The 575465-nt window shown below is 38.5% G+C and overlaps 3 protein-coding genes and 1 long non-coding RNA gene across 7 annotated transcripts; 3 read left to right on the top strand and 1 right to left on the bottom strand.

Moving 5' to 3' along the window:
- Positions 1-45762: 45762 nt before the first annotated feature.
- LOC148978321 (uncharacterized) lies at positions 45763-49159 on the bottom strand. The gene is made up of 3 exons (XR_016169266.1): positions 48708-49159; positions 48015-48128; positions 45763-45957 (listed from the first exon to the last, which is right to left on the bottom strand). It is a non-coding gene; the product is annotated as an uncharacterized LOC148978321 (long non-coding RNA).
- Positions 49160-159044: 109885 nt separating this feature from the next.
- LOC120478542 (uncharacterized) lies at positions 159045-162462 on the top strand. Its single transcript, XM_089133142.1, has 4 exons — positions 159045-159508; positions 160107-160175; positions 160544-160639; positions 161328-162462. The coding sequence occupies exons 1-4, from the start codon at positions 159374-159376 to the stop codon at positions 161445-161447; spliced, it is 420 nt and encodes a 139-aa protein (XP_088989268.1). The 5' UTR covers positions 159045-159373; the 3' UTR covers positions 161448-162462.
- Positions 162463-166122: 3660 nt separating this feature from the next.
- On the top strand, positions 166123-432176 carry ncam2b (neural cell adhesion molecule 2b). Of its 4 annotated transcripts, none has more exons than XM_039687849.2 (17): positions 166124-166377; positions 345889-345963; positions 355191-355397; positions 362085-362228; positions 362411-362545; positions 371252-371369; positions 375837-375997; positions 385479-385624; positions 396716-396866; positions 398096-398283; positions 400318-400414; positions 405089-405262; positions 407480-407599; positions 407763-407884; positions 412790-412964; positions 426527-426734; positions 430565-432176. In XM_039687849.2, exons 1-17 carry the CDS (start codon positions 166326-166328, stop codon positions 430677-430679), a joined length of 2388 nt encoding a protein of 795 aa, XP_039543783.1. In that variant the 5' UTR covers positions 166124-166325; the 3' UTR covers positions 430680-432176. The 4 variants fall into 4 exon arrangements, with proteins under 4 accessions (XP_039543785.1, XP_039543783.1, XP_039543784.1 ...); XM_039687850.2 differs by having other exon boundaries at positions 426530-426734; XM_089133143.1 differs by lacking the exon at positions 166124-166377 and adding an exon at positions 254239-254266.
- Positions 432177-533054: 100878 nt separating this feature from the next.
- LOC120488618 (uncharacterized) lies at positions 533055-537624 on the top strand. Its single transcript, XM_089133144.1, has 10 exons — positions 533055-533282; positions 533370-533496; positions 533621-533919; positions 534036-534126; positions 534218-534334; positions 534421-534496; positions 534584-534841; positions 535267-535438; positions 535630-535778; positions 537367-537624. Exons 1-10 carry the CDS (start codon positions 533089-533091, stop codon positions 537561-537563), a joined length of 1680 nt encoding a protein of 559 aa, XP_088989270.1. The 5' UTR covers positions 533055-533088; the 3' UTR covers positions 537564-537624.
- The last annotated feature ends 37841 nt before the right edge of the window (positions 537625-575465 follow it).

Below are 575465 nucleotides of genomic sequence, written 5' to 3' on the forward strand. Positions count from 1 at the left end.
CAAGGTTTGGTAAATCACAATCATTCTGGGACTGGCTCAACTTTATCTACTCCGGTGGTTGGGCCAGCATAAAGTTCATTGTAGGTCAGACTGACCAGTGCTGAATAATGAAGTGCATCCTGTAAAAGTTTAATGTATTGGAATACAAGAAAGAAGTACAATGTATATGAAAATAGTGAAAATGTTATCAATTTCTTATTGTCCTGTTTTATCATTCTTTGTGCACTGGGCTCCCATATAATAAGTTTTGAATGAAATAGTGATTAATAAAAATAAAATAAAAAATCCACAACACCATTTTTCGTATCACTGTGTATTAAACGCTGAGGAAGCCTCCGGAGCTGAAATTCAGATGTGGTAATCTGTATTACGTTTTTGACAAGTTACGTTTTTGACCAATCAGAGCAGAGTAGGCTCTCGGAAAGAAGAGGTTTAGAAAGACTGAATCTTCAAATGAATCAAATGAACCAGACTCTGAGAAGTGAGTCAATGCTGCATTTTATATTATGTGAAATTTCAAATGTTTTTTGACCTTTTGTAACAAACCTCTAAAACATTAGGAACTTAAGAAATTTTAAAATAGCACAATAGGGGCACTTACTAATCAGTGAACCAACCTGCATTTAGAAGAATGTAAAAGAAAAAAAAAAGTCCTTCTTGAGGAATTACAAAAAATGCAAAGGGAAAAGCTATCTAGAAAATCTTAGATGCAACCAGTACATATTTTTAGCTGGATAGATCTGTTTTATTCACATTGTAGAATGACACAGAGTGTATTTCCCATTTAAACGCCCATGCTGTATCTTTGAATAATGATAAGAAGCAAAGGTCAAAAAAGTGGGCATACACAAGATGCCGCTTTTGTTTTCATTGCTGCTTCCCTTACTGAGTTCCACTTTAAGTCGACATATGTAAGAAACAAGTACCATATGCTTTCATGAAAATGATCTTTCCCCTTTGTGGTCATGTCACAGCAGTATAGCTGATTGATTCTAGAGAGACTAAAGTGTTGACAAATAAAAAGAGATGCTGCTGGTACTGTTTTCTTCCTCACATATGTCTTTTTAAAACGCCTTGGCCCTTATTGTTCTTAATAGAAGTGAAAACAGGAATGGAGAGGCATTTGTTTAAACAAGCAATGTTGTCACTAATCCTGCCAGAATGCTTTTAACACTGCGGCATGGTTAATGAAGAAATCCATCAATCTCTCCACCTCCCTCTCTTAGCTGCCTGTATTTTAATGGACTTTAATGGAGACTCTAAATGGTGTAAAGCCGAGGCCTTTCAGAAATAACTGGGAGCAGTGCATACTGTGCATGCCATGGACATATTTTGAATTGCTATACCAAACTGTGATGTGACGCCTCTTCAGCGATAAAGCTGACAATTTGAATATCAGATAATGTGACTTGTATAATGTCCACAGCATGTACAACACTGTGTCCTGAACAGAAATCAGACCCAAGCTTTCAACCAAATGTGCTATTGCTGTTGACTGTAGCACTCGCTGTCGGTCTTTAAGTTAGGATTGTTCGTGGAGAGCGTAGGCACATGATGTGATGAAGGGAAGTATGATGACTTTTATTTGGCAATATAAAGTGTTTGTGTATCAATACTGCTGAGAAACCTCATTCTGATGCTAATGTACTGATCCATTTGAGCTCGTTTGGAAGCACTCTAAATCACTCTGGATCAAATAATTGAGCAAAAAATGAATTGTCTTTCTCTTTAACTTTTTCTGCCACTTTGATTAGTAAAGAAAGTTACTTTTTTAATATACAACACAACAGTGACAGTAAAAAAAAGTGCAAATCACATGCCAAGTCCATTGATCTAAAATACATGTATGTGTACTTTGGTGATAACTAAGCAAAATATTGAGTATAAAAGTAAAATGAGTCAAATATATCTGTTGTAGTAGTTGAAAGTGGTTGAAGGTATGAACATATAATATATATTTATTGCCAACGCATTCTCACCCCAAGGCGTCACCTTTGACCATGCTTCAATATTTGACGTTTTAGGCGCCCTTTAGCGTCACTTACATGACGCGAACCTATGGCTTCATCTAACTGACGCTAAAGGAAAGCGTCAGTTAGAGGACGCGGTTAGGTTTAGGTGTGGGGTGGGGGTAGGGTACACGCGATCCTAGGGCGTCATCTAACTGACGCTAAAGGGCGCCTAAAGCGTCAGATATTGAAGCATGTCCAAATGCTTCCCAAGGCGTCAGTTAAGTGACGCCTTGGGGGTGAGAATGGGCTGTTATTGCACATCTGAAGTCTGAGGTAAGTAAGATTTAAAAAAAAAAAAAAGAAGAATACAAATAAAATTAATCTCTTTTATTCAGCAAGGACATCAATTTATCATGTGATGGTAAACACTTTTTACTTTACTGCTATTTTATATGCAGTTTATTATATTCTTCTAATCAATCAGCACTATATTATAATGATTTTTGAAGGATCACGTGACACTGAAGACTAGACAATTCAGCTTTACAATCACATTAACACATAGGGTAACATTTTTAAATATATTAAAATGGAAAACAGTTATTTTAAAATCATAATACTATTTAACAATATTACTGTTTTTTTTACTGTATTTTAAATACAATTAATGCTGCATTTGTAAGCATCAGAGACTTTTAAAAAATATTTCGGAGGGAGAGAAATAGAATATTTAAAATATTTTACTTTTTGATACTGTATTTTTAAAGGCAACCAGATGAAGCCATCTTAATAGATAACATGTGCTGCAAACATTGTATTCAGATGTGTCTATCACAAAACTGCTCAGAATCCAGAAAGTTGAGATCCAAATGCAGCTTTAATGAAGGGACAATCCAGACACGTAATCCAAAATACAGGCAATAGGTCAAAACACAGGTAGGCAGTCCAAACAAACAAACAGACAGAGGTCAGACTCAGAGGCAAAATAATGATCCACAGAACAGGCAAGAAATCCAAGAGACAGGAAACCAGGAAAAACGCTCGGAAATGCAGTGCAACAACATACAAAACTTCATAGCGATCGAATGAGTGAACATGGAATAAATAGACTGAGACTAACAGGGTAATGAGACACAGGTGAATGCAGTCGGTGATGATGAGTCCGGGCAGTGAGTTATGGGAAATGTAGTTTGTGAGAGTGTGATAATAGTATGATGTGGATTGCCCTCTAGTGGCTTTCAAGGGCACTCCAGCTGGTGACCGTTATAGTGCCTTTCTATCTCTGTTTACAGCATTTTTTTCAGACACTGCTTGTAAGGTTTTTTTTTTTATTGCATAGTGCAAGATGTTTTCAAATGGAAGCCTTTTAGATGGATGAAAGCTGAAGGTGCAGTGAACTTCTAATGGAAACATCACGCTGGCCATGTGTCCACACCATTAGAGACCAGAGAGAGCAATCCGACTCAGTTTTTATGTTTACACCACTGCGATCATTAGAAGAGAACTGATGGACTAGTGCAGCTCTCTCCTCATTGACAGTTGGTCTCTATGCACATTTTTGATTGATAGGTGTGCTGAACGCTCAGTGCCAGTCATATAGTCACTATAGAGTGTATGAAGCAGAGCAGAAATAAACCTATAAACCAGGACACAGATTGAACAGTGCTCAACTCCAGCTGTGACGGATTGTTTCAAGGGGGTTATTTTTGAAGCTGAAGTCATTAGTTCTTTGGGAGAGCACATGCTCTACTCATTCAGATGTACAGCACACATCCCTGAAGAGCTGGTGCCCAGGTGACTCAAGCAAGAGGTCACCTTCTCAATGTAGGAATTGATCAATCCCTGTCTCTCTTAGGACAAGGTCATCTTATTTGGAGGTGCAATCGATTTACTGTGCTTTCTTTGTGCCTAAATGTCAACAAAAAATGTGGACCAACCACATTGTTTATTTTTGAGAAGATAGAAGCAATAAATCTACTTACGTTTAATCCAATAACATTTGGTCCAGAGAGGTGGTAAAACATAATTTCAGACAACAGCAGGTCAGAATTTCAAAGTTAAGAGGCAGTAATCATATTCTTGAAAGCAGCCTGCACCAAATATTTGCTTTGGGTTTTGTTTGCCAAAGTCTTTTAGACACTGAGAGGTTTGCAAAAGTAGACCTGCTTCAAACCGTTGCAGATAAAATGACAAATTCAAATGTGATCTCTCAGCCCTGTGCTTGAGAGAACAGTCCTAATGTGCTCCCCTTATATTAACTGTGGCCAAATGCTGCACATTTGATGAAATCGAAACCACACCTGTGAAATGAGAAAATACAGAACATAAAATGCATAAACTATTTTTTCTCAGACCAACAACAACGTCACTTCTACAACTGCAGGAAAAAAAAATATGTGACAGGCACATGATTTCGTCATAAATTGGTCAAAAGAAAACAAATAATTTGAATTTGATCTTCAGCTAAGTTACAAAAATAAGCAAATGTTAATGATGCATTATTATTACTTATTGGACTCACTATACATTCCCAATTCATGGTGAGGAAAAAAATGGGACCCCCCAGGGCAATGATTTCTTCAAAAGCGACTTAGAGTCATTCAACTAGAGTAGGCTACAATGAATGAGGCGAGATCAGATGTGTCGGTATAAGGTTTTCTGAGCCCTGCACAATTTTGAAATTGTTAAAAACCATGCTTTGAACAAAACAGCTCACAGAACAGCTATTCTTAAGAACTGGTGACCTGTATAACAGTGGAAAATGAACAGTGGAATTAGAAGGAATTAGCAGGAATGCAGAACCAGCGGGGATGTGAGATGCAGGTAAAAAATCACACTATGAACTCATGAACTCAGGCGAGGTTAGCAGGAACAAAACATACATGTTGCACTTTTTAAAGAAAATGTAAATTTCCTACATCAACGCGACGTCAATTTACCATTTCACTTATCAAAAATTCATTCAATTTTTCCGCCTGTGGCATTCAGTTTTTTTTACAGTCACACTTTTGATGCCGATGGGTTGATGGATGGATGGACTCTTTATCGTCCCAGATAATCATTTTCACACATCCTTTTTTCCTTTTTCCATAGCACAGAATTATCACATAGGAGGAAACACATATGTAACACATATCCAAACACCAACACATTCTCATCCTTTGGCGTCATATAGGTGACGCCATATGACATTTCGTCGAAATACTATACGCACATGGCACTCTTTAGCGTCAATATAACACGCACTTTTATGGGTAGGTTTAGGTCTGGTCTACGCTAAAAGATGGCAGTCACCTGTATGATGCCTTGGGTTCTGCGTGTTATATTGACGCTAAAGGGTGCCATGTGCGTAGTATTTCAATGAAATGTCATATGGCGTCACCTATATGACGCCAAAGGATGAGAACGGGCTCCCAAATACATATACAAACACACTGCTCATAAAGAGACCCAGATAAACACATCAAATGTGAAAACTACAAGACAACTGAAGTGGGGGGTGGCAGTATTACAGTTTGTTCAGCACTGTGATGGCGGTGGGGACAAAACTTTTTTTGCAATAGGCTTTAGTCCAGGTTAGTGCTCTTTATCTGCGACCGAATGGGAGGATATGAAGAATTTATTCAGGCGATGGTCTGTGTCAGCTGCTATTGCACGTGCTGGGTGTTTGATGATGGCTGTGTTATTCATGTCTGATAGGCTGGGTGTGGGGAGAATGATAGTCTTAGAAACAAGCATTGTGTAGAAACAGGTTGAGCAGTACAGCAGGGTGGGTTGAATGAGGTTTTTGTAAAGGAGTAGCTGGAGATGTGGGGCAAAAGAGAGGGCTTTCAGTTTGCAAATTACATGTAGTCTTTGCTGTGCACGTTTCTGGATGGCAGTGACATGTTCCTTGAAGTTGATTTTATTATATTTAATGAGTCCCATGTATTTGTGGGGTTCAGTCCAGGTGGTGATTTGGATGTGTACATGACTAACTCTTTTGTTGTGCCTGTTTATTTGGAGGTAATTGTTCTGACACCACTGTGAAAACTGTGAAATTGAGTCCTGATATGCTGTGAGGGTATTGTTGTTGTTGGGTAATCCAACTATGGCAATGTCATCATTAGCATATTCGTAGTAAGTAGTGACAACACGGTCTCATGAAAATGCGTATCTGTACCACGAATGTCATTTCTCGTGGCATTTATATGCCAAAAATGGTTTTTGCGTGCATATGCTGCACTCTAAAAAACCCTGGGGTAGGTTTAGGGGGGAGGGGGGTGGGGAGTTCGTGAGTATTATACGCCAAAAAGTGAAAAACGCGTACCATATTCACTCAAAAACTGTTTTTGGCGTATAAATGGCACGATAAATGACATTCGTGCTATAGATACTGTTCGAACTTTCATGAGATCGGGATCGTAGTGACGGGTGATGGGCTATAACAGTCGTTAGTGTACAGGGTGTAGAGGAAGGGGCCGAGAACACACCACTGTTGGTGATGATGGTTGATAATGTTGTTGAGCCAATTCTGATGGTCTGCGGTCTATTGCTGAGGAAGTTATTGATCCAGTGAATGAGAAATGGGGGGATGTTGAGGTCATGTGATTTCTTGATGAGCAGGTGACGTTGGATTGTGTTTAAATCAATGAAGAGTACTGAGACAAAGTTTCTAGCCCTGTGACGCCTTGGGATGAGAATGGGCTGCTATTAATAACAGAAGTTTAAAATCAATCCTATAATAAACCAGAAGCCAGTGCAAGGAGATCAGGTTGTAATGTGTTCATGTTTTGTTATCCCCATTAAATATGTATATGAATCATTACAATAGTCAAGTCTGGATGTTATCAAAGCATGGATTGCGGTTTCAAGGCCATTCAAAATTCAAGCATGATTTTATCTTTGCTAGATTGTGTAAGTGAAAGAAACTTGACTTTACAACAGAGTTTATCTGTTTGTCCAGTGGCTTCTTGCAACCTGTTTTGGTCTTTTTCTTATAGGAAAGGAGAGATGACAGGAACTGAGAAGGAATGAGACTGTATGATTTAAACATAAATTGATGGAATAGTTCACCCAAATGTAAAAATCCATGTGGCTTTCTTACTGTGGAGCACAATATATATATATATATATTTTTTTGAAGAATATCCTTTTAAATTAACATGAGCATTATTTGAAAGCAGCATTAAGTGGTTCATACTACTCACGAGAGAAGTAACGATCTACATTATATGAATGATTTGTTCTTTTGAGACCGATCTTTTCCTTTTGAAATAATTAGCAATTTCTGATTTTGAATCATTCTTTGGAATTGGAACATTACAGTCAATAGTTTGATCCAGTACACAGAGCAATATTAAAATGATTAAGCAATTTTACAAACCTTATGCACAAGTCATACGGACATCATCAGTCATTCATTAATGGGGCTTTTGCATCCTGTTTACATTTGTAGTCATCTTTCACTTTCATCAGCCATATTGATTAGAAAATATAAGACGTGCTTTCCTCCAGAAAGAATTTCATACTTGTTGGAACAGCGTGAGGTTGAGTAAACGATGACAGAATTTTCATTTTTAGGTAATTGATGTCTGCATTTGAGAATTATAAAAACTACTTTGTGTTTAGTTATGCTAATAAGCATAATTTCAGGTAATAAGCTCCAACATGAAACACCTAATTTCTGACAGGTTACAAGTATAATCACTTTTTCAGATCATTAAGAATTTGCATTTGGGAGCATCTAATTAGTGAGTTATTCCTGCATCTGAGCAATGGATGATAAATTCAAGTGAATAAATTAAATGAAAAAGGTGAACAAACCGGCTGCATCTGAAAGCCGAGAAACAGAGCCAGGAAAGCAACAATCCGATGAATCCAATGATTGTGTAACATTCTGTTTACTGAGATGCTTTCATTTGATAGATTTTGAAGGCAGCTAGATGTATACTTCGCTGCCTATGACTATCCTGTGGATTTAAATTCTTGATAGTTGAGCTAAAATATAAAATGGTGTCTGAAAGTTGCATTTTGTGGTGTGTTTTTAAACAACTTTTCAACTTCTGATTTAATTTCTTGTGAGAAATTAGTATTGTAGTAATTCAATATTTGCTTAGTTATCACCAAAGTGCTCTCTATTTTGTTGTAGATCATTATGCTGCTTCAGACGTCTCTCCAAAATCAGTTTCAGTGTTCGAAGTCATTGCCTGATAGGACAACGAGACAAATGGCTGTGTTCGAAAACTTAGGCTGACTTGTTGCCCGATCAGGGAATTATTTTTCAGGCACCGTTTTCACACGAAGATACCACACTAAACTGATTTCGGACAGACTTCTGAAACATAACAGGAGTTTAATGAAGTACAACAAAATGGTGCAAGATTTGATGATAACTAAGCAAATATTTAATTATTACAATTCTAATTTTGTGCTAGAAATAATATCAAAAGAGAAATGTTGGTCAAAAAATTTGCATTCTGACAAAAATTCAGCCAAAAATGAAAGTCCTGTCATAATTTACTCACCCTTGTGTTCTTTTCTTGTGTTGTGTATGAGTTTTTGTTTTTCTTCTGTTGAACATAAAATAAGATATTTTGAATGTTGGTAACCAGACATTTGACTTTAGCCTTTGACTTGACTTTCAAATGGGAACAAAAATACCATGGAAGTCAATGGCTGCCGTCAACTTTTTACATGAAAGAAACTCAGGGGATTTGGAACAACATAAGGTGTAGCTTAGCGTCCAACCTTCATTTGTGCGTAAAGTGTAATTGATTCACTGTGCTGTATTTGCATTTAAATATGCTGGCTTAAGTTATTTTTCATGTAATATCAGTTATATTTAATTAAATCAGCCTTTTTACATTGCTAAACAACACAGATAACAAACAGCAAGGTATAAATAAAATAAAATAAATATATATTTATTAAAATGTAATAAATATTTAGCAAATAGGTAACATTTTATAATTAATAGCTCCAGTATTAACTTTAATCATTTATAGCCACACACAGTAAAATTTTTAAATGCTTAAAGCTGTAGTATACGATGTTGAAAATTGGTCGAGAAAGCCTGAAACGGGAGGGAAGTTTTAAAAAACCAGCCCATTCTCACCCCCAAGGCGTCACTTAACTGACGCCTTGGGAAGCATTTGGACATGCTTCAATATCTGACGCTTTAGGCGCCCTTTAGCGTCAGTTAGATGACGCCCTAGGATCGCGTGTACCCTACCCCCACCCCACACCTAAACCTAACCGCGTCCTCTAACAGACGCTTTCCTTTAGCGTCAGTTAGATGACGCCGTAGGATCGCATCATGTAAGTGACGCTAAAGGGCGCCTAAAACGTCAAATATTGAAGCATGGTCAAAGGTGACGCCTTGGGGTGAGAATGCGTTGAAAAAACTCATCCCGCCTCTCCACACACACACACACCCCTCCCCTCTGCTACCTGATCCCTCCCAGGAAACGAATTGAACAATGTCACTCAGTCAAGTTCTGATCATCATACTTTCACAACATTCCTTAGTCGCTTCAATCTAATGACATTGCTAATGACACATTATATGTAAAATTGCCTTTAGACACTTGAACTTAGTTGCTTCATCAACAATTCTGACACGTTTGAGATCAGACCAACGCAAGATTAGCAACACATGAAATGTTCTACGCTACCCACCACCATAAGTATGATATAGTAGTATTGCGAAGGTTTTGAGTAATTGTAATAGCAGCATACAGTGCATCTTGTTTAAATTCCGATCGGCTCGAACAGAAACCCGCTAGGCATACTGAAATATAATCAAGCACTTCAAGAAATAAGAAATATATTTACTTTGACCCGTGATAGGCGATGCTAAACAGCTAACATTCCAATGCCGACCGGCATCATTAGCAAGTTGTCAGACTGATAAAAAGCTATTTATGTAACACGTCACGCGACTCACGCCATATAAGAGTATAAATAAATGTTTAACGTACCTGCTCAACAAAAAGTCAGCAGTGTCAGCATCAATGGTGGACCCTATATTTATTCTCCTCAAATTTCAGCATTCTTCACATTTTCTTGTAGGGGCAAGCAGGGGACGCTTGCTGTTGTCTTTTTCGTTTTTATCCATTGCTGATATGCTACTTAGCTAGTTACCATATGCGGTCAGCTGCTAACGCGCGCGATTCTCATGACGCAGAAGGGGGGCGTGGTCGGGTGCGGTGGGGTGGAGATGCGAGCGCCAGGCGGAGTTTCAAGTGTAGCTGGTGATTGGATAAGAGCAGTTGACCAATGTAGCTTTGCGGCCGCAAAGCTTTCATTGGTCAACTTTTATGCGGCTGTACAGCCAATAGAGTGAATGGATTTTTTTTGTTCTTTTTTCTATTCATATTGTTAGGATTGTACTATATAACCATAACCAGCATCTAAACGAGGATATTAATAATGAACAATCTTTGAAATCGTATACCCTAGCTTTGACTGAACAAATATGACCTTGATATATTATACTAAATACAAGGCATACTCATGGCACACATATCAAAGGTAATAATTTCACTGAACACAGTGATATCCAAGTCATTCCATAAGAAGTCAGTTTGCTGTGTGCGATGTATAAAAGGCACTCAAGGCACAAATTCCTGCTCAAGAAATTCATCAGGCAAAGCTTTCTGCACCGCTTAGAAAATGAAATTAGAAATTGTCCCCCACATTTTCAGTCAGTGCATCCAACGTATCTGGCTATGTGCTTGGATGGTAATTCAATTAAAGTGTGTTTAAGGTGAGCTGCAGCAGCTGTCAGTCTCACTTTGCTCAGAACATATCGTGTCAATGTGTGTTCTCCCTTCACTATCACCCAGGGGAAAAATAGACAAGAGTGAGAGAGAGAGAGAGAGAGAGAGGGGGGGGGGGGGGGTTACCTGTATATCTAGCTTGAGGTCTACTGCTTCATCCATAGTTCCTCTCTCCAGCTGTATTCTCTCTGCTCAATTTATCTTCAGTCTTTTAGATAAGTCTTCTGCAGAAGAGGCCTGATGTGACAGATATTGCAGGTTCAATTGACTGCTGTTCCCAGTCTTTACTTAGTAGATTATACAATATAATTGAATCATGGGCTGTCAATCGATATAAATATTAATCAAATATTTTATGGTATGCTGATTAATTGAATTATTCGCATTACCAGCATTTTCTGAGAAATGCCCTGAAATGAAGATACTTAAAAGATGACAGCATTACAAAAAAGTAATTGTTTTTATATTATGTATAGTTCATACATCAGGAAATGGCTGAGAGTTCCACGCTGCCTCAGCAGAGTGGGACTTTATAGTAAAGGAATATTGCAGCTTCCAGTCTCTGCTTTAACCGAGGAGTTTAAGTGTGCCAAGGTCAGGCTGGAAATGACCTTAGTAGAATCACGCGACAAATGTGTAAGGGAGGCAGGACCTGTGTTAAAAACTGGTAGAAAGTGGTCAGCAAAGAAATCTGTGGTAGAGGCAAATTGGCTGCCCTTCATATGGTGATATCGTGGGACAGGTACAGCATGGAAGAGGGGGTTTTGGGCTCAGTTTAGCTCCTCCTAAGTGGCACAAGGCAGGCCCAGCTCGAAGGAGGAAGCTGGTAGTCAACGAGGTGCAAAAGCAGGAGGAAAGGATATAAAGGCCATTTCCCTGGCCAAGCAGGGAGAGTGGATGACATGGAAGGATGTGGAACAACACAAGATGGGCTGGCAAGACCTTTAGTCAATGGAAGAGAGTAGGATCAGTTTCCTTATCAGGTCAACATATGATGTTCTCCAATCACCACAGAACCTAAACCTCTGGGTAGGAGAGGATCCCTCTTTTCCTTTGTGTTCATCACCTGCCACATTTTGACAGGATGTAATGAGGCTCTTAGCCAAGGTCGGTTTACTTGGTGCCATGACCAAGTACTGCGATGTTTGGATTTAGGATTGGAAGGCGAGCGTAACATGACCAATAAGTTGCGGCCTGTTCATGCCAGAAGAAACCAACAAGTTCTACAATTCTAATTGGGGTGAAGAATAATATGCAAAGATGTTGCCCTCTCGGGTAAGAAAAAAAAAGAAGACGTTTTTTTCTTTCTTACGGTTTCATACATCTACTCTTGTGTAATGGATGTCATAGTTTGTATTTTATAGTATTTTTGGTTACACTTTATTTGTGAAATCATTAATCCCCATTGTTGATTTGGCATTACAAATTCAACAAAAATCATTACCCTTTAGTTTTTAAATAATTTGGAATTTGTTAAGTTGGAAATCCCAATAGAAGATGTGATGTTATTTTTAAAATTAGAAAAGATACAATGTACATCAAGGGGATCTGTGGACAGATTTTATTCGAAATGGGAACCCATTTTGTCATATTTTAAAAAACTGAAAGAATTACCCAGTTGTTATTAACCTGTTTTCCATATATATATCTCTCTATTTGCACCTTTTTGTGACGTTGTATTTTCTGTTTTGACCTCAGTCACAGTGTATGCCTAACAAAATTGTTTTTTTCTTCTCTCTTTTATGTATGCATTTATGCTGCAATAATGATACATTTGTCATCAGTATTTATGTTTTGGTATGCATGGGTACATGCCTTGAAAAGGTGTAATGACATAATTGTTATATTGCCTGTAACCAGACTGTTGTATTTAAGCTGCCCAGGGAAGGGGGGTTGTTATAGAAAAAAAAAATGGAAGGAAGGAAAAATCTAAATTTCATGGTTTTAAAATATTAATAAATAAAAATAAAATATTTTTTTTTATATACAGTTCATACAGTGACAATGCCAGCGTTCTTCAGAATGTTTATTTATAAATAAACATTCTGAAGAACGCTGACATTGTCACTGTATGGAACAGAAAGCTGAGGGAGTTTGCTGACTGAATGAAAGACTATGGAAATCAGCACTGCTCCAAAAAAGGCCCCAAAATGTCATAGCTGAGCTGTTACCAATTTTTAGTCTCTTCTTTCCTAACAAGTTTCTGTGGGTTGTTTAAAGACTTGAAAACATTGTACCTCATTGCAACAATATTTATGATAACAACTTGTTGCATTGTGATTGTAATCTATTTCTGTTCACTGGACAAATATCTAATTCCTCATATGTATTAAACATAAAACATAGTCTTTAAAATATCTTCTTTTTTTCCACAGAAGTCAGTCATACAGGTTTGGAACAGCTTGAGGGTAAGTAATTGATGGCACAATTTTCATTTTTTGGTGAAGTGAAGTAAAGGGAAGCGAAATGAACTTAGTGACGAGGAGTAAAGTTACGTGAAGGCCAAATGCAACTATACTCGAAATTTGTCCTCTGCATTTAACCCATCCAAGTTAGTTCACACACATTAGGAGCAACGAGTAGTGAACACACAGCAAACCATGGACACACTCAACCAGAGCAGTGGGCAGCCATTTACTGAGGTGCCCACGGAGCTCTTGGGGGTTAGGTGCTTTGCTAAAGGGCATCTCAGTCATTCCCAGCCAGTATTGAGAATCGAACCTGCAACCAACTGCAAACAAGTCCAACGAATCGACGAATCCAGACCACGTTATTAATTGACTCACAGTACCGCTTTGTGTTAGCTGTTTATTAGCCCATGGTCTCCCTGTCTCCCTAGCGAAAACGGGTGGCGTGCTGGTTCTTCACACGTTTTACCGGCAGGAAAACCACATGAACCCCTGCAGGATGATGAAAGGACATTTGAACATTTGGACATTTGAGCTTTAGAACCAGTCTCATCCCAAGACGTCATATAACTGACCATACGTCAACATCCACCGTTTTAGGGTACCCTTTAACGTCGGTTAGATGACGAAATCGGATCCTAACCCTACCCCAGACCTAAACCTACCCCTAAACCTACCCCTTTACCTAACTGACGTTAAAGGTAAAGCGTCAGTTGTATGACGTCCCAGGATCGTCATGTAACTGACGTTAAAGGGTACCCTAAAACGCCGGATGTTGACGTATGGACAAAAGTTATATGACTTCAAATGTTATATGACAGTTATATGACTTCTTGGGATGAAACTGTGTTATCCACGAAGGGGTCAAGTCACCCGCCTATGACGTTCCATCTCTCCATTGGACTGATTCCATACGTGCTTAACCCTTTCACACGTAAGTTTAAAATATTCTAACTGACCCCCCAGCGTGAGTTTTTCAAGGCGACCGTTATTTAGAACTTGCCACTTTAATGTTTCCATGGTGACGCGTCATTGCTTGTCACGTGACACAGCATAACGAGAACAGAGCGCGGAATGAATGATGATCTGCTTTTATGTAATTTTTCCTTTTTTATTAAAAATATTCAAAAATGTATTAGCTATATCATGAAACACTGATATTCCGATTGTCAAATATGTGCAAGTGTATGGGTTTTGTTGTTTAGACATCTTTATAACGATCGCGTTAGTTGAGCTGTATGCACAACGGGCGGCGCCATTTTAGTTTCGTTTTCAGTTCAGAGAATCGGATCTGTTGGATTTATAACGTCAATTCATCCACTTCTCACGAAATACATGGCTGTAAGTGGCTGGTGAACTGGGAGAAGAATAGGATCAAATGTTAAGCTACTTACACAATGTGTATCTGATATGAATAAAATGTGTCGTCTTATTATAATTGAAAGGATTATTATTGCCGCTTCCATAGACATCTGTATGTATTTTACAAACTCAAAATCATTGTTTTGCTAGTACATATGTGTATTTAAATGTCTGAAACCTAAAATAAACATTATGTGGTTGAAAACTCTCAATATTTGTGATATATGACAGCACTGAGTGCGTCTGTCTCTGGCTGAGCGCCAGCCAACGCGCGAGAGCAAGTTTGAATTTAGCAGTTGCTGACGTGTGCACTGAACGTTCTAATCACACCGGTGTGATCGTACGCTCCAGGGACCAGCCAAGACTGATCACACCGGTGTGATCGTACGCGTGAAAGGGTTAATGACGGACACACGCAGGGGCTTTCCCACAGCATTGGACGCAGCGTCTCGTTCCCTATCAGGGAACTAGGGTTACATACATAACCGAGACGTTTGGTGTCATAATATGATGCCCATATTTAGTTGTTGTCAGTCGGTTTTAATTGGTGAGATTTATGGTAATTGAGAATGAGCATCCACTCATGTCCCCTTTGTGACTGAATGGAATTCATTAACACACACACACATTTCACTATCACATCTGACGTTTACAAAGTATTTGTGAAACAGGAGATGAGTTTTCGGGAAGGTCTCTTTGCGTGCAAATCACTCTCATATTTACTTGTATATTTATGAATGTTTCATGAATGAGACCCCTAAAGGTTTAAAGCTGGCTTTATAAAATATCGGATACCGTTACAAACAAGCAGAAACATGCATTCAAGTGTTGTAATTCTCACATTTCTTTTAAATAAAGGGATTTATAATCTGTTATATGTTTTTTCATAGATGGCCTAATGTACCTTTTCACAGCAGATGGGGCCTGGAATGAAAATTAACTGCCAGAAACTATTTGCACAAAATGAATTCTGTAAAATACCTGTGATTCACAATAAATGCAAATGGTCACCTCATGCTATTCACAGCATGTGCAAATAGCACTTTGCTGCTGTTTGCACTCAATGGTCATGAGTGACTGCTATTATGAACACAGAGATGTGGTTGTGCTCATATGCTGTGCATTGACTCTAAAGACCCCAGATAATTTCACCGTTAGAGTCTCCTTTTAGAGTGTCCTTTCACATTGCCTCCATGGACTGAAATGAAAGGAGGAAAGAGTAATTTTTTTTTTCAAACAAAGAAGCGTTTTTTTTTTTTTTTTTTTGATATGCGTTTATGCTGGGTTTTTTTCATCCAAGGTTAATTAAAATGACTTCATCATAAAAGTCTCTCGAACTTTCTGTAACTGCTGAAACATTGGTTTAGGTAAATTTCTTCAATTCACTTATGGGAAGGACATAACATGCTCCTTCACGTCACCCCCCTTCAATAGACGGCCAACTGATAAGTCAACGTAATTATTCTGAAATCCTTTATTGAGTATTTTGACAAAAGCAGGAGGCCACGGGGGGTTGTTTTAAACGAGGGAGATTCTTATCTGAGCATATAGTCATTTTCTTTCTGAACAGAGCCTATCAGACTTGCACACTTACTCAACAATAGAGTACTTTCCATTAAAACACTTTTAAAATCAATCATAAATGTGTATAAAAAAAACACAATGGTGCTTGCCAGCAAATTCTGGTCAAAGAGCAAACCACACACAAAAGATCACCAGGCTGTGGTGAATAAAGAGTAAGAAGGAGTGAATGAACACTTTGGAAGGAAAGAGAGGTTGGAACGACAGAGATTAGATCAGGTGTTTTACTGTGCAGGAGAGCCTGCTCTACAGCTTCATTATGCTAGAAGCTGTAAATCCATTGGGGAAGTTAATTCAATTTGAAGCACCATATAAAAGCATCATTTACTACAGCCTCAGTCGATAGAGCCCTGGTACCTTATTCAGATCTGTAGAGACTGGGAAAAAAAACAAAACTTAAAGGAGGATATGTCTACCTTTTCAAACACAATATGTGGCCGTGTGAATAGGTTGTTCACTGGCTTGCAGTGTTGGTATGTGAATATTACCCTAGAGACCTTAGCTCTCAAAACCCCACAAAGACTTGCTTTCCTGGTCACAGATGAGCCAGAGAGATGCCCTCTTTTGAACTCTTTGTCTCCCATTTTGTTGTGTGGATTGAAATAGTGTATGTGCAGCTGTGCTCTGCTAATTCAACCTTCACACTCTGCTCTTACTGATGGAATGTAAAATCAGTGAAGCTTGGTCACCAGGCCACGCATATATAGGCGTGAATCCTCCAACACTATATTAGCCAGTGTTTCAGTTTGTCCATCCTCTGCATTTTAATGATTTTTTGATGAATAGAAAGTTCAAAGAATAGCATTTATTTGACTTTTTCTTTTTCTTTTTTTTTTTGGAACAAAAACGTACTGTCTCTTCTGATCAATTTAATCTGTTCTTAGTGTGATAACTTTTGAACGCAATGTGTTATCAGTTAATTTACTGAACTACCCGCATCACTTGAATCAAATTGTCCAATGGCACAAGATAGAGGATGGAAGTATATTCATTTATTGCCTCCTCTCACTCTATTGTAAAGCTGTATTCTCAATACAGAGATAAAATAGTTTGCTGTTGTTGTTGCACGCAACACTGGAAAAGTTAGGAAAACAGCGACACCACTAAAAAGTGTTGAGGCTGTAAATGTAAACCGTTGTATGCCCTTTTCGATAAAGGCACCTTCCAAGTGCACAATAAAAATGTATTTAAGTTAGTGTTTCTACTTTTAGCAAGTTATTATAACACTGCTGGAAGTATTCCATTTTTATTTTGTTTTCTTTAAAACCCTATAGGGTCACTATATGCATGTGTTCCCGCAAGAATATCGGTCACGCTTTAAAATCAAGATCAAAACCTGATATCTGCTGCCTGGAACCAGTGTGGAGAGCATGTGGACCCCTGGGAGACATGAGTTTGTGGTGTACAGCAGAGCGGTTTGGGTCACCTTGACCCAACTAGCAACAATGTCCCTCTGAGGACAGAGAAACCCCACTGTTTATGCAAATTTCAGAATGTGTTTGTCTTATTTCTTCTAAACATGGTCACTGGCTGATGTTCAGCCAACCTAGATCAAGGGATCACAGGCTTTAAAATCAAATTCACTGGCTCACTGCCTCAATCAAAAATCTTTTTTTGTTTAATTTGAAGGGGCTGAGTCAGGGATGAGGTAAAATTGGATAAGTCCACAATTGCCTATGTGAGTTTGTATGAGAGAGCCTCTCTCGCTCCCGAGCCTCTCTCCTTTTATATGTAGTCTATCATGCGACGGCACTGCAGCTGAAGACATGGAGTCTGATAACACCAAAAAACGCCCTGCCTCTAACACAAACTCAACATAAATATTAAAAACAAAACTAAAATCTCAGTATCTGCTCGTCGAAGCTCGTCGGGCCAAACGTGAATCGGACAAAAACACGGATCATAGTTCAACGTCAAGCTGATAAAAGTAGCCTATTATTGTAAGGTTGCTGTGGGAGTTTACATGAGTTTCCAGCATGTTGTGTGATGCTTTCTCCGGTGTGTTGAAAGTCTCAGTGTGGCCGGTAACATGAGTGATCGCTCTTGTGTTAGAGCACGAGCGCTCTTGTAAAAATTGGTTGCAATCTGAAACATCACAGATAGAGGCCGCTAAAAAATCTATAGCACTTTTAAAAGATTTAAGTTTTTTTGAATGTGTCACGTTATGCTAAATAGAACCCCAGAGCAGACAGTAACTTTCCCAAAACATGGTTTATGAAATCATGGTTTATGAATTATAAAATCGGAAAACAAAGACCCACAATGGGGAAAAAAAGTAACAAAAAACTAGACTTGACAATAAAACCAGCCAGGGGTGCGTTTCCCGAAAGCATCGTTAGCCAACCATGGTCGCAAGTTCCGTCGTTATCAGCATAGTTCAACTAGTCGTGTTTCCCGAAACCATCGTTCCAACGGACATTCGCAAACAGCATCGCAAAGTTGTGTGGTTTGAACGACAGCTCTCGACCTGTGGTTAGAGGCATCGTTTCTATATTGCATGACATTTGGAGGTAATGAATCCTTATCTTGAGCAAAATAAGCAAGCTGACATTCAGTACAACCGGTGCCTTTTATTTAGAATACATACAAATGGAATTTACATCTTTTAGTTTGTCAAAAGATTTGAAGTACCGTGTTTGAAGAGTGCGCATGTGCGAACGTGCTCTACTATGTAAGAACGAGCCAAATATTGAGTCTGGTAATAAAGCAAAACAACTGAGAACAATTAGAAATAGTCCTCAGATGACATGTCTGTAATTTATATAAAACAAATCTAGTGTTAATTGGATCTCAAACAGTTTCATTAAAAGTAGTTATTACTCCACCACATGCGAAACCAACATGGTTGAACGATACTTTGCAACAGTGGGTTTCGGGAAACAGTTGTGACTAGCTAGTTGATTTTTCCAACGATGCATCATACTATGGTAGTGAATCAGCGAACTACGTCGTTGTACGGGAAACGCACCCCAGCACTGAGGAACAAAAAAACGGTACACAAGGTACAGGTGACACTGATGAACATCAATACTAACGAGGGAACAAGGGGCGTGGTAAGGACACATGATCACAATCACAGGGGACACTGATACAATTTTAACTAACAAAAAAACGATGTAAAACAAGAGAATGCAAACACATAGCCCAAACAACCAGCTGTGTTTGCACAAAAAAACAAGAGACAAATACATGACATGGTTGTTGGTGTCAGATGGGCCGGTCTGAGTATTTTAGAAACTGCTGAACTACTGGAATTTCCATGCACAAACATCTCTAGGGTTTACAGAGAATGGTCATAAAAAGAAAAAAATATCCAGTGAGTGGCAGTTCTGTGGGTGAAAATGCCTTGTTGATGCCAGAGGTCAGAAGAGAATGGCCAAATTTCAAGCTGATAGGCAACAGTTACTCAAATAAGCACTTGTTATAACTGAGGTCTGCAGAAGAGCATCTCTGAATACACACAACACGTCAAACCTTGAAGCAGATGAGCTTTAGCAGCAGAATACCACACTGGGTTCAACTCCTGTCAGCTGAAATCACTTAACTCAGGCTACAATTCACACGTGCTCACCAAAATTGGACAATAGTAGATTGGCAAATTGATGAATCCATCCTGCCTTGTATCAACGGGCTGGTAGTTCAGGCTGCTGCTGCTGCTGGTGGTTGTTGGGTGGGGGATATTTTCTTTCTTTCAATTAAGCATTGTTTAAATGCCAATATTTGCCGACCATTTCCAGCCTGTCCATCCACAGTATGCTCATCTTCTGATGGCTACTTCCAGCAAGATAACGCAGCACGTCACTAAGCTCAAATCGTCTCAAACTGGTTTCTTGAACACAATGAGTTCACTGTACACAAATGGCCTTCAGTCTCCATATTTTCATAATGGATACACAGTTGACACATCAGGGAGCCTCAGCTCAGTGCAGAGTAGGCTGGTATTTAGTGAGAGTAGTCGTGAGTAAGTGTGTTTTCGGTAGTTTTTGTATTTCAATTTATCATCGTCATGGTAAATTATTGTGTTTGTGGAGGTTGCAAAAACTCCGGCCTGTCAGGACATCAAGTCCACAGGTTTCCATAACAAGAAAAAAGGACAGTGCATAAATCTTTCATGCCTAGTGCAGTTTGTTCAGGTGAAGATACCTGATTTCTCTTTTCACGAGAGGGAAGAGAGGGATTTTTCTTCCGCATCGGCTTTGAGAAACACGGTCGTGAGCAGCTTTCACTTCAGTTTGGAGGAATATCATATGAAGTTTAACATGGGATGCTGAAGCAAGAATATTGATCGTCTTATACTCTACCAATGGCATCAAATAGTGTGATAGAGGTAACTTGTAATTGAAAAACAAAATTACTAGGTTGTTTAAATATTCAAATCTTTAATTTTCTTTTTATGTTCTAACCCAGGTGAATGTATTTGAAATGTACTTGAGTATGTTTTTAGGACAATACAAAAATACTCAAGTAAAGTTTTTATAGCAATGTGTACCTGATAAAGTGGCCAGTGAGTGTGTAGATATATATATATATATATATATATATGAAGGTAGATATATATATATATATATATATATATATATATATATGAAGAGTTCAGATGCAAAAGCCTCTAAATGCCATTTGAAATTTTCTTCTTTAATGATGATTTTTATCAAACTTGTATATTTAAGTTCAGTAATTTCACTTAAATAACAATTAATAGGTAATTATCATTGCCATTTAAGTGACATCACTGAACTTAAATATACAAGCTTGATAAAAATCATCATTAAAGAAGAAAATTTCAAATGGCATTTAGAGGCTTTTGCATCTGAACTCTTCATATATATATATATATATATATATATACAAATTTAATAAAAAATGATAAAAACACAACTAAAATCTAATTTAATTCATATTATTTCAGTATTTTCTTCTTGCTCTCATGTTCAGTAAGTACATATTCAGTATAAATTAAAAGCTAAGTAGACCAACCAGCCATTATTATTCTAAGCTAAAGACTCTGGACCCTCAGTAGACTTCTGCCTGCAGTCCTGAAGTTTGTATTCCTCTCTTTAGAGTGCCAGAGTCCTTCATCCATGCTTGGCCTGGAAAGTTTTAAATATGGACGACCTGATTTCTGCCGTCAGTGACCCTGGAGAGACCCCAGATTCTATTCTACCAGGGACCTTTCTCCATCTCCCAGTTTGACATTATTACAATGGAAATATGCAGAACACTTTATCATTCATGTGAAACACAATTTATGACCTACGCAATCCCTCATTACTCATTTACATGTAAATGATTTAACATTCCCTCTCTACCCTCCATTTTTTTTCTTTTTTTTTCATTTTGCCAGGCACCAGGCATCTTTTTATTTCTTTTTAAGCGCACTTTATATATTTTAAGGTGATAACCAATGTGAGCGGATAATTGAAATCAAATCAAAGGAGCAGTTTGGTGAGCAAGAGGTATATGCAATGATTTTATATAACTTCTTAACCGATGCATAATATTCTATGGAGAGAATGAACGTGTGAATAGAAAATCTCTGTACAAAACTGTGTAATGTTGCTTAACTGTGTATACATAATTCACTGAATGAATCCACTCCTGTAGCATGACATCTCTTTAGGAGCCTTTATTGTTGTTTTTTCTCAAAGCTTTGGATTGAGAAATCATCTTTAATTATGGATTCTACAGTAAAAGCAATGGCATTTCTTAAGTGATTTCCCTAAACTTCACTCATACTTTCCCCTACATTTAACAATGGACACTCTTTACTTAACTTTGATAAAATGCGTAATTTCCAACACTGAACTCTTTAAAGTGTCTCTCAGACATTCTTTCCCTTAACAAAGCAGACAGTGAATTGCTTCTTTCTGAGAGCAGCAGTTTTGTCTATCAAGCTGGTTGGGGTACTGTTGTAGGACACACAATTAAAACCTCTTCATACTCATGGCTGCCTGTCTCAGTACTTGAGCTTTTCTTACATGCCACAGTTACAGGCCACAACTATTCATTAATTGCATGGTTTTATATAAAATGTGAAAATGTGTTGGCTGGTGTCATTAGTGTTTCAATCCTAGCCTAGAGCTGTCAGCACCCTGCATTATTCACACAAGATGTGTTGAGCTTTGGCAATCCTTAGTCTTGGCATACTGCTAAGCTCTGGTATCCCTCAAGACGACAGCCAGAGAGGAAGAAGCCAGCACCTAGAAAGCACGTCATCATGGATTTATCAATGAGTTGAGAATGAATATATAGAATATACAGAATGAATATTTGAACACTGGATGGCTAATTATGCCAGATACTAGACTTGTAGTCAAGACCTTAAACCGAGACCAAGACACTACCAAGACCAGAGGGTATCGAGACCAAGACAAGACAGAGAACAATCTGAGACTAAGACCGAGACCAAGTCAAGACCGGAGGGGACTAAACAGAGTAGTGTTGTTGAAGCTAAGCAATACACTCACCTAAATGATTATTAGGAACACCTGTTCAAATTCTCATTAATGCAATTATCTAATCAACCAGTCACACGACAGTTGCTTCAACGCATTTAGGGGTGCATTTTAAGCAATTTTGAGCGTGGCATGGTTGTTGGTGCCAGACGGGCTGGTCTGAGTATTTCACAATCTGCTCAGTTACTGGAATTTTCCTGCACGACCATTTCTAGGGTTTACAAAGAATGGTGTCAAAAGGGAAAAAACATCCAGTATGCAGCAGTCCTGTGGCAAAATGCCTTGTTGATGCTAGAGATCAGAGATGAATGAGCCGACTGATTCAAGCTGATAGAAGAGCAACTTTGACTGACATAACCACTCGTTACAACCGAGGTATGCAGCAAAGCATTTGTGAAGCCACAACACGCACAACCTTGAGGCGGATGGGATGACAGCAGAAGACCCCACCGGCTACCACTCATCTCCACTACAAATAGGAAAAAGAGTCTACAATTTTCAAGAGCTCACCAAAAATTGGATGGTTGAAGACTGGAAAAATGTCTTGATTTCTGTTGGAGACATTCAGATGGTAGAGTCAGAATTTGGCATAAACATAATGAGAACATGGATCCATCACACCTTGTTACCACTGTGCAGGCTGGTGGTGGTGGTGTAATTTTGCGGTTGATGTTTTCTTAGCACACTTTAGGCCCCTTAGTGCCAATTGGACATTGTTTAAATGCCATGGCCTACCTTTATGGTCACCATGTACCCATCCTCTGATGGCTACTTCCAGCAGGATAATGCACCATATCACAAGGCTTGAATCATTTCAAATTGGTTTCTTGAACATGACAATGAGTTCACTGTACTGAAATGGCTCCCACAGTCACCAGACCTCAACCCAGTGGAGCATCTTTGGGATGTGGTGGAACGGAAGATTCATGCCCTGGATGTCAACTGCAAGATGCTATCCTATCAGTATGGGCAAACATTTCTAAAGAATGCTTTCAGAACCTTGTTGAATCAATGCTACGTAGAGTTAAGTCAGTTCTGAAGGCGTATTAGTACCGTGTTCCTAATAATCCATTAGGTGAGTGTAACTTGTAAGATTTTGTTTTGCATTGCCTGCCTACCTCTGTCAATTTTGAAGTCTTCAAATGAATCCATTCTGCAACTTTTAAATACACAATTATGTTTTTAAAAACAAAATTATAAGTTTAAGTGCAGGATTCGAAAGTTGGTCGTTTTGTCGCTATGGTTACACACCGTTGGCGGTGCGCTCAAAGTCATCTGTCAGTTGTGCAGTTACCAAAAATCTCCTGATTGAAGTTCAAACACATGATGTCACTGATATGTGTTTTACATAATATTAATACATCAAAAACTGTACATGATGCATGTTTTTTAAATCAAGTGATCAAAGTGCTCGTTCCTGCTGCGATCAGAAGCGCGGATACGGTGTTTTCTCGTGTGGCTCTCGCACACTGGACTGTCTTAACTCGGATGCGTTCTTCAATCCGTTGTGGATGTTGTAGTCTAAATCCCCCGACCACTGTGTCGGTCTGAGACAGTGAGACCTAGACAAGGCCAAGAGGTCTGAGACCAAGACCATAGATGTAAAAGTGATCTTGAGATCAGTCTTGCAAGCCTCTTGCAGGATACCATTTCTAAAAGTTAAAAACTTGTGCAAACTCCTGACTCAAGCGTGATCTTAAATTATTTCCTGCATCCCTTCCTTTGTATGTTTGGTTGTGAGACATAGTTTGTAGACCAGTAAAAGATGTCTGCGATTCTTTGGATTGAAAAGGTGTGTAATGTGTGATCTTCTGTCACAGATCCGTTGTGTAATGTGCAAACATCAGTCGTGTACTGTGATAAAAAAACACTTTGCCCCTATTCCAAAGAGCACACTTCATATGCACTTGCGGTTTTGTAGACTTACAATGGCTGCTGTGTGCACCAGATCATTTGTCATTTTAGGTGCTCAGCCAATATGCGCTCTTGATGCACGCTTTTGCTGAGCCCACATGCCCTGAAACATGAATCTCAAGATGTGGTGAAATCTTTTCTTGCTCCATAAGCCATCCATATGATAACATTCTCTAACCCTAACCTAACAGTCTAATAATGAGATTTAGCTGACATGTGTAGTGGGTAGGACGTAGGCAGCGGGGACTGCGCTTTAATTGAATCAGGTGGTGGCTGTTTGGGAGCTGCACCTTTAGACCCAGCAAGCTGGCGGTTTCTCTGATTAGTGTTTTGCTACAGACTCTTGGCCGGTTGTACGAGTTGATCTCGACCTTGTGTTTGTGCAGTCATTCAGTGCTGATTCACAGTGCTCATTCATTATTTCCCTTTATTGAGATAGCCTTCTGGTGAACATCTAAAATTCTGACTGTTGGTTAACTTGTGACTGGTTCAAAAAGGCCCCCTAGGGGTCACATGTGTATATTGGAAAATTAATCAGAGTTCACAAGTTTGCACTTACAAATAAGTCAGTTAGAATATATGCATATTTGGCGTGCTGTCCGAGGAGAGGGGTCCGGGTTAGGTATTCGGCCCGAACCCAGAGTACTCCCCCTGTATTCCTGGCTGTGAAAGAATAAGCCAAGGGTGAGGAGTCGGGGTGGTGGTGGGATGCTTAAACTGTCATGGAATGTTTATTAAAATGATGGTTTGGACGTGCTCCTCCCGAACTTTGTTTATAAACCATCATTTGTTTGAAATGTATTTGCAAACCCAGACAGCAAACTGACATTGAATCAACGTGGAAACGACATCTCTCATGACATCGAAACAACGTTGATCTGGCATTGTTTTGCTCATCGAATTAACGTTGAACCAACGTCAGACGCGGCATTCTTCAAAGCCAAATAAAAATCGAAAATTGGTTTGCTTTCATAACGTTGAAACAACGTTGATTTCAAGTTGATTTTCCGTTAGTTTTGAAAGAATGACGCATCTGACGTTGGTTCAATGTTAATTCGATGAGCAAAACAATGTCAGATCAACGTTGTTTCGATGTCAGTTTGCTATCTGGGAAGTTACTTAAAGTTAGTAGAATGTCCAAAGTGAACTATCGAAATAAAGTTCAACCCACTTTTAAATGGTTTTACACTGCACAATTGAATGAATGACAGCTTACAGTTTGCTTTGATGTATTTTATTTATTTATTTTTACTTTCAGAAAAAAAATCTGCTTATGTGCTGTCCATTTACAATTTGTTCATTTTGAAATAATTATTTATTTTACAGATAGTGGTTCATTCATGGTTTCCTGGCCATGCAACATCCTTTCAACAACTGCACATAAATATGGTTAAGATAGCTTTGAAATCATTCTTAAGTGCATGAAATGATTTTATGCTTATAACATTGATGTATTTCCAAGAAACACCTTTGAAGTGCAATGAAAAAAAATACTAGTAACATTAGCGCTTCTTAAGGTAATATCTGTGGTTAAAACACTCTTTACTTTAAACAAGAAAAAGGGTGACCATTTTTTTGGCCTTTTCAAATGTCAGTGCTACATGGCCTGAGTAGAGCACATAATGAAATAAGCACCTCTGAGTATTGAATGCAAGATTTTGCTTAACTGAGTTACAACATGTTCTCTTTAGAGGAAAACAGCACTCATTTGTATGAAAAAGGTCCGTGACTGCAAAACTCTTAACATCCTCTTAGCGTAATTGAATTTATCAAATGGAAAAATATACCAATGCACATCAATTCACTGAATTTCTATGAAACGTCTATGGCTTCAGTAATTTGTATGCACCGTAAAATACGCAACAAAAAATACAGATTTCAAAGGCAATTGAGAATGCCACCTGCCGAAAAAACTTTCAGCTCTAAAGACAGCTCCCGTATTGAATTAGAAATATTTTTATTTGCACAAAATGTCTTAGGGAATATGACATTGAATATGTCCGAACAGATCAAGCTATTTATTTTGGGCCCTTTTGCCACTTTAATAATTACCTCTCACAGGCCTCTGGTAGCAAAGAGAAGCAACTCAGTTGAACTATCTTTAAACACATTAGAGATTCTAAGGGGGAAACCATGAATATTTAATGTTGTGATCACTTAGCCAAAGGTTTATGCGGTTTTGTTGAATACGTGTAGATGGATTGTCAATGTTGAGTAAATAAATATGAACAAACAGCAAGAAACATAGTCTGGATGCAAAAAAATCAATGCGTTTAGGCCAGAAGCCAGAATCAGTATCCTTTCTCTGTGGCAAACCATATACCCCACAATGATTATTCCTCAGAGATGAGCAGTAACACTTCCTGTGCACTCTATAGCATCTGTCTCATAGCCTGGTGCATTGCATCAATGATGTATGAGGAAATGGCATTTATACTGTAGGCATGAAAGATTCATAAATGTCATTCAAAACAGAATATAAGACAGCCACCACAAAAAAGTCTGCACACCATTTAGAGAGGCACTGTTACAATGAGAGAAGCCTTTTGTCACCTATAGAGGCTTGTGGCTTGAGCTATTTTCGGTCGTGCTTAATGGACTCGTGAAAGGTTTGAATATAAGTGAGCAACTCAACCTCAGTGGGCTTCCTCTGATTGCATCCACAAGCTCAGGAAAAAAGACAATTGGGATGGACAATTAACCTTTCGATCTCGGCTCTGATTGGTTGAATTGTGGTTTGACCTTTAAATGTAAGTTTAAGGGGGATAGTGGGACAGCTGTTTGCTTTTAATAGATCAGTAAACACACTGAAACCAGGTCTTGCCCCAGTGGTTGACAAACACATCAGCCGTATTAATGTCTCATTATAAACTTTGTTGATGACAAGCAGCATGCCCTGTAATGTTTTCCTTGTTGTGATCTCAATGAGAGGTGCATGTGTGCATCTGTGGTGTCGGAATACAAGACATGAACAAAATTTAAATTTCAGGTACCTTTGCTGTAATTTTACACTCACTAAAATTGATATATATATATATATATATATATATATATATATATATATATATATATATTGAAGAGCTCTTTTCCAAAACGCGATAAACGCCATTTTTAAAAAAAATGAGTTTGTCGTGTCATTCTGCTGTGGACAGAACCCTTTCACTGCTCCATCAACGTTTCATGCCGAATCGCTATATTTCCTTGTTTAAAATGTACTGCAAGATCTAGTTTCTTTCCAAACCGCGATAAGCGCCAGCCCTGTTTTTAGCCTAAACACGATAAATCCTCAAATTCAATGAGCGCTCTACACAATCCAGCACGGCGGCACTCTGAACAGAGGTTTATTATGTTCATTCATTCCTCAAAATGAGTCCTAGTTTTCTAGTCGACTAGTAGTAGATCATTTAAGCCATTTGTATTATCAGTAATCACATATATTGATTTAATTAAATGGGAGAGAAACCATATGAGCGTTTTTAATTGCCTATTCCGCATCTCAACGTATGCATAAAGCTTGCCACAAAGAACCGGCAAAAGTAATGATTATGCATGAAACATTTGAATTGTTTATTAATAAACTAGTGTTTTCTGTCAGTGTCAGCAACAAAGATAAAGATAAACAAAGATGAACGCGCATAGGCCTAGAGAAACGCATACTTTGAATTAGCCTACACACGCAGAGAGTTGCCAATTTATTTTAGTTTTTAATTGTTTTGTTTAAAAGTACATATTTAAATCTTTCTGTAGCTTAGTTCTCAGGCCTGTGTGAGGCAAGCGTCGCGGTGTTTCGGTTCATATATGAGACGCGCTCCGGTTCACCTGCGCGCCTCGGTGTCCTGATTATATTGTCTGATATTTACTTCTAATGTATTAATCCAGTCAATTTGTCGATGAAACATTTATTAAAATGAAGATACAATTTATATGAAACAAAATTTACAAGCTTTCTACAAAACAAAACTTAATAAGTGGTCAAAATCATGTCTGACGCACTCCAAATATTTTCCGATATTGGGCAGCTTTTGAATTTTGATCCTATCTTACTCATCTCATGCGGTTCCCTTTTCATAGCCTACTCAACATAGATGAAATAATAAAAATAAGTAATGTAATATTATTAAAAACAAATGTGAAACGTAGCCTATGTTTATTTAGTTTTTTTTAACTTATATTTAAGCGTCATGCTGCTCCGCTTTGCTCACATGTTATGTAGCCTGTGTGTGTGTGCATGTGCTGTAGGGGTGCCCATCCCTTTTTTGAATATCGTTATCATATATTGATCATTTTTAATAATTCGTTTTTTTCATGCATATGTTGAAATTGGTATTAACAATTAGTTTTTTTTCATGCATATGTTGAAATTGGTACTATTTGTTTGAGGTTTGACTCTTTACTAAAAATGACTTTACTAAAAATGATACAAAAAATGGATGGATTTATAGCGTTTTGGAAAAAAATAAAATTTACTTTTAAATTATCATTAACAATATTGTTGTTTGATTTATTAATTATTGTTCAAAATGTTCAGACTGAACCAATAAAACATTTAAACAAGATAATTTGAATATTCACAAAATGTGTGGGTCTAGGTAAAAAATGTAGTTTTCCTGAAAACTATTGAAATGGATTTATAGCGTTTTGGAAAAGAGCTCTTCATATATATTATGTCAATGGAAAATCTCCATAAAACATTAAAACTGTGTGTATGCGTGTGTGTATGTTTTGATATTAAATTAAAATATAACTTACATTTACATTGGATTAAATAAACCCAAATGCACAGTGGGATTTTTCTTATCTTTGGTCGTCAACTCCTGACCACATGGAGAGACATTTGGAAGTCATTCTGTTTTCATTCGGACCACGTGTCCAAAGTATCCAAGCCTCTTTTTCTGAATTTGCTCCACCACAACAATTTCCACCCCTCAACTCTCTTGTCACCCCTTGTATTTTCCGTAAGCAATTCATTTCAAACACTCAAACATTCTTATCATCACATTTGTGGTGAAATGCAAAACTTGAACTCCATATGGAAATCTAAAGAGATTTCCAGATTTACAAAAATAAGAGTTTATGAAGCCTTGGTACTCAACATACTATAATAGTTCAGAAACATGGACACTAAGAGAACCAGACAGACACATTGTGCATTGGTGTTTGAAATTGAACTTTTTACTTAAATGTACAATATGTACGAATTTTGTAATAAAATAGCCAAAAATCACTTGCACAGTGTGATATATTTCCTACAGTTGTGTACTTACAATATCCCAAAAGTCTCCAAAGATTTTTTTTTTTTTTCAGAGAAATTCCACTTATAAATAAGTGGCCATCCTGAAAAAAATGTCACCTTTCAATGACGCAATATCCACGCTATCCTCGGTTTCGATTCATACTGCCATAGCCATGACGTAAATATGGCAACTGTGTATCACACGAAATACGTTCTGAGGAAACTATTTTGCAAATCGTAATTACGTTACATGCCAACATATAAGCAGTGCTATTACGTTTGTCCTTAACGTAATACTATTGCAGTGCTATTACGTTTTTCCTGAACATAATACATCCAAGCAGGTTTCTTTACTATTTATGCATAATCGTGGCATTAAAATTTTGACTCTTTTGCATTCAACTGTCATATCAATTAAGTTTTCCTTCTAATTTATTAATATAATAGACCAACGTTACTCATAAATATATAAAAAGCATTTTCTCCAATAAAACACAACATACTGATACATTCACAAAAGACATACATTTTATTAGCTTGATGTAAACCAAATCCTAGAATCCATACGTTGTTTGCAAGAAACAGATCCAAATCCAGCATTTTATCCAGTGATCTTCATCTTCATTTCTCAGCAGCGACCGCAAACGTCAAATCTGGTGATTAATTCAAATTCGAATAATGCGCCTCCAAGAAGCGTTACGACATGTTTTACGGCAGTGATATCAAACGCTCATTGGCTCTCGCCTGCTTCGTCACAGATTGCGACATGCCGTGTTTCAGTCGGTGTAGTACATTCACATTTGAAATGGAGAAGAGCGCGCGCCTTCAGACAGAGAGCGAACCGAAATCAGATTAACATTTTGGATTAACGTTAATAACTTTAATTCTGATCTGTACCTCATACACAACTACTATAATACTGCCAGAGGACTGCGACTGCAACGCATCATCATGTGAACGACTTTTGGTAATGTTAATAATAAATAAATAAATTATTGTGAAATGTATCTGTCTGTTATGTTTTTTTTTTCTTAATTGTGTTACCTATGTGCTAGTTTTAAGGAATGGTTATGGTTAGGTTTAGGGATAGGAGTGGGATTAGTGGCTCAAAATATATTTTAATGCTAAAACTCATTTAACTACACATCTCTGTCCATTACGTTTTATCCTTTTTATATTCTGTATAAAATAAATATGTTTTTTTGAGTAGGATTAAGGGGTCTTGTTAAATTTATCTTTAAAAGTGAAAGTATACAGATATCGTTATGATATGAAACATATGTAAATAGTTAACGTTTTGTAGCTGTAAAAACGTAATAAGGTTACGTTTAAATGTTGCAAATACGTCCATATTATACGTTTTAGCATCTATCCAAACGTACAAAAACGTACGTTACATATCTTTGAAAATAACGTATTAAATCTACGTATTAACAATGAGACATATTACGTTAAGGACCAACGTAATAGCACTGCTTATATGTTGGCATGTAACGTAATTGCGATTTGCAAAATAGTTTCCTCAGAACGTATTTCGTGTGATACAGGGTTGAAATATGGTGACAGATGTGGACAACTGCGTAGTGCGTAACGTTTAGCGGAACACAGTTCTTGTTTCTTTCAAAAATAGACCTAAAATGAAGATCAATATCAGTGTGGAGTTTTTGAGATGCCGAGCGCTCCACATCCGCGACTAACTTGGACTTGACAGAGCTTCACGACTCGAGTCACGAATTATCAGCTTTATTAGACAGGTGAGCAAATGTAATAAAACAAATCAATGTTATATAACATTAGCTCAACGATGAAATTATGAAATGTTAGAATATGGTCAGTATATTATTCTAAAGTTGATCTTTAGAATAATAGTAGCTTTCTTCTAGTTCTGTATAGCAAACGAACTAACACGTAGTATAACATTATAACTTTCAACACATATGTAAATCCTGTTTAGTGTGATAGTGTAACAATAGAGCAGCGCTGCGTTACCTCACAAGTGTAATTCGTCTAATAAACTGACCTTTGTGAATAATCCAGCACTTGCGGGTAGTTCGGTAGAATGAAATGTCCTAATTCCTTAATATCCGCGGGACTCGTGTGTGATATCTGTCTCTTTAGCAATTGCGACCTGCTTTATACCACAGTAATGTAAAAAAAAAAAAAAAAAAAAAACATGCATGTTTGCACTCATCACTGCATCATCAACCTACGTCTTTGTTATTGTTGGAAACTGCTCCCTCTGGTGGTGAAAAAGTACATATTATGCCTTTAAATACATATTGTGCCTTTAATGTGTGGATTAACAGTTCGAGGGCCAATATAATACTAATTTATAGAACATTGAGAAAAGGCAGATGAATATGTAATGATATATTTTCTATCAGTCTTGATGAACTCTATTAATTTCAAGGGAGCAACATTCACCAGAATATATATGGTGTGTAACCATGCATGTGCATGCAAAAGGACATCAAAGAAAGAGTTGATAGAAGTATGAATTTTGTATGCGCATGCAAGCATTTTGTTTCTGTCTGCTTAACTCTCCTGTTGAGTTCCTTGCTCAGAGTTGCTCTATTCATAGATGAAGAGTCAGCACTAGAGGATCACCATCTACAAACCAGGGATCAGATGTTCAAGTTGTTGTTAGTGCTGCACATGCAAATAAACGGATGATGTGACTGAAGCTTTGGATTTGCAACCAATGACAAACAAAAACAAATAGTCTGTCCTCAAGAGACAGGGCAGAAGAGAGAGAAAGAAAGTGGAAGAGAAAGAGCCATTCATTTTAGTCATATCCACTAACATATTAATAAAGGAGGAGGCCAATATCATAAAATATTGATGGCCTCGTCCTGTAGCTGGAGAGCTGACTTGTTTTTTCTGCAGGTAATGCTTTATGTTTTAATATTGAATAAATGTCTATATCAATATTGGAACCAATACTTCTCTCCCTCTGCTCTTAACAGTGCTGAGCTGTGCTTTTACGTGCCGTCACCAGCCGAGGAATGGGAATTTCCATCATTCCCACCTCACCAAATCTTTCTTGCAGCGCCCCGTGACCTTCACATCATTCAGACAGTCATTAGGTGGAATTAACAGTAGCAATTAACCTTTCACAGATCACAGGAAGGGAGAGTCACAAAGTGTGTGTGAGGACTGCATGATGTCTTCACGTGTCACTTTGAGGATGCAGACATTATGAAGCTATTAAGAACCAATTAGGGAACAAATATTTCTTGAAGGTACAAGAGGTCTGTCCTTGTTCACTATATTATTTTGCAGAAAAATGGGGCTAGTTGTCACAATTGATATGCTGAAGATAGCTGGAGATGTATGAAAGCATATGTATGGGTGTTTTTTGAGCTTTGGTGGGTTGGGTGTTGGCATGACTGATCAAACGGCAGTGCAGCCTGGCTAAAGACTGAGGAATGAGAAGCAATCTGAGGACAGGAGGAAAGGGCTTTGAAGAAACAGATTTAGACTAATCTATCGCTCTGCTCAGTCTCGACCTGTTATTCTTGCACCAAATGAGATCTTAATCACCACATCGATTACCACCTTATTTGTCAGAGAACAAACAAATGATCCGGCGTGCATCAGAGAGGATGATTTTGAGCTAGTGCAAAAAGAATGAAACATAAAATGGAGGATTTTATAGTCTTGGATATTTGTATTGTTTTTCTTATAAGACATTTCTTAGGATTTTTCTCATGATCTATGTTATATAAAGTAAGGTGTTAGTTGTATTTTTTTTTAAATGTATTTTACGTTTACTCCAGTGATCACGATGGAATTGTGTCATATAAATGTTTATCTATTTTTATAAGAATCATTTAAACTTTCTGGAGAAAAAAAAGTTAAATGTTTTGTTGATTATGGCTCCAGTATGTCACCGAAATAATGTTCTCTATACAGTCAATTTATCCTTAGGCAACAATTAGATGACATATGTTCAATACGGGAGCTCTACGACATGCGGACAAAAGTATGGCCACAAATGAAGAATTTGTTCCTACAAAATGTATTATTAGACTGTAGACAGTTGGGTCTGGGTTAGCTGTCATGTTTCAGTAAGTAGAATAACTTGACATGTAGTTGTAAAGTCACTTATAGTCAGTATAATGTCTTTTGGCATCAAAGTGTCAGCAGTTATTAAGCAGACTACTTTAAAGACTGGTATATGACATGTAGTTGCAAAAGTTACTTTACGAGTTCACATTTACATCAATTAAACAGAGTAAAGATTATGCGTATTTGGCGTGCTGTCCAGGGGGAGGGCTCCGAGCTCGGAATTTTTGCCCGAACCCAGAGTGCTCCCCCCCCTCGTTGTTGTAAGAGTATTTAGGAGAAGAAGTGAGGAGATGGGGTGGTGGTGGGATGCTGTTAGACTGTCAATGAACTGAGTTAAGTTTGCTGTATATATACCTCTTACTTCATTGATTGGGAGTGCGCTCCACTCGTGTCTAATTAGGCTTGATTACCTGAATGTGCTCCACCTGTGTTTAATTCTGAACATGCTCCTCCCGAACTTTGTTAGTAAAACATCATTTATAGTTAGAATGTCTAAAGTGGACCATCAAAATAAATTATTATAAATTATTATTATTTCATTCACTTTTTTTTTAAGTTTTAGTTAAATCGTGGCCACCACATTTTGTTAAATAATGAACTAATTGTTGAACTAATTCAATGTAATTATTTGGGGTCTCCCCACACGTATGTGCTGGGCTCTGCAATTCAACATTATACAATTAAAAAAATGCTTTTTTAAATATATTATTTTGAATGTCATATTTTAGGCTATACAACAAAAATTTGTTGTGAATTTTATATTATTATTATTGTTGTTGTTCTATCAGACATAATTAACCGCAGACTTGTTGACTGGTTCAAATAACAGTGAGCGAATCTGGGGTGAGTTTACCAAAGCATCGTTAGCCAAACATGGTCAAATTTCCATTGAACGCTGTTAGTAACTTGGTAATGATAGAACTTAAGACCACATGGGAAATGCACCCCTGAATGATTCATTGACTACGTGATTCTGAATTCATTAAACGCGGTTCAAACTGCTAACTTGAGCATCTTTAGTGAATCTTTTTAATTACTAATTTTAATAAACTGATTCATTAGAGTCATTTTGCTGCGTTTGCTGTTGCGCACAGTCAACAAAAGGATATCTGGTGAAACCTCGTATGGATGTTGTTCACAAAGTTTTCCTGACTACATTTAGACAATTTTTTTAAAATATTGGATGTATATTGAACAGATATTCAATGGAGGCCTGTTTCCATCCTCACAATAAAAGAAATAGAAGGTACTTGAGAAATAAAGTCACATTTTGAGTCACAATTCACAAATTTCCCAATTATAAGAAATAACAGCAAATTACCTTTTATTTGTTTACTTTGAGGAAGAAATTGGTTTCAAACGATTTGCTATTGTAAAAAAAAGTTGCTGCCTTAAATTAAGTACAATCAACTTAGATGTTTAAGTTACTTCAACTTAAATCACATTAAAACGACTAAATACATTAGCTGAATCTTGTGTAACTTATGAAAAAAGTTGAAAATTGCTTAACTTATTTTGTTGGGTTAAAGCAATGTAAAAACATAACTAATTATGTTGTCATAACTAATTATTATTTAATTGGCTTTTGCAACATGTTGCTGAATGAGTCACTAATAGGAAGATTTTCAGGGGGAAAAACATTTTCAAGGTGGGTGCATCTGAGCAAGCGTGCGAGAAAATCACACCTTATGTTTGCGTGAGGATTAGAGTCACCAGTACCTGTGTGAAGGTGGAACAGATTGTTTAATGTACAGATGTTTCATGTGCTGTCACGGGGATCTGTCATTTGCTGAATTCTTTGTTTCTCCCTACCTCATCCGGTTATCCCACGAAGCCCTTATCATTGAGTCTTTCTGCTGTGTCTCACCTTTGTGTCCCTGGCCTCTTTCCGCTGCAGGAGCAGAGGATCCGGGCCAAACCAAGGTCCACAGCCGCTCACTGCCTTTGAAGTTGGGGGCTTTGGCGGCAGATCAACTGGTTTTATGAAAAAAAAGGTGCCTTTGAAATGTGAGGATGGAGGACGGTGCACTGCCTCTGACTCACGTTTACCATCTAGAGTCAAACAAAAAAGGATGGAAGTGTGAAATTTGAGGCGTTAATAATGTAACTGCTTTAAATATCCGTCATCAATTTATATTCAAGGGCAGGGGGCCTTTTGGGAGGCAGAGGAAGGCTGGAGGACTCCCTAGAGAGTGACTTAGTGTAAGTGCATGATGGGATGGGTCAGCGAGGCACTGCTCAAGACGTTACATTAAAGCAATGTTCTTTCTCTCTTCCCAGGTCTCTGTGTTATGCAGCAAAAGCCACACACACACACACACACACACACACACACACACACACACACACACACACACACACAGTTGTAATATCGGACTTGCTGCTGCTTGAGAGGTTAAATTCAAATGCAGCCCCCCCTATTTACTTTGCAGTGAAACAGGAGAAACCTTTCAACGAGATGGACAAAGGCAAGCAACTGTTCTGAAATGGAGTTCTAAAAAAGTGGGTTTATTTATTTATTTATTTTTATTACTATTGCAGTGGAACATATTTCCTCTGGTTCATTCTTTAAATTTGGCACCTTTTTCAGTTTGAAAAAAAAAAAAAGTGTCTTTTTTTGTAAGATTTTAAACAGGCTATCGGGCAAATAATGTGTTGTGTTAATAAGATGCAATGTTCCATCTGAGGAGAAATTAATACATGGTGGGATATAATTGTGCCTTCAAAAAGGTAAAAGACTTTACAGTTTTATAGTCTAGACATTACAAAGACTTGAGCTCAAGGTTGTGAACCAATAAGATACTTCTTCGAAAGAAAATAGGATTAAGTCTACATTTATTCTTTCTACAGTTTTTCAGTTATCAAGTTTACTGTATGAAATCATCATAACAGTGTTTATATTTTAATTACATGTTGATTAATTAAAAACAAAACAGATAAAGTTGCTTTTAATGAGTAGGTAAGTGGTTGGTCAGGCACACAACACAGGGGAACATGGTAACACAGGTGGTTGGTTGGACAGACTGCAGGGCAGATGGTGGGTGACGCAGGGAATTCAGTGGACAACCAGTGATGGGCCTCCCAGTCCAGTGCAGTATCTCCAGTGATGGTGCTTGGTGAATCCGTGGAAGTTCGAAGAGACCAGAAGAATAACACAACGAAGAACTGGAAGAACGATCCACAGAAGGACGCACCGGGACTGGCAGATTAATGGTTGGCACGTGACTCCTCACTTTCAATATAGACTCACTGTTTGCGTCTTGTCTTTGTCATATCTGATCCGGTGTCATTCCTGTTCCTGTTCCTTCGCTGGTGGTCTCTGTTCCCGTCTTGGATTGTGCGTTGTGTCTTCTCACCTGTTCATCATCTGCACTTTTTTATTTTTATTTATTTATTTATTTCAAATACAAATGCTATTGTTTTAACAGAGACTGTATTTTTTTTACATTTTCTATCCCTCCCTGACCACCACAAAACAACCTGCCTTAGTTGTATTGTGACATGTTAAATAAACAATAATAGTACAAAAAGATGATGAAAAATAATAATAATGACACTAATAATAAAATGATATTAAAATAATGTAAATATGCAACTTAAACAATGACAATGTTTTCATATACATAAATAATTTAAAAAAGTCAAATAAATTAAAATAAAAGAGGAAAAACAGTTGGACACCACAATCAGAGGTGCAACAATGATACATCAATAAACACCTAAATACCTGGAGAAACACCTGCTGGAACACATCTGCCTGAGCATCAACGACCTCAAGATTGTAAACAATCTTTAAATGTGTGTGTAAAGGACAACCAGATCTCACGACCAAATTGTACGAATTCGACGAATGATTAAAAATGGCTAATTCGTAACAGTTCATACGACCTCACTCGTACGAATTAGTACAATTTTGCTAAATCGTACATATTTTACGAATTGGCCAATTCGTATGAATTCGTACGAATGACCTACCCCTTACCCCGCCCCTGAACCTACCCATCACGTGGGTTTAGACAAATCATACGAATTCGTACGAGTGAGGTCATACAAATTAGACACTTTTTAATCATTCATCCAATTTTTACGAATTGGTCGTGAGATAGCGTAGGTAAAGGATGTAAATAGCAATGCAAATCCATCTACTCCTCAGGAAGTACAATTATGCATGGCAGAAAAATTTAGGATAATAAGGGTTGCCAGACATAAGATAATTTATGGGAGCCTCTAATTGAATATTTGATATACAATTAGATACAATACAATTATTCTTTTCCAAGTGTAGGTAGGCCTATAACATCAATAATGTTCGGTTGTCTTAGGCCCCATTCACACTACTGCGTTTTTGTTTAAAAAACTGAGAATTAAAACGAATTCGATCTCCATCTACACCAGCGTTTTATTTGCGTATTAGAAATGATCTCCGTCCACATTAAAACGACGCGGACCACGTGACCATTCACCAGCACTGGGCATGCACGTGCTGGTGTAAACAGTGGTTGACGAATCAGGGAAGGATACTTCATGACTGATAACACCCAAACATAGAGCCGAGCGTCAGCCGCTGCGTCAGCGTTTCTGAAGTCCTCCGTTTTGCCTCGTCTACACTAAAACGCCTACACTCCCTCCGGAGATTCAAAACGCAGGTCTTCGCGTTTTAGGTCTTCGTTTTTCCCGTTTTAGTCTGGGCGGGAGTTGCAAACATAGCAAAAGGTCTCTGTTTTTAAACGAAAATGCAGTAGTGTGGACGGGGCCTTAGAGTCAGATTCGATTCCTCCACTGGAGCACCAAATATAGCAAATTCAGCACATGGCTTCAGTTGTACTTTACTTATTTTAGAGAGTGTATCAAATATGGTTGACCAGTAAGCAGTAAGTGTGGGGCACGTCCAGAACATGTGTGTCAGATCCACTTCTCCAGTGTAACAACTTTTACAGGTCTTATCAAAAGTAGAATTAAAAGAAGCAATCTGTGATCTGCTTAGGTGCACACGGTGCAAAACTTTAAACTGTATAAAACTCAATCGGGCACAAGAGGTACTACCATTCACTCTATTGAGGACATTACTCCAGAATCCTTCTGAAAATACTGTTCCAAGCTCTTTCTCCCATCCACTTTTAACTTAGTCTGTTCCCAGACTATTTAAAGACATGGGAATCATATATGTTTTTGAAATAATATATGTAGATGGAGGGGAGCTTCAAGCAGAGAGTCTGCAGGAGACTTAGATGGAATATGGAAATGATAGGCTTTGCACATTCACAAAATGTTGTATCTGAAAATAAAGAAAAAGATCAGTTTGATTGAGATTAAATTTGGATCGCAAATTGTTAAAACTAGCAAAAAGACTGTCAATATAAAGATCACCAAATTGAGCAATGCCCTTATCTTGCCATTGCTTAAATGCTGAGTCTCGTTTGCCAAGGAGGAATGCATGATTGGTACATATTGGGCTCTGAAGCAGAAGTGCCTGTCGTAACTGCAAATGCTGGCGTAGCCTTGGCCAGAGTAGAATGAACGACTGGATTTGATATATAATGTGCTTTTTTAATAGGTAGGCTCGATGTTACTAGAGCTTGTAAAGAGGTTGCTGTACAGGATTCTGTTTCACACCAATCAGTGGTGCCTGATGAGTTCATCCAGTAGACTATCTTTTGAACTTGAGAACTATGAACTTTATAAAAAAAAAAATAAGCCTCCATCACTCTTATTTTTCCGGAGAAACTCTTTTCGAATCCTAGGGGGTTTCCCATCGCATATAAAACTGGAAATAAGTTTGTCTAGTCTGTTGGAAAAAAATCTTTGGATAAGAAGATGGGAAGGCATTGAAACAGATATAAGAATATTGGAAGAACTGTCATTTTAACACAGTTCACCCTACCAGCCAGGGATAGATGAAGAATCCATTTTTGAAGATAAGATTTGAGTTTGATTAAAAGTTGAGTCATTTTTTTTTTCATAAAGTCCTTTAAAGTTATGCGCTATATTGATACCCAGATATTTAAACCCAGATTTTGCCAAGCGAAAGGGGAACACAGAGTCAGGCATATGCCTTTTAAAGGTCCCCTGACATGGGGTTATTTTATTATTTTATAATGTTTCCTGGGTTGCCCTTATAATGTTAGTATGTTTTTTACATCAAAAATAGTCATAATTTAGAAATAAAAGATTTCAGCCTCTGATTTGAACACTCTATTTGAAGGGGCGTGTCTGCGGTGTGTAACCGGCCTCTGCTGTGATTGGCTGACATGCTTGCATATGAAATAGCTACATATTACATGTGAAACTCTCTTGAATACTTTCACTACATTTATTATACATTTTTACTATTACATCTATCGAGATTACCGAATCGTGAGAAGTTTTTTAAGTATTTAGATTCCCATCACATAAAATCTTGCTGTGAGGAGCATTGAGCAGCAGAGGACAGTCTGTCGATCGCGAGAATGAAGATCTTATTGCAACACAGTTTCTGCGCGCTGTGTGGAAAGATTGTTCTTTGATTGCTTTCTGTTTAATTTGTTCACAATTTAAATAAGATTATTTTCATCCTACAAAAGAAGCGATGTGAAGTTGATATTTTAGTCACTGGCTTTGATTACTGATGCATAAACAGTATCGAACGATTTTGAGAGAAAGATTAACTTACCTGTCTGAACTTGAACAATTAGGCTGCACATCAGAAATTTTTGCCGGACATTAGCTTGATCGATTTATTTTCAGACGTTCATCGAGTTGAGGAAACAGTCGTCCGTGAAATGTTTGGACCATACAAAACTTTGGGAGTGGAGTCGGCGCATTTCCAGAGAAAATAAAATTAACCCATTGTTTCTTCAGAGGCTCGGATGAAGGAACTAAAAAATACTTTTGTGTTCATTTGTACATCCGAACACTGATCGACTGCCATGCTTTGCTCGTTTGCAGGCCATGATATATCTCGAGGAAACACTCAAATCTCAACGCTATTTCACTAGGAAAAACTAAAATCGCTCGTCAGCTCGATCAGCTCGTTTTAGCTGCAGAGAAGAGAAAAATAGCCAAAGATCGGTTTACACCGATTGAAAATTTTAGACACGAGGGGACCAAATACAGGCTTGGGGAACTCATATTAATGTAAAAAAAAAAACCTCAGAAAATGAAAATTTAATGTCAGGGGACCTTTAAAGATATTCAATTTATAGCCTGAGAATGTCCCAAAATTGTGCAAGATTTTGTGCAAGAATCCGAACCTATTCATTGCAAAAAAAAAAAAAAAAGATAGTCCCATTCCACCTGATCAAATGCCTTTTCAGCATCTAGCGAAACTACAATTTCAGGAGCGTCCTGGGATGGGGGGATGCAGAGGACATTCAAAAGGCAACAGACGTTATAGAAAATGTGCCGACATTTTATAAAACCAGTCTGATTAGCTGAAATGATATTAACTAAGGGAGACTCCAATCTGATAGCCAGTATTTTGGCTAAAATTTTGATTTCTGCATTTAGCAAAGAAATTGGTCGATATGAGCTATTGTGTTGGATATTTCTCAGGCTTCAATAGAAGTGTAATCAGGGCTTCAGTAAGGGACTTTGGTAAAGTTGCTTGAGACAAAGAATATTCAAACATATTGAGCAAGAGTGGAGATAATTTAGTAGAAAACTTCTTATAGAATTCGATTGGAAAGCCATCGAGCCCTGGGGTCTTGCCGCTTTGCAACGCTGATATGGCCACAAGTATTTCTTGCAGCTGAAGGGGATGATCTAAATCTTTTTTATGTTCCAGTGAAATAGTGGGGACATTTATGATGTCAAAAAACTCTACCAATTTAGATTGATCCTTGGGAGTTTCTGATTTATATAGGCTCGAATAAAAGTTCATGAAAATGTTATTAATTGTAAGGGGATCAACAGTTAAATCCCCAGCATCATCTGCAATTTGAGAAATATGTTATGAAGAGTCAACACCAGCCTTATCACCAAGTTCATAGACAAACCTTGCAACCAGGGAATAAGCTGTTCTGCGTGACGAGATGAAATTAAATTAAATTGGGTTTGAAGACCAATCCTTTCTCATCTGCACTTTCTGATCATCATTCATCACCTTCTATCGAGGTTCCTGCATGATTATGCTACTTTGTTTTCCTTTTGTTTATTTGTTAAATAATCCCATCCACATACAGTATATATATATATACATATATATATAATTATTATTATTATTATTATTATTTAAAAAAATATATAAAATAAATTAAATGAATATTTTTTATGAGGAAGTCATAAAGGCATGAAGGATTATGTGATTATTTCCATCATCTGTTTGAGTAAGGCTGAAGGATATTATTTTCTAATTTAGCTTAAAAAGACTTTGAGTCACAGACATCAGACTGATAAACAGTCTTAAATAGCTTTAAGTTGGTGTGTGCTTTTAAGGAACATTCATTCAAGTTCAATTTCAAGCTGCAGTCTATAGTTTTTCCCCTTTGTTGCCACCTCTGTTCGAAATCTGCAATTGCTGTTATTCATAGAATTATCAACTTTACTTGAGTACCTCGACACAGCACACCACGGATGAATCTAATGTTTGAGGAGAGTGTGCAGCTGTAAGACACTGCACCGGTGTGAATAGTGGTATTCAGAATCACAGATTCTACTTTTTGGAAGTATGACCAACATACAAATTTTCACCAGAAAATCCTTCATTCTTCTTCTTCGGCGGTCTCTTGAGACGAGTATGACTGTCCTCTCCGTCGGGTCACCTTATTTGTGGATCCTCTGGTGGCTGAAGGCCGCAGTGTTGGCATTGGATGGCTGCTGATCGCCATATGACTTTATCCGTGGTGGTAGGGTGGATTCCCTTTGTGGAGGACACCTGTGCGTGACGTTGTTTAATATGTGGAGGCTGGTGCACAGACAACCACCACACGGTCCTTGGCAGGTCTGAGTCAGAATCCAGTGGCATGGAGTCCAAGATGACTGGGGACCCGTCACTGCTGCTTGGTGGGCCTGCACACTGCGCCTCTGGGGCCCAATGCTGCTCCAAGATCCCCTACAGTTCAGCCTGGGTCCGCTAGGGCCCCATTACCGTGTGTAGCCGCAAGGAGGAACTGTAGGAGTCGGTGGAGAGGATATGTACCGACAGGAGGAGACTTACACACTCGGCTCGGACAGACTTGTGTGTGTATTTATACACAGGGTGTGTGTGATGCCTCAGTGCAGTAGTACTGGGATAGTACTGCCTGCCGTTAAGTAGAGGTTGTATGCTGCATGCTACTACTGCTTGCTATACTTTGCTTACAGCTACTGCCACCGACTAGCCCTTGTGCAAGGGCGAAAAGAGGAACATCCATTTTTGTTCTGGTACTGACATTTAAAAAACTCAATTGGATAGACCTACTACCAATCAGAGCAACGCAGTAAGTGACGCATGCTGAGCTACGCATAGTTGTCAACAAAACTCAACTGCACGCACACTGGAAGAAGTAGTAAAATAATGAGTGCTGCTTCTTTTACTTGATCTTCCATGAGTGCGACCAAAAAAGAAACCACAACGACCACAGGGTTTTCATTGCGTCCCATCTTAGTGACCATCGGAGCCATCTAATAAATTAAACTTTTGCAGAGTCCTGTGGGAAGGAGGGCAAACACATCTTTCCGATCGAAAAATTCCTTGATTGCAGTTCTCTGTTCGTCTTTTAAAATTAATGAGCTGATGATTTCTTTTACAAAAGACGCCATAGCGGAACCTATACATTTCAATTCTCCAGCTGCAATCAACTTTGAGGGAAACCAGTTCAACCCAAGCGCTCTTTGATAACTTGATGATTACGTAACTGCAGATCATCTAATCATCGTATAAAGCCCTGGCAATTTGATTGGCCCGACGATTTCTGAACCGATCATACTTACTCCTCAATGGATTGAGTCCAGACTGAACCTCCCAACCAAAAAAAGTTGTGGGCAATGTTCGGGCTGACATCCAGGCTAGACATTGCACAGGGGTCAGTATTGGGGCCACTTTTATTTATCATCTATCTTCTTCCATTGGGCAATATTTTCAGACATCATGGCATTCACTTTCACTCATATGCAGATGACACACAGCTTTATGTATCTACCAAGCCCACTGCCACACTTCCCCTAAACACCCTCAACACCTGTATTCACGATATCCAGGTATGGATGACTACCAATTATCTGCAACTTAATAGAAACAAAACAGATCTACTGCTCATTGGCACTTCATCCACACTTTTAAAATCCAATCTTTCATCAGTTTCCATTGGGGAGGATGTCATACCAGTCTCTAAACAAGTAAAGAGCCTTGGAGTTATTTTGGACAGTACCCTTTCATTTTCCAATCACATCAATAATGTCTGTCGGACGGCTTATTTTCACCTCAGAAACATCTCCGGACTGCGTCCCTCACTTTCACAACAATCCACTGAAGTTCTTGTCAACACTCTGGTGACTTCTCGGATCGACTATTGCAATGCGATCCTGCAAGGACTTCCCAATAAATTACTCCACCGTCTCCAACTTCTCCAAAACTCGGCTGCACGCATCATTACCCATACCAAATCTATTGATCATGTCACACCCTTGCTGATTCAACTGCACTGGCTCCCCATATCACAACGAATCAACTTTAAAGTCTTGTTAATGACATTCAAAGCTCTGCACAACCTCGCCCCATCATATATCACAGAATTACTACAGACTTACATATCCACGCGCTCACTCCGTTCATCATCAGCAGGATTACTGGCAACTCCAGACATCAGACTGTCCACAATGGGAGCTAGGGCCTTCTCTCATGCTGCACCAAAACTCTGGAATTCCCTTCCCCCCCACATTCGTGCCATAGACTCAATATCACCCTTACAAAAAATTACTGCAGTTTTTTTAGAAGTAATACTGCATGTAGAAAATGCAGTTTTTTGGACACGAAAAAACTGCATTATTGCAGTATACAGTAGTTGGAGTACAACTGCAGTAGAACTGCAACATAACTGCGGTAGTATTACAATAATACTGCAATATAACTGCGGTAGTATTACAATAATACTGCAATATAACTGTGGTAATACTGCAATATAACTGCAGTAGTACTCCAATAATATTGCAATATAACTGCAGTAGTACTACAATAATATTGCAATATAACTGTGGTAGTACTCCAATAATATTGCAATATAACTGCAGTAGTACTCCAATAATATTGCAATATAACTGCGGTAATACTGCAATATAACTGCAGTAGTACTACAATAATACTGCAATATAACTGCAGTAGTACTGCAATAATACTGCAATATAACTGCAGTAGTACTACAATATTATTGCAATATAACTGCAGTAGTACTGCAATATAACTGCAGTAGTACTACAATAATACTGCAATATAACTGCAGTAGTACTACAATAATACTGCAATATAACTGCAGTAGTACTCCAATAATATTGCAATATAACTGCGGTAATACTGCAATATAACTGCAGTAGTACTACAATAATACTGCAATATAACTGCAGTAGTACTGCAATAATACTGCAATATAACTGCAGTAGTACTACAATAATACTGCAATATAACTGCAGTAGTACTACAATATTATTGCAATATAACTGCAGTAGTACTGCAATATAACTGCAGTAGTACTACAATAATACTGCAATATAACTGCAGTAGTACTACAATAATACTGCAATATAACTGCAGTAGTACTACAATAATACTGCAATATAACTGCAGTAGTACTACAATAATACTGCAATATAACTGCGGTAGATCTGCAATATAAGTGCAGTAGTACTACAATATAACTGCGGTAGTACTGCAATAATACTGCAATATAGCTGCGGTAGCACTGCAATACATAATTCAACTAAAGTACAATACTACTGAAATGCAATACAAATAAAATGCTGTACAATACCATTGGAATACAACCAGAATATCCCAAATAAGTAAACAATTCTGCAATAATGAATTAAGGTACAAAACAGTGAATGTCTCAAACTGCAATGCAACAAATAACGTGATTTTTATTTTTATTTTATTTCAAATAACAGGCTGAGAGTTAGACAATGTATTTAAAGTGTTTATTTACAAATCATGCAAACATCTTCCCCCACATTATTCAGAGAAGTTGTGTTTTTTGAAGAGCTTATTCTTATTCCACTTCGTTCTTTTCACTGCCTTCATCTCAGATGTGGAAACACAATTTTGGAAGTAGTCTGTAATAAACAAACAAAAATAATCAGAGACAATCTTTTCAGTTACTCTTCACCACAGGCATATATTATGCTTAAAATGAATCTGCAAGTTAATGCAGGAACACGCCACTGTTTTTTGAAATAGGAGTTATTCAATGGAATTAATATTGTGCCATAATTAAACAAACAAATCCAGCATTTGCAAACAAACTCAATCTGCTTTTTAAAGGAAAACTCGACTCATAAACAAAGCAAGCAATGCGCAAGTGAAAAGGTCAATTTGAGCGAAAATGCAGTGTGAGACACTTGGTAGGGACGCAAATTATTGGATTTTGGCCGATATTCGATATGCCGATATTTGCAAACTCATTTTGGCTGATACCGATATTTATACACATTTCCCCCCATATAATAATATATATATATATATATAAAAAAATACACGCACGGCCCGTGTACTTTTTCGTTCATTCATTATTCTATTTCGGAATGAAAGATGACATTTAAACAAGGGTGCAACTTGGTTTTTTGTTTAAAAGAAAAAATCAGAAATGGCTGTATTTTGTTTTCCAAATGTATTGTTGTCATCAAACAATAGTATTAGAAAATTGGACGACATTTCCGATCGTTTTTTAATCTGTAATATTTATTTGTACGTTTATTGTATTTCAAATGACTCGTAGCCGAAAAGTGATGGTCCGCCGAAGATTGATGGCCGGCCGCGGGAGCGCGCGCCGCGTGTTACAGGTGTATCGCCCATTCACTTTACGAATGCAGTTGCTTTTATGTGGATCAAGCAGACATAACGTGCAAATAAACATCACTCACCCAGTACAACCATTATTACAACCAACCTTCAGTGATTGAAGCCTCTACTTATTGATTGAAAGGTTATTTCTGCCCTGAAATGTGTTGCTTATATTAATGAGGTTAAATCTGACTGATTATTACTCACCCAGTACTTTTGACCTAATAAAATACCTGTAAAGGGCCAATACAACCATTATAATGCAGTATTTTACCTGCCAAAAAGTGATCACTTGATTTAAAAAAACAACACATTTCAGAGCTAGATGGACTCTAATTTGACAAACAAACAAATTGAATGGTCTGAAAGTTAACTGGAGATGTTTTATTATTTTGTATTGGTACATCCTTGCCACGAAGATGTTTTAAAAAGTGTTGGGGAGAATATTGAACATGGCAAAAGAGTGGTGAGTGGTGACATGTGTTAATGTGATCGCCCCCTCATCAGCGCTCCGCTGGCGGAGGGTGGAAAATAGGCACAACACCGGCTCTGAGTCATTTGAAATTATGAAATTATGACTATTTTTGATCTAAAAAACATACTAACATAAGGGCAACCCAGGAAACATTATAAAATAATAATAAAAAAAAAATGTCAGGGGAACTTTAAAACTGCTCTAATGAGGACACTCGACAAAACTGACATTTTGGCACATATTGTGTGTGTGTTATGGTTTGTTCAAGCCTGAAAAAGAACTCGATACTGAAGCGCACCTTTTCCTCCACACAGCTGGACATTTAAGTTGCTGGCGCTCATGCTACGTTCACGGTCGTCACGTGCGCATAGTATATCCACCACATATTGGCAAGGCTCATCGGCAGAGATATTACTATCGGCCGATACCGATGATCATTAAGCTTTTATCGGCTGATAAATACCGATGTCGTGCTGATGTCATCGTGCGTCCCTAACACTTGGCTTTATATAAGAGATCTCGGCTCAATTTTCTCACAAATGCAGTTGAGCAACTTCCTCTTCTAAAACAGTAGACAGCACTAAACTAGGTGATTAATTTAGTCTCCCAGGAGAAGCCCACTTGCCTTTGCATACAGCTGTGGAAAATGACCAGTGAACAGGTGTTTACTGTATCTTACTGTATCTATAATGAACCTTTTTGAGGTTTTCTTTAGCAAAATGTTATTCTATATCTAGACATATCCATATTAGATTTAATCTTATTGAATTACAACCTATTTATGTTAATTTATGGTTTATTGTTCAGCATTAATAATGAGTTTGAACACTCCAGATAAAAAGTTAAATTACTCACCCTCATGTCATTCCAACCCCGCAAGACACGGGGAACACAACTGAAGATATTTTTGATGAAATCTTTCTGTCACTCCATTGACAGTCTACACAATTTGCCCAATAACATGCATTTCTGGAAAAAAGCAGAGACACACAATTTTTAAAGTCTGTGAGTGCATATTTGTTTCACCCCAGCCATCGTCTTCTGTTTTTAGTTGTTACCAGTACATTTTCCTGGAAATAGCAATCACACAAAAAAAGTAAGTTAGCCTACTTAAAAAAAAAAAAAAAAAAAAAAAAAAATCTTTTCTACACATAATGTCAAACTACTGAACATAATTTGCTTGTATTTTCCAGTAAGTTAGTGTCTGATATTTCTAATATTCCTGATATTAAATTTAAACAAGTAAAGTCACCGTGTATAGCACTTCATACAATACAGATAGTTTTAAAAAAAAATGTGTTAAAAGTGATAGACAATATGCTGCAAAGGGCAAACATAAGTTACACAATCTGCTGTGACGCAGTTAACACTAACGTTAAACAGTGTAACGTTAAACCGGAGAATGGTAAAACTAACATTACAGAATAGAAGCGGCGTTTCCTCTTATTTTCCCACCGGGTTGAACAACATATACGTAAAGTCTTTTTTACACCAATCTAAAATAAAAAAAGAGAAATATGAGGACATTATATGTTATAATTTACTCACCTCTAAGCTGAATGACTTGACAAGGCCTCGCGCAATGAACTTCTTTTCTTCCAGAAAACGCTTCTCTTCCATTCCACTTGTTAATGACCGTCGTCACCACGAGTAATGCTGTCATGTCTTCGTGTTTTAATTGTGATAGTTCATAAATATGAACCTATATGAACGATAATTTCAGTGAGGAAATCAACCACCAAACCATATTTTATGGAGCAGACACTACGCGGAAAGACGCTGACTGACAGTAATGAGCATCAGCTGCTCTCGAGACTCGTTGTCAGGACAACGCCCGCGGCGCGTGCGCGCGAAGGAAGCTCGTCACATGGGCTATGTCTCGCACAAAACAGCAGAACTGCAGTACAGTTTAATATTGGTAGGCCAAGACTTCAGATGCAAAAAACAAAAACTTCATCTGTCTTTTTTTGCTCCTTTATTTAGGTTCAGTAATTTCACTTTTTAATGGCAAAACTGATATCATTGCCTGAGAGCCCAATAAAAACAAAAAGATACAAAAAATTGATTAGTTTTCTCTATCAAAAAAGTCTATCACTTTTTAAAGTGTATCACTGAACTGAAGTTATTGCAACTACTTCATTATACTGCAAATCTACAGTTGTACTGCAGTTTTACTTCACTATTCTGAAGTTGTACTTTTTGTACTGCTGTTTTACTGCAGTTGCACTTCAATGTACTCTAGTCACATTGTATCTATACTGCAGTTATACTTCGTTAATACTGCAAATCTACAGTTGTACTGCAGTCACATTATATCTATACTGCAGTAATACTTCGTTAATACGGCAAATCTACAGTTGTACTGCAGTCACATTATATCTATACTGCAGTAATACTTCGTTAATACGGCAAATCTACAGTACTGCAGTCACATTATATCTATACTGCAGTTATACTTCGTTAATACGGCAAATCTACAGTTGTACTGCAGTCACATTGTATCTATACTGCAGTTATACTTTGTTAATACTGCAAATCTACAGTTGTACTGCAGTTTTACTTCACTATTCTGAAGTTGTACTTTTTGTACTGTGGTTTTACTGCAGTTGCACTTCAATGTACTACAGTCACATTGTATCTATACTGCAGTTATACTTCGTTAATACTGCAATTCTACAGTTGTACTTCATTGTACTGCAGTTATACTGCTTTAAACTGCAGTTTTACTGCAGTTGTACTTCATTGTACTGCAATTATTTTTCGTAAGGGCACAGTTCAAAACCACTCTCAAAACTTATCTTTTCAAGTCAGCCTATAAACTTTAAGCACCTCACCTCTCCCTCCATCAGGATGCTTTCATACTTTTAATTATACATTTCTTTTTTAATAGCTAATACTATTGTACTTCTACTTTTGTTGTAAGGTGAAAGGTCTGAAAGGCACCTAAAAATTAAATGTATTATTATTATTATTAACAATGTCAGCATTGCGTGACTACATTTAATGTCCTTCCGATATGTATTCTTGTTTTAGCATGGGTCCGGTTGCAGTTTCTTTTTTTTTCTGTAGTCACTCACAAGTCACAAGTCCGAACGAAGTCTTTTGCATTTTACAGCAGGTGACTCCAGTTTAGGGGTGGCACGGTACATGAAAAAACACCCGAACCGTTCGGTTCGCTTGTCTCGGTTCGGAGCGCGTGTGCGTCTCACGGTTCGACTCATGCGCAATGTAACCTCGTGCCCGTATGTGTCGTGACGTGTTTTCTTTTCGCGCGACATAAACTTGTTCGACTTGGACCGGCGCTGCACAGAGCAATCGGTGAATAACATCAATCTAGCGCGAGTCGGCTCCGTATGCATTCATCACTTTCGCGGTATTTGATGTCATTACCGATCGCTCTGTGCAGCGCCGGTTCAAGTTAATAAACAAGCCAGTAAAAGTGGAGTATGGAGCGCTGCAGGTCACGGCACACGGAGAAATGGCAAGTGGGAGAGATGAGGGAGTTGGAGGACGCGCCAGCGTCGTATAAGTCTATGGTATAAGTCCGGTGTGTGGGAACATTTTGGATTTCATGTTATGATATTTTAATTTAACTACAGTGGCACTTTATGTATAGATAAGAGCTTCAGTCATACGTTTCCAAACCCTGCACTTTAATTTTAAGTGGAAAAAAGTACCCTCACATTTTGGGAATAGAAGCATTGTTGATACTGTTTTTGTGTTGAGGTTGAACTTAAATTTCACTTTATGTTTATGGCCTTTGCTATTGCTATAGCTTAATTATCTATAGGCAATGAGGTTTCATGTATATTGACATTTAAAAGACAGTGTTTTAAGAGTTCCTCTCTTTTTCTTTTAAAAGATAGAATTTTGGTAAGAGCTACAAAAGTTAGCAGTTGATACATGAAAGTTAATTTCTTTGTGTAAATAAGATTTATGTGATAAAAATGCACAAGTTCTTGTATGATACACATTCTCCTTTTTTTTTGCCAAATAAACAAAAAGCATGTCAATTTCTTCTCTCTTGCTGTATCTAAATCTCACCTAGCTTTCCTCTGAGATAGTCCCAAAATGTGCTTAAAGTCAAAGAGTCAAATTCAGTTTGTGCATGATTGCATGAATATAATATATATATTTTTAATACTGTATCCTAAAGTGTGGATAATTAAGCTATATCACATGCTGAAGTACATTTCTGGAGTGTTAAAGATTAAAAGAAAAAATAACAAGAACCGTACAGAACCGAAAACCGTGACCCTAAAACCGTGATACAAACCGAACCGTGGGTTTTGTGAACCGTGCCACCCCTACTCCAGTTGTCACTGGTGATTGTCGTTTGAATCTTTCTGGATCCGCCATCAAATTAATATGTTTAATTATATCAAGTGCTGTGAGAAAAGGCTATAAATCTCCACCTCCAGCATCCTCACACACAATATAGCCTACTAGCCGAGACTCCTTCTTTATGTGTACAGATGTGACATAATGACGCAAAGACATGCTCGAATCTCCAACAGAAATCCACCAGTACCACTGGGATTAAAAACATTATTAAAAGCTTACTGTTTTGAATTGAGCTAAGGCAAGCAGATAGTTTAGAGCACTAGCTGGTTATGTATTTTCTCAAAAAATATTTTATGGACTGCAGCTTTAAGAAAGTTCAGTTTCTGACCATAAAATATTTTTAATTTATTTATCTGTAATTTCTACTTTTGTCTGTTTATTTTTTTATATTAGTTTGATTTAAAAAAAAAATGTTTCTTTTATGTTGTATTTTTTAGTGTCAGTACCACAAATTATATGGACTATGTAACAGTACGTGTTTGTACGTGTTTCAGAGGACAGTGACGATGCTTTAAGCATGGTCGGATAAATGAACAGTTATTCATCACCATTATTACAGTACTTCTTTGAAATCCAATATTTAAGTGTACCTTTATAAGTGAGGAACAAATGGGCCTCCTTATTCCCAAGACCATTTGCATTTACATAAAAGGAGCTCTCTTCACTGATCCGCTAAGGTAGCTGGATTGGAAAAAGTCTTGAGCGTCGATTTATAGCCTCTCACAAATGAATCAGCAATCATTCCTCAAGCCTGCAAGATCAATCGGTCTTTTCCAAAGACATAAACTAAATGAAATGATTGCTTAGTGGAATAGCGCTTAATTGGCAAGTCCCACATCACTATAAAGTCAAGTAGTTCTAGACTTTGTTCATTTTTGTTTTGTATCTCTTTGAAAACAAAAGCATCTCAATGTCATCAAGACTATGTCTTCCTGTTGCAATAAACATGCGCAGCCTTGCCTCGCATCTCATTTCATCTGGATGTTTACCAGTGATGTTTCGTGATGCTGTTAATGCACACTCAACCAGGCTGTTCCACTCACAAAAGGCACTCTGTCAAAATGAGGATGGCTATGAGAAGACTGATGGCCTTCACATTTGCCAAGCGCACCATTAAGGAAATGTTTAGACCCATAAACAAAATGACATAACGGGTGGCTATAGCCCTTAACAACGCCATAAGGGGAAGGTTATGGCATTTGCCTGCATTTAAAAGCAGAGTTTTAAACCCACAGCCTGTAAATCTGCCGGTCTCACAGAAGATTGCGAATTTCATCAGTTCCTGTCAACCTAAACCGCTGAACGTGACGTCACTTTTTGTGTGGCTGTGTGATTTATGAGGACGAGAGAGTGCAGCCAATGGCCTGTCTCGACATCAGTCATGTCAAAGTTACCAAAATACAATTCGGTCAGAGTGCATCTCGGCCTCAGACGGTACGCCTACAAACTGTTCACCAACCATCTGATGTATATTGCACACTAAACTGGCAGGCACTTTCTTGATCTGGCAAGCTCTAATCTGACCAATCTGTGCTTTTATACAACTTCTCTTGTGTTTAAAAAAAATTATAAGGAGTGCATTTCCCCTACATTGGTGTAACACTACCATATTATGATAGTGAACAAACTAACCAAGTAGTCCTGATTGTTTCCCAAAACCATAGTAGGTCGCACCTCATTTAAACCACATTGGTTCAACAACATAGGACTGCCATTAATGACATCAGCTGCATAGTGATAACTTCGAGATGCTGCTGTAATAAACATGGCAACTACTGACTACTTCACTGTTTTTGTTCCATGTCAATTTGCTTTATTTGATTCATCATGTCATAATCTAGAGTTCCCGTATGTATTTTACACACATGCACAATCTTCAAAAACAGGCCTGGGGTGCGTTTCCCGTACAACGACGTAGTTTGCTGCTTCACTACCATAGTACGATGCATCGTTGGAGAAATCGACAAGCTAGTTACGACTGTTTCCCGAAACCCATTGACGCAAAGTGTCGTTCAACTACGTTGGTTTCGCACATGGTGGAATAATTACTGCTTTTAATGACACTGTTTGAGATCCAATTAACGCTAGATTTGTTCACTTAAATTACAAACATGTAATCTGAGGACTATTTCTAATTGTTCTCAATTATTTTGCTTCATTACTAGACTCAATATTTGGCTCGTTCTTATATAGTAGAGCATGTTCGCACACGCACACCCTTCAAACACGTTACTTTAAATCTTTTGACAAACTAAAAGACGTAAATTCCATTTGTATTTATTCTAAATAAAAGGCACCGGTTGTACTGAATGTCAGCTTTCTTATTTTGCTCAAGATAAGGATTTATTACCTCCAAATGTCATGCAATATAGAAACTATGCCTCTAACCACAGGTCGAGAGCTGTCGTTCAAACCACACAACTTTGCGATGCTGTTTGCGAATTTTCATTTGAACGATGGTTTCGGGAAACACCGACTCGTTGAACTATGCTGATAACGACGGAAATTGTCACCATAGTTGGCTAACGATGCTTTTGAGAAGTGACAGGTTGATACAATGAATGTGGTTGAGGAAGAAATAATTAACTAGTTTTAGGTCTGGCCAATCACTCCTTGACACCTGGAGCATATAAGCACTGAACTCTCTCTTGCAGTTGATGACGCTGACGTTTGGATGGACAGATAACATTAATATTTATATGAGAACTCTATATCTTCCTCCTCATACTGTTATGACCTCAATTTGTAAAAGACTTTGCATACCAATGGTGATTTGGTAAAAATACCAATTTGAAAAAAAAAAATACAATTAAAAAATTAAGCCACTAAGAAAAAATCTCAAGTACAATGCTTAAGGTATTTTGCAGATTCATTTTAAAAGAGCAACATAGATGCTGAGGCAATGAACAGGAGATCCTGTGTTGATTCATTCCCACAGTATGAAGTTTTGTTAATAACTAAGTTCGGGAGGAGCACGTTCAGATAATTAACACGAGTGGACGGCAATCAGCAATCAGCAACCAATGATAAGAGGGTATATATAGACTCAGCAGTCTTACCTCGATCCATTGGCAGTTTGCAGCATCCCTCCTCCACCCCTTCTCCACACTCCTAGTCCTGCACACTCCTCTTTCTAAAAAATCACTTACATACGGGGGGAGTACTCTGGGTTCGGGCAGAATTCCGAGCACGGAGCCCTCCCTCCGGACAGCACGCCAAATACGCATTGAATCTTACTCACTCAAAATTATATGTAAGTGTGAACTCGTGAAATGCAATATGGGGAGTATATTGGAAAGGTTTGACTTGTCTTACTTCAGCATTAGATTCAGACGCCAGACGGAGAATCAATAATGAAGCTCTCAATTACAGGAACAGTGAGAGCCCCAAATGAATGCTATAATGAGTTACTTAAGCCTTGCACAGGTCAGAAAGTGAGAGAAAGTGAGAAGTGAAAGATGGTGTGAAGAGAGAGAGAGAGAGAGAAACACTTCTCATCATAAATAGATCAGCATGCTACTTGAAACTGGAGGTTTGTTAGTAGCAATCATCATTATTCATCAAACCGTTAAGGTTCATTGCTAGTGCCATATCAAGGTCAATTTTGCTTGTATTGCATGCTTGAGTCTGCACACAGTATGGATGATGTTTACAATAAGATTGTGTAAAGAGTGAAAACAGTTTGCTAGAAAGAAAGAAAGAAAGAAAGAAAGAAAGAAAGAAAGAAAGAAAGAAAGAAAGAAAGAAAGAAAGAAAGATGTATCCATCAAGTTATGCTGTTCACATCTAGGTATATTGATTGCTAAAAGCTCGAATGCACATATTTTTTTTTCAGATAATAGAGGAGCCACCACATAGACCATGTCTAAATGGGGTAAGAGTCACTAGGAAATAGATTGCTTGCCATTTACTCACACGGTGAAATGACAGACTTATTGACAAAACAGACGTGCTCAAAACAAAAACCAGGAACACAGACAAATAAAACCAGGGTCTTGATAACAAAACAAAAAAAACCCTCTCCACTAAAAAAAAGAAAAAAAAAAAAACTGTATTCAATCAACTTCATGAAACAAACAGTCCTCATTTTTTTTTCTTCTTTGTAATCGATAAATACCACTTTTTCGAACCCCTGTTATCAGTCATTTCACTTACTTTGTCTTTTATAGAGTTGGAAAATAATACATGTGCTAATGAACAGCACTTTTAGTTCCAGATCTAGCAGTGGCTGTAAAAAAAAAAAATATATATATATATATCTTGGTACATAGTCAAGTTTGGTCGTGTTTACAACCACAGGATCATACTAAAGCCAACTGTATCTGTCAGCATTCCTAACCAATTGTTTACATGACATGCACACCTGTTAGTAATCATTCACCATTTTGGATGGCTTTCTCCACTGAGCTTGTTGCAATGCATTATGGGAATTTTCCCAAAATAAGTTGTCCTTGAAGTTTGAACATGGGTGGGCATTGAGGGATAAGACTGCCCATCATTTCTTTTTTTTCTTTTAGAAGCACTCTTATTTGTTTCCTTCACTGCAGAAATTCACTGCTTTCTGTGTCAGAGCGGGGTGAGTGACTCTGACAGCTTCAGCTGGCTTGTCAGTGTGTCAGGTGGAGAGGGTCAGCATGGTTATGCACCCATCAGACTGTCAGATTTAGTTGGTTCAGGCTGACAAAAATATGAGGCCACTGCAGGTCTGATTTCATCATTTACAATGACAATATAAATCGTTCAGCTCCCCAAACATCACATTAAGACTGATACCAGATACTCAGCTACTACAGCACACTATTCATTAATGCAGTTTAACTGAGGCAATATACTGCACATTTGACATGCATCCACATATGCATGTTATGTATTCAATGGGATTTGAACTAATGACCTTGTATGTGTCACTACAAGAAACATGGTGACCACCAGAACACGAATTAGATTAAGTTTAATTGACAAACCCAATTTAAAACCAATATACATAATTTATGTGCTGTCTTCATGTACTACCACAAAACCCCCATGGTTCAATTTCAACACATTTCCTATATTAAATGACGAGTAGTTAATTACTTGTAGACAGTAATTTACTTGTTTTCTGTAAATGATCATCATGATCAGATTTGATGATTCCCCCCCAACATCAACCAGCATTTCATTTTTGGGGCATAATCAAAGCTAAACTGTATAATTTATACTGTATGTTTGTGATCAGACTTTGTGTGTGTTTGTTCCATTATCTGATTTGCATAACTCTTTAAGGAACTGGGTGATAAAACAATAAAGATAGAATATGCAATTATAATGATGGTAAGAGCAGATGATATTTATTCTTAGTAAATCCCCCCCTTTATGTGTTCCTTATGTCTTTCATTATTTTTGATTTACCACAAGTATTTCCTTAAATTTCCAACAAACATCAATTATATCATCAGGAGAGGGCCATTGAAAATGATCATCCTCAGTAGGATTTGTACAATACAATTGAATACCTCTGAAGTGAACTAGTCCTATAACAGAACCTGTAGGTGACAGTATGTTCTGAAAATAAGATGCTTAGGCTACTATACATACCCAGAAAGTCACCGCAAGTTTCAAACTGAAACCGCTTGCTATGATTAAACATAAATAAGTTGCATAACCTGCTTCATTTCTGCTATCGTCCTACTGCTGCACAGAACTGTGCTGCTTACATGGGAAGTGTGAGTGCTGCAACCTGTTAAAAATAAATGCACACTGCTTCAGCATGTGGTTTGAAACCAGGTCTGAGGTCAGAAAAGTGGTCATTAATCAAGATGAGAAGAACCACTTATAATAATGGCAGTTATGTGGATTGCGGACATATTGACAGTAGTTCTGCATTTTGTATGTGTGTGATTAGTATAAAGAGCAGCACTCTTGGTTGTTCTTCGCAGGTCACTGAATGACAGATGAGTTTAATCTAAGGGGCTGGCCTAGCTGCTGAATATTGATGGGGGCAGGGAACTAGTTAACCTTTACGAAAGCAACACAAGTCCAATTTCTACAGTGTCTATGCATGTGTGTGCTTGACTGTTTGAAATCTAAACTGAAGATGTCAAAGATTAGCCGTTTAACCATTTATTTTGGGTATTGAGTTCTTAACAGTGCTGACATTTGGGTTGGCATACTAACGTAAAAAAAAATGCATTGTGAACATCATTTTTATGCTTATAGCATATTAACTTGTCATTATATGATTTCTTGCTAATTTAGTCTGAAAAAAAAAATGACACTAAACTTTCTCCTCCTATTAATCAGTCATCTTATTTCCCATCTCCCCCTCTGTGCCACTTCTTTCAGCAAACAAATCTTTATTGAAAATCAGATTCTCCGAGTAGAGAGCTTGTAACAAAATCTAAGAGCCTGTTTAATAATGTAGGTGGTGACCTGTGTGTTATTGGAGACAGTATGATTGGATATTACATTCAGCGGAGGAAATGTCAGGATATGGGCTTTCTCCAAGAGGTTTGTGACCTCGGTTATTAGCAACAGCTGCTCTGAAATCCACAAATGTCACTGGCTGGGGAGCCGGAGAGCAGGGACTCGAAGAAGAACGGTTAAAACAGACCAGTGGATACAGGACCACCGATCAGACACAAAACACCTGACCTGTGTTAATGAGAGGTTGTGAGGAGAGGAGGACTGGGCACTGACGATGAGTCTGAGTGCCAACCTGTCTGAGTCAGGATTATAAACCACAGCCACTATTGTTTTGCCTACTACCACTGCAAAGAATCAATCACAGTTTATTTCTATAGCATTTAAAAACAACAGATGTTGACCAAGTTGACAAGTGCTATACATTACCAAAAATTGCAATGCATTAAAAACATACAATTGAACACAATAGCAATAATTTTACTATTAACTTAACTTTAATTTTTTGGGGGCCAGTTAAGCAAGACGGTAAATCTAGTCTTCAGGTGAGATTTAAAAGATTAAATTCATCACAAGATCATATGAGGATAGATATTACTCATGCTCACGAGAGATAAAATATTTGACTTGTAACAACAAGTCAATTTTACGAGGACGCAAGCGTTGTGATCTGCTAGAAACGCTTCCTCGGGTTTCATTTTCCCTCTGTCTGCATCAATGCGGACAATGACACAGAAGTATAAATTAAAACCAACGCATTGTCTACAGTGTATTTATCAGCTCATTGTCATTTAAAGGCATATGCACTCAAACGACGTGCTGAACCACCCCTCCCCCCCCCCCTCGCTAACACAGTCTCATCCCAAAAAGTCATATAACTGACGTCTTGGGACGTCTTTTGACCATACGTCAATATCCGCCTTTTTAGGGCCCCCTTAAACGTCAGTAGATGGCGATCCCAGGCCGTCATACAACTGACGCTTTACCTTTAACGTCAGTTAGGTGACGGGTTAGGTTTAGGTCTGGGGTAGAGTTAGGATCCCATAACCTCATCTACCGACGTTTAAGGGGGCCCTAAAAAAGCGAATATTGACGTATGGTCAAAAGACGTCCCAAAACGTCAGTTATATGACGTCTTGGGATGAGACCGGGTTGCCCTTGCTGTGCTAACTCTTGCTGTGTAATGGTATCAGGAGTCCTTCAGCAGTATTTTATATGCGCAAGAGGTCATAGGATGCTGGCTGTGAGGAGTAATTTGCAATAATATAACTGAATGACAAGACAAGACAAACCAAAACTAGGATCTTGGTCAAAAACAAAAACACAAACCAAAACTAGGATCTTGGAAAAAACAAAAACCAAAACTAGGATCTTGGAAAAAACAACAACAACAACAACAAAAATAACGGGTTCCTGCGTTTCCGGCCTTTTTGGCCCCAAGTCTTCCACCTTGACAGCCAATTCTGACCAGACTTCTCCAGACAGTAGATGGGCCACTGTCTTCTGCAGCGCTGAGCTGATGGCACTACTGGACATCTTTCGAATTCAAGGGATGATATATGTGTCTTTCATCTGCTGCAGCAAGTTTCTTTCTTTACATTCCTCAACATTGTCAGTTTCTTTGTGGTTCTTCAAAAGAGCTTGGACAGCACATCTGAAAACCCCTGTCTGCCTTGTGTCTTGTTGTGCTCAATCTTGCCATGGTGTATGACGCTTGACAGTTAACAGTAGGGCTGGGTAAAAATATCGATTCATCAATGCATTGCAATTATTTGTTTCTCAATTCAATATCGATTCATCAAATCCTATGAATCAATTCAGCCCACCGGCGGCGCTGTGGACAACACTCTAGTGAATAGCGTTCCTTGGATTCCTTGCATCATTTTTCCTGCCAACCAAAATCCACGCTGGCGCGAGTCGTGCGACCAACACAACGTAGCGTAATTGAAAGCGGACTAACGTAATGAAAGTGGAAACGAAACTGCGTTACTTTAACCGTTTATCAGTTCGGACCAGCAGCATCTGTGTAGCGCGAGCCGATCTTGATCATGCAACACTGTTAGGTGTCCACATCTCTTACACATAACGCTAAGAGATCCAATGAAGTAAACATTTGAATTCGCCACTGAAGTAATGACATCATTGCAAGAGTGAAATCTAGTGAAAAGCATTCAAATTTCTCTGTTTTTAATGGATGAAACAGCTCTGACGTGGAAACCAGGTGAGACATTGTGCCGTGAATGAACTAGTTAGGTTCTAAATCCACAGATCAGCAACTTTCACCATTGATTTAATGTAGTAACACTAACTTGTAACCATGGAAGTTTGGCATAAATAGCAAAATGCTTTCAAGTGCATCACACATCTTTTTCCATCGCTTCAAAACTTACATATTCAATTCATAATCGGTCATATCATTTTATGTTATTATGCAATTAGGTTTATCTAAGTTGTGCCCCCCTGAAAAAAAATGTAATACCGGTCCGTGAATTTGTGTCTGGCACCGGGTCTGTCTGCAGTTATACTTTCTTTTTACCGGGATCATTCACATCTAGTTAAGTTAGCTGCTATTCGTTGCAATCAGATGCACTAATACAAACTTGTTGCTAACTTGTTGTAATACATAAGATAAACATTGTATGCCAACCAACTTGAATAAAATTTGAGGTAAATGTAGCCCAACTGACATCAGGTTATGGTTAGTTAGCTTATGCCAAGTTCAGACTGCACGATTTCCAAAGTAGTCGGGTCGCTGTTCTTTTCACACTGCATGATCTTGGTCAGCATTCAGTGGCTGCTGTGTTCACACTGGACGATTGATCGGTGACAGAAGGTTTCACACTGCATGACTTTATAAAAGGAAAAATCGCAGACAACTCTGTCCAGCACTCTACCCAGCACGCTGCCTGCAAACTACGTTTCACAACAAACACACGTGAGATGTGACAAGGAAACAACCCGACAACACACGTGCAAGACCAGAGTTCTCAAGTGAGACTTTTTTCTTTTTTTCGACCCAGTTGTGGTACAGCTCAAATGAAACGTTAAACAGACACGGGTGCTCCTGCCAAATTTCTACTATTTTTTCTTCCATTTCTTGGGTCCAAATAAACCGAGAAGAAACCTTTTTTTCTGAAACAATGCCATGCATGTTGATATATGATCTATAACTCCTCCCCGAACTCCCCCATGGTCTGTATCTTGCTCTCTCATTGGCTGTCGGTAATCGCTGATGTAGTTTTCAGCTTTTCAGTTAGTACACTTTTCACACAGCAGGATTTTGAATCGCCGACAGGTCCAGATATTTAGCATGCCAAATATTTCAAATATCTCGTCTGGGATTCTCTCAGATCACGTCTTTGCTCATTCACACTGCATGACTCTCACTCGCGTGAACGAGCGCCGATTTGCCTGTGATTTCGGGCATTTGTCGGCGATTTCTCAAAACCTGTCGGCGAGCCAAAATCGTGCAGCAATAGTGAAGCAATAGCTGCAATTAACCGTAACAGTAACTTCATTACCTTATCTGCGAGCGTACCTCGGAAAAAACAACCCGATCTCATTACCAAGTCGTATGAATTCGACGAATGATTAAAAAGGGGCTTATTCGTACGAATTCATACGACCTCACTCGTAACGAATTAGTACGATTTTGCTAAATCGTCCATATTTTACGAATTGCCCAATTCGTATGAATTCACACGAATGACCTACCCCTTCCCCGCCCCTAAACCTACCCATCACGTGGGTTTAGACAAATCGTATGAATTTGTACGAGTGAGGTCATAAGAATTAGTACGAATTAGACACTTTTTAATCATTCGTCGAATTCATACGAATTGGTCGTGAGATAGGGTAGGAAAAACTGAAAATGAATGGGGCTCAGTGCTGGAACTATCAGTGTTTAGAACTATTGGCTGCTCCACGACACGCGTTACTTCCGCATTTCAAAGTTCCTTTGGCAGTCTATGGGAGTGTCGCGCAACCCTGTTTTTCAATGGCTCTGCCACCACTCATCTGTTTCCTTGGTAACCCTCATTAGTTCATCTGTCACAAATGTTTACCTCTTGTCAGCTGTGTCTCATTTTCCTGATCTGTGTATGTGTGTGTCTCTTCTACCTGTATGTACTTGTTTGAACTATATTGTTAGTGAACGTTTGCATTGTAACTTTTGATTCTCCTTCGTCTTCTGCCTGCACCACACTGTGACACTTAGTACTTTTATATTGTAGGCCTAAGTCAGGGGAGTTTCCTCCAAGGAGTCAAGGGAGGCAGTGTCTCTGTCAAAAAGTATTTCTTAGTATATTTAAGTATACTGAAAGTTTTGATTAGTTTAAAAGTATAATAGCACGATTGAATAAACTTGTGAAGGAAAGCTTTGAGGGATTTAAGAGGTGAGGGTGCAGAATATCATGCAAATCGCTTTCAGTTTCATTGAATGTGATGTGAATGAGGACGTGTTGGTCTTTGGCCTGTTTTCACAGTAGACAATTTTGCTGACATTGAGATGCTGTGTTTTGAACTGTGTATATTGGGTGGCTGGTAGTCCGCATTTAAATAAAATGATAACAGCAAGGTTAATCTCACTGTCTGAATATAGCAGCTGTGGCCTGTTCAGTGTTCTATAGTACGTTTTAGAAATGACATTTTTTTTATTACAGATTGGTTCTTCTACGCATCTTTGCATATATTTCTGTGTATAACTAAATTAAGACATGCATGTGCAATCACATGGCTCAGCCTTTTTGTTTAGGCAACTTATGCAGCTCTCAACAATCAAAATGCTATGTGCTTCTCTTTCAGCCTGAATGAATTATTGTTTTAGTTATTTGTAATATTTATAATTTTTAGTTAATACATTATTAAGATTATATTTAAAAAACAATGCTTTCCTGAATATTTAAAGATTTTAACTTGCTTTCTGTGTAATGATACGTTCCCCTCTTCTCTTTATTTTAGATGATATTTTGATATGTGAGTTTCGTTGTTACAGAAATGTTGTATTTTGGTTAGACGGAGTTTTAGACCACGGTAAATCATTTGTTTTTCTTGTATAAATTCTTCTGAAAGTGTATTGCAGAGAAACTTAGGAACTTAGGTACACCTTGCATCTGCAATACAAGAAAAAGCTGACCTATTTTAAATCATTTCCGTTGTTAAACTCAATTGTATTGTGGGCAAATTATATTATGGGGTACCTCTGTTGTGGTTTGGGACAATTTGATTGTGTTGTGGACCAAAGCTGTTTGTTATTAACTTTAGTTTACTTTACAAATGCTGTGTTGTGCTCTTCAGAACATTCTGCATTTTTCATATGGAATAATTGATGATAGACCATTAAGTTATTTAAAATTAATGTACATCCGAGGTGGCCATATATATTAAAAGTAATCTTGTGAGATCATACTTTTTCTTGGGATTATACTTTGTCTTGTATATTACCTCATTTGCTTTGTCGCTATCCAATCAGAATCAAGCATTCAACCATGCTGTAGTATTAATATGCACCAAATACGTTTATGCTGGGGGACAAAACTGCTGCACAAACCATATTAAAGTGCCTGCTGCTCACCAACATCTATTTACCTTGATGTCTATCTGAAACCAATGAAAGATGCTGCATGTGCTTGAACACTCACAGAACAACAATAAGAAAAGAAGAAAAAAAAAAGGTGGTGACCACAAGACCAGACTTCAAAGTGTAGATGAAAGCTTTTCAGAGGTGGACTGCTTCCCAGAGAGGGTGTGCAGTACTCAAAATGCTCTGCATCTCCACACCGTGAGACCCAAAAGAGCCAGAGTGGGCGTTCCAACAGGCAAAGCTCGGGTACTGGACTTGGATATGGGGTAATTCTCAAATGTTTTTTTTTGTTACAAAGCAGTGCCTAAAGCAGAAGACTGTGACACACTTTGTAGGAAAATGAATTCTGGAAGAATACAAGACGTATTAGGCACCCCCTCTCTCATATTTTATTTAATTTTAACCAAGGACACTTCTGATAATGAAGAGTATTGTTAGTGCCAATAAGGAGACTGGTACTTTGATGTAAAGATTCTTTATACTTTGAATATTTTTTAGGAAAAAGTCCTGCCAACTTTTCTATCTGTAACTGAAACTGACCACAAGTTAGAGACGTAATTTAATTACATTTAATTTAATTAAAAGCCCCGACTGTATGTCCATTATATGGTTGATTCTACTGAAGTGAATATGGAGAAGGTTATCACCTAAATGTGTGTGCTGTGATCTTAAGCTAATGGAGAAAGAGTCAATATTAGTGTGAGTTGGAATATTAAATTAGAATGTGTTCACACTACATGATTTTAAAACGTCGGCTGAACTTTGTAGTTCTCACTCATAGAAAAAAATGGTTCATTGGGGTTCTGTATATGAAGCATATATGGTTCTTTACTAAACTCCAAAGAACCTTTTATGCTAAAAAAGGTTCTATAATGACAAGAAAGAACACTTTTGGCACATAGGCATTCATATATTACATTACTCTGCAACATTTTTTAGTTGTTTATTAAACTGTTGTAATAACTTAATATCACATTTTAATAATGCTGATTTTTGAGGGGAGAAAAAACTGAAATGGCACTATTCGTGTGATATTGATTAACTACATACAATGATATAAATATATACAATTTCTAATGTATTATTTGATATTTGTCAATAATATGAAATATTTAATCCAGAAAGGACAAAACAAATGATAACGAATGATCCCAAACGGTTCCATATAGAACCGTTTTCCTTGTTATTATTGAACCCTTAAAAAGGCTTCTGTATAGAACATTTTATGGGTTCCAAATACGTAGCGCTGATAGGACCTTTTAAGGTTCTATATACAGTAGAACCTTTTTTTCTAAGAGACATGACTTGCTCTCTGTGAAATCAGGAGTGGTTGATGAGCTGTTCACACCACACGACACAATGTGATTGATCCACAACTGGAGGTAACACACTACACGAGTTGACAACAACTCTGTTACAAAAAATCACGCCATAAAACGAAACAGAAATGATGAGAAACAGCAGGTTCTCCAATACCTAGCAAAGAAGACGAAGAACACAACATGCGAATATGGACGTCAGACAGAAACTAGTGCTCCAAAATGTTTGCTCGATGAATTGCTCTGAGAAAATTCAACAACAACAAAAAAAAGATTTACCTGGTGTCTTGCCTTGCTCTGATTGGCTGTAGCTCTTGACATCACTGAGGTTGAGTCATGCGACACCTCTGGATATCTAGCATGCTAGATATTTTCTGAGCTCGGCGACGTGTCTGCAAGTGTCTTTGATGCGTTGTTGGCTCTTTCATACTAACAGATTGGCGAGCGTTCATACTGTAGCTGACGGCAGAGATGAGGGATGTCAGCCTTAAAAAAAAAAAAAAAAAAACTTTAAGGGATTTACATAACACTAGGGGCAATAGTATGATAAGAAAAGAAGAGCAGACAGCCATCACCATTTCAAATGTCAACATAATTGATGGTGTGGTCAGGCCAAGTGTTAAAGATCCAGGCTGGTAGCCATTCAAACTCATAAGCTATCACCAATGTTCCCTTGACAAGACATTTGACATTTGCGATTATTATCAGACAAGTATTTGCTCTTTTCTAATGGAAATCATGTGTTTAGATGGTTTCATTATCCATAATCATGGTAAAATGTTTTTGCCAGGGCAGTTATAATAGCTCCCAGTTGCATGTGATAATTGTTTTTCTTTAAATGGAAATCTACTATTCATTCCTAATGGATGTTTTGTAAAAGTTACTGTTTCTAACACAGACAACCAAGGGTGTGGAGCTTTGCGAAGGGTCAAGAGACATACAGTAAAGGTGCGTTCCATGTACTCAGAAGTCAACAATTCTGAGATTTCCGACTCAGAAACTCAGAGGAGCCGCAACATCTCTGAATTCAGAATCCAAAATGGTGGCTCAGTGCATCAACAGCAGTGAAACAGTTAAGTGGGAAAATATTGTTTAGCAGTTATATTTGTCTGTGCCTCAATGACTCAGTGGTACATATCCAGCCTATATCTGTGTAAATTGACGTTGGCATTATCTGTGCATATTCCCTGCTCAGACTTTTGAGGTAAATTGAATGCAGGATAAGATCGAACTTCAAAATTTGATGGATAAATTGATTTACAAAGAATATTGTGAGAAATCCCTTGCTTGCTAGTTCCTCTGCAAATCTCAGCACAGTTTGTGACTTTGTCATGATAAATTTAGTGAATCTCTAGTGGAGACTCATGATTACGGTTTAATTCTCAGGAAAAAAAAATCATAGATGCAGCTATATGAATGTTACGCTCTTATTTAGCATACAGATGGCAATGGCAATCATCATGCTAATTTATGTAAATCTATCGTCTGATACAATCACTTGAAGCGACTTAACCTTTCACCTCATCTATGTTATACATTCTAAGTGTCATAAAAAACAATTACATTTCATTCTCAACACACAGTTTTACTGAAATTAGCGTATGAATTAGGATATCTAATTGCAGAAAAACTTTGGAATATTGGCTAAATAGAGTATTGCAAATGTTTGTAAAAAGACAAGTGATGGTGGGACTATTTTTTGCCAGATCAGAAAGCAGTACAATGTTTGAAAAGGTTAGGGAATAACTGTAACTGTTCTGTATAAGCCAGCCACGTTCTTTGATATAGCTTAATACAACAGTTGAATGTTTGTTATATATATATATATATATATATATATATATATATATATATATATATATATCACATATATATTGATCACATAAATACAGCCTTGGTGAATGTCAACCTCAAACTTTTGAATGGTTTTGAACCAGTGTGTGTCAGTCTAAGGTCACCTGAAAATAAGAATACATCAGCAAATGTGAAAACTTTTGGAGGTTGGTCCTTGTTTAGATATACACTAAAGTGCTAAGGACCTTGCAGTGCTTTCTGAATATGTGATGAGAGGCGAGTGGTTACTTCACGGTGTGTCCTGACGCTGCAGTTCTTCTGCTGTTCAGTGGGTGGTAGCAGAAACCTCTCTGACAGCCCGTCTCTCTTTAATCAGCAGGACTGTACAGGGAATTCAAAGCCCACTTTTATAAGTCACAGAGACAATGAAACAACAGAGAGCAGAGAAAGAATGTGACTTGTAGCAGTATCATCAGGTTCCTTTTTTATATAAACTAGCACTGTTTTATGCCTTATGCTCATATGCAAGTCAGTTGACACTCTCCTGATACCATCTGCTCTATTATCCTTGAGGCTGAACTTCAAGTACACCCGTTTTCTCTTCTGCTTTATTCTGTTGCATTATGCCAAAACAGTTTCCTGTATCATAAACATGCTGTCTATGCAACATTTTTTTATTGTCATCACTTTCCAACTTAAAATCAACTAACTGGATCATAATGCTGAATATATTTTAAAGGCCAATGCATTTTGATTGACAGCATCACAATAAATAGCATATAACGGAAGTTTACTTTGAAAACTACAGTTCCCTTTCGAAGGGAACTCGTACTGTGTCAAATGACGCTTTGGGGAACGCTTCAAGCATGACAGGTGTCTGAAATCACTATCAAATCACGTCAATCACATTGCCTGGCGACAGCCCATGAATCATTAACGTGAATGATTAACGTGCGACCTGGAAGAAGGGCGCCTTCTCGAGGGAAGGGGGATTAGCGTCTGGTCCTCATGGTGCAGGTCCCACTCATGCCGAGGCAGAGCGACGACTTACGTCATGGGATTCCCAGATGGAGCTCGTCGATCACCTCGAGAGGAGGGTGAACTCCAGGTTGATGTGGAAGATTATTCACCGACTGTTCCTGTGGTTGAGGAAGTTTATGATCATGTAGATCCTGGGTCTCCTCAGCCACCCTTCCCCGTGTATGCAGAGCTGGTGGATGTGATGGAGCACGCTGCTGATAGGCTGCAGTTTCCTTGGCAGCATGCTAGAGGAGAAACCGCTCACGGTAGGCTCAATGATCGGTTTCTCACCGGCCACACACCACCGGCTCGGGTAAGCCTTCCATCCCTTGCTGATCTTCACTTGGAGATCAAGAAGGCATGGAAGAACCCATACTCTGCCCGTATTCACCAACATCAGCGGGCTAGTTTCCCTGATGTTGAGGGGATCGGAGAGCATGGGTACGAGTCAATGCCGCTCATTGACGAGACGTTCGCGAACTATCTCATATCTGGGCGGGCAGCGACTCTGAGAGCTCCAACCCTGCCATCCAAACCACTGAAAACAGTTGGTCAGGCTGGTGCTGCACTGCACACTATGGCAGAGTTGCAGGCATACCAGGCCGACCTGCTAGGGGATCTCGACCAGGGGGCAGGGATGTCCCCTAAGGCGGTGGCTGAGCTGCGCCGTACCACAGATTTGGCTCTCCGGGCTACCAAGCAAACCGCCACCGCGATCAGCCGGTCGATGGTGGCCACGGAGAGGCATCTGTGGCTATCGGGGAGAAAGAAAAGGCCTTTCTCCTCGACTCACTGATTTTGCCTTCCGAACTCTTTGGCACCTCCGTAGAGGCGGTGGTGGAGAAGTTTAGGGAGGTGAAGTTGCGCTCAGCAGCATTTAAAACCTGTATACCGCTGAGATCCGCATCCGCACCCGGGCAGGCGGGAGAGACTGGCCCTTCACAGTCTGAGGACCGTAGGCAGGGCCAGCGAGCCAGTGTCACCTCTCGTACGCCCCCTCCCTCAAGGAGCAGGTCGCAGAGGAGGCGTGACTCCTGCAACAGAGGAGATCTGAGGGAGGTTATCAAGCACAAACAGACACGGTGTTGGTAATGGAGGGTCTCTAAATCTGCCTCGGAGGGTCTCGAAATCTGCCCTCTCTCCTCTGACCCCCAGGCGTTCATTATGGCCTGGGGATGGGCCTATGATGAGAACGATGTTCTGATGGCTTGGTTAGTGGAAAAGCCCCTTTCAGGTATGTAAAGTTGCGGATCCCAGGTTCATGAGAACTATCTGGCTAACTATCTCAAGGCTTTTAGGCCGCCAGTTTGGGCATCACTTACCTCGCTGAGCTACTGCTCGAGCGCCAGGTTGTGGGTGGTTGGCTTTCATTCAAGCCCCACTCCCCTAGGTTGGGCACACATACATTTCTGTCACCCCAAACTTGCCTTAAGGTAATGATTTATTTTTGAATAGGTGAACTGGATTAAAACTATTTACTCAAATGAATCAGTGAATTTGTTTTGAGTTTGCTCATTTACACGAAACACCCGAATGGACTAGTGGTCTACAGACAGAAATGATCCTTTATCCTAATCTAAGATAGTCAAGTTTGACTGAATATGTGTTTATACCCCAAAGAAATGGAAGTGTTTCTGTGCCTATTCAAATGGATCTCTGGCTTAATTAACACTGCAATCGGTCAAAGCTCCAAACGTGACTCATTTTAATAGCATTCATTTGAGTCTCATCCTCCATATGACGAAAGCATGAATAATGGTGTCATTAATTGCGATCACTATTCAGATTTCAGTGTCCAATCCTGCAGTGTCATTACCTGCCTGTTGCCATTGATTATTATGTACTGGCCAATGGGCCCACATTTAATTGGGTCGGTTATTTTTTAGGCTATATGTAAATGTGTTTTCATATTGCTGATTTTATCAGCCTGTGTCTGGAAATAAACAGTGTTTGTGTCTTACATCTTTTTTTTTTTTTTTGAAAAAACATTCACAATGAGGCTGGTGATATAATTACAGCAGGTAGTCTTCAACCTAAGTAATAACTTTATCTCTGCCGGTGAAATGACATTCTAATGGATTTCCCCCCTGTTAAATAAAAATGATTATGTAAATAAAATACATATTTTAGGTGGGGAAACTAAGTTTTTATTAAGATGGGGAAAAAAAAAATGTTTTGGTTTTCAGTGCCTTCATCCATGTGGTTGTGAAAAACTGTGCCATTTCCTCACCACCCTTGCAGAACTTTAATATTCTTTACAGTTCAGTGGATTCATACAGGCCGAGTGGGACTGGCCAATTTACACAGTGTACATAATATTGATTAATACAGGCTAATGAAACTAATGGGTTGTACTTTAGATGAGGATAGTGACTTATTTCAACCACATATCATGACAATTCGTGCAAATTTTATGAGGTATGAGGCAAATTCGTATAAAACTCATATGACCTCATTAGATTTTTGCTAAATCGTACATATTTTAAGAGTTGCCCAATATGAATTCGTAAGAATGACCCCAATCAGTGTATCTTCTAGGGATGCACCGATACCACTTTGTAAGGATAGAGTACGAGTACCGATATTTTTTTTCCTGGTACTCGCCGATACCGATGCCTGTTGGGGGGGGGGGGGGGGGGGGAGTGGTTTATTGTCAAGAACAATGAATTGGGTAAGCATTTCTGTTATTTTTATTGCTCTTGGGGTATCTTTTGACATTTTCTCTTGCCTTGATGAGGTTTGCTGCAAAGTTTGTTGCAGAGTGCTACAGCTAGTGGCAAATTCACCATGCTCACTTTTGTGTTTAAATTTCAGATGTGTTATCAAGTTACTTGTATTACATATACTGGCTTTTGTACCTCCTCTTGATATTAATGCAGAAATAATCGTGCAGTTTGCCATGCGTGGGTAGTCATCATTGATTCTGAAAATATTTCCACACTGCTGTGGCTGACATTGCGTCTGCGGCTGGTGTCTCTGTGTGCACTGGAAAGTTCTGTCAGTTACATGACGTGAGGTATCGGTCTTTTGGTATCGGGGTATTTTTACGAGTACGAGTACAAGTACATGAGCTTGGTATCGGCCCGATACCGATACTGGTATCGGTGCATCCCTAGTATCTTCCATCCATTTCATTTCCAATTTAAAATGAAATAAGCAAAAAAAAGAAAACGTGCCTTTTTCGTTTTTTGTAAAAAAAAAAGAAAACAAAAATAGATTTCGACTTGATGTTTCATTTTTTGGTTAACGGTCAAAAACGGATGAATGACTTCAAAATCCATTTTGCACATGTGGGCGGTCATCATGAGACGCCCCTTTTAGCCGATTGGTTAAGCAAATGTTAGCCTGTGATGTCATCAGTAATTCCCCAGGTCTTTTCATCAAAATAATAGACCTATATGGCCCTGTGTACCATTTCTTAAATTGTACAGGGCTGTGCAACTAACACGTTTCACATAAATATTTATTTCAGAAATATTAAATATTTAATCTGCAAAATCAGTTAAGTCTGTGTGCTGCACTAGACCGCGCAGAGAGGGTGAAGCACAGACCAATGTTCTGTACCAAATACGCAGCAGTCATCATAATAACTCTTCTTTTAGACAATACGCTCAGTGGGTGGTCATTGCAAATACTAGGTAATGCAAAACTGATTATGGATGACTGGTAAATTAAAATATAACTAATCATAGCCGCGAGAGTGAGACAGCTTGAAAACTCAAGACAGCCTAACATATGTTAGTTAAAAAAAAAATATTCCTTTCTTTAATATAAGTGAGTTTGTATCTGAAAACAACAACAATGAAACAAATAACATTGTGAACCACAAACTGAGCTGGGGTGGCCAATATATATATAAAAAAAAGCTGGATTCAGTGTGACGGAGTCATTCTGTCACGGAACACACACAGGACGACAGAATCAAATAGCACTAATTTAATCTAAAATCGTAGTCAACAAAGGCAATGGTCAAAATCATACAAAGCAGTCCAAAAACAAGATACAAAATGAAAACCGACATGCAACAGAGCTCAGAAGAATAGTGTGACATACAACAATGACTGCGTGACATGAACTAAAACAGACAGGGTTTTTATACACAGACACTTAAAATGTGATAGGGAACAGCTGAGTGGAATTATGAGTGATGGGAACAAACAAAGGATTATGGGAAATGCAGTTCAAGACTGAAGGTCTGGTGACAGGAAGGGAAAAATACCTCTAGTGGACACTCGGGGGAACACAAACCAGACACTGTGACAGTTAACTGTAGTTCATGTATGGTCACAGACATGCTACTTTTTATAAAGTTTCTGTTTAGCTTTCTCACTTAACCCCTTTTCAGATTATAACTGTTTTAAATTGGGACATGATGCAATTTTAGCATTTACAGTCATACTTATAGCAGTTTAGTTGAACTATTATTTTGAATTATAAATGTCTGTCTTTCTCCCACCATTCAGGAAACGATTACGTCCACATTACTTTCCAAGGTATTTCTGACAAGCCAGAGTCGTGAGGTAATTTGACCAATTCCAGCAATTTAGGTGGAAATCAAAGTAATTTTGGTAAAAGTCAACACTTTTGCAGGTAATGGATGTTTGACACAAAGGATGCTTTGATTAAAGAACTGAGAACTGTAATTAACTATGGCCACTTACGCACTGCAAAGTTTTGTGTGTATGGAGTTCTGAATCTATCTTGACTTGTTTAGTGTTAAATGTTGTCCTTTATTTCTTCTAACATGTACTTTCTGGACAGTAATATGTTGGCCCTGTGTGTGTGGGCTTCAGTATATATCCATCTGGGTTAATGTTGATGCAATACTGCATAAACGCTGCACTAAGATGTGAAAGCTATAGACCATTTCACAAGATGTAAACAACACTGGTCCAGAAGCACTTCCTGTTTCAGTTTGTAACGGTTTTCTTTATTTCACATGTAAAGAAAACATCTTAAAGATGTTTGTTTAACTTTTTAAATCAGTTTTAAATGTTCTGTTGGTTGTATTTTATCCCAGCTTTTATGTAGTGTTAAAAAACTGAAACAGGAAGTGCTTCTGGACCAGTGTTGTTTACATCTAGTGAAATGGTCTATAGTAAAGTTCTGCCAGGAAGACTCAATGTTATATCACTCATTACTTTCTGGTCTATCCAATCTAATACTTACTATTAGATTGTATAGAGTATAACATATTGTTACTTGCATATGTTTGAGTTCACAGATGATGACAAAAACATTCACTTCCATCCTCCCCCACCACCACCAGGATGGTTCCTGTCCATACCTCCCCGGGGGTCGGCTGCGCCCCTACCGTCATCTTCAGGAAGGATATGCAGAATCCGCTACCCTCCGAATGTGAACTACGGACGGGGCCTGCACCAAATAACTTTACAATCCAATATCTTTGTTTTCATTTTCTGGTCATTTTCTTCATTTTCTGGCATTGTGATATCATCTCACCTTCCCGAGTCTTTCTCGTAGAAATGCTTTCTCTGATCTGCATTACCGACTGGTCCCATAGATTGAAATCCTTCGGAGAAGTTATAGGGACTAACTTTCTTGTTCAAACTTGTGGGTTCCTCAGAAACATGCCATTCTTGAAAGGTTTTACAAATGGGTACCTATGTTGGCAAACATCATTAGCTAGCTATACATTTACATGCCCCAAAATAATCAGTTTATAATGGACTACAAAAGCCTTCATGTAAACACGTCAATCGATCCCATAGCTCGATCCAACTGAAATTTGAATGGGATTGAAAGGGTGGGGTAGACCTGAAATAGTTCAATCAACATGGAATCAGACATTTTTTTTACTAATATAAATCACAGGTACAAACAGGTAGGCAGGATAACTGAAGTGTAGACAGGGACACAGAAGGACACGGTAGAAACAGAGGGAGTGAGGACCAAAGGGTGAACTGAGTGAAGTGAGGAGTCTAACAAAGCCGGGGGGACGAAGGGACGAGGTGTTGCCAGAGGTGAGGGAAGACAGACGAAGGACCAAAGTGAATCGACGAAGGGACGATGGAGCCTGGCGGAACAGGGGGACTTAGGGGCCATGGTGGAGCTGAGGGAGGTAAGTGAAACAGATGGGATGAAGTCCTGGTTGAGGAGGTTGGAGGCGGAGACCAGAGATCCATCGACTTTGAAGGCGTTGGTGGCAGGCAGATCCTCGGCGACTCCACCTCCTCAAGGGTGTATACAGAAGCAGAGGGGCTGTCAGGTAGTGGTGGAGGAAAGGTAGAGAGGCAGATGGGAGGAGGTAGGAGAAAGAGGCTGGGTGGGAATTCAGGCTCTGGGCTCAATGGAATGAGCGGTGAATAAGTCTCTGGATTGGACGGGACCCATGTCGAAGGCTCTGCAATCTTGGTTGTTGGTTGGGCTCGGGCAAGACGTGAAGATCAAGGTCAAGATTGCCAAGAAGATCCGGCATGGCATGGGGATCAGGCATTCTCCAGACACCAGATGATGGTCGCTCTCTAGTCCAGTCCGGTGGTCTCAAGGCTGAAAGTGGCCCTGATCCGGAACAAAGTACACAGTCTCTCATCGTTGACGTCGCAGTGGGCAGCAAGATGGCAAAAGCCTAGAGAAAATGTTAGGAGATCTTGGCTCTCCTGGGCCAGGATGATAGTTTTCACCCTGTCGTTAATTTAGGGTGGTTGGTTGTTCTGTAACAGCAGGCAGAAGAAGACTCAAAGTCAAAAGGCTCCATATCAGACAGTTTTACTAATATAAATCAGAGGTTCAATTAGGCAGGCAGGATAACACACATGCTTGAATACAATAACAACCGACAAGGACAGAGTGAAAAGGAAGGAACTAAATAAAGACACTAATAAACAGAAACCAGATAACACAAAGGAAGGTGATTAACTACACACAGGTGACAACGATGATGACAGGCAGTTGCGAAAACATGAAGGATCCTGGGACGTGTACTGAAGAGGCGGGGAGTACACAGACTGTGACATTTAAACACTTGGATATGACTATTTTCAAATTTAGAAAACACTTTGCACACATGTGCAGTGTTATGATGTGTATGATTACATTAATTTTATGTCTTACTAAAGTTTAAGTGTTCAATGAAAGGAAAACAAAAAGATTTGACTTAGCATCCATGTACAACACTTCTGAAATGACTGATATAATTCTGAATTAGTATTCACCCACTCACTCACACTTTCTACAGTGCCAGGAGCAACGCCATGGGCTTCCAACCAGGCTTCTATTAGCAGTGCCTTAGGATTCTGTCATAACCGACTAGCACAACCTGAAGAACTCTGCAAGAATAAGCAGAACTTCACATCTGCCATCATCTGAGAGTCAGTTTCAAACCTTCCCCTTGAGCAGAGTTCTACAAAAGCAGCCTGTTTCATAAGTCATATAAGATCAATAAGGGAAAAATAGTGAAATATCAGAAAATCATAAAGTACCAATGCCCTTCTTCAAACTAGCCCTGAGAAGAGTCTGATCACAGGAGGAATGATATGAACAGTTGTGAGGAATGGAAATTCAGTTTATATTTGTAATGGGCATCTCATCCTCTGTTTGGTGACATTTGGCAATTGGGAAAATCATTATGTTAATCCAACAGTGTATTTACTTTATAACTATGGCAGCAGTCTTTCTTGCCTGTTTGCTGTGCATTCCACTGAGTGGGGAGAAAATTAGGGGGTGTAGGAGGCACCAGTTTTTTTTGAGCATGAATTACTCTGCCTAGAGATTATCACTCCATCCAGTGCACTCCATATGGTCCTGCTACTGATGTGAAATACCATAGTCTGTTGTGACATTGCCTGTTTTTTTGTTTTTTTTTTATCGACTGCAGCATCTGATCAAAGCACCGGCAGCAAGATATGGACGAGAAACTTTAATGCACTCTACACATGAGGCTAAGGCTTTATTCTGTGTTGTACACAAAAAAGACTAGGGTTGGGAATCGTGAGAAATTTTCCGGTTCCGGTTCCGATTCCGGTTCCGCCAAACGATTCCGGTTCCGGTTCCGGTTCCCATTCAATTAAAAATATTAGTAAGAGAAAAATCCACAATCCTTTTTGTGTTTATTTCTTATAGTACTTGACAAATTAGTTTAACAGACTGGTAATGTAAACAAACTCAAAATATTATTAAGCAATCTTTGCAAAAAAAAAAAAAAAAATATATATATATATATATATATATATAAATAAAGGAAATTAAAAAATTCTGCATTCTCTATTATAATTTAGACCTCTCCTTTATTGTATCTCCAACAGTGAAGAATACCCTCTCAGAAGGAGTAGAATATGCTTTAACACACATATGTGTGTAGAACAGATTATTTTTTTAAACGGTTTGAATGATTGATTCATAAAGACTTTACTTATTTCATTACTGGATAAATCGGCGCTCTAGCAGTTAATAAACAGAACTGCATGCGTCTTGCGGAAGAACATTGTTGCCGGAGCTACTTCTCTCTGTTTATGTCCATGACGAGTCACGCAGGCATTGGGCTACTCCGCAGCGGCTGCGATCCGCCGGGCAGTCTAAACAAGAAGTCCGAGTATTAACGCTTATTACAGGCTTTACGTAGTGATTCAAGATAAGACAAAAACACGGTTTGAAAAAAAAACATTATGATGCACTCTCTCATTGTATATATTTTGTAAATTCTGAACACAAAAAATATACGGACTGCATCTGTTTTGACCACTACCGTCAATGTTTACTCAACTATAATCTCACTAATTCTGTAACGGAAATCATTTGAATATGTGAAACAAATAAATATTGAGACTGTGTGATTGTAAAGCAGTTTCATATCGACAACTGCTCTGTCTCTCTCAGCGCAAACAGATTTGAATGTAGGCTAGAGAGTGACTCGGCGGTCGGCGCGCGCAGCGTGCGTGTGTCTGTGTGTGACAAATGCAGCGCGTGTGAGAGCAAATCGCAACTTCAGTGGTGAAGTTTTTGTCATTTAGGAATAAGACGGCGTCTTCTACTCCCAGCACTTCGCCCAAATGATGATATCGCATCGGCATCAGAACCGTTTTCGGAACCGAAACTTAGGAATTTTGCACGGTTCCGGTATTTTTTCAAAAACACAACCGGTTCTGGAAAAGAACCGGTTCTCGGTTCCCAACCCTAAAAAAGACACATTTACATGTTGCATTGCTATTTTCAATGGCTTATTGACCAGTTTGACTGACAGCTGTTATCTAGAATTTTCCGCTTTGGGGTGTTGATGAACTCGATTTGGTCATTCTTCTGAAACCCATCCAGACTCAGTCTTTGACAAAAGCATGACTTTTGCAGATTTTTTTATTTTATTAGATTTAAAAAATATATATATATAGAACTTCCACATTCAGGTGTTGATAAAAACTGCATGAAGTTCATTATTATTTAATTTCATTATTTGTACTATTATTACTGTTTAAAGCTACACTGTGTGATTTTTACCCCCATCTAGCAGTGAAAAGGTATATGACCATCCCTGAATTTCAGTTTCTGTTCCTCTCAATTCCGATTTCGTTTTAACTCCTACGGTGACCAATGCAGTCCAAGATTAACATGGCTTCCAGTTCGACCTCGTCCATGAGTGTTAACTCAAATGTAAACGCGGAAGGCAAAGCTTGAATTAACGGTATGTCCCTCTTTGGCTAATGTACTTTCAAGATGGAGGGGCAACATGGCGACCAACATTAGAACCCCTTACCCTTATGTATTTTCAATAGCATAGTATACACTCACGAGAATACTTTATTACTTGAATTAAGTAAATATACATTAATGAGCACATATATTTTTGAAAGAACTAAGTTAGTTTGTTCTGGATTGGTTGGGAAGAGATTGAAAATGTAAAAATACAATCTCTGTACAAACAATAGCATTTGTCTTTGGAATAAAAATAAAGAGGAAAAAGTTAAATTGTTTTATTATTTTTAACCTGTTAACTGTCACACCCCCTTTTTTGAATAGACATGAAAATGCACATTTCGAACTTAAATGGTTGTAATTCAAGAATGCTTTGGAATATAGACATATGATTGGTCTTGTTTTAAAGAAGACATTTGTCAGATTTTTGTAGAAGTGAAATAAATTAAGAAAGTGAAACAGAAAAAAAGTTATAGAAGTTTGAGTTTATGGAAATGTACAATGTAAAAATATTAATTATTCATATTTTACATAAAATATATATTTTCAAAACCTGGACTACTCTAAAATGGCAGAAAGATCAAAGCCAAAAATCTGAACAAGTTGTGTTTCAAGGTTGATATCTCAAAAAATGAGCTTTCAGTAAGATTTTGTTTGAGCGCAGTACCAAACTTTTTCACTAGGGCACAATCAGACTCCATTACTGCCCATATAAGGGCGCCTGCATTTCCATTCGTGTTTTGAGTGATATGAACCATTATTTTCACAATTTTCATACAATTTCTGAAGTAGAGATCCTATTCAGAAGTAGCATGGGTAGTTTGGCAGATTTTGATATGAATTGAACCTCTAAGAAACACATACAAAGAACACGCATGTAAGTCATAGCTAGCTGACACGTCACAAATGGTGAATTTATTATTTTTTTCTTGATATTTCAAACTTTTCAGACCTTTTTTTTCCCAAAATAATTGAATGGATTCTATCTTTTGAACTTTTGGCATGAAAACAAACTGAGGTATCTACCATTTTTTCATGATTTGTCATGTTTACTGCTATTTTAAAATAAAGGTCTGAACACGCCTTATGAGTATGAAAATATTCTTGTTTTATATTGATAAATTATGGCTCCTCTGTAATATATTTTGAAAATCAGTCACCAAATATGGAAACTAGAGATTGTAAGCTTTCAAATGATATATAGTTTGTCAATATTATTTAAGGTATTTACTAAGATATTATTGTTTTAAAAATATAGTGGCAAACGTCCCACCTGTGGGACGGTGACAGTTAGCAGAGGCTCTGTTCTTTCGTTTGATATATTTTATGTTCAGATATTCATTCAACAACATATTCTGGGACCCATGAAAGTTTTGTGACCAAGGATCAAAATGTTGACGAAAGCAGGCAACTTTTTATAAAACACAACAACAACACAACATCAACAACAAAAATTTCAGGGAAAAAAAATAAAAAATATGGAGTATTTTACAATAGAAAGAAATAGAAAGTATAAGAATAGAAAGTACAAAGTATTATACTTTATTTAGGTGTAGCCTATATGTTAGCCTGGCTAACGCCAGACCGAATTCTCATTGAGACTTGGGTCTGGGAACCACATGCACAATTTCTCGTATTTGACGCGTGGTTTACGAATGCCCGGCGCCGTTTATTGGGTGCTAAGAATGTCTATCAAATGACACAAGTATTAAGTACAGTTTAACATATAAGTTGAAGTTGTTATTTGCATTGGAAATTGTTTGTGCTTGTACTTCACAAATTAAAAAAAAAATACAAATTTAATTTAATGACTAAAGTCAACAACTTTAATTGGGTACGTGTTTACAGCTGAAAATTATGCTACTAAAGCGGTAGCTGTATATCGATGTTGAAAAGCAACACAACTTAGTGGCACTGTGACAACCACAGTAGGTAGTCTACAGGCATAATGACAATATGATATTAATAAATATCACTTACCATTTATAAGTTAAATGGACTTCATCGACGACAATGCCTAGCAGGTACTATACAACTCCGTGGCTAACATGTCTTGCCACTTTGCGCTCATATAGGCCTCGGGACTGCTGAACAGAAGTATCGACAATATCGGACAATAATGGTATCGACAATTCTTTATAGCATTTTCTTTCTCGGGACACAGCTGAGCGGCAGATATTCCAAGATTGACCGCCTCCTCTACCTGGTCGTCCATTAGGGCGATTAATGGCGAGACAACAATAACGACTGGAGTCTCGCGAAGTTTAACGCCAAAAACGGCTCTTTTTTCAAAATAAACTTGCATTCTAAACTACTTAAAACAATATCTAATTCTGCATCAAAAGGTAGATCGCGTCTGCTGCTATGTTGAATCCATAGACATAAACAAACTGCGTCGGTGTGAGGGATAGATGTCGTCATCGTCTTGCTGCTCCCTCCCCGTTCTGTGATTGGTTCCCTAAATGAGGCGAAAAATCTGGCCATGGGATCCAGACTGCCTTTCAGCATGACTTGAATCGCGCTGCGGTAAGGCAGTATGGAGAAACCCAGACTACCTATATGTGGCAACTGTGTTAAAACCATACTGTACACTGATAACAGCAGCTTAGGTTTGTTGGGATTACGTAGCTTAGCATTTTTGTAACTTTATAGACGTTTTACACAAAATAGCTTCGAACTAACTGGCTAATATACACAAACAGCGTTGGCACTGGTTTATGTTCTTGATCAAATCGAAAAATTACAACAATTATTTCGTATTCATGTATTTATACAGGGAAAAATACATTTACAAAATGAGTACAAATTCAGGTCCAAAATGTTTGTATACGTTTGTCGTGGACACGAAATAGCATAACTAAGTGGCTATTGAGCCAGCACTGGCATTTGATAAAACTAAGACATTACATCTGAAATACATTTAAAATGATTAAGTCTTACTTACAGGTTGTGGCCCAACAACTGCTGCCTCTGGTTTTAAAGTTGGAACTGCTTCATGTTTTAATAACAGTTTCTTGTTGAATCCGGTGTTGAATTCGTGGAGATTCTGGAAGCTGTCTTTCGTAAAATGCGCAGCACAGAGAGTTAAATTACGATTGTAATTTTCAGGAACATTATCAAAAATAAACTGTATCCATTGTTGACAAACTACAACGTCCGTGGGAAGCCCGAACACAGAAGACCTGACAGCTGGTTGAAAATAACACACTTTCTATGAGTTGCAGAAATATGGCCATGCCCTTTTTTGCATATTCCGGTGGGAGGGTTGATGCAAATGTATGGGTTAGTTACATATAAAACCCGTTGTAGTCCCATTCGAGTCATGGCATTAAACTTCCTGATTTTTAAAAGACGATTTCTCTGCTTACATTGAACTTTCAGTGCTGCAAGTTTGCAGATACTGTTCATGCACCAACGGCAACATTACACATTATTTAAAATGGAAAAAAAAAAAACATAAAATCGCAATCAACCACCCTTTAATCCATATCCTTGTGGTTTTGTCTTGCTTATAGTTTGAGGTGCAGTTGTAATACAGGACACACGAGACATCTCACAGATTCTCTGGTTTATGCGCTGCCTCCAGCACTTCTAAATGTTTGCTGTGTAATGGATTTGAAACACTCATTTAAAATTGTCTCTTTGATTTCCATCCACCCACCCACTCAAAAGCTGCCAGTGGGAGTAGAGGGGATGGGCCACTGTCTTCACTGCACCTCTGCAAGACTGATCATTCAAGCTTAAAGGCTATTAAACTGAGCTATTCCCCATCTCTCTCATACTGCTTGGGTTATAGGCGTAGAAAAAGAAAACATTTTGCTTCTAAGATGTCATTTTGCACAAAGCAGAATGCTTTCTGGTCAAATACATTCATAAACTCATTGAGGGATTGAAAGAAATAATTGAGAAGCCTCAATGTTTTCAGTAAACAAACCAACATTTAGGCAAATGAGTTAATCATGGATTCAAAAAATGCTGAGGGCAGCAACCGAATGTTTTTGAATGTAAATGAAAGAATATTGCGATTTAGAAAATGTTAATTAACACACATCATTAACACCCCTAAAGTTGTTCTCGGCTTTGACTTAGAATGCAGAGACGTTTATGAACTCTTTTTTGTTTGTTGTGCTGGGCAATATGGCAGGAAATTTGGACTTATACTGGCAAATTGTATGGATGCAGCATCAGAAAAAGTTGGATTGGTCATGTGATATTTTATTAGAGGTTATGACTGCAGTCTTCATCAACTGAGTGTAAATTTGTTTATTTTTAAAAAACATTTTACCCATTTCTTTATGTGCAAAACTTTTTTTAAATGAGGAAACAAGTAGAGCACTCCTTTAGAATCACAGTGTTCAAATATGGTTAATTGCTTACATTTAGAACTTTCTGGGTGGATGACAAATACAACGAAAATCCAAAAAATATAGATAAATAGCCACATAATCGCAAACACTGAATATGAATACAAAAATTAATCACTTCACTTTCATGGTTACAAAGCAACTAATAGTTGAGTTAAGTGAACATTTGCTGAGTTTTGGATGATTTGGATGATGCTTGGAAATAAAAACTCAGAAACTCATGAGGATGACTAAGGGAGAAAAATCAAGTAGAGAGGGTGAATTGGCAGATAAAAAAGTAACATCTAAATATTGAGGGGAAAAAATATTCAGGAAGACATCACCAGAACTTTGTGTTATTGGACTAATGAGGACAACCAGGGCAAAACTGAATATCTGGAATTACAACTGCAAGAAACACACACACACACACAAATAGTTCTGATGTACTGCCATACTCAGTATGCCAAGTATTCAAACCAAACCAACTCTCTTAACCATATTGGTAAGAAAAAAAATGTATCTTTTAAACACAGGGGAATGCTGAGAACCATCATTATGCTCATGTTAATGACTGTCTATGTGTGGATTAGCTGGCAGTAATTGCTTTCCCCTCTGGTTATTTCTTGCTAAGGGATTTTGAATAACAAATCTGTTATGAAATATAATTGTGTGTTTTTTTCTCAGATAGTGTATCTGAGCATTAGGAGACCAATTAATGCATTGTTGAAAATTATCAGAATTAATTTTCCAGCCAAATAACATTGCTCGTTAAGCTGACTATAGGTTATTTACGGTTGCAGAGCAACATGACTATAGCACATGACTTTTTCATTGACTTTGAACACAGATTTTTTATTTTTTTTTACATTCAGAATTTAAAGGCAAGTTTATTTCGATAATTTGAGATTTTAACATGCCTCAAAATAAGATACTGAAAATAATTAAAAGTTAAAGTTAATTAAAAAAAAACATTTAAGACATAAAATTATTCAAAATTGTATAACAAAAATTTAAATTTAAAACATATTCGAGCATACCTGCGTACAGTATGTACATACCTAAGTACTGACAACTTGAATGTTTATGTAATTAGAATTAAATTACACAAAATTTACTTGAATGTTTTGAATTTGTACATAAAATTTGTTGAATCTTGTTTAATTGTTTGACATACATGTGCATGTAAACGAAGACATGTCTTATCGATCAAAAGTTCAGTATGGCCATAAGCCTCAGGAACGTTGTTGTTCAGAACATGCTATCCTTGGGAGATATCATTAGGAAGCATGGCATTACTTTTCACTGTCATGCTGATGATACTCAGCTCCATATTTCTATAAATTATGGCATATACTTTCAATGAAAAATGCGGAATAGTTAGTTAATGCGTTCATTACATCATATTGGAATGCTCTTCTGGGTGGCTGCCCTGTACGCTTAATAAACAAACTACAGCTGGTCCGAAATGTAGTAGCTCGAGTTCTTACTAGAACAAGGAAGTATGACCATATTAGTTCTGTCAACACATCATTGGCTCCCTATTAAGTATCGTACATATTTAAAATATTGCTTTAAAATACCCACTAAAGCACTAGGCTAAATGGTTTAGCTCCCCAGTACTTGAGCGAGCTCTTAACAAATTATAGTCCTTCATGTCTATTGCAATCTCAAAATGCTGTCCAGTTAGAATATCAAAGTCACAGTAGAGCAGTTCCAAAAATCCAAAGCAATCCAAATAATCGTATCTAATAAATATAACAAGACTATAATATAGCTACTACAATTATTAATAACAATATAACTATTCTAACCTGATATAATGTAATAATATACAGCCCAAACACATATATGACACAATAACAACAATGCCAACCAGATTTCCAACTATCTGACACTAATACACCTGCTTCTACTATTCCTGCAACACCCAAAAGGTGGGACAAGTTTCGAACCCCCTTTATCCAGAAGCGACACTCAGACTGAACCGATGACGTTTTCACACAAACCGAGGCCTCGTTTATTAATCACGTGATTTTCACACTAACACAAGCCTAGAATCACGGCTTCATCTGGCACGCCCATTTTTTTTTTTCCGACACAAGCTCTGACGCCTCAGTTAAAACGTCACATAACTACTTCAATCTCACCACTTAACAGAACAACTCAAAATGTAATCTCTGGCCTAGGAAGCGGCTATGCTTGATCCTTATTACCAGGAGGGCTGCCGTCATGCCTGCCAAGTCTGAGCTTCTTCACGACATGCCTGAGCTTCTTCCCACCGAGACCGTCCAGTCTGGGTCCTGTCCAGCCCTGAGCCTTCACCACTGGTCCCGTCAAGCCCTGCCGAACCTGCTCTTCACATCAGCTGTGCCGATCCAGAGACTGTTTAAGTCATGTAATTACAAGCACTTAGAGTTCCACTGATACACTAGGAAATCATAACTAGACTAATGTGAACTGGGAAACATGTGTCCTGTATTGCTCTAAAGTCCCCTAAAAAGTGTAAAAAGGCAATCTACTCCAGACGTTCTGGTGCCAGGCCAGAGTTACGGATAAGAGTCAAAGGGATTACAAGCATTTTCACATGTAGAATTGAATGAGTCATCCTGACATTAGTGATGTTACGTCTGACACTGACGCTCCGAAGCTTGCTTCAAACTCGAACGGTCCTTGCTATGAACCATTGCTGATGAGCTTATATCATTACGTCACTAGTCACGTTAAAATGACGTCTGAAGCAAACACACTGGTTCACTCCTGTAGTGAACCACCTGACTGCTTTGACAGCCCAATCCAGTGTTGACAGGTTTGAAACCTGGCGGCTGTATTCCTTATAAAAGTGAAGCCAAACCATGGCAACACCGTGGGTTGTAGTCGGTGTTTGGATTGACATTATTGTTGAGGAGAGAGTAGATTGAGTTTATTTCAGTGTCGTGATGTATGAACATTGTTAAATAAAAACATGCATCAAAGACAGAAACTTCAAAAACCCTCTGCTACATTATACAATATCAGTCCCACCAGTTAACAAGTTATTAAGTTCTGCTTCCCATAGCTAAAAAAATAGAGCTTTCACACTTAAAAAAAAAAACAAACAAAAAAACTATAGCCACCATTACATAAATTCTATTGGATTAAATGGTTTTCATGGGGATTTTATTGGTTGTAATGGGTATTATAGTGGTCTCTACTGACATGTGTTGGGTATTATTGGTGGGGACATTACATCCTAATAGAATATGTCCCAAACACACTACAGAAAAGAATTTTGTAGTGGTTTAAATGGTAAAAGCCAATGGTTCCTATTGGTATTTTAATGGAAACCAATAGAACTTCTGTTAGAAATTTCGGTTTCCAACTTTTTTCAGCTGGTCTGATCTTCAGTCCTTTTCTAAAGAAATAATTACACACACACACACTCACACATCATGCTCAATGTTTTATTATCAAGGTGAAGAGAACAGATGAAATGAATCAGTATCTGTAAAATTCACCTAAATGAGTTTCACAGCACTACACTGTTTCAGCTTTGATCGCTTCGGTAAACATGTAATAAACTGGGCATTAACTATACGCCTAATTGTATTTTATGACCGCCAGCTTTGTTGCATTACATTTACTTTACCAGGAGATGGTGCTGCAAATTCTATCTGAATGAAACTTCGAGTAATGAACCATTTTCGACACAATTATCAGAAAGCAAAAATGCTTTGAAACGCTTCATTTGACCATCACTTCCTGACACAGTCCAGATGACGATCAGGATTAAAGTTCAAATCCAGAGTTTAATAAACATCCAACAGGAGATACAGATGAACGCTAACGTAAAACGAGACCGAACAAACAAGGTAAGAAGGTGAAGGTAAGAAACTAATACACATGGTGATGAACTAAATGACACAGAGCTGTGATGAGGATTAGTCTCCATGGAAACAGATGAGTGGCGGGAAAACTCAAACAAAGGAATACATGTGATAAATGAAAACAAACTAAAAGTCCATGAAAACAAAACTAACAAGCACTACTGATTTAGTGTTATATTGGCTATAATAATATTAATAATGTGTTCCAGACCTTATGTCGTAGTCAACTGTCTGGCTTCAAGAGACTGCATCTCATCTGATGTCAACAAACATGTTTGGAAAGCGAAACCATTACCAAAGTCTAGGGACCTTTTGATGGAGGACATAAATTTGCAGAGGCACAAACACAGAAACCATGGGGCTATTAGTTACGCAATGGGAGGTCTCTTTCCCCAACCAGCATCCATCATGGCAAAATAGCATCCACAGCTGTGCCATTCCTATCTAAGTGTGTGTGGTAAACTCAGGAGATGCTACTCTCGTCCCATTACTGGAACATCTCATGTCAGACCTCAGCATTAGTGAGCCCCTGTGTCCTTATCTCTCTCTCTCTTTCTCTCTCTCTCTCTCTCTCTCTCTCTCTCTCTCTCTCTCTCTCTCTCTCTCTCTCTCTCTCTCTCTCTCTCTCTCTGTGTGTGTGTCTTCTTTTATTGCAGTGTGGATCCGGCGAAGCTGCTTAAAGCCAAGAGATGAGACTGATAGTGGCAGATGGAGGACTGATGATTCTGACTGCCCACTGAGGGAAGACACTTCACACATCTCTATTTCACAGTTTGGCATTTAGGCCCCAGTACAAGTCACAAACAGCCAGCCAAGGCACTGTTCACTGAGAAAGTGAGAGAATTTGCAGTATAAGAGACCAGATGTCCCACCGTACGTAAATAATGCTGTATCTGTGTGCCCGTGCGATGATATACGGTCTTCTGAAATCCTATGGGTGATATATGAAGCGATATCTCTCTGCTTTCCCAGGATACAAACTAACTCTTGCTACCGACTCATTTGTAGGGAGAGGCAGAACTCGACTACTTATGTTTAAACATGGCCGCTACAATGCTATCTGAACAAACCCTTCAGGCTGTGAGCTGATAAGCCCCGAATGGGTCTCTGCTTTGCATTTAAGAACAACATGACAAATGCACAGGGGCAACATTCACTCAGCAGCACAATACGCTCAGTTTTGTTTTAGAATGCTAAATACTGCAACGTTTACATTCTGTATAATGCGACTATACTGAAGTGAACCAATCGAAGATGGATTTCAAAGTGAGTTTTATGAACCTGCGCTGTGTGAATGGAACCACATTGGACACCCAGCTATAGAATAGATAGATTAACCAAAATTGAGAATTGTGTTATCATTTAATTACTCACATATTGCTCCAATCCCATTTGACTTTCTTTTTGCTAGAACACAAAAGTAATGAAAATACGGTTGGGTGAAATAAGTGCAATGGCAGGACATTGTGACTCCCTTTAATGCTTAATAAATCACCCACGAGTATCAGGCAAAAAGTTCACTGCAAAAAAATACTACTTATTAAGGTTTTAATTAGTCTTGCTTGACATGTTTACCAGTAAAATATTCTTGGAAGGTTGCATAAGAAATGAAGTGTTTTCAGAGAATGGATTGTATCTTTTAGTGTATTTTTCATTTGTGAAATAACTGCCAGTTCAGAAATAATAATTTAAAGTAATATATATATGAAGAGTTCAGATGCAAAAGCCTCTAAATGCCATTTGAAATTTTCTTCTTGAATGATGATTTTTATCAAACTTGTATATACGTTCAGTAATTTTACTTAAATAACAATTAATAGGTAATCATCATTGCCATTTAAGTGAAATCACTGAAATTAAATATACAAGCTTGATAAAAATGATCATTCTAGAAGAAAATTTCAAATGGCACTTAGAGGCTTTTGCATCTGAACTCTTCATATTTTTTTTTTTTTGTGAAAAACCTTATTAAAAAAATCTCATTGTGTGTTCTGCAGAAAATATCAAATTTGGCCGATGAAATCTGAATACGATTTTCTCATTCTGTTTTGCAAATATGATATTTGTTGTCCACTTTAACTGTCCACCACATCCGTGAACATCTGTGGCAGGGCATCCCGGACGATACAAGCTTGCTCTTTATAAACAATTGGTGCATGACTCCTGCATCAGAATTCTACTAGAGGCTATAGGAGTTCTCACTGACAGAACATATCAGCAGATTGCCATGGCAACCTTTCATATACATTTGACAGGTTTGTTTACTAGTCTTCACATTTACCAGTGGAATTTACATTATTTATGCCATTTTAAAAGGCCTCATTCCACTAACTTCAGTCCTGTGTGAGGTGAAATACTTACAAATTAGTAGTGAAGCGTAGGTTGTGCGTTTCAAAGTTCACTCCATTTCCATTTAAATGAATAGCTGTGTGAGCACTTTTGAGGAAATATGACATTTTAGTTAGGTTAACATATTGTGTATGTTTTTCAAAGTCATCATCTGTGAAATTACAAAACCACAGGCACAGAAAGAAAGGGGGCTATGTAGAGGCCCAGTAATATCATTACCAAACACGTAAATCATCAAGCAGCCATTTGCACATCAAGCAGACATCGCTCCTGGCGGATAGACAGCTGTGGTTGTTGGGTTGCTCCATTTTAGACGAGAAGCAATGCCCTTCACAAACTTATAATTATATGAATGTCATAGTAAATGTACACTCACCTAAAGGATTATTAAGAACACCTGTTTAATTTCTCATTCCTGCAATTATCTAATAACCAATCACATGGCAGTAGCTTCAATGCATTTAGGGGTGTGGTCCTGGTCAAGACAATCTCCTGAACTCCAAACTGAATCTCAGAATGGGAAAGAAAGGTGATTTAAGCAATTTTGAGTGTGACATGCTTGTTGGTGCCAGACGAGCCAGTCTGAGTATTTTACAATCTGCTCAGTTACTGAGATTTTCACGCACAACCATTTCTAGGGTTTACAAAGAATGGTGTGAAAAGGGAAAAACATCGAGTATGCGGCAGTCCTGTGGGCGAAAATGCCTTGTTGATGCTAGAGGTCAGAGGAGAATGGGCCGACTGATTCAAGCTGATAGAAGAGCAACTTTGACTGAAATAACCACTTGTTACAACCGAGGTATGCAGCAAAGCATTTGTGAAGCCACAACACGCACAACCTTGAGGCGGATGGACTACAACAGCAGAAGACCCCACTGGGTACCACTCATCTCCAATACAAATAGGAAAAAAGAGGCTACAATTTGCTCACCAAAATTTGATGGTTGAAGACTTGAAAAATGTTGCCTGGTCTGATGAGTCTCGATTTCTGTTCGAAACATTCAGATGGTAGAGTCAGAATTTGGCGTAAATAGAACGAGAACATGGATCCATCATGCCTTGTTACCACTGTGCAGGCTGGTGGTGGTGTAATGATTTGGGGGAAGTTTTCTTGGCTCACTTTAGGCCACTTAGTGCCAATATGGGCCAACATTTCCAAAGAATGTCTTCAGCCCCTTCAATCAATCAATGCCATCAATCAATGCCACATAGAATTATGGTAGTTCTGAAGGCAAAAGGGGGTCAAACACAGTATTAGTATGGTGTTCCTAATAATCCATTATATTTAGATTATATTGGTATGGTGAAGATCTTTTTGTTCTATTAATGGCACAGACAGAGAGTCAAGGTTCACATCATTCGGCTCAGTTCGGCTGGAGTGTTTTGACAGACCATGGATGGATCCAGATTTGGCTAGTTAGCATTGTTCAGTCAAACCTTGCTGGTAAATATACTGTAGTGCAACCTATGGGCCCAGTTGTTAAAAAAAAATGATTTAAAAAGTGAATTAGAATTAGAGTTATCTGGATTTGGAAATCCCATGTTTGCTATCCAGGAAGTAATCAATCTTATCCAGGTAATTTATCTTACTTTTGTGCCTTATAAAATAAAATTAAAAGAAAATGTTCTGAATTGGACAAATTACTCTATCAATGTAGGCTAAAGGCTAACCTTTGTAAAGAACAAGAAGTCCATTCTTTACACTTTAAAGGACAAGTTCAGTATTTTACACTTAAAGCCCTGTTTTAAGATCGTTTCTGATGAAATTGAATGGTTAAGAGTGAAATTTGGACACATGCTGCTGGCCCGAGAATTTTCAGTTTCTGTGGTTGCATTTTAAGCATTTTAATAGTAAAATGAATAAATACAAAACGAAAGTATAAGCCAGCAGCTCCTCATTGGCGGCTGCTGTAACGTTACACACAACAGAAACAAAACACAGCATAAAATCAGGCCTGTTTCTCTCTCGATCTGCCGTCGTCGCTCCCCGTTTTATGCTTTCGGTTCTCCGTGAGAGACGCGGGACCGGCGCGCGGCTCACATGTGTCTTTCATTATCAGTCTCTATAACTCACACCATCGGCCTCTTAAGTTACATCCCTCGCCCTCGATCGTCCTGCTCGCCACAGCCAACTAGACATTTTGTGTGAAATGAATTTCAAACTCCGGTGACAGATAATGTTAGGCTTGTAGACGGAAGAGTGAATTCTCTGTTTGCGCGGTTCCTGATCAGAGGGTGTGGCTTGTGGAGCTGTACAACGCGGGGCATTCTGGGACCTGTAGTCTATTCATACATATGCGCCCTTTGGTTATTTTCTGTCTTTTCTCGGTCAAGAGGGCACCAAATTAAAAAATTCTTTAACATTTCGACTACATATATGATCCACTTTCAATAAAGATTAGTGTTGCAATGGGTGAAATTGCTCCTTTAATAGATCAGGGCTGGGTGCTAATTGATGGTAAATATTGTAAGGAAAATAATAATATATATTTATGAATTTTTAAGGGGTCAGACAGGCCAATTTAGCTCATAATGAATTATCTATTTATTTATAGGGAATAACATAATCCATATATGGTTGAAATGACAAATAAAACTCTCTCTTGACTATTGATAATCACTCATACGGCCGAGCAAATTACTCGTCCAGTGTTCATTCGAATGGGCCATAATTATAACCTCTGCAGCAGATATAAATATCCAAACTATAGTGAAACACTATTTATTAGCAAAGTAACTTAAATCAGCAGTTTAAGACATTAAAGGGTAACTAAACACCAAAACAACTTTTTTTAGTTAATGATCTGTAAGAATGGAGCTTCATAAATGCTGTTCATTGATTCGAGTACATTTTTTGACAATTGAGTATAAAGTGTTTTGATTTTCAAATATATGGTGTAAAAACGTCTGAGTGCTGCCCTCTTCAGGTTAAACGGAAAGCTCCTGCAGTAGGGGTACTTGCTGACGTAGCGAACTCTCAGACGCACTCTGTCACACCCTTGGTGCGAGCTCACCACGCCCTTGGCAGCCCCTGGTATAAAAGCATCTGGTTCCGTCAAAACTACTGTAGCGAGTCAGGAGTTGGATTTATGAATATTGAAAACGATCAGGATACTATAGCATATAATGGCATCTAGTTAGCATAGCATTTATATAGTTATTTAGATTATTTTTGAAAACGACCAGGATAGAGTATTGTTGCATCTATTTAGCATAGCATTATATAGATAATTTAGATTATTTTGTGTAGCTAGTAGCATAGTACAGTTAGGATAGCTTCAAGTTAGCATAGATTTATCAGTGTTTAGTACAGTGATCAGGATAGTAACGGAATAGAGGTGGACATGGGCTTCTCCACACGCAGTGCCAAACACTGCTCGTCCTGCATGGACTCCTCCACCGCAGCGGCATCTTGATGTGAGTGATCATGGATATTTTAATCACAATTTATGGTTAGGATAAAGTTAATCCTCTAGGGTCGACAAACGAGCCGGTGCATTTTGCTGGATTTTTTCATATAGCGGCATAATATCAATAGCGTGCGCTATTGAGATCAACTCGACGACATAACTCATCAGATGCCGGTCGCGATGCGGGAGTTAAGACCGCAGTTTGAGCCAGCAGCTCGAATGGATTTGGCCCTGTGTATACATAAAATTCACCCTCATCCACTTCAGGTGAAGGTGAAGGTGAGGGAGAAAAGTCCTCGACTTCAAATGGCCGCTCTGTTGCAAAGGCAGCTATTGAGTCACTCCAGACTAGTCTCGCTCTATTTTAGAGTCTGACAGCAGCTGTCACTCACGGCGGGTCTCAGGTGCACGCCCCCTAGCCCCGCTGGGGTCTGCCCATTTTTTCAGCATTTTTCAAATATTGCTAGTGGGTGGAGTCAGGCTCTGACCAGGGGTTTAGTTACCCTTTAAATCTGTAAGCACATAACACAAGAACAATTATCTTTAAAATATAAACAAGACTATTTTGATTACTCTATGACAAAAAAAAAACCTAATATCTAACACAATCACGCGCACACTCAAATTCATACGAGTTGCTAAAAGAAAGAGAGTGAGTAAGAATGAGTTTTAAGAGTGAGATGGTGAACTCCCAAGTTTCTTTATGCACTTACAGTATAAGATATGACCTGAAAGAACCATCAACCATTAATTTAACCATTCTATCGTTTCTTAGATGGGTTATACAATTTTATATCAATGCATCAGTTCAGTTAAGAGTATGTAGTGCTACTTGCTTGTCCTTGTTTCTTTGGGGATTCCTCCTTGTCTGCGTAAAAGGGGATCTCCCGGGTCCTTTGCTTGGCTGGATAGACCTTGGGGCGACCAATCACGTGGTGTGTTGGCAGATCGATGAAAGTCTTTTGAAGTTTGAAGTGCTTTGCAGTCAAAACGTGTTACCGAAACTTTGCAGCAAAATTTAACTTAGAACCGAGACTCTCAATTGAAAATAAAACTAAGATAAGAAAGAAAAATGAGACGAGTTAAATGGGTTGAATGAAGCTGTTTGAAAGCATGTTCTTCTGATCTATTTGGGTTCTTTTGTCTGCTCATTTTTTATTTAATTTTTTTTTGACGTTTTACGTCAATAGAACCAGAAGATAATACACCTAGTGGACATTTCTTGAATTACACTTCATTTTTCCACAGTTACCTAACACAACTACAATAAACTCACATATCATTTTGTTTAGTGTCACATAAATCATAATGATCTTTTTAACACACTACACATACAGCGACAGAGAGAACCTTTATAGATAATTAGAAACCTTTAAAAATAGCTGCCTGAGTGGGTTCAGTAGTTGCGATTAGTTGTGAAACAATGGCAGTGCTTTAGAGCTTTTTGTGATTTGTGGTACTTGTGCCACTAGTCATTTATGTGCAGCATATTCATTGGCACAAAGTCAACAAGCCCTAAAATGGCCTGGGCAACAATCCTCTTTGAGTTTTGAGGTCAAACAGCCAGCAGATCCTTTTCAGAAATGCAATATGGAAGACTATGAGAAGGTACAGTGTGGAGATTCTGGCATTTCTCCTGCAAACTGTAATGCTATAAATTGCTGTTTTGATGGACAGCAGTGCTACTAAGGCAGAGCAGGTACGCATCTTATATGGTACAATGGGGCTAAAGGCACATTCTAAGAAAAAAATGTGCTTTTCACTACTCTCATAGTGTATGATTGCAGAAAAGTTATTGCACATTGCTGGGCCAACAGATTTTGTGTGTGAAAACCTGGTTTGTTTAAATCTTTGAAATGTATGAGGTGGCAATGTATGAGGCTAAATGGACTTTGTACTAATGCTTAACCCTGAAAGTCATGGTTAACTTTTCACACGTCATGTCTTGATTTGAAGTTTATGCTCATCTTTTTGCCAGTGACTTTCCAGTGTACAAGAGATGGGCAATTTGTAGTTGTGGCAAAGAGAAATGCAACATCCACGACTGAACTTGGCGTCTGTCAGCCTTTTGTGAGGAAACGATTCTCCTTGTGCTTCTGTTGGCACTACCATAGATTTTGCCATCTACCAGTTTCCTGTCACCACTTGTGGGACCATAATGATGGTAGGAAGTTGATGTTTAGGTTGCACTTATCTACTTTGTTAAATTTAAATTGAACTTCCATGCAGATGGATGGTGACTTTCTAGTCCTTTTTGTCTAGATGGGTACAGAGCACTAAGTCTCTTTGCTGCAAATAATTTCATGGATCGTCTTTAAAAACGTGGTAAGTGATTCCACTCTGCAACATGGTTTGAAGGAAAGTGGTTGGTTTTAAATACTATAAATACAGCAAAGTGTCTTATAGCAGCAATTTGCCTATTTGTGGTAGTGGAATTGGTGGCTTTTCTCTCTTCACTCGAGCTGTATCTCTTCAAACACTTGAATTACCAGGCTTTGTCTCCTGACTCCAGCAACTCATGGGGACCTTGATAAATTATCCAACAGTGCAAACCCTAAATGACATTTCACAATCACAGTGGATAATTCTGTCAGTCTCTCAAATTAAGAATTGAAAAATCAAATAGCCAATTAAAGTTACAATAGGCTAATGGAAAATGCTCACTGTTTTGGGAACTAGCTTGTCCTGCTGTATGTAGCATTCTCTGATTGAATCCAGGCACAGTTTAACTGTTTTATTTCTAACGACGCATGTGTTTTACTCTGCGGCTCATGCTTGCTTAATTGCAGCACCCTTAGAACTGGCAGCCAACAAGCATCTGGTGGCAAGAGTTTCACTTAGATTTTAATTCCTTTGTGCTGGTGGCATCTGCTTTATTTGTTGACAAACACCCTGTCGTTTGCATGTCCAGGGATCCCTGCTCTTCTTAATGGTGGCATTTCTTGCTGTGAGCATGATAATCTGACAGTCCCCCAGTTCTGAGTTCTAATGTAAAAGGGAAGTAAACTATTGTGGTGCTATTATGGAACAATCTGTGCCAGATCATTAAGTCATTCATTAGCCCTCTAGAATTGTATGCATGATCATCTGTTGAGAAACCCTGATGAGAACTACAAAGTTTGTTATGGTTTCCACTCACCAATTGTTTAAAATTCTGAATTTAAATTGAGTGGGAATTTGAAATGACTTGGCATAAACCACAAGAAGTTGAATTGAAATATCTGCCTGTTCAACGCTATCTCACGACCAATTCGTACAAATTCGTAAGAGTGATTAAAAAGTGGCTAATTCGTACTAATTCATACGACCTTACCAGCCCGTTCTCATCCTTTAGCGTCACATAGAACGCTATATGACAAAACGGTGCTATACTACGCACATGGCACCCTTAATCGTTAATATAACACGCGGACCCAAGTCGTCATAAATCCTTTAGCGTAATATGAGACTACCCTACCCCACACCTAAACCTACCCATCACAGCATGTGTTATATTAACGATAACGGGTGCTATGTGCGTAGTATTGCGCCGTTTTGTCGTATACCGTTCTATATGACGCTAAAGGATGATAATGCGTTGACCTTACTCGTACGAATATTCGTAAAATATGTATGATTTAGCAAAATTGATACTAATTCGTACAAGTGAGGTCGTTCAAATTGTTACGAATTAGCCACCTCGTAAAATTCGTACGAATTCCCGTGAGATCGGGCTGAGGTCTGTCTGTAATCTAAATCTGCTTCCTTATAATAAAAATTTGAATTGAAATTCTGTATCTATTACCTCAAATTCAGAATTTAAAAGGGAATTTTGAATGGTGCACTGCCCTGATATAAATAGAGAAACAATGAACTGGGTATGTCAGCATTCTCAAATTTCTCATATGTGGGAACTACAAATCATCTTACTCCGCTCTTATATGAGCCACTTGGGAATTATGTGTAGAATTAAAATATCATAGTTAGATGTACTGTTATGATGAATCTGGGGAACAGGCTCCAGAGAGAATTATAAAGGTTAAAGCTGCAGACAGTTATTTGTCTGATTTTATTTTAAATGGTGATGCATCGTGTTTGCTTTCAAACGTGTCCTAAACTTTGTGTGTCTTGCAAATACTAGGCTATTGCTGCTAATTGGTTTAGAAACGCAGTCACTGAATGTTGAAATATTCCCTCATTATTTGTTTAAAAGTATTCATTTGCATTTTTATGAACAAGTTTTCTAGATTTATGTAGAAAAGTTTTATTTATCATTCAGGATCGCACATCTGTTCAAAGGTGTAAATATGATTGAAAAACTAGCCAACTCATAAAGGCCAGGCATAACACACTTTTAATGGTACCCCTAACAGTGTTATTAGGAAAACACTGGCCATTTAGAGCATCATGGGAACTGAGCCAGCCAGTTCACATTGTTCTATTTTAACCTGAACAATAATGAGACATTGAAACTGGAACCAATAAAAAATTATTAGCTTCCTTGCCAGCGCTAATTGTGTTGCAACTAATTCTGTGATGCATCGACAGTGTAATATTATACACTGAGGAAATTACCAGCAATTAACTGAAGACAATCAAGGAGGTTTTTCTAAACAAATATTGGTGGAAAATGCAACAAGCCTTTCAATCAGGTTTGTCTTGACATTTTTCTATCAGAGAAGCTTCTCTTTACTATACCAAGCTGAGAGTTTCCTTAAAAACAAGGAGCATAATGGAGCCTAGATCAAAGACTGAGGGAGTTATAAGGGTAGACTATAACACTGGCATGAAAATGGGAATTTGTAGAGATGCAGACCTCATTATAAACAACCATCCTATCTGTGAAAGTGCTGGGTGGGCCGTAGTCGGTGTGACAGAATACATTGGCCCAGAAGACATTTGCAGTGCATTTCAGTTCTCACTACATATGATACTGGAGTGGCTTTGCAATAAAGCAGATGCAAGATCATGCCCACTATATGCTGGCCATCTGGCCTGGCCATACTTTGTGAACTGAGAATACAGACATTTAATTATATCCATCCCATTCTCACCCAGCATCTCATGCCAGCTGAGACAAAGTTAGGCCAGTAGACAAGTTCAGTGGTTCAGACTAGTGTAGACTCTGTCATGTGCTCGTTGATGTTCACTGAGATACATGGAAATAACAGAAAGCTTTAGATATTATAGATAAGGTTTAGCTGGAAAAGTTGGTTGTGATCAAAAAACATAATGGGAACATCAGCAAGAACCTTTTATGAAGACCAGAAAGAAAGTAAAAACATATCGGTGAACATTCAGCCTTGAGCAGGAATATGAAAAGATAAAGTGAAATAAGTGATGGGATAATAGGGTGACAATGAGAGATAAGAAATTTAGATTCTAGGAAAAATTCTAAGCTTTCTTCCCCGCTCTGTGAGGATAGTTCACTTTGAAATTAATTTTTGATATGTTTTAGATTACCTCAAGGGCATCCAAAATGTCGGTGTCTTTGTTTCCACTGTATTATAAATTTTGATATTTTTAGGTCAAACCGATCTTGTCTGTCAGTCATAAAATGGAGATATATGGGGTCCACCTCAACGAGCATGCACAGAGAAGGACGTGACTTGGACGTGACTGTGATTACAAGAGGTAAAAACGATATAAATACTGTTCGTTTTCTCACACAAACCGCTCGTTTCGTGCCTTAGGCCATCAGTGTGTACTTACATTTACGAGTCATTAAATCGTGTTTAATTTGGACTTCTCTGTGCATGCTCTTTGAGGTGGACCCCATAGACCTCCATTATATGACTGACAGACAAGAACGGTTTGACCTAAAAATATCAAAATTGAAAATACTGCTGAAACAAAGATACCTACATCTTGGATGCCCTTGAGGTAAGCTAAACATATCAAAAAATCATTTCAAAGTGAACTATCCCTTTAAAGTGCTACTCCAGCCAATCAACAAGCCATTTCACACTGTTTAAATAACACCATTTTCATTCAGTTGTTGTAGAACAGCTTCTTTTCTTCTGTTTCAGCTGAGTCTTTTCACAGGCAGATCTGTTTATATCATTGATATGCAGCTGTTTGCTTCAAACCAAATATTGATAATTGCACCCAATATTGCAATAATTGTGGGCAACTCTGAAACTCTTGACGACAAATGACTGCATGCAGGACTTTAAAAAGCTTTCAAAGTGGCCTTTTCAAAGCTTTGAGGCTCTCACTTTTGTGTCTGTGGATATTTAACATATGAAGAGCATGAAACTAATTAAAGCTTACTTGCTGAACCAGTTTATTTTTGTCTGTTTAGATGAATGTGAATCAATTTCTTGGATGTGTATACTAGACAAAATAAGGGCTACTCACCAAATAAATAAATATGACAAACTTTAAGAAATGGAAGCTTTAGCGTTAAGTTCTGCCAGGAAGACTCAATTGTTGCGTCACTAATTCTCATCTATCCAATCGTGTCTAATACTTACGGTATAAAAGACCGGTACTTACACATGTTCACGCTCAGAAAAAAGGTATGAAAGCTGTCACTGGGGCGGTACCTTTTCAAAAGGTACACTTTTGTACCTAAAGGGTGCATATTGGTACCTTTATGGTACACTTTTGTTCCTAAAGGGTGCATATTGGTACCTTCATGGTACATATTTGTACAATTATGGTACCAATATGCACTCTTTAGGTACAAAAGTGCACCATTTTGAAAAGGTACCGCCCCAGTGACAGCTTTTGTACCTTGTTTTCTGACAGTGCTTGAGTTTGCAGATGCTGACACTTCCATTGACCTCCATCCTCCCCACCACCACCAGGATGGTCCCTTCCTATACCTCCCAGGGGGTCGGCTGCGCCCCTGCGGAAATGCAGAGTCCGTAGCTTTGTATAGGAAAATAGTTGACCGCAACTGACCATTATTATATGTTTAGTATTTATCATGCTTAATGTACAGTGTTTGCTCATATTCATCAAGCAGTACATTTTAAAGTGCATACAATCATACAAATATACAGTTCTAGCCAGAAGCAATTTTGGGAAACATAGACGAGGTAAACTACATTGATTCCTTATTGAATGAATCAGTGTTCAAAAATGCTTTGGTAATTAATTGACTTGCTCTGTTTCTAAAGCCGTATTAGTCTTCATTCGGGTTTTGAGATTCTTTATTTGGCAAAAAGATGGCCATTTCAGGCTCCTAATCTCGCTTTCTCTTTCTGGGATTAATAAAAATGCATCATAAAATGTTTTAGAGGCCTCTGACTAAGCTCTTAATGGAGGACAGATCACCTCAGATTCACATCTCACTTTTTACTAACACATTTTGTGTGGCAGCTTAAGGGGTGGCGGAAGGCTTGAGGTCACATTGTAATTCTGCAAACTGAAGTTGGTAACAGGGGACCTGGAGGCAGTAGACAGAACTTGCAGCTTGTCAGATTTATTTCTAATTATAGAAAATCATCACAATTTATTTTTGGACTTCTTGTGACCTTTTATTGGTAGAAAAAGTGAGGTCCTGCACAGATTTATTCAGTCTTTTGTTCATTACTACATTTTTGGTCAGGATTTTATACAATAAATAATAATAATCAATAATAATCAAAGCAATGATAGCCTAATCATCATCAATCAGCTGCAAACAAAATGGGTTTGCAGTCGGTCAAAAGTTTTCTCCATTCTGTCCGATTAGCAGCTCTTCAGAGGCAATAAGAATATTGCTTATTCTTAAGAATATTGATACTGCCATTTCTCTCACTTCACTGCCAAAACATCTTGTTTTAAAGCCATAGCATACAAATTCTGTTTATGGACTAACCCTTTCAACAAATTCTTTGCCTTCTGGTTTGAGGATAGAATACATTGCAATATTTTGACCTAAACACTTAAACCCTTTTGATATATATATATATATATATATATATATATATATATATATATATATATATATATATATATATATATTAACAATGAATGTAATAGATTTCAGCTGTACAGTTCCAAAATTGAAAAAAATAACCATCAGCATAGCCTATACTATGTAAATGACAAATGCACCATATGATCTCAGTGACCTACAACTCTCATAAAGCATTGCAAATGACATGATTGAACAATCTAAACACATTTGTTTACATAGTTGTATATATTTGAAGATAAGGGGAAAAAAAAACGGCAGATGTGCTTTTTTGTTGTTGTTCATACACTCTTAGAACAAAAAGGGTTCATTGGGGTTCCATGAAGAATAGGGTTCTGTATATAACCTTTTAGGGGTTCCAAATGTAGTGCTGATAGAACCTTTTAAGGTTTTATATAGAACCTTTTCTTCTAAGAGTGTATATGGCCAGCATTGGGGAAAGTTACTTTTAAATGTAATGCATTACAATATTGCGTCAGAAAAACTGATTGTGTTACTTTTTAGGGTGATTAGTAATGCTTTACATTATTTTTGAGTTACGTTTTCTCACTTGTGCTGAAATTTATTAACATTGGGTGTTTTTTTTTGAGTTACTCAATTTGATCTTAACTAAAGTGCCTTTTTATAAAAGAGTTCCTTTTATTACAATAAATGCTGCTTGTCATTTAATGACACATACAACTTTTTTACACTATCAATTTTTGTATTTATTTGAAGTCCCTCAAACATAAAAACCAAACATTTAATATAATTATTTAATTCATTAAGCTAGATCTGGACAAATAAATGAGTATCACGTCATTGACCCAATAGCAAGGAAAGCAGCAGGGTGCTATGCTGAAGACTGTCCTCCACACTCACACTGTCTTAGAATGACCTCCAGCCTTGACAACTCTGTCACAGTTTACTGCTGATGAGCTCAGGGGAGGCTGGATCAGGAGGAAGCCAGGATCAGTCCCTTCTGCCTCAGGCTTCCCACATCTTATTACACTAGAGTTTAGCTTGGGTTTGTATGGATCAACTTGAGCACTATCTGTTGCCTGGCTCCATGCTTTGTCTCTTGAGATTTACTCTACCAGCTGTCAAGAGCTGAAAGCATACTGACAACATGCATACCACAGAGCGCACTGCTGCACTTATAATACTAGAACACATTCTCATTTAGTAGCTAGTGCTTCATTTTCATTTTAATTTAACAGATCAAAATGAAGTCTTTGTCTCCACCAAAGATTTTTCTTAAGGCAAGCGTATATATCTTTGAATATGGATTGAATATATCTTTGAATACTATACCAACCAACCGTCACATCCTCCTGCTTGTTCATTGACAACAGGGCTGAGTTCAGCCCCAAAACATAGCAAAACAGAAACGGTGATGCGTTGAACCAACACATTCTCATCCCAAGGCGTCATATACTGACGCTTTTGCCAATGCATACATACACATGCCACCCTTTAGCATCTATATGATATATCTAAACATATTTAGATATATCGAAATCGTCTTCCAAAAAATTCCGAAATCTCCGTGTAAACAATGCGTGATGTAGACGCGCAAGAGATCACTTCCGGCGTAACGTTGGACATGGTGCATTTCGGTTCAGTTGGACATCTGATTCAGATAAGTTTGAAATGGCTGTTAACAAGAGGTAAAAACTATGTAAATACTGTTCGTTTTCTCACACAAACCGCTCGTTTCATGTCTTAGGCCATCAGTGTGTACTTACATTCACGAGTCATTAAGTCATGTTTAATTTTGACTTCTCTGTGCATACTCTTTGAGGTGAACCCCCTATACCTCCATTATATGACTGACAGACAACACCGGTTTGACTGAAAAATGTCAAAATTGAAAATACTGTGGAAACAAAGACACCTACATCTTGGATACCCTTGAGGTAAGCTAAAACATATCAAAAAATAATTTCAAAGTGAACTATCCCTTTAAATTAAATTAAATTAAATTAAATTAAATTAAATTAAATTAAATTAAATTAAATTAAATTAAATTAAATTAAATTAAATTAAATTATTAAATTAATACACTGGTCATTGAAGCTTTCATGTTAAAGAGAACATTTGTGATGTTAAATTTATGGACTGGATTAATTCATTCACACAAATGTGGATACTGGCATTTAGAATTACAGATTATTCTTTTTGGAAGTATGACTACCATAATAATTTTCACCAGAAAGTGTCATTCCTAGTAAGTAACTAGTAACATCCTCTTTTGTTCTGGTTCTGACATTGCAGTAAATTGTGCTGATTAAATCTAAAAATCGCTTATAAGTTATCATATCATGCAAAACCGTGCAAATTATACTTAGTTCTAGAATTGTTAATGTTAACAACGTAAGCATTGCGTGATTACATGTAATGTCTTTCCGATATGTATATCCTTGTTTTCACATGGGTCCAGTTGCAGTCTCTTTTTTTCTGTAGCCACTCTGAAGTCCGAACGAAGTCTTTTGCATTTTTCAGCGGGTGAATCTGTTGTCACTGGTGATTGACGTTTGAACCTTTGATCCGCCATCAAAATGATAAGTTTAATTATATCAAGTGCTGTGAGAAAAGGTTATAAATCTCCACATCCAGCATCCTCACACACAATATAGCCTACTAGCCGAGACTCCTTCTTTATGTGTAGAGATGTGACATAATGATGCAAAGACATGCTCAAATCTCCCGCGGAAATCCACCAGTACCACTGGAATAAAAAACATTATTACAAGCTTATCGCTTTGAATCGAGCTAAGGGAAGCAGATTGAACACTGGCTGGTTATGTATTTTCTCAAATATGTATTTTGGATATTTTTTTTTTTTACCCCCCAAAAAAGCTACGGACTGCAGCTTTAATTCTTATTAATATATTACAGCACACAAGTCACATTGAACAATTTCTTGATTCCTTTAATGCATTCTTTTTTTTTCTGTTTTGTGGGTCAGTTGGTGTCAATGATATAGTGCAATATTTACCCCAATAATAATAGCGCAGAACATTGTGAATAAGGCCAAATTAGCCATCACGAAAAATAGACATTTGTGCTGAAAATAATGACAATGACATAATTTAACAATAACTCAAATTGCAACACTACAGTATTTGAATACATTTAGCACCGTGATGCAGGTTTTGAGCTAAAACTATCGTGAATTCACCCTTCAATGCTGTTTAAAAGTCAGACCATTTAGATGTAAGTTCCACAGTGCATTTCTTTCCTTGTTTTGACTTGTTTAGGGTTGTATACAAAAGAATAGCCATTCCAGCCTTTTAAAGCTTGCCCTAATATACAGTATCAAATAAACATTGAATCAACCTGGCTGTACTAATGCATGAGTGCGCTGCTACCATTAAAGATATTATTGCTTTATACTGCAGCTTATGCTTTCCCTTTACTATTTCAAATGCGCACTATACTTGGGTGTTGTCATGGTGACATGTTACATTTCGTGCAATCTGTTTTAATCTCTCTGTCTATTCTCATGTAACAAGAAGAAATCAGAACAGGTCTGAAGGTTGGACTAAAAGGCACATGAATTCAGCACTCTTTGAAGTCACAACAGCAACAAAGCACTCGTGATAAACTCTTTATTGTTTCCCCTCTTCTTTTGTGTCTTTGGGGGAGAACTTTGATCAAAAAGCCCTTTTCTTCTGACAAATATGGAACTGTGTTTAGTCTCTAAACCATCACAGGAAATTGGAAGTTATTTTCTTTTCAGCAGCAGTGTAAAGGGGTTACACACACTAAAATACTCTCGTGGTTGTGTGGGCTGGGCATTCAAGGTGATCCAAAGGTCAGATCAGATGGCCCAGTCTGTTGTGAAAGGTCTACTGCTGAGGCCTGTATCAGAAACTAAAACTCATTAGCATATCTGAATTTTATCTCTAGAGGCTAAGCTTCCTTGTCACTTGTTTTACTGTCAATTTGCAAAGTGGTTTTGCTTTATTTCTCGACAATGTCACCAACCAGCGCAGTCTCATCCCAAGACATCATACAACTGACGCTTTTGACCATACGTCAACATCCGCCGTTTTAAGGTACCCTTTAACGTCATTAAATGACTCTATGTAATCCTAACCCTACCCCAGACCTAAACCTACCCGCGTCATCTAACTGACGTTAAAGGTAAAGCGTCAGTTGGATGACGCCCCAGGATCGTCATCTAATTGACGTTAAAGGGTACCCTAAAACGGCGGATGTTGACGTATGGTCAAAAGCGTCAGGTAGTTGACATCTTGGGATGAGACTGTGTTACACCAACACATCTAGACTCTTCCAGTCCTCAGCTACAACTACAGGTTTTGGGTCAAATTAGACGTTGTTTGTGGGAATCCAATTAAAATCTAAAACTGGCATGATGCTATAACTCATTAGAAACCAATGTAGGTTCGGACAGAAAGTAAGTTACTGGAGTTACTGATGACTCGTTTCAGGCACTTCAGAACTGGATTTTTTTTTTGGGAAACATTAACCTAACCTAACCCTAACCCTCAACCCTATTATCGTAATTCGTACATATTTTATGAGGTGGCTAATTCGTGTGATTTTTCAAAAAACGTCACTAGGAAGGATCACCCTAAACCTACCCCTCCCTGGAGTCTTGACAAATTGTACAAAAATGTACAAGATCGTACGAATTCGGACAAATTGGCCACCTAGTAAAATACTTACGAATTGCTGAGATTGCGTTGTTTGTTTTGCACATTGCAGAACTTTTACATTCACAAACAGCTTGTCACACACTACTGTATATGTCTAGAAAAGCATACTTGGGGTGCTTTACCTTATAACTATTTGTGTCTTTTTTTCTGTCTTGAAGATACACTGTTTTCCATGGAGAGGGTTGCACCTTATCTTGCAATTGTTAGAGTTAATAAGAAGTTACTGAGTGCACCTTTAATTTTTATACTGTAAGTTTCAGCTGTATCAGAAACATATCAATGCTTCAATGAACTAGATGCCATTTAAATTGACCAAACTAAAAGGCACTATGAGAGTAGCACACAACAACTCATCCAAACACTGACAAGAACCAACATCAATGAATGGAAACAAGGGAACTTAAATGCATACACATGCAAACAAGGATAATTAATCACACACTAATTAATCACACACACCTGAACCGAATGACGAACCAAATGAGTTACCATGACAACAAACAAATCAAATTAAACAAATCAAAACAAAGTCCTAGTTGAATGAAACTGTGAAAATTAGGAAGTCATGATAGTTTTTCTAACAAACTCTCTGTGGTTATTAACAAGCTTTGAATAGTTTTGCCCTTGGTCCCATTGAGTTTAGCAATGTGTTCTCAAGCAAGGCAATGTCTCTGAAGTAAGAAAGCCAGATTGAAGCAGAAGGGGTGGATGGTTCAGTCCATAGCTTGAAGATAGTACATGCTGCCATTAAGATCCTCTTTTGATGAATATTTATACCTGAAGTGTAGTCATCTATAAGTAAGAAGAGCAAGGGCAATTTCCAGATGTAAATTGTCAGAGAGGACAGTACATACAAAGGTCCATAAAGTTACTACCATAGGGCATTCCCAAAACATATGCAAACAAGAGCCTACTATATAATTATTACATAGATGACAATAAGGATCAGATCTGATCCTCATTTTATATAACATGGAGTATGCCCTATCAATAAATGTAAGGTTTTTGATGCAGTGAAACATCTGGTCCATACCATTTTTCTCTTTCTTTCTAGTAAGCCTGTAGTTGAGTAATTAATAGAGCTGAGGGGTGCTTGTGGGAGATATTACCACAGATGATATATTAGCAAAGTAGAAACTGGACTCCATATTGTATTTATTATGTTATGGGGTTTCTTAGTGTATGAGAAAACCTCTTATATCACCACCTACTCTTTAGCATTTTTATACGTTGGAATACTTCATCACTTGAACGTCACTTCATAGCATCATCAGCAGGATCTGATTTTGATCTGATCTTATTTAAAAAAAAAATCATAATAAAAAATATTAATAATTAAGCAAGATACCCTGTTGGAATATGTGTGATGTGTGGTTTATATAAACTGCAAAGGTACTGCGAAGTATACATTTAATTTATTGTGACTGATGTGAAGGGGGAGGAGAATACGTGCTTCCTGTGTAGTTGATAAACTTCCGCATAGGATATACCTGTGCATCCTCGCTTATGACTCCTCTAGAAGATTCCTCAGTCCTTGATCCTCACAAATATAGAATTGAGATGACCTTCAAGATGGCTGTGCTTGATCGGTTTCCGGGTCATAGGATGGAGGACGGAGGAGCGAGGAGACGAGGAGGGATTTTGAGAAACACCCCGTGCAATCTTTTAAACAGGAAGCAGTGTGACTCTTTAATTTGATTTTCCTTAGTTTTAAGTTTTGAAATGTTTTAAAATGTGAAACTTTTTACTTTGTCCAATAACAACTAAAAATGTACATGTAATTTTGTATTTATGTGAGTTAAATTAATGTATCTACAATGTATCTTCACCTCCTATGAAGATACTTTCACTAGTGTATATACAGTTCTTAATTGTAACACTGATGCGAAAAAGTGTTGCATCAGCATACAACTTATTGAACATGGACTGGATTTTCGTGTGCTGCAGACTCAGTCAACATATGAAGCTTTATAAATAAAGAATTGGGATGAAAATAGGTAAAGTGGAACAATCTGATAATTTGGCTGTCATGCTTTTTTTTTTAAATATAATGCCAATTGGCCCAGCCATTCATACATTATGCATATGAAAATATAATATTTTCAACAACTTAAGGTAATTACACTATAATAAACATTACAGAAATTTCCCCAGGTTTTACTCTTGATTTAATTCACATAGTTCAAACAGATGATGTTGTATTTTTATTTATTTATTTATTTAATTTAAATTTTTTTGTAAATCTTCCATCGGCAACATGCTAAAATCTTAAGAGGCAGAGCTATTTTTTTCTTCTTTCTCTGTGTGAGATTTGATTAAATTGTCACAAATGTTTATGGTGCCTGACAATGAAAGGACTCACATGTCGGGATGAGAAGCTATAGTGCTTGAGATTGTCACCTTTATCAAGCTGATTTATTTCTCTCACTTAAGTAATGCTACACAAAGCACGCATATGGTGCCGATTAAAATCCACTTCACACTATGTTTAATAAGGCTTTTAGTCAGGCATGGCCAGCCTTCGAGAAAGAAAACAGCTCTTTATCTTTCACATCACGAACATTTCTTTACATTAGAAGTATTTGCAAAAGTAAGGCTGGAAATAGCCTGGCCATTAACATATTCATAATGGCCTAAATTGAAAAACACATTTGCAGCTTAAATGGCAGAAGAAATGCTAAAATTGAAAGCACAGTACTAAGATCAGACAATTTAAAGATCAACAATTTTAAAGTTCTTTATCAAATTTATTTGCAAATTTAATTAAACAATATTTAACTAAAATGAAAAAAAAAATGTAAATTGAAATTAACTTAAAAATCAATTAATGCCCTCAGCATATTATATGTAACATGACTTGATAATTCTCTGGGCTGATAACCTAGAGTATATAAGCAATATATTGTTATATTCGTGTATGCTACATTACTTTTAAAGGGATATTTCAACCAAAAATTAATGTTTCAAACTGTTCCAAACCTTTATGCATTTCAAACGAAAAATAATATTTTGTAAATAAAGTTAGCCAAACTTTTGATGGGCCACATTAACTTCCATAATATGCGAGAGAAAAAAAAAATGGATGGAAAAAAAGTAAACGTGGTTAAGTCTGGTTACCCACATTCTTTAAATATCGTCTTTTGTGTTCAGTAAACGATCTTTTGTGTAGCAACATAAGGGTGAGTAAATGAACTATCCATTTAAGTTTAAACATTTACATTTTTTATGAATATTTATGAATACAAATTACAAACTGAATTGATACAAATTACCTTGATCCATATCCATCTGTTTGTATGCACTTTTTAAGATTATTGCATCAAAAAAAAAATGCTGAACGGAAACACCAAGATGCACACAAATGATACAATGGAAACACAATTATCGAATAAAAGTGCGTTCACACCATGTCGTGGTGATTATGGCGCAGTGGATAAGACACATGACTTTGGTGTGAGAGTCCCAGGTACAGACCCACTGTGAGACACCAATGTGTCCCTGAGCAAGACACTTAACCCCTAGTTGCTCCAGAGGCGTGCGAACTCTGACATATATAGCAATTGTAAGTCGCTTTGGATAAAAGCGTCAGCTAAATGAATAAATGTATATGTCATAACTGTAAAAATCTTTCAGTGCTTTCAGTGCTCAGTAAGTTATGAATATAACTATGGATCTGTGAGATCGAAGGATGACCATCACTACGGTCTAATAGGATGATAACCTTCGTTCCAACTTCTCTTGAGACCTTATGTAACAAATTCAAGCCCTTAGCAGGCCTATATCAAACCCCAACAGCTGCGAACTGTGATATAGGGCTCCAAAAGGCAGCAATACTCACCAAAATATTGTAATGAATAATATTCACTAGGTTACTAGTGGGTATTTCGAAAGAAAACAGTGGCCAAAGAGGCAGCAGCACCGTCACGGCAACATAGACAGCGATGGAGAACCTGCCGTTCCCACCATCAGTCCTGCCATGCCCAAGAGAACGGTTCTTTCCTTCTATGCGCCTGCCGATCCAGAGGCTGTTCAGATCACATCTGCTGATCCAGAGACCGTTCATGTCACCTATGTCAATCCAGAAACCATTCATGTCATGTCTGCCGATCCAGAGACTGTTTACATCCCTTCCTGTCAGTGTCTCTGGACAAGATGGCCGCAATGCCTAAACCTGAGCCCCCAGCTGAGATGGCCACCACCACACCTGAACCTGAGCCAGTGCCAGATCCAGAGTCTGTTCCTGTGCCCGAGCAGTTGTCTGTTCCTGAACCCGAGGCGGTGTCTGTTCCTGTGTCGCCCTGGTTTTCTCCACCATGGCCGTCCAATGGACTGACATTTCTTCCCTGGCCATCTGCACAGCCTGATTCGCACTGGCCGTCCGAGGATAAGTCTCCACCCTGGCCGCCCGATGGACTCCCTGTTTTGCCCTGGCCGCCGGCTAACCAGTCAACCCTGGTTCCTGTTCCCTTTCATTGACCTGGCCTCCATCCCTTCCCCTGATCTTCCACCGTTCCACCTCTCTCATGGACTCTCTTGTTTTATATTTGTGTCAGACAAACAGAGCATTCAAATCAGTGGCTACAATCAGGCCAGGAAAAAAAAATGAAAAAAAAAAATTTTGATCTAAAAAACTAACATTATAAGTGTAACCCAGGAAATGTAATAAAATAATAAAATAACCCCATGTCACGGGACCTTTAAGTTGTGTTCGACTTGAAGAGGCGCTGTGCAGACCCATCAGTCTTGTCAAACCGCCGCAAGAGTGATTCAAAAGCTTACAGAGCTTATTTACCTAATTATGACAGTGCGAACACAGCAAATGCGCAAAAAAGTGACTTTGCCTCAACAGATAACTTAACTAACCAATTTGATCTCAAATTTTGTTTTGATCATTCTGAAATGCCCAATGTCTGTGATCAGAATGATTTGGTTTAATTCCCTCCCAGAAACGTCTCACAGGATTGCATTCCCAAGTAACATGTATCTAGACTCAAAATAACATGACAGGATGTCATGAAACATTGCTTAAATCACTAATTTGTTATACGATACGATAGCAATTTTGTGCAAGAAATGTGAAATTATTTTTGAATTTGGAGCTTTCTAGAATGAGAAAAGCCAGAAAATGTATATGTTTGGCTTATGTGGATGAAAGACAACAACTCCCAGAATGCACTTGCTTTGCTGCCCTAGGAGGCCACGTCTACGGGTAACAGCGCAGTAGTTAAACAATGGCTAGTCTAGTGAGTCTCCGTGATGATTCTGCCCGAAATGTGTTTTGAGACCACACAAAATGTCCAGGATTTGGCTTTTGCGTTCTACATTCGTCATTCATCATGTTTACTGTGGTGAGCAGGACGAGTGAGGGCCGTGTGAAGAACGACGGGAGGCCGGTGGCATGATTACCGATGAGCGACAGCTGTGAGACGTAAGTTACCGATCTCGTATCTCTCACGGAGGAGCGGGAATTTTCTTAGCAATAAATAAAACGCACATCAACCGATCACTTTTTTAGCGTTCATGTAAACACTACATTCAGATTCACCAATCAGAATGAATTCAGTTAGATTGAAACAAAAGCTGTACATGTAAACAATGCATAGCGACTTAAAGCTGAATCCCGGACATCGATGGCCAGACATGTCCGCGAAAAAGAGGACGGTAACCCCTAAAGTTACTACTCGGCTTTTTCCACTGAACAAGAGCCTGCTAGCTTACCTTTCAAAAAAGATGGCTGACACTATGTGTAATCCCTATCCTCCATAATGCATCCATCTGCGTATTCAGTACCTTTGTCCATATTTTCAAAAAAGTTTCTGCCGGTGAAATCAGACGCAATGGCACTGATCTATGATTGGTCTGTTAGCGCATTAGGTCCAACCCCCAATGGGCCGGTTTGAAAGGGTGGGAACTAGTGCTTGTAGTCTTTATAGAAATCCCCCCATTACACTTCCTCATACAATGACGTAAAATGAAGATTTTTGCATCATTGTAGGAGGAAGTGAAAAGTGAAAAATGAGAGAGTGTTGCACGACCATTCAATGGTATAACTGGGTTTCTAATAATGGAAAGCTTAATGCAAATGGGTGGAGTGTTCCTTTAAATTCATAACCTTGGATGGAAACATAGCTTCAGAAATCACTAGTAAATTTCACAAATAATTACAAAGAACACTTTTCTTTACAGTGAAGGTGATTCTGTTTGCAGTGTACAGCATCGTGCCCTTCCACCATTTTTTTTCTGGATACTTCTGGGTACTATTCGGAAAGGCAGTATGTCATGGAAGTATTTACAGACCAGGTTAGACTTTATTAAAAGCTGTCAAATGGAAGAGAAGGTCAGATATCAGTCACTCCTTCTTTCATTGACTCCCCATCCTCACGCATCCTGTACCTCCCCGCAGCCGTAGGCTCACTTCTGAGGGCTTTAAGTCTTATCACTGCACTGCGTTCCTCTGCTGGTGTGGAGAGGTCTGGACATTAAAGTGTGATTTATTCCACTAATATCCTCAGGTCAGTGGCAACTACAGCAAGGTCAGCATAACAGTGATGCCTGCTGGGTCTTTTCTGAAACTCTAATTCTTAGAAAAGCTTGTGAAACCGCAAACACGCACCTCTAAACTTAGTTGAACATTTGTGCGAGTTTTGTAATGGTGTTTTGTCATTTAAATTTAAAGTATGTGAAAAAAAGGACCATGATGAGGGGTTTTTAAACATGCTGATAAGACAGCTTTACACTATTGTAAGGTTTTGATCACTCTCTCATTCATTCATTCATTCATTCATTTGACAATAATGGCTCGTTGACTCTACATAATCCCACTTATTGCACCAAAAATAAATAAAATGAATAATATTTGTTTCAAACACAAAATTATTTTAATGAGAACATTTGGTTTAATCGCTGAAACATGAAAAACTTATTTCAATTTAGTACTTTTAACAATCAGTTGTATATATCAGTATGTATATATCACTCACACGCACATACACACACTTTGAACATAGTGGTTATTATAATCACAGTAAAACAAATTCATTATATTTGGTTGTCCATATCGGAAATTGAAAAATGTAAACATTTATATAAATGAAACACTTATTTTGTGTAGTGTAAATGATACTTTATGATTTCGTGTATTGATTAATTATGTTTTAGGACTAGGTGAAACAATCCCCTGTTTATGAGTGGTGATGATGCATCCATTACAGTGGTTTCCTCTCTGTAGTGGTGACAGGTTTTGAGTCTGAGTGGTAACAATGCATCCATCAGAGTGATTTCCTCACTTTGGTAATGGTTTAGTGGGATAAGAATGTACTAACACAACTGAAAATGTGCTAAAATGTTTGACAAAAGTGCCCTTTTTTTGCAACGGAGGATTTACAGTGGTTTCTAGAACAGGGAGATAAGCGTTGAGATACACAAATGGTTTTCTCAATGAGGTTTTTTAATTCCCAATGAATCTTCATATACCACCACCAGCTGACGGATGTTGTGACCGTGACGCAAAACTGTCATCAAAGCTGTCTCATTCCAGCCACTAGAAGCCGCCAGCATGCGGAATAGAAGTGCATCTGTACTCACTGTACTCACTGAAGACTTTCCTTTACGAAGGTTGAAGAACTGATCGTGAATGGTGAGATCGGAAACTGTCTGACCAAACACTTTCTTGAAATGCTGAATGAAACTTAAAAGGGATTTAACCGCAGGAGAATCTGAGTTCCAGAGAGGTTTGGCCCATTGGAGAGCTCTGCCGGACGGCAGGGAGATAATAAACGGCACTCGGGCTGAATCGTTAGAGAATTGATGTGCCTGCATTTGGAAATATAGCGATACCTGAAGCAAAAAAAACAACAAAAAAAAAAAAAACACAAAAAAACAAAACAAAACACAGAGGCATTTGAAGAAGCATCAGATGATTGCGAAAGTCATTCTATTCAGGACAGAACTTAGCTGAAGTATAACCAGAGTCTATGTTTGTAGATGCGGATGGAGAGTCACTGGGAACAGGCTGATGACCGGAGACTGGAGACTGAACTTCCGCGTGAAGGTTAGCAGGTGATGGAACTCAGGTAGCAAGTAGGTAGTGATGTTATGTCTGATACCGACGCTCCAAAGCTTGATTCAAACTCGAACGGTCCTTGCAATGAACCACTGTTTTGGAGATTACATCATTACGTCTCTAGTCACGTGAAAATGACGTCTGAAGCAAACTGGTTCACTCCTGCAGTGAACCACCTGACTGCTTTGACAGCCCAATCCAGTGTTGACAGGTTTGAAACCTGGCGGCTGTATTTCTTATAAAAGTGAAGCCAAACCTTGGCAACACTGTGGGTTGTAGTAGTCAGTGTCTGTGTTGTGTTTGGGAACACTTTAAACTTAATTCTCCGAATAAGGTTAGTTAGAAAGACAGAAACTTCAAAAACCCTCTGCAACATTATACAAGTACAACCAGTTACACGAGCACATCATTTTCAACATACAAAAATATCAATCCCACCAGTTAACAAGTTATAGAGTTCTGCTTCTCATAGGAAAGAATCAGTAATGTAATGGTTTCTGTAGTCATGGAAACCATTAGAGAAATTCTATTGGATTTAATGGTTTTCATGGGAATTTTATTGATTGTAATGGGACTTATAGTGTTCTCTGTGGGTCTCTACTGATATGTGCTGGATTCAATTGGTGGGGGCATTAAATGGAACATGTCCCAAACACACTACAAAAAAATAATTCTGTCGTGGTTTATATGGTAAAAGCCAATGGTTCAAATTGGTATTTTAATAGAAACAATTAGAATTTCTGTGATGGTTTCCAACATTTTTCAAGCTGGTCTGATCTTTTTTTCTTGTCTAAAGAAATAATTACACACACACACACACATTATGCTTAATGTTTTATTATCAAGGTGAACACATGAAATTCATCGGCAGGCAGGCAGGCAGGCAAATAGTCTGTAGTGTCATGTAGAGACAAGACCAGACAATAAGTGTGTGAAGAGGAGTTGAATATAGACCTTATGTAGCCCCGCCCCTTTTCAGCGTTGCGCTCGTTGTCTTTTGACTTCCGGTCTGTATTTCCACAGCGACCTTGCATAGGTATGAATGAACTGATAACTTTTGTTAACTCTACAATAAGTAAATCCACTTCACCAGCTAATTACTCCTCGACATCGGTGCCATAGAAATATACAGAACCGGAAGTTCAAAGACAATATTCTAAAGATGACGGCGCCCACGTTTCTCTGGTGCATAAGGTCTATATTGAGAATGAGGAGTTGACGTCATTTTACAGTGCCCCTCCCCTTTCCGCCATGTTGGTAGGATTCCCACGGCAAAACAGTATTGATTACGTGTGTTTTTAGCTCGGTAGTAGAGGAGTTTCTCGCAATACCGCACTGTTTTACCATGCCTGGAAGTAACTGCTGTTTTAAAAACTCCTCCAGTAACTCACACGATACATATGGAACACATAGGAACAATGGAATTAAGTTTTTGGGGTTACTGAAATGGACACAGCAGGGAGAGTCTGATCTAACGAGGAGAAGCCGGATTGCTGGGTTTGCTGCTGCCTTTAGTATACGATTTTCACTGTTTGGCGTGCCTTAACAAACATATGCAAAAGTGTTGTTTGAGTGCCTTGTTCATTACTTTTTTATATAATTGAAATAAATGTTTGAAACAACTTGATATGGCTTAACAATATTTATTGAGAACTGAAATATATAGGCTATTTGGACAACATAAGTTTCATGGACAACATAAGTAATAATAATAAAATAATAATACTGTTAGTAGTGCAAAAGAACAAATATATTGATGGTGCTTCTCCAAATACAGCTGTTTTGCACTTTGTGTGAGTTTGTTCCTGTAAGGTCCCTTTTCTTTCACCTTATCTTTTAGCATTGCTTTACTTTTTTCCTTTTTTCCCCGTATTCTTAGATCAGTCTTTGCCCTGCCAAAATAATAAATGCGCAAAAATTTAAGAGCTCTGGAACGTTTAGTCGCGTCTATGGGTTCTAAAGGCGTTGCCCCTGGTAACCGATAGCGTCTCCTACCATCATGGCCGACCGGCTCAGACCCCGCCGAAATGGGCACGTGACTCCTCATTCTCAATAGGGTGGTGAACTGATGAGGTGCAGGTGATGGTGATTAAAATTTAGGGGACTGTGAACGAGTGGGAGGAGTGAGTGAACAAGTGAGTGAAGCAAGGTGGAATCCTGACAATAGTGGTCAAATAAACAGTTAAAATGCCATTATACAAAAAAATATTTGACTGTTCAATGTCTAAACTGACCAATCAACATTTAGTATTCCAGACAGCCATGAAATAATGGAAAGCTAATTGTCATTCCTTCAGGGTATTTATTCAGGTTAACTTACCCAAAAGCATGAACTATACAACTACAAAGCATTTTAATTTTTTTTTCCAACCTTTTGCTTTACAGATTAAGTAAACACGACTCATGTTAATGATCAGCGTCAATAACTACATTTTCCATAAAAAAGAAAATCACTTAAATTACCTGTTGATGGATGCAGTATTTTTGAAAATAAACCTAAGAACTTTTCTCCTTCATGATAATGTGCCTGAGCAGTGTTCACTTCCATGAGTCACAAACACATAGCAGTCGATATTTCCATCTCAGGCAGGCAAGTCCCCTCTCTTTCACTGCCCTGTGCTGGCAAGCACAGAGAGAAGCACCCAGAGACGAGATAAATCACTACCTTTCTGCTGCTTGGCAGGGGGTCCTTGCTAAAATGCATATAATTAAGCTTGGTTGAACAAACAGCCATTATTTAGTTGTCAGAACATCATTTTAAAATTTGTGAAATGGAGAGAAAGGGAGAGAGAGAGGAGGCTGAAGGAGAGAGAGAGCAGAAGAGATGATTAAGAGTCACTCTATCCTCTCGTCTCGATATGTAGTCCCTCAGGAGCCAGCTGGAGTTTAAATCAATGCTCAGCCTTTATTCACTCACTCACTTATGTTCACAGTCACACACACACACACACACAAAACATACACACATACTCTCAGGCTTGTTTCATTCTAAGGGGTCACTCATAGAACGCATTTTTACATAAAAAAAAATAGTGAGATGGAGAACAGTGAAATGGATTAGGACACAAGTGAGACGCATTGCAATCGTAAAAAAAAAAAAAAAAAGGTTCACAACGCTGTTTCACTAATTTGAAGTTTCTGTATATTTGAAGTTATTTATTTTTTTTACAGGTTTTTAAAGTCGTAGTACTTTTTAGATTTGTAATTCTTTATTGCCCCCTCAAGTCAATATTTCTTCATGCCCTATTTGTTAATTTAAGTAAATTTTACTTTATTAATTTACTGACTAAAACCAAAATCTAAATTAGTTGACAAAAAATTACAAAATAAAATGTTGTTAATGAGAAAATGGCAAAAGTAAATACAATTTCCAGCCGTTCTCATCCCAAGGTGTCATATACGCCGCTTTTGCCAAAGCATAGAAATCTAATGCACATGGCACCCTTTAACGTCAAACAAGACACAGATATATATGGGCCAGAAGGCACCTCCTAGTGGTCTAACCCTAACCCTACCCCATACCTAAACCTACCATAACCGAAGCGTCTCATTTGACGCTAACGTGTGCCATGTGTGTTGGATGTCTACGCTTTGGCAAAAATGTCGTATATGATGCCTTGGGATGAGAATGCGTTGCAATATCATGTATAGTTTTAATTTATGTCAACAAAGATAATGTGAAATCTCTATTAATATTGTCTCTAATATATTACTATTGAGCTCTGCATTGTAACACACATTGTCTGTTACCTCAAAAAGCAATTCCCTAGTGCAATTCCCCCCAAATAGTGGACATGAACAAACCAGTGAATGATAATGGTAAACCGAGCCTGACAATCCTATTAGCCAGTCTTTAATTATTTATCCAGGTTTGCGCAGATTGGCTACACTCTGGGAGAAATTAAAAAGTTAACAGGCATTTTGGAAAATTATGTTCTGATGCCTCTTTCAAGGGCCTTAGGAATAAAGGACTGTTCCATCTTGTTTGATAATTAGCCAGGCCTTGTTTCCTTTTTGGATTAGCATGGCAATTGATATACAAATTGCTGGGGCGTGCTAAAAGCACAATGTTGTGGTTGACAGTGGAATCAAAAGAATCACACATGATTATCATGATTATTAAGCTCCTAAACTATTTTTATATTGTATTAAAATGGCTGGCCTGAAAAAAAAATCATTATATGCACAACAGAAACCTATGATGGCTGTGGTTTGAGATTTTCTGAAATCTGGGATATGGACCCTGATCTTAATATTGGCATCCACTGAAAATGAATCTAATCTTTTCAGGAGGAAAGTGCACATGCCATATGAACAACGAAAGTGTAAGTGTCACAACTGTAATCGGTTCTTGCAGTGAGAGAAAAAAAATGTACTATGATTTCAAATCACAAAAGTTTCCTAGGCATTTATTTTTCATAGCAAAAATTCAATAAAAGAGCCAATCATAAATGTTAAAACCCTAAAAAGACCAAAAATGTGCAATAAAGTTCAGAATGTACATTCAGAATGATACCCCAATCAATTAGTCAACAGTTCTTTACTCTCCACTAATACTGCAATGCAATGCATCTGCATCAGTCCTCAAATAACTGTATATTTCAAGTTCAGTTTAAGTGTAGCCCTTAAAGCTGAGTCATCCACCATAGCTCCACCTCCACAGCTTTCTCAAGGAGGTTTTTAATACCCTTCATATATATTAGCACTCTTATTTATCTCAATGGCAGTTGAGGACCCACAGAATTAGATTTGAACATAAATCAAATAAAACATCTGCCATATATCAAAATAACTTGCAATGTTACTTATAAATAAATAAATTGTATTAATTAAAAACACCTTTTACCATAAATGTAAAATCTAACACATTTGACTACGTGTTATTAATTACTGTCCAGTTAGACCATATTCAAAAGATTGTTTTCGCATTAATAGTAATAATAATAATAAGAAGAAGAAGAATAAGAAGAATAAGAAATGTTTCTTAAGCACCAAATCATAATAGAATCATTTCTGAATGATCACGTGACACTGAAGACTGGAGTAATGGCTGCTGAAAATTCAGCTTTGTCATTTCAGGAATATATTCCACTAGAAAACTGTTTATTTATTTATTTATTTATTTTATTGTAATAATATTTCACAATATTACTGTTTTGAGAGAAACCTTTATCAAAGTAAATTAGAAATACCAGGAACTCTTTATTTGAACACAGTAAATTGCAAGATCATCTTGTGTACTCATTCAGTTTGAAAAGACAACGTCAAAAAGTGTTGGCAACCATATGACAGTAAAATTAATGATTTGTGTTCGTTCACGCCTCTCCTATCTCGTTTATACAACCAGTAAGGCAAAATGAAATACTGTTTATTCTTTCTTTAATATTATATATTAGTATTTGGAGGTGAAAATAGCAACGGTGAGCAAAAGAGATCATCTCATGCTCCCAAGCCAAATTATAGTTGAGCAGCTATAGTCTCAGGCAAAAGATATGTCATACATTTTTAATGAGCTGAGAGTCAGCTGAATGTCAGCCAGCCAATTCGGTTACTTCTTTGAATGTGATGGGCAGTCATGGGTTCTGTCACCACTGTTGTAAATCACAGTACAGCAAAGCTATAGAAATGTATACTTAATATTGACAAAATCCACCTGTGGGAGAACTCTGACCCCTCTCCTAATAAGAAGCCTGCGTCATGTGTTTGTCATTCACAGCTACTCTGAAATTATAAATGATGTAGTCGATATTTGAATATATAGCCCCCATTAGCAAGCTTCAATGTAGTTACAGTAGGTAGTATATCGTAACTATATCACTTATTTTACAGTGTTCTTGTTACATGTTACATTTATTGTAGCAATTACTGTACATTGTGCATAATCACATGCAACTAACTCTAAACCACCTCATCTTAACCCCAACCCTATAGTTAAGAATGTGTAACTGCTTTAGTTTGACTATAGTATACTTTAAGTCATTAATAGCTTGTATAGTTTTAAGCTTTCCTAACACTGCCAAGCTTACTGGAATATTTTAAAGTGCTTGCAAATGATTCTTATGAATTTACACTGTGTGTCAGTTGTTGTGGTGTTAATTGTAGTTGGTAACAATCCCAACTTGAGATATATCACAGATAACACACTGCTCGGAAGAGTTATATCACATTTATTTCAGTTGATAAATCCTGTAGTAGGTCACAAATTCCCAGTTTACACTAGCTGTTTCTTTCTCTTGTTTACTTTTTTTTTTTTGCAACTAAGGGAGTTCAATTCCAGCCTTTCAGCTCTCCAAAGTACTATTGTTTCTTCCTTCCTTCGCTCAATATTCATTCTTCACAGAGATGACAGAAATAAGTAGGCCTATTATAAAAAGGCAATATAACAATGCTTTGCACCAAGCTGTTTCACACAGATATAAGCGATTAATTGTGTATGATGTCACCAGTCTCTCATTGTGTCTGAAAAAAATAATCTCACAGGTGGGAGAGAGCAGGGGAGATAGCGGTAAGATGAGTTTCTTCAATAAAATGGTTGAAATCAGTTTGATCTCTCTATTAGCCGTTGAAAAGCCTTTGTATAATACAACGGCCAGGTTAGCGGGTAGTTAAATCAATATGATGGAAAATTGGGGATTTGAACTATTCTGATTCATGCTGATTCAAACAGCAGCATTTCAATCATTTTAAAGCCAGCTGTTGTGTTGTGAATGTTGAAACACATGACTGTCATATTTAAACTTGCATTGTTGTGTGTCACTGTTCCTTTCTTCAGAAGGCAAATTAAAAAGACGGTGTTGCAACTGAAGTCCTGCATCCACTTTGAGAGAAAAGCAGTTTATATAATGTATGAGAGGGCTCAACAATAAAGATAGCCTGCTGGCCCAGGGAAAGTGTGGGAAAGTTTTGGCCAGCTGACGAAACTGTCTCTTGTAAAAAAAATTGAATAAAAAAAAAAAAAAAAAAAAGGTAATGTTGAGCCCTCTGTGAATAATGAAACTTACCAAATTTTAAAATTAAATTTATGATTGGGATTATGATATCATAATGATGATATGTTAAATTGAACAAATGCGTTGTAAAAATAAACAATTAGGCTATTTGTCCATTATGAAGTCATTAATGCTCATATTCAGATGAATCAAGTCATTTTCCCCTGCCTTATCAAGACAGGCACATTGGTTTCTATGGAATTGGCAGGGATGCTTATACCTCATTGCCTTGGCAACAGTTTATGATGAAGTGAGATTAGGTCAGGGTTTGATAGAAATCATACCAGACTGCTCAAACATTCCAAGACGAGATAAATGCCGAATGCAAATGATAATTCGGAGAAAACAAACACCAACCAGTGGCAGGGATAACGCATTGGTCCATCAAAACCCCACAGCCACTGGATGTATTGTCCATTTGTAGAACATTATTTTATTATTCGGTATGAAAACTGTATTGAAAACTATCATTCAAAAAATTGATTAAAAAAAATAAGCGTTTATGCTGTTACATTTGATTAAATGAATGCCTCCTTGCTGAATAAAAGTATTCTTTTGTTGGTCACACTTCTCAATTGACCAATGGCTAAGCCACGCCCTCAAACGTGATGAGCCAATCACAGTGCGCAGCTAGCCCAATACACTCGGACATTCTCTGCTTCTACTTCCATTGAAATGCATTGGAGTTAGGCAGTTTTCATTTGTTTTTTCTCGTTAATTTAAGTTTAAAATGGTCAAACGGTGTGCATGGGGTACATGCAACTCTGACACTAGGTTCCCGAGAGGCTGGGCGACGGTGTGTATTTTTTTTACCCTTTCCCAAGCACACACACATAAGTGTGTAATTTACTCAAATGCCTTTCCTTTCAAATATTTACAATGAATTTACAAAAGATGTGTGCGGCTGATGCTCCTTTGGTTATGAACAGCTTGTGCAAGCATGCGCATGTGTGTGCTCCATGAGCGTGCACACCTCTGGTTGCAGTTTCGCTTTTCGCCAGAGGGGGCGTAGTTCTGCAAAAACTCAGATACTTGCGCTATGCACCTTCAATTCCATGAGCTCATTGTTTATGCATTAATTTTTTTACATCGTTTAAATGAATACCCTTTTTGCTAACTGTGATTATGTACATGTACATTTATGAAATGCTGCAATGCATTCTCACCCCAAGGCGTCACCTTTTTGACCATGCTTCAATATTTGACGTTTTAGGCGCCATTTAGCGTCACTTACACGACGCGATCCTACGGCGTCATCTAACTGACGCTAAAGGAAAGCGTCAGTTAGAGGACGCGGTTAGGTTTAGGTATGGGGTGGGGGTAGGGTACACGCGATCCTAGGGCGTTATCTAACTGACGCTAAAGGGTGCCTAAAGCATCAGATATTGAAGCATGTCCAAATGCTTCCCAAGGCGTCAGTTAAGTGACGCCTTGGGGGTGAGAATGGGCTGGAAATACATAACGTAGACAGTTCTGATAACCGATCAGATCACTCTAAATTGTAATGTGTACTCATGCATTTTCTGTAAAGTTGCTTTGAAATGACGTGTAATTATGAAAAGCGCTATCCAAATAAATATGAATTGAAAATGTAATGCACTAAAAAGTGTTGTGATTTTAGAAATTAAGACAGCAAATAAAATTGCTCTAGACTGCTGATCTGGAGTCAGCTTTTTCCTATTCACTAGTAATTAAGGTTTGAATTTATCATGGGGAATCATGTGGATTTTTCTAGTATTAGCTCACTGGCGTTGACACATTGTGCAGTGGTGCTCATAAGGGCATCTCAAGTTCAATTCCCAGCTTACTTCTTTATCCTCTTCCTCTCTTTCTTCCCATGATTTACTGTCCTGAATGAGAGATGGCAGAAAGCCAAAAATAAAATTAAAATTTGGATTTTAACCTCATCTATGCGATTAATTTTAGCTTTAGTCTTGGAGGCAATAAGTGGCCACTTCAGAATGGTTACAGATATACACAAACAAGCTCAAGAAATCTCCTCTAATCCCCAACAGAAACCTCAGAAACAATGAGAGTAAAGGCAGCTTTGTTTTGAACACAATTTGTTCCCATTAATTGGCCGCTCATCTCCTGCCGCTCCCTTCCTGCAAATCCCCAATCCTTCGTCTTAATGAGTTAGACGTGTGACAGTTAGACTGGTGCGGTTCTGAGGCAAGGGAGTAAAAAATGTCCGCAGCATTCAGACCAGCACAATGGAAGCGTGCTGTTAGTGCCATTAGCATTGTTTCAGACGTAGCGAGAGCTGCATGCTAAGAGAACATCTCCAGCGTAGTTAGGGCCGCTGCTGAAAGGATGATCGATTTCTTTGAGCATCCGTTACACTGAACACCCACAATGCATCTGGCCTGTCCGTCAATAAAGTGTTCAGTGAATATAGCCCTATGACAGGCCTTTTGATGGTATATGTCTCAAAAATAATGAGACAATGCATGTAAAAAAATGTTAAGATATTTTCAGTATTTGCGACAGTATATCCATTTTATTATGCCAGTCATAATAAGAGATGGGTTTAAATACAAAAACTTAAGGGCTGTTCACATCAAGGTCAGTTTAGTTTTTTTTTTTTTTTTTTTTTTTTTTTTTTTATCATGCACTTTCAGTTTTTTTTTTCTTTGTTATGGTTATGAACATTCATTAATGTGCACACCTGTCTATAGTTAGTTCATCACCATGTTTATTTAGAAGACATTTATTAACCCACTGATGTATGGATGTAGCCAGACTTCGTCATACTCATATTCTAGTTGAATGTGAGTCTGATACTGCTTCATAGGGCTTTGATTATGGGGTGTGTCTTAACCAAACCAGGAAGAAGAAGAAAAAACAAAACCTGCACTAAATTGGTTAAACCTATAACCAATCAGAGCAAAGCAGTATTATGCACGTTGAGCTATGCACAGTTGTCAACAAAACTCAACTGCACACACGTTGGAAGTAGTAGTTAAATAATTAGTGTTGCTTCTTTTACTCGGTCCTCCATGAGCATGATCAAAAGAGAAACCACAACGATCGCAGGGTTTTCTTTGAGTCTTCTTAGCGACCATCGGAGCCAGTTGATCAATTTTTGCCGAATCTCGTTGGAAGGACGGCAAACATCTTTCTGATCAACAAATTCCTTGATTGCAGTTCTCTGTTCGTCTTTTAAAAATTAATGCACTGTCGATTTCTTTTGCAACAGGCACGATAGCGGAATCTGTACATCTCAATGCTCCAGCTGCAGTCAGCTTTGAGGGAAACCAGTTCAACCCAACGCTCTTTTATAACGTGATGATTACGTAACTGCATATCATCTGTCCATCATCGTATAAAAGCCCGCCCGACGATTTCTGAACCGGTCATAATTACTCCTCAATGGATCCAGTTTAGACCGAACTTCCCGATCAAAAAATGTTGTGGGCAGGGTTCGGGCTGGTATCCAGGCCAAGGTGGATGTGCTTTTAGAGCTTCAAAAACTCTGCCACTATTCAGTGCTATTACAAAGTTGGGAAGAGACATAATATTATTATATATAATTTAGATTGTGTTCGGCTAAAAGAAGCCATACACAAGCCATTGTGTTCGGCTAAAAGAAGCCATACATAAGTCATACACACCTATTATGACTTGAAGGTGAATAAATTATGGGATCATTTTCATTTTATTCTTTTAAGGGAAGGCCAACCAAATCTGAAAAAAAGTATTGTCCCCTAACACTATTGCAGGTTTTAATGCATATGATTCTGATTTTCATCAAATTTCCTTTTCTTAATAGTACTTACCTGCTAGTATATACGCTGATGTAGGCTCTAGGCTCTAAATCCTGATGTACTCTTTACATCATTGGGAGAATGACATCTACGCTAATATTAGTTTCTCTAATATTAGTCTGCCGGTTCCAGCCCGTATCCAAATCTGAAGGACCTGTGCCTGGACACGACGACAACGCAGTCCTGAAGTGATCTAACTAATCTCTCCCCTGTGAAGGTCTCCTTCCCTTTCCTTTACCTATGTACAGATAAAACATTGACAAATAAATTCTGTATTATGAATTCCTGAGGCCAGGCAGGCAGTTTATTGAGGTCATTTTTATATAGAATGACTACACGTCTGCGCACATATATTAAAAAGCGCATATCTATAGTCTAAACACGTAATAAGCTTGTGCACGCCATCTGCGTTCTCACAGATTCGCGTTTTTGTTTGCACGGAGGTGATAACTTTTTTCAAAATTATTCACCTTGGAACCTGTTTCAGGGTTTGCATTCTCGAGCGACCAGGCACTTGAAGACTAAAAATTTCATCTTTTAATATTATTTCATTATTAAATATTATGTATCTGTATTATTATTCTTTATTAGTTTTCATGATCACTGTATTATCCTTTTGGAGTTTCAAAAAGCATGAGTTAAAAGCATGAGGAACATATGTCAGGGGAAAGCTATATATTGCTCAGAGAGTTATGTGTGCCATGTAACATGTTCACTCAGCATAAATGTTTCCACTGATGCAAGTGTACCACAGATGTACACAACAAGGAAAGTAGCGCACGTATGACATTTACGTTCTAAGTTGAGAGGCTCAGAGCAACATGTTTGTTACCTTACAAGGAAGCTGTAAGACTGTGTGATGTATAAAACTCAATGTCACATTGTACCACCCTTAGAGAAACATGTAGGCATGACCGGGTGAGAGGGTAGAGGAACATGGAGAAACGCATAGACCAGGCATGAACACAACATCATGAAGTTTCTCTCCTGACATATATAATTTATAATAAAACGTTCTTGGCAAGATAACTGGTGTCCGGTCCCGTAAATTGAATAATAACGGGGAAACACAAGAGGCTTTAATTCCAAGTCTACATTTGGCGTCACGAGGAACAGGATAGCATTCAGACATTTGTCTCAATCATTCAAGGTAAGACTTTTTCCTATTCTAAAAAATAATTTGAAGTCTGCCTGATGATTGGACATTGACTGAAACTGCTTAAAAGAACTGTGTTGTTTAAAGTACCAGTTGTTTTGCCAATGAATATATGTCAGAAAAAGGAAAATAATTTAAATAGTTTGAATTTGATGTGGCTTATTTGAGTTGCTCTGTTCAGTAAACCTCTGAAATATTGAATGATGCTGGGGAAGTCTTTTTCATTTTTGAAAAGACTTTAGGAAAAGTGGATCTTTTTTAGAAAAAAGACCATTTAGTCAAATATTTGGAATAGCAGTAAAGCAATTTAGCAATTTGCTTGGCATGACTGGAAGGTGGTTGGAATATGGCGAGACTGTAAAAACTGATGGCAGATTAATCTCTAAAATATTTCCAACACACCGAAGAATCGTTTTAGAAAACGAGGATAGTGTGTCAAAGCGGTGATTTATAGCGGTTTAAAGTGGCGGGTCTGTGCTATAGGACGCACAGGATTCCGTATTTAGAAATACAGGCGCCCTAAAATTTTAAACACGCTGATTGAGCCCTTAGAAGATGGGTATCAATGGAAATAGGAGCTAGAATTGTGTGTTTTTTTCGATTTTGACAATAAGCTGTTCAGTATTGAGAGGAAGAGGTTGATCTGAGAGCAACTTCAAATAAACTAAATAAAATTTAAAAATAAAAAAATAGAGCAAACAAATACACAAAGAAAACAAATTATTAGAGTTAACTTTGTTTTGTTTTTTTGTTTTTTTTTTTCCTTTCCCCTTCTTTGTTCTTTGAGTTATAAGAGAAGGCGAAAGGGAGAGAAGGAGAGAAGCAGAGAGAGAGGGAGAAGCAGAGGGACCCCCCCCCTTGGAATTCACGCACAGTAGATATACATCCACACACACACACACACACTCACTCCCAAAATATCCCTGCTGTTTGAGTGCACAGTCACAGAGTGACAAATAATTTGCAATGGCAGAAAGTGGTCTTAACAGCCGAACAATTGCTGATTGGTATTTAAAAAGAAAACAGAAAAAGCAAGCTAAGCTTTTGAAAAAAGGACTGGATGTTAATGCATCTTTGGATGTGCAGCTAAGCTGGTTTGATTCGCAAAAAGACTCCATCAAGTCAAAAGCATTTCCAATACTGGCAGCTCATTGGATTGTGAAACAAGGTGGAATCTTCTGTGGCATTGATGGATGTCCAGCCCCACTTTTTGAAGCAATGAAGCCTCAACTTGAAGCATTTCACAAACTGAACAAAATTATGTCTATTAACTGTTCAGATAAAGAAAACACAACCAATGATAATTCATTTGATCCAGATTGGACAAATATAATAACTGAAGCTGAAAAGAGATATTCACAAGCACCAGTGAAATCTGCAACCACTGTAACGCCTCCTCCTTACAAACCAATTTATCCACCTTTGCCTGAACAATATACAAGTTCATCTAAACCTCTGACGCAGCCTCAAGCTTTGAGATCAAATGGTCCAGTTGACAAAATGTATATTGCATCTGCACAAGCAGCTCCAATAATAACAAGATCTAAAACAGTTCATCCCAACAGAGACATGCTGCGCTGTACACCAGCTTGTAATTATGGATCCGACTGGGGTGATGAGACAAGAGATGACGACATGATCACAATTGACAAGATCGGTCCTGAACTTTCTTCACCAGTAATTAAAAAGGAAGGATCTGAATTAATGACAGAAGAGAGACCATTCACTCCAGGAGAACGACAAGCCATTCTCACAGCCTTGCCTCCTCTGAAGAGACAAGATCCAAACACAGAGTTTTGGCGAGAATTAGACTCTCTTGTCGAAGCACATCAAATGACACTACGAGACATTCACACCATTGTGAAAGCTAAAATCCCAAGAGACAGATGGGAACGCTTGCCAGCTTCAATAACAACTGCCCAATGGATAGATTTGTGGGTTGATGACCAGGGACGACCCCTGGGTCTTTGGCAAGCCTTAGATGTATTCCGAAAAGAAATCCAGGAAATCTTAGGCAGTGGTAAAATTCCCTTCACATTAGTGACATTGATTAAGCAAAAGGATGATGAATCTCCAGATGAGTATGCTCTACGTAAGTGGAATGCTTATGAGAGATGGGCTCTCTGTGCTAAGAAACAACCTGACAGAGATGATGTACAGTTCATTGACACACTTGTGGATGGACTTGGCCCAAAATACCAACAAGCCTTATCACTTGGAGTCAACCCAGGTGAGACATTTGACCAAATCATGCAATGGGCTGGCCGTTTGGAGATGGCTATGAGGTCAAACAAAGAAGAAGGAAACAAGCCATACCGAAGAGGAGTGGCGACAGCTCAATACAACAAAGACACAAAGAATAAGATGGTTTTCTGCAGCAATTGTGGAAAACGTGGACACGTTAGACGAGATTGCTGGGCTAAAGGAGGTGGAGCAGAAGGTCAAGGTCCATCATTTAAACAGGTCAGTACCAAAGACCATAATGAAAATTCTCAAGAGAAGACGTTGACTGAAGCACAAGTCCGTCAGCTCATTGAGGGAATTATGCGTCCGCAATAGGAATTAGCGGCCCCCTGTATTAGTAAGAAAAAAGACAATCGCCTTTTCGTTAATGCATTAATAGGGGGCCACCCATGTGATGTTTTGGTTGACACAGGCGCCTCAATTTCAATAACAGATTTGAACCTACCTACAACAGATGAAACTATGGAAGTTGAAGGTGTTGGAGGTGGTATCACAAAATTTCGCAAAAGTATTCAAGTTCCACTGCAAATACATGAAGATGAAGTCTTATGGACATCTTTTTGGGTGGGGCCGAATTCACAAGGAAGCCTAATTGGCATGGACATTCTTCCATTGTTAAACATGATCATATTCACTGACAGTCGTCATATCACCACAACTGCTGGGATAATACCACACGAAGATCGCACATGTAATCTAAGGTCTGTTGGTACAGCAAAACCAATTATCAGGAACTGGACAAAAGATGGTGTGTGGGGTCTTCTATGCAGTTTATATCCAGATGTTTGGGCTAAACACAAACTGGATTGTGGAAAAGCCAATATTGACCCCATTGTTATTGAGGGACCGACACATGCCCCTCATAAACAATACCCTATCAGACCTGAAGCAAGACAAGCCGTTGAGGAAATAGTGGCTGACTTGGAGGCTGAAGGTATCATCAGACAAACGTCATCTACCACTAATAGTCCTGTCTGGCCTGTCAAGAAATCAGATAACTCATGGCGATTAACCATTGATTACACAAGACTTAACAGTGTAACACCAAAACCGCATCCTATTGTAGCCAATCCTGCCACTATTCTGAATGATATTCCAGGAAATGCTGAAATTTTTACGGTACTGGATGTACTGTCTGCTTTCTGGTCTATACCTATAGACAAAAGATCTCAAGAGAAATTAGCCTTTACAGTAGGCGCAAAACAATATGTTTGGAACAGACTCCCACAAGGTCTTAATATTTCTCCTGTTGTATTTCATAGAGCTTTGAACCAGTTCTTAACGGAGCAAAAAGCTGAAATTGAGAAATCAGGAAGTGTCTGCCTCCAATATGTTGATGACTTGTTGATTGCAAGCCCAGATGAAAGAAGCCATATATTTGCTCTGAATGTTGTCCTACAAGCCCTTAGGAAAGGGGGATTTAAAGTTAACCCCGACAAAGCACAGCTGGCCAAATCCAAAGTTATCTATTTGGGCCAAGAAATATCTATGGAGGGAAGGAGAATGACAACAGAGCGTGTAGAAGCATTAAGACATCTTCCAAAACCTCTAACAGTTACAGGAATGCGGAAGGTGATGGGACTTTTCAACTATTGTCGTCAGTATATACCCGATTTTGCTAGCATCACCAGCCCTCTCATTGACCTGTACAAGGGAGGAAAGCCGGGAGTGGAACAGATTAACTGGACACCAGAAGCTGAAGAAGCGTTTACTTCTATGAAAGAAAAACTGACTTCAGCTCCAGCTTTGGGACTTCCCGATGGACGATTGCCGTTTCATTTGTGGACCAGTGTAGGAGATGAGACGTATTCAGCAGTACTGTGTCAAAAACCAGGTGATCGATACAGACCAGTTGGATACTTTTCCACAAAGATTCCTGTCACTATGATTGGGCAACCACGATGTATACAAGCTCTCGATGGTGCCACATGGGCAGTGGATGCTGTTGAGAATCTGATAGGAGCACAAACTATCATATTGCACACTCCACACAGTATAGTGACATTGTTGAACAACACAAACATCAAAACCATAACCGATGCAAGAAGAGCAAAATGGGAAGCTACTTTGTTGAACAAGGATTTGAGAGTGGAAATCATCAGAGACACGCCTCTTAACCCTGCAACAATGATGGTGGAACCACATGAGGGAATACCACATGAGTGTGTAAAACAAGTAGAAGAAGATAGTCTTGGTCCTGTTAATCCAATCCCTCTTGAAAATCCAGACAAGGAGTTATGGGTTGATGGATCCAGTTACTATGTTGATGGAAAACGACACACTGGATGGGCTGTAGTGCAAGCTGATGGAACTGTTGTGAAGAAAGGAGCTCTTCCTGGCAAACTTTCAGCACAAGTAGCCGAGCTCATAGCACTTACAGAAGCTCTTGAATTATCTGAAGGAGAACGAGTCAACATCTATACAGATAGTCGATATGCTTTTGGTGTGGTCCATGACTACCTTGCCCTGTGGAAGAGACGTGGACTCATCACCAGCAATGGGAGCGAAATACAACATGCTTCCATAATTCGTCGCTTGATTACAGCATGTCACTTACCTAGAGAAGCAGCCGTGATCAAAGTGAAATCACATCAATCTGACAAGTCCAAAGAAACTCAAGGAAACACGGCAGCAGATGCAGCAGCTAGAGAAGCAGCTCTACTCCATCCTACTCCTGTTACCCTGGTAAAGGAAAATACCAAGGATAATCCTGAGCTCCATCTTCTGTCATATCAATTGGAGACAGATGAAGAGAAAGAACAATGGATAAAAGCGGGAGCGAAAGAGGATGATCAAGGAATCAGGAGAATTCCAACAGGACAAGTAGTGATGCCTATCGGAACAAGAAGAGAACTAATGCAGCTGTATCATGGAAAAGTGCATGCTGGAGCAAAAGCAATGAAAGCTCAAATCAGTAAAACTTGGTGGTGGCAAAGAATGATGAGAGACATTGATGATTATTGTAGGAGATGTTTGATATGCCTCAAAGCAAATGTGGAAAAATCTGTAAAGGTGCGAATGTCACATGCACCCAGACCAACAGGTCCGTGGACACATCTCCAAATCGATTTCACAGGACCTTTGTCACCTAGTGGAGGGTATCAATATATACTTGTAATCATGGACAATAATAAGAAAGCGCGAGAAGCTCAACAGCAATGGGATGAAAAACACACCACTACTGACATTCCACACATTCCCGAGATAGGCAGTTTTGTTATGATCAAACAAATTGCTAGGAAGGGTTTAGAGCCTAGATGGGAAGGACCTTATGAGATACTCTTAACATACAAGTGTTTGTCTCAAAGGGAAGGGTGTAGGAACAGATAGATGGTATCATTGGTCACAAGTTAAACCTTGCTTAGTGAATAAACAAACTGTTGAGACTGAGCAATGTTCATCGATTAGTTTTAAAGATTGGGAACAAATAAGTGATGCTAACTATTTTTCTGCTTCCATTTCAGGAATCAATTCCATTGACATTTATTAAAGATGGTTGCAAGTTATTATGTATTCCTTACAAAACATTACCTCACAAACAATGAACACCCGCTTACTGATTCTCAACCCCAAGGGATAGGACCCTTTTACATCAACGTTTATTTTAATTTCTTATTTTGGCTCGGAACTGGGGGATTTAATTAGTTACGAGTTAATTAATTAATGAGTCCAGGCACGAGCAGAAGAATTATTAGTTTTTTCTTTTCTTAGATGATTGGGGTTCATTTTAAATACATACACATAGATATTAAAACACACACAGTATACGGGGACATAACACGGGTTGGGGTTTTTGTTCTTTTTGTTCTTTTTGTTCTTTGTTTTGTTTTGTTTTTCTGTTTCTATTCTTCTGTTCGTTCTGTCTATTTTCTTGGTCTGCTATTTCTTCTCCTCACTATCACTTCTATAGGTTGGCCACCTGGGGATGATGGTGTGGAACTTATGGCGCCATAGTTCCAGTGGAGGGAGATGAAGACTAAAAATTTCATCTTTTAATATTATTTCATTATTAAATATTATGTATCTGTATTATTATTCTTTATTAGTTTTCATGATCACTGTATTATCCTTTTGGAGTTTCAAAAAGCATGAGTTAAAAGCATGAGGAACATATGTCAGGGGAAAGCTATATATTGCTCAGAGAGTTATGTGTGCCATGTAACATGTTCACTCAGCATAAATGTTTCCACTGATGCAAGTGTACCACAGATGTACACAACAAGGAAAGTAGCGCACGTATGACATTTACGTTCTAAGTTGAGAGGCTCAGAGCAACATGTTTGTTACCTTACAAGGAAGCTGTAAGACTGTGTGATGTATAAAACTCAATGTCACATTGTACCACCCTTAGAGAAACATGTAGGCATGACCGGGTGAGAGGGTAGAGGAACATGGAGAAACGCATAGACCAGGCATGAACACAACATCATGAAGTTTCTCTCCTGACATATATAATTTATAATAAAACGTTCTTGGCAAGATAACTGGTGTCCGGTCCCGTAAATTGAATAATAACGGGGAAACACAAGAGGCTTTAATTCCAAGTCTACACACTGTTTTTTTTTTTGCAAATGAGCAGGTCAGAGGGAATTAAGGAGGGGTTTTCTGTTAGAATAGTGTGTGTCATGTAAGCGGCCCCTAGGTTAATAACTGATGATCTTCGCAACGGAAGTGAATCAATCTAAAATTTTCCCTTTCAGTCGATATCGTCGACGGTCAACTGAATGGGGATCGTGTCAGAGAGCCTATGTTCTTCGAGTACTTTTGAACGAGCCAATGTAATTATCGTGCGTGATTCGCATCATTCGGTATAAATACGGAAGTGGATGCACGCTCTAGTTGCCTTTCGTTTTGGAGCCGCTCGTATTGATGTCTCTGTAGAGTGCTGTTGATTTCAACGAGCGAGTGTGTAGGTGTTCTTTTGGAAAGACTCTCCCAGTACTGGTGATTTCTACAGTGCAGTGCAGTGGTGGTCATGAGCTTTGAGCTCTCAACTGCTGTTTTAACAGCAAATAAGATTGTTAGTGTGTTTGACAGCTGGTTGATGGCGAAAAAGTGAGTGCTTTAATGTTTTTCAGTTCTCAGAATTCAGTGTTGACGCGGTCATTCCTGCTCTGGCACTGGTGACGGGTCCCATTTTTGAAAGAGCAACACGGGTAGGGTAGGGCTCTGTCCCCCTCTAAGAGTCAAGAGAGTTGTATCATGTGTTTGGGCTTAAAGCACGCTGAGGCAGCTCTTGAGGATAAGTCATGGTCCCATTGTGGGTATATGACCATCTCGGTTCTAAGGTCAAGACTTGCTTTCGTTCACGAGAGTGAAAAAAGAGACGCCTTTCCAAATGTTCCGTCCCCTAGATGGCCTGCAGCGTTTGACCCGAAGGACAGTACTTGAGAGATCTTTATCCTTCTGCTCCACAGATCATTCTGTGTTCTTGTGTTTGAAGGTGCAAAGTATCAGCACAAGGTCCTACCCTTCGAGTGCTCCATAGCTAGTTGGTCAGGTCAGGGTTCAGGCCAACTGGGAGAGAGTATTCTCACCTACTGGCTGAGTATCTCTGTTTCAGTTTGGAGACAGACTCGGTCCAACACGTCTCTTCAAGAAGAGTGTGTTCAGCTGGTGTTATTAAAATGAGAAAGGGTCCCACTGAAAGAACTTTCAGAGGCTCCTGGGGCATATGGCAGACACAGCCACCTGGCTTTCTCCATATGAAGACCGCTTCAGCACTACCTTAATGATCGAGTCCTGAGGTAACCGTGGCAAAGCGGCACACCCTGTGTGACAACAAGGTCACCCCGTCCGGCCACCAAAACCTCAGCCTGTGATCAGACCTTTCATTCTCCCGGCCAATCTGCTCCTAGAACAAGGTCCATTATCACCATCTGAGGGGCCATGTACAAAGGTCATTCTTTAAGGGAGGCCTGGGACAACCTCCGATTGCAATCTCTGTTACTTTAATTTCCTATTATCACTGTAAAGCTGGTTTGAAACAATCTATATTGTTAAAAGCCCTATATAAATGAAAGTGACTTGACTCTGCCATGGTCGTATTTTCCCCCATTTAAATCACACAAATCATTTTATGAGGCCCTTTTGGTAAGAACGAACAGACATTTGCTTTTTATTTCTGTCGACTTGATAAACACGTCTCCCTGATAAGTGAAAAGTTATTAGACGGAGGTAAGATGTTGTGAAGAGCCATCATCGTGATGATGGATTCAGAGATGAGGACATGATTGCAAGAAGTCAATGAAAAGCTGTAATTGCAAAATGCTGTGACTAATTAAAAGAAAAGGAGCAATGTTTTCCCTCTGCGCACTTGTTGCCTGATTGTGATTGTGTAGAGTGTCACTATATTGTCTATAGTGTCAAAAACTGCATTCATGGAAATCTCAAAGCTGTCAATGGATTGTACAGAGCTCATCACATTTGCCCAAAGATTTATTTTTCTTTTCTTTCATTTGATATTTGTAATGCTTTAACACCCATATATTTTATTTGGCCATTTGTTGAGCAAACGTTGTTGCCTTTCTACCACTTCAAATAACCCCAGAATCTACATAAACACTTTAATATTATCATGTATATGATGTATTTTGCAAGGGACAGTCAGAATAAAATATACATTTCTTTAAAAAAAAACAAAAAAACAAAAAAAAAAAAACAATAATATACCGTGTGTCAGGGGTCGGCAATGGGAAGAGGTGTATGCATTTACAGGTCTTTTTCTCAATTGGCTCAATTCTTAAAGTAGACTTTTTTCTGAAAACAATAAGTGCAGATATATGAACTATTAATTTATTGTTCACATCACATTTTAATTATTTATTGAGTTGTGTTTTGGAACATTTGTGCAAAGGAGTCAAATGTCTTCAGTTTTAACACAGTCTCATCCCAAGACGTCATACAACTGACGCTTTTGACCATACGTCAACAACCGCCGTTTTAGGGTACCCTTAAAGCTAGGGTATACGATTTCAAAGATTGTTCATTATTAATATCCTCGTTTAGATGCTGGTTATGGTTATATAGTACAATCCTAACAATATGAATAGAAAAAAGAACGAAAAAAATCCATTCACTCTATTGGCTGTACAGCCGCAGAAAAGTTGACCAATGTAAGCTGTGCGGCCGAACAGCTTATATTGGTCAACTGCTCTCATCCAATCACCAGCTCCACTTGAAACTCCGCCTGGCGCTCGCGTCTCCAACCCAACCGCACCCGCCCCGCCCCTGCCCCCCTCCGTGCGCAAGAGAACAGCTGACAGACTGTCTATGGTAGCTAGCTAGTAGCGTCAGATCAGCAATGGATAAAGCAATGGATAAAAATATAAACTACAACAGCAAGCGGCCCCTGCTTGCCTCTACTGTAAAGTTTGGACGCAAGAGAAAGTCTGTGGAGGAAAGATCAGAGATTAAAAAGAAATGTGAAGAACGCCGGACTCTAAGTAGGATAAATATAGCGTCCTTCATTGACCATTGGAGAAAGCTTCAGGGAGATCTGGGGCTGAAAACGACGCTGACACGGATGACTTTTTGTAGAGCAGGTAAACATTTATTTATTCTTTTATGGTGTGACGTGTTACGTGGCTTTTTATCAGTTTGACAACTTGCTCATGCTGCCGGTCGGCATTGGAATGTTAGCCGTTTAGCATCGCCGATCGCGGTTCAAAGTAATTATATTTCTTGTTCGAGGTTTCTGTTCGAGCCGATCGGAATTTGAACAAGATGTGCTGCGTGCTGCAATAACAATTACTGAAAACCTTAGCAATACTAGTAGTATTATAATGGTGGTGGGGATTTCATGTGTTGCTAATCTTGCGTTGACGTGAACTCAAACGTGACATACGTCAGGGATCAAGTAGCGCAGAGGGGAGGGGGTGTGTGTGGAGGGGCGGGATGAGTTTTTTAAAACTTCCCTACCGTCTCGACCGATTTTTAACATCGTATACCATAGCTTTAAACGTCGGTTAGATGATGATCCTGGTGCGTCATCCAACTGACACTTAACCTTTAACGTCAGTTTTGTAAAAAAAAAAAAAAAAAAGTCAGTTAAATAAGGTCATAAAACCATACTGATTATTTCTTCACAAGACTTTTGAAAATTGTATCACATAGTCTAGAGTATTATTAGGTGATGTCAGGCCCTATCATTATAAGGAGCCTTGCACAAAGAATGAAATATTAAAAAGAATGGATTTTAGATTGTTTGGATTTACAACCCAACATAATCCAAATATACACAACACAGGACAAATCTAAAGACAAAGGCTTGAACAGTCACACTTTGTGCTATTCCTGAAACATAGTACATACCTGTCATTTCCAAGGTGTTTGATTTTTCACTTAACTATGTTCATGTACAGAGTAGTCAGCAGGACTAATCAGTGGCATCTGGTACCTGTAAAAAATAAACACATGTGAACATACTTATATCAAGAAAAACTATAGGGATGCACAATTTTGGGAATACATTTTTGATTTTTCTGGTTACAGTTATTAAATATATATGAACACCAATGCCTATGTATAGGGCTGCATAAAATAATAACAGATAAATAGCAGGCAGCCTATATATCATTAAAAAGGAACACTTCAGTAACACTACACTAGAAAAAAAAATGGATTATCACAGTGTTACTTCAAAGGTTTCCATTCAATATGAAATGAGATTAGAGAAAAACCCATGCCTAATGTTTGTCGTGTTTTGATTTTCAAACACACAGCGCGAGTGACTCATACTCACAGCGCGTGCAGAGGACATTTACTGAACCAATCGATCGATATTATATATATCTACGTTTCAGCAGATATCCTCAAACGATCGTAGTAGGCAGTCTGGCCGCACTCTAACAGTTTGTTGAGAGAGAGCGAGCAATGTCTGGCTGTGGCGAGACTTGAACACCATCGTTTTCAATAGGAGGGCTAGGAAGACTTTGAGGCCTCGGGCTTTATTCAATTCAATTCAATTCAAACTTATTTGTATGACACATTTCACAATACATATTGTTTCAAAGCAGCTTTGCAGAAAGTGCTATGCTGAAAAGTACGAAAAAAATACATTTGGTTAATCATGTAATATTTAGGGCAAAACATATCGCCGGCGTTGAGTCGTCTCTTCACAGGCGTTGGGTCGTCTCTTCACTGTGTGAGGCTGGATACAGACTGGAGCTGATGAACGCCATTTTTCTCTGAGATAACATCAGAAAGGCAAATGGGAAATAATTAGCATAGCTGATGTTCATAATGATTTCCATTACATGGGAGTAGATGTTAAAAACCACAATCTCACAAACTCTCCGCAACCCAAACTCTCTGCAACCCAACCATACGCACCAACCCATTTGACTAAGGCTGTTGAGCCCCACTGTCGCGGTAATGCGTTTCAGTGGCAACGGTTCCGTATGGCACATCACCTACCGCAAAACACAATATCTGCCCAACCACCCGTCATTCACGCAATACACACAGGAACGCAATGACTGTCAATACTATGCAACTTATACAAGTAAACTACAGACTCTTCAAGTTTTTATAGCATTAAATGCATTCGATCTGATTCAACGCAGAAATAAAGGTAAGCCTTATGTGCTCTCGCTCAGCGGATTCAGATGAAGAGGCTCGTCCTGCAGAAGGCATTTCTCCGACGGCGCGGCTTCTTCACTCCGGATCCAGCTATGCGCGAGCTTTGCTGACGAGATGAAAAATGGGATTACATAAGCCCATCGGGCTATATTTACAGCCCCAGGCCACGCCTGCTTTGGCGGGACGCGGCGTAGTGGGCACGAAGCGCACCCATTGGATCTGGCGTCACCAAGGGCCTCTCTCGATAGGCTGCTGCCGTTGCCGCAGGACAGCCAATAGGCACGCGAGCCATCTTGCCTATGTCTGCATGCTGCTGCAATGCGTTTTACATTGATTCAAAATTAAGGATAATTTTTGGCTTCAATATCTTGTGGAAAAGAGGTTTTCCACTTGCGTAAGAGAACAATTAGTGTCAAAAAAAAAAAAAAGTAGGGAGAAAAAAGTGAAATTTATATAACAAATATTTCAACAAATATATGGTGGAAAAAAAAAAAAACAACCAGTGTGGCACACACAATGACATAAACACTTTTTTTTATTTCGGTGCCATAATAACTGGGGTTGAAGCATGAATTAAAGGTTTTAGGTGAGTAACTACATTTTGCAGACATGCAATGGAGCTCCAGCAAACAGTTGTGACAATAACACTTACAGTTTAAATAATGTTAAGGCTGTTTCAAAGAAATGGTGCCAATGTGATAGAGAAAAAACTGTAATTTAAATAACGTCCCTCAAACTCCTACAATATCTATAATATGCAGGCTTTAGTTATCTGCAAACAAATGCTATAAAATAAAAGGACAATCCCAATTCAGTATGCAAATATTGTAAGGATGTCATAGCTTTCATGTCAATGAATTATATCTAAGCAAAGCTTAAAGCCTTATATCTATTATATCAATGAAAGCAGAACATTTTACCCTGCAGAAAAGTAAATGAAATTTGACCCCACGCCACAGTAAATCATCCTCTATCCGGAAATGGCCAAGATCCAACAGCACTTTGTTAAGCCATGACCACGTGTAGTGTTTTATTGATCTGTCTTACCACTTCCTCAATAATCCATTTGCATAAAGAGTGTTTCTGGTTGACATAAATCATGAAAACAACTCACAGCATGGATGAGCTCTGCTGACAAGAACACTGTTGTTCTTAGCAGACCCAGGACATTAGTGGGTATGAGTACATATCTCATGAGATGCTGTAACTTAGCAAAGCACATTTCACAACCATATGGTTTTTAAAGGGTCAGTTTTTGAAGTGAACAAACTGGGTCACATGGCAAGAAAGACAGTCAAAGTAGATGTTACACATTTAGCCTGTATTTCAGTTATCTCTGCACATTAAAGTGGCATAAAGATTTTTTTTTTTTCTGTAAAAAAATTACACACTTATAGATATATACACGCTAGTATAGAGTTTCTCCCTTCACATCCTCCTGGGAAGTCCATACTTCCTGCATTCAAGTTTGAAAGTTTGGTGACTTTGCTGTATATTTCTTTCTCTATCTCTAAGCAAAGCGCTTAAAAAAATGTGCAGTTTCACAAAACTTTTATGATCATTGCCATTTTACCCCTCACAGCTATACATTTTACAAAGTATAAGTTGCAATAAGCCTTCCAAGTGTAGTCGGTAATATCATAATTACAAATTCCATGCACATGAATGACCAAGCTTAGACATATATTGGAACAATTATTTGTTAGATACCAGGCATACATAAATCATTCACATTGCATAAATGTGATGCAGATGCATTTCTCTCTGGTAAAAGCTTTATTATCATTCCAACATGATTTGAAGGCAGCATATGACTCCATACATTTGCTATGCATATAAGGAGTCTATTTTTATTATTTTTTTTTTATTATTATTATTTAAAAATGTCATTATAACACTTTATTTTAGGCTTTGTCCTAGCTGCTATAGGAAGCTTAAGACTCTGGGGATGGGTAAGACACAATTCAAAATGCTGACAGCTGGTTTTGCTCTCACTGACTGGAGTATTTCCCATTGGATTAAGAAAAGTTGCCAGATACTTGGTTAAATTTGGGCTGCTGATTGCAGGAAGTGATTGGTATCTCACCCTTGGGTAACTAGTGCTTGTGTCTGCTTGAGCAGGAGGACTATGAACCCAGATGGGGGAATCGTGATTCGCCACACTCGCGGTTTTGCCCTTTGCGGCCAGCATATAGCATCAATAATAACACCTTATTTCTGTCATGTCAAAACATGAAAGTGTGTCTGGAAGAGATTGATGACTGTCATTAATCAATGTCTGGAAATGTACGTGTCCGACTGTAGGGGGAATATATACCATGCACTAACTCATACACACATTCACATATTGCACTGCCTCTTTTAGATTGACTGATGCCCTAAAGATAGACGCAATCTTTGTTGGGAATCTCTAGTCTGAGGTTCTTGGCAAACCGTTTACATTAATCAAATTCTGCTCTCACTTGCTACTTCTAAAAGGCATTTTAATACAAATAATTTCAGACTGGCACAGGTCAGTTTCTAAAGTTCCTCTTATACTTTTATTAGAAAAATATTTATATGACAGTTTTTACTACATAGATTTGTGTTCTACTATTAAAAAAGACTCTCTTCCACATATGTATTTTTTTCGAATGGATAATGTTTTTGTCAGTAATTATAATAGCACAAACCTCCCTTCATTTTAATACGGACATCAATGAAAAGAATGATGACTTGCAGTTCAGTAACTGAGTGAAATGTTGATTAAACTCTTTAATAGATTCAGTTTTCTATAGGTCTAGACTGAGTCTGGTCTTTTTTAACTATTAAAGGAATATCCGCATAAAAAAAAATGAGCACAGAAATCAGGTTGCACCATATCGTCGTTTTGATTCACTAAAACCCTGGTCTCCTAAGAATCTTTCGTTCAGGAATCAACTACACTGGTTCTCTATGTGCTTTTGAATTGGATTCACTAAAAATAATCAGCTCATAAGATTCAAATTTGGTTGTTGCCAATAGCACTTTTAATAAGAAGTCATACTGTTATGTCTATAATTCCTTAGTGCTTTACCATACAGCATGCCAGTGCAAAAGCCATTAGTTCGTGACTCAGGTTGCACTGGTTGCGCCAAATGTTTTTGATTCACTAAAACAACTTGTAAGAGTAATTTGTTCAGTTATTAAATTTGATTCCCTTGCTCACAAGAGTGTTTCATTCGAAAGTCAACTTACGTATGTTTGCTACAGTATGGATGTCTCAATTACCTCCCCAGTTTAGCAGTTTTTTTTTATGTCAGCCATTTTAAAGGCTGTCTCAATAGCAAAATCCTTCCAGTGCACTGAAATGTTCGCTCCCTAAAAAAAAAAAAAAAAAAAAAAAGTACAGTGAAAAACAAGGAGCATCGATGCTCAATGTGTTTAAATTTAATTTAAAAATAAATGTAAGAAAAATTTCAGTTCTGCTGTTGTTCATAAATACAATAGTGACAGACTGATCACCATAAGGGTCCCAAATGTGTAGTGAGCCAGGGTCCTTCTTACCATCCAAAATGAGTGTACACAATATACTGATTCAAAGGTAGCTGATTGAGACGCACCCCTAGGCTTTAATTTACTACACACAGATCACTGGGGCACTGTATGTTTTTAATTCACCAAAAAGAACCATTGTGAAATCAGACAGTATGGGCCTCGCTCTATGCTTTTCATTCACTGAAAGGAACTATCATAATAGTAATTTGTTCAGAAATTAGAATAAGCCACTCTCTTTGTATTGTAGTAATGTTGTTTTCTCATGGATCATGCATCACATTACATTAAATACAGACAACAAACTTACATTTATGATTTCTTGTTTAGTGGCGCTGACGATTCAGGGAAGCGCCCCTGCTGAAAAGCTGTGCATGGATCACTGCTACTGTACATGGTCTAAAGTAAGTGGACACCACTGTTTTTTAGTCAGTGAAACAATATTTATTACATTGGGATAGCAGAGGGTTTGCAGTATTTTTACATCACTTCATACTGCCTCTCTTTCCTTTTAAAAAATATGGAAATGATCAGTCTTTCTTGACTAAGGGTTGTGAAGCATCCCTACCCCATTGGTCTGTATGCATGAGATAAGATAACTACAGTATGCGAATACAGGCATGAGGATGAAAGGTCACCCTTGCCAGAGCCCAAAAACAAGGCCCAAAGAGATGAAGGTCACCCAGATCGAAATGACGATTCTTTTCACAAGTTGACATCTGAATTAATTTAATTGGCCGAATTCAGTCGGCATCCATTTGTTATCACTGCTGAACAAAGAGTAGAACAAAATTCAAAAGACCCTAAAAAGGAACAAAATCAAAACATCAAACGTTGCGTTTGATGTTTTAAAAGACTTAAATGGGGGGGCTCCGACTGGCAAAATAAATCTGTGCCTTTGGATATCAGCACTGATGTGTTTACAGAATATTTTAACATTAAAAATTGGTCACATTTTTTGAACATGGCTCTGCTATTTTGACATTTACAGACCTTTAAAAGGGCCTTTCGAAAAGTACATCAAACCCAGTGCCTTATTCAAATCCAAATAATGGCACTTTCTTTTTTACTCTGTCATAGTCAAGCTGTCTTTGCCCAACAGTTTCACAAACCTCTCCACCACTCTCCCATTTTCTGCATCTTTATATGACCAGACGAGGCAGCCATCAATCAGGGTCGAGCTTCTACTCCAAAACATAAAGGATAGTAAACAATTAACAGCAGCAGTCGATGACCTGTGAAAGGTTGAACACAGCAAGGTTTCAGAGGAGAACAGGAAAGGTGCTGGGCCTGTAGCACTGCCCCTGGCATGTCATTGCAATCTTTAGCACAAACTGGCCATAAACCAGACAGTCTGACCTCTATTACAGATTGTCCTCTGCTCACAGAACTCTGGAAGCTGGTGTATTAAAAAAAAAAAAAAGATTCTTTCAGAGTAACACTTTTGTGGTTGAATGTGGTTTGTCAAATGTGTTTTTTAAGCTGTTATCATGTAAAACCCCATCATTTAAATAAATAATTCAACCCCCCAAAAAAAGTCATTATTTACTCACTGCTGCTCACTCATGTTGTTCCAAATCCATATTCCCTTAAAGACGTCAGGATATTTGTTTAGTTGATGACAAACCACTTTGTCTATATACAAGAAATTTAGGGAATAGTGACTGAGGGTTTAGGAGGCAATTTTAGTTTCAGCATTGATAGTATGGCTGAATCTGAAATTGCCTCCTAAACCCTCAGTCACTATTCCCTAAATTAGTTAGTCCACTATGCAGTTCACTTTAAGGAGTGAATGCAAACGAGTGAGCGAAATCAGATAGCCATTGAGCACACATCGGCTGCGTTATTGTGATGCAATGTGGGATTGAGTGAGTGTACTCAATAATGCCCTAATGAGTAGACAAAAAGCACTTGGATGACCTACATCTTCCAGCGAGATTCTGAAGTGTGCATACGATGGACCAACCCGATCTCACGGGAATTCGCACGAATTTTACGAGGTGGCTAATTCGTAACAATTTGTACGACCTCACTCGTACGAATTAGTACGATTTTGCTAAATCGTACATATTTTACGAATTAGCCAATTCGTATGAATTCGTACGAATGACCTACCCCTGACCCCGCCCCTAAACATAACCGTCACGTGGGTTTAGACAAATCGTACAAATTCGTACGAGTGAGGTCGTATGAATTAGTACGAATTAGCCACTTTTGAATCACTTGTACGAATTCGTACGAATTGGTCGTGAGATAGCGTAGGATGGACACTTTATTATTCCATGAGGCAACGGGAGAGGATTTGTGAATGGTGGGGATGCGCCGCAACTGACACTGGTTGGTCATGGGATAAGGGCAACATGGCGAACAGTACGGATTACATTCATACCGCACATTCATATTATATAGAATTCATTTTTTTAACTGTCTTGAAGTGATTACTTATTCAAAAGAAGTACCTTCTCAAGAGAGTATGTGATTTCAGACACAGTCCGAAATGTCAATGCCATAAAGTGCTGTTTTTGACCTTGAGCTGAAAAAAAAGAAAAAATAGCTGGAAATATGATCGAAAATTTAACAGACTGGGAAAAAATATATATTGTGGACTTTAAATGATCAAGTTGTAATCAAATTTAAAAGAAAAACAAATCTGAAACTGAAAAGGGTTTGGTAAACCTGAACCTGAACCTTAAGTTGAACCTTTCTGAACATTGTTTGTGGTTGTTTTGGAGCTGGATCAGACAGGTCACATTTCAGCAATCAAGGCTGTATTATGCCTTGCTGTTTTGACAGCCATATTGTTTTGAAACAATTATGGCGCTTTTCCACTGCTGGTACGGCTCGGTACGGCTCAGTACGGTTCAGCTCGGCACGGCACGGTTCGGCTCGCTTCGCTTTTCCACTGCGAGGTATGACTCGGCTCGACACAGTTCGGATTACTTTTGCTTGGTTGCTTTTCCACTGCAGTTAGTACCACTTTAAAGGTTCTCTAAGCGATGCTGGGCCAAAACATTTTTTGTACATCAAACGTCTCCTCACTATCGGCTAGCTGCCTGTCCCCTAAACACACTGTAAAAAAATGCGGTCTCTGTAGACACCACAGGCTCCACAAACGGCAACAAAAACAATCATGTCTTACCGGGACCACGAAAACTAACAAACAGTGTTCCAGCCAATCACTGGCAAGAAGTATTTGAGGGTGGGTCTGGGGGGTTAGTGCGCGTGCACATGAAGGGTGTGTGTGTGTGTGTTTGAAGGAGAGCAGCGAAGCATCAGAGGGAAGTTTGAAAATTACCGACACACGACCAAAGAGACGTCGTTCTGAGGAACAAATTAAAAAGAAGAAGGAGTCGGATAAAGAATGTGCGAAGTTCCGAATTTACATCGGTAGCAAAGCTTTTTAACGATGGCGAGAACTCCGCCGGCAGAAGGGCTTCCAGTCCGACGTCAGGTTGCTCTGTTTTTGCTTGACAGGTGGGTAACGTTAAATTGTTTTTTTTCTTCTAAATTGACGCTTATGTTCGCCAAACTCACACAAGGATATAATTAGCTAGAACTATGCACGTTCACAATTATTTCGGGAAGCACGGAAGGAAGGGGGAGGAGATGAGATGCGGAGGAGGGAGGGTCTAGCTCCGATTTGTTTGAAAATATTCGAACGTCAACACCCAGGATCGCTTTGAGAACCTTTAAAGTGAGTGGGATTATAGACTGATCGATAACAGCTGTAGCTGTTACTGGCTATTTAAATCTAGCGGGTTTGGTTTCTCGTGTCGATGTCGATTGGTCACAAATACAATGACGCTGGTACTGACGATTCTGTCTGACCAATCAGTGATCTGCAGTGTTTCACGTCACATATGGTATGCCTGGAACCTCAACAGACAAGGTACCATTTAAAGCGAGCCGTAACGTACTGTACCATGCAGTGGAAAAGTGCCACAAGTGAGCCGTACCGAGCCGAGCCGTACCGTACAATGCAGTGGAAAAGCACCAAAGCGTGCCGTACCGAACTGAACTGAACCGTAGTACCGTACCATGCAGTGGAAAAGCGGCATTAGAAAATGTGATGGGTTCACACCAAATGGGAGTTGTTTCTGCACCGAATATGTCTATAAGTCTTAAATCAGTGTTGAAATAAGTTTAAAACTGATTCACACAATCCAAGCGTAATGTAAATTGTAGCTGCCGTTTTCCCATTGCTTTAAATGTTTCACAAGTGCATGTCCTCAGTATGCTGTTTCAAGCACTTTGAAATAATGAATCATTGTATGAAGTCGATTGTTCAAATAATTCAAAGATTCATAAAGCTTGTTTTGTTACAATATAATGTGTCAAAGATTAATGTTTGAAATAGCTAGTCTGACATGTGTAATGGATTTTTTCCCTGAACCTGACTACTCTACAATAATACTCACTCTAGTTTGCCAAGTCTTATACTTTTACCAGCGCATCTACACAACGACGTCCACTGAGTCAATAAACCTACCCTATACCCTAGCGCATCTCCAGTCGACGTCCGCCGGGTACTAATCCCTAGCGCATCTCCAGTCGACGTCCGCCGGGTGCTAATAATTTTAACTAACTTGTTCTTGCTGTGCAGCTTAAATAACAGACAGACTGCAGCAAATGTCCTTTCAATGCTTTTAATTACGGCCAGGAGAGTTCTCAAGCAATACTCAGAAAACTTCCCAAGTAAAAGCAAGACCGGTGGATCTCAGACAAATTCCATTGAGAATCCCCCCGAAAACACTGATACAACAGTTTTTATACAATATGGAGGTATGCCATAATGACATTAATTTCATTGGTTCTTCAAAGGTAGACTGTTTTGTTACTGGGTAGAGGAGACTTTGTTTTTAATGTTTCTAACTTAGTCATCTGTGTTATTTATACACACAGTCAGGTGTTTGACACACATACATTCATCTGAAGTACAGAATGTCTTAGTACATTGTCTCAGATATTCAGCTGGTTAAATGAGGTCAAATGTTAAAACATGGTTAGCTTAATATTCAGTTTAAAATTTTCCACCACACATGTTCTTGCAGTTTTTACTGTAACGCACTTTCTAATTTTGGATATAACACATGATATATAAATCATATGGAGTATTTTTTTTTCAGGTGCTGAACCCACATGGCTGTTGTATGGAAAAGAGCTGCATGGAGATTCTTTTAAATTGTGTTTGAAAATCGAAACAGGATAGAGTCTTAGAATGACATGAGGGTAAGTCAATTACTATAGAATTTAGAACAGTTTTGGTGAACTATTAAACATTCCACCCACAGGAGGCAGATTTCCAAATCTCAGACGAAGTTGCTAGCATGCAAACGTTTTTCCAATGTCCAAATCCTCTAAAACCAGTTTGACCACAGATCATAACCTTGGTACTCTCTTTGAATTTCCATCAATAAGACTGACATTATTCGTTAGCAATGCTTACAGCTATGCCGCCTACCCTCTCACCGCACCTCCCCATGGCTGTTTCTCATTTCTCATTTTTCAGGCTGATTTTCCTCTTGCTGTGAGCTTATGGGACCTCTGGCCCTTTAAACTCTCTGTGAATGTGGTGAAAAGACATTGCTGGGCAAAAATTAAGAGCATTAGCAATGGTAGAGAGAGCTAGGCCTTGACCCTCAGCAACAGATGGACAGAGGGAGACATTTTTAGCTTCACCAGTCTATGCAAAGAAATTAGTTTGGGTCTCTGGAATCATCTTGCTGACACCCCCAATTTAGTAAATCCTTCTTAAGTACATTAATGCCTTGTATTAAAGATGGCAACATCTGGCTGTGTGTTAATTACACATCACAGGGATCAAAAGATCCTCTGGCTGATGGACATGGCAGTTGAGTAGCACTGGATCACGTTATCCAGGAACATGTGGAGATTCGTAAAGGAGATCGCTGGACAACAGCTCACATGCCCTATTAAAGCAAATTATCATTATGTTGGTATGAAAGAAGAACAAATCCATTTTCAGAATAAAGGGCTGCCATGCTTGTGTCTAAAGCTGTGCACTGTTATCTTCAAAACGACACATGCTGGAGGCTCAAACTTTGCTGAAAAACAAATGGAAAAAGATAAATACGAATCCTCAGACATTAATTATGAAGTAATCGTGACTTAAGATAATAAAGAAAGTTATCTGTGTCCAGTTTGTACTTACAAAATGTCTAGCTGTGAAGTTTTCCTCTGGTTAAACTCTTATTTTTGCAGTCTGTTGCAGTCGTAACTACTTTTGAGTGCTGCTTCTTTTTATAATGAACATACCATAGGAATACAGTCTGTGGATATCCACTATAGTTAACACAGTCTCATCCCAAAAAGTCATATACAGTAACTGACGTCTTGGGACGTCTTTTGACCATACGTCAATATCCGCCTTTTTAGGGCCCCCTTAAACGTCGGTAGATGGCGATCTGGCGATCTGTCACAACTGACGCTTTACCTTTAACGTCAGTTAGGTGACGGGTTAGGTTTAGGGTTAGGTTTAGGTCTGGGGTGGAGTTAGGATCCCATAACCTCATCTACCGACGTTTAAGGGGGCCCTAAAAAGGCGAATATTGACGTATGGTCAAAAGACGTCCCAAAACGTCAGTTATATGACGTCTTGGGATGAGACTGGGTTGCTATAGTTTACAGTGGAATAAATGGTAAAGACCATCTGTCCTCCATGTAACCTTAAGACTCAAAGTTGTGTATTGGAGAGCTCATGAAATTAATCTCTGCAGTAGCTATACTAAAATAAAGGATTATTTCTAACAATACAGTATCAGGATAAGGTCACTGTTGTAGCCCAGCATTTAAAAGTTCATGCTCACCAAGGCTGCATTTATTTGATTTATTTCTTATTCTTTACTTAATGTTGAAAACGGTTGTGCCGCCTAATATTTTTGTCGAAACCGGCATACATAATTTTTTCGGGATTCCTTGATCAGAAAATATTTGTTTGATTCAAAAGAACAGCATTTATTTGAAACAGAATCTTAACAATATAAGTTTTTACTGTCACTACTGTCATCAGTTTAATGCATCCTTGCTGAATATTGTATTGTTATCATTCTATTCTGTTTAGTTTTGTTTTCATGGACTTGTTTGTTTTCATGGACTTTCAGTTTGTTTTCATTTGTCACGTATCTTCTTTGTTCAGATTCCCACCAATTGTTTGTCTCCTTGGTTACCATTATCATTAGTTCATATGTTTGTTTGTGTTCGTGTCTGTACACGATGGTTGGTTGTTTGGATTATTCTAATAAACACTGTATGCTACAGTGGGTTTTTCACCTTTATCTTATGTAACCTAAGTGTTACAAGTATAAATAAAAAATAGTATACAGTTCTATAAAATTTTAAATTATTCATTCTTACTGACCCCATTCTCTGCATATAAACATGACAAGTGCTTTTGACCACCATCTTTACAACAATAAAAGTCATTTAATGGTGCCTGCACAATGGAGCATTCTTGCCATTGAATAAGAGAGAGATAAATGGCTTGTTCAATGGAAAGTCAGGGTGAACATTGGATTTCTGTGTTAATTTTCAGACAATGCTGGATTTATCTGTCATTTGAACACAGGTTCATTCTGTGGCATTTCAGAGACATTTTTTTTGGCATTTTTCAGACTGTTTCAGAAACGTGCATTTGACACTTTCACACTTGGGATTAATGATGATATGAATGATAATTCATCGATTTGAAATGCTTTGCCAACACGATAGCCTACAACATCTCCATTTTAGGGTACAACAAAATGGTGGATTATTATAGAATTACATTTCCGTAAATGCTGGAGCTTGTGCTTTGTGCCGTAGGAAGAATTATAGTCTCAACAAATCTAACCTGTCCACTTCACTACACCTTCACTGTTCTAAATGGTTCATTGACAAATACTTTAGAAGGGCCTGAATCTCAAGTCTAATTCTGTACGCAGTAAATTGCAGGTCATTCATCAATCTTCATTTAGCCTTTGAGAAAAGGCAAAATCTCATTGACTTTGCTCTAAGTCTTTTTTAATCACATGGTAAAAGGACTATAGTTGTTTATTTACCAGCATCAAATCGTCCAATACCCCCCCCCCCCCCTCTCTCTTTATAAATGTCAGTCTACAGCTCAACATCAAAACAAGGAGCTATGGTTTAAAAAAAAAAAAACATGAAAAAAGAAACATGAAAAAAGAGTTGGACTTCACAAGGATCCAAAAGCAACCTTTGAAGAAACGCAACCTTTATGTTTTTGTGCTAAAATAAACCTTAAAACTTGTCCAAATTTCTTTTTGAGAATGTAACGGGAAAGAAACTCCCTCCAAACCCAAATGTTGCCAGGGATTGAAATTTCAAGGCTGTATTATTAGGCAATACATTAGCAACATTTATACTTACCCTAAATGTCACTGTGGCAAACATTGACTAATTTGTTGTTCAATTAAATAAAATGAGTTTAATTCATATAATAGGAGTACATGCAATGTACTGCCTTTTAATGCGGTTTATGGCTTTCATTTAATGAGACCTGAGATGAGTCAAATGTTCAGATAGGGCTCTTGTGAACCCCAAGAAATCTGTCCCAAAATGTGAGCGGAGAAATTTCCAATTTCAATTATATTAGTCCACATTTTCTGAACAGACAGAATTTAGGCTTATATCCACATATTAACATTGATCAGTAAATATAAACTCAACTGAACCTGCTTGTACCGCGAAAACAAACCTCTTACAGATGCTCAAATGAGATGGTTCTCAACACTGGTTCTCGCACGTCAAGAGAACATGCTTGAGTTTCTGTTGGTTTACTACAACTTACTGTATATTTGAGTTGATGAATGTTTATGTAAATACAAGTCTAAATTCAATCTGTTAGTCATAGAAAGTAGAGTCTCGTCATAAAATTTTGTATTAGTTTTACGATCTCTTTATAAACTTTTTGAAGCATCAAATTAGTTGTTACGTAGCTGTCTATGGAGACACAGAAAGCTCTCAGATTTCATCAAAAACATATTTGTTTGTGTTCCCGAAGATGAACGAAAGTCATAAAGGTTTGGAATGACATTAGGGTGAGTAATTATTGACATAATTTAAATTGTTTGGTAAACTAACCTTTTAACACCCTCTACAAACAATAGTATTAACAAAGGCATGTCACCACTTGAACACAACAACTCAAAATTGATCACACTTGTGGCTAATGATGTGAGGGAACATATACAGTAAGCCCGTTCAGAGAGCACTGCTTTGTTAGGCCCTACAATGGATAGAAATCTGAGAGGAAGGCTTTGTGTGAGAGTAGGTCGAGGTGCTCAGCGAAGACAAATTAAATCCATGACCATGTTCTTGTCCATGGTATGAGCATGAGGGAGGCTGAACAAAGGGTACACCCAAACATCAGTAGATTCACAGTGTCCACCATAGTCCACATTTTTGAGAAGAGAACAGGTAATTTCTTTTTTTTTTTGTGACATTATAGTACAGTATATAAATGTTGACAGCAATTACTGTATAACATACTATATACTGTACCACAGTATAATGTAAGTTTCAGTACATCACTGTACCAATGTACTGTAGTATTGTAATGGGGGGTTGGTCTAACTGTTTGTAGGCCTAGTATTCCATGTATATTTTTGTAACTCCATGTTCTCTTTTTGTAGAATTGAAAGACTGCCACATGGGGTTGGGATGACAGGTATATTCTCCCCACAGCAAGAGACCCTAATTGTTGATATGGTCCGTGAGAGCAATGCCATTGAACTGAGTGAAATTCAGCAGAAGATTATTGAGGACCATGTAAATTTTGAGGGTATCAACCGTGTCAGCCTCTCTACTGTTTATCGTGTCCTCAAGCGCAACAGACTGTGCATGAAACTGCTATACAGAGTGCCCTTTGATCGCAACTCAGTTGTTGATTGAATGTTGATTACTCTTGTAATTTACCAACCCGATCTCACAGGAATTCGTACAAATTTTACGAGGTGGCTAATTCGTAACAATTTGTATGACCTCACTCGTACGAATTAGTACGATTTTGCTAAATCGTACATATTTTACGAATTAGCCAATTCGTATGAATTCGTACGAATGACCTACCCCTGACCCCGCCCCTAAACATAACCGTCACGTGGGTTTAGACAAATCGTACACATTCGTACGAGTGAGGTCATATGAATTAGTACGAATTAGCCACTTTTGAATCACTCGTACGAATTCGTACGAATTGGTCGTGAGATAGCGTAGAATTTACTGTAGTGGCCCACAGAACAAAACTATATCTATTTCTACAGAGGTTTTTTCAATTGGATGCAATGGAAAGACCCCATGAATATATCTACATGGATGAAGCTGGGTTAAGGCCCTGTTTACACTAGAACGCACACGGGTGAAAACGTAAAAAAACATTTTATTGGATGTGCCTTTCGTTTACACGGCGATTGCGTTTTTGGGGGCTTGAAAACGCAAAAAAGTGAAACCACCCTCCAGAGTGGAAATCTTAAAAACGCTCCACCATCGCGTTCCCATGTAAAGGGTAAAAACGCAAAAGTCTGCTTGACAGTGAAGGTTGTATGCAGGCGCGTGGAATTTCACACAATTTGGCGTCACTATTTGCACGCGGATTTCCCACCCAAAACACTCGTCTAAATGCAGAATAAAAAGTGATAACGCAACGCCACTTTTGCGTTTTCTCTTCAGAATCGTTTCCATGTAAACATAGCCTTAATCTCACCAAAAGGAGAAGTAGAGGATGTGTAATTTGATTGGCCATCAGGCCATTGTTGGTGTTCCTGGGCAGCATGGTGGCAATGTCACATTCTGTGCTGCCACCAGGAATCATGGGGTTGTCAACCATCATGCCAACCTAGGGCCCTACAACACTCACCAGCTCCTCATTTCCCTAAATCACATGCGAGATGCTCTGTTAGGGCAGCAGGATGAGCATCCCAATTATGTTGTTGTTTGGAACAATGTGAGTTTTGACAGAGCCCTCCAGGTTAGAGAGTGGTTCAATATGAATCAAGGTTTTATCCACCATACTCCCCTATTGAGGAATTCTTTTCCTCATGGCGGTGGAAGGTACATAGATGCCAACCTTACACCAGGGTAAATCTCCTGCAAGCCATGGGACTTGCCTGTGGTGACATAGGTGTGGAGGCATGCCAAGAGTGGATACTGCATGCTAGGGTTTTTCCCCCCGTTGCCTGGCCAGACAAAATGTTGTTGGATGAACACATGTCCTGTGTTCTGACAGAGTACGGAGACATGATGCTGTGGCTGAGTAATGTACTTATTTGTACATTTTTGTACTTTGTTTTTACATGGGCTTACTGTACACAAGTGGCAAACGCATACGATTTCTGTTTGTTTTTACTAGTGCTATGTGTAAATGCACAAGATGTCTGTTTTGTCTTTTTGTACAAGTGCTAAATGCACAGGGTTTTTGTTGCTGTTGTTGTTTTGCAACATGCATTTAACCTCATGTCCTGAGCATTGTGTTTTCTATTTCTCTACGTGGGGTTTAGTGACTGTTAAGTAGTGTTTTTAATTTGAGCATAGATTGAACTGTTTTGAGGTGAAAGTTTGGTTTTGCAAGAAGAGTCTGAGCTTCTGTGAATGTATGGTTTAGGACTAGAAGAGTGGAGAAGGGGTGGTGGTGGGATGCTGCTAAACTGTCAGAGAAATGAGGTGAGACTGCTGAGTCTATATATACACATTTTAATCATGATTGCTGAGTGCTCTCCACCCGTGTTAATTATCTGAATGTGCTTCTGCCAAACTTTGTTAATAAAACATAATTTTGTGTTCACAGTTTATAGAAAAGGAGAGCAGTTTTCAAGAAATGTGAGCAATTGAGAAAAAAAAAAAACTGTTATGTGAATCTGGTGCTGGCTGGTTTCTCCAAAGATGGACTTATTACCAGCTTATGGCTTGTTTAAATCAACTCATTTGATATTATAAACTGAAGACTCGAAAATGATTGTGCCACAGAGATGGACAGATCTTTAAGAGCTTGTATTCTGGCTGCAGAAACTCCCAAGTGTCATTTGAGGAAAGGCATGGTGAGTGACCGGAATGATAAGCCTAAAATAGAAAATATATATAGAAAAAATGTGACTGATAAAATAGAAAATACCTTGTGCTGTGGTGGTTTAGTTTCTGAGATGTAAGGGAAAGAGCATGATAAAATAAATGCAATCTCTGCCAGAGAAAAATGTCATCATAATTGGTGTGTTAGGCTGCCAACATCTTTTTTATTTGCCCGTCATAGTTAATTGGGTCTAATTGTATGTGGTCAAATTTAACATTTAAATTATACTTTTAAGTCTGACACATCATTCTTCCACAGAATAAAACATCTAAAGTGTCAAAAGAAGTTCTTAGAAGGTTTGTGTTCAGACTGGTTTGCCTGTTTTTGTACGGTGTGTATTGGCCATATGTCTGTCTAGCATGTCTTGCATATAGTTATATCAGCTCTGTGATGATATCCTTTAATATATATATATATATATATATATATATATATATATATATATACATGAAGAGTTCAGATGCAAAAGCCTCTAAATGCCATTTGAAATTTTCTTCTTTAATGATGATTTTTAGCAAACTTGTATATTTAAGTTCAGTAATTTCAACAATTAATAGGTAATTATCATTGCCATTTAAGTGAAATTACTGAACTTAAATATACAAGTTTGATAAAAATTATCATTAAAGAAGAAAATTTCAAATGGCATTTAGAGGCTTTTGCATCTGAACTCTTCACACACACACACACACACACACACACACACACACACACACACACACACACACACACACATATATATATATATGTTTATATATATATATCCATCCTTAATTTTTAAGCATGAAATATGTCTCATTATTGCACTAATATTATAAGTGCAATTGTTATACATGTAGTTCTAATTATTCATATTTTTGTAAGAAGAAATAGGCTACAGAAGAGAAGAAAACAAAGATAACAAAAAACAAAACCTTTTCTGCAATGGATGTAAATGTTTCTATATGGAACTGCAGATGTCAATAAAGAATCATTCATTTTAAGACTGTAATTTACATAATTAGACAGTAACGTCTTGGAAAACAATACTTTATGTTCAGTGCATATTTTATTTGTATCTCTTTACCAATACTTTCATTCACAAATGATGTATTGAATGTTTTGCAAACCATTAGCTCATAATCATTACTTCTCCTGGTTTTCTGACCCTCACTTACAGCCAATCACCAGCTCAGTGGCTATGAGTGGCTCAGTGATGGTGTCCGTGATTGTCGCGCGCATGTTTCTGCTCAGTTAACACATGCTTGGATCAATGAATAGACAGTGAATGAGGCTGTAAGGAGAAGCTTTCGGTTGCAGATGCTCAATGCAGGATTGCTAATGGCTTATTGATGAATGTGTCTCCTCTTCAGTCTCAGCTCTCTGCCTCTGTCTCTGAGCATATAGGCCGTTAAGACACCGGGCCGCTGACGTCTGACATGCCGGGAATGAGTTCAGCGTCTGGCAAGCAATGGTGTGAAACGATGCAACATGAGTTAAGAGAGAAGCTCGCAAACCCCGAAGTAGAAACCATGATGTAGTGAGACTCAAATGTCAAGAATCAGTAATCTTGTGTATTTTTGGCTTTCAAATATGTGAAAAACAGTTCAAAGACATATCCAATGAGTTAAGGTAACTCAAATCATTTGAGAAACCGGTTGTGAGAATACCTAACAACAACACATTTGTTTTAAATACCTTCACACATGCTAGCATGACGAAAATTGGTGTATTTATTAGTTATCAACACTATGGAGAGAGAAAAAAAATGCACCGAAATTCAAAAATCTTTGGACGATGGACGAAATGTAAATGTATTTTCATCTCTATTTTTTGTGTTTATTTAAAATTAGACAAGTCTGATATTACTTGAATCTCCAATGTGTAATTTAACAGTTGAGATAGTTCTTTAATGGTTCACTAACCAGAAGAATACGCTAGCCGGGTTTAAATCCCAGCTCTGCAGATGAACGTTATAACACTGCGTTACAATGTCCCCCTATTAGAACTACGTTATTCAATTCTATACTTTTATGAATTCTATTGAAAAACCACGAGAAAAAAGATAAATAAAGACTGAGAGTTAGTGTTCAGAAGTTATTGTGGTGTGATTGTTGTCAAACTCAAAAATTGGTTTATTTTTAATTATTAAAAAATGCCATCATTTTATATGAAATTTAATTAAGAAAAATAACAATAAATTATATATAGAACCCTAAGTAGGTTTACACAAACTGAGAAAGTCAAAAAACGTTAGGTTGTGCACCGCTTAAAACCTATTTATGAGTTCTGTGAACTTATTCCATTTGAGTCCACATAACATTAAATTAAACTATAATTCCACTTAAATATTTAGTGTAGCTGAAACTTACTTACATTTTATTAAACCATTAAAATCCTTATCTTTAAATTCAAAATGTCATGATTCTGCCATCATGTTCTTGATTTTGCTAGTCTTGTGTTAGGATCATGACAGACCCATGTTTTGTGTACAAGGCAAGCACATAATGTTTTGTTTGCTTGTATTGTCCCGTTACGTAACCCTCGTCTTGTCATTATTGTCTAGTCAGCTTCACCTGTCCTCGTCATTAGTTTCTCCCTATTTAATCTCCTTGTGTTTGCTGTCCTGTGTCGGTACATTGTCAATCACTGCGTGTTATTCTCTGTGACAGTCCTGTGTGTACTTTGTCTTAATCTGGTAATGAGAATTGCAGTTTGTGTAGCTGTTTGTTTTTTCATCAAATCAGTATCTAGTCTTTACTTGAAGGGGTGTTCATAAGACTAACATGATACCTTCATAATCATGACATGACATATGTTATGAATATGAAAGTTTTATGCATGTTTGTGACAAGTGTCATTAAGTGTCATTCGCTTATGACATGTTTAATTGTCAGGTGGTTGGTTTTGACATTGGCTGTCATGAAGCCATTTTTTAATTTCAAATTCAATTAGTTCCACTTGTATTAAAAATATTCATGCACAGTTATAATGGCCTCATGACAGCCAATGTCAAAGCCAACCACATGACAGTTTAACTTAATTTAATGTCAAGTTGTCAAGAGAAAGACACTGACAGGTTATGATGTTATGGTTTATGTCAAGGTGTCATAACAAAGACATCTTAAACAATGTCATATTTGCCTTCAAATTGTCATTATTGAGCGAATGACACTGACAGTTGTCACAAACATGCATAAACCTTACTTCATATTCAAGACATATGTCAAGTCATGGTTATGAAGGTGTCATGTAAGTCTTATGCACACCCCTTCAAGTAAAGTGTTACCGTTTATTTTCTTGTCTTAGTCAAGGTGTACTCCCCTTCAGTCCTCTTTTGCCCCTCGGGGGTTTTTGCTTAGTAAACCTTAAGTGTCTGCATATTGGTATGGGTTTTCTCCTTCAACCTCATGACACAAAATAGTTTACTCAGATATTTTTTTGTTAACTGCTGTAGGAATAGTAAAAGCGTACTTGTATGTAAAGTAATTAGCTAAGAGACTATTAGCTTATTTAAATTGTGAAATTCTTAATACTTTTTTTTTACTTGAATTTTTTTTTTATTAAACAAAAACTAACCATGTTGTTTTCTTGTACCCTGAATTTAAATGGTTTTAATCCTCTTAGCAGCCAATAATTCAAAAGAAGAAAAAAAAAATAATTATAAAAAAATAAATAATTATGGTTCTGTATTAATTTTGTAAATGGCATTTATCTTTTGTCTGTGACCAAAACCACTAGCTTATAAACACTGTTTTAATTAATTCCTTGTTAAAAATGAGTTGATGATTTATAGCCTACAAAAATGACTTTGCAACTCAGAGTTCAACTTTCCCTCTGCCTTGGCCAAAAGAAATGCGACATACTATTATAGATTGATCCTTCAGAATATTTGAGCTTAAATCAACATTCCTGACTTTGTTCCAGTGTTGGCTCATCTCTAGTCCAGTGTGTACTCCAGGAAGTTTCTATGGTCAGTATTCTTCATGGTTCTTTGCTCCAGGCACACAGGTAGAGAAAATGTTCTGAACTGCTCTGTGATACACAGGAACCTCTTAATCACAGCCTCTCATTCTCTCCAATTCATTAATCCCGTATCTACGCTGTCTGTGTGTCTCAGCTTCCTGTTTAAAGATCCTTTTATATGTGACATGTATGCTGAGCATTTGACTGTGACAAAGTATTCATTCCACTTATATTCATTAATGATGTTATCTGGAGAGTAACAAAGTGTTGTCTGTCAGGGGCAGAGAAGCTTGAAATTGAGAGGTTTTCCTCTTCATCGTGGAGCTTTTAAGCATAATAAGCATAATAACTTCATTTGGAAAACAACTGTTGAAACTATACACCCAAATATGCAGTTTGCTCTGTCCATTTCCATCAGTCCTTCAGGAAATGAAAGAAGTCATTCAAAATGTGTTGTCATTCAGAAGCATTAATAATGTGATGCATGTATTTCAAATATCAACCTCACAATTTTAAATTGATACCCTTTATCTAATCAATAAACTTGTGGCAACAGATTACAAGCAATATTATTAATAAATATAAAAAATTAGAATTGAGTAATAATTAATCAAATTATTGCTTAAAAGTTAATCATTTAAAATGAGTAAAGTTTACACAAAAAAATATCAAACATAATTATCTCACTAACAGACAGACTTCAAAGATCAATTAAGAATTTTTTATTTTATATTGCCAACATTGAAAACACCTGATGTTAACAAGCAGAATCACTGAAGGAGAAAAACGTAATTTTAAAACAAACATTAAAACACTGATCACCATAATGGTGACTTAAATACATGTTTTTTTTTGGTTGTTGTTGTAAGTTTTACTCGTTTTAAATGGTTAACTTTTAAGCAATTAATTTGATTCATTATTACTCAATTCTAGTTTGTTAAATGTAATTAATAATATTGTTTGTAATCTGTTGCCACATTTTTTTTGATTAGATAAAGCATTCATTTTTACAGTGTAATGTGTCCCAATAGAAGCAAACCATGTATATGAATTAGTCACCATTTGAAATTGCAGCTTAATTTGAAGTTCCTATTTTATGGATCTGTTTTCCCCTTATGTTCTTTAGATAAGAAAACATCCATGAAACAGGACGCTGCTTGAGATGCATTAAATCATAAAAGGAACATGCGGCTATTCAGCTGACTGAACTAGAGGGATGCCTTAAGGACATTATTCAGAAATTATAATTTCAGTTTCAAACTCGGCAAACCTTGCAGCCTGAACTCTATGAGTACGCCTTTGTTTTTAAACTGGAAAGTGATTGTTTGCACTCACTGATTTTTTTTTTTTTTTTTTTGCTGAATTCTTTTCTTTCCCCTTAAAGCATGCGATCGGGAATTTGTTTTTTTAGAAATTCCAGGCATTCCATCATTGTCTTGTAGACAATAAGTACTTACGTGTGGACAATTTTGCTGCACTCAACTAATTGTACATTATAGATAAGCCTACAAAATCATAATGTGTTGAAATTGATATCTGACCGAATTTGCTTTCAAATTAATGCTGTTCTCTCTAGATTTGTATAGTGCATGGCTCATTGCCACAGCTCTTCTCCTCTCTGCGTTAATGCAATAGTTTTTTTTTTCTTTTTTCCATGACAGTGCCTGCATCATCTCCTATATAAACAAACATCACTAAGCTGCAGGTAAACAGAACCATAGCCATGCTTTACCTAAACATACACTAAGCCTCTCCTCCAGAATATCATCCTCTCTGCAGGGAGTGTGTCTGTTATGTCAAGGTGAAATAGAGGTATTTTTAAAGTCACATACATTTTTCCTGCCTCCAGTTGTGTGTGTGTGTGTGTGTGTATGCTTTATGCTATGAGTAAATAAAAACTGAAAAAAAAAAATTATGGACCACAGTAAGTGGTTTGTGAGGGGTTTTGGGGGTTTAGCTAACTCGAGAATCATGTTCTGACCCATGCAAAGTTATGAGTCACACCTTTCAACAGGGACCGACAAAAATGAGTGTTTGTAATCGTCATCGTGCCCCCCATGTACCAAGTGGACCTTAAAGGAAGTTTATGTAGCTTGATGTAATGGCCCAATGGAGGTCTTTTGAGGGTTTTAAATGTCCTGCCTGGAATTAGATAAACAAGCCAAAGAGCCTGGGAAATGGTTTTGTAACCAAAACTCTCTGAATAAAAGTTGTACATGCCGTACATATGCATATATGGAACCTTACTGCATACTGTATGATACAATACACTTCTTTCATTACTGTTAACTTTATTTGCAATGCATTCTCACCCCAAGGCGTCACCTTTGACCATGCTTCAATATTTGACGCTTTAGGCGCCCTTTTAGCGTCAGTTACATGACCGCGATCCTACGGCGTCAACTAACTGACGCTAAAGGAAAGCGTCAGTTAGATGATGCGGTTAGGTTTAGGTCTGGGGTGGGGGTAGGGTTACACGCAATCCTAGGGCGTCATCCTAATGACGCTAAAGGACGCCTAAAGCGTCAGATATTGAAGCATGGTCAAAATGCTTCCCAAGGCTTCAGTTAAGTGACGCCTTGGGGGTGAGAATGGGCTGTTATTTTCCACGATTTGTTTTTCTTATTTCATTCATCTGTCACATGCAACGCATTCTCACCCCAAGGCGTCACCTTTGACCATGCTTCAATATTTGACGTTTTAGGCGCCCTTTAGCGTCACTTACATGACGCGATCCTACGGCGTCATCTAACTGACGCTAAAGGAAAGCGCCAGTTAGAGGACGCGGTTAGGTTTAGGTGTGGGGTGGGGGTAGGGTACACGCGATCCTAGGGCGTCATCTAACTGACGCTAAAGGGCGCCTAAAGCGTCAGATATTGAAGCATGTCCAAATGCTTCCCAAGGCGTCAGTTAAGTGACGCCTTGGGGGTGAGAATGGGCTGTCACATGACATTTACATTCTTCTTCACAAATGGAATAAAAAAAGCAAAATTATTTGAGAATGTTTTAAAGATCACCTTGAGCTTTATTGAAAACAAAAACATCTGACTTTTTGTCTAAAGAAGTTGACCAATGACCAATGTCGCTAATGATAAGTGACCGAAAGCTATAGCCTATGCCTATTTAGTTTACACCATGCCTTTTCTTTATTGTAGCCTAAAAAATAAAATAAAATAAAACAAACTACGATTAATTTGCTTAAATGGGACCACAGCTCAGATTTTAACGTGGTTTTAGACTACCCTGCAAACATGCCCCTGCGGGGCCGACGCTGGCTTTTTGTGGGCACAGTGGGCTAGGGCCAGCCCACGCCAAACCTAAACAGGCCCAGTGCGGGTTGCCCAGACGAGGCCCACAGCTTTGGGCTCACTGCGGGCTATCAGTGAGCAGCCCACACTAGCGGGCTGCCCACATTAAGCCCATGATGGCCCACTGTGGGCCATCCCATTCGGGCCCATGAGCAGGTTTTGCACCTTTGGGCCCATGCGGGTTTAGTTTAGGTAGCCCACATTTAGATTTGCCCACATGCCCACAATGTCGTCAGTACGTCCTCTAATAATAACTTGGTAATTTTAATTCTCTTAAAAATTAAAAAAAAAATAATAAAATAAAATATATATATAGCCTATATATATATATATATATATATATATATATATTAAGAGAATAAGAAAGCACTAATAATATATATATATATATATATATATATATATATATATATATATATATAAAGAGAATAAGAAAGCACTAATAACTTGGTAATTTTAATTCTCTTAAAAAAAAATTTAAACAATTTAAATATATAAATATATATATATATATATATATATATATATATATATATATATAAATTGTTTAAAAATGTTTTATTTTTTTTAAGATATATATATATATATATATATATATATAAGAGAATAAGAAAGCACTCTTTATATAAAGATGGTAATGAAATTACGGGCCTGTTGCAGTTTCATTCCACACTTTATGTTACATATTTATATTACACGTTGCTCTTTATATTACATGTAGGCCTTTATATAATACAGATGTCATGAAATTGCTTTACAATAAAAGTAAAAGCAAAATGGTATTAAAAAGCATAATTGTCAACTGAATGGGTCATAGAACTACACAATGAGTTTAAATTCATTATATAAAATTAATGATATTTTAAATTGTTAAATGTTATAATTCTAGATGTTTATTTAAATGCTGCGTGCCTTTTGACGTGTTCTATGGTTTCAATATGGGCGTACGTGCGCGAGTCGCATTCAAATCTGATTCAAAGACAGGAGCGCGCGCGAGCAGATGGAAACCATGGAAACGAGGAAACCCATCAACTGACAAACAGCAAACTAGCTGTTGTTTTCTCTGCTTTCAGGTAAGTCTAGTTACCAAAATCACACAAATAATACATACAAACCTTCCTGATACATGTCTTACGTGTAATTGATACACTTCTGTTGAATATTTACTTTATAGAAATAGTTTTGTGTCTTCGATAAAGTCCGTTAGCATCTGACTGTACCGTTTTCAGAAGAGCTAACGTTAACGTTAAGTTGTTTACGTTACAATTGAGCTCTTGTTTTACATAAGTGTGGGTTTTTAACCACATTTTTGTGTTGATAACAGTTTTTGATAGTTTTGTTTTGCTGGTAATTTGTCAATGGGTGATTGGAAGTTAGCTAATTTAATTTATTTAACCTTGAAAGAATTCATTGTAACGTACTTAATGACGTCATTTACAAATATTGGTAAAGTGATTTCAGAAGGAACAGGAAAAAAACACAACAAAGGGGAATTATTGTTTAATCATGATAATTATTTCATATGCATTATTGCACAATATATTACCTTAAGCTTTTTTATGTATATTCTTTAGCTATGCTCTAGCTTGCTTCCTTGTATTAAACCCTTTGTTTGTAAATTCAATGTAATATTGTTGGCTCTGTGACACATTGCATGTTATTTTCTTGAAGATCATCATAGATGTCCTGCTGCACCCCCTGGGGTCCAAGACAATCTCCACGGCTATGACCTCGACTATAGTAAGCAAAACTTCATACATACTGTTTAATTATTGTGGGTCTGTAGGATTTATGATTTTGAATGAAGTCTCTCACTTTAAATTCATTAACTACAGTTTTTACATTGTTCTTGAGAAGCTAAATAATAGGTGGCAAATATAATGTTGTAATAGTCATAGTTATAATAATTCAGGATAATAGTCATGGGTATATATATATATATATATATATATATATATATATATATATATATTTTATTTTTTTCTCTGGGTGTGTTTTTAATTATGTTGGCCAATGAGACACCATACTGTCCAACTCAAAGCTATTTTTTTATGTATGTTTGACTGATAAATACTGAAATTCTTTTTACTTTCAAATGCTGAATTCAGGGGGTTATGGCTGTGCTCTTGTTACCAGATGAGATATCATTTGACCCTGTGATTCTTCAAGATCTTGATGCCATCCACACCCAGTACATGACGAAGGTGAGTTTCACAATAGCTATATCACCATCACAAACCAAGAGGCCAAACACAACAGGCCTTCATCCATATGAACTCACCCATATGTAGGAATAGGTTCCGAAACCCGGTATTAAACATTAAACGGGCCCTGGGGCCAAATTAAGGAAGACTGCAGTATCGATAAGCTCAGATGTTATCAGTTCTGCTGACGGTACTGAAGAAATTACACACACACTATTTATTATAGACATTATCTTGTGTCATTGTCATGTGTTTTTCAGGCTGGTTGTTTGTCATTTTGTAAGAGTAGAGAGAGGCTGTACCTCAGTGAAGACTTATTTTACATTAGATAATTCAATTTCCGTACCTGATAAGTTAGATTTTCCGAAAAAACTTCATGCACTGCTTATTTCAATTGTATTTTTCTTCTATTGAATTTATCAATACTTGTAATTTGTTATAATTTTCAATGCAGATTCACTCAATAATCTCTTGAAATTTGTTTTTATATCGCAATATATATAGCAGCAGATAAACAAAATATTTTATTTAAGGTTTTTAGTATTGTGCAGCTCTAATATTGAGCATTTAACCTGATTGAACCTGGAATTGTTATAATAACCTGGAATAATTTGTGATACCAGATGTATGATTATGTATGATAGATTTTGAACTGTATTTTTTTTTTTTTTTTTTTTTTTTTTTGCAGGTTTTCTGGGATCCACAGTGGAAGGCATCAAGGCGTGAGATGTTGGCTGGACAGATGTACCTGTACACCACACCGACCTCTGCTTTTACATGGATGGCGGATTACTATCATGTTCTGTAAAGGTTTCATTATAGCAAAACAGAGCACCTGTGACAGTGGAATCTGTAGGTGTAACGTAGTCAGTTAAAAGTAGTCAGGTGTAAAGTAGTCACAGAGAGAACGTTTTTTTTTTTTAAACTTTTTTCTCTTTCACAAAAAACACTGCAGTTACAGCTTTTCAAATTCTTCATTGGAGGTGTACAAATAATTTTCTTTTTTTCAAATCACAAAAAGGGCTGTGCAAAAATTAATTGCAATTAATCGCATCCAAAATAAAAGTCTGTGTTTACATAATATATTTGTGTGTGCTGTATATAATTATTTTGTATATATAAATACCTATGCATGCATGTATATATTTAAGAATTATTTGCACTTAAATTCTGTATATATATATATATATATATATATATATATATATATGAATACATAATCTATATTATATAAATATAAATATTTTATATATGAATAACACATTTTCTTAAATATATACATGCATGTGTGTGTATTTATATATACAATACAGGGCTGTGTAACGATTAATTGCATCAAAAATAAAAGTTTGTGTTTACATGATATATGTCTGTATAATTATTTTGTATATATAAATACACACATATGCATGTATATATTTAAGAAAAATGTGTTATTGATATATCAAAGATTTATATTTATGTATAATATTAATTTTGTATAAACATATATACAGTACAAACATGCAAATATTTCTTAAATATATACATGCATGTGTGTGTATTTATATATACAAAATAATTATACACACTACACAAACGTATATAATTTATGTGAACACAAACTTTTATTTTGGATGCGATTAATCGTTTCACAGCCCTAATACAAAATAATTATATACAGCACACACAAATATATTATGTAAACACAGACTTTTATTTTGAATGCGATTAATCGCAATTAACTTTTGCACAGCCCTGTAAGAAATGTATGCTGACATTTAAGGCACGGCCACACGGGGTTTGAGCATATGTGACTGTGAATGAAAAGTGAAGTGTGACCACATGAGAATAGCCAAACAGTATAGATGATTCACAAAATTATACACCAAGAAATGTGCATAATTTGCCAAAATGTTACTGTTTATCAACAAAAATATGACCCTATGAGTTTGGTAATTTTTAGAATAGGATTTGTGCACCTGCAATGAAGAATTTAACTGATGTTTTGTGTAACTGATGTGTTGTGTTTGTGAGAGAGAGAAAGCAAAGAAAAAGAGGTTTGTGTCACGAAGTGATTGTGTGTGTTTTCGTTATTAGTTATTGCCCGTCTATTATTTATCCCAGGTGTTTCTCATTTCTCACGCCCCCTTGTTATCTTGTCTAGCTCGTTTGTCTTTGATTATTTAAGCCCTGTGTTTCTGCCCTGTCTTGGTTGGTTGTTGAATTTATGTGTGTTGCGTTGGTGCTCTCAAGTTTCTTGCTTCTAGTGTCTTGTTTTAAGTTTCTTTAATAAAGCTACACTGCGTTTGGACCCAGCCTCAGCTCTGTTTCTCCGCACGACGTCACAGAACAACCAACCTCAATATGGGTCCAGCAGTCGTCAGCAACCGGGCTATGACAGAATACCTGTCGTCAGTCTTGCAAGAGGGCCGGTCTGTCCAAAGGTACGCGAAGGAGTTCCTGTCCATTAGCAGTGTGGGAGCGCTAGATGATATCCAGCTCATGGGCCTGTTTCTGAATGGGCTGGATTATGAGATGGATGGATGGATGCCGCGGGACCTTGCCAACTGGACTCTTGACGGGTATGTCGCTCGGGCTTGTTCCTTGCAGGACCTCTTCACTACTGCCCGCTTATTCTACTCGACACCTGCCGAGTGTACTTTACCCGCGAAGCCCTCGTCGTCTTCACCGCTGGTTCACGTCAGTCACGACGAGCCCGCGCTTCACGTGCGCATTGACGAGCCCGCGACTCACGTCAGCCCAGCCGAGCCCGCGCTTCACGTCAGCCCAGCCGAACTCGCGATTCACGTGAGCCCCGCGAGGGAATCTCCTGTTCAAGTGGATGAATCTCCAGTTCAAGTGGATGAGTCTCCTGTTCAAGTGGATAAATCTCCAGTTCAAGTGAGGGCTGAGTCTTCTGTTCAAGTGAGTGAATCTTCTGTTCAAGTGGATGAGTCTCCGGTTCAAGTGGATGAATCTCCGGTTCAAGTGGATGAGTCTCCGGTTCAAGTGAGTGAATCTTCAGTTCAAGTGGATGAATCTCCTGTTCAAGTGGATGAATCTCCTGTTCAAGTGGATGAATCTCCTGTTCAAGTGGATGAATCTCCTGTTCAAGTGGATGAATCTCCTGTTCAAGTGGATGAATCTCCAGTTCAAGTGGATGAATCTCCAGTTCAAGTGGATGAATCTCCAGTTCAAGTGGATGAATCTCCTCTTCAAGTGAGCGCTGAATCTCCTCTTCAGGTGAGCGCTGCATCTCCTCTTCAAGTGAGCGCTGCATCTCCTCTTCAAGTGAGCGCTGCATCTCCTCTTCAAGTGAGCGCTGCATCTCCTCTTCAAGTGAGCGCTGAATCTCCTCTTCAAGTGAGCGCTGAATCTCCTCTTCAAGTGAGCGCTGAATCTCCTCTTCAAGTGAGCGCTGAATCTCCTCTTCAAGTGAGCGCTGAATCTCCTCTTCAAGTGAGCGCTGAATCTCCTCTTCAAGTGAGCGCTGCATCTCCTCTTCAAGTGAGTGAGTTGTCCAGTCCAGCGAGTGTGTCTAGCCCTGTGACGCGCCGCCGCAGGAGGAGGAGAAGGAGGACTCGTTTGGTTCGCCAGGCCCCGGTGAGCGTGCCCAGACTCCTCGCTCTGCCGGCCCCGCCTCTGCGCCTCGCCCTGCCGGCCCCGCCTCTGCGCCTCGCTCTGCCGGCCCCGCCTCTGCGCCTCGCTCTGCCTGCGCCCTTCAGGCTCCGGGAGGCCTTTCCTGTGCCCGTTCGCCACCCAGGGGCTCCTCCCGTGAATTTCCCCAAGTATTTTTTGGGGGGGGGCAGTAGGTACCCTGTGAGGGCCATGGAGGCGATGCAGACATGGACCTCGCCTCGTTCTGCTCCGCCCTGGCCTTCGCCTCTTCCTGCTCCGCCCTGGTCTCTTCCTGCTCTGCCCTGGCCTCTGCCTCGTTCTGCTCCGCCCTGGCCTCTGCCTCGTCCTGCTCCGCCCTGGCCTCTGCCTCGTCCTGCTCCGCCCTGGCCTCTGCCTCGTCCTGCTCCGCCCTGGCCTCTGCCTCGTCCTGCTCCGCCCTGGCCTCCGCCTCGTCCTGCTCCGCCTTGGTCTCCGGCCCAGTCTGGTATGCCCATGCTCTGCGGCCCAGGCCCGCCTTGGCTACCTCCTGGTCCTGTTCCCCTGCACGGGCCTGGCCCTCCGTCCCTCCCCCAAGACTGTCTCCGCTTCACCGCCCTCCTGAACTTTTTTTTGTTTGTATGGGCGTCGGGAGCCGCCCATAGGGGGGAGGCTATGTCACGAAGTGATTGTGTGTGTTTTCGTTATTAGTTATTGCCCGTCTATTATTTATCCCAGGTGTTTCTCATTTCTCACGCCCCCTTGTTATCTTGTCTAGCTCGTTTGTCTTTGATTATTTAAGCCCTGTGTTTCTGCCCTGTCTTGGTTGGTTGTTGAATTTATGTGTGTTGCGTTGGTGCTCTCAAGTTTCTTGCTTCTAGTGTCTTGTTTTAAGTTTCTTTAATAAAGCTACACTGCGTTTGGACCCAGCCTCAGCTCTGTTTCTCCGCACGACGTCACAGTTTGCAACTCATAAAACATTTTCTCGAAGACTAAAAATCTACAAATTGCACTGTTATAGGGACTCTGTTTAGCTTCAATATTACTAGATATAATACAGTGTCAATCTTATTAACTACTATTTATTTTGTATAAAATCATATACAGTATACAGGTAAAAAAATTGGAAACATTTTGGAAGAAGTCTATTCTGCTTATCAAGCTTGCATTTATTTGCATTTATTTAAAAAAAAAATACAGTAATATTGTGAAATTTTATCATAATGTAAAACAGCTGTTTTCTATGTTTCTGTTTTTTATGTGAATATATAATAGTGTAATTATATTATATATAATAACCTGAATTTAATGTTTTATGTTTTGTAATTAATAAATACATTGATTTGAAATCCCTTTGACTTCTGTACATTTGTGAAAATACAGAAATTAGTTATGTGGTGACTGCATTCAGATGTATAGAATAATTGTTTTTCCCAAAGACTTATAGTTATATTAGCCAAAAAGTATTTATAGTGAAACAGATTAATTGTGAACTAGATCTATTGTTGTAGATGCCCTGTGTGTGCGGTGCGGGCCCTGTGTGGGCTTAGTGAGGGATTCCTTGGGGCTAAGTGAGGGCTGCCCATGCAGGGCCAACGTTTTGTGGGCCCAGTGTGCGGGCCCTGTGTGGGTTTAGTGAGGGCTAAGTGAGGGCTGCCCATGCAGGCCCAACGTTTTGCCAATGAGCAAATTCTCATGGGCCCTGCGCTAGCAGCCTGCAGGGGGCCCTTAGGCTAGCCCTAAGTGGGCCCGGACAGGGCCAGTGCAGGCTTGTTTGCAGGGTAGGACTTCTCCACTGTTTATGTGAGGCTACTGAATAATCAATAGCCTACCTATGACTGATCTGATGATGGACATTGGTTTGGACCTGCCGCGATGCACTGCTGCTAGTAGGTTGGGCTGGTTCGGCGCATTTGAAAAAAGTACTGCATTGAGGCACAGCTGCTTAGAGCTCCTCAACAGATCCCGTCTGTGGCAGACAGTGAGCGAGTGAGTAGTGAGCGAGCTCGTGCGCGCCAGAGACTGACACGCGCGGAGAGGGAGATCCAGCGTCCAGCGTCCGTTCAACTCACTTCGAGCACTGGCTGCTGTCCATCAGGACCTGCTGAAAATGATTCGGACCGTCCTCTGTTTCCTCGGATTGCTCATCGGTGGCAGCCAAGGTATGGACGCATGATTGTGAGGATGAAAATGAGAAGTGTGAGAAAATACACTTGCTCTCAGGCATGCATTTCACTGAAGGGGTCTATCTGAATGAGGGAGACGTAGCTAGGAGTGGGGCGGATTTGTTGTGCGCTGCTTTGCAGTTTGGGCACGTCCCTTTGGAGAAAACATTTCTTTTGACAGATTAAGCTTACCTTGAATTAACAATGCAAAGGCTCTCTGTTTGCACTTGTTATCATAGACTCATGTGGGGCTTGAGAATTCTTGCAGACGGTTCTCGAGATGGTCTGGTGGAGATCCAGCGTTTGCTAGATTTAGATATTGGCTATGGATTGCATTTGATCGTAATCTCAGACAAAAAAGTAACTTTTTACAATACGCATGACATGCTTAGTTCGCTTCTTTTACGCAAAAAACCTACATTCTATAATATAAATAGCCTAAAGTAGCATAGGGAGTAGGGTATATGTTAGCCTACTATAAATAGACTAGGCTACATTTAGATAAATATATTTTGGTTTTATGTTATTCCAACGCATTCTCATCCTTTAAGTAAAAAACAAATGTTAATTTAAGTGCACGTTGAGTAGTTATTTTCTTGAGATAACCAGAATAAAGGTTGCATTTATGGGTGGAGGCGCGTTGTGCATGTGTTTGTATGTTAATAGCAAACAAACGGCATTATAGTTCAAAACACAGCTCCAGTGACTCAAGCGCGTCTTTGAACTTGACCATCAGCTGCCAAAGTCTTGTGAAGTGTGTATGCATTTTAGAGGCTGGTACTTCTCACGGGACGGCAGGTGGGGGTAGAGCGCTACATATTAACCCATTTAGAAAAGCGCGACCACCAGCAACAAGCCCTTTCGATGTTCCAGAACAAAAAAAATGGAATGCATCTAGAGTCAAAACATTGGATGGAAGACTGTTCCTCTAATCTGAATGACGAGTCTTTATCCAACTTAAGAGACCAAGCTTATGTTTACACAGTGCAGACAATCAATGAAACTACTTTGATTCCATGTTTTGGCGAGCTTGGGCGCACGGGTGTTGAAATGCAGATCCTAAAGTGAACCTAACCTAAAGTGAACGCTTTTTTGCTTTAAGTGGAGTTTCGAACACCAACTCGAACTTTATATTCCAGATGAATCCAGATCGGCCGAGTTGTGTCACTGGGAATGCGTGGCAATGTGAAACATGTTGTTACAAAGTCTGTTGTGAATGATGCTTTGCTAAATTTTGATATTGTTCGACATTGTTTTGATATTGGCACGGTAGTGGCACCAAATACAAAGGTTCGTGTTGACAACAAATAAGTTACTGCTTTTAAAATCAATTTGTTATGTAGGCTACTATTCGCAATTAATTTAAGTAAAAAATTAAAATAAAAACAATAACCCTAAAGGTATTTATAAAATATAACCAAAATAAAAAGAAAACTGAATTCAGCGACATGTGAATTTTGTTTTGTTTTTGGTAAAAGTGGTGGTAGTTAACAGATCTTTACATTTGAATGAAAGTAGGGCTGGGTATCTTTAAAGTAGGGCTGGCTATTGTTTCGATACCAATACCTTGACTTCGATACATGTTCCTGAACGATAAATTTTTTCGATACCATTTTTATGAAATCCATTTTAATAATATTACATTAAATGTTTAAAGGGACTCTGTGTAAGATTTACTCCCATCTAGCGGTGAAATTGTATTTTGCATTCAAATAAATTGTGCTATCCAGCGCCTCGCTTTTTCAACTGTGTTGCATCTACGGTAGCCGTTATGTACCAAAAAGCTATGACAGAAAGTCTTCTAATTGCACTTCGTCGAGTTTTTTCTTCAGGTGAACAGGTTTGTAATTTTAAACAAACTGCAACTTGGCACATCGAATAAACATATGTTACAGTGTGAATTACTGACTGTGAAAAACATGAACTATTGTAATTAGTATGCCTTCTTTATTCGTCACATTAATTACTGCTAGGTTTCACAAAAGGACGAGGACATGCTTCTTCAGTCGCATCTGTTTCTGTTTATTTGGTAACTTAGTTACAGGACATCTTTCTAAATGTTATATAAATATGTCCTGTAACAGTAAGTTACTGGACGTATCGGGAGCTTTACGACTCTCTCGACTCCCAGTAGGCTACAGATTTTCAGTCAGAGAAAAAGAGGAAGCTCCCGAAAAGAAAGTTGCTTTATTTTATGGTATTCAGGTACAAAGAGACGAGACATATGCTATCTGACAGATAAAATAAAAACATGATTGTGATAGCCTTTATGATTGCTCTGATTTATTTAAATGTTCACCATGATTTTTTTTTTTTACTATGCGCAAACAATGCAAGAACAATCATATTCTCTATTAAAATATATTCTTATTGAATTTCTAGGTTACAGAAAGTACAAGTGCACAGAAAGTTTGCCACAAAGCCCTGCTAAAAGTAAACAAGTGTTTTCTGAGTCAGTGTTGACTACAACGATGAAGTTGACATTTTAAGCTTTCTATATGCCTAGGCCTAAACACAAAGTTTCGGTTCATTTGTGACACCCTCCAGTTCTTGCAGTCAGCATTCCTAATTCGTCACACAAACTGAAGTGACTCCTTGAGTTTGTCAGCAAATATTCAAACAAAATGATTTGTTCGTTCATTAATTTCGTTCAAGAACAGTTGCTGAATTTGGAACCGCATACTATTCCTGTCACAAAAGGATATAATTTAAACTGAGGTAGTATGCGGCTCCAAATTCAGCAACGAACGAGATCTTCGTTCAGCAACTCCAACCAATGAACATTCACAGGATGCACTAAAATTCTATTTTGCTTGTTCTATGTTGATAGGAATTGTTTCGTTGTAAGCGATTAAATCACTCAAGGTCACAGATTCACACACTGTACTGTGGTTGATTGTAGTCTTTACTACTTTACTTTGCTGTGGTATCCAACTCTATTAGGGACTGGATCACTTGCTGGGCTCCAACTGGTAGTCGCCGGATCTGTTGCTGCTCATTTTTATAAATTGACCCTTGCCACTTGTGTGACTCTCTTTGAAAATTAATAACCTTTGGTTACTATGTCACTGCAAATTGTTGTCAGTGTGAACAGCCCTTGACTGATTCAATAACTCATTCATGATGCAAAAAGACTGAACTTGTCTCCACCAACCTGCAGAAAGGGACACTGAATGAATCTTTTGGGAAACAAATTCAAAATATTTTAATCATAGACGTTAATTAAAATACCCACGGTTAAAGTAATGATTTTTTTCCCCTCAAGCAAGGTTGTTTTGGATATTTATATAGCTACATACTTTATTAAGAGTTTTACTAAGAATATATTGGGAATCTGTACGCTGCTTTTAATAAGAGCCAAGTACTTCACAAGAATTCACACATTATGATGTCACTCTTCAAGAATAACCATCAGCCCACTTTGTTAATTAGTGCTTCTCTTGTTGTTTTAGCAAGATTTTTGTGACTGACAGTTGCAGTGAACCTTGGCTTGTTCATCAGCTTATCATCAGTGAAATCCCTTGATATAGGCTTGTTAGATTGAGTGTGTGATGTCTGTTCAACTGTAATTTATCTTGACGTTCTCATGAATTATATCCCTGCGCAACACCTGCTGCACCTCCTAGGATGTTGCTAAAAATCCACTGGGCTGTTTTTTTTTTTTTGTGTTCTTTTTTTTATGCATGGCCCTCCACTTCTTGTAGTCTTAAAAAGGCTTTACTGTCTTTTAACTTGCTTTGTTTCTTTTCAGGATTGTTGGATTGTCTTCAGAGAGGAAGAGCAATTTGCTGTGCTGATATCCATTAGGACTCTAGCTCTTGGCTCTCAGGTCTTTGCTATTGTAGGTTGGCTCATTGCAGTGTCTGTGTGTGTGTGTGTGTGTGTGTGTGTGTGTGTGTGTGTGTGTGTGTGTGTGTATCTAGCTTCTTTGAAGCTCCCGGTGATAAATTGTGTGCCGTGTTGGTCTCAGTGGGTATAGTCCTTTGAGGTGTTAAGTGCTATAATGAAGGGATTTCTCCAAATCTGCCAATGAATGCTAACAGTGGAGCATTAATAGATTTATGCCCTGGAATCGTCTGCCGTATTGGTGTGTCAATGTGTAGTGGTTTGATTAAATGCCATAACATTCTCTCTGAGGGCAGTTCTGTGGGATGTGGTTGTAAATTAGTGGAATGAAAGTCTGTGTGGGTCAGGATTTGTGAGTACATTTGGTGCCTACAATGTAGGCAAGGATAGTAAAACCTGAAATCACCATGGCCATAATTAGACTGTTTTCCTCAGTCTAATAATGTCTTAAAGAAAGTTTAAAAATGCAAAAAGGATTCTCTGAGTTAGGGGGTAGAAAATATCACTAGATAAGTGCAGACACAATCAAAGCCAATGTAAGTATAAAATGAGCCTTTCAATCACTTAACCATAACGAATCAAGGTGCAGAGATGTTAAAGTCCCCATTTAGTAATTATTGTATCCCTTAAACTCACCATTGATCATCAACATAAATGTTTTTCCTTGTCACTTGCAAATGTCACTTAAACATCACCGTATTTGTGTTTTTGCTTTATTTTTATTTTTTATTTTTTGAAAAATGCATCCTTTGTGAGCATTTTCATAAATTATTCATTAAACATCTTACTAACCCCAAAGTTTTGAACTATAGTGTACATTTTCATGTATAAAAGATGTGTATATTTTGTAGCGCTATATTTTGATGTATAAAGTCAACACCTATTTATTCGTACTGTTTTTTAAAATTATTATTTGGAAATTAGGGATGCACAAATGTGATAATTTTGGCCTGTAAAAAATATTGATGGTTTAACTTAAAAAAGTAAGTAACCTGGTTGCCTTAAAATGTTAAGTTCATTGAACTGAAAAAAAGTGAGTTAATACAATGAAGGAGATTAATTTAACCATCAGAAACTCAAAATTATATGTTATCTGAACTAAATAAATTATTTAAGTTGATTTGACAAAAGAAAAAATGTTGTGATTACTACACTGTAAAAAAATATTGTTGGTTTAACTTAAAAAAGTAAGTAACCTGGGTTGTCTTAAAATTTTAAGTTGATTGAACTGGAAAAAGTGAGTTAATACAATGAAGTAGATTAATTTAACTATCAAAAACTCAAAATAATAAGTTATATCAACTAACTAAATTATTATAAAGTTGATTTGACAAAAGAAATTATGTTGTGATAACAAATCTTGAAAATATTTTTCACAGCGTGATAATTCTTTATATTTAGAAAATGATAAATGATATATTGGCAGATAAATCTAAATGATCAGATTTATCAGATTCCAATCATATTTCAAGCCAATTCAAAACCGTCATGAAGTGAAGTGAAGTATCTCAGCTGAAGGAAATAATCAATTATTTTTCGGCTTTAATATATCAACCACATATATATATATAAAGCGTGCATCCCTACTGGAATTCATAACATACATTTCTACCAAGTACATCTTTTTACTACTCACTGGTAGAGTTATGTTAGATGTATACGCTTAAAGAGCCATTTACATTTACATGCATTTGACAGACACTGTTATCCTAAGTGACTTCTTGCATTCCCTTGGAATCGAACCCATTGACCTTGGAATTGTTAACGAAATGCAAAGCAGGTTTACAGTTTAACCTTAAATTTAACCTCTGTTTTAAAAACCTACTTACAATTATAGTTATCTAGTTTGAATACAGTATGTTTAGTACATTTTGACGTCTGATGGTCCAATGGGAAAGCCTAGCAATATACATTTAACACATCTTGATACCTGAACACTGTTAATAACAAAGTGGCTGTTGGGAATTCTTAAGAAATGCCTGTCGGTAATTCCAATTATATGAATCCTTCTTTTTTTCATTCACTCTCAAAGATAATGGGTTCTCTGGTTTCATATATCACCAGCTCTGGGAAAACTTGTATAATTCCAGTGTTACTCTCAACCCTCCTGTGGCTCAGGGGATGAGAAATCAAAAATACAGCCATTTCTCTTTACATTTTTTTTTTTTGGGTGATTTTTACTCTACATAACAGAGCTTCGAGCATGCTATTAAAAGGCTAGAACACTAAGCTGTTCTTATGAGAAAACACTGGTGTGTGACTTCTCTTGGTGCAGAAATTGATCGTATTATGCGATTAATTGAGTGAGTAGAGTGCCACACAAGCTCGTATGGAAATGGAATTGCCCCCCGCGGGAGTTCTATATGAAAATCAATTTAAAAAGTATTAAGAATCAGCATGCCACTCCATACAATAGAGTGCAATTTTACTGTTGAGGAAATTATGTTCATTTTAATGGGTGTTCTCTCTCGATTGTTCTAGATACTAGCCAACAGTGCTCCATCGTACTAAAACCTGCCGTTCTTTTATCTCGTGCAACTTTCAATCATGCCCCTGAAAGTTTAAGCAGTTTTTGCAGGTTTGAGACTTTGATATAGGCTCTGAAATATTTTAACCATGTTGTTCTGGTTGGTTGGACAGTGCTTGTTTGAAGGACTTTCATGGACTTGTGGTTAAATACTCCACTATTTTGCTTTGCTCAGTGGTTTCTACAGCTGTAACATTGAGTGAGTCTGAATCTGAGACCACCAATGAATTTAGAAAATGGCTTGGTTCTCAGACCGGGACATTTTGGAGATAATTGGTTCTAGTGGTCAGATATGAAAGGAAAGAGAATCTGGAGAGCAGTTTGTTTTTTTGTTTTTTTTCCTCCCCGGGGCATAGTGCTGACAGCAAACATCCTCTTCACGAGTGTACACCACATTTAGATTAGACGACAGTGATGAATTGAGACCATAAAAAGTTAGAGAATAAAAAATGAGCATAGTCCGTGCAAGGCTGTAAGGCTTAGGTCTCATATATCCATATCCTTAACCACTACGAGAGTGTTACACTATGTGACCGTTATACCAATTTAAACAACTGGCACTCTGCATCAAACATTTAGAAGCATTATGGCTAAAGTGTGAGGACAAAATATTTGTTTTGTAATATGGCATTGGCCTAATCTGTCTTTAAAGCTCTTTAGAGTTGGAAGAAAATGGAAATAAACCATCTTTAAATAAAAAAAAATATAAAAAAATACATGATGACAAACCAGATCGAGCTACCGAGCAATACAAAATATTGTGCAGTGCCTGGTTGTGGAAGAAGACAGTCGCTGCATAAGCTTCCTCTGGATTACAATTGGACTGCATGGATAAACTTTATTTTTAATGACGTTCCAGCTGATGAGGTAAAACATTGTCCGTCTGTTCGCTTCATTTCACTGAGGATTGTTTTGTAAACAAGACTGGATTTGCAGACCGATTAAGATTAAAGAACGGTGCTGTTCCGTCTATATTGGATCTGACAGGAATTGTGCAACACACGGACTCTGGGTCGAACATGTTTGGGCGAATCATTCCGGTTGCCATTTTACAACATTGGACGTTTTTAAAACAATTTCCCCCAAGTCCATCGACGGGTGAGTTGAAACTCATTATAATATGTAAAACTGTTATCCACTCACAGCAGTGGGCATTTACTTCCATGTCTTCAGTGCGAGACACCCATAAAAACCGAGCGTTTTTCAGCTAGGCTCAAAACTAGGGTACAAAATAGCCTATTACTTATTAATTTTGACGTATTTAATGCAAAAACCAAGCGAACGTCATAAGTTGACCTCAGACAACAATATAATAAAATCCAGTTCATGACCCCTTTAACCTATTTCATAACTCGACCTTCTGGTAAAATGCCCAATTGACTCCCATCCAGAATCCTATTTCAATAATCTGACAAAACATGAGGAAAATAATCTGTGCTCTGTTGCATTGTGACTTTAAGACAACAAATATGAATTGCTTATTTTTTATTTTTTTTAGGAGATAATAGATGACATTTGTACTTTGAGACGTTATCAGACCATTGTGGGATAAAACTGGTTTTAAAATTGAACTAACAAACTGGTTATGCAAATTGATAGGCATTGAAAAAAAAAACATTTGGGGAGTTAAGAGGTGAGACATGAAATTGTATTCTAATTATTTTAATGCTAATTCAAAGCTTTTATGAGTTCATGTTATCTAAGAGAGATTTTGCACTTTAAAAAAATATATATATTTCTCTCACGACAGGACCCAGTGAAGGCTCGAAATGTCGAGTCATTGTGCTGTATTCTTCTCTGGTGTTCTGTGCAAGACATTTAAACCTATTTTGAAAAATCTGTATTAAACAAAGCTGGCCTCCAACCATGTCTGCTTTGAACCTGTGGTATGATTAATTTTTTGCAATAGAATGGCATTCTGGTAAGTGTATTCAGCAATCAGCTTGCATTATCCCTGTGAAACGCAAAAGCACTGCTTAACCTTTTTAAGAGGTGCCAGTCTATAGGCCTATCCCAGAACAGCGAGTGAGTGATAGAGGGAGAAAGAAAAGCAGAACTGAATGAAAAGAATGTGTGAAAATATGTCTCCTGAAATGTTGTACAATGAACTTCAGCTTGGGACTCTGTTCTGTGCTACTGTGGTTTATGCCTCCAAACAATGGCAATAATGAGGACCGTTGGGAGGATTTTCAACCGCTCCCATATCTACCTGAAAAAACGACCATTAATGCTAAACCTAATATTGCCTGGGTTGCTGCCAATGGTGCAAATGTGTTGTTGGAGAAGCTTGATTCAATCACACTCTATAGGATACTTCAAAATGTATTTTTCCCAGAAGTCATTGTGATATGGAATATGTTTAGCTTCAAATAGAAATATGCAGAGGACATTATCAATGGTATTTTATCCCTATACGCTCTCAAACTCTCTATGTAATTATAACCAGAGTCAGGTTTGTGAGCGCATTTAGTGATAATGCAGTTTGACATTGGAAAGTGACCTCTAAACATATTTGCGTGGCCCTGAATTTCAGAACTGCAGTGACATGCGAGACGAACATCGATAGCTGCTTTTAAGGAGTAAATATGATATGTATTTCCTGAGAGAAGTAAATGAATGATTAAAGCTCTGTTTGGCCCTCCTGCCACAGTACAACCGAATAACATTTCATCACTGTGATGAAAGCTTTCATGGCCAGCCATTGTCTGTGTAGTGCCGCACACGGAGGATCATTATTTAAAGCACAGATAAGTCATATCATGTGACAGTTGTTGCTTTAATGATTAATGTACCTACGGGTCGGTGTGTCTGTGAGAATGGGGCTGCTTTTTGTAACTCTGGATGTGTTTCTGAATGCGTTACGGAGAGCTTGACGATGCTTATCTGATTATCTTTGACAGTAGCTTTGATTTTTACTGTCTTCTCACTTTTGTATTATGGTGCTACTTTAACAGCGTTTCGTAATCGTTTTCACACATTTTGTTTTGCAATGTGATGTGTGTAAGTGTTAAACTTGTGATATGGAATCATCATATTGATTTTAAGTATTTGCCTGCAGGATCTTTATTCAAAATTCACACGGTTTGGTACGTTTGCTACACAGCACAATTGGCTGATGTAAGCTGTCATTTGCTACAGTCGATTTTGTTCCTGTCAAGCCAAGTGAAATTTATTTGTGCTTTTCTCAATACACATTATTTTAAAGTAGCTTTACAGAGAGTCATACTGCCTAACTATTTAACATTGAGCAAGTTTTAGTGCTGGGAAAAGTGGCTATAAATGGTATAATTTTGATGTGTGTGTGTGTGTGTGTGTGTATATATACAGTATATATACCGCAGGTACATGCCTGAACGTTTGAATTTAATGAAGATGAATAGTATTAGAATAATTAATAATTATTTTAATATTAGGTTTTGTTGTCAGATAAAGTAGTTTTCAAAAGGTATTATGCAACTTGTTGTCAAAGTCTTTAATCAGCAGTCATTTTGTGTTTGTTTAAAAAGTGGCATTGTTCATGCTGCAATTTTTAGTTTGCCATATTTTGATTTAGGTGTTGTTAGTGGCATTTTCTCACTCACAGCACTCTCAGAAATCTCAAGAAAATGCAATAACATGTAATAACATGATTTTGGTTTATTAAAACTTATTTAAATTAATAGCATGACCATCAAGCCATAATTAAAGATAATTTGATTGATTTTGATTGAGAAGATTGTGCCTGAATTGGGAATGGTTATTGTAATTATTGAAATTTCCTGATTCACTTTGTTTCTGATTCACAAGATCTTGATTCGATTCTGATTTGATTTGAGTATATTTCTATTTTTCTTATGGAAGTAATTATCTCTGTGTGAAAGCTGTAAATTCAAAATGATAATTCTGTTTAAACTGGCTAATAAGAGTCATCTGTTACATTTATTTAGGCTCTGGTCATGCTGGAGGTATTTAAAGGGATTGAAATTAATTTTTGGATTGAAATTAATTTCAAAGTTCACTTTAGCTTACCTCAAGGGCATCCAAGATGTAGGTATCTTTGTTTCCACTGTATTTTCAATTTTGATATTTTTAGGTCAAACCGTTCTTGTCTGTCGGTATATGGAGGTATATGGGGTCCACCTGAAAAAAGCATGTACAGAGAAGTCCAAATTAAACATGATTTAATGACTCACTGGTACACATTGGTGGCCTAAGGCATGAAACGAGCGGTTTGTGTGAGAAAACGAACAGTATTTATATTGTTTTTACCTCTTGTAATCACAGTCATGTCCAAGTGATCTGAAGGCACTGACGCTTCGGTCTGCCACAAGTGATCTCTTTCGCGTGTACGTCACTCATTGTTTACACAGAGATTTCGGAAGTTTTACCTTTCACTGTGAAGTGAGACTTTTTTGACTTAAAAATATCAAAATTGAAAATACTGTGGAAACAAAGACACCTACTGTTATGAAGGAGATGACAGAGGCAGATCCAAATGCAACAATTTATTCAAATCTAAGACTTTGTCAAAGATAAAGAATCAGCATCAACAGTTTCAGGGTTAAACAAAGGCGTGTCGATAACCAGGCTGAAGATCAAGGGCGGGCTGCAGGCAAACAAAATCCAGAAACAGGCAGAGGGTCACTAGGCAGGCTGCAGAAAATCACAGAGATCCACCCAGGCAAGAGTCAAGACACAGATAGGCAAGGAAAACCAGGAATGCTCAGGCATGCACACAACAGTGAAACAATCCTTCACAACCAGACACCAGGTTAACAAGCCAGATATAGGTTAACTAATCAGAGTTGAATCAGAACAGGTGATAGTCAATCAGCAATCAATCAGCAGCAGTCCTACATACTATGAAGCAATTATATGAGTCCCTAAACATGCAAAAGGAGGCATTGAAACTGGAGTAAGGATATTCCAGAAGGGCTGGCTACAGAAACATAGCCCCCACCCAAAGGAGCGGCTTCCAGACGCTCCAAACTAAACCCCTCCTTCCCAGGGAGGGTCAGGCAATTCAGGAAGCCAGGGAGGATCAAGCAGTTCGGGGATCCCCAACAGAGCCGGACGGACACAGAGACAAGGTGACACCGTGGGTCCGGAGGGCCAAGGCGGAGCGGAAGGCACATGGGACCGAGGCGAAGATGGGGGGTCCACAGGCAAGGGTAAAGCGGAGGACTGGACATACTTAGGCAAGTACACAGTGACACAGGTGGGCAGCTGAGGATGAGCAGAGGGGTGGACAAGGCTCAACAGCGGCAGAACAGGAGAGCAAGATGAGTCCAATAGAGGCAAGAGAGGGAGAGTAGGTGGGAACGCCAAAAGCTCACCATTGGCAGTGCAGGATCCATTCAACTCAGCTGAGCTGGTTTCATTCGACTTGACTGGGCTGAATTCATTCCATTTAGCAAGGCCAGATTCGTCAGACTCGGAAGGGCTTGACTCAGTAGACTCGGAAGGGCTTGACTCAGTAGACTCGGAAGGGCCTGACTCAGTAGACTCGGAAGGGCCTGACTCAGTAGACTCGGAAGGGCCTGACTCAGTAGACTCGGAAGGGCCTGACTCAGTAGACTCGGAAGGGCTTGACTCAGTAGACTTGGAAGGGCCTGACTCAGTAGACTCGGAAGGGCTTGACTCAGTAGACTCGGAAGGGCCTGACTCAGTAGACTCGGAAGGGCCTGACTCAGTAGATTCGGAAGGGCCTGACTCAGTAGACTCGGAAGGGCTTGACTCAGTAGACTTGGAAGGGCCTGACTCAGTAGACTCGGAAGGGCTTGACTCAGTAGACTCGGAAGGGCCTGACTCAGTAGACTCGGAAGGGCTGACCTCGTTGCGCTCAGACTCAGGTTCGGCAGGCAAAACATCTGCAATCTCTGATTTGGCAGGCATAATTTCCACTGTCTTTGATTCAGCGGGCGCTATTTGGGGCGCAGACTTGACAAGACTCACGTGGACAACAGGCACAACAGCTGCGGTGCAGAGAGCAGAGTCGAAGGATCTGGCACGAGGCATGGTCTTTCTGGTTGATCGCACTGATATCAGGTGAGGGTCTATTATGCTGGATATCGTCAGATAAAGTCTAGTGACTGATTTGGTGGGGCTTACGTGAAGTGCAGGCTCAACAGGACCGGTGCAGAGAGTGGATTCGAGAGATCCGGCGCAAGCCATTTTCCGGACAGTGTCGCCATGAAGAGCTGGCTGCACAGGCATGACGAAACGTGAAGGCTTGACTGGTCTCATGCGATGCACTTGTTTCTCCCCTTCCTCACTCTCCTGGACGTCATCAAACATTGCTTGAAAGTGCTGCATGAATACCTCAAATGAGGGGAAGGCGGATCCATCCATTTTCCAGACCGAGAGCCAATCCAATGCGCAGCCAGAGAGCAGCGAACAAACAAAGGCGATTTTATTGGCATCAGTAGGATAAAGCGAACGCTGCTGGGCTAAATACAGAGAGCATCTGAAAACAAAGTCTTTGCATTTACCAGGATCTCCAGTGAACTTTTCGGGGAAAGCAAGGTGAGGGCTCGTACTTTCAATAGTCAGCGGCTCAGAATCGTGTGCTGGTGCAGGAGATGCTGACGCTGGAGATGAAGCCACAGCTGACTTTTTCAGAGACTGAACAGCCCTGAGCAGTTCCTCCGTTACTGAGGTCAGTCGAGACAGCTGGAATTGATGCGTGGCGAGCAGGGAAGCTTGAGCAGTGACTGCACCAGACAGAGTAGACATTGTTGCTGGATCTTCATTAGGTGAAGGATTCTGTTATGCAGATCCAAATGCAACAATTTATTCAAATCTAAGACTTTGTCAAAGATAAAGAATCAGCATCAACAGTTTCAGGGTTAAACAAAGGCGTGTCGATAACCAGGCTGAAGATCAAGGGCGGGCTGCAGGCAAACGAAATCCAGAAACAGGCAGAGGGTCACTAGGCAGGCTGCAGAAAATCACAGAGATCCACCCAGGCAAGAGTCAAGACACAGATAGGCAAGGAAAACCAGGAATGCTCAGGCATGCACACAACAGTGAAACAATCCTTCACAACCAGACACCAGGTTAACAAGCCAGATATAGGTTAACTAATCAGAGTTGAATCAGAACAGGTGATAGTCAATCAGCAATCAATCAGCAGCAGTCCTACATACTAGGAAGCAATTATATGAGTCCCTAAACATGCAAAAGGAGGCATTGAAACTGGAGTAAGGATATTCCAGAAGGGCTGGCTACCGTAACACCTACATCTTGGATGCCCTTGAGGTAAGCTAAAACATATCAAAAAATAATTTCAAAGTGAACTATAATTCAAACAAAAAATCTACGTTTTGTTCGGATTTTAGGAATCGCTATCCTGATCGATCTAATGCTGATTAATCGGACAATAGATCTTTTTTTTTTTTTTTTTTTTACCCAGACCAGGTTGTAGCCACATTCATTTGTATACAGATACCTTATTTTTATATAGAAAAATGACTTGGTACATTTTTATTAATTACTTGTTAACTTTCCTGTTTTAGCAGTTTTGCCATGTTAATTGGTAAAATAATCATGTTAGAAGAATTGAGCAAATGCAATGCTGATCTTTCTGATATTTTAATGACAAGTCTGTGGGATACGTATTGTTGTGACACCCATGTTTTAGTGTGGTGGGCCTTTAGTGTGTGTGTGCGTATGTGGGTGTCAATACGAACTGAAAGTTTGGCACCAGGGAAGTATCCTCATTAACAATGGATCTGGACAGACCTGGTTCATTACAGGCTGTGTAAAGAAGTATCTGATGGCAGTTTTTTTTTCCCTCTGTCCATTTTCTCCTGCTTTTCCCTTCTCTTTATCTCCTCGAGTGCAAATGCCTCCACTGAATCAATGCCTGTAGATCCCTCTTTAATTAAATCTACAAAGTGGGCAACAAAATTATATTTGCTTTCTATAATGTAGCAGTATCTCCAAGACCAGATCCAGCGCTATGGAACTGTGTGACTGTGATATGCCATACTGGGTGGAAAACTAGTGTTGGTTTCACATTGCCAAGCCTGATGGCTCAATTCAAAGTCAGCTGCAGCAAGTGATTTATGGCTTGGTTTTAATCAGCCTGCTGAAAATGCAATTAGAAAGGGCTCCCACCGTGTGCAAATGAGCCGTCCCAAAGCCACTCGGGGACACACTGTTAATTAGCCAGGTAGGGCACCTGTTAGCGCTCTGTGCTGGCCAGCACAGAGAAAAAGTGAAGGGTCATGTGGCCACAGGGAATAAGGGAAGTGGTTACCTGAGTGAGTGAGAGTGTGGAAAGGAAAAGGATCGTGTTCCTGAACTTGGCTAGACCGAAGAGGAAGACGACAGCTCTGGAATAAAGTGGTTGATGTGGAGAGAAAGGACACTGGTAGGATCGTTGCTTGAGATATCAGTGCTGGAAGATGTGCTTTGGCAGAAATAAATTGGAGCACTCGTGATCTTTAAGAGCAGGAGGGTGCTTGTTAGTGAGCCACGGGAGGTTTTGCTGTTAGAACAGATCAAAACAGCACAGAAAGGGGGGAGTGGTGATATGGTGATGAGATTAGCAGGTGTCAAATGTGCGAGAAAAGGTCAGGTGGAAATTGGAAAGTTGCAGATGGTGTAGGTGAATAAGATTCAGGAGGATGAAGTGTGAATAAGATGGGCAAGGTGCCTGACTATGCCATGAAATGTAAAGTAAAGTAGTGTCAACGGGTTTTACTTTAGAACTACAGATTACTTTGGATGGCATGCAGTATTAAAATTGTAACATGATAATTTGTTAAATAAAGCATTTTCCTCTCTCTTTTTGATAAGGTTGATGAACATATATAATCTGTTATCTGAACCATACAACCGTATTTGTATCCTTTTTCCACAACCACATTAATTCTCCCTCCTTAAATTACAAATTTAGATTAATTTAGTATTGAATGGTTGGATAGATATATAGTATATCAAGTATGTTTTATATATATATATATATATATATATATATATGAAGAGTTCAGATGAGATGCAAAAGCCTCTAAGTGCCATTTGAAATTTTCTTCTACAATGATAATTTTTATCAAGCTTGTATATTTAAGTTCAGTGATTTCACTTAAATGGCAATGATAATTACCTATTAATTGTTATTTAAGTGAAATTACTGAACTTAAATATACAAGTTTGATAAAAATCATCATTAAAGAAGAAAATTTCAAATGGCATTTAGAGGCTTTTGCATCTGAACTCTTCATATATATATATATATATATATATATATATATGTCTTTCACAATATAACCAACCCAATTCACAGTTTTATGTGAATGATTAGGAGGATGATTTTCAGATCATTGAGAAGAAAAAACTCTAGGCCACAACATACATTAGTCAAAAGTCTTGTGGACGCATATTTCATATGTGTTTTGTGGCCTTATTTCAGAAACGTTCATATTTTTTTTGGTTGTTGTTTTTTTAATAACCACACATAAACGATATTCTCTCAAAAATACAAACATGTACATACATGTTGCTCACATATTATGGTTGCCCTGTTTGTGCCAAATATAGTGTAATTTCACCTGTGCCATTAATATGCTTAAAAGCAACTTAAAAAGCACAGATGTCAGGGCATGTCAGAACATCTCAAGGACAAATAATCCACAAATACACCTTGGTCCCCAGGGGGTTAATGTACCTGTGCAAATGGCAATAAACTTTAAACTTTAAAAAGAAAATAGTAACCAAATGGTTTCTTAAAATGGATTATTTAAAATGGCTGATTCCGGCTTAAAACCTATACACCAACAAAACTAAATATTATGAATTATTATCAGGGAGAAATAGCTCTTTAAATAATAATTGCAGGTTGTCACTTTTTGCAGTTTACATAGATTGCAGTTAAAAATCAAGACTAATAAGAGCTGGGCATACGCATCGTTGTAATCAAATCGAGCAGGGCCCTGAAGACGTGAGCGTATTTTCACTCAATATGTCCAGAGCTTGAATTTGACTTGGGGCATATTGCAGCAGCTCATCTCGCTGACACCGACACAACACCACCACACAGCCTCTGGGTTTCACCAGACTGAGCAACTGAACGCCATCAAATCCACATCTGCTCGGTCGCACTCTCTGAGCCTGCTCCCATATGTTATTCCTTTGTGAGTAGTGTGTGTTTGGGTACGCTTGTGTGTGCTTTTTTACTGCACAACAGAGATGAATCTCCCCTGCTGTTGAAATAGCTGATGGATTTTTCTTGTCTTCCTCTGCTTTCCCTTGTTTGCTTGTTTTCAGACATGCAGTCTCCACTCGTGAAACAGATGAGCGAGTGGTTTCTTACAGTAGTGTGAAGCAATTTTTAGGACTAGCTTAGCTGTAGTTATTTTTTTTTTTTTTAGTGTGTGTAGCTACTGTAGTTCATGCTTTTGTGTTGGAAAAAAAATACTGCACACACCACTGAATCTCAATTACCACTCCTGCTAATTTATTTTTCTGCACATTCTTCATGGCTTTCTCATTTGTAAAACACGTGATGAGACTGTAATGACATCACTTAGTTCTCACAGTCATACAGTCAATAGAATCCGACTGTGTGGAGTTGCATTCGAGTACGGATTTGTCTGTGGGTTTGTGCTTCTCAGGTTATGCCTGTATTGCATAAATAATTTACTAATTGGACTTAAATTCTTATTTACACATTATTGCACTCATACCATTCTAAACAACCTCGTCCATGAAACAGAAATGAAGATATTTCACAGAATGTGTGGTTGGTTTTTTGTACAATATAAGTGAATCATAGGGCTGTCACAATCACATATTTTTCACTACACGCTTATCGTGGCCAAAAGAATTTACGATAATGATATATCACGATATCTTCAAAATCCTAGGAAAAAAAGAATGCTGTCAGTCAAATTCATCTTTATTTTTCTTTATTTTTTTGGCCAATGAATCACACCATTGAATACAAAAGGGGTAATGCTAACAGTTCTTATAGTTAGTACAGATAATGGGTGCTTTTGAAGCAATGGTTTGTGAAGCATTGAAACCTTTGCGACCGTGGTCTGTTGCACGTATCAAATTGCCAAATTATAGGGAGAAGGGGGAAGTTACATATTGCTTGCATTTCAATGCACAGGGGTTAACCCCTTGTTAGTGGTACTTGTTGTGTAGTCATTTTGGAAGCATAGTCAATGCAGTATTGGTCTACTCAGTGATGGATTATATGAACATGTTTGGGATGGAGTTGGTACAGAATGCCTGTGAAGTAAGAGCTGTTCCCTATCGAGGGAACTCAACACTGCGTCGATAAAATCGACTCTTTGGGGACGCTCCCTAAGCGTGCGCCTCTGAAGTATGAATGAAACTAATCCAATCCTGATTGGTGTTGCGTCGTGACGTAACATGTGACGGCATACCCGGAAGTATAAAAGTGACGCTGTCACAACACACACTAGCTTTCGCTCTTCAGCAAGCGCTTTATGTTGAAACTGTCTGTCTTATTTGGTGTTGTTTGTCTTATTATTGAAAGAAAGTATGGCCAGTGAACAATTCAAGAGGTGTGTGCATCCCTGTCCTCGTTACATCACGGGTGGGGACGCACACTCTCTCTGTGTGTATTGTTTGGGAGTGCAGCACGCACGGGCAGCTCTCGAGGGGGCTGCTTGTGAAATGTGTGAGGCTTTGCCTATTAGAGTGCTGCGCTCCCGGCTGGCGTGCTTTGACGAGCACGGTCAGGCTCGCGTTCCCCAGGGTTCCGGTCCCGCATATGTCGAGGCGATGCGGCGACTGAGATCCTGGGGTTCGCAGCGGGATCTGGCGGAGGAGAGTGAGAATGCTGAGGCATTTTCTCGCTCGCCATCGGCTGATCCCGCAGCCTCTGAGAGTGGTGTGGGAGCCCGCGCTGCGGTTTCTCCTACCCGCGATCAGGTCCCGGTGCTTGAGCTGTCTACTTCTGAGGAAGGGGACGTGCTCAGCATCGATGCGGACGACCGTGATCTCAGCACGCCATCACGCGGCCTGGGTTATGAGGAGCTGGTGGAGGTTGTGACACGCGCTGTGGCCAGACTAAACATCAGCTGGCCACAACATGAGCAGGAAACGCAAGTCACCAGTAAAATGGACGAGCGTTACCTGCAGCGCAGGTCACAGCCTCACCGCCGGGGTCTGCCGTTTTTCCCTGATCTCCATAAAGAGATCTCGAGAACGTGGGAAAGACCGCATTCGTCCCGTATTTCGAGTCCCAATGTAATAGATTACAGCAATGTTATGGGGGCTCGAGATATGGGATATGGGAAGATGCCGAAGGTGGAGGAGGCTTTAGCGAGCTATCTCTCTCCCGAATCGGCGTCTTCCCTAAAGACCCCGGTGTTGCCTAGTAAGCCCTGCAGAGAGACATCTGCATTGGTGGGCAGGGCTTACATGGCGGCGGGTCGGGCTGGTTCGTGTCTGCACTCAATGGCGATTTTGCAGGCATACCAGGCCGACCTCCTGAAAGATTTGGATGAGGGGGAGGGGCCTACTCCTGAAGATGTCGCGGAGTTGAGGAAGGCCGCAGATTTGTCTCTCCGGGCCACTAGGGAAGCGGCCAGCGCTATTGGCCGCTCTATGGCGGCCATGGTGGCCACGGAGAGGCATCTGTGGCTGAACTTATCCGGTATTAAAGAAAAGGATAGGTCCTTCCTGCTGGATGCGCCGCTTTCGGCTTCTGGCCTGTTCGGCGACGCCGTTAATTCGGTTGTCGACAGGTTTCAGGAGTCGAGAAAACAATCTGCGGCGTTCCAGCAGTACCTCCCCCGGAAAGCGAAGGCCAAATCTAGTAGGGGGGGGGGCAAAGCAAGCAGCCCCAGCCATCAGCCGGCTCCTCCCACAGGGCAGAGCAGAAGGAGAGCGTTTCCTCTAGAGCCCCCCCTCCTGGGTCTTGGCAACAGAGGAAACGCTCCCAAAAACCGAAGTCCTCCAGCCAGAGGGGCGACCTGAGGGACGTCATTCAAGCTAAGAGGACTTCGGAAAAGAGGTCCTAGCCAAGGCAGGACTTCAGAGGGCTGCCCCCTCCGCAGTGAGACAACCGAGGTTGTTCTCACAACGGGGCCCTCTAGGAAAAGATGCAGGTCCGCCGTTAACAGCGCTTCGGGCCGCATCAATTTCCAGCGAAAAGACACCAGAGGCCAGCCTCGAGAGGCTGGTACCCTTAGCAGATTTTGTAGAGGGATGGTATCATCTTCCCAACATATCTCCATGGGTCCTGCAGATAATACGAGTTGGGTACAGACTGCAGTTCGCGCACCGCCCCCCCAAGTTCTCTGGGGTGGTGCTCACTGCGGTGGTCCCAGAGCAGGCTCAGGTGCTGGAACAAGAAGTACAGACTCTGCTGTCGAAAGGAGCCATAGAACGTGTTCTTCCGGTAGACAGGGAGTCCGGGTTTTACAGCCGGTACTTTATAGTTCCAAAGAAGGATGGGGGGTTAAGGCCAATTTTGGATCTCAGGGTGTTGAACCGGTCTCTGAGAAAGTTCAAATTCAGAATGTTGACCATTCCAACAATCGTGAGTCAAATCAGATCCGAGGACTGGTTTGTCACGATAGATCTGAAAGACGCCTATTTTCACATCTCCATCCTTCCTTGTCACAGGAGGTACCTGAGGTTCGCTTTCGGGGGCGAAGCATACCAATATCGGGTTCTTCCGTTCGGCCTAGCACTCTCTCCCCGCACATTTACCAAGTGTATGGACGTGGCCCTTGCTCCACTGAGACTTCAGGGGATTCGCGTATTGAATTATCTCGACGACTGGCTTATTTTGGCCCAGTCTCGGGAGATGGCAGTTCGGCATCGAGATGTCGTTCTTGGCCATATTCAAAAATTGGGGTTAAGACTCAATTTGAAGAAGAGTGTGCTAGAACCGTCCCAGGGCACGACCTTTTTGGGAGTCGTGTGGAACTCGATTACAATGCAGGCACGTATGTCTCCCGCACGTATCGAGTCAATTCTGGCGATGGTGTCCAGGGTGAGGCTAGGTCAGGCCGTCACTGTGAAACACTTTCAAAGGATGCTGGGCCTCATGGCAGCGGCATCCAACATTATTCCTCTGGGCCTCCTTCACATGAGGCCCCTCCAGTGGTGGTTGAAGACCAAGGGGTTCTCACCCAAAGGAAATCCGTTCCGTATGATCAGAGTAACGCGCAAGTGCCTTCAGTCTCTGCAAATATGGAAGAAGCCTTGGTTCCTATCCCAAGGGCCAGTGTTGGGGGTGTCATGTCGCCGGGAAACCGTTTCGACAGACGCCTCCCTTACGGGCTGGGGCGCGGTCATGGACGGCCGCTTTACCAGGGGTCTGTGGCAGGACCATCATCGCACTTGGCATATAAATTGCCTGGAGATGATGGCGGTATTCAAGGCTTTGAGGAGCTTCCTCCCAGACATCGAGGGTCGCCACGTCCTTATGCGGACGGACAATACGTCAGTGGTGGCCTATCTGAACCGACAGGGGGGACTCAGATCGCGCCCTCTGTGCAAACTGGCGCATCAGATTATCCTTTGGTCCCAGGGAAAGATATTGTCAATAAGGGCAATGTATATCCCAGGGGTTCAGAATCGGTGAGCAGACATCCTGTCGAGGCAGGGGCTGAGGCCCGGGGAATGGAGACTTCATCCGGATGTGGTGAAGTCGATAGGGGAGAGGTTCGGACCGATGGAAGTGGATCTGTTTGCGTCTCGAGAGACGTCCCACTGTCCACTTTGGTTCTCCCTCTCACATCCAGCCCCGCTGGGGTTGGATGCCATGGTACAGGCTTGGCCGAGGCTTCGCCTGTATGCTTTCCCCCCGATCGCTCTGCTCCCTGGGGTCCTGGAGAGGGTCCGTCAAGAGGGCATCAGTCTACTTCTGGTTGCCCCGAGATGGCCGACACGAGTATGGTTCTCGGATATAATATCACTCCTCATAGCTCCGCCATGGCCGATTCCTCTGAGGAGGGATCTATTGTCTCAGGCGGAGGGCACAATCTTCCACCCTCGCCCAGAGTTGTGGAAGCTGTGGGTCTGGCCTCTGAGGGGGTTCAGTACCTAAATGCTGGCTTATCAGCTGAGGTGGTTGAAACCATACTTAGCTCTAGGGCCCCATCTACCAGGAGATTATATGGCCTCAAGTGGAAGGTGTTTCACACTTGGTGTGGAGAACGAAGGTTGGATCCAGTAAACTGCCCAGTGGCTTCAGTTCTGGAATTCCTTCAGGATCGTTTCTCTGCGGGTCTCTCCCCGTCCACTCTTAAGGTGTACGTGGCTGCCGTTTCGGCTTTCCACGCGCCAGTAGATGGTGGACCTCTGGGGAGGCACCAATTGGTCATTAGGTTTCTCCGTGGTGCTTGGAGGATGAGGCCGGCGATCAGGTCCAGGGTGCCTGCCTGGGATCTGGCAATAGTTCTGGAAGGGTTGTCCCTCGCTCCCTTCGAACCTTTAGAGTCGGCTTCGCCTAAGGACTTAACGCTGAAAATGGTCTTTCTCTTAGCGATTACCTCTCTTAAGAGGGTGGGAGATCTCCAGGCCCTGGCGGTAACGCCAGCTTGCTTGGAGTTTGCCCCTGGCAAAGTAAAGGCCTTTTTGCACCCGAGTCCGGGCTACGTGCCTAAAGTTCCTTCGAGTACGGCTCGCTCTGTAGTCCTTCAGGCATTCCATCCTCCACCTCATGTGTCGGCGGGAGAAGAGAGGCTTCACTTGCTCTGCCCCGTCAGAGCTTTGAGTGTATACTTGGAAAAGTCTGCTTCTTGGAGAAGATCTGACCAGTTGTTAGTATGCTTTGGGTCACCTAAGAGGGGGCTCCCGGCGACCAAACAAACTATAAGTAACTGGATTGTCCAGTCTATTACTGAGGCTTACAAGGTGCGTGGGGTTCCTTCACCTTTGGCCTTAAGGGCTCACTCGACTAGAGGCATGGCTTCCTCTAGGGCCCTTCTGTCGGGAGTACCTCTGCAGGAGATTTGTGAGGCAGCCGGCTGGGCTACCCCGCATACTTTCATCAGGTTTTACAGTCTCAGCCTTCCCAGTACGCCCGGTGCACACGTACTCGGCCCTTGCTGAGTGCCTAATCAGTTTCACTCTGGGGCGGGTCTGTTCGGTGCGTGGCCTAGTGGGTACTCGTTCCCCAAAGAGTCGATTTTATCGACGCAGTGTTGAGTTCCCTCGATAGGGAACGTCTCGGGTTATGACTATAACCCTTGTTCCCTGAGAAGGGAACGAGACACTGCGTCGTGTTGCCACGCCCCCTTTTCAGACCCTTGAGCGTCTTGCTTCATCGCGAGGCTAGTGTGTGTTGTGACAGCGTCACTTTTATACTTCCGGGTATGCCGTCACATGTTACGTCACGACGCAACACCAATCAGGATTGGATTAGTTTCATTCATACTTCAGAGGCGCACGCTTAGGGAGCGTCCCCAAAGAGTCGATTTTATCGACGCAGTGTCTCGTTCCCTTCTCAGGGAACAAGGGTTATAGTCATAACCCGAGACGTTTTCCAGTCCCCATTAGTAAACACTGCTCTCTCTCTCTCCCTATGATCCACTTTGCCTCTTATTAAAGCATTCACTCAAAATCTCAGGGCTCTGGCCTCCAACTGAGATTTCTGTTCATTAATTAAAGCTTTAATGTAATTAATTACCAGCCAAATGAGAATTCACGGCTTGTTTGTTAAAACCAAAATGTGGAAAGATTTCTTGTTGTTTTAAAACATTTCAGTTGGAAGCCAATGAAGAGGCTGTTCAAAATCCAATTTTCTTTTTTTTCTTTTTTCTTTTTTATTTTGAGTACACACAACAAAACAATATTCCCCAATGCTTGGTCCAATTGGAATACTTATTTTTTTCCAATTTTGAATATATTTATCATACGATTATGTAAAGTTTATTTGTTGCCAAGCTGTGAATTATCCATCTGATTTTTCGTCTATCACCAATATTGGAACATTTGCTGGTGATCGCAAGAGGTTTAAACAATAAAAAAAACATCTCAGACTGTTTTGTTGTTCAGTCAGTTCAGGTTTTGCGTGGTTGGATTAGATAGAACTGTGTGTGAGAGGAGGGGTTGGTGAGGTTTCTTTCATTATTGCCAGCATGGAAACAAATGTGATGCTGCTGCCTGTGATTTCATCAGTGAACTTTTCATTCGGTCTTCGTGATCGTGTCACCAGCTGCCATCGCTGCTCTATCTGGTGGTTATTCTACACTGCTCGTGCAAATAGGTTTGTGCTGCTGTGGAGTGTGAAACAGCAAAGACAGGTGGGATCACAGCAGAACATCAGAGATGTTCATACCGGTCAATAAACATCTCGCTGACACATAGGTGCAAAGTTATCCAATCCACATTCATTCCTCATTTCAATTAGTCCCTAAAAGCAACAGATATACATCATCGATTTTAGGTCACCCAAAGGCTTGTGTGTTAATATTCATTTTTAGTAAATAAAAAGTGAATTCTGGTTCTTTTAAGTGAATCAAACACATAAAGCTTAAGATTTGGGATGCACAATATATCGGCCACAATATCGGTCGATATATAACAATTTTTATTATTTATATAGTATTCGGCCGGATAAGAACATTTGGCCGATATATTAAAACCGTAAAAAAAAAATGTATTATTTCTTTCAGCTGAGACACTTCAGATGCGCACTGTTTACCATAATGGTTTTGACATGCTTGAAATATGACTTTGGTAAAGTTTAGTATGCATGGCAAGTCTGCCATATAAGCTGCATAAAATTATAATGAGATCATAATTTGTTTGCTTAGGACATGAATTTTAATGGTTAGACTTTTGTTTTTGTAATCAGACTCTCAGAAAATATATAACATTTTGGTTTTACATTTATCGCCCAATAAATTGGTAATCGATCAGTAATCGTCATATCAGTGCATCCCTACTAAAGCCGTGTTTCCACCACAGGAACTTTACTCGGGTAGTACTCTGTGTGTTTACACGGCAGGAACCAGGGTCTTAATGAAGTTCCGGGCAAAAAAAGCCCCCCCCCCCCCCCCTTCGTTAGTGAACCAATCGCACACAAAAGCAGCAAAGCTTGAACCTCCTCCATACAAAACTCAAAAAAAACGCACAGACTGGGAGTAGAAGTCGCACGCAGTTCAATGCCACAACATAATCCTCGACCGGTGCTTTAGTCCGCAGTGTAAACGCAGTAAGCAAGCGGTCTGGGGCAAAAAAAAAAAAAAGTTACTATGAAAAAAGTTCCTGGGACAAATAGTTCCTGATAATTGCGGTGGAAACGCGGCTAAATATGTGATCACATTTGCCATTGATCATTGAATTTTTTTGAGGGAAATCTGATTGTGATTGTGAATTCTAAAACATTTCCCCACACATGGGGTCAAGGGGTTTTGCCGCAAGGTCAAGGTGGTCACACAGACTTGCTGCTCTACTTGTTTTGAAAGTGACTTCTGTGTGAACTGTGGTTCAAGCATATTAGCTACACCATTGACACTAGACACTGGACCTTTTTTGCAGGGCAAATTTTGGCTAATATGACCACACTTTTACAACTAACTATGCGGATTAAATCTGTGTAGTTACTGACTTGTGAATTTTACAACATGATGTTAAAGATATGTATTTTAATATTTTATAAATAATAATTAATTCAATGTTGCATATTTTGATAGAATTGTTTAATATACAGTATAACTAAATGGATAGTTCACTCAAAAATGAAAATGCTGTCATCATTTACTCACCCTTAATTGTTCTAAACCCATGGGGCCCCATCAACTGTTTGATTAACGAGTTTGTTCAGGAGAAGAAATAGTTAGATTTGTTTTGATTTATTGGAGTGCAATATTTATGCCTCTTCTAAAAATGCTATGAACCAAGCACTACAATTTTTAATGGAACTGTGATCATTAAGAGGAATCAGATTTTTGCAATTTTTCCATGCCTGTTCATTTTTGATAACGATTACAGGTAAATAGACTTTTGATGCCCAATGGTTCAAAGAGTGTTGAACAAACCAGTGAGAGTTTTCTGGCTTTTTTGTGATATTAAAGCTCCTGATCTGCTTAATTCGTTCTACTGTGCCAGAGCCATTTGTCTCTTTTGTACTTTATGAATATCTTCATTCTTGTGGATTGATGGTTCTTAGATTGCATTTCTTGGGCCTATTTCCCTCTCAATTAATTATATTCTAATCTAGGCTATGCTTCACTAATCAATCTCTGCATCAAAGGCAAACAACACAATACTCTCTTATATGCGATAAAAGCATGTGGTAAACATGGCCTGTGAGTTCTTGATCACTTGATCAAATGGCTCTACTGTGGAAGGACCGGTGAAAACATGGATTTGTAATGACTGGCACTTCACCTGCCTGTCGACACATTACGTTTTTAAGTTGTTTATCATTGATGTGCTGATCATCCTGCGGCTTTTAAGGCTAAGGCAATATCTGCAAGTGGGTTAAATGTGTGTGGCTTCCTGTCAATCATAAGCACATGTTTGTGTGAGTCACTGAGGTATTTTTATTTCATACATAATGTGAGGTTGAACAAGAAAATTATAAACTCAGATTGTTGACGGCTGGATTGCTTGAAAGTTTTCTCAAGTTAACCCTCTTGGGGCTTAGGAGATAAAGAAACTATAAAAGCAGTACCTAAAAGTCCATTAATCCATTCATTTTATGTTCATTGAAATAAAATCTTGAAAGCATCTTGCAATATAAATCGCAATTAATAAACTTTAAATGAATATTCAAATTAAATATCAATTAGAAACACTAATAGCACGGCAAAAAGAAACAATAAAAGCAGTCCCTAAAAGTCCATTAATCCATTATTATGTACTTTTATGTTCATAGCTTGAAAGCATCTTGCAATCTAAATCTATTAGTGATAAACTTTAAATGAATAGTTAAATAAAAATGGCAATTATGGAACACAAAAGAGGAAAATGTATATCCTGTCCATTCTTTTCTATATTGTATAAGTGAATAGGTCTAATATTCAGGAAAAAAAAAATAGAGAAAAATTCTAATCCTAAATTTTAACATCAGGATGTCATTGACATACAACCTGACTTAAACGCAGATTTGAGCAGTGGAAAACAAGGTTTTCAATGAATAATGCATGCATGGTCACATTCCGTTCTGAATTCCAGAAGATAGCAGGAAGCCATGCACTCTATTTCCCCCATTATTTACACTTTTCAGATGTGAGAAAATAATTCTCCTTTGATGCTATCTTAGAATTTTAAAAACAACTCTGCTCATACTTGTTCCAGTGAATCCAGGTGTAAACATCCTTGTCTCAGGTGAGTTCCGCATCTGTAATGTATTGGATTCACTGGCTGGTCTTCAGAATGACCATGGGATACCAGAGATAAGAGCCTGTCGGCTGGCAGGAGGACATGCTTGCACTCCAGTAGCTGATATATAAGGGTCATTAGGCATTCTTCCGATTTGTAATGAATTATACACACTGCGCCCAACCAGGCTTTAGCTCCAATGTGTGTATATTAATGCTAAAGGTCTACTAATTAGAGTGCATTTTCAAACACAGCTATTCTCCAAGTGCTCATTGTCCTGTTCTCGCTTTAGGGTGTCTTCTCCAGCTTTAGCCGCAGGGGACACGACTATAATTGCGGTGCTCCATCTATCCGGTTTGTGTGCGCATCTCGTTCCTTTCCGCTAGTTGATTTTCTCTGTTAAAGTTCACTATACACAGTGGGTCATTATCACAAACTGATTTGGTTACAATACATTTATATTTTCTTGCCTGCTGCTTACATGGAAAAAAGTATCTTACAACTTTTCCCTCTCTGTCTGTTTTTTCTCTCTCCCCTGTGAATACTGGAGCTCAAATGCATTCAGATGAATATCATTCTAAAGTCTTGCCTAGCAATGCCAATCACATCATTCATATTTGTTAAATGATTTTTAGCGGTTGCATGCGGGGTGGGATGGTTTCAATGAAAGGTGGGTCTGGATGTGTGAGGGTTATGGGAAGTGATAATTCGCTGAGAAATTGAGAGGGGAGCGTAAAAGAAACGTTTTTGCCATCATTTTTATTAAAACTGTCATATTAAAAAAAGACTCCAATAAATTATCTAAATAAGACCAGTGTGCCAAGTTGCTTGGCAACCGCAAACAGTCAGTTAGATTAATGAACTGTTGGGATAATATTTCTTTGGAAGATTTGTGTTTCTCAATGATTATTTTTTAATGCACTTAATGAATGTCTTTATATTATTTCTATAAAAGATAATATACATTTATTTTTATCATATTGCTGCTGCAATTCTAAGTTCGGTTGCACTCGAACTGTGCCACGATTCACGTGAATGTACAAGCAAAGCAACATGGGCTTGGGTGCGCACTTGTTCAGGGAGTAAACCTGCGAATGCGTTTTAGCTGATTATGATGTAGTTTAATAAAAGACATGTAAGGGATGAAAGTTTTGATGATTTACCTTGGATACGAGCAAGAGTAAGCCTGAAGTAAATGGTGTTTTCACGACACGTCATTTATCCGGAAGTCGGCCATATTGCCGGAACTGAATGTAAAAAACGGAACGAAAACTCACAAATTTAGCTGATTATTGCTGGTGAAATATGGTCAATAAATTTTCAGCGCCAATAATCAGCAAAATTTGTGAGTTTCGTTCCGTTTAGTGGCAGTGTTTTGGGCTGTACTAATCGGCCTCACCAGGGAAAACATTTGGACTACTGACAAAAGTAAATTAATGAGAGGCTAGTTTATTCTCACTACCCACATAGCAAAAGTAATCCGCGGTGGATCTTCCGGAACCAACCCGATCTCACGACCAAGTCGTACGAATTTGACGAATGATTAAAAAGTGGCTAAATCTTAACAATTCACACGACCTCACTTGTACAAATTAGTACGATTTTGCTAAATCATACATATTTTACGAATTGGCCAACTCATGAATTCATACGAATGACCTACCCCTTACCCCGCCCCTAAACCTAGCCATCACGTGGGTTTAGGAAAATCGTACAAATTCGTACGAGTGAGGTCGTACGAATTAGTACGAATTAGACACTTTTTAATCATTCGTCGAATTCGTACGAATTGGTCGTGAGATAGTGTTGTCCGGAATAGACCCGCGAAACGGGCCCGTATTGGCGTCCACTTGCGTGCAGTGAAGGATCCACAACGAAGGCGGATCGTGGACCCACCGTGGCTCCGTGCTGCATCTGCGATTCAATACATACATTGGCCGCTGACCTAGCCTGGGAAAACCCAGACAACTTCCGGCAAATTTAGATTTGCTCTGAAAGTTAGTCTGGCAAAGAGCTCATTCAAGCCCATTTCCAATCCTTCAAAATCACGGCACCAATCAGAAACGTTGGGGCGGGCTTTACACAATGACGACAGCGCTGGGATTTTGAAGCAGATTTTGTAGCCTACATTACAAAGATGGATGCCGCCATCGAACATCACTCGTTCGAATCAGCTATAGCGCCTGTTTTAAGCGATCTGAATGTTTGAATGAGCAAAAAACAACACTCGGGAATGTTTCTCCGCCGGCCGCCGCTCTGCATACGTCATCTCCTTCATCGCTCTGATTGGTTTTAGGTCTACCCCCGACGTCCGTTGTGACACCCCTCTGGAAATGATTTGTCTATGATGCTTTGCCAGACCATAACTCAGTTACATAAAAAAATTACATAAAAATTACAGTCCGAGGATCCGACATGGGTCCGCAGTGGATCGGCTGTTTAACAGTAGAATTTATTTGCGGCACTCGGATGCGGAGCTGATCCTCTGGGCGGCCCCAAAACGAAAATGAGAGTCACGCGGGTTTGACAACTTGAGCGCGGATCCACCTAGGAGTCTCCTGCTGTGTCGTTGGTTATAGGCCTCCATCTGGTTATAGGCCTCCAAACCTTTGTAGCGTTTAAGGTCTTCAGCTGTGTATGGGCCTGACGAAAAAAAAAAAAACAAAGAAGTTCACTATGTCGGGATGACTAATAAAAGGATTAATTGTCGGGTCGTCAGTCCTCAACAAAGGAGCCAGCTCGTACGGAATCATTACAACCTATTAACTTTAGTTTTAGTTTAAAATGTCACACCCTTTCCTGCTTACCAAGGCCTTTCTTTATATGATTTAGCAGCTTCCACACGTTATTTATTTTAAATGGTTTAGACATCATAAATTAGTAGAACAACGTATTCAGTAGTACATTAACCGTGCAATCCATGCTGTTGTTTACATCTGAGTTTCTCCAATATGGCCGCTCCTCCGGGTAACTAACCAAACTGTGACATTGGTGCAAACGGTCTATTCGCGCAAAGCAAGTGCAATCAGGGCAACAAATGAATGGCAATTCACTGTTTCCTTAAAAGAGTCTGTTTGTAAGCAGCAGAAACACATGCACTAAAGTGTCGTTTACTCAGCTGTGCATAATAGCACTAAATTAATAAAAAAAACATTAATTTGTAATTAACAGAAAAAAACATTCTGTTTTGTATCATCCATCGTGAACGTTTGCGATGACGTAAACTCGGCAAACTTGCCAGTACAATGTACATCGCCTTAAAATAAAGTGTAGCCATTTTTATCAAGAGAATCATGACATTTGTATATATAGAATATAGAATTTTGACATTTAAAAAAGGCCTTGTATTATTTATAATCATTACAATACATTATTAATTAGAATTTAATTGTCCTTTTGAACCATAGCGCCTGCGGTGTACAACAGAAGGCAAAAATCCCCCTTTTAAATGATTATCTGAGCAAGAGAATCCCCAGACAAGACTCCTGGAAAAGTGGCTATGAAGATATAAAGACAGTGGAAATGTGCACTGTGAATATGAATATGAACTTCTAACACTGACACTAAGCTGAGCGTGGTGAATCAGAGTGCCCTTCAGCAACTAGTCTTTGAGTTTATTGGCTCAGATGACAGTAAGGCCTTGTGACAGTTCGGTCCTTGACTGTTTGTGATATTTTGAGATCTCTTTAAGGAAAAGATATAGAGGTTTGCACCTTGATCTTTGTTTCGCTCCATAAAAGTCTCATGCAGAATGTTCTCTTATGGGACATCAAAGTCAGAAAAGTAGTGTAGGATTGATGTGGCTGATGAGTGTGAAATTGTTCTGTTCTGTTGTTATCACCCATGATCGGCACACATGCCAGCGCGATTTCCGTCAACATGCCATCTCACCATGTTACCATGACAATCTGATCAAATGAATAAATCAGCTTCAAAGGCTCCCTCTATTAGACTAAGACAAATCTGTGGGTCGCAGAGGATTCCAAAGGTAACAGAGAGAATAATTGTGGGAAGTTATAATGGAGTGTCAGTAATCTTTTATGTTCTGAACTCAGAAATGTCTTTGTTTTGTGAAACTCATTTCTGAATGCAGGGCAGTTATATAACTAATATAACAATCTTTTTGTTATGCAAATGTACCCTAAATAATCACAGCAGTTGAATCCAAAGCTTGTCAGATAACCTGATTTTAGAGTTTTTAGAAGTACATTCAGACAAAATGTTTTTAAAAATTAGTCTCATATACTCGCCAATGCTCCATTTATGTGGTAAAAAATACAGTAAAAGCAGTCATATTGTGAAACGTTATTATAATTTAACTGTACTATTTTATACAGTGCCTCTAATGGACATGGTGGTGGGGAAAAAATGAGATGCAAAAACTATTTCCTTTCCAACCCCCAATTTTTTTTTTTTTTTTTTTTCAGGGAATGCAAAGGTTTTGTGAGAGAACGCAAAAACATTGTTTTTTTTTCATATTAAGTATAGGCTTTATCATTCCAATATGCTGATTTGGTTCGTAAGAAGTATTTATTATTATCATTGTTGAAAACAGTTATGCTGCTTAATTTTTGTGGAAACATTTAACATTTATTTCAGTATTCTGTGATAAATAAAGTTCAAAAGAAGAGCATTTTTTTAATTAGATTTTTTTTTTTGTGACAATCCATTAAATTATTATCTATTTAATTCACCCTTGTTTAATAGAAGTATTAACTTCTTAAAAAAAAAAGAAAAGAAAATCTTTCTGACACCACACTTTTAGTGTACACTGAGCGATAATATAGGGAATTCACTGCAGTAACATGGTTGCATGTAAATGGCCACCGAGCTTTCACCACAAACCCCTGAAGGACATCTTTCCTTTGATTTATATGAGTACTCGTACTAGTACAGATGAAATAACAATTCCACCGTTTTAGAAATGGTTGCAGTGTTATGTAATGTAGCATACCCAACACAACTTAGCAATGTTTAATTATTGTCAGTAATTATTTTGTCAGTTCAGTTAATGATTTCATCTATTGTAATTTTAGGTACTCACGCACTCACATACACTTATCATACATTTATTGACTAGCCCTCCGTGCACAGATGTTTTCCCTGTTCATTTTATCCGCTCTCCCACCCTCCATATGTCCATAACCTGCACTCATAAAGCCATGCCCTCATTTGCACTGCTCAGGCAGGTGCTGTCCGTAATGCTGCCTAATTCGACAGGGAACAAGATGGAGAATGAAGAAAGGAAAACACAGCGGCTGGAGGTTTTCCCCTCGCCTGATTCATTCATTTCAGTGTGCTACTTAGTAAGAGGAAAAGGTACATGAACAAACAGGATTAATAATGTAGAGTAGCCTGGGTTCTTTCCCTCTGTCTGTCTGCCACAGCAGGCCTGCTAACACCCTTTACAAATCTGATTTCGAGGGAGAGACCACTTCTTCGGTGCAAGTTAAGAGCAGACGTGGCACAAGGTGAGCTGGCAGCTTAAACCATTATAGAAGAGTGGAGAGAACGGTTCACAGATTCATGGAGTCATTTAATAGTTCACCTTGAAATGAGTATTTTGTCATCATTTACTCTGTCTCATGTCACTCCAATGTTGTATTATTTTATTAAAATAACTCTTAGGCAATGCAAAGGAAAAACAAATGGTGATTTATACCACTAATCTCCTTTTTCAAGCTTGTTGTATTGGTCATGAAGTACAGTCCTAGAACCAAGGTCATGCACCCTTTTTATTTGAAGCAGCATCGATGGCAGTTTTTATTTTATTTTGTTTTAGTTGTATTTATTTTCAGCCCATTCTCACCCCCAAGGCGTCACTTAACTGACGCCTTGGGAAGAATTTGGACATGCTTCAATATCTGACGCTTTAGGCGCCCTTTAGCGTCAGTTAGATGACGCCCTAGGATCGCGTGTACCCTACCCCCACCCCACACCTAAACCTAACCGCGTCCTCTAACTGACGCTTTCCTTTAGCGTCAGTTAGATGACGCCGTAGGATCGCGTCATGTAAGTGACGCTAAAGGGCGCCTAAAACGTCAAATATTGAAGCATGGTCAAAGGTGACGCCTTGGGGTGAGAATGCGTTTTTATTTTGGTTATCTTTGGGGTCTTTTTAACCCGCAAATGACTTTTACTCAAATTAAATAAAACGTTCTCTTCGTCTAAATGGTTTGAAACTTTCTAGATCTACAAAAAATTATAATAATTGGAATGATATCTGTTGTTATGTTAACTTGAAATAAATAGTGACACTTGTTGTCTTTGGGGTCCCTGAAGAATATACAAAATGCATCATCAAAGTCAGAAACAACGCAGAAGACATAAATAAATAGACAATATATTAAAGTGGCACACTTCCAACAATGCCAAAAACATCCACAGTGCAAAATGATCACATGCAGAGGAATATAAGAATACATACATTGAGGAATAAAAACTGTTCTCTTAACATTTGTAAAATAAAATCATCAAATTCAGATGAAATAAAGGTTAATGAAAATGTTAAACTTTGTTGTTGTTGTTATAATTGTGATTTTATAATATTTAGAAATGAATCTGACTTGTGGACTCTTGTCCGACTTTCGGTTTATCAAATAATATACAGTAGTGGTGGAGCTCTATAGCTATGTAGTGGTTAAAGTGATTTTGTTTTTTTGTTTAAACTGAATTTTCAAAAAAAAAAAAAAAAAAAAATAAATAAATTAAACCATCTAAAATGATCCATGTTATCCCCATGAATGAAAGTTAGAAAACTTTTTTTTTTTTTTTTTGTAAAAAGCCTATTTAAAAATAATCAGAGGGATAAGTGACTGTTTTGTTTATAAAACAAAGATCTTTATTTTTAAATGCAAGTGACAGTGAGGACATGCATAATTTACATTTGAAATAAATGCTGGAAATTAATAAAAGTGGCATGGGAAAAACAGAGCAGATGGAGTCTTTATGCCTAAAGAAAAAGATGCTATAAGTCGGTTTTGTCCTATTTCATTATTAAAAGTTGAAGGTAAGATTTTTTTCAGATAACACATCAATGTTATCTGGCAACAAATTCAATCAGCTCAGAAGGAAATGAAGGAGCTCCATGTGACTTTCCTGGATTTGGCTAATGCATCTGGTTCAGACATGAGCTTCTTTGGACAGCATTTCATTATCTCCACTTGCTTTTACCTTTCCACTGGCTTTTACCATGGCAATGGAAGTAATCATTAGGGCATAGAGATGGCCAATGAAGTGTCTTGGGAGATGGTACGATGGGGATCTAAAGGACACAGATTGAGTGGGAGAAGTTATATGACAAACAGTGGAAGGGTTGAAGAGCATAAACAGATGTGCTCTACCAGGCAAACTAAAACTCTGGTGCTTTCAGTTTCGTTTACTGCACTGACTATGAGGTTTATTTGACAACAGTGAATAAACTGGAAGTGTTAATAAGTTCATGTATCAGTCAATGGTTGGGAGTTCCATGCTGCCTTAGCAGAGTGGGACTTTATAGTAAAGGAATATTGCAGCTGCCAGTCTCTGCTTTAACCGAGAAATGACCTCAGTATAGTTACGCGACAAATGTGTAAGGGAGGCAGGACCTGTGTTAAAAACTGGTAGAAAGTGGTCAGCAAAGAAATCTGTGGTAGAGGCAAAGGCTGCCCTTCAAATGGTGGACAGGTATGGCATGGAAGAGGGGGTTTTGGTCTCAGTTTACCTCCTCCTAAATGGCACAAGGCAAGCCCAGCTCAAAAGAGGAAACTGGTAGTCAACGAGGTGCAAAAGCAGGAGGAGAGGATTAGGTGTATAAAGGCCATTTCCCAGGCCAAGCAGGGAGAGTGGATGAGATGGGAGAGTGTGGAACAACACAAGATGGGCTGGCAAGACCTTTGGTCAATGGAAGAGAGTAGGATCAGTTTCCTTATCAGGTCAACATATGATGTTCTCCAATCACCACAGAACCTAAACCTCTGGGTAGGAGAGGATCCCTCTTTTCCTTTGTGTTCATTACCTGCCACATTAAGGCACATTTTGACAGGATGTAAGGTGGATCTTAGTCAAGGTCGGTTTACTTGGCGCCATGATCAAGTACTGCGATGTTTGGATTTAGCATTGGAAGGCAAGCGTAACATGACCAATAAGTTGCGGCCTGTTCTAGCAAAATATTACACACAGAAGACAACATTCCTCCGCCCAGGAGAGCAACTACCAAGAAAATGTGTAAAAACCAGCTCTCGCCCAGGACAACTAGAAGCTGCTAGGGACTGGAAACCTGGCTGATCTTGATCAATGGCTTATTTTTCGACCTAAGATTGCCACCACTAACCTTCGACCAGATATTGTTTTGTGGTCTGGATCAGCCCGTATTGGTTAACCGATAGAGTTAACAGTGGCATGAGAGGATGCTGTAGATGAGGCATATGAGAGGAAGAAACTGCGGTGTGCTCATCTGGCCACTGAAGCAGAACAGTGAGGATGGACAGTCCAGGTTTATCCAGTGGAAGTGGGTTGTCGAGGATTTGTGGCACGCTCTACAACCCAGTTCCTCTGAGACATCGGATTCAGTGGCCAAGAGTTGCGTCGCACAGTAAATAACTTATCTGAAGCAGCAGAAAGGAGCAGCAACTGGCTGTGGTTGAGACAGAATTATTCTGGTTGGCTGTGTACAAGCTGCCACGCTACGGTTCCGTAGAATTCTTGAAAAACTCAAAGAGTCTGTTGGTTTATTTGTGTAGTTTAATTGCAGTTATTACATTCCCATGTATATTGTGTGAATGAGGGTTGGTGGTTGGGCAGATATTTTTTTTTTGCTGTAGTCTTATAGACAGCCTTAGTCAAATGGGTTGGCGCATATGGTTGGGTTGCAGAGAGATTGTGAGATTGTGGTTAGGTCACATGTGAACAATGAAGAAGGAGCAACCTCAGCAGCAGGAGGGATGTAAAGGTCAGTAAGCTGGGCTGAGTTGGGGGACGGAGGGGCACTGTCAAGCCCTTTTGAGGTGTTGTGGTCTAGTTGACGAAACACTGCGGACGGAAGGTGCCCACTTGAAAACCCTAGAGATGTTCCCTACTCGGCTCAATCCAGAAGGTTGTTGTGCTGGTCCGCTTGGAGACCAAACTTGTAGTTGCAGCCGTTGTTTTTGCTGATGCACCAAGTACATTGCAGCCGTTAATGCCGGAGAGAAGGAGATTCACAGCACCATATGGGAAGAAGTGTGAATGGATGGAGAAGTATAGGTTACTGTAAAGCTGCGTATCTTGGCGAAAGCCGAGTACAAATCAGCATGAAGTTTTAACATCTACTCTCGAGTAATGGAAATCATGTTCTTTTGAACTTTCATGAAAGAACTAATTAATAAATGAAAGTATGAATCCTAAAAAAAATATTTAAAAAAAGAATCACGTTTTCACAAAAGCTTTAAGCAGCACAATTGATTTCAACAATAACAAAAATATGAAATGTCTCTTGAGCAAATCAGTATAATCAAATGATTTCGGAAAGATCATGTGAATTTCACGGGAATAAGTTGAATTTTAAGTTGTAATATTATTTTACAAAAGAACTTGTTCTAATGTGTTTTTGAACAAATAAATGCAGCTTTGGTTGCATAAGAGACTGCTTTTAAAACTTTCTGACCCCAAACCCTTTGAAGTTTATTATTATTATTTTTTTTAAATAGAGCAAATTGCAACTGAAGACAACAAATAATTAATGTTTTATCACTGTGTATTTTACTGAGAGAAGAAAATCATTTGAGGCCATAAGGTTACATGATGGTGGTGAGGGGAGTAAAATAATGACAATTCAAGTTTTTTGTTCATTAGCTTTGGTGTTGATTTCGGCTGTATTAGCCTTGCTAGTACTTTGTATAATTTGTCCAAAACTTAACTGGAATCTGGAAAGATTCACTGTGGTGAGATTGTAGGCCAAAATTCCAGTTATTGCTTTCACTGAACACAAATTCATTGTCTTGAGAATTGTTTATTGATATGAAGCACTTCCCAGCACAATAATGTGTATAGTTTTGGGTTTGAGATTGCCGTGATGTAAAGGCCTCCAAAGCATCTCCAATCCTGCCATTCTTATTAAGACAGAGGGATGCAGCGGTCTGTTTAATTACTGGGCTCAGTGATTCTTAGACCCAGCCTGTGCTAATTTAAAGCCCTGCTCCTCCAAACCACACTGCATCCAGCAAAAGATGAGTTGTACTGCCATCGGAGGATTCTAAAGCGCAATAAATACCACCCAGCACTCCAATTCGTATTTTAAACCCAACAGACCCAACCTCTTTTTTCCCCCATCTCTAAGGCAGCATGCAGTAAAACCATAATGCTTCTTTTACTCAGTTAATAGGAGCCAGGTTCCTATTTCACTGCGGAGGAATTAAATGCCGCTGTTTTCAGGGACTGGTGAAAATGAAGGATGAAAGGCTATGATCATAGCTCCCAGCATGAATGTATGTTTCTGAATGTTGTCAGGAAGCATATGCTTAGATGTCACTCCAGAGGAAGGTATAGCCTGAATTGTAAATGTTGCACTTAGCATTAAAGCAAAGTGCACTATTCAAAAAATGTCATTGCTTATCCTGCATTAACCAACAATTTCCCCCTTACCAAAACAGCTTTTTATGGATGGCTGCTTTGTTCTTTTGAGATCTGTTGAATAAATGTTTTTATATCAATTTTAAAACAAAATAATAATATGTACTGTGAAAACGCATCAGTTACCCAATGTAACCTCGGTTCTTTCTTGAAGGTGGAACGAGTGTAGCACTAAGAATGTAAAATGGGACAGATATCAAAGCACCCCCCTTTAAATTTCAAACTGTTCATATTATCATTAGTTACTTGTATGACTTTCATTGTGTTCAATTTGGTGAGACTCGGAGTCGCCAGCAGGGGGCACCCGGGAGTTGCGCGGCGCATGAGTGGCTGACTAGTTAGCAGCATAGAAGTAGTCCAGCACGAGATGAAGCGCGAATGTGCAGAGAAATGTGCTCCTTGTTTGAACATTGCAATTTCTTGTGTTTCATACAGGTAAGCTGACAATAACCTTACACTGGTATATGTATAACAGTATTATATTCTTATAGAGCCATAGTTTGTGCCTGAAACGTTAACAAAAGTGAAGTTTTAACGGTGATTAAGAGTTATGTCGTGAAATGGCGGACGGGAGTGTTAACTATTTAATTAGTAGAAAACTAGTAACTCTTAACGTGAGCAAAACGGAGTAATAAAGGTTTAGAAGCATATATACTCGACGTGAGTGTGGGATGAGGCATAATTAACCGAATATATGTGTATGAACATTGATTGAAATGCGTGTAGAGACAAGTCTGGGCAATTGGAGTTAATGAGGCACACGTGACTGTTCTTAGCCCTCTTATATACACGTGACCCTCATTTAGCATTGCTTTGTCAGCCATTACATGTAAAAATAAAGGACGTTCATACTGTTAAATTAAGAACCATAGTCAGATTGAGAGGTAAAACAGTTTATTAATAATTTTGTGAGTTCATAGTGATAACACAGTAACTGTTAAATGGTTAAAATTTAGTTCATAATGTAGTCAGGTCATTAGCATATTTCATGGAAGAGTAAAAAGATTAAAGAAAAGTTAAACAGTGATATGAAAGAGTATTAGGAATACACGTGCAGTTATCAATGTTAGAGTAATGTGGGTATAGACTGAACTATTGCTGATGCCTGAAAATCTATTTTAATTCCAAATACTATTCACATGCTTGTTTGAGTTTAAATGTATGACTCATAGAGTTTATTGTACTTTAAAGATGTTATTTTTCAGACCTTTTCCTTTTATATCAGTTTAATAACGGGCATAGCACATGTTTAGATCCATGTTAATGTGTTTGTGTAAAGAACATGTATTTTCTGAAAATGGAGTATTGTAAGGAGTCTAGTCTAGTGTGACGTATCAGCCTAGACATCAGTCATGCGAGTCAAGATAATTTGTGAATATATCACAGGATAAGAGTATAGAAGTAGTCCAGCACGAGATGAAGCGCGAATGTGCAGAGAAATGTGCTCCTTGTTTGAACATTGCATTTTCTTGTGTTTCATACAGAAAAATAAATGTGTTGCACCCGGAAGTGACATTGCCTCTTTCCAAAAAGTGTAACATATTTTGGCGAGCCAGCCAGGAGGAGGCGATAGAGTGACCAACACCATTAACCCCCTCCTTCCCAACGAGTCGATCCGGAAACAAGATGGACGCCAGTCAGATCCTGCGTGATCAAGTGAGTGCAGCTCTGTGGCAGCTAAGGGAAGAGTCTCTCTGGGAGGTCTGCAGGTACATGAAATGTGATGGCCTGGACAGTGAAGAGTCCCGCAGCAAGACACGGAGGGCGCTCATCAAGATGGCGGAGTGCGTATTGGATGATCTAGAGGAGAGCGAAGAAGGTGATCAAGTTAAACAGTACTGTGTTGATTTATTGACATACATTGAAAGACAAAGTAAAGAAGGTCGTCAACCAGATGCAGTGAAGCCATCAGAGAAGCCAGCTCCAAAGGAAGAAGAAAAAAAGCGTTTTGCACCACCCAGTCCCCCTGTAAAGAAGGCAGAGTCCTCGCTCAGGAGCCGACTAGAGCCAACTCACCCATTGCCTGAGGTAACCATGCGAAGAGAGTTTAAGATCTGTGGTCAAATTGGAGAGGGTGGTCAGAGGGATAAATTGTCGTACCCCAGTTTAGTTCGACAGATTGAGATGGGAATAGAAAAAGGGCACACGCAGACTGAAGTAGTCGAAGCTGTGATCAGGGCTGTCAGTCCAGGGCTGCCTTTGAGAGACATGCTAGAGATTAAACGTGGTCTGACCCTCAGTTCACTTCTCACCATCCTGAAAGGCCACTATCGTGTAGATAGCTCCACTGAACTTTACCATCAGCTACTAAACATCTCTCAAGAGCCCAAAGAAACTGTCCTGAACTTTGTATTCCGTGCAATCGAGCTGAAAGAGAAGCTGTTATGGAAAGCAGCAAATGAGGACACAGATGAACAGTACAGCCGAGCCGTCATTCAACGCAAGTTCCTCCGCTCAATTGAAACTGGACTGTTAAGTGATTCTGTGAAATTCCAAATTCTGCCCTACCTCAGTGATTTGAGTATTTCAGATGAAGAGCTTATACAGAAAGTGGATGAGGCGGCCAAAGTCGAAAGTGAGAGACAAGAAAAGCGCAAGAGATCCACCGCTGGTAAGACGCCCAAAGTGCAGGAGCTTCAAGCAGATACTCAGGTAAAATCCAAACCTGCCCAGAGCCCCTCTAAACTTAAGGAGTCCAACCCAGCAGCAGAAATCACAACAGTAAAAGGGAACGAGACTAAACCTGACAGCATGAATGTACAGCAGATGATGGAAGAACTTCGTAAAGAGATGAAGCAAATGTTTCTGGCTGTAATGGAAGCGAACCCCCGTTCTCCTGAACAAAGGCCGAGAGAAAAAGGTTGCAAGAAATGTAGGGATGAGAGAACAGGTGAGAGCTGTTCACACTGTTTCAAATGTGGGAAGGAAGGCCACTTCTCTCGCGGATGCAGAGCGTTGTCGGGAAACGGGCAGGGGCTACTGAGATGGGGCCAGCAGTAGTCCAAGTAACAGCGCCCCAAAATGAGCAGCCACCACCCAGCTCAGTCATTCAACCGACAACAGCCCTGGGAAAGAGAGCATCGGGCGCCTCACCTGCTGTAAGTGTAGTTCACTATATACCACCTCGACACCAGCCACAGTTAGTAAGCCTTGTAGGAAGCCGATGTATGGTGGACTGTTTCATGGACAATCGACCAGTCAGAGCCCTGTGGGACACGGGAGCACAGTCCAGTATAGTGAATGAGCCCTGGCGACTGAGCTGCCTTCCTCACACTATTGTCAAACCCATCTCAGAGTTGTTGGGAGATGAGACCCTGACAGTCTTTGCTGCCAATGACACGCCCATTCCATATATTGGCTGGATTGAAGTCAGTTTCAGATTAGGCAGTGACCCCACCAAGATGAATGAACTTCAAGTACCAATGCTTGTGTCAAGCGACCCAGCAGTTGCCAGCGACCCCATCATTGGCTACAACGTCATTGAGGCGATCATTAACCGCAACGAGGAAAAGACGAAAAGTGAAAGAAAGCAGTTGGCACAGAAAGTGAGTAGAGCCCTTGCAATAACAGTGAAAACTGCTCATCAGGTAGTCAAGTTGATGCAGAACGGTGATTCAGATTCGGAGATTGGTGTAGTTCGTACCTGTGGAAAAAAAGTGCCCTTACCAGCTAACCAAGTCACCACTGTCTACATAAGAGCACATGTGAGTTCACGAACCCAAGGTCAACATATGTTCTTTTCACCTGACTTACTTAATCCTCCTCCAGAAGGTGTTATTTACAATGATGTACTGGTCCAGATCCCAGAAAGGAGAGTTCCATACATACCCATCTCCATGACCAACACGACTGATCACACCATCTGTCTGGACCGTCACAGGGTGATTGGATATCTGGAACCGGTCAAGACCGTATACACAGCGCCTATAAAGATTAATGAGAATGAGACAAGGGCTGAAATGAAGGACAGCACAGTGACAAAGACCAGTGAAGCAAGTAGCACACCACAACCAGATAACACTCAGGCGAGTAGGCCAACTTCATGGGACCCTCCTGTGGATCTCTCCCATCTCTCGGAAGGACAGCAGGAGGTGGTAAGGAGGATGTTGCGGGAGGAATGTGAAGCGTTTTCCTTTGACAGTGACGATGTGGGTTGTATACCATCACTCAAGATGCATATCACCCTCCACGATTCGAGCCCTGTACAAAAGACCTACATGTCTGTACCCAAGCCTCTGCACAATGAAGTTAAGGAGTACCTACAGGATCTGTTGAGAAGAGGGTGGATCACACCTTCTCGATCCCCTTATTCATCCCCAGTGGTGTGTGTCCGTAAGAAGGACGGAAGTCTTCGTCTTTGTGTTGACTTCAGAGAACTTAACCGTAAGTCAGTCCCCGACCGCCATCCGATACCGAGGATTCAAGACATGTTGGATGCTCTAGGTGGGAGCTCGTGGTTCTCGGTCTTAGACCAGGGTAAAGCGTACCACCAGGGTTATCTGGATGAGGAGAGCCGCCCGCTCACAGCTTTCATCACACCCTGGGGGCTCTATGAATGGGTGCGCATACCCTTTGGCCTGAGCTCGGCACCCGCAGAGTTTCAGAGGAGCATGGAGCATTGTCTGACTGGGCTGAGGGACACAAGTTGCCTCCCGTACCTGGATGACAACCTGGTACACAGTTGTAGCTTTGAGGAACACGTGGAGCACATCCGTCTTGTTCTCCAGCGCTATAAGGAACACGGTGTGAAGCTGACCCCAAAGAAGTGTGAGCTGTTTAAATCGAGTGTGAGGTTTCTTGGCAAGTTGGTGACTGGAGAGGGGTACACAATGGACCCTGCAGAGGTGGCTCCGGTGCAGGCGTTAAAAGAGAAGACCCCTGCCACAGTGGGTGATGTGCGCCAGATCCTTGGGTTTCTCTCTTACTACAGACCCTTTATTCCCAATTTCTCCCGCGTGGCTCACCCACTCTATGACTTACTCACAGTCCCTAACCCTGAGAAAGGCACTCTAGACCAGACCATGAAGAAGCCATGTAAGACAGGAAAGAAAAACAAGGGTCACTTACCATCGCAGACACCTATAGAGTGGAACAGCTCCCATCAGGAAGTATTGAATCAGCTGGTAGATGCACTCACGAAGCCGCCTGTCCTCGGATATCCAGATTTCACCCAACAATTTGTATTGCATTGTGACGCATCCCAAGTTGGCCTGGGTGCGGTGTTATACCAGAGACAGCAGGGGAGGATGAGAGTGATTGCCTATGGCTCCCGCACCTTGAGTACAGCAGAGAAGAGGTACCATCTGCACTCTGGAAAACTGGAGTTTTTAGCGTTGAAGTGGGCCATCTGCGAACGGTTTCGGGATTATCTTTATCACTCCCCATCATTTGTGGTATATACAGATAATAACCCGTTAACGTATGTGCTCACAACCGCAAAACTCAACGCAACAGGACACAGATGGGTGGCGGAGCTGGCCGATTATAACTTCACAATCAGGTACCGCCCAGGCAAAAACAACTCCGATGCAGATGGCTTATCAAGGATGCCGTTGGACTTTGAGGACTACATGTGTAGCTGTACGGCTGAGGCCAGTCAAGATGTCATCAGTGCATCTATGGAGAGAGTTACAGCGGAAAAGACAAGCCCTTGCCGGGGTGTTGGGTGGATCCAGGTCAGTGCTTTGAGCTTAGTGAAGGACCGGGAGACCAGCAAACCTCTTACCACAGATCAAATCCGCAAAGCGCAGGAAGAGGATGAAATCCTGTCCAGAGTCCTCTGGTACAAGTCACAGAACAAGAGGCCAAGTAGATCTGAAGTGAAAGCAGAGAGCCCCGCAGTGGCCATATTGCTGAAACAATGGCTCAAGGTTAAAGTTGGTCCAGATGGCGTCTTGCGCCGCAGAACTTCCCGTCGAGAACAACTGCTGCTCCCCAAAGCTTATCATCCTCTGGTCTTCAAAGAACTGCACCAGGACATGGGTCACTTGGGGGTCGAAAGGACACTCGACCTGGTACGAGAACGATTTTACTGGCCACAGATGAGCAGGGATGTTGAACATTTTGTCAGTAAGGTGTGTGAATGCCTCAAGAAGAAGAAGCCGAGTAAGCAGAGCCGTGCACCTCTGGTGCCCATTCAGACCACTTATCCATTTCAGCTCGTCTCGATAGACTTCTTGCATTTGGAAAAATGCAAGCATGGCTATGAGTATATACTGGTGGTCATGGACCATTTTACTAGGTTTGCGCAGGCCTACGCAACAAGGAATAAGTCGTCCAAAACAGTAGCTGACAAGATTTTCAACGATTTTGCACTCAAGTTCGGGTTCCCAAGCAGACTACATCACGACATGGGCAAAGAGTTTGAGAACAGACTGATGGCGAGCTTAAAGAAACTCTCTGGCATCCAGGGCTCACACACAACGCCATACCACCCCCAGGGTAACGGGCAGGTGGAAAGGTTTAACCGTACCCTGTTGTCCATGCTGCGCACCTTGGAGGACGAGGAGAAGGAGGATTGGAAGGAGTCCCTCGCGAAAGTTGTCCACGCGTACAACTGCACCAAGAACGAGGCAACGGGTTACGCGCCTTATTTCCTTATCTTTGGACGTTCTCCTCGCCTGCCCATTGATCTGTTCTTTAGTCTTGAAAAAGATGAGGCCCACGACACCTATGATGACTACGTGAGTAAATGGAAGACAAGAATGCAAGAGGCATACGAGATTGCGGCTAAAACAGTGGTCAAAGGAGCAGTTCGTGGAAAAGTCCTCTATGACCGGAAAGTGCAGGGAAGAGACCTCCAGCCAGGTGATAGAGTCCTTCTCAGAAATCTCACTCCCAGAGGCGGGCCTGGAAAAATTCAATCTTACTGGGAAGGTCAGGTGTACAGAGTGAAGGAGAGGAAAGCTGATGGGAGTCCCGTTTATGAGATCAGTCCAGAAAATGGCAAAGGAAGGGACAGAGTGGTTCACAGAAATCTTCTGTTGCCCTGTGATTTCCTACCTCTTGATCAGCCACCAGCAGGGCTTCGTCAGCCATGGAAAGACTCCCGGAGCTCCTCAAAGAAAAGAACCAAACCACAACAGCAGCAACCAGAGCCAAGTGACACCTCTGACGATGAAGGCAGTGGTCCCTACCAATGGAATCTGAGATCTGGCAGCGGGAGACAGCAGAGACCCACTCCACTGAATCCTCTGGCAGAACCCTTTCACCCACTACAAAGCGAAGAGGATGTGCCACTACAAAGCGAAGAGGATGTGCCACTACAAAGCGAAGAGGATGTGCCACTACAAAGCGAAGAGGATGTGCCACTACAAAGCGAAGAGGATGTGCCACTACAATCTCAGAGACCTGATTTGAGTTCTGACAGGTCTGAGAATGTTGAGTCAGAGGCCGATCCGCTGGTTCGGACGCTAGGAGAGCGACATGCGGTAGGACCTCGACCCCAGAGACTGAGACGTCAGCCGGTTGTACTGAGTTATGACACATTGGGTCAACCGTCCTTGGTAAATCGAGACTGTAAGGTAACAGAGAATCAGGTAACGCAGACGAAGGGTTACTGGAGGCCTTGGATGGCTGAGGTTTTCTAAAGTAATGTTCCCTTGTTCTGGGAAATGTCAGGAGACATTTAATTTTGTGGGGGAGAGTGTAGCACTAAGAATGTAAAATGGGACAGATATCAAAGCACCCCCCTTTAAATTTCAAACTGTTCATATTATCATTAGTTACTTGTATGACTTTCATTGTGTTCAATTTGGTGAGACTCGGAGTCGCCAGCAGGGGGCACCCGGGAGTTGCGCGGCGCATGAGTGGCTGACTAGTTAGCAGCATAGAAGTAGTCCAGCACGAGATGAAGCGCGAATGTGCAGAGAAATGTGCTCCTTGTTTGAACATTGCAATTTCTTGTGTTTCATACAGGTAAGCTGACAATAACCTTACACTGGTATATGTATAACAGTATTATATTCTTATAGAGCCATAGTTTGTGCCTGAAACGTTAACAAAAGTGAAGTTTTAACGGTGATTAAGAGTTATGTCGTGAAATGGCGGACGGGAGTGTTAACTATTTAATTAGTAGAAAACTAGTAACTCTTAACGTGAGCAAAACGGAGTAATAAAGGTTTAGAAGCATATATACTCGACGTGAGTGTGGGATGAGGCATAATTAACCGAATATATGTGTATGAACATTGATTGAAATGCGTGTAGAGACAAGTCTGGGCAATTGGAGTTAATGAGGCACACGTGACTGTTCTTAGCCCTCTTATATACACGTGACCCTCATTTAGCATTGCTTTGTCAGCCATTACATGTAAAAATAAAGGACGTTCATACTGTTAAATTAAGAACCATAGTCAGATTGAGAGGTAAAACAGTTTATTAATAATTTTGTGAGTTCATAGTGATAACACAGTAACTGTTAAATGGTTAAAATTTAGTTCATAATGTAGTCAGGTCATTAGCATATTTCATGGAAGAGTAAAAAGATTAAAGAAAAGTTAAACAGTGATATGAAAGAGTATTAGGAATACACGTGCAGTTATCAATGTTAGAGTAATGTGGGTATAGACTGAACTATTGCTGATGCCTGAAAATCTATTTTAATTCCAAATACTATTCACATGCTTGTTTGAGTTTAAATGTATGACTCATAGAGTTTATTGTACTTTAAAGATGTTATTTTTCAGACCTTTTCCTTTTATATCAGTTTAATAACGGGCATAGCACATGTTTAGATCCATGTTAATGTGTTTGTGTAAAGAACATGTATTTTCTGAAAATGGAGTATTGTAAGGAGTCTAGTCTAGTGTGACGTATCAGCCTAGACATCAGTCATGCGAGTCAAGATAATTTGTGAATATATCACAGGATAAGAGTATAGAAGTAGTCCAGCACGAGATGAAGCGCGAATGTGCAGAGAAATGTGCTCCTTGTTTGAACATTGCATTTTCTTGTGTTTCATACAGAAAAATAAATGTGTTGCACCCGGAAGTGACATTGCCTCTTTCCAAAAAGTGTAACACGAGTATTGCGTAAGCTATCTTACGCTACAGAAAGTTTCATCTTTTCTGAGATATTAAAGGCAAAAAAATATCCTTAATTTTGTATCCATTGTCTGCGCAGTGCAGCAGCTGCCACATCTAGTGAGCTCATATGCTGCTCTGCGGCAACTGCAGCAGCCTATCAGTGAACCTGGCGTGATGTCACGCCCAATGAGAGGCGCCCGCGGCCTCATGGCATCACAGCCCACCAGAATGGGCGTGGTTTAGTGTATATAAGCAACATTCAGAGGCTGCTTCCCTGGTTTTCATCGACTGAAGCGAAAGTCGCTCATGGTGCGAGCACGGCCGGTTACGCAATACTCGTTTCCACTTCTAGAGAGAACCGAGGCTACGTTAAAGTAACCAATACTTTCTCTTTCGAGAGGTTCTCTCATATTGCGTAAACTAGCTTACAGTACGCTACGGGAACCCTTTGTCAACGACGTGTGCGCCAAGCATCCACTACATGTGCCCAGGGGGAACCTGGGGAGCCCTGATAAGTGAGGATAGTAAGTGGCCAGCAGCAGTGCGGGCCAGCACATGTATATAAGCACTTAGAGGGAATAGCAGAGCGGCGGAAGCCCAGCCCACCCACACATATGTAATGAATGGAAATCCCACTGGACCACGCCCACAATGTGGCCTCTATCATGCCTCTAGTGGAGTGAGCCCTGACACCCAATGAGCATTGCAGGCCTTTTGATGCATAGGCAGCTGCAATAGCATCCACTATCCATCTGGACAGTGTCTTTTTTTTTAAAATTAAGGATCATTTTTTGGCTTCAATATCTCAGAAAAGATGAATCTTTCCATAGCGTAAGCTAGTTTACGCAATACGAGAGAATCTCTTGAAAGAGAACATACTTATGCCATAGATAAAGCATTTTTGATTCCCATGGGAGTTCTCAAAGTAACTTTTTTTTCTTAGTGGGAAGAATATTTTAATCTTTAGAACTTTTTTCCACTAAAGAACCTTTCATGCAGTTAAAAGTTTCCATGGATGTTAAAGGTTCTTCATAGAACCATTGATATTCGTGATAATCGAGTTTACTCTAAGTTTTCAAAATGGAAGTTTTCCTTTCTGACATCAGACATGAACATTACCACATGCTTTTACTAAATAAGGACACTTATTTGAGGAACAACACAAAAGGTTTGCTATTATTTTAAGTTGTATTTTGTATAGTATATGTAAATACAAATAATGTTTATATTTTATTTTGACTGCAATAATGGACAGTCATTCTAATCAGTTTTGACCTATAGTTGTGGTAACATATCTACCATGTTATAATAACCATAGTTTGTGTATAATAAATTATTTGGTAACCTTCCAAAGGATGGATGGGTTGTTTTTTTTTTGGTTTTTTTTTTTGTTTTTTTTTTGTTTTTTTTTTGGTTAGGCCTATTTTTATCAAGTCCCTGTTCATTTCAGTGTGATCTTCACAGTTTTTGCAGCATATTTCAGTGTTGATTGTTTTTGTAAACCTGCCTCAATGTAATGCAGGCTTTGCAGAAAGACTGTTAAGAATGGGGCAGTGCCTTGAAGGAATTATCAGGGAACAAATAAAATGATTAATTTATGAAATGACCCTTTAAAATAAAAAGCAAACTATTGATTAAAGAAATTCCTATTTTGTTGGGACTGCATGATTTTCATTAGAGGGACGAGCAGCAGATTAGTTGGACTTCATTTAGCACTAATGAGAATCCTGACCTCGCTAACAGAGCCAGATGTGAGCACTCGTGTGTTGTTCCCTTAGTGAAAAGTATTGGAAACACAATTCTTATAACCTCGCTTCTAACTTTTTTATCCCACAGTTGCGAGATATGAAGTCAGAATTGTGAGAAACAAAGTCGCAGGGGCGATTCCAGGATTTTATAAATGGGTGGGCACAGGGGGGACTGGGAACCAGTCAGGAGGGTCCATGGGAAAACAGAAAATTCAGCTGGAAATAAATATTTGTTTAGAAGATATTAAGCACGGTTTAAAAATTCTTTGCAATGCCCAGTGCCCTTATATAAATGGTATTAAATGTGCATACAAATCCTTTTGTATTTTACATGGATTGGACCACATAGTGTTGTTCTAATAAATAGATAAAAACTTCACTAGGCATTAATTAGTCATTTAACATGCTTTATTCTCTTGACAAACATTGTGTGTAAAAATAAACAGAAACCCATTAAGTATAAATTACACAGAGTTGAAAGTAGCTATGGTATTAACATTCTCACATTGTAATGTTTACCATGGCATGGCTTTTTGGGGAAAATATTATAGTGCCTTTAGTGTTTAAAACAACAGATAAAGTAATATGTATCTAGTTTATATTTATGTAAGTTAGTCATGTGCTCTGCTTTGGAATAACACTAATCTCTATACAGTCTGCTGAAGTTACGTTAATCCAACGTTACTGGCTTGATCAGTCACACATGAAGTCAGTCAGAGATAAATAAGGTCGCAATTATGAGAAAAAAAGTCGCAATTGAGACTTTTTATCTCACAATTCTGACTTTATAACAGATAATTCTGACATCTTTTCTCAGAATTGTGAGATATAAACTCGCAATTGCGAGTTATCAAGCCAATTCTGAGGGTAAAATACTATTTTTTTCCCCTCTGAATTGTTTATACTGTCTCAAAATTTTGACTTTACAACATGCAATTTCAACTTTATCTCTCGCAATTCTGACTGTATAACATGCAATTGCGACTTTATTTCTTGTAATATGGACTTTATAATCTGCAATTGTGACTTAACATCACGCGATTCTGACTTTGACTTCATATCTCGCAATTCTGACTTCATAACACGCAATTCTGACTTTATAATCTGCGATTGCGACTTTACATCACGCAATTCTGACTTTATAATTTGCAATTGCGACTTCATATCTCACAATTCTGAATTTATAACACACAATTGCAACTTTATTTCACTTTATATCTCGCAATTCTGACTTTACAACACGCAATTGCGGCTTTATATCACGGAATTCTGACTTTATAATCTGCAATTGCAACTTTATATCACGGAATTCTGACTTTATAATCTGCAATTGCGACTTTATATCACACAATTGCGACTTTATACCACTATGTAAACTTATGTAAACTTGCGGTGAGGGGAAAAAAGTCTGAATTGTGAGATGAAAAAGTCACAATTAATTTTTTTTTTTCATTATGTGGTGTAAACAAGCTTCCATAAATTAGATTGAGATTACGTGCTGTTATACAACTATAGATGTGGGAAAGTAGGTGCTCACCACACACAAAAAGCCTAAACAGGTTGAGTAATCAAAATACTTTCAAGAATGCAAACAAAAATGGCAGGGATGATTGGATATTGTTTGTGTGTTTCAGCATAGTAGAAGGGTCAAGCTGAGGATAGCAGATGGAGTGTGGAGGAAAACATAATTTCTACTGGAGTGCTGTTTTGTGATCTATCTCATTGCAAATTTAGCAGTAGCACCTCAATGCAGTTCATGAGATCCATGGGGAGCAGTCAGATCAAGATCCAAGGGGTGGAGATAGGTAGGATTAGGGGTGGGTTTAGGGATCAGGGGGCGGAGTTGGGTAGGTTTAGGTGTATGTAAGGTGGGAGGAGTTGGATCTGGATCTGACTCCTCCCTGTGGATTTCATGTTCCGCAGTGAGAACCATCTCAAATTTAGAGTCTTACCATTTGGCATCCAATCACAACTGGTTAGGGGAGACTGATTGGAAATGCTTAGTACCAGGTGTAAACAGCAGTGTGTCTCGGCTCATCACTTGCAATCGGATGGATCACCTGAGATGGATCTTAATACTCGTACAGAGGGCCAGTGATGTTTTACTGTCTGGGTCATTTCATCATGTGGTGCTGGGAGTCTCAAGGGCAGCCTGTGGTTAACCAGTGGCTGTGTGTGGTTCAGAATGCTCTGTCAGGAGTCATCAGCAGATAATTTATCTCAGGGTCTTGTCATCGTCGTCCGATTACATAGTACTTTATGTAGGGAGGGATTTTTTTTTGTTTTTTTTTTTTAATTTATTTTTTTTGGTTTTACACTCTGTCTACAGGAATTCATCAACTAAATGGACACATTACAATGTATACTCATTTAAAGGGGTCATATAATGGTACATGCACACACTTTTAGAAAGTTTTCAGGTACAACTTTTAATGATTTACAACATGTTAAACTGACACACAAACCATGCTCCTGCACGAGTACACAAAAGAGGCTAAAAAAGTAAGCTATTCATCACAAGAATCACAAAATGCACTGTTCGGAATCTGAGCTACTGACATGACTCCTGAGTGCATCTTCAACAACAGTCCACAGACCAGCAACATTCACCATGGATTTAATATAGTAACACTAACTGTAACCAGTTTGTCTGGAATGGTGAAATGCTTTCAAGTACTTCACACATCTTTTTCCAGCACATCAAAATTCAAATATTATATAAATAAATATATATTTAAATGTTATTTTTAATGTGATGACCAAAACATTTGTTCATCCTTCAAAGATGACCCCTATTTACAAACCTGAAAGTTTCAAGATCTAGGAAAACTCACACTTATTTAAAAAATATTTTTTCTTTAAACAAATAGGAAATTTCTCTGGCATTTCTTTCTTTTTGCTGTATCGAAAACGTACCGAACCGTGACTTTAAAACCGAGGTACGTACCGAACCGTGATTTTTGTGTACCGTTACACCCCTAGTAAACACATAGCGTTCGTACATCTCACTAAGTTACTCTACCCTGCCAGTACACAAAGATCAAAGTGACATTATGTTAACCAACCATTCAGAAACGCCCTGTTCAAGCCTTAAGATACAGTATTGGGGGATCAATAAGACCTATATAAAGCATCCAAAATGTCATGGGACCTTTAGGATAAAACAAACATAAAATCAACCAACATTTAGCTATCGAAAATCTATTGTTTTCCCTCAAAGCCCAATAGAATAAACACAACAATCCAACTTCCACAAAACTGCCTCTCACTCACAACTCCTCTTCACTTCTCATCATACTCTGAGGAATAATTGTGGCCAAAGATGCAAAGGCATCTATCTGTATTCAGCTCACTCCCTCAAAGTGTTCAGACAATCCCAGAATATTTTACTACTCGCCCAGCGATCTCAATACATCGGCCTCATTAAAATACAACAGCAAAGTCTTTATTGTGAGGCTTCAAATGAATATATTTCTCCTTCCAATTGCCTTATTTTCCCTGCTCTGACTGATGTGTTTTCGACTGAAGTCCAGTGCTGCGTTTGATAGAGTAGTACACGGGCCTATTGAGGAGCCATCTCTTGGCTGGTAATGGCCGTGAATGGCTTTCATTGTTTTCTAACTTCTGCCATCATTTGTCTGGCGGGTGACAGCCTTTGCAGTGGAAGCTCAGTCTGCCAGCCATAATTATGCCCAATCACTGGTAGAGTGATGAGTAATGTCAAATGCCACTTTTTTTTCTCTCTGTCTGCTTTGTCTCGATAACTTCCTCCTTGGCAATTGAAGTGCCTTCTCGCTTTTGTTCTGTGCCTCTGCCTCCAAAATCATCTGTCTTTGCCGTTTCATTTTTTCATTCCTCTCTTTATGTTCCTTTTGTGTTGCAGCAATGGGATTATGACCCTGTCTTGATCGCTTGTAACCTGACATAAAGAAAAAGAGTGTTACATATGTCCGTAGGGTTTGAAAGATACTTCTAAGTTTAACCGATGACGTGGGCCAGGGGGCAGTTGACTCACACAGCTTTGAGTGCGGCACACTTTAATAATGGCTTTGCCCTTGAGGTTTAACTCGTATACTGATGGAGGCTCTTCCTGAACGAACCTCATGGCTGATAGGCCACGTTCAAAGGGAGCTTTGTGACATTGACACTGAAATTGATGGCATTGATTTAAGATGTACATGAAGGACAAAAAACAGTTCAAACATTTTCTAAATCATATATTTTTTTAAAGGGGACCTAGTGTGGTGCAAAAGAGATGGAGGCAAAAGGTATAGGATAGAATATCCCTATTTGTATTTTTGTAAGTTTTATTTATTTATTTTTATAAAGTATCTTATGCTTACCAAAGCTGCATTTATTCCATAAAAAACACCATACAATTTATATATATATGAAGAGTTCAGATGCAAAAGCCTCTAAATGCCATTTGAAATTTTCTTCTTTAATGATGATTTTTATCAAACTTGTATATTTAAGTTTACTAATTTCACTAAAATGGCAATGATAATTACCTATTAATTGTTATTTAAGTGAAATTACTGAACTTAAATATACAAGTTTGATAAAAATCATCATTAAAGAAGAAAATTTCAAATGGCATTTAGAGGCTTTTGCATCTGAACTCTTCATATATATATATATATATATATATATATATATATATATATATATATATATATATATATATCATTTTGTTTTTCATAAGTTTTAATAAGCAACCTATTCCTTTTGGCGAAGCTTAATTTCTAGCTGTCATTACTCCAGTGTCAGAATATTTTTTGTAACCATTTGTAACCTGCCTTTACTGTAAATAATGATTAATTTCATCCATCCTTGATGAAATGTCACCAGGCTTTCATTCATTCATTTTGGAAGGATGAAAAGGCACCGTGCTTGTTCTGTAATAGAATTGATTTTTCCATATTATATTTTATTTTGATTTGTTTTGTGTCAAGTTATTAACAGTTGCAATTGAATGCTGTTCTTTTTTGGGTTTAAACTCTTGAAATCCTCCGAAACAAACAAAGGTTTGCCAGCATAATCATACTGTGCTTTATTATCATCATCATTATTATTATTATTTATTTATTTATTTTATTTTTTTTCTGAATATCTTTTAACTTTTAACTTTTGGATTTCCTTTTAAGAAACATGTTATTTTAATAGCACGTTTTAGCCTGTCTGACTGTCTGTCCACCATTTCTTAGTGTTTGTATCAGTGGCTAATATATTGATTTGTTTGCATTCACTGGTTTGTATATGGGCGAGCTGAAGAGTGGAAGCCAGGCTGAAAGAAATAAAAATAATAAACCCCACATGCCCTGTGGGGAATTTAAATGCGTTACACTTGAAAAATGTGAAAGCTAACATAGTAACTATAGTGTTGTTGTTGTTTTTTTCCCTTCTTTTGCTCTCTATTACATGGTGTCGGAAAATGGGGGAAAAAAATGCCCCAGGAGGATTGCAGACACCTTTGTGCATGCTATATGTTGGCCTCTGAAGTGATGTGTTTCTAGTGCAGGCTTTGTGTTAGACTTTAGCATTTGGAAGAATACAGATGTGGATTACAGAAAAAACTTGCAAAAATTGAAAATACAGAAAATTGACAACATAGGCTGCCCTTACCTCCCACATATGCCTGCAAAATACTGTATATCACACTAGGGCTAGGTGATTAAAAAAAGGGATAGGCTAGGCACTTGTTAAAATGAATCTGTGAAATATTTATGCGATCAATGAGTACATTTATTGCTACAAATCCTTTTTTTCAGTCTTTACTGACACTAATATTTCAAATAATTTCTGCAAATAAAGTGTCTTTGTTCCACAAATATATTAAGCAGAACAGCTGTTTTCAATATTGATGATAATAACATTTTCTTTTTTTTTCTTCAGCACCAAATCAGCATATTAGAATGATTTCTGGAGGATTAAATAAATTAAAATAGAAAAAAGTTATTTAAAATTGGAACATTATTTCACAATAATACTGGTTTTACTGTCAGGTTTTACTGTATTTTTATAATAGAAAAACCTCTTACTCTAGTAAATAATTCACTTAAAGGGATAGTTCACTTAAAAATGAAAATATATGCATTTATTCACCCTTATGTCATTTCAAACCTGTATGAATTTCTTTCTTCTGTTGAACATAAAAGAAGATATTTTGAAGAATGTTAACCGGACAGTTAACGGTAGCCATTGACTTCCATAGTATTTTTTTTTTTTTTCCTGATAGTCAATAGCTACTGTCAATTGTCTGGTTTACAATATCCTTCAAAACATCTTATTTTGTTTTCAACAGAAGAAAGAAACAGGTTTGGAACAGCAGAAGGGTAAATTATGAGAGAATTTTCATTTTTGGGTGAACTACTCCTTTAACTTTATAGTGTGATTACTTCTAGTTATTATTTTCATGGCACTGGTGAAGCTAGAGCTGAAGAAGTATTGTCGCTCATAGAATTGTCCATGCTCTCTTGAGTCTTTGAGGAGCATTATGGGCATATGAACTCTGTTCAAGCCCCCTATTCCCATCTGCAGCAGATTTACAACACTTCAGCCATTCTGCGCTGAACTCGACCGCTGCCAGACCCTCTACGTGTGGAGAATGGAGGGTGTGACGGATGGTCAGGCTGACCCTGATGAAAGACCAAATAGACAATTCCCATTGAAGCCCTTCATCATAATCGCCAGCAGAAGAGGATAAGAGGCCAGGACGAATTATAGGTAAAAAAGACAAGGCTGTGAATCATCAGTGCTTGTGCCGTCGAGAAGGTGTCAGTGAACTTGACAGCCATGTGAAATGGCACTTCCATGACCAGGCGCAATGGTTCAAGGGCTTATGTGAAACTGTGGCTGGAACAAAAATCGCGTATCTGTATCTTAGCAAAATTAAGCTGATTAAATGGGGCACAACTATACAATTGTTTCACTCTGATCAGTACTTTGACTTTTGAAAAGGAAAAAGCTCAAAAATGAAAATTCGGTCATCATTTAATAACCCTTAAGTCAATCCAAACCTTTATTACCTTTTTAATGGAACACACATACACAAAAAAATAAAAAAATATTTTGTTGATTGTTTGGAGATTTGGAACGACATGAGGGTTAGAAAATGATGACAGAATTTTAATTTGTTGGACGAACTATCCCTTTCAACTTTCAAAAGTATATAATTTTACTTGAGTAACGTTTAAATTGAGTGTGTATAATTTTACCGCAGTAATATTATATAAGAGTGCATGTACCTAACCCAAATACATGATTTGTTTATGCCACCACTACAAATCCCAAATCCCAAAGTATACCGCTCCGTTCCTGCCAATCACTTCCACAGCATATTTTCTTCTTGAGGTTTTTAAGATTTGTGGAATCTCAACGTTGACTGTTTGCCCTTTCTGTGATGGTTTCCCCCTGCAGTTTCCCATTCTGCTGTGTTGATGTTACATGACATGTGTGAGGGCTTTTAAGCTATTGTTGCTAAACAATATCAGCTTTATTGGGTCCCATCCACGTTATTTAGAGAGGCGAGGTCTGACGGGTCAAGTGCGGTGTGAAGTTTGGTTGCTTCACCGATGGGGATGAACTTCCTCTGAACCTCACCGGCAGTTTGTGAAGTAAGCAAACAAAAACCGAATACTGACAGGACTCATATTTGATCACAAAGCTTCAGATATGGAATCCAATCTGGCTGGAACTTATCTGGGCTCCTAAGGATGCCGTTGAAGTTCTAGCTGAGCTTACCCGGGACACTTATCATCATCCTCCCTTTAATCCCGGCACAAGAGACTGGATCAGAGGAGCATGAGCAGTAATACAGATGAATTCAATATAATAAATCAATAATACGGTCCAGGTACAAAGCAGGACATTCAAAGAACTGTTTCTTTCACCACATTTAGGCAATGAGAAGTGAACAAATTTGAGTTGCTAAAGCATCCGTCAGGATTGGCATGGCTCAAACGAATATTTAAATGAATGTGCTTTATTTAAAATGCTAATGAGAGAGTTATCCATATTTAGTGCATAATGCGTGTTCAAGGTCATTGGAGAGCACAGGGAATCTGCATTACAGCTATGTAATTAGAGATGCGTCAGAGTTTAAATTGTTGCTCTTTCTGTGGCGATCAGGAGGAAAAGAGCTCATTACTGTAATTAGCTGTTTTACCGGCATGGTTCTGCTCTCTGCCATGTGACCATCCGTTTGTAGCTGAAAGAATCAGTGTGTTGCTTCACATACTGCAGCTGTTCAGAGCAGGTTTGTTTGAGCCTTAAGGAGTATGGATGTTGCATATCCCTAGTGTTTAGGTTTAAAAATATATTTTTAATGAATCACTTTGAGAATTTAGTTTAGATTCTTCTTTGATGTCTTTCTTTTGTTCAATATTAGAGGATTAGTTCACTTTAAAAAAAAAATGCTGATAATTTACTCACCCCCATTATCAAGCGAAACGATCACTCATTTTTTTTAAAAAATAACAAACTTTAAGTTTTATAAGCTCAAATGGTTGCCTTGCTCTGTTCTGTGAGGCGTGTTCATATGACTCTCTTGTTCGAACTTGTTTATCAAAGACCCTGATCTTGATAAGACCCTTATTCATCGTCTGGAATTGTTTAAAGCCCTTTCAACAGTTTGCAGTTTGCACTGAAACTGTCTTTTGGACCTTGAACCGTTTGGTTACCAGTAAAGTGCATTATATGGAGAACAATCCTGGAATGTTTTCATCAAAAACCTTAATTTATTTTCGACTGAAGAAATAATGACATGGAAATCTTAAGTAAATTATCAACAAAATTTTTTTTTTGTTTTTTTTGTTTTAAGTGAACTAATGGATCCTTCTCTTACTGACCCCAAACTTATGATTTGGCTACAATTAGTCTGATTGAAGACTTCCGTTTAGGGCTTGCATATTGGAGTGATACTAAAAGCTGTTCTTTTCACTGCCAAGTATCAGTCAAGATTTTGATGCACAATGAAAAGTGAGATTTTTTTATTTTTTTATTTTTTTTACACTCAAGAGCAATTTGATGGCTATCACACCTGCAGAGGTTGCAAATATTCTTAAAATGGTAGTGTTGATACCTTATGAGTCTAATAAATGTACGTCTAAAGGGTTGTTGGCGTGAATTGTTAATTGAACTTGTGATTTAACATGAACAAGCATGAGTAGAATCATTATACTCCCTTTTGTATCACATCGTCTTTCAGGGAAGCAAATTTGATTAAAAGTTTCTGGTCTGTCCACAAACCGACTATAAGATAGTTTGTACAAAGTGTGTATGTTCTCATCATCTGTGACTTTCAAAGCATAGAAATCCTGTGCATGTGTCCTGATTTTAAAAACACACAAACTCTCACTATTGATCAGAGAGGAAATGGTCATAGCTGTTTTATAGCCCCTTTAATTCAGTAATTGAAAGGCCGTTTTAGTTGAATAAGTGCCACTCAGAAAGCCTCCCACTCAGGTGAAACACTGATAATGGCCCGTAAATGCTTCTTTGACTCTGGCCCAAGTGGGCAAATAAAACTCCATTTTCATTTTCCCATTTTTACTTTAGGACTTCAACGCAGAGGTTCTCTCTTGATTAGCTCAGAACTAATCAAGTGTGCAACCGCATGCTGCTAATTTATAGGCTAACTCACAATGCAAGACTAAAGAGCTTGGCTGGAGTGCTTAACCAGGAAACTTAAAGAGAAAAAATTATCAAATGTGCATTAGAAAGCAGAGCAGAAAATGTTATGGGAGCTTTTGTTTTAACGCAGATTCTTTGTTCAGTGCTCTGGAGCTGTTAATGTGCCTAAATGTGTCTTTATTAAAATATAGAGTGGAACGTCATTAAATGACGCCATTGTGAATTAAGGTATATGATGATACGATTTAGTGGGATAAAAAATGTGTCTAAGGAAGGATTCATGCTTAATTCTTAAGCATTCCAGAAGTCTTCCACAGTTTTTTTTCCTACACATAGGTGTTGAAATGTTATTTGGAAAATGCAAATGAGCTGCTGCTCCCCACCCCTTTTCCAGAAGAGGGCGGAGCCTTTACAGTTAGCAATTGCTTTAGTTACTCCAGTGTCATGACAAATCGGGTCTCTATCAGCTATCAGTTTCTGATTATGCCAAGTAGTCTACATACAAATCTATCTATTTAAAATATGTGAAGCTTACTGTGTCTTAAATCTGGAACAGCGTATTTCAGACACTGCTTCTGATTTATCGGGACTATATTAAAAAGTAGCGGGTGAATTTTTACCATTATAGGCTGTTTGTAGGCCACACACATCAGTGTTCAGGCACAATGTGAAAGGGAAATTTGCATAATAGGTTCCCTTTATCACCTTTTCTTAAAGAAAAGGCAAATTAACACATTTTTTTAAATGTGATCATAGAAAGCAAGATCTGAGTTGCTAATGTATCATGGTTGCCAGCAGTAATCATTTTAACAGGAGAAGAGCTCACTATAGTGTTATGGATGTGGTTAATTATACTAGTCCAGGTTGATAAACTGTTCTAATTCTGCACAATCTGAGATAAAAGTCTTCCTTCGGTGCTTCCTTAATTATTCCTATGAGTTTTTTTGTTTATTCTTATTCAATGAGATTGATAAGCTTGAATGGACTGCAAGCTGTTACCAGCCCCTAGAGCCACTAGTGGTGTTCAGTGATTATCAATTGCAGTTTTTCTCCACACCTCCTGAGGGAGTTTTGACATCTAATTAGCAGTAGCAATAATATTTTAAGATATTAATCAAGGAGGTCAGAAATACGTGTAGAAAGAAATCCGTTCGCATTCCCGTTCATCTGAATTGCAGTGCTCAGTTGGTGCAGGACCCCGCTGGTGGTATGTGAACTGCATGCTAACGTCTTTTCTGCCTCCAGGTCTTTTTTTTTTTTTTTTTTTTTAATCGAATCACCTGAACCGTAAATGCCATGTTACTAATCACTCCGAAGCCGCAATAAAATGACATGGGGACAATGGTAACAGGCTTGAAGGCACCTTCACTGATGACTATCCTGAGATGTGATGTGAAAGGCAGCAGACAAGGAAAATCAAAGTACATTTAATGTTTTTAAGGGCCCTCCAAAAAAAATCTGTCACTGGTAAAACATCCATCATACTACAATTAAATATTTAAGATTTTTTTAAGGTGTACCTGTCATCAGAATGAATAGAAAATTATACAGAATATACATTGTAGTTTTCATTTTAGCAACCCGTGTAGCTTTTCACAGGGTGATTATTATTTTTCTCTCTTTTTATGATTGCTATTATTCTAGCAGCAATTTGTCAATTGCATACAATTTAAAGGGTCTTGAGAACCTTTATTTTAACACTGGTTTATTCTCACAGCAGTTTTGAAAAAAAATGCTGCTTACATGGACAACATCAGTGGCTTCTGATCCAGTCATTTTTTATTTCCATAAATATTTAAAATAAACAAATATATCACACATGGTTTTGGAAGCTCATTGCACAATACACAGCTATCCTGTGATAGCTATAATTTAATGCAGAAATAAATTTGCATCCATTTGCATTTGCACTCTGCATCAAATACTGTATATGGTATACAGTATTTGTTTATTTATATGTATGTGTGTATGAACACAATTTTGCATTTTTGTAACATTTGAGACTATGGTTCTGTGGAGGTTGAAGACAATAAATGGTGCAAAAAATGATAAATTGATTAAAAAAAATACAATTTAAAATTAAAGGAGTAGTTCACTTTTCAAAAAACTTTTGCTGATAATTTACTCACCCCCATGTCATCCAAGATGTCTATGTCTTTCTTTCTTCAGTCGAAAAGAAATTAAGGTTTTTGATGAAAACATTCCAGGATTGTTCTCCATATAATGCACTTTACTGGTAACCAAACGGTTAAAGGTCCAAAAGACAGTTTCAATGCAAACTACAAACTGTTCAAAGGGCTTTAAACAATTCCAGACGATGAATAAACGATTGCTCATTAAAAAAAAAAAAAAAAACAAAGTTACAAAGTTTTATAAGATCAAATGGTCGCCTTGCTCTGTACTGCGATGCGCATTTGTGACTCTCCTGTTCGAACTCGTTCATCAAAATGAACGAATCTTTTTTTCGAGTCAATTTGTTCATTTCGTTCGTTGATTAAACCAATTGACTTGGAAAAAGATTTGTTCATTTTGATGAACAAGTTCGAACAGGAGAGTCACAAATGCTCATCACAGAACAGAGCAAGGCGAGCATTTGAGCTTATAAAACTTAAACTTTGTTATTTATCAATTAAATGAGCGATCGTGTCGCTTGATAAGACCCTTATTTATCGTCTGGAATCGTTTAAAGCCCTTTGAACAGTTTGCACTGAAACTGTCTTTCAGACCTTGAACCGTTTGGTTCTCACTGAAGTGCATTATATGGAGAAAAAGGCTGGAATATTTTCATCAAAAACCTTAATTTCTTTTCGACTGAAGAAAGAATGAGCTGGACATCTTGGATGACATGAGGGTGAGTAAATTATCAGCAAAAGTTTTTTTTTTCAAAAGTGAACTACTCCTTTAACAGATTCTACATTGTCTTCTGGGTGCAACACAGCAACCTCTGTTAAAACCTCAGAAAATGTAGTTTAGTGTTTCATGAGCCTTCAATGATTAATTTACAGCCTTTATAATTCATGTCCTTTTCATTTACAGTCACATGGTTTGGGCTTGAATGTGACATTCCGAATAAGCAACAAATGCAACAGATTTCCGTTTGACGGCCCAAAGCCTCTCTCCTGACGCATCCTGAGATCTAAAAGCCGCTGCAATGACCTTATGTTGGGATTGTGGAGACCTAACTCAGCCAACATAGATTAGCGGGAAACAGGGACATCCTCAGACATAAAGGACAACGACTAATCACCCTATAAAACAAAACATCCTCATTCAACTTGACACCTTAATACTTTATTTGAACGGTTGGTGCCCATAATTGAATTGGCCGTGTTGTATTGGTGGGGCAGAATTTACTGGCTCTGAACAGTAGTCTGCATGATGGGAGTCAGAGAGGTTACCTTTTATCCCCAAAGATTGCCCATTGCAGGGGCTAAGTGGCTTTTTTATGGCCCAATCTTCACTGCCCAGGTCTGAACTGGATGGAGGGCTTAAAGGACTTCTTATGGTCTGGGGAGTGTTGTTTAAAGAGGATCAGGGGAATGATGGCTCTCTTGCTTCACTCCTTCAACGCTATCAGCCCCAAATATCTGATGAGTCACTCACCTTTTAGCGTCTCTTTATCCTGGCTTTGTGCAGAGATAAAACACCTGTGCTACCATAAGAGGAGACTCGATTGGATCTATGATGTCTACATTAGGGGGGTGCACAAAGACATTAAAGTCTTCCTGGCAAGCTTGCACTCTTTGTCTAAGTAAAGATGGGATGGACTCAGTTTTTTATGTTTTTATCCTCTGGTTGTTTGGATGATATGGAGTCAGTCAGCTAACCTTTATTAAGGAATTTTCTGAATAAAGCATGACCATTTGAGTTAAAGTGTCTCTAATGCCTTGTTCACACTACATGATTTTAAAACGTCGGGCTGAACTGTGCGGTTCACACTACATGACTTGCTCTCAGTGAAATCTGGAGTGTTCAAGTTGTTAACTGTTCACACCACACAACACAACGTGATTGATCCACAACAGGAGGTAACTCACTACACGAGTTGACAACGCACTGCATAGAGATACAACCACGATCGGATGATAAGAGCAAATCATTTGTGACTCAATGAGAGCTGTTTCAGTACTATGTTACGGTCTAAATCCTGAAAATAATCAAATAAATAACAAGTTGACAACAACTCTGTCACCCAACGATTCTATCTTGTAAACAAACCACGTTTTGTCATGAAAAAAACACGCAATAAATAAATAAATATTGCGCCAATACCCAGTGAAGAAGAGAACACAACACGTGAATATGGACGTCAGACAGTGCTGCACACTGTTTGCTCGACGATCTGCTCTGAGGGAAAAAATGCAAAAAAAGAGAGACTGCTCTGGATATCTAGCAGCTTAGATATTTTTCTGGGCTCTGTGACGCGTCTGCGAGGCGTCTGCGAGCGTTTTCGCTGCGTTGTTGGCTCTTTCATACTAACAGATTGGCAAGCGTTCATCGTCCGCTAATCTCCCGCGATTTGCACGCGATAACACCCTGACCTGTCGGCGACTCAACGATTTGCAAATCGGGCATAAATCGGGCTTAAAATCATGTAGTGTGAACTTGGCTTAAAGAGTCTGTAAACGGTCTTAAATAACGTAAACGAACCTAACAAAGCGAAAGTAAATAAAGACAGCAGCCTCTGACAGACGACTGCTGTCATGTATAATAAAACAAAAGACAACGTAAGTCCAGGCCTGTTCATCTCTTGATCTGCACTGTCGTCGGTTGTTGCTTCACAATTACGATCTTATTTGGAAATGAATGGTCTTTTTAAACCATTTTTAGTCAGGTTTTTGCCCATTTCACAGCACTGAAACTGCTCTTCTGCATGTGGTTAACAACAATCTCTCATCCATGGATTCAGGGTTAATAAACATCTTTATTTCCTTGATCTAAGCGCTGCTTTTGACACAGTCTGCCATGAATTACTTATTTATTGGCTTTATGATATTGGTGTCGCTGGTTCGGCTCTTTCCTGGCTTATTACCTATATCAGCAACAGAAAATATTATATCACCATACAAGGTCATAATTCTGCCTCCAATTTACTTACAATTTACTTTACACAGGGTTCAGTTCTTGGTCCACTATTGTTCATCATCTATATTCACCCACTTGGTAACATCATACGTAGGCATGGACTTCAATTTCATTGCTATGCAGATGATATCCAAATTTATTTCACCACCAGCTTACTTCCTCAATTTAAATGATAATAAACTTACCTTACATACGTTAACTTCCTCAAATTAAATGATAATAAAAGTGAGATATTAGTGATTGGCTCTCCAGCCTCAGTCAAAAGGATGGACCAGTCCTTCTATATTGATGGTTTCCATATTAAGCCTTCCCCATTGACTCTCAGTGTCTTATTTGACTCAACTCTATCTTTGGGCTCTCATATTTCTTCCATTGTTAAAAACTCTTTCTTTTATTTTCGAAATATTGCTCGTCTAAGACCATCTCTCACTTTAGCTGACGTGGAAATCTTAATTTATGCATTAATCACATCACATCTGGATTATTGCAATGCTTTATTTCTTGGCCTTCCCAAAAAACGTATTGCAAGATTACAGTACGTCCAAAAAAAGAGTTCTCACCTCTTCCAGGCGTTCTGCTCACATTACTCCGGTGCTTCATGACCTTCACTGGTTACCCGTGGCATCTCGTATCCACTTTAAGGTATTGCTTTTATGGCACTAAACGGTCTTGCACCCCCATATTTGTCTGATCTATTTTTCACCTATACCGCACGCTCTCTCAGATCAACTGAACTTGGTTTATTGTCCATCTCTTTTCGATTATCTACAGTAGAAGGTAATTTAGTGTAAATGTGCCAACATTATGGAATTCTTTGCCCCTTTCACTTCAAAATATCTAATCAGTGACTGCATTCAAGACACAGTTAAAAACATATCTATTTAACATGTATTTCGTTGAAATGTGATTACATGTAACCTATGTGATTGTAAGTTGTGTTAGTGTTTAAATGTATTATAAATGTACCATGTAAAGCGACCTTGAGCTCTGGAAAGGCGCTATATAAATAAAACTTCTTCTTCCTCCTTTTATGCTTCCGCTCCTCCGTGAGAGATTCGAGAATCAGTGATCGCTCATCAGTAATCGCGCCACGCACCTCGTCTTGCTCGCCACAGTTACATTGTTATATAGATAAAGGAAGTGAGCCTGGAATCGCTAAAGACTTGTTCCTGGCAGTTAAGAATCTATTCTTTTTTTTAGGAGAAAATAACTTTTATTTGTCCTGCACTTTGATCATTAAAACTTTGCTGACCTTTTTACATTCACAAACTGCTATATTACACACTACACGACAGGAAAAAAACAAACAAAAAAACAACATAATGGGCCACTTTAACACTGAAACATGACTACTGAACTGTCGGCAAAAGCCTAAGTTAATAGTAGTGAAATAGTATTTGCAGTGCAAATGTCCGATGCTTTGGACATTTCCTCCGGCTTTATTGATTGATTGATTGATTGATTGATTTTTTATTTATTATTATTATTTGTTCATCACCACAGAAACAGAGACACAAAAAGCATTGGTCTTTTAATAAATACTATTCAAGATGTTATCTTGGCTGCGTGAGGGACAATTGTGAAACAACAGCCCATTCTCACCCCCAAGGCGTCACTTAACTGCATTTGGACATGCTTCAATATCTGACGCTTTAGGCGCCCTTTAGCGTCAGTTAGATGACGCCCTAGGATCGCGTGTACCCTACCCCCACCCCACACCTAAACCTAACCGCGTCCTCTAACTGACGCTTTCCTTTAGCGTCAGTTAGATGACGCCGTAGGATCGCGTCATGTAAGTGACGCTAAAGGGCGCCTAAAACGTCAAATATTGAAGCATGGTCAAAGGTGACGCCTTGGGGTGAGAATGCGTTGCAGCCCAGTATTGTTAAACTGAATCTTTTTTCACATTATTTCATTGAAGTATCTAGTTAAAGGTTTGATTAATTAGCTGATTAATATAATTCGAGGAATAATGCGGATAGACTTTTTCTTTTAGACATTATTCTTGACAGATGCAATAATTAGCATAATATAAGGGTGAAAGCTATTCAGATTTATTAACACGTGTCAAAGCAATGATAGCTTTACTTTAAAGTGTGCTCTGTTTTTTTTAGATACAGCAATATAATTTAAGTTTTACAATCGCCCCCAGCCTCCCACACATGATCTCCAAAACTTTGTGTCTTAAAATCTTATTTGGATCTAATCTTTCTCATTATTAATCTATTAATGAGACAGTTACATGTGGTGCATTTAATTTGTTCTTACACTAAAAGATGCCAAGTAGCAGTGTGAGATTAATTAAGGACAATTTTAGAAATGTTATAATTGGCCTTGGTCTCCCTTACTTCAGTCACAAAAAAGGAACATATTTTGAGAAACGCAAAGTTTAGAAGCTAAAGACATGGGTTTTCTCAGCTACTCCTGACTGCCAGCAATATTTTCATACCAGTCCTCTCTTGCTGCCAGTAAGAGCTTTCTTATGCTGTAAAACACAATGCATTGCCAACCACTGCAGCAGCCAGGCAAACAGACAAGTTACTGTAAAAATGTCTCTGTTGGCAGACATTTCAGCCAGGCACTCAACTGAATTTCATACAGAACCTCTGCCAGTCGGCAGTGAGTCTTACATTGGCAAGACAAATCGCTTTTTCCTCTAGCTAACTTAGCCTTTGCGGGGTGATCTCCTCATAAACATGTGCCTTATGTTGGAAGACAGCCAGTTAAAAAATTGCATGGTCCTGTCTGATATTAGCCTGAGAGAAATGTCATAATGCAAGCAAATCAAGGTGTTTTATTTCAAAAGATGTTTTTACTCCATTGTTGTTTTTGTCCACATTCATTCACATCGGCGTTTGTTAGTTGTTGATGAGCTTACTATATGTAAATTATAGATTAAAGTGTATAATTTAAAATTTGATGAGCTTGTACCTCCCTGACTCCTAAAACAATCTACAATCTGGTCGTGAATTAGCAGGCGATGTGTAAACGCCTGCTGCCAGTATGTTAATTCTGCAGAGGTATGCACAGTCACAGACCAGCTTTTGTGTGTGTATGCATAATATCTCCTTTCCATCTGTTTTACCTTAACACGACTCAACATCTTGGGGTGTGTGTCTGTGTGAGTCGTACTCAAGTGCGCAATCCATCTACATGAGTTTGTTGTGATTGGATTACAGCCTAAATAATAATTAATCTCAACCAAGTGCATTGTGGAGAATCTTTTGACACTTTCCCTTATTCCAAAACATGAGTTAACATACGGGATATGTTTCAGTGTGTGTATTTTATGCTCGTGAAAATATAGCAGGGCATGAGTGGTGCTCAATGTATGTTTGGCTGGTGACTTCATTGGGAAAATCAGGCCTGTTTATTTACCTTAGCATATCTTACTATTGATTGAAAGATTTAATCTTTACAATTCTAGTCTCCTGGCTCATGTTTAGAAATAAGCTATATATTTATGAATAAATACACTACCATTCAAACGTTTGAAGTCGATACGATTTTTTGAAAGAAATTTCTTATTCTCACCTATTAAGGTAGAATTTATTTTTATAAAAAAATCAACTAATACATTAATATTGTGAAATAATATAACAGTTTGAACATATTTTATATAAAGCACCCATCACTCCTGTCTTCAGTGGCACAATCCTTCAGAAATCATTCTAAAATGCTGATTTATTCCTCAAAAAAACATTTTGGTAACACGTTATAATATCTGCACTATAATCATTTGTTAAGTATGAGTAAACAGTTAATACATCATTTATAAACCATTAATAATCAGTTTAAAATTACACCTATAAATGCTTTTTTTCTTGATTTAAAAGCATATATAACGTGTTTCATACTTTGTTAATGATCTGTTAATAATTTCTAAATAAAGTATAGCATTATTTACAAACCAGTTATTTAAGAGTTGTCAGTCATTCATAAGATCACTTAGAACGTGTAAATACTAAGGTCAGTTAACTATGTTTGTGAGCTCATCTAAAGTGAGGACTATTCATGCCTTATAAACATTTATAAAGGAGATTTAAAGGCTGTTAAATACTTCTCTGTTCTCTATCACTGTGTTGTGTTTGTTACATTTTACTGTTTAGAAGAATAATGTGCCTTTAAATATCCTTTATAAATGCTTTACAAGGCATGAATAATCCCTTACTTTAGATGAGCTCACAAACATAGTTAACTGACCACTACTAAATGCTTTATAACTACTCGAATTAACCCTGAATTACAGCATAAATACAGGTTAATAAAGCGTTTATTAACACACTAAGTAACCATCACTATATATCTAAATAATAATATGTATGAATGTACATTTAAATAGTTTATTAATCATTTACTTAATTACACGTTCTAAGTAATATTATGAACCACTGACAACTCTTAAATAACTGGTTTATAAAAAATGCAATTCTTCTATCATTAATAAAGAATGAAAATACAATTATTTAACAAATTATAGATATGCTTTCAAATCAAGAAGAAAGCATATATAGCTGTATTTATAAACTGCTAATTAATGTCTAATGCTTTATGAATGATGAGTTAACTGTTTACTCATGCTTAACAAATGATTATTAGCGTGTATTATAAAGTGTTACCACTTATCCCAAATTTTTGAATGCTACAGTATACAGTAGACTATATACATACAGTTAAAAATGCAGAACTTTGATGCTCTCCACAGAATTTAAACATTCTGCAAAAAAGGAAATGTTAATTGCTTCCAGCTCAAAAAGGCATGGACTGAAATGCTCACTGCTGTAAATTAATGTATATTATAATGTAGATTTATTAATGTAAATATTCTATTTACTACTATACTATTACTATAATATTCTATTTATTTGGAAAAGAAAGCAACCTTTTTCTCATTGACAGTTTTGGTGATCGATTTCCAGCAGCTATTTTGCTGCCATTCATACCTCCCTGAATCCTCTTAGTCTGGTCTGACTGCGCACTGCAGACAGGAAGCAATCCAGGCAATCTCTCTCACCGCTTGAGAACAAAGTTTGTGTCTTCTCTTTGCTGGATGGTAATCATATCACGGTGTGGGTAATTGCTGTTTCCAGTTAGCTCAAGGGCAGGAAGACAAACTTGTCATTTCCTTTCCTTTGTTGGCTGCCTGTCACAAGTTTAGTAGTTGATCACCTCCCCCAGATTCCCTTTTCTGGTCTCGCTATAGTCTCACATTAGCTTGCTCTTTTCTGCCTGTCTGCTGTTGGCCTTCTTAGGTCTCCTACGGGAGTGCTTAGTTCTCTGTAGCCAGCCACACACTTCTGTGAGTAGGGTCACTATTAATAAAAAAGATATGCTGGGGGAGCAGAAAAGACTTTGTGGTGATAGTCCGTGTTGAAGCCAACTGAGCAGATGGTTTTAAATGTGCATGGCCACCTCGCTAACCCCAACCTTTTTGACAAGGAAACATATCCTCACAGGCTAAACTGCCTGAATAAGGCCCTCGATGGCAGCATGGGCCCATAAAGCATCTGTCAGGGCAGAAGATTCCAGCATTGTCAGTCATGCTACACACTAGTGCTGTGCCCCATTCAGAATTTAATTAAGTATGCCTTTTAAATTCAGGAATTTAATTAGTAACACTGTTCAACATGGTTCTATTTGTTTAGATTAGTTAACTATTGGTTAACATGGAAGAACAGTACAAATATTTCTAAAACACCTTTCAAATTTCATCATTTACCAACCCAATATTAAAATGAAAAGGTGTATCTGTTAATATTGTTTAAATCACCAGAGCTAACTGACAGTGGACAGTTGTATTTGTATTAACTAACTAGTCATCTTTTAAAATATAAATTCAAACAATAAAAATACCACTTCATGGCTTATTAATGTGTCGTGACAGATTGCTGTAGTGGCACGTGAAACGATCACCTCTTCCAATTGCACTAAATAAACGAATGATCATCAGAAGGTATGTTTTTTTTATTTTTTTCAGCTGTGGAAAGATGTCAATACACAACATATTTCAAGTTCAAGTCCACAGACATTAATCTACTATTTCTCCTGTTTGGTTTGTTTGTCGAACTAAATGTCTAATGCATAATGACTGTTCAGGTCGCCTGTCAGTGAAACTCTCGGCGAAGGGTAAATTGCTATTTGAATTTGAATACAGGTTAAAGTAGTTCACTTTTGCTGATAATTTACTCACCCCCATGTCATGCAAGATGCCCATGTATTTCTTTCTTTCTTTAGTCGAAAATACATTAAGGTTTTTAATGAAAGCATTTCAGGATTTTCTCCATATAATGGACTTCTTTGGGAACCAAACGGATCAAGGTCCAAATGACAGTTTCATTGCAGCTTCAAGGGGCTTTAAACGACACCAGACGATGAATAAGGGTCTTATCAAGAGAAAAGATCAGCCATTTAAAAAATAAATTAGAAAGTTTAAGTTTTATTATCACAATTCCTCGCCTTGCTCTTTTGATGCGCGTTCGTGACTCTCCTGTTCAAATTTGTTCATCAAAATTAGCAAATCTTTTTTCGAGTCATTTTTGAAACGACTGACCGTTTTGCTAGATAAGACCCTTTTTCATCGTCTGGTGTCATTTAAAGCCCATTGTGTCACGGTTCTGTCACTACAGTTCTGGTTATTCTTGGTTTTGTGACAGAGCTGTGACATGCCTGGTCTTGTGTTTGTTATGGTCTTGATGGTTGTGAGCACATGGCTATCATGTGATTTCTGTGTGCCATGTGCTCTTGTTAATGTTCTAGCCCCTCCCATCTTGTTACCTCGTTATTGGTTTATTTGTCCCACCTGCTTTCCTTCAATTACCTCCTTGTTTGCCTTCCTATTTAGTCTCCCTGTGTTTGTTGTCTGGTGCTCGTTCGTTGTTAAATGTTACCTGAGTTTTGAGTTGTGTTTGCTCTGTTTCTGCCGTGTTCTTGGATTTTTGTAGTTAGTTCATGAGACCTGGATTTCTTTGTTTTGTTTGTTTGATTTATGTTTTATTTAATTAAAACATTACTTATCCTCTGCATTTGAGTCCTCGCTCCATTTCCCACAACCCACACGTAACAGAACGAACGAGCCATGAAGAGGACTCAGCGGAGGAAGAGGTCGAGGGGGTCACCTGTTCTCCCATTGTCATGTCCTTCATATGAACGGATGGTGAGATTTAAGGAGTTGATCTCTCTTGGGCAATCGGAGGCAAATATGGGGGACTTTGCCCAGAAATTTTCTGCAGCAGCAGAGGGATTAAATCTTGGTGATGCAGCTCTGAAGGATCTTTTTAACCATGCCCTTGATGACCCAATCCCTTTTGAGATTATGAGAGATCTGGGGGAATTTTCGTTTAAAGAGTTCTTAAGACTCTTGGAACGTCTTACAGATCCTCCTGGTTCTGTGAGATGGGAGAACACTTCTTTGATGGTCCAGGAGGTCCCAGTCCGGTGGTGGTGGTCCCGAGTCCGGTGGTGGTGGTCCCGAGTCCGGTGGTGGTCCCAAGTCCGGTGGTGGTCCCAAGTCCGGTGGTGGTGGTCCCGAGTCCAGTGGTCCCAAATCCGGTGGTGGTGGTCCCGAGTCCGGTGGTGGTCCCGAGTCAGGTGGTGGTGGTCCCAAGTCCGGTGGTGGTGGTCCCGAGTCCAGTGGTCCCAAATCCGGTGGTGGTGGTCCCGAGTCCGGTGGTCCTGAGTTCGGTGGTGGTGGTCCCGAGTCCGGTGGTGGTCCCGAGTCCAGTGGTCCGGAGACGGAAGAGGAGAAAGGCCGCCTCAACGACTTGTCCGGTGGTGTCTAACACCGAGACCATCCCGGAGGTGACGGCCGCCCTGACGGCGCCGCCCAAGCTGCTCGCCCTGACGGCGCCGCCCAAGCTGCTCGCCCTGACGGCGCCGCCCAAGCTGCTCGCCCTGACGGCGCCGCCCAAGCTGCTCGCCCTGACGGCGCCACCTAAGCTGCTCGCCCTGACGCCGCCACCTAAGCTGCTTGCCCTGACTGTGCTATCCATCAAGCCTGAATCTGTTCAGCTCAGGTCTACGGTTCCAGAAACAGTTCACGTCACGTCTGCTCAGACGGAGTTGGTTCATTTCGTCGCTGCTCAGCCAGAGACTGTTCAGGTTCCGTCTGCACAGTTAGAGACTGTTCACGTCCTGTCTGTTTGGCCTGAGATGGTTCCTGTTTCTGACCTGTTGCTTGTTCCTGGACCAAAGTTTGTTTCTGTCCCTGTGTTTGTTTTTGTGGCTGTGTTTGTTCTGGTGTCTGTCACTGATCCGAAGCCTGTTCCTGAGCCGGGGTCTGTTTCAAGGCCAGTGCCTGTTCCTGAGCTGGTGTCGAATCCTGATCCGGTGTCTGCTCCTGAGCCAGCATCTCCACCGTGGCCACCCGAGGGGTTGTCTCCGCCGTGGCCACCCGAGGGGTTGTCCCCGCCATGGCCGCCCGATGGACTGTTTTGTCCTGGCTGCCCGATGGTCTGCCTACTCATCTTGGCCACCGTGCACAGCCTGGTTCACCTTGATCCTTGCCAGGACTCCTGTAAAGCTTGAGGGTCCTTGGCTTAACCCTCCCGTCCCTCCCTGGTCTAGTTTTGGACTTTTGTGAATTTATTTACTGTATATTGTTTTGCTCCCTGTTTGCACCCTTACTTTATTTGATATCTGTTTTTGTTTTGTCTGTTGTGGTTTTGGGTTGTGTCTGGTGTTCCTGTTTCGTTTTGTGTCTCTCTTTGGGAACGCCAGGTGGCGTTCCTTTGAGGGGAGGTAGTGTCACGGTTCTGTCACTACAGTTCTGGTTATTCTTGGTTTTGTGACAGAGCTGTGACATGCCTGGTCTTGTGTTTGTTATGGTCTTGATGGTTGTGAGCACATGGCTATCATGTGATTTCTGTGTGCCATGTGCTCTTGTTAATGTTCTAGCCCCTCCCATCTTGTTACCTCGTTATTGGTTTATTTGTCCCACCTGCTTTCCTTCAATTACCTCCTTGTTTGCCTTCCTATTTAGTCTCCCTGTGTTTGTTGTCTGGTGCTCGTTCGTTGTTAAATGTTACCTGAGTTTTGAGTTGTGTTTGCTCTGTTTCTGCCGTGTTCTTGGATTTTTGTAGTTAGTTCATGAGACCTGGATTTCTTTGTTTTGTTTGTTTGATTTATGTTTTATTTAATTAAAACATTACTTCTCCTCTGCATTTGAGTCCTCGCTCCATTTCCCACAACCCACACGTAACACATTGAGCCTGTAAGGAAACTGTCATTTGGACCTTGAACCGTTTGGTTCCCAATGAAGTCCATTGTGGAGAAAATCCTGGAATGTTTTCATCAAAAACCTTAATTTCTTTTCAACTAAAGAAAGAAAGACATGGACATCTTGGATGACATGGGGGTGAGTAAATTATCAGCAAAAGTTTTTTTTTTTTTTTTTTAGTTTTTTTTTTTAAATTGAACAACTCCTTTAAAGTATACTGAATTTCAAAGAAATACATTTAACTAGAAGAGCAATATTTGTCAAGGTTTAAAAACTAGACATTTATCCTTCGTTTATAGATTTCATCATACATTAACATTTTTGGATCACGGTGAAAGATCACTTTCTTTCCAGAATTTGAATTGAAATTGAGTAAATTCCTCTTCCTGTCATTCCAATTCAGATTCCACCTTCCTCCAGTTTCATTTCAATTCTAATTCACACTCATGAATTGGCAGGAATCCAGTTCTTCAATTTAGAGTTTTGCACAACCCTATCCACAATCTGTTCCTCAGTGCATCATGAAAATGGCTCTTGAACTAGGCCAAGTCCACCTTTAGAGAGAGACGAGGTACAAGGGTATGTGCGTCGGGAGATGCTCTTCGACGTGTTGAAATAGCGTGCGAGAGTGTGTCGACATCCATCCTCTTCTGGGTCGCCCTCCTACCTGCCTTACTCTGCGCACCAGGGCCTTGTTGACATTTTCATCTGTGTCGCCTGCAATTTATGTATGGTTAGTCTTGTGTCTGAGCACACTCCAGAACCGTGTAAATGCAAGCAGGGAGAAAAAGAACAAATTGCTTTTTTAAATTGCCCGGACAAGTATCCCGCTCTTAGCCAATAAAGACAAAGTACATAGCTCAGCCCGAGGTGTGTTGCGGCGGGAGTCTGTGTTTTCCCAGTCACGTAATGTACGCGAGGTAACAAATTATTTTCCGACAACAGACTGATATGATAATGACATGAGAGGCTTTAAACGCCTCTCATATTTCTTCATAAGGAAACTAGGGCGGCAGCATAAATCAAGATCTGTTGTTATGAGGAACTGAGTCAGGCAACAGTGTGACTTCATTTACAATAAGCTGTGTGTTGATGGGCAGATGATGTGGGGAATAAACTTGTGGACGCAGATGGAGCTCGAGTCTCTGTGGGTAGTTGCAGTCTCTCTCTCTCTCTGTATAGTGAGGTTGGCCAGCGCTGTCTCGTTCATTACTGTTAACAAAGCGCAATGTCCTCTATTAGTCTGCCTGGGACACTTTTTGCTTGTGTTACTTACCCAATGGAAACCTGTTTTCACGTTGGAACAAAAAAAGTAAAAACATAATTACAATTTTATCTCACAACTAAAAGTTTTTTTTTTTTTTTTTTTGATTCCAACTTTATCTTGCAATTTGACTTTGTATCTCACACAATCCCTCTTTTTTTCTATTTATTAGGACTGCACATCTTACAGTTTCCACTTTTGTCCTCTTGTATTTGTAACTTTGCATCTCACAATGAGACTTTAGATAGGAAGGGGCTGTCTGAGTGACATGTAAAATGAAGGTCACAGTTTGTGTGATGTTTCGAGACATGTAAATTGGAAATTGTGTGAATACAGTGCAAAGTATTGAGGATTTCCTGTTCTCTTGCTACTAAAGGTTTATGTATATAAAAGTGTGTGAATAGGATGCTTAACATATTGTCTTGTTAGGATCCCAGTCTTCGAAAATACTCCTGTCTTTCTGATTCACTAAATTCTTATCTTGTTTGTTTCCTTTATTGAATAAAACACAATATCAATGCAAATAGAAACGCAAATAAAAAGTCAATACATATATAAATGCAAATAAAAAAAACACTTGCAAAATGATTTATTTAAAACAATTTTTTAACAAAAATCATTTTTGAAATGTAAATATTTAGCTAAATTATGCACATGTATTACCTGTTCACCTCAGTCCATGGGTGTTCTACCTCTGTGTGTTTAGTTCTCTTTACTGACTTCTCATTGTGTACTTGGATAAATGTGTCTTGCTCAAAAAGGGTTAGAAATGAGACCAAAAATGTCCTGCTTTGCATAGTTGCAGATAATATGCATTATGCAAGCGCAATTATGTTAGTAACAAATAAAAAAACATATTTTATAATTCCAAAGTACAGTCTGTTCCATTTATAATTGTGCTTGACCTTGGAACCAGGCATTTAAGTATGTTCACTAACTATAGCGAGCCTGCTTCATATCTACAACGAGGAACCGTTATTAATCTTTCCTTAACATCCCAGGTTTGGGAGACTTAATGAATGTATCACATGTTTTATTGAAATTGTTTTTCATTTTTATTATTTATTTATTTATTTATTTATTTATTTATTTTTAAATGATATGGCAGCTAAGCAAAAAAGCATACTTGTTATCCTTTTTTTTTGCAAAGACAAAATCAAATTCATTAACGTGGTTGCAAGTCATTCCCATGTGTTAACAAAGATCATGAATAAATGGCCTCAGTGTTTTGGTCTCCAGTTCTGTCTGATTATCGTGAGGCAAATAACAGATAATCCTCTTATCAATTAATCAATCAGAAATCCCCTGCATGGTAACAGAATTCACTTAAATATGCGTTTGTTGTGTTTGGTGTTTTGCATACGTTGTACCAGGCGGTGAGCTGTAATTTTATCTCTTGTTGTCTGTTGCAATCCATATTCACCAGAGAACCAGTCCGCTTTTCAAGTGTTTGCTGATGAATTCTAACATCTATTTGTTTCCTGTGGTGTGAAGCCTCCCCAGAGCTGCTGTTACACACCTGGCTTCAACATCACACAATTTTTGATAAACACCCTTCGCCCTAGATGAGAAAGTGAGCGCCTGTCAAGTCATCAGAAATGCTAAATGAATGTGACACTTCTGTCAGGAATGCGGCAGTTTGCCTTTTATATCCTTGGTTAAATTGTCTAGGATATTTTTGACAGATTTATGCTTTCAAACAAACTCCCACCTTCCCTGTGCTTGAATTTCACCCTTCTTCACACACAAACAATGAGCAAGCATGTCAAATATTGTTAATATACAGTAACATTTACAGAATGTAGACCATTTTTATATGAAAATTTAAAATAGATTAAATGCATTGTGGTTAAACCTTTCACTGTCTAATCCATATTCAAATGGCATTTAAAATTATATATATATATATATATATATATATAGTAATTGTGACCATTTCTCAAAATTGCAACTTCATATCCCACAATTGCAACTTTGTAGCTAACAAGTGCAATATTGTTTCTCATAATTGTTACTTTATTTCTCACAATTTCTTCTTCATTTGACTTATTTGCTACTTTATACACCACAATAGAGCATCACAGTCCCGCCCACAGCCCGAGAGAGCATTGGTGCTGGAAGTAAATTTCCCATACATTTCTCCCATTGACATTTTGTAAAATTCATATCTAAAGAGTATTAGAGTATGTCAGAGGATAACCAGCTACGGCTGAACTTATAAGCATACAACATATCATTTTGAGTGAAAAAAACAAAGAGAAAATAAAAATAAAAAAATTCAAGGGTACAAGCCTGTGTACATATTTTCATTTCCGAGCAAAGGAACTAGGCCTACTCATCCCATAAACCACCGCGCCTCACTAAAGTGGACTGAAGCCACAGTGAAAGAGCCTTTTGAGCGACTTCCAAATCTGACGACGGCCACGTGAACTTTTACCTCCAGTGAATTTTATATAGTGAATGTGCAGGGAAACTCCTTTTCCTCGATTTACTGAAGCAAACGCATTTGCAGCTGCACATGCTAAAACATTGAGCATGTGGCTCGCTCATAGGCTGTGCTACGGCAACTGCCCATCCAATGGCGCGGGGGCGTCTCAGAGGTGCGACCAATGAACTTAGCCCTACGTCATTACACGATCTTCAGTCTTCACATACCTTTGCGGGGTTTCAGACACGTTACACGACTTCCACCAATGAGCATATACAATCGCTTAGTACAGCCGTAGCTGGTTTTAAAGGAGAACTCCGGCGAACAATGAACCTTTGGTCTAATAAAACATCGGTACATAGTCAATCGTTCTCTGAGATTTGTTTTCATGATAATCGAATGTAAAGAGTTTTATCTCTAAAAACTCTTTAGCGCATAATGCTAGTAATGGGGGCATTGAGTAAGTAAAAAGAAATCGCTAGTTTATACCACTAACAAGGCTCAAAATAGCCCCACACTCACACAGTAACATAATGAGGGTCCATACATGCAAAACGAAGCATTGAGAACTTTGTAAGTGTACAGACCGTTTAATAAGAAGATACTTTATGAAGACAGTTCACTTCGCGTATACAGACAGGAGCCATCTTAAAAAATAGTCTCGATAAGTCAAACCACGAACGTCGTGCTGAGTGATCTGAACTCTATGAAGTTCAACGAACTTCTGAACTGTATGAACGGCGTTCGGGGATCGACTTATCGAGACTATTTTTTAAGATGGCTACTGCCTGTATAAAGTATAGTCTTCATAAAGTCTTCATAAAGTATCTTCTTATTAAACGGTCTGTACACTTACAAAGTTCTCAATGCTTCGTTTTGCATGTATGGAGCCTCATTATGTTACTGTGTGAGTGTGGGGCTATTTTGAGCCTTGTTAGTGGTATAAACTTGCGATTTCTTTTTACTTACTCAATGCCCCCATTACTAGCATTATACGCTAAACAGTTTTTAGAGATAAAACTCTTTACATTCGATTATCATGAAAACAAATCTCAGAGAACGATTGACTAGGTACCGATGTTTTATTAGACCAAAGGTTCATTGTTCGCCGGAGTTCTCCTTTAAGTGTACCATGTATGGTTACGTTTTTCTGGGATATATCTCAAATGTCAATGGAGAATTTGTATTGAATTTTTACTTCCGGCACCGGCTGTGGGCGGGACTGTGATGAGGTCTATTGCGACCTCATCTTGTAATTGCGGCTTTATTTCTCTCAATTGCAACTTATCCCGCGAGTGCAACTTTATAGATCACAATTGCAATTTATTTTTTATTTAACTTTGTATCACCAGAATTGGGGCGCAATTTCTTATTTTAAACTTTTTTTTAAAATATCTAATAATCTTAAAATGATCTCTTTTTTTTCCATATTGCTATGGTGACCCATATCAATGCCAATCCATCACAGCTAAGCCTTATCATTTTTCTACAGTCAGTTCAGAACAGCACAGTGTCCTTCATATTTCTAGAAGATTCCTTGCATAACTGTGGTGGCAGGTGTTGTCTGTGCGCTTGTCATTATGGCACATTATCTTCCATCAGCCGCACGCTTCAGTCTTTTTTATTGTTCAGCTTCAGCCATGCCTGGCATTGAGATGAAAGCAACGAAAAACGTGTCATCTCTGTCATCTGCTCTAACTGGCTTATATAAAGAGACTGTAATGTGTGTGCGGATCAGCGGTGGGTCTGAATGCAGTGCCTGCTGTTGTCGGAGGTGAGCGGGAGGTCGTTGTCTGGATGCTTAAGGTCCACTGCTTAAGGTACCTGTCAAGTCTTTTCAGTGTCAAATAGCGGTTTCACTCGAGTTGTCTCTTTTCGGGCTTAAAGGTGAAGTGTGTCATTTTTGCCCCTCTAATGCAATTGCAAAATTAATGGAAAGTTTTCCAAACTTTCCCCCTATTTGACACTATTGGGGTGAACAATTAGTTCTGCCACAAACATTGGTTGGGTTAATGTAAAGCTAATACTTTCCAAGTGACACTTTTTGGGGCCATTTTCTATAATTATGATTCTATAATGTTTAGAAGTGTCATTTAAGCTGTAAAGAAAATTAACATTTTGAATTCTCTTTCAAAAAAAAAAGGTATAAATGATGTATGTCAACATGTGGCCGCAATACCAGTTAGTATATATCATTATTATACTGTATAAATTACTATTATAGTTTAAGATTATGCTGGCAGGGATGTTTGGGGAATAATTTGTATTTTAACACTGAAATAATTACTCACTTGACCTTTAACTATTAACTTTTACTGTTTATTCTTTTTAATACTCTTTCTATGACAGTAACACTGTACCACTTGTGATGATAGACAGTCTATCCCTTTTTCGGTGCTGTGTGTGTGCACGTGTCCTTCACTAGTCAGGCAGAAATATGACAGCCACAACCAGGCTGATAGTTCTTCCAAATCATGCCATTCGACCCTGACAGCTCCAATCTCCTCTCGCTTTCCCTCGTTCTCCCCCTGCCCACAGAACAAGAGAGAATGATCTGGCTGCTCTGTTTCTTATTTAAATGAAAATATTATTGCATTATGCCATGTTTCATTTATCTGGAGATGAAGTCTCATGAAATCCCTCTCTCCACCACCGTGCTCTCTTTCTCTTTCTGCGCGGCCAAAAATGTATTGTATTTTAGTTGGTTCACTTACATTAGAAGAATGAGGCCTCATTAATCCACTTGATTTAGTTTTTCATCTGTGTTTTTTCAACAGAAGACAATTTTTACTGACAGAAACGATTTGATATAATCTGCAACATTTACAGTTCTTTTTTTTTTTTTTTTTTTTTTTTATTGTCCCAGACTTTCAATCTTAAAAAATTATAAACATATCACATAACATGATATATCTTTATTTAATTTTTTTGGCTGCAATAACAATTTCTTTTTATCTTGTATAATATATATTGTAATATTTATATTATTGTTTTTTCCATCGCATAGTGCTGTTGAATTGAATACAACATTTTAGAAACGGTGTAAATTGTCATTTGTTCATAAAAAATGTAGCCTATATTCAGATAAATATTCAGCAAATATAGTGATGTAGTCCATATACTGTACATTTTTATTGTTAAAATATAAGGGTCAAAAGTGCACATAGTTGAAGAAACACACTTTTCACACAAAATTGTCTTTACACATGCAGAATCACGTAGGCTTACTATATGAAACTGTTTCTTATCATATCTATAGTATAATGATAGTTTGGTTTCATATCACGCAATATGATTATGATAAAGAGGATGAATTCTCAACCTTAGTTTTAACTACTTATGTGTAATGACCGAGGGAAAGAAAGAGAGGTGTGGGTTATGAGTGATAGAAAATGAGCGAGAGTGAGAATAAGAGATTCTACCATAATTACAAAAACACTCATTAGAGTTTTAATTAGCTTTCTGATTTAAACTCAGGAATAATTTCTATTTTATGCTCTCTTCAATCACACGCTCTTAAACTAATGAGGTCTTCCTTGCTTTATTTCATTCCATTTAATGCCTTTGTAATTGTGCACAATTAATAAGAACTCAGAGCAAAGCATTAAATGTGTGCATTACAGAACGTGATCACAGGAACGTGCACACACACAGTTAATCATTAATCGGGTCTCTGTGTTAAAAACGGAAACAAATCTGTACAAATGATGACCGCTGCTCTGTTAGCATGCCGAACATTGCAGCACGACACGTTAATACTAACTGGATGTTTACTAACCATACTAAAGCTGTGGGGCCCAAAAGTCTGAGACCACTTGTGAAAATGTTCACCTTAATGTCCCTATAAGGTGGCAATTTTAATAAATATACCGTGAATATGATGTTATTGCATGCTGTTTTGTGTATGTGACTGCATTGTGTAATGTGCTACAATACAGTTTCCACTACTATTTGCACTTATAAATTATCATAATCCATTTTCATTTAGTGTAATCTCTAGCATCTCTATCTGTATACAAAATATCACTATTTTCATTTTTTTTTTTTCATTAATAATGTACAAACTCCACATGTCTGGAAATATGGTAAAATGTTCTCAAATTTATTGCTTTCATTGAACACAAGAACATCAGGATTTACACAGTCACATGATCAGTGCTACAAATTTGCATATTTGAGTATCAGTGACTTAACAGCCACTTTTTTGTTGTTGTTTAATTTATTCACTTATTTAAGAAAACATTCAATATTAAACATGTTTTTAATTTATGAATTAAACTACATTTGGGTATGTCTTGGGTTAGTTTTGGTTGTAAAATGTCATTTGGCATGATGAATATAAAAAAATCAATTTTTTAGATTTAAGAATGTATTTAAGAACCTTTTTTTAACAAAATAATGATTAAGATTTGGACACTCACATGTTTTTCAGGGTGTTATAAAAATATACTTTTTACCTGATGAATCTTTTTTTTTTTTTTTTTTACCACACGAGTATTTAAAAAAAAAAAAACACACACTTATCATCACACCATTTAAAAGAATGCATTTTTAAGAATTTGACATGTTTAAACAAGATTTCCCTTCTTCAGAAGCCCTGAATCGCAACCAAAAAAATAAAATAAAATAATAATAATAATAATCTAGCATTTTGAGATTAAAGTCTAAATATTTCCAGATTAAAGTAAAAAAAAAAAAAAAAAAAAAGAGAGATTAAAGTCGAAACATTTTGAGATTAAAGTCGAAACATTTCGAGATTAAAGTCAAAACATTTTGAGATTAAAGTCGGAATATTTTGCGAGACGAGAGTACGAGAATACAGTCGTCCGTAGAAGCTGCATGTATGCTTACCATTGTCTCACATTGCTGCACACACAGGCATTCATAATGGCCAATAGCGAGATTCACACTGTGTGTGTGTGTGTCTGTTTTGTTTCATCAAAGGAAATTCAACAGGTGCCAATCTACCAGAATTAGGCTACCATTATAGGACGTTGTAAAATATACTGTGCTGGAATAGACTTTAGCCTAGAAAAACTAACACGGAAAACACTTTTCAGACTGGATGGAGAAATTCAGCTTTATGAATGAATGAATGGATGAATGAATGAATGGATGAATGGATGAATGAATGAATGAATGAATGAATGAATGAATGAATGAATGAATGAATGAATGAATGAATGAACGAATGAATGAATGAATGAATGAATGAATGAATGAATGAATGAATGAATGAATGAATGAATGAGGAATTTATATAGCACTTTCATATGTCTAGCCTACTAGACCTACATTCAAAGCGCCTCACATTCATATCAGAGAATCTCTCCTCAACCATTATTGGTTATTAAATCTTAGGAAATCTCAGGATCTGTCCAAATGATTGGATACAGAATGATGCACTTAAAAAAACAGTATATAGAACGTATTTACGGTGAAGAGACAGAACGATTACTGTTGTGTTCTCGACCCAGATAGTGTTGACTAGACGAACATGAAAACACCTCAGAAACACTGCCACAAGCACGTGTGTAGAATTTTGTTGAAAGCCCAGATAAAAGTAAAAAGACACTATTTTGTGTTAATCCATGGCAGTTCGACTTCACAAGTGCATTTTTTTACAAACATACACACGCATGTGTGCTCAGTCACTGCACTGTTATGAATGCACACACTTCGATAAGACTGTTTTATCGTAATGTTTTTGACTTTATTCTCAAACTATTTCGATTTTAATCCCGAAACATTTCAACTATAATCTCAAAATGCTAAATTTTTATTTATTTATTTATTTATTTATTTTTATGTTGCGGTTCAGTGCTTCCGTACCCTTCCTTTACCATTTACCTTTACCTTCCTTTATCTTTACTCTTTTTTTGGCAAAATTCTCAAACTTTTGTATTCCCTTGTTTAAATAAAAAAGAAGAAGAAAAAATGGATCTCAGACTTTTTTTTACCCCACAGTGAATATTGGTTCCACTTTATTAAGTGTCTTTAACTACAAGCTGACATTTCTAACAATTAACTTTAAACCTAACCATTCCACTAAACCTGTCCCAATCCTTACCTGTATCCAACCCTAACATAAAAAAAGTATTTTGAAATATAACATTAACACGTAATTTTCCCAAACATTTTATTTTGATGTAAGTATGGCAAGTAGTTGAAGGCACTTAATATAAAGTGTTACCTGAATGCTTGTTTGTTTGTTTTTCTATGCGAGTGAATGCATGTGTAAGTGCATGTAGCTTTCATGAAAGCTAAAGCTAAACTATAAATCGTGGTTAGCACATCTTCACACATAATGTTTGTTGTTGATGGTGTGTCGTGACAGCCTAGTGGATGTGGGCTATAATGCAGAGTGTTGGCTCAGGTCACAGGGGGTGTCAGGTCCTGCAGTGAACTTGTCGTTGGAGCTATGTTTACTGCAGCGAATCTAGCAAAACAGGCTGTTAGCTTTGCCCTTCGCCATCTCTGAGATATGCGCTCACAATATCTGTACCCTTCCCACAACACAGACAGGGAAGTGTGCAGCATTCAAATCAAAATCCATCTCTGATCGGAAGGGTCCATCTCTGAATATCACAGCACGGCACCAGCACCAGTGCGTGGCTGTTTACTGTAACAGGATGTGATGTTGAAGTCACTTTGAAAGTTGAGGCAAACTACTACTTATTGTCATGCATTTCTAGTTTCCTGCAACACAGATCACAAGGAGACAAGGAGCTTTGGTAGATTCGGGTTTTATGTAGACAAACTTGAAAGTATGCTGAAGGGCACTTCCTGTAGCTAGCCTGGTCTTGCTTGTTGTACTGAATACCAGATACCCATTATGACAAATGCAGCACTGCTTGTGTAGAGTAGTTCTAAGGCCAATAATCAAGAAACACATTTACAATTCAGGGTCCCAGCATGCCAGTACATGCTTTTGCAACAGGACGCGGCATGAGTGACGCTGGGCTATGAAACCCATTAATTTCAATGGCTTGCACCGCACATGGACATTTTGTTGTTTCTTCGACCAAAGCGCAAGCGGATCTAGCTAGACCGGAAACAAAACAACAGGCACGCCGCACACACTCGTTTGGGTTTGCGAGCCGGTCAAATAGTTTGTTAACGTTACATTTTGAGTGGATGGCGAACGCGATTCTGAATGGAAACTTTACTTTACTAAAAAGTTGCCAAATTGACAAGACCAAAGTGATTTGTGTCAGTGCGAACTGAGCTATCATCATCGCAGTAGGTCCAGTCTGAAATACCACTTAACTGCTAAGCACACACACCCGATGCAAATTCTCCACCCCCTCGTCAATATAAGGAGCTCGTCAGTATTTCTTTCACCCTTTTATTGATGGACAGTGTTACATTGTGTGAGAGATTATTTGCTCCAAGTGAGAATGTTAGTGTGAAATTGAACACAATATATGCCAATGTTGTTTTCAATAAAAATAAAAAAAACATTTGCACAAAGCAAGCCGATCCACTTTTTCATATTGATAAGAGCATTAAAATGAGAAAAAAATAATGTGAGAAAAAGATATCAAGAGACATTTAGAATAGATAAAAATGTGAGTTAAAGTTAATTATGCGATTAATCACGATATAATATTTTAATCATTTGACAGCACTAATATATATATATATATATATATATATATATATATATATATATATATATATATATATATATATATATATATATAACTCTGATTGTATTTGTCTGAAAGAAGAATGTCATATACATAGGGTGACTTGACGGTGAGTAAATCATGGGCTAGTTTTCATTTTTGTGTTAACTATCCCTTTATGTCTCTTGATTTCAGTTTCCAACTTTGATGTGCTTTACTGCCATGAGCACTATTACTATTGTATTGCCGAAACATTTGCAAATGGACTTCAAGTTAAAAATGGGCTATATGTTTGGTTCACTAAAAAGTTGCTGCTTAGTTGTGGAATTACTCCACTCCAGGTTTTCCACCTCCCGCTCTCTACTTTATCCAGGTTCACTGGTGTGACAAATCCAGCTTCAAGAAATTCCTTTGTGATGAACATATTTCTTTCTTAGTATCTTCTTTGAATGACACAGAAAGTCTAAAAATGTCATCACTGTCCCATTGCCCTGTCCCTCACGGAAGCACAAAGCTGTGTGATTTTCTCAGGTGGAAGGTTTTAGTAAACAAACACACAAACTGGGGAACTGAGTGGTCTGGAGGAGCCGCAGATAATTAGCACTTCCATTCCCAATTGGCTTTTCTTTAATAAAGTTTCACCCCATGTCAGAAAATAATTGGCTCACTCACTGTTAGGCTGCTATTTTTCCTCGGCCTCCATTGTGGCATTAATGTCCTTCGCATAAGCAGGTCTGCATTTGATGTGTTGCAGGGAAGAGGGGTTAGAGTTGTCTCCGGACATACTGACAGACAGACAGACGGACAGCCAGAAAGAAAGAAAGGAGACATGCAGGCTGGATGCACTCATACCTGCCATGCTCCCTTCAAGCGGCTCTCTAATGGGAATACACTGAGACAGGCAAGACAGGAGGGCACAGATAAGTTTGGCTGGATGACAGCCATGCCGACAGAAAGACAGCTCTGGAGCTGTAATGAAAGTGAGAGGGAGAATCGAACAGAAAGGAATGAAGGGAAGGAGAGCTGGAAGTACATAAAGGGATGTTACAGGACCTTAGCTGTCCTGTTTATGTCTTTTAAAATTTACCTTTTAAGCTTTCGCTTTAGGATCACATTCAAAACAGTGATGTATTTAGAATGAAAATGAGCCTGCGATAGATGGAAGTATGGTCAGTTCGATGTACCTTGGTGGCGTTTGCTAAAAGGACAGTTCACCCAAAAATGAAAAATTTGTGTTTTCAAATGTAATTTCGAAGCCCAAAGACCTTAATATTGACAAAAAAAAAAAAAAAAAAAAAAAAGAGCTGAAATATCATTTCAGTCAATGAATCGGTGAAAATTTATAATTGGCACTATTCAGACAAGAAGATTAGTCTGTGATTTCATGTACTGATTTGAATAGGATTATGTTGTCAGTCTCTTTTGTTGTCTGGATGAGGGAGTTCTCTGGATGTGTATAGCTCGAAATTAATCGAAATAATAAATTCCTCTGTTAAATATTACATAAATCCTGATTAAGATTTAAAGCTACCAAAGTATTTTCCATCTGATGGTTTAGCTGTTATTTTACCCAGAGAGTTCAAACAAAAAGCACTCTGCAAATTTAGCTTTAGTTTTGATATTTAACAAAGGTCAAAATCAATGAAGTGTTTTGACAAATTTATACCATAATTACACATATTCCTATACGGATGGGATTAGATTTTTCAAAGGATGAGGTAGTCGAAAAAAATAAAATAAATAAATAAATGAAAAAAAATATATATATAAACAGTTCAAACAGTTTCTTTTTTTTTCTTCCTCTTATTCTTTTTATTGAAAACAAAACTTTAGTATAGAGTAACAATAGAGTATGACATAAAACTTGTATGCCTGGTTGAGTGGATTAAAAAAAAAATGTGTTACACTTTACAGAGGACATTTAGACAGTAAAACACAGTGAATGCACTGTATTTGTATGCCTCCAATTGTTTTCCATTTGCATCACAATGCATATGAGGTACCAATTTGACTCAAACAGTACACAAACCCCCCATACTATCAGGCATTTAAGGGTTGTTGTGTGAATGGAGCATTGTTAATTAAAATATAAAGCTGTCCTGATAAAAAGAGCACTTTAGGCCTATATAGAAGACAGTTCTTCCAACACTACTGTTGAACAATCATTTCCCACTTATAGTGTAACGCAGTAAGAATTGCTTTTATAAATGGATCCCTGCTTCTTTTTCGTTTCATTTTAACTATATCCCGGTGTGTGAAAGCTGAACGAATGACAAAAGCCAGAGTAATTGTCTTTGATGGGCACGGTAGATGCCGCTTAAAAGACCAGCAAATAACTGCCATTTACAGAAACCTCAATCATTTAGATAAAAAAAACAAAAAAAAAACACATTTTGCCAAGTGTTTTTAAAGGAGGAAAAATAGCAATATTCTGTGGGTTTTCTTTACATCTTTCTTTACTAATTCAACATGCATATAAAGAACAGATGGTAGCCCGATTGTGTCATCAGCATATTTCACGATGACATTAAATGTGATGTCATCACATGACATTTAATGCAATGTTACATTGATGCCTTTCCAGGTTGTTATTCCTATATGTAATGTGTATGTATGCTATGCAGTGTTGTGTTACTTGATATTTCTCAGTTTATGTTATCTAAGAAGTACTCACAGGTGTTTTGAAAGTGATAAAAAACAGTTCATCGTCTCGTCTCGGTGTGTGGTACACCCATGCTGAATGCATTTTCCTCAAAAAAAAAAAAAAAAGTTCAAAGAATGCTTTTAAGAGTATATTGTACCGAGGTGAGAGAGAACTTTTCCCAGTTTTTTTTTTTTTTTTTAATCATCCGCTACATTTTCACAATCGAGAGAAAATTTGCAATGCCGTTATCTGCGTGACTCTCGGCCAGGTTTATGAGGAAGCTTTGCTGGGTTTGATAAGGGTCCTCAGGCCGTTTTCCCTGGTGTGAGTTTGTTCATCTAACTCAGAAGTCAGGCATCATCACCACCTGCTATGGCCGGTAAACCAAGGAACCAGAAAAAAAAACATCTTTCTCATTATCTCTCTTAACTGCAAGGACTTCAGAAACATTATACCTGCTACTCAAGCTGTTTTGGCTAATTCAGGAAATTAAGTTTGATAAATGTCCCCATAGGAAAGAGACAAATGACAAATGAGATTTATTTAATATCTCAGGTTATTCTCTTAGGCAGCAATTGGTTTAATGTTTGGAGAACACTATGTCTCCATTTCTCTCAAGTTATCATGTTTCTCCTTTTGAGTTTCAGAAGAGATCTCAAAGTTGGCAACACACCAATGTGGTCTAATGAGTTTCAAACACATGAATGATAGATCGAAGTTGTTTACAAGTGCAGAGACTCAGAGTTCTAGATGATACACGAGTTTCAGAGTTTTGACATTGGAAGGCGCATGCTAATTTGAAACATTGTGCAAACACTGATTTGTAACAAAGGCGCAATTTACGGAAGAGATAGGAGTTGATATTTTCCTCACATTTTGAATACAAATGAAACATCTCAGGTTGAACACTGTTGAACATCTGTGGTTATAATGAGGGAAAACGAAAAACAAAACGAGGGTCGATTAAAACCCAGAACTTATGACACACTTAACAAAAGCTCTACGGATCATATATTTATTTACTGATGTGAATAAACATTCACATCAATAAACCGCCCCTCCAGACACACACACACACACACACACACACACACACTCCTGTCCTAATCCCCTTTTTAAATAAAATGAATTCCCCTGATTTATAATACAACAATATGTACAATCTGTATACTGTATTTAGAGAACAGTGTGCGGAAAGCAAGTCTGCAGTGAATTAAAATGAATAATTATTTTAGTTTATACTGTATTTACAATAGTTTGATGTACAGAGAACAACTGATGATAGCAGTGTAAAGTTAAGTGATAAATGATAAGTTAATTGAAAGATAAGTGTAAAGTTAATCACTCAACTTTCTTGCTTTGCGTTATGTAACAAACATTTCATTTTTATACATAATTGTGGGGTACCGAGGGCACCCCAAATACTGGGATGTGTAGGCTCACTGACTTTAGGTGGTGGAGGTGGAAAAGACGGTTACCACAACTCAATTGGTTCCAGAAAACAGAATAAAGTTTATTTAGATTTTAACTCAGAAGTCAAGAAAACAAAAAAAATAACAAAATAAAAACAGCATAATGCCTCTGGCTTTCACCAATATTACAGCCAACACTTTGTACATAGCCTCACAACAAGCTAGTACTCCTCTCTCTCCCCAAAGGCAAAATGAGGCTCTCTTAAATAGGCCAAAGCATTAAGCCAAATTGGACCATACCAACAATCAGGGTATAACATTAAGCTTAAGGCCACAAATAAGCTCTAATCTAAATAGTAAATAAACATTACATGTAAATAAAATAATAATCATCATATCACCATCATTTTATACCTCATTGATACCATCTACTCACACCAACGACATACATACAAAACATTATTACAAACAAACACCCCTGTGAACAATGCTCTGCACCCTCTGTCCCATGACACGGATAAATACTGCCCCTACAGCGGCGCGCGTATCCGCATAGGAATCAGTTGAACCGGACCGGGATGCAGGAAATGCGTGAGTCACAATATGTATGAATTTACTAGGATTTTAGACAGAAACATTGAGTAAATGGGACATGAACTAGTGGGTACCGCACTATATGTCATGTAGATGGAAAAATAGGAAATTATAAGCAGTGACAAATTAGGTTTGAGTTTTATGAATGAAATTGCGGACTGCCGCGTTACAAACACACCAACTCGAATGAGTTAACGGCGCCTAGCCTCGCGCCAGCCTTCTCTTTACACACACCCCTCCCGACCGTGTTCACTAGCGATCCTTACACCTTCACAAAATAATATAATTAGCCCGGCATCATTTTTATCTAGGAGCATGTGTGTGTGTGCAAATGTGTATGCAAATGTCCAGAGTCTCTCCCGCTCTCGCGTATAATCCTTCAGTCAATGCGGGAGCGCGCAACAGTGAGAAGTGAGGTTCACTTTCTCACAATAATCCATAATAGAATTGAATATTTGTCAACATTTTCAATTCAGGTGTAGTTGTTTTAGATGTATTGTTCACAGTATAACTGAAGAGTTCAGATGCAAAAGCCTCTAGGTGCCATTTGAAATTTTCTTCTAGAATGATAATTTTTTTATCAAGCTTGTATATTTAAGTTCAGTGATTTCACTTAAATGTTATTTAAGTGAAATTACTGAACTTAAATATACAAGTTTGATAAAAATCATCATTAAAGAAGAAAATTTCAAATGGCATTTAGAGGCTTTTGCATCTGAACTCTTTAGGCTACTTTCGTGCTATGTATCCAACTTAAATGCTTGACATGATAACAAATGCCCAAGTCGGAGGTATGACTCAGATAGCCCCCCCCCCCCCCCCCCCCCAGTGTATATGCGTAGATGGCAGTGTATATGAGTAGATGAAATAAGATTGAACTTATGTCTTACAGATGGTGATGCTGCTTTTGTATTTGTCAAAATGTTGAAATCACGTATAAGAATAGATTTTAATTATATTTTTACATTTTACATTTTTATTCATTTTATTTATTTCGCATCTGGAGCAACTAGGGGTTAAGTGTCTTGCTCAGGGACATATGGTGTCTCACAGTTGATTCAAACCCGGGTCTCTCACACCAAAGGCATGTGTCTTATCCACTGCGCCACCACCACCATTACAGTTTGATGAATGATCTTAATATTTGGTGTCTCAAGGATGTGCTGTAGAGAATAATCTAATTTTCAAGAGTGTGTTGATTTAATGTGATTTTATTTGAGTGTTGTTGTTTTTTTACAACTGTTTTAATAAACTATTTGTAAAATCTCTCTCTCTCTCTCCCCACTTTGCTAGTTGGTGGCAGATGGCATTGCAGGGAGGGAGTAATTTTAGAGAGCAATTGATTGGACAAGAAGCTGCATTTTAAACGAGTTTATTACTGAAAGTGAACTTTTGTAAGCTTTCAGAAGTTCACTATAGCATGTACATGACCTCAGAGCTATCAGACATGGAGCACATATAAATGCACATTTTGATTAGCTTTACATTCCTCCTGATATATGAAAGCTTTACTTCTAAGCAATAACATTTCCCCCTGGGATATTTGGATTCTAAAATTGTGTATCCTATAGATATTTTAGATATGTCAGAGCTTCAAAAGAAGCCAAAGCTTCACGCTGAAGTCTAATCATTACACTAGGCAACAACTACTGCATGTCATGTGTGAAAGCATTGTAATACTGTGATGTTACCCTTGAGTGTGCTCTTTTCCAGGTGTACTGTAATCTAATGGTCAGGCTGGCACTGATGTGTCGTTTACGAGGATCAGTTCACTTTAATGAAACACGAGAGCCTGCACTGCTCTGGCTCAGGCGGCTAATTAAACCAGGCTTTTATTTTAGCCCGTCATTTGATCTGATCCAATTAAACCTGTGCTCAGTGTAGCCAACATCAGCAGCACCTGGTCACACTCACTCTTCTCTTCATTAAACTGCCACTCAGATTAAAACTGGTCTAATGTATCCAGTAAATTCTGTTCAAAGAAAGAAATGCCAATCAATGAACTCAATGAAATCATCCCTGATCTCTTTGGATGGAATAGTACAATTAAAATGAAATAATGTACAATTAAAGGAGTAGTTTTGTAAGTTTTATAAACTCAAATGGTCGCCTTGCTCTGTTCTGTGATGCGCGTTTGTGACTCTCCTGTTCGAACTCGTTCATCAAAATGAACAAATCTTTTTTTCTTGTCATTTGGTTCATTCAATGAGTTTTCTTTTTTTTTAATGAGCGATAGTTTCGCTTGATAAGACCCTTATTCATCGTCTGAAATAGTGTAAAGCCCTTTGAACAGTTTGCAGTTTGCACTGAAACTGTCTTTTGGACCTTGAACCGTTTGGTTCCCATTGAAGTCCATTATATGGAGAAAAAATTGAATGTTTTCTTCAAAAAACCTTTATTTCTTTTCAACTGAAGAAAGAACTTAAACTTTTTTTTTAAAACGAGCAATCGTTTCGCTTGATAAGACCCTTATTCATCGTCTGAAATCGTTTAAAGCCCTTTGAACAGTTTGCAGTTTGCACTGAAACTGTATTTTGGACCTTGAACCGTTTGGTTCCCAATGAAGTCAATTACATGGAGAAAAATCCTGGAATGTTTTCATAAAAAACCTTAATTTCTTTTCGACTGAAGAAAGAATGAGATGGATTTCTTGGATGACATGGGGGTGAGTAAATTATCAGCAAAAGTGTTTGTTTTTTTTCAAAAGTGAACTACTCCTTTAAATACGTATGAATAAAGTTAATGTCTTACTGACACTTGTAATATGTATGGTTTGCTTGGGTTTTGGTTTATTTGCAGGTCAGTGAATTCTGAGAAAGATAATTGTGTAGGATGAGTTTTTCAACTCAGCTACACAATCTATTTTTTCATGGATTTCCTGGAATATAATCACTTGGTCTCCCTCGACCAAGATTGAATCTGAATAAAAACAAGTCTGTTCTTGGAATTCAATTCTCCGAAGCAAATTCATGCTGCAGAGGGTCAGATACATTGACACTATTGATAAAAGCAATCTCCTCTGTGCGGATAAACGGTCCTAATCAAATATTGCAAGTGGATATGACTATTAATCAGGTTAAGATCTCCATTGTGAAGTTTTGAGAATCAATATATTGTTGTGGATTTGAGTACTTTTTTTTTTTTTTTTTTTTTGCTTTTTATTGATAAACATCCTCTATTGTACAAATAAATCACTCAGTTGAAAGTAATAAAAATGTATCTTTCCCCATGCTGTCCGACTGAAATTGAACTATGGAGTGAGAGCGATGTGTACAGTCTTTCCCCACTAGGCAAACTCATTTGGAAATTTCTATTTCACTGACAGCACAGCTTCCTGACATTTCTCTTCTCAAAACAAATCAATGTTGACATTTTCCGCACGCCCCCTGACCGGTAGCCTTAAGACTTGGATGCCTTTGAGTGAAGGAAGATATTTGTATTTCCATACTTCACTCGGACTTTCTTAATCCATACTTTAAAATTCTCCCTTGACTTGTGATGGCTGCTGTTCACAAAGCTTGCGGAGGAACCCACCTGCTGCGCTGGTCTGAATATGTTGCTGTAAAACGTTATTTTTCGAAAGTCTACTGCATTTCTATGCAGCTGATACAAAATGAAATCAACTGGAAAAAGACGGACAACTAGGAGAGAGAAAGCAGATGTGAGGAACAGATAATGGTAGAAATCATAGATTAGGTGAGTTTTGTGTAGCAGCAGAAAGAAATTAAAGTTCATGTTAGAGTATATCTGAATGTTAAATAAAATGTTTCCGGGTGTGATGTATGCCCTATCCCAAATGGCACCCTTAATACTCGTCCACACTTTTGTGACGTAACGCTGCTTTGACTATCTGGGAAGAAGTCTGCTTCGGCAGCCCGTTCTCATCCCAAGACGTCAACTGACGCTTTCTTCAACATCTGACGTTTTAGGGTACCCTTTAACGTCAGTTAGATGACGCTATCTAATCCAAACCCTACCCCAGACCTAAACATACCTTTAGTGTCATCTAACTGACGCTAAAGGCAAAGCGTCAGTTGGATGACGCCCTAGGATCTTCATCTAACTGACGTTAAAGGGTACCCTAAAATGTCGGATGTTGACGTATGGTCAAAAGTGTCAGTTAGATGACGTCTTGGGATGAGAATGTGATGACTTGGGATCAGTGCGGCTCAGCAAAAGTGCGCTTCTGAAACCTAAAATGACCAGTCGGACACCCTAAAGTCTCATGAACTTAATGGACACATGCACGTGGCAGCCATTGTAAGTCCACAAGACGGAAAGTAGACATGAAGTGTGCCATTTTGGAAAGGGCCAAAGTGTGAAATGTTGGGTGATACCATTTGTTTTTTCAGTCAGATATAGTACCATCAAGGGAAATGTCCTACAATTAATAGTCCAGTACTGTGTTGCCACTGGCAAGTTTACATGAATTGCTCTTGTACATTAATTTTTGATGCTTATGCTTGCCTAAAAGGGTTAGTTCACCCAAAAATGAAAATTCTGTCATTAATAACTCAACCTCATGTCGTTCCAAAAAGCTTTGTTAATCTTCAGAACACGAATTAAGATATTTTTGATGAAATCTGAACAATAATCTGAACAATAAATGAAATGTAGCAAAACTTCAACAGGCACTATTTTACATTTGCATTGTACTTGCATAATAGAAGTGAATAAAACGTGCAAAATTTACAATCAATAAAAAACAAATATTCCATAACCGAATGTAACCAAATGAGAACATGTCAAGGCAGAACTATGCATGGAAGTTCCAACGCGTTCTCATCCTTTAACGTCATATAGAACGCTATATGACAAAACGGCGCTATACTACGCGCATGGCACACGTTATCGTTAATATAACACGCGCTGTGAGGGCTAAGTTTAGGTGTGGGGTAGGGTGTGCGTGTCACATTCACGCTAAAGGATTTATAACGTCTTGGGTTCGCGTGTTATATTAACGATAAAGGGTGCCATATGCGTAGTATAGCGCCGTTTTTGCATATAGCGTTCTATATGACGTTAAAGGATGAGAACGGGCTGGAAGTTCGATTATTGGATGAAATTCAGAGTCATTGTTATTTGACGCTTAAAGGGATACTCCACTTTTTTTGGAAATAGGCTAATTTTACCAGTTCGGTTTTACCGTTTTCGAATGTATTCAGACGATTTTTTTGACTTTAAGAAGAATATCAGTAACCAGACAATTTCTGGACTCATTGACATCCATAGTATATTTTTTTCCTACTATCGGGTATCTCGCGTGCTTGCACTTTCACTCAGTCTTTCTTGCGCGCAGACACAATCAGTATCTCTCGCACACTGGGGCACATGGAGGCATGTGATCAGACAGTGGTTTACGGAGCGCTAGATTTGCTGTGCAAAACAACACAAAAAAAAATTAAACGGAGTGTTCTGTGAACGGAACGACACATTTTAAATATCGCTTGATCATGCAAATTTGATCGTGGGAAGCCAAAATCCAGATCGTGATTAAAATTCGATTAATCGTACAGCCCTATCTCAGATGCATCAAACGTATCTTAATTTGTGTTACGAAGATGAACGAAAGTATTACGGGGTTGGAACAACATAAGGGTAATTACTGACAGAATATTCATTTTTTGGGTGAACTAACCCTTTAAATGTTTGGCTGTCTGTGATGTCTGTTTTTTCTCGTCCATTCTGCTGATTTTTCAAGATAACGTCATCTAGCCGGCTAACAAATACTGTATAAGGTTTTGTCAAATTAACAAAAAAATTGACAAAGGCTTGTTTTAGAGATTATTACTTTTTAACATTTTATACATCAAAGAATCCTAGCACGACTGTTTTCAACATGTAAGAAATGTTTCTTGAGCACCAAATCTGAAGTCTGGAGTAATGGCTGCTGGTTATTCAGCTTTGCCTTTACAGGAATAAACATTACATTTTAAAATTATTTAAATACAAAGAAGTTATTTTAAATAATAATAATTAACAATATTACGGTATTTTACTTTATTTTATAATCAAATAAATGCAGCCATGGTGAGCATATACTTCTTTTCAAAAAACATTTAAAAAATAAGGGCCCAAACTATTGAGTGGGACTGTACCGTATCCCTACAACAGTGAAACAGTAAAACAGTGACACTTGACTTTGCAAGAAGAGGTCATGCAACAACAGAGAGTACATTTGAAAGTGATTCTAATGAGGCTCATACTTGGTAGGATTGTCATGTATTTGCACGTTCTTCGTTGAGACCTGACTAGGGATGTACAATTTTGCCAGGGACACAATTGAGATTTGCCTTAATCTGACAGGCCATTTATCTTAAACTGTCTCTTAGCATGATAGCAATCTTGCACCATTGTTCATCCTCTACTCTACCTGACTGAATGTTGAACTTTTGCCAGATATATGAATGCAACGGGATGTAGTGTACCCCTGCCTCTTGGTGGTTTTGATCTCGTCGTTTTCCTCTTGTTGTTTGTCTCCTTGTTCCTTGCTTCTCTCTCGCTCTTTCTCTCTCTCTCTCTCTTTGGTTGTTTTGATGATAGTAATCACAGATGTTATTCAAAATGGAAATGCCAAAATGTTTGGATGTGGATGGTTCAAACCTTCCAAAAGGTTTTGGAGATTTGCAGTGGAAAATATTGCACTGTGTGTTGCCTATCTGCAAATATGTTTGTTTCTAAGTTCAATACTGTTGTTTTATCATCCTGTCATTTATGTACCAAAACCAGAGACTGTTTCTCATGTTTTTTTGCTGAATGATCCAGGTTAGTACTATTGGAAAGAATAGTTGGAAGTTTAGGTTTCTGTTTAAACACTTTCCGTCTATGGCTGTAAGCAGGGTTTGAAATTAACATTCGCCAACCAGCCAAATGCGGGTAAAAATCTAGTGAGGAACGCTGTCAAATCACTCGCCAATTTGGCGTGTTACATGTTTACTCACTTTACTGGGGAAGTTTGTGTAAGCCAATCCACGCAGATTTAGCACCAATACTCAACTCGTGAGTCGTCATTATATATATATAAATACAGTGTGTTGCACAGAATCTGCACATATGGCTTACTTGAACATGCATGTCACTACGCAACAAATAATGGTCTACTTGTTCGTTGGCATTGAAGCAATAGCGAAGATTATAAAGCATTTGGTTGACAGAAAAGACATCTTTTTTTCCCAACATCCTATATTTTTGGGGGATGTTCTTTGTACTGTATTGATCTGTCCACCTATAATAAATTGTTGTTGTAAAGGATGGGGATGAAAGAGGAAGGGAGAAGATGGCTGGGTGTTAGAATAAGAAATGAATGTATAAAATCCCAATGTATATATCAAATCAGTTCAATTTGAGTTTAAATGGTGTGTGAATGGTTTTTTCATTATGTGAAGATGGGACTAATGTCTGATGGTCAATTATTTAGTTTTTTATGAGTTTAAGAATTGATTTGTAGCATTGCATGGATAGAACATGTTGTATTTTAGTGGTTTCTCTCCCTCTCCCCCCTCCATCAGTGGTTGAGTTGATGATCAGGCACAGAGCAGATGCTCCCTGCCCAAGTGGCTATCTCCTTTGACTACCCATCAGGCTGCTGAAATGGGAAGCGCAGCCTCCGTGTGTGAAGAGCTCTGAGAATAATGCAGTCATTACCATTCCTGCCTGACCTGCCACAGTCACAAACCCTCATGTGCTCCCGTATCAGGCACAGAGAGCACCAATCACACTAGACGCCACACGTCCAAGGACCTCAGCCGCCATTGAACAGATTCAGAGGGCAGCCTGTAAATTCACTGAAGAGAGGCAGCAGAAAATAGAGATGCAGTGGAACAAGTAAATGGAGCTTTTGTAGTGTGTTCATTCTTTGTGTTTGATTACGGAGGGTAGGAGGAGGAGACCAATAAATGGATGATTTACGAGCAGATTGTAGAGTTCATTCGCCAGTTGTTTTGTGGAAGTGTGGTCTATTTTGTTGGAAAGTTGTGCCTGGCCTGATAGAGCTGATCTAACAGAGATGGAAATATCTCCCTGCTTTCTGCGTTTGTGAATTAATTCTTCTGAATCAGTGTGCTCTGATTAATAGGATATCAAAAGTGTTGGGACTCTGGCACCAGGCTGAACTAAAAATGAATTCAATGTTGACTCACTTTGTCACGTATGTCCTTAAAGCAATAGTTCACCCCAGAAAAAAAAAGGCAGAAAAGTCTTCTAATTCTTATTTTGCTCAACCTAATTTTATTGGATCAATTTGAGATAAACTATCATAATTTTAATTAACTTTTATAATATTATGTGTAAAGTCATTATGATCTGTCCAATCCTCCTCCTCCTTTTTGTTGAAAATGTTGACACTTTACAGCTTAATTTTGTGGAAATGCATTTTTTTTCAGTTTTTTTTTAGAAAGTTTAAAAGAACAAAACACATATTTGTACTTAAATTTAAATTTCAAGTAGTGTTAACTTAATTGGGGAAAAAGGTGAAAGCTACATATAATTATTTTAATTGAATTAGGCCATTTTTATTCTACTGCATTTTATTAATATGTTTATATTTAAGTTTTTTTTTTTTTTAAATAAAAGAGAGTGCACATGAGCATATTATTTTGTTAGTATATTTAGAATTAAGCCCTACTAGCCATTTGTGCGTATACTATTTAGTATGCCTAAAGATTCCAGGCTTATCCTTTCCAGTCATTTCACAGTTTATGGTCAAATGAAACATGTCACCTGCCTGGCAACAGAAAGGCAGAATCAGTCAGATGGAAAATCAGAGGACTGCGTTCCAGTGATAGGCATTATATGGTGATTCTTTTCACTTTTTAAACATGCTGATGGATGTATTTTCAATACAGGACAAGCATTAATTTTCCGGATAAAAAATTGTAATGAAACTTCATGACAAATGTGAGCATTCTGCTTTCATTATGGCACTTTCTGTTCCAAAAACAAGGACAGAACAGCTTATCTTCCCTTAAAATCATCTCGTACTATGCTATCTCACGACCAATTCTTACAGATTCGTACGAGTGATTAAAAAGTGGCTAATTTGTACTAATTCATACGACCTCACTCGTACGAATCTGTACGATTTGTCCAAACCCACGTGATGGGTAGGTTTAGGGATAGGTTATTCATACGAATTCATACGAATTGGCCAATTCGTAAAATATGTACGATTTAGCAAAAAGGTGAGGTTGTACGAATTGTTACAAATTAGCCACCTCGTAAAATTCGTACGAATTCTCGTGAGATCGGGTTGTCTCGTATCGAACCTAAAGCTGCTCTCAGCCCAGTGGAAAACTTTATTGCTCAGAATGTAGCACAAATAAAACGTCTGCTACAATCTCTGAAGACAACCACAAGTAGTGTACTTCATCACTTAGGGTATGTTTACATGACAACTTTTTATGTGTTTTAAACCGCTAATATCACATTATTTGCTGTTTCATAATGTAGTCAAGCCAAAGGCCAATCATATCAATTACCGTTATCTGTCCGACGTTGTAGAGAGTGATATATAAAATGCATTACCATTTTGATACATCCACTTGTAGATGACTATAATTTAATCCTTTTCTTCTTCTGAATCAGTTTCTGGTTAATACGGCCAAATTTAAACTTTTATTTCCATTTGTGTAGCATTTACTACAGTTGACAGAGTGGATCAGGTCCAAGCTGGTGTGATTGAGTGGAGATGGGGACTCATTTTTGCATATTCATTTAGTGTACACAAAATAAAACAAGAGTGTAGTTACATTAAAGCTATTTTATGCCATGAAGATATAAAGAAATTGGTAACACTTTAGGGTCCAAATCTCACTATTAAGTTGCTTATTAGCATGCATACTTGGATATTGGCTGTTTATTAGTAGTTATAAAGCCAAATTAATTCCTTATTTTGCATGATCATATTCTACATCCCTAATCCTACCCAATATCTAAACGACTACCTTAATAACAATTAAGCAGTAATTAGGAGTTTGAGGCAAACGTTGTTAATAGTTAGTTAAAGAGCACATATCATGGATTTTTGAAAATTACTGTTCATGGAGTGTGGAATATAGCTCTAAGGGAATGAAAACATCCTGCAAAGATTTAGATCTGAAAGTGCACCATATATAAATGTATAGTCTTTGAAAAGTGAGAGTCAACTCTGAGTCTATGAAATGAAATGTTTTTGAAACACAAAACATTAGCTCATTGGACGCTCCCAACAACTGCGCGCGCAGATGCGAGTGTAAACTTGAAGTCTTGAACACATTCAAAAACTTCAGCTGAATCGCATCATGTCGAGAAGACGCTGTTCTACATTGCAAAGACAGTTCAGCCACTTGTTTTCATTGCCCAAGGACGAGCATGTGAAGAATCAGTGGTTAGAGTTCATATTTGCAACGATACCACAACAGTATAGCCCGAACCTTGTGTTCTCATCATTTTAATGACGAATCATTCAAAAACATAAATTAATTCAAATGTGGATTCGCAAACCGGTTGTTCCCGAAGGAGGGTTCAGTATCCAGTGTGTATGGATCAGGTTCGTCCTCCTCTTAATCACAATCTGTAAGTATTATCAATAATGTTTGCTGTTATGTTTTCTGTAGCATGCACAATATAGTTATATTGTGTTAGGAACATTTCAAATGCTGTGATAGGGGCTCTTTAATGCTGAGAACTGACCTAATCTAAAGTGTAACCAAAACTTTAAATATGCCTTTTTGGTTATCAAAGATGAGTTTTAAGGGTTATGGTTTGTTAAAATTATTGTCTGCTGGGGGACTTTTAATGAAAGTCTTTGAGCTCATCGCTGTCTAGTTGAAACAAGTGAGATATTAAAAAGATATCATTTGTAGTTTCTCTTGTTATAATAATAATCCTTGTTGTCCTTTAGATGAAAGACTTTGGTTTGGTTGGTATGAGAGCAGATTTCTGAAGTAGTCAGGGATACGGTTCATGTTAAAGAGTCGGTATGAAAGCAATTTGTCCTAGCCTTTGGAAGTAAACCACAATTGATGACATATAATTTGCTTTGCAGTATAATGCTTTTCTCAAAGCTGCCTGTCTCTGAATAAATTGCCTTTGGAGAGCATCTCCGAAAATATTTCTATAACATTGAAACATCCTGAGTCGAATACACTCTTAAGAAAAATGGTTCTAAAATGTACCAGATTCGGGTTATTTGGCTTGTATCAATAGCAGAACCCTTTTTGGTGCTAAGTAGGCTATAACCATTTTTATAAGGTTCCATACAAAAAAAAAAAAAAAAAAAACATGCTTTGTGCTTAATGCAAGTGCTATATAGGACCTTAATGGTGTCATAAATAACATTTTCAACAATATTTATTTTCATCATATTAAATTAGTATCTTCATATTATTAATATTACTATTAATACTATTATTTTTATATATTATTTATTAATATTGTTATTTTAGTCCCCTAACTGCCTGGTCTTATATCTCTAGCTGGTTTGTTTAGGCATAAGATGGATCAAAAATATGGATAAAAAATTCCATATCTCCGTTGCTTACTTTGTTGATAAAAGTATCCTTCAATGAACAGAGTTGCTCACACTTACATGTTCAGTTAAAATAAAAAGAGAAAAGGACATCTTCATCAATAATAACTTGTCTGAACATTATGGAGGAGTTTTGTGGACATTTTTTCTGAACTGAATTTCTGAACATTTTGTGGAGTTCCTCAGGGATCAATTTTAGGACCTCTACTTTTTAATGTATATACTGTATGTTACCTCGCGGACGTATGATCAGGAGACATAGAGGGACAGCAGTTCAAATCAAGCGCTCTTTGATGATGTGATGATTACGTAACTGCAGATCATCTGTCCATCATCGTATAAAGCCCGCCCTGGCAATTTGATTGGCCCGACGATTTTTTTACTGATCATAATTACTCCTCAATGGATCGAGTCCAGACCGAACTTCCTGACCAAAATATGTTGTGGGCGGAGTTCGGGCTGGCATCCAGGCTAGGGGTTCACAGTGGGATCCGAATTTGTAATGAAATGGGTTGTTGATACCTGCATTTATATATAGGAAGTAGTTTGAATGGAGGATCTGGAGGAGGGCACACCTTTAAGGCGACACCACATTACTTATATTTCATAACGGCAATGATTTTCATTATGGCTGGGAGAATGAGATCATTTTACCAGGCGCACTGTGGCTATACCAAAGTACCAAATGCGGTTCAGACCCAGAATCAAATTTAGATTCAGACTAAGCAAGTGTGAAAACAGCCAGAAACTATGTATAAGACATACAACATTGAATGTATTTTTGTCTGCCTTACAGAGGCTTTGAAAGAAAGATGTTTCACTATTTGATACATATCGCTCTGTCTCTCATTGTGTCCTCGTTTCAATCCCCACTTCACTGAAGCCTTTCCCTAGTTTGTCTTCATTGTCTTTTAGAAATGAGTGAACCATTCATGGTAAATTGATGAAGACGTTTGAGGAGGAGGAAAAGGCTTACTTGAGTATTCATTTGAGCTTGATTTGATTGTTCCCTAATTTCACAGAGACAGAGGAGGGTTTTTTTCTACAACGCGAGCGAATTTGATTTCCTACGATAAAACGGCAGTTAAAGTGATTAAAGTCATATTACAGACTCCGGAGGGAAAAACTGGAGTGTTGGATGAATTACTTGGGTGACTTCAGCAAAGCTCTGACTACATTAGAAATCCATTTGCGTATTTTGGTATAAAAATCTTCATGTGGGTCAGATGTTACACTATAAATTCATTACATTGCATCACAGTCTGTATAGAAGTGGATGCTGTTTAAATTGAGAATGCATAAAGAAAGGCTGCATATTAACATGTTCAGCTCAAGGTTAATTAGCATGATTACCATGGTCCAGTTCACCCCTTCTGGTAGATGTTGTAACTACACCACCTGCTTGCAAAAAAAAAAAAATAAAATAAATAAATAAATAAATAAATAAATAAATAAATAAATAAATAAATAAATAAATAAATAAATAAATAAATTCCAATGAGGGCTATACACAAGTTGCATATGTGGACACATTTTACTGCTAGCAACTCATATATTACATTATATTATATTATATTATATTATATTATATTATATTATAGTTATCTTTTTATTATATTATATTATATTATATTATATTATATTATATTATATTTATCTTTTTACTGCCATTAGCTTAATATAATATTGCTGGTACTGCTTTTCTTTTACCAGGTTGAAGATCTTTGTACGGTTCATTGGATTTGGCTGCAATCATGGGATGATTTTACTCTGATTACTATATTTTCATCAGTGTCTTTATCACTTTCAGATCACACTTTCAGAGGTGAATGGATTAGATAAAGCTGTAAGAGCAATTCTGACCAGCCACACATTAAATTGAAATGTGGTAAAATGTAAAACTCAGTTTACCCAGAAACCAGATTTAGGTTTAACTTTAACGTCTTGTATATTGCAAGGCAAGGTCACAGTCTGCCACATTAATGTACAGTAGTAGGCAAGACAAGGTAAGTTTATTTATATAGCAAATTTTTACACTGAAGAAACTAAAATAATCGAAACAAATAAGAATAATTAAAACAGTTTAGAATAAAAAAAATAAAATAAAGTACAGTAAAAACAGTCAGACGAACAGTCGCACTGTGCTCATTTAGTAAATGCAAAGCTAAACAAATGTTATTTGATTGTGACTTCTCTAGGAGTCTCCTCTGGAAACTGGTTCCAGCTATGGCTGGCATGGTAGCTAAAAGCAGACTCTTCATGCTTAGAGTGAACCCTTCATATTTCCAGCTGATGTGAAGTGATCCTAATGATCTGAGTGATCTGTTTATATTCAGTGAGCATATCTGCAATATATTGAGGTCCTAGCCCATTGAATGATGTAAAGTATCTATCAGTAATAATAATAATATTTAAAATCTATCCTAAATGTAACTGGGAGCCAGTGTAAAGACCTGAGGACTGGTGTGATGTGTTAATATTTTCTGGTCCTGCTCAGAATCCCGACTGCGGCGTTCTGTATGAGCTGCAACTGTCTTATGGTCTTGATAGGAAGGCCAGTGAGGAGGCCATTACAGTAATCCACCCTGCTGGTGATGAAAGCATGCACAACCTTCTCTAAGTCTTGATTAAACAAAGCATCTATTTCTTGCAATATTTTTCAGATGATAGTATGCTGATTTAGTTAGTGACCCCTATTGACCCCTTAGACACCTAACCTCAAGGTTTGCATTCACCTTGCAAAAGTGAGGTGGCTCAAAAACAGTTTTGATGTCTTTTGCCATTGTTTTCTGCATTATCTATGTGAATGTTAAAAACTCCAGCAATGTGAAAACAGTCAAACTCTGAGGAAATTGTTGATAGCAGTTCTGTAAAGTCCTCAGCAAAGGCTGGAGAGGCTTTATCTCAATTTCTTTTCCGCTGAGGACTTTCATGCCAGACCGGTTAAACTTTAGCATAATTGCCCTAGGGGAGAACTTGATCCTCTGGGGAGGCCAAGTAGAATGGAAGACCTCACGTGAAGATTGGAAGCGATTAAGTGCGTGTCTGGCTGTGAGGAACGACCCTTATGAGAGGTTACTGTGTAGGTGAGTGATGGGGTCAGGCCTGTTCCACTCTGACTCTGCCAGCTTCTGAATGCCTGCTTGGGGGGCTGGTAACAGGGTCAGCATGTTGGTGGGAAGTGGGCCGGCTGCTTTTGGATCTTGTTCAAGTCTGTAGTGCCTGCTTAGGAGAGGTGGGCCTTCAGCCAATGTTTCGAGGACATATCGGCACAACAGGGTTTTTTTTTTTTAAATCAAAATCAGCGTTTTTTGTATTGTGAAGTGCTGCGTTTCGAGTGGTGCTCTAAGGGGAGCAAAAATGCTTCGGAATAACCTTACTTTTACCGTCCTGCCTGTGCAGGCGTTTAGTCTATAGCTTAGTGTAGGTGGTTAAGTTGTTATGAAAGGCCAACGTCATCCAAAAATCGTTCAGTCAACTCGCTGCCCTCAAAGTGGGTGGTTGAGCCAATACAAAGAGACAGGTTTATTTCTGAAATATTTGCAGCTCTAAACTGTTTATAGCCGAGCGGTGTGTTGGTGCAGCTGGTGTCTAGAGTGGTCCGGAGAGCATCTAACTGTGTTAGAGAGCAGATGATGATTTTTAAGTGCATCTGTGGCACTGCTGACCTGGAGGAGAGATGTTGAGAGAGATGAGCACTGGCTTTTAACACTCTCAGGTGGGGGTGAGCTTGGCGTGGGCAATGGTGATGTGGGGTCCATGTGTGGGTGAGTGAAGGGCTGCCAAGCCCCAGCTGGTAAGTGTGCCCTCAATGGAGAGGGAGACATGTAGAGGGAGACATGAGGAAATGAGAAATGAAGTGTGATGGTGAAATAAATTTGGTATACTGAACATTTGGAAGTCTTAAAGCAAATTAATGAATCCATGATTTTTACTGTAATTGTGAGTTGTTTGGTACTTATAAGGGAGAAGCGGATTGGTATTATTCAAACTAACTTTGATTTAATTCATACCTAAATGTACTGCACAGACATTCACACTTTGTTTTGTACATCACGTTAGTCGATTAGCTCACTAAAATTTGAACATTGTGTCATTATTTATTTACTCACTGTCATGTCATTGAATTTTGTTCTGAAAGTAATGAAAAGCCCCAACGTAATTTAATTTCAACCGCAAATATTTAAATTGTTCTTTTGAGTAAGATTTTTTTCAATGAATCATTCGATCCAGTTCACAAAACCTGTCCGAAACTAAAACTCAACCTGTTTGAATTGGAATTGTCACTGCTTTCTATCCCTGAATCTCTGACCTCTGTTTCTGTTCTTCTTGGCTACCTACTCTTTTTCACAACCCATTGAACTGTTTCACTCTGTTAACTCCATCATTCATACATTTTACAGCGAGCTCATTGTATCTCCCCTCCACCCTTTTCTCATTTATCACTAGCTGTCTCCCTCTCCTCTTTTTTACACGTGGCCTCAATGCGCTCCCTCATTTGTATTTGAGACCTGATCTCTTTGATTTATGACTTTATGCATTCAGTTTTCAGTATACTCTTCTTTTCCCCCCGCAAGGCTGCATTACTGCAGATTAGAAAATAGAAGAACGCACATCACTTTCCTCTGCTCTAATGTATCAATTCCCCGAAGCCATTACGTCAAGGTCATGTTCGCCGCTACACCGCCACCGATGATAACTCCCTAGGACTCTGCAGAGTACTTGACAGGTGTGCATGTTGGTGTGTGTATTCATGTCCTCTCCGAGCAGATGGACCACCGTGGGCCACAGCCCGTCGCACATAGCCCAGTGCAAAGCTGTTCATCCATCAGGCTCTGCACATCTAATCCTTTACGCTCTTGTGCTGTTAAGATGCTTTAAGCTGAAGGGAGGCATGAGCTCTGTGTGCGACTCTCTCAATCCGCAGACATTCCGGAAGGGAGAAACTGCTGGCACTGCATGCTGCTTGTGAAGGGGATTGCCTCATTGACTTCATCTCTCTATCTGCACCTTTTGAAAACCGGTGTGGCCTGTCGATCCAGGAGCTCATTTGTGACTCTCTTTGGAATATCAGAATAAACAAGCAGAAGTGGGCTTTAATAAAAAGGTGTCTGGCTTAGGGGACTGGAGGTGGGCCAGGAAGCAGCTGAAAGATTGACAGTGGGGGCGTGACTCGGAGCGTTAAGAAACAGAGCGTGAACAGTAATTATACAGTAAATCAACAGCTGGAATTATACTGGGGCGCTTGTTAAGTATAGAAAGCTGTTGGAAGTGGAGGTGCTGCAGCGAAATTTCATTTTAAATAACGCATAAGAATTATGGGGGTGAAGCACAGCTGCAAATCCTTCAACAGTATATAGAGGATTTTTTCCTGAATCTGAAATGGTCTTCGATGGTGGTCATCCACACACATTACAAAGTTATGCGAGCTGCAAGATCCTACAGACAATAAATCCCTTAAAAAAGTAACCAAAAGTAACACATCACTTATTTTGCATTTACACTCCAATGTATCAGATTGTTTTGTTTTCCGTCCATTGATATGGTTATTATCAGTCAATTGGATTCAGTCATTCATTTAAATACGGTTGTCAATCCAGAAACTTCTGGGAAAACCCAGCACGCATGCCGAAATTGGACATATTACAGATTTTGAGACCATATTAAAGCTGGATTAAAGCCTTTTCCAAATCTGTTTTTATTTATTTTACCGTTTATCTGTAAGTTATGGGTATCTGAAGTCGGCTGATCGCTATGATTTTCAGAAATGGAATTTTGAGAAAAACAGTTTTACGACGACTGGCGCTCCCTTTTTTAATTTAATTTTTTCATATCACATATTTTAGTAATCATCATAGATTAAAGCTTACGAACTCAAAATTCAACCTGTGAAAACCGTTTTGAAATTGGACGATTGAGAGGCGAACAAGATCTTTTAAGCGAGCAGCTTCAAACTCTGTTATACTATTGTGCTCCGCATCACACCACACGATAACGCTGGATAAAAATAAATAAATAAAAACTTGCGGGCTGTTGTAGTTCACCCAGGACTGGACTTTATTCTGTTATGTGGTTTATTTTTGATAGGTGAACTGTCTTTGTAGTGTTAAGAGAAGGAAAGCTAAACGGGAGATATTGTTTTTTGCCCCTCCGCTTTTCAGCCCATTCTCACTCCCAAGGCGTCACCTAACTGACGCCTTGGGAAGCATTTGACCATGCTTCAATATCTGACGCTTTAGGCGCCCTTTAGCGTCAGTTAGATGACGCCCTAGGATCGCGTGTACCCTACCCCCACCCCACACCTAAACCTAACTGCGTCCTCTAACTGACGCTTTCCTTTAGCGTCAGTTAGATGACGCCGTAGGATCGCGTCATGTAAGTGACGCTAAAGGGCGCCTAAAACGTCAAATACAGCCCATTCTCACCCCCAAGGCGTCACTTAACTGACGCCTTGGGAAGCATTTGGACATGCTTCAATATCTGACGCTTTAGGCGCCCTTTAGCGTCAGTTAGATGACGCCCTAGGATCGCGTGTACCCTACCCCCACCCCACACCTAAACCTAACCGCGTCCTCTAACTGATGCTTTCCTTTAGCGTCAGTTAGATGACGCCGTAGGATCGCGTCATGTAAGTGACGCTAAAGGGCGCCTAAAACGTCAAATATTGAAGCATGGTCAAAGGTGACGCCTTGGGGTGAGAATGTGTTGGCTTTTCAGCTGGACATTATAAATCGCCATTTTGTCGGCACTAAACTAGTGAATTTCCCCAAGATATATTCAGAGATGATAAACAAGATCTTAGAATAATAATTTAATAAAAAAACAATTTTGACAAAAAACTGACGTTCAATCTTTATTTAGACCTTACAGAAAACGTACCAGCGCAACATTAAAACAGTGTAACCTAAATCACTGAAGCTGTCAATTACACAAAGTACACAAAGCTGCACTCTGGCAAAGACTCCCATTATAATTAATGATGCTGTCTACACTGTGCATTGAATCTCTTATTGACATCCAATTTATACTGTTCTGATAATAAATGCAAGGATTTGCCTTGAACTCACTCTGAACAGAAACTCAGCTGTTTTGAGTGTTCAGCAGATTCTGACTCAATTATTGAGCACATCTGATTGGCATGCTCAACCGGAATGTCTGTGATTGACTTCAAAGCTCAACGCAGCAAAAAACAAGTCATAATTAGAAACCTTCAAACACTTACACAAACACTCCAGCATTGTAAACCAGTCTGCTATTGCAGGACGGCATCTATTGTCATAATTAAATGATCAAATAAATCATTGGCGGGACTTTTCGTGGAAACAGCAAGGATGCATTAAATTGGTAAGATAATTGTATTGCAGAAGTGTCCATTTAGAAAGAACGCAGCAATCCAGGTCACATACCTCCGGGGCTGCAGTGAGAATAATGCTAATGGACAGCTTTCTTCAGATATACTGTATGAGTGTGATATGTGTGGTTTGTCCTAGGCTTGTGTTGAATAGAAACAGTCTCAACCTTTACTCTTAATAAGGTGTGCCAGTGTGAATGAATGCATATGTCTCTCTGCATTCCCCGCCTGCCTCTGCACCTGTCAGAATATTACGTGTGTTATTTATTCTCTTCTTTGAGAATGTATTCTCAGCCAAGCACTGCCTTACTGAGTTGTACCCTTTATCTAAATGACCCTTTAAACACTTCATGAAGCAATTCAAGCTTTTCATGGGAAACAGATTAAAACTCACTCATGCCCTAAATCAATTTATCAGCAATCGGCTGAGACGGCTAATTAACCCACACTGTTTCTACCGAGAACCTCTTCATTTGTTAACAAGTGCATACACCCACCCATCCATCCGCCCGCGCAGGGATGCAAACATGGCCAGCATTGACGCACCTCTGCATCTTGTTTTATTCTGCCTGTTGCTCCACCTCACCAGAATGCCCAACGGCGCTCCTGCTGTGCTGTACGTGTATGTGTGTTGTTCTGCGCTTTGCGCCAGTGTCTCTATCTGTAATCTCAGCGGGTTCCCATGCCTCACTGGGTGATAAATAGAAGTTGTAAATGGATATACTTTTTTGTCCTTGTCACCAGATCCATCTCTGGTTCTGTTACCCTCCCTTCCCTCAACTCAGCGGGCACACGCGCGTCAAATGCCATGTGCAGGCCGTGTGTCTGCGCGACGGTTGTCTTGTTCGGTCTAACACTTCAATGCACAATTGCTGATTAGACTTGGCTCACGGAAGCTGATGTTGTGAGCACAGTTTAATCCTAAAGAGCAAAGGAAGCAGATATACTCATATAAATCAATAGATCCTCAAGGCTCTGTGCAACCGAAATGCCAACACTGTATTGTGAGGTGTGTGTGTCTGTTCATACATCCATCCACTTCATCATTTGCCAATCTACCACAGAGAATGCATTCCAAACACGTAAGCACTAAGACAAGGCAACAGTCATTGAATTTCCTCACCGTTCAAGGCTGCGAATCACATGGGTTTATGAGAAGCAGTGATGTCAAATAAAGCACAACACTGAAGCATTTAAAAGTGTCAAGCAATCAATGTTTAATTCAAATATATATTTATATTATTTCGTATTTTGTATTTCACATTATTTCGAGGGTCGTGCTGTGTTCCTGATTTGTCGTTCTGATGTGCAATTGTCTATGCTGCAACAATTTGACAAAATACCTTGTGTGACAGCTATAATATCAGCGTTACTGTCCGCTGACGTGTCTTTCTGCTGGGCAGTTGTGATATCTTTATAATAACATGCTATCGACTTTTGTGACACTTAATCCAATTGGCTAGCTGTCCTCGGTTGATCAAAAATATGCTGTTGTTGTTGGATGTTGATTTACGAAATCTAATTTTGTTCTGTGCATTGAATATTTATCATATCTATTCAGTGACCTTCTGTTTGGTTTGTGTACCGAGAGAGTGTTTGTATCAGTCTTATAGCCAGAGATAGAATGGTGATGATTGAATTTACTTATTGATTCTGATCTAAATGTGTTTTTGTTATTTCGCTAAATGGCATTTTGAGGTCAGAAATTAGAGGAGTAAAAGGAGGATGCACTATTGACAATATACATTAGGGTTTTGTTTTTATTTCCAACTGTGCAGGTCATTGAATTGCTTGGTGCATCATGAACACGATCCAGTCTTTGTTTCTGAAACGTGATTTGTGAAGTCTGTTGTTTTGGTCTCCAATGACTTTTATTGAATGGAAAAAAAAACAGTTCTTCAAAATATTTTCTAAATGTGTTCCATAAAGGGAGAAAAATCATACAGGTCTGAATGACATGGAGGTGACTAAATGATGACAGATTTTTGGGTGAACAATCTCTTTAAATTTAAAACAAGCTGCATAGTTTATTTGAATCAAATGATCATTTTTACCATAATGACTCACTCATTTATTCATATGGCATCTTTTGACCCCTTACATAATTACAATTCGATTTGAATGTGCTCTACCATTCAAAATGTTGGGGTCTGAAATAAGTCTTAATTTTAATGAATATATTATTATAAAAAACTTATAGATTTATTAGATCAGAAATATAGCATAATATAATATATATATATATGGGGGGCCAAATAGGAAATAATTAAATGTAATCCTGAATATATTGTTATGTAATTATGTAATCCTGAATATTCAGAGTTATAACTCTATATTCAAGATTATATTTAATTATTTCATGTTTGGCCCCCATAATATATATATATATATATATATATATATATATATATATATATATATATATATATATATCTTGAATGGCAAAGCTGAATTTTTGGCATCATTACTCCAGTCTTTAGTCACATATTTCTTCAGAAATATTTGTGCTAATTATTTTGTGGAAAACATACATTTATTAGGATTCTCTGATGAATAAAACGTTCAAAAGAACAATATTTATTAAATTGTTTTTTTGTTTGTTTTTTTTTCTTCTACTGTCACATTTGACTAATTTAATCCTTGCTCAATAAAAGTGTTAGTTTCTTACTGAATAACCAATATTTTAAATCTCAGTTGGTTCTCGGCAGGTGTCTTTTCATTTTTTTTTTTTTTACCTAAATAAAACAGAGGGAAAAGAGGATAACAAGACAAACCCCTTCACAAAGCATAGATCCCTTTATTGATTAGCTGTCATCCTCCAGTGTCCAGAGGTCCAAACTTCAGACAACTCTTTTTTGAAGCAAATGATAACCCAGCTATGTACACCACAAAGGCATATAACATTACCGAATGCATCGTTGGCCTGAACGGTTTAATCGGTTATCGGTTATGCCTGCTTTGCGCTTCTCGCTGGATTTTCTGCAATGCTCTTTAAACATTAATAGCGCCAAATGTCAGGCCTCCCACCCTTCCATCTTCTTGTGTGTTTGGATTCTCCGCAGTCCCTAATCCTGTTACTGGATTACAAGTTTTATTCCTCTCCATTTCTTCTGTTCCATTTCCCATGAACCCAAACACTGCAGTGCTTTAGGAGGCCAGTTGGAGGATTAGCATAGCATTACTGAGGTGTGAAACCACACAGCTATGATACCACTGGGTAAAGAAACCACATAGGATCTTTAGAAGAGCAGTAATGTATATTCAGTCCATGTGTTAGCTAAAAGCAGATTATTATTATTGTTTTCATTCGATTCATTGTGCTAGCACACCTAGATATTTATTTTATTTTTTAAATGTTGTGATGTTTTCTTCTTTTAAATTTAGTTTAATCCATGTGCCATTGAATATTCTATTTATTCTTTACCAGTGCACATACACTCTTAACACCAAAGGTGTTTTTGGTGTCCTTGAGATGTTTTGACATGCTGTGACATCTGTGTTTTTTTTTTTTTCAGTTGTTTATAAACATATTAATGGAACAGGTGAAATTACACTATTCAGCACAAACAGGGCTACCGTAATATGGAGCAACATGTATAAACTTCGTTGTATTTTTTTGAGAATATTGTTCATTCAAAATGATCTGAAAATCACCCTGCCTAATTATTCATATAAAACAATAGATTGTTTTAAATTGTGGGGGGGGGGGGGGAATGTTTGGAAAGGCAATATGCGTGGGGGCATGAACGGCCCATGAATAATTAGGTGGTTCACACCTATATATATATATATATTATATATATATATATATATATATATTTAAAGTCTAAGCTCTCCTAAGTAAAGTCTTAGCTCTCCTTCTCTTAACACTACAAAGACCTATCACCTGTCAAAATAAACCACATAACAGAATTAAGTTCAGTCCTGGGTGAACAACAACAGCCCGCAAGTTTTTATTTATTTATATTTATCCAGCGTTATCGTTTGGTGTGATGTGGAGCACAAGAGAACAACAGAATTTGAAGCTGCTCGTTTAAAAGACCTTGCTCGCCACTCAATCGTCCAATTTCAAAACGGTTTTCACAGGATGAATTTTGAGTTCGTAAGCTTTTGAATGATCCCTAATCTATGATTATTACTAAAATATGTGATATGAAAAAAAGGCAATAAAAAAGGGAGCGCGAGTCGTGCTGCTAGCAGGAAGTTAATTAAACCTGTTTTTCTCAGAATTCCGTTTCTGAAAATCATAGCGATCAGCTGACTTTAGATAACCATAACTTTTGTTACACACAAACGACAAAAGAAATAAAAACAGATTTGGAAAGTGTGTGTGTGTATATATATATATATATATATATATAAAACTCATTTTTGAACACCAAAATTACATATTTAAAAAAAAATAAAAAATTCTTCATGCCTTAAAATAGCTGGAATGTAACTTTACACCCTTGCTTCATATACTAAATCCGGATCCAAGAATATGCAAATTAGCCCGGCCTCCACTCACTCACATAAGCTTCAGCTCAGAGATCCACTTGCTCAACTCTAGTAAACGCTATAGTAGTATTGCTCTTTACAAAGTCTGATGCATAACGGCAATTATTAGCCTTTGACTTGACTATGTTATCAAACAGCTAATAATGTGTTGCTATGTTACACAAATCATGTTCCAGTTCACAATCTCAGAGTCAGACAGATGCCTTCTAAAAAAATAAGCATCCTTAGAAACACTTTGGACAACTTAGAACGTCAGTGGAGAAAGGTATACAGTTCATCATAACATCGGAATAAACATCATAATTCACCTGCTTGTGTAATGTACACTATTTTGTAAATACCAGGATAACCTGGCTTCTTGAGACTCCCCTGCTTAGCCGCATAGTAATGATGAAATTGGTTAAAAGGTAGTTTTTAGACGTAAAAACTCTGGCGATTTCAAACCACATTTTTTTTCACTGCAGTTTTGAGAAAAATACTTAGCAATGGTAGTTGACTAATGAATTTGCACATGGTATGTGCAAATAAAGCGTATAAAAAAGACCACATCAACATAAACTTTATTTTCTCCACAGTGGCACTTGAAATAGGCTCAGATTGAAGAAAGTGAGACTGAATCAAGAGGATGTTTTGGCCTTCGAATGACCCTGAACTGAGACAAAGAGATGTAATTGCTTAAGTACAAACCCATACACACATACACACACCACAGACACTCAGACAGCATCTTGTTCCCACACATTTTTCTTACAAGACTGTCCAAGGCATTTATTCCTCTTGATGAATACACCATAGAGCTTTAACATCAGAGCATTAGACAAATATGACTCTCAAATTGACTTGCAGACTGAGGATTAGATTGAATATCGTCTGTATGATAACTGCAGTCAATACTTGGGGCGTAGCAAGCATTATAACACTTTAAAAAATCTCTAAGTGCACTAAATTTTTAAGCAGGCCATGCTTGGGTGGTCTTCCATAAAGCCATCAGCTGGTCATCAAGTCTGGTAATTTAGTGTCACTATTAAATCGATTTAGAGCCACAATTATGTTCTATAATTAAAACAGGCAAGACTTTTTGACTATTGGCATAAATTACAATATCATTATTACAGTATTGGCATATTGCAGCTTATTCTGCAACTAAATGAAGGTTAGTATAAATTAAAATGCAGTGTTCTCTTCGTTGGACCATTTCAAAGACATTACACCTGTTTGTTGACCTCCTTTTCTCAATCAAGATGTAAAAAGCACAGAATATTTTAAATGGGCAAATGTCACATCACATTGGTGTATTTACAATATATTTATTTAAAGGTACAATATGCAGGATTTTTGCAGTAAAATATCCAAAAACCACTAGGCCAATGTTATATATTTTGTTTAGTTGATTACTTTCAATATCCCAAATGTTTCCAACTATTTGTAAATCGTGAGAAAATTGCGATTTTTAACCAAAGAAACGGGGCGTGTAGAGTCACCAGTCAATGATGTCATATCCACATTACCCCCGGTTTCCGCCAGGTTTGACCTCGCACTGCAATAGTAACCATGGCGACAGACGTGGACAACTGGGTCGGTTGTGCCCGTGAGCGTCCAGGGTTGGTTCAAACATTATGAACCATGGCAAGCAGACTTCGAGACAAAAAGAGGACTAAAACGAAGATCAATATCAGATCAGCTCCACGTCCGCGACTAACTTCGACTTGACAGAGATGCGAGTGTGGCATGTTACTTGAGCAAACAGGTGAGCAAATCAGTGTATATAAAACTAATCAATGTTATATAGTTCAACATGATGAAAAATTAGAATATGATCTGTAAGTTATTCTCTATGTTAATCTAGCTTAGTCTCATACAGCCAACAAACAACCTAACTAACAACATTCAACACACTCAAACGCCGTTTAGTGTGATAGTGAAACTGTTAGAGCAAGTGAAGCAGGGCTGCGTTATCTCAAGTTTAATTCCTCTAATAAACTGACCTGTGTGAGTAATTCAGCGTGTAGTTCGGTAGAATGAAATGTCCTTATTCCCTTATATCCGCGGGACTCGCGTTGCGTGTGGCGCCGGTATACGTCTAGCAATCGCGCACTGCTTCATACTACAGTCATGTTAAAAACATCACTGTATTCACTCATCCATAAAAGATCCATCAGTTTGACGACAAGATCCATAATTCTGCTTAATGCTGAATATACGTCATTAATATACGCCTTTGTTATTGTAAGAGGTTAGCGACCCCTGGTGGCGAAACAATCTTGCATATTGTACCTTTAATATTTACAGGCAACGCTGAAAAGCATTGCATTGTGTATATTTATGCTTTGTGGAGTGTACATTTGATGATCATTAGATGGGATGGAAAATTCAAAGAGTTAACTTAGCAAATTTTGTATTAAATGAATGTATTTGATTTCATTTTTAAAAGCATATCAAAATACTCTACATGGCAAACTGAATAAGTATTTTACATGTTACCTGCAAGAAATCACATCATCACCCCATGGCACAGGCTAAATGGCCTCTGGAACATAGCTTTTTGAGCATTATGTGCAGACCTTGTAATGCTGTTTGCCATTAATGCTAACAATTAATCGATTAATTGATCGTTAATTTAAACGACGATCGATCATGGGAATTTGTGAAAATTGACGCCCCTTACACATTTATATAAATATACAGGGGTTGGACAAAAAAACTGAAACACCTGGTTTTACACAATAACTTGTTAGTATGGTGAGGGCCTCATTTTGCATCCAAATACAGCACCAATTGACAGATAGAAGTCCTTCACAGTGACCAGAGGGATTATGAGCCGTTCCTCTTCCAGAACAGTGTCCAGGTCACTATATGATGCTGGTGGACTCGCTCCTCCAAAACACCTCAATAATATTCAGATCTGGTGACTGTCAGACCATGGGAGATGTTCAACGTCACTTTCATCGTCATCAAACCCTTCTGTCACAAGTCTTGCTGTGTGTGTTGGTGCATGATCATGCTGATACACGGTTTGAGCATCAGGTGCTCATGATCCTCCAGAAGGGTTTGGTAGTCCTCGGCAGTGTCGTGTCCATCAAAAACAATCAGGATTGTCATGATATTGGAGCTCAAACCATCACTGATCCACCCGTGCTTCACTCTGAAGATTGGCCGCCAGGCATATAGATGTGAAACCTCCAACATTGGCCAGTGTTTCAGTTTCATTGTCCAACCCCTGTAAATGCATATAGATTTTTCTTTTTTCTAATATTTGGCTATTTTATGTGTTTACACATAGTGTGTGTGTTCTACTATCCAGCATATATAAAATCAGTTTTATATATACATCAGAACAGTTTTCATTTTGTAATATATTTTAGAGCAATCTTAACAGCTATAAATAAAAATGTTGCTGCTAAATTGTCAAGGTAATCTTTTGATTCAAAATAAATGTATCATTGTCGTTTGTCTTTAAAAGGGTGCACAAAACTTGCACATATGAGACTCTTCAGAGTGCCCTTCATGTGCTCTTGACGGCAGCCACTTTTGATTGGAACAGGTTCTATGCCAGGTGGGGTGGTCTTGAAAAATAAGAGGGTTCGGTGATGTCATCTATAAAGAAAAGGCATTTCAGAGGCAAAGGAAGTTATTATATTTTGATAAATGATTACAAAGACCAACATTTTGACATGAGTTTTCTCTCTCTCGCTGATCTTACACTCCCATTTTCATTCTTCGCAGCCTGTGACTGAGAGACTGACAGCCCTAACATTAGCGTTTGAACTCTGAAAACCCACTGAAGTGCACACTTATGTCGTACGTATTTCAGTGACATGCGCGGTTCTTGACATGCTAGTTGTCCACTGCAGTTTTACACCTAATCTGCTCTCTGCCACTCTATTTCAAGTAGTCTGTTTTTGTTATAGAATGTGTTTGTCAGCCTAACCCTAACTTTTTTAAGTACAAACTTAACATAATTAGCACTTAAAACATGGCGTCAATGTGTTTTTAGCTTTATTGTTTGATGTTCATCACATCAGCTGATGTATAGGCCACACCCACCTCTCTCTGTAGTCGCTCATCTCATTTTTAGTGCATTTCTTTTTTCTTCTTTTCTCATTTAATCGTGTTGGTGCAGTGTTGCATTATGTGCTCTGAAGTCCAACAGAGAGAGAAACTGACGTTCAGTTGCGGATGACGATGTTCACTCGTTTTGGCTCAGTGAAGGGAACTGATCTGAGCAGAAGCTGAAAGCAACAATATTGATCTATTTGGCTTGTGGGTTTGTAAATTATTTGTAGCTCTCTAAAGATACAAAACACCCTCACTGGTACTATAGGACGTGACACCAAACCGTGTTGAATGTACTGGGAAGAGAATGAAAACTCGGTTTGTGTTGTGCAACTTAAAGGTTTTATTTGCATGGCAAATAAATGACTTTTTTTTTTAAATGATGCATTTGTATAGTGTAAAATGTGTGTGTGTGTGTGTGTGTGTGTGTGTGTGTGTGTGTGTGTGTGTGTGTATATATATATATATATATATATATATATATATATACAGGATATTTAACACGATATACATAATTAGCACCCAAACTGTTCTTATTTGTGGATATTTTAAATTGTGAATTTGCCATTGAATAGATGCAGTCTTGTGGTAAATTAATAACATTCTATAACAACATTGAACTTGTGGCTGACATAATATATGGTCGATATCTCAGCTCAATGTTGTTTTCATGTTGATTATACTGCTCTGAAAGTAGTGAAAGAGGAAAGTTCTCTAGATGCAGAATGAATAAACTTTCAAATGAACTTTGGATTTAAGTGTTGAGTTATAAAAAAAGACCTTGATTGCAGTGATTGTGGGGTTATTTGCACCTTTTTCCTTTAGTATAAAAGCTGTAAGAGCTGTAAGAATGTTGAGTAAGACATGCATGTATGTTTGAACCGAGGGGAAAATTATGTCTCTAGTTGGCTTGCTGAGTTAAAAAATAGAAGAAAAAGCTTTTATCTTCCATTACCACAGATAGTGAATTCCTGCTCTTCCTTAATTGTGAATCATTCTTTGTTCAGTATGTTTTAGCTGTACCGTTGTATCATGCCCTTTGATGACCTTATTCTCTAAATAAATATTGTATTTTATTTATTGAATTTAAGGGGGTCATGAACTGGCTTTTTACATTTTTTATAATGTTCTCTGGGGTCAACTTATGACGTTCGCTTGGTTTTTTTGCATTAAAAAAACATCAAAATGAATAAGTAATAGACTATTTTCTTCCCTAGTTTTGAGCCCAGCTCAAAAACGCTCTGTTTTTATGGGCGTCTCGCATTGAAGATGGAAATAAACTGGAAATAAACCCACTGCTGTGAGTGGATAACAGTTTTGCATATTTTAAGGAGTTCACTCTCAACCTGGTTTGTCATCACGAGGTAGGCCTATGTTATTTATCTATGCGTGTAATGCACGAATCGGTGGGCGGGGCTAAACCGTCCGTGTTGAAGTAGGCGTTGATCTTCCTCCACGGGGGTGGTGTTTTATCCTCTTTGACGTCATAGTTCCCCACTTTGAAAAACGAGTCGTTTGCTGGGGCTGGTGTCAATAAAAGCTTTTATTGGACTAACAAGGACGTTTTCAGTTCTGAAACTTACAGGATATTCTTATAATACGATGACCTCTTAGATGTCAAAAGCTTAGATTTCTCAGTTCATCACCCCTTTAAGAAATAAGATATTTCCAGTGTAAAATGGTTATGAATGTTGCTTCATGTCGACTCAAAATTTCCGTTCCAAAGTCTCTACTGTTTTTTTCTCTCGAACGCTCTTCATCTCTTGCATGAATCTGTCTTTAATTCTCTTTTCCTATCCATTTCTTCATCTCTCTGTGCTGTTGCTGAGCTGGCAAATCTCTCCTCAGCTTGTTACCGACTTTATGCAGAATTCCCACAATGCTCCCTGTTGTGTTTTCAAGCTGACTGATAATAGCAGGTGGGCCAGTGGCTTCGCCAGCTCCACGTTTAGATGAATGAACATTATAGAGATGTATCTGCGTATAATACAGATGCTGTACCACCAATCTCATTTAGTTTTGTGTATCATTAGTCAAAGTGATGCAGATTAAAATCCTGCTACTGTGCAAATGAATGATTAAACACCCTGAGCTGTTCAGACAACAGGGTCTTTTCGTTGAAGCTCATTAGTTACGTTATAAGACACAAGCAGGTTTTGCGGCTTTGGACGACTCCTGCGGAAAATAAAGTAAATAATGGATCAGGTGATGGTGGGCTGGTGGTCTGTGGTTATAAACTGGTGGGTGTGTGAGCTCAGAGCTTTGTTTTGCAGTCAGGTGCTCTGCGGTATTATGCTTTTTGACCTTCCCACATGAAAGTGTCTAATAGCTGAGTTACCTTTGTATTATTTACCGCTAAATGGCTGCACAGCCAAATCAGCTCGGAAGGCAATTAAACCTTCACTTAGGCATGTGTTCCCTCTCTCGCTGACCCAATCGCTTAATTGGGGGTCCATAATCACGCTCATTTCCTGTTCTCAGAAATACAATTACACCTGTGGCTCTGCCCTTTTAAACTAAGCCTGATCTGCACACGCATCACACCAACTCGATTCTTCTAATTTATCAACCGTGCAAGACAATAGGATTACACCCCGCTGAACATACCCACAGCCCATTAATGATTCTCATGAAAATTTGCAGCTGAGAAGCTGTAAATGTGATTAAGGATTCTTGCAAAAACATATTTTTTTATTTTTTATTTGCCTACAGCTGTGGTTCACAAAGTTAGAGGTTGAGGTTTTATAAGAAGGCCAAGGGAGGCAAGGCTAGCTCAGAGTGAATTTTGATTACATGCACACTCTTATTGTCTATTCTCTAAATGCATCTTATTGATCTTATTGTGAATGATTCATACGTGCATACTTTATTTATGTATTTATTTATTTATTTATTTTTGAGCTCATAATTGTTAATCAAAAAGTCATACTTCGATTTTCCAGTGAAACAACAAACTTTTCTGTGGCGATGTTTGCCGGACTTCTCTAAACATTTAGTCTGCATGAACCCCTTTCTTACAATCGACTGCAAACTCTCAGATTTGCCTCCAGACAGAACCACTTGTCCTACTTTTTTCTCTTTTTTTGATCATCCATTTCAATCATGTGTAATTCAAGATTCGGAAGAAAAGATCTGTCACTAGGCTACTTCTGTTGCATTGCGTGATCAAAATCGTTGGAGAACTTCTGCGAAAAGTCACACAAGATTCACATGTGACATTTAAACACTTTGTTGTTGATGGTTTATTTCGAGTGAAGAAATAATCCTTAAAGGGATACTCCACTTTTTTTTGGAAAAAAAAAAAACCTTTTTCAAATCCATTCAGCCGATTTTTTGATATTTAGAAGAATATCAGTAACCAGACAGTTTCTGGTCTCATAAGACCAGAAACTGTCTGGTTACTGATATTCTTCAAAATATCAAAAAATCGGCTGAATACATTCGAAAGCGGTAAAACTCAAATGTTTAACTCTGGGGGAGTGGTAAAATGAACCTATTTCCCCCCCCAAAAAAAAAGTGGAGTATCCCTTTTAATTTTGAGGAGAACTGTCAATATCAATTGAGCAAAGAAGTACCAGGATTTATTGTATGCATTTATTTTTCGATTTTTGAAAGCCATTGGCAACTGTAGAAATAATATGTTTATGTATTTTTTCACTAGTCAAAATCCCATTAAGTTTAATTTTCTTCACTGAAAAAGTAGGGATGTGACAGTGAGGAAATATTCCCACCGGTTAATTGATGTGTGACAACACCGGTATTACCGGTCTCGTTTTTAAATCGCTTATGGTGCATGTCCATTGGCGCAGAGCAGAGCAGACATTTTCAATTAATTCCAGTTGAACTTCCATTGGAAAGAACTCTCGCTCTCCTCCGCTCGGTTCTCGCCAGTGGACAATCACAGGCCATTATAATTCGGGGGCGGCAAGTATGCTAGGTTCATTATTATTCTTGATGAAAAACAACAACACCAAAACAGTACAATGTCAAACAGTCCTGCTGCTGATCTGTGGTGTGACTCTTAAAAAACACGTTCAGTTTTCAATTGTAGTGTCTGTTCTCTAACTAAATGAAATTCATTTTATTACTATAAAAAATCTAAACAATGGTGGGTGTGTGAGGGAACTGGTGTTGAGGCTGATTACAGTGTAACACCAGTAACAAAGACTATCGCAGCAAGCCTGCTGAAGAGGCTTACTAGCTGCCTTTCAGTAGTACAGTATTCAGTTCAACACATTTTTCATATGGTGACAACCTACTATAAAATCATATATTTTTTTTATTTGTTATAGTTAATGTTCTGCCTTGCACATGTGAATGTCATTCTAGAAATATTCAGTGAAGGAAGGAAGAATTCGTCAGGCGTACTGTAATATCAAGTATGCACCTGGCTCTGGTTCTCATAGGTGGAGAAGGTCCAAGGTTGCAGGAACAGGCGGTCTGAACGAATGACACTGTAATGGATTCATGGCAACGGTGGCACAGTAAGCAGCAGGTGCAGCTCATCACCAGTAGTGCCAGTGTTATTGCATTCCAGCTTCCATCCTCTCAGGCACACATTGCTGTTGTGAAGCTGAACGTGAGCCATTTGTAGAAGGACCGTGGTGGCTGAATCCCAATTTGCATATAATCCTTCCTATATAGTTTGAAAGATTCGGATTAGTACATCTCAACTGATTCACCTGTACCTAAGTGTATTTTTTTTAAAATTATTTATTTATCTATTTATTTTTTGCTCAAAACATACATGGTTGCTATTTAGCAAGATGCTAGCAATTACACATGCAAATTGTCTGTGACTTACAGTAAGGAGGCTGTGGTACATTTTCATATTACTAGACAATAACAAGCACTTTCTATTTGCTAGCAAAGTACTTCCTTTTAGTACATAGTAAAAGTATGCAAAATATATCATATGATGACTGGAGGGTGTGAATCTCCTCCGTCACACCAGCCATGTGTGAAATGGCTTTCTTCAGAATTGGGGTCCTGGACATTAGAAGATCTAGTGGCCGGAGTCTTACTTGCCAGAAGGAGAGTAGAAATAAGAAGATTAGAAGACAGAATGACAGAGAGAAACATCTGTGGTGAGGGAGAATGAGTGGAGGAAGGATGTCTGAGGACAGGTCGGGCATAACTCTGTGTGTGGTGAGGGATATAAACCGTCCTGCAGGCAGGTTTCTGTGGGCCTGAGGGATGCGGGGAGAGCTTGTGTTCTGATAGGATGTGATAACTACCGTATATCAACTACTACTGGATCAATACTACAGCACTACTGCACATACAAACACCCGGTGCTGCCACGTACACACCATAAAACATTGAACAGTACAGACGCTAGCAGCGACTGATCAATCTCATAGGCCTGTGACATTGAGGATTAATATCACCCAATACATTAAAACAATCTACACTGCTTTTTGAATCGAAATAGACATTTTTCAAGCCCATAATCCATTAGGTTGGTTACTCAAACATACATGTTGTCTTTTAATGAAGGCTATTGTAAACATTATTATTTCACTTTTTTAAAAAAGAAGAAAATCAGGATTTTACGCAATGTTAGGCCTAAACCACTGCAGTGAACTAGCATAAGATGATGGAATGTTATAGACCAAAACAGTGTTTTTTTTTTTTTCCTTTCCAAGTTAGATTTTTAGGAGTATCTGGTCTTGCACTGGCAAGCTTTAGAGCTGTGTTCATGGTTCAAATTTCAGTTTATGCTGGCCAAGAATGCCTACTTAGACAATATAGTGCTTTATTTATTATTTTCCTGATGCAAAATAGTTACACTATTACTTCCCACAAAAAAAGCAGACGCTAAACAGAAGTTTGTTTAAAAGTGATGTTTGAGAACATATTATTGTAATCATGGCTGCAGTGATTCACTACACGATGGATACAAAATATTATAAATGGGCATATCGGATGGCTTTACAGTTAATTGCCCTTTTTAACATTTCTAATGAGTCGATCGAGTGGTTTAATGATATATTAGTTGTGTTAATCAACTGAATCTTCCACATAGAACCATGTAAGTTTGCCTTCAGCACAATTTTTTCAATCTGTTTCTGAAATTCATTTTCATAATCATTAAAAAAAAATTGGGAGGTAAAACAAGCAATTGTTAGTGAAAGATGTACCTAGATCGCAGTGATGTACTGTATATTGTGTTCATCTACTGCGTTTTCACAGGAGTGCCAAAGAATAACTATTTCGAGTTCCAAAAATAACCTTTCAGTGAAGACAAGCTAGTTGCATAAACTGCTAAGACTAGTTTTACAAGTTAGTAATCCAATCTTTTTCTTTAATACTGTTAACTGCTACTTACTACTTAGCTACAGTAACTAATATAGTAACTTTTTTTTTTTTAATCAGTTACATAAAAACGTAGATTGGTCAATTGGATACTGAACAGTAAAACTGATTAATTACCCTTAACTAACTGCCCTTTGGTAATTCTTGTTAATACAACATAATGGCTATGTTTATGGAACTGACCCCTGGTCTTCCTTTTTTTCTTAATATGAAGGACATTTGAATAATCCAATTAACCCTTTTTCCCACTAAAAATGTCCATGAATGTTTGCTGTGATTTTTTTTCTCTCTCCATGGAACCATAGATGCCGATAAAGAACCTTTCTTTTTAAGAGTGTACATGTTTTACAATATTCGAATATTTGTAGTGACATTACATATCAGTTCAGATAACTTTGTTTCAGTAAAGCAATCGTTATTGGACTTTTATATTGGAGATACAACCTCAGAGCAGCTTGGACAAGTTCTTTGGTTATGTAAAATGGTAATAGTTATTTGTATTAATTATAAAATTCTTAAAATAAATGTGCTTGCAGTCTATTGTGGCAAATTGAAAGAATTAGACATCTGTCACCATGGTGGGTAGATCTACAATATAATACCACGGTTCTAGAATGACATTATTCAAATACTTCCATCTCAAAGTGGTGATAGACAAATAGGAGTTTACCCCCTACAGGTAAATATTACATTTGCTATGCTAATGCTAAAGTCATCAAAGCAGACTAGTCTGAATGGAAATGGTGTGGATGCAAGTATAGAGAGCAAGGAATAGGAAACCAAGTTTAAATGGGAAGCCCTTTGTGCTTAATTGCCTGGAGGAAAAGGGAAAGCAGAGGGAAATTACAGTGTTCCGTTATTGCGGCCCACATGGACAGACGTGTAGCTGTCAGGAACCAGTGAGGTGTGTGTGACGCTACACTGACGGACTGCCTCTCTGACAGCCTGATCTCCATCAACCTGTCTGTCTGCTGTCAAACCTCCACTGGAGCTCTTTCCCTTTTATTTTTCTCTCACGCTCTTCTTTCCCACCTTTCTTACTGCTGTTCTACCTTTTGTGCACAATCCACACTGCATCACACTTTTCGTTTTCTTGCTTTTGGCCTTTTTTTTTTTTTTTAGTTCCTTAGTGCCTTCCTAATAATAAGTTTGAGTTTTAGAAAAACAGCTAATGTACACTTTCTTTCACTCTCATGTTGAGCCCAAATAAACAACTATCATTTGGGATACATTGGGTCCCGATTCCCCTATCAAGATGAAGCGTTCAGTCTACCACTGAGCTTCACTGAAATTAAATATTGATTTGCATGGTACAAAAAGACTTGTTTTTGTACTGTACTGTGCCTTACTGACGGTGTGCCTTACTGACGATGTACATGAATTGTGTTGAATATGAATTAGTCTAAAAGGAAAGATCCAGAACTTGATTAACGATTCACATTGTGATGATAAAGACCTCTGTTTATGGAAAATGTGTTTGCACACTGCATGATGGGCTACTTATGGCATTTAGGATAAGTTTCAATTTATCGCTTTTTCAGTTTATTTTCTCCATTAAGTCGTGGCTTCAACGAGGGGGAAATGAAACCTTAATTCATATCTAGGGGCTCTAATTTGTCTAAGTACATACAATCTTAGGAAAAGCTAGCCAAAGTCTGGCCACCGTTTAATGAGAAAATTGTTTTGCATTTTAGTCCTTCAGCAAGTAGTGAACTAAATTTAAATAAATAAATAAATAAATAAAATTTAAACATAACTCAGTGAATACTTGTCACTCAGCGAATACTCATACACATACAGTATATGAGCAATACATCTTTATAAACATTTAAGATCTAATTCAAAATCAAAACAAATGTTCTCTGTTTAAGTCATTTGTATGAAACCAACAAGATGTCCAGTTTCTCAAGTGAGAGCTCATTAGCTCTAATGTCACCACACCCACGCGTGACAAAGAGATTCACATGCAAATAGTCCATTACCTCAAACTATATATACAACACTATAGGATTATAAGGAGCACCTGTTCAACATCTCATTAATGCAATTATCTAATCAACCAATCACATGGCAGTTGCTTCAATGCATTTAGGGGTGTGGTCCTGGTCAAGACAATCTCCTGACCTCCAAACTGAATGTCAGAATGGGAAAGAAAGGTGATTTAAGCAATTTTGAGCGTGGCATGGTTGTTGGTGCCAAACGGGCCGGTCTGAGTATTTCACAATCTGCTCTGTTACTGGGATTTTCACGCACAACCATTTCTAGGGTTTACAAAGAATGGTGTAAAATGGTGTCAGAAGAGAATGGGCTGACTGATTCAAGCTGATAGAAGAGCAACTTTTTTTTAAATAACTACTCGTTAGATAAGCAACAAAGCATTTGTGAAGCACAACACGCACAACCTTGAGGCGGATGGCCTACAACAGCAGAAGTCTTGGAACCATATAATCTATATGGGTTATATGGCCTTATTTTAGTGACTTTTTATGTACATGCTGCTCACATATTTTTGTAGCTTAGTTTGTGCTGAATACAGTGTAATTAGACTTTAGCCATGAAACGTTGAAACATTTTTCCCCTGTTTCTCAAGCTGCTGGTGGATGTGTGAAAACCACTGACTTTTCCAAAACATTTCCTTTGTCCCCTGGCAACTAAGGTAGTTAAAAATTACTGATGTTTTTAAGGTTCAAATTATGGCTTTCAATTTGAACAAAGAGTTTATGTCGGCATAACCACCTGCAAAATTATAGACAAACTCTCCTTTTACAGTCGCATCTAGCCATCCATTAGTGTACACACCTTTTATTTTTCACAGTGATAAATATATAGCCTGGCTGCGCCCTCCTACGCACTTCCGCTCAATTTCATTTTACTTCAGTACTACGTCTGGGATCGCTCCATATCCTTAGGTTTCCAGAAATCAATTTTATGTAGGACCAATCAGCGAATAGAGGGAGTGGCTGAGAACGATGACGTTGATGTAAGCGCGTCAGTTTCAGTTCAGTAATGGCAGCGGAGAAAGACGTGAGAAAAGCTATTCGGTCAGTTGTTGGAAAAGAAACTGCCGAATATACAGAATTTAAAGCCGGATTGTTATCGTCTCACCTCTTTTTGCACAACTGAGGACCAAGTGAAGGAGGCAGAAAGTTTGGAAGTTTGTGCTGGGCAGTTCGTGCACGATGACCGTGACATTTTGGACGGACGGTTTAGCCTGGTGTTCGCGGTGTTCGGAAGCCCCGACCCGAGTCCTGGCTGCTAAACTATTGTTGAAGATCCGCTCAGGAGTCATGTCAGTCGCTCATATTCCCAACTGTATATTTACTGATTCTTGTGATGAATAGAAGATTTTGAGCCCCTTTGTGCACTCGTGGAGGAGGTTGGTGTGTCAGTTTTACATGTTGTAAATCATACAAATTGGTTGTGATTAAAAAAAAAAATAATTGTCATAAATAAAAATGTGAAAAACCATACTTTGAAGATATTTGATTTTCAGTTTTAGATGGCAATGGTTGATTTGTTTTACTAAAAAAACTAAATGCCATATAAAAATGTACAAACACATACTTTGAAGACCATAATTAAGGTAATTAAGAAACAATAAGACGTAATATGAAAAATTTTTGTTTATTACACATCTGCAGATAGAGACAGACTGATCATTCACTGTAGCAGCTAACGTTACAGCATTTGCGGCAGATCAGAAAACGACCACAGCGGCGTATTTGTAATGATTAGACACAGCTTCCACCGTTGGATGTATACATCACTGTCCTTCGTGTCAAATATACATTTCGAATTAATAATTGTTCCTAGATTAACAAAACCTGCGGCGCTCGTTGACTGAAATCCTATTGTAAACATAATCCTCTTCGGCGCGTGACATACGTCACTCACGACACCCCGTTAGCGATTGGCTATGGCAGATCGTGAGTGACTTTGGGCAGATACAATAGATTTGAACTTTAACTCTTTCCCCGCCAAACACGGAATTTTCCGTGTTTAATGAAAAAACGCATCTGCGCCAAACACGGAATTTTCCGGGTATCCGTGTTTTAGGTGGTATACGGTAAGGAAGACCCGCGCGCATGTCCTGAATGATTGCGCAACTCTTTGATCAGAGAAACAGATCGCAATCGTCTCAAACAGTGGAGTAGTGAGAATGTATCAGACAGACAATGCAGAGGTATATGGCTGAAGTACTGGAGGTTAATGGACTCGGAGTCCGATCACTCTTTATTTGATAATTCTGAATCTGATCGGGACGAAGTAGTCAGTGAGAGAGATGCACATGTTGTCACAGAAAGTTCTAGCCATGGACGTGCCGCAAATAGATCGTATAATATTATGACACTATAATATGTATGTGTGTGTGCAGGCATTTATGTGTGGCTGTCTAAATATGAAGGTGTAATTGTCAAATTATTTCTCTCTTTGTGCACATTTACCACATTGTAATATGTAGCCTATTTGTGTGTGTGTGTGTGTGTGTCTAGGCCTGTTTATTGTAATTCCAATTATTCATTATTCACAGGTAGAACACAGAGAGGCAGAGGCAGAAGTTTTATTGCAAAAGTTACATTTCCCTTACATCCTGGGAAATTTGATATATTTTACATTTATTTTATGTTTTTAATTTATTTTGGAAAGTTTTATATATGAAGGAAACAACATCTGAATGTATTCTGCTTTTAAATGCACTTGTTTGATAAAAATACCTTTTTCTCAGTTTTTTGTCCAAAATGTTGTGTTTTTGACAAAACCTACCTCTGTTCAAGAGGCAATAAAAAAAGAACAGATGAAGATAAAATAAAAACGTTTTTTTTGCCTAAAAGCAGAGGCTCAGATCTTTATTTTTATATATATCATCTTCATATATTCATGGAAGAAAATATTCAGCGGGGCATTCAAATTTAGCGAAAATCGTCAAAAACCCTGGCGGTGGCTGGCAACTTTTTTTAAAAACGCTGGCGGGGAAAGAGTTAATAGTGAACCCGCCTACAAGGAAGCAAACCTTTCTCAATGGAGCAGTTCCAGACTCTATGTGGAAATGAAATGAACTAGAGTCTGGTTGAACCAGGCTAATAAATAGACTGTATTCTGGAACAATAAATAACCAAGTGGAGGGCAAGAATAGGAAGCCAACATGACAATCTTACCATAATTCTGTGTCCTGCGGTGCATGTTAACATCTTTTTACTTAAGCGTATCCTAAATGCTAATCAGCTCACAGCTCTGAAGAGATTCATGCAAAATGCAGTGTTTTTGTTTTGCTTTTAGAAATTCAGGAGATTTTAATGGAACAAGTGTTCCAGATATATTATATCTTGCTACAGTGTAGTTAAATTGGTTAACTAAAAATAAGCTAATTGAAATCTCCCTGTCTCTGTTTCATTTCTTAATTCAAAGGTGTTAGGATTTATCTTGCCTATTGCTTCACTTATTTCTGCCTGATATTTAAATTAATCTCACTAAAGCCAGTAAATTAAATAAACTTCAGCTACAACCAATCATGTGTTTAATGGCCCTTCACAGTCTTAGCCAAACGCTATACTGCATCGTCAGACATTTATTGGTTAATATTCATTGTAATGCCAGGCGGCTGCACTTCACTTGCCATAGAGTTAAGCTGCAGTCACAAAATTACTCCGGACCCGTCTATGCAACAGGGTGTGATGTCAGAGTCTCGAGCAAACAATTTTTTTTTTAATCCACTCCACGTTCACAGAACACTACAAGGTTGTTAGAATGCAGCAAGTTTGTTATATTGTTCTTTGTATTGCATTGTCTTGGGTCAGAGTTCATCAAAATAATGAGTTTTTGCTCTCTGATGTTAATGTGCATATGAGTTTGGAGTCATTCTCGCTTTAAGTGTGCCATTCAAAATTCAGAATGGGGTGTATATTCCATGGGGTGTTATTCCTGAATTTGAATTGAGGTAGATAGTAGATAGGATGCATAATAGCAATTTGAATGCAAGCAATTATGCTAAATGTTTATGTATAATACAAATTCGTTTTTTAAACCATGATATCAAAGCTTGTCAACAAAACTTGGAATGTTCACTTGACAAATCATTAGACCAATTTAATGTATCAAATTGTATTAAAATGATGCATATATATATATATATATATATATATATATATATATATATATATATATATATATGGTTATATTAAATATACATAACAGTTTTAAAGTTAGAATAAATGTCTCTTGAGCATATATTTGAGACTGGAGTAATGTCAGGTAAAAATGCATTGCCATTACTGAATTTAATGTATCAAATTAATGTAGCCTTGCTGAGCATAAGATACAAAACCTTCCCAAAACACTTCATGAAATTCCAATTTAAATTCCAGTGAAGCTTCCTGTGTGGTGCCAGTTCCATCCCTGGTTAGTGTTATTCTGACGTACAACAAAAAAGTTAGCTTATTTCAACAAATGTTTGGTGTACAAAATCCACTAAATGCAAATGTTGCAAGTGTTTGAAATCACTTCATATACATACTAGAATTAATTTTCTAAAAGTAACTGCCTTGTCCCATTTATCATTTGAACAGTTCTATCACAATACAAGAGTATGATTTCCCGAGCCCTGAGAGGGCCTGGACCATTTGAACACTTCATGAACAATGGGAGCTCTCATCATACACATGTTGAGTCGATTCAACCAGACTGCTGCATCACAGAGGTCATGTTTCTCATCAGGGTGGTCCTTGTGCTCGGTGTCTCCATGACCTCAGGATTGAAAGGGATTGTGAAGAGGTCATGAGCAGTGAGCAAAAGCAGTGTGTGTTTATAATCATATTTCTGAGAGGAGCACGGTCACTGATCTACTGTCTAATCAGGGAGATTTTTGGAGTGACATCTGTGGTCAAAACTCCCAGTGACCTCCACTTTCTTGAAATCCTTTGAGTGTTGAACTTTTAACCCTATCCAGAATGAGCCAGAGTGCTTTGTAGGTGATATGGAACCTCAGTTGAATGTGATCCAGACGTGCTGTGGGATGTTCAGAAAATGTGAAATCTCTGTTGTTTTCTCTCATGGCTCGATTGCTTGGTTGAAACTCGAGTTTGGTGCCAACACTCTTCCTCTGCCTCCGCAGCTGGTGTTTTTACAACTTGTGTCTTTATAACAAGGAGAAGATTGAAGCAAAAACAGAAAGGATTATTTTATTCAGATTCTTCAGCTGTTTTTGTCCCTTTGGTTTTATCACCAAAAATTAACACCATGACATTTACGTCACTAATGCACAAAGAATGCGAGCTGTGCTGCCTGCAGAAAGTAATTTCAGCAGAGACATGCAACAATTAGAAATGCAATATGCTACAGGCCAATTAAAGGCCTGCATTAACAAGATAGATCACTTTCAAAAAAGACACCAAATTGCATTCACACAAATTGAAAACCATACTAGATTCCACATAAATCGTACCTCAGATAACTTGTGTATGATTTCTTTTTGCACCACCAAACAGTTTCATTAGAATCATTTACTGATTTTATTTTTATTCATTGGTAATTTCATCTTTTAAATTAAAGTTAATCTTTAATAAACAAAACACTAATTTAATTCCACTGTTTAATGTACTACTTAGCAAATTTCTAAACGAATATCCTTTTTTGTTTTCAAACTGTACATTATAATGTAGATGCATAAATAATTGATTTTACAATTTAGTGTTTATTGGTTCATTAATAATGGTTTGGTGCCTATCTAGTTGGCGAATCAGCATGGCGACCTTTAACTTGACTGTTGAGGCTGGTCTACCAAAATAGTATTGCATGTTAAGCTAGTTAAAGGAAGGGTAGGCAATTTATGGAGCCTATAACAATAGAAATCTAGCTTTGAAAGCATACACTGTAAAAAAATATTTTCATGATTTGTTATCACAATATTTTTTTCTTTTGTCAAATCAACTTAAATAATGTATATAGTTCAGATAACATACTATTTTGAGTTTCTGATGATTAAATTAATCTCTTTCATTGTATTAACATTTTTTTTCTATTTCAGTGAACTTAAAATTTTAAGGCAGCCAGGTTACTTAATTTTTTAAGTTAAACCACCAAAAAAAATTTCAGTGTAAGATCCCACCCTCAACAGTGATTTTGAGTCTGTAAAATACACATTGATGTCTATGGAAGCGGCAATAATAATCATTTCCCATAATAAGACGACACGTTTTAATCATATCAGATACACATTGTGTAAGTTAAGTAGCTTTACATTTGACCCTATTCTTCTCCCAGGTCTCCGGCCACTTACTTTCGTGTATTTCGTGAGAAGTGGAGGAATTGACGTTGTAAATCCAACAGATCCGATTCTCTGAACTGTAAAACAAACTAAAATGGCGCCGCCCTTTGTGCATACAGCTCAACTAACGGGATTGTTATAAAGATGTTTAAACAACAAAACCCATCCACTTGCACATATTTGACAATCAGAATATCAGTTTCATGCTATAGCTAATACATTTGTGAATATTTTTTTATTAAAAAAGGGAAAATTACATAAAAGCAGATCCTCCTTAATGGGCTCCATGCACTGCATATATTTCCGGTGAAGGTTTAAGGATGCTCGATAACTTCCGCCAATCGTAGAGTCCAATGCAATACCGAGAATTTATATTGAATTTTATACTCCATGGTTATACTAAAGAAACGTTAGTCACAAAAACGGATAAAACAGACACCCCTCGTTGTGTTTATGCTTCTTTTTAAAATTATATTAAATAAACATAACTATATATAAAATGCAGATAAATACAGAAAATACAGAAAAAATGAAATACAGAAAGTGCATGCAGATATGAAATACTTACGTTGACGGGCAGGTAGGACATCGTACCATTACATTCAGACCAAATGCAATGATTGAGAAACATTTGTGATGCGATGCTAAGAGAACCCAGCACATGGCGAAATTGGTCATATTACAGGTTTTGAGACCATATTAAAGCTGTGTTCAAGCCCTTTCCAAATCTGTTTTTATTTATTTTAGCGTTTGTCTGTAACAAAAGTTATGGTTCTCTGAAGTCGGCTGATCGCTATGATTTTCAGAAATGGAATTTTGAGAAAAACAGGTTTAATTAACGGTAACGTCCTGTTAGCGGCCGGGATGACTCACACTCCTTTTGTTATTGCCTTTTTTTCATATCATATATTTTAGTAATCATCATAGATTAGGTATCATTCAAAAACTCAAAATTCTGCCTGTGAAAACCGTTTTAAAATTGGACGATTGAGAGGCGAGCAAGGTCTTTTAAAGATAAAATCTTCAGCTTCAAACTCTGTTGTTCTCTTGTGCTCCGCATCACACCAAATGATAACGCTGGATAAAAATAAATAAATAAATACTTGCGGGCTGTTGTAGTTCACCCAAGACTGGACTTTATTCTGTTATTTATTTTTGATAGGTGAACTGTCTTTGTAGTGTTAAGAGAAGGAGAGCTATACGGGAGATATTGTGTTTTTCCCCTCCGCTCTGCCTGCGTGTTCTTAAGGAGAAACACAGTCTTTTCAGCTGGACATTATAAATCGCTATTTTTCTGCACTAAACTAGTGAATTTTCCCAAGATATATTCAGAGATGATAAACAAGATGTTATAGAATAATAATTTAATAAAAACCCAATTTTGATAAAAAAACTGACACTCGATCTATATTTAAACTTTACTGAAAACATACCAGCGCAACATCCGACAGGTTTTTCATAAAATTCTACATTTTATGGTTCTACTCCTTCCACAGACGATATATACATACATTTAGACCACTTAGTGAGTGCTATCAGGATGTGAAGAGACTTTAAACCAGCATAACATCGTCTACCCTGCCTTGAAAGGGGCACGCCATCATTCCATTCTGGGGAACTGCATTCAAAGCACATTCACTTTTAATGAAAACACATAATGATTGGTTTCAGTTATATATAATGCATAAAGTGTGGCAACCATCATTCATTATTTGTGAACCTTGATACATGTTCTTGTTAGGCACTGTATTAGTAGCAGAGTACTGATAAAGCTGAGGAGAGAGTAAGCTGTGACTTTGCATCTTATGTGCTCCCTGCTACTAAGATGAGGGTAAACAGCGTGGCTAATAATCACACATATTTGTCTTCTTGTTTAAGTTACATCCTGGAGGAAGGGTTACCGCCTTCTCATGAGAGACCATAAGCAGGGTGCATGAGAGGGATCAAATTTTGGATGTAAGAAAGAATGTTTACCTCTTTCTGGCCATAGTTTGGAATCTGTCCACAGCTATCTATCTGTCCGTCTCAGTCTTTTGTTATATCGGTCTACCTATCTGGTGCAATATTTAAGTACTGATGGTTCTTTTTTCTATTTGGTTATTTTATTTATTTATTTTTGTGAAATGTCACAAACACAGATTTAATTGAGGGGAAATGAAACTAATTTCTAAAACCCCCAACTGTACAGTAATGAGGCAAACATAATTATGTATTATTTTAATTTTAAAGTATGTGTATCTGTATATATCATTAACTGAGAGTAGCTGAGGCACATATTATAAAAATAAAGGCTTCCCCTAGGACAGTAAACACTGTTAACAAAACAATAGTGGCATTATGGAGACTGAAGAAGAATGCTGACACACATATTTTGCTGATAGATTACCTGATATTGTATTCGGTAAATCAAGTGGATTTACAACAGGAAGAGACAATGGTTTTCTAGAACGGAACAAACTTTATTAAGCTGTTTCCCCTGGATAGAGTTTTTGTTCGGGGATTTAAGTAATAATTGTTGCTTAGAGAGATAACGAAACAGCTGTAACGGCACATCTCTGTACATTTACAGTGATTTATCTGACGAAGAAGTGCTCCAGAGAGAGAAATGCAATGAGGCCACTGCCACAAGGACAAATGAGAGCTTTCCTTCAATGTGATTAATCTACATGCACACTCAACAAATCTCCATCAGCCGAGAAATAGGGCAGTTATAAAAAGTAGAAACTAGCCACACATGACAAAATATGGATCTCATTTTTGTCACTTTGAGGTAAGTCTGTTTATCACAGTTTTTATTTCAAACACTCGGTCATGCAGCATAAGGCCATGGTGTACCTGGCCCTGCCGACACACTCTGTAACCTTTAAAATTTAAATATGCTTGTGTTGTAATTTAAGTAATTATTTCAGTAAAGGGGTTTAACAGACTTTCAAAAGGATAGCATCAATGGCACATTAATACTTTAACTTGATTTTTGAAAATATTTACACAAATGATTGAAATATCAACTAAATTTGATGTAATAATCGTTTGAAATTTTAATAAAATTATAACTTTTTTTCAAGCAGGGTGGGACTTGTTTTAACACTAGAAATTGTCTCTTCCTAGAGGATGAAGGAACTGGATTTTTAAAGAAACAAAGAATGTTATTTATGACAAAAATACATCAATAAAATGACTAATTAAATATTTAGTTTGAAACATTAGAAAGGGGGTAAAAGGACAAACACCTGGAATAAATAGCTAGTATTTCATATTTGATTTTAATGTAAAACAAAATTCATCCATTGTTTCCTTATGTGTGATATTGTGCTAAAAATGAAGAAATATTATATATATATATATATATATATATATATTTCTAAATATTAAAATGTGACTTTAATATTTTATCCAATATATCATGATGATTTTAGATCTGCAATTGAACCCTGAATATCAGACATGAAACCAAAGTAATGGGTGACTGCATTCATCTTTTATCTGGCTCCTTGTCCAAGGCGCTTTGCTGCAGAGGAATCCAATTAGCACACAGTACGAAGTTACTTGCAAGTTATGCTAGTGACAATCGCTCGGTTGTATGACTCTTTATGTACAAATACAGTACAGGTCACACAAAAATCAGAAATGGCTGGTATCCATTTGGTGTACTGACAGATTTCCACACAATCAGTGTAGTTGTGTTATGAAGGAGAGTATGAGAGCAAGACAGAAGGATAGAGATAGACATGTTGAGAAAGACGGCAAGAGACCAGAGATACAAGACACGCTTGCATGGAGTTGGTGTGAGGAGAATGATTGTGTATTCTTCACAGGTTTTTGCTTTGAGAGACTGACAGCAGAGATTTCTGATTGGTGATCAGAGATATGCCACAGTCCATCATCTAAGCATCCAAACCTTACACACAGAGGAATTTGACACTCAAAGATTGCACACAAACACGCTCACAGAGGAGAAATGAGTCTTATTTTGTTCCAGTTCAATATGCTGTTATTTTTTATGGAGCACAAATGGACAATTTTGAAGAATCTTCACATAGATCTTCGGCATACAGTGGCAACCAGTGACCAATTTGAGAGTTATCAGTTATAGTTATCACCAGTTATCAGTTATACCAGAGTTGTTCTTTGTTCCTAGCACAACAAACACAATTGAATGTATTCAGTCAGCTTGTAGTATAATTTGTAGTCTAGATAGTGGACTATTGTTGTAGAGGTTTTATTGGGCTTTTTGGGTAACATCAACCTGTATGATACTGAATCGTGTCATTTATTTTGTTAAAGTGATTCTATTGTGCTATTTTAAAGTTCATAATTTTATTTTGAAGGTCTCCTACAAAACGTAAAAAAAAATGTCTATTTTCTCATGTATTGCACATCGCCTCTTCTCTCACATCTAAATCCCTTCTTTCCTACACTGTAATTTGTTTTAATTAATTATTGTATATATTAAAAATCATTATTCCATTTTGGTTATTTTTTATCACATGTTTTAGTTATTTTTTTTTGTCAAATCAACTTAGATAGTGTGGTTCAGATAACATAACATTTTACGTTAATTATTAAACCAAACTCTTTACTTACTTTTTTACACTCTAAAAAATGCTGGGTTGTTTTAACCCAACTTTGGGTCAAATATGGACTAACCCAGCCGTTGGGTTAAATTTTTACATTACATTTTTAACCCAACATTTCGGGTTTGTCCATATTTGACCCAAAATTGGGTTAAAACAACCCAGCATTTTTTAGAGTGTAAGTTAAACCAATAAAAGTGTTTTTACAGTGCGTGTGGGAAACAAAACGAAAAAGAGGGGGGGGGGGGGGGGGGGTATTGGTTTTACTGAATTAATTACAGTTCAAATACTCATCCTTTAAGTGCATGCAAAGTGAATTAACAGTACAGAAAACTGCGTCTTCTCAACATGTAGGCATCTACATATACTTGTTATACAGACTGTTACGGAAGTGAGACTGAAATAGCCAATGACTTGTTTTGGCAGTTCGGCAAAATCGATTCTTACTTTTAGGAGACAAAAACTTTATTTGTTGTGAAAATTGGTCTTTAAAGCATCATTACACATTTTTGAAATTTTGCTTTCGGGGTCCCCCTACAGTTGGGATACACTATTTTCTTCTACTACTGTCGTAAAATCTGTCATGGTTACACCAGCGAATACACGCATGCATTTGTTGACAAGCGATACCCCCGAACTCTGCAGAAGGAAGGAGTTCTCACATCTTGGACAGACTCCAGTGTTGCTTATATTTCAACATGTCATATGAATATAGTTTCATGGGCCTTATTTTTTTTAAAACGTCAAAAGATCACGCAGCTCACATTTACAAGCCAGCGTCTTTATAGTAACGTTAACCTATTGGCTAGTGGCTACTATTTTACATAATGGATATACTAATTCAATGTTTGTGTGGTAGATCATAGCCATATCGTCAATATTATAATATCAAGCTGCAATGAATCTGCAAATTTGAAAAAATCGAATTTCATTATAGCCTGAGGCAAGACACTTTCACCAGAAAAAGCTCCGGCTCTATGGGGATGCTTGAGTGTGTTAAGCGCCCTCAAAAGAAAGCAATGCAGTCTACATTGGATGAGGCGAGGGACAAAGCTTCACAACACATGATGACCAACAGTAAACTGATCACGCGCACGCTCTATTTCTGAAGCACTTCATGTTTGCTAGGCGGGGGAAGATTGATGCACCGCACCGGAGTCGGGGGACTTAGTTACATTTTTGTGGAGCAGTATTACGAATTAATGTTTTTAAAATAGTATTAGTATAAAAAAAAATCACTTGGTCGCTCATTTTGGCATACCGCAAAAATTTTACCTTTAGGAGCGAGGACCTCGGATCGGTCGGGCACCCCTCACACCAGCGAGCTAAAACCAATATTGATCCTCGTCCAGCCTTTTATTTTGCCACTCTCCCTTTTTCTCTTTCTACTGTCCTCCGACAAAACCTATGGCTTCTTGGTTTTACTTGCTGCTTCAGCCACGACAACATACAGAGGAAAAAAAAAAAAAAACGCTTGTTGGGCTTTTGGTTCGGAATTTGAGGAAGTGGGGGAAGTGATTTATGCCGTAAAGCAGTCGAATTTTGTAGTTATTTTTGTGTTTGGGTTCCTACCCGCTCTCCGAAGTTACAGAGTGCCAGTTAAAGCAATACAGACCATGTCAGGCTATGGCAGACCTGTCATTCAACCTATTGTAAGTCGATGTACCATCTCAAGGGTTTTGGGAAAATATTATAAAGGTTGAAAAAGTTGCATAGAGCTGTTTTAAAACTTTGCACCTTTTATATTCACTAACTGCTATGTTTCACACTTCATGAAAAATCATATTGGAAAAAAAAAACATAATGGGGCACTTTAAAATACTTTATCCTATTTTAAATTCTGCTACCTTTGCTTATACTGCCATCATACAAAAATGTACTGCAGTCTCCTTCTGCAATGAACACTAGTCATGGGCTGGGTTTGAGAAGCGTGGTACCTTTTCTTTCTATCTTTAACTTGTTTTCTTGTGGTATACCAGTTTAAAAGTATAAAGATTGTGTGTTGTTTTTTTTTTTTTTGTCTGACAGTTTTTAATACATGGCAGAATGACTTTGGGTGTGAGGAAATTAGATTTCCTCACAAGGCGTCACACTGTGAAAATAAGTTTAAACGCTAGTGTGGAAGTGTGCCGTTTAGCTGTAGGAGAGATGGTTGGCAATGAAAATGTTCTGTCGGCAGCACGGATGAACAATGCGGTTGTTGTTTTTTGAAAACCGTTGAATTAGCAAACATGTTGGTTAAATTGTCATTGACAATGCTTTTGTTCCAGTGTTACCCACTGATCTATATAATGACTGGATAGCTCATGACGTTCTAAATTGCCACTAGGCAGTGAAGCCACCAGAAGTGTTTGAGCGGCCATCTTATGTTTTCCTACCACCAGAAGGCTCCAACGGCCGTATACAGAGATTGGTAGCTCCGACGGCACTTTTAAGATGTGCATTAACAAGTGTAAAACGAAATTCACAAAAGGATCCCCAAAAACTGCCCACAAGTTGTAATTTAAGCCCATATATAGTAATGTATATGCACAACTGTCGCTATTTCCGTGTTGTTAAAAAAAAAATGTATAGCCTACTATGCATTATTTCACAGACGTATTCAAGTTTAAACCCAATAAATGTTTTGTTCAATGCATTACTTCTTATTAATTTAATTAAATGTGTTCAGTTTGACCACGAACCATGCGCTATCACTTTCTTTCAGGGCCCGCTGTGTGCAGGAATGACCTCCGACGTGTTTTTTTCTTGATTTTTGGGATTCTACCTTAAACAATGGTTTCTACCAAGGATGGCATATTGGTGTGCAATACAACTGAGTCTGCACAGGGTGTTCATTTTGAAATTGACAGCGAAAAAAGACTCAACGCCTATCTTTAGCAACGCGTCGTGGCTGGTTCACACATACATTGACTAGAGTGGGTGCGATGAGCTCCGGTAGCCGTGTCGCAGCCGTAACGCGCCACAGACGCGTGCAGTGTATGGGTAAAAGCATTTTCTGAACATTTTTTTTGCTAACTAATCAAATACTTGAACAGATTTATCTTTAAAACACAATCCGAAAGAGCAACACATTCTCACCCCAAGGCGTCACCTTTGACCAAGCTTCAATATTTGATGTTTTAGGCGCCCTTTAGCGTCACTTACATGACGCGATCATACGGCGTCATCTAACTGACGCTAAAGGAAAGCGTCAGTTACACGCGATCCTAGAGCGTCATCTATAACTGATGCTAAAGGGCGCCTAAAGCGTCAGATATTGAAGCATGGTCAAATGAAAATGGGCTGGAAAGAGCTATATTTTACGTTCACAATACATACATATACTTAATTTTAAATTAAGCAGGAATAATTTTTGACTTTAAACAAATACCCATTTAAATGATTAGGATGTTTGCATTGTAAGACTGTTCAGGGAGATTTTAGATTTAAAAATGGTGTCCCATGTGGTGCAATGTTTTTTTTTCAGTCAAACCATACAATATCCTATTGATTCAATAGAACGTGTGAGCTCACTAGGGAATCACAATATGGCGGCGCGATGGCTTCACTGTTTATGACGTCATGTGCTATCCAGTCATTCTATATAGATCAGTGGTGTTACCGCTGTCTACTCTGTCCAAAAAAAGTGATTTTATCAAACGTGCCGCATTTATTAAAAAATAGGTGCTGGTTAAATTGTTGGAAAGACATAGCAGACTGGTTCCCCAATTAAGATGATTCAAATTGATTGGAAATGTAGAGTCGTTCAGACGTTTTGCGTTCATGGTTTTAAAGGACAATAAAAAGGATTTGGTGAAATAGGTGAAATAGAATGGCTTGTGAGGACATCTTTTTTTTCAAAAAAGAATGATAAATCAAGAAGAGAAATTCCATCAGTTTCTGCTTGAAAAGTTGATGAGGATGAGGAGGCACTGTTGGCACAAATTGTTAGGAGTGAGGTGTCTAGCAGCAGATGCAGCTGAGGGAAACACTGAACAAACGTCTGTAGATGCTAACTTCACAGGTTTATCAGGTGATACTGCAGCTTTGAAGAAAAATAAGATTTGAAATTCTGGTGAAAGGTGTCAGTTAACTGATGGTTTAGTTAGACTGAGTTTGGAAGTTAATCAAGTTATGGAGTTGGAAGGAGGTCAGTGTTATGGGGGAGAGGATAAATGTGTTTTTAAAACACCACAAAAGAGGAGAATGAAAGAGTCAAAATAGTAAATAAATAAAAAATGGAGAATAGTCAGTGTGATACTGAAAGTGACACTGATATTTCAGAATCAAGTGTTACTTTTGATCAAACAAATGATGAGTCTTCAGAGCAGTCATGTTGAGCGTCATATGGCTTATCGAAAAAGGTTCATTCAATTTATAGAAACGCATGATCTTGTAGACATTTGGCAGAATTGTCATACAGCACAGAGACAATATATATGGGTTCATTCTTTTGATAATAGGTTGACTTGAGCAAGATTGGACCAATTTCATGGTTTATGTCATCAGCTCAGTCTTTTTAGAGATCGTTCTATCATTTCAGTTAGCTTTTCTGATCACAGTTTAGTACAGTGTTTATGTTTTGTTTTTGTTTGTTTTTTTACTTTAGGATCCATAAAACCAAAGAGTGCTTTGTGGCATTTCAATAAAAGCGACTAAATTTGATTTTCAATCCCTGCATCAGCTGAGGGATTTCGGAAAAACGCAAATTAAGCAATTCAACAGTACACAATTCCACAGAGTCAACAGTATGTTTACAACATCACTAGAGAAACAAATCTTTCAATGGCAAATTTAGAAGATGATATTAGGAAACTATAAGAATCTATGGAACTAAACAAAATCAAGAGCTTATTGAAATTTTAAATAGGAAAAATAAAGAATTGGCAGAAATTTTAGACTTGAAAGGACAAGGGGCTCTGATCAGATCCCGTTTTAAAGAACAAAGAGTGGATGGATGTATCTTCCAAATTATTATTATTTTTTTTTTTAATTTGGAAAGGAAGAATGGCCAAAAAAGATGGATACATGTTTTGCGTTCTAAGGAGGGTGCACTTTTGTCGTATTATACAGAAATCCACGAGAGAGTGGTGGAATTGTATAAAGAACTGTATAGCAGGTGACTGAAGAGGCAAATGCCGATCTCTGTTGAGAGATAACATTGGAAGAGAAAGGCAGGGAAGGCGGCACAGCACCGGGAATAGATGGCCTATCTGTAGACTTAAGTTGTTTTGGCCTGAGATTGATGCAGATTTCCATGCAGTCATTAATGAAAGTCTAAACAGTGGAAGGTTACCACTGAGCTGTAGAGCAGTGCTGACTGCCCAAGAAGGGAGACCTGAGTGAAATAAAACACTGGAGGCCTGTGTCATTGTTGTGCTGTAAAATTCTCTCCAAAGCATTAGCAAATCGATTGAGTGGGGTTTTGGAAGAAGTCATTCACGCTGATCAGACTTATTGTGTGCGAGGAAGGCATTTTTTTTTTTTTTTTTTATAACATCTCATTCATTAGAGACATGTTTGATATCAGTAAGCTTTTTGATGTGGATTTTGTTTTGATTTCAACAGAGCAAGAGAAAGAGTTCAACAGGATTGAACTTAGGCTTTTGGGTTTAACACACATTTCATTGATAAGTTAAAAGTTTTATATTGTGATGTTGGAAGCTTGTTTAGAGCAAATTTAAAGGGTGTAAGTATTCCAAACTGTGAGAAAGTTGTTAAACTTTCAGCTTATGCGGATGATATTGTCATTTTTGTCAAAGAACGAAGCAATGTGTCAAAGATAACAGCGATTTCAAGTGATTTTATGGTTGTTTCATCTGCCAAAGTAAATTGGAACAAAAGTGAGGCTATCTTGAAAGCTGAAAATTGGCCACATGGACTACCTAGTCTCGCTGCAGGGTTAAAATGAAGTAGAGATGGGTTTAAATATTTAGGTGTATATATGGGTGTCGATATAACTGTAAAGAAGAATTTTGAGGGGATAGAAGAGAAATTCTGGAGCGTTTGAATAAATTGACGTTTTAACTTTCTAACATGTCTTATAGGTTCTAATTATTAACAATTTAGCAGCCTCTGCTCTTTGGCATTGGCTAGCATGTTGCACTTCTTTTGAAAAAAAAATTAAAATCTATATTAGTCAACTTCTTTTGGGACAAGTTACTGGGTGCCACAAAGTGACTTATATCAGTGAAAAAATGAAGGGGACAAAGTTTGATTCATCTTCAGAGTCGAGTGGCAGCTTTTCGGTTAATGTATGTACAAAGGTTTCTTGAAAGGTCTGAAGGTTTGAAGGTCTGGGTCTAGATAAGTCTTTGTTCTGGTTAAACCTTAAGAAGTTCTCTGTGTCTAATGCCGAGTTCAGACTGCACGATTTTCAAAGCAGACGGGTTGCTGTTCTTTTCACACTGCATGACTATCTTGGCCAGCATTCAGTTGCTGCTGTGTTCACACTGCACGATGGATCGGCAACAGAAAGTTTCACTCTGCATGACTTTACAATGGAAGAATCCCCGACAACTCTGTCTGGTACGCCATGCTCAAACTATATATGTTTCACAACAAACACACGCGAGATGTGACAAGGAAACAATGCGACATCACACGTGAGGTTGAGGTTGTGGTACAGCTCAGATGAAACGTCAAACAGACACGGGTGCTCCTGCCAATTCTACTCATTTTTCCTGTGACAGCCTTTTCCTCAAACAATGCCATGTTGATATGTGATCAATAAGTCCCCCCCGAACTCCCCGCTGCTCTGTATCTTGCTCTCGCATGGCTGTCGGTAATCGCCGATGTAGTTTCAGTCAGAACACTTTTCACACAGCAGGATTTTGAATCGCCGAGAGGTCCAGATATTTAGCATGCCAGATATCTCACGGGCGTCGGCGACTCGTCAGCGATTTTCTCTCATCTCGTCTTTGCTCATTCACACTGCGTGATTGTCACTCGCGTGAACGAGCACCGATTTTCCTGTGATTTCGGACATTTGTCGGCAATTTCTCAAACCTGTCGGCGAGCCAAAATTGTGGCTAAAATATGCAATCTGAACTCGGCATTAGTTAGCGTTTTTTTTTTGTTTGTTTTTTTAAATCTACACTGTGATTTTTACCCTAATCTAGCGGTGAAAACGTATATGACCATCCAGTGAATATTAGTTTATGTTCCTCTCAATTCCGATTTCGTTTTAACTCCTACGGTGGCCAATGTAGTCCAAGATTAACATGGCTTCCAGTTCGACCTCGTCCATGAGTGTTAACTCAAATGTAAACGCGAAAGGCGAAGCTTGAATTAACGGGTATGTCCCTCTTTGGCTAATGTACTTTCAAGATGGAGGGTCAACATGGCGACCGACATTAGAACCCCTAACCCGTATGTATTTTCAATGGCATATTATACACTCACAAGAATATTACTTGAACAAAGTAAATATACATTAATGAGAACATATGTTTGAAAGAACTATGTTTTTTGCTAAGAATAAACTAAAAGAGTTACACAGTGTAGCTTTAATTGTAATCAAAGTGTGGTCACTTTTTAAAGTATTGAAGTGAAAAAAAAACAGACTCTTTGTACTGGACTCTTCAAGAACCGTTGATTGTTGAAGAACCATGTTTGGATGTGTCCAATGAAGGACATTTTCCTGCTTTGATGGACTTATTCATTCAATCTTGTATCTTTACTTTTGGAAGTCAATTCGTATAACTGGGCATGATTTATCGGACTCCAAAGCAATGGAAGTAAAGTTGAAGATCACGTCAACCTGGGTGGTAACTCAGTTGCTGTCTAAATGAAAAGAAATCATCACCAAAGAAGAGTCAAAAATGATAAAAGACTTTGAAGAAGGGTGGATTCAACCAAAAGACGATGTCTTTTTAAATACGAATTTGTCTTTAACTCCTGATTTAGAAATGTGTGATGGTCTAAGTGTAATGATTTAAGGTTGGTTGGAAAAGAAAAAGCATCTAGTGATGTATGAGTGTTTTGTGAAAGCGTTTAACAAAAAGAGTCTTGATGGTAAACTAGATACACCATGGCACAATGTATTGGCATTTAAGCGAGAACACAAGACCTAAATGGGGGGCACTTTATATGTCACCATTGGTTAAAAAGACAGGAGACTTACAGTGTAGAGTTTTGCATGGCGCTATAGCCAGTGTTGTAGTCGAGACCACCTCACTCGAGTCCGAGGCGACACTGAGACCAGAGAGAGTCGAGTCCGAGTCAAGACCGAGTCCATAGAGAGTCGAGTCCGAGACTAGAGACGGTCGAGTCCGAGTCGAGACCGAGACCAGTGAGGGTTGATTACCTAATTTACCTTTATTTACTTAGAGAAATCTTTTTTGTTTTTTGTTTTTTACTAAATTTACTTAGAGTTTAAAAAATATGATCAGTTTAGGGTAAAAAGGCCACATAGGGTGGTGTTAAAAGTAATTTTATTACAATTTTTCATGCGCAGTAGAAAATAACCAATCACTGGGCGTGTCAATCAATTTAAAGAAATATTTTATTAACATACATTAATAATCATGAAAAATATTTTTAATTGAACTCGAGTGGACTCGGGAATAATTCCGAGTCCTAAAAAAAAAATGTTCGAGTACGAGTCAATTCCGAGTCCAAATGGACACGAGTCCATGACAAGACCAAGACCATTAAAATATGGTCTCGAGACCGAGTCCGAGACGAGTCCGAGTTTCGAGTACTACAACACTGGCTATGGCTGTTAATGCATTTATTTCAGTAATAAATCATGAAGTTACGATCCATTCTGTTCACAAAGAGAAACTGTTTTTCATTTAAATATTTGAAGAAAAAAATCTTATTAATAATCGCTATTATAATGCGCTCGCTAACTCTGGCCTTGCCTGTCTATTTCCCCACCTGTTCATCATTGCAATTAGCGTTCGCTGCTTCTCTGTTACACCTGTTCTCACTTCAGTCTCATTACATTCTCTCTACTTCGTTTGTTCCCCTTGTTCTTTGTAGGATTATTTCGTGTGTACGTGAGTCATGCCAGTGTGATATGTTGTCTCCAGTAAGAGTTACCTTTTATTATCTTGTCTAGAGGAGTTGTGCTTGTCTTGTGTGCTGCCTTGTCATCTGCTGCTGGTGGCATTATACAGTCTTCTATCTGCGGCGTTGTGGCCACTTACAAGGACTGTGTTACTGCCATGCAAATTTCCAGATCTGCTAATTATTACCAAGACATGAGTCTTATGTTTTCACTGATCATCTGTAAAAGTACACTAACTTTAAGTTTATTTCCAGGTCTGTGTCATTGCCTGACAGACTGCCTATACGTTATTTCTTCATTAAAGACTATTGCAAGAGTTTTCCTTTGCACTTGGATCCTCTGTTTCTTCTGACACATTAGTGGTAGTAAAATACAAACAACTTATGTTGTTGTCACAAATTATTATTACAGGTGTAAATTATCTATTAATAAAGTCTTATTTTCACACAGTTCCTTGCACAAGAGTAATGTCCTAAAAGGATGAGCCCTTTTGTGGCTTGTAGAAGAAAGATGGCATTGCACGTTTACATGCAGCCAATTTTCTGGTTATGGTCGGGTTAAGGTCACTATTCGGGTTTCTGAAACATTAGGAATAACCCGTATACATGCGTGAGCAGAGAGAGAGTTTCTCCTGTATACATGGAATTGCAATATCCCGATGTAAACGGCGACGTGCAATTAGCGTCTAGACGTACGGACAACCTTAAGACGCAATATGCGCCATTTCCGATTCTTTTTCCTGTATCCAAAGACAACAACAACAGCAGCACGCGGATAATGAATAGTTCGGGGCAGATAGCGTTCACCTTTGTTTGCGCTTTGATGCTGGTAACGTTACTGACCTCGCTCCAAAAGCATTCTGTGCTGTGTCTCGCCTGGTCTCGCCATGTTTACTACCGGTACTGCACATGGATTTTTTTTTTTTTTTTTTTGTATGCGCGGAGAATTTTCGGTAACACTTTACAATACGGGTGCACTAATATGCATTAATTCATGCTTAACTAATGCACAGATAATCATGAGTTAATGGATAACTAATGAAGAACTAAACCATTAATTAATGATTACTGCATCAGCAACTAATAGAGAGTCTATATGATTAATAGATTAGGTAATACATGAATTGCTATTAATTCAATGTGTCATTGTGTATTAATTCCTTAATAACTTCTTTTATTAACTAATAGTGTAAATTAATGTGTTAATTACCACAATTGGTCAAAGCTATGCACTTCAACTTCCAGTTGTCTGCTTTAATTAATCATTAGCTAATCATTTGCAAAGGTATCATTATGTTATGACTTTACTTGTTGGGGCACATCATTATTAACTAGTCATTTAGTAATTGTAGTAATTTGCACATGAATTTGCACTAACAATGAAGTAATTAATCAAGTATTAATGCATATTAGCATACCTGTCATATTATCTGGAAATTGAAATACAAGGTTTTGGCTCATTCTGGTAATTAACATATTAATTAACAGTAGTAGTTAAAAAATGAGTTATTATGGAATTAATCCACAATTACATATTTAATTAAAAACAATTAATGTATGAACTAATACATTAACCTTACAGACTCTTAATTAGTTCCTAATGTGGTAATCATTAATGAATAGCTTAGATAATCATTAGTTACACATTAATTCAGTATTATCTGTGCATTAATTAAGCATGAATTAATGCTTATTAGTGCACCCGTATTGTAAAGTGTTACCGAATTTTCTCTACTCAAAATACCAAGATACCTTGCGAATAGAACATGCGCAGAACACAAATCACTATGGGGATATGCCGATACGCGTTTACATGACCAAAAATTCGGGTTAGAAAAGGGGTACTCCAGGTATAATATCCCGGTTTTTAAAATCCGGGATATGAGCACACCGTATTCGGGTTTTTGCCTGTGTTTACATGGCCGTTCGCGACCGGGTTATTGCTAATATCCCCTTTTGAACGGGTTATTGGCTTTATGTAAACGTAGTCACTGTCGATTAGGTTTAGGGTTTAATGTAGTTTGTATGTCTTTTTTTATAGTGCATCCTATAGAATTTTATATATACAGTATATATATATATTCTTCAATGAGGATGGGTTGAAATTCTGGCTCATCCAATGGCATAAGTTAGGGGTAGGACTATCTACATTTCCCAAAAAAAAAAAAAAAATATATATATATATATATATATATATATATATATATATTATGTTAACATCAAGAATCTTCTCTATCATTTATTTCACACCTTTCCAAAAAGTTTTAACTTCTTCACACTCCCATATGCAATGATATAATGTACCTTTAGGCTCACTGCATCTCAAGCAAGTGTCAAGCTATTGGAACATTTTCATTATACTTATGCAGTGCAACTGGAGTTATATAAATCCGCATCAGCCACTTGTATTGTAGAAGTTTCAGACGTTCATTGTTTGTGATTGAGCCTCTTTACATGCATTCATCCAGTCCTCCATCTGAATATCCTCGTTAATGTCCAGTCTCCAGGCTTCCAATTTGTAGTTTGAAGAGTCCTTAGATCCTGACACTAGCATATTTTATAATGATGAAATTAAGCTTTTACTTGAACAATTTCTTTTTCTAAGATAGATAATGTTGGCATATCCAAAGAATTATTTTGTGATTTGAGAATAAAACTTCGTATTTGTAGATGCTTAAAAAAATGTTTTTTTTTAGGAATATTATACGTATTGACTATTTCCTTAAATGACATAAGAGTGTTGTTAATATAAAGATCTGCTATCTTACGTATGCCCTTATCTGCCCAAATCTTGAAACCTGCGTCCAACCTGCCTGGTTTAAACTTTGTATTGCCCCAAATGGGACTAAAACAAGATAAAGGGTAAGAAATACCTAAAAATTTCTTCACATCATACCATACGGTAATCATATTTATAACATTGATGTATTTTTGGTGTAGTATTTAAATTACAGAAACGAACCCTGTCTTGTCCCAGACACCTTATGCTAAGTTGCATGCAACACATTTTTCCCCTCAGAGTGTTGTTTGTGTTTACAGAACAGGCCGGTAAGGTAGAGGTGTGAAATGGGTGGAAAAGACGAGCTAGTTCCATTCTCTCCTTTCCCCTCCCTCATTTCACGTCCTTTCGACGGGCTGTGATATCACAACAGCAGCAGTGAATGGATTTGGCGCGTTTAGGCTGCATCAGAAAAAAATGGGATTTTATGCAAATGCATCTTGACATGGGGGCGGGAGAGCACTTTCGGCATGTAAACTTGGCAAAGGCACAACCAGGCTTATTTCACACTGAGAGACTCCGATTAGCTGTATATTAATAATCCGTCTTTTTGGACAGAAATGAATGTGGAGAGAAATAATGGAGGAGAGGCGGAGGTAGAATATCCCATATTGATATTTGCATCTGAATCTGTTCTTGACGTTGAATAGCCAGAATGTTAAAAGGAAGCCATAATAGCCCAATCTCAGAGTGAGGAAAACAATTGACCTAGCTGAAATTAGCATAATATTTTTGAGTAGGTTAAGGCTTGATTTCTTTCATGAAATCCTCCTGAATAAGTCATGTAAAATCCATTTAATTATTTAGTCTATGATAAAATGAATTTAACATGTTTTATTTGGCTTTGTTTATATTTGACTTTGTGTTATATTACATTATTAAAAAGACACATGCCGCTAGTACAGCACATAACCAAACTTTTTACTGCATGGGCATTACAACAATGTTTTTGCTCAACTAACATGATTTAGAGTATGCAGTTATTCACAACCTTACTAAAAGCCTTCTGCACAGTGGTAACAATCACAACTTCAACATGACAGAAACTCTTTCAAATGTCAAACATAACTGAACATTAAACATTAACAGATTTTCCCCTTTACTCAAAAACACATAAAATAACACTTAATTTCAATCTTTCCTCTTCATTACCAGCCATGTGCAAAGCATGCTGGGAACTAACAATGGTGTCTATAAATAAAACTGCAAAATTTAGCTAATTCTCTAAAAATAAATTGGTAGCCCCTTTTCCTTAATTTTATCAGCTTAATAAGTGTCTCAATTCAAGCCTCAAAATTGTATTTGATATCTCTTGAAAATGTATCTCTTGGTTTTATTAGTGAAATGTTATCATATATTTTCTATACAATATATTTTCTATACAACATTGAACCACACTTTTCTTAATATATATATATATATATATATATATAATTATCACCTTAATTTTTTATGAAAATTTTAAGACCCATGATAATTTTTTTACAGTGTAGCGTTAACCCAGCTAGCTTTTTATGTCACTGTGATTGATTGGTGGCTGAATTAACCTTTCATGACGTGAAGGATTGGCTTGATAAAACTGTTAAAATTGAGCCTGGAGAAAGCATGTAAAGGACTGTTAACCAGTCATTTTTGGAATAACAAAAAAAAAATATATATATTTTAATTTCTCTATCATCCAGCTCCTTATTTCTCTTGCAGTTTTCTTGTTCTACTGAGTGATGTTTTCATTATCTTGCTGTAACTGTAGACTCCACGCCTCTAGCCATCTTTCAAAAGAAAGACTGAGTGACTCTGATCATTTTTAGATGCAAAATGGTGCCAATTAGCTATTCCAGTTTGCATTTGTATGACAAAACTGAGAAACATGAACAGAGAAATGTGGGAGATAGATGCTTTCCTGGTCAGTTATACAGAATTACCTGGATGATTGGTGATTGTTGACATACCCAGCCATTGGGTTCATTTTTTTAATTACATTTTTAACCCAACATTTGGGTTTGTCCATATTTTACCCAAAATTGGGTTGAAACAAACCAGCATTTTTAGAGTGTAAGATAGTTTGATTGATTTTTTTTTATATATATATATTTCTTTTATTGCTTCATTTTATACAAAAAAGTGCCATTTTTATGCTTTTTGGACCAAGAAAATTCTTTTGTGTGTGTGTTTGCTTTTTGTTCCCTCAGTGAATTTGTGGGAACCATGGATATTGGTAATAATATTGCAGCATTTTGAGTCTGTCCCCACTGTAATATTTTCTATGCTTTTTTCCCTTCAGGTTTCGGTCACTTCAAAAACGTAAATTAGATGAGGTACAGGAAATCTGTTAGTTAGTCTAGCACTTTTCACAATATAGATTGCATCAAAGCAGCTTATCAATCAAAACAAAATAACAATGTTCGTTACTTAGTGGAGAAACATCCACGTTAGCGCTGGAATTGATTTCCTTATAGTTCTGTTCAAATGTCTTTCCTTTGCAACACACAGTGGTAGTGCTGTACTGAAATGTGGAGACATAATCCTCAGAGTCATTTTTTTTTTAAATAAATTAAATGCTAAGTCATGTCCCAGTTTTGCCTATACTTAAAATTGTCACATTTTTCTAGTAAAATAAACATAACTTTACATTACATCAAAAAGAAAAAAATAAAACAAATTTTATTTTGTATATTTACAGAAACAATGTAATTAATGTTCTATTTATTAAAACCAGTCTTACACTCACTGTACATTTTTTTAAATTTGTAAACTTTGTTTTTTTTTTCACAAGTTCAAAATATAATAAAGCCATTATCAATATGTAGGAGACTCCCGGAACGTCTGATAGTGAGGGAATTTATGAAGATACCGAAGACAAAACGCTCCAAGGTTTGGCTGCATTTCACATGTAAAATTTTGCATCAGGGCAAGTGTGCCGATTGTCTGAAGCCCATTTAGAATCACGCCAATCCATTGACTGATGGCGTGGGCGCCGCTTACGTCGTCATATTATATTAGCGTGCATTATCTGATTTAATTGTGCGAAATGATTTCCAAGCGGTAGTGTAGAGTGGAGCTCAACTCTAGTCTACATTGATGGGCGGAGTACTGGGAGTGGTCTGTGGAGCTGAGCATTGCAATGCACTATGGGGATGGTTGTCTTCAATCCACAAGCACTAAAAAGTCATTTTCTGCCTTTTATTGGCCAAAGAAAATTTATGATGCTTTTCTACTACATATATGACCCACTATCAATACATATTCATGTCTCCACCGGTGGAATTACCCTTTAAGGTCTTCCCTTTTGCTTGAGTATAAATGTGTGTGTGTGTTAAGCAGTGGCCCTTGAGCTTAGTTTATTCATGTGTGTGTGTGCGTGCACGCACACGCTTTGAAATTACCTTTAATAGAATGAGAAAGTAATGCATGCCTCTATTTATCCAGCTTATTGTTCTATAACTACAGTAGCAGTCTGAATAACAAATGCAAGCAGTTGAGCACAATACAACTGCACATTCATTACAGTGACGCATACCACACACAAGTGCTGTCATATATACATTCGTGTCAGAGGTTCTTAGCCTCTTTTGTGAGCAAATACTCGCCCTTTTCTCAATGTATATCTCTTTCAATTCCTCTTTCATGTCTGTCCATTTCTCATACTCATTGACAAACTCGAGTAAGCACACACTTATTAATCTGTCTATTAGGAAAGGGAGCAGTTACTTCAGCCCTGGATGCCATGATCATGAGTATGCAGATTACCCATCTGTTACTAGGCCTCTCTCTCCCTCTCTCTCTGCCTCACTTTCTCTCCGCCTCTGATTAGTAAAGCTCATTGGAAGTCCATCTGTCCTCCACAGCCACATCTATCAGAAGTTGAATGGGTTGCTACACAGTTTTTGAAGCATGTGCCCAAGTTGAATTGATATCAACTGTGGAAAGCTTTGTGTTTATATCGTGAAGGAAGGAGGAAGTGGCTTGGTTGCCTGCAGTTCCGTCTAAGTCTGGATCAAATAACTTTTGCATTGATTTTACTGACATTGGGAAAAAAGTAGTTTTATTGCTTTTGTGGCTCAGGAGACTTAAGTGCACATCTTGGTTACGTTTCATTGAAATATTAACTTTTATCTCTCTGTGTCTCTTAATATTTCTTTGTTGAAATTCAATATTAATATATTGCTATAATGTCATTGAGGATAGCCCAGCACATAATTTGGTTTCAGAAATGTTTCAGTTCATATGGATTTGTCCATGTGAGACATTGTTTGAGATCTCTTCAAACTCTAGAGACACTATTATTATTATTATTATTATAGTTTATTTAGATAGGGACAGATACAGATAACATAGATACACTTTGATAGTGATCTGATGCATGTATCAATGTTTTTAGCCAAAGCTAATTTACAACATTAGTCCCTAGAAGGGCTTTTTTAGTAAAAATGCAATACATGCAATACAATACACGAGCAATACAAAACAATAAGGGCTTTTGATAAAATGCAATACAAGAATAAAAATACGAGTAGAAAAAAAAATGCAATACAATATAAATGTCAAGACAAAAAAAAAAAAAAAGGCAGAGTGGACAAGAACTATGCGAACAACACTGTTCCTGAATTAACCACAATTTGTTTTTGTTTTTTTGTTTTTTTGAAGATATCCAATGTCTGGATGCATTTCAGATTATCTGGCAGAGAATTCCACAATTTTGCCCCTTTCACTGACACAGCAGTCTGAGCAAATGATGTTCTACAGAAAGGGATGTTACAGTTGACTTTAAAAGCAGACCTGGTCAGTCTAGTACTTTGCTGTCTTATTATTATTTTGCAAAGCGGTAGTGGAGCAGCATCATTTAAACATTTGAAGATCAGCTTAACCAGATGCAGAGAAATAAAATTAACAAAGCTTAAAATCTTGTATTTGCTCTGAATATGACAATGATGGTACCTTATTCTTTTCTTATCCAAAACGTTCAAGGCTCTGTTGTAAAGACACTCTATAGTTTCGATAGATGACTGATGAGCTTGAGACCATGTGGTTATGCCGTAAGATATATGTGAAAGAATCATAGAGTTAAAAAAAGTAAAAGCGCAGTCAAGAGTAAGACAATTTCTAATCAGCATAAAGCAGCTCAAATTGGCCCTAATGGTTTTATAGATTTTCTTGATGTGACTTTTGAAATTCAGCTGATAATCAATATTTATTCCAAGGTACTTTACTTCAGGTACTTGTTCGATAAGTTCACCATTCATTTTTATGTTCAGAAGTTGTGCTGAGGGTAGTTTTTGAATAGAGAAACAGATAGAGTTTTTTTTTTTTATATTTAAAGTTAAATGAGATGAGGCAAGCCAAGATGATATTCTTTCCAAGTTAGCATTAAGTTTGTCAGCCACAGTAGTACAGGTATCAGCAGAAGCATACACAACTTCACAGACACGAATTGCAGACACGAATTCACTTTTCTACTTCTGTTTTGCAGAAGACAAAAATATGTCTTATATTATAATTATTATTATTATTTTTTTTTTCTGAGATACAACTGAGATATTAAAGTGCACTTATTTGTGAGATTGTTCTTTCTTATAGAAAGGTATGATTTTGGAAACACATTATTTATATAAACATCGGATGACTTAAAGAAAAAGGTCACAACTCTTTGTCATGACTTAAACATCATGTGTAAAGAAGTTAACAGCCAACACTGTTTAACCTTATTAGCTTTTTTACAGTAAAATACTGGCAACACTGTTGCCAGTAATTTACTGTAAAAATACACTAAAATTAATAAGTTGTATTTTTTAGTTAACTTGAGTTTTAGTGCAATTTTACAGTAAATTACTGGCAACAGTGTTGTAAAAATGCACTAAAACTAATAAGTTGTATTTTTTTAGTTAACTTGAGTTTTAGTGCATTTTTACAGTAAATTACTGGCAACAGTGTTGCCAGTATTTTACTGTAAAAAACCTGGTAAGGTCTAACAGTGAACAGGATAAGCCAGGCTTTACATTTAAAAAAAAAAAAAAAATCAAGACACAACAAGTCTGACATCACTGTTTTGAAATTCTCATCGGGAATTTCTTCGGATGTGCTACCATAACCAGTCATTTATTTTTTTTCTGAGACTCACCCTTGCGTGCCTCCTCAGTGCACTGCCTCACTGCTGGACAGATAACAAGTTTATCCTTCTTTATAGTCAAACTTCACAGAGGGCCCAGTCAAGCACAGAGACAACTAAACCTCTTAGTGTCCTCTCAACCAACCGAGCATGACACTGGCACTGCTGATGCAGTCGAGCATGTGGCCGTCCAGCCAATCACTGGCACAAAACTTTCAGATAGATGGGCACATGTTATGACAAATACTTCCCATGGCTGCACTCAGAGAGGCCTTATGAAATCTCTGACATTATGATAGTCGTTTGAGCAGAACCAGTGAGGAGAGCTAGAATGTGTTCCATTACTGTCATTGTGCTAATTGAAATGACATTTTAGAATTGCTGGCTTTGGATAAATAAAATGGAGAAAAAAAATATCATTTTAAAGGATTAGTTCACCCAAAAATGAAAATTATGTCATTAATGACACCCTCATGTCGTTCCAAGCCCATCTTCGGAACACAGTGTAACCCTCCTGTTATCCTTGGGGTCAATTTGACCCCATTTAATGTTTAACGTCTGTAAATACATTCTTTTATTTATTTATTTATTTTTTTTATTCAGATTTAATGACTTTTCCTAATTTAATGGGGACAACTTTGTAAACATAAAATTAACCTGCTATTTTTTTTTTTTTTTTTTTCAAAAGTGCTGTACATATTTTGTAGCATCGGTGTTCCTTGGGGTCAATTTGACCCCAGGCTCTTTTAGATGTAGGCTATAATAAAACAGAAGAAATATTACAATTTCATATTACAACCGAGATAATTGTCTGCTCTGGATTAAGTTATGCGATTAAATTATGCAGAAGACCACAACACCAACTAAACAACGATGTCTACATCTGTTCTAAGTTAAGTCATAAGTCAACAACGTATTTGAACATTATCTTTAAAATCTCTAACGTAACATTAGGCTGACACTAGACTAAAATTAGAAAACGTTAACGTTAGCTTCTAGCTGCGTTGTAGCCTACTGTACATCATGTCACTTAGCTTCATTAACGTATCTGTAAATAACCGAGATAACAGATGTTAACAATGTTTTGCTGAATGATTCATGTAAATGCTGTAGCGCCAAATGGCGATGGCAACGATATGCGTTTTTTGCGTGGAGCTGAAGCTTTTCATCGACCTTCTCAACAATATAATGATTAATATAACCCCCCAATCCATAGTTAAGGCCCTTTAGGTGAATTCGAGATCTATCTGTCTCAAAAAAATTAAATAAATAAAATAGTTTGGACATTACAAGTGGTCTAAGTAATGTTTTTGATGTGGAGCTACCTTTTTAGGTGACTGAACCTCTGGTTATCTGTTTCCAATGTTATTTTTCTGCACAGAGCCAATCCATCCTATGTAAATTATTTTGGTTATCGACATTGTGCCCCAAATCTTGTCCATAAAGCTTACCTAATATTGGACCTAATACCTAATTACCTAATATAGCACATTCCATTAAGTAAATGCACCCTACAACTAGAGTTTTTTATGAATGCTGTAAATGTTGATTTCATGGCCATTCAAAGTTCAGTACCTGGAAACTCCTGTTTGAATGGAGCCATAAACGAATGCCCAGAAACTGTCAGTACAAAGTTACTCAGTCTCCTTCACCACAGGGTCAAACCCTTCAATTACTGCTCGATAACAGTGCAAGTAAACCTGCAATTCGGAAAGAGTGGGAAGGCTGAGCGGTGTGATGAGGTTATGGAGTGCAACTGGCCAGATTAAGATGTGGCTGGGGCAGTGCAAGGGTTGCGTTCATCTTCTCACCCTTTTATTTGCCTTAACTGCAGTGAGATCTATTATTCAGCCAATAATCCAAGCCCTAATGGAAAAAGAGAGCGAGAGAAGGCAAGAAGCAAGAACATTATCAAAATAAGGATTCAAAGGCATGTTAGAACAGCAGAGGAATTACTGCTGCGGATCTGACACTGTTGCCTTCAAAAGCACTTCATATTTTCATTTGAAGTGATCTCTAAGGCTAGAATTTCCGTCGAGGGAAAGAAATAATTATTTTTTTTCCTCCTGAAATGTAACATTCCTTTGGTGAAATTATTCCTTTAATCCATAGAAAATGTAGCAGGTTAATTTGCAGTGCTTTTGTGTATTGTAATCAGCACCCTTCATTTGCATGAACCCCTGCGGGGTGTAAAGATCTCCAAGAGATTGTGAGGCAATGCTTAGACAGACAGCGCTTTGTAGATAAAAAGAAACATCATTCCAGTCAGTAATGTGAGCATCTGTAAATTAAACACATGTTAATGTAATATTTAGAGGGACAGGGACAACTGTCAGCGTTTCTTGTTAATGACTTCCTATCTTCATCTGTTGCTGTGGACGCCTATAGTTTTCACTAAAGTTATTTTTAGAGTTAGCAGTTTTGGTGTGAACTGATCTTTTAGACTGGAAACTGCTCGTATTTAGAAAAAAACAAAAAAAAAAAAAACGTATTTGGACTCGAATCCTGATGGATTATGTGAGTACTTAGCTGTTGGTGATGACACGGAGACAATTTACATTGTGGTTCAGATGCTTCTCATTCTTTTTTTTTTTTTTCACAGCAGATTTACATTTAGCTACTAAAAATACAACACTACAAGTCCTCACTGTTTGTAAAACTGACAGCCCGTTTGACAAGTGTCTTCGGAGGAAATTTTAAACTTCCATTCTTTTTTTTCCCCCACTGTTTACTCTCACTTTCGTTTTGGACCCTGTAGCAGCAGCTGTTCAACCGCACTGCATTTCAGAGGCAGTGTGACTGCTGTGCCTCACGGCAACTACTGTGACTCGTACCAAATCTATAACCATGTTTCTTAGCTCGAAACCATAAATCACGTCCTCACGGCTCACATACAAAATCGGTACAGTTACACTTTAGCTCATCTAACTTTGTTGTTGATGCATTTCTGCAGTCTTTGTAAGTGACCCAATAGTATTTTGCTCTTATACTGACACCGGTTGGCCTGGATGTAGGATGTTGTTTACTCTTTCCTTCACACCAAAGCAGCTTGGTTATATATATATATATTCATACAATGGAAACTCTTTCCCTGGACTTTTGTGTGTTTTTGCTCTATTATTATTGGAGTAATTATTTATGTAAAGAAAAATTATGATTGAAAATTATTATGAAAAAAATTTATTAAATAAAACAAAAAAAATATTAATTTAATTACAGAGCCTTGCCCATAGCATGCAGTGGGAAAAAAAAAAAAAAAAAGTGTGTCGTGGCCACAAAGTTTCCATGATTTACTAATACGCCATTTATAAATGTGTTTCCTTGTTTTAATTAAATTATGCTTACGATATGATAATTTGTTCCCTCGTTTTACTAAATCGTGGCCACATTTTTTATTTGTTTCCATGTTTTAGTTAAATCAAATTAATTAATTAATTGAAATTAATTAGGGGATTAGTTCAATGTGGCCAATAAATAAGTCATGTCATGACCACAATAATTCTTAATTTCCTGTGTCATGTTTCATGTGCGCGGCTCTGTATTAATAAATCATTCATAATTAAATTGCATTACATTGCATTAAAACTACAGTAATATCAGAGCAAAACACACAACAATCACAGCTATTACATTGCAATTCACAATCATCCACCCCGTTCTCATCCCAAGGCGTCATATACGACGCTTTTGCCAAAGTGTATACATCCAACGCACATGGCACCCTTTAGTGTCAATATGAGACATGGGCCAGAAGGCGCCTCCTAGTGGTCTAACCCTAACCGTATATGACGCCTTGGGATGAGAATGCGTTGACCAGTCACACTTTTTTTAAGAATTTGTTTGTTTTTCATCCATTTAGTGCACCAAGAACAATTAGTTATATTAATACATCCATTTTGTCAGACAACAGTTCTTTCATAACTTTACGTAATTAATGTTTTGTTGTTTTTTTAGTAGTTTACATACGATTATAAATCGTAAGTTTGGTTTACAAAGAGTTAATTTGTTGTTATTAGTCATTGTGATAGTAGCAGTAGTAACTCTGTCGATTGCATGATAAGGCTGAGAATGTGATGACAACACGACAGCCTTCTCGACCAACTCTAGCCTTCATCTCATGGGATTTCATTTTATTCATATTTACGATTGCTATTCAGCACCTGAATAGTTCTATTAATTTCTTTAAGTATAAAACTTTTTTTTTAATTAGCAAAAAAATAAATGAATGAGTGCACCTACTGTATAAGATGATGGTGCAGCTATTCGTTAACATGCATACTGTACATTACAGCCACAGGGAACCCTGGGCTTATTCCAACAGCCCAGACTCAGTACGGCACTGCTGATAAGGCACATTTTCATTAAATTCAGAATCGATTCGGTTATTATTAAACCTCTTTTCATTTATTCTATCCCATTTCTCAATACTGGCAGTGCACATCCCATCCCAGCAACGATCAATGTGTTTTGGGTAGAGTATATAGACTTGGAAGGCCAGCACATGTTAACGGTTCGGATTTCAGCAAGTAACTGCTGGCATTTAAAGAGACTTTAGTTTGAGTTGCCATTGCTTATTATTCATTGTAAGTGTCTGGATTGTAATAAGATGATGCTTCTAATTCCCGAAGTGTGAATGTCACTGATTCAGAGATGTTTAGAAGTGCACATGGAGATCTCGAAGTATACTTGGAGTTAGCATGAATAATTGACTCTAGTGCTGTTAAATGCCTTGGGAAGTGCCGTATATTAAACATGATGTGTTGTGGGCTATCACAAGAGGCTTGTGTTTGGGTTGTATTAAAAATGCATACGTTCGTGCAAAGTGGGTACAATCTTTAGATTAGGTGAACATCTGAAACTTTATCTATTATTGAGCACATGTTCAGCATTTTAGAAAAACCATGACTAGCCTGTCACAGAGAAGGCTTGATTTCCATCTCCGTGATTTCTGGGCTTTAAAAAAAAAGAAACAATTCCTCTATCTTTCAGTCTCGCTTCTTGTTCGTTCACAGTTTGCTCATTTTCACTCGCTGTCTTCCATATTCGATTCATGTATGTTTTAGATTTTTGCTTCCCATAAACAATCTCCCACAGGCCGTGACACATAATTCAGAGTGATGAAGAGGGACATGGGTTGCCACAGGGAATGAGTCTGTTGTCATAATTAATTACACATTGGTGAGAATAGTTGGTTTTGCAGCTCATAATTATTAACCAGGGACACTATGGGGTGTAATTATGCCATAAACATGAGGTCTTATAAACATTACTCTCTCGTGGTGCTTTATATTCCCCTGCCAGGCCGTGTATTAATGTTCTGTCACAGCTGGCTTATTTGTGTAGCTTACCTACATGTTTGTACAACGCTTGGAGAATGCTGTGGCAGAACCACAGTGTGTGTGTGTGTGTGTGTGTGTGTGTGTGTTTGCGTTAGTGTGTGACTGTGTCTACGTATCTGTCATATTTGCAGGAGGCAAACATCATTGAAATACAATGCCATACTTTGACCGTACATGTTTTCAATTCGTTCTTTAGCACCAGGCTTGCACGGAATTGAGCAAAGCAAGCGGTGAGAGCTTTCATAAGTAAAAATAAATAAATAAATAAATAAAAACAATGCTCAACAATTGGTTTAACTTTTTGAGTGAAAACTTTTATAGTGCTTTTTTACAATATTGACTTCAATGGCTTTAAAATTATTTAAATTGTTTTTTCAAAGATTTTTACTTCAAATAAATCCTGTTATTTTGATTCGTCTATTCATCAAGAAAATCCTGAAAAAAAGGAATCATAGCTTTGCTATGTAAATTACATGGTAACACTTTACAATAAGGTTCATTTGTTAACGTTAGTTAATGTATTAAAGGAGTTGTTCACTTAAAAAAAAAAAAAAAAAAAAAACTTTTGCTGATAATTTACTTACCCCCATGTCATCCAAGATATCCATGTCATACTTTCTTCAGTCGAAAAATAAATTAAGGTACTTTTTAATGAAAACCTTTCAGGATTTTTTTTCGATATATTGGACTTCAATGGGAACCAAACGGTTCAAAGTCCAAAAGATAGTTTCAGTGCAAACTGCAAACTGTTCAAAGGGCTTTAAACAGCCCGTTCTCATCCCGAGACGTCATCTAACTGACGATTTTGACCATATATCAACATCCGATGCTTTAGAGCACCCTTTAACGACAGTTTGATGACGCTATCTAACCCTAACCCTACCCCAGACCTAAACATACCCGCGCCATAAAGGTAAAGCGTCAGTTAGATGACGCCCTAGGATCGTCATCTAAAGGGTGCCCTAAAGCGTCGGATGTTGACGTATGGTCAAAAGTGTCAGTTAGATGACGTCGTGGGATGAGAATGTGTTGCTTTAAACGATTTCAGACGATGAATAAGGATCTTATCAAACTAAACGATTGATCATTTTAAAAAAAAAAAGCTCAAATTAAAGCTCAAATGCTCACCTTGCTCTGTTCTGCCTCGTTCGTGGCACTCCTGTTCGAACTCGTCTATCAAAATGAACAAATCTTTTTTTTTTTCCGTGTTTGGTTCATTCAACGAACGAAATGAACGAGTTGACTCTGGAAAAGATTCTTTCATTTTGAGGAACGAGTTCGAATAGGAGAGTCACACATCAGAGAACAGAGCAAGGCGACCGTTTGAGCTTACAAAACTTAAACTTTGTTGTTGTTTTGTTTTTTTTAAACGAGCGATCGTTTCGCTTGATAAGATCCTTATTCATCGTCTGGAATCGTTTAAAGCCCTTTGAACAGTTTGCAGTTTGCACTGAAACTGTCTTTTGGACCTTGAACCGTTTGGTTCCCACTGAAGTCCATTATATAGAGAAAAATGCTGGAATGTTTTCATCAAAAACCTTAATTTCTTTTCGACTGAAGAAAGAAAAGCATGGACATCTTGGATGACATGGGGTTGAGTAAATTATCCGCAAAAGTTTTTTTGTTTTTTTTTCAAAAGTGAACTACTCCTTTAACTAACAATGACCAATACATTTTTTACAGTATTTATTAATCTTTGTTAATGTTAGTTACAGTAAAAATACAGCTGTTAATTTTAGTTCACAGTGCATTTACTAATGTTAACAATACAACCTTTCATTTTATTAATGTTGTAGTAAATGTTGAAACTAATGTTAACATATTAATAAACACTGTAGAAATAATGACCCTATACAACTGTTATTTATTTATTTATTTTACATTTAAAATGATCCAAAATGCAGATGAAACTGGTGAAAGCTTAGCTGTCCAATACTAAATTTTGCATTAAATGCATTTTGAACAGGATTCTTTTGCACTCCTCACTTTCGCTGACACATGGTTTGTTGCCAATGCTGCATTATGCTAGTCTCTCCTGCATCTGGAATACTGGATCCATTTGATCCATGACTTCCAACTTCTCCTGCTCCAGCTCCCTTGATTAAACCACCACACCTGTTTCGGAGAGGTTCGGAGTGCACTTTGATTTCTCATGGGCTGTTTTATAAATAGCTTTTCTTTCAGAAAGCTGCACCTGATGGTGTGGGGAGGTAAAGAAGCTTTCTGTGACTCACTCCTTTGTTTCGGGAGCTTCGGGGGGACTGAAGGGTTGATACAAGTGTCAGTGAGATCTGCCTGTCTGCCTCATGATTCAGTGCAGACTTGGCCCTCCGCTCAGCCTCGTCCCCTGAGACACTGCGGGCTGAGAGATGGTAAATAAAAGAGGAGGTGTCGTACCGGAGATAACGTAGGTTTTACTGCTAATATCCGTCTCAGGGAGGGCGGCTGGAATGGTTAATAAAACAGAGAAATGAAACTGTCATGGTATCTCAGTGCGGATGCTGGGTCTGATGCTGTCTCTCTTCCAGTTTTGATTCTCATTTGTTATTCGTAATCTGCAGAGCAGCCAAAGGACATTTTCTTCTGTGTGCAATAGCTTCAGTCAGATGCATTAAAGACTATGTATATGTGTGATGCACATATATATACACACACGTATCTCCAATATTGTGTAATCCTCTAAAGCCTTTTGAACCTTTATAAACACAAACTGAGTTTTCATATTTTATGGGGACATAAAACATATGTTTGTCCATAAAGAATTTTATACCGAACAAATTGTATAGTCTCTAACCAAACCCAACACTACTACTATATAAAAATAATAATAATAATAATAATAATAATAATAATAATAATAATAATAATAAAAATCAAGTTTTACTATCATTGTAGGGGCATTTCATCCCCACAATGCTGGGTTTACACCAACAATAATAATCTATAACTTATGATGACAACGAGTAGTATTTTATATTATTGCCATTATTTCATGATAATAATATTATAATTATAATAATAAATAATAATAATAATAATAATAATAATTGTTTTTGTTGTTGTCTTCATCATCAGAAATTGTATAATAATAATATGTAATAATAGTTATTATGATAATAATTGTTTTGTTATGTGACATCAAGTTTACTTTTTAATTTATTTATTTTAAACATCATCAAATTTATTACGTATTAATTAAATAATTAAAAAAAATTAAAAAAAATAAAAATGAAATAAAAACAGTAATATCTATTTGATACACACATTTTCAGCACTACTTAATATAGAATATATAAATTATTTATGAAATATCAAAGTCCCCCTGTGGTGAAAATCAAGCTTTTAAAGGGATAGTTCACTTTGAAATACATGTTTGATATGTTTTAGCTTACCTCAAGGGCATTCAAGATGTAGGTGTCTTTGTTTCCACAGTATTTCCAATTTTGATATTTTTAGGTCAAACCGTTCATGTTTGTCAGTCATATAATGGGGGTTTATGGGGTCCTTCTCAAAGTGCATTCACAGAGAAGTCAAAATTAAACATGATTTAATGACTCATAAATGTAAGTACATTGATGGCCTAAGACACAAAACGAGCGGTTTGTGTGAGAAAACAAACAGTATTCATATAATTTGTCTTATAAACACAGCCACGTCCAAGTGATCTGAAGGCGAGGGTGCTTATGTCCTGCAGCTTTAACTAAATACTTAATCTTTAAATAAAACTATAATGCAATCTGATTATGTGATGTGGGTTACAGGTTTTGCATAAAGTACATCAGTTTAATTTAGTGCCTGCATATAGCCTACTGGTACTCTGAATCCTCATGACAGAAAATTATGTAGAAAGCTCTTTTTTTTCACACCCTATGTGGAGGAAAGATGGATGAATGTGGCCTTTCACGTCACATGCTGCTGTGCATCAGCGTTCCGGACCGCCGTCAAAGACCCGCAACCCGTCTCTCCTTCACTCTCCTCTCTCTCTATTAGCCTGATGGATTGACCATTTGTCCTGAACGCTGGCCCAAAATCTCACACGCAACTTTGCAAGCCAAGCATGCATTTACAGCTTCAGAGTCTATTTAAGGTTCCGAGTCTCTTCAGTAATTCAGCGCAACACTGGGTTACATATGAGGTTAAATAGACAATCTGTTACACTGATGGCTTAACGTCACAAGTCCCTCATGGAGGGCAGGAACAGTATGGTGTATTACTTTGTCAAGGAGTTCTTTAACACGATAAGAGACCCTTACGCAGGTGTGACAATAATAGTGTGTAGCTTGTCTTCAACAGAGTGTCATTTGAGAGACCATTATTGCCATGGAGGTGACGGGTGTGTTAATGCAATAACATGACATTTGTCTTCGCCATTATCGCCTATAAAACTATCATACAACCGATTTTTTTATTACAGAAAAAAGCTATTAGAGTGATTAGCTATGCTGAATATCTTGCTCCAACAAATCCACTTTTTATCAGATTAAATATATTAAAATTTCACGATCTTGTTGATGTTTACACAGCAGTTGTGATGTACAAGGCTTACAATTTCAAGCTTCCTCACTGTTTACAAGAGATGTTTCGAATCAGAGAATCGAGATATAGCCTCAGAGGAACTGAATTGTTACAGAAACCCATGGCTAAGAGTAATACCAAGAGAAGATGTTTATCAGTTAAAGGAGTAGATTTATGGAACAGTCTTCTTATTCAACTTAAGAGCTCTAAAACTATTAAGGGATTCAAGAAAAGATATAAGTTGAACATTATGGAAAAATATAGAACACTTGAATGAAGAATATAAGAAAAGTAAGCGATAGTGGAAGTATGACATAATTTTGATTGTTGAGGATTAATTTTTTAGTGTCTACATGTTATTGTAATAGTCAGGATAAGTTGTTGTTGTAAAAGGGGTTAGGCAAAATAAGTCTTGACTTCAGCCTAAACCCCTTCGGTCAGTATTTATGTGTTATTTTTTATTTTTATTTTTATTTTTTTCTTTCTCTCTTTTGTGTTACATGATTTATGACATGATTTCTAAATGACTGACCGAAGAAATAAATAAATACAACAAAATAAATTGCACTTTTGACCTCTTAGGGTGTTGTCCTATGTGATTTAACCAAGTCCCAATAAACACTTTACATGGTAAATAGATTTTAGGCCTCTTATTCAGATTCATAACCTGATGTGCAGAAGTCTGATGAATTTACATTGTTTAAATATTGTGAGAGGTATTTCTGATCCCTCCAATATTAAAAGATTACAATTGAAAAAAATCTTTTACCATAGTCCTCCGATCTCATTTCATTTATCGCTAGGCGTTTTTGCTCAATGTGTGTGCTTTGATTAGTTCCTTTATGTCTGCTCTTCACTTTTACCATATCATTTGCTTCTGTTCTCTTATATTTGATCTCATTTCTCATGGCTCATCATTTCAACTTTGTTCTATTGAATATTAAATATAGTAACCTAATGTTACCTATATTGATGTTTTGTTCATTTTTTGTGTAAGAAATATTATAAAATGCTACTTTTGTTGTTAATGCTACTAAAATGCATTTCATGTCACAATTCATTCAGTCTACAAAATTAGTTACTGTACACTTGGTCATAAATTAAACTAAAATGTACCTCTGTTATAGATCTACTATACATCTAATTGTCATGATTTGGCCTTGTCTCTGTCACGTTTTAGTTTTATTCATGTCATGTTCCATGTCTGTCATGTGATCCTTCATTTATGCCCTCATGTTTGCCATGTGTCTTGGACTGGTCAAGTTACGCTATGGCTGTTTCTCTCTGGCTCCTCCAGTTATCTCTTTATGTATATTTTAGGTAACAATAAAACAAAATATGCTACAACTCTGCCTCTTTTCATTTAAAAAGATCTTTAACATATTAGCCTAATGGCTATGTGCTTCAGGCAATGCATACATCAATTATCTTCACTGCATATATTTAGAACAATATAAACATGATCTATATATAAATATATAGAAGTATATAAAACAAAATGACACAACCCTGTCTCTGTTTGTTAAATGTCAGTTTTAAATATCAATAATATCTGGCCTAAAAGGTATAAGCTACAATGAGAAATAAGGCAAACAATTCAAACATAAATAAGCTCTGTAATAGTCTACAAATTTAAAGTTATGCCCCTTTTCACAAGATGTAAAATAAGTCTCTGATGTCCCCAGAATGTGTATGTGAAGTTTCAGCTCAAAATACCCAACAGATCATTTTTACAGCATGTTCAAATTGTCATTTTTTGGTGCTCAGAAAAATGCACTGTTTTAGTGTGTGCCCTTTAAATGCAAATAAAATGCTGCTGCCGGCACAGGGGGAGGAGCTTCATGAGCTCTTGCTCAGTCTCTTAGGACAATTTCATCTCACGGAATGATGATGATAATATCAGAAACTCTCAGTAACGGTCTTCATTTCGAGTCAGACAATAATGCCTAGAGTCAGAGTGCTGTATAGGGATGGAACATGTATAGTTTAATAGTTTAATTATGTTTATTATGACGTATTTGTCATCTGCTTGCATGTATCCATTATTTATTAATAGCCTACAAGTCTGCTGTTTGGCTACCAGGTCCGAATGATGATGAAACATATACTGATGAGTTTAATAAAGTGTATTGTACATCACACAAAAGATGAAGATGAGAAAATCACCGTAAGAGCTGAGTAAACACAGTAAGTTATAAGAAGTGCGCAAGTTGAGGGAGCAATCCTGTGGGCGGACGTTAGTCGAAAACTGTTCTACTGATGTCATTAAAGAAGGAAGTACTCCAAACGGGCCGTTCGATGTAGGCTACTTCTGTTAAATAAAGTATCTCGCTTGGCATTGAACTTTGAGCTTTAGAATTTTACAGATATTATTTATACTCTAACAACAATATTACACACAAACTAAAGTTTGAAACATGGGATCACGAAGAACGGGACCTTTAAATAGCCTAAATATATAAACTTATGAAACTTCACTTTGCCCTCAGCCAAAACATTTTTTTTTTTTTTTTTTGCCATGGAACAAACTATAGTTTAATGAGACCAAAGACTTATACACAAGACGAATTATATGTCAAGTTTATCCACTAGAGAGACATCAGAGTCAGCGGCAAATGTCAGAAGAACTAACCGAGTAAAAGCTGTTCTAGGTTTAATGAGCGCTGAGCACCTGGTGAACGCCTGGATATCACAACTCCGAAAACGTCAGATACATTTTTCAAATAGGCGCTTTCACGAGTTCGCACTTAAAAATAAGTCAGATAGAATAAATGCGTATTTGGCGTGCTGTCCGAGGAGAGGTCTCAGGGTTAGGTGTTCGGCCCAAACCCAGAGTCCTCTACCAGTTATTCCTGGCTGTGAAAGATTAAGCCAAAAGTGAGGAGTTGGGGTGGTGGAGGGATGCTGAAACTGTCAAGGAATGTTAGGTGAGTCGACAGAGTGAATATATATATATATATATATATATATATGCTTCCTCTCGTGCTGATGGGGTAGACATGATAATTGTTTGATGACAAGATTGTTTGAACATGCTCCTCCCGCACTTTGTTTATATACAAAGTCTGAGCAATGTTTGAACATTGTATTTTGAGCACTTCTTGTGTTGTTGTTGCCTCTTCATGACGACTTGTTTGATTTAGTCCTTAGATGTAAGTCGCTTTGGATAAAAGCGTCTGCTAAATGACTAAATGTAAATGTATAAGACATCATATCTTTGTAAATAAGCTACAGATTTGAGCTTTAAACAAACACATTCTGGCCTGAAACACTCTTAAAATTACATGTCATGACACAATAACAGTAGTATTTTGATATTACGCGGGTTTTCTCCTCTGCTATTGACGCTTGCTGATTGGTGCAAGATGCATTCTGGGAAACCTGGCTGTCTCAAATCCGCACAAGTCACCTCTCGATGCATCCTCGGTAAACGGGGCGGATCAAGAACACATTCGATTCGATCGGGATTCGATTGTTTGAACTGGATTTGGCTAGATGTGAACTTTGAATTGGAACAGTACTTGGGCAGTGACTAATGATGTTTCACAAGAACACCAGAACATAAGGACAGACAAGAACGCATATTGGGAAACGGCCTCAGTCCAGTGCTTTGTTTTATGTTTTGATCTTGTTGTTTGTTAATTTTGAATAAATAGCTACTTGGGTTCCCTCTACAACTTGCCTCCAGTGGATCCTTACACTAATATACAGTGCATCTAATGCGAGTTGAATGGATCCCATCTCTTAAACTTTTGCTTGTCATGTGATTCGCTGAAACTGTGTCATCTCTTGTGAGGTTTCATATTTTTTTATAGTACTGTTGTTCTTGAAATACCTATGTGCTTTTATTTGGGTTTTATACTTAGAACTTGTTTGTTTTCTCAGGAATTTTAGCACATAATGCCAAATTACTTTATTGTCTCTTGTATATGTCTTGAATTGTGTCTTGACATGCCTGAATATTCATATGCTTCTCAGATTTGTTGGATTATTAAAAAAAGAAGTGGCATCTGTTAAGTGTATTCGCTTGACAAACTCGGGACTTCGTTACAATTTTCTGGGACACCAAATCCCTGCGTTTCTTGCAAAGATGCAGCCTCATGTTTGATGCGGTCTGATAGGCAGCACACCATGCTTTGTTTGTTTGGTCTCTCCCATTTTCTGCTTAGTTAACCCACAGCTCGAAAAACAGTACCGTAGAGATTTTGATGGAACCATTAAGAGCAGAATCGGGACAGAGACAGTATTTTATGCACACAGTCACTCAGCTGTCGGCAGTGATGAGTTGAGAATTATAATAAATCCTCCCATATTATGAGGAAAGAGTGAGCAACATCTTCTTCTACACAGTCTCACTGGTGGGTCCTGTTTAAAAAGGAGAGAGGACTAATGAAGAAGCTCTATCAACTATAAATACCACAATATCTCACTGCTCTATAATAAGCTGAGGACACATCCCATACTGCCGAGTGTTTCCATGGTCTCGGCTGCTGTTGCTGGGCAGGTGTTTTCAGCTGGAGATATTGCACTCGAGCAAACACCCTTCTTTATTGAAAGTGATGCAGCCCTGGCATCAGTGTCAATAAAGTGTTGAAAATGAGTTTGTGTTTTCCATATGGCTGGGGTCACTCACATTGTGAACTGCTTTAGAGAGGGTATGCCTCTAAGATAATGGTGTATATTATATTTCATATCACGTCTTTCTGTCTGTCTGTCTGTCCTTATTTTGTTATATCATTCTACCTGTCTGTCTGTATGTCTGTCCTTTTGTTATATCGCTCTGTCTGTCTGTCCTTTTGTTATATTGTTCTGTCTGTCTGTCCTTTTGTTATATCGCTCTGTCTGTCTGTCCTTATCGTTCTGTCTGTCTATACTTTTGTTATCAGTCTCTCTGTCTGTTCTTTTATTATATCGTTCTACCTGTCTGTCCTTTTGTTATATCGTTCTGTCTGTCTATCCTTTTTTATATCGTTCTACATGTCTGTCCTTTTGTTATATCGTTCTGTCTGTCTATACTTTTGTTATCAGTCTCTCTGTCTGTTCTTTTATTATATCGTTCTACCTGTCTGTCCTTTTGTTATATCGTTCTGTCTGTCTATCCTTTTTTATATCGTTCTACATGTCTGTCCTTTTGTTATATCGTTCTACCTGTCTGTCCTTTTGTTATATCGTTCTACCTGTCTGTTCTTTTGTTATATCGTTCTGTCTGTCTGTCCTTTTGTTATATCGCTCTGTCTGTCTGTCCTTATCGTTCTGTCTGTCTATACTTTTGTAATCAGTCTCTCTGTCTGTCCTTTTATTATATCGTTCTACCTGTCTGTCCTTTTGTTATATCGTTCTGTCTGTCTATCCTTTTTTATATCGTTCTACATGTCTGTCCTTTTGTTATATCGTTCTACCTGTCTGTCCTTTTGTTATATCGTTCTACCTGTCTGTTCTTTTGTTATATCGTTCTGTCTGTCTGTTCTTTTGTTATATCGTTCTGTCTGTCTGTCCTTTTGTTATATCGCTCTGTCTGTCTGTCTATCCTTTTGTTATATAGTTCTGTCTGTCTGTTCTTTTGTTATATAGTTCTGTCTGTCTGTTCTTTTGTTATATCGCTCTGTCTGTCTGTTCTTTTGTTATATCGTTCTGTCTGTCTGTCCTTTTGTTATATTGTTCTGTCTGTCTGTCCTTTTGTTATATTGTTCTGTCTGTCTGTCTGTCCTTTTGTTATATTGTTCTGTCTGTCTGTCCTTTTGTTATATCGTTCTGTCTGTCTGTCCTTTTGTTATATCGTTCTGTCTGTCTGTACTTTTGTTATATCATTCTGTCTGTCTGTCTGTCCTTTTGTCATATCGTTCTCTCTGTCTGTCCTTTTGTTATATCGTTCTGTCTGCCTGTCCTTTTATGATGTCGTTCTATGACATAACCCATGACATTTTTCTTTTAAAACATGTTATGTGCCAGTGTTGTTGCATTCAACTAAAAATATCTAATAACAGCCTTATCTAGCAAACATAATTGCACTACACCACATTACTCGTTTGGTTGTGCTTTGGGTCAGGATAAGGTGTTTTTTTTTTTTTTTTTTTTTTTAGATAGCTCATTGAAATGTAGTGGTTATTAATAGGAACATGCAATTGTGTTGATATTGCTCTGAAAATGTGACATTTGAAAATGTAAACACTTTAAAATTTTTTATTTTTTTTTAAATATTTTACTTTACGCACTATAACTTAGTGATGCATATGTGTTGGTCTGTTTGTCTGCGTGGATAGTTCTACAGAGACTAATGTATTCTCCAAATTATCATCTGTTTTGAGACTAGTCATATTATACTGCCTAATCTTGCTGAAAATACCCGAAGAGCAAACCTAACATTCTTCTCTCACCATTTGTCCTCTTTTCCAGTAAGAGAGCCCTGCATGTGAATCATGTAATCAGATCTTAACACCCCCCTGCTGCTTTAGATGTGTAATACAAGGGTTTCTTCTGTAATACTCCGCCTCTAAAAAGGCCTGAGAAGCGCTGTGTGTTGAGTGGTGGAACGTACGCCTTATATAAAATTGTAATGGTTAAATCAAATATAACACACACACATATATATATATATATATATATATATATATACATATATATATACATATATATATATATATATATATATATATATATATATATATATATATATATATATATATTCCTCTTTAAGGTCACACTAAATGTATCAGCTGGTGGATCACTATGTGCACTCCCGATGGCAGTCGCATGAAGTTCAGCTCTGCTCAACTTTCTTTGTTGGTGTCACAAGAAATTTCCATTTGCTTTGTTGTTGTGGATGGCTTAATCGATATAATGCATTCTTGCTGCATAAAAGAATCAAATGTCTTACAAAAATAAATCTTACTAACCCCAAACTTGGTCTATATTATAAGTTATTACAAACCGAAGCCATAGAGCATTCCATCATATCCTGTTGACCATATAGACCATTTCACAAGATGTAAACAACACTGGTCCAGAAGCACTTCCTGTTTCAGTTTGTAACTGTTTTATTTATTTCACATGTAAAGAAAACATCTTAAAGATGTTTGTTTAACTTTTTGATTCAGTTTTAAATGTTCTGTTGGTTGTATTTTATCCCAGCTTTTATGTAGTGTTAAAAAACTGAAACAGGAAGTGCTTCTGGGCCAGTGTTGTTTACATCTTGTGAAATGGTCTATAAGTGGTGTCTGACTTGGTTTTGCAAGCTTGAAGACTGTTACATTTTCAAATTACATTAAAGTCTTAATTGAAACAGGAATAACTCACTAATCATGTTTTCCATCCCTAATCTGTGACATTCCTCTCCGTGATGATGATCTATGTTGATGACCCTTCCTTAGCCTTTCCCAGGGTTCTAAGGTATACACCCCTCTGATTGGCTGGACACTTGTACTGAAATCAAACTGGCAATCACAAAAACAAACATTTTGCGTAACCTGAGCCTGTGCTACAGGGGCCAGTCTGTGCTCAATCCAATCAGTGTCCAGGGTGATTGGCATGGCTCTCAATCCCAGAGAGACCTCCTTCATCCACCAAGAATCCCCGCTCCACAAATCACACAGTGACGGCAGAGGATCCGGTGACTTTGCCGTATATCACAACCCGTGCGAGGGCACGCTCAATCAGCATCATTATCCTCCCCTGCTCAGAGGAGGGCGGCCATTTTAACTGCACTGATTATGCTAATCTGGTGACAGGGGACAACCCTCGGTTGATGTAGTGGCTTATTAATATTTACTGACAGCGTCCCAGCACGGGGCAGTGTGTGACATAGCACTGGATCTGTTGGGAGTGCCGACACACTGCCGCACTGTGTTTACATCCCTTCCTTTCTGATGTTCTACAAACTGTTCAATTAACGTTCAGAAAAGACGAAAACACTCACGCATTTTTATATTTATCGTTTAGCCACTAGGCAGATTGGAGTAGTTGGACTTTGCTGTACGGACATGGAAGAGAGTTGAAAGGGATAAAGGAATGGATGTATCGGTGTGACAGGTTTCATTTTTGTAGAAGAGATAGATGCCAGGGGGGTGTGAGAAAGAAGATTGAAGAGTGGAGAGAGAAATGTATTTATTTGTGTCAGTGCTACACAAGCGTGGTGAGCATTCCTCACTGTTTGTTTGGGGCTGACAAATGGCACAGTCCTCCTGGCACGGACTGATTGACAGCATTGAAGACTGTGTGAGACATCAACAGTGTGTCTACAGAGGAGACAGCTTAAGCCAATATGTCTTCAACTCTAGAATAAGAAAACGGGGCGTGGGGTTATGTTGTGTGTACGTCAGGTACAACTTTTTATTGTTGAAATTAACATTAAAATTAATAGTTATTTTTCATTAGTAGTTAATGTGAACTAATGTTGGAAATTTATTGCAGATTGTTTTTAAAAATCATTTGTATGCTTTTTTTCATATTTTTTTTTTTTTAGCTTGTTTCAGGTTTAGTTTTACGAAGTACTTCAACTTATTTTCTGTTATTTGCAAAGGTAACATTTCGAATTTTGTTAGTAGTTCATATACCGGTAATAATATTATTCCAGCTTTTTTTTTTTTTTTTTTTTTTTACTATAGTACCTCATGTTTCTTTTTCTTTTTGATTCTTGGGAGACAAAGAAGCAGATTTGAAACAGATTTGAACCGATTTCTTGTTGGAAAATAGCATAGCTTGGACATGTTGATAAATATTTCCTTTTTGTGTTGAAAAGAAGAAAGTCTCACATGTATGGAAGCTTGTTTCCGCCACTGAATGAAAAATAAAAAAAATAAAAAAAAATAATTGCGACTTTTTATCTCACAATTGTGAGATATGAAGTCAGAATTGTGAGAAATAAAGTCGCAATTGCGACATATAAAGTCGCAATTGTGTGTTATTAAGTCAGAATTGCGAGATATAAAGTCAGAATTGCGTGATATAAAGTCGCAATTCTGAGAAAAAAAAGACAGAAGTGCGACTTTTTTGATCTCACAATTCTGACTTTATAACACATAATTGCGAGTTCTTTTCTCAGAATTGTGAGATAAAAATTCGCAATTGCAAGTTATCAGGCCAATTCTAAGGGGAAAAAAACTTTTTTTTTTCCTCCTCAGAATAGTTTAAATCCCACAATTATGACTTTATATCATGCATTTCTGACTTTAAAACACGCAATTGTGACTTTATATCCTCTTACTTTATATCTCGCAATTCTGAATTTATAACACACAATTGCGACTTTATTTCTCACAATTCTGACTTCATATATTGCAATTGTGAGATAAAAAGTCGCAATTATTTTTTTATTTTTTTATTTAGTATATCACGCAGTATATCATGCAATTCTGACTTTATATCTCGCAATTCTGACTTTATAACATGCAATTGCGACTTTATATCACACAATTCTGACTTTATATCTCACAATTCTGAATTTATATCACGCAATTCTGACTTTATATCTCGCAATTCTGACTTTACACCTCGCAACTCTGTGAAATAAAGTCTGAATTGCGAGATGTAAACTCGCAATTGTGAGAAAAAAAGTCTGAATTGTGAGATAAAAAGTCGCAATTACCTTTTTTTATTTTTCATTCTGTGGCGGAAACAAGCTTCCATACATATGATATGAAGTTGAGTGAATTGCCAAATTTTTACTTTTGGGTATAAAGGTGAGGGTTTGTTATTTGTTGCACTTTCCCCCCTGAAGTTTACTCCTTAATGTCTGTACACACCAGGACGAATATCGGCGCACATTATTCGCCAGCGTATTTCAACACGTTTTTTTGTGTTCACACCCAAGCGATTTTCGCTGATGATGAGCCGAGTGAACATGCAAATTCATTCCCTAACATTAGATGGCGCCCATTTGCTCTGCAATTCCACTCCAGAGTTCTCTTTTATCAAGATATTTGTAGTCGCTGTCGCGTTTGACAAATAGTTCTTTATGTTTTAACACCAACGAGACCAGCAGCTCTACATTCATCTTGCCTCGCATCTTCCTTGTCTTATTTCCTACTGGCTGTGTAGATGGCAACGCTATTTGGCGTATATCTTCTTCGCCATTCCGTATGTGTGCTCGGCAAGACCGTTTTGTGTTTGAGCGCCCCCAAGTTGTGTTTTACTATAACTTCAGAAGCTCCAAAGACGTAAGCAAATCTCATTGGTCGGATAGTTTTTTGACGCGGCGCGTGAAACTTAAAAAAAAAAGAACACGAGGCAATTTTAAAAAAATTACGCTTTTACCGGTCGATGTGTACACTCACATTGGCGCCCTTTGTTTAGTCACGAGGCGTTGAACGTCGGCGAATATCGCGTGTGAAATTTGTCCCGGTGTGAACAGGCCTTTACATGATCCTTTTCCACTCTCTCTTTGATTTTGCTACGCTAAGAATTCTATATGTGAATCAAAATGACCTTTTCCAATTGATAAACATATTTGCAAATGAAATGACTAACAATTCTTGCTTACGTGATGCAATATAGTTCTCTTCCTTGATTTTCAAAAACAGCCTTTTTGAAAAGCCAGCATCACATTGTGACAAGTTTACAAATCAGTTCACACTGCATGTGCCACACAAACTGTAAGGTCAGGCTCCAGTTAACAGGGGCCTTGGTAAAAGACTTCTGTCAGAAGGGATCCTTTGGGAAGGCTATGAATGGTCTCTTTAAATTGTAATTTTATTTTATTTTCTCTCCCTTGTCTCTGCTCATGTTTTAACCTTCTGTCGGCTTGATACCACACGGGGAAGAAAATCAGCTCTCATCACACATAAAAAAGTGTTGTCTTTGCATTTAATTAATACAGCAAGAACCAGGCAGCAGGGAGAAAGAAATCAATTAGTATTTCCAGCATGTCTCTCACTGTATTGCACACATAATCTAATTTAAATCTGAACTCAATCCAGAAGGAAATCATAAAGCCTGTTTTCAGAAATCTCTCTAGAATTGTTTATATCGTAAACACATTAAATGCAGAACATAAATTTATGCCTGGCAAAACTCACAATACATGCGACAAATGAAAATAAATAATCGACTCAAAGTCAATGGTAGGTCATCTGGGCTGAATAAGCACATTTGGCCAGCTATCTGCATTGTGGATAGTTAGCATCCTCTTTGCGGGTTCCGGTCATTCCGCATAAGAGAAGGATTCTTCATGCATTCAGAACTTGATTGGCTTTAGTACGAGCGTCCGCCTTGCATTCAGTCGTAGCCACTGAGTTAAAGCAGATAAGACTTGTCCCTCTTCGTACAGCAAGCGCACCGGCAGCATTGTCAGCCTGAAGAGTCGAATTCAACTCATTCGCATCTTCCTTATTTAAGCAGGTCAGCCAGTGTCAAGTCAATCCCGCCATGATAATAAATTCTCGCGGACTAGGCGGAGAGTCTGATTCAATTTCTGAACAATGAAATCTTAACCTACAAACCCCAGCAGGTTCTTCGAAAAGAAGTTCGTGCTCAATTCTCCTTTGGCTCTGTTTATGAGAGTTTCACAAGAGCTTGACCCTTTCCATTGCCGGTCGAATCTATTTCGGCGACTTACAGAGCTGGTTTGAAACATAATTAGATAGCACTTTTGGGAACACGCTCATCCCCAGACAATTTTCGGGGTTGTGAAAGATTTGATTTGAACAGATCCCAAAGGTTCTAACTACATCTAGTCTCTGTTAAACCACTAACTTTGGTCTGATCCATGTGTAGCACATAGCGTCTCAGTTATCAGTAACTTACACCTTGGTCATTTCTATTTCCTCTGAGAGAGATGTAAGCAGGCAGAGGGGACAGAGAGAGATCTCTCTAGTCATTTACTCTGACATTTCGGGTGCAAGGGAATGCACAGAGAGAGACGGGGGAGAGAGGGAGCAATAGCCATCCTCTCTCTAGCACTTAAATTCCATATGTGGTAGAATCCAGTCTTATCTTAGGGGAAAGAGAGTTGTGCAAACACCCAATACCATCCAGTAGTTCCTTCAGACAAAGTGGACAGGCCCGAGAGGTTAAAGAGGAACCACTTTAATAGGAAAGCCTGCAATGAGGAAAGACAACTTTTCAAACCACATATCATTCTTTTGACACCATGTGAAAATAAGATTGCGCGAGTGAGTATTGAATATCTACAAGTAAAGGTATGTTTTTTGTAGTTAGCTTAAAAAGTCCAACAACTTTTCGAAAATTGGATTTTTTGAATTTGTTTAAAAATGAATCCTGTCAAAGAATTGATTGAGTGATTTGCTAAAAGGGAATTTCCACTGAAATATGTGTTACTGTTGTGTTTTTATTAATATTATAATTATATTTGTTTTTATTTGGGTATTTCTACCCCGTTCTCATCCTTTGGCGTCATATAGATGAAGGCATGTGACATTTCGTCGAAATACTATACACATGGCACACTTTAGCATCAATATAACACGCAGAACCCAAGGCGTCACACAGGTGAGTGGCATCCATTAGCGTCAATATGAGACGCAGACCCTACCCCAGACCTAAACCTACACATAACAGTGCATGTTATATTGACGCTAAAGGGTGCCATGTGCTTAGTCGACGAAATGTCATATGGCGTCACCTATATGACGCCAAAGGATGAGAATGTGTTGGTATTTCTCATGTTGTCCGTCCCAACGCAAAAAAATGTAGTTTCGCTGTATTACATTACTTTATTCGTTCGTTCGTTCATTTGCAACTTTCAATACAGCATGTTCTCACGTAAATGCATCTCTATAACACGCATCGTGTATTGTTGTGTAATTTATATTCGAAAATGGGTTTTTACGTGCATATGTGACGCAGTTTTCCGCGTGCATTTGATACGCAGTTCATTTGTGTGTAATACACATGCACCCCACACCACTAATTCTACCCAAACGTATAATACACACGCACCCCACACCTAAACAAGCGTATCATATACACGTAAAAACTCACTTTAGCATATAAATTACACGACAATACACATGCGTGCTATAAAAACGCATTTAGTGTGATCAGGTTGTTCAATATCCCAACTCATGATGGTAGCTAAGAAGGGTTTGGGTCTGTCTTATGGTACATTACACTCTGAAACATAAAGGTTCTTTATTGCCATTGATGGTTCAATGAAGAACCATCAAACATCCAATCTTTCCATTCCACAAAAGGATTTTTAAAATGTTCTTCACACTAACAAAAAAAAAATGGTTATTTAAAGAACTGTTTACTAAAAAGGTTATATTTCAGAAACCAAAAAATGGTTGCTGTGAAAACCACCTTTGGGACCTTTATTTTTAAGAATGTAGCCAATCACGGTCAGGTTTAGACAGACCTATTTGCAGTTCAGTTTGACCGATTCATTAAGAGGAACTCATTCTGAAGATAAGAATGATCTCAGTGGCAGTGAGAAAGCATAACACACTATTAAATGACTGGTGTGTAGCCTTTCAGCCTGGGGGCTTTGCACTGCTGCCTGCTTAATTACCGCTAACTCACTTCTTCCACACGTGCATTTTGTTCGGAATGGCAAACACACCACAGAATTACAGTAAGGCAGAGAGTTATGTCTTCACCTCAGGCCTCCATTGATTTCAGACTGTTTTTATTGGTCTGGGGTCCCGCGTGAGCAAATATTATGAGGACCCATGCACTTTGTTTTACGGCTTTTAGTTATCATTACAGAAGTTTCTTGCTGCTATAGCTCAGTAATTTTTTATTTTTGTTTTTTTGGCAGATATTGATATTTTGGGGCATTACTTATTTATTCTGGCACAGCCTGCACATTTGTGGCTGGCTCTCTCCATTTGCACATCTAATTGCTTTGGCAACTCATCTCTACAACTCCCGCACTCTCCCGTGCTCTTCTGTTTTCTGCTTTTAGAGAGCTACGCACTACCAGCGAAACACGCTTGCGTTCCACTGCTTAAAATAGAGATGTTTAATGCCAAAAAAAAATAAATAAATAAATAAAAAAAGGATTTTCCCTATTGGTGGTCTGATATGTCAATAGTGTATTCTCTTAGCTAGTAAATTAGTGAAAAAAGTGCTGTTCTCTATTTTTGCTCCAATGGCTGTTGATTCATATCAGTTTAATTAGATTATTTGGCTGACAGACAGTTAGGTTTAATCAGAGAACCGACTCTCGTGTGAGTGTGAAGTAATTAATTGCTTTAATTACATTTAGTTCCAGTCTTGGCTCTGAGGGAAGTTGTCAAAGATAACCCACATGCTATCTGAACTCAAACGTGGCAATAAAAAAGGCAGGTGAGCACCAGCAAATAAACATTTACTTAATCGAAAGAAAGGTATATGGTCGTGGATTACATCACTGCTACCTCTGCTACTTGTATTTTTAGGGGCTCGTTATCTTGTATGTTAGACGTGTGTGCAAAATTGAGATCAAGATCAATATTTATACCCATGAATTTTGCATTTTCTTTGACACACTGTAATTTCTTGAGGTGAATTTTGCTTTGGGATAAATCAAACACATGGAAATGTGTTCCAGGAGAGCGAGTCTGCAAGTAGCACAGGCAGTTTGCCTGACATCATCTCTGAGATCCACTTTGATTACAGGTGTTAATGTGCTTGCCTCAGAGTGTACAATGTAATAATGTCTTCAAATCATTTCTGCACTATATTAAGTGTAATTTTGTTCATTAACTTGTGACACCAAATGTGTTGAACAGTACAATAAGTAAAAAAAAAAAAAAAAAAAAAAAGCTTAATGAGAAGTTTTTTTTTTTTTTTTTTCTCCCAAAGTAGTCTTGGGGAGTAATTATATTCTGGTTGCTACGGGCAGGAACTCGCATACCCTCAGACTTGTCTCCATCCAGATGACTAGCTCCAGCCCCACTGTGCTGTAATTAATCATTACGGCAGATGCCAGTGCCTTCCCCATGAGCTCCGTCAGTGTGTGTTTAATTGTGTGTTCGTAAGTGTGTACGTGTCCGGTTTGCTCTTGACTCTTGCATGCTGATGTGTGAAAATCATAAAAAGAACACGAGTTGGTCATTCTCGGATGAATGGAGAGACCTCCAGCTCAAGGAGTTTGTCGACTTTTTCGCACATTCATGTTCCAGCATGCATTCGTGTTCTCATTCATATGCGGTCCGCTGCCCTCACCTCTACCTGAGCCACAAATTCACAGAGCACTTAACAAGGAACCCCAGACCTCCCACTGTCATCTCCGTATGATTAGCTCTGCGGGTAGAAGAACATTGTGATTTCATCTGGTACTGAGCAGTTCTCAAGGGGGAAAAAAAAAATGCCTGAAAACTCATAAACCATCATGACGTCCCAAACTCAAATGACCATATTTATTTATTGCATGTAACACAAAAAAGTTATTTAGCATGCTCTCAAGTGACTTCAAAGGCCTGTCTTAGACTTGCAGACTTTAGAGCAGATGGGGCAGGGAAAGGTCGGATAGCTGTCGTTGGGTACTTGGGCAGCCAATTCTTTCTTTTGTTTATGCTTCGCTTGGGCAGTTTTCACTGTGTGTTCCTCAAATTCCCTTGCAGCCTTCAATGTGATGTTCCTGATCTATCAGCTGCCAGTATCTGCCAGTTTTGGGAGTTAATATCAACTGTTGCTTCAGCTGAGCCTCATAGCGCTTGTGTGGGGCTCCTCGATTTCACTTGCCCTGGCAAAGTTCCCCATAGAACACTGCTTTCGGCAGCCTTCCGTCGCCCATGTGTAACACATGTCCTGCCCAGTGAAGCTGACGCAGTTGTAGCCTGGTCTTGATGCTTGGCGAGCCCCCTTCTTCCAGAACTTCTGTGTTTGTATTGAAGTCCTGCTAGAGTTTCCATGATGGAATGGAGATACCGTTGATGGAAGCTGGTGTTGGATGTGCTTTCTATGGACCAATGATTTGGATATCATACAGCAGAGTGCTGAGGACTACTGCCTTGTAAACTTGGATCTTAGTCAGCAGGTACAATGAACATTTTTGCCAGATAAGTTTCTGGCTTTGGCGAATCGGTGGTCCGTGTCCTTGTACATTGTTGCATCATTTAAAACAACGCTTTGCAAATAGGTGAATAGTCCACTATGTTCAGATGATGGCCATTGATGTTGATTTTGGGTGGATTATAGGTGTAAATCTCAATAACTTTTCTTCAGGCTGGTAGTCAGACCAAATTTTCTGGTAGATGAGTAACTTCGTGTGTGTGTGTGGAAAAAGATTGTGCAGTCATCTGCAAATAGTAGCTCTGTGATCAACACTTCTGTCGTCTTGGTTTTTACCAAATATTATATGAAGAGTTCAGATGCAAAAGCCTCTAAATGCCATTTGAAATTTTCTTCTTTAATGATGATTTTTATCAAACTTGTATATTTAAGTTCAGTAATTTCACTTAAATAACAATTAATAGGTAATTATCATTGCCATTTAAGTGAAATCACTGAACTTAAATATAGAAGCTTGATAAAAATGATCATTCTAGAAGAAAATTTCAAATGGCACTTAGAGGCTTTTGCATCTGAACTCTTCATATATATATATATATATATATATACAGTATATATATATATATATATATATATATATATATATATATATATATATACAGTATATATATATATATATATATATATATATATATATATATATATATATAATATTATAATTTAAATTGTGTAATCATATCATAATCCATAATAATGGAAACTTAAATGGAATAGAGTTACTAAAAATATATATTTTATAAAAAAGTTCTGACCCACATCTGGCTATGCAAAGACATCATTTTGTCATTGCAACAGATACATATAAATATACAGTTAATGACAGCCCTAGTTGTCACTATTCTCTTTAATTGTGTAAAAAAATAACAGCTTGAACATTCTGCAAGAGTTCAATTTTTAAACTATTTAAATTGGTGAATCACATGTTAAAACAACACAGGCAACGCACACAAATAAATGACACTACCGACAGGTGAAGTTCATTCTTAGTGGATTCCTCCTTGAAAGTGAAATGCAATGTAAGAACAGACCACGTATATAAAAAAGAAAAGGGCAGATCAAAGCTGTGTCTGTCTTGTGTCCTTTTCTTTTTCTCACTTCTATTGTACTAGGTGCTAGATGTTCCAGGCTGGCTAGCCTGATTGAAGTGATTGGGAGGGGGCTTATAGAAGTCTCACGGTACCCTCTCATCTCTTCCTGCTCACAAAGACAGGGTTTTTTTTTTTTTTTTTTTTTTTTCTTGTGCCGCCTGTGGTTTTGGTGTGATTTCTGTGGCAGGAACATGTGAAGCACTCTTGTTGTACCTGCAGTTCGTGGTCTGAATGTTTGATTGCTACCTCTCTCTTATCCCTCTCTGTTTCTTCTCTGTTTTCCAGGTGTCCTCCAGGTGTCAATCTCGCTAAAGAAGGTGGAGCTGAGCGTCGGAGAGTCCAAGTTTTTCACATGCACAGGTCAGAACTCTCGCAGCTTCACCTGATCATGTGTCTGACAGTGATGTTTATGAGGTAGTTGCACGACTGCACACAATTTACGTGGTGCTGACTCAAGTAGTCGTTTATTTAGGCCGAATGGCTTAAATAACATCTCCTGTCATAAGCAGTATGGAATTCAAAACTAAGACTTTCTTCATGACCAAGGCAAATTGTCTGATTGTGTGTGTGTGTGTGTTTGATTTTTTTTTTTTTTTTCTTGGACTGACAGCTGTTTTTATATTGATTGTTTTACAATATTTTATTTATTTTTTGTAAACTGGGTGGGGACCATCAGGGGTCTGTAATAGGTTGCTTTGAGGTAATTTTACCAAATATATTTTTACGGCTTGTTAACATTACCAGGCTAACCTAAAATTTTATGTGATCAATTATGTTTATTTTGTCACAGTTTGATATTTGAATTTGATATTATTGCAGTCAAAATCAGTAATCACATTTTTTCATTGTATTGACAGGCATAGTTTGTAATAGTAAAAAGCTAAATATATTACACACACACACACACACACACACACACTCACACACTGCTGTTTAAAACTTCAAGGTTAGTAAGTTTTTTTTTAAGGTTTGTTTGTTTTTTGTTAATACTTTTATTAAACAAGGTCCTATTAAATTGATTTTAAAAGATTTATTTATTTATTTATTTTTTTACAAAAGATTTATATTTTAAAATTAATGAAATGTTATTTGGACGTTTCTATACATCAAATTCTGTTTCTATTTCTAAAAAAATTAAACAGCCCAATGGTTTTCAACATAATATTTTTTTTCTTGCTCATGAAATCAGCATATTATAATGATTGACATTGAAGAAAGCTGAAAATTCACCACTGCCATCACAGAAATAAATTATATTTTAAAATATATTAGAACATAAAACATTTATTTTGAAGGAATAGTTAATAGTAAAATTAATTTTTCCATAATTTACTCACCCTTCTTCAAGCCATCTAAGGCGTATAGGACTTTCTTCTTTCAGCCGAACACAATTGGAGTTGTATAAAACAATATCCTGGCTTTTCCCAGCTTTGTGATAGCAGTACATATTACATATTACATATAGCACATATATTACAAATATTACAATTACATATAGCACATACCTGTAGCACAATAGTACGTTTTTGAAGCTCCAAAAATCGCATCTATCCATAAGGGTAATACATACAACTGCAGTGGTTTAAAAATACTGGGTCAGAGGTCATCCTTCCGCCATAACTCCAGAAGCCATAATTGCCGGAAGCCAGTGGTCCTAGTTTAAGCTTAAGGGTGTCCTAGTTTAAGGGTGTCCTCGTCGCGCATTAACCCACTTATACCATGGTCACTTGCCAAATAAAACATTTTTAAAACATTAGTTTATATTTTAATAATTTTTACAATCGAAATCGTACTCGGTTACTGGTGTAACCACGGTTCTTTCTAGAAGAGGGAACGAGTACTGCGTAATAGGCTATCTTACGCTAGGGGAAAACCTCTTTTCCTCAAGATATTGAAGCCAAAAAATTATCCTTAATTTTGAATTATTGTAAAACGCGTTGCGGCAGCATGCAGACATAGGCAAGGCGGCTTAGCGTCCCTATTGGCTGTCCTGCGGCAACTGCAGCAGCTTATCGAGAGCAGCCCTTTGGTGACTGTCCAATGGGGGCGCTTCGCACCCATTGCGTCACACTCCCTCCGAAGCAGGTGTGGCCTTGCCCTATAAATATAGCTCAATGGGCTGATATGACTGTTTTTGTTCGCCGAAGCGAACCAGAACGTGTAGCAGGTACGGCAAAATATGGAGTACTCGTTCCCTCTTCTATAGAGAACCGAGGTTACATTAGTAACTGAGTACGTTCTCTTACAAGAGGTTCTCTCGTACTGCGTAATATCTTACTCTAGGGAAATACTAGGCAAAATGCCGTACATGTAGGGATCCAACACCAAAGTCCCAAGGGGCACGTGCCTGGGGTGCATATAGTGCATAAGAGTCCGAGAAGAGAGGCTTGCAGCATCATTCTCCAATAGTTTTGCCACAAGAAGGCTATTCATTATAACAGTGTCACACACAGTCACGGTGAAGAGAAAAATACTAGCCAGTACTGAATGACAGTATTGGTATTATTTTCCCTCGGGAAAAAACTCACAGCCCGTTGAGCGGTGCTCAAGCGAGTGCAGTACTCTGCGCCGACACTACGGGGATCGCAACCGACAGCAATTTGACGTGTAAGGCGGGAACTTCTAGGTTATAAAACTTTATAAATGTAGACGGGGAGGCCCAGCCTGTCGCAATACAGATATCTTGTAAAGAAATCCCACTAGACCATGCCCACGATGAGGCCATGCCTCTGGTGGCCTGTGCTCTAACACCTAAAGGGCACTCAAGTCCCTTTGTAGTGTATGCCAGTGCTATGGTATCAACTTTCCATCTGGATAGGGTCTGTGTCGAAGCGGCTAGGCCCTTAGCGCGACCACTGAACAAAGCAAAAAGCTGTTTAGTCTGTCTAAAAGCAGACGAGCGAGATACGTAGGCCTTTAACACCCTAACTGGGCAAAGGAGGCCTATGCTTTCCTCCTCATTATGAACCGGTAGGGCAGATAGGGAGATAACCTGGGCCCTGAATTGTGTATTGAGGGATTTAGGCACGTATCCATGTCTTGGTTTGAGTATGACGTTTGAGTCATTAGGTCCCAATTCCAGACACGTAACGCTCACTGAGAGTGCTTGTAGATCCCCTATGCATTTTACTAACACAAGAGCAATGAGAAACATTGTTTTGAAAGACAAATGTTTCATATCCGACATCTGGATCGGCTCGAATGGGGCTCCTTTCAGGGCTTCTAGCACCATGGTGCAGAGACCACTCTCCTGCTGGTAATTTGTTTCTGGACAGTCTGCCTGGCCCCAAATTCTGGGAGCCAGGCATGTGTGCTGCTCTCAGTGAGTGCAGACTGTGCTGAGCCAAAACCAGGATGCATTCCATCAATCTGAAAAGTTTTCGAGACTGGACGCCGCCCTGGCGATTTATGTAGGATACAGCTGACATGTTGTCCGAGCGGACTAAGACGTTTTGGTCTCTTATTCGGGGACAGAGGAGCCTTAGCATGTTGTCGACTGCCAACATTTCCAGACAGTTTATATGAAGGCTTTTCTTGTTCTGTTTCTTGTTCTGACCATTGGCCGGAGCAGCGTAGTCTTTTGACCATACGTCAACATCCGCCTTTTTATGGTACCCTTAAACGTCGGTTAGATGACGTTATCGGATCCTAACCCTATCCCAGACCTAAACCTACCCCTAAACCCCTAAAATTTAAAGGTAAAGCGTCAGTTATATGACGGCCCGGGATCGTCATGTAACCGACGTTTAAGGGTAGCCTAAAAAGGCGGATGTTGACGTATGGTCAAAAGACGTCCCAAGACGTCAGTTATATGGCTTCTTGGGATGAGACTGTGTTAGCCGGAGAACGGTTTGCCCTCGTGCAGCACTCCCCATCCCGAGGTGGAGGCATCCGTGGACACCACCTGCACACTCGAGGAAGTCCCCAGGTTTACATCAGACTGGTACCAGTCGGTCGCTCTCCAAGGTTTCAGGGCTGTGACACATTTCAGATTGACCCTGAGGCGAAGCAGACCGGAAGCCCAAGCTCGAGGTGGTACTCGCGCTTTGAGCCAAAACTGCAGTGGGCGCATGCAAAGCAGGCCCAGGTGAAGTACTGATGATGCTGAGGCAATCAAGCCCAGCATTCTCTGAAATCTCTTGACCGGAACTAAGCACCGCAGTGGAAGGATTTCGTGAAGCGCTGAAAGTTTAGCCTGCGCTCTGGCAACAGACACGCTGTCAAAGACAGCGAGTTCAGCTCTGTGTCCAGGAAAATTATTTTCTGACTGGGACCAGCGAGCTTTTCGCCCAATTGACTGTGAGACCCAGTTTCTCGAGGTGTTCGAGTAACACGGTCTTGTGTTCTATGAGCTCTGAATGAGATTGAGCTAGAATCAGCCAATTGTCCAAGTAGTTCAAATCTCGCATGCCCTGGAGTTCCAGGGGTGCGAGCGCTGCGTCCATGCACATCGTAAATGCCGAATGGTAGGACTCTGTATTGATATGCCTGGCCCTCGAAAGCGACTCTCAAAAATCGCCTGTGACATGACGCTATTTGTATCTGGAAATAAGCGTCCTTCAGATCTATTGGCATAAACCAGTCCCCTTGGCCAATCTGCGCAAGGATTTTCCTGGTTGTAAGCATTCTGAACTGGAGTTTCACAAGCGCTTTGTTCAGTTGTTCTAGATCTAGAATGGGTCTGAGACGCTCGATGGTGTTTAACCCTAACCTCATCCCCAAACCTACCTATCCCCTCGCTGCCTGGAAGGCGCTGTTGGGGGCTTAAAACATCAAACACCGGTCTGAGACCCCCGTCTTTTTTTGATACCAGAAAATATCTGCTGTAAAGGCCCCTTTCGCTCAAAGCTTGAGATAAAAGCTCTATTGCCCCTTTGCTCATTAAAGTTGCTATTTTGGCTCGAAGTAAGTGTGCTACCTCTGTTTTTACCTTGAATTCGACGCACGCCGTGCAGCGACGAGGGCGCAGAGCGAACTGTAGGGAATAGCCTCTTTTTATAATGTTCAGTACCCAATTCGAAACCCCGGGAAGCTGTGCCCACATGTTTGCGTGAATGGCATGTTTGGGGTAGAATGGGTTTTGTGCTCTGGTCGTGACATAGTGACGACACGAGAGCTTTGATGTGCTGCAACATGGGCACGTGTTTACAGTGAGTGAGGCGGGGGGCACGCCGGTGACGGCGGGGGCAGCTTGGCCGTGCTTGCTTTCATTAGAGCAATTTGCAGTGAGAGCTAGAGGCTTAACATGTCTGTGAGTGAATGTGGGCACGGTGTAGCGGGCACATTCACAACACTGAACAAGACTGTCTGTCTGAGTGGACAGCTTGGTTGCATTGGCTTTCATTATAGCAGTTTGCTGTGAGAGCAAGCAGGGCGAGCCCCATGGGGCTTAACATGTCTGTGGGTGAATGTGGGCGCGGCGTAGCGGGCATAGCGGGTTGCCGTAAAAACAGCGTTTGTGTGCAGGCAAGTGGGCTGTGATACCGACTTGTTTACTGCAGAATACACTGGAACAGTCACATTTATTGTATACATTAATACACATTGTATATATTTAAGAAATATTTTCATGTGTATACTGCATATAGATTTATGTATAATTTATATTATATATAAATGTACATGCATGTGTGTGTATTTATATATTTACAAAATGATTATACATAGTGTATATATATATATATATATATATATATATATATATATATAAACACCTTAATGAATGAGATGGTAATCTCATGTTTGGGGTCCTTGCCTTTAAAAGAGTTTGTAGTCTAAACACTAAAAATCAGCACAATTCCCTTGCTTAAAGTTACTTACTTATCATTCAAGACCAGTAGATTGCTGCCTGTAAACCTCAGATCCTAAGCCTGTCTCTTCTTGCAGACTGCAGGTAAGGTTGTGCTTGGGCATGAGTATTGATATCCATGTGCACAGGGGTAGATTATGTTTTGTGGTGATGCTGGGTGTTGTTTTTCTGTTCCACATGGCTGAGCTGCTCTAGTCAGGTTGCAGGACTTTGCTGCGGGAGCTCCAGGCACTACCTGACAGAATCCTTTAAACAAGGTGATGCATGCTGACCCCTGCTGGACTCCATCCAGATTGCGAGTGATTAGCACACCTGGTATGTGTCTGGAGATATTATGGAGGGTGCACACACAGGCCCTGCAGACCTTCAGCTCAACTAGGCAAACCAGCATGCTTGCCTTCCAAAATAGCTTTGGGATATGCAGGGATGTTGCTTTGATGTATTTATAAAGTTCTTTTTTTTTTTTTTTTTTGGCTACAGCAGGACAGATAAACTTTTTAATTTCTGTGCTGCATTTTATGGAATTAATTTGCTCCAGAAAAGCGAATGTTGCACATAATGGTGGATAACCGTTGAGGGATGATTAAAAGACTATTTTTAGCAAAGAGCTAGACATGTTCAGCGCATACTGAAATAGAAAGCATAAACAGGTCACAGTATGCAGTGTCTTTGATGTCTAAAATGGATCATAAGCTCAGTATGTGGTCATTTAGTGGATTAGATTTATGTACAGCGACGGAATAAAATAAAATTGATCATGTCAAATGCTTTAATGTGATAGTCATATCTAACACAGTCTCATCACAAGAAGTCATATAACTGACATCTTGGGACGTATTTTGACCATACGTCAACATCCGCCTTTTTAGGGTACCCTTAAACGTCGGTTACATGACGATACCGGGCCGTCATACAGCTGACACTTTACCTTTAACGTCGGTTAAGTGACGGGGTAGGTTTAGGATCCGATAACTTCATCTAACTGACGTTTAAGGGTACCCTAAAAAGGCGGATGTTGATGTATGGTCAAATGACGTCCCAAGATGTCAGTTATATGACGTCTTGGGATCATATCACAAAGGCAGTGTCATCTCGCAATTTGGACTTTTTTTTGTTTTGTTTTTTTAACTCGCAATTCCAAGGAAAAATGTCAGAATTGAGTTTATATCACACATTTTGACTTTATGACTTGCAATTGCAAGTTTATATTGTGGAATTCTGAAGGAAGAAAAGTCAGAATTGTGAGATGTAAACTTGTGATTGCATGCAAGAAAAAGTCACAGTGGCAATGTGACCTACACTCACCTAAAGGATTATTAGGAACACCTGTTCAATGTATCATTAATGCAATTATTTAATCAACCAATCACATGGCAGTTGCTTCAATGCATTTAGGGGTGTGGTCCTGGTCAAGACAATCTCCTGAACTCCAAACTGAATGTCAGAATGGGAAAGAAAGGTTATTTAAGCAATTTTGAGCGTGGCATGGTTGTTGGTGCCATACGGGCCGGTCTGTGTATTTCACAATCTGCTCTGTTACTGGGATTTTCACACAAAACCATTTCTATGGTTTACAAAGAACGGTGTGAACAGGAAAAACATCCAGTATGCGGCAGTCCTGTGGAAGAAAATGCCTTGTTGATGCTAGAGGTCAGAGGAGAATGGGCCGACTGATTCAAGCTGATAGAAGAGCAACTCTGACTGAAATAACCACTCGTTACAACCGAGCAAACCATTTGTGAAGCCACAACACACACAACCTTGAGGCAGAATGGCCTAGAACAGCAGAAAACCCCACCGGCTACCACTCATCTCCACTAAAAATAGGAAAAAAGAGGCTACAAACGAGCTCACCAAAATTGGACAGTTGAAGACTGGAAAAATGTTTCCTGGTCTGAGTCTCAATTTCTGTTGAGACATTCAGATGGTAGAGTCAGAATTTGGTGTAAATAGACTGAAAACATGGATCCATACTGCCTTGTTACCACTGTGCATGCTGGTGGTGGTGGTGTAATGGTGTGGGGGATGTTTTCTTGGCTCACTTTAGGCCCCTTAGTATTTGGGCATCGTTTAAATGCCATGGCCTACCTGAGCATTGTTTTTGACCATGTCCATCCCTTTATGGCCACCATGTACCCATCTGATGGCTACTTCCAGCAGGATAATGTCACAAAGCTTGAATCATTTCAAATTGGTTTCCTAAACATGACGATGAGTTAGTTCAATTAAGGCAGTTCAGAATGTGAAAGGGGGTCAAACACATTATTAGTATGGTGTTCCTAATAATCCTTTAGGTGTGTGTATACTGTGACGCATGTGGCATGATTATTATTATTATTATTAATTTTCTACTTGCTGAAATAGGTTTGTATTGAGTCTTGTAAAGAGATTACCATATGAACACCCACATTTTTCCATTAAAAAAAATAGTTTTAATAAATTTTTTTATGCAAAATCGTGCGGTCCTAACAGTGACTGACAGTACTCTACTGGAACAAGTGTCTAGCTCAAGGGCACAGTGTTAATATCTCATGAATCCCCTCCTTGCCAAGCTTGAACCTTCAAGCTTTTGATTGCCCGCCTACATCTTTAACCAATACACCATGCCATATATTAAAACTAAGCAACTATTCACAAGCAAAAACAATTTTATGTGACCAGTAAAGTACTCTAAGCTTTGTCCCTGAGCCCTTCAACCCCTAAAATCTCATCCTAACCCCTTCAGCAACTCCTCCGTGGTCCAGTATCTGCTGAATGGACTGAGATTATACTGCCATGTCCTCTCCTTGAACCCCTCACGTCCCACAGATCATCCTCTACTCCTTCGCTGATAACCCCCTGCCCGCTCTCAGCGTCTGTCCCCTGGCAGAGCTGTATCACAGGGCCGGTTGCATCCTCGGCCGGCCTGTCTGCCTGGAGCCGCAGTCTCACGCTCCCCCGTTGTGCAGCCGAAGGCCCCTGTTGTGCAGTTGATTGATGCTTTGAACGGAGAAGTGCTGCACCATGCTGATGCTTTTTATGACCTTCCAGCAAAGCAGGATTTACAGCGCCAAGTACCTTGGTACCAAATGTGGGTCCGGCCAGCCATTCTCTGCAGGGCAAAGCGCATGACAGGTTTTGTTTATCAGTGTGTGTGTGTGTGTGTGTGTGTGTGTGTGTGTGTTTGAGAGACAAAGAGATTGTGCATGCCAGTACCAGCGGCTTAAGAGATATCATTAAAGGGGAAGTTCTGCACCACTAGCAGCACCAAATGGAATGGCAGTGAAACATGTCCAGTTCTTTCCTTTTGGGTATGAACATACTATATTTGGGCTACATGGTATGTCAAAAAATATAATAAATAGTGCGCAGTGTTGGGGAAGCTCCTCTGAAACTGTAGTTTGACAAGCTACAAGCTACTCGTAAGTTAAAGTAGTTAAACTACAGTCAAGCTGGAAAAGTATTTAGCTACACTACGTTACTATCAAAAAATCAAGGATTTTGAAATCTGACACATTTCTGTTTTTTTTTTTTTTTTTAGTTTATATATTGTATTTTTTTATGCAGATGCACTCCCAAAATCCACCTACTCACTCTAGAATGAATCATTGAACATTTCTGTATCTTTTCATATAGCAATAAATATCGCTGGGGAAAAAAACGAAATATTGCATGTCAGTTTTTTCCAATACGGCAATTGTGCAGTCCTATGCTCTATCAAATGCTGCGCAATATTGTCAAGTACTCATTTACACTATTCTGTACCGCAATATGACCGTAACCGTGTGTGTGTTTGTAGTGATCGGGGAGCCTGTGAATCTGGACTGGTATAACCCACAGGGGGAGCGGATGGTCCCGTCTCAGCGGGTGGCACTGCACAATGAGGGTATCCGTTCCAGACTCACCCTCTACAATGCCAAAATAGAAGACGCTGGAATCTATCGGTGCCAGGCCAGCGATGTACAGGGACATACAGAGGAGGCCACAGTGGTGCTGGAGATATATCGTAAGTATCAAACACACTACACACAAATATTTCTGCTAATACACACTTTTTATTACCGTCATGGTTTTATAACTTTGCATACTGTATGTAGAGGCGTTTGAAATTGGATCAGATGTTAATGGGGACTGGGAGTAAAATAACAAACATATCCCATAATGTAGCAACACAAAATGCCCTTTGAATAATGAATTCCTCTGTTTTTAGTTGTAAAGTTGTTGTTGTTTTTTTATAAACACTAAAAAGTTTACAAGATTATGCAATTACATTAGGCCTTTTAACCACAACTTTTCCTTGTTAAAAAACTTGAATACAGTACATACAATGTTACTGTAAAAAAAATAAAATAAAAAGAAGTAACATTAAAATTAATTATTTTTAACATTAAATATACATATATATATATATATATATATATATATATATATATATATATATATATATATATATATATATATATGAAGAGTTCAGATGCAAAAACCTTTAAATGCCATTTGAATTTTTCTTCTTTAATGATGATTTTTATCAAACTTGTATATTTAAGTTCAGTAATTTCACTTAAATAAAATTAAAGAAGAAAATTTCAAATGTCATTTAGAGGCTTTTGCATCTGAACTCTTCATATATATATATATATATTACTGACCCCAAACTTGAACAGTATTTTCTGTACTATGCTGAAGAGTGAGGATCAGGAAATGTCATGAGCCAGAACTGAACTTGCATCACTTGAGCACCACAGCTCAGTTAGACATAGAACAACAAATTGTTAAACATTAATCCTAAAGTGTTTATTGTATATTGCTTGTGTTTGGAGACAGAACCAATTAGAGAATTTGGATTCTAAATCGCCTGTGATTCAACACTGTGGGGCTCTTCAGCATGAAAAGCAAGCAGCTTTTCCTCCCACCTGCTCATGGCACTCGGTACAGAATCCACCCAGGGGATTCGAGGCTTCATGGCACGCCTGTGGTCTCTGAGCAGTGGGGATGCTGTCCCCATTCACCTATTGTCATTGGATGTGTGTGTGTTGAAATGGCATCTAATGCACAATCTCTCTCTCTCTCTCTCTCTCTCTCTCTCTCTCTCTCTCTCTCTCTCTCTCTCTCTCTCTCTCTCTCTCTCTCTCTCTCTATATATATATATATATATATTATGCATCTCAAGAAGAAAAAAAGATTGTTACCCTCCATGTGTCCTCATTTGTTCTCTTTGGAAATTAGATTTGATGCAAACTTGTACCTCGAATGATCATACATTTACATTGAGATTTATTCAGCATATTAAAAGGAAGTGTGTCCCAGCTGTAAAAGCAATTCAAGAGTACTGTATATTGATGCAGATTACAATGGAACAACATCTTGGCACAACTATTTGGGAATCCATTACATGGCAAAGGACATTATGTGTGTTAGCACAAAAAAACCTTCCACCATTGGAAAAGCTGCCATTGAAATAGCTGTTTTGATTTCCCTCTGAATAGGACATCCAAAAGCTTTCAAAGAGAGAGCCTCACAATGCAGGGAAAATGGACGTGTTCCATCCGAAGATGTTTGACAAATCTGTTGATGTAAAGCTAAATGTAATTCCCCCAACAACGAGACAGCTGCCGCCACAAGACAGGGAGAAAACCAGCATTAGTGATAAGGGGAAAGCGACAGGGATAAGGGGATGACTTCACTATAATAAAGAGAGAATAGTTGTGTTGTGGTCACAACCAAATTGTATGCTCCTTAAAGTGGTGCATTTAAAGCAGTAGTTCACAACTTTATTATGGAACAAACAGGAGAAATTTAATAGAATGTTCCAGTTGCTGTATTTTTTATTAAATTGTAAATTATGAATAGCTTTCAAGTTAATAAAAAAATTACCAAAAGTGCCAAAAAAGTATCATGACTATTAACATAGGACTATATTTCAAGACTTGTGCACTCTAAAAATGCTGGGTTGTTTTAACCCAAGTTTGGGTAAAATATGGACAAACCCAGCCATTGGGTTACATTTTTAAATTACATTTTTAACCCAATGGCTGGGTTTGTCCATATTTTACCCAAACTTGGGTTAAAACAACCCAGCATTTTTTTAGAGTGTGAAGTCTATATGTAATATTCTCCTAGTGAGCTGAGCTCTTAAATAGTTCACTTCAAAATGAAAATTCTGAAGTTTTGAATTTTATTCCTAAAAAGCCACTGAGTTTACTAAAAAGTGATTTCCTAGTATGTCTTATTTTCCAGGACAAATAGCAGTAGCATTTGATAATAAGTAGAGTAATGAAGTACTTATGAATCATTTGCAAACTACTATTTTATTCGTTCATACACTGTAAAAATTAAAACCCTTTATCTAATCAATAAACTTGTGGCAACAGATTACAAGCAATATTATTAATAAATATTAAAAATTAGAATTGAGTAATAATTAATCAAATTATTCCTTAAAAGTTAACCATTTAAAATGAGTAAAGTTTACACCAAAAAAATTAACAAACATATCTCACTAACAGACAGACTTCAAAGATTAATTAAGAACTCTTTATTTTATATTCCCAACATTGAAGACACATGATGTTAACAAGCTGAATCACTGAAGGAGAAAACCGTCATTTTAAAACAAACATTAAAACAAACAAACACTGATCACCATAATGGTGATTTAATATGTTTTTTTTTTGTGTGTGTGTAAGTTTTACTCATTTTAAATGGTTAACTTTTAAGGAATTAATTTGATTCATTATTACTCAATTCTAATTTGTTAAATTTAATTAATAATATTGCTTGTAATCTGTTGCCACATTTTTTTTTTATTAGATAAAGCATATTCATTTTTACAGTGTAGTTGATATACTGTAGCCTCTACATTAGTAGGTTTTATAAAGTGAGTTCATTCATGGTGACTGTTATTAACAAACTTATTATTGTTTAATTAGCTCATAAAAAATATAAAATAATGGTTTATGCTTTAACAACTTATTAACTGCCTCAGTTGTTCCTTTGTTAAACTCTTGAAATTAATGGGGAAGAGGTAATAAAGAACGAGTGTGAAAGCGAGAGATCCCAAGCACAGAAAGTGGGGAAAAAAAGAGAAAGGTGCAAGAGTGAGGAAATCTTTCTTTTAAAGGGGCCGACTTCAAAGGCATGAAACACAGGGGTAAAACAAATCTACATGAAATGTTCACCAGAAATTCTCTTTCTTTTTAATGTTCAGGAATGATATTTTAATCCTCTGTGTGTATAATTAGTGGATGTTGCAAAACTTTCAAGAGATATTTCACAAGCTTGCTTCTCTGTGGTTGTCTTTGTACCAGGCATGGATGGCATTTGGCCTGTTCCATTAGAAGTTGAATTTGGAGCAGTGGGAGCCGTGTGTAAACAGACATGACTCACAGATCAATACGCAGAGCTGCTGTGCTGATGAGGGTGTGCAGCATCTCGCAGCCCTCTGAAGACACATTTCCTTATACTGCGCTGGAGCAGCTGTTTACACCAGCTTCCCACACAAACAGAATGTGACAGAATGTTTCTGTGAATTGTGAATAATCAGAGACTATGTAAAAGCACACCTGATTTGTGACAAGCAGACGTAGATGTTGACACGTCCCTTGTTTTCATTTGATTTTTCTTTGGTTTTCTCACTGGGGGTCTGAACTAGGATTCCAAAGCCTTCGTGTTGTTTCTTTCATCTACATACGTCGGGTTTCAAGTGATAAAAATCAAATCTCTACAACTTCCACCCAACATACAACCCCATCCTGAACAATTAGCAGTATCCAGCTTAATGGACAAGTTTATTTGTGTTTTATATTTCATTAAAGAGTTGCACAGTTTAGAGGGTACACAAGGTAGAATAGAATTTGCATTTTCTACAGTACATAAGCACTAGACACCATATCAGAGCATGCACACTAACAACTTAGCCGTGGCTCAGACAGATACAGATGTGTTCTAAGCCTGAAAATGCTGCCTTATCACATGATCAAAGTCAACTTTATTGTCATTTTTAGCACATCACATGGCAATGGATAAAACCTAGCACATTTCCTTCAGGGAACAACAGTGACGCATTCAGTAGACAAACATGATGACTAATAGGAGACAACACTAAATATGGACAGTAAAAAGACAATACCACAAGTAAATACAAAATTGACCGTTAAATAAGTAGGTATAAAAGTGTAGCAGCACTGGGATGTGATTCATTTGAAGTACTAAGATTATATAGGATGTGCTTTTGAAAGAGTTTGAGTGGAGTTATTGTTATGTCTTTGGTTTATGATAGTTCAGTTGGGGGTATCCAACTGTTTTATGCAGTATCCTGAGAAAGGATGGCTTCAAATCCAGTGTTTCTGTAACATCCTGTCTAGTAGGAATCGTCTTTATCTGACAAAGATATTTATTTCGCTGCATTTAATATTATCCCACAATCTAGTGGATACAGTTTGGCAGTTGGTTGGTTTGTATATTGTTTCTGCTAAGGATTTCTTTTTAATGCTCATGCACTCAAATGTGTTCTTGATCAGATGTCATGATCAGTGCCCTTAGGAGGGACCTTGTTTAAAAAAACACTGCAGCAACCTTGGTTTTTGGACCGAACAGTCATGTAGCATTGAATATACATTATAGTTTTTAATTGTTTTTGAAAGAAGTCTTACCAACCCTTTATTTAATTCATCCTAGCTGAATGGAATAATGAATTTCTTTCAAATAAAGAAATCTCACTGACCCCAAACATCTGAACGATAGTACATACAATGGGGCTAAAGGCCTTTAAAAAATGTGCTTTTCACTAAACTCCCATAGCGTGTGAATGCAGAAAATAAATATATATGTTTTAGTGAACATTGATGGAGCAGCAGATTTTGTCTGAAAATAAATCATAAAATGTATTTATTTTGTTTAAAAATCATATAAAATATGAGGTGGCTCACAAACGGGGTAAAAGACTCACCAGCATGGGGAAAAAGGCTCAAAGTATTGATACAAATTTAAATAAATAAAATAATTATTTTTTTATCAATAAATATACTGTCATTAAAATGTTAATATAAAATATATATAAAAAAAAATAATGTACACTAACGGCCAAAAGTTTGGAAACATTAAGAGACTACTTTCAAAACCCTTAAAAAAACGTAAAAGAATATACCACTCTTTTTGGAAATAGGCTCATTTTACAACTCCCCCAGAGTTAAACTGTTGAGTACCTTTTTTGAATCCATTCAGCCGATCTCCGGTTCTGGCGGTACCACTTTTAGCATAGCTTAGCATACATCATTGAAGCGCACAAGACCATTGGCATTTCTCCCAAAAAAAAAAAAAAAAAAAAAAAAAGAAATCGATATTTTTCGATATTTTTTCCATTTAAAACTTGACTCTTCTATAGTTACATCGTGCACTAAGACATTCCTGCGTAATAATTAGGAAACTGTCGTACCATGAGTGCAGCAGGCGTAATGTTATGACGCAGCGCCTGAAAATAGTGCCCAGCTTCCAACATGACCGGGAGTAAGTTTGTGTAGTCATCGCGCCTGCTGCACTCAAGTTTTCTCACCGATGACACATGATATTGGTATTGCAGTAAGGTTGTCTCTGGTCTTGTCTGTGCACGTTCATGCTTTCAGGATGCGTGGTTTCGAACGCCAATTTGCAGGGAGTACGCTTTTAGTGCTATCAGGCTAAAGTTATCATTTTCCAAGATGTCCTACAGCACCTTTAATCTCTCCAAGGCTGATCAAAAATACAGTAAAAACGGTAATAATGTGAAATATTACAATTTTAAATTAACTGGTTTCTCTTGTAATATATTTTACAAGAAAAGCTGAATTTTCATCCATCACAGTCTTCAGTGTCACATGATCTTTCAGAAATAATAGAATTAGCACAGAATCAATTTGTTGTGCCATCTAGTGGTTTAAGGAGCATTTCACCCATTGCAACATCAATCTTTATTGAAAGTGGATCATATATGTAGTCGAAATGTAAAATATTTTTTTTTTAATTTGGTGCCCTCTTGACCGAGAAAAGACAGAAAATAAAATTTATTTTACACAAAATGTCTAGTTGGCTGTGGCGAGCAGGACGATCGAGGGCGAGGGATGTAAGAGGATGGCGCACCGCGCGAGGCCGGTGGTGTGAGTGATAATGGAAGACACCTGTGAGGCGCGCGCCGGTCTCGCGTCTCTCACGGAGAAGCGAAAGCATAAAACGGGGAGCGTCATTGTCATAACTTACTATCTCCACAGCACTTGTTAGCTTAGCCTCCAAACAAGATGGTGGATATTGATTTCAGTTTCTGCAAGTGAAGTCCCACCCACTGATCTGTAATAGGCCTGTTGGGTGAGTGGGTCCCACACCCTGGAATAATAATGAGCTAATGTTTGAAGTTCTACAGATTTTAATGAAATATGACTTCCTGCTTATCGTGACGCAAAATGACGATTTTTACGTCATAATAAGCAGGAAGTAAAACACTTAAATCCTTATTTCTCCCATCTCAGGGGAAAATAAGGGAATAAACCATGACCATTCAAAAATATGACTGGGTTTCTAAAGATACAAAGCTTAATGCAAATGGGTGAAGTGACCCTTTAGAGGAAAGTAAAAACCAAAGGTGCCTTTCACCCTGCACGCCTTGCTCCGTTGTAGCCTACCCTATTTAGCCTTTTACGTAATCTTTCTCCTCCCTGCTCCACAGAGAAGCTGACGTTCAGAGACGTGAGGTCTCCCCAGGAGTTTCGACAGAACGATGTGGCTGAAGTGGTCTGTGATGTCACCAGCTCACCCGTGCCTGTGGTCTCCTGGTTTTACAACAACGTGGAGATCCTTGAAGATAGTGAGAGTAAGTCAGCTGCCATACCGACTAACAACTATATTGTTTTAAGATAATTGCTATTGTCTCTGAACATTTGAATGATTGAAAGTTAATGTTGAGTTTTATGTAAATGTCATTTCTGCCAGCAATAGCTCCTTTGAAGGCAAAATTTGCCTGTCATTAACACCATCAAATATTTTCTTTTACAGAGTTTCAACTCTTACAAAACAACAATCTGCAAGTCCAGAGAGTAACTAAAGCAGATGAAGGAGTGTATCGCTGCGAGGCCAGAGTCGAGGCCAGGGGAGAGATTGACTTCCGGGACATCATCCTGGTGGTTAACGGTGAGTTTGGGAAGATATTTTCAGCACACAGGGTTGTAAGAAGCTGTAGGATCCAGTCTTTTTTGAGATCTTTCAGTTTAATTATTACATTCAGTGTTGGAAAAGTTCACTTTCTACATGAACTAGTTCAAAGTTCAGTTCACACATTTTAAAATGAACTAGTTCAGTTCATAGTTCATACTTCAAAAAATGAACTAGTTCATTTATAGTTCTTTTTTTCCATATGTTGCGAGCTCGCTTTTTTTATTATTATTGCCACAGCCCATATACAAATACAACCACAGACAACAATTATTTTATCGACGGGCAGTTTGCACAGAAAAGTACGATTTTTCCCATTCTCACCGACCTCGTCATAAAATCTGTTTAAATGATCATACAACGCCTCCTCGCTCGCTGCTTTGTCGACGGCGGCCGTAGCGCGACACTGCTGGCTGGTGTTGCCAGATTGGGTGTTTTTTATTAAGGCCTGTTTACGTGTGTTTTAGCCGGGTTTTCCCCTGGAAGGCTCTATAGAAATCTGGCACCCTATTGTACGAAGTTAAACTGAGAAGAGCGTTAGTTCACAGACACCAGAATGAACGCGTTCACAGTAACGTTCATCAGGCAGTAATTCAGTTCACGTTCGCCCAAAATATGAATGCGTTCAGGCACAACACTGATTACATTATATTAACAATCCCAATTTTTAGGTGAACTATTCCATTAAACAAATTCTAGCCTTATCTTTCAGACAAAAGCCGTGCATATCCTGTTATCTCAATGACATTAGCCCTGTTCGCTCTGATGGGAGGGAAACGGCACAGTGACATCACCCTGTCTGCTTGTCCTTGTATAATGCAATGATAGCGAACATGAACGGGTGTCTGTTTAGTTTACTTCTGATATTTTCCTCGCTGATTCAATCATGGTGCTCAATGACGCATGACCGATAATCGTGCCGGCATGACAACACCTATCAGAGGCCGACATAAAATAAATGCCACTCTGCGGGGCTGTTCAGAAGCCCCTGGTCAGATAAGTGTTAGATAGGGAATACAAAATTAATATGTCTTTGTCCTCTCGGAGACGTTTTGATGTTTTCGAAGTTTGCTGGACACGTGTTGTTGGACACTTTGAGATGACTTTGAAATGGCCAGGCCATACATACTAAACAGAATGTCTGTAATATCTTGTGGCTTTAATGTGTGAGTAGCTGCAGAGAGCTTAGCTTTCCTTTGGCCCCTTCATGATGTGTGTATGTTAATATAGATATGAATAGAAATGGAATGAAAATGACTGTTCAAGAAGTAGAGAGGATTTCCTAAGGAGTTTTCATTCAATTAGTTTGCATAAACAAGTGACACTGGGATGTACTTTTAGTATTGTGTTTGCGGTTGTTATTGGTGTTGTTATTGGACACTTTTATTTGAAGTTTTCATGTCATTAAATGTTGAGAAATTTTCACTATAATTGCTGTATATACAGTGGGGGAAATAATTATTTGATCCCCTGCTAATTTTGTATGTTTGCCTATTTACAAAAAAAAAAAAAAAAGAAGGGTCTATAATTTTTATGGTAGGTTTATTTTAACGGATAGAGACAGAATATCAACAAAAAATCCGGAAAAAAAAACAGATTATATAAAGGTTGTTAATTGATTTGCATTTCTGTGAGTGAAAAAAGTAATGAATCCCCATGCAAACATGCGTTAGTACTTGTGGAGAAACCTTTGTTGGCAAGCACAGAGGTAAGACGTTTCTTGTAGTTGGTCACCAGGTTTTGGTCCACTCCTCTTTACAGATACTCTCTAAATCCTTAAAGTTTCTTGGTTTCACATAGCAACTCAAATTTTCTGCTCCCTCCACAGATTATCTACAGCATTAAGGTCAGAGTGGCTAGGCCACTCCATTACCTTAATGTGTGTCTTCTTGAGCTACTAGTTTGTTTTGGTATTATGTTTTGGGTCATGCTTAACGCAAACGTGTAAGTTTCACGTTTGAGGGGGTTAAACCGTGACATCTACACATTTTCCAAAGTGGACTATTTAGGCTGCTTCATTAAAAATGTGACATTTAGACGTTTTCTTCGGCGTGGATCCAGACAAATTAATCCTTTTCACCTTGAAAATGATAATAAATGTTTTTTACATTTTAAATAATAGACCATTTCTCAGTGATCGTCAATAAAACAAAATTCCATTTTTCTCGGTTTAATGAAAACCAATAGGTCGTGATGGTAAGTTTCAGTTTAAGTGTAAGTTTCACGTTTGAGGGGGTTTAAACCGTGACATCTACACGTTTTCAAAAGTGGACCAACGTGATTATTTCACGTCTTGTCGTGATACCGGGTTGAAGAAATGTTGTTTTGGACACTTTGTTTGATATAATCACAACAATTTAACGTTAGCAAATATGGGAATTGTACTCAGATCTTCTTGATTAATGCCCAATGCTTTATCAACTGAGCCACTGAATTTGTTGAGTTCAAGGGTGTATTGGATGGTGTTTTATTGCGTTTGGTTTTATTTGTTGGAAAAATAAATATAGTAATATAATTTGACACAAGAGGCCAGCATAGCCCTATTTATGGTTTTGAGTTTAAACTAAACCGTGACATCTACACGTTTTCCAAAGTGGACCAACATGATTATTTCACGTCTTTTCGTCTTTTCGTGATACGGATTGGGCACTGAAGTTACAGGAGTTTCTTCCCGTTGCTAAGCAACGGAACTAGGTCGAGTATTTAAAAGGTTACGGCTAACACGGTCAATGTGGTTTAACGTCGATGTAATACGTTGTTTTAGCGTACCTTTTGCTTAAACGAGGAGCTGTGGACGCCGGAAAAATAGACATTTTACTCAGGCTGCTTCATTAAAAACGTGACATTTAGACGTTTCCTTCGGCGTGGATCCAGGCAAATGAATCCTTTTCACCTTGAAAATATTTATTTATTTATTTATTTATTTATTTTTTTGCATTTTAAATAATAGAACATTTCTAAGTGATCGTAAATAGGCTAAAACAAAATTTCATTTTTCTCAGTTTAATGAAAACCGATAGGTCGTTATGGCAGAGGCGAATAAACATCTGGACATCTCTCCACTGGAGCGTTTTAACGCAAACATGTAAGTTTCACGTTTGAGGGGGTTAAACCGTGACATCTACACATTTTCCAAAGTGGACTATTTAGGCTGCTTCATTAAAAATGTGACATTTAGACGTTTTCTTCGGCGTGGATCCAGACAAACTAATCCTTTTCACCTTGAAAATAATAAATGTTTTTTGCATTTTAAATAATAGACCATTTCTCAGTGATCGTCAATAAAACAAAATTCCATTTTTCTCGGTTTAATGAAAACCAATAGGTTGTGATGGTAAGTTTCAGTTTAAGTGTAAGTTTCACGTTTGAGGGGGTTTAAACCGTGACATCTACGCGTTTTCAAAAGTGGACCAACGTGATTATTTCACGTCTTGTCTTGATACCGGGTTGAAGAAATGTTGTTTTGAACACTTTGTTTGATAATCACAACAATTTAACGTTAGCAAGTATGGGAATTGAACTCAGTCTTCTTGATTAAAGCCCAACGCTTTATCAACTGAGCCACTGACTCTATTGAGTTCAAGGGTGTATTGGATGGTGTTTAGCGTTTGGTTTTATTTGTTGGAAAAAATAAATCCAGGCAACCTGTAACTCGTGTTTTTCCAACCTTATACTCGTGAAAGTACACTGGAACGGCAGTCAAACCCGTGACTAATCCGCCATGCTGGTATGTTTACATCTACTGTAGGTAGTTTGGCATGAATGACCAGGAATGCTACAAAGTCGTAAGTTGTGGTTTGAAGTCTTTCTTTACGTGCTCAAAAACCTGCCTGGAACGTAGCATTTAGCAATGGAACTAGGTCGAGTATAGGTTATGGTTAATATGGTTAATGTGGTTTAACGCCGATGTAATACGTTGTAGCGTACCTTTTGCTTAAACGAGGAGCTGGTGGACGCCGGAAAAAATAGACATTTTACTCATTAGGCTGCTTCATTAAAAATGTGACATTTAGACATTTTCTTCGGCGTGGATCCAGGCAAATGAATCCTTTTCACCTTTCACCTTTTTTTTTTTTTTTGCATTTTAAATAATAGAACATTTCTCAGTGATCGTAAATAAAACAAAATTCCATTTTTCTCGGTTTAATGAAAACCTGACATCTACACATTTTCCAAAGTGGACTATTTAGGCTGTTTCATTAAAAAAATGTGACATTTAGACGTTTTCTTCGGCGTGGATCCAGGAACATTTCTCAGTGATCGTAAATAAAACAAAATTCAATTTTTTCTCGGTTTAATGAAAACCGATAGGTCGTTATGGCAGAGGCGAATAAACATCTGGATATCTCTCCACTGGAGCTTGTTAAAGATCCATCCACAACCCATCTTCAGAGTTTTGGCTGAAGGACGGAGGTTCTTTTCCAAGATTTGACAGAACATGGCCCCGTTCTCATCATCATCCGAGATCTTGCATGGAGCTCCAGACTGAGGGCAATTGGTGGTTATTTTGTATTTCTTCCATTTCCGAACAATGGCACCAATAGTTGTCAGTTGTTCTCACCAAGCTTCTTGCTGATGGTCTTGTAGTCCATTTCAGGCTTGTTCAGGTCTATAATCTGGTCCCTGACATTTGACAACTCTTTGTCTTGCCCATGGTGGTGGAGAGGTTGGAATGGAAGATATGTTCTGTGGACAGGTTTCTTTTGTACACATAACTAGGTGATATTAGGAGTACTTTCTTAAAGTGACAGGGCTAATCTGTGTTACACAAGGGCACTAAACCAATCTGTGGGAGGCAGAATTATTGCTGGTTGGTAGAGGATAAAATCATTATTTCAGGAACAAATGCTAATCAATTTATAACCTTTATATAATGTGTTTTTTTTCTGGAATTTTGTTTGATATTGAATAGACAATTATAAACTTACAAAATCAGCAGGGGATAAAGTAATTATTTCCTCCACTGTATACATATCAGGGACATTATGGAAATGTTTTCTCTTTCATTGCTTTTCATAGCTCAGAATTATCATCTTTTTAATGGTGTACTGCTTAATGTTTTTGTGGAAACTGTGATGCATTTTTCAGGATTTTTCTTTATTTCAAATAGTATGTTGCATTAATGTGTCATTACTGAATAAAAGTATTCATTTATTTTCAAATAAATCTTTCTGATGCTAAACTTTTGAACTGTTGTGTAGTACAAATCATTTTACAATTATCAGAGAGCTTTAATTAGATGTTCCTTGGTCAATCAATATACAATTTGAAACTGTTGGGATCTCATCTAAAACTATACTGTAAATGATCCATTGGTGAGATTACTGCTTTCTATTCCCATGATAAAAATTGACAAGCAGGAACCTTAAGCATCATGTGTTCTCTATTGTCCCAGAGGAACAATTACAACATGGTTTTCTTTCCTACAAGATTTTTAATGTTTTTGTTGCTTTTGGTCAATTACAGTCAGTTCTTACTCATAAGTGTTCTCACTGTCCTTCAAAAGAACTGCTTTAGTTTATAGTCATTTTATTTATAACTGGATTATTAGGCTTTGAAAGAATGTAGTTATTGATACTAAAGGTCAATTCAGTCTATATCAGATGGTTTACTGGCTTGATTTGATGTCTAAATGCCCAATTGTGTCTCACATTAGCAGAGCTGTTTCAGTTGGGCATGCTTATCTGGGAATAGGTTAAATTAGATTACTGCCTTTGGAAAATAGGCATCGATTGGCAAGAAAGTCAATAATAATCTTGTTGAAACCATTTCGGTGCATGATAGCCCAGTGCTGTGTGTGTGTGTGTGTGTGTGTGTGTGAGCTTGCGCATGCGTTTCCAGTTTCCTCTGACTCTTACCAGCGTTCCACAGTGTGTGTGCAAATTTAAAAGGATATTTCACTAAATAGTATAAATTAAAATTCTGCAATCATCTTGACTGACTTTCTTCCATGTAACACACACACACAAATGATGAACTCTGAAGACGTGTGTTTTGGATGCAGCCTACTGTGTCACTTTTTTCATACAGTTACAATGTATGGGGACTGAATGTTTTAACCTTACAAAAGACAAGAAAGCATCAAAAATAGTCCATACAACTTGTGTGAAAGTGTTCTGAAGTCATACTTTGAGTGAGAAACTGACCAAATTCAAAATCCAACTTCAAGATTTCTGAGAAACACTAGATATTTTAAATCAACTCAAACACTCCCTCCCTTCATTGCTCTGCCCCAAAAATGCATGAACACGCAATGTAGGGATGTCACTTTATAGCCGAAGCGAAGCAAATACTGTGCAGAATATAAGAAGATGACGAACAATTGGATCAAACTGGACACAAAAGAGCAAGAGTTCATTATTATTCACCAGCAGCTCAACAGCTTCAGACAAACAATGACACTCAAAACTGTCATGTTACTATAACATTATATACTTTTATACAATTATATATAACATACATAACTATAACAGAAACAACACAACCTCTGTGTCCATTTCCAGGGCTTCCCGCTTAGGTCTATCCTGGGATGGATAGCTTTTCTAATGTTAATGCAGGACCTAAAGCTCTTTCCCGGTCATAACCCTTCTTCTTTCCAGTGATATTCCTCTGACCTATTTTCTTTTGTCTCCCAGCCATCTCTCTTCTTCTCCCCCATTGGCTACAAATATGTTCTGGTCCTCAGTTTGATCCACTTTCAACATTATTTCTCATTTGCACCTTTGAAATTGTTAATCATTGATAAGCTTCATCTCCAGTGGTCTTCTGTGACACTGAGTTGAACTTCCACAAATCATGTTTGATTCGGCAATGATTGAATCTTGACTTCCACCCTTGCTCTCTTTGAATAAATTAATAAGAGAAAAATAGCAATGTTAAATGTTGTTTCTTTCTCGAATAAAGCCATTGTGTGACTTTAGACCATCGCTGTGATAATGGGGGAAAAAGCACAATCAAAGTCAGAGAAAACATAAAAAACCAACAAGTCTGCAATGCCCTGTGTAATTTTTGAGCTGCCCACTCACACAGACACTCTCATTACCACCAGCTCAATTGTAAGACTGTCTATTGAACCCTGGAGAGTGGTCAAACCATGCTGAGTTTGAATGGTTGGTTTTGAATGGTTTGAATAGAGGTTTGAAATTGAACTCTATCCGTAATGATGATGATTCCCATCAGGACCTCCACGGCTGTCATCTGATCAACAAAAACATGCTCATTCTTCTTCAAAGTGCCCTTGCGGGAGGAATGCGTGCCATAGATGGACTGAAGACAAATGGCAAATGGCAAAACAATCGTGGCATTAATTTAAACTTGGCTGTCAGCAGTTTGGGTTTTCCTAATGAATGACCCGTAATGTGCCAGGGGAAAAGCAAATAGTGTGTGCGTTTATGATTTCTAATAGAGGATGAGAGCGATGTGTTAATATACTGCCAAGTCAGGCTGAAAGTGACCATGAATAAAACATCCATTTAATCTAATCTTTTTACCCCGGCGCACACTCCATTAAATTATGTTATGTCTTGAAACCAGTCACAACTCAAAATGATGCCTTTTTCTAGACAGGATGGGTCCATCCATTCCCTAATCCAGAATATTGGAAAAGGGAACAAAGATGCTGTATTTAAAAAACGGTTTTGGAAGTTCGCAGAAGAACATGGGCTGCCTATTATTGAAACTATTTGAACGCTGTTCCCTCTCAGGTGAATTACCTCATTCTGAATGGCAAGGCAGAGTAATTTCTGAATGAGTCGGAATTGGGTTAGGTTCAGTCTGAAATTACTTTATCACCTTCCAGTTCTCTGCAGAGATGGAAATATAAAAATTCTCACTCAAATCATTGCATATACCAATAATAGATTCTGCCAATGAAAATTGGTGCTATATCTGCCTGACCTTGGAGTGCACATATAAAGCTTTAATAGACACACACACACACACACACATACTCTCAGCTGTAAACAGTCACTTTGCGAAGATAAGTCGATTTTTCTCATGAATATAAAGTCTGAAAAAACTCATTATTTTGTGAGATTGTTTGTGGAAGTTTGTTTGAGGTCATCCAGGTTGACCTCTTGTTTGACCCAAGGTTTTTCTCAGTTGACCTTTTACTATATAATTAAGTAGACTGCTCAGGACATATTGATTCAGAGACAGAGGGTGGCTGATGTATTTATTCATTCTGTTTCTGGCTTGTGACGGGGCGTTTTGAGTGTGATCACGTTGTTGTTGATCTGTATGCGCTGGACATGAAGGTGAGTGAATGGAATTAGTTCTATCAACTGCTGTGCCTGTGTGTGTGTGTGTTGGAATATCAATGAAAACTCACTACATTTCAGGATAAAACACCATTTGTGTTGTCAAAACAGCTGTTTTCAGCATGACTGGACATTGTATTGAGCGATTTACATCTTGTTTCTTAAGAAAACAACATTCAAGCATTAATTTAGCTCAATGACGGCCACATGCTGTCAACCACTATTTCCCAGGAAGTGAACATGAGAACATGTTAATGGCTTATGTATGAATATGTCATTTGAATAAGTATTTGTTGACACTTAAACATTTGAGAAATTACATGAAATTCACCAAGAGATTTCACACGTACAATTTTAAAATGACAAGTTAAGTTTGTGTATTTGGATAATTCATTGGTGGCCGACAATATTTTTCTCTGTCAAACAGTTCCACCGGTTGTCTCTGTGCCGCAGCAGTCCTTCAACGCCACTGCGGACTATGGAGAGTCTGTGACCTTCACCTGCCGGGCCTATGGCTCACCTGAACCGGATGTTACCTGGCACAGGTATGACTTATCAGCATCGCCACAAACTATAATATAGAGACATCTAAAGCCACATTGTCACGTTTGCTTTTGTTTGCTACAATAATGGTGTGGTTTTGAATTATCTGTTTTGGGGAACTTTCTACCCTATCTCACGACCAATTCGTACGAATTCGTACCAGTGATTCAAAAGTGGCTAATTCGTACTAATTCATACGACCTCACTCGTACATATTTGTACGATTTGTCTAAACCCACGTGACGGTTATGTTTAGGGGCGGGGTCAGGGGTAGGTCATTCGTACGAATTCATACGAATTGGATAATTCGTAAAATATGTACGATTTAGCTAAATCGTACTAATTCATACGAGTGAGGTCGTACAAATTGTTGCGAATTAGCCACCTCGTAAAATTCGTACGAATTCCCGTGAGATCGGGTTGGAACTTTTTGCAGTTAAATATGATTGTACAATTATACAAAATACAATTATTTGAAATATAAGTCTATATAATGTATTTTATTTTGAAGTCATATTAAAATAATTGATTGACAGCCGTAAAACATTGCAATAACTTTATATAACTGTTTTATATAAGTGATTAATTTACTCACCCTCATGACTTTCCAAAACCGTAAGACTTTAGTTCATCTTCGAAATACAAATGAAGATATTTAAATGAAATCTGAGAGCTTGCTGTTCCTCTATTGACAGCTATTCAAATAACACTTTGATGCTTCAAACTGTTTATAAAGATATTGTAAAACTAATCCATATGAATTCAGCGGTTTAGTCCAAATTTTCTGAAGAGACACGATTGCTTGATATGATAAACAGACTGAATTTATGCTTTTATTCTCATATAAACATTCATCCACCCACGCATCAGTAAACAGAAGCTCAAGCATGCTTGTTGATGTGAGAGAATCAAATGAAATTCATTCTCATGTGATACACAGCACATTTGAGCTTCCGCAAGAACCAATGAAGTTTGTTCTTGTACAGTACGTCAAGCGGTTGAGCTTCTGTTTATGTTTGCTGATTAAACATGTGAATAAAAGCCTAAATTCAATCTGTTGATCTTATGATGCGATCGTGTCTCTTAAGAAAATTTGGAATAACTGTTTGATTCATATGGATAAGTCTTACGATCTCTTTATTAACTTTTTGAAGCTACACAGGGGTAGTCGTGGACTGTCAATGGAGGAATAGAAATATTTCAGATTTCGTTAAAAGATCTTCATTTGTGTTTCGAAGATATACGATACTCTTTCATTAAAAATGACTAAAATTTTGCACAAATGTTGCTCATGAGTTTAGGTGTCACACTGAGGAAGCAGAAATTGGGGAACAGGAACGGGGGTAGCGCCGCCAAGAAAGAGCTGTGATAACAGAGAATGGACACATTTATTCCATCTGTAATGTGCAGGCTTTGAGTGACAGCAGCACAATGTGTTGATTACAGGCTCTCAATCACTGTAATTACCTCTGGCTCAGATGAGAATGAACGTGATGAAACCAATCCCTTTCGAGCATTCTTGCACTTTAAACTTAAACGAATGAGCCTAACCAAACCACTCACTGGGACATTAACAAACCACCACCAATTACATTGCGCTTGCTAAAACCTAATAGTTTCATTTAATTTTGTGTGTGCATGTGTGATGTGCCAAAAAAAAAAAAAAGGATTGTGGAGAAAAAGCTATAAATAAATGCATTCCAGTAGAATTAAAGTCTGAATAGTGTTGTGTAATTTGAAATAAAATTACACAAATTAATAATTTTAATTTTAAATTTGATACTTAATACTGCCTAAGGGTACGTTTACACGTCAATGATATGCAATGATATGAGTTTTCCGAGTACAGACTTACAGACGACACCATTATCAACACACGGATCCGCAAAAACTACTAAAAAGCTGTATTCTTCTTCCAGTCCACTAGATGGCGATGGAACACTATAGACTGAACACATAACACGCATTTGCATGACGTCATCATCTTTAGATATTTTTGCATTTTTGTGTTTACACAGAGACTTGCATTTTCAGGCACCAAAAACTTTGTTTAAATGAAAGGCCAAAATGCACAAAAAGTTTACAGTTTTTTGTTGAAAACGGTGTTGTGTAAACAGCCCCGAACCAACTAGTTTTGTGAACAGTGAGGAATGCCGCAGATATATACTTAATTCATGAATAAAGTGCTTAAAATAGGTGGTGATGGCGCAGTGGATAAGACACATGCCTTTGGTGTGAGAGATCCGGGTTCCTCTGACATATATAGCAATTTTAAGTCGCTTTGGATAAAAGCATCAGCTAAATAAATTAATGTAAATGTAAAAGGGTCAAATCTTTTCAAAAGTTGTCAGTGACACATACATGTAGCCGATTTTATTATTAAAGCTGCTGTCCAGCGTTTTTCCTCTTTGTCGCCACCTCTGTTCGAAATCTGCAATTGCAGTCATTCGCGAAATTATCAACTTTACGTGAGTTGTACTTCGACACCCTCAACACAGCACAGCGCAGATGAACACAATGTTTGAGGAGAGTGTGAGGTTGTCTGTCACTGCGCCGATGTGGATACTGGCATTCAGAATCAAAGATTATATTTTTTGGAAGTATGACCAACATAAGAATTTTCACCGGAAAATGTCATCTGAAATAGTAAGAAACATCCACTTTTGTTTTGGTTCTGACATTGCTGCATCACGCTGATTAAATCTAAACATCGCTTATGAATGAGTAGTTATCATATCACGCAAAACCGTGCAAATTATACTTTGTTCTCAAATTGTTAGTTAACAACGTAAGCATTGCATGACTGCATGTAATGTCCCCCTGATATGTATCCTTGTTTGGAAATTGCAGATGGAGACAGTGACACACACATATACTGTAGAAATATATTTATTAGTCATTAAACCACACTTTTGCTTAAACAACATATTGCATATACAAAAACTGATTTTTATGTTAGGTATTTGTCAACTATACATTTACAGTTTGTAATTACATAGCTAGATACCATTTAGATTGTTTGTTTGCTATAAATTATGAACTAGAGAAAAGGGTCAAATTAACCAGTCACAACAGCCCGTTCACACCCCAAGGCGTCATATACTGACTCTTTTGAGAATGCGTATATATCCAACGTACATGGTACCCTTAAGCGTCAATATGAGATGCAGATATATATGGGCCAGAAGGCGCCTCCTAGTGGTCTAACCCTAATACTACCCCAGACCTGAACCTACCCATAAACGAAGCGTGTTATATTGACGCTAAGGCCGTGTGTCCACCAAAGCGCCTGGCGTATGTTTTCAATTGTTGTCAATGGGAGTGCCGTGTTTTTTAAACGCCATGAGTGTAGCGCCCGGCGTTTTTACTGGTCGCTGGGAGTTGAAAAATGTTCAACTTTGGATAAAACGCAGCGCTCATCACTGTCACTTTTTACCCAGCCGTCCAATCACAGTGGAGGAGGGGCGGGACTAACACCACACCGACCAACTGTCAACATTCAAACTGCTGCGCATATTCTGTATCATAGCAACGAAACGTCTCAACGGAAAAAACGCTGCGCTGCCAAAATGCTTTCAAGCGCCCAATGCACGGCGTCTTCAGCAGAGCGTCTAGCGTTTTAAGCTGGCTAAAAACGCTTTGGTGGACACACGGCCTAAATTGTGCCATGTGCTATGGATGTATACGCATTGGCAAAAGCGTCAGTATATGATGCCTTGGGATGAGAATGCGTTGGTCACACATACATGTGAACCCTTTTTATGTTAAGGAAGGGGGTAATCAACTATCCATTTACAATTTGTAAATATATTTCAGACAGACTGAGTTAATTCCTGGAGATTGGGAAGTTACTGGTATCACATACCTGCTCTATTACCATTGTGTTCTGGAGCACAGCATTTGTTTGCACCAGTGAGACTTGTGTACAATTAGTGTTACTCCAATTAGTGTGTTGTAATGTCCTTTGGCTGAAAAACATCTGCTGAGTTTCATCAGCTGTGTTGCAAGTGGCTTCCTGGATTTGAGGATCCGTCTGTTTATGTCTCTGTTGACTCCTTGTGGATAGAGAGCATGATTTGATTCCCTTCTCCCCATTTCCTCTAGCCACACAGGTCTCACTGCTTTAAATAGATTTCATTTCCGCTCATTCCTCTCCTAACATTATGACAGACTGAAGCCGTGCTGTAATCTTCTCCCAAAAAATATTTCATTATCCTGTCTCCACCTCGGCGGCATACCTACAGTATGGATATTGAATGTAACGTAACAAAATATTCTGAAATGGTGCATCTCCGTCTATGATGAATAACCCATCACCTGGCGTTTCTTTGCTTCTTACATCTGCATTATGCAATGTTTTTTGATTGTCTTGTCGGGGAGATTTTCATCTTGCAATATGAATACAACCACAGTGTTGAGAATTTTGGCTTTGTTCGACTGACATGTGTTGTGTATGTGTGGTTTGTCAGGAAGGGAGTGCAGCTCCAGGAATCGGAGCGGAATGTAATGAGAGCTCGAGGTACAACGCTCACAGTTCGAAACATTCAGCAGGACGACGGGGGCTCCTACACCTGCAAGGCCTCTAACAAGGCGGGAGAAGTTGAGCACGAGCTGTTTCTCAAGGTTTTTGGTGAGAACTCCTTTTTATTGAGTTATCACTCTACATCTGTTAAATATGATGTTACCCATCAAAATATGCCTATATTCAGCAGGCAAATTATCCCAAAGCTGAATTTTATTTTTTTTTATTTTTTTTTTCTGATATGGGCCATGTCCGTATGTGATATTAAATCCGATACAGGTCAGATATTTTGCTATGTGACCTCAGTCTGAACAGTCATATCAGAATTCATGCGACTTATGTCACTCTAGAGCAACATTCGTCACAATTCTGTCATTCAAAAATGTTACATACCCGAAGTTATCAAGACAGTTGTGAAAAGTAGTCAATGACGGGCAATGATGTGTGAGAGCTCATAAGTATTACATTGACAGCTCATACAAGCAAAACATGAGGGTTGGTATCATAAATGTATAAAAACCCTGCTCTTTTTTCACACCCTCGTCTTTATTTTTTACTGCCTGCGCATAAATTTGCCGACTTCTGCGGCAGTTCACACTATAAATAAATGCATAATCACTTACTTTAATGTTTTCTGTGTTTTCTACCGTGTAACTGCGTGAATATGCTAACTAGCCCCGCCTCCACTCACAGATTCACTTGGCTAACTTACTGAGGTAAACGCTGCACAATGGTCTTGCTTTTTACTACGTCCGACACATAATGATAATTAATGATTAGCCTTTTGCTAATCAGACAGATAATAATGTGTCGCTAATGTTACACAAACTATGTTCCCATTCGCCATCATCAGAAACGCTTTAAACGACTCAGATCGCAAATGGAGAAAGGCATATAGCTCATCATAGCATCGTAATATACATCATACACACACTATATTGCTAAATCTACCCAATTTTCCATATCAGAAAAAAATATATATATACCTGGCTTCTCTCACGACTCCCCTGCTAGTACACAGGAACGTTGACGTGATTGGTTACAAGGTAGTTTGTGACGTCAGACGTTTTTGAGATTGTCTTTGGTTCACCGCAGTTTTAAGGAGAAAATACTCGAAAAGCAATGGTGTTGACTTTGAAATTTGCATAGGGTTTGTCTTAAAGCATATTAAAAACACCACAAGACATAAACAACATTAAAAACTTGATTTTCACCACAGGGGACATTTTTAAACAAAAAATGTAAATAGCTGTACAAAAAAATAATTGAGCACTAGGGCTTGCAGTGTAAAAGTAGCCTATAAGAGAAGACAGTTGTTGCTATCTAAACATATTCATATAAATCATTTGAAATTGAAGCCACAGACTAGTGTATAATGAGGAAAAAGCCAGGCTTTGTCAAGATGGTTACTGTGCCAAGTGTTGATTTTACTTCAAGGCCAGGCAACAGTGTTTTCCCCCCAACACTGTGCCTCGTCACCCAGAAGTTGTTGTCATGTCACGTGTGACCAGCATGAATAAATCATACTAATTAGAGCCTCATTGTTTAGCTTTTTATTGCATATTTTGCACTGGTGTTTGTGTTTGTTGTTCTTTCAGTATTGTGTCATGTAGTGATAATTCTAGTTGTGGATCATTGAGTGTGTTCGCATGTGCAGCAAAACATCTTAGTATGAAAAATCAGCTCATTATAAAAAAACAGCTCATGTAAAAACAGTGTTTACATTTTAAAAAAAGGTTTTCTCCAGGTTTTTCTGCAGTTAAAATGTACTGTATGCATATGGAGAACTGTGAAATGGAACATTTACATGCTGAGCGAATGTTGTTTCAGAAGTTTGGGCTTTCTAAGTTTATTATTATTAAAGAAGTCTCTTATAAGGCTGCATATATTTAATCATAATATTGTACATATTGTAAAATATTACAATTTCAAATAGCGTTTTTCTGTTTTAATATATTTTCCAATGGAATTTATTCCAGTGATGTCAAAGCTGAATTTTCAGCAGACATTACTCCAGTCTTTGATATCCAGGATCTTTCAGAAATAATTCTAATATTATGATTTAGATGTTCCTTTTTTTAACTGTTACAGTATCAATGTTAAAATTTGTTGTGCTTTTTTGTGGAAACCATGATACATTATTTCTAAGTTTTCTTTGATAAATAGAAAGTTAAAAAGAGCATTTATTCAATTGTATAATACATTTACATTTTTTGTAACATTTGATCAATTTAATATATCCTCATTTAATAAAAGTATTCATTTTGTTAGAAAAAAATGCTGACCTCTACACTTTTGAATGGTAATGTCCATTAAAAATAATTTAAATTAATATTATTAACAAAATTTACATTTAAAAGAGTTTGCAAAAACGTTTGCTGATAATTTACTCACCCCCATGTCATTCAAGATGTCCATGTCTTTATTTCTTCAGTCGAATAGAAATTAAGGTTTTTGATGAAAACATTCCAGGATTTTTCTCCATATAATGGACTTCAGTGAGAACCAAACGGTTCAAGGTCCAAAAGACAGTTTCAGTAAAAACTGTTCAAAGGCCTTTAAATGATTCCAGACGATGAATAAGGGTCTTATCAAGCGAAACAATCACTTTTTTTAAATAAAAATTACAAAAAATAACAAATTTTAAGTTTTATGAGCTCAAATGCTCGCCTTGCTCTGTACTGTGATGCGCGTTCGTGACTCTCCTGTTCAAACTTGTTCATCAAAATGAACAAATCTTTTCCCAAGTTCGTTGACTGAACCAAATGACACGAAAAAAGATTCGTTTCTTTTTGATGGATGAGTTCGAACAGGAGAGTCACGAACGCGCATCACAGTACAGAGCAAGGCGAGCATTTGAGCTTATAAAACTTAAAATTTGTTATATTTCAGCCCATTCTCACCCCCAAGGCGTCACTTAACTGACGCCTTGGGAAGCATTTGGACATGCTTCAATATCTGACGCTTTAGGCGCCCTTTAGCGTCAGTAAGATGACGCCCTAGGATCGATCGCGTGTACCCTACCCCCACCCCACACCTAAACCTAACCGCGTCCTCTAACAGACGCTTTCCTTTAGCGTCAGTTAGATGACGTCATAGGATCGCGTCATGTAAGTGACGCTAAAGGGCGCCTAAAACGTCAAATATTGAAGCATGGTCAAAGGTGACGCCTTGGGGTGAGAATGCGTTGTATATTTTTAATGAGCGATTGTTTCGCTTGATAAGACCCTTATTTATTGTCTGGAATCGTTTAAAGCCCTTTGAACAGTTTGCACTGAAACTGTCTTTTGGACCTTGAACCGTTTGGTTCCCACTGTGCATTATAGGAAAATGCTGGAATGTTTTTATCAAAAACCTTAATTTCTTTTCGACTGAAGAAAGAAAGACATGGACATATGTCCATGGACATATCCACTGCACCATGACCACCTATTTATATAAACCTGAAATATTAATATCCCTTATTAACTTGGCATGCCAGTAATTAATAATAATCCTAAATGCAAAATCAAGTTTATTATTAAAGTAAAAACTTTAGATCTTCTTAATGGATAGTGTTACTGAGTAAACCCTGATGTTTTGACAACAATGTGATTGACAGGAAAATCCCTGTGATTTCTGGTCTGGCCATACAACTTTTCCTCCATAAACAGACAGCCTAAATTACATAAGGATGGGTGACACAACCTTTATGCCAAAGAATTTCGATTTTCATGAAGTTGGCAACATTTTCACAGATTATTCAGATAGCACCTTGTCTGCTCATGTAAATGTATGGAGATTTATTCTGTAGTCATCAGAATCCTTTCCATGTGCAAGCAAAAGGTATTCTTCAAAGCATCTCATTTAAATGATCCCCCGTTATTGGATGGGAGTTTTGTTTGCAAAGCGAGGTGGAATCCTGAGTTGTAACTTTCCTTTATGACCACTGACAGCTGACAGAGAAGGAGTTGCTAGGGTTTCCGCTCAGCTAGGCACGTATCTTTCACGTTTCCTGTGTGCTCATAAAACTTGTTTTTGTTTTGAATGAATGGCATCCAAAGGTTTAAGAGCTGGATTATCTCGTCACGCCTTATCTCAGCACGGTTTTGCCATTTGCTAATATGTTTGTGTTTTGTTTTGTTTTTTTCCCGGCGGTGTTTTAGTAATCCTTCTTAAATAATGAATATTGTTCAAAGTGTGCAAAGAAAGTGACATTGTGTACAGATCATGGGTTGCATTTGCTATCTATTAACAAAGAAGTAAAAAAAAAAAAAGTTGTCCTAATCTATTCTAAAGACAGCTTTAGAACATCTAAATGCAAACCAGTCAGTGTCATTAGGTTTATCCTATTTTTTTTTTTTTTTTTTTTTTTTAGATTTCAGTGTGCACCACAAGATAAATAGTCTCTTGTATGAGGCATGAAAGATTTTTTTCACCCAATACTGTTATTGTTATCATGGTTGAGTCTGTGAGAGTATATGTAGTTCTGTCAGGTAGGGATGCAACGATTACAGATTTTGTAAGTACGATTATTGTCTGAGAAATAATCACGATTTACTACTACTAATGTACTAATCTATTCACATGAACTTTTGATTTTAATGTGTTATTTATCGCTGCCACAATATGTTACAAAATTATAAAATGACAAACAATAATCAATATCTTTCTTTGGAATTAAAGAGAAGTGCTTTGTAAACATTCAGCATTTATTTTTTTTTAAATAACAAATTAAGTCAAAGCCTGCAGGGCTCTTTGATTGAAATAGATCACAAAATAATTAAGCGTCTAGTTTGCTCTAAATTTATTTTCAACCTGAGGTAGAAAACATGAAAACAAAATATTTTTGGTATTTGACTTAAAATCATAAATAATAATATAAAGGGATAATAAATCTCAATGAAAATAAGAATAAACAAAGTGTTTGGATCTATTGAATTAAATGTAAGCTAAATATTAACAATTTAAAATCCACTTTTTCTAAAGTAAAACACAGTCTTCTTTGCAATAACTACTTCCACACATAATTATTTATTCTTTCAAACAGGCATATTTATTTGTATGAATATAATTAATCCTTATTAAATCTATTAACAGCAGTGAATGCTTTTCTCTTTTTCTTTTGTTCCTTGATCAATATTAAGGACATAGATAGACCATTAGGTTTATTATCCACTATCACTAAGATGTCGGATCATTTTCAATGACATGCGGATTCAATTGCACTGATGCACATACGATACACTCACAACTAAGACATAACCGACATAGTTTACATAAATACTGTCCAAAACGGACATTTAGACAAAATGTGTATTTGTCTATTCAGACACGAAAGAGAGCTCAGATCAGTCCTTTAAGTCACAGTCACTTTAAGGTGATGCACCGCTGGTGTAACTTTGTTTTCGTTTTGTGCTAGTTGCAAAATTTCCGTTCCGTGTGGAACACTCGGTGTAGTCTTTACGATCAATAACCGTGACGTTTTAAAGCGCGGTTAATTGTGAAATTCGATAATCGCTGCATCCCTACTGTCAGTGTGACCTAAAACCAACACGTCCGCCAATGGTGCTGGACTTTCTGATTTTTTGGAAGTAGTTTCTTCATTTTAAAAAGCAATAAAACTGCTTATTAATTGATATGTTTCCAGATAATATAAAAAAATATTCCGCTTGTACTACAGAACATTGTTCAGATGATTCATATCAAGAAGTTTTTCAAGTTTTTGACATTAAAGCGCTCTTGTATGTAGGACTAATTTCTTACGCATCTAATCCCATGCCCCCGTTGCTAATTCCAAAATGTCATTTTAGAGTTAGTAAGGTTTGAGCCACTTATAGCAGACTAATGTAATGATGGGGGACACACTTACAATTCGCTGAAATATTCGAAGACCGACTGTTTCCATTGACTGTAACTTAGCAGGTCTTACTCTCTGTGAACACTGACTAAATGCGCGTTTGGGCATGATCAGTCAGAAGTATCAAATTACATTCATAACTGGCCTTACAAAGGCAAAGTGCACTAACTACGCAAACAAAGAAACAGAGAAAAAGGCCTTTAAAGTTTTTATACCATGCCAGTCAAACATGTTATGGGTATTTTTGACCAAATGTGTAGTGCATGCGCTTTGCCTTTGGCCTAAACTAGTCTGTCCCGGCTTTATGCAGTTATTAATGCAGTTATTAGAGAGAGGAAGAGAGAGAGAGAGAGAAAGACGTGAGAGACGTGACGATGTGCGTCAATATTATTGTTTATTTATTTGTTAACTTCGTTTTTATTAATTCGTTCATTATTGTTTTCTATAATTGACAGTAGATAACCCAATAAATGAAAAACACAACGCCCTTTTAACAAGTAAGCCTATCAATAATTATTTATTTGTTATATTATCCGGAATAATTACGAAAATCGAAAAAGTTTAATTTTCTATTTAGCCTATTATAGATAGGACTATACTTTATTTATTAAAATTAAACTGTATGTGTCAATTGATTGTGAAGTTAGACATCGAAAATTGCAGATCAAGCGCATGGGGCTGCATGTCTTCTCTTGTTATGAATTGTATCCTATTTTCCGTTACAGTTAACTACACGCAGTGATATGGAACTGTAATGCGGTTCAAACTTGCCCGAAATGAGCCGTGCGTTTCCCTGAAAATAATTGCACAACTTTAGAACGTTCTCAACCAATCAGAATCAAGCATTCAACAGCCCTGTAGTATAAGTAAGGAATAATTGACGACAGGCCTTTGAATTATTAAAAAAAATAATGCACACCCGAGGTGGTAATGCGGTAATGCGGGTGTGCGTTGTTTTTCGGATAATTCAACGGCCTGAAGTCAATTATTCCGCTTATACTACAGTTACCACACCTCAAAACATTGTTCAGATGATGCATATCAAGACGTTTGTCAAGTTTTTGTCATTAAAACGCTCTTGTATGTTAGACTAATTTCTTACGCATAATTGCACACCTTTAGAACGTTCTCAACCAATCAGAATCAAGCATTCAACAGCCCTGTTAACACAGTCTCATCCCAAATCGTCATATAACTGACGTTTTGGGACGTATTTTGACCATACGTCAATATCCGCCTTTTTAGGGCCCCCTTAAACGTCGGTAGATGGCGATCCCGGGCCGTCATACAACTGACGCTTTACCTTTAACGTCAGTTAGGTGACGGGTTAGGTTTAGGGTTAAGTTTAGGTATGGGGTAGAGTTAGGATCCCATAACCTCATCTACCGACGTTTAAGGGGGCCCTAAAAAGGCGAATATTGACGTATGGTCAAAAGACGTCCCAAAACGTCAGTTATATGACGATTTGGGATGAGACCGGGTTGGCCCTGTAGTACAGCCTTTCTCAAAGTGGGTGCCGCGGCACACTGGGGTGCCCCCTGACTGTGTCAGGGGTGCCGCCAAAAAATTACGTAGGCTAAAAAAAAAAAAATATATATATATATATATATATATATATATATATATATATATATAATAATAAACATATTTGAATTTACATATTTACATTCTTCTTTTTAAACATATGAACGTACATAAATTGTAAATTCATTTTAGATAAATATATAAAATGAAGCATAAACATCCGTCTCACAAGACCGAAGCAAGACACAAACACAAATTGACGCAAGTGACGGAATTCATAGCAACGCGTTATAGCAACAACACTTCAGACTGACAGAAACGTAAAAATAAACGTGAATTTAGGCCACTTCAGTTACAGCATCATGGATCGTTTTTTGAAAAGAAAATCCCCACAAGAACCGGACAGTTTTTCTGTGAAATGGAGCCTCAGCCTACTACTTCCTCCTCCAGCTCTGAATCGGCACCAAAGGTCGCAAAGGTAACGTTAGACAAGGCTAAAATGAGAACATACAACGACAGTTAGGCTACCTAAAATTTGGCTTCATCAGTGGTACTGGGGATGCAACATGCCCTCTCCGTTTGTGTCTAACTTAAGACACCTGACCGTCTCTCATCCATCCCTGCCTAGATAGGGCGGCTGTGTGCATCGCACCAGGCTCACGTCTGGTCACCCCCACCGCCGGCTTGTGTGAGCGCGTATGCGCGCTGCATGCACGCATGTAGATCTTTCTCCCTCTCTCGTTGTGGATTATTGTTTGTGTGTGTGGGTGTATGTGTATGTGGGTGTGTGTGCATGCGCATGGCACGGATGAAAACAAGCACTATATGGAAAAACATTCTTGCTTATCTCTGGTGCATTTTTTAACATGCATATTTTTCTTATCGCATTGTATATATATATATATATTTTTTTTTTTATATATATATATATATATAATATATATTAATGTCTGCCCCTTTTTATTTTATTTTAACTGCATCCTGCACTTCATTTGAGTTCTCCTGGTCTGGATTTGTTATTGGGTTCTTGTATTGGGTGGCCCACCTCTTACGGTTTTATGGCATTTGTGTCTCTGATTAGTTATTTTGTGAATTACTTTGCAAACCTGTGTTTTTAAAGTTTTTATTATTATTGTTATTTACAGTTCATATTATGCTCTGTTCATTGCTGTTCTGTCTAACTAAACAAGACATTTGCATTTACATTTGGGTTATGCAGTGTTTTTAAATGATATTTTACACTGGGGTGCCTTGAGATTTTATGCACTTTTGAAAGGTGCCCTGACTGAAAAAAGTTTGAGAAAGGCTGCTGTAGTATAATATTATTTAATGAACCTGAGCTGACATGAACTAACAAGTTGTTGTTGTTTTTTTTTGTGTGTGAACTAAACATTAAAGATTAATCAGAATGCAACAAATGTATTGCTCATTGTTAGTTCATGTCAGATAATACATTACAGTTGCTAACGTTCACTAATGGGACCTTATTGTAAAGTGTTGCCATTTTTTCTTACTGTTCTACTTTTCTCTTTTATTTATCCGCTATAATTGTGCACCCTGCGGGAAAGCATTTTCTGATGTATATTTATCAGGTTAAATGCTGCGATGGTGTCACCTCTTTGCTTGAAGGCTGCCGCTGTTGTACATCAGTTACCCTACTAATGAGCTTACACAAGACAAGCCTCATCTTAGATTTATGATGAGAATCTTAAGTATTCCTATGCCACACAACCCCTGTAGTTTACTAATGTTTATTTACCAGTGGGAGCCTGTTAGATTCAGATAGCAACAGATGTGTTGTGCTTGTCAATGAGTTGTTTCTTTTTCTGAACTCTAGACAGACAGCAAAACAATGACCTTTCTGCAATATTCTGTTGTTTTCTCTTCCATCTGGGTGCTCATGAAGGATTTTTGATAGTCAGACCAGAATGATGTTGTTGACGATAAGTTCAGTCTGATATTTTTTACTGAATTGTTACCCAAGAGATATATGTGCTCTGAACAAGAAATCTTTTTTGAGCAATAGATTATATTTGTTTACATGCTTCACAGCTATTGGATTACTATTCATATATTTCAGTGCATGTAAAGGCAGTCAGTGATGTATATAATATGACTTTTAGAAGCTGAGTGTTTGTTCCATATTTCTCTATATATCCCCACTCTTTAGTTCTGTATGTTACTCTTTTGTCTTTGTCACATTGTCCTGTTGACCCTCTCTTGCAGTCCAGCCCCACATTACTAAGCTGAGGAACGTGACGGCTGTTGAAGGCAGCGCTGCTATGATCTCCTGCAAGGCTGAGGGTGAACCTCTGCCTGAAATCTCCTGGAGGAGAGCAAGTGATGGACACAGCTTTTCAGATGGAGATAAGGTACAATATGATGCTTTAAGATAAGATGTTTTCATGTTTTTGAAAGAAGGCTCTTATGTTCATTATTACAATTTAAAATAACTATATATATATATATATAGGAAACCCATTCCTGTGATGGTAAAGCTGAATTTTCAGCATCATTAGTGTCACATAATCCTTCAGAAATCATTCTAATATGTCTATTTAGTACTCAAGAAACATTTTTTTTTATTATTATTAATGGACATTTAAGCAGTTATACTGCTGTTAACAAACCTTATGTAACACTGTTATTTGTCACTTTTGATCAGTTAAAAAAAACGTCAATGGTAGTATGTATTCATATGACGAATAGAAAACGTAATAATGAACTTTTTAAAAGCATAGATTTTAAAACTTCATAGAATTCATTTTTTTTGTTCTTGTTAGACTTAATCTAAATTATTAATTGTTGGATAATAATGGCAGATGTTAAGTCATAGCAACTTAGCATTTTAAGTTCGGTGAATATATATATTTTTAATTAATCAGAAGAATCCAACAACAACAACAAAAAAGCCATTTTTTTGAGTGCTGTGAACATTTACTATAACCAAACTATTTCCAAGAACACATATAAATATGTGTATAGTTTCCAACCACCTTTTCATCTGTCACTAAACAGTAGCATTTTGTCAGCACATTAACTGCCAGATATGAAAGACATTTAGTCTTTGCTCACGCCCACTGTAATAGTCATGGACATTAGAGGATATAATAGACGAGCACGGAGAGACACAGCCCTGAGGCACGCTCAGTCTGTGTTCCGGTTAAAGGCTGAAGAAGGCTTTCTGTGCTCCAATAATGCTCTGCAGTTCCTACCGGCATGCTCCGTGCCTGCGTTGAATACGAATGCGCCCTGCAGAATGGCAAATGCGATTGGAGTGACCAGCCAGGAAAGATGATGGGAACAGAAACTGTCAAAGATCATTAGAATTCTGTGAAAGGTGGGTTGTTGGCGTCAACAATAGAGGCAAACGGAGCCTGACTCCAGAGGGAGGAACTGTGAAAAGACTCCCCATCACAGTTAATCTAGCGAGAGCTGCTCAGGTAGCGATTAGAATAGCCTGCGTGGCTGGGAAATGAAAGAGGATTCATACAAAGAGGTGTAGGTGAGCAGCGACGCTTGCCGCCACTCAATATGAACAAAATGAGTTTGATTTAAGCTGCTCTTTCAGAGGTGGAGGGATGTTGAGGTTAGGTAGGGGAGTTAGTCTGGTACAATTACGCAGGGGCCGGGACAGAACCTGTGCTCTGAATTCAAGTTACAAACAATTGATCTGGGAGCCTCTTCCCTCCCCTCTCAATGCTAAAAAGTAAGAGTTCAAAATGGACACCAATTCACTGCTTGGAATGAGTTGAATGGTGGAACTATGAGAGATTTGACATTTGGTGCTTTAGCACAGCCCATGGGGGCCAATTAACAGCTTAGAATGATATGTCTCACTTTAGAGGTGTCTGAATGCAGAAAAAAAACAAATGAAACACTATGTACATTTAAAACAATACAGCTAAATCCAGTTCAACATGGTTTTATGTTGCTTCTTGGTGGTCTGAGCTGGTTTATGTTAGTTGGCTCCATGTCTGCATTGAATATGAATGTGTTCAGGAAAGATGATGGGAACAGAAACTGTCAAAGACCATTAGAATTCTGTGAAGGTACAGTAGGGTTGGAGAGTTATTGTGTAGGGGACATATGTGTATGTGCGTGTGTAAATATTAAAGTCTTTATTAAGTTGACCATTTCTTTTCTTTTTTTTGGAACATGGAACCAGTGACAACAAAACAAGGCCCATCAGCTGATTTCTGTATACATGTCACCATACACCATATGTCCTAGTGGTGCTTAAAGGGATACTCCACTTTTTTTGGAAATAGGCTCATTTTACCACTCCCCCAGAGTTAAACAGTTGGGTTTTACCGTTTTCAAATGTATTTAGCCGATTTTCTGATATTTAGAAGAATATCAACCTAACAGTTTCTGGTCTCATTGACTTCCATTATAGTATTTTTTTTTTTCCTACTATGAAAGTTAATGAGACCAGAAACTGTCTGGTTACTGATATTCTTCTAAATATCAGAAACTCATCTGAATGGATTCGAGAACGGTAAAACCCAACTGTTTAACTCTGGGGGAGTTGTAAAATTAGCCTATTTCCAAAAAAAAGTGGAGTATCCCTTTAAGGAAAATTCATCCTTAATCAGCTGATGGGCCTTGTTTTGTTGTCACTGGTTCCATGTAAAAAAGACTTTCTTTCGTATGTGGAGCACAAAAGTTGCATTTCTTAAGAACACCCTTCACACTTTTCAAATAATAAAAGTGAATGGGGAGATAGTTTGTCAAATGACAATAAAAGCACCATAAAGTAGTCCAAATGATTGGTACACCATTAAGGTCTTCTGAAGCCATTTGATAGATTAGTGTGACGAATAGACTTACAGTAGTTGTAATTTATTCACTGAAAATTTTGACATCCAGCCTATTTCTCCATTGTGTGTTCAAGGTGAGAAAAGTATACAGTTGAATGAATCATTCTTTTGAATCAGATCCTTTCAATGAATAGTTTTTTTTTTTTTCTCAAAAATCTGAATGATTTGTTCCCAGATCAAACCGTACCAGTCCTTGAGCTCAATTCACTGCATCATTGATCTGGTGTCAGCGAACTGGCATGAGGGGTAGTGAACGATGACAATTTTTTTTCAGGAAACACAGGACGAGATGTAATACATCCTTTAAGTGCAAGCACGTACCAGGAGAATGTACTTGACCTTGGCAGTGTAGTTGTCAAAGTTGAGTTTTCAGGTGGGCATCCTCCCTTGATGGATGATCCAAGGGACACATTGTCACTAGTACGCCTTAAGCATAATTGGATTTTTCGGCCATTATAAAAAGACATCCTCGGTTGAGGAAGACCCTACGGGCGTGATCAAGTACCCGCAGTGTATCCCCCCAATAACCTAATCAAGCTGGATCCCAGCAAGAGTCTTGTCTCTTTATCCACAGCCACTGACTGCTTCTCTCAGCTGCCTCAGACATTGCTTTGATGGCCTAGTGCAGGCTCTGGCCTCTGATTCCCAGGACTCTAAAGCAGTGTGGTGGTAGACACAGCCACAACTCCCCCGCACCCCACCTCCACTGGACAGACTTCAGTTTTCCATCCGCAATCGTGTGCTTCAGCAGCTAGCTCAGCATAGCGTAGATGTTTTCGCTCGTATGCTTCATCTACTGAGTCCTCCCAGGGTACAGTGAGAAAGTGTGGTGATTGCAATCTCAGGAGGAAAAATGAGCTGCCGACTAGGGTTGAAACGATTCATAGAGTTACTCGATTAACTCGATAACAAAAATTCCTCCAGGCAAAAACTTTACCTCGAAGCATGGATCATACCATAGCGGGTGATTTTGAATTTAGACGGCACGATGGCGGAGATTAAAGATGTCTATGAACGGAAGAGAGTGTCTAAAGTTTGGGATCATTACAATCTTAAAAAGGAAGAGAACAAGTTGCAATGTGTCTACTGCAAAGTAGACCTGGCATACCACAACAGTATACGACTTCAATGATTCAGCATTTGAATCGAAAACATCCACTCCATGCTGTTTCACCAAGCGTCGCTGAAACAAGGTAACTCAGCCACATTGATTTTCACTGATTTTAATCCCATACTGTATAAGTTGTAGTGATGTCGTGATGCGGTTTGACTAGATGACGAGATGATGTTTAGCTTTCATGTTTTTAAGGAGTAAACATATTCACATCCAATTGCAAGAGAGTATAGCCTAAGTAAACAACCCCTTCACACACACACACACGTTCAATACGAATACAATTCGGTATTCGGTTTTTCGGTACGCATTTTTAAATTGAATGGTTCGTTGGACCATTTTTTCTGCCGACCAATATTTTGTTATTTCAAATGTAGGCGCGTGGCAAGCGTGCTCATAGACACTGTTGTGACCACAACATTGCCCAACATCAAATGGCAAAAGTAATGTAAGCGGAATGAAACTGAGATACTCGTTTTTGTGTGGTCAGTTTGGACCAATGCAGCGGGAGCCGATCTTGATCATCAGCACGGTTACTGCACAGCCAAATCCAGTAAAGAAAGCTTTTGAATTCGCCACTGAAGTAATAACATCGCTGCGAGATCTAGTGAGAAACATTCCCATTTCTCCGTTATTAACGGATCAAACCGTGCTGACGTGGAACCAGGAGAAACATTGTGGCATGAATGAACTAATCAGTGTCCACAGATCAGCAACATTCACCATGCATTTACTGTAGTAACACTACTAACTGTAACCATGGAAGTTTGGCAGGAATAGTAGGCTATAATGCTTTCAAGTAACATTACGTCGGTTTTATTTTGACATTATGAATACAATTGTTGCCCTCAAATGTTAATCTGAACTAAAATAAACCTTTAATTTTTGTCCAAGGAGCTGTTTTGTTTTATATGCTCCTAAGAAAGGTCAAGTATAGCTCTACCATGGCTCAAAGTAAAAAAAATATCATACTTTATGATGTTAGTTTTAATAAAAATATATTTTTAAAAAATATATCAAGGACATTTCTCTGGCATTTCTTTGTTTTTGCTGAATCTAAAACGTAACGAATCGTACCGAACCGTGACACAAGTGTATCGTATCAAACCGAACCGTGAATTTTGTGAACCGTTACACTCCCAACACCAATTGCAGCAATGCATCACAAATGCTTAAAGTTTTATTTACATCACAAATGCTTAAACTTTTCGAATGGATTTGAAGCATCCATTCCATTTTTCAAACGGATGCTTCACCTAAAATGCACGTGATGCAAGCTAAATGCAGCGTTCTAGTGAAAATGAATGTATGTATTTCTTCCGTATCAAACTGCAATGAAGCAACTGGTCTGACTGGGGTGTCACTCTTTCTCACGCACGGCATGCGTGCACACACAAACACACATACACACACACACACAGGTTGCTAGGTTATCATAGCAAATAGCCTCACCCCAGAAATGATATATTATTTGTTAGTAGCCTAATGATAAATGCTGCAGGTGTAGAAATCTCCATAAAACAGATATTTACTTTGATGTCAGGGCTAGATTACAGCATGAAACCTGTTCTGCATATTAATAAATTAAATTGCGTTTCCTCTTTTTCTCCCTCTCAGCACTTCACAACGGAATCTGGACAGCTTTGTTCGCCCAGCTCAGTCAGGCACTGTTCAAGAGGCTGCAATCTTTACAGAGAACATTTTGAACATGCTCGTGACCGATATGAGGCCACTGTCCATGGCGGAGGACAAGGGGTTTAGAGACATGATCTCTACTTTCAATCCCAAATACAACCTGCCATCAAGAACATATTTCACACAACTGATGGAGAAGAAACACAGAGACATCACAGAGAAATTGAAAGCTGTCCTAAAGCAAACAGAGTGTGTTGCCCTGAAAACAGACATTTGGACAAGTGTGGCAACAGAGGCCTACCTGGAGGTGAAAGGGTATAATAGTCATAGTATAATTGTTTATAATAGTTTTATTTACATTTTTATATATATAAATTGTGTACCTGTTTGGCTTGATATTTTACAAAGTATATTCATTTATTTTTGTTCTCAGGTTTGTAATTTGCAGAAGGTGCAATCTTTTTTTGTAATGTTGTATTAAGACAAAACTAAGTCCAAATGGCCTTTACTATTTAAGTTTGTATTCGTAGTTTTACATGTTTTTACAGTAAGTTGACTTAACTGTATTGTTATATAATTGTTGGCTCTGGCACTTATCAACACTAAATGGGTAAAATTGCAATAAATAGGCTTAGTTTTGGAGTCAAATGTTGGAGTTGTAATAAATACCAAATTTTTTTGAGAAATAAAAGCCAAATGTTTGATCATTTTACAGCCACATTTTCGTTATCCATTATTTGTTTTGGTTGTTTAAAAGCACACACAAAAAAAATGTATTCGATTAATCAATCGATTAACTGCTAGATTAATCGATTACAAAAAGAATCAGCAGACCTACCGTCGACCAACATCCCCTAGCATCTTCCAGTCACAGGCCCCTCGGAGCTGACCATGCTCAGAGAAGTGGGACTGCACCTGGCTGCCTTTGCCCCCATGCGGACAAAGTTCTCCATCTGCAGTGGATTGGGTGCTGATGGTGGTAGGGAGTTGGAGGCAGTCCATTTGTTTTCCAGGGTGGCTGCGAGGATCTAAAGGACTTGGTTATGACCCCAAGTGTAACGTCCCTGGGTGAGGTTGACTCTACGCCCGGTCAGTATATGCTTCAGAGAACCTGGCCTGGTGCAAAGGGCACATCCTGGATCTTCACCCAACCACTGATGGAGATTGCTAAGTGTTGGAAGAACATCATATGTAGCCCTGATGATGAAGCTGATTCGCTTCGCTTCGATGCTCCACAACTCCTTCCAGCTGATCCTCCTCTCTACACACTATCCCAACGTGTCCACTGTCCCTGTTTACCAAGGGAAACTGCCTTGGTCCACCATCTTGTCTGTGTATTTCCTCCACCACCAATTGCCTCCTTTCTGGCGCTGTATTCCAGGCTGGTGGCCTAGTTGTTAGCCCAAGGCCTTCCCTTCCCTTCTGGACATGCCCCACTATGTCCACAAGTCTGAGAATGGCTGCTGCCTTCTCCACCGCACTGGTTGGTCTCCATTTGTGACCGGCCACCAAGGTCGGTGCGTTGTTACTCACCATTGCATCACAAGATTCAATCAGTGTCATCTGTAGTCTTACTTTAGCACACTTGAATTCCTCTGCGAGACTGGTGAGGATCAGTTTGAGGCATCGAGGCACTCCAAGCCATTTCTTGATGTAGCCTGTGATTCCTCTTTCCAACTTCTCCACTGTTGAGATTGGGACCTCAAAAATGGTAAGGGGCCACAATTATATATATATATATATATATATATATAGTATATATATATATGAAGAGTTCAGATGCAAAAGCCTCTAAATGCCATTTGAAATTTTCTTCTTTAATGATGATTTTTTTTTTCAAGCTTGTATATTCAAGTTCAGTAATTTCACTTAAATAACAATTAATAGGTAATTACCATTGCCATTTAAGTGAAATCACTGAACTTAAATATACAAGCTTGTCATAAATCATCATTAAAGAAGAAAATTTCAAATGGCATTCAGAGGCTTTTGCATCTGAACTCTTCATATATATACTGTATATATATATATATATATATATATATATATATATAATTGTGATTTTATAATATTAAGATATGAATCCAACTTGAGTAAAGATATCTTTCTGTTAGTTAAATATAGTGGAGCTCTGTAGCTATCTAGTGGTTAAAGTGACTGCATTTCCCCCAAAAAAATATTAAAATTATAAAATTATCCATGAATGAAAGTTAGAAATCTGTATCATTTATAAAGTGAATTTTACGTTGTTTTTTTTTTGTTTGTTTTTTGTTTTTTGTTTTTTTGTAAAAAGCCTATTTAAATAAATATTTATTTATATAAATTAAAAATATATCATTAATCCTCCAAAAATTGCACAAATGTTGAGTAAAAACGTTAATAAACAGAATAAAATTAAATTTGTAAAAAAAAATAAAAAAACGATTATTCTGTTACAAAATTAAATGTTATTGTCGAGGCCCCTGGAGACCCCAAAGATTTAGTGTCGTCCCCAAACTAAGAGAATCAAAGGGTTAAGCTGGTGTGGCCTGTTTCTTTCAGCAGAGAGCATCTGGGAAATGGGTCTGGCTGCCATGATCCATGTGTCAGGATGAGTATGGAGATTAGTGACTGACTGAGGGCAATTTTGGTCAGCTCGGATGATGAGCGGGGTGTTGAGACAGGAAAACAGGCCTCAAAACTGTCATCATGCACTGCCTCTCGTTAACCACACTACTGCTCACTCTCACTAATCATAACTGACACTGCCACACATCCCACTGCTGCTTATTATGCAGTGAACGCTTTAGAGGGCAGTGGGAAAAACTGAAGAGGTGATTTACATCAGAGCGCTTGTGGTCTTAGAAACAGAGGTCTGTGTAATGTCTGCTCAACTTGTTTGCTTTTAAGATGGTTAAACAGTCTGAGATCATTTTTGTAAGGGTCTGCCATCCTCCTATGGCATTCATATCCTCTCACGGATTTACTTTTATTTTGCCAGTGGTTCAAAAAAGCCTTGTGGATGGGTTGTACGTATTTTAAGCTGTAGTAAAATAGGTGTTCAGTTCGGTTCGGTTTTCTAAAGTCGCCAAAGTGAAATGTAATGGGATTAGTGACGCTCATTGGAAAGTTTTATATCAGCAACCAGCATAATAAAGTTTGTTTCTTTGACACAAAGGGGTATTTCTATTCATTTTAATAGACATTGTCATAATCATGTTGCTTAGCTAACAACACACTGCTCTAAGCACAAAATACTATAGATGGATGGATTTATAGAAAGAATGTCATTTATTTCAAATATAATTTCATCCTTGCTGAATAAAAGTGATAAATTCTTTTAAAAAAAAACACACACACATCAACCTTATTTTCTTGGCCGATTCCAATTTTTTCGTAAGTGTGACTGGCCTATTCCAATTTTCTTTCAAATAACTAGGCTATAATTTACAGCACAAAAAAAAAGAAAAGTTTTTTTCGTGGCCTCTATCGGTGATGTTTCAGATTGCAACCAATTTTTACATGAGTGCATGTGCTCGAACACAAGAGTGGTACACGGCCACACTGAGACTTTACACAAACCAGAGAAAGCATCACGCAACATGCTGGAAACTCACGTAAACTCCCACTGCAACGTTACAATAATAGGCTAGTTTTATCAGCTTGACTGAACTGATGCTCCATGCTCGTACCATGATAATGTTACATTTGTGGTGTTATCTAGCATAAGGCATATTCGTGTATCTTTCACAATCAGCAATGTCAACATAGGTGAATGTATAATATGATAACGAAAACGGTTAGACTGAACAATTTCAGTGTAACGGTAAGATCGTAGGAATTAATATTACTGTAGTGAACATGTCTGGAAATGTGTATTATAAACCATATGATGGTAGTGGGATGTGTGACATTAGACAGTAGATCTAGTACATAAAATAAAAGTTACATGCTAAAGCACCTTGGAACAGTCTTTTGTGTTAATTTCATGTCTCATCTACAGTATGTTGTAGTTTACCTTGCTATTTCATTATAGTTTACCATTATTTCAGCATATCTGAAAACTTGAAATTTTTCACAATAAAAATAAATAGCGGAGGCCTCTCCATAATTCAAACACTCTGCCGATGTTGATCCGTGTTTTCGTCGATCCGATTCACGTTTGGCCTGACGAGATTCAGCAGATACATTTTTGTTTTGTTTTGTGTTTTATATTTATGTGGAGTGTGTGTTGAGCTGGACGCAGGAGTGTTTTGGTGTTATCAGACTCATGTCGGTCAGCTGCAGTGCCGTCGCATAGACTGTGTATAAAAAGGAGAGAGGCTCGGGAGCGAGCATGCACATCACATCCGATGGATTTCGCAGAAAATCCGACCTGGAGACTTCACATAGAAATAGGAATACTGGCCTTCAGAGGTAATAGCAAAACCCGACAAGTGGATCATTGTAAAGTGTGATTACAACCCCTTCACACACAGGCAATAAAAAAAGGATTCATTTTAGAAGAAAAGTTACATATAGCACCTTTAAAAGACAGTAACAAAAATAAGAAAAACTAAAAACAAATTTCAAACAACAGCACAAATAAATACAATAGAATAGAGAGATATGATATAAACAAAGCTTTAGGTTTTTCCAGGTGGGAATACAGGTTAAGAAATACTACAGATATTAAACTAATCGAATTTTAAATAACACTAAATAGTCTTCAGTGTAAAAATAAAATACAGATTAATGCTCACAATTAGTTACAAAAGTTATTCAGAGAGTGATGATGCCAAGTCTGTGGTTTTCCCATGGAATTGGGTTACTTAAAGTTGTTGCCGCCTTGTAAAACTAAACTGTCAACTATGTACGTTCCAAAACTGACTGTTTAACTGAATACTCGCCAAGACGGGCATTTTGACATAATTTTGTGTTTGAGAGAAGGCTTGTGCAATCCACTTATCAATGGTTCGCAATGCTTTTAGTGTGAGCGCGAAACCTGCGGGAATTGGTCAAATAATGCGCAATACAAGCACTATTTAACCGGACAGAATGAGGCGAGTGAGTGAGAAGAGGCAGGTGTGTGTCACTTCACCGTTGGATAGAAGAGAGCAAGAACTCACACTGACGTTATTGCCTGTGTGGACCGGCCATGAATCGGAAAGACGTGAAAGTGACCGGCCGGTCCCTGGCTGGTCGATCGGTTTTCTTCACACTTTGTTTGTCGCATTTTCTTATAATTTTATGCTGCTTTAGAAATTGCCTACAAGAAGGGGATTTTGAAGGCGGCATAATTACACTTCCTGGAACAGCCTCTTTTTTTTTTTTTTTTTTTTTTGGTAGCATGCTTATCACTGCTTAAAAGCCTGCCAGCTCACTTTGGCACAGGGCCTTTATGCATAATATCACCTACAATTATGCTAATGAACTATATTACAACTTCTCATTTGTTTAACATTAGTGCCTTGTATTATAAAACTATTGTCAATATTTTATAAAAGCATTCTTATATAACACCACTTTTCTTATAACATCTCTTAACTGTGTCTTATGTTCTTTATTTAAAGGGAGTAATGGGATCAGGACATGACAGTCCTAACTTGAATAATTTTACAAGTCAGTGTGGGAAGTTCGAAATAGTTCTGTAATCATTTACCATGATAAATGTTTGTCTGGTCATGTAGGGTAAAAGTAGATGATACGCTTGAGTTATGTTAAAAGCTGCACCCATCTTTTCACCCTTATCTCTCACAAATCCCCTAAAAACTCCCTGGTTACTTTGGATCTTTACTTGTGAGTGAGTCATGTCTTAATTTGTTCAATCCTTCTTGCTAAAGATGATTTTATACTTTATCCTTAAACCTTGTCTCTCTGATAATCGGGTTTATCTACTTTTCAAATAACTGAAGAATATGATGTTGTTTCAGAGTCCAGACGGGCGTGTGGAGGTGCGAGGCCGTTATGGCGAATCCATGCTGACTATTGTTGGAGTCAGGCTATCTGACTGGGGACGCTTTGACTGTGAGGCTCTCAGCAGAATCGGTGGACATCAGAAGAGCATGTTCCTGGATATTGAGTGTGAGTGGTCTAAATGTTCAATGCAGGGTGGAGAAAAATTCTGAATTGATCTGGATTTGAATTGAAATTTTCACAGTTTTAAATAAACTGAATTGGTATTTGAATTGGAGTGGCGGGAAGAGTATAATTGAAGAGTTCAGATGCAAAAGTCTCTAAGTGCCATTTGAAATTTTCTTCTAGAATGATGATTTTTATCAAGCTTGTATATTTAAGTTCAGTAATTTCACTTAAATGGCAATTCATAGGTAATCTTCATTGTCATTTAAGTGAAATCACTGAACTTAAATATACAAGCTTGATAAAAATGATCATTCTAGAAGAAAATTTCAAATGGCACTTAGAGGCTTTTGCATCTGAACTCTTCAATTGCATCATTAAATTAAACAAATGATGCCTATTCACTATTTTTAATTTTATAATAATACTAATTGTATTTATTTATTCTGGAAATACCCATTATGTTGTGTGTATGATATCATATGTGTACTGAAAAATGAAATGTATAATGAAAAAGCTTCGTTTAAATCAACATTTCATTTCACGTCCTAAAATTCAAATTACAATTCTGTATTATGTCTCCTACTGTATCCTTAGAACCAGCAGCAGGGTAGATATATATCCCATTATGGGGTGCACTGGAATGGACCATCTAGCAGGGTTGCTAATATACTCATTCATTCAGGCTCAATCTGTCACCGATGTGACACTGTGGGCTGCATCAATCTCTTTAATGGAAAAAATGGGTGTGATTGTGTGTGTGTGTGTGTGTGTGCTGTTCCTCTGTGTCTGTCTATGTGTGTGTCTGCCGGTGTATGTGGGTGTAAGACTGAGAAATCACATATAAGGCTGCATTTCCCAATATCACGATACTCTCTATCTCACACACTCTTGCCTCATTGCGTTTCTCTTTCATACTGCCAAATGAAATCTTCCACCACCCACTGCATTGTGGGAGAAGATGGGGTTTGAGTGTATGTGGGTTGTTTTGAAAAATTAAAGGCAACCTGCTAGAAGTGGCCATGCTTTAGATTCAGTATGATTAGGAGCGCATTTTACCCTGGTGAAAAAGAACTCCATGATAAAGTGTTTGGTTTACTCGAACGTGGAAGCTCATACCTGCTTGGTACATGCTCAGATTTAATTTAGACTTCGGGCTGCTAATCTTGAGTTTTTGATGGATGACTGTTAGAAGAGCTTGGCGTGCCATTGAGTACTCTGTTCTTTCACAGATGCACCAAAGTTCCAGACCAACCACACTATATTTTTCTCGTGGGAAGGGAACCCGGTCAACATCAGCTGTGATGTTCTGTCTAACCCTCCGGCCACAATGCTGTGGAGACGGGAAAAGTTGACCATCCCCAGTGAGGGTGCTGGAAATATGCGAGTGCACAGTGTCCCCGGAAAATCGCTCCTAGAGGTAACCCACCCACTGCTGTCAGATAGTCTCACTCCCATTGGATCTTTGTGTTTGCTAAGATAGGAAGACTAAAGGAGTAAGACACTAATGACATCCAGACCCTAGCCCATTACTGGAACGTCATAATGCAAACAAGTAGTTAGTACATTTTAATTCGTATTTCTTACATTTTAATTCCTGAAATTTTTCATTAAAACGTTAGTATTTTTTTTTTCAAGTTACATTGACTTTTTTGCTTTTTTAAAATGTAGCTATTAATGCTGCCATCTGGTTTGTTTAGGAAGCTAAAAATTAATTATAAGAAATACGGAGAAAAGATACAATTAAATAATATATAAAATAAATAATGTAAAAAATATAAATGAATAAAAATATCAAAACCATTTTATTCAGTGTATGATAATATTAATACATTTTAATGTAAGTTTTTTGCATGATAAACAATTTTGGTGCTGTGTTGGATTGCCTCTAAATCAGTGTTGCCAGATTGGAAATGACCAAGTAGCGTACCAGAAGTTCAAAATTATCGTATTTGGAAGAAAATGATTGTACACGAGTCAAACGTACAGCTATTTATCTAGACCAACAACTTTTTGACACAGCCTGCAAATTGATTTTTCTACTAAACTATCAACCTCAGTTTGGAAACAACTGACTTAAAGGGTTAGTTCACCCAAAAATGAAAATTCTGTCATTATTTACTCACCCTCATGTTGTTCCAACCCCGTAAGACCTTCGTTCATCTTCAGAACACAAATTAAGATTTTTTATTTTTTTTTATTATTAAATCTGAGAACTAGATCACTCCTCCATACTAGTCCATAGGCTTCTTGAGGGATTGAAACTTGCCGTCCTCGAAAAGTTATTAAAGACTTCATTAAAATAGTCCAAATGACTACAGTGACTACAGTAAGTTTATCAAACGACGAGAACACTTTTTATGCGCAAAAAAACAACAAAAATAACGACTTTATTTCAACTATTCATTTACTTCTCTCACTGCCTCAAGTCAGGTTACTAGTTTAATAATGTAACCTTCTGTTATTGTACGTCACATGCATCACACACATGACCAGCATCGGCCAATAGTGAGCCTATGTGTGACGTAGCTTTACGCAATCACACTACGTTAACTGACTACAGGCCCATGGAGAGGGACGTGAATAGTTGAAATAAAGTCGTTATTTTTGTTGTTTTTTCGCACAAAAAGTGTTCTCGTCGCTTGATTAAGTTAAGATTGAGCCACTTAAGTCACTTGGACTATTTTAACGATGTATTTAATAACTTTTTTGTGGACGGCAAGTTTCAATCCCTCAAGAAGCCTATGGACTAGTATGGAGGAGTGATCCAGCTCTCAGATTTTATCAAAAATATCTTAATTTGTGTTCCGAAGTTGAACGAAGGTCTTACAGGGTTGGAACAACATGAGGGTGAGTAAATAATGACAGAATTTTCATTTTTGGGTGAACTAACCCTTTAAGCGCAGGAACGTTAACTTCAGCTTGGGAGAGTTATTCTCCTCGATGATTGGCCGATGAGAATATGAGATGAGATGGAAGACAAGTGTAACACCACATTCACGTTCTCCTCACAGTCATGACATTGGACCACAACGACCATCATTTTAAGTGTCACAAAATTCTGAAATTATTGTACATTATGGGACTTTTTTTTAATAAATTATCGTACAAATATGTTAAGTATTGTACGTCGGCTAGATTATAATGTAAAACCTGAAACATATTTTGCTAAAACATTCAGGCTACAGGCGTTGCAAGCTCGAAAATGATTGTCAGCAGTGAATTTTATTTATTTTGATACAAGCAGATTTGCCTTTCTTCTGTGAAGACTCAACAACACTTCACTCCACTGGAAACAGATGTGTCCTCAGCCGTTATTTTTACGGAGCAGTATAAGTGTCAAATGAACACAAGAATAGCAAAACAACATCTTGTCATTAGAAGTATACAATGACAAGAATGTGAAACAAGAGAAATGTAGGCATGTATGATCTCACTAACACATTGTCCTCAGGTTACCCCAATGTCAGACAGAGATTTTGGCCGTTACAACTGCACAGCCAGGAACAACATTGGGATGCGCTTCCAGGAGTTCATCCTAGCTCAGGCAGGTGAGTGTTTAGAACAGGTTCAAATAATCCACCTGATTACCGTGTCTGTCACTAGCTGCATGACAATAGTAATAGTTCATTTTCAATGCTGAAATATTTGATTTTAAACCTAGTTAATCAAGTAGAGACAACAATGTTTCTCATATAGATTAAATTTCAGAGGACCTTAACCACATTGAATTATGAATACTGTGATGGGAGACGCTAGTTACGATTTTACTGTAACTTCAAGTGGAATTGCAAATAATAATTACTATTTCCAAACAGCTTACCTAAATACTCCAAATGCTTCTAATATGGAATGCGGGAATCCCACCCCAAACTCATTTCTGTAGTGGAGCGTAGAGATCTATATTACTTGGAGAAAGCTATCTTTTAGCATTCCCCTTCATTTCAATGGCAGTTACTTGACTTTCTGAAGTGATAAAACAGCAGAGCCCTTAAAGGAGAACTCGAAACTGCAAAATGAACCTTTGGTCTAATAAAACATTGGTACCTAGTCGACCGTTCTCTGAGATTTGTTTTCATGATAATCGAATGTAATGAGTATGGGGGCATATGTGATGCGATCTGGGAAAACCCGTCGGATGTCGCGCTGGTACATTTTCAGTAATGTCTAAATATAGATTGAATGTCAGTTTTTTTGTCAAAATTGTTCTGTTTTTTTTATTAAATTATTATTCTATAACATCTTGTTCATCATCTCTGAATATATCTTGGAAAAATTCACTAGTTTAGTGCAGAAAAAATAGCGATTTATAATGTCCAGCTGAAAAGACTGTTTCTCTTTAACACACAGGCGGAGCGGAGGGGCAAAAAACAATATCTCCCGTTTAGCTCTCTTTCTCTTAACACTACAAAGACAGTTCACCTATCAAAATAAACCACATAACAGAATAAAGTCCAGTCCTGGGTGAACTACAACAGCCCGCAAGTTTTTATTTATTTATTTTTATCCAGCGTTATCGTTTGGTGTGATGCGGAGCACAAGAGTACAACAGAATTTGAAGCTGCTCGCTTAAAAGATCTTGTTCGCCTCTCTGTTGTCCAATTTTAAAACGGTTTTCACAGGATGAATTTTGAGTTTCTAAGCTTTCAAATGACACCTAATCTATGACGACTATGAAAAATGTGATATAAAAAAGGCAATAAAAAAGGAGCATCAGTCGTCACGCTAACAGGACGTGACCGTTAATTAAACCTTTTTTTCCATAAGTTTGTGTCTGGACGTGAGAGAGAAAAAAATCACAGGACAAGTTAATAACTTTTGGAGGCTAGCTCTATTTATCATCAAAACAAATGGAAGATCAGATGGATGGGGGCGAGGGTGATCATCGCTCCGATGCAGGACAATAGGTCATCAAACTTTACTTGGGACAGGCGGAAGCACCGCTGACAGCGGCCGTCATCCAGCGCAGTTCCTGGAGCAAGCAAATGGTGAAACTCGCCAAACAGTTCGCCTCTGAAGAGTCCGGTGGACCCAAATATGGCGACAATGACCGTCACCCTACGCCACTGTTCTGCTCTTCAGAGCAAATACAGAGCAGTGACTCTCGATGAATGCTCGATCAACATAAAAAAGATGGCCGCCAACGGTTTTCGATTCTGACGCGTGTAAATTTCGCTTCAAATTTTTGTTTTTACATGCGTCAGTTTCACTCTTGACGCATGTAAATTAACACTAAGTGGTCAAGCTTCAAACTAGACGCGGTAGACGCGAATTTGATGCGCTCCGGTGTGAACGCAACCCAACTCTGCCCCCTGATCCCTTAACCCAACCCTAATCCTACCCATCTCCAACCCTTGGATCTTGATCCGACTCCTCCCCCTGGATTTCATGTACTGCATTAAGGTGCTACTGAAAATGTTTGTCAAAATGACCCAAGCAATAGATGAGGATTTTAAATGTTGTTTGTAAAAATAAATAAATTAATTAATTAATTAATACATTACATGACTACTTTTGAATGGTCGTTAATGGGAAAACAGGGTTTTTGGGTCAATGTTGTATAGTTTACATGCGAACCACTCAAACTATGACTTGGGTCTAAAATGTAAGTGTCAACATCTCAACCAACAGCATGCGTTTGGAACAGGGTTATCTGTTTGGTGGAATAATGACAAATGGGGTGTGAGGAGTGTTCAGGAAACTGTGATTATTTCAATTCTGCTTGATGCCACAGAATTTACTCACCTCACCTTTAATGCTTGAATGGATTTTTGGCACATTAAAAGTCCCAACCAATCTTACTGTTGTCTAAGCCTGTCCATATACAAAGTACATGTAATCTCTCCTCACAGAGCTCCTCAGCAGATAATAATGACTTTTGCATCAGGCTGTACGCCGTGGCCACGCATGAAGTAAACACGCTTTAGCTTTCAAAGAGCCAGCAAAAACATTTTTCGAGTTACTCAAGCTTTAAAGAGCTTATGGCAGCAGCCTTTTCAAATATAAGGCAGATCACTCTGACGGATTGTTGTCCACTGTTGTTAAATTGTTTGCGTCTTGAAGTGTTTACCACAATGAAAACACATCAATATGAGTGCAAGTGCTTGTCTTTGTTGTAAACTGTTTCCTACCTAGTTCTAGCAGATAGACAAAGGTGGAAGTGGATTCTGTGACACATTTTGTGTCCATCTCTGCTACACCCTAATGTCTCTACCTCTCCCTCATCCTCTATAATGCACACTTTGTTTCTCTGTCATCCTGCTCCCTCTCCTTGTTACATTCGCTATTTCTGTTTCCATCAGTTGTCTGGCTCTCCAATACACAGATGTTTGTTTTTTTAGTGCAGTCTGTGTTTTCTGGCTTTGCATGGCAAAAAAAAACAAAAAAAAACATAAAATACCTGAAACCATACCGCTCATAGTACATTCTTGAGAGGTTTAGGCAGGGTACAACATGTTTTTGTATCAGATTGGCAGCATATTGGTTTGTGTCACCTGAGGACTTTATGAGATAATATTGGTACTTCTGTTATGATAGAGCCTGCATGGAATCATTCATGAAATATGATGTATCCCACACACTAGTGCTTTTGTTTATCAGTTAGTTTGTCTAATGTCTATATTTTTCAGCTACCAATCAGAGTGTATGTGCACTGTAAAAAACATATTTTCAAGATTTGTTATCACAACAGTTTTTCTTTTGTCAAATCAACTTAAATATTTTATTCAGTTCAGATAGCTTATTATTTTGAGTTTCTGACGATTAAATCAATCTCCTACATTGTATTAACCAACTTTTTCCTGTTCAATCAACTTAAAAATTTAAGGCAGCCAGGTTACTTAATTTTTTTAAGTTAAACCAACAATATTTAATGTTGCCCGTCATGTACAATCAACTAGATTTCTTTTGTAAATTACAGATAATTTTAACTTTGGAGGGCACTCAGCATTTTGTGGTATTTCACTGTAAAAAAAATATTTTCAAGATTTGTTATCACAACATATTTTATTTTGTCAAATCAACTTTATAATAATTTATTTAGTTGAGATGACTTATTATTTTGAGTTTCTGATGATTAAATTAATCTCCTTCATTGTATTAAGTCACTTTTTCCAGTTCAATCAACTTGAAATTTTAAGGCAACCCGGGTTACTTACTTTTTTAAGTTAAACCAACAATATTTTTGTTTTACAGTGTAGTAATCACAACATTTTTTTATTTTGTCAAATCAACTTAAATAATTTATTTAGTTCAGATAACATATCATTTTGAGTTTCTGATGATTAAATCATTCTCCTTCATTGTATTAACTCACTTTTTCAAGTTCAATGAACTTAAAATTTTAAGACAACCAGGTTACTTAAGTTAAACCATCAATATTTTTTTACAGTGTTCAAGCTGTTTTCAAGCCTTCAGACAATTAAACTTGAGTCTAAATACTATTTATATACTATTAATACTATTTAAATACCTATTTATCACTTTATTATTATTACATTTAATCACACATTAAACATTGGTGTATTTTAACGTAACATTTTACAATAAAGTTTCATTTCTTAAGATTGCGGTAGTTAGCTACATTAGTTAACATGAGCTCACAATGAATAATACTTCTACAACATCTTAGTTAATGTTAATTTATACATTTATTAATGCATTTTCAAAATCTAAAGTTGTGTAACATTGTTTATGCACTGTGAATTAACATGAACATTTTACTGTAACTACTGTAACATTAACCTTGATTAAATAATATATAAATATATTGATATAGTTCATGTTAACCCTTTTAACATTTTTCTTTACAAAAACATATTATTTTATAAAAGCAGTAAGCCATGAGAGGGGCTGTTACCATGATTTTACCATTGATTTTAGGCAGTTAGAATATCTTCTGGCTTACTTCTATTTAGGCTATTTCATTTTCTTTTTCAATCTATTTTCTTAACTTTCAAACTTCATTTGACATTGACATGTATTTTTCATATAAGATGGGAGTACAGTGCAGTCCTTTCTTGCTGAGTGTGTTTGTGGTCTTAAAGGTATTTTGCAGAGGGACCTTGGATTGTAAGACCCTGAAAGCAGCTTTATAACTGTTTTCTATACCCCACAGAAAGACACACAACCAGTTCCTTTGATACTCTCGGAAACTGTGGCCTCGGCACTTAAATGGAGTCGTTTGTTAGTCTCTCTTTCCCTGACCCATAATTTCTCTGTCACAGATGTTCCCTCAAACCCTTACTCTGTTCGGCTGAGCTCGGTGGCACAGCGCGTGGCCACAGTTACCTTCACCAAGCCTGACTCCCATGGCGGTGTACCCATCAGTTACTACCTGGTCAAATACAAAGACATCAGCTCACAGGACTGGAAGGATGTGAAATCACAGGGGACGCAGAGTAAGTGCAATGGTTGTTCGCTGAATGTTGTGTTTGATCAATTCCGCTGTTGAACTGTAAAATTATAGATGAAACAATTTAAAGTATCTTACTGACCCTAAGCTTTTGAATGGCACAGTATTTCCGGGAGAAAATTAATCTATCACATAAAATCCCAATGTTGTTCACATATTTAAAGCAATTGATTACTAAATATTGATTTCTTATTTTCATTAAACCATTAAAAAATATTTCACCCACAAATTAAATATACTTAATGACTTTCTTTCGTCCATAGTACACTAGTGTTTCACACAGGGTTTTGTGAAAATGTGGTGGCTGGATCTCTGTCCCTCTAGTCTGAGGGGGATCCAGGGGCATGTCCCCGTAAGAACATTTTTCACATTTTAAAGTTAAATTCATCAGTCTGGTGCACTTTGAGAGTTCAAAATAAAGATCTCCCACCTGTATTCAGAGTGCAAATTAAACAAAGAAAAAGTCAGTGCATTGACTTGTACTTGAACTTTAAAAGGGCTCTCTTTTTAGTTGTGATATACTGTAGTATCTCAGTCTACATTACACTACGTAATCCCAACTGGCATTTTAACATCGAGTCACTGTTGAATCAACGCAGGTGCCAGTGTTGGACAACCATTGAATTTTGAGGTTGTACTGTAGCCTACAAATAATGTTGATTTGGCATACAACTGAAAAATTGTTGATATTTTGTTGAATCCATGTGAGTTAACAACACCACTTCAACTATTTGGTGTTAAACGTTGTTTTGACGTTGAATTCATGTTTTTTTTTTTTTTTTCATAAACTGACATTATTTTAACAACATTTCAACGTTTAATGTCAGTCGAATGCCAGCTGGGATAATACTAATGTTAAAATAGTATTTCTATGACAGTAATAGCTATATATTGTCAAATGCACTAAAAAAATTTAATTAAACTTTCATAATTAGTTTTGTCCCAATTTCCAGATCTCATTACAAATCTAATGAAATTAGGTAATCGTCAACTATGCAAATTTGAAAATAATGTGTAACTGTTGGTGCCCACTAAGTTCCTTAATGCACACTAAACTCAGCATGGGCAGATGGAGTTCACTGCATGAATCAAGACATAAAGCTGATCATGTGCATGCTTCTCGTTGCACGGTGCAAACAAACAGTCTTTAACACTTTGATAAGGACACAAAGCTTTTATCAAGTTTTCAATTGTAGTTTGTTTGACAGCAATGGCGCAAAACACCACATTAAAGACCTTTCATTGTGGCGATCAATGTTGAAATTGTGGCAGGCCGCCACAAATAAATCAATGTATGGGGAACACTGTACACAAAGATTAATTATTGAAGAGTATCCTGTCAACTATCTTAAATTTAATAGAAGTGAAAGGGCATTTGGGCTATCAAACTCCAAAATTACCCCAAAAAAGCACCATAGCATAAAGGAAAGGAATCAAAAAAGACCATCCTGCATTTCAAGTGTTTTATATGGATAGCTATGTGTGACAAAACAACGCATTCTCATCCTAGGACGTCATATAGGTGACGCTTTTGACATTGCGTCTAAATCCGACGCACATGGCACCCTTTAGCGTCAATATAACATGCTTCGGTTATGGGTAGGTTTAGGTCTGGGGTAGTGTTAGGGTTAGACCACTAGGAGGCGTCTTCTGGCCCATATAGGCTATATCTGCATCTCATATTGACACTAAAGGGTGATGTACTGTAGACGCAATGTCAAAAGTGTCACCTATATGATGCCTTGGGGATGAGACCAGGCTGGACAAAATGTAAGCAGTTATTCACTGAAAAGTTTCTCCTCCACTGTAGCTCTCAAATTAAATAGTACTAAACAGCAGTGACATTATGATTCTATCTTTCTATCTACTATTTACTATTCTATCTTTATTTCAGAGCTTCGACAGGAATATAGCACTCAAATTGGCTTTTTACACATAATTGCCCCAACTAGGGTCAAAATAGGTGTGGGAGATAGAACTCCAATCCAACCTGAACTTACAATGTTTACTTTTTTTTCTCTACCCATAACACTCAAATGGGTCTGCAGAAACTTTAAGAGCACATTATACAATTAGATAAGCAAGTTAAGCTACTTCAAGGACTCTGAGCTAATATACATAATCCTGAAAAGGCCTGAATACCAAGAGCATGACTAGAGAAAGCAATAATTTAAAACCATGTACTCTGTTTTCTCTCCCACAGCAATCGTGCTGCTTACTAACCTTGAGCCCAACACTACATATGAGGTGAGAGTAGCAGCGATGAATGGAAAAGGTCAGGGGGAGTTCAGTCGCACAGAGAGCTTTCAAACTCTTCCCATACGTGAGTGCCCTCTGCTTTGACCCTTAAACTGCGTAGGTTTGGATAAACAACCTTCAGCCTTTACTCTATTGTAGTAGCATGTTGCTGCCAACCATTGAATTAATAGACAACCAGTTATGAATATGAATGTAGGTCATTCATACATTTTCTTTTTTCCGTTCAGGAGAGCCAAGTCCCCCTTCGGTTCAGGGTCAACGAGGGGTGGGGAAGGCATACCGGCTGGGTCTGGTCAAGCAGGACGATGGAGGAATGCCCATTCTGGAATACATTGTCAAATACAAAACAGTAAGTGAGCTGCTCAATGAACCAGTCTCGCACGTTTACTCACTTTACTTTTGATGATGCAGAATACAGAGGTACAACCACTTTATATGGAAGGTTTTTTTTTTTAAGTTATTTAATTATTTACTCATTTATTCATTATAATCATTTATTAATTATAATGTGAACGGTTTTTGTTGGAGGATTTTACTGTTATTTGTTTTAGGATATTAATATGGATGGATGAATGGATGGATGGTGGGTGGGTGGATGGATCAATATCCAAGAAATATGCATGCTAGTAAGCAACTTGGTAATAGTGAGAATTGGACCATAAATGTAAGTGTTACTATCATTTTTTTTATTATGACTATCAGGGGATTGTTAGTTTGTGTCCAGCAGAACAGCATTTTACAAATTGCAATGATCTTCGTCATTAACGAGCTGTAGAAACCTGCACTAAAACTAATCCTGTGGTTCTTTTTTTTTTTTTTTTTTTTGTGTTTTTTTTCTGTAAGTGAAGCGTCTGATATTGAGCTGAAATGCAGAGGGTGTATTCTAGTAAACACATGGAGATGAGTGGGCGATGGTTTCGGTAATGAGCAGTGAAAATGCATTTCTTTGCCCAAGCCCCTTGTTTATTCACCAGCACGATCTACAGCGTGCATAAAAAACATTCTTAACTAATTCCTTCTCAAGATATTCTGTTGTTTTTAGGGCTTATCTTCCCAGTAACTATGTGGGCAGTGTCACTGCACTGCCATTTTCTGTAGAACTGGTGTGCGTGTGATAGATGGGTCTGGGTGGATCAGGTGTTGCGTATTGTTGATGAATTAACTGAAATCACATACACTGTGGGGGAAAGCCAATACTTCCCATGAGAATATTTGGCCTATGAATATAAAAACAATTTAAGTCAAAGGAAAGTCCCCATTATGATAGAAAAAAAGCAATGTGCAAGGGGCTTTCAGAGATATTCTCAATGGGGAAAAGACCAATTTATTATTATTATTATTTATTCCAAAAATATAAAATGTTTTCTTTTAGGGTTATGTTCATAATTTGGGTTGAGGGTAAAAAAAATTGTAAAAAAAAAAAAAAAAATGTAATTATTATTAGCTTTACGTGAAATCAATAGAAATCTAAGGTATATTCTCATTTACATAGCTAAAAAAAATGTAATCTGATCCATTGGACTCGATCCTTAAAGAGTAAAATTACCTCTTTTTTTTATATTATTTGGTTATATTATTTGTAAAGTTACTCAGAGTTAGTGGAATGTCTAAAGTGGGCTATCGAAGTAAACAGTTACCATTAATTTTATTTTAAGTTGAATAAGTGTGACCCTACGATTACTCTAACTACAAAAATGTCCACAATGTGCATTATAGCTCGATCTAGGTTAAATTCTGTAAGCTATGTTTCTTTCAAAGGAATTACAACTCTGTGCATGTAAGAACACTTTTAATACGCTTATTTTGCACAATTAGTGGCGGATGCAGCCCAGCATTTAACATTTTGGCACCATAGACAGTAATGACTAATAATGACTGGCACCATAGAAAGAAATGGACCGAGTGACCCCATTGATTTCAACGGAGAAGACTGAAGCCCGATCACTTCCTGTCTGATGTCTGAGTGACTGCACAGGCTCAAACTGAGTTTGACGACAGTCTGACAGTTGTAAATCTTCTAGTAGCTGTGCCAAGCCAAAACGTTGTTGAAATATTTTCTCCCCTTGCTTTTATGGACTCTCCATCTATGGGCTTCTCCCTCGACTTTGTGCCTCCATGTCCCCCCGATTGCCCCATAGACAGTAAAAGATTGCCTGCGAGCTTCTCTTCGGGCGACAGAAAGTTGTGTAGTGATGACGCAATCGTTAGGCTATTTTTTCACAAAAACGTCATCTACGGGGCCATAACGTATGATACAAAGTAATGGAGCGTTTTATACATTGTTGTGTTTCTTTAGAAATAAATAATGGACAAATGAAGTCTTTGGACACCTCAGATGTAAAGTTATTCTCTGTCAAAGTGACGCCAAAATGAATGGGAGTCAATGCTAACAGCAGGTGAAGTTCTACTACAATGGCGGCTCCCATGAGGCTTCAACTTCCGGCTGATGGATTACCCCCTTGTTTGGCAGTCCTTTAAGCCGTCTTTTATTTTCCTCTGACATTCGCAACAATTTCTGAATTTCGCCCCCTAGTGGCAGTCGCATGGAACTTTTCACTTTTCAACTTTTGTACTTACAAAATATAATTATCTGTACCCACTAATTTTACAGAAATAGTGTTCTCGCCTCACGCTTATTTGTTTTTTTTTTATCTGGTCGGGCGGTCACATAAAATTTAGCCACAAAATTTTTAATTTTTCAACGCACCCGAAGCTCAAATCAGATGCGTAAGTTTCACATATAAATATTGTTGAAACTCCTAATGACTTCTGGACAGTCATAGCAAATCAGCATGGTATAAAATGGTGTAGGAATGATGTATTTTTGGAAGCCAAAACAAGAAACGAGTTTTTTGGCACTTCCGGTTCCATAGTCCTAAAGTCAATAGTTTTTTTTTTTTTTTTTTTTTTTTTTTAAGGGTTTTTGGTTAAATGCTTGAAAAAGGTCTGTGGTGAACACAAGCTCAATGTATGTATCAAATAGATCAGTAATACCCTCTTGTGATTTTTTTTTATTTATTTTTTTATTTTTTTTTACTTGCCTTGTAAAAGGTTGTTGCTTACAAGTGGCTAAATGGGACTACAGAGATTGTCAGTAAACCTGCTGAACAGGTAAACTCATCTACTCACTAGTCCGCATTCACAGCCTCGCTGTATTTTTAATCATGCTCTTGCAAACTATTGTCTCTGCAATCACGGCCTGATCCCCTCCCCCGGTACCGGTACCTGTTCAGTCAATGCATTCTCATCCCAAGAGAATGTGATACGCCCAACATTCAACCCGAAAATATTCATTTAACCAAATGTAAAAAAAAAAAAAAAAACTGCATAGTGCTGCTTTAATTCTCAAATTCTTTGGGAAAATGTTTTTAAACAAAGATTGAAAGAGTTGTCAGAACGAGTTGTCAGAACTTAATGATGGTGAGTGAAGTTGAAGTCATTGGACTGTAGTGTATTTTGTTCATAGTATTTATGCTTAGATCCACAAACGTTATGTTGATTTGTGAAGATTATCATGATAAACAAAACTTGCAAGAATCATAAGCTTTTGTTAGTCACAGACCTTATTTTCAGCAACAATCCAAAAGCCAATGGAAAAATAATGTAAGGTTCATGCTAACTTCCAAAAATACAGTCACATGACTGTTGTAGTCAATATTTGTAAGTAGCATAAAATTAGACCCTTCAACAAGTAGATCTCACATGGAGAAGGAGCTGTGCCCATGAGGATGTCAGCATTCTAAAGACCTTGTGTGACTTTGCGTCATGTAGTTACCTCACAATCAATAAAGTTTGTCTACAGGTTGTGAATTGTTATTGAGTGTTACCACACTAGTATGTACACACATTCACCACAGCTCACTTGCTCTCTCTCCTACAATCCCTCAGTTTGTTTTTCGCCTCATGGGCCTCAACATTTCCTCATTTACTTCATCTTTGTCTCAGTCTGTTTGGTGATGCCTCACTTCCTCTACCTAATAGGGTCCGCTGGCATCTTTTCCTTCTCTTTTATTTGCACTCTTCCCTTTTTTATTTTTTTTTTCTTTATCTCGCTCTCCCTCTCTCACATTTGCTTGTCTCTGATCTCCTGTGCATGTGGAGGTGAGAACAGGGGAAATGGAGATGTCACAGTATGCCTAAGGACTGTCGACATGTGAAAGGCACATTCAACCATTTAGCCTTTAAAGAGCTGAGAGCATTTTGAAAATGTCAAAATATAAAAGCAGTGAGTTTTTGAAGGCAGTACGTGGGGCTAGTTTCAAAATTTTAGCTGGCGGAACAGCTGGCACACACACACACACACACACACACACATTTTATTATGTTTACACTCGTGCTCAAATGCTCTGCAGGCAGGAACACAAAGAGAATAATGGATGCGTTGGAGTGTTTCTGTAAGTGTGCGAAAAAGTTTGAGGATTAGAGAAAAGCATCTCGGATCTGTTGCTCGGAGGATGACATCAGATGGCCTCTTAATATATAATCTTATGTTTTGATTTCCATCCATCAGAGAAAATCGATGAAGTACAATTTATGTTTAAAAATAAATTACCTAATTGTATTTACATTTGCAACCAATCAATTGACAAAAATGTGACAAATGTGACAAATAAAATGACAAATTATCTAATTAATTGATAATTAAAAATATGTTATTTGAATATAAGTGAATTTCCATTGCTAAACAAATGTGATCTGTTCCATTTCGCCCCTTGAAGAGCACAATATCATTTTTAATTTTTCCATTGTTACAAATAAAACTACGGGTCTCATTCACTAATCATGTGTACACACGTGTGTGCAACATTTTTTTTTTTTTTTTTTTTTACGCAGATATTAAAAACCATTGTAAAAATAGCCTATATTCATACAATATGTACAACAATAACAAGATTATTAATGCCGATAAGGTGTCATATGTACAGTATGTGTCAAAATATACTGTAGTGAGCAGAGGTGTAAGAAAATAAAACTTCTTCCACATGTTTATTCCACCCATGAACTCAGCCAGCTGATTTCACTAATTAGTTCTATCTTCATGGCTGAAAAACTGTGTTAATTAGCAAATCCGGGTGATTGGAACAAAATACTGAGGAGGACTATTACTTTCTGAACCTGGACTTTACACCTCCAACAGTGAGAACGAATTGTTCGAACAAGTCTTATGCCCTAAGCCAAATGTATAGTCATATGCTACTCATACTGTATGTGTATGCTTGTGCATGTTTTATGAAACACTTGTGGTTTTGTGTAGGACAAGGAAGAACAGTGGATGACAAAACTGGTTCCAGGTGTGAATGATTTTGTGCTGCTGCAACCGCTCCAGTGGAATACGCAGTATGAGGTGGAAATCACCGCCCGCAACGTCAAAGGCCTGTCTGAACCAACTTTTGTGAAGTTCTCCATGCCTCAGAAACCTGATATCACAGGTACAAGTACGTCCACAACACATGTAAAGTATTACTCTTTTTCATACGACAAATTGAGTCCGATTACTTACAGCACTTCATCACCCACTCACAATACCTATAGCTGAAATGATATGTCTCCTATTATAATTATATGCTCCGCTACAGTTCTGCACACTTGCCAGCCACCCACGCTTGATGGAGCTCATGTATATCAGAATCACAATCAAACGTGTTACCGATTCTGTGTACTAATCAGGAGCAAATTGTCCGAAAAAAAATGCTTTCTCCTTAGGAAAAAAAGAGATGAGGAAGATCATCGGTAAAAAAATAAAACGAGTATTATTCACACCAAGGACGATCACTATAACAATAGCAATAACTAAATTACCATCCACACCAACACACGATTTCATTCTGCTTGTTCTATGTGAATGCGAGAGCTGCAGTTTTGTCATCTGCCACCTTAAATTCTCAAGCTCTTTAAAGCAGAATGGATCCTGATTGCTATCAATGTCTTTATCGTTCATTATAGCGATATTCTTCCTCTGTGTCGTTATCCTTGTTTAGTCTTGTTGTGTCGTTAAGAAGGATTTTTAGATCTACATTAAAACATTTTTTTTATCATTATTGTTAATAGTTATCATCCTTGGTGTGACCTAATATCACTGTTTGGCTGACCATGTACAATTTGCACTGAAGGTCTTTTTAAGTCATGCTTTTATAAGAAAGTTTTTAATATTTACTGGGTTCCAACAAATCTGGGGTTACAATGAAATCAGAAAAATTCAAGAATCAATCAATCATGGTAGCCAACGGGTGTCTGAATGGTGTAAGCATGAAGGGTAATTTGCTGGATGCACATATATAGTAAAACTGAGTTCAACCAGCCAAATCCATTGAAGGGTTTGTGTTCCCCATCAGTAATACAATAATGCCTTTCTAATGTTTTTTTAAATGGAGAGCAATGTAATGGTAAACACATTTTAAAGAGGTCTGTTTATTTGCTGTCTACTCTCAATACCTCTGTGTTTGTGTGGAAGGAATATCAGAAAGAGATTCCTGAATCTCATGCTAGAACTTTCATTTGGTTTAAAATAACACTCAAATTATAGCCACTGCATCTACTGTAAACAGAAAAGCATGTTTTTGTTTACACACAATAGTAGAATTGTTTTGGAAAAGACCATTTTCTCTCAGGCCAAAGATTTACACTCACCTAAAGGATTATTAGAAACATCTGTTCAATGTCTCATTAATGCAATTATCTAATCAGCCAATCACATGCTTCAATGCTGGTCCTGGTCAAGACAATCTCCTGAACTCCAAACTGAATGTCAGAATGGGAAAGAAAGGTGATTTAAGCCATTTTGAGCGTGGCATGATTGTTGGTGCCAAACGGGCCGGTCTGAGTATTTCACAATCTGCTCAGTTACTGGGATTTTCATGCAGAACCATTTCTAGGGTTTACAAAGAATCTTGTGAACAGGGAAAAACATCCAGTATGTGGCAGTCCTGTGGGCCAAAATGCCTTGTTGATGCTAGAGGCCAGAGGAGAATGGGCCGACTGATTCAAGCTGATAGAAGAGCAACTTTGACTGAAATAACCACTCGTTACAACCGAGGTATGCAGCAAAGCATTTGTGAAGCCACAACACGCACAACCTTGAGGCGGATGGGCTACAACAGCAGAAGAGCCCACCGGGCACCACTCATCTCCACTACAAATAGGAAAAAGAGGCTACAATTTGCAAGAGCTCACTAAAATTGGACAGTTGAAGACTGGAAAAATGTTGCCTGGTCTGATGAGTCTCGATTTCTGTTGAGACATTCAGATGGTAGAGTCAGAATTTGGCGTAAACAGAATGAGAACATGGATCCATCATGCCTTGTTACCACTGTGCAGGCTGGTGGTGGTGGTGTAATGGTGTGGAGGATGTTTTAGCACACTTTAGGCTCCTTAGCGCCAATTGGGCATCATTTAAATGCCACGGCCTACCTGAGCATTGTTTCTGACCATGTCCATCCCTTTATGGCCACCATGTACCCATCCTCTGATGGCTACTTCCAGCTGGATAATGCACCATGTCACAAAGCTTGAATCATTTCAAATTGGTTTCTTGAACATGACAATGAGTTCACTGTAGGGGTGTGGAAAGCAGCCGGTATTTGTATCTGTATTTGCAATTGCTGAGGGGGAAAAGTATTGGTATTTGTATTCGAGTAAGGCCACGCCCCTTGTCGGGTTCCGACTTGTAATGACGTAGGGCGAGCTCATTGGTCGCACATCAGAGGCACCCGCGCCTTTGGATGTGCAGTTGCCACACAGCCTATGATTGAGCCAGACGCTCCGTGTGCTAGCTGTGAAGCTGCAAATTGAATCAATGCCACGTAGAATTAAGGCAGTTCTGAAGGAAAGAGGGTCAAACACGGTATTAGTATGATGTTCCTAATAATCCTTTAGGTGAGTGTATATGCTTTAATGATAATGGTGGGTTTTTTTACATTTTACATCACTTACTGCGCTGATACTTTTTAGCTTTGTTATCCAGAAGTACTAAGATTTTTTTATTTTTTTATTTATTTATTTTTTGCTAAATAGACATTCTAGATATATCTTGGAAATTTGCAAACGCTTTTCTATTTATTAATTAAAAAAAAAATATGTATGAATCACAATATGATCATGAAATAAACTGCACAAAATCAATTAGACAATGATTCAATTCCAAGTTCAATTTAAAGATTCTTTATACACATGTTGTGGATTGTTTTATTTTTAACTACCTCCCACTCTCAATCCTGGAAATTTGTCTTTTGGTTTGATAGATGTTTGGAATAGAGGATAAATGCAGTACATAATGGTGTCGATGTTAAGTGTTTCGCTTTGAGTGCGTCAGGTCTCAGGCTCATACCTGCTCTAATAACAATGTTTGTTTTAATGAACCAAGCTAAATTGCAGCTGTACGTGAGTGGATATATATATTAGTGGATGCAATTGACAAACAAAATTGCAGCTGCAAGCTGTTTCATAATTGTGGGGACATGTCCTCACATTACCACCATAATATGACAGACAGACGGACGGACAGAATTCTATGATACTGACAGATGATATTTAAATTTATCCAATTATATGTGAAATATTCCTAGATGCTGTGTCAGTGCATACATAGGTGTATCTGAATATAAAAAACTCAGCGTTGAGTGTGTGTGTTGAAAGCACTGCTCCTCGGCAGCTGGGATTTACCTTGTTAATTCGATGTCATTTGTATATTCTTTCCCAACTCCTTCTCATCCTTTCCTTTTTCTCTCTTTCTCCACCTGCACCCCTTCATCCCCACTGGCCCATTCTCTTATTTATAATTCTATCGTGCTTCGTCTCGTTGTTTCACTCAAAACAATCCTGTTCTCCAATTCCCACCTAATGAATTATGCAACGCATTCTGGGTTACACCGCAAATCGCTGGGCTTTTTGTTTTGTTTACTGCCACTAAACTTGCTTTTCTGTGTGCCTATAAACACCCTGCGATTCTTTCAATCAAACAAACCTTTACAATGGACACTGGTTTGGACTGCTCACTCACTCCTCACTCATATGTCAACATTTTTGTTACATTCACCCATGTTTATTTCCTGTCCTGCACCTAAATAATCTCTCATTTCCACTCTTGCAATAATCATTTTTACTAACCCAACGCATTCTCTCGTGTGTGTAACCATCCTGTGTCCTTTGCTGGCTCCACACACCTACTGTATGTCTTTCCCTCTTCCTTCCCACTCCCTCTCCCCTCCATCTCATTGCAGATCAGTGTTGCAAGCCCCATCCAACCGGACGTGGACGTCCCCATGCGCAGCCTGTCCATACGGTGACCGTCTTCGGAGCTTCTCTGTCATTGTTGCTGTGCTCATGTCTGTGTTGACATTGCTCCATCTTCACTTTGCCTGGAATGAGCCCAAAAGACTGACCCAGGGACTTTTTCTTTTCACCCCCACCAATGGCTCGCTGATCCTTAGCCGTGCCGGTTCAATGCTCCTTATCAAACTCTGGTGTCGTACTTGTAATCGTCCGAGCCTGTATGCTTGTGAGCTGATCCCTTCACTATTCTGGCCTCATTCCAAATCCAGCTTTTTGATTCATAAAGGTGTTGCATATTACTGAGAACAATGGAAGAGGAAAAACTGAGTTATTCATTTACTCAGACCTTTAGTTTTATTTAATGAGCTCCTTTTTGCTGGTGTCTCCAAAAGACACAGTAAGCCACCAGCATTGGCGCTTTTCCATCTTCTGTGCATCCACAGGCTCTTTTGTTTTGGTTTATTATGTCTATGGGAAATGTCAGCAGTTGCATCGCTTGAGAGAATGCATTTAATGATGTTGCTGATACACGCACACAAAGATATAGAACGCAGCACTCATTAAATGGAGTCAAGTAGGATTTCAAATTGATATGACTTTTAAACACTGGTATCATAAATCAAACAGCCCGACTTTCTGTTAGCCATAATGTGAGAAACATAAAACAAGACTTCTCCCTTGCAGTGAGTCAAAATATAATGCACATTAATTTTCATTTTCAGGGTACACCTCTGGCAGACACATTTTCATGCCACTTTATTGTATATTCTCAGTATTGATGAGAAAGAACATTAGTAACTGGAATCATGCACGGACTGTGAATATGAATATATGTGTAGAATGTTGGAGTAATATGAATCCAGTGAATTAAGCTAACACTCATTGTTCCATGTCATTGTAAAGGACTAAAATCAGCTGAGAGTTTAGGTCGGTTGGATTTTTGAATTGTTTTGTGAAAGTATTATGGGCTCCAAGGCTGCATTTATTTGATTAAATATACACTACCGGTCAAAAGTTTTAGATCAGTAAGATTTTTTAATAAGTTAGTTTCACCAAGGCTGCTTTATTTGATATTGTCAAACAGTAATATTGTGAAATATTATGACAATTTAAAATGTCTGTTTTCTATTTAAATATGTTTTAAAATGTACTGTAATTTGAAAGCTGAATTTTCAACATCATTACTGTTGCTGATTACACATCAGATTACATCCTTCAGAAATCATTCTAATATGCTGATTTTATGCTTCAAAAACATAAATTATTATTTTCAATGTTGAAAACAGTTGTGTACCATTTTTCCCCCAAAATTATGATGAATAGAAAGTTCAAAAGAACAGCATTTATTTAAAATTTAATCTTTTCTAACATTATAAATGTCTTTACTGTAACTTTTGATCAATTTAACTCATCCTTGATGAATAAAAGTATTTTCTAATTTCTTTCTCCCAAAAATAAAAAAAATACATTTTTACTGACCCCAAACTTAATGGTAGTGATTAATGTTACAAAAGCTTTCCATTTCAGATCAATTCTGTTCTTTTGAACTTTCTATTCATCAAAGAATCCTGAAATAAAAATGTAAAAAACTGTTTTCAACATGGATAATAATCATAAATGTTTCTCGAGCATCATATCATAGTAATTTCTGTAGGATCATGTGACACTGAAGACTGGAGTAATGATGCTGTAAATTCAGCTTTGATCACATGAATAAATTACATTTCACTATATATTCAGATAGAAAACCGCTGTTTTAAATTGTAGTAATATTTCACAATATTACTTCTTTTTTTTTTTTTTTTAATCAAATAATTGTAGCCTTGGTGATGAGAAGAGACTTCTTTTAAAAATCTTTTCAAAATCTTACCGATCTTAACTTTTGACCGGTAGTGTATAGATGATCCTTCAGAAATAATTCTATTATTCTGATTTGGCGCTCAAGGATAATTTATCAAAGGTAGAAAACAGTTGTGCTACTTAACGTTTTAGAAAACATGATACTTTTTAGGATTATTTGATAGATAAATAAATAAATAATTCTTTCAATTCAAAAAAAGTCATTAAAAAAAATCGTTCTGACCTCAAACTTTTGAACGGTAGTGTGTTTTAAAATAGTAAGAATGGATATGCTTCACTTTCTTTACTGTGTGGATGCAGTTTTGGAATCTTGATTTGATGAACTGTGTGCTGTAGTCAGAAGCTTATTTATTTTGTTTTATCTGAAGAGTGCATTTTGAGAACCATGAAATGTGAAGTCCATAACTAGAGATATTCTGTGCTATACTGATGCTGCATGTTTGAAGAATATATTTGAATTCATGTCAAAATCAGTGTAGAAGTCTTTGTCAGAATTTCTCAAATAAACTAGTTTACTCTGATGTAATAACTACAGCCTCTGAGCTCATATCCTATAATCACGACTTGTCGGTGTACAGTGAACTAGTTAATGTAGAACACTGATATATAAAGCAGTTTGAGTGCATAATGTGGGATGTTGTTATTATTATAGGTAAGAAAATACAAAAGCATAGTATTATCTGAATCATTGTACAGCGATTTCATATTACCCAAAACAATCAAGGAAAGATAAACATTGGAAAAGTCGTTGTCAATACTAAAGGGCTATTTAGCAGAATTACTATTGACGAAGTTCCTTATTTTTCACTGAAACAATGAAAATCGATATCTTAAAGGAAGGGTAGGCAATTTTCAGTGTTGCCAGCAGTAACAAATTAGATTTGAAAGCTCCCTTCAGAGTGTCTCCAAAGTCACGCTTCCTTCATAACACATTCAAAACACATACAGCAGAGTTTGCAAAGTGTCACAAGAAGAGAGACAGCATTAAACTACAGTGCCTCATGTCTCGAAGCATAACTTTACAATAATAATGTGCATTAAGAACTTAAAGAGCACTGACCTGTACCACAGATTCATTTCGCATTGATAGTGTTGGTATTGAAACGCATAATTTCGAGTCAGGTACCACTCCAAAAATAACGTCTCACGTTCATTAACACTCACACCCCCGGCCTTGCGGCGTTCTCTCATGTCAGCCGCAGTATTCTATAATGTGTATGTTATATATATATATATATATATATATATATATATATATATATATATATCAATTTAGACCACATAACTTGGTGATTGCTATCAGGATGTTAAGACAGTTTTTTTTTTTTTTTTTAAGAAAAAATGGTAACAAACATGCTTTGATGTTATATGTTCACAGCACATTATCACAATTAGGATGATTTTTTGCTGTTGAAATTTGTATAATTGTAAATTTTACAAAAGTTGAGAGGTTTTAATCCCCTCGAGGCATACCTGACCTAATTAAGACAATCTCAAATCAATGGAATTCAGGTCAATGGAGACCATTAATCTCGATCATCTCTTCTCGCTGCCCTCCCCATTCTCTCATTACACGGCAATAGAACATTGCGTTTCATTTATGGCTATGTCAAAAACCTCAATATTGCTCTCGTTAAAAGAAAGGGTCTGAAGCCCAGTCCATTAAGGCCTTTATTTCCTAATGTGGCTTGACTTCTTATAAGATTAGAATGGCTCTTTGTTGACTGTTCCAGCTGGAAAAGATTTGGGCAAATGAAAATGGACCTGTTGTTTTACTGCTGTTCATTACAGCTGATCACACCACCCATAAATAAGATCTTTTTTTTTGCTTCTGGAAGAGAAATAAGCAAAGTCCATCCGGCTAGCCAGAGTACAGCCATTTGTTCTAAAGCCAGGTGTATGAAGTCATAAATCAGAAGGCATCAGAAATTTCCTTAACCCTCAGGTGCTCTTCGTTTCGAAGTCACACTTGTTATCTTCCCGGTCAAAAGTGACCGGACACCTAAAAATGAAACTTTCTCCATCCCAGTAAAACCAATGTAATTTATTTTTGTTCTATAATATTTATTCTTTTTAATTTAGTATTTTGAGACAATTTGATTTAATTTTTTAATATTTATGCAATATTTATGGTCTATTTTTGCCATGGAAAAATATATATATTTTTCTAAATATATATTATTTTTTTCCAAAAATTATTAATGGAGTATTTTAGTATAATATAGAGTCTAGGCCTTCAGAAAAAAAAAAAAAAAAAAGTTTTGAAGAAAATTAGCACCATCTGGTTACAGTATAGAGAAAAAGCATAGAATCATGGTGTAACCAGATAGCATGTACAGCTCTCAATGGAGAGGCATGTGAATTCCCCAGCTGTTTATGAACACATTTTTTTTTTTTTTTTTTTGGTGGATTTGAATATACAGTTGAAACAATCTCAAAAACGCTTTCTTATTAAAAAAAAAAAATTTTAAATAAATAAATAAATAATTGCGAATTTTTGTGTTTTTGTCAATTTCCCATTCATTTCCTATGGGGGTCATTTTTGACCAAAGACCACGAGTGTGACTATTTTTTTAAGACCACTTAGCATGCTCAGATCATGACCTCAATTTTTTTTGTGTGTGTGTGTGTGTTCACATACATAATGCCATAAAATCACCAAGTTTCGTAACACTCCGATGAAGCTGTGATTTTTAAAAATTCAACACATACTTACGTATAAAACGTATAAAAGTGTGTTTGTATGTGTGTGTGTGTGATGTTGTAGAGTGTCTCTAGATGTTGTAGAGTGTCACCCCTTTCCTTCAGTGTACTTTTTTTTTTTTAGAATTGTGGCCGATTTGTAGATTGTACATACAAAAATTCATAGATTTTTTTTTTTTTTTTTGTCAATTTCCCATTCATTTCCTATGGGTCGGTCATTTTTGACCGAAGAACACAAGTGTGACTTTTTTTTTTTTTTTTTTTTTTTACGACCACTTAGCCTGCTCGGATCATGACCATTTTGTTTTGTTTTTTTGTTGTTTTTTTTGCGTTCACATACCCAATGCCATAAAAGTCACCAAGTTTAGTAACATTCCGATGAAGCTGTGATTTTTAAAATTCCAAAACAGAAAATTTTTCTGTCAGAGATTACCGAAGAGCACCTGAGGGTTGAACAACACAAGCAGCAATGCGTCTCTAGTACAAGGAAAATATATATCATTGCAGAGATGGGGGTCTATACAAAGACTTTTAAAAATGTCTCATTTTGTGGCTATATTTACGTATGTACAAAAACATTTTAAAAGTTCAAAATATCTTATTTATACCAGGTTAAAACAACATGTGAGTGGATAAATGATGACAGAGTGGTGTCTGAGAACTGAGGATATTGTAAAATTTACTTCCAAAATTGTTTTGTTGAAAGAAAAAAGGTTTATTGAAACTATTAGACCAACAATTATTTTAGATCCTCTATTTGAATTTGAAATTTAAAATGACATTCATTTGGAATTATGTTCTGTTTATACATGACCAACCAATGAAATGGTTACAATAATGATCATTTTCTCAGATACACTACAAATGTCATAGAGAATTCTATTAAAAGTATAGAAAAGTGATGTTTAATTGGTGCCACTTGACACCCATTTCATTCGTTCTGACCCATCAGTCCAACCTCATGTTGCGCAAAGACATCTTTGCCACTGATAATGTCTATCCTGACAGTAGTCGGTCTATTAATCGTTTAACGGCTAGAGGGTCCCTTCTGCTCATCAAGCATACCGTCTTAATGAGCGTTGGAGTCTTTAAACCGTCATTATGGAGTCATGCTTGGCTTGTGTCCTCTGTGTAGGTATGTGCACAGTTTGCTGGGCCAGCATAGGGTGAGGGGAGGAGGAGGAGTTTTAAAACTTGGGACCTTTTCCATAATGGCCAAAGCTTTAAATTACCTCAGGACTCCAGAAGGAAGCCATTCAGCCTGGAGATAAGAAAACTGTCTCATTTTATGGAGTGCTCTTTGGGTTTTATGGGTTGATTAGTAAAAAGGACCAAACTGTCACTGGTCAGCTCAATGTATCCACTTAATACAATCCAAAAAGCTATAAAAGTGGCATTTCATGTGAGCGAGGAGGTGTACTTTGGACATTTAGTAGCTTAAAACCTGATGTTCTTTCATAGCACATCAAATGCATTTGGCAAACGTTGGTTTGCTAGACTATTCATGAGTTTGGCAACATTTGCTTGGCTATCATGATTCAATTTCACCATCATTTTTGGAAGTGATTTATCTAATTCAACAGAATTTCATTCTTTACACTTCTTCCTTACATTTCACAACCCAATTACTTTTGTAAACCATTGCGTTATTGAGTCAATAACCGAATATTCAATCAAAAACTGTCCGGGGCTTGATTATCCATCAGAAACAGAAACTGTAGAGTTGGAAAAGTTAGAATTGATGACCATCAAGATCTTACAGAACATTATGATAAAAATATTATTAAAAACAAACAATCTTTCATTGGAATAACACACACTGATGAATAATTGAAAGTTTTGATTTCATTTGAACATAAAGGGACGTGAAACCCTAAGGCCGTGTGTCCACCAGACGCTCTGCTGAAGACGCCGTGCTTTGGGCGTTTTGGCAGCACAGCGTTTTTTCCGTTAAGACGTTTCGTTGCTATGATACAGAATATCCGCAGCAGTTTGAATGTTGTGACAGTTGGTCGGTGTGGTATTAGTCCCGCCCCTCCTCCACTGTGATTGGATGGCTCGGTAACAGTTGACAGTGATGAGTTTTATCCAAAGTTGAACATTTTTCAACTCCCAGCGACCAGTAAAAACTCTGGGCGCTCGGTGCGTCAGCGTGGAAAAAAAACGCTCAGCGCCTCGTTGCGCTCATGGCAGCGCAGTCTCATCCCAAGACGTCATATAAATGACGTCTTGGGATGTCTTTTGACCATACGTCAATATCCGCCTTTTTAGGGTACCCTTAAACGTCGGTTAGATGACGTTATCGGATCCTAACCCCAGACCTAAACCTACCCCTAAACCTAACTGAAGTTAAAGGTAAAGCTTCAGTTGTATGACGTCCCAGGATCGTCATATAACCGACGTTTAAGGGTACCCTAAAAAGGCGGATATTGACGTATGGTCAAAAGACTTCCCAAGACGTCAGTTATATGACATCTTGGGATGAGACTGTGTTAGCTCATGGCGTTTAAAAAATGGGGCGCTCCCATTGAAAACAATTGAAAACATACGCCAGGCGCGTGGAAAACCGCTTTGGTGGACACACGGCCTAAAACAATTCAACAGATATTGTATGCATGTGTTATATCAATCATATCATGCAATATTTTGATCATTAAGGGGAATGCAGTTATTATATAGGCTCAATGCTACTGTTGAAAATGTTGGGGTCATTAAAACTTGACTTAAAAGTAATACTTTCCACAAACATATTCATATACAAAAATGTTTCTTAGGCAGCTAATCAGCTTATCAGAATGATTTCTGAACGACCATGTGACAAAGACTTGGGTTTTTTATGTATTTTTTGTTAATGACTGCTAATATTAAATGCATTTGGTAAACATTTGCTGAGCTACAGTATGTATGGTGTAAGGCTGTCACTTTTATCTAATCTGAAGCCCCCTCATATCAGATTTACACTGGTTTGACTGAAGTCTATTTTTAAACCCCTTCCAGTCTCCAGCTTTCTGCATTTAATGATGTTGTAAGTGCAGAGGTAAGTGTTTGAATGATTAAGCTGTGCAAGGATACACAGTACTTCAACCTTGAAGAGAGTGCATTTGCAGGGTCTCAAATGCTCCTATTGCCTGTACTTCACGCTGGAAGTTTTCCCATGTAAAAGTGTTCCCAAACTAGAAAACCATGGATCTGTTTAAGCCCTTCTTAGTCATGTATCAGCGTGACACAGCCATTAAGCCCCACACATGATTACAAGCTTCATTAGCCTGTCAATCATCTGCTAGGAGCCCACCCACAGAACTCCCTTCAGAGAGAGGGTGCCGTCCAGACACAATCAATCGAGCTTGAGTTATTGCTTCTCATTGCTGAGTCTCAATCACCGTTCATATTTAATTAATTGAGTGCGTTGAACTCAGATGCGGATGGATCAGGCCCATTTGTGGAACTTCAGGATAAGTGATATTAACGAGATGCTAAATTGAGCTTCTAATGATGTTATAAATCAACAACAAATCAGCTATAGCGCGGACACATTTCTCAGAGAGTGTACGCTACAAATTGGTGAAAAACAGATGTGTTGGCCGATAAGTCACAGTGAAGTTGGTGCATCAAAAGTAAAACCATACCAGGATCAATAAATCGGAGTTCTTTGAGTGCTACTCGTTCATGGATAAGTTGATATGCAGTTGCATGGTGACATTTGAAAATGGTCAATGGATAATGATCTTCGAAATCTGAAGTTTTGAGGTCACGATCATAGATTTGATAAAGAATGGTTATAAACATTGTCGAATGTTCCTTCTGTAATTTTTTTTTGTTTTGTTTTTTGGTAACTCTTTACAGTAAGGTCTTATTTGTTAACTTAACAATGAGTAATATATTTTGTAAATATTGAAATTGCCATTGAATAAATACTGTAAATGTATTGTTCATTGTTAGTTATGTTAACATATGTTAACAAATGAAACCTTGTAAAGTTTTATCATTGTTTTTTAAGGTTTTTTATCTATGTCGCACCAAATAGTAGAGCTAAATCTACACTCGGTTGAAGTGGATGTGATTTTTTTTTTAAAAATCAGACAGCTACTGAATTGTTCAAACGTCTTTTTAGTATGCCTGTCCTTCCCTCATCTATCATGTGTCACTTTTCTCACTCTGATGCCTTGTCACTGTGTCCAGATCACACAACAGACTTCTGGGATGCTTTTGCTATAATGGCAATGTTACGTTCAATAGCATGCGTGATTGATGTGTTTAGAGCAATAACATTGCCATCGATGTTTCCCTCCGAATAGCTCAGACAGCCTCATTTCCTCATTCAAAGACTTGACCATTTGAGTTTTATAAAGTTACATCACCTTAAAGTTCTTAAAGCAAAAACATGAGATTGTGTTGTATTGTGTTGTTGGTAGACGATTGTTGTTTCATTACCCTGTTTAATGAATGCTTTAATATACTTTTCTTTATTTTTTTAATATCCTGACAGTCATATAATTTCAGCAATGACAATTTTTATTTTATTTTTATACTATTTATGTCACCAATTACTATTTTTTTTTTTTTTTTTTTTCTGAAAGCTCCTACTCCTACTGGGGCCAGCTGCATAAACTTAGCCACTATGTTATGACTCTGCCATAAGAACTAATTTGATCACTAGAAATTAGCAAAGAGGTAACCAGTCTTACTTTTCTGATTCAAATGAGACAGATCTACCTTTTTATGTACTGACTTTAAAAAGTAAGCACCAGCCTTGAAGAAAAAAAAAATAGATGACTAACTTTTAAGTCTAGTTTATGCAACCGGCCCCCTAGCGTTGCCATAGAAATGCATAATTCCCAGTCTGAGGATGTGAACAGCTCCAAATAGATTATGACTTGGTGGCATAAATGCTGCATTATATCTTTTCTTCCTCTTGTTTGGTCAAAAATAACTAGATGAATTTTGATATGATCCTTTATGCTTCATTGTGCCTTTTCACGCCCTTTTAATCAAATGTAAAGCAAACAATAATGCTGGTAACCCTATTATCATGCGCATTCTAAGTGTAGCATATTCCGTATTTCCTTGTCATGAATAAAGGTTCTCGTAAAGGAGTGTGTGTGTGTGTGTGTGTGTGTTATTGAGGCGCATCATTGATGGTTGTGTGTGTATCCTGTCTCAGCAGATTCGCTGTTCAGCGGCCTAGGCCTGGGTGCAGTGGTTGGCCTGGGGTTATCTGGCCTGCTGCTGCTGCTCGTGCTGGTGGACGTCAGCTGCTTCTTCCTGCGCCAGTGTGGCCTGCTCATGTGCATCACTCGCAAGCTCTGCAGCAAAAAGACAGCCACAAGCGGCAAGAGCAAAGAGCTGGAGGAAGGCAAAGCTGCCTACCTGTGAGTATCCCTTTTGCATAAGTAATCTGCATTTGTATTGACATTTATTCGTTTAGCAAATGATTTTATCTCAAGAGATTTAAATGCAGGGCTCTGAACTGGTTCGAGAAACGAAATTTTAACTGGAACATAAAAGCGAAAAGGGAAATCAAGTGTAATCATTCTGAACAGAAATGGTTATTGTTAAATTATGTTTTTTTCACCGTTCTGTGATTTTAAGATTTTAATTTTGCAATCAACAAGTCATTAATTCAAATAGTACAGCCTGTTCAGCCTGAGTGAAATGTCCGTGCTCTGTTAAGTCATTGGTAATTTGCAATGGCAATCCGCCGGTATTAGCTTTTGGATTTCAGTTTTTCTCATTACAAGCATTACATTTAAAGGGATAGTTCACTTTGAAAATGTAGGTGTCTTTGTTTCCAAAGTATTTTCAATTTTGACATTTTTCAGTCAAACCGTTGTTGTCTATCAGTCATACACTGGAGGCTAAGGGGGTCCACCAAAAGCATGCACAGAGAAGTCATAATTAAACATGATTTAATGACTCATAAATGTAAGTACACATTGATGGCCTAAGACACGAAACGAGCGTTTTTTTTTTTTGTGAGAAAACGAACAGTATTTATATCGTTTTTACCTCGTGTAATCACAGTGACGTCCAAGTGATCTGAATCAGTTGTGCAATGTCCAACTGAACCGAACTGAATCAGTTCAATGTTACGCAGGAAGTGATCGCTTGCGTGTGACGTCACTCAATATTTACACTGAGATTTCGGAAGTTTTACCTTTTACTAAACATATTTAGATATACCGAAATCGTCTTCCATTGCGGTTTCCCGTATATCTAAATATGTTTAGTGAAAGGTAAAACTTCCGAAATCTCTGTATGAACAAAGAGTGACGTAGGCACGCAAGCGATCACTTCCGGCGCATGCGCAGACCGAAGCGCCCGTGCAGTCAGATCATTTTGTCATGGCTATGATTACAAGAGGTAAAAACGATAGAAATACTGTTCGATTTCTCACACAAACCGCTCGTTTCGTGTCTTAGGCCATCAATGTGTACTTACATTTACGAGTCATTAAATCATGTTTAATTTTGACTTCTCTGTGCATGCTTTTTGGTGGACCCCCTTAGCCTCCAGTGTATGACTGATAGACAACAACGGTTTGACTGAAAAATGTAAAATTAAAAAAACTGCGGAAACAAAGACACCTACATCTTGGATGCCCTTGAGGTATGCTAAAACATATCAAAAATTAAATTCAAAGTGAACTATCCCTTTAAGTGAAAATGAGTGGCAGGTAATAGCCAGTGTAGGACCATTGTGAATCCAATGGACATGCAAGATTTTGTCACAAGCTCTTAGTAAAAAGTTTGGAATGGTAATAATATTACAGAAGGAACTCGTGAATAAAAATGTTGAAATGCTGATTCTGCTCATAGTGAACCATTTTTTAAGCCCTGAGTACAAGATGCATTGTTTCCTGTAACTTTAATCCTTATGTAAATACACATGCACTATAAGTCTGAAAATGTCATATGCCATTGCATATTAAAAATATTTTAAAGTTCAAACAAATGTTGCAAGTGCAATGCCTATCACTTCCACTCAAGAGAGAGTCTCAGTCAGATATTAGTTTGGAAAAATAACTTGCAGCTTACTTTGCATAAAAAGTAATAACGTAACATAATTAGTTCGTTTTTATAATGAGTAACATTGTCTTTAAAAGTAATGTTACCTTACACTAACTACAACAAACAATGTGTCTTCAGTTGACAGTAAAACATGCTGCAATACAAAGTCCTCAATTTAACCTGAAAAAGAAAGGTTTCGACAGACAAAGAGTTTTATTTATGGAGCATGTACGTCAAAGAAGTGCTTAGTCTAGAGGCTTATCAGTTTGTTTACTGTGAATCACTCTGACTGTGATTGAATTGCAATCTGAGTTTTATTGTTAAATGTTTTGCCTCTGATTGGTGCCTTTACGGTTCCTGACACCGTGTGTAGACTTTGTCCTTTGGTTTGCAGGGTGAATAAACTGTAGTTATGCATTGCCTGCTGGAAAAAAACTCTCAAGTCCTGCCAGGTTTACTTGGCTAAAGGTTCAAAGAGATTAAGGACCGTGATTGACTTCAGCTTTGATAACAAGCAGATATGAGCCCCATACTATCCCAAAGACCCTGTTTTGAACTTCAGTAACATTATTAGAGTGATGATGATCCCAGTGAAAAGAGGAAAGTTCCTTTCCAATGTTATCCCATGTGATGAAGAGTCACACAGGGACCTTAGAAATAATGCACAGATGCAACCAATCTGTCACATGGCCTGATGCTCACTTTGTGGCCTAACAATGTCACACAAATTACCTCCAGAAAACCTACATTTGAAGAGCTCAAATGCAAAAGCCTCTAAGTGCCATTTGAAATTTTCTTCTAGAATGATCATTTTTATCAAGCTTGTATATTTAAGTTCAGTAATTTCTCTTAAATGACAAAGTGAAATTACTGAACTTAAATATACAAGCTTGATAAAAATGACCATTCTAGAAGAAAATTTCAAATGGCACTTAGAGGCTTTTGCATCTGAACTCTTCATTTATAAACCTATAGGTTGACATGAAAGTCAACAATAATGTGATGTAAAGTATTCTTGAGTGAAACCAGATAGCTTGATTTCATCCATTGGGATATTGTTGGGAATGTTTTTACCAGTCTTTGATAGGTGGGGGTTGAAAAAGTTAATAAGGTGAGCTGAGCTAAGCAGGAAAGCGGAAAATGTGATCCTTTTTAATTAAAGATTACAAAGACAGACATTATTTGTCTTTGAAAATACTATTTCATTATTAGTTGTTCCTAGTTAAAGGGTTAGTTCACTCTAAAAAACAATAGTTTAACATTTACTAACCTTTTTGTAGTTCCAGTATTTTTTTTGACCCCACTGACTTTAATTGTATGGACAAAAACAAACATTTTGTCCAAAGCGACTTACATCGCATTTCAAGGTTCACACACTCAAATTATTAACAATTCTTGCTTTCCCTGGGAATCAAACCCATGACCTTGGCATTGGAAGTACATTGCTCTAAAAATGTTTGGGTCAGTTAGATTGTTTATTCTTTGAAAGAAATGAAAGCAAATATGCAAATCTATTTCACATAAATACTGTTTTTCTGAATTTTATATTCCAAAAATCATGGGGGAAAAAAATGTATTGTAATATTTCACAATATTTCTGTATTTCTTAAAGAAATGCAGCCTCGGTACACAAAAGAGACTTCTTTTTAAAAACATTTTAGAAGTCCTACCGACCTCAAACTTTTGAACAGTAGCCGTAATTTGGGTGCATGGCTCAAACCTGATCCGAAGCCACCTTTTCAAGCATCTCATCAAGCCCATTCTCATCCCAAGGCGTCATCTACGACGCTTTTGCCAAAGCGTAGACATCCAATGCACGTGGCACCTTTTAGCGTCAAATGAGACACAGATATATATGGGGCAGAAGGCACGTCCTAGTGGTCTAACCCTAACCCTAAACCTACCATAACCGTAGCGTCTTTGACGCTAAATGGTGCCATGTGCGTTGGATGTCTACGCTTTGGCAAAAGTGTCGTATATGACGCCTTGGGATGAGAATGCGTTGTCTCATCAGTACACAAAGTTCCTAAAACAAACCAAACGTTGGCGCCAAATGGACTCTGGTCTGCAAAAAGCCCTCCAAGTCTGAATTTCAACCTCTGGGGACCCACTATGGCTAATTGTCAATTGAAAATGTGTTTCTGACCACTCTTTCAAACTGACCACTGTGCACCTTTCTTCTCTTCCGACAGGAAATTGCCACTGAAAGAAGAAAACGGCAAGGAGACTCTGAAACCGGACACGATCGAGATCAAAGTTCACGGTGACAACAGCCTACACATGACACAGGAGGACAGTAAAGCGTAATGGAGGCCCTGCTGTCCTCAAAAAACAAAAAAAACATGCAAAGTGAGCCACCCAGAGACCAATAGCAAGCAAACTAATGAGAATACAAGCAAGAACACGCCAATCAATTGTAAGATCGTTTGTTAGAGACTCCTCGTCTGGGGTATCAGAAGAGGCCACGCGATAACTGCATTGTGAAACATTTTTCGGAGGTTGTCGTTCAACAGACAGGCTCCCGTTTATTTGTGCTTGTTCTTGCTTATTTTGGGGCTTCTTTTTTTCAAAGCTTTGCTGTTGCTTTGAGTCTGATTCTTTGTTACTTGGAGGTTGGCTCTATGCCGTAAGCTTCACGTTTTCTCTTATTCTCATTCCCTATTTCTTTGGGATCCGGCTGTTGCACTTTTTCAGTGTGGTTACGCAAAAAAACAAAAAAAAATCCTTAATGCGTCACTCAAAACTAAGCGTGTGGAAATCCCCCACTTTTTTCAGTCTGTGTTGTAGTTTTGGGTAACTGTTTCGGTAACGTTTACTTTCTAGCCTTTTTGCCACTATATGTCTCACCCAAATGCAAATAAAATTACAGAATGCTCAGTAGCAAAGCAAGGATCAACCACACTTGACCCCAAACTGAGTACATGGTAAATGGGTAAATGGGTTACACAGGCCCAACTTGGTCTGAATGATGAATTACTCATAGATTACAAGTGTAATTGTGGTTGAAAATATGTCCTTGTTTCCAACACTGTTGTTTCATCAGAATCAGTGGAGCATCGTTTGTGTCATACTTTCTTGTGGAGATATCTTGGAAACAAAAAAAAAAAGAAAGTGCTTTTCCTTTAGAACCGTGTGAAAGTTTGTATGTGTGTGTCTGAGCATGGCCGTGTTGTTGTGTTGGGGTGTGTTTGGATGCGTGTAGTAGCGAGCATGGAGTGTAGAAAGATCAAGAGTGACATAAAGAAAGTAGAGGTTGCCAAGTCTTAAAGGATTAGGGAAATAAGAAAAATAAGTGTGCTGATGTAAATACTTGTTTTGTTTTTGTTTTTTGGGGGGGGGGTTTTTAGAACATTTCACAACGGGAAAAGAAAATATGATTCATTCCAGGTTCTGTCATAGTGTCACACATAAATGATGACAAATTATGTGCATCAAAATTGGCAATCAGTGTAAAGGTATTCTGTGTAAGTGAGGTTATGGAAAGCTAAAGAATGGCAGGTGGCCAAGAAGGTGGGTTCAGATGAATCACAGAGGTTTTAGCTATACTTTTTTTTTTTTTTTTTTTTTGGAAATCAAATCCATGCCATTTTGGGATAATTTGAGCAAGGAAGATTTGGTTGTAAGATAGATCAGGGGTCTGCAGGTGATCAGGATCTTTGTGTTGCAGTAATATGGATGGAAATGGCATACTGCTAGACGCATGCCCATTTTACCAATCCGAGTTTGAGAAAGAACTCTTGATATCCATCTTAATGTTCAGCATATTCACTTTGGTTTGGGCCAGCTAATTTCTCCAAAAAACAATTTTGCATATATTTTTTCATAAACACCAGGCTCTCCACATTCAGCGCAATAGAACATTGTGGAATGTTGCCCATTTCTTTTCAGCAGTCTAAAGGGAGCACTCCATATGCCCAACTGTACTTGTGGAATTCTTGTAATCCAGTGTAATTTTCCTTCTGTAAATAAAAGTGTCCCAATATTAAAGTTTAAACCATTTGGACTTGGCTTTTTTTACAGCATATAGCACACATTTGTGTTAAAGAACATTTTCATAGTCTTTGATAATTATACAAGACATGACTGCGCTCCAAAACCTAGTGAGCTGCCTACATTTGCAGTGTTTTAGGTGACTTCTTGACACGAAGATTGTTCCAAAAGGTTGGCAACAGACTACTGGTGGAATCCCTTTGGTCAAATTCTAAGGCACTATTGCATTCAGCCTTCATAGAAAAGGCAATCCCATATTGCATTGCAACAAGCTTAGTAAAAAAAAAGAAAATCTGAAAAGAAATGTTGATGGTAATTACAGTAAGGTTTAATTTGTTAACATTAGTTAATTACATTAGTTGACATGAATTAACAATGAACAATACTTTAATTTCCTAACAAAACAAACAAAAAAAGATCTGTAATAGCTTTCGTGTTAATGAACAATAGCAACACTAATACTATGAATTGTATGCATATTAGCCTGACAGGCTGTTGTTTTAGCAACACGATGATCTTAACACTTTGCATGAGGAGAGCTATTTATATGATGCAGTTGCTGTATATGTAGATCATACTAAATTGGTAATTTATGAGTATCCATTTCAGTTAATGTAAGCCACGACCTGTGTGGGCAGTAGACAGCAAGAAATTTACTGGGTTTTGAAGCACAGCCATTGAATATGTGGAGTGGGAAATTAATGTAGTTGAGATGCAATGGTCCTTAAAGGTTCCTGTCCTTGTCCTGGAGCTGGTGACCTGTGGAAATGAAGAACGAGACTGGAAAATCCATGCCTGACCACGTTTGAAAGAAACCATCTAAGTTTCCTTTGGGGGTCCCGCTGTCTGGTGCACTTTGAAGTGTAAGTACTGGAGAGCAAATGCAGACTCACCCGGGCATTAGTGTCCTCGGCCTTGGCTATCCACTAAACACACATGGTCTGTAATCAGGGTGAACACAGTAGAAAATTACTGCCCAACCGAGAACAGTTTTGAGAATGTAAACTGATCTTTCCATAATGATTCACTCAACCCTCTCAGGTTTTTCTGAATGAGCTAATGAAATGGTGTTAAATCCAGCCAAACCAGTATGGTTTATCTTTTGTCCTCTCTTTTTACTAACCCCCAGGTTGTGCTAGTCAATTCAAAATCTACTGTAGTTCACTTCTTGTATAAACGCCTAACTGGGAGACCTTGTAGGTTACATGTTCACTGCAGAACTGTGTGGCCTTTGGAAAGATGCTATGAACATGCATTTATCTGAGCTGATGCATTTTATACTAATATACAGATTATGTTTTAAGGTGTGATGCACATTTTCTGTTGTTCAGACGATTTCCATGGGTAAAATAAAGTGGTTTTGATCGCAATTCATGTGATTGGGAATTTTGTGACAGGTTCAGATTTCGCAACAGGTTCAAGTTGGTTGTCACGTTGACCAAAGGAAAGCTGCTTGGTTTGATAGTGGATAATGTGTGTGTGAAGCGTGCTTTGTGTATCACTAGAGTTGGGGTACTCAAACTCGGACTCGAGTCCAATTTTGAATGAACTCGGACTCGACACAGACTCGGACATTTTAGACTCAGAAAAATGTCCGAGTCCAGTCGAGTCCGGGCACTGGAGGACACATTATTCAAAAATGAAATGAAACTACTTGTGTTTTGTCCGCGTTGAGCATTGTAGCCAATCACAGACATGTATATTAAGCGCATTAACACAGTAGCGAATCAGAGGCATTTTAGAGTCAACATGAGAATTCGCTCAAAACGTATGTTCAGAATCAGCACGAGCTTTATCCTTTTGCGAATCCCCTCAAAGACAAAGTCTAGACGGGATATAAATGAGAGATTCACTGTGGAATGTGGATAACTTCAGTGTTTATGACAAGAGTTTTAGGGAGAATGCAGAACGCGGTAAGTGATGGCTTAAAGAGAGCGGTATTTTGACAATCTAAATAATAATTTTGGGTTTTTTTGTGCTTTCTAGAGCACCAGTGGTTACGTTCACAGTGTAAATTTAAAAAAGTGATAAATTGCAATGATTGACAGTAGCCTATAAACATAGCAACATTTTGGCGACTAATAATTGTATGATTTTTGTTACATTTACACTTTAGTCATAAGTTTACATTCACCTTTCAGAATCTCCAAAATGTGCTTTTTTTTTTCTTTTTTTATTAATAGGAACAATCATAAAAACATTGTGTCTATTCAGTACTGCACTGAAAAAGCTTTTTCACATTACAGATGTTTAATGGCCTAGTCCATCAGACAAAATACAAGAGAAATTACTTGATTTTAATATTGTGTGTCATTACCTGAATGATCCACAACTGTTTTTTGTTTGTTTAGTTGTTTTTTCTAATGGTTGTTCAAGAGGAAAAATCCTCCAGCTCCGACACATTATTTGCTTTTCCAGCATATTCTTTATTTGACTCCTTACCAGCAGTGACAGTGAGATCCATCTTTTCGCACTGGTGACAAGTGAGGGACTCATACACAATCATTACAAACCCTGTGAATATTTAGTGATGTTCAGGAAGGAAGCATCCATTAAGGATGGATTAATTAATTTAGTCCTGCCCTTCAGAGGCTAAAAAAAGATATTAGCATGTAAAACAAAATAATAACAATTTAAACATCACCATCATCTTGCTCAAAAGTGTACCCCTAGCTTTTTATGCATCTGGTTGCATTCTTGAGCATTACTATATCAATTGTCTCTGGCATTACCTTGCAAACACCTTTTTCTCTTTGCTCCTCAATATATTTTTCACAGTGTGAGAACATGTAGAGCGAGAGCGGAATGGCTTGTCGGACGTAGCAACAGTAACTAAGAGGGGCGGGTCTATGTGAAAGCTCAATTTCAAATCATTTAAATCTTTGTGGACTCGGCCGGACTCGCCTCGGACTCGGATGTTAAGGACTCGGACTCAAGTCCGACTCGGCCCTCTTTGGACTCGGACTTGGACTCGATTATTAAGGACTTGGACTCAACTCGGACTCGACAAAGGTGGACTCGGACCCAACACTATGTATCACTACACCATTTAAAATTGACAATGAAATTTTGCTAATGTGACCACCCCTTAGAAAATCCGATACCCATGTAATACAGGGGTCAAAGCCTATGAAGGAGGCCCTTTATGTGCAGAAATGTATTAATGCCGTGTGGAGTTTGAAAGGAGTTTGATTTTTGTGCAAATGTTCAATGAGAGAACTGTTGCAGTTTCCATATAGTATGTCCAGTGCTGTGAAAAAGTATTTGTATATTCTGTATTTATTTATTTTTTCTGCTTAGATATAAATTCCATATTTTTTATTGAACACCAAAGAAATGAAAGATGCACCAAACATTTGTGCCAATTTTACATCCAGACTATGTATGCATAAATACATAAAATCAGAAATTCAAGGGCAGTTTTCTTTTTACAGCACTGTATGTATTAATGTTGAAAAGTTTATAAGGATTTCAGATTATTAAAAGGATTGTCTGTTTTCTCTCACATAGTCTAGAAATCTAGACGCACCCTAGTGGCAGCAAAAATGTATTTTGCCGCCAGTGTGGTCTAGCAACTCTCCGCTGGCTTTCGAAGTGGAAAAACCAAACTCTGGTCAGGCCAATCACATCGTGTATAGAGTTGGTTTGCGGGCTTAACACAATGATGGCAGAGTTGTGACGGTTCTGCACGATGATTTCCATAGGTGAATCCCCTGTTACATGAAAACAAACAAGATGCTGCTGGCGAACAGTGGTCTTTCGAATTGGTTTTGGCCGCGACTCTGGAGGACTTGGAGTTAAGAGAACGTCATTCTTAAAAAAGGAAGATGTGTTCGGAGTTTTGACGACCGGATGTGGCAAAAGTTCGTTCGTGGTTGGTTGTGGCGCTCGTTGCTCTGGTTGGTTGTGGCGCTATCCTATGGCGTGCTGAGGGATATTGACAGACAACGGTTTATCCCGCCCCACAGATTGAGGTATGCCAATTGTGAGTTCCCAGACCTAACATCTTGATGTAGGTCTGGCTTGCCAGGCTAATCCATTTAAGCTTTCTTATAGAAAACAGCCAATAATTTGAATAGTCTGGTGTTTGCTTTTCCCCCCCAATATAATATCCTTCAAAGTTTCATAAAGGCGAACAATACACTCAAAATGGCATAATTTGGAGCACTTCTAAAATGACTATGTGGTCTAAAATGATCCTGTAGCTTTTTAAAAAGTGAATTTGGAACTATTTGCTACAATTGTTGGCTTAAAGGGACACTAAAGGGACCTAAAATCTATACTGCTTAGAGCGGATTAGCTAGAACCCAGAACCTCTGACACGCTTGGCAAAAGTTCTGCCAACCCGATCTCACGACCAAGTCGTACGAATTCGACGAATGATTAAAAAGTGGCTAATTCGTAACAATTCATACGACCTCACTCATACGAATTAATACGATTTTGCTAAATCGTACATATTTTACGAATTGGCCAATTCGTATGAATTCGTACGAATGACCTACCCCTTACCCCGCCCCTAAACTTAACCATCACGTGGGTTTAGACAAATCGTACGAATTAGTACGAGTGAGGTCATACGAATTAGACACTTTTTAATCATGCGTCGAATTCGTACGAATTGGTCGTGAGATAGTGTTGGTTCTGCTACTGGACCATTAAAGTACATGGGGATAAAAGTCGGATCTATGTATTTAATCACGTGGAAATTCTCACACAATGTGCTATTGTTTACTATGCGACACATCACGCCATGTCACGCTCTGAGTGAGTGGTATTTACGACAGAAACGTTAAACACAAGTACTCCACAGCGACTCTAGGGGTCGCAGTTTGACAAAAACGAAATTCCTGCATAGTGTGCCTTTAATTTCAAGACAGCTGTCAAGATGTCTCTCTGGCAGCGGGGGAATTAGAGCTAGATTACAATGTTTGTTTGTATTGTGTTTCTCTTTATTTGAAACTGTTATTGCTTCTGTTGTTAATGTATTTCAACCAAAGAAATGCCTTAAGGGAGTTCTCGATAACAGCCTGGACACAGCGCTGGGTAAATACCATACGGCTACAAACATTCGCTCTGCTTTTACTGCTGTTTTAACTGGCTTTGCTTTTACCCTAATTACATTCTTGCCTGATGTAATTAGCTTAAGGAAACAAACGGATACCTGTGCCTAATTGCATTTATAATTGATTTTTACAGCCATTTAAGAAAATTGTCATTTTAAATAAATTCTGTTATTTTAAGCAACATTTTAGCATTTAAATGACCAAGCAGTCCATAACATGAGACCAAACAAGCCAGCTTTTTTTTTGTCCTGTTTTCACATTATTACAAAAGGACTTATTACTACCAATGCGACCCAATGTGAATGACTAAACATAATGACAGATGATAGCAATAATGATAAAACCTCAGAGGACTTACTGGGGGAAGCTACTACATCACCTATATTGGTATTTTTATTATATATTAGAAGTGATTCAAATATATGAACGATGTGATTTAACAATAACCTTTCATGACCCAGCATTTACTTAATGTATTCCTTGCGCGACTACATAAATCATGTTTATATGGCCAGCTTTTATCCGTTTATGGTTGCAGCGTTTGTTCGGTTTGAAATTGATCCGTTTGCAAAGATTTATGGGGATACTCAACTTAATTTGTCACTCGGAATTTAAAAGAATAACTTATCTAAAAACAAAACACATGATTTATTTTCCATGACTTCTTTTCTAGCAGTATGTTTTGAGAAACACCCACAAACACAAGCTGGCATGTTCATATTAATAGAAACTTTTGACGTACTGCAGAATGCTAGACTGAAGCGTCATGCTCGGCGAACAAATCCCTGGCTTAGCCATGGGGTGCAGAAAGCCTTCTGTAATCTGCACACTAGCAGAATCATCCAGTGAAGTCGGGCACCATTCGGGGCATCCCACTTATGATTAAATAGCAGGCGTGCAAGTTCCTGAAAGATCGCGAGGCAGTCTTTAGCAACACTTTCCTATAAATGCATGCGTGTGTGTCTTTAAACAAACTTACAAGCTCTCACACACCTGAATTTACTCTTAAAGCAGCGAACATGTGAAGCGTTGCTGGAATCTCTGCAAACTTCAATGAGCAAATTCTGCACTAAGCCTTTTGGCAGGTGCTCCTCCTTCCTAATCTGCCTGCTCTCAGAATCTCCCATGATGCTATGGGTTGCTTGGTGCACCTCCTCACCTGCGATAAGGCGCGCCTGAGGGACATGCTGAGATAAATGCTTAATAATTAAAGAGATGGAGAGGCGTGTCAAGGGCTCTGTGCGGTTAATGCCTCACAGGCTGTGAGGATGAGAGTCTTATAGCCACAGCCAGAACACGGCTCTCTCAAACAGATGGGACAGGCTCCTCTCATTCTCTTCATCCATCTCTCTGTCTTTGTAGCTCTCACTCTCGCCATCTGACCATCATTAAAACAAATATGATTTATTGTTTTTACAAATTAAAAGTGGTCAAAACACATTGAACATACGCTACCATTTAGGGTTTGGGGTTTGTCACATGACCCTTCAGAAATCATTATAATATGTGGTTTAATGCTCTGAACCTTACTAGGAAGGTTGTGCACTTTACATAATATATTTATATGTAGTTTACTTATAATAATTGTGTTTTTTGACTTTAAATGTTTTTTGGGTTTTTTTCTATTAAGGTCTATGTATTTTTGTCTCAACTTAACAGTACACGTGTACTGCGTGTAACGCGTTGTCTAAACACAAACAATTTATGTTAAGTAAAAAATTCTTACATCCAAAGGGTGGCAGTATAGTGAAAGCCAATTGCCATTTTGCCTGAACTTAATTTGATTGTGTTCAATCTGCTTAAATATACGTACAATTTAAGTTTACTTAATCTGTTTGTGTTGGATTGCATGATTGATTGCATGATTGCATGTTGTTTATGTTTTGTTTTTGTTTTTGGGGGGGGGGGGGTTAAAAAATGGGTAGACTTGATAGTGTGTAATTGTGTTTAATGTCAAATTATATTGGAATTATTAAACGATTTAAATTACAGTGGGTTACCATTGTGGAGAAGAGTAGACCATTTTGTTTGGCCATCGATTGATTTCATTATTTTCTATTGCTTTGGATGAAAGAGCACATAAATCTTAGCATTCAAGATGCTAATATGTCCTACTGCTAGCAAATAGCTAGCTATAGTCTATCAATTTAATTAAATGTCACTGAATTAAATGAAATATAAATGGATGAATTAATATAACAAAATGCCTGATATCGTATGATTATCATCAATGTTGAAGCCAGCTACTTAAAGGGATTCTTCACCTCTGGAAAGATGAATGTGATGAATTTTCTTCTCGTCTCAGGGGGATATGAGGGTGGAAAGCATGGTAATTCGCAAAAAAAAAAAAAAAAAAAAAAAAAACTACAGGTTTCCTAATACAAAGCTTAATGCTAAATCCTGAAGTATCCCTTTAATATTTTGTGGAAGTTATGACACTTTTTTTAGTATCTTTTGATGAACCAAACGTTCAATAATAGGTGAAAATAAAATTTTGTTTTGTAAAATTATGTTGGTAACATTTTATTTTGATATTCCCTTTTGAACATTTTTTGACTAATTAATAGGCTAACTTGTCACTCAACAACTACATGTCACTCTCATTTGACAATCAGTCTACTAATACTCTACCAACTTTCTAGTGAGAGTTAGAAGACAAGTAGGTGCAACAGAATGTGTTAAAGGGTCACTCCACCTCTGGAAAGATGAATATTTAAAATGGGTAATTTATGTAGAAGAAATGTGATATTATTTTTGAATTTGGAGCTTTCTAGACTGAGAAAAGACAGAAAATGTAGTTTTGGCTAATGTGGATGAAAGACAATAACTCCCAGAATGCAGAATGTTTAGCTGCCCTAGGAGGCCACGCCTACCGGTAACAGCGCAGTAGGTAAACAACAGTCAGAGTCTAAGCTACTAGTGAGTCTCTGTGATGATTCTGCCGAAAATGTGTTTCGAGATCACCCAAATTGTCCAGGATTTGGCTTTTGCGTTCTACAGTCGTCATTCATCATGTTTACTGTGGTGAGCAGGACGAGTGAGGGCCGTGTGGAGAACGACGCGAGGCCGGTGGAGTGATAACCGATGAGCGACAGCTGTGAGACGTAAGTTACCGATCTTGTATCTCTCACGGAGGAGCGGGAATTTTCTTAGCAATGTTAAAACACACATCAACCGATCACTTGTTTAGCGATCATGTAAACGCTACATTCTGATTCACCAAGCAGAATGAATTCAGTTAGATTGAAACAAAAGCTGTACATATAAACAATGAATGGCGACCGCAGAAAACAAAAGCTGACGGTAAACCCTAAAGTTACTACTCGGCTTTCTCCACAGAACAAGAGCCTGCTAGCTTAGCTTCCAAAAAAGATGGCTGACACTATGTGTAATCCCTATCTTCCACAATGCATCCATCTGTGTATTCAGTACCTTCCATATTTATCAAAACGTTTCTGTGCGGTGAAATCAAACGCACTGGCACTGATCTGTGATAGGTCTGTTAGCGCATTAGGTCCAACCCCCAATGGGCCGGTTTGAAAAGGTGGGAACTAGTGCTTGTAGTCTTTACAGAAATCCCCCCATTACACTTCCTCCTACAATGACGTAAAATGACAATTTGTTTGCGTCATTGTAGGATGAAGTGAAAAAGGTAAATAGCAGATTTCTCTCGTCTCAGGGAAAAATGAGAGAGTGTTGCTCAACCATTCAATAGTATAACTGGGTTTCTAACAATGGAAAGCTTAATGCAAATGGGTGGAGTGACCCTTTAAAGCGACCATCAAAATAAAGTGAAACCATTATGTCTTTACTGTCACTTTTGATCAATTTAATTTGTCTGTGCCAAGTAAAAAAAACTTTACAAATACATTAAAAACAGAATAATGTCTTCAATTGAAGAGTTCAGATGCAAAAGCCTCTAAATGCCATTTGAAATTTTCTTCTAAAATGACCATTTTTATCAAGCTTGTATATTTAAGTTCAGTAATTTCACTTAAATGACAATTAATAGGTAATATTCATTGCCATTTAAGTGAAATTACTGAACTTAAATATACAAGCTTGATAAAAATGATCATTTTAGAAGAAAATTTCGAATGGCACTTAGAGGCTTTTGCATCTGAACTCTTCAATTGCCTTTGCAGCACAGTTGTGTTCTCTTTAGGCTAAAGGTTAAACATCAAAAAGAATGTGTTTCATGTAAAATAATCTAAATCACTGTTATCTTTTTATTGAGACCTTTTGGTGCCCTCTAAATGTCAGTAAGTGTCTGTTAATCATAAGCCCTGGGGTTTTCAGTAATGGAGTTTAAGCTGTCCGTCAGGAGCTAATGCATTCAGAAGCTCAGTGTGATGTCATCAACATGAAGGGCAGAAAATAATGAAGCAATAATGAAGCTTCTGTCTCTTAATCAGAGCAAGCAATCAGATTTATGTCAACACATGTCTACCTGTTTATTTATGCAATTATCTATTTTGCAGCTAAATTTACTTGCGCCAAGACTGCTTTGGGTGAATGCGAATCAGAAGGTCATTGCAAATAATGGATTTTTATTAATGACGTTTAAGGAAATGAAGACAGAAGAGAGGGCCTAATATAGGCTAATGGATCAATCAATTGAAGCCAAGCGCACAGTATTCTCGACTGAAGGTTGATGCCCTGCATGCATTTAAAGACTCAGTTTCTTATTTTCTGTCATGTTGTTTCAGAAGTAATCGCAAACTGTGTCAATTACAAGATATTTCTCTTCCACCACGGCGAAAATCATTGAATACATTCGGAAACTTGCTTAAAGCGATGGTTAGGGAGAGATTATGTTTTACAAACTATCCCCAAATCGCGAAAAAGTGAAAAAAATATATACGTTAGGTCTGTGAGATTTTAGCAGGTTCGCCAGTTTTCTAGCTCTTAGTAGAGAGTGTGTTTGTGCATGTAAAGCATCTGCAATGAGTATTTTAGTTGTACACTTGAACACTGAGAAATCTTCTTTTCAAAACTACACTGAAACGCTGAGTAAATGCTGACTTTTTGACTCCATTTGACCCACAAATAGTTACACTTTGGAGGTTACAAAAGTAAAAATTGGAAAAAAGAAGGAGAAAAAAAAGCACTAGAAAGGCTAGACCTTGCATCAATGTCAACACAGAAATCTGGTTGTACTCTGACAGAGAGAGAGTAGGTCTGTATATTTTTGGTATGAATATGAATGGAGTTAGTCGCCCATGCTTTGCTAATGAGACACAGGGAGCAGCCAGAAGACAGAACTAATTAATTATCTGCTGACATTTATGGATAATAACCTTATGGTGCATATCAGACTTTATGAATATACATGGGTATGTACATGACCAGAGCATTACCAGACTGCTAGAACTCAAATATATACATCAGCTTAATACCCTGTTGGGTACTATGAACAATGTCAAGTGTCCATCACAAATTAGCTCTTCACACAAAGACCAGATTGCAATGCGAAACATCATTTTTCTAATCATTCAATGCTTTTGTTTTCCAGTAAAAAATATCTAAATGCCAGATATTACAATGCATTCTTCTTATTGGTCAATAGAGCCATCCAGTGGTCAAATGTTTTGCAGCTCTAAACACTTGCCTTCATGCAATCACTTGGATTTTGTCAGTTTCGTGCAAATGCAATGGAAGTCATCTTGCGTCTCAGTAATCGATTGTAATTCAGAGGATTATATTGTAATTTCTTTTAGTGTTTATCTTGATTAAAGGGGTCATGAATTGAGAAATCAATTTTTCCTTGATCTTTTGACATATAAGAGGTAATTGTACTATAAATCTATCCTGTAAGTTTCAGAGCTCGAAATGTTCTCGTTAGTCGAAAATAATATGTTTTTATTGAAACAAAGCTACCAAAAAATGACTGGTTTTGGATTCGGTCTCATTATGACGTAGACCCCTTTTCAGTTGGTAAACATGGTGACGTTTTTTTATGTGGGCGGAGCTTAGGTGGAGGCAGAACGATCCCTCTGGCCGCTTCACTAATGCTAGTTAGCAAGTTTTATTAGCTTGTTTTTAAACAATGACTGGAGAAAATCAGATTATCTTAATGTGTAAGGTCACTCACTGTTCAGGACTGCGATTGTTATTTCCAAAAGTTATTTTTAACGGACAGAACCAGATTGGCCGACCCGTAGCCGCCTACACGCTCACTCAATGCATGGACGATCTGATCTCGGTTGAGTGGCCTGACTTCTACACCTACCTTATAGAGAAACCGATCGTAAAGAGAAACTGATGGAATATAAATCTTTAGATGCCTATAAGTATGTGCTGAATGGTCCTGTACAAGACTTGTGTGTATGATCCGCAGTTCTGCCGAACCAGGGCAGAGAAGACGATAATGTAAAGAGTGTCATTACTGTGCGATTTTAATCATGTGAATATTTTCTAGAAATAAAAAAAAACAGATACAGCATATTCATTTTTCATTCATACTTGCACCAAACAACTCAATAAGATGACATTTAAAACTAATAAAAGTAATTTAAGCTCCTTATTATGTTGCCGAATATATGCTGGTTTGCATTGGCCGAATCCAGTTTTCACTTTGTTTTGCCTCCAGCTAGCGCCATGACGTAACTGTGACGTCGACGCAAAAGGGGTCTATAGTGCAACTCACTCTGCAGATCCACACCTACTTCTACATATTTGCCTCTTTAGCCCCGCCCACCGATTTCCTCATGTCATGTAGTAGTAAATACGATTTGTGGCCGGTTCAAACACTCCAACAACAAAATGATCAAAATCCCTCAGTTAAGTGCCAAGTTTGGGAAGAAAAAAAAACCATGTCTTTGTCTTTGCATTACAATCCTTGTGAACCTAACATTAAAGGACAAGTTCGGTATTTTACAACTAAAGCCTTGTTTTAAGATCGTTTCTGATGAAAATAGAATGGTTAAGATTGTTTTTTATACAGATGCTGCTGTCCCAAGAATTTTCAGTTTCTGAAAATTCAGTTCAGAATTCAGTTTGTATTCTTTCTGTAATCTTATGCAGTCGCAGTATCGTAGGCTGCAATTGGCAAAGGTGCATTATCGCCACCAACTGGGCTGGAGTGTCTATTATTCAAGCTCTCAACGGAGGAATGTACGGTTGTGTGTCGTTCTGAAAAATAGGTCTAAAGTTTTACAACGAATGGTAAAACACCTGTTGGAAAGCATCTTTTGCAGCGATTTTTGTGTGAGCATATCACCAGACCACTCGGTGAGTTTCACGTCTTTGTAAACTAAAGGTTTATGCGTTTTATGAAGGATTGTTCCTGTGCACCCTACAGTATGCTAGTGTAGAGGTGTGGGGGTGCTATACCACAGAATCCGAAAATTCATTCTATTTCATCAGAAACGATCTTAAAACAGGGCTTTAATTGTAAAATACCAAACTTGTCCTTTAAGTGGGAATAGACTTTATTTTCCAGTCGGATCGTATCGGTAAGACATCACAGTTGGTCTGCTTCTTTTTTTACTGTGGATCAGTTTTTAAAACCATAGTTTGCCGGCTTTTTAGGGAGACTGAACGTAAAAGATGGTGCAGTGACGACTATATTAGATCCGACAGTAATGTTGCAGTAAAAGTGTGAGTAACAATGTTTCATTTTTTTTTTCATTTTTGCAAATCTTTAGAGTATTTATAGCCTGCTGTAGAGTCCAAACTGTGAACAGTTGTGATTTGCTGTTTTGAATTGAGCGGTTTTGTCCAAATTTTCTGAAGAGGCTCGGTTGCTTTATATGATGAACAGAATTAATTTAGGCGTTTATTCACATTTAACTGCTCTATTCTTATGGATTAGTTTTAAAATCTCTTTATGAACTTTTTGAAGCGTCAAAGTGGTCGTTGCGTAGCTGTCAACGGAGGGACAGAAAGCTCTCAGATTTAATTTAAATATCTTCATTTGTGTTTCGAAGATGAATAGGAATAACATGAGGGTGAGTGATTAATTACATTTTTATTTTTGTGTAAACCACCCCTTTAATGCAAGGTTTTGTGTTTTAACAGTTGACTTCTTTTAACTTGGGAACTTCTTTATTAAGAGCATGATATGCTTAACAAACAGCAATATAAAAAACAATGGAAAACGTCTCGGGTTATGACTATAACCCTTGTTCCCTGAGAAGGGAACGAGACACTGCGTCGATAAAATCGACTCTTTGGGGACGCTCCCTAAGCGTGCGCCTCTGAAGTATGAATGAAACTAATCCAATCCTGATTGGTGTTGCGTCGTGACGTAACATGTGACGGCATACCCGGAAGTATAAAAGTGACGCTGTCACAACACACACTAGCCTCGCGATGAAGCAAGACGCTCAAGGGTCTGAAAAGGGGGCGTGGCAACACGACGCAGTGTCTCGTTCCCTTCTCAGGGAACAAGGGTTATAGTCATAACCCGAGACGTTCCCTATCGAGGGAACTCAACACTGCGTCGATAAAATCGACTCTTTGGGGAACGAGTACCCACTAGGCCACGCACCGAACAGACCCGCCCCAGAGTGAAACTGATTAGGCACTCAGCAAGGGCCGAGTACGTGTGCACCGGGCGTACTGGGAAGGCTGAGACTGTAAACCTGATGAAAGTATGCGGGGTAGCCCAGCCGGCTGCCTCACAAATCTCCTGCAGAGGTACTCCCGACAGAAGGGCCCTAGAGGAAGCCATGCCTCTAGTCGAGTGAGCCCTTAAGGCCAAAGGTGAAGGAACCCCACGCACCTTGTAAGCCTCAGTAATAGCCTGGACAATCCAGTTACTTATAGTTTGTTTGGTCGCCGGGAGCCCCCTCTTAGGTGACCCAAAGCATACTAACAACTGGTCAGATCTTCTCCAAGAAGCAGACTTTTCCAAGTATACACTCAAAGCTCTGACGGGGCAGAGCAAGTGAAGCCTCTCTTCTCCCGCCGACACATGAGGTGGAGGATGGAATGCCTGAAGGACTACAGAGCGAGCCGTACTCGAAGGAACTTTAGGCACGTAGCCCGGACTCGGGTGCAAAAAGGCCTTTACTTTGCCAGGGGCAAACTCCAAGCAAGCTGGCGTTACCGCCAGGGCCTGGAGATCTCCCACCCTCTTAAGAGAGGTAATCGCTAAGAGAAAGACCATTTTCAGCGTTAAGTCCTTAGGCGAAGCCGACTCTAAAGGTTCGAAGGGAGCGAGGGACAACCCTTCCAGAACTATTGCCAGATCCCAGGCAGGCACCCTGGACCTGATCGCCGGCCTCATCCTCCAAGCACCACGGAGAAACCTAATGACCAATTGGTGCCTCCCCAGAGGTCCACCATCTACTGGCGCGTGGAAAGCCGAAACGGCAGCCACGTACACCTTAAGAGTGGACGGGGAGAGACCCGCAGAGAAACGATCCTGAAGGAATTCCAGAACTGAAGCCACTGGGCAGTTTACTGGATCCAACCTTCGTTCTCCACACCAAGTGTGAAACACCTTCCACTTGAGGCCATATAATCTCCTGGTAGATGGGGCCCTAGAGCTAAGTATGGTTTCAACCACCTCAGCTGATAAGCCAGCATTTAGGTACTGAACCCCCTCAGAGGCCAGACCCACAGCTTCCACAACTCTGGGCGAGGGTGGAAGATTGTGCCCTCCGCCTGAGACAATAGATCCCTCCTCAGAGGAATCGGCCATGGCGGAGCTATGAGGAGTGATATTATATCCGAGAACCATACTCGTGTCGGCCATCTCGGGGCAACCAGAAGTAGACTGATGCCCTCTTGACGGACCCTCTCCAGGACCCCTGGGAGCAGAGCGATCGGGGGGAAAGCATACAGGCGAAGCCTCGGCCAAGCCTGTACCATGGCATCCAACCCCAGCGGGGCTGGATGTGAGAGGGAGAACCAAAGTGGACAGTGGGACGTCTCTCGAGACGCAAACAGATCCACTTCCATCGGTCCGAACCTCTCCCATATCGACTTCACCACATCCGGATGAAGTCTCCATTCCCCGGGCCTCAGCCCCTGCCTCGACAGGATGTCTGCTCCCCGATTCTGAACCCCTGGGATATACATTGCCCCTATTGACAATATCTTTCCCTGGGACCAAGGGATAATCTGATGCGCCAGTTTGCACAGAGGGCGCGATCTGAGTCCCCCCTGTCGGTTCAGATAGGCCACCACTGACGTATTGTCCGTCCGTATAAGGACGTGGCGACCCTCGATGTCTGGGAGGAAGCTCCTCAAAGCCTTGAATACCGCCATCATCTCCAGGCAATTTATATGCCAAGTGCGATGATGGTCCTGCCACAGACCCCTGGTAAAGCGGCCGTCCATGACCGCGCCCCAGCCCGTAAGGGAGGCGTCTGTCGAAACGGTTTCCCGGCGACATGACACCCCCAACACTGGCCCTTGGGATAGGAACCAAGGCTTCTTCCATATTTGCAGAGACTGAAGGCACTTGCGCGTTACTCTGATCATACGGAACGGATTCCCTTTGGGTGAGAACCCCTTGGTCTTCAACCACCACTGGACCTGACCTAGCCTCACCCTGGACACCATCGCCAGAATTGACTCGATACGTGCGGGAGACATACGTGCCTGCATTGTAATCGAGTTCCACACGACTCCCAAAAAGGTCGTGCCCTGGGACGGTTCTAGCACACTCTTCTTCAAATTGAGTCTTAACCCCAATTTTTGAATATGGCCAAGAACGACATCTCGATGCCGAACTGCCATCTCCCGAGACTGGGCCAAAATAAGCCAGTCGACGAGATAATTCAATACGCGAATCCCCTGAAGTCTCAGTGGAGCAAGGGCCACGTCCATACACTTGGTAAATGTGCGGGGAGAGAGTGCTAGGCCGAACGGAAGAACCCGATATTGGTATGCTTCGCCCCCGAAAGCGAACCTCAGGTACCTCCTGTGACAAGGAAGGATGGAGATGTGAAAATAGGCGTCTTTCAGATCTATCGTGACAAACCAGTCCTCGGATCTGATTTGACTCACGATTGTTGGAATGGTCAACATTCTGAATTTGAACTTTCTCAGAGACCGGTTCAACACTCTGAGATCCAAAATTGGCCTTAACCCCCCATCCTTCTTTGGAACTATAAAGTACCGGCTGTAAAACCCGGACTCCCTGTCTACCGGAAGAACACGTTCTATGGCTCCTTTCGACAGCAGAGTCTGTACTTCTTGTTCCAGCACCTGAGCCTGCTCTGGGACCACCGCAGTGAGCACCACCCCAGAGAACTTGGGGGGGCGGTGCGCGAACTGCAGTCTGTACCCAACTCGTATTATCTGCAGGACCCATGGAGATATGTTGGGAAGATGATACCATCCCTCTACAAAATCTGCTAAGGGTACCAGCCTCTCGAGGCTGGCCTCTGGTGTCTTTTCGCTGGAAATTGATGCGGCCCGAAGCGCTGTTAACGGCGGACCTGCATCTTTTCCTAGAGGGCCCCGTTGTGAGAACAACCTCGGTTGTCTCACTGCGGAGGGGGCAGCCCTCTGAAGTCCTGCCTTGGCTAGGACCTCTTTTCCGAAGTCCTCTTAGCCTAAATGACGTCCCTCAGGTCGCCCCTCTGGCTGGAGGACTTCGGTTTTTGGGAGCGTTTCCTCTGTTGCCAAGACCCCGGAGGGGGGGCTCTAGAGGAAACGCTCTCCTTCTGCTCTGCCCTGTGGGAGGAGCTGGCTGATGGCTGGGGCTGATTGCTTTGCCCCCCCCTACTAGATTTGGCCTTCGCTTTCCGGGGGCCGCCATAGAGCGGCCAATAGCGCTGGCCGCTTCCCTAGTGGCCCGGAGAGACAAATCTCCCCTCCCCCTCATCCAAATCTTTCAGGAGGTCGGCCTGGTATGCCTGCAAAATCGCCATTGAGTGCAGACACGAACCAGCCCGACCCGCCGCCATGTAAGCCCTGCCCACCAATGCAGATGTCTCTCTGCAGGGCTTACTAGGCAACACCGGGGTCTTTAGGGAAGACGCCGATTCGGGAGAGAGATAGCTCGTTAAAGCCTCCTCCACCTTCGGCATCTTCCCATATCCCATATCTCGAGCCCCCATAACATTGCTGTAATCTATTACATTGGGACTCGAAATACGGGACGAATGCGGTCTTTCCCACGTTCTCGAGATCTCTTTATGGAGATCAGGGAAAAACGGCAGACCCCGGCGGTGAGGCTGTGACCTGCGCTGCAGGTAACGCTCGTCCATTTTACTGGTGACTTGCGTTTCCTGCTCATGTTGTGGCCAGCTGATGTTTAGTCTGGCCACAGCGCGTGTTACAACCCCTCATAACCCAGGCCGCGTGATGGCGTGCTGAGATCACGGTCGTCCGCATCGATGCTGAGCACGTCCCCTTCTTCAGAAGTAGACAGCTCAAGCACCGGGACCTGATCGCGGGTAGGAGAAACCGCAGCGCGGGCTCCCACACCACTCTCAGAGGCTGCGGGATCAGCCGATGGCGAGCGAGAAAATGCCTCAGCATTCTCACTCTCCTCCGCCAGATCCCGCTGCGAACCCCAGGATCTCAGTCGCCGCATCGCCTCGACATATGCGGGACCGGAACCCTGGGGAACGCGAGCCTGACCGTGCTCGTCAAAGCACGCCAGCCGGGAGCGCAGCACTCTAATAGGCAAAGCCTCACACATTTCACAAGCAGCCCCCTCGAGAGCTGCCCGTGCGTGCTGCACTCCCAAACAATACACACAGAGAGAGTGTGCGTCCCCACCCGTGATGTAACGAGGACAGGGATGCACACACCTCTTGAATTGTTCACTGGCCATACTTTCTTTCAATAATAAGACAAACAACACCAAATAAGACAGACAGTTTCAACATAAAGCGCTTGCTGAAGAGCGAAAGCTAGTGTGTGTTGTGACAGCGTCACTTTTATACTTCCGGGTATGCCGTCACATGTTACGTCACGACGCAACACCAATCAGGATTGGATTAGTTTCATTCATACTTCAGAGGCGCACGCTTAGGGAGCGTCCCCAAAGAGTCGATTTTATCGACGCAGTGTTGAGTTCCCTCGATAGGGAACCAGAGCAGTTGAATGCAATATACTGACGCTTTTGCCAATGCGTATACACATCCAACACACATGGCACCCTTTAGCGTCAATATAACATGCTTCGGTTATGGGTAGTTTTAGGTCTGGGGTAGTGTTAGGGTTAGACCAATAGGAGGCACCTTCTGGCCCATATATATCTGCATCTCATATTGACGCTAAAGGGTGCCATGTGCATTGGATTTATACGCATTGGCAAAAGCGTCAGTTTATGACGCCTTGGGATGAGAACGGGCTGGTGAACCGTCCCAAATGTACAGTAATTGCACAGTATCCCTAAATTGATACAAGTCAAGTCTTATTGTCAGCGCATTAATCATGAATTGCGTAATTTTCTTATCCCATTGCCATGTTTTCTCTTTCTTTTTTTTTTTTGTTTTTTTTCTTTTTTTAGTTTGATTAAATGCATTTCATTTTATGAATGTTACAGCATGGGAAAGAATAGGCAACCATGTAAGATTGTTGCAGTGCAGTGTTTTTAGTGTATTATGACCTATTTTAAAATGCCTTTTTAACATGACATTTACAATTCAATTTCACACTATTGAAGTGCTAAATGGTCATTTCACATTCTAGGCCCAAAGGGATCACATGGCAATAATAATTCATCGGGTCATTAGCTGCAGAAGCCCCTCAATCACGGCTGTACCGCTGCATGTCCAGCCGCTCTGGAACATCAGTGCTTTAGGCCCAGGGTCTGCGCGGAGGCTAATGGAAGCGTGCAGCTATATTTCCCACAGGTTTTCCAGAGGTTGTCCTCATTCACGGGCATCCAGTCACCTCCCGCTATCAGGAATACAACAGCTCATTAGCATCTGCCTGCTTTTAATGAAGAAATCTGCATACGCTAATTACATCTGATTGTGTCTATGTGGTGCAGTCGCAGGCTGACTGATGGTAGGGGGAATTTTCCGTAATATTGGCTGTCTGACTCACAGTCATGTTTATGATTATGAAACACATGTCGTCTCCTCCACACGGCCAGATATTGTAACTGTGGTTATGTTGGTTTGCTAGCGGGTGATTCTTATTCCGGTCACTCTTGGCGACAACACAGATTGCATTTTAAAACCAATAAGGTTTGATGAAATTGCATTTGGTCATGACTGCTATATGCAAGCTATTGACTGTTGTGTACTTTGAATCTCGTGCATGAAATTTCTATGAGATGCATATCCAAGATGATCGTGTTTGTATCAATGGTGCGGTGTCTGGTACAGTTTATGAGCATTGGAGATGGGCCTCTCCAGCGCCTGGTAATTGCTCGGCTAACACTGTCATTTTCTTTTTCTTCGCGACACAGTCGATAAATCAAATAAATGAGGCCTTTGTCGAGGTTAGATGTGTTGCACAGTGCAGAGTTCAGCCTTTTCTATTGTCTGAGATTTCTAACAAACACCCCGCCATTGATCTTTTCACAGTACATCAATAACCGAGAAAGGGGAAGTAGTAGTTGTGTTCATACTGTGCAGAAAAGTATAAAGAAAATCGCTTTCCTTTGTTTCTTTACAGTAACTGCAGTAATGGTGCTTTTAAAAGTTGTTTTGGAAGAGTTAAAGCATTGTGAGAAGGGTAGTCTTCATGGTATGTGATAAAAGTGTGATAACCTTATTTTAAGAAGTAGATGCAACTGATTACAAAAGATGTTTTTGAACTTAGTAGAGCATTTCTGATTTCTGAGATTGAGGCATGAGACGTCAATAGCAGCAGAAATGCTTTTAAGTAGAGCATTTCTGATTCCTGAGATTAATGTGACATGAAATCTTTGAAGTACATGGTTGGTAAATAATGGATATTTTCAATCACATTCAATAAGGGTGTTCAGAACTACTCACTCAACACACTTTTTAAAATAAATTAAATATTTAATCAATACAAGAGCACTTTCTCAACCATCACAAATGAGATTAGAAGTGGGATTTAAAATCTGTGAATGTTAAATGAGATGATGAAATATTTTAAACTGCCATTGCAATTATCATAACCAGTGACATTTTTTATATATATCAGACGCATTAGATCTGTACCAATGGACAGGTTACAGTCACTCAGCTCCAGTGGCGTGCAAATATACAGTATGGGCATTCAGATATCCATAAGAGCTGCAATCTTTACTGTCAGGCTCCCCTCAGCACCTAATCATTTGTGAAACATGTTGTCATCCTTGAGGCTCTCATCCTTGAGCAACCCAACCCTCAATTCCACTGGATAGCTTGATTGCTGCGTCATTACACTGATGCCCCATTCAACCCATGAAAGGCCAGATCGAATTTAGTGTGTCCTATTCTATGGATGCATTTTATTTGTGTGTATGTTTATAATTTAAAGATAAGATCTAATTCAGCATTTGACGATTAAATGTAATTAGTCAAACTGTCTTACAGGCTGGTGAGAAATTGATGGGAACTTGTAGAGTGGTTAAGATGAGTGGTGGCATCGACTTCATAATGGCTCCATTGCAAATAATCCATCAATTGTGAGTTGGGTCTCCTGTGCACTTTGACTGATGATGACGCTAATTAAATTATCAATAATATGAAATTGTTGACTATGTAGATTCTTTGAATCATCTATTCCCATAGGATTTGGAATAGAGCCATTTCAGCTCTTTGACTGGCAGGTTTATAGGAAGGCATTTCTGTATACATACTGAAAATGCTGCTGTGAGCAAGTAAGGAAATGCTGCTGCTTTACAAAATAGCTTACATGAATTAGACGTGTAGTCAGCCCGTTCTCATCCCAAGGCGTCATATACTGACACTTTTGACAATGCGTCTACATCCAACGCACATGGCACCCTTTAGCGTCAATATGAGACGCAGATATATATATGTGCCAGAAGGAGCCTCCTAATCTTTGTACACCTGGCTGTAAATTGAGAATCAAACACCTTTATCCCATGTATCCCTAAAATGCTTATTCTTTTGTTCCTTGTTTCTCTTTAGAAGTTTTCTTCATCAGTCACAGGAATAGTGTGTCTTTTTAAAACAGACAACCACAGACAGATCACTATTGACATCTGAAAGGTGCTTATGATCCTGTCAGAGGTTTATCACTGTTATTCCACTGCGATCACAGAGGACCTTGTTGCACTGCACTATTCCAGACTTTCCATCCTCGACGATTATGCTTTTAAACGCAATCAAACTCATTATTCATAATATAAATATACTCATACTCATAATCATACATCATTATTTTGTACTATGTCTTCCCTCCCAAGGCTAGCTGAAGGCATGTGAACATTCACAGACGTCTCAACATATCAACTCATTCAAAAAGTGGCCGCTCATTTTAGGCAGTTTATTCAGTTCCAGGAACCACTTGTGAGCATTTCAGTAGTCTGGAACCCTCTTGAGGATAATGTACAACGCATTCTCACCCCAAGGCGTCACCTTTGACCATGCTTCAATATTTGACGTTTTAGGCGCCCTTTAGCGTCACTTACATGACGCGATCCTACGGCGTCATCTAACTGACGCTAAAGGAAAGCGTCAGTCAGAGGACGCGGTTAGGTTTAGGTGTGGGGTGGGGGTAGGGTACACGGGATCCTAGGGCGTCATCTAACTGACGCTAAAGGGCGCCTAAAGCATCAGATATTGAAGCATGTCCAAATGCTTCCCAAGGCGTCAGTTAAGTGACGCCTTGGGGGTGAGAATGGGCTGTAATGTACTGTATATCAATCAGAGGGAGGCCATTACTGATACATCACTAAGGACCTTGTTGAGACCATAATGATCGATCGATTGTAAGCCTCGTTTTACTCTTGAAACCTACTTATGATTACATTTGATTTAAAAATTACATTTTATAACCTTTTTTTGCGGTAATAAAGTACTTGTATCAGTGAATATGAATCAGCAGACAAGAAAACTACATAGTCGGGGAGCCAAAGTCTCAAAAATGGGTTGAACCTGACATGGTCTGCCATACTTCTTATTTGTGTTTTTTTCTGTTAACTTTGACCCCAAGAACAAATAATTGGAGGGTCTGCTCTGCCGGAAATATCGCGGAAAAAAAAAATCTGGCCATTTAACTGCATAAACCCTTTATTTTTTTTATCATTTTTTTTTTCATCAAATCCTTAGTGGGTTTGGTAGGCTGTCAATAAATGCATTCCAGATGAACAGAACACATGTGCTGACAACATCCACTTAAAAAAATAACTCTTAAAACACATTCTACAAGATTTTGCATCAATTTAATGCAAAAAATAAATAAATAAAATAAAATAGGTGTTTTCTCACTTTTTCCCAATATTTTCATCTCTACTTCATTGGCATCAACTATTACCCTTGGTTATGACATCATGCCATTCTTTTCACCAAACACTATACTCATTGCACAGAAAAAAAAATAGAAAAATCCAACCAAAATCAATGGACAGCCCATTCTCACCCCCAAGGCGTCACTTAACTGACGCCTTGGGAAGCATTTGGACATGCTTCAATATCTGACGCTTTAGGCGCCCTTTAGCGTCAGTTAGATGACGCCCTAGGATCGCGTGTACCCTACCCCCACCCCACACCTAAACCTAACCGCGTCCTCTAACTGACGCTTTCCTTTAGCGTCAGTTAGATAACGCCGTAGGATCGCGTCATGTAAGTGACGCTAAAGGGCGCCTAAAACGTCAAATATTGAAGCATGGTCAAAGGTGACGCCTTGGGGTGAGAATGCGTTGCAATGGATCTGTGATGATTGCACTACTACACCTGTCTTGAAGTTTTGATTAAAGGGTTCAGGCTATGTTAATCAGAAAATTAAGTAAAACAAGTTGGAGGTTATCCTTATTATTTATGTGTTTTGTATTTTACTCTCAATTTTGAATTCTCAAGTTTGATAAGAACATTATTAAATAGTATTTTTGGAAATACAAAACAACTTAACTTTTTTTTTTTTCCTAATTTAGAGAAATAACAAGAAAATGCGGTTACACTTTATTTCGATAGTAACTTTAGATGTTCTACAAATTATAAGTAACTTTTTAACTACATGCCAACTAACTGTCATTAGAGTATTAGTATATTATAGTAGACTGTCAGTAGACTGTTAGGTTATGGTTATGGATTAGGAGAATAAGTTTACTTGTAGTCGTCAAGTTACTTAAAGTCAGTTGAATGTCTGCTGGGGGACCAACACAATAAAGCGTAATTAGATATTAAGCTGACAGTCTACTAATACTCTACTGACAGTTAGTTGATATGTTGTTGAAAAGTTACTTATAGTTTGTAGAATGTCTAAAGTGGAGTATCGAAATAAAGTGTTACCAAAAATGCCAGTTAATACATGTTTTATTCTTAAGAACGTTTTGTGAATCCAGCCCCTGTAGCCTGTTCCACCATAATGTAAAACCTTTACATTTTTATACCTTACATCATTTTTTTACAATAGGAAACCTCACTAGATGTCAAAGGTTTAGACACCTTCCTGTTCATCAAAAGCAACAAGAAACATCTGCTCTACCTCCACAGTGGGTAGAGATTCCTTTGAGTACCAAATCTTCCATTTTATTTTTGTCTTTGTGAGTGACACAGTTCTGGCAAGGCCTCCTCTCTGGCTGCTGTGGGCCGTATGGTGGAGGTTGGGTCAGGGATGGGGCGGTCAGTCGTGACAGGCCCACCTGCTCTTGCCTGGGCTGGATGGACGGCACCAGCTGTTTCTGAATGTAGCGAGTCTGGGCAGCTGCCTAGCTCGAAACCCAGAGCACATCTCTACTGACATTCTGCAATTACCCACACCCACTAAAAGAGAGGAGGAAAATAATCAAGGGGTTGCGGGTGAGACGAGGGGAAGAAAAGGGCAGCGGTTCACGAGGGGTCACCCCCCGACCTCGATCATTAACTAATGTTAAGAGTCGTAATTGTGTTATCAGAGCTGACCTATAAGCTTTTTCACTTTTTTGTCTGGCCATGTCTTATATACAACATCTCATTATTAGAAGAGACTTATTGTCGTGTCTCTTCAGTCACAGTATTACCAAACAGAAGGATTTGTGTAGTAGATCTAATTTTGTACCCACAGGAAATCCATTTTCTTTCAGTTCTGATTGTTTGAAATTCTCTTCTCTCTCTTGCTCTCTCTCTCATTCTGGACAGAAACAGTCAATCAATACTGGGACAGACTACTTGGTGATATTAGCAGATGAGAGCAATCATTAAAACAAATCTTATTTGAGTGCTAATTGTTATTAAGGCCTTTTAGCTTAATAGATTTTTCGTCTTTTCCATTTACATTTAAATCATAGCATATTTCCCTGTGGCTCAATTCAAGCACATGTTAATGTGTAGGATGAGGATGTAAATTGGTAAAACTACAATCTCAACAGCAGGGATGTTCATCTGATTTACACATAGACAAATGCAATCTGATTCAGTTCCCTATTTAAAAGACTGTGGCTGCTGTGAGAAGCTGCCCTTTAAACTCGCAAATCACTTGGCCTGAAGTACGGTAGGTTCATATAAGTTTAGCAATATAGCATGCAAGTGGTTTCAAAGATCACAACGGAATTGGCTTTTAAAATTCTCATTTACACTGAAATATATGAGAAGTGTTTTCTCTTACTGTTTAGATCAATTCTTTCTAATGGCATGATTGAGATCAGAAGCTAGACTAGATCAGCTACAGTATGTCCTCATATGGTAAAAATGAACTAGGTTAAAAGGTAGTCAGAATGTGTAACTCAGCTGTCTCGATGACACTCAATGCAGGATGCTACTGATACCTCCGTATACTCATTATTTGCTATTATTTCATTATTGTGTTTAAAGAATGTGGAAAACTGTTTGCCGGCAACAACTGTATGCTAGTACAAGAAAAACATGATGAAATGCTGATTATAATTATAATATAATATTATACGATTATAATACTGAGCGCTATATAAATATATTTGACTTGATTTGACTTGATTAAATAAAGACATTATTTAAATATAATATTGTTGCTCAAAAGGTTTTAATCTGAATAAAATGTGTTCTTGTCATTAAAAGCTTTTATTTGTCATCAAGAATTAGTTGTTTTTTTCTGAGCTGGCTGTAGGCACATGTTGCTGTCACTTAAAGAGTTGAGTGAATTTTGATTTATGACATCAATTTGTTCTTCCATAGTGATGTCATGACATTGCAGTGCACTACTCTCAAGTAAACAGAGGGTGTGGGTTTAAAGTTATAATAAAATGGAATTTGTGATAGGATTTTCCTCCTTATTGTGACGCATATAAGTGAAACTGCTTCTCGAACAACAAAAAATGTCGAATTTTCGAATCGTTGGGTTTTGCTATTGCATCGCATTATTGTACCATCTAAAAAAATAAAGATGGTGTTTGTGTGTAAATATGTTTTTGACGAACTGTTTCCTCTTCTAATATCATTTCTCTCGATAAATTACTATTTTAGTAATTAAATATTTGCTTAGGTAGCCCTCAATCGGGGGCTTTTTACGACCCCTATCAACTTTTACTTAATAAAAAAAAAGTTCCCTTCATCCCAGTGGAATAAGATTTTGTGACTTTTTATCTATCTATACAAAAACTGGGCTTGATTCAGTTCTTCTGAAGGTATGTAAAAAAAAAAAATGTTTACTGTTTACATTTAATGTTCACTTCTGGTCTTCGGGGTCAATATGACCCCACATTGAAATGAATGGGAAATGTGAAAAAAACAAAATATATTTTCTTCACACGTCAAAAAAAATTTAAACAATCCGGCATAAATCTGAAAATTTTTACACAGAAATGAAGGCCTAGAACTAGAGCGTAAATGCAATGTATCATTAAAAAAATAATATTTCATATGCAAGCTAATGGTGTAGTTGAGGAATTGTCTGGGATATGGAAACAAAAGTACTTTATATCTCCAAAAACACAGCATTAATAAATAGATGAGAAGTAAACAAAAAAACAAAGATATATATTATTTGTGTGATTAAAAATGTATATTTTTTGTACAATTACTCAATCAATTGTTGGGGTCGTACAGACCCCGAAGCCCAGAAAGTGTAAACTGGAAACGAAGACCATTTGAAGGTTAAGACCAGTTAAGTTTATTTTGCTGTAGATCTTTATTCTATTACGCTGCCTCAGAAGTCTGTCTGAAAACAGAACCAGCCCAATGTTGCTTTGAAAAACCGGCATAAAAGTAAGACGGATTACCTGATCCTAGGAAAAAATGGGATTTCCAAATACGGATCATTTTGATCCAGATTAAATGTTTTAAACAACTGGCCCCATAATTAAAAAAAAAAAAAGAAAGAAAATTTTTACTGAATATAGTTTGCAGTTTCATCAGCAAGAAGTCAGCTTCAAGACTCTAGCAGGAGTTCGTAGGCTGCCCTCTTACAGTTACAAAGATCACAGCAGTTATACCATTTCCAAGGTCTAAGCTACGTCATTGCTTACACGTTGAATGATTCTCATTGGCTAAGAAATAAAAAAACACAGTAATTTTTCACACATATACAGATAGACGGAAGCATATCATCGATTACAGTATGCCACTGACACTCAGAGGCTCGTCATTGTCACAGTCTGCGTCTGCACCATCCTGTCTGCGTCTCCTGCACTACACTTCCCATGATCCTCTCGTCTGCACACCTGAACTCACTCCCTCATCAGCCTCCCGTTCAGCGTCCTGTTCATCTGTTTCACCTGTTTGCACCTCATTAGGCCTGATTCCTCTGTGTATTTAGTTCCCTCTGTTTCATTCTGTCTTTGTCGGTCAATGTTGAATGTTACTCGGTGAAACCCTGTCTTCCTGCCTGTATTTAGTAATAAATTAGTATCTTCGTGTTAACCTGGACTCCTCCTGTTCCTTCTGCCTGCACTCCGCCAGCATACCCCATGACAGTCATGACCTTCCAGGTCACAGATTTGGATTGCTGGGCACCAGTATGTCCAGAACAACAACTCCAATAATGTCAGTGGTTCCTGCAACCAAGAAGAATAACACACACCAACACACTGCTTTTCCAAGGTTGTATTTGGCCAGGCTCTAACTATAAACAGGAGAGTCGTCTCAAAACATCAATATTATATATATATATATATATATATATATGTATATCAATAAATGATTAAGTAATAATGCATATACTTAATTACTGATTTTATGAACTATAAGCATTCAAAAGGATATAGATATATATGTGCGGAAGAGGCAAGGGATTTTGACCACCCCTTGAACGGAAAAATAATTTAGAATAAAAACCTTCAAGAAATAAACAAATATATATATTTTTTTAAATCAAAGTTTAATCAAACTGGACACTTCCTGTACATGCTTTTTTTTAGGGATGCCTTGAAAATCTAGGGACATTACGGCTGAAACACAAATTACATTTTGTGCAAAGGTTATTTAGGGACTACATAAGAAAAAGGAAGAGACCCATATTAAAAGGAACACCATAAAATGTCAACTCACCACAATCTGGAATTTTCCCTTTTTTCCCCCTCTCATGACTGTTTCAATGAAGTGGAAGACCAATACTATAACTAATGAAAAAACATCCTTTCTTTTTTGTACACCATATGTGTTGTTGACTTGACCTGTAAAAGATTTAGTGCATTTAGCTTAACCCTCACAAATTGGTAAGTGAACCAGCTGACAAAGGTTAATTTAGTGATAGCAACAGCTAACCATGTGTCAGAGTTTTCACCTGAATTACACCAATAAATAAGACAATAATTATGGTTATAGTGGTTCTGCACTCCAGTGTCACATAAATCTTCTTTGTTGTCCGCAGTAGTCTGATGAACTCTTTAAAGGACAAAGTCCTCTGAAATCTTGCTTCTGTGTTTCTTTAAAGGTGCAATGTGTAAAGAAATTTAGTATGTATTAATACAAATGCAATATGACACCCATAACTATGTTTTCAGTGTTGTATAAAGAACTTAATAAACTGTAATGTTTTGATTACCTTAGAATTATATTTACATAATCACGGGCACCCCCTTCTATGAAGGTCGACATATAGTGACGTCATGTTTCTACCGTAGCCGACAGCAAACAAATATCACTACAGACTGCGTTTCATCACTACCTTGAAAGAGAAGCTATAGCCATAAACACCGTGAGTAGTGACTTTTCCTTTGTCAATGTTGTAAAATATGTAGTTGGATTGTTTCATGTAACTTAGTTCTTCTCTATCGCTGTTATGGCTTTGCTGTGTGGGGATACATGTGCTGGTTTCATTCATGAGACAGCTGAATGGTACTCTTGTCATTGACCGTAAAACATTATGTTACAGGAGTCACCAACCCGTTAATCGCGGTCAACAAGTCGATCTTGGAAGCATAAGTCGATCGCGAAGAGTTTTTAAAATCAGAGAAAAAAAAGCCTATTGTGTGTTGTAAATGGTGTCTAGGGGATGCGGAGGCGCTCGCTCTCTTACAATCATGTCGTTTTTGTCGCGCACCTTTGGGCTTATTCGAACGCATCGAGTATAAACAAGGATTATGATGAAATTATATATTAAGACCCTTGAACCTCAGCTGACTATGGCTTTGTAAACTTTATCCATGATGTGGTTTATAGTGGACTGTGGTACAGAAACAGTGACAATGTTGAACGCATTCTCATCCCAAAGCGCCATATAGGACGCTTTTGCAAAAGCGTAAATATCCAACGCACATGGCACCCTTTAACGTCTAATGAGAAGCTTTGGTTAATGGTTAAGTTTTGGTATGGTGTAGGGTAAGGGTTAGACCACTAGGGGGCGCCTTCTGCCCAAATATATCTGCGTCTCATTTCACGTTAAAGGGTGCCATGTGCGTTGGATATTTACGCTTTTGCAAAAGCGTCCTATATGGCGCTTTGGGATGAGAACGGGCTCCAATGTTACACATTCTTGGCTTACTCTGCCTATTCTCTGCTGTCTCAGACGACGATATGTTTGTCCCATTTTAGCCACCGTAGCTTCTTCGAAAGGGAGAAGTGAGCAGTGGGCAGAGCCCTTAGTGCAACTCGCAACCAAACCGCTAGATGTCGCTATAAATCACACACTGCACCTTTAAGCCCAGAGCAATGCTTAAGCACATACTATCTCAAGTTACCACAGTGACCAGGCTTATGAATGGACGGTTTCCATAATGACAAAACATAACTATCATTCACCCAGATGTGAATTAGCAGCAGCAGTTATTTAGAAACTTTAGCAACTTCAATTTATAATAGACACAGCTGCTTCAGTTCCATATACTTTTTAATTATTTATATAGAATATTGTTTCAAAATTTTGTTTGAATTCTGGTTAAATGGGACATACGAACAACAACAACACTTTTTTGTAATATTACACATAATCCAGATCATTTGCGAACAGTTTCACTTAGTTTTAACTGTAATGAGTATCATTACTTGTTTGCTTGGATTAAACTAGGCATTGTTCCAGTAGTTTCAACCAGTTCTCATTGATTTTTTGGCGGCACACTCATGCAACACACCGTTTATGTCATGCTCTGTTGGATTAGGATCCAAAGAGAATCTGCCAAAAAAAAAGGGATACACATGGGTAATCCAACATGGAATCTGTGCCCACAGAATTGTAAAGCAAGCCCATTTTAAGTTTGAAGCATAGAATTCCATGGTGTTTATAATTGTGGCAAGCGTATAAAAGAGTTATTTGGTGCTGTGTGGGATGTGAATGACTTTCAGACTGTATCAAGAGACCTACTGGACAAGAAATATACCCGGCTACATCATCCTTGCCACCAGGCTGCACCGTTGATAAAAGCAGCATGGATTCAATCCTGTTTACACCAAATTCTGACCCTACCATCTGCATGTCAGAACTTAAGATTTGTTTGAGCAGGTGGTCACTTTCACTTAGATAATGCGTCATATTCCAACATTTGGTCAAACACGCAAACACTTTATTGAGCCGCATGATTCATTTTAGCTGGAGGTGTTTATGAGAGTACGCAACTGCTACTGTGCCGGTACTGGGAGTCCGCCAGTTATCACTTAACCTCAGTCATTTTTGTTAAAAAATAAATAAGATAGTAATCTCAAACAAAGATTAAAAAAATAAGATGTCTAGCTGATGAATTAATATATCTCTGTAAATAAATTATTATTCTAATGGCTTTAAGCATTGCAAAAGTATGTAAATAAATGCTATTTTAGGCCTGGTTTATAATACAACACTATCTTCTATACAATAAATCCATCTCTATCCACCAATGGGTCATGGGTTTCAGGTGGCCATATGTTTTGTACAGTATTGCATATGGGGCAGCAAAAACAATTATGCTGTTTCTGTGAAGTGAAGATTTAAAATGGGAAAATCAGTGTCTGCACACTAATATAATATCTCCAATTCAAAGTTTTGACCTCAGATCATCATCCAGCAAAATGATGAATACCTGATGATGAGGACCTGAAAGCTTGAACTGTTTCATAAAATAGATTCTGAGCTTATAATATTAGTGTTTGGAAATCCACTCTATTTTCCCACATTTATTTCATTGTTTCCTGCAACTGTACAATTTTAGATGCATATGGTTACACAATTGTAATAGTCCACTTTAGATATGCAACTACATGTCAACTAACTCATATTAGAGTATTAGTAAACTGTTAGGTTAGGATTAGTAGAATATATTTACATGTATTCATGTACTTGAGAAGTTATTTATAGTTAGTCAGTAGAATGTCTCTTAGTTGAGCATCAAAATGTGTTAGTTGCAAAGTTCACTATTTTGGAAAGAAATAACATTTGTTTAGCAATACAATCAATGTTATCAGTGTGTGTAATTGCTGGGAATTAACCCCGTGACCATAAGTGTTGCTAGCATTCTTAACCAGAAATAAAAGTGTCATATAAGATCGAGCAAATTCTTTCAGTAAGTAATCAAAGATGACTTTCATTACGCTCTTGTTTCTTCTCTGATACGAATGAACGGTCCTCCTGCAAATTATGGGTTTGTGCCTGAACTTCCTGCAGGCAAGAAATACAACTCTAACTGGAAATTAACACTGTTAAAAGTATCCCAGGAAATTGTTGGGAATGGAGCCCATTCAATTGCTCAGTGAACATCTATTGGTAAAGTAAACACCATGAGACAGGAACACACAGCTTGAGTGATCAGTGGCTCCTCGCCATCAGCGCTAAAACACATATTCACCTGGGACAAGTTACAGCTAAGTCATCGCCAAGTGCTTTATGTTTGCCATACATCTGTTGCTCTGTCATCTGTATGTGTGGTTTTGTTTCCTAACAAACTTCAAGTCCTCTTTTCTGTGGGGTCTTTTGCACATAAATTATTTTATTTAGGATACGCTTGGCTAGAACTTCGATAGAGGAAGTGTTTTATTTATTTTCAGTTAGTTTTCTTTTTGCAGTATGATTTAGCTTGCTGCATTATTTTGGCCTTTGTTTGTAGTGGGTTAACAAGACTCTGGGCAAAGGGGCAAAACACAATTCTGGATCAAGATTTGAGCAATTTCCATGTTGATCGTTACTCACCCATAATGTCCTGTTTGCTATGGGCTATGTGATCACACTTAGTTTAATCCATCTGGTCACTTACATCTGTCCAAGCCAAGAACAACAAACAAGTTCCATTCTGTTTCACTCTGACTCATAAATAAATGTAATCTCCGAATAAAATTCTCACTTCATCTGTGTGTTTTTTCTGAGGGCTGAATACTACTGCTGGAGACTCTAAAACATTATTTTGGTGGATTGATGACCAGGACAAGGTTGCCAGAAAAAATAAGCAGGTATGACTAAAATAAGTAACCCAAGTTTAGTCATGTCAAGTCAAGTCACCTTTATTTATATAGCACTTTTTACAATGCAGATTGTATCAAAGCAGCTTCACAGTGATAACATGAAAATAATACAACACAGATCAAAAATATTATTGAATATTAAATGGCCCCAACTAGCAAGCCAAAAGCCAAGGCGACAGTGGCAAGGAACCAAAACTCCATCAGCTGACAGAATGAAGAAAAAATCCTTAGGAGAAACCAGGCTCAGTCGGGGGCCAGTTCTCCTCTGGCCAACGAAGGAACAGTTTGTGATTTGGGTAGCATTACAAGACAAATTGGATCGAAACATTAAGAGTATTTGTCCATTTCCATCTGTTTGGAAGTCGAAGTAATCACGTCGGGATAGAGACGAGTTGTTGAGGATCAGTGCCGATGGCTGTCGTGTCGATGAGGCCGGCACTTAAGGATGTCTCGGGATGGGACCAGGCGCAGGTCCTCCATAAAATTAAATTAAAACTAAAACTAAAATTAGCATAGACGGCCTTATGATGTGCCAAGTACATCAGGATTTACGGAACGTGTTTCTGGTTCCGGCTGATCTAAACTATGCAGCCTAATTTTGAATTAAGGAAGTCTATAGTGTGTTATATGTATGCCAGGCCAAAGAGATGTGTTTTTAGACTAGGTTTTAACTGACAGATTGTGTCTGCTTCCCAGACAATGTTAGGAAAATTGTTCCAGAGTTTTGGTGCTAAATAGAAAAAGGATTTACCGCCAGCAGTCGATTTTGATATTCTAGGGCCAGTTGTTCAAAACATTTAATTTGGATCAAAATGATCCGGATTTGGAAATCCCATTTTTTCCCATCCAGGATCAGGTAATCCGTCTGGACTGGATCACCCTGATCCAGATACACAGTTTTCAAGATTACCAAATCCGGATTACCAGTGCTCTAAATGGGACAACATATCACAATGTGGGCTACCAGCTATGTACTGTAAAGAACAGGTAGAAGAGCCAACATGGGGTCACTGTAAGTGTTTCTTATATTGAGACAAAACACAAATGGGGAAGAGACCGTTTTTATTTTATTTTTACTTTACTACTGAATAGCTTAATTGTTAGCCTATGTCTACTTTATCACTGTTACAACGGTTACACAAGTCAAGTGCAAAATATAAATAAAAGTATATACGGTAAATAATAGAAATGTGTTATTTGACCAATTTTTTTTTTTTTTTTTTTTTTTTTTTTTTTAATCAAAGTTATCCAAATCCCACTGACAAGTTTTGAACAACACAAACTGAAGGTTTGAACCAGATTAAAACAAGGATTGGATTCCCTGATCTAATCTGATTTCAGATTCCTTCCTTCCCTTTTGAACAACCGATTTTCAAGATAACCAAAATCCGAACAGCTTACCTTTGAACAACTGGCCCCTAGGTATTATCAACTGACCGGAGTTTTGAGATCACAATAGATGTGAAGGACTATGATGCGTTAAGAACTCGCTCAAGTACAGGAGCTAAACCATGTAGTGCTTTGTAAGTAATCAGCAATATTTTAAAATGTATACAATGTTTAATAAGCAGCCAATTTTGTAGAAATAATTTAAACATTTCACATTTACAACTGGCCACCTAAATGAATAAATAAATCTCAATTTGTGGTGAGGGAGATATTGGGAACAACAGAATCATGAGAGGAGTAACTAAGTAGAGACCCCAAAATATGTGACTTTTGGAAATAACAGTAAAATATGCAACTCGACAACTGTCAATATTTTTTTACACAACTGTAGAAAAAGGTTGGGGAATGGAGGGGGAAGCACAAAAAAAAAACCTACATCCTGGCACATTTGATGTTTCAATGCCATGAAGTGTTAAACTATTTCTCAGCAACTAAAAATACTACATTCAGATTTTGAAATGTCATTTTCAGTGCTCTTCAAATTGGAGAATAACTTTGATAAAGGTTATATTTAAATGTGTGTGGTTTTTGAAAGTTGAAAAATACAACTGGGTTACATACAATTTAAAGGGCATACTTGTTTATGAATACCCTTCAGAAAGTGAAACGAGAAGTGAAAGTTGAGAACGAGACGATGTAGCCACGTGTGAAGACAAAGGCATATATAGACTTAGGTGGGTATTTCCCTTTTCACTTAGACAAGAAGTTGAAAAGTTCCTCTCCACTCTGTCTCAATTTTGTCAACTTGAACAACATTACTCCAGTCAAATAGGTTGTGGTGATGTTTAACACCTACCACACACTTTTACTACACTGGCCTAAAAACGTCAGTAAAGTGAACTGAATACAAAGAGAGTTGGAAACTACTCCCATACTGTATGTTGCGTCCTGATGCATCACCAAAGCGGTGGTGTGTAACCTCCTTTCCCATCACTCTTGCACTGTCTGCTGCTTATTTTCAACAAGGGCGCCTTTCCCATTCATCACACATGCTGCTTTTATCCAGTAGTGGCATTGGAGATGGATGAGACCACTTTAGCTATAGTGGTCCTCCCTTTCATTGGGAGTATGCTGGATGGATGAATCTACTTTAACAGTTTACCTCAACCCCAGCTGACAAGACACATCCTCAGGTCCTGGCCCAATGTTTTTTGTTGTTGTTGTTGTTTTTTGGAAAGGAATGACCCTTGCTTTAGTATCAGTCCAGTGGCTCGCAACACAACAAGCACCCATATGTATACTGTGTTCACAGAATCAGCCAGGCAAGTGTGATGACAGTGGAGCACCCGGCTGTACGCCATGTGTTCTGTCATGGTTAATGGTTTGCAAATTCATGAGTGTACTTGCCTGTGGGTGGCTAAATCACAAATGGCAAAAAAAAGTGCAAATTTTGTTCGTTCATTAAAAAATGATTTCCATGACTTATCACAACTTTTTATCTTTTTTTTTTTTTTTTTAAACATGGGTAATTAATGCGGTTTAGACAACAATATTTTGATATCTCCTTTGTTGTATTAACTAAATGTTTATTTCAATGAACTCAAAATGTTAAGGCAACCAGATAACTTACTTTTTTTAAGTTAAATCAACAATACATTTTTAAGACTTAGCATGTTTAATTAAGCGCTACAACAATACAAACAGCACGTGCAACTATCAGTAAGTGCAATTCATACTGAGAATTCCTCTGAACTCTCTTCTGACATAGCTCTTGTAGATTGTAATTTAGCAGACTTGTGTGAAACATTGCATGCATGTTGTTATTTACATGTCAAGAGTGCAGAGTTGGGCATTTAAAACGCCCTCATGACACCTATAAGCATGATGTCTGTAATATGAAATGACAGTAATATGAAGGTTCAAAATGTTTTCTCAGAGACAGCTATGTCTAATTGTTGGGCTCTTACAAGATTTCCATTACCTGTTCCGTTTGATTATTACTAATATCTTCCGAGAGCTACAAATCTCTTTTTTGCTTGTGTTCAAATCCATAGAGCTAGAAAAATGACAAAAAGATTTGAGTTTTAAACTTGACATTTAACAAAACTGAATTGTTTTTCTGGCATGTTTTCTAGAATTGTATTTTTAAACAGCAGGGTTTTTTTCTGAATTTTATGGAAGACCTTTGACCCAGTTCTTCTTTTTGTGTTTTTTTTTTTTTTTTTTTTTTTTTTTTTTAGTTTCTTTAATCTGAATATTTGAAGCCATTATATAGACAAAAATGGTAAAATTTTCTTTAATTTTAACTTTAAAGTTTCACTTAGTTGGATTACCTATTATGGGGTTTTACTTTAAAGTTTCACTTAGTTGGATTACCTATTATGGGGTTTTGTATTTTATTGTCACTATGTACTGCTACCCGTATAAACACTCAAAATAGGCCATCTCCTTGCTTTCTTCCATGGGAGAAATAACAGCATACAGGTTTGCAAGAACATGAGGGTGAGTAAAAAAAGACTTGTTTTTTTTTTCTGGTGTTTTTTTTTTTTTTTTTGGTCTTTTAAAAAAGCTGCAATTGTAAATATACAACAACCTTTCACCTTTCAAGGTTCAGATATCATTTTTCACCAAATCCTTTGAACAATCAGACAATGGGTTTCCACTAAAGTCAGCTGAGAAGGACATGTTAGAAAGTATTCCTACTCGAAATCAAAATCGGCATTCCAAAAGGCTTTCAAGGTTAAGAGAGGTGAGAGTTATTTAGATGGCGAGAGGTTGTATGAGATAGAGACGTATTTAAGGATTGAGGTATGGAGTTATAACCTGACAGCTCGGAGTCCTCGCTGCCCTGAGAGCTCTCAGTAGTGGAGTGACAGAGATGGATGTGGCTGCACTGCAGTGCTAACGTCCTCAGCCTCAGGGTCAGTGCAAAGCAGGGGAACAATCCCATCAACCTCTCCTGCAGGAATAGCACCCCCTAAACTGATTGGCTTCTGTGAACCAAGAGCCATACATACCGGCTGTTAGCTTATCTGCTAACACTTTATTGTGATGGTCCTCCAATAGACATTCTACTGACTATAAGTAACTTTGCAACATGTCAACTTATTCTAACCCTACCAGTCTACTTATAGTCTACTAACATTCTAGTGAGAGTTAAAAGACATACAACCCTCAACAAACCTCTAATTTACATAACATGCAAGGCCTCATTTATAGAACATGTACACAGTTTAATCTTAGAGTGCGCTAAAATCCACGCCAATATTAATCAATAGAAAAACGGTCTTCGTCATGGAAAATTGGACTCTGAGTCCTGCAGGTATTTGGGAAAGCAATTCTTGCTGCTCGCCATTCGGATGTTGACTGGTGCTCTTTTATATGTTAATTAGATGAATTAGGGGCGTTTACAAAGTGGAGATCTGAAACCAAGATCATTTGCGGTTTATAGATTTCACATCTGGGAAAGAGGCGTACACACATTTGAGAAACGATCATAAAATCAAATGTAGCACGGTTTCTGCACAACATTATATAAATGAGGCCTGATGGCTTAAACATAGTACAGGGTCTTAAATCTTTTGGGAATCTCTTCATTCACCACCAGAATTAATAATTCACAACCATAACATGACAAGTCTTAAGGCCTTAAAATGTGAACTATTGAAAAAGGGTTTCAAAATGTTTTGAAAATGATACGTTGTTGTCTAAATTTAAACTACAAAAGTGAGAATTTTTGAAAACGGTCTAAATCATAGTTTTTTTACAAAGCAACATCGCCAACTACTGGCCTGGAATCCATAATACAGCATTTTAATAGTTTTTTTTTTTTTTTTTGTGGATCCATGTGAACGGCAATTGTTTTCACAACTTGTTGTCTCTACGCTTCCATTTTGAGTACATTGTTTTCATTAAATGTAATCTTGTATTTTATTGTTATTTAACATCTAACATATCACAAATATGGAAAATGCATTCTGCACATGGCAAACCTTATCCACATGCGCAGGATAGGCATGACAAGCCTTCTTTCTTGATATATGTGGTAGAAAAAAATGCTAAATCTAACTTTCCAAGAATAGGAGCTCAAGATAAAGAAAAAAGCATAGTGATCTAAGAAGAAAGATCAAAGATTGTCACTGTGTTTCCTACTCCATTAAAACACCATTATAACGCAGTATATGCAGCAAGAATGCATCCTTCTTTTCTATGCAACTGCAGTTATCTGCCTGGGCTTCCCACTTTGGGCTCACAACTGGCTAAATTGCTTTCTTATCTGGTATATGTGCCATTGTGGATGCGAGTGGGCTGTTAAAACTAAAATGTACTGTGCACCATGTTGTCAGGGGTGTTGACTGAGAGAATTTCAGGTACCCCCTATTCTTATGTTGTGCACCTGTATGCTATTTTTTATTTATTTATTTAATGGTATATGGTTATAATCTATCTACATACATGATGAAAATATTAAAATATAGCAAGTGGTACTGATTACAAACAGAGCAGATGGTAGAGAAAGTGATCATGGAAATGAATACATTCACAGTTTGTGTAGCCTACAAGAGAGAGTAAAAGTAACAAATGTGTGTCTTCACAGTTGTTCTCATTTCTCATTTATTCAGTTTCCTCATGTGATATTAAAAGATCCATAAAAAACCCAGAATCTTTTCTAGATGTAGAAGGATATTCCCAAATTACACTATGAAAATAGTCATTACGTTTAAGCGTGACCCTCGTTTCATGAAGGAGGGAACGGAGACGTTACGTCGGAAATTACCGACCGTAGGAAACCATATTTTGCATTTACGTAACATTACAAAACAATAGAATGGTCAATGCTTCTGAAATTAAGCTACATACTGTATGTCTCGTTATCAAACTTAGCTGACCAAATTACAATGGAGATGATTGAAAAAGAAGGTAAAATATGAATATTTTAAACTATGACAAAAATTTAGTATCTTCATCCAAATAAGAAAATGGCATCAATGAAAACAATATATTGAGTGCCATGGGAGTTTACTTGAGTGATTCACCACATGTAAATTATGCTGTTGGACTCATTACTGACATAAAACTTGTCTGAACTAGAGATGCACAGATGGAAAGGAAGAATTAAGTTAAACAAATAAATCACGCTTTTGAGGTTGAGACAATAACAATTTTAAAAACAACCACTTTTAAGCAGTTGATATCTCTCTCTCTCTCTCTGTCACATCTTTGTCATGGAGACTAATTACCCTCACAACACTGTAACAATTAAGTTATAAACAAACACTTGTATTTCTAACATTTTATATTTTTAAAGAGTTTAAAGAGTTTAAACATCACATGCCTGAGGCATTTCCAGTCAGATCACATCATTGGCAGAGAATTTTTGTGTTGAAATTTGATTGATTTAACGTTGGATAACAGGGGCTGGATTGCAGTTAAAGAACAAGACCGCCTGAAAAGTGTCGTGGTGCAAATACCGGTTGGAGGAAATAGCCTCTAAATCATAAATCTAATCTCAAAAGATTATCAAGGGGTCATCTCAGTAATTCCTTTGTATTTTTTTATAGCTAAAGCAAGGTTTTCATGTCATATCACATTTTTGAGAAATATCACACATATTAGCTCTGTTCCAAAACCTTGAACTCCCCAGGTAGACAGAATTTTAAGACATAGTTCAGACTTTAAAGTCTATTGGTGATCAGATACCTTCTGTTCCCCGAATTCTAATGCAGTATAGCATATGTCCTTTCTACTTAAAATGTTTATGCTTATTAGACAACTGTATTGTTATCTTATAGCAACATCAGGAGTTTCTGCCCATGTAAAGCTTTCCAAAACAGTTCCTTTTCTCTTTGTACCCTGCCTATATCTTGCTTCAAGAGGCCAAAGAGGTAAATGGAAATAAATAAAAATGAAATAGAATATTATTTTGCAAAATACTAACAATTAAAACTATTATGAATGGTATACTTTATGGTTGGGTTATTGAATGAAAACATTCAAGTTTTTTAAATATTCGGATAATATAATATTTAGCCAATGTGTTTAGATTCAAATAGCTCTGAAAGTTTCAAACCAAACACTAACAGGCCATTTATGGGATATCATAATTCATGTACGTTTAACTGTAAAATGAGAGAACACCAGGCCAAGGATTGATATGGAAAGTGATGTGATTTCTATTGGTTTCTGCCATATGACGGATGATGTTGCCATGGTTCCTTGAACCTGCCTTTTTGGTTGATCCCCAAACACTAGTAATTACATTCCCATCTGTCCTTCCTCACCATCCACCATTCATCATCATTGCAACAATTTCATTAGTTCCCACTGCATTAGGAGCTTGCTTGTGTAATTGGACAGAAGGAGAGAGATGTGAGCAGCCCCGCTCTCTAACTGTGTTTGACAGGGTTAATCTCTCAAAACTTGCTGTTTTCTCTCTCTCTTTTTCTCCTCGTCCTGTTGGACTGTTTCTCAAGGGCTCGTCATCAGGAAATGGAGCTTCTTGTTTTTCGTGAAAAGATGATCCTTGCACACATCTCAGCAGGGTTATATGTCGGCTGCGAGGGGAATACCACTGGTACGCAACCGTATAAAACCATTAGAAACCCTATAATTACCTTTTGCTTTGACAAATGACAGTAACCCCCTACTGATAGTTTGATCTGAACAAAGGCTATCAATTAGCCTGACGTCGTCATACTCAGATTCTAGCCAGAATGTGAGTCTGATACTGCTCCATTGGGCTGTGATTATGTGTTTCAACCGAACCTGTTTTCTGTTCCTCTTTTAAAATGAATGCACTGTCATTCATGAAGTCATTAAAATGAGTTAAAGTGATGGTTCACTTTGAAATTAAATTTTTGTATGTTTTGGCCAGCCCGTTCTCATCCCAAGGCGTCATATTGTGATAATGTGTATACATCCAACGCACATGGCACCCTTTTGCATTTAGCATGAGACGCAGATATATATATATATATATATAGGTGCCTCCTAGTGGTCTAACCCTAACAATACCCCAGACCTAAACCTACCCATACCCGAAGCATGTTACAGAATATTGACGCTAAAGGGTGCCATGTGCATTGGATGTATATGCATTGTCAAAAGCACCACTATATGACGCCCTAGGATGAGAATGCGTTGTTTTAGCTTACCTCAAGGGCATCCAAGATGTAGGTGTCTTTGTCCACGCAGTAGTTTCAATTTTTATATTTTTAGGTCAAACCATTCGTGTCTATCATATCATGCATATAATGCAGGTCTATGGTCACCACCTCAAAGAGCATGCACAGAGAAGTCCAAATTAATCATCATTTAATGACTCGTAAATGTACACATTGATGGCCTAAGACACGAAACTAGCGGTTTGTGTGAAAAACGAATAGTAGTTATATCGTTTTTACCAAGACTTGTTACCACAGCCACAAAGCGATCGCGCTCTAAATCACTTGGACGTGGTGACGATATAAACAATATAAATACTGTTTGTTTTCTCACACAAACCGCTCTGGTGGTGACCATAGACCTGCATTATATGACAGACAGACAAGAACAGTTTGACCTAAAAATATCAAAATTGAAACTACAGCGTAAACAAAGACACCTACATCTTGGATGCCCTTGAGGTAAGCTAAAACATGCCAAAAATGTAGTTCAAAGTGAACTATCCTGTTAAGCAATTTTCAACTTTTTTATGTTAAACAAGAATACACTTTTTTTTAAGTTAGTTAAAATGTAATTTAATTGGAACATCCAAAGTGATTTTACTTGATTGGAACATCCGAAGTGATTTTACTTAAAAATTTAAAGCAGCAACTTTTTTGACAGTGTAGTGATTTAAATTAATGGTCATTTTTTATTGTATTGTGATGATCTGTGAAAGCCTCAGTTATGATATACCTACAGGGACCAATAACAGGTAGGTTCCCCTAAATCTTTGTGACCAATATGATTTCACTTTATTCCATGCCCTAACTTATTGTTCCAGCTTTTCCATACACGCTCAAAATATGATTCTTGGGGTGAGCTACAGTTGTGGACCGTGGTTCTATACTCTAGAAATGGGGTTTCTTGACATTGAATTAAATTGTAAAGTCCACTCAAATGCATAGGATGAATCTAGCTGAACTGAGTAAAACACAATAAATGTCAAATGTTACTGAATATTTGCATTTAACTAAGCAAATAATGCTAAAAAAAAAATCCATCTCATCTAACATGGTGTTGGCGGCATGAAGAAGAAAAAAACAGGTTATTCCACTTGCATTTTCACAGTGACACTTCAGGAAAACTTTCTCGACTAAAGCGTACAGAGAAGTTCAATCTAAGTTCAAGTATTTTCCATGTATACTTTGTATGAGCTGAGATATCGAAAATCAAAATTTCGACCCGAAAAAAAAAAACGACAGTGTTACCCCTTACGTTTTTTTTTTTTGGGCGAAAAATTTAGTATCCCCAATCTTCTCAAAACTCTGGATTCTGATAGAGGGCCATGAGACTTAGACCTGAGTGCAACAATGGAGGCTCTAGACCCTTCCAGAGCTGAGATATCCAAAATCAAAAGTTCGACCCGAAAAAAAAACGACAGTGTTACCCCTTACGTTTTTTTTTGGGCGAAAAATTAAGTATCCCCAATCTTCTTAAAACTCTGGATTCTGATAGAGGGCCATGAGACTTAGACCTGAGTGCAACAATGGAGGCTCTAGACCCTTCCAGAGCTGAGATATCGAAAATCAAAATTTCGACCAGAAAAAAAAAACGACAGTGTTACCTTTTACGTTTTTTTTGGGGGGGCGAAAAATTAAGTATCCCCAATCTTCTCAAAACTCTGGATTCTGATAGAGGGCCATGAGACTTAGACCTGAGTGCAACAATGGAGGCTCTAGACCCTTCCAGAGCTGAGATATCGAAAATCAAAATTTCGACCCATAAAAAAAACGACAGTGTTACCCCTTACGTTTTTTTTTTTGGGCGAAAAATTAAGTATCCCCAATCTTCTCAAAACTCTGGATTCTGATAGAGGGCCATGAGACATAGACCTGAGTGCAACAATGGAGGCTCTAGACCCTTCCAGTGCTGAGATATCGAAACTCAAAATTTCGACCCAAAAAAAAAACGACAGTGGTACCCCTTTCGTTTTTTTTTTTTCGGGCGAAAAATGAAGTTTCTCCAATCTTCTCAAAACTCTGGATTCTGATAGAGGGCCGTGAGCCTTAGACCTGAGTGCAAAAATGCAGGCTCTAGACCCTTCCAGAGCTGAGATGTCGAAATTAAAAATTTCGACCAGAAAAAAAAAACGACAGTGTTACCCCTTACGTTTTTTTTTTGGGCGAAAAATTAAGTATCCCCAATCTTCTCAAAACTCTGGATTCTGATAGAGGGCCATGAGACATAGACCTGAGTGCAACAATGGAGGCTCTAGACCCTTCCAGTGCTGAGATATCGAAACTCAAAATTTCGACCCGAAAAAAAAAAACGACAGTGTTACCCCTTACGTTTTTTTGTTTGGGCGAAAAATTAAGTATCCCCAATCTTCTCAAAACTCTGGATTCTGATAGAGGACCATGCGACTTAGACCTGAGTGCAACAATGGACTCTCTAAACCCTTCCAGAGCTGAGATATTGAAAATCGAAATTTCGACCCGTAAAAAAAACAACAGTGTTACCCCTTACGTTTTTTTTTTGGGCGAAAAATTTAGTATCCCCAATCTTCTCAAAACTCTGGATTCTGATAGAGGGCCGTGAGACATAGACCTAAGTGCAACAATGGAGGCTCTAGACCCTTCCAGTGCTGAGATATCGAAACTCAAAATTTCGACCTGAAAAAAAAAAACGACAGTGTTACCCCTTACGTTTTTTTTTTGGGCGAAAAATTAAGTATCCCCAATCTTCTCAAAACTCTGGATTCTGATAGAGGGCCATGAGACATAGACCTGAGTGCAACAATGGAGGCTCTAGACCCTTCCAGTGCTGAGATATCTAAACTCAAAATTTCGACCCGAAAAAAAAACGACAGTGTTACCCCTTACGTTTTTTTTTTTTGGGCGAAAAATTAAGTATCCCCAATCTTCTCAAAACTCTGGATTCTGATAGAGGGTCATGAGACTTAGACCTGAGTGCAACAATGGAGGCTCTAGACCCTTCCAGAGCTGAGATATCGAAATTCAAAAATTCGACCAGAAACAAAAGCGACAGTGTTACCCCTTACGGGTTTTTTTTTTTGGGGTGAAAAATTAAGTATCCCCAATCTTCTCAAAACTCTGGATTCTGATAGAGGGCCATGAGACATAGACCTGAGTGCAACAATGGAGGCTCTAGACCCTTCCAGAGCTGAGATATCGAAAATCAAAATTTCGACCCGAAAAAAAAAACGACAGTGTTACCCCTTACGTTTTTTTTTTTTGGGCGAAAAATTTAGTATCCCCAATCTTCTCAAAACTCTGGATTCTGATAGAGGGCCATGAGACTTAGACCTGAGTGCAACAATGGAGGCTCTAGACCCTTCCAGAGCTGAGATATCCAAAATCAAAAGTTCGACCCGAAAAAAAAAAACGACAGTGTTACCCCTTACGTTTTTTTTTTTGGGGCGAAAAATTAAGTATCCCCAATCTTCTCAAAACTCTGGATTCTGATAGAGGGCCATGAGACTTAGACCTGAGTGCAACAATGGAGGCTCTAGACCCTTCCAGAGCTAAGATATCGAAAATTAAAATTTCGACCCGAAAAAAAAACGACAGTGTTACCCCTTACGTTTTTTTTTGGGGTGAAAAATTAAGTATCCCCAATCTTCTCAAAACTCTGGATTCTGATAGAGGGCCATGAGACTTAGACCTGAGTGCAACAATGGAGGCTCTAGACCCTTCCAGAGCTGAGATATCGAAAATCAAAATTTCGACCCATAAAAAAAACGACAGTGTTACCCCTTACGTTTTTTTTTTTTGGGCGAAAAATTAAGTATCCCCAATCTTCTCAAAACTCTGGATTCTGATAGAGGGCCATGAGACTTAGACCTGAGTGCAACAATGGAGGCTCTAGACCCTTCCAGAGCTGAGATATCGAAAATCAAAATTTAGACCCATAAAAAAAAACGACAGTGTTACCCCTTACGTTTTGTTTTTTTTTGGGCGAAAAATTAAGTATCCCCAATCTTCTCAAAACTCTGGATTCTGATAGAGGGCCATGAGACATAGACCTGAGTGCAACAATGGAGGCTCTAGACCCTTCCAGTGCTGAGATATCGAAACTCAAAATTTCGACCCGAAAAATAAAAACGACAGTGGTACCCCTTTCGTTTTTTTTTTTTCGGGCGAAAAATGAAGTTTCTCCAATCTTCTCAAAACTCTGGATTCTGATAGAGGGCCATTAGACTTAAACCTGAGTGCAAAAATGGAGGCTCTAGACCCTTCCAGAGCTTAGATATCGAAAATCAAAATTTCGACCAGAAAAAAAAACGACAGTGTTGCCCCTTACGATTTTTTTTGGGGGGCAAAAAATTAAGTATCCTCAATCTTCTCAAAACTCTGGATTCTGATAGAGGGCCATGAGACATAGACCTGAGTGCAACAATGGAGGCTCTAGACCCTTCCAGAGCTCAGATGTCGAAACTCAAAATTTCGACCTGAAAAAAAAAACCGACAGTGTTACCCCTTACGTTTTTTTGGGGGGGGGGCGAAAAATTAAGTATCCCCAATATTCTCAAAACTCTGGATTCTGATAGAGGGCCATGAGACATAGACCTGAGTGCAACAATGGAGGCTCTAGACCCTTCCAGAGCTGAGATATCGAAATTCAAAATTTCGACCAGAAAAAAAAAAACGACAGTGTTACCCCTTACGTTTTTTTTTTGGGCGAAAAATTTAGTTTTCCCAATCTTCTCAAAACTCTGGATTCTGATAGAGGGCCATGAGACTTAGACTTGAGTGCAAAAATGGAGGCTCTAGACCCTTCCAGAGCTGAGATATCGAAACTCAAAATTTCGACCCGAAAAAAAAAAACGACAGTGGTACCCCTTTCGTTTTTTTTTTCAGGTGAAAAATGAAGTTTCTCCAATCTTCTCAAAGCTCTGGATTCTGATAGAGGGCCATGAGACTTAGACCTGAGTGCAACAATGGAGGCTCTAGACCCTTCCAGAGCTGAGATATCGAAAATCAAAATTTAGACCCATAAAAAAAAACGACAGTGTTACCCCTTACGTTTTGTTTTTTTTTGGGCGAAAAATTAAGTATCCCCAATCTTCTCAAAACTCTGGATTCTGATAGAGGGCCATGAGACATAGACCTGAGTGCAACAATGGAGGCTCTAGACCCTTCCAGTGCTGAGATATCGAAACTCAAAATTTCGACCCGAAAAATAAAAACGACAGTGGTACCCCTTTCGTTTTTTTTTTTTCGGGCGAAAAATGAAGTTTCTCCAATCTTCTCAAAACTCTGGATTCTGATAGAGGGCCATTAGACTTAAACCTGAGTGCAAAAATGGAGGCTCTAGACCCTTCCAGAGCTTAGATATCGAAAATCAAAATTTCGACCAGAAAAAAAAACGACAGTGTTGCCCCTTACGATTTTTTTTGGGGGGCAAAAAATTAAGTATCCTCAATCTTCTCAAAACTCTGGATTCTGATAGAGGGCCATGAGACATAGACCTGAGTGCAACAATGGAGGCTCTAGACCCTTCCAGAGCTCAGATGTCGAAACTCAAAATTTCGACCTGAAAAAAAAAACCGACAGTGTTACCCCTTACGTTTTTTTGGGGGGGGGGCGAAAAATTAAGTATCCCCAATATTCTCAAAACTCTGGATTCTGATAGAGGGCCATGAGACATAGACCTGAGTGCAACAATGGAGGCTCTAGACCCTTCCAGAGCTGAGATATCGAAATTCAAAATTTCGACCAGAAAAAAAAAAACGACAGTGTTACCCCTTACGTTTTTTTTTTGGGCGAAAAATTTAGTTTTCCCAATCTTCTCAAAACTCTGGATTCTGATAGAGGGCCATGAGACTTAGACTTGAGTGCAAAAATGGAGGCTCTAGACCCTTCCAGAGCTGAGATATCGAAACTCAAAATTTCGACCCGAAAAAAAAAAACGACAGTGGTACCCCTTTCGTTTTTTTTTTCAGGTGAAAAATGAAGTTTCTCCAATCTTCTCAAAGCTCTGGATTCTGATAGAGGGCCATGAGACTTAAACCTGAGTGCAAAAATGGAGGCTCTAGACCCTTCTAGAGCTGAGATATGGAAAATCTAAATTTCGACCAGAAAAAAAAACGACAGTGTTACCCCTTACGTTTTTTTTTTTTGGGCGAAAAATTAAGTATCCCCAATCTTCTCAAAACTCTGGATTCTGATAGAGGGCCATGAGACTTAGACCTGAGTGCAACAATGGAGGCTCTAGACCCTTCCAGTGCTGAGATATCGAAACTCAAAATTTCGACCCGAAAAAAAAAAACGACAGTGTTACCCCTTACGTTTTTTTTTTTGGGCGAAAAATTTAGTATCCCCAATCTTCTCAAAACTCTGGATTCTGATAGAGGGCCATGAGACTTAGTCCTGAGTACAACAATGGAGGCTCTAGACCCTTCCAGTGCTGAGATATCGAAACTCAAAATTTCGACCCAAAAAAAAAAACGACAGTGTTACCCCTTACGTTTTTTTTTTTGGGCGAAAAATTAAGTATCCCCAATCTTCTCAAAACTCTGGATTCTGATAGAGGACCATGCGACTTAGACCTGAGTGCAACAATGGAGGCTCTAAACCCTTCCAGAGCTGAGATATCGAAAATCGAAATTTCGACCCGTAAAAAAAACAACAGTGTTACCCCTTACGTTTTTTTTTTTGGGCGAAAAATTTAATATCCCCAATCTTCTCAAAACTCTGGATTCTGATAGAGGGCCATGAGACATAGACCTAAGTGCAACAATGGAGGCTCTAGACCCTTCCAGTGCTGAGATATCGAAACTCAAAATTTCGACCTGAAAAAAAAAAACGACAGTGTTACCCCTTACGTTTTTTTTTTTTTTGGGCGAAAAATTAAGTATCCCCAATCTTCTCAAAACTCTGGATTCTGATAGAGGGCCATGAGACATAGACCTGAGTGCAACAATGGAGGCTCTAGACCCTTCCAGTGCTGAGATATCTAAACTCAAAATTTCGACCCGAAAAAAAAAACGACAGTGTTACCCCTTACGTTTTTTTTTTTTTTGGGCGAAAAATTAAGTATCCCCAATCTTCTCAAAACTCTGGATTCTGATAGAGGGCCATGAGACTTAGACCTGAGTGCAACAATGGAGGCTCTAGACCCTTCCAGAGCTGAGATATCGAAATTCAAAAATTCGACCAGAAACAAAAGCGACAGTGTTACCCCTTACGGGTTTTTTTTTTTGGGGTGAAAAATTAAGTATCCCCAATCTTCTCAAAACTCTGGATTCTGATAGAGGGCCATGAGACATAGACCTGAGTGCAACAATGGAGGCTCTAGACCCTTCCAGAGCTGAGATATCGAAAATCAAAATTTCGACCCGAAAAAAAAAACGACAGTGTTACCCCTTACGTTTTTTTTTTGGGCGAAAAATTTAGTATCCCCAATCTTCTCAAAACTCTGGATTCTGATAGAGGGCCATGAGACTTAGACCTGAGTGCAACAATGGAGGCTCTAGACCCTTCCAGAGCTGAGATATCGAAATTCACAAATTCGACCAGAAACAAAAGCGACAGTGTTACCCCTTACGGGTTTTTTTTTGGGGTGAAAAATTAAGTATCCCCAATCTTCTCAAAACTCTGGATTCTGATAGAGGGCCATGAGACATAGACCTGAGTGCAACAATGGAGGCTCTAGACCCTTCCAGAGCTGAGATATCGAAAATCAAAATTTCGACCCGAAAAAAAAAACGACAGTGTTACCCCTTACGTTTTTTTTTTTGGGCGAAAAATTTAGTATCCCCAATCTTCTCAAAACTCTGGATTCTGATAGAGGGCCATGAGACTTAGACCTGAGTGCAACAATGGAGGCTCTAGACCCTTCCAGAGCTGAGATATCGAAAATCAAAATTTCGACCCGAAAAAAAAAACGACAGTGTTACCCCTTACGTTTTTTTTTTGGGGCGAAAAATTAAGTATCCCCAATCTTCTCAAAACTCTGGATTCTGATAGAGGGCCATGAGACTTAGACCTGAGTGCAACAATGGAGGCTCTAGACCCTTCCAGAGCTGAGATATCCAAAATCAAAAGTTCGACCCGAAAAAAAAAACGACAGTGTTACCCCTTACGTTTTTTTTTTGGGGCGAAAAATTAAGTATCCCCAATCTTCTCAAAACTCTGGATTCTGATAGAGGGCCATGAGACTTAGACCTGAGTGCAACAATGGAGGCTCTAGACCCTTCCAGAGCTGAGATATCGAAAATCAAACTTTCGACCCGTAAAAAAAACGACAATGTTACCCCTTACGTTTTTTTTTTTTGGGCGAAAAATTAAGTATCCCTAATCTTCTCAAAACTCTGGATTCTGATAGAGGGCCATGAGACTTAGACCTGAGTGCAAGAAATGGAGGCTCTAGTTCCTTCCAGAGCTGAGATATCGAAATTCAAAATTTCGGCCAGAAAAAAAAACGACAGTTTTACCCCTTACGTTTTTTTTTTTGGGCGAAAAATTAAGTATCCCCAATCTTCTCAAAACTCTGGATTCTGATAGAGGGCCATGAGACTTAGACCTGAGTGCAAAAATGGAGGCTCTAGACCCTTCCAGAGCTGAGATATCGAAAATCAAAATTTCGACCAGAAAAAAAACCGACAGTATTACCCCTTACGTTTTTTTTTTTGGGCGAAAAATTAAGTACCCCCAATCTTCTCAAAACTCTGGATTCTGATAGAGGGCCATGAGACTTAGACCTGAGTGCAAAAATGGAGGCTCTAGACCCTTCCAGAGCTGAGATATCGAAAATAAAAATTTCGACCAGAAAAAAAAAAACGACAGTGTTACCCCTTACGTTTTTTTTTTTTGGGCGAAAAATTAAGTATCCCCAATCTTCTCAAAACTCTGGATTCTGATAGAGGGCCATGAGACATAGACCTGAGTGCAACAATGGAGGCTCTAGACCCTTCCAGAGCTGAGATATCGAAATTCAACATTTCGACCAGAAAAAAACAACAACAGTGTTACCCCTTACGGTTTTTTTTTTGGGCGAAAAATTAAGGATCCCCAATCTTCTCAAAACTCTAGAATTCTGATAGAGGGCCATGAGACATAGACCTGAGTGCAACAACGGAGGCTCTAGACCCTTCCAGAGCTGAGATATCGAAAATCAAAATTTCGACCAGAAAAAAACCCGACAGTGTTACCCCTTACGTTTTTTTTTTTTTTTTCGAGCGAAAAATAAAGTTTCTCCAATCTTCTCAAAACTCTGGATTCTGATAGAGGGCCATGAGACTTAAACCTGAGTGCAAAAATGGAGGCTCTAGACCCTTCCAGAGCTGAGATATTGAAAATCAAAGTTTCGACCCGAAAAAAAAAACGACAGTGTTACCCCTTACGTTTTTTTTGGGGGGGGCGAAAAATTAAGTATCCCCAATCTTCTCAAAACTCTGGATTCTGATAGAGGGCCATGAGACATAGACCTGAGTGCAACAATGGAGGCTCTAGACCCTTCCAGTGCTGAGATATCTAAACTCAAAATTTCGACCCGAAAAAAAAACGACAGTTTTACCCCTTACGTTTTTTTTTTTTGGGCGAAAAATTAAGTATCCCCAATCTTCTCAAAACTCTGGATTCTGATAGAGGGCCATGAGACTTAGACCTGAGTGCAACAATGGAGGCTCTAGACCCTTCCAGAGCTGAGATATCGAAATTCAAAAATTCGACCAGAAAAAAAAAACGACAGTGTTACCCCTTACGGGTTTTTTTGGGGGGTGAAAAATTAAGTATCCCCAATCTTCTCAAAACTCTGGATTCTGATAGAGGGCTATGAGACATAGACCAGAGTGCAACAATGGAGGCTCTAGACCCTTCCAGAGCTGAGATATCGAAATTCAAAAAATCGACCAGAAAAAAAAACGACAGTGTTACCCCTTACGGGTTTTTTTGAGGGGTGAAAAATTAAGTATCCCCAATCTTCTCAAAACTCTGGATTCTGATAGAGGGCCATGAGACATAGACCAGAGTGCAACAATGGAGGCTCTAGACCCTTCCAGAGCTGAGATATCGAAAATCAAAATTTCGACCAGAAAAAAAAACGACAGTGTTACCCCTTACGTTTTTTTTTTGGGCGAAAAATTAAGTATCCCCAATCTTCTCAAAACTCTGGATTCTGATAGACGGCCATGAGACATAGACCTGAGTGCAACAATGGAGGCTCTAGACCCTTCCAGAGCTGAGATATCGAAATTCAAAATTTCAACCAGAAAAAAAAAACGACAGTGTTACCCCTTACGTTTTTTTTTTTGGGCGAAAATTTAGGTATCCCCAATCTTCTCAAAACTCTGGATTCTGATAGAGGGCCATGAGACATATACCTGAGTGCAACAATGGAGGCTCTAGACCCTTCCAGAGCTGAGATATCGAAATTCAAAATTTCGACCAGAAAAAAAAAACGACAGTGTTACCCCTTACGTTTTTTTTTTTTTGGGCGAAAAATTTAGTATCCCCAATCTTCTCAAAACTCTGGATTCTGATAGAGGGCCATGAGACATAGACCTGAGTGCAACAATGGAGGCTCTAGACCCTTCCAGTGCTGAGATATCGAAACTCAAAATTTTGACCTGAAAAAAAAAACGACAGTGTTACCCCTTACATTTTTTTTTTGGGCGAAAAATTAAGTATCCCCAATCTTCTCAATACTCTGGATTCTGATAGAGGGCCATGAGACAGACCTGAGTGCAACAATGGAGGCTCTAGACCCTTCCAGTGCTGAGATATCTAAACTCAAAATTTCGACCCGAAAAAAAAAACGACAGTGTTACCCCTTACGTTTTTTTTTTTTGGGGCGAAAAATTAAGTATCCCCAATCTTCTCAAAACTCTGGATTCTGATAGAGGGCCATGAGACATAGACCAGAGTGCAACAATGGAGGCTCTAGACCCTTCCAGAGCTGAGATATCGAAAATCAAAATTTCAACCCGTAAAAAAAACGACAGTGTTACCCCTTACGTTTTTTTGGGGGGGGCGAAAAATTAAGTATCCCTAATCTTCTCAAAACTCTTGATTCTGATAGAGGGCCATGATACTTAGACCTGAGTGCAACAATGGAGGCTCTAGACCCTTCCAGAGCTGAGATATCGAAACTCAAAATTTCGACCCGAAAAAAAAACGACAGTGTTACCCCTTACGTTTTTTTTTTGGGGCGAAAAATTAAGTATCCCCAATCTTCTCAAAACTCTGGATTCTGATAGAGGGCCATGAGACATAGACCTGAGTGCAACAATGGAGGCTCTAGACCCTTCCAGTGCTGAGATATCGAAACTCAAAGTTTCGACCTGAAAAAAAAAACGACAGTGTTACCCCTTACGTTTTTTTTTTTTGGGCGAAAAATTAAGTATCCCCAATCTTCTCAAAACTCTGGATTCTGATAGAGGGCCATGAGACATAGACCTGAGTGCAACAATGGAGGCTCTAGACCCTTCCAGTGCTGAGATATCGAAAATCAAAATTTCGACCAGAAAAAAAAACGACAGTGTTACCCCTTACGTTTTTTTTTTGGGCGAAAAATTAAGTATCCCCAATCTTCTCAAAACTCTGGATTCTGATAGACGGCCATGAGACATAGACCTGAGTGCAACAATGGAGGCTCTAGACCCTTCCAGAGCTGAGATATCGAAATTCAAAATTTCAACCAGAAAAAAAAAACGACAGTGTTACCCCTTACGTTTTTTTTTTTGGCCGAAAATTTAGGTATCCCCAATCTTCTCAAAACTCTGGATTCTGATAGAGGGCCATGAGACATATACCTGAGTGCAACAATGGAGGCTCTAGACCCTTCCAGAGCTGAGATATCGAAATTCAAAATTTCGACCAGAAAAAAAAAACGACAGTGTTACCCCTTACGTTTTTTTTTTTTGGGCGAAAAATTTAGTATCCCCAATCTTCTCAAAACTCTGGATTCTGATAGAGGGCCATGAGACATAGACCTGAGTGCAACAATGGAGGCTCTAGACCCTTCCAGTGCTGAGATATCGAAACTCAAAATTTTGACCTGAAAAAAAAAACGACAGTGTTACCCCTTACATTTTTTTTTTGGGCGAAAAATTAAGTATCCCCAATCTTCTCAATACTCTGGATTCTGATAGAGGGCCATGAGACAGACCTGAGTGCAACAATGGAGGCTCTAGACCCTTCCAGTGCTGAGATATCTAAACTCAAAATTTCGACCCGAAAAAAAAAACGACAGTGTTACCCCTTACGTTTTTTTTTTTTGGGCGAAAAATTAAGTATCCCCAATCTTCTCAAAACTCTGGATTCTGATAGAGGGCCATGAGACATAGACCAGAGTGCAACAATGGAGGCTCTAGACCCTTCCAGAGCTGAGATATCGAAAATCAAAATTTCAACCCGTAAAAAAAACGACAGTGTTACCCCTTACGTTTTTTTTGGGGGGGCGAAAAATTAAGTATCCCTAATCTTCTCAAAACTCTTGATTCTGATAGAGGGCCATGATACTTAGACCTGAGTGCAACAATGGAGGCTCTAGACCCTTCCAGAGCTGAGATATCGAAACTCAAAATTTCGACCCGAAAAAAAAACGACAGTGTTACCCCTTACGTTTTTTTTTTGGGGCGAAAAATTAAGTATCCCCAATCTTCTCAAAACTCTGGATTCTGATAGAGGGCCATGAGACATAGACCTGAGTGCAACAATGGAGGCTCTAGACCCTTCCAGTGCTGAGATATCGAAACTCAAAGTTTCGACCTGAAAAAAAAAACGACAGTGTTACCCCTTACGTTTTTTTTTTTTGGGCGAAAAATTAAGTATCCCCAATCTTCTCAAAACTCTGGATTCTGATAGAGGGCCATGAGACATAGACCTGAGTGCAACAATGGAGGCTCTAGACCCTTCCAGTGCTGAGATATCGAAACTCAAAATTTCGACCCGAAAAAAAAACGACAGTGTTACCCCTTACGTTTTTTTTTTTTGGGCGAAAAATTAAGTATCCCCAATCTTCTCAAAACTCTGGATTCTGATAGAGGGCCATGAGACTTAGACCTGAGTGCAACAATGGAGGCTCTAGACCCTTCCAGAGCTGAGATATCGAAATTCAAAAATTCGACCAGAAAAAAAAAACGACAGTGTTACCCCTTACGGGTTTTTTTGGGGGGTGAAAAATAAAGTATCCCCAATCTTCTCAAAACTCTGGATTCTGATAGAGGGCCATGAGACATAGACCAGAGTGCAACAATGGAGGCTCTAGACCCTTCCAGAGCTGAGATATCGAAATTCAAAAATTCGACCAGAAAAAAAAACGACAGTGTTACCCCTTACGGGTTTTTTTGGGGGGTGAAAAATTAAGTATCCCCAATCTTCTCAAAACTCTGGATTCTGATAGAGGGCCATGAGACATAGACCAGAGTGCAACAATGGAGGCTCTAGACCCTTCCAGAGCTGAGATATCGAAAATCAAAATTTCGACCAGAAAAAAAAACGACAGTGTTACCCCTTACGTTTTTTTTTTGGGCGAAAAATTAAGTATCCCCAATCTTCTCAAAACTCTGGATTCTGATAGACGGCCATGAGACATAGACCTGAGTGCAACAATGGAGGCTCTAGACCCTTCCAGAGCTGAGATATCGAAATTCAAAATTTCAACCAGAAAAAAAAAACGACAGTGTTACCCCTTACGTTTTTTTTTTTGGGCGAAAATTTAAGTATCCCCAATCTTCTCAAAACTCTGGATTCTGATAGAGGGCCATGAGACATAGACCTGAGTGCAACAATGGAGGCTCTAGACCCTTCCAGAGCTGAGATATCGAAATTCAAAATTTCGACCAGAAAAAAAAAACGACAGTGTTACCCCTTACGTTTTTTTTTTTTTGGGCGAAAAATTTAGTATCCCCAATCTTCTCAAAACTCTGGATTCTGATAGAGGGCCATGAGACATAGACCTGAGTGCAACAATGGAGGCTCTAGACCCTTCCAGAGCTGAGATATCGAAAATCAAAATTTCGACCCGAAAAAAAAAACGACAGTGTTACCCCTTACGGTTTTTTTTTTGGGCGAAAAATTTAGTATCCCCAATCTTCTCAAAACTCTGGATTCTGATAGAGGGCCATGAGACTTAGACCTGAGTGCAACAATGGAGGCTCTAGACCCTTCCAGAGTTGAGATATCCAAAATCAAAAGTTCGACCCGAAAAAAAAACGACAGTGTTACCCCTTACGTTTTTTTTTTTGGGCGAAAAATTAAGTATCCCCAATCTTCTTAAAACTCTGGATTCTGATAGAGGGCCATGAGACTTAGACCTGAGTGCAACAATGGAGGCTCTAGACCCTTCCAGAGCTGAGATATCGAAAATCAAAATTTCGACCCGAAAAAAAAACGACAGTGTTACCCTTTACGTTTTTTTTTTGGGGGCGAAAAATTAAGTATCCCCAATCTTCTCAAAACTCTGGATTCTGATAGAGGGCCATGAGACTTAGACCTGAGTGCAACAATGGAGGCTCTAGACCCTTCCAGAGCTGAGATATCGAAAATCAAAATTTCGACCCATAAAAAAAACGACAGTGTTACCCCTTACGTTTTTTTTTTTTGGGCGAAAAATTAAGTATCCCCAATCTTCTCAAAACTCTGGATTCTGATAGAGGGCCATGAGACATAGACCTGAGTGCAACAATGGAGGCTCTAGACCCTTCCAGTGCTGAGATATCGAAACTCAAAATTTCGACCTGAAAAAAAAAACGACAGTGTTACCCCTTACGTTTTTTTTTTTTTGGGCGAAAAATTAAGTATCCCCAATCTTCTCAAAACTCTGGATTCTGATAGAGGGCCATGAGACATAGACCTGAGTGCAACAATGGAGGCTCTAGACCCTTCCAGTGCTGAGATATCTAAACTCAAAATTTCGACCCGAAAAAAAAAAACGACAGTGTTACCCCTTACGTTTTTTTTTTTTTGGGCGAAAAATTAAGTATCCCCAATCTTCTCAAAATTCTGGATTCTGATAGAGGGCCATGAGACATAGACCAGAGTGCAACAATGGAGGCTCTAGACCCTTCCAGAGCTGAGATATCGAAATTCAAAATTTCAACCAGAAAAAAAAAACGACAGTGTTACCCCTTACGTTTTTTTTTTTTGGGCGAAAAATTTAGTATCCCCAATCTTCTCAAAACTCTGGATTCTGATAGAGGGCCATGAGACATAGACCTGAGTGCAACAATGGAGGCTCTAGACCCTTCCAGTGCTGAGATATCGAAACTCAAAATTTCGACCTGAAAAAAAAAACGACAGTGTTACCCCTTACGTTTTTTTTTTTGGGCGAAAAATTAAGTATCCCCAATCTTCTCAAAACTCTGGATTCTGATAGAGGGCCATGAGACTTAGACCTGAGTGCAACAATGGAGGCTCTAGACCCTTCCAGAGCTGAGATATCGAAAATCAAAATTTCGACCAGAAAAAAAAACGACAGTGTTACCCCTTACGGTTTTTTTTTGGGCGAAAAATTAAGTACCCCCAATCTTCTCAAAACTCTGGATTCTGATAGAGGGCCATGAGACTTAGACCTGAGTGCAAAAATGGAGGCTCTAGACCCTTCCAGAGCTGAGATATCGAAAATAAAAATTTCGACCAAAAAAAAAAAAACGACAGTGTTACCCCTTACGTTTTTTTTTTTTTGGGCGAAAAATTAAGTATCCCCAATCTTCTCAAAACTCTGGATTCTGATAGAGGGCCATGAGACATAGACCTGAGTGCAACAATGGAGGCTCTAGACCCTTCCAGAGCTGAGATATCGAAATTCAACATTTCGACCAGAAAAAAACAACAACAGTGTTACCCCTTACGGTTTTTTTTTTTGGGCGAAAAATTAAGTATCCCCAATCTTCTCAAAACTCTGGATTCTGATAGAGGGCCATGAGACATAGACCTGAGTGCAACAACGGAGGCTCTAGACCCTTCCAGAGCTGAGATATCGAAAATCAAAATTTCGACCAGAAAAAAACCCGACAGTGTTACCCCTTACGTTTTTTGTTTTTTTTTTTCGGGCGAAAAATAAAGTTTCTCCAATCTTCTCAAAACTCTGGATTCTGATAGAGGGTCATGAGACTTAAACCTGAGTGCAAAAATGGAGGCTCTAGACCCTTCCAGAGCTGAGATATTGAAAATCAAAATTTCGACCCGAAAAAAAAAACGACAGTGTTACCCCTTACGTTTTTTTTGGGGGGGCGAAAAATTAAGTATCCCCAATCTTCTCAAAACTCTGGATTCTGATAGAGGGCCATGAGACATAGACCTGAGTGCAACAATGGAGGCTCTAGACCCTTCCAGTGCTGAGATATCTAAACTCAAAATTTCGACCCGAAAAAAAAACGACAGTGTTACCCCTTACGTTTTTTTTTTTGGGCGAAAAATTAAGTATCCCCAATCTTCTCAAAACTCTGGATTCTGATAGAGGGCCATGAGACTTAGACCTGAGTGCAACAATGGAGGCTCTAGACCCTTCCAGAGCTGAGATATCGAAATTCAAAAAATCGACCAGAAAAAAAAACGACAGTGTTACCCCTTACGGGTTTTTTTGGGGGGTGAAAAATTAAGTATCCCCAATCTTCTCAAAACTCTGGATTCTGATAGAGGGCCATGAGACATAGACCAGAGTGCAACAATGGAGGCTCTAGACCCTTCCAGAGCTGAGATATCGAAATTCAAAAAATCGACCAGAAAAAAAAACGACAGTGTTACCCCTTACGGGTTTTTTTGGGGGGTGAAAAATTAAGTATCCCCAATCTTCTCAAAACTCTGGATTCTGATAGAGGGCCATGAGACATAGACCAGAGTGCAACAATGGAGGCTCTAGACCCTTCCAGAGCTGAGATATCGAAATTCAAAAAATCGACCAGAAAAAAAAACGACAGTGTTACCCCTTACGGGTTTTTTTGGGGGGTGAAAAATTAAGTATCCCCAGTCTTCTCAAAACTCTGGATTCTGATAGAGGGCCATGAGACTTAGACCTGAGTGCAACAATGGAGGCTCTAGACCCTTCCAGAGCTGAGATATCGAAATTCAAAAATTCGACCAGAAAAAAAAAACGACAGTGTTACCCCTTACGGGTTTTTTTGGGGGGTGAAAAATTAAGTATCCCCAATCTTCTCAAAACTCTGGATTCTGATAGAGGGCCATGAGACATAGACCAGAGTGCAACAATGGAGGCTCTAGACCCTTCCAGAGCTGAGATATCGAAAATCAAAATTTCGATCAGAAAAAAAAACGACAGTGTTACCCCTTACGTTTTTTTTTTTGGGCAAAAAATTAAGTATCCCCAATCTTCTCAAAACTCTGGATTCTGATAGACGGCCATGAGACATAGACCTGAGTGCAACAATGGAGGCTCTAGACCCTTCCAGAGCTGAGATATCGAAATTCAAAATTTCAACCAGAAAAAAAAAACGACAGTGTTACCCCTTACGTTTTTTTTTTTGGGCGAAAATTTAAGTATCCCCAATCTTCTCAAAACTCTGGATTCTGATAGAGGGCCATGAGACATAGACCTGAGTGCAACAATGGAGGCTCTAGACCCTTCCAGAGCTGAGATATCGAAATTCAAAATTTCGACCAGAAAAAAAAAAACGACAGTGTTACCCCTTACGTTTTTTTTTTTTGGGCGAAAAATTTAGTATCCCCAATCTTCTCAAAACTCTGGATTCTGATAGAGGGCCATGAGAGATAGACCTCAGTGCAACAATGGAGGCTCTAGACCCTTCCAGTGCTGAGATATCGAAACTCAAAATTTCGACCAGAAAAAAAAAACGACAGTGTTACCCCTTACGTTTTTTTTTTTTGGGGCGAAAAATTAAGTATCCCCAATCTTCTCAAAACTCTGGATTCTGATAGAGGGCCATGAGACATAGACCTGAGTGCAACAATGGAGGCTCTAGACCCTTCCAGTGCTGAGATATCTAAACTCAAAATTTCGACCCGAAAAAAAAACGACAGTGTTACCCCTTACGTTTTTTTTTTTTTTGGGCGAAAAATTAAGTATCCCCAATCTTCTCAAAACTCTGGATTCTGATAGAGGGCCATGAGACTTAGACCTGAGTGCAAAAATGGAGGCTCTAGACCCTTCCAGAGCTGAGATATCGAAATTCAAAAATTCGACCAGAAAAAAAAACGACAGTGTTACCCCTTACGGGTTTTTTTGGGGGGTGAAAAATTAAGTATCCCCAATCTTCTCAAAACTCTGGATTCTGATAGAGGGCCATGAGACATAGACCAGAGTGCAACAATGGAGGCTCTAGACCCTTCCAGAGCTGAGATATCGAAATTCAAAAAATCGACCAGAAAAAAAAACGACAGTGTTACCCCTTATGGGTTTTTTTGGGGGGTGAAAAATTAAGTATCCCCAATCTTCTCAAAACTCTGGATTCTGATAGAGGGCCATGAGACATAGACCAGAGTGCAACAATGGAGGCTCTAGACCCTTCCAGAGCTGAGATATCGAAAATCAAAATTTCGACCCGAAAAAAAAAAACGACAGTGTTACCCCTTACGTTTTTTTTTTTGGGGCGAAAAATTTAGTATCCCCAATCTTCTCAAAACTCTGAATTCTGATAGAGGGCCATGAGACTTAGACCTGAGTGCAACAATGGAGGCTCTAGACCCTTCCAGAGCTGAGATATCCAAAATCAAAAGTTCGACCCGAAAAAAAAACGACAGTGTTACCCCTTACGTTTTTTTTTTTGGGCGAAAAATTAAGTATCCCCAATCTTCTTAAAACTCTGGATTCTGATAGAGGGCCATGAGACTTAGACCTGAGTGCAACAATGGAGGCTCTAGACCCTTCCAGAGCTGAGATATCGAAAATCAAAATTTCGACCCGAAAAAAAAACGACAGTGTTACCCTTTACGTTTTTTTTGGGGGGCGAAAAATTAAGTATCCCCAATCTTCTCAAAACTCTGGATTCTGATAGAGGGCCATGAGACTTAGACCTGAGTGCAACAATGGAGGCTCTAGACCCTTCCAGAGCTGAGATATCGAAAATCAAAATTTCGACCCATAAAAAAAACGACAGTGTTACCCCTTACGTTTTTTTTTTTTTGGGCGAAAAATTTAGTATCCCCAATCTTCTCAAAACTCTGGATTCTGATAGAGGGCCATGAGACATAGACCTGAGTGCAACAATGGAGGCTCTAGACCCTTCCAGTGCTGAGATATCGAAACTCAAAATTTCGACCCAAAAAAAAAACGACAGTGGTACCCCTTTCGTTTTTTTTTTTCGGGCGAAAAATGAAGTTTCTCCAATCTTCTCAAAACTCTGGATTCTGATAGAGGGCCGTGAGCCTTAGACCTGAGTGCAAAAATGCAGGCTCTAGACCCTTCCAGAGCTGAGATGTCGAAATTAAAAATTTCGACCAGAAAAAAAAAACGACAGTGTTACCCCTTACGTTTTTTTTTTTGGGCGAAAAATTAAGTATCCCCAATCTTCTCAAAACTCTGGATTCTGATAGAGGGCCATGAGACATAGACCTGAGTGCAACAATGGAGGCTCTAGACCCTTCCAGTGCTGAGATATCGAAACTCAAAATTTCGACCCGAAAAAAAAAAACGACAGTGTTACCCCTTACGTTTTTTTTTTTGGGCGAAAAATTAAGTATCCCCAATCTTCTCAAAACTCTGGATTCTGATAGAGGACCATGCGACTTAGACCTGAGTGCAACAATGGAGGCTCTAAACCCTTCCAGAGCTGAGATATCGAAAATCGAAATTTCGACCCGTAAAAAAAACAACAGTGTTACCCCTTACGTTTTTTTTTTTGGGCGAAAAATTTAGTATCCCCAATCTTCTCAAAACTCTGGATTCTGATAGAGGGCCATGAGACATAGACCTAAGTGCAACAATGGAGGCTCTAGACCCTTCCAGTGCTGAGATATCGAAACTCAAAATTTCGACCTGAAAAAAAAAACGACAGTGTTACCCCTTACGTTTTTTTTTTTTTTTGGGCGAAAAATTAAGTATCCCCAATCTTCTCAAAACTCTGGATTCTGATAGAGGGCCATGAGACATAGACCTGAGTGCAACAATGGAGGCTCTAGACCCTTCCAGAGCTGAGATATCGAAATTCAACATTTCAACCAGAAAAAAACAACAACAGTGTTACCCCTTACGGTTTTTTTTTTTGGGCGAAAAATTAAGTATCCCCAATCTTCTCAAAACTCTGGATTCTGATAGAGGGCCATGAGACATAGACCTGAGTGCAACAACGGAGGCTCTAGACCCTTCCAGAGCTGAGATATCGAAAATCAAAATTTCGACCAGAAAAAAACCCGACAGTGTTACCCCTTACGTTTTTTGTTTTTTTTTCGGGCGAAAAATAAAGTTTCTCCAATCTTCTCAAAACTCTGGATTCTGATAGAGGGTCATGAGACTTAAACCTGAGTGCAAAAATGGAGGCTCTAGACCCTTCCAGAGCTGAGATATTGAAAATCAAAATTTCGACCCGAAAAAAAAAACGACAGTGTTACCCCTTACGTTTTTTTTGGGGGGGGCGAAAAATTAAGTATCCCCAATCTTCTCAAAACTCTGGATTCTGATAGAGGGCCATGAGACATAGACCTGAGTGCAACAATGGAGGCTCTAGACCCTTCCAGTGCTGAGATATCTAAACTCAAAATTTCGACCCGAAAAAAAAACGACAGTGTTACCCCTTACGTTTTTTTTTTTTTGGGCGAAAAATTAAGTATCCCCAATCTTCTCAAAACTCTGGATTCTGATAGAGGGCCATGAGACTTAGACCTGAGTGCAACAATGGAGGCTCTAGACCCTTCCAGAGCTGAGATATCGAAATTCAAAAAATCGACCAGAAAAAAAAAACGACAGTGTTACCCCTTACGGGTTTTTTTGGGGGGTGAAAAATTAAGTATCCCCAATCTTCTCAAAACTCTGGATTCTGATAGAGGGCCATGAGACATAGACCAGAGTGCAACAATGGAGGCTCTAGACCCTTCCAGAGCTGAGATATCGAAATTCAAAAAATCGACCAGAAAAAAAAACGACAGTGTTACCCCTTACGGGTTTTTTTGGGGGGTGAAAAATTAAGTATCCCCAATCTTCTCAAAACTCTGGATTCTGATAGAGGGCCATGAGACATAGACCAGAGTGCAACAATGGAGGCTCTAGACCCTTCCAGAGCTGAGATATCGAAATTCAAAAAATCGACCAGAAAAAAAAACGACAGTGTTACCCCTTACGGGTTTTTTTGGGGGGTGAAAAATTAAGTATCCCCAATCTTCTCAAAACTCTGGATTCTGATAGAGGGCCATGAGACTTAGACCTGAGTGCAACAATGGAGGCTCTAGACCCTTCCAGAGCTGAGATATCGAAATTCAAAAATTCGACCAGAAAAAAAAAACGACAGTGTTACCCCTTACGGGTTTTTTTGGGGGGTGAAAAATTAAGTATCCCCAATCTTCTCAAAACTCTGGATTCTGATAGAGGGCCATGAGACATAGACCAGAGTGCAACAATGGAGGCTCTAGACCCTTCCAGAGCTGAGATATCGAAAATCAAAATTTCGATCAGAAAAAAAAAACGACAGTGTTACCCCTTACGTTTTTTTTTTTTGGGCAAAAAATTAAGTATCCCCAATCTTCTCAAAACTCTGGATTCTGATAGACGGCCATGAGACATAGACCTGAGTGCAACAATGGAGGCTCTAGACCCTTCCAGAGCTGAGATATTGAAATTCAAAATTTCAACCAGAAAAAAAAAACGACAGTGTTACCCCTTACGTTTTTTTTTTTGGGCGAAAATTTAAGTATCCCCAATCTTCTCAAAACTCTGGATTCTGATAGAGGGCCATGAGACATAGACCTGAGTGCAACAATGGAGGCTCTAGACCCTTCCAGAGCTGAGATATCGAAATTCAAAATTTCGACCAGAAAAAAAAAAACGACAGTGTTACCCCTTACGTTTTTTTTTTTGGGCGAAAAATTTAGTATCCCCAATCTTCTCAAAACTCTGGATTCTGATAAAGGGCCATGAGAGATAGACCTCAGTGCAACAATGGAGGCTCTAGACCCTTCCAGTGCTGAGATATCGAAACTCAAAATTTCGACCAGAAAAAAAAAAACGACAGTGTTACCCCTTACGTTTTTTTTTTTTTGGGCGAAAAATTAAGTATCCCCAATCTTCTCAAAACTCTGGATTCTGATAGAGGGCCATGAGACATAGACCTGAGTGCAACAATGGAGGCTCTAGACCCTTCCAGTGCTGAGATATCTAAACTCAAAATTTCGACCCGAAAAAAAAACGACAGTGTTACCCCTTACGTTTTTTTTTTTTTTGGGCGAAAAATTAAGTATCCCCAATCTTCTCAAAACTCTGGATTCTGATAGAGGACCATGCGACTTAGACCTGAGTGCAACAATGGAGGCTCTAAACCCTTCCAGAGCTGAGATATCGAAAATCGAAATTTCGACCCGTAAAAAAAACAACAGTGTTACCCCTTACGTTTTTTTTTTTTGGGCGAAAAATTTAGTATCCCCAATCTTCTCAAAACTCTGGATTCTGATAGAGGGCCATGAGACATAGACCTAAGTGCAACAATGGAGGCTCTAGACCCTTCCAGTGCTGAGATATCGAAACTCAAAATTTCGACCTGAAAAAAAAAACGACAGTGTTACCCCTTACGTTTTTTTTTTTTTTGGGCGAAAAATTAAGTATCCCCAATCTTCTCAAAACTCTGGATTCTGATAGAGGGCCATGAGACATAGACCTGAGTGCAACAATGGAGGCTCTAGACCCTTCCAGAGCTGAGATATCGAAATTCAACATTTCAACCAGAAAAAAACAACAACAGTGTTACCCCTTACGGTTTTTTTTTTTGGGCGAAAAATTAAGTATCCCCAATCTTCTCAAAACTCTGGATTCTGATAGAGGGCCATGAGACATAGACCTGAGTGCAACAACGGAGGCTCTAGACCCTTCCAGAGCTGAGATATCGAAAATCAAAATTTCGACCAGAAAAAAACCCGACAGTGTTACCCCTTACGTTTTTTGTTTTTTTTTCGGGCGAAAAATAAAGTTTCTCCAATCTTCTCAAAACTCTGGATTCTGATAGAGGGTCATGAGACTTAAACCTGAGTGCAAAAATGGAGGCTCTAGACCCTTCCAGAGCTGAGATATTGAAAATCAAAATTTCGACCCGAAAAAAAAAACGACAGTGTTACCCCTTACGTTTTTTTTGGGGGGGGCGAAAAATTAAGTATCCCCAATCTTCTCAAAACTCTGGATTCTGATAGAGGGCCATGAGACATAGACCTGAGTGCAACAATGGAGGCTCTAGACCCTTCCAGTGCTGAGATATCTAAACTCAAAATTTCGACCCGAAAAAAAAACGACAGTGTTACCCCTTACGTTTTTTTTTTTTGGGCGAAAAATTAAGTATCCCCAATCTTCTCAAAACTCTGGATTCTGATAGAGGGCCATGAGACTTAGACCTGAGTGCAACAATGGAGGCTCTAGACCCTTCCAGAGCTGAGATATCGAAATTCAAAAAATCGACCAGAAAAAAAAAACGACAGTGTTACCCCTTACGGGTTTTTTTGGGGGGTGAAAAATTAAGTATCCCCAATCTTCTCAAAACTCTGGATTCTGATAGAGGGCCATGAGACATAGACCAGAGTGCAACAATGGAGGCTCTAGACCCTTCCAGAGCTGAGATATCGAAATTCAAAAAATCGACCAGAAAAAAAAAAGACAGTGTTACCCCTTACGGATTTTTTTGGGGGGTGAAAAATTAAGTATCCCCAATCTTCTCAAAACTCTGGATTCTGATAGAGGGCCATGAGACATAGACCAGAGTGCAACAATGGAGGCTCTAGACCCTTCCAGAGCTGAGATATCGAAATTCAAAAAATCGACCAGAAAAAAAAACGACAGTGTTACCCCTTACGGGTTTTTTTGGGGGGTGAAAAATTAAGTATCCCCAATCTTCTCAAAACTCTGGATTCTGATAGAGGGCCATGAGACTTAGACCTGAGTGCAACAATGGAGGCTCTAGACCCTTCCAGAGCTGAGATATCGAAATTCAAAAATTCGACCAGAAAAAAAAAACGACAGTGTTACCCCTTACGGGTTTTTTTGGGGGGTGAAAAATTAAGTATCCCCAATCTTCTCAAAACTCTGGATTCTGATAGAGGGCCATGAGACTTAGACCTGAGTGCAACAATGGAGGCTCTAGACCCTTCCAGAGCTGAGATATCGAAATTCAAAAATTCGACCAGAAACAAAAGCGACAGTGTTACCCCTTACGGGTTTTTTTTTGGGGTGAAAAATTAAGTATCCCCAATCTTCTCAAAACTCTGGATTCTGATAGAGGGCCATGAGACATAGACCTGAGTGCAACAATGGAGGCTCTAGACCCTTCCAGAGCTGAGATATCGAAAATCAAAATTTCGACCCGAAAAAAAAAACGACAGTGTTACCCCTTACGTTTTTTTTTTTGGGCGAAAAATTTAGTATCCCCAATCTTCTCAAAACTCTGGATTCTGATAGAGGGCCATGAGACTTAGACCTGAGTGCAACAATGGAGGCTCTAGACCCTTCCAGAGCTGAGATATCCAAAATCAAAAGTACGACCCGAAAAAAAAAAACGACAGTGTTACCCCTTACGTTTTTTTTTGGGGGCGAAAATTTAAGTATCCCCAATCTTCTCAAAACTCTGGATTCTGATAGAGGGCAATGAGACATATACCTGAGTGCAACAATGGAGGCTCTAGACCCTTCCAGAGCTGAGATATCGAAATTCAAAATTTCGACCAGAAAAAAAAACGACAGTGTTACCCCTTACGTTTTTTTTTTTGGGCGAAAAATTTAGTATCCCCAATCTTCTCAAAACTCTGGATTCTGATAGAGGGCCATGAGACATAGACCTGAGTGCAACAATGGAGGCTCTAGACCCTTCCAGTGCTGAGATATCGAAACTCAAAATTTTGACCTGAAAAAAAAAAACGACAGTGTTACCCCTTACGTTTTTTTTTTGGGGCGAAAAATTAAGTATCCCCAATCTTCTCAATACTCTGGATTCTGATAGAGGGCCATGAGACTTAGACCTGAGTGCAACAATGGAGGCTCTAGACCCTTCCAGAGCTGAGATATCGAAATTCAAAAATTCGACCAGAAAAAAAAAACGACAGTGTTACCCCTTACGGGTTTTTTTTGGGGGTGAAAAATTAAGTATCCCTAATCTTCTCAAAACTCTGGATTCTGATAGAGGGCCATGAGACATAGACCAGAGTGCAACAATGGAGGCTCTAGACCCTTCCAGAGCTGAGATATCGAAAATCAAAATTTCAACCCGTAAAAAAAACGACAGTGTTACCCCTTACGTTTTTTTGGGGGGGGCGAAAAATTAAGTATCCCTAATCTTCTCAAAACTCTTGATTCTGATAGAGGGCCATGATACTTAGACCTGAGTGCAACAATGGAGGCTCTAGACCCTTCCAGAGCTGAGATATCGAAACTCAAAATTTCGACCCGAAAAAAAAAAAAACGACAGTGTTACCCCTTACGTTTTTTTTTTTTGGGGCGAAAAATTAAGTATCCCCAATCTTCTCAAAACTCTGAATTCTGATAGAGGGCCATGAGACTTAGACCTGAGTGCAACAATGGAGGCTCTAGACCCTTCCAGAGCTGAGATATAGAAAATCAAAATTTCGACCAGAAAAAAAAAACGACAGTGTTACCCCTTACGTTTTTTTTTTTGGGCGAAAAATTAAGTATCCCCAATCTTCTCAAAACTCTGGATTCTGATAGAGGGCCATGAGACATAGACCTGAGTGCAACAATGGAGGCTCTAGACCCTTCCAGTGCTGAGATATCGAAACTCAAAATTTCGACCTGAAAAAAAAAACGACAGTGTTACCCCTTACGTTTTTTTTTTTTGGGCGAAAAATTAAGTATCCCCAATCTTCTCAAAACTCTGGATTCTGATAGAGGGCCATGAGACATAGACCTGAGTGCAACAATGGAGGCTCTAGACCCTTCCAGTGCTGAGATATCTAAACTCAAAATTTCGACCCGAAAAAAAAACGACAGTGTTACCCCTTACGTTTTTTTTTTTTGGGCGAAAAATTAAGTATCCCCAATCTTCTCAAAACTCTGGATTCTGATAGAGGGCCATGAGACTTAGACCTGAGTGCAACAATGGAGGCTCTAGACCCTTCCAGAGCTGAGATATCGAAATTCAAAAATTCGACCAGAAAAAAAAAACGACAGTGTTACCCCTTACGGGTTTTTTTGGGGGGTGAAAAATTAAGTATCCCCAATCTTCTCAAAACTCTGGATTCTGATAGAGGGCCATGAGACATAGACCAGAGTGCAACAATGGAGGCTCTAGACCCTTCCAGAGCTGAGATATCGAAATTCAAAATTTCAACCAGAAAAAAAAAACGACAGTGTTACCCCTTACGTTTTTTTTTTTTGGGCGAAAAATTTAGTATCCCCAATCTTCTCAAAACTCTGGATTCTGATAGAGGGCCATGAGACATAGACCTGAGTGCAACAATGGAGGCTCTAGACCCTTCCAGTGCTGAGATATCGAAACTCAAAATTTCGACCTGAAAAAAAAAACGACAGTGTTACCCCTTACGTTTTTTTTTTTGGGCGAAAAATTAAGTATCCCCAATCTTCTCAAAACTCTGGATTCTGATAGAGGGCCATGAGACATAGACCTGAGTGCAACAATGGAGGCTCTAGACCCTTCCAGTGCTGAGATATCTAAACTCAAAATTTCGACCCGAAAAAAAACGACAGTGTTACCCCTTACGTATTTTTTTTTTTGGGCGAAAAATTAAGTATCCCCAATCTTCTCAAAACTCTGGATTCTGATAGAGGGCCATGAGACTTAGACCTGAGTGCAAAAATGGAGGCTCTAGACCCTTCCAGAGCTGAGATATCGAAATTCAAAAATTCGACCAGAAAAAAAAACGACAGTGTTACCCCTTACGGGTTTTTTTGGGGGGTGAAAAATTAAGTATCCCCAATCTTCTCAAAACTCTGGATTCTGATAGAGGGCCATGAGACATAGACCAGAGTGCAACAATGGAGGCTCTAGACCCTTCCAGAGCTGAGATATCGAAAATCAAAATTTCGACCAGAAAAAAAAACGACAGTGTTACCCCTTACGTTTTTTTTTTGGGCGAAAAATTAAGTATCCCCAATCTTCTCAAAACTCTGGATTCTGATAGACGGCCATGAGACATAGACCTGAGTGCAACAATGGAGGCTCTAGACCCTTCCAGAGCTGAGATATCGAAATTCAAAATTTCAACCAGAAAAAAAAAACGACAGTGTTACCCCTTACGTTTTTTTTTTGGGCGAAAATTTAAGTATCCCCAATCTTCTCAAAACTCTGGATTCTGATAGAGGGCCATGAGACATAGACCTGAGTGCAACAATGGAGGCTCTAGACCCTTCCAGAGCTGAGATAACGAAATTCAAAATTTCGACCAGAAAAAAAAAACGACAGTGTTACCCCTTACGTTTTTTTTTTTTGGGCGAAAAATTTAGTATCCCCAATCTTCTCAAAACTCTGGATTCTGATAGAGGGCCATGAGACATAGACCTGAGTGCAACAATGGAGGCTCTAGACCCTTCCAGTGCTGAGATATCGAAACTCAAAATTTTGACCTGAAAAAAAAAACGACAGTGTTACCCCTTACATTTTTTTTTTGGGCAAAAAATTAAGTATCCCCAATCTTCTCAATACTCTGGATTCTGATAGAGGGCCATGAGACATAGACCTGAGTGCAACAATGGAGGCTCTAGACCCTTCCAGTGCTGAGATATCTAAACTCAAAATTTCGACCCGACAAAAAAACGACAGTGTTACCCCTTACGTTTTTTTTTTTTGGGCGAAAAATTAAGTATCCCCAATCTTCTCAAAACTCTGGATTCTGATAGAGGGCCATGAGACTTAGACCTGAGTGCAACAATGGAGGCTCTAGACCCTTCCAGAGCTGAGATATCGAAATTCAAAAATTCGACCAGAAAAAAAAACGACAGTGTTACCCCTTACAGGTTTTTTTTGGGGGTGAAAAATTAAGTATCCCCAATCTTCTCAAAACTCTGGATTCTGATAGAGGGCCATGAGACATAGACCAGAGTGCAACAATGGAGGCTCTAGACCCTTCCAGAGCTGAGATATCGAAAATCAAAATTTCAACCCATAAAAAAACGACAGTGTTACCCCTTACGTTTTTTTTGGGGGGGCGAAAAATTAAGTATCCCTAATCTTCTCAAAACTCTTGATTCTGATAGAGGGCCATGATACTTAGACCTGAGTGCAACAATGGAGGCTCTAGACCCTTCCAGAGCTGAGATATCGAAACTCAAAATTTCGACCCGAAAAAAAAAAACGACACGTGTTACCCCTTACGTTTTTTTTTTTTTTGGGGCGAAAAATTAAGTATCCCCAATCTTCTCAAAACTCTGAATTCTGATAGAGGGCCATGAGACTTAGACCTGAGTGCAACAATGGAGGCTCTAGACCCTTCCAGAGCTGAGATATCGAAATTCAAAAATTCGACCAGAAACAAAAGCGACAGTGTTACCCCTTACGGGTTTTTTTTTGGGGTGAAAAATTAAGTATCCCCAATCTTCTCAAAACTCTGGATTCTGATAGAGGGCCATGAGACATAGACCTGAGTGCAACAATGGAGGCTCTAGACCCTTCCAGAGCTGAGATATCGAAAATCAAAATTTCGACCCGAAAAAAAAAACGACAGTGTTACCCCTTACGTTTTTTTTTTGGGCGAAAAATTTAGTATCCCCAATCTTCTCAAAACTCTGGATTCTGATAGAGGGCCATGAGACTTAGACCTGAGTGCAACAATGGAGGCTCTAGACCCTTCCAGAGCTGAGATATCCAAAATCAAAAGTACGACCCGAAAAAAAAAAACGACAGTGTTACCCCTTACGTTTTTTTTTTGGGGCGAAAATTTAAGTATCCCCAATCTTCTCAAAACTCTGGATTCTGATAGAGGGCAATGAGACATATACCTGAGTGCAACAATGGAGGCTCTAGACCCTTCCAGTGCTGAGATATCTAAACTCAAAATTTCGACCCGAAAAAAAAAACGACAGTGTTACCCCTTACGTTTTTTTTTTTTGGGCGAAAAATTAAGTATCCCCAATCTTCTCAAAACTCTGGATTCTGATAGAGGGCCATGAGACTTAGACCTGAGTGCAACAATGGAGGCTCTAGACCCTTCCAGAGCTGAGATATCGAAATTCAAAAATTCGACCAGAAACAAAAGCGACAGTGTTACCCCTTACGGGTTTTTTTTTGGGGTGAAAAATTAAGTATCCCCAATCTTCTCAAAACTCTGGATTCTGATAGAGGGCCATGAGACATAGACCTGAGTGCAACAATGGAGGCTCTAGACCCTTCCAGAGCTGAGATATCGAAAATCAAAATTTCGACCCGAAAAAAAAAACGACAGTGTTACCCCTTACGTTTTTTTTTTTGGGCGAAAAATTTAGTATCCCCAATCTTCTCAAAACTCTGGATTCTGATAGAGGGCCATGAGACTTAGACCTGAGTGCAACAATGGAGGCTCTAGACCCTTCCAGAGCTGAGATATCCAAAATCAAAAGTACGACCCGAAAAAAAAAAACGACAGTGTTACCCCTTACGTTTTTTTTTGGGGGCGAAAATTTAAGTATCCCCAATCTTCTCAAAACTCTGGATTCTGATAGAGGGCAATGAGACATATACCTGAGTGCAACAATGGAGGCTCTAGACCCTTCCAGAGCTGAGATATCGAAATTCAAAATTTCGACCAGAAAAAAAAACGACAGTGTTACCCCTTACGTTTTTTTTTTTGGGCGAAAAATTTAGTATCCCCAATCTTCTCAAAACTCTGGATTCTGATAGAGGGCCATGAGACATAGACCTGAGTGCAACAATGGAGGCTCTAGACCCTTCCAGTGCTGAGATATCGAAACTCAAAATTTTGACCTGAAAAAAAAAAACGACAGTGTTACCCCTTACGTTTTTTTTTTTGGGGCGAAAAATTAAGTATCCCCAATCTTCTCAATACTCTGGATTCTGATAGAGGGCCATGAGACTTAGACCTGAGTGCAACAATGGAGGCTCTAGACCCTTCCAGAGCTGAGATATCGAAATTCAAAAATTCGACCAGAAAAAAAAAACGACAGTGTTACCCCTTACGGGTTTTTTTTGGGGGTGAAAAATTAAGTATCCCTAATCTTCTCAAAACTCTGGATTCTGATAGAGGGCCATGAGACATAGACCAGAGTGCAACAATGGAGGCTCTAGACCCTTCCAGAGCTGAGATATCGAAAATCAAAATTTCAACCCGTAAAAAAAACGACAGTGTTACCCCTTACGTTTTTTTGGGGGGGGCGAAAAATTAAGTATCCCTAATCTTCTCAAAACTCTTGATTCTGATAGAGGGCCATGATACTTAGACCTGAGTGCAACAATGGAGGCTCTAGACCCTTCCAGAGCTGAGATATCGAAACTCAAAATTTCGACCCGAAAAAAAAAAAAACGACAGTGTTACCCCTTACGTTTTTTTTTTTTGGGGCGAAAAATTAAGTATCCCCAATCTTCTCAAAACTCTGAATTCTGATAGAGGGCCATGAGACTTAGACCTGAGTGCAACAATGGAGGCTCTAGACCCTTCCAGAGCTGAGATATAGAAAATCAAAATTTCGACCAGAAAAAAAAAACGACAGTGTTACCCCTTACGTTTTTTTTTTTGGGCGAAAAATTAAGTATCCCCAATCTTCTCAAAACTCTGGATTCTGATAGAGGGCCATGAGACATAGACCTGAGTGCAACAATGGAGGCTCTAGACCCTTCCAGTGCTGAGATATCGAAACTCAAAATTTCGACCTGAAAAAAAAAACGACAGTGTTACCCCTTACGTTTTTTTTTTTTGGGCGAAAAATTAAGTATCCCCAATCTTCTCAAAACTCTGGATTCTGATAGAGGGCCATGAGACATAGACCTGAGTGCAACAATGGAGGCTCTAGACCCTTCCAGTGCTGAGATATCTAAACTCAAAATTTCGACCCGAAAAAAAAACGACAGTGTTACCCCTTACGTTTTTTTTTTTTGGGCGAAAAATTAAGTATCCCCAATCTTCTCAAAACTCTGGATTCTGATAGAGGGCCATGAGACTTAGACCTGAGTGCAACAATGGAGGCTCTAGACCCTTCCAGAGCTGAGATATCGAAATTCAAAAATTCGACCAGAAAAAAAAAACGACAGTGTTACCCCTTACGGGTTTTTTTGGGGGGTGAAAAATTAAGTATCCCCAATCTTCTCAAAACTCTGGATTCTGATAGAGGGCCATGAGACATAGACCAGAGTGCAACAATGGAGGCTCTAGACCCTTCCAGAGCTGAGATATCGAAATTCAAAATTTCAACCAGAAAAAAAAAACGACAGTGTTACCCCTTACGTTTTTTTTTTTTGGGCGAAAAATTTAGTATCCCCAATCTTCTCAAAACTCTGGATTCTGATAGAGGGCCATGAGACATAGACCTGAGTGCAACAATGGAGGCTCTAGACCCTTCCAGTGCTGAGATATCGAAACTCAAAATTTCGACCTGAAAAAAAAAACGACAGTGTTACCCCTTACGTTTTTTTTTTTGGGCGAAAAATTAAGTATCCCCAATCTTCTCAAAACTCTGGATTCTGATAGAGGGCCATGAGACATAGACCTGAGTGCAACAATGGAGGCTCTAGACCCTTCCAGTGCTGAGATATCTAAACTCAAAATTTCGACCCGAAAAAAAACGACAGTGTTACCCCTTACGTATTTTTTTTTTTGGGCGAAAAATTAAGTATCCCCAATCTTCTCAAAACTCTGGATTCTGATAGAGGGCCATGAGACTTAGACCTGAGTGCAAAAATGGAGGCTCTAGACCCTTCCAGAGCTGAGATATCGAAATTCAAAAATTCGACCAGAAAAAAAAACGACAGTGTTACCCCTTACGGGTTTTTTTGGGGGGTGAAAAATTAAGTATCCCCAATCTTCTCAAAACTCTGGATTCTGATAGAGGGCCATGAGACATAGACCAGAGTGCAACAATGGAGGCTCTAGACCCTTCCAGAGCTGAGATATCGAAAATCAAAATTTCGACCAGAAAAAAAAACGACAGTGTTACCCCTTACGTTTTTTTTTTGGGCGAAAAATTAAGTATCCCCAATCTTCTCAAAACTCTGGATTCTGATAGACGGCCATGAGACATAGACCTGAGTGCAACAATGGAGGCTCTAGACCCTTCCAGAGCTGAGATATCGAAATTCAAAATTTCAACCAGAAAAAAAAAACGACAGTGTTACCCCTTACGTTTTTTTTTTGGGCGAAAATTTAAGTATCCCCAATCTTCTCAAAACTCTGGATTCTGATAGAGGGCCATGAGACATAGACCTGAGTGCAACAATGGAGGCTCTAGACCCTTCCAGAGCTGAGATAACGAAATTCAAAATTTCGACCAGAAAAAAAAAACGACAGTGTTACCCCTTACGTTTTTTTTTTTTGGGCGAAAAATTTAGTATCCCCAATCTTCTCAAAACTCTGGATTCTGATAGAGGGCCATGAGACATAGACCTGAGTGCAACAATGGAGGCTCTAGACCCTTCCAGTGCTGAGATATCGAAACTCAAAATTTTGACCTGAAAAAAAAAACGACAGTGTTACCCCTTACATTTTTTTTTTGGGCAAAAAATTAAGTATCCCCAATCTTCTCAATACTCTGGATTCTGATAGAGGGCCATGAGACATAGACCTGAGTGCAACAATGGAGGCTCTAGACCCTTCCAGTGCTGAGATATCTAAACTCAAAATTTCGACCCGACAAAAAAACGACAGTGTTACCCCTTACGTTTTTTTTTTTTGGGCGAAAAATTAAGTATCCCCAATCTTCTCAAAACTCTGGATTCTGATAGAGGGCCATGAGACTTAGACCTGAGTGCAACAATGGAGGCTCTAGACCCTTCCAGAGCTGAGATATCGAAATTCAAAAATTCGACCAGAAAAAAAAACGACAGTGTTACCCCTTACAGGTTTTTTTTGGGGGTGAAAAATTAAGTATCCCCAATCTTCTCAAAACTCTGGATTCTGATAGAGGGCCATGAGACATAGACCAGAGTGCAACAATGGAGGCTCTAGACCCTTCCAGAGCTGAGATATCGAAAATCAAAATTTCAACCCATAAAAAAACGACAGTGTTACCCCTTACGTTTTTTTTGGGGGGGCGAAAAATTAAGTATCCCTAATCTTCTCAAAACTCTTGATTCTGATAGAGGGCCATGATACTTAGACCTGAGTGCAACAATGGAGGCTCTAGACCCTTCCAGAGCTGAGATATCGAAACTCAAAATTTCGACCCGAAAAAAAAAAACGACACGTGTTACCCCTTACGTTTTTTTTTTTTTTGGGGCGAAAAATTAAGTATCCCCAATCTTCTCAAAACTCTGAATTCTGATAGAGGGCCATGAGACTTAGACCTGAGTGCAACAATGGAGGCTCTAGACCCTTCCAGAGCTGAGATATCGAAATTCAAAAATTCGACCAGAAACAAAAGCGACAGTGTTACCCCTTACGGGTTTTTTTTTGGGGTGAAAAATTAAGTATCCCCAATCTTCTCAAAACTCTGGATTCTGATAGAGGGCCATGAGACATAGACCTGAGTGCAACAATGGAGGCTCTAGACCCTTCCAGAGCTGAGATATCGAAAATCAAAATTTCGACCCGAAAAAAAAAACGACAGTGTTACCCCTTACGTTTTTTTTTTGGGCGAAAAATTTAGTATCCCCAATCTTCTCAAAACTCTGGATTCTGATAGAGGGCCATGAGACTTAGACCTGAGTGCAACAATGGAGGCTCTAGACCCTTCCAGAGCTGAGATATCCAAAATCAAAAGTACGACCCGAAAAAAAAAAAACGACAGTGTTACCCCTTACGTTTTTTTTTTGGGGCGAAAATTTAAGTATCCCCAATCTTCTCAAAACTCTGGATTCTGATAGAGGGCAATGAGACATATACCTGAGTGCAACAATGGAGGCTCTAGACCCTTCCAGAGCTGAGATATCGAAATTCAAAATTTCGACCAGAAAAAAAAAACGACAGTGTTACCCCTTACATTTTTTTTTTTTTTGGGCGAAAAATTTAGTATCCCCAATCTTCTCAAAACTCTGGATTCTGATAGAGGGCCATGAGACATAGACCTGAGTGCAACAATGGAGGCTCTAGACCCTTCCAGTGCTGAGATATCGAAACTCAAAATTTTGACCTGAAAAAAAAAACGACAGTGTTACCCCTTACATTTTTTTTTGGGCGAAAAATTAAGTATCCCCAATCTTCTCAATACTCTGGATTCTGATAGAGGGCCATGAGACATAGACCTGAGTGCAACAATGGAGGCTCTAGACCCTTCCAGTGCTGAGATATCTAAACTCAAAATTTCGACCCGAAAAAAAAACGACAGTGTTACCCCTTACGTTTTTTTTTTTTGGGGCGAAAAATTAAGTATCCCCAATCTTCTCAAAACTCTGGATTCTGATAGAGGGCCATGAGACTTAGACCTGAGTGCAACAATGGAGGCTCTAGACCCTTCCAGAGCTGAGATATCGAAATTCAAAAATTCGACCAGAAAAAAAAAACGACAGTGTTACCCCTTACGGGTTTTTTTGGGGGGTGAAAAATTAAGTATCCCTAATCTTCTCAAAACTCTTGATTCTGATAGAGGGCCATGATACTTAGACCTGAGTGCAACAATGGAGGCTCTAGACCCTTCCAGAGCTGAGATATCGAAACTCAAAATTTCGACCCGAAAAAAAAAAAACGACAGTGTTACCCCTTACGTTTTTTTTTTTTTTGGGGCGAAAAATTAAGTATCCCCAATCTTCTCAAAACTCTGAATTCTGATAGAGGGCCATGAGACTTAGACCTGAGTGCAACAATGGAGGCTCTAGACCCTTCCAGAGCTGAGATATAGAAAATCAAAATTTCGACCAGAAAAAAAAAACGACAGTGTTACCCCTTACGTTTTTTTTTTTTGGGCGAAAAATTAAGTATCCCCAATCTTCTCAAAACTCTGGATTCTGATAGAGGGCCATGAGACATAGACCTGAGTGCAACAATGGAGGCTCTAGACCCTTCCAGTGCTGAGATATCGAAACTCAAAAGTTCGACCTGAAAAAAAAAACGACAGTGTTACCCCTTACGTTTTTTTTTTTTGGGCGAAAAATTAAGTATCCCCAATCTTCTCAAAACTCTGGATTCTGATAGAGGGCCATGAGACATAGACCTGAGTGCAACAATGGAGGCTCTAGACCCTTCCAGTGCTGAGATATCTAAACTCAAAATTTCGACCCGAAAAAAAAACGACAGTGTTACCCCTTACGTTTTTTTTTTTGGGCGAAAAATTAAGTATCCCCAATCTTCTCAAAACTCTGGATTCTGATAGAGGGCCATGAGACTTAGACCTGAGTGCAACAATGGAGGCTCTAGACCCTTCCAGAGCTGAGATATCGAAATTCAAAAATTCGACCAGAAAAAAAAAACGACAGTGTTACCCCTTACGGGTTTTTTTGGGGGGTGAAAAATTAAGTATCCCCAATCTTCTCAAAACTCTGGATTCTGATAGAGGGCCATGAGACATAGACCAGAGTGCAACAATGGAGGCTCTAGACCCTTCCAGAGCTGAGATATCGAAATTCAAAAATTCGACCAGAAAAAAAAACGACAGTGTTACCCCTTACGGGTTTTTTTGGGGGGTGAAAAATTAAGTATCCCCAATCTTCTCAAAACTCTGGATTCTGATAGAGGGCCATGAGACATAGACCAGAGTGCAACAATGGAGGCTCTAGACCCTTCCAGAGCTGAGATATCGAAAATCAAAATTTCGACCAGAAAAAAAAACGACAGTGTTACCCCTTACGTTTTTTTTTTGGGGCGAAAAATTAAGTATCCCCAATCTTCTCAAAACTCTGGATTCTGATAGACGGCCATGAGACATAGACCTGAGTGCAACAATGGAGGCTCTAGACCCTTCCAGAGCTGAGATATCGAAATTCAAAATTTCAACCAGAAAAAAAAACGACAGTGTTACCCCTTACGTTTTTTTTTTTTGGGCGAAAATTTAAGTATCCCCAATCTTCTCAAAACTCTGGATTCTGATAGAGGGCCATGAGACATAGACCTGAGTGCAACAATGGAGGCTCTAAACCCTTCCAGAGCTGAGATATCGAAATTCAAAATTTCGACCAGAAAAAAAAAACGACAGTGTTACCCCTTACGTTTTTTTTTTTTGGGCGAAAAATTTAGTATCCCCAATCTTCTCAAAACTCTGGATTCTGATAGAGGGCCATGAGACATAGACCTGAGTGCAACAATGGAGGCTCTAGACCCTTCCAGTGCTGAGATATCGAAACTCAAAATTTCGACCTGAAAAAAAAAACGACAGTGTTACCCCTTACGTTTTTTTTTTTTGGGCGAAAAATTAAGTATCCCCAATCTTCTCAAAACTCTGGATTCTGATAGAGGGCCATGAGACATAGACCTGAGTGCAACAATGTAGGCTCTAGACCCTTCCAGTGCTGAGATATCTAAACTCAAAATTTCGACCCGAAAAAAAAACGACAGTGTTACCCCTTACGTTTTTTTTTTTTGGGCGAAAAATTAAGTATCCCCAATCTTCTCAAAACTCTGGATTCTGATAGAGGGCCATGAGACTTAGACCTGAGTGCAACAATGGAGGCTCTAGACCCTTCCAGAGCTGAGATATCGAAATTCAAAAAATCGACCAGAAAAAAAAACGACAGTGTTACCCCTTACGGGTTTTTTTGGGGGGTGAAAAATTAAGTATCCCCAATCTTCTCAAAACTCTGGATTCTGATAGAGGGCCATGAGACATAGACCAGAGTGCAACAATGGAGGCTCTAGACCCTTCCAGAGCTGAGATATCGAAATTCAAAAAATCGACCAGAAAAAAAAAACGACAGTGTTACCCCTTACGGGTTTTTTTGGGGGGTGAAAAATTAAGTATCCCCAATCTTCTCAAAACTCTGGATTCTGATAGAGGGCCATGAGACATAGACCAGAGTGCAACAATGGAGGCTCTAGACCCTTCCAGAGCTGAGATATCGAAATTCAAAAAATCGACCAGAAAAAAAAACGACAGTGTTACCCCTTACGGGTTTTTTTGGGGGGTGAAAAATTAAGTATCCCCAATCTTCTCAAAACTCTGGATTCTGATAGAGGGCCATGAGACTTAGACCTGAGTGCAACAATGGAGGCTCTAGACCCTTCCAGAGCTGAGATATCGAAATTCAAAAATTCGACTAGAAAAAAAAAACGACAGTGTTACCCCTTACGGGTTTTTTTGGGGGTTGAAAAATTAAGTATCCCCAATCTTCTCAAAACTCTGGATTCTGATAGAGGGCCATGAGACATAGACCAGAGTGCAACAATGGAGGCTCTAGACCCTTCCAGAGCTGAGATATCGAAATTCAAAATTTCGACCAGAAAAAAAAAAACGACAGTGTTACCCCTTACGTTTTTTTTTTTTGGGCGAAAAATTTAGTATCCCCAATCTTCTCAAAACTCTGGATTCTGATAGAGGGCCATGAGACATAGACCTGAGTGCAACAATGGAGGCTCTAGACCCTTCCAGTGCTGAGATATCGAAGCTCAAAATTTCGACCAGAAAAAAAAAACGACAGTGTTACCCCTTACGTTTTTTTTTTTTGGGCGAAAAATTAAGTATCCCCAATCTTCTCAAAACTCTGGATTCTGATAGAGGGCCATGAGACATAGACCTGAGTGCAACAATGGAGGCTCTAGACCCTTCCAGTGCTGAGATATCTAAACTCAAAATTTCGACCCGAAAAACAAAAACGACAGTGTTACCCCTTACGTTTTTTTTTTTTTGGGCGAAAAATTAAGTATCCCCAATCTTCTCAAAACTCTGGATTCTGATAGAGGGCCATGAGACTTAGACCTGAGTGCAAAAATGGAGGCTCTAGACCCTTCCAGAGCTGAGATATCGAAATTCAAAAATTCGACCAGAAAAAAAAACGACAGTGTTACCCCTTACGGGTTTTTTTGGGGGGTGAAAAATTAAGTATCCCCAATCTTCTCAAAACTCTGGATTCTGATAGAGGGCCATGAGACATAGACCAGAGTGCAACAATGGAGGCTCTAGACCCTTCCAGAGCTGAGATATCGAAATTCAAAAAATCGACCAGAAAAAAAACCGACAGTGTTACCCCTTATGGGTTTTTTTGGGGGGTGAAAAATTAAGTATCCCCAATCTTCTCAAAACTCTGGATTCTGATAGAGGGCCATGAGACATAGACCAGAGTGCAACAATGGAGGCTCTAGACCCTTCCAGAGCTGAGATATCGAAAATCAAAATTTCGACCCGAAAAAAAAAACGACAGTGTTACCCCTTACGTTTTTTTTTTTTGGGCGAAAAATTTAGTATCCCCAATCTTCTCAAAACTCTGAATTCTGATAGAGGGCCATGAGACTTAGACCTGAGTGCAACAATGGAGGCTCTAGACCCTTCCAGAGCTGAGATATCCAAAATCAAAAGTTCGACCCGAAAAAAAAACGACAGTGTTACCCCTTACGTTTTTTTTTTTGGGCGAAAAATTAAGTATCCCCAATCTTCTTAAAACTCTGGATTCTGATAGAGGGCCATGAGACTTAGACCTGAGTGCAACAATGGAGGCTCTAGACCCTTCCAGAGCTGAGATATCGAAAATCAAAATTTCGACCCGAAAAAAAAACGACAGTGTTACCCTTTACGTTTTTTTTTGGGGGCGAAAAATTAAGTATTCCCAATCTTCTCAAAACTCTGGATTCTGATAGAGGGCCATGAGACTTAGACCTGAGTGCAACAATGGAGGCTCTAGACCCTTCCAGAGCTGAGATATCGAAAATCAAAATTTCGACCCATAAAAAAAACGACAGTGTTACCCCTTACGTTTTTTTTTTTTGGGCGAAAAATTAAGTATCCCCAATCTTCTCAAAACTCTGGATTCTGATAGAGGGCCATGAGACATAGACCTGAGTGCAACAATGGAGGCTCTAGACCCTTCCAGTGCTGAGATATCGAAACTCAAAATTTCGACCCAAAAAAAAAACGACAGTGGTACCCCTTTCGTTTTTTTTTTCGGGCGAAAAATGAAGTTTCTCCAATCTTCTCAAAACTCTGGATTCTGATAGAGGGCCGTGAGCCTTAGACCTGAGTGCAAAAATGCAGGCTCTAGACCCTTCCAGAGCTGAGATGTCGAAATTAAAAATTTCGACCAGAAAAAAAAAACGACAGTGTTACCCCTTACGTTTTTTTTTTGGGCGAAAAATTAAGTATCCCCAATCTTCTCAAAACTCTGGATTCTGATAGAGGGCCATGAGACATAGACCTGAGTGCAACAATGGAGGCTCTAGACCCTTCCAGTGCTGAGATATCGAAACTCAAAATTTCGACCCGAAAAAAAAAAACGACAGTGTTACCCCTTACGTTTTTTTTTTTGGGCGAAAAATTAAGTATCCCCAATCTTCTCAAAACTCTGGATTCTGATAGAGGACCATGCGACTTAGACCTGAGTGCAACAATGGAGGCTCTAAACCCTTCCAGAGCTGAGATATCGAAAATCGAAATTTCGACCCGTAAAAAAAACAACAGTGTTACCCCTTACATTTTTTTTTTTGGGCGAAAAATTTAGTATCCCCAATCTTCTCACAACACTGGATTCTGATAGAGGGCCATGAGACATAGACCTAAGTGCAACAATGGAGGCTCTAGACCCTTCCAGTGCTGAGATATCGAAACTCAAAATTTCGACCTGAAAAAAAAAAACGACAGTGTTACCCCTTACGTTTTTTTTTTTTTTGGGCGAAAAATTAAGTATCCCCAATCTTCTCAAAACTCTGGATTCTGATAGAGGGCCATGAGACATAGACCTGAGTGCAACAATGGAGGCTCTAGACCCTTCCAGTGCTGAGATATCTAAACTCAAAATTTCGACCCGAAAAAAAAAACGACAGTGTTACCCCTTACGTTTTTTTTTTTTGGGCGAAAAATTAAGTATCCCCAATCTTCTCAAAACTCTGGATTCTGATAGAGGGCCATGAGACTTAGACCTGAGTGCAACAATGGAGGCTCTAGACCCTTCCAGAGCTGAGATATCGAAATTCAAAAATTCGACCAGAAACAAAAGCGACAGTGTTACCCCTTACGGGTTTTTTTTTGGGGTGAAAAATTAAGTATCCCCAATCTTCTCAAAACTCTGGATTCTGATAGAGGGCCATGAGACATAGACCTGAGTGCAACAATGGAGGTTCTAGACCCTTCCAGAGCTGAGATATCGAAAATCAAAATTTCGACCCGAAAAAAAAAACGACAGTGTTACCCCTTACGTTTTTTTTTTTGGGCGAAAAATTTAGTATCCCCAATCTTCTCAAAACTCTGGATTCTGATAGAGGGCCATGAGACTTAGACCTGAGTGCAACAATGGAGGCTCTAGACCCTTCCAGAGCTGAGATATCCAAAATCAAAAGTACGACCCGAAAAAAAAAAACGACAGTGTTACCCCTTACGTTTTTTTTTGGGGGCGAAAATTTAAGTATCCCCAATCTTCTCAAAACTCTGGATTCTGATAGAGGGCAATGAGACATATACCTGAGTGCAACAATGGAGGCTCTAGACCCTTCCAGAGCTGAGATATCGAAATTCAAAATTTCGACCAGAAAAAAAAACGACAGTGTTACCCCTTACGTTTTTTTTTTTGGGCGAAAAATTTAGTATCCCCAATCTTCTCAAAACTCTGGATTCTGATAGAGGGCCATGAGACATAGACCTGAGTGCAACAATGGAGGCTCTAGACCCTTCCAGTGCTGAGATATCGAAACTCAAAATTTTGACCTGAAAAAAAAAAAACGACAGTGTTACCCCTTACGTTTTTTTTTTGGGGCGAAAAATTAAGTATCCCCAATCTTCTCAATACTCTGGATTCTGATAGAGGGCCATGAGACTTAGACCTGAGTGCAACAATGGAGGCTCTAGACCCTTCCAGAGCTGAGATATCGAAATTCAAAAATTCGACCAGAAAAAAAAAACGACAGTGTTACCCCTTACGGGTTTTTTTTGGGGGTGAAAAATTAAGTATCCCTAATCTTCTCAAAACTCTGGATTCTGATAGAGGGCCATGAGACATAGACCAGAGTGCAACAATGGAGGCTCTAGACCCTTCCAGAGCTGAGATATCGAAAATCAAAATTTCAACCCGTAAAAAAAACGACAGTGTTACCCCTTACGTTTTTTTGGGGGGGGCGAAAAATTAAGTATCCCTAATCTTCTCAAAACTCTTGATTCTGATAGAGGGCCATGATACTTAGACCTGAGTGCAACAATGGAGGCTCTAGACCCTTCCAGAGCTGAGATATCGAAACTCAAAATTTCGACCCGAAAAAAAAAAAAACGACAGTGTTACCCCTTACGTTTTTTTTTTTTTGGGGCGAAAAATTAAGTATCCCCAATCTTCTCAAAACTCTGAATTCTGATAGAGGGCCATGAGAATTAGACCTGAGTGCAACAATGGAGGCTCTAGACCCTTCCAGAGCTGAGATATAGAAAATCAAAATTTCGACCAGAAAAAAAAAACGACAGTGTTACCCCTTACGTTTTTTTTTTTGGGCGAAAAATTAAGTATCCCCAATCTTCTCAAAACTCTGGATTCTGATAGAGGGCCATGAGACATAGACCTGAGTGCAACAATGGAGGCTCTAGACCCTTCCAGTGCTGAGATATCGAAACTCAAAATTTCGACCTGAAAAAAAAAACGACAGTGTTACCCCTTACGTTTTTTTTTTTTGGGCGAAAAATTAAGTATCCCCAATCTTCTCAAAACTCTGGATTCTGATAGAGGGCCATGAGACATAGACCTGAGTGCAACAATGGAGGCTCTAGACCCTTCCAGTGCTGAGATATCTAAACTCAAAATTTCGACCCGAAAAAAAAACGACAGTGTTACCCCTTACGTTTTTTTTTTTTGGGCGAAAAATTAAGTATCCCCAATCTTCTCAAAACTCTGGATTCTGATAGAGGGCCATGAGACTTAGACCTGAGTGCAACAATGGAGGCTCTAGACCCTTCCAGAGCTGAGATATCGAAATTCAAAAATTCGACCAGAAAAAAAAAACGACAGTGTTACCCCTTACGGGTTTTTTTGGGGGGTGAAAAATTAAGTATCCCCAATCTTCTCAAAACTCTGGATTCTGATAGAGGGCCATGAGACATAGACCAGAGTGCAACAATGGAGGCTCTAGACCCTTCCAGAGCTGAGATATCGAAATTCAAAATTTCAACCAGAAAAAAAAAACGACAGTGTTACCCCTTACGTTTTTTTTTTTTGGGCGAAAAATTTAGTATCCCCAATCTTCTCAAAACTCTGGATTCTGATAGAGGGCCATGAGACATAGACCTGAGTGCAACAATGGAGGCTCTAGACCCTTCCAGTGCTGAGATATCGAAACTCAAAATTTCGACCTGAAAAAAAAAACGACAGTGTTACCCCTTACGTTTTTTTTTTTTGGGCGAAAAATTAAGTATCCCCAATCTTCTCAAAACTCTGGATTCTGATAGAGGGCCATGAGACATAGACCTGAGTGCATTAATGGAGGCTCTAGACCCTTCCAGTGCTGAGATATCTAAACTCAAAATTTCGACCCGAAAAAAAACGACAGTGTTACCCCTTACGTTTTTTTTTTTTGGGCGAAAAATTAAGTATCCCCAATCTTCTCAAAACTCTGGATTCTGATAGAGGGCCATGAGACTTAGACCTGAGTGCAAAAATGGAGGCTCTAGACCCTTCCAGAGCTGAGATATCGAAATTCAAAAATTCGACCAGAAAAAAAAACGACAGTGTTACCCCTTACGGGTTTTTTTGGGGGGTGAAAAATTAAGTATCCCCAATCTTCTCAAAACTCTGGATTCTGATAGAGGGCCATGAGACATAGACCAGAGTGCAACAATGGAGGCTCTAGACCCTTCCAGAGCTGAGATATCGAAAATCAAAATTTCGACCAGAAAAAAAAACGACAGTGTTACCCCTTACGTTTTTTTTTTGGGCGAAAAATTAAGTATCCCCAATCTTCTCAAAACTCTGGATTCTGATAGACGGCCATGAGACATAGACCTGAGTGCAACAATGGAGGCTCTAGACCCTTCCAGAGCTGAGATATCGAAATTCAAAATTTCAACCAGAAAAAAAAAACGACAGTGTTACCCCTTACGTTTTTTTTTTGGGCGAAAATTTAAGTATCCCCAATCTTCTCAAAACTCTGGATTCTGATAGAGGGCCATGAGACATAGACCTGAGTGCAACAGTGGAGGCTCTAGACCCTTCCAGAGCTGAGATAACGAAATTCAAAATTTCGACCAGAAAAAAAAAACGACAGTGTTACCCCTTACGTTTTTTTTTTTTTTGGGCGAAAAATTTAGTATCCCCAATCTTCTCAAAACTCTGGATTCTGATAGAGGGCCATGAGACATAGACCTGAGTGCAACAATGGAGGCTCTAGACCCTTCCAGTGCTGAGATATCGAAACTCAAAATTTTGACCTGAAAAAAAAAACGACAGTGTTACCCCTTACATTTTTTTTTTGGACAAAAAATTAAGTATCCCCAATCTTCTCAATACTCTGGATTCTGATAGAGGGCCATGAGACATAGACCTGAGTGCAACAATGGAGGCTCTAGACCCTTCCAGTGCTGAGATATCTAAACTCAAAATTTCGACCCGACAAAAAAACGACAGTGTTACCCCTTACGTTTTTTTTTTTTGGGCGAAAAATTAAGTATCCCCAATCTTCTCAAAACTCTGGATTCTGATAGAGGGCCATGAGACTTAGACCTGAGTGCAACAATGGAGGCTCTAGACCCTTCCAGAGCTGAGATATCGAAATTCAAAAATTCGACCAGAAAAAAAAACGACAGTGTTACCCCTTACAGGTTTTTTTTGGGGGTGAAAAATTAAGTATCCCCAATCTTCTCAAAACTCTGGATTCTGATAGAGGGCCATGAGACATAGACCAGAGTGCAACAATGGAGGCTCTAGACCCTTCCAGAGCTGAGATATCGAAAATCAAAATTTCAACCCATAAAAAAACGACAGTGTTACCCCTTACGTTTTTTTGGGGGGGGCGAAAAATTAAGTATCCCTAATCTTCTCAAAACTCTTGATTCTGATAGAGGGCCATGATACTTAGACCTGAGTGCAACAATGGAGGCTCTAGACCCTTCCAGAGCTGAGATATCGAAACTCAAAATTTCGACCCGAAAAAAAAAAACGACACGTGTTACCCCTTACGTTTTTTTTTTTTTGGGGCGAAAAATTAAGTATCCCCAATCTTCTCAAAACTCTGAATTCTGATAGAGGGCCATGAGACTTAGACCTGAGTGCAACAATGGAGGCTCTAGACCCTTCCAGAGCTGAGATATCGAAATTCAAAAATTCGACCAGAAACAAAAGAGACAGTGTTACCCCTTACGGGTTTTTTTTTGGGGTGAAAAATTAAGTATCCCCAATCTTCTCAAAACTCTGGATTCTGATAGAGGGCCATGAGACATAGACCTGAGTGCAACAATGGAGGCTCTAGACCCTTCCAGAGCTGAGATATCGAAAATCAAAATTTCGACCCGAAAAAAAAAACGACAGTGTTACCCCTTACGTTTTTTTTTTGGGCGAAAAATTTAGTATCCCCAATCTTCTCAAAACTCTGGATTCTGATAGAGGGCCATGAGACTTAGACCTGAATGCAACAATGGAGGCTCTAGACCCTTCCAGAGCTGAGATATCCAAAATCAAAAGTACGACCCGAAAAAAAAAAAACGACAGTGTTACCCCTTACGTTTTTTTTTTGGGGCGAAAATTTAAGTATCCCCAATCTTCTCAAAACTCTGGATTCTGATAGAGGGCAATGAGACATATACCTGAGTGCAACAATGGAGGCTCTAGACCCTTCCAGAGCTGAGATATCGAAATTCAAAATTTCGACCAGAAAAAAAAAACGACAGTGTTACCCCTTACATTTTTTTTTTTGGGGGGCGAAAAATTTAGTATCCCCAATCTTCTCAAAACTCTGGATTCTGATAGAGGGCCATGAGACATAGACCTGAGTGCAACAATGGAGGCTCTAGACCCTTCCAGTGCTGAGATATCGAAACTCAAAATTTTGACCTGAAAAAAAAAACGACAGTGTTACCCCTTACATTTTTTTTTGGGCGAAAAATTAAGTATCCCCAATCTTCTCAATACTCTGGATTCTGATAGAGGGCCATGAGACATAGACCTGAGTGCAACAATGGAGGCTCTAGACCCTTCCAGAGCTGAGATATCGAAATTCAAAAATTCGACCAGAAAAAAAAAACGACAGTGTTACCCCTTACGGGTTTTTTTGGGGGGTGAAAAATTAAGTATCCCTAATCTTCTCAAAACTCTTGATTCTGATAGAGGGCCATGATACTTAGACCTGAGTGCAACAATGGAGGCTCTAGACCCTTCCAGAGCTGAGATATGGAAACTCAAAATTTCGACCCGAAAAAAAAAAAACGACAGTGTTACCCCTTACGTTTTTTTTTTTTTGGGGGCGAAAAATTAAGTATCCCCAATCTTCTCAAAACTCTGAATTCTGATAGAGGGCCATGAGACTTAGACCTGAGTGCAACAATGGAGGCTCTAGACCCTTCCAGAGCTGAGATATAGAAAATCAAAATTTCGACCAGAAAAAAAAAAACGACAGTGTTACCCCTTACGTTTTTTTTTTTTTGGGCGAAAAATTAAGTATCCCCAATCTTCTCAAAACTCTGGATTCTGATAGAGGGCCATGAGACATAGACCTGAGTGCAACAATGGAGGCTCTAGACCCTTCCAGTGCTGAGATATCGAAACTCAAAAGTTCGACCTGAAAAAAAAAACGACAGTGTTACCCCTTACGTTTTTTTTTTTTGGGCGAAAAATTAAGTATCCCCAATCTTCTCAAAACTCTGGATTCTGATAGAGGGCCATGAGACATAGACCTGAGTGCAACAATGGAGGCTCTAGACCCTTCCAGTGCTGAGATATCTAAACTCAAAATTTCGACCCGAAAAAAAAACGACAGTGTTACCCCTTACGTTTTTTTTTTTGGGCGAAAAATTAAGTATCCCCAATCTTCTCAAAACTCTGGATTCTGATAGAGGGCCATGAGACTTAGACCTGAGTGCAACAATGGAGGCTCTAGACCCTTCCAGAGCTGAGATATCGAAATTCAAAAATTCGACCAGAAAAAAAAAACGACAGTGTTACCCCTTACGGGTTTTTTTGGGGAGTGAAAAATTAAGTATCCCCAATCTTCTCAAAACTCTGGATTCTGATAGAGGGCCATGAGACATAGACCAGAGTGCAACAATGGAGGCTCTAGACCCTTCCAGAGCTGAGATATCGAAATTCAAAAATTCGACCAGAAAAAAAAACGACAGTGTTACCCCTTACGGGTTTTTTTGGGGGGTGAAAAATTAAGTATCCCCAATCTTCTCAAAACTCTGGATTCTGATAGAGGGCCATGAGACATAGACCAGAGTGCAACAATGGAGGCTCTAGACCCTTCCAGAGCTGAGATATCGAAAATCAAAATTTCGACCAGAAAAAAAAACGACAGTGTTACCCCTTACGTTTTTTTTTGGGGCGAAAAATTAAGTATCCCCAATCTTCTCAAAACTCTGGATTCTGATAGACGGCCATGAGACATAGACCTGAGTGCAACAATGGAGGCTCTAGACCCTTCCAGAGCTGAGATATCGAAATTCAAAATTTCAACCAGAAAAAAAAACGACAGTGTTACCCCTTACGTTTTTTTTTTTTGGGCGAAAATTTAAGTATCCCCAATCTTCTCAAAACTCTGGATTCTGATAGAGGGCCATGAGACATAGACCTGAGTGCAACAATGGAGGCTCTAAACCCTTCCAGAGCTGAGATATCGAAATTCAAAATTTCGACCAGAAAAAAAAAACGACAGTGTTACCCCTTACGTTTTTTTTTTTTGGGCGAAAAATTTAGTATCCCCAATCTTCTCAAAACTCTGGATTCTGATAGAGGGCCATGAGACATAGACCTGAGTGCAACAATGGAGGCTCTAGACCCTTCCAGTGCTGAGATATCGAAACTCAAAATTTCGACCTGAAAAAAAAAACGACAGTGTTACCCCTTACGTTTTTTTTTTTTGGGCGAAAAATTAAGTATCCCCAATCTTCTCAAAACTCTGGATTCTGATAGAGGGCCATGAGACATAGACCTGAGTGCAACAATGTAGGCTCTAGACCCTTCCAGTGCTGAGATATCTAAACTCAAAATTTCGACCCGAAAAAAAAACGACAGTGTTACCCCTTACGTTTTTTTTTTTTGGGCGAAAAATTAAGTATCCCCAATCTTCTCAAAACTCTGGATTCTGATAGAGGGCCATGAGACTTAGACCTGAGTGCAACAATGGAGGCTCTAGACCCTTCCAGAGCTGAGATATCGAAATTCAAAAAATCGACCAGAAAAAAAAACGACAGTGTTACCCCTTACGGGTTTTTTTGGGGGGTGAAAAATTAAGTATCCCCAATCTTCTCAAAACTCTGGATTCTGATAGAGGGCCATGAGACATAGACCAGAGTGCAACAATGGAGGCTCTAGACCCTTCCAGAGCTGAGATATCGAAATTCAAAAAATCGACCAGAAAAAAAAAACGACAGTGTTACCCCTTACGGGTTTTTTTGGGGGGTGAAAAATTAAGTATCCCCAATCTTCTCAAAACTCTGGATTCTGATAGAGGGCCATGAGACATAGACCAGAGTGCAACAATGGAGGCTCTAGACCCTTCCAGAGCTGAGATATCGAAATTCAAAAAATCGACCAGAAAAAAAAACGACAGTGTTACCCCTTACGGGTTTTTTTGGGGGGTGAAAAATTAAGTATCCCCAATCTTCTCAAAACTCTGGATTCTGATAGAGGGCCATGAGACTTAGACCTGAGTGCAACAATGGAGGCTCTAGACCCTTCCAGAGCTGAGATATCGAAATTCAAAAATTCGACTAGAAAAAAAAAACGACAGTGTTACCCCTTACGGGTTTTTTTGGGGGGTGAAAAATTAAGTATCCCCAATCTTCTCAAAACTCTGGATTCTGATAGAGGGCCATGAGACATAGACCAGAGTGCAACAATGGAGGCTCTAGACCCTTCCAGAGCTGAGATATCGAAATTCAAAATTTCGACCAGAAAAAAAAAAACGACAGTGTTACCCCTTACGTTTTTTTTTTTTGGGCGAAAAATTTAGTATCCCCAATCTTCTCAAAACTCTGGATTCTGATAGAGGGCCATGAGACATAGACCTGAGTGCAACAATGGAGGCTCTAGACCCTTCCAGTGCTGAGATATCGAAGCTCAAAATTTCGACCAGAAAAAAAAAACGACAGTGTTACCCCTTACGTTTTTTTTTTTTGGGCGAAAAATTAAGTATCCCCAATCTTCTCAAAACTCTGGATTCTGATAGAGGGCCATGAGACATAGACCTGAGTGCAACAATGGAGGCTCTAGACCCTTCCAGTGCTGAGATATCTAAACTCAAAATTTCGACCCGAAAAAAAAACGACAGTGTTACCCCTTACGTTTTTTTTTTTTTGGGCGAAAAATTAAGTATCCCCAATCTTCTCAAAACTCTGGATTCTGATAGAGGGCCATGAGACTTAGACCTGAGTGCAAAAATGGAGGCTCTAGACCCTTCCAGAGCTGAGATATCGAAATTCAAAAATTCGACCAGAAAAAAAAACGACAGTGTTACCCCTTACGGGTTTTTTTGGGGGGTGAAAAATTAAGTATCCCCAATCTTCTCAAAACTCTGGATTCTGATAGAGGGCCATGAGACATAGACCAGAGTGCAACAATGGAGGCTCTAGACCCTTCCAGAGCTGAGATATCGAAATTCAAAAAATCGACCAGAAAAAAAAACGACAGTGTTACCCCTTATGGGTTTTTTTGGGGGGTGAAAAATTAAGTATCCCCAATCTTCTCAAAACTCTGGATTCTGATAGAGGGCCATGAGACATAGACCAGAGTGCAACAATGGAGGCTCTAGACCCTTCCAGAGCTGAGATATCGAAAATCAAAATTTCGACCCGAAAAAAAAAACGACAGTGTTACCCCTTACGTTTTTTTTTTTTGGGCGAAAAATTTAGTATCCCCAATCTTCTCAAAACTCTGAATTCTGATAGAGGGCCATGAGACTTAGACCTGAGTGCAACAATGGAGGCTCTAGACCCTTCCAGAGCTGAGATATCCAAAATCAAAAGTTCGACCCGAAAAAAAAACGACAGTGTTACCCCTTACGTTTTTTTTTTTGGGCGAAAAAAAAAGTATCCCCAATCTTCTTAAAACTCTGGATTCTGATAGAGGGCCATGAGACTTAGACCTGAGTGCAACAATGGAGGCTCTAGACCCTTCCAGAGCTGAGATATCGAAAATCAAAATTTCGACCCGAAAAAAAAACGACAGTGTTACCCTTTACGTTTTTTTTTTGGGGCGAAAAATTAAGTATTCCCAATCTTCTCAAAACTCTGGATTCTGATAGAGGGCCATGAGACTTAGACCTGAGTGCAACAATGGAGGCTCTAGACCCTTCCAGAGCTGAGATATCGAAAATCAAAATTTCGACCCATAAAAAAAACGACAGTGTTACCCCTTACGTTTTTTTTTTTTGGGCGAAAAATTAAGTATCCCCAATCTTCTCAAAACTCTGGATTCTGATAGAGGGCCATGAGACATAGACCTGAGTGCAACAATGGAGGCTCTAGACCCTTCCAGTGCTGAGATATCGAAACTCAAAATTTCGACCCAAAAAAAAAACGACAGTGGTACCCCTTTCGTTTTTTTTTTCGGGCGAAAAATGAAGTTTCTCCAATCTTCTCAAAACTCTGGATTCTGATAGAGGGCCGTGAGCCTTAGACCTGAGTGCAAAAATGCAGGCTCTAGACCCTTCCAGAGCTGAGATGTCGAAATTAAAAATTTCGACCAGAAAAAAAAAAACGACAGTGTTACCCCTTACGTTTTTTTTTTTGGGCGAAAAATTAAGTATCCCCAATCTTCTCAAAACTCTGGATTCTGATAGAGGGCCATGAGACATAGACCTGAGTGCAACAATGGAGGCTCTAGACCCTTCCAGTGCTGAGATATCGAAACTCAAAATTTCGACCCGAAAAAAAAAAACGACAGTGTTACCCCTTACGTTTTTTTTTTTGGGCGAAAAATTAAGTATCCCCAATCTTCTCAAAACTCTGGATTCTGATAGAGGACCATGCGACTTAGACCTGAGTGCAACAATGGAGGCTCTAAACCCTTCCAGAGCTGAGATATCGAAAATCGAAATTTCGACCCGTAAAAAAAACAACAGTGTTACCCCTTACGTTTTTTTTTTTGGGCGAAAAATTTAGTATCCCCAATCTTCTCACAACACTGGATTCTGATAGAGGGCCATGAGACATAGACCTAAGTGCAACAATGGAGGCTCTAGACCCTTCCAGTGCTGAGATATCGAAACTCAAAATTTCGACCTGAAAAAAAAAAACGACAGTGTTACCCCTTACGTTTTTTTTTTTTTTGGGCGAAAAATTAAGTATCCCCAATCTTCTCAAAACTCTGGATTCTGATAGAGGGCCATGAGACATAGACCTGAGTGCAACAATGGAGGCTCTAGACCCTTCCAGTGCTGAGATATCTAAACTCAAAATTTCGACCCGAAAAAAAAAACGACAGTGTTACCCCTTACGTTTTTTTTTTTTGGGCGAAAAATTAAGTATCCCCAATCTTCTCAAAACTCTGGATTCTGATAGAGGGCCATGAGACTTAGACCTGAGTGCAACAATGGAGGCTCTAGACCCTTCCAGAGCTGAGATATCGAAATTCAAAAATTCGACCAGAAACAAAAGCGACAGTGTTACCCCTTACGGGTTTTTTTTTGGGGTGAAAAATTAAGTATCCCCAATCTTCTCAAAACTCTGGATTCTGATAGAGGGCCATGAGACATAGACCTGAGTGCAACAATGGAGGCTCTAGACCCTTCCAGAGCTGAGATATCGAAAATCAAAATTTCGACCCGAAAAAAAAAAAGACAGTGTTACCCCTTACGTTTTTTTTTTTTGGGCGAAAAATTTAGTATCCCCAATCTTCTCAAAACTCTGGATTCTGATAGAGGGCCATGAGACTTAGACCTGAGTGCAACAATGGAGGCTCTAGACCCTTCCAGAGCTGAGATATCCAAAATCAAAAGTACGACCCGAAAAAAAAAAACGACAGTGTTACCCCTTACGTTTTTTTTTGGGGGCGAAAATTTAAGTATCCCCAATCTTCTCAAAACTCTGGATTCTGATAGAGGGCAATGAGACATATACCTGAGTGCAACAATGGAGGCTCTAGACCCTTCCAGAGCTGAGATATCGAAATTCAAAATTTCGACCAGAAAAAAAAACGACAGTGTTACCCCTTACGTTTTTTTTTTTGGGCGAAAAATTTAGTATCCCCAATCTTCTCAAAACTCTGGATTCTGATAGAGGGCCATGAGACATAGACCTGAGTGCAACAATGGAGGCTCTAGACCCTTCCAGTGCTGAGATATCGAAACTCAAAATTTTGACCTGAAAAAAAAAAACGACAGTGTTACCCCTTACGTTTTTTTTTTTGGGGCGAAAAATTAAGTATCCCCAATCTTCTCAATACTCTGGATTCTGATAGAGGGCCATGAGACTTAGACCTGAGTGCAACAATGGAGGCTCTAGACCCTTCCAGAGCTGAGATATCGAAATTCAAAAATTCGACCAGAAAAAAAAAACGACAGTGTTACCCCTTACGGGTTTTTTTTGGGGGTGAAAAATTAAGTATCCCTAATCTTCTCAAAACTCTGGATTCTGATAGAGGGCCATGAGACATAGACCAGAGTGCAACAATGGAGGCTCTAGACCCTTCCAGAGCTGAGATATCGAAAATCAAAATTTCAACCCGTAAAAAAAACGACAGTGTTACCCCTTACGTTTTTTTGGGGGGGGCGAAAAATTAAGTATCCCTAATCTTCTCAAAACTCTTGATTCTGATAGAGGGCCATGATACTTAGACCTGAGTGCAACAATGGAGGCTCTAGACCCTTCCAGAGCTGAGATATCGAAACTCAAAATTTCGACCCGAAAAAAAAAAAAACGACAGTGTTACCCCTTACGTTTTTTTTTTTTTGGGGCGAAAAATTAAGTATCCCCAATCTTCTCAAAACTCTGAATTCTGATAGAGGGCCATGAGACTTAGACCTGAGTGCAACAATGGAGGCTCTAGACCCTTCCAGAGCTGAGATATAGAAAATCAAAATTTCGACCAGAAAAAAAAAACGACAGTGTTACCCCTTACGTTTTTTTTTTTGGGCGAAAAATTAAGTATCCCCAATCTTCTCAAAACTCTGGATTCTGATAGAGGGCCATGAGACATAGACCTGAGTGCAACAATGGAGGCTCTAGACCCTTCCAGTGCTGAGATATCGAAACTCAAAATTTCGACCTGAAAAAAAAAACGACAGTGTTACCCCTTACGTTTTTTTTTTTTGGGCGAAAAATTAAGTATCCCCAATCTTCTCAAAACTCTGGATTCTGATAGAGGGCCATGAGACATAGACCTGAGTGCAACAATGGAGGCTCTAGACCCTTCCAGTGCTGAGATATCTAAACTCAAAATTTCGACCCGAAAAAAAAACGACAGTGTTACCCCTTACGTTTTTTTTTTTTGGGCGAAAAATTAAGTATCCCCAATCTTCTCAAAACTCTGGATTCTGATAGAGGGCCATGAGACTTAGACCTGAGTGCAACAATGGAGGCTCTAGACCCTTCCAGAGCTGAGATATCGAAATTCAAAAATTCGACCAGAAAAAAAAAACGACAGTGTTACCCCTTACGGGTTTTTTTGGGGGGTGAAAAATTAAGTATCCCCAATCTTCTCAAAACTCTGGATTCTGATAGAGGGCCATGAGACATAGACCAGAGTGCAACAATGGAGGCTCTAGACCCTTCCAGAGCTGAGATATCGAAATTCAAAATTTCAACCAGAAAAAAAAAACGACAGTGTTACCCCTTACGTTTTTTTTTTTTGGGCGAAAAATTTAGTATCCCCAATCTTCTCAAAACTCTGGATTCTGATAGAGGGCCATGAGACATAGACCTGAGTGCAACAATGGAGGCTCTAGACCCTTCCAGTGCTGAGATATCGAAACTCAAAATTTCGACCTGAAAAAAAAAACGACAGTGTTACCCCTTACGTTTTTTTTTTTGGGCGAAAAATTAAGTATCCCCAATCTTCTCAAAACTCTGGATTCTGATAGAGGGCCATGAGACATAGACCTGAGTGCAACAATGGAGGCTCTAGACCCTTCCAGTGCTGAGATATCTAAACTCAAAATTTCGACCCGAAAAAAAACGACAGTGTTACCCCTTACGTTTTTTTTTTTTGGGCGAAAAATTAAGTATCCCCAATCTTCTCAAAACTCTGGATTCTGATAGAGGGCCATGAGACTTAGACCTGAGTGCAAAAATGGAGGCTCTAGACCCTTCCAGAGCTGAGATATCGAAATTCAAAAATTCGACCAGAAAAAAAAACGACAGTGTTACCCCTTACGGGTTTTTTTGGGGGGTGAAAAATTAAGTATCCCCAATCTTCTCAAAACTCTGGATTCTGATAGAGGGCCATGAGACATAGACCAGAGTGCAACAATGGAGGCTCTAGACCCTTCCAGAGCTGAGATATCGAAAATCAAAATTTCGACCAGAAAAAAAAACGACAGTGTTACCCCTTACGTTTTTTTTTTGGGCGAAAAATTAAGTATCCCCAATCTTCTCAAAACTCTGGATTCTGATAGACGGCCATGAGACATAGACCTGAGTGCAACAATGGAGGCTCTAGACCCTTCCAGAGCTGAGATATCGAAATTCAAAATTTCAACCAGAAAAAAAAAACGACAGTGTTACCCCTTACGTTTTTTTTTTGGGCGAAAATTTAAGTATCCCCAATCTTCTCAAAACTCTGGATTCTGATAGAGGGCCATGAGACATAGACCTGAGTGCAACAATGGAGGCTCTAGACCCTTCCAGAGCTGAGATAACGAAATTCAAAATTTCGACCAGAAAAAAAAAACGACAGTGTTACCCCTTACGTTTTTTTTTTTTGGGCGAAAAATTTAGTATCCCCAATCTTCTCAAAACTCTGGATTCTGATAGAGGGCCATGAGACATAGACCTGAGTGCAACAATGGAGGCTCTAGACCCTTCCAGTGCTGAGATATCGAAACTCAAAATTTTGACCTGAAAAAAAAAACGACAGTGTTACCCCTTACATTTTTTTTTTGGGCAAAAAATTAAGTATCCCCAATCTTCTCAATACTCTGGATTCTGATAGAGGGCCATGAGACATAGACCTGAGTGCAACAATGGAGGCTCTAGACCCTTCCAGTGCTGAGATATCTAAACTCAAAATTTCGACCCGACAAAAAAACGACAGTGTTACCCCTTACGTTTTTTTTTTTTGGGCGAAAAATTAAGTATCCCCAATCTTCTCAAAACTCTGGATTCTGATAGAGGGCCATGAGACTTAGACCTGAGTGCAACAATGGAGGCTCTAGACCCTTCCAGAGCTGAGATATCGAAATTCAAAAATTCGACCAGAAAAAAAAACGACAGTGTTACCCCTTACAGGTTTTTTTTGGGGGTGAAAAATTAAGTATCCCCAATCTTCTCAAAACTCTGGATTCTGATAGAGGGCCATGAGACATAGACCAGAGTGCAACAATGGAGGCTCTAGACCCTTCCAGAGCTGAGATATCGAAAATCAAAATTTAAACCCATAAAAAAACGACAGTGTTACCCCTTACGTTTTTTTGGGGGGGGCGAAAAATTAAGTATCCCTAATCTTCTCAAAACTCTTGATTCTGATAGAGGGCCATGATACTTAGACCTGAGTGCAACAATGGAGGCTCTAGACCCTTCCAGAGCTGAGATATCGAAACTCAAAATTTCGACCCGAAAAAAAAAAACGACACGTGTTACCCCTTACGTTTTTTTTTTTTTGGGGCGAAAAATTAAGTATCCCCAATCTTCTCAAAACTCTGAATTCTGATAGAGGGCCATGAGACTTAGACCTGAGTGCAACAATGGAGGCTCTAGACCCTTCCAGAGCTGAGATATCGAAATTCAAAAATTCGACCAGAAACAAAAGCGACAGTGTTACCCCTTACGGGTTTTTTTTTGGGGTGAAAAATTAAGTATCCCCAATCTTCTCAAAACTCTGGATTCTGATAGAGGGCCATGAGACATAGACCTGAGTGCAACAATGGAGGCTCTAGACCCTTCCAGAGCTGAGATATCGAAAATCAAAATTTCGACCCGAAAAAAAAAACGACAGTGTTACCCCTTACGTTTTTTTTTTGGGCGAAAAATTTAGTATCCCCAATCTTCTCAAAACTCTGGATTCTGATAGAGGGCCATGAGACTTAGACCTGAGTGCAACAATGGAGGCTCTAGACCCTTCCAGAGCTGAGATATCCAAAATCAAAAGTACGACCCGAAAAAAAAAAAACGACAGTGTTACCCCTTACGTTTTTTTTTTGGGGCGAAAATTTAAGTATCCCCAATCTTCTCAAAACTCTGGATTCTGATAGAGGGCAATGAGACATATACCTGAGTGCAACAATGGAGGCTCTAGACCCTTCCAGAGCTGAGATATCGAAATTCAAAATTTCGACCAGAAAAAAAAAACGACAGTGTTACCCCTTACATTTTTTTTTTTTTTGGGGCGAAAAATTTAGTATCCCCAATCTTCTCAAAACTCTGGATTCTGATAGAGGGCCATGAGACATAGACCTGAGTGCAACAATGGAGGCTCTAGACCCTTCCAGTGCTGAGATATCGAAACTCAAAATTTTGACCTGAAAAAAAAAACGACAGTGTTACCCCTTACATTTTTTTTTGGGCGAAAAATTAAGTATCCCCAATCTTCTCAATACTCTGGATTCTGATAGAGGGCCATGAGACATAGACCTGAGTGCAACAATGGAGGCTCTAGACCCTTCCAGTGCTGAGATATCTAAACTCAAAATTTCGACCCGAAAAAAAAACGACAGTGTTACCCCTTACGTTTTTTTTTTTTGGGGCGAAAAATTAAGTATCCCCAATCTTCTCAAAACTCTGGATTCTGATAGAGGGCCATGAGACTTAGACCTGAGTGCAACAATGGAGGCTCTAGACCCTTCCAGAGCTGAGATATCGAAATTCAAAAATTCGACCAGAAAAAAAAAACGACAGTGTTACCCCTTACGGGTTTTTTTGGGGGGTGAAAAATTAAGTATCCCTAATCTTCTCAAAACTCTTGATTCTGATAGAGGGCCATGATACTTAGACCTGAGTGCAACAATGGAGGCTCTAGACCCTTCCAGAGCTGAGATATCGAAACTCAAAATTTCGACCCGAAAAAAAAAAAACGACAGTGTTACCCCTTACGTTTTTTTTTTTTTGGGGGCGAAAAATTAAGTATCCCCAATCTTCTCAAAACTCTGAATTCTGATAGAGGGCCATGAGACTTAGACCTGAGTGCAACAATGGAGGCTCTAGACCCTTCCAGAGCTGAGATATAGAAAATCAAAATTTCGACCAGAAAAAAAAAACGACAGTGTTACCCCTTACGTTTTTTTTTTTTGGGCGAAAAATTAAGTATCCCCAATCTTCTCAAAACTCTGGATTCTGATAGAGGGCCATGAGACATAGACCTGAGTGCAACAATGGAGGCTCTAGACCCTTCCAGTGCTGAGATATCGAAACTCAAAAGTTCGACCTGAAAAAAAAAACGACAGTGTTACCCCTTACGTTTTTTTTTTTTGGGCGAAAAATTAAGTATCCCCAATCTTCTCAAAACTCTGGATTCTGATAGAGGGCCATGAGACATAGACCTGAGTGCAACAATGGAGGCTCTAGACCCTTCCAGTGCTGAGATATCTAAACTCAAAATTTCGACCCGAAAAAAAAACGACAGTGTTACCCCTTACGTTTTTTTTTTTGGGCGAAAAATTAAGTATCCCCAATCTTCTCAAAACTCTGGATTCTGATAGAGGGCCATGAGACTTAGACCTGAGTGCAACAATGGAGGCTCTAGACCCTTCCAGAGCTGAGATATCGAAATTCAAAAATTCGACCAGAAAAAAAAAACGACAGTGTTACCCCTTACGGGTTTTTTTGGGGGGTGAAAAATTAAGTATCCCCAATCTTCTCAAAACTCTGGATTCTGATAGAGGGCCATGAGACATAGACCAGAGTGCAACAATGGAGGCTCTAGACCCTTCCAGAGCTGAGATATCGAAATTCAAAAATTCGACCAGAAAAAAAAACGACAGTGTTACCCCTTACGGGTTTTTTTGGGGGGTGAAAAATTAAGTATCCCCAATCTTCTCAAAACTCTGGATTCTGATAGAGGGCCATGAGACATAGACCAGAGTGCAACAATGGAGGCTCTAGACCCTTCCAGAGCTGAGATATCGAAAATCAAAATTTCGACCAGAAAAAAAAACGACAGTGTTACCCCTTACGTTTTTTTTGGGGGCGAAAAATTAAGTATCCCCAATCTTCTCAAAACTCTGGATTCTGATAGACGGCCATGAGACATAGACCTGAGTGCAACAATGGAGGCTCTAGACCCTTCCAGAGCTGAGATATCGAAATTCAAAATTTCAACCAGAAAAAAAAACGACAGTGTTACCCCTTACGTTTTTTTTTTTTGGGCGAAAATTTAAGTATCCCCAATCTTCTCAAAACTCTGGATTCTGATAGAGGGCCATGAGACATAGACCTGAGTGCAACAATGGAGGCTCTAAACCCTTCCAGAGCTGAGATATCGAAATTCAAAATTTCGACCAGAAAAAAAAAACGACAGTGTTACCCCTTACGTTTTTTTTTTTTTGGGCGAAAAATTTAGTATCCCCAATCTTCTCAAAACTCTGGATTCTGATAGAGGGCCATGAGACATAGACCTGAGTGCAACAATGGAGGCTCTAGACCCTTCCAGTGCTGAGATATCGAAACTCAAAATTTCGACCTGAAAAAAAAAACGACAGTGTTACCCCTTACGTTTTTTTTTTTTGGGCGAAAAATTAAGTATCCCCAATCTTCTCAAAACTCTGGATTCTGATAGAGGGCCATGAGACATAGACCTGAGTGCAACAATGTAGGCTCTAGACCCTTCCAGTGCTGAGATATCTAAACTCAAAATTTCGACCCGAAAAAAAAACGACAGTGTTACCCCTTACGTTTTTTTTTTTTGGGCGAAAAATTAAGTATCCCCAATCTTCTCAAAACTCTGGATTCTGATAGAGGGCCATGAGACTTAGACCTGAGTGCAACAATGGAGGCTCTAGACCCTTCCAGAGCTGAGATATCGAAATTCAAAAATTCGACCAGAAAAAAAAAAACGACAGTGTTACCCCTTACGGGTTTTTTTTTGGGGCGAAAAATTAAGTATCCCCAATCTTCTCAAAACTCTGGATTCTGATAGAGGGCCATGAGACATAGACCAGAGTGCAACAATGGAGGCTCTAGACCCTTCCAGAGCTGAGATATAGAAAATCAAAATTTCGACCCGTAAAAAAACGACAGTGTTACCCCTTACGTTTTTTTGGGGGGGGCGAAAAATTAAGTATCCCCAATCTTCTCAAAACTCTGAATTCTGATAGACGGCCATGAGACATAGACCTGAGTGCAACAATGGAGGCTCTAGACCCTTCCAGAGCTGAGATATCGAAATTCAAAATTTCGACCAGAAAAAAAAAACGACAGTGTTACCCCTTACGGTTTTTTTTTTGGGCGAAAAATTAAGTATCCCCAAACTTCTCAAAACTCTGGATTCTGATAGAGGGCCGTGAGCCTTAGACCTGAGTGCAACAATGGAGGCTCTAGACCCTTCCAGAGCTGAGATATCGAAATTCAAAATTTCGACCAGAAAAAAAAAAACGACAGTGTTACCCCTTACGTTTTTTTTTTTGGGCGAAAAATTAAAGAGCATATTGCAGGTAAAAAAAAAATCGAAATTAATATATAAGCTTGTATGAAAATACCATATGAAAAGTAAATGCAGGATTTAAAACGTTTTAAAACGACATAAGGGCACTAATTTTGTAGATAAAGTGAGCGTTTCTTGGACTGCTTGTAAAAACGGCTTTTTTTTCAACAGCGCGTCATTTTACGTCATGTTAGGGAGCCGCCACCCACCCTCGGTTCAGTGCAGAGTAGGTTGGTATTCAGTGAGAGCGGTCGTAAGTAAGTTTGTTTTCGGTAGTTATTGTATTTTAATTTATCATCGTCATGGTAAATTATTGTGTTTGTGGAGGTTGCAAAAACTCCGGCCTGTCAGGACATCGAGTCCACAGATTTCCTGACAAGAAGAAGGACGGTGCTGTCTTTCGTGCCTGGGTGAGGTTTGTGCAGGTGAAGAGATGGGATTTTTCTTCCGCATCGGCTTCTAAAAACGCGGCCGTCTGTAGCGTTCACTTTAGATCGGAGGATTATCGTCCCGGCGATTTGATGGAGTTAAACATGGGATACCGAAGCAAGAGGCAAGTGAGACTCAAAGCTGGCGCGGTTCCTTCAGTGCACACCGCATCTTCAGCGGGTTCTCCCGCCGGCGGGAGACTTGATGGTCACGGATCCGTCAGAGATGCAGCTCGACGAAAACGTGAACTGTGCACCGTAAGTCGTTTTTTAAAAAACAATTACTAACTAACAAATCAGTCAACATAATTATTTAAATAATGAGAAGAAACGTGACGTGAACAAGTTGTTGTAAATTACCGCAGATAGCTTGTAAGGCATAATAACGAATGCTAGTTAGCGAAATCGTAATTTATTGTCATGTTTTTTTTATAAGGTTTTATCAGAAAATCCATGTGATGAAGGGGGAGATGCATCTTCAGCCAGTGCTGCGGTGCTTGTTTCTGACCCAGCGCAAGAGCCTTTCTCTCCACTGGCCCCTCAATCATCTGTGCTTCACTGTGGCTCACAGTGTGACCTCAGACCTTTACATCGTTCATCAGGTGGATTAACATTACTCATATCTAGAATTAATTGTACATGGCAACATCTGTTTACATAATCTATGAGAGCAAATAATTAGTAAAATATTTTATGATGCAGGTACCTAAGCAGTGACAAGCTGTTTGTATGACAATTGTATGACAGTGGACATTGATTTTAGCTGTCCAGGCACAACCCAAGATGGTCAGTGTGGGGACTCAGACAGAAATGTTTAAGAAACCAACATCAACTCCACTGCCCAGTCCTGTGCATAGTGATGATGAATCCTCTGTTTTCATGGACAAACCTGGTGATATGCCATGGTTCCCAGAGGGGGAAATGAGAAGTGATTCATCTGATGAGGAACCACAGCAGGAATCTCACCCTGACCTCAAGTAAGACTTTTTTTTTTTTAATTTGAGATTTTCTATGATCATATTGTGTCAAGTCAAAAATAATGTTTATTGTTTTGTTTTTTTCAGTGCTGCTGACAAGTTCATTGTGTGCCAAAGCCAGCTGATGTCTCTCTTTACCATTTGCCCAGCCTGTTCTGGGGAAACCCAAGGCAATGTTGAGAAGCAGGAGGGAACTTTTGTAAAAATAAAGCAAGTAAGAAGCTATTTGTAATTTCTGGTAGAAAATTAAATTGTAACATAACTTGTTTATTTTGCTTTAATTATTACACTAAGTTATTTGTATGGTATAGTCATTTTCCGCCTTTCACATCTCTTAGGTCTGTGCAGCATGTGGGTATCAGCGTTTTTGGCAGAACCAGCCAATGCTGCATCGAAATATGCCGGCCTGCAACCTATTACTGAGTGGGGCCATCCACTTTTCAGGTTGCATGGCTACCCAGACCATCCGTATGTTGAAGCTGTTTGGGCTTCAGAGCATCAGTGTCAGCACCTTCTTCCGCCATCAGCGCTTTTACACGATTCCAACCATCGTGCAGGCGTGGCAGAATGAACAGGCAGCGATCATCAGAGATCTGAAAGAGATGATGGGGGGACTGATCCTGTCTGGTGACTGCAGGTAGCACACTTCAGTTTATATCATTAAAATAGAAAACAAGTCTAAAATGGATAATCGAGTTTAATGTATTAGTTTCAGTGCTTAACCATAAATTAAACTGTTTTTGACATATATAGGTCAGATTCACCTGGCCATTGTGCAAAATATGGCACATACTCTTTGATTGAGGACAGGATCAATAAGGTTTTAGATCTTCAACTTGTCCAGGTAAGTTTGTTATCAAACACACTTATCACCTGTCTAATGTTACACAGTGAGATGACCAAATGTTTTTTTTAATTTTTATTTTTATTTACAGAGCTCCGAGGTCCCAAGTAGCACCTGGTGTGAGTTAGAGGGCCTAAAGCGCAGCATAAACTTTCTGACTCAGCAACATATGCAAGTGTCTGCCCTCATCACAGACAGAAATCGGCAGGTAAAGAAACGCACATGTACACATCTAAAATATTCCTGCTGACTATATTTACAACTAAAATCAAATGTTCTTTTTCAAAATTTCAGGTTGCCAAGTTTGTACGGGAGGAGTTGTGTCCCAAAGGAACAAGCCATTTCTTTGATATTTGGCATATTGGCAAAAGTATGTTGCTTAAAGAAAGTAGTTTTGTTTAGATTGTCTATAATTACATTTTCCTTTTTACTATTTTGTGTTTCTGTTCTAAAACAGGCCTAGGGAAAGCATTGGATGCTGCTGCAAAGGAGAGGGAGTGTGAAGATCTGAAGCTGTGGAGGCCAGCTATTATTAACCATCTCTACTGGACTGCAGCTTCCACCCCTAATGGAGATGCAGATGTGATGGAGGCCAAGTGGAGAAGCATGGTCAACCATGTTCAGGACATCCACGAACATGGCACTGCTACATTTCCCTGCTGTGCACATCCACCTCTGGAGGGTGAAGCAAGGAACAAGGAGTGGCTGGAACCAGGTACAAAATACTGTTTATTATGTGGCTGAAAATGTATAGTGAATGTTCATTGTGCTTGTTTTTCCAAATAAGGGTTTGCCATTTCTGAGATGTCGTAGCAACTCTCAAGCTAGCCGCGTTACAAAATAAACAAACCGGATTAACTAATAACACAATGAAGATAATATGAACGAGAGGTGCTTTTGTTTCGAAACAGGATTTTTAACATGCTTTTTTTAACAAATGTTTTGAATGCATCTGGATATTTCTCACATACTCTTGATTCTCATACTATTCAGTGTTAGCGCACCAAATAATCATTTTAAGAGCCAAAAAAACAAACAAAAAAAACATGAACAATATGTGATACAAATCCCACCTAATTGTGATCGTCCAATCATGACTCATCTTAATAACAAGATGTGCGTTTATGTGTGTTTATGCAGGATCAACTGTAGCAGTTAAACTGGAGAGTGTAGCTACTAGAACAGCGCTGGTAAAGGATGTTCGGCAGTTGTCCCCACAGCATCAGACTTTTTCACTGGAGGCATTTCACTCCCTGATCCTGCACTTTGCACCGAAGCACACTGGGTTCTCCTTCCTTGGGATGCACAGCAGGTAAAGTGTGTGATGTGAAAGAATGAGTACTTTCTGAAACTAATGCAGTCTAACACAGCAGCCCAACTTTCTTTAAATGTGTTAGTAAGCAATACTTTTATGTTTTTTTTATATATATGTGTTGTTTTTACTTCTGGGTTTATTCACATATGCATAACTTGTAATGGGTACAAATTACACTTTTTCTACAGACTTCTCTTGGCAGCCCTGCATTTCAACCACAATGGCAGCAGAGAGGTAGCTCGAACCAGTGATGGTGAGGCATGTTATGCGGTTCGCTACCCAAGGTTCCGCAAAGGTGGCTGGGTAGTCCGTCCTGTAAAGGAAAAGCCATTATATGGTGGGCAGTTTCAGTCAGTTCCTAATAAGGGTGTAACGATATTCGAACCAAACCGAAAGACCGTGATACGGAATCCACAATTCGAATCGCGATAATCTCATAGAATTCCGAACACGCCCCCTCTGCTACACCAGCCCCGCACAATGGACCTCATGTCTTATGTGTACACAACGAATTCAGTTAGCCTTACCACCAATAATAATAAGCAAGGTGTAATCTTTCTAATTCTGTCTATTTGATCACGAAATTCTAACAATAAATGGTGTTTTGGACTTTTGGCTCTCTTTGATGTGGCGTGACAGATCGCTGTACTAGATCCTCATTTCATGCGGCAGCGCAGAGCACGAGTAAACGCAATCATCTCTTCCTCAGTTACAGAATAAACATGAATAGACACCTGAAGGTATGTTGACTTGAAAGATGCAGTTAACTTACTGAAAGGCATCATAACTCGTGTAATCGCTCAATCACTGTTTCAGCAGCGGAAAGACGTCTATAAAACAGCATAGCTTGTCACTAGCATAATATTTACCTCAACAGGCAAGTGATTCAGTGTCCGCAACTTGTTGGTTCCTATAAATGAACTCTTGCACTAAATAAATGCACTATATTAGCCTATATATTATATTTTACCTAACCTGTTAATCTTGATTATTTAATGTATATTTAAAATATCTTTCATGAAAATGACAGCAAATGAAAGTGTAGCGCAAGTTCTGCCAGGAAGACTCAATTGTCACGTCATTATTACCTTCTCATCTATCCAATCGCGTTCTAATAAGTGAAGTATAAAAGACCCTTACTTACACTTGTCTGAGTTCGCAGATGCTGACGCTTCACTTACCACCATCCTCCCCACCTCCACCAAGACGGTCTTCGCTCCATCCTTCCCACCACCACCACCAGGTCGTCCCTTCCAAAACTCCAAGGGGGGGTCGGCTGCGCCCCTGCCTTCATCTTCAGGCAGGATATGCCGAATCCATACCCTCGGATCGCGAGTTACAGACGGGGCCTACGCCAAAGAACTTTTATTGCATATATGGCTTGCTGGGCTGTTAATAAAATGTTATATCGTACAGTATCTTATCTCCCAAGTCTTTCTGGTAGAACTGTGTAAATTATTGTATTTCAATAACAAATTTGCACAAGTTAATGCAAAAACTGCCTTACATTCTGTTTACATGTTTTCATACGTGTTGTGTGTTGATTATTATATCTTAAAAATAAATAGCATCTGAATTTAGGCTAGAAGTCTAGGCTCTGTTGTCAACCTTTTCATCTTATAGTAAAGTGCGGCTCCCATATAATTATACAGCATAGCAAATTTTTTTTAATCCTTGCAAAACGTTTAATTGTAATTTAATTAATTTAAAGACAAAGATACAATATTTTCATTAAACCACTGTTTAAAAAAAACAACAACAACAACTAAAAAACAAAAAAATAAATTTTAGCTTTCTAAACCGAACCGAGACGTCAAAACCATGGAAGAACCGTACTGTAAGTTTTGATAATCGTTACACCCCTAGTTCCTAAATATTAAGTCAGACCACGAGTTGGCAAATGAATGTGAATATATTTCTCCCAGCATATGCATCAGCCCTCATGGAGTCTCTGAGAGAGGAATACTCTAGGTCACCACAGGCTCTACGAGAACGCAGTGCAGTTTTGTCTTCCTCTACACCTGCTCCCCTTTCCAGATCCCACCAGAGGATCAACAAGGATGAGGCTGTTGGCGTGTATCTATCACAGCATTCACGATTTAACACGTTAATTACACCTTAGTATGATACCTGAGATATTATTTAATTGTATATATGATAATAAAAAAGTTTTATAGAGACAATTTGTGATTGTTTATTTTCTATTGATTGTCAACAAAATTGGGCCATTCAAAACCTTTATAAAGTCCTCCTTCCTCTGGAAACTGCCCTCTAATGGCTGACACAACACATGCAGGGGGCTTCCTGATGTGCCTGCCCAGAATGCCATAGGCCCAGCGGACAACCTGCCTGTATGCAGTGTAGCGGTATTGCCTGAAGATATGGACAAAATATCAATATTGATCATCTTATACCAATGGTAGTCATGCCCTAAATAGAGGCAACTTGTAATTTAAAAAAAAATAAAAATACTTGTATCAATAGATTGTTTAAATATTCTAATCTTTAAGTTTGTTCATGTTATAACCCAGGTGAAAAATATGTATTAAAAATGTACTTGAGTATGTTTTTAGTACAATAAAAAAAATACTCAAGTACAGTTACTTTTTATACATTTAATAGTACATCTACCCTAAACATACTCATGTCTGCTGGCCTGGAGAGGTCCATGGTCCTGTCTGAAGTGCATATAGGCTATCTGTAGCACATATGGGTTCAAACAGCAAGCCTCAAAGCCTGGGTGCAGAGTCAGGCACTGCACATCAAGTCTGGGGGTGACATTTTCCACTAAAGCCCAGTATGCATCCACCTCCCTGCAGCACTGACTTTCCTCAGCTGAGAACATTGCCTCGCATTTCCCACACAAGCACCTATGGAACAAAAACGTCTATCAGGAAAAAAATATATATCTCTCTTGATGAGAAACTGTTAAGTTATCATGTAACGTTAGTCGGATAGGAGCATGACATATGCCTGATAAAAGCCTATTAGTTTCTGTTTTGGTACTTTCCAATAATCCTAAATGACCAATAAAAGCTTTGCTAACTAATATATGATTGTAATAATCAATATTATGAGCACAGTGTATATCGTTAGCGATTGTGAATTTATCTAAGCTAACACTGTTCTCTCTCACCAAGACACCTGTCCTGTTCTCCACTGGTTCTCCTCACACCACAACTCAATTTGTCTCCTCTGACCGTTCTGTCTAACATTAATCCTGGCCTGTTCCTGATCTCTTGGCAGCATAGCAGGCTCATAATTGTACGGCTGTGGTCCGTCATACGAGTAAATATGAACAATTTCTTCAGCGTCTGAAATATCACTGCGATCCATTGTTTTGCGGTTTGAATCAGCCACTGGCGCTCTCCCGCTAGTTACGTCACGCCCGCCACGCCCATTTTCAGATGCGGAAGTAAAATTTTCTCACAAAAACGGCTCTAGAAACTTCTGTAGCATATTTGTACGAATATTTTAAAGAAAATCTAGTTCCTACATTATTTTTCTATACATTGACTCGTTGGGTCCTCTAACCTGCAATATGCCCTTTAAGTATCCCCAAACTTCTCAAAACTCTGGATTCTGATAGAGGGCCGTGAGCCTAAGACCTGAGTGCAAAAATGGAGGCTCTAGACCCTTCCAGAGCTGAGATATCAAAATTAAAAATTTCGACCAGAAAAAAAAACGACAGTGTTACCCCTTAGGTTTTTTTTTTTTTTTGGGCGAAAAATTAAGTATCCCCAATCTTCTCAAAACTCTGGATTCTGATAGAGGGCCATGAGACATAGACCTGAGTGCAACAATGGAGGCTCTAGACCCTTCCAGAGCTGAGATATTGAAATTCAAAATTTCGACCAGAAAAAAAAACGACAGTGTTACCCCTTAGGTTTTTTTTTTTTTTTGGGCGAAAAATTAAGTATCACCAATCTTCTCAAAACTCTGGATTCTGATAGAGGGCCAGGAGACTTAGACCTGAGTGCAACAATGGAGGCTCTAGACCCTCCCAGAGCTGAGATATCGAAAATCAAAAGTTCGACCCGAAAAAAAAAAAACGACAGTGTTACCCCTTACGTTTTTTTGGGGGGGTGAAAAATTAAGTATCCCCAATCTTCTCAAAACTCTGGATTCTGATAGAGGGCCATGAGACTTAGACCTGAGTGCAACAATGGAGGCTCTAGACCCTTCCAGAGCTGAGATATCGAAACTCAAAATTTCGACCCGAAAAAAAAACGACAGTGTTACCCCTTACGTTTTTTTTGGGGGGGCGAAAAATTAAGTATCCCCAATCTTCTCAAAACTATGGATTCTGATAGAGGGCCATGAGACATAGACCTGAGTGCAACAATGGAGGCTCTAGACCCTTCCAGAGCTGAGATGTCGAAACTCAAAATTTCGACCCGAAAAAAAAAACGACATTGTTACCCTTTACGTTTTTTTTTTTGGGCGAAAAATTAAGAATCCCTAATCTTCTCAAAACCCTGGATTCCGATAGAGGGCCATGAGACTTAGACCTGAGTGCAACAATGGAGGCTCTAAACCCTTCCAGAGCTGAGATATCGAAAATCAAAATTTCGACCAGAAAAAAAAAATGACAGTGTTACCCCTTACGTTTTTTTTTTGGGCGAAAAATTAAGTATCCCCAATCTTCTCAAAACTCTGGATTCTGATAGAGGGCCATGAGACATAGACCTGAGTGCAACAATGGAGGCTCTAAACCCTTCCAGAGCTGAGATTTCGAAAATCAAAATTTCGACCCGTAAAAAAAACGACAGTGTTACCCCTTACGTTTTTTTTGGGGGGGGGGGCAAAAAATAAGTATCCCCAATCTTCTTAAAACTCTGGATTCTGATAGAGGGCCATGAGACTTAGACCTGAGTGCAACAATGGAGGCTCTAGACCCTTCCAGAGCTGAGATATCAAAAATCAAAATTTCGACTCGTAAAAAAAACAACAGTGTTACCCCTTACGTTTTTTTTTTTGGGGGCGAAAAATTAAGAATCCCTAATCTTCTCAAAACTCTGGATTCTGATAGAGGGCCATGAGACTTAGACCTGAGTGCAAAAATGGAGGCTCTAGACCCTTCTGGAGCTGAGATATCGAAAATCAAAATTTCGACCAGAAAAAAAACCGACAGTGTTACCCCTTATGTTTTTTTTTTTGGGCGAAAAATTAAGTATCCCCAATCTTCTCAAAACTCTGGATTCTGATAGAGGGCCATGAGACTTAGACCTGAGTGCAACAATGGAGGCTCTAGACCCTTCCAGAGCTGAGATATCGAAATTCAAAATTTCGACCAGAAAAAAAAAAGACAGTATTACCCCTAACGGGTTTTTTTTTGGACGAAAAATTAAGTATCCCCAAACTTCTCAAAACTCTGGATTCTGATAGAGGGCCATGAGACTTAGACCTGAGTGCAACAATGGAGGCTCTAGACCCTTCCAGAGCTGAGATAACGAAACTCAAAATTTCGACCAGAAAAAAAAAAACGACAGTGTTACCCCTTACGTTTTTTTGGGGGCGAAAAATTAAGTATCCCTAATCTTCTCAAAACTCTGGATTCTGATAGAGGGCCATGAGACTTAGACCTGAGTGCAACAATGGAGGCTCTAGACCCTTCCAGAGCTGAGATAACGAAAATCAAAATTTCGACCAGAAAAAAAAACGACAGTGTTACCCCTTACGTTTTTTTTTTTTGGGCGAAAAATTAAGTATCCCCAATCTTCTCAAAACTCTGGATTCTGATATAGGGCCATGAGACTTAGACCTGAGTGCAACAATGGAGGCTCTAGACCCTTCCAGAGCTGAGATAACGAAAATCAAAATTTCGACCAGAAAAAAAAACGACAGTGTTACCCCTTACGTTTTTTTTTTTTGGGCGAAAAATTAAGTATCCCCAATCTTCTCAAAACTCTGGATTCTGATAGACGGCCATGAGACATAGACCTGAAAGCAACAATGGAGGCTCTAGACCCTTCCAGAGCTGAGATATCGAAATTAAAAATTTCGACCAGAAAAAAAACCGACAGTGTTACCCCTTACGTTTTTTTTTTTGGGCGAAAAATTAAGTATCCCCAATCTTCTCAAAACTCTGGATTCTGATAGAGGGCCATGAGACATAGACCTGAGTGCAACAATGGAGGCTCTAGACCCTTCCAGAGCTGAGATGTCGAAACTCAAAATTTCGACCAGAAAAAAAAAAACGACAGTGTTACCCCTTACGTTTTTTTTGGGGCGAAAAATTAAGTATCCCTAATCTTCTCAAAACTCTGGATTCTGATAGAGGGCCATGAGACTTAGACCTGAGTGCAACAATGGAGGCTCTAGACCCTTCCAGAGCTGAGATATCGAAATTCAAAATTTCGATCAGAAAAAAAACGACAGTGTTACCCCTTACGTTTTTTTTTTTGGGCGAAAAATTAAGTATGCCCAATCTTCTCAAAACTCTGGATTCTGATAGAGGGCCATGAGACATAGACCTGAGTGCAACAATAGAGGCTCTAGACCCTTCCAGAGCTGAGATGTCGAAACTCAAAATTTCGACCTGAAAAAAAAAAAACGACAGTGTTACCCCTTACGTTTTTTTTTTTTTTTGGGCGAAAAATTAAGTATCCCCAATCTTCTCAAAACTCTGGATTCTGATAGAGGGCCATGAGACTTAGAACTGAGTGCAACAATGGAGGCTCTAGACCCTTACAGAGCTGAGATATCGAAAATCAAAATTTCGACCCGAAAAAAAAAACGACAGTGTTACCCCTTACGTTTTTTTTTTGGGCGAAAAATTAAGTATCCCCAATCTTCTCAAAATTCTGGATTATGTTAGAGGGCCATAAGACTTAGACCTGAGTGCAACAATGGAGGCTCTAGACCCTTCCAGAGCTGAGATATCGAAAATCAAAATTTCGACCAGAAAAAAAAAACGACAGTGTTACCCCTTACTTTTTTTTTTTGGGGGGGCGAAAAATTAAGTATCCCCAATCTTCTCAAAACTATGGATTCTGATAGAGGGCCATGAGACATAGACCTGAGTGCAACAATGGAGGCTCTAGACCCTTCCAGAGCTGAGATGTCGAAACTCAAAATTTCGACCCGAAAAAAAAAAACGACAGTGTTACCCCTTATGGTTTTTTTTTTTTGGGCGAAAAATTAAGTATCCCCAATCTTCTCAAAACTCTGGATTCTAATAGAGGGCCATGAGACATAGACCTGAGTGCAACAATGGAGGCTCTAGACCCTTCCAGAGCTGAGATGTCGAAACTCAAAATTTCGACCAGAAAAAAAAAAAGACAGTGTTACCCCTTACGTTTTTTTTGGGGCGAAAAATTAAGTATCCCCAATCTTCTCAAAACTCTGGATTCTGATAGACGGCCATGAGACATAGACCTGAAAGCAACAATGGAGGCTCTAGACCCTTCCAGAGCTGAGATATCGAAATTAAAAATTTCGACCAGAAAAAAAACCGACAGTGTTACCCCTTACGTTTTTTTTTTTGGGCGAAAAATTAAGTATCCCCAATCTTCTCAAAACTCTGGATTCTGATAGAGGGCCATGAGACATAGACCTGAGTGCAACAATGGAGGCTCTAGACCCTTCCAGAGCTGAGATGTCGAAACTCAAAATTTCGACCAGAAAAAAAAAAACGACAGTGTTACCCCTTACGTTTTTTTTGGGGCGAAAAATTAAGTATCCCTAATCTTCTCAAAACTCTGGATTCTGATAGAGGGCCATGAGACTTAGACCTGAGTGCAACAATGGAGGCTCTAGACCCTTCCAGAGCTGAGATATCGAAATTCAAAATTTCGATCAGAAAAAAAACGACAGTGTTACCCCTTACGTTTTTTTTTTTGGGCGAAAAATTAAGTATGCCCAATCTTCTCAAAACTCTGGATTCTGATAGAGGGCCATGAGACATAGACCTGAGTGCAACAATAGAGGCTCTAGACCCTTCCAGAGCTGAGATGTCGAAACTCAAAATTTCGACCTGAAAAAAAAAAAACGACAGTGTTACCCCTTACGTTTTTTTTTTTTTTGGGCGAAAAATTAAGTATCCCCAATCTTCTCAAAACTCTGGATTCTGATAGAGGGCCATGAGACTTAGAACTGAGTGCAACAATGGAGGCTCTAGACCCTTACAGAGCTGAGATATCGAAAATCAAAATTTCGACCCGAAAAAAAAAACGACAGTGTTACCCCTTACGTTTTTTTTTTGGGCGAAAAATTAAGTATCCCCAATCTTCTCAAAATTCTGGATTATGTTAGAGGGCCATAAGACTTAGACCTGAGTGCAACAATGGAGGCTCTAGACCCTTCCAGAGCTGAGATATCGAAAATCAAAATTTCGACCAGAAAAAAAAAACGACAGTGTTACCCCTTACTTTTTTTTTTTTTGGGGGCGAAAAATTAAGTATCCCCAATCTTCTCAAAACTATGGATTCTGATAGAGGGCCATGAGACATAGACCTGAGTGCAACAATGGAGGCTCTAGACCCTTCCAGAGCTGAGATGTCGAAACTCAAAATTTCGACCCGAAAAAAAAAAACGACAGTGTTACCCCTTATGTTTTTTTTTTTTTGGGCGAAAAATTAAGTATCCCCAATCTTCTCAAAACTCTGGATTCTAATAGAGGGCCATGAGACATAGACCTGAGTGCAACAATGGAGGCTCTAGACCCTTCCAGAGCTGAGATGTCGAAACTCAAAATTTCGACCAGAAAAAAAAAAGACAGTGTTACCCCTTACGTTTTTTTTGGGGCGAAAAATTAAGTATCCCCAATCTTCTCAAAACTCTGGATTCTGATAGAGGGCCATGAGACATAGACCTGAGTGCAACAATGGAGGCTCTAAACCCTTCCAGAGCTGAGATTTCGAAAATCAAAATTTCGACCCGTAAAAAAAACGACAGTGTTACCCCTTACGTTTTTTTTTTGGGGGGGGGCAAAAAATAAGTATCCCCAATCTTCTTAAAACTCTGGATTCTGATAGAGGGCCATGAGACTTAGACCTGAGTGCAACAATGGAGGCTCTAGACCCTTCCAGAGCTGAGATATCAAAAATCAAAATTTCGACTCGTAAAAAAAACAACAGTGTTACCCCTTACGTTTTTTTTTTGGGGCGAAAAATTAAGAATCCCTAATCTTCTCAAAACTCTGGATTCTGATAGAGGGCCATGAGACTTAGACCTGAGTGCAAAAATGGAGAATCTAGACCCTTCTGGAGCTGAGATATCGAAAATCAAAATTTCGACCAGAAAAAAAACCGACAGTGTTACCCCTTATGTTTTTTTTTTTGGGCGAAAAATTAAGTATCCCCAATCTTCTCAAAACTCTGGATTCTGATATAGGGCCATGAGACTTAGACCTGAGTGCAACAATGGAGGCTCTAGACCCTTCCAGAGCTGAGATAACGAAAATCAAAATTTCGACCAGAAAAAAAAACGACAGTGTTACCCCTTACGTTTTTTTTTTTTGGGCGAAAAATTAAGTATCCCCAATCTTCTCAAAACTCTGGATTCTGATAGACGGCCATGAGACATAGACCTGAAAGCAACAATGGAGGCTCTAGACCCTTCCAGAGCTGAGATATCGAAATTAAAAATTTCGACCAGAAAAAAAACCGACAGTGTTACCCCTTACGTTTTTTTTTGGGGGCGAAAAATTAAGTATCCCCAATCTTCTCAAAACTCTGGATTCTGATAGAGGGCCATGAGACATAGACCTGAGTGCAACAATGGGGGCTCTAGACCCTTCCAGAGCTGAGATGTCGAAACTCAAAATTTCGACCAGAAAAAAAAAACGACAGTGTTACCCCTTACGTTTTTTTTAGGGCGAAAAATTAAGTATCCCTAATCTTCTCAAAACTCTGGATTCTGATAGAGGGCCATGAGACTTAGACCTGAGTGCAACAATGGAGGCTCTAGACCCTTCCAGAGCTGAGATATCGAAATTCAAAATTTCGATCAGAAAAAAAACGACAGTGTTACCCCTTACGTTTTTTTTTTTGGGCGAAAAATTAAGTATCCCCAATCTTCTCAAAACTCTGGATTCTGATAGAGGGCCATGAGACTTAGAACTGAGTGCAACAATGGAGGCTCTAGACCCTTACAGAGCTGAGATATCGAAAATCAAAATTTCGACCCGAAAAAAAAACGACAGTGTTACCCCTTACGTTTTTTTTTTTGGGCGAAAAATTAAGTATCCCCAATCTTCTCAAAATTCTGGATTATGTTAGAGGGCCATAAGACTTAGACCTGAGTGCAACAATGGAGGCTCTAGACCCTTCCAGAGCTGAGATATCGAAAATCAAAATTTCGACCAGAAAAAAAAACGACAGTGTTACCCCTTACTTTTTTTTTTTTTTGGGGCGAAAAATTAAGTATCCCCAATCTTCTCAAAACTCTGGATTCTGATAGAGGGCCATGAGACATAGACCTGAGTGCAACAATGGAGGCTCTAGACCCTTCCAGAGCTGAGATGTCGAAACTCAAAATTTCGACCCGAAAAAAAAAAACGACAGTGTTACCCCTTATGTTTTTTTTTTTTTGGGCGAAAAATTAAGTATCCCCAATCTTCTCAAAACTCTGGATTCTAATAGAGGGCCATGAGACATAGACCTGAGTGCAACAATGGAGGCTCTAGACCCTTCCAGAGCTGAGATGTCGAAACTCAAAATTTCGACCAGAAAAAAAAAAAGACAGTGTTACCCCTTACGTTTTTTTTGGGGCGAAAAATTAAGTATCCCCAATCTTCTCAAAACTCTGGATTCTGATAGAGGGCCATGAGACATAGACCTGAGTGCAACAATAGAGGCTCTAGACCCTTCCAGAGCTGAGATGTCGAAACTCAAAATTTCGACCCGAAAAAAAAAAAAACGACAGTGTTACCCCTTATGTTTTTTTTTTTGGGCGAAAAATTAAGTATCCTCAATCTTCTCAAAACTCTGGATTCTGATAGAGGGCCATGAGACTTAGAACTGAGTGCAACAATGGAGGCTCTAGACCCTTACAGAGCTGAGATATCGAAAATCAAAATTTCGACCCGAAAAAAAAACGACAGTGTTACCCCTTACGTTTTTTTTTGGGGCGAAAAATTAAGTATCCCCAATCTTCTCAAAATTCTGGATTATGTTAGAGGGCCATAAGACTTAGACCTGAGTGCAACAATGGAGGCTCCAGACCCTTCCAGAGCTGAGATATCGAAAATCAAAATTTCGACCAGAAAAAAAAACGACAGTGTTACCCCTTACTTTTTTTTTTGGGGGGGGGGCGAAAAATTAAGTATCCCCAATCTTCTCAAAACTATGGATTCTGATAGAGGGCCATGAGACATAGACCTGAGTGCAACAATGGAGGCTCTAGACCCTTCCAGAGCTGAGATGTCGAAACTCAAAATTTCGACCCGAAAAAAAAAAACGACATTGTTACCCCTTACGTTTTTTTTTTGGGGGGGCAAAAAATTAAGTATCCCCAATCTTCTCAAAATTCTGGATTCTGATAGAGGGCCACAAGACTTAGACCTGAGTGCAACAATGGAGGCTCTAGACCCTTCCAGAGCTGAGATATCGAAAATCAAAATTTCGACCCGAAAAAAAAACGACAGTGTTACCCCTTACGTTTTTTTGGGGGGGGCGAAAAATTAACAATCCCCAATTTTCTCAAAACTCTGGATTCTGATAGAGGGCCATGAGACTTAGACCCGAGTGCAACAATGGAGGCTCTAGACCCTTCCAGAGCTGAGATATCGAAAATCAAAATTTCGACCCGAAAAAAAAACGACAGTGTTACCCCTTACGTTTTTTTTTTTGGGGCGAAAAATTAAGTATCCCCAATCTTCTCAAAACTCTGGATTCTGATAGAGGGCCATGAGACTTAAACCTGAGTGCAAAAACTAAGGCTCTAGACCCTTCCAGAGCTGAGATGTCGAAACTCAAAATTTCGACCAGAAAAAAAAAACGACAGTGTTACCCCTTACGTTTTTTGGGGGGGGGGCGAAAAATTAACTATCCCCAATTTTCTCAAAACTCTGGATTCTGATAGAGGGCCATGAGACTTAGACCTGAGTGCAACAATGGAGGCTCTAGACCCTTCCAGAGCTGAGATATCGAAAATCAAAATTTCGACCCATAAAAAAAACGACAGTGTTACCCCTTACGTTTTTTGGGGGGGGGGCGAAAAATTAACTATCCCCAATTTTCTCAAAACTCTGGATTCTGATAGAGGGCCATGAGACTTAGACCTGAGTGCAACAATGGAGGCTCTAGACCCTTCCAGAGCTGAGATATCGAAAATCAAAATTTCGACCCGTAAAAAAAACGACAGTGTTACCCCTTACGGGGTTTTTTTTGGGCGAAAAATTAAGTATCCTTAATCTTCTCAAAACTCTGGATTCTGATAGAGGGCCATGAGACTTAGACCTGAGTGCAACAATGGAGGCTCTAGACCCTTCCAGAGCTGAGATATCGAAAATCAAAATTTCGACCGGTAAAAAAACGACAGTGTTACCCCTTACGTTTTTTTTGGGGGGGGCGAAAAATTAAGTATCCCCAATCTTCTCAAAACTCTGGATTCTGATAGAGGGCCATGAGACTTAGACCTGAGTGCAACAATGGAGGCTCTAGACCCTTCCAGAGCTGAGATATCGAAAATCAAAATTTCGACCCGTAAAAAAAACGACAGTGTTACCCCTTACGTTTTTTTTTTTGGGGGCGAAAAATTAAGTATCCCTAATCTTCTCAAAACTCTGGATTCTGATAGAGGGCCATGAGACTTAGACCTGAGTGCAACAATGGAGGCTCTAGACCCTTTCAGAGCTGAGATATCGAAATTCAAAATTTCGATCAGAAAAAAAACGACAGTGTTACCCCTTACGGTTTTTTTTTTGACCGAAAAATGAAGTATCCCCAATCTTCTCAAAACTCTGGATTGTGATAGAGGGCCATGAGACATAGACCTGAGTGCAACAATGGAGGCTCTAGACCCTTCCAGAGCTGAGATGTCGAAACTCAAAATTTCGACCCGAAAAAAAAACGACAGTGTTACCCCTTACGGTTTTTTTTTTGACCGAAAAATGAAGTATCCCCAATCTTCTCAAAACTCTGGATTCTGATAGAGGGCCATGAGACATAGACCTGAGTGCAACAATGGAGGCTCTAGACCCTTCCAGAGCTGAGATATCGAAAATCAAAATTTCGACCAGAAAAAAAAACGACAGTGTTACCCCTTACGTTTTTTTTTGGGGGGCGAAAAATTAAGTACCCCCAATCTTCTCAAAACTATGGATTCTGATAGAGGGCCATGAGACATAGACCTGAGTGCAACAATGGAGGCTCTAGACCCTTCCAGAGCTGAGATATCGAAATTCAAAATTTCGATCAGAAAAAAAACGACAGTGTTACCCCTTACGGTTTTTTTTTTGACCGAAAAATGAAGTATCCCCAATCTTCTCAAAACTCTGGATTCTGATAGAGGGCCATGAGACATAGACCTGAGTGCAACAATGGAGGCTTTAGACCCTTCCAGAGCTGAGATATCGAAATTCAAAATTTCGATCAGAAAAAAAACGACAGTGTTACCCCTTACGGTTTTTTTTTTTGACCGAAAAATGAAGTATCCCCAATCTTCTCAAAACTCTGGATTCTGATAGAGGGCCATGAGACATAGACCTGAGTGCAACAATGGAGGCTCTAGACCCTTCCAGAGCTGAGATATCGAAAATCAAAATTTCGACCAGAAAAAAAAAACGACAGTGTTACCCCTCACGTTTTTTGGGGGGGGGCGAAAAATTAAGTATCCCCAATCTTCTCAAAACTCTGGATTCTGATAGAGGGCCATGAGACATAGACCTGAGTGCAACAATGGAGGCTCTAGACCCTTCCAGAGCTGAGATGTCGAAACTCAAAATTTTGACCCCGTGAAAAAAAAAACGACAGTGTTACCCCTTACGTTTTTTTTTCGGGTCAAAAAATTAAGTATCCCCAATTTTCTCAAAACTCTGGATTCTGATAGAGGGCCATGAGACATAGACCTGAGTGCAACAATGGAGGCTCTAGACCCTTCCAGAGCTGAGATGTCGAAACTCAAAATTTTGACCCCGTGAAAAAAAAAACGACAGTGTTACCCCTTACGTTTTTTTTTCGGGTCAAAAAATTAAGTATCCCCAATCTTCTTAAAACTCTGGATTCTGATAGAGGGCCACGAGACTTAGACCTGAGTGCAACAATGGAGGCTCTAGACCCTTCCAGAGCTGAGATATCGAAAATCAAAATTTCGACCCGAAAAAAAAAAACGACAGTGTCACCCCTTACGTTTTTTTTTTTGGGCGAAAAATTAAGTATTCCCAATCTTCTCAAAACTCTGGATTCTGATAGAGGGCCATGAGACTTAGACCTGAGTGCAACAATGGAGGCTCTAAACCCTTCCAGAGCTGAGATATCGAAAATCAAAATTTCGACCCGTAAAAAAAACGACAGTGTTACCCCTTACGTTTTTTTTTGGGGGGGCGAAAAATTAAGTATCCCCAATCTTCTCAAAACTCTGGATTCTGATAGAGGGCCATGAGACTTAGACCTGAGTGCAACAATGGAGGCTCTAGACCCTTCCAGAGCTGAGATATCAAAATTCAAAATTTTGACCAGAAAAAAAAACGACAGTGTTACCCCTTACGTTTTTTTTTTTTGGGGGGGGGGGGGTGAAAAATTAAGTATCCCCAATCTTCTCAAAATTCTGGATTCTGATAGAGGCACTGGTGATTCTAGGGGGTCAGGGCCACCCCTGAAAGCCCATTGGCCACCCCTGTGGCCACCCCAGATCTGATAGGTAGTTGGTCAAGTTCGTCAACACAAGAAACAAGAGAAATGCTGTCAATCAATGGTGACAGCTGATCAACCGATTTAGGTCCAGTTTTACCTTTTTTAATAACACAGTAATAGTCATACTGAGGCTCTGAGAGCTGATTTCTGCTCAGCAGACGTTTGGCCATGCAGGTCAGGTTACTAATGAGATGCGCGCGCTGGCTGCTGCTCCATGAAACAGGTGGACAGTCTTGCAACAGCAACAAATACAACGATAAAAACGTGTGAATCTGTAGATTGAGAGGTATGGTAATTTAATGTTTAGTTATATTGTAGTTCCCTGTGAATGTGTAGGAAAACTGAAAAAGTCGAACTACACTGTACTAGCTAGATTAGCATCCTGAGAGAGTGCAGAAGGTAAAGAGGACGTGTGCAGCTCTTAAAGGGGCCACACCTTATTTCCACTCATACATCGCCATGAAATATAAAACGCTATTTTCTGGAAGACAGATGGTGGTTTTTGCAGATGTGTGTGTTCAATTATAGCTAATGTTATATTTTTCGCCAACCAGTGTGTTAAATATAGTGTGACAGTAGATTTAAGTTAAAACACAAAAAAACAAGCTGTGACTTATTTATTTGCTCTGTGGTTTAAGGGGAGTTTAAAAAGGACTTTTTGTTTGTGTCAATTAGCTCAAGCTCATCTTCACAGTCCACATATATTTTTAGAAGTTTAAATAGGCAGAGTAAATTGCATTAAAATGGCACAAATGTCATAAGTTAAATTATGAAGAAGCATCTTAACTATTTATAATTTTGAGTCTTAACTTTTTGATTTTAAAAACGTATTAATGTATGCTGAATCAAAGCCAACGTTTCAATTTATACTTTCATCAAGGCTGTAACAGTGGTGGGTGGTGCCATAATCTTAAATTAATTATTTCACAAAGAAAGTTCGGGCGCCAGACAGTTTTATAAAACTGACAAAACTTAAACAACCCAAGATAGCAAAGAAAACCACTGATTAGCCTACACACAAACACAAATATCAAAGGTTTAAGTTTAACGGTAATTTATTACAACATCAGAAGTTACTGATTTTGAAAGCAAAATAAATCAATTAGTCAGCAAGAATAGGTATTCTCAACATTGGAGTTCAATATCAGTTCTCACATCATACAAAACAATAGAACAACGGGGTTGACACTCAATCTGGTCGTCCACACAGGCAGTTTCGAGTGTCGATAGTTCCGCCAAACTTAAAGAAAAGGGAAAACAAGGAAAGAAAAGAGCAAAACACATATTGGAATCACATAGCCTATACCAACGAAAGCACAGATTCAAATTCACAATCAAAAAGCATAGATATTCAGTAACAAAATATGCGGATATGAATGGAATGCGTGTGTGTGTATGTGTGTGTGTGTGTGTGTGTGTGTGTGAACGTGTAGTTTATGACTGAGCGTAGAACACACTGACCAGTTTTGGCAGACGGAATCAGACCAAATCGCATCAGGCGAGCGGGAGGTCTTCGTCAGGCTCCCGGAGGGAAGCTAAGTTAACCCGTTGTTTGGGTGAACAGTTCACTTAAAACCGCCGGTCTTTGAGGTGCGTCGTATTGGAAGTCTCCAGACTCCACGTCGCAACAGGCAGCATGAGAAGGAAGCCTCGGTTCACCCATCACAGGACAAAGTCCATTCTACATCGGTAGTCGCTAACTCCACTCACAAACCAACATACCTCGGTGACGTGTCCTCTTTCCCCTTTGTTAAATATACCTTTCCTTCATTTCCCTTTCCGCCGTTAATTAGCCTCAATTAGTCACTCCGCCCTTTCCGTTCAAAGTGAAAGTGAAAGTAAAGCCGTATAAATTACTGCACTGTCACAAGGCCTTGGACATGAATACTGTCTGGGTTGAAAAACACTTTTTGCACATTTTCATACATCACAAGGCATCCTAATGAAATTATTCAGTCATCAGGCCACTCTCTGTGTTACCTGTGTTTGCTTTACTTATTTAAGTCCCCTCTTGTGGTTAAATAAAAACACTCCTGGCAAAGAACAAACTAAGAAATTCAAATTCCAGTATCTCTAACAAATTATATCTAAGCTAAATAATAACATAAACTAAACATGTAAAGAACAACAAATATTTTGTTTTTTTCCTCACAAACTTAGTTTTTTCTTTTGCTTTTACAGATACACTTTTGAATAAGGTCCTATCTTTAAGCATGTTGGTTTGTCCTGTTGGATTTCTGTGTTTTCATGTAACCACAAGATGGTGCCTCAATTAGTAAAGCAAACTCAGGTAACAATACAGGTGACACAGATGATGAGCTGACGACTGATACATGTTATTGTATAGGATGAGTTAAGAGCAGTTTAATTTTGCTAATCTAATCTAACTTGTGAAGTGACAAGGACTTAAATCCACTACAAGAAAATAGCTCTTAGAAAATATTTACCCTATCCTGACCATAATTACTGATTAAAAATAGACATGTTAAAATAACCAGAGATACTTGAGAACTGTCTGTGATTGGTGGTTAGGACTGTTTTTAACAGGATAGACACTTTTATTTGACAGTTATGAGAAAGGAAATCATGGGGGAGAGAGAGGATGTGACATGCAGCAAAGGACCGGGATTTGATCCATGGTCGGCTGCGTATCGCATTTAACTTCGCTATGCCATGGCCACCCCACTCTAGCTTTGTGTCCCATCTTGGCCACCCCCCAAAAAATGACCTGGATACGCCACTGCTCTCCACTGGAGCGTGTTAACGCAAACGTGTAAGTTTCACGTTTGAGGAGGTTAAACCGTGACATCTACACATTTTCCAAAGTGGACTATTTAGGCTGCTTCATTATGTGACATTTAGACGTTTTTTTCGCCGTGGATCGAGGCAAATGAATCCTTTTCACCTTGAAAATAATAAATGTTTTTTGCATTTTAAATAATAGACCATTTCTCAGTGATCGTCAATAAAACAAAATTCCATTTTTCTCGGTTTAATGAAAACCAATAGGTCGTGATGGTAAGTTTCAGTTTAAGTGTAAGTTTCACGTTTGAGGGGGTTTAAACCGTGACATCTACACGTTTTCAAAAGTGGACCAAGTTCACGTCTTGTCGTGATACCGGAGGGGTATTCCAGAAAGCAGGTTATGAGTACAGTACTTAAGTACAATTTTGAAGGATCTGTACTTTACTCAAGTATCATTTTTGGGGAGTACTCATGACTTTACTCAAGTATATTTGAGAGTGAAATATTTGTACTCTTTACTCCAATACATTTCTATCCATAACCATGAGTAAAAAGTAACTACTTCTAAAAAAAAAAAAAATGGAAATAAGAAAAATCTCGGAAACCCTCAAATTGTTGTTTCCCTCTCAAACGTGATTGGATTGTGCAGGATCCACTGATTGGGACAACCTATCAACAATCACCTTCAGCTTTCCGGCAAAGTCAACTCCATGGTCAGATTTGTATAAGAGACCAAAGCATGGACGGACGAAACCAATGGATGAAAATGCAGCAGGTCCATCCCGGGAATGTGCCAGCCCGTGGCCCCACCTCGCCAGACTATTTAAATTTTCTGAATTTTCTGAAATTTTCTAAAATGTTAAATAAAGCAACATGGTAAAAAGATGAATACGACTTGATTTTACTTTCAATTCCTTTTACATTCTCCAAGGTATTGACTTTAACATTTTTCATAACTCCATGTAGGACGTTTCTGTCCATAAATGTAAGCACTGTGGCAGTTGTAATGCAATATTTAGAAAATGTACTTTTGTACTCTTGATAGTCTAGTACTTTTAAAAACAAGTACTCAGTACTTTTACTCAAGTAGACATCTGACTGCAGTACTTTTACTTGTACTTGAGTCAAATTAAGCAAGGGGTATCTGTACTTTTACTCAAAGCTGTGTACTCTGTCCGCCTCTGCGGAAAAATAGACATTACTCATTAGGCTGCTTCATTAAAAACGTGACATTTAGACGTTTTCTTCGGCGCGGATCAAGGCAAATGAATCCTTTTCACCTTGAAAATAATAAATGTTTTTTGCATTGTAAATAATAGAACATTTCTCAGTGATCGTAGGCTACATAAAACAAAATTCCATTTTTCTCGGTTTAATGAAAACCAATAGGTCGTTATGGCAGAGGCGATTGCGTGTAGAATAGGTCAACACGGGTATCTCTCCACTGGAGCGTGTTAACGCAAACGTGTAAGTTTCACGTTTGAGGGGGTTAAACCGTGACATCTACACGTTTTCCAAAGTGGACCATTTAGGCTGCTTCATTAAAAACGTGACATTTAGACGTTTTGTTTCGGCGTGGATCGAGGCAAATGAATCCTTTTCACCTTGAAAATAATAAATGTTTTTTACATTTTTAACAATAGACCATTTTTCAGTGATCGTCAATAAAACAAAATCGCATTTTGCTCGGTTTGAGAAATGTTGTTTTGGTCACTTTGTTTGATAAAATCACAACAATTTAATGTAAGCAAGAATGGGATTTGAACTCAGGTTTTCTTGATTGAAGCCCAACGCTTTATCAACTGAACCACTGAGTCTGTTAAGTTCAAGGGTTTATTGGATGGGTTTTTATTATAGGTTTGGTTTTATTTGTTGGAAAAATAAATATAAAAATATAATTTGACACAAGAGGGCAGTATAGCCCTATTTATGGTTTTGTTAAACCGTGACATCTACACGTTTTCCAAAGTGGACCAACGTGATTATTTCATGTCTTGTCGTGATACCGGGTGCGGCTGGCTTGACCGTGTATTTTCCACGTGCGGCCCATTTGACCGCAGTCTCAGAACAGCGCATCAGCAGTGAACGCAAACATGTTTAACCGGCAAGGCTTTAAGCACATGCAAATTAACTTTTGTGAACTCGCTGAACTGATGTAACGTTAGCCGTTCCTCTGCGTTAATAGTGCGAGTATTTGTCGCGTTGTAAGTTACACTAATGGCAGTGCTGTTGAGACGGAGGTGTCAGAACTGCAACTGACAGAATGCACGATATTTCTACAAAAGCAGTCAGCAGCTTGATTGGAGCAAGAATCATAGCGCAAATTTGAACTATATCGATATATCGCCCAGCCCTGGTGACCTGTGATGTTCTTGTCAACTGACGACGATACTCAGCGCGAGAGCGACTGATACGAAATTGAGCAGGTGAACAAGCTGAACCAATTCGGTTGTTAAGTCTGACGTCACGCGTGACGTTTAGCCTCTTCCGGGTCCAAGCGCTCCGCTCGTCCATATCTAATTAACGTTACAACCCATAACGACGTTAGACTAAGCCCTTTTCTTAAAGGACTGGCTCGCTTCAGCGCCAGTGGGTGTTAGGGATAAAGGAAAGAATTGTAACTTACCTTATCAACTGCAGCCATTTTCTCTTTTCTTTCTCGTCACAGGGAAAGCGGTAGAATGACAGTTGAATGTCACTTGTTTTTTTTAACTCCGATCTATTTAAACAACATGGGACACAGCACTGCGGCATGTTAAAACTCGGGCAAAAGCGGTAAGCAGATAGAGAGGACCCAGCATTTGGACCCGGAAACAGTATTATCAGAGCGTGATTACGTCACGACTTAACAACCGAATTAGACATTCTCTCTATAGACATTTCACAAGATGTAAACAACACTGGTCCAGAAGCACTTCCTGTTTCAGTTTGTAACTGCTTTCTTTATTTCACATGTAAAGAAAACATCTTAAAAATGTTTGTTTAACTTTTTGATTCAGTTTTACATGTTCTGCTGGTTGTATTTTATCCCAGCTTTTATGTAGTGTTAAAAAACTGAAACAGGAGTGCTTCTGGACCAGTGTTGTTTACATCTTGCAAAATGGTCTATATACGTCCTTGTTGATACTTTGAAAGGAACTTTCTGTACGTCAGCCAGTTATGGGTTATGTGCTCTTATTCTCTCCTTTTCAGTCCGGCTGCCGACACCAGTCCCCCTCTTCTTCTTTTTTTTTTTTTTTTTTTTTTTAACAGATCTGCATGATTCACGTAGGTCACATTTTCAGGTCGGAAAATCCGGTATTCCGGATTAATCCGGAAAAATCACATCCCTGATCAATAAAATAGTCAATTAAAATCCTCTGGGGGTGGATGGGACTAAACGTGATAAACCAATCAGCCAAGGTCCAATATTCAAGCAATGTCTGCCTGTGCGTTGACTGCCTCGGAGAATGGAAAATTAGAATAACTTGTGCAAAGTGTCCATAGCAAAGGATGGGGCTGGTGATTGATTTCTGGTAATTAAATGGATAGTTTACTTTGAAATTAATTTTTGATATGTTTTAGCTTACCTCAAGGGCATCCAAGATGTAGGTGTCTTTGTTTCCACAGTATTTTCAATTTTGACATTTTGCCATCATCATTCTGCCAGTCATATAATGGAGGTCTATGGTCACCACCTCAAAGAACATGCACAGAGAAGTCCAAATTAAACATGATTTAATGACTCGTAAATGTAAGTACACATTGATGGCCTAAGACACGAAATGAGCGGTTTGTGAGAGAAAACAAACAGTATTTATATCGTTTTTACCTTGTGTAGCCACAGCCATGTCCAACTGAACCGAACTGAACCGTGTCCAACGTCCCGCCGGAAGTGATTGCTTTCGTGTGTACGTCACTCATTGTCTACACAGAGATTTCGGAAGTTTTACCTTTCACTGTGAAGATCTAAACATATTTAGATGTACAGAAAATCGCAATGGAAGACGATTTTGATATATCTAAATATGTTTAGTGAAAGGTAAAACTCCTGAAATCTCTGTGTAAACAATGAGTGACATACACACGCAAACGATCACTTCTGGCGGGACGTTGGACACGGTTCAGTTCAGATCAGTTGGACATGGCTGTATTATATGACTGATAGACAACAACGGTTTGACCGAAAAATATTAAAATTTAAACTACTGTGTAAACAAAGACACCTACATCTCGGATGCCCTTGAGGTAAGCTAAAACATATAAAAAATTAATTTTAAAGTGAAATATCCCTTTAACAATTACAAAATAACAGGACAGAGATGGGAGTGGGGGAATGGTTAATTTATTTGTATGCACTGCAAGTTGTACTCACATCAGACATAAGCATCCAGAACCTTCCCCACTCCTGGTGTCTTCTGCTGTTGGAAGTACTATGATGTTCTGACTCCTGTTGTCTACGGCATCTGGCAGCTTCTCCTGGATAGGAATTCGGTCAGCTCACTGAAATGCGAGAACAGGCCCATGACGCGCTTTACGTCAATAACAGGACAAATACATACAAAGAGCCATAACTACTTGTATAGGTAGTTTATTTAAGTTCAAAGCAAACCTATTTGACAACATATTACCACAAAAATAAGTAAATCAACAGACCACAGAGCAGACCTCGCTCGCTCGCTCGCACTCACTCTTTTTCTCTCGTGTTCACCCTCATCACTCTCTGCATAACGGTTTAAACAAACAACAACAATAAATAAATGTTGTGTGCTGATCAAGAGTTTTGTGCAAGCAATTTAAGGTCGCGACGCTTGTCCCATAACGTTAGCTGGCTTCATTCGGTGATTGAAATAAATATTATTAACATTAATTCAAGTTTTGCAGTAGAAACGATATTGAACGCTCCGAGCGAGCTTGTAACTTTTTCTTGGCATGAAACAGTAAATTACCAAACCAGTCCCAGACAGCAAACTGACATTGAATCAACGTGGAAACGACGTCTCTCATGACATTGAAACAACGTTGATTTGCTCATCGAAATAACGTTGAACCAACGTCAGACGCGGCATTCTTCAAAGCTAAATGAAATCGAAAATTGGTTTGCTTTCATAACGTTGAAACAACGCGTTGATTTCAAGTTGATTTTCCGTTAGTTTTGAAAGAATGACGCATCTGATGTTGGTTCAACGTTAATTCGATGAGCAAAACAATGTCAGATCAACGTTGTTTCTATGTCATATTTCCACGTTGATTCAATGTCAGTTTGCTATCTGGGGTGGAAGCCTGCAGTGCATGAAACTGTTGTAACTAACTTAATCAAACCTATCATGCAATAACTAAGTTATACCCAGTCTATGGTTATGGCAACAGCGCGCCGCGCCCAGTCGGAAAGCAGACAGCCACGCTACCGCGGGGGTGTTTTTCCCCATTCGAATATTCATTTTCAGTTTTTAAAACTTTTTGAATATATATTCGAATTTAGAATATTCTTTGACAGCCCTAAATGCGATTCGAGCTAGCTAGCCAATCCATCCAAACAGTGAAAGAACCATATTGACGTTAACGTTACTTCAGGCAGATTAAAATAGCATCAATTTGTGAAGAACAAGGTTGCAAATGTTAGCAATTACCAGTAACGTTACGTACCCGATTTCAATGGACTGATGGAAGAATAAATGTTATCTAATCAAAGCAGACGAAACCGTCACCATCCACTCAGATAACGAGAACTAATAACGTTTTATTTACGCTATAAAAATACATGTGTAACGGTAACAGTAAATTACATAACGTGAAGATAACTTACCTTCGTTCCAGAATTGCTTCTTTTCCGTCTTATTGAATGACGGCTTACTCCCAGAATGTACGTTTAGAACTAACCGCCTAAAAATTCAAAATTCAGACCGCGAAGATCCCATGATGCAACACGGTGGCTGTAAAACCATTGTAAAACTCCGTGAATACAGTGAAATTACAATAATAATACAGGACTGTCCATTAATTTCCCATGGTGCATTGCCTTTTACAGGTAAAACGCAAATACAATACATTGTTGTAAAATTTCCTGTAAAAATTACATCAATTGCTAACAGTGTGTATGTTCAAGATCTTTTTAATTTATGACAGTACACTTAAAGTACACTCTCAATAAACCAATGATACTCTCTTTAGTAGGTATTGGTAAGCTAAATGGTAACCCCTAAAACTTTTCTCCTTTCCTGAGCTTGTTTTTCGTGACTGGAAATTCTATGCCCAGTTTTAGCTACACTAATGTTCACAGAAATTATGAATTTATACCACCAAAAATGGATTAAGTAAACATCTTACAACTAAAATGGAAAGCATGCGATAAAAATAAGTTGTGACAAAATGCTTAAGAATTGTATTGCATTAGCTCATTTTAATTAAGCACATTGCCTACAGTCTCTTCGTTTGGGGCTTTCACTGCAATATCCTCTGGGAAAGTACTGTGGACTTATGTTACATAATACAGACTCCAAAATGTATTTTCAGAAGCTTGTAACATTTTATTAAAGCCGTTTCCAAAAGAGTTTTTTTTCTCAGTGAACAAGAGAACCACATTCTTCATTCTTATAAAACAAGTGAAACATGAGAAGGCTAACATGGAAGCCAAACAATGGCCTAGCCTGTAATGACAGCCCATTCTCACCCTCAAGGCGTCACCTAACTGACGCCTTGGAAGCATTTGACCATGCTTCAATATCTGACGCTTTAGGCGCCCTTTAGCGTCAGTTCGATGACGCCCTAGGATCGCGTGTACCCTACCCCCACCCCAGACCTAAACCTAACCGCGTCCTCTAACAGACGCTTTCCTTTAGCGTCAGTTAGGTGACGCCGTAGGATCGCATCATGTAAGTGACGCTAAAGGGCGCCTAAAATGTCAAATATCGAAGCATGGTCAAAGGTGACGCCTTGGGGTGAGAATGCGTTGGTAATGAACCAAAAAAAAAAAAACTAAAAATGATCAAGTTTATTAAATTATGAAACACACACACAAAATCAACTTACTGGCCCCAAACAGTTCAACAGTAGTATAATAGGTAACACTAAACTTGAAGGGGTGTGCATAAGACTAACATGACACCTTCATAATCATGGCATGTATATGTTATTGTATATGTAAAGTTTTATCTATGTTTATGACAACTGTTAATAAGTGTCATTCTCTCAGTTATGACATTTTTAATGAAAATATGACATTGTTTGGGAAGTCTTTGTTAAGACACCTTGACATAAACCAATACCTGTACATCATAACCTGTCAGTGTCTTTGTCATGACAACTTGACATTACACACAACCTGTCATAAACATGACATAGCAAATTAATTATCAAACTTAAGAAACCACCTAGCTTTATTGATTAGCATTATTAAACTATCAGGTGGTTTGTTTTGACATTGGCTGTCATGAAGCCATTATAACTTTTTAATGACAAATTCAATTAGTACCACTGTAGTTGAGGTCACGAAAAATATTCATGACACAGTTATAATGGCCTCATGACAGCCAATGTCAAAGCCATCCACAAGACAGACAAATGAACTTAATTTGATGTCAATTGTCATGACAAAGACACTGACATGTTATGATGGTATGGTTTATGTCAAGATGTCATAACAAAGTCATCTAAAATAATGTCATTTTTGCATTTAAAATGTCATTATTAAACCCTAAAAACCCTACTTCATATTCAAGACATATGTCATGTCATGGTTATGAAGGTGTCATGTCAGTCTTATAAACACCCCTTCAAGTAAAATGTTACCATACAATGTTACAAAAGTGTTCTATTTCGGATAAATTGTATTCTTTTGAACTTTCTATTCATCAAATAATGTTGAAAAGATTTACACAAATGTTTTCATTACAGATAATAATAAATGTTTCTTGAGCTCCAAATCAGCATATTCGAATGATTTCTGAAGGACCATTCATGTGACACTGAAGGCTGCGGAGTCATGATGCTGCTGAAAAATTAGCTTTGATTACAGGAATACATTATATTTGAAAATATCGTTAGCCTCATAGCATAAATGCCTAAGTCATTTTGTGGGGGTTTTTCTTGATTTCCAAAGTATGTGTATAGGCAATTATGCTACGATTCAAATAGAAAACAGTGTCACGGCTCCACCAGATCAGACTCCGCCCATCTCTGATCTCATCTTTCCATGGACACAAAGACGCAACCTGAATATTTACCTGTTCCACTTACCTGCTCTCCTTGTCATCCGCTCTCGTTCCACAAACCTTCGACCATCCCCAAAGGTTGTCATCAGTGTTTACCATCCAGGGGTCTGTTCCCCGTACAACGACGTAGTTCGCTGCTTCACTGCCATATTACGATGGATCGTTGGAGAAATCAACTAGTCATGCTTGTTTCCGGTTGTACTGAATGCCAGCTTGCTAATTTTGCTCAAAATAAGGATTTATTACGTCCAAATGTCATGCAACTGATGCCTCTAACCACAGGTTGAGAGCTGTCGTTCAAACCACCCAACTTTGCGATGCAGGGGTGCGTTTCCCGAAAGCATCGTTAGCCAACTATGGTCGCAAGTTCCGTCGTTATCAGCATAGTTCAACGAATCGGTGTTTCCCAAAACCATCGTTCCAACGATCATTCGCAAACAGCATTGCAAAGTTGTGTGGTTTGAACGACAGCTCTCGACCTGTGGTTAGAGGCATCGTTTCTATATTGCATGACATTTAAAAGTAATAAATCCTTATCTTGAGCAAAATAAGAAAGCTGACATTCAGCACAACCGGTGCCTTTTATTTAGAATACATACAAATGGAATTTACATCTTTTAGTTTGTCAAAAGATTTGAAGTAACGTGTTTGAAGAGTGCGCATGTGCGAACGTGCTCTACTATGTAAAGAACGAGCCAAATATTGGGTCTGGTAATGAAGCAAAATAACTGAGAACAATTAGAAATAGTCCTCAGATTACATGTCTGTAATTTATATAAAACAAATCTAGCGTTAATTGGATCTCAAACAGTTTCATTAAAGGTAGTTATACTCCACCACGTGCGAAACCAACGTGGTTGAACGATACGTTTCGACAGTGGGTTTTGGGAAACAGCCGTGACTAGCTAGTTGATTTTTCCAACGATGCATCGTACTATGGTAGTGAATCAGCGAACTACGGCGTTGTACTGGAAACGCACCCCTGTTTGAATGTTTGTTGGAACGATGGTTACGGGAAACAACGACCCATTGAACCATGCTAATAACGACGGAACTTGCGACCATAGTTGGCTATGCTTTCGGGAAACTCACCCCTGTCTGCTTCATCACTATCTGTTTTTGTTTTTTTGTTTTTTTTATCCAATGAATGAATCTTTGGTCAAGACAAGGACCAAGGTCTCTCTTGGTTTCTTTTTTTTTTTTTTTTTTAATTAATAACAATATTTAATTATGCTACCCTTTTTTCCAGAATGTTATTCTCTTTACATTTTAATTTACAGCCAGGAGTTTTCTCTGAATTGATCATTTGTGAGTAGCTGACCTCAGTTCCTAAACATCATCACTTCCTATTGTGGACACTTTCACCGCAGCGCAAGTCTTGTGAGTGTTGTACGCAAAACTCCAGTGTAGACCACAACCACGTGCGCTCAGCTGATTTTCCATCCTGACTGTAACAATATACAATGGTTTACATAAGAGAATGCTGTCTGTAGGGAACTGACTTTTTGAATTTACAGCATTAACCCTGCAGGCCATCCAACTGAAGTTACTCAGTTTACAGTAAACTGATATGATAGTTACATAAGGTTGTCCTGAGGCCAAACTCTAAATAAATAAAAAAATTAAAAAAAAGTTAACGAGTTATAAAGTCTGCATGGATAAAACAATATAGCCATAGGCAACAGTTCTCTCAAATTACTTTTTGATGTCTTAACAAAAGAGTGAGAGAGGCTCTGTCAATGAAAGAGTATCTGTTCAGACAGAGTATTTTGTGCACTTGTGGGTTTGAAATGAACCAGTCAAATAGGTGCTGCACATTCATCGTTCAGCCAATTTAATATAAGAGTAATAATTGTAGTTTTTCGTGAAAATAAAGGAATAGCTCAAATAAATTTTGCAGAATTATGTAAGTGGGTGATGTAATCAAAACATGATAGGACACGTTGAAAGGGTGTGGGATGTATCATGTTCTTTTAATCTGCGTAATTGAAGACTTCATTCACAAGGCTCTTGCATTTTCATGCAAATAACTTCCAGACCAAGAAATGAGGAACAGAATATATCTATATAGACAGAATGAGACGGCTCAACAAAATGAGATGTCTTACCCTCGCACATAGTCTTTTGTATTCAGCTGTGAAAATGAACTTAACTTTTAAAGGGGAATTAATTTGCTTTCAATTAACTTTTATTTGTTTGTTTAATGAGAAAAAAAATCATTATTTATCCAAATTTTCAATTGAGTTTGTATCAAACCAAGACTTGTCCTGGGGATGCAACAGTGGAGACCTAACCTAATAAAATATGAAACAAATTTAATGTGAATCCCAGCCAAGATTGCATTTTGTCCAATTTTATGTTTTATCAGTCTCATGCTTCTGATGGCAAGTCACCGACTGCCCACAGGCCGTTAACTGACTGTTTAATGCACACAAAACTGGCAGGCATTGTCCAAAAATTGGCAGTTCCAATCTGATTGGCTGGCTTTCACTTAGGCTACCATAGCAATGCACCAGTTGTCTGGGGTAAACCAGTCCACCTGGAAACAAAGTACCAGGCTGATGCAATAACCACTTATGAGGAAAAATTAAACACTGGCCATCAAACTTGCCTGACAACAAATATTTGCATGCACTAAGCATTTGAAAATTCAAATAACTAGATACCAAAACTACACCTACACATTAACTGCATATTGCACAATTGTCTTTGTATTAGAGAGAGGGCGAGGAGTATCTGTTTATCATTTACAAATCTCTAATGCTCTTGCTTTTTTGCATTGTTGTTGTTGTTTTTTCAGTGTCACTTGTATGTTGACTTGTAACCACCAAGAGATCCCATAATCCATAGCTATATTACTAGGGGGAAAGAAAAACAAATGGGTGGAAAAAAAGAGGGTGAAATCATAAAATATAATGTCATTTAACAATCCAATTTTATTACAATGAAAACTTATTAACACTAAAGTACTTAAACGTATAGTATGTAATTGTTGGCCACCAGGGGTCGCTAGTCTCTTACAATAACAAAGTCGTATATTGATGACGCAAAGCATCAAGCGGAATTATGGATCTTGTTGTCAAGCTGATGGATATTTTATGGATGATTGAATACAATGATGTTTTTAACATGACTGTGGTATGAAGCAGGGCGTGATTGCTAATGACGCTAAGGGCATTTGAGTGTGTTGAATGTTATTAGTTAGGTTGTTTGTTGGCTGTATGAGACTAGCAGTAAGCTAGATCAACATTAGAATAACATACAGATCCTATTCTATTATTTCATCATATTGAACTAAATAACATTGATCAGTTGTATGTACATTTGCTCACCTATCTAATCTCGAAAGATTTTGATCTTCGTTCTAGTCCTCTTTTTGTCTCAAAGTCTGAAAAAGTCAAAAATGTTTGAACAAAACAACAACAGCGTGAACGTCCTGCCAAGCATAACCCAGTTGTCCACGTCTGTTGCCATGGTTACGGAAACCGAGGGTAACGCGGATATGACATCATTGACTGGCGACTCCTCACCCCTGCTGACATGACCAATCGCATATTGCTCACGATTTACAAATAGTTGGAAATATTGGGGATATTGTAAGTAAACAAAATATATAACATTGGTCCAGTGGTTTATTTTCATATTGTATATTTAAAGAATATGTCACCAGAATCAGCACACTTACAGAAGTTAGATGACACTTGACATACTGATAAAAAAAATGGGGCAAACTTTCTGAACTGTAACTTCTGATCAAAATCTTAAGAGCAACTGTAATAGATCTATGAGGGCCCAAAAATATGAATAAGGGTATGTTTACACAACAACACTATCAAAATGATCCCGTTCACACGGATCTGCTAAAATGACTAAAAAGGCCATATTATGCATGCCAGGCCAGTAGTTGGCGATGTCACTTTGTCAAGAAATGTGTAAAACACGTGAACATGTAGTACTATGCATGCGCATAACGTCACAGTTTACATAAATTCACGTTTTTGTTGTTTACATGGAGACGGTAAAGACATACTTTTTAAAACCTAGCATTTTGAAACCCGTTTTCAAAAGCTTGCATTTCCAGGCCCTCAAAACGCTGTTGTCTTGTAAATGAACGGCCAAAACGCATAAAAAGTTTCCAGTTTTCAGTGATTGTGTAAACATACCCTAAACCAGGGGGCATATGATAATCTGGAAGGGTTAATTACACAAAACTCTTCAAAAACATGTCCAGGTCACATTTAATCCAGAATAAAAACTTTTTTTTAACAGACAGTTTGTGGCTGTTCTCGATTTCTGAAAGGTGATTCCCATTGGTTTCTTGTATTAGTGGTTGTGTATTTAAACCACAATAAGCAAGGTAATATTTTATCAATTAAAATAATATATTGCAGTTTTTTTCCATTTTGAGAACAACATTTTTTACTCTGGATGACTATGACAATTGGACCGGAGAATGTGCATTAAAGGGTTAGTTCACCCAAAAATTAAAATTAAGTCATTAATTACTCAGCAGCCCCATGCTGTACCAACCCCATAAGACCTTCGTTCGTCTTCGGAACACAAATGAAGATATTTTTGATTAAATTTGAGAGCTGTATAACTACCACATAGACTGGCTGGCTCTTGACGGCCCAGAAAGTCAATGAAGTAAATGTTTAAATATTCCATGTGACTACAGTGGCTCAACTATAAGTTTATCAAGCGACGAGAATACTTTTTTTCTCGAGAACTGAACTGAAGTAGTTGAAGGAGATCGCAATTCTCGCGCATGCGTCGTGGAAATCGTATGGAAGTCTCGTTTCAGGCCAACAAGGAAGAAAAGGAATAGTCGAATAAAGTCGTTATTTTTGTTTGTTTTTTCGCACAAAAAGTATTCTCGTCGCTTGATAAACTTATAGTTGAGCCACGGTAGTCACATGGAATATTTAAACATTTTCTTAATTGACTTTCTGGGCCGTCAAGAGCCAGTCCCTTAGGCAGTCTATGTGGTAGTGATACAGCTCTTAAATTTAATCAAAAATATCTTCATTTGTGCTCCGAAGACGAACAAAGATCTTACGGGGTTGGTACAGCATGGGGGTGAGTAATTAATGACTTAATTTTCATTTTTGGGTGAACTAACCCTTTAAAGCAGTTTTTAATACAAAATAACTTACAATTAATACAAACTATAATTTGTGGATGTTAAGATGAAATGTGGGTTGAAAATTTAGTTTAAACAGGTTTTTTGAGAGTCCTCTATTTAGTTTCATCTCCAACACTTCATGCAACCTGATGCTTTCAACATCATACCAAAGCCATGATCCTGAAGCCTGATATGCCTAAAAAGTGACTATGCCTTTTTTGTAAGTCCCACATGCTTGCCAACATCTAGTATAATCTTTCAGTTATTCCAGGCCATTCCAAGTCATATTTTTGTGCACAGTACCAGTACACTATATGTAACTAAACTGCATTTCTCAAAATCTGCAAGAGATTTTCCATGAAATGATCATTGTTTTCAAAATTATGTTACAGCATTTTTACTCCAGGACATAATTTACCACTAGGTTGAGTTATCAATCTAAGTCAGTAGATTGATGGAAGAATTTTTCTAGAAAAAGTCTCAGGTTACGTATAACCCTGGTTCCCTGATAGAGAACGAGGCGCTGCGTTTGAGATGCGGTGGGAACGCACTGCGTGATTGTGTCGTGAAACACGCGTAAAATCAGTCCAATGGAAGCCCGAGACATCATAAGTGGGCTACGTCATTGACCAGGTAACTACTGTATAAGCACCCATGAAATCAGACCGTGACAGATTCTGAAAGGCCTAAAGCAAGTCGATCAGGGCATGCAGGAAGTATGGCAGATAAACGCAGCATCTCATTCCCTATGAGGGAACCAGGGTTACAAACCTGTGACGTTCCCTTTCAAGGGAACTCGAGCAGCGTTTGAGACGCGGTGGGAACCCCATATGCCATAATGAGAAATGCCCATTTTGTGTGAAGTCCTTGCGCACACTAGCTCCAGGAGTGGAAAGGTCTAGGTCATAAACCTTGGCAAATGATTCATCCATTGAGTCATTTGAGAATCATTAAAAAATGATGTGCAATGGATACATAATATGAAAAAAAATGTTAAGTGCTTTAAATGATTAAAGGCATGTCAACTTTCTATTCTCAGGACATTTACACATTTTGGTAGAGTTTACATATTTGACAAGGTCAGGCTTCCGTAGGGTATTTGTCTTTCTAGATGCTTATAGTTATTAATTCGGATGACTTTAAAAGCTGAACATTAAAATATATGAAAAGCAGTGCTTCTCATGTTTGAAGTAAATTAAATTAACCTGTTAGCAGAATGCTTGGATGTTTAAACATGGCGTCCTGTGGCACAGCTGGCACTGGCTTGCCCTCGTGTCAAACTCAACTCACCAGGGGCTGCTGATATTGTGTCTTCTGAGGGGCACCGCTGCCAGCTGCCCATGCCATGTTTGCCACGCTACTCGAGTACTTAACATACAAAGCAAGAATCAAGAATGGCCCTGGCTCTGCAGTACTTGTGCATTATATGCTTCAGTGTCAGAGACAATTGGTTTCTCATCCTGATGGAAACTATGCTGATGTAAACCAGTTAAGTCAGTGTTGAGTAAACAGTGTTTCATCTGTCACTAATCACTTTCATCTGTCAGTTTGCTTTTAACAAATACTTGTGGTAATTGCAAACGTTTTGCAAGACACAAAGGTGTGGAAATCTTCTGCAAGATCAAGAGTGTAAACCTGATATTTCACTATTTTGGTTTAAAGCTTCACAATGTAATGTATGGCTGTCTAGCGGATGAAGGATAGAAATTATAATTATTTTTATAATTATAAATTACTATTATAATTTAGGCAAAATAGACCAAAACTGTTTAAGAGATTGGCATTGGTACCAACATAAAAGTTGTTTTGTGAACTTAGATATTAATGTGTGATGATTTTTATTTTAATGTACAGTATGTTCCATAAAGCACTTATATAGTTAGTAAAATCATTATCTTTTATTATAGCTTATGTTACAAGGTAATTCAACGCATTCTCACCCCAAGGTGTCACCTTACACGACGCGATCCTACGGCGTCAGTTAGAGGACGTGGTTAGGTTTAGGTCTGGGGTGGGGTACACGCGATCCTAGGGCGTCATCTAACTGACGCTAAAGGGCGCCTAAAGCGTCAGATATTGAAGCATGGTCAAATCTGAGACACTATTTCAGAGAAAAATAAATATCCAAATGATGATGTCATTGCAATTAAAGGATTAGTTCACTTTTGAAAAAACTTTTGCTGATAATTTACTCACCCCCATGTCATCCAAGATGTCCATGTCTTTCTTTCCTGTTATTAACACTGGTTCAAGGTCCAAAAGATAGTGTTAATAACAGTTTCAGATGCAGCTTCAAATGTCTTTAAACGATATCAGACGATGAATAAGGGTCTTATCATGCGAAACGATCGGTTATTTCAAAACTTATTCCAAAAATGTAACTTTTCTAAGGACAAATGCTAGCCTTGCTATATTCTCTGAGGCGCGTTTGTAACGTCACGTAATACGTAATTACTTTCAAAAGGTCACGGGCAACGTAGCCAGAAGTACAGAATCAAAATCGTCTGACATCGTTGTTTTTCCTTTTAATTCCTTTTTTTGTAAACGGTGTTAGAGCTAGTTTGCACGTTCAACCTATGCGTTCAACTTGTAAACACTGACTCTGTACTTTCGGCTACGTTGCCCGTGACCTTTTGAACGTAATTAGGTATTACGTGACGTTGCAAACGCGCCTCACAGAATATAGCAAGGCTAGCATTTGTCCTTAGAAAAGTTACATTTTTGGAATAAGTTTTGAAATAACCGATCGTTTTGCATGATAAGACCCTTATTCATCGTCTGATATTGTTTAAAGACATTTGAAGCTGCATCTGAAACTGTTATTAACTGTCTTTTGGACCTTGAACCATCCGGTTCCCATTGAAGTCCATTATATGGAGAAAAATCCTGGAATGTTTTCATCAAAAACCTAAATTTCTTTTCGACTGAGGAAAGAAAGACGTGGACATCTTGGATGACATGGGGGTGAGTAAATTATCAGCAAAAGTTTTTTCAAAAGTGAACTAATCCTTTAAAGTGATTTGATTGGAGTTCAAATGTATAAACAGCCCTGTATTTCGCAGGTGTGTGTGGAGGGAACGTGACTCATATTCAGAAACCATGAACCGCAGCTTGTCAAAAATGATGCATGAGGCAGTTAAATTTAAAAGGGAGATGGCACAATGGGTTACAGATGGATAGCTGTGAAGATAAGATTTTAAAAAGTACAGAATACCTTTGATGAACCTTGATTTTTTTCCTCTTTTTTATTTTTATTTTTTTATTTTTAAATAACTTCAAGCATGATATTGTTTCTTTGAAGGAAAGTGATGATTTTGCATGTTCTTATGTGACAGTGAGTCAAAACACTTTAATCGGAATATATATCCTATAGTGAAAAAACCTATAAGCCGATGCATTTAAAATACATTTAAGTATACTACAAAACCTTTAACATATTTACTGATACTATATATCGCTTGAAACTTACTGATGTAAATATTATAATTAAACCATATGAGGAATACTTCTTTTTTGCATAATATTTCTTAATATTAAGCCTAAAATGTAGCCTCTTTTAATATTCTTATTAGTAAGGTATCTCAATATCAGTCTGCAATATATTTAAAGTGTACCTAAAGTACTTGCAATAGAGTGCCGAAGTTATGCCGTCACTTTGTAGGACAACTCGGAAGTTAACGGCGCATGGGTTCCCTTGATTGAAAAGCTATGCATTTTCCCCAAAAACTTTTGGAAAATTGCAAAAAATAAGATCTGTGTTCAACAAAGAGTTGTGACCCTAACACGTTTTGTCTATCAAGTCTATCAAGATATCAAGATAATCTTTAGCCTGACTTCGTCATACTCATATTCAAGAGAGAATATGAGTCTAAAACTCCTCCATTGGGCTTTGATTATGAGGCGTGTCGTAACCGAACCAGGAAAAAAAAAAACCCTCTGCGCTTAATTGGATAGTAGGTAGACCTACAACCAATCAGAGCAACGCATAAGTCAACTCTTTGCATAGCGCAGTTTTCAAATACAGAACCTATTTTATTTATTTTAGAAGTTAAATAACGAGTGTTACTTCTTTTACTTACATCTCTTTTCCCGAATCATGTAGGAAGGACGCCAAAAATATATTTCCAATCGACAAATGCCTTGATTGCAGTTTTCTGTTTGTCTATTAAAATGAATGCGCTGTCGATTTCTTTTACAAAAGACGCGACAGCGGAATCTATACATCTCAATTCTCCAGCTGCAGTCATCTCTGAGGGAAACCAGTTAAGCGCTCTTTGATAACGTGATGATTACGTCCCCGCAGATCATCTGTCCATCATCGCATAAAGCCCGCCCTGGCAATTTGATTGGCTCGTTCATTTTTTGCCTGATCATAATTACTCCTCAATGGATCGAGTCCAGACCGAACTTCCCGACCAAAAAATATTGTGGGCGGAGTTCGGGCTGGCATCCAGGCTAGATAATCTTTATAATTTAATCCAAAATTTACACATTTTGAAGCCTATATAAAGTTTAAAAACCACAAGTAGACACAATAAAGTTTAAAAAACCACAAGCAGGTTATAACTGTGTTTATGTTATAGATCAAAAGGTGAAAATATTTAGAGGCTTTGTTCACCACAGACATCATTTCAGGCGATTTAGCAAAAACCCATTCCAAAAACTCCCATAGACTTTAGGGCGAGGGAACCGGAAGTGCTAAACTGCTAACTTCCGCGTTTTGGCCTACAAAGTGACGTTAAATTCGGCACTCTAAAGTTCCACTTTAGCACAATCAAATACACTTAATTATATCTTTAGTTGGACCTCAGCACTATTTCTGGATAACTAAAGTACATTTAGTAAATTATTGTGTTTAATTTAGCAGACTTAAGTATATAATTTTAGTATATCAAATGTAGGGTATTTAAGTGCATATGTAAATGTATACGTAGTATACTTAGCATAAAATAAATGTATTTCAAATAGCATACATTTTGGTACATATATTTTTGACTACGATATGAATATACACAATCTTTTTTTCTTTTTTCATCCAAACATGTGGTGGCTTGATTTCCCGCTCTCCTTTGAGTGGTGGGTTCAGGCTGAGGATTTCAAGGTCTTAGAGAGACCCTTAGAGGCGGACTGAGGAAGAGGATGAAGAATATATCACACAATGAATACTATACTTACAGCATTTTAGATTATAGATAATATGTAGAGTACAGTATGAAGTATCTCTGCTGACCTTGACCTTGAAAATAAGTATAGGCCTACTTCAAGTTCAGTGTATACTTAACTTAACCCTTAATCAGTGTTCAAGCAGGGTTTGCATTTTTGGTGTTTGGTTCGGAGTAATTGCATGAGGAATTTTTTTTTTTTTACATAACAATCTAGATATGTATTTTGTATTTACTTCTCAACTAATGTATGCTGTGTTTTTGTGAATATTTGGTAGTTGTTTACCCATTTACTGCACACCTAACTACTCCATAAAATGGCTCATGAAAAAATATTTTTTTTTATGAAAAAATCACTTAAATGATTTATCTGTGTGTGTGTGTGTGTGAGAGAGAGAGAGAGAGAGAGAGAGAGAGAGAGAGAGAGAGATACAAAGAGTGAGATAAAAACTTATTTCCACTTTGTTTATAAGACTAGTTAAATGTAGAAAAATTCAGATTTATACTGGATTTATTATTTATTTTTTGACAAACAAAATGAAAAAAGTTGTTTTTTTTTATTTTCCCATTCATTTTCAATGTGGGGTCTATCGGACCCCAAACACTGATTAAACGGTTAGTTCACCCAAAAATGAAAATTATGTCATTAATGACTCTATTATGTCATTAATGACATTAATGATTTAGTCCGAGAGCTTTCTGTCCTTCCATTGAAAATGTATGTATGGTTTACTGTCCTACATAAAACATAACTACAAGCCAAGTAGAATATAGTTAGAATACTTAGGCTAATTGTATTTTTTTAAGTATGCCTATATCTCAATCCAAAGTTTGAGTAAAATTATCGGCCTTTAGACTTTTCTGTCAGTATAAGTCAAGTATACTTAAGTGTGAATATTTCACACTTGAATAAACTCGAATTAAATCAGAACTTATCCATTGCTTGGTTATGTCTATGCAGGCTTTACACTGTAAAAACAAAAGGATAGGTTCCTCAGATTGCTCAACCGAAAGAGTGTTCTTGTTGAAATAACAATAGAACTTTATGTTAGTTAAAACTTGATCATTAAAGATCAAGGAAATTCCTTTAAGTAACGTGCACAACAATTATGTCTTGGTGTCAATACACTTTGTTTTCGAGTTGTTATAAAATGTTACACAGCTTGTTTTACAGAAACTTCAAGGATCTCAATCTTTCCCACACACAAAGCATAACCAAACACAAACCTTCCTGTCCGGTTCCTTCATTAACTTCCTGGAGACATGAGTATTATGCAATCTTTTGAAAGGTACATCATGATCTTCTCATTGATCACCTCACATCATGAGGAACATCATGTTTGTGTTTGAACATTTCTGGGCCTGCAGGTTGCAGTCAAACTGCCAAGTATTTTTACTACATTATAAGTAAAGCTCTCTAAGAATGAAAGGATACTTAAAGGGTTAGTTCACCCCAAAATGAAAATTCTGTCAGTAATTACTCACCCTCATGTTGTTGCAACCCTGGAAGACTTGTGTTCATCTTCGGAACACAAATTAAGACATTTTTGATTAAATCTGAGAGCTAGCCTGGATCACTCCTCCATAGACTGCTTAAGGGATCTAAACTGGCCGGCCAAGAAAAGTTATGAAAGACATCAAAAATAGTCCAGGTGACTACAGTGGCTTAATCTTAAGTTTATCAAGTGACGAGAATACTTTTTCTGTACAAAAACAAGCAATCTGACATGCAACCTAAAGCTTTGCGTACGTAAAATCTCGAGGCCCACATGGAAGGAAATGAATAGTTGAATAAATTTCAATTTTTGTTAGTTTTTTGCACACAAAAAGTATTCTCGTCACTTGAAAAACTTAAGATTGACCCATTGTAGTCACTTGGAATATTTTACCGAAGTCTTTAATAACTTTTGGGCTGGTGTTCTGACGATTTGTGCTGCCTTGTCGAAAATGCTACCATAGTGCGAATCAATCACAAAGAATGTCGATTAATACTAAATGCAATACAATTATAATACAATTCTAAGTTATGAGTAGCTACTGTACACTGACTACTGTTTTTATTTTTAAAATGGTGTGAAAAGTAAAAATGATCACAAAATATTCATATTTGACTTGTCAAAGTACACCTTAGTAACAGAAAATTTCAGTTATTCTTGTTCAGCTGGCTGACCAAATATTTATATGGTATTTTTTTTTTTTAAGAGAAATTACATTATAACACATGAAAATGTAACTTTTGTTAAAAAAAATGGTCTGCACATGCAGATAAACAGCAAGTAGCAAATCTCGATGGGTAGCTGAATTGTCAGAACACCGGCCAGTTTAGATCCCTTAAGAAGCCTATGGAGTGATCCAGCTCTCAGATTTAATCAAAAATATCATAATTTGTGTTCCGAAGATGAACGATAGTCTTACAGAGTTGGAAAAACATGAGGTTGAGTGATTAATGACAGAATTTTCATTGAGTGAACTAACCCTTTAAAGCAGGTTGAAGACAAAAACTGGGAACAGCATGTCAATAAACAGGAAGCAAAAAAAAAGTAGATTTATATGTGAAAACTTAATAGGTAGTTACCTGATTTGGTAATTTATAAAACATATAATTGGTTGTATTAAAAATATTTTTTTTTAAATTATTTCACGTGTACAATTACATCATCTCATGACAATGTCCTACTCTGCTGACATCAGCAAGGGACTTTCCAAGGCAAAACAATCACAGAGGACAGAAAGTGTTTGTCTTTCTTTCAAGGACTGACTTAACTTTGGATCAGTCAAGTTGTTTGCTTTTTTCCATTTGTGTTAAGAAACTTTCTTCAATCCATTGTGTTCTAGAAAGTAAACACAATTCTGTTTTACAGGTTTTAATATAGCTTGACGAAGTAAAAAAAAAAAAAAAAAAAAAAAACTTCCAGAAATTACTGCTTCCATTTTCCCAGGCAGAGATTTAATGTTAATAATTTATATGCTATATTGTCAAATATTAACTCTCTTTTTATCAACATGATTTAAAGGGTCAATACCTATATGGTATTTTATGGCTTAAAAGAGGGCAAAAGACAGAATTACTTGTTTGTTTTTTTTATGATGTTTGAATCTTAGATGTGTTTCCACATGGCATGCCCTCATTTTAGTTTATCATCCTTTAACATATAAATCAAATGTTTGAACTTTCAAGTGTGCCACCAGTGAATCCACATTAAAAGATAAGACATCCATCTTTTTGAAGTCCACCGAGGCAAGAAAATCATGGTTTAGAATTAGGCTGAACTTTAACTTTAATTTCACTGCCAACACTCTGGGAAAATATAATCTTTTATTGATAGCTATCTTGAGGTTGTAAACATAACCTGAACTCTTTTAACTCCCTGAAGCAACTTCCATTAGAAGTTTTTAATCCAAAATTTGCACATTCTTTCAAATCAAACACACCCAGCACAACAAGAACAGCCATTACTCTAATATAGTAGGTTTCTGATCGTGACCATACTGGACTCATTTGAATAATCTGAAATTGCATCATCTTGTTTTGGCAAAAAACATTCCAGAAGAATCAATCTAAAGATACGGTCCACTAGAGAAAACTGGGTGAATTCTTGACCTCATTACAACCAGGAAGAGCCACTGATGTCTAAGAACTAGAGCAGATTGTTTATAATTATTAACTCTCACGATGGCTTACTCATAAACACAACAGTAAGTTGCTTCCAAAATGTGAGTAATAGAACATTGCTTTGAATGGTCAAAGTTTATGATAGACGAATGTTTTAAAAGGTTCTCACAAAAGTTCATATATATAATCTGTTCATTGCAGTTTGTGCATTCTGACTTGTTCATTTTGTCCATCCTACTTGCACAGTCATATAGAAACAGAAAGCAAACCAGTGGAAAGAATTAAAAAAAATTGAGACATGGAACAAAATTTCACTCTTTTGTTCCAGCTGCGGTTAGAAATGTAGACAGGATTACAACCTCAACATTACGCAACGGCCGAGAGTTTGAACT

Source organism: Pimephales promelas, chromosome 7 (assembly GCF_988280905.1).
Source record: "Pimephales promelas chromosome 7, fPimPro1.hap1.1, whole genome shotgun sequence".
In the NCBI taxonomy this organism is placed as follows: Eukaryota; Metazoa; Chordata; class Actinopteri; order Cypriniformes; family Leuciscidae; genus Pimephales; species Pimephales promelas.

Bases quoted from the DNA above. Each gene is read 5' to 3' on its own strand.
- LOC120478542 (XM_089133142.1), top strand. From the start codon at position 159,374: ATGGGCGTACGTGCGCGAGTCGCATTCAAATCTGATTCAAAGACAGGA. The intron at 160,176-160,543 runs GTAAGCAAAACT...TGCTGAATTCAG, and splicing joins CGGCTATGACCTCGACTATA to GGGGTTATGGCTGTGCTCTT. The intron at 160,640-161,327 runs GTGAGTTTCACA...TTTTTTTTGCAG, and splicing joins ACACCCAGTACATGACGAAG to GTTTTCTGGGATCCACAGTG.
- ncam2b (XM_039687849.2), top strand. From the start codon at position 166,326: ATGATTCGGACCGTCCTCTGTTTCCTCGGATTGCTCATCGGTGGCAGC. The intron at 385,625-396,715 runs GTACAATATGAT...ATGTTGTTTCAG, and splicing joins GCTTTTCAGATGGAGATAAG to AGTCCAGACGGGCGTGTGGA. The intron at 426,735-430,564 runs GTGAGTATCCCT...CTCTTCCGACAG, and splicing joins GAAGGCAAAGCTGCCTACCT to GAAATTGCCACTGAAAGAAG.
- LOC120488618 (XM_089133144.1), top strand. From the start codon at position 533,089: ATGGTCAGTGTGGGGACTCAGACAGAAATGTTTAAGAAACCAACATCA. The intron at 533,283-533,369 runs GTAAGACTTTTT...TGTTTTTTTCAG, and splicing joins GAATCTCACCCTGACCTCAA to TGCTGCTGACAAGTTCATTG. The intron at 533,920-534,035 runs GTAGCACACTTC...TGACATATATAG, and splicing joins ATCCTGTCTGGTGACTGCAG to GTCAGATTCACCTGGCCATT.